General features: G+C 41.8%; 3 protein-coding genes and 4 long non-coding RNA genes across 15 annotated transcripts; 4 read left to right on the forward strand and 3 right to left on the reverse strand.

The window, feature by feature from the left end:
- Positions 1-1,752: 1,752 nt before the first annotated feature.
- On the reverse strand, positions 1,753-119,497 carry ZCCHC7 (zinc finger CCHC-type containing 7). Of its 3 annotated transcripts, none has more exons than XM_081894315.1 (9): positions 119,344-119,497; positions 109,991-110,697; positions 48,253-48,296; positions 44,426-44,548; positions 40,463-40,633; positions 33,736-33,771; positions 6,933-7,028; positions 3,378-3,495; positions 1,753-2,558 (listed from the first exon to the last, which is right to left on the reverse strand). In XM_081894315.1, exons 2-9 carry the CDS (start codon positions 110,676-110,678, stop codon positions 2,095-2,097), a joined length of 1,740 nt encoding a protein of 579 aa, XP_081750441.1. In that variant the 5' UTR covers positions 110,679-110,697; positions 119,344-119,497; the 3' UTR covers positions 1,753-2,094. The 3 variants fall into 3 exon arrangements, with proteins under 3 accessions (XP_081750441.1, XP_081750443.1, XP_081750442.1); XM_081894317.1 differs by lacking the exon at positions 119,344-119,497 and adding an exon at positions 119,218-119,337; XM_081894316.1 differs by lacking the exon at positions 119,344-119,497 and adding an exon at positions 119,174-119,301.
- A 1,239-nt stretch (positions 119,498-120,736) lies between these two features.
- LOC309360358 lies at positions 120,737-129,869 on the forward strand. Of its 3 annotated transcripts, none has more exons than XR_014164037.1 (3): positions 120,755-123,220; positions 127,047-127,273; positions 128,799-129,531. It is a non-coding gene; the product is annotated as an uncharacterized lncRNA (long non-coding RNA). The 3 variants fall into 3 exon arrangements; XR_014164038.1 differs by lacking the exon at positions 128,799-129,531 and adding an exon at positions 129,548-129,869 and having other exon boundaries at positions 120,756-123,220; XR_014164036.1 differs by lacking the exon at positions 128,799-129,531 and having other exon boundaries at positions 120,737-123,220; positions 127,047-127,492.
- A 29,331-nt stretch (positions 129,870-159,200) lies between these two features.
- Positions 159,201-376,674, forward strand: PAX5 (paired box 5). 3 transcript variants are annotated; one of them, XM_081894529.1, is made up of 11 exons: positions 159,201-159,261; positions 186,695-186,860; positions 192,965-193,162; positions 200,297-200,361; positions 203,257-203,385; positions 244,770-244,945; positions 269,635-269,691; positions 279,739-279,868; positions 331,626-331,727; positions 363,168-363,254; positions 376,357-376,674. In XM_081894529.1, exons 1-11 carry the CDS (start codon positions 159,216-159,218, stop codon positions 376,431-376,433), a joined length of 1,233 nt encoding a protein of 410 aa, XP_081750655.1. In that variant the 5' UTR covers positions 159,201-159,215; the 3' UTR covers positions 376,434-376,674. The 3 variants fall into 3 exon arrangements, with proteins under 3 accessions (XP_081750655.1, XP_081750657.1, XP_081750656.1); XM_081894530.1 differs by lacking the exon at positions 159,201-159,261 and adding an exon at positions 178,924-178,945; XM_081894531.1 differs by lacking the exon at positions 269,635-269,691.
- LOC309360425 lies at positions 369,232-431,263 on the reverse strand. The gene is made up of 3 exons (XR_014164135.1): positions 431,085-431,263; positions 422,321-422,396; positions 369,232-369,478 (listed from the first exon to the last, which is right to left on the reverse strand). It is a non-coding gene; the product is annotated as an uncharacterized lncRNA (long non-coding RNA).
- Positions 378,614-388,112, forward strand: LOC309360354. Its single transcript, XR_014164032.1, has 2 exons — positions 378,614-386,065; positions 386,221-388,112. It is a non-coding gene; the product is annotated as an uncharacterized lncRNA (long non-coding RNA).
- Positions 396,991-399,685, forward strand: LOC309360348. The gene is made up of 3 exons (XR_014164023.1): positions 396,991-397,113; positions 397,926-398,053; positions 399,377-399,685. It is a non-coding gene; the product is annotated as an uncharacterized lncRNA (long non-coding RNA).
- Positions 431,264-494,534: 63,271 nt separating the features above from the next.
- On the reverse strand, positions 494,535-533,566 carry MELK (maternal embryonic leucine zipper kinase). 3 transcript variants are annotated; one of them, XM_081894104.1, is made up of 18 exons: positions 533,474-533,566; positions 521,615-521,709; positions 520,950-521,035; positions 520,499-520,615; positions 518,271-518,414; positions 517,026-517,094; positions 515,530-515,622; positions 514,331-514,429; positions 510,662-510,730; positions 509,489-509,587; positions 507,460-507,546; positions 503,100-503,231; positions 501,679-501,810; positions 500,412-500,625; positions 499,326-499,422; positions 498,691-498,859; positions 496,902-497,005; positions 494,535-494,867 (listed from the first exon to the last, which is right to left on the reverse strand). In XM_081894104.1, exons 1-18 carry the CDS (start codon positions 533,560-533,562, stop codon positions 494,690-494,692), a joined length of 2,073 nt encoding a protein of 690 aa, XP_081750230.1. In that variant the 5' UTR covers positions 533,563-533,566; the 3' UTR covers positions 494,535-494,689. The 3 variants fall into 3 exon arrangements, with proteins under 3 accessions (XP_081750230.1, XP_081750229.1, XP_081750231.1); XM_081894103.1 differs by lacking the exon at positions 533,474-533,566 and adding an exon at positions 528,214-528,364; XM_081894105.1 differs by lacking the exon at positions 533,474-533,566 and adding an exon at positions 522,050-522,327.
- Between the last annotated feature and the right edge of the window lie 14,659 nt (positions 533,567-548,225).

Genomic DNA, 548,225 nt, shown 5'->3' on the forward strand with positions numbered 1-548,225 from the left:
CCCGACCCTAAAACAGGCTGCTTTCTGCAAGCCTAGGGAGCCCAGCGGGAACTCCCGCCAGGCTCCCCAGGCTTGCGGACAGCTGCCCGAAGCCTGGGGTGCGCTCCGCTGCGCTCCCGGGGTTTCGGGCCACAGGCTGCTGTCCGCAAGCCTGCATTCGCCCCATAGGACGCACACACATTTCCCCTTCATTTTTGGAGGGGGATAAAGTGCGTCCTATAGGGCAAAAAATACGGTACTTCTTACAAAGCACATAGCTAGAACTATGGGAAATGTAGTGATGGCCATCAATCTGGTTGATTTGGAAACAGGATTAAACAAATTCATGGAGGGTAAGGCCATCAATGGCCAATAGTCATGAAGTCTAGGTACTACCTCCAGTATAAGAGGCCATAGGCTTCTGAGTGTCAGTTGCTGGGGTCCCTAAGCAGAAGAGAGGTATTTCCATCATGCCTCACTTATGAGCTCCCATAGCCATGCTTATGTTAAATGCTTAGGCTCCACTGCAATTGTGCCCCGCCCTCCACTGATGGATCTTTCATTCAGCAGAGCAGGAAGGGGTGGGGGAGCGACAGAAGAGTTGGGGTTACCCCCCCCCACAAAAGCTTCCTCTCTCATTCAGAGTCCACTGTGCCCCTTTCTACACTGTTAAAGGTTCCTCCAACCCCGTGAAGGAGGTTGAGGGAGGGGGCTGGAGAGGAAAGGAGAATTCAGTGAAAAATCACTCCCCTCCCCCTTTCAACTCACAGAAACCTTTGCTGAATCGAAAAGCATTCTGTCAGGGAAGGGAGGGATATAATTGGACACAGCTCTTACTAGAAAAGTGGTTTATCATGACAATAAGGTTTCAGTGCTATTGTATAGTACCAAGGCTACCTTTTCCAACATGGAGATTAATGTCAGGCTCAGAAACAGTAGTGTGTGAAGCAGCCCAAAATCCTTGAGTTAGAGCTGACACGGGTTGGCGGTATTAATGTTAAGACAGTATAAGTGTGATTTTAAGGAAACAAGGAGGGCACTAAAATTGTTGTTTTCCTGCTTGAATACTGCATTTTGTTCCTACCTTAAAATTTTAACAGTAATTCAGTTAAAGTACAAAAAATACCTAATTTTAAAGCAACTGAATTATATGTCAAGTTATTTCTGAGCACAGGTATACTTCTTACACAATCATTATCTTTATAATAGCTATCTCGATGAATATTTAATTAACTATTTAAATTGGGTTTTTTAAAATAAAATAATAATAATTTAACTGCTTTGTTCGTTGGCAAGTTAAATATATTAGGAGACAACCATGAGGGCACTTACTAGTAAGCCCCTTGAAATTCAGCAGGAGAGCACCTGAGAGGCTGAGATTTCAGAATTGAAGCCTTCTTACATAAAAGATGTGCCAGTCCAACTTGTGGTGATGCATCTATGACAAGTTAAAGACACTTCAGCATATTCCTCAAGGCAGAAGAATGCACAAGAAGGTGACATCATGGATCAACTCTGGGATGAAAATAAATTAGGATGTAGATGAGAACTCTCTTCAGTCTCTTGTTTCCTAGACCTGTTTCACACATCCTACAGAAGCACCAACAGAAACAGCACGAAGTGACACCTGCTGTCAGGTCGTATGTAATTCTGTTCCCATTTCTGTCAAACATGTGAAGCAGAGCTTTAAGTCAATTTGTTCAATATCCACGTCCTCTGCGAAGTTCTTCTCTAAAGCCTGCATGCAAATAAATCACATGTGCTAAAGAGAAGTGCTTTAACAAACAGCAGGATTTATTTTTTAAAAAAGAGAAAAAAGACTGTATGCAACACAGTGGACCAATCCTCATTTTGCTTTGATTCTGTAGCACAACCCCTTACCCCCCACGTTCAATCCAAATACAGAAGTTGTAGAAAACAAGTACAATGTATAATCTCGCATACATTAATCATTTTTTGTCGCAAACCAAATGAAATGGCACAGGCAAACTCACTGGTTTTTGGTATCCCAGCCTGCACTTATGGATGGTTTTATGTTCCATGGGGTGTGGGTGGGTGATGGTGTGAAAGCTGTCTGAAGCTTAATCCCCAACCCCACATCCACTCCCCCTTCCATCACAAATTGGGTTTCTGTTTCTGTTTTGATTTCTTCTTCCTCTGTTTTATCAGGAATAAACTCTCATCCCTGGGAGAGCTACCACTTGTGTTCTTTCTCCGTTTCTTCTTCCTCTTTTTTGCTGTCTTCAGAGGACCCTGAAGGATTTCTGCTTGGCCTCCATTTGCTGGGAGGCCAAAGTGGCCCTGTGCCCTGGTTTTCCTGCTCTTTTTAAGAGCATCCCTGTTACCACCTCTGGGAAAGTCCTCTTCCATGTTATAGTTACTCTGGACCACCTTCTTATCCTTCCTTCCTTTGGGTATGTTGGCCTGGGACATTTTCTTCAGCTTTTTATGCTGCTTATCTCCTTTCTTGTCACGGTCCTTTAATGTTTTCTTCTTTTTCTTATGGCTCTGCAGTTTCTGGCCATTGGCTATGCGTGGTCTCTTCAGAGCCATTGGCACAAGGCCTGCTTCTTGAAGTTCTGAAAAAAGTAAGACACTTGATGATACTTAAGAGGTCAAATGATTGATACACAAACAAACAAACAAACACACACACACACACACACACACACTTACTACTGTTTATAATTTGAAGTCTTTGTAGGGCACCCTGCATGCAAAGTAATTAAGCAGTTTGATGAAATATGGATACTCATCCATTTTTTAGGTCAGCTGCAGCCAGAAACTATGAGCAATGTTAAAAATCTTTTACAGATATATCATTGAGTTCATACTGATCTTAAGTTCCCCAAGCTTTATAACTGTTAGAGCTATATGCTCAACCTCAAATAGGAAATGTAATGGCAACAGTTGCCAATATCGCCCAGTAAAGTAATTGGAAGTTATAGTCAGGTTTCAAAATAACATGATTTACCTTTTATCAAAATGCCAACTCTGCATTTGGGAATAAAAAGCCACAAATTTGAGCACTGATTGAAGAGTTCAGAACATTTCATCTAAATGCAGCAGCTCAAACATACAATGAAGCTAAAAAAGAACTCCAGTTTCTCAGTGAAGATCAAATGTGGCTTGAGTGCTCAGTAAATCATCCCGTAACTGTAAAATATTTCTCCTCTTCGTTTATGTACTCTGAAGCCTGAATTTCAGGCAGGTCTGTCTGGAGCCATATAATCAGAGAAGGTAAATACTTGTTTCATCTTGGTTCTGAAATATCCCCACTTCTACTCCTTTAAATTATCCAGATTAAGTCAAGAAGCAGCAAACCTAACAGCAGCCGTGGTTAAAGAGGAGCAAAACAAAAATGTGGACTTAGAAAGCTCAACAAATTTATATCATACCTTGCACTTTTTTCTTTATTCTCTGACGACGCCTCTTGAAATCGTAATTGCTATCATAGTAATAGATGAAGGGGGAAGTAGGAAATGTCCCTCCAAACATCCGCCTCTCTGAACATTCCTGCAAAGTAATATTTTAATGGCAACTTTTAGGCACATTTTCTCTTTCTGCTAGATTCAGTAATTCAAACCCTATCCAGGAAAACAAGACAAATGAACCGACATCACTTGGTTTTGCTGACTTGGGGGTGAAGAGATGGTTGATTGATAACTTACTTTAGCTAATATCCTTATGTGAAACCAGAGGTGGCTGGTCTACAAGAGAAATACATTTCTATGTTTCTGTTTGAGTATCATCACCAACTAACTGTAAGGGTAATATTTGGTGCATACTTTGGAGGAGGTGAACTTAGAAAGTAAGTTTGTTTTTTTAAAAGCTTAATTTATAGGAATATCCTATCCTGACGTTCTGATATCAAAAAACACACAAACAGTTCACATTAAAAACAAACCACAGTGGTACCTTGGAACTTGAATGGCTCCGTTCTCAAATGTTTCGGCTCCCGAACGCCAAAAACACAGAAGTAAGTGCTCCAATTTTCCACGTTCTTCGGAACACAAACATCCTACACGGCTTCCGCTGTGCAAAAATCTAGCTGTCGGCCAATCGGAAGCTGCGCCTTGGAACTCAAACATTTCAGAAGTCAAACGGTCTTCCGGAACAGATTACATTAGAGTTCCAAGGTACCACTGTATCATAAAACAATTGACAGACAGGAGAGCTGATACCTGAGCCAGAGGTCAGGTTTGACTTCAAAACTACCTGTAACCACTGCAGGTTTGAGAACCAAATTCAGTGGTCTGCCTCCAGAGACTGATGGGAGCCAGAAAAAAATCTGGAATCCTTGAAGAAATAGCCTGCAGCCTTAGCTACTTGGAAGTCTGAGGCCAAGCACCTATTCTCTAGCTTCTTGCAGAGAAAGGCAACTGTTAATGTTGATAGAACTGAGGCAAGTGGAGTGCCTCCCATCACTCCTGATAGCACAGGCTACATCATCATCTTGCTGCTGCTGAAGGGCATATATTAGGTAACACACACTCTTAATTGGCTTGAAGGGCCAGGTGTTTCAAATGTCTGGGGATGGAGGAAAAAGAACATGCAGACCAGGTTGGATGAATACATCTCCCTCTTCATGCTGAATACTCTATGCTTCTCCCTGATAGGTCACCATCAATAAGCAAAGGGCATACGGAATGAAGGGTGTAGGGTTGTTTTTTTTTTTAGTGAAAACCATGTTTCAAACATTTGAAATCTGTTGGTAGGAAATTTACAGCCGGGTGTTTCTGAAAGAAAGAATTGCCAGTGACTTTCCATCTGTTTGTACCACATGTTTTCTAAGACCCCTTCTCCCCTAAATAATTTCAGATAAGGCTACGTGAAGAAGCACGGCTAATCTCTGATGGCTGTGGAACACGCTCCCCCCGCTCCCAGTGTCTTCTTGGAGATGTTGCACAAAGTCTAAAACTTATGCCACAGACAGATGGCCTTTGCGCCCCTCAATACGTTGACAGTAAAGCCCTAGTGGGTGAAAAAAGCACAAGCCTCCAGGAGCAAGAACTCCTGCTTTTTTCTTTTCTTTTAAAAAAATAATAAATCACTGCACTGAACAACCATCTCAATAGTGTATGACACGCACTTTCTCAGCCCTCTCTCTTTCAGGTAAGCTGCCACACACTTTGTACTGTTAAATACTCTGGGGGATGCTCCTTACCACCACAGCCAACACACAGAGGACGGAAAGCTCAGCCTGTTACCAACACACCTGAAAAGCGTTCTGTCTGACTGACAGCTTGGAATGTGAATGCAAGGCACATCTACAAATCCTCCACTTTCTTCAGCCTAGCAGCAGTGGGCACAAACTCCGAATTGCTACAAGAGGCCCTTTGCAATTTAGGTAATGTTGGGGTGGCTCTTTCAATTTATAGTCTTGCCGTTTCTGAGCACATCTTTGAAATGTTCCAGAAATGTTAACTCTTCTCAACAACTGTCTCTGGCTTGTCCCTTTAACCCTCTAGTTGATTTTCCAATAGGAACACTCCTATTCTCTGTCCAGATTGCTCGGATCCCTGTTCTGAGGAGAAAATGTTGAGCCTTTCTACAGAAACAGATAGGGAACCCATTAGAATTCCCCACCAGACACCTCACCACTTATGGTTTGAGTTGGGGGAGAGGGAACTGACAGATAACCTCAAAGATGACAAAGGTCTGAAGGAACGTGTATCCCATCAACACAGGAAGAACACACTGGATTTGCAGATAACCACCACCTGCCATCCCACATGAGCAATTACATTACACAAATCCATAGCTCCACTCCTTGACCTAAAATCCTAGCATTTCAGGGCTGGAAAACAAGGGGGAAGGGGGTACTCTGCCATCTGTAGTGGATCTTGACTTTATTTGCCGCAGCCCCGAGTGATGAACACAACCTCCCCAAACCTTGATTAAAATTCTTTGCACCGGCTGATAGGCTGTGGGAAAAGGGACATATCCTCAGCCATCAACGCAGGAAACCAGAAACTAATTTTATCACATTGGAAAACATCCACTCAGCTCGCCAAGCATTACAGGAGGCTAGTGAAAAAAATGTGTAGGTGGTTGGCGAGAATCGAAGGAAAAAAACAGAGCACCTGTAGGGAGATATTAGGATGAGGGCTCAGGATGCACAGGCTACAGAGTCTGAAGTTTTTCCTGCTCCTTATGCAATTGTTTGGCAGAAGACCTGCCACTGAGGGGTTGCAGGGCAGTACTGACAGATTCCTTGATATCTCTGGAAATAAACCCTTTAAATCAGGGCGTGAACTTGAGGAATTCCCTCTGGGTAGGCACCACCCCAGGATCAACCACAGAAAATGGGGAACTCACTTCTTCCCAGTTCACCTGTGAGATGAGCAAGGCTGCGGCATCAGGTTAGGTTGCCTGGACCCAACAGGCTAACATGGGCATCAGACACATCTCGCCCATTATTCTGTGTTGAAATTTCCAACTAGCCTAGCTATTCTGAGTGGCTGAAGTCTCTAAACTGCTGAATAGTGATCAATGCTTTCTTCTTAGCAGAATAATCAGAAGCAAAGTTAGACCCTGCTAGGACTTAGAAGGCTGATCGCCGAAGAATTGATGCTTTTGAATTATGGTGCTGGAGGAGACTCTTGAGAGTCCCATGGACTGCGAGAAGATCAAACACATCCATTCTTAAGGAAATCAGCCCTGAGTGCTCACTGGAAGGACAGATTGTGAAGCTGAGGCTCCAGTACTTTGGCCACCTCATGAGAAGGGAAGACTCCCTGGAGAAGACCCTGATGTTGGGAAAGATAGAGGGCACAAGGAGAAGGGGGCGAGAGAGGATGAGATGGTTGGATAGTGTTTTCGAGGTTACCAGCATGAGTTTGACCAAACTGCGGGAGGCAGTGGAGGACAGAGGTGCCTGGCGTTCTCTGGTCCATGGGGTCACGAAGAGTCGGACACGACTAAACGACTAAACAACAACAAGGACTTACATATCCATAATGGCCTTGCTCTGCACAGTTGTAACAGTACACGGAAGCAGAATGCTCAACTTGTGTTTCAGCCTGCTTCAGTGGTCCCGGCCTGGTCTGCAACAGAAAAAATAGCAAGAATTACACATAGCAAGATCCCAAATACAACTAATTAAAATAATTTAGCAACACACACCTACAACCTAATCAATAACAGTACAATTAGAGATGTCACCCACTTCTAGATTTTGAATTGACCTCATTTATCAGCTAAGGCTGTGTTTCCATACACATTTATCTGGAAGCTAGACTAATTGTATGTTCATGGGGTCTTAGCCTAGATGTAAATTCTGCTAAAAGTGCATGAAGTTCTAAGATCTGTCTTGATGCATTTTTTTTAACAGCACAATGATGCATTTTTTTAACAAGTCTTGTTGAGTTCAGTGGGGCTTATTCCCAGGTAAGCTGTGTAAAACTGTGACCTAAGTATCTTTATACATGTGTGTTTAGCAAACTTACAGCTAGATCCTTAACCTTTTCAGAGTTATCTGCTTGCACTAGCTGTCTCTGTTGAACCGGTCCTTAGATTCAAGGGAGAGAAAGAACTACTTCTGACACCCTGGGAAAACCTTGTACTCAGGGTAAAGGTAAAGGGACCCCTGGCCATTACGTCCAGTCACAGACGACTCTGGGGTTGCGACGCTCATCTCGCTTTACTGGCTGAGGGAGTCATGTGGCCAGCATGACTAAGCCGCTTCTGGCGAACCAGGGCAGCGCACAGAAACGCCGTTTACCTTCCCGCCAGAGCGGTACCTATTTATCTACCTGCACTTTGACATGCTTTCGAGCTGCTAAGTTGGCACGAGCAGGGACCGAGCAACAGGAGCTCACCCCGTCACGGGGGTTCGAACTGCCAACCTGATCGGCAAGCCCTAGGCTCTGTGGTTTAGACCACAGCGCCACCCGCGTCCCACCGCGTCAAGGTACACAATACTAAAAATACCATGTGCTGAACTTGGGATAATACAGGAGTAGTCGATGTGAGGCCATCCAGATATTGTTGGACTCCCAACTCTCATCAGGTCCAGGTAGCCTGGTCAATGGTCAGGGATAATGGGAGTTAGAATGCATCAACATCTGGAGCGGACTACATTGGCTATCCTTGTGGAAGGCAACTTCTGATTTCTTAAAATAATGCTTGGGGTAACACAATATTAACTTACTATAAAGAAAAATAATCTGTCTTCTATTTTATAAAATACACATATATTACTGAACCTATTCATCAGCGCAATATATAGCCCCCCCCCCTCCAATTCTCTTCACCACTCTTAAAATAATTGTATGGAATATAAAAAAGGGTAAATAAACCTACATCTGTAGACTTGTGGTACATCTACAGTTTTATGATTCTATGTTCTGTTGAGTGCAAATAGCAGACAGATTAAAAAATTGCTGCTTATCAATGTTTTTGTTCCAGAGCTGCTTAGTTTAGTAAATTGGTAATAATGATTGGAAATACTTCCAACCAATATTATCCTGCTCCCCAGCGTATAGAAAGCATAGCAACATTTTTTTTTTCATGGGGACATGACTGTACATCAGCAACTGGAAGTAGAAACAATGGGAGGCTGCTTTTCTGTTCTATAAATCTTGCAAAAATCCTTAAGGAGTTTTGGATGCATGAAGAATGTGTGTTCGTGCAACATCAAAAGATGTCTGCAGGGCACCTCCTTTTGTTTATGTAATAGAAAAGGTCAGATTTAAGGAGACAAATTAAATTGAATACTTGCTATTCAGATTAACTATGCATATCTCCCTACAGCTGTCCAAAAGGCAAAGGAGAGGGGGGAAAGAAAGAAAAGAAACCCAATATGTTGTCAAGCTCACTATATTCTCATTATTTCAGATTTTTAAAAGCATTTAAGGCCTCTGATCCAATAGGTACAAAATGAAGTATTCATGATAGTAGCTGCTCTGTGTTATAGGATTTTTTGTTACAAACATTTAAATAATCTATATTTTGTAGGGTGATATCTTGAAGATTACTTCACTATCAATATATAGAAGTAATAACCCAGTAGATAGCATTACCTATGAAAGGTCCATCCCATCTGCTATTCTTGCTGAAAGCTTTTCATGCACCAGTAAACTCAGTAAATATCAGAAGATAAAGCATAAGCCTACCACGCCACGGATTTACTCCTAATGTCTCCTCAAAGTGCAGCCCCGATGCAACGATTACAAATGATTTTCTTCTAATGTCATTTTACATAACCCTTTTTTCTGCATGAGTAGTTAGTGCGGAATGAGTGAATGAATGAATGAATGCCATTAAAACAGTTAATCATTATCTGGGACACTGGCCTTCCTCCCTTCTCTGCAAGGAATCTCCATGACAAAGGCCAAGAGATCAAAATGCCAGGGCTGCCTCCACCGCCTATTTCTGACAGTAATTTTTTATGCAAATGGAACTGCTGGGCAGCTCTTTCTGTGACCTTGAGATGCCCTTATCTTAAACTGACTTTGATCCAATGAGGTCTTGCTTTTATGAAGCTCATTACTTCTTAAGATATGCATCTGACTTAAATTTCACTAATTAAAAGGAATTGCCTATTCACATTTCCCCCCTGTTCTATCTTCCAACTACACACGTACACAAGGAAAAAAACCAGCATGACATGAAATGAACACTAATTTCTTTTCATTCAGATGTGACTTGGGAGAAATTTGCTCAAGAATGATGCTAAAAATTATTTATTATATTTACACCCTGCTCTTATGAGTCACTCCCAAACAGTCTCCTATCCAGATTTCTGTACTCCCACAGCATTCAGTGAAAGCACACTACAATATTCCCACAGCTGACCATGCAGTATGAAATTTGAACAACACTTTTGGCCAGAATCCAAAAAGCTCCTTTAGTCAGATCTAAGACTCCAATGACCTGGACTGCTCTTTTGACTTTTTCCCACTTAACCATTGCCTCCTGTGTCACACTGCAAACTGTTTTTGAAATTATCTGGAATTCAGAAAACAGGTTGGTACGAGGAGGGACAGGTGTACTACTGCTAGGGTGTGGGGGAAGAGATGTGAAGTCATCCATAGGACACATGAAGACAGTCCACATTTTCCCACCTTCTCCACAAGAATATAATGGCCTTACTGAACTCAAGATACACTACATCCAGGGCATTCCTCCGATCCACCAAGTTCTCAACTTGTTTTTGAGAAAACACTCAGCTCTATTTCTCCTTTACATCTGAAGGTGGGGCAGTGGAAGTGCTGGACCAGTGTCCGGCATGGGTAATGGACTGGATGAGAGCCAACAAACTGCAACTCAATCCAGATAAGACTGAGAAACTGTTAGTGGGTGGTTCCCTAGACCGGGTGGGTAGGAGATTGCCTGCTCTTGATGGGGTTAGATTTCCTCTGAAGGAACAGGTTTGTAGCTTAGGGGTACTCCTGGAACCTCTGCTGTTGCTCGAGGCTCAGGTGGCCTCAGTGGCGCTAAGTGCCTTCCATCAGCTTCAGTTGGTGGCTCAGCTGCACCCCTATCTGGACAGGAATAGCCTAACTACTGTTGTCTATGCTCTGGTAACCTCAAGGTTAGAATACTGCAATGAGTTATTCGTAGGGCTGCCTCTGAAGATGGTTCAGAAACTTCAGCTAGTGCAGAATTCAGTGGCCAGGTTGCTCACTGGGGCAAGACGGTTTGAGCGTATTACACCAATCCTGGTCTAACTGCATTGGCTACCAATTAAGTTTCTGGGCCCAATTCAAAGTGCTGGTTTTGACCTATAAAGCCTTAAACAGCTCATAACCGCAATGCCTCAAGGACCGCCTCTTTCCATATGAACCTGTCTGGACTCTGAGATCACCTTCTGAGGTCCTCCTTTGTCTGCCTCCTCCTTGAGAGGTCCAGAGGGTGGCAACATGAGAACAGGCCTTCTCTGCAGTGGCTCCCCATCTGTGGAATGCTCTCCCTAGGGAAGTTTGCATGGGGCCTTCATTATTACACCTTTAGGCACCAGGTAAAAACATTCCTTTTTAAGCATGCCTTTGGTTGATTTGATTGACATCCTATGTCCTTTTAAAATGTGGGGTTTTTTGGGGGGGGGTGTTATTGGATTATTGTTTTTATTTTGATTATGTATTATGTGGTTTTATATTCTGATTTTATTCTGTGGACTGCCCTGAGACCTCCAGGTATAGAGCGGTATATAAATTCAAAAATTATAATAATAAATAATAATAAAACCAAGTCTTATGCAGCAGAGAAATGTTTAATGGCAAGATTGCGAAAAAAGAATAAAAACAAAAAGCGGCAATTGCTTACTAATCTTCCAAGATCTCCTGAATCTGAGGTTACAGTCTTGTGACATTGATCAGGTTATACCAGCTATCATTCTGCTGGTATAAAAAGGTCACCTGGCATCACTGTGAGTCAAGTGATGGAAATGTTTAGGGGAGGAAAATAATAATAATCTTATCCATCCACCAAATCCAGTTCCTCATCTCTGCTCTACATAAAAATGTCAGTGAAAGCATTTCCACTTGTGCCGTGTGACTCCCCCCTCTCCTGCCCTGTGCCCTCTCCAGATCTGCTGTGGACAGTTGGTGGAATCCCCAGAAGAGATTTAAGGGTCAAGCAGAGGGAAGCTCTGTTGCGCAAGAGGAAATTCTTGTACTGATGGGAGGCTTAAAAGTAAAGGTAAAGGTATTCCTGACCATTAGGTCCAGTCGCAGACGACTCTGGCAGAGGGAGCCGGCATACAGCTTCCGGTTCTGGCAAACCGGAAACACCGTTTACCTTCCCGCCGGAGCGGTACCTATTTATCTACTTGCACTTCGTGCTTTTGAACTGCTTGGTTGGCAGGAGCAGGGACCAAGTAATGGGAGCTCACCCCATTGCGGGGATTCGAACCGCCGACCTTCTGATCGGCAAGCCCTAGGCTCAGTGGTTTAACCCAAAGCGCCACCCGTGTCTCTGATGGGAGGCTTACTTAATGCTATATTATTGGATACAGTCCATAAGCCCAAACTTTGGCTTTGTTTGCATCAGAATTTTTGCTTATCCTGGCCAACAAATATGCATCTGAACTGCACCATCCTTTACTGAAACAATCTTGAAATCTATGTAGTGTTAAGATATGAGGTTATGTCCTTCTTTTCAAAAGAAAACATTTCTCCACTGCAGCTATCCTCCTGTAACGTGGACAGAAATCTCACAAGTGGGACATAGTGAATGTCGCCTACATACAGAACTGCTCAAACTTCCTTTCCTACTTGGGCTTCTTTCTTGTCCCATCTTCCTGGTTTCAAATGTGAGGCCTGTGGGTTATTGTTTTCCCTCTCTAGATTATGTTTTGGAAAATTTCAGAAATTCATTACATGAATCCAAAAAAATTTCCAGGAACAGAAAACTTCTTGAAGTTTCCTTTTTGTTGGAGAGGGGAAAGTAGTTCACTTCAGGGTAAAACTCCCATTGCCACAGGCAGAGCCAGAATTTCCTTCTGACAAGAAGCTGAGCGATTCTCTCTCCCTCTCAGACTTGGTAATAATTAAGCCTAAGGCTAAACTTTAAAATACAGTTATTCATGACTTGTAATAACTATAACAGTTAAAAAACAAACAAAAACAGAAAAAAGTTTGAATCTACTGGTTTGGGTCCTACCCTCTGGAGAACCATAAAAAAATTTACTCCATCTTCCATGTGACAGTCCAACAGATATTTGAAGATGGCTATCCTATCACCTCTCAGTCTTCTCTTCTCCAGGCTAAATATACCCAACTCCCTCAATCGTTCCTCATAAGGCTTAGTTTCCAGTTGGAATCTGACCAGGGCATTTTTTACTTCTCACTCTCACTTTCTATATACAGAATACTCTGGCACTATCTTCAGTACGAGAATCTTCATCCCAAAGTAAACTTGCTCTTCCCTCCCACAGAAATGCTTTTAAAAAGACAAACCTGTCGGGCCCTGGATAATGCAGATGACAAGCTAAGATGGCACACTAGATTGGAGTGAAGTAGCATGTAACATAGCCATAGCTTTGGGATTATAGTCAGCTGGCAACTTCATGTCCGACATTGTTTGGGAAATCTAAGAAACTCCCAAATCAGTGCAGTTTTAAAATTAGGTGTTAAAATCAGTGGAATTCTGAAAGTTTCAGTCTGCCATCTTGATTCAAAATGATATCCAATTGTATCTGAACATGCTCCCTGATCTCAGGAACCATCATGCAAAATTTGGTTGCAGTATCTTAAGAAGTGCCCAATTTCACAGCAAACAAACAACTTTCCAAAATACAGCAGATTTTTCTATCTAAAACAGTGTATTCCACCAGCCACAACTCCTTGCTTTCACTTCATTTATAAGGCTTTTTCTCCTGAGAATCCTTAAAATGTTACAGTAGCAGCACCTTTTTGTGAGCTCTTTCCATGGCGTTGCTATCATGTTTAAAGGTTTGCAGGAGGCAGTAGACAGCACATGGGGAAACTGCAACTTTTCTTTTGGGAAAATCCTAAGCATCATATGCTAACCAAATGGCCCTCAGCTGAAACACAATTTGCTCGGAAGGGAGCAGGAGGCAGTGACTGTCATGTGTAAGCCCTCTCCTTTCTCCAGAAGATTAATCCAGACAGACCAAACAGCCTGAATGAAATGACGCCACACTACAATATAGACTCGTGCACTTTCTTCATTCCATTTCTCCAATATAAGTGTGATAGGCAGAGAGAAAGAAGAAGCAGCGGCTATGCATTGGCCAGGCCAATGTATGGTGGTGAAGTTGCTGTAAAAGATGGAACTGGAATGGGAAAGAGGGGAGAAGCTGTAAAAGATCTGGATAACTATAGTCACTGGAACCAGCAGTCTCAAGTTATAACTTTCCCCACCCAATGAGCTCAATTTAAAGATTATTGGACAGGCCTGCAAAACTCTTTTTTTTAAAAAATCAACATTTCCTAGACACCAGATAGGAGGGCAAACCTGCTTCCTAACATATGCAGCAAATCGGGTGCCAGTCACCAAGTACAACTTTTTAAAGTTGTCAAAAGGTGCCAGCTATTTTGCTTTCAGGAAATCAGCCCTGAGTGCTCACTGGAAAGACAGATCCTGAAGCTGAGACTCCAAGACTTTGGCCACCTCATGAGAAGAGAAGACTCCCTGGAAAAGACCCTGATGTTGGGAAAGATGGACGGCACAAGGAGAAGGGGGCGGCAGAGGACGAGATGGTTGGACAGTGTTCTCGAAGCTACCAGCATGAGTTTGATCAAACTGCAGGAGGCAGTGGAAGACAGGAGGGCCTGGAGTGCCCTGGTCCATGGGGTCACAAAGAGTCAGACACGACTAAACGATTAAACAACAACAATTTTGCTTTCCATCCAGATAATTAAACCTTCAGTGGAAACTACATAATTTACCCTTGAAACTGATATAAAGTATTCGTCTTGAAGCAGTTGCTCCATTCATCTCCCCAGTGGAGTGAAAAGTTCCACAACCTTTTAAACTAAACTATAGGTCTAGTTCTTGAGGACTGGTCTGCAGAGCTGATTGGTTCAAGAATAGCTTTCATTGACTTGATAAGGAGAAAAAGGTTGGTTGAGACAAGCTGAAGCAAGCAAAAGTGCCTCTGAATCATCAAAGACTCTCCACACACAGTATTATGGTAATGTAACTAGTGATGAACCCGATATACAATATATGTAGAGCACCTAAGGTATGGCTAAGTATCAAGCAATATCTTAGTAGCTGATGTCAGGTGCAAGCAATTAACAGCAAGCAGAAATTCTGCAGAATGGAGCTTGTGGCTACGAGCCCTGCTGATACATGGCACACGTAAATGAACCTGAAATGTGCATAACCACCATAGATAATAAAGATGATGTAATATTTAAGAAGCAACTTTCTAATAGTTAAAACGGTCTGCCTCTTATATGAAGGACAAATCTGTGACCCATACATGTTAATAGCACCATATCATGGAAAGTAGAAACAAGCAAATTATTCTATCTCAAATAACACTCCATTAAGTACAGATGATGAACTATTTCATCCTTTTTAGGAGACATACTACATGGGTCATTTTTTCCAGTTTAAAAACTGCCAATACCAGATATAATTGAATGTCATAATTGTGTACTTTCTTTGGAGGGGTGGGGGGTTTGAATCATGTCACGCACCCAATAGATTCCCACTCCACTGGGTAATTCCTTAATTAGGCAGATTTTTGAAACATGTATTATGTACACAACAGACCGGAACAGCTCCTTTGGATGTTTTTCTCTTCTTTTTTCAGTCCTATTGAGTGATTGCATCATTAAGTCACACATGCTACAAAATAACAATCCTTTTGAAAATTCATGAAAAAGAGCTGCACCCACTACTAATTTATAGAAGTGTGAACGTCAACATTTTGACTTTAAGGTAAAAGTACTTAAAATGTTAACAGACTTGATGTTTGACGTATTTGAATTAAACTTTTTAATTTTTTTTTACTATAATAAACCCAATAAAATCCAAAGCTTTCTCTAGAAAGGTTTACATTTTGCCTTCATAGATTGGATTCTGGTTGTGAACTTTGATCTGAAGATTAAAGCTGGGAACGGTTCTATGTAGCTATGACCAAGCCCCAGAAGTAAAGGGTTCTTATGGGAAATGTTTAAATGCACCTGAATACTGTCAGAGAGTGGAGTATGATCTTAGGTTTTGTTTAAATGGCAGGCTTTTTAATTGGGCTAGAACTTGCAAATAGCCAGAAGAATGACATGTAAGTTGTTCAATCCATAGTACAAGTGGTATGACACAATAGCTTCTACAGAATAGACATTACATAATGAATTGTAAATAGATGCAAATTATAGCAGCTACCACTATGGGAAAATGTTAAAATCTACAGAGAAAAAGCCACTGTGAACATAATCTTTTGAAGCTTACATATATGTAGCACTCTCAAATACTGATTTGCAATATCACCCCCCCCCCCCGACTGAGAAATGCAAGCCAACTTCTAAACGCTCCAAAATCTTCATGGCTTAAAAAGCATCCTAATTTTCCCCAAAGGTCGTGCCACATACTCACTGGTCCATAGCTAATTTTACATGGAATGAAAAGCATTATTTAAATAGGGTGGTGCATTAAACTCCCCACCATTTCCTATGGAGCTCTCAAGCTCCAGACTTATCTTTCCTCTATTTTAATTTTAAAGTAAGTTAGCAGAGGCTTCCTGCTTAATCCCCAGAGACTACCTGTACAGTGACATAAACACACAAATTTATGACAGCAACATAAATGCTCCTCTAAAGTAATGTGCAACATTAAGTGAAATCGTTTCCTGGAAAGATATTATAGGTATCTATATTTTATTTGCCATCTTAAACATATCTGGGTCTTTATGGCCTTATTTTAAAAATGTATTTCCTTTTTTTATATATATTTCCTGGTGCAAATGGACTGCATAAATAAGCAATGTGCTATGAGGCTTCAGACTAGCCGATAAACCCTTTCAATTTTCATGCCAGCTTCTTCTTTTGTAATTCAAATCTGGCTGGAAACTGGCAGCTCTGAAAACTGAAACAAGCACTGCCACAAATACCTTGTAATGCTATCGACCTTGTCTGCCCATGCAGTGAGAAAGGGGGATGCATATGTGTCTGCAGTCATCCAGATAACACAACTCATTTTTTGGGGGGGATAACAGAAGCCAGCCCCGGACTGTGCACCAAAAGCAGAGTCATTACTAGGCAAGCTAGAGAATAAGTCTCTTCAAAATACAGAGCACATTTTAAAAACCATACGCAGGGCTCAGCCACTGCTTTCATTACCAATTTTAATTTAGCTCCTTCAGTTTGCCAACCAGATAAACTCTTCAGTGCTGTTTTTTTTTTTTAATCTATTTGCCACATTTTATGTTTAAGATTATAGTAATATGGGGCAGAAGGAGGAATCACTTTTAGAGGAAATAAAGAAACAGAGCCGCTTATCAGCATCCATCAGAAAGTTCATTAATCAGCAAGGCTTTGTGCCCCCTAAATTGAAAGGTTAAATAATCCTCTCAGGGATATTTCTAGGAAGCTCCACCAATTGTCGGAGAGGGGCTACCATTCACAACACTCTGGATCAGTGACAGGGTATTTTGCCAATGTTTGGACCTCAAACAATGATGGACAAATGGCCTAGCTCACAAAGAAACCTCTTAGCTAAAAGGATGGAAAGGAACCACAAGCTTGGATGATGATTGGGAATGGAGGGGGAAAGGAGATCCCATGTTCATTTTATCAGGACATTTATGAGGGAAGCTAGCATACTTTTCTAAACGAGCCTCAGTACAACGGATATGAAAATGTGTGCATATTTGTATATTAACATTTGCAGGACAGTGGTACCTCGGGTTACATACACTTCAGGTTATATACGCTTCAGGTTACAGACTCCGCTAACCCAGAAATAGTACCTCAGGTTAAGAACTTTGCTTCAGGATGAGAACAGAAATCGTGCTCCAGCGGCATGGCGGCAGCAGAAGGCCCCATTAGCTAAAGTGGTGCTTCAGGTTAAGAACAGTTTCAGGTTAAGAACGGACCTCCAGAACAAATTAAGTACTTAACCTGAGGTACTGCTGTACTTATAAACAGTGCTTTTCCCCGGGGGTACTCAAGGGTACGCTGTATCGGCAGCTCTTTTTTTCTAGAAGAAAGCACTGGTTAAAAGTGTGGGACTGCAACAACTTAATGGTACTGGCACCTTTTTCTCTAGAAGAAAAGCACTGCTTATAAACCTAGTAGATACATATCACTGAATCAGTTATATTGGTTAGTAACATGCTGAGGAGCTTCACTTTCTGATCTTTACTACGGCATTTAACCAACTTCAAATATGCAGGAAGTGCCCAAAATAACCTGCAACATTAAAGTGTTTGCACGTTTTAAAAAAGGAACTGTGCATTAAATGAAATATATTATTTTTGTTCGCAATAAGAAAACAGCATAATGAGCCGACCACAACGAACAAACCACAGAACAACAGGTGCTGAGAAAGTGTAAAAATAAATTTAAACATGGTGTATGTGTGTGCATTTTAGTGCTGTCCTACAAATAGATTTAGTGTGTTTTAGTGCTGTCCTACAAATAGCTGAGGCTCCAATACTTTGGCCACCTCATGAGAAGAGAAGACTCCCTGGAAAAGACCCTGATGCTGGGAAAGATTGAGGGTGCAAGGAGAAGGGGACGACAGAGGACGAGAGGGTTGGACAGTGTTCTCGAAGCTACAAACATGAGTCTGACCAATCTGCGCGAGGCAGTGGAAGACAGGAGTGCCTGGTGTGCTCTGGTCCAGGGGGTCACAAAGAGTCGGACACGACTAAACGACTAAACAACAACAACAAATAGATTCCCGGTGGATGAGAAGATTGTGGTTGCTCTTCAGCTGCTGCTTCACCAGACCTCCTACAGGAATGGGACAGCCTAGTCTAGTCTAGTCCCTTTAAGGAATCGAAGGACTGGGAAGAGGCTGGGAAGGGAAGGGTCCTTGTTGGGCTTCTGACATATCTTCCCAGTGGATAGTGAAGGAAGTGTGGGCAAGGGTTGCTATTCAGCTGCCGCTTCATCAGACCTCTTGCAGTGAAGGGATGGACTGTCTACTTCCTTCAAGGGCTGGGACAAGGTTGGGAAGTGTGTATCTTCCCAGCAGATGCTGAGGCAGTGGCCAACCTTGGTGACTGCACAGTTCTCAGAGAAAGGATCAAAGGAAAGTACAAAAAAAGGCAGCTTCACTAATGACTACAAGAGATGGGGTAGATCTGTGGAGAGAACCATTCAGCCTTAAGGAAGTGGCCTGAACTTGCTTTCAAGGGACCATCTGTGGTAACTGCTCTAGCCATGTTATTATATTCTTGCACCTGAGATGAATTTAATCGACACCTGTACGATCACAAAGGAAAGACTGTCAAAAAGTGTGTAAGCTTTGGGTCAAATCCATCTGGGCAGAGTTCAAGACTTCTTCTCATTAAAGAACCTGTGTAATTTGGAAAATTATATTGTATTAGACGCCTATTTGTATTCATATTACCCCCTTTTTTCTTTCCTGATACAGTGGTACCTCAGGTTAAGTACTTAATTCGTTCCGGAGGTCCATACTTAACCTGAAACTGTTCTTAACCTGAAGCACCACTTTAGCTAATGGGGCCTCCTCCTGCTGCTGCGCCGCCGGAGCATGATTTCTGTTCTCATCCTGAAGCAAAGTTCTTAACCTGAAGCACTATTTCTGGGTTAGCAGAGTGTGTAACCTGAAGCGTATGTAACCCGAGGTACCACTGTACAAGCAAAGTTACCCTTTGTGTATGCAGAAAAGGCCTCCGATAATATAGAATGGCAGTTTTTGTTGGAAGAACTCAAGAGAGGGAAGTGAGAAGTGAAGGAAAAAATCATTTTTTAAAAAATCCTGATTGACTGGCTATCCACTTGGCCAATCACTATTTAATTAAAACCAGAGTGGAAAAGAAAAAGTTTAAAATGTAAGCAGACGATATGGCAGTAGAACCTAAAGTTGTGCTGAGGGAGGTATAGAGTCAAATTCTAGTGTATAGGAAAGTGGCAGGATACAGACTGAATATAGATAAAACAGAAATAGGCTTAAATGTATCTACTGATCATAAAAAGCAAATACTATAAAAGAATAACTATTATTGTGCAACCAAGCCAGTAAGATATGTCAGTATAAGATTATCCAGAGAAATATAGGATCTTTATATAAAAATAATTATGAACCCTTGTATAATGAATGCTTATGTCTGTTCCTAGAATGGTAATTTATTTTTATTTTTTTCAGGAAGGTTTACTGCTTTAAATCTAACAACCACATTTAATTTTTTATTTCAACATCTCCCAATTAAAATAATTAACATTATTAAATAAATGGCAAAAAATTATAGTTAAGTTTAGATCCAGGACTATATGACCAAGTGGGCACAAAATATGGGCCAAAAAGAAAAGGGTGACTTCTTTTATCTCTGGTGGAAACGAACAGGGCATTTCAGATCTAGTAACACTTCGTCTATTACAGACTGGTATAATTGATGCTGAGAGTATACACTGATAGCTAGGCTAACATATTTTATTACATTAAATGAACAAAATAGGACAACTTTTTGTTTGGATGGAATGCCTTTATTAAACATTGTACTAGAGAAGAGGTTTTGCCAGATATTATTGGTTTACAACAGCTTATGAGAATTAAGCTGTTTAATTGTGAATGTGATTACCAACTTTACGTTACCTGCACCAAATCGCGCTGTGCACCTGCGCAGATACAGCGCTTCAGATTGAGGGCTTTTCATGTTGCGAACTGGCCTCCAGAATGGATGCCGTTCGCAACCAAAGGTGCCACTGTATTATTGAAGTTCCAAAATACTATGAAGAGACTACCTGATGTGAATGTTAACAAAACTTGCTGCGTTATTTTAAACACCTTCATTTGTTTTGATCAGGTGTTTTATTATTGTACGGTGGATTATTGCATGGATGGTTTATTTCATGTTCCATATCCTGCTGTTGTATCAGCAGATAAATAGATTGTGTGTGTGTGTGTGTGTGTGTGTGTGTGTGTGTTTGCACACATGCACCTAGCACATCATACTTTACCATCACATCCAAACCAGACTACTGAGTGTTACATATTCATGCCTTTTTGGAACTGTCTTTAAAAGGTAACAGAATTTAAGTTATCACAAATTAATGTTTTCTGCATTTGGGCAATATACTGCTAAATCAGTCTCTGTCCTGATTGGAAAACATTTTTTCAATTAAAAGTAGTTGTCTGCATTATACCTTGAAATTAACTCTTTTAACTAGAAATATTTGAGATGGTTTAACATTCATTTGTTTTGGGGTATAATCATGTTTACTCTGTGTGTAGATAGCAAGGTGTAACCTTCTTCCCCTTCAAGGCCAACTCAGAACAAACTGCTGGCACTCTGACTATATGCCAGAACATCTAGATCAAGCATTCAGCAGCCCAGAGCCCTGCAAACTGAATTCTGTTCTGCTGAGGCCAGTTTGTATGTGCTAGGGGCCTGGGAAAGAAGAATAGTTTTAAAAATTATTTTTTTAAAAAACCCTGAATGACAAAAGGTAATCTAAAACTATGGAATAAATCATAGGTTAAAGGTAAAATAGTAGTTTCATGCGTTCATCAGCCTACATTAAGTATGAGTCAATTTCACCAGATAGCATCCGTGTTGATAAATACAGTGGTACCTCGGGTTATATACGCTTCAGGTTACAGACTCCGCTAACCCAGAAATAGTGTTTCAGGTTAAGAACTTTGCTTCAGGATGAGAACAGAAATCATGCTCTGGCGGCACAGCAGCAGCAGGAGGCCCCATTAGCTAAAGTGGTGCTTCAGGTTAAGAACAGTTTCAGGTTAAGAACGGACCTCCAGAGTGAATTAAGTACTTAACCCGAAGTATCACTGTACATAGAACATTGCTCTGCTATTATGGTCAGGACAGACTTTTCAGTAGAAACTAATGCTCAACTACAAAACCCAGCCAGAATTTTTCTATCCCCGGCTATTCTGCTTTTAGAAGGTAGAAATGATTCACTGGGAATGATTGGGCTGGTTCCATGGCACGTTGAGTAGTTGAACATCTCCTCTAAAGAATCTGGAACTGATGACTTCTGAAGACTGCATGCAAAGTAGAAGAATCACTGATGTAACTAAAAACTTTTTAAAAATCAGGAAGGAAGTAATAACTACTTCCCCGCCATGTCAGATCCCACCAGCATGTAGTAACTGCTACAGACATGACAGCATACCACTACACAATATGGAGAGAATCAGTCTTTGAATTCTCAACCAACACCGTCATGTATTATTATAAAACACTGTGAGCCTTACAGTGAGTTTAGAAAAAAATATCAGTTCAATCTATATGAGCATTTAATCAGTTCCTGATATGTGGATCACTGATAACAGAAACTATCAGTGGCTAAGCATTTCGGATGCAGAGAAAGAACAGTGAAACATGTGTAACACAACATCTCCTCTCCCACTGTGCTGCTGAATACTTGTGAAATTTTTAATGTCACAGTGCAGAAGTTTCAACTGATGCCAAACTACGTGCTGCTAACAAACCGTTACCTAGGCGTTTACCCAATGATTAATACGGCACATTTTTTTCACACTGCCATAAATCCTGCCGGAGTAATCATACATCCTGCTGTTATAAAACAGGGGTCAGAGCTAGGCTTCCGGGTGAATTGCTGTCCACTACTTTAAAAGACAAAACAGAGAGAAGGAGTGAAGATCTTTCAAAGAACGGCATTTATTTCCTTCTTTAAGTAGCAAAAGCTGCACAAAACACCAAAAACATTGCCCATTTCCCCACTCACTGGCACAGGTGTTGTGTCATCAGGAGCATTGCTGCTGATTCTGGGGACACAGGTCCATGACATAAATATGCATATGCCTGTTTAGATGCATAGGTGCCTCTAGACAAATTTAGATAGTGGGTGACTGGCATCCTACCAGCATTCCACTTTGCTGTATGCCCACTCACCCTATAAGCAAAGTTTAAAAAACAAAAGACCACGGAAGTTTAAGAGGAGAGGAAGGGGTAGGAGATCTGAGGCCTGGCTCAAAAGACCCAGAGCTTGGCCCCCCTGTACCAACGCCCCTGTGTGGCATTAGTCACTCAGTCATTCTTTCATAACACTCAACATGAAAATCGGATGGTGTTCAGTCAGCCGTAGTATTGTATGCTCTCATATGATCCTTTTGGGATTTGAATGAAATTTCACTAAATTTTTGTTTAATTTTAAAATTTTCTCTTGTATTACAATGAATAAGTGTAAATCATGTCACATCTGGTATAAGCCAGTAAGTTACTGCAGATAGAAGACTTGTTCATAAATTTTAAGGGGGGAAATGCAGAAGTGTAAATGAGATCCTAAACTGTACTGTTGTTGTTGTTGTTGTTGTTGCTGATAATAATAATAATAATAATAATAATAATAATAATAATAATAGCAGCTTTGGATTTCAAAATCAATATACACATCACATTCCTAACAAAATAATGGCTGCACTAATAACACCAATAGGTGTTTTTTTGTTTTGTTTTGTTTTACAGATGATGACCTTTACAGAGAGCAGGGCAAATAGAGTACAACTTTTCTCCTGCTACCCAATCTCTCTGTGGTTTTCAGTGCCGTTGTTCATGGTATCCCCCTTGACTGGCTTTGCAGAATAGGAACATTCAGTTTAAGAACGATTTGGTTTGCAAACTCCACAAAACCGGAAACAGTGTCTTGGTTTGAAAACTTTACCTCGGTCTAAGAACAGAATCTGAATGGTGGAAGGGCACCAGTGGCAGAAGGTCTCATTAGGGAAAGCACACCTCGGTTTAAGAACGGTTTTGGTTTAAGAACGGAATTTCGGAATGGATTAAGTTCATAAACTGAGGTACCACTATATCTGACTTTTAGAAGACATCTTAAAGCCGGCCTGTTTAGGAAAGTTTTTAATGTTTGATCTTTTATCATGTTTTCAATGTTCTGCTGGGAGCCACCCAGAGTGGCTGGGGAAACCCAGCCAGATGGGTGAGGTATAAATAATAAAAAGGTGGTGTTGTTGTTAACTGGATTACTGCAATGCACTCTATGTGGGGCTTCCCTTGTGACTGACCCGCAAACTTCGATTAGTGCAGAATGATGCAGCACAGTTGCAGACAGGAGTGGAGCCATGTCAGAATATAATCTGAACGAGTTGCTGATTTGTTAGTGGGCTAAATTCAAGGTGTTATACTGGTATATGAAGACCTTAACGGCTTGGGACCAGTTTACTTGCAGGATTGCCATACTCCACACGTGCCCACTCAACTGCTTCCTAGTTAAGTACAAAACTTCCTAGTTAATTCAGAACTTTGAAACGTATATTTGAAGTGGGGGTACAGGAGGTCAACATCCACAAATATAAACATTTTATTATACGGAAAACTGAAATATGAGTAGTTTCACAACACAGAAAAGCTTATATTTAGAAAATACTTGTGTATGATTTCACACAATATTATTGTCTAGCAATTGTAGATTTAAAAGTGGAAGGAAACCTAAAATTGTTTCACGCTCAGGTTTAAAACTACATTCTATAGCTCCATACTTTAACTACTCTGAACACCCAAGTAAGCACAAAAGTGCAGTGACCATGTGTTGAAGATTGATTCATCTGGGATGGTCGATTCTGAAGATTCACTCTAGAGTGAATGTAATGGTTATAAAGATCACACCTTTACACTCCACATTAAGCAACTCCCCTAGGTTTACACCCCTCTCTCATTCTCTGTCTTTCACCTCCCATGACTCTGTCTCAGATTTCTCCTCTCTAAGCAAGCATGGAGAATCAGAGAGAACTGACCAACAGTTTTAAAAAAACAACCCAGTTAAGTTATATTTGCACTGAATTTTGGGGGAAGAAATTTGAGGTGGAGGGGAATCAGTATTTGCATTAAAAAAACCATTTTTGACAGTTTGTTAACTTGAACCTCATTGTACTTATGCAACCAGCAATTATACTTTTGTATCCTGATACACAACTGAGAAGCCACTATTATTTTTACCGGGTCCCGTCCCCCGTCCCCCTTGTAATTGCTATGTTCTTCCAAAGAGGTCTGGGCTGCACATGGACATTATCATAACAGGACTGGGAGGTAAGTTAGATGGAGACATAGTGACTAGCCCAAGGCCATCAAGGGATTCATGACTGAGCAATGATATGAATCAAGGTTTTCAAAGTCCAACGTGCATTTCACTACATTCAACTGTCAGGACATGGATTTCAAGTAAAGACAAAATATTTGAATGAGTAATGGATTCTGTGGATGGTCTACGTTTTCACTCTAACATTTTCACTCTAAGGGTAATGAAAATGTAAGCTGTCCATGGGATTATATCCCAAAGTCTAGCTTCTAGGAGGGTCACCATGTTGCTCTCCTCCATTTTACAATATAGGATTGAAAGTGAAAGGAATACATCTCGAAATCAGATTTTTACTTACAAGAGAATCTAACCCTTTCACTTTCCATTTCACGTATTTGATCTTGCTTATGGAAATTCATTGTGGCCCGTGTCTTCCTTTTATTTCATATCTTTAAAGTGTTATAGAACTCACATTCAATGATAACGGACAGCTAATATTAGCATGCCCAATATGAATCCTGTAACCCTGGTGTCCAGAAGAGTACTATATTCTTCTGTTTTGGATGTGCTGCATTAACTGATACTCTGACAACAAAATTCCTAATTTGTACTGTCATTGAAGGAAATTACAGTGGTTCAAGAATTTGGAAATGGGATGCCTTGCCTCTTTTACTCTAGAAGCATATTTTGAGGCCCTTCCTAACTACTGGGGTGGGGGGAATTATGAAAGGTGCTGCAAACAAGCAAGGCTGATGGTTCCTCTATTTGTTACATTCTGAAAATGAAGTTTTGCTCCATGTAGGCAGGTTTGTTCTGCCTGGCCATAGTGTAGGGTGTTTTCTGTAGTTGTGCCCAAAGTCTGGAAGGTTATCCCAGTAATATTCAAGAGACAACTGCACCACTGTCCTCCACACATCAGTATTTGTTCAATAAAATATTTTGAATTAACAATGTTTGGCTGCTAATGTAACTGTTAGCTGGATATTTTATATCTTTTAATGGTTCTGTTTTTATATGCTGAAGTATTGAGTCTGGCGTAGAGTGGTACCTTGGCTTTAGAACTTAATTCATTCTGGAGGTCTGTTCTTAACCTGAAACCGTTCTTAATCTGAGGTACCACTTTAGTTAATGGGGCCTCCCGCTGCCGCACGATTTCTGTTCTCATCCTGAAGCAAAGTTCTTAACCCGAGGTACTATTTCTGGGTTAGCAGAGTCTGTAACCTGAAGTGTCTGTAACATGAAGCGTCTGTAACCCGAGGTACCACTATATTTGTTTATTTTATTTTATTTTTGTATTGTGCTAAGCCACTTTAGGGGTCATTGGTGCCAATTAATGAGGTATATAAATATCTTAATTAAATAATACCATTAGGCCCTTTGGAAGCTGGAGACGAAACAAATATCAACAAGGCTCATATCACAAGTGGTTTTTCTATACCTCACTAAAGCCACAATTCTAATGTAAACCTTAAAATATAAATACAACCCGTTTAAAATACAAAGCCTGTACAAGATGTAGTAAAATTTGTTCAGTGATGTTTTGTACACAAATCAAAGAGCAAATATTTACAGAAATGGGAGCATAAAACATGCATAATTTCACACCTCTTTTACTTTAGTGAAAATACTGCACACTCGAAGAAAACATCATAAATTTGATTAAGCCCCACCTTTCAGCACAAAAAATGAGCTAAATAAATGCTCGGTCAGGGCTTTCAAAGGCAAAGAAAGGGCAGCCATGTCCTCTTAAAAGGCTGTGGTTACAACCTTATTTCCCCAAATTGCATAAGCAAGTCACTCCATAAGAAAAACAGTGACATTGGAAGGATTTATAGAATCCTTTATTGAGTCAGGCAGGAGTATGCCAAACCGATTCTGCAATCAACACCCCCTTTTTTGACTTGCAAGGTGTTGGGTAAGCAACCTAGCATGGGAGAAAGTACGCTCAGTAAAAGTTAATGGATGGAATCCTTCAGATCTATGCAAGCTTTTGACTGATCTTCCTCTAAAAAATTCTCATTTAAACTGTGTAAAAGAAAATACTAAGCAGAATGCAAATCTGTAATTAACTGCACAAAATTCATTCTGCATGCCTTATACAGCAAGTTACAAATGTGAACTCAAGGCAAGTTTGTCCCACTAATTTCAATTACTCTTAACTCTGAAAACATCTAAAGTCATAAGCCCAGAGAAAGCTAAAATTTTTCCTGGCAGTAAGCCTCAATAAACTCAATCATACTTACTTTTGAATAGGTATGTATAGGATTGTACTGTTAGACACTCTCACGTGGTCAGTATTTCAAAACTGATGCCTACATGGCTTAGGAATTATTTTAAAATATTAAAAAATGTTAGTTATGTTTGTAGAACCAAAGAGCCCATGGAGTTTAAAATTGTTACATTTTTCTCCCAATGAAGACGTTGAGGAGTTGTAGAAATTTTAACTGTTGCCTGTACAGTTTATAACAAGTTATTTCTACAGCAATTCTTATATGAATAATACAAAATATTCATTAGATTTAATAGCAGCTGATATAGAATTTTCTGCAAGGTTCTTTTCTCAAGTAAGAAACTTAATACCTAAGTATCTCATTTCCACTATTAAGGAACACTAGTGTAGCAACAATAATCAATCCTGCAATTTGAGACCAACACCATCCAATTTCAATTTTATATCCTATATTCTTCTACAAGTTAATGCAATTTAGAACTTTAATGCAACATTTATAAACATTTTTCTTCATTAATTGTACTTTAGGTTTGGCACAAAGAGAGATGTTTCAGTGGGCTACAGCATGCCTAACTCTGATGGATTTAGGTAAGAATGCACGTTTGTGTGTCATTGCTACAGTATCTACACTGCACTGCTTTCAGTGGGACGTCAACTCAAAATGCCTGCCCCATCCATATTATTTCAATACAAGTCACATGTAAATATATTTTAAAAGCATGATGGCTTGGGTGAATATTTCTAACTAGAGAGATAGCACAATTAAAAATAAAGTGCAAGGGCCTGTTGCGGCAACTAGGAAATTAACATTTTTTAAAACTGAATTTTTATCTATGAGCTTTTATAGGTAAGGATGTACAACAGATGCATGATGCAGAAGTTCTGGTCCAATATGCCAAGCTTCAGAAACAAAAGCATGAAGGGAAATACAGTAGCTAACATTCAGACATAAACATATCATCTGCATTGAGAACCCCCCTTTCACATAGCCTGCCTCCTACTATAAATATCAAACATACGTAAACTAGAACTGGTAATGCTTTTGTCAGAGTATAGTATTCTGTAATACCCTGGCCGTAAAAATATTTAGAAACATCAACAATTTTTAACAAGGCAACAATAACCAACCAACCAACTCATGCTCAGAGGAGAAGCACTGAAATCAATGAAACTACTCAAAGTATGACTACCATTGAATATAACCCTCCACATCTGCACTTACATCACACTCATATTTCAAACCATATATATTGAAATCACTATGTAGTTAGAGAATATTTGAATCACACAGGATACAATCCAACACGTAGAACTGTAGAGCTGGAAGGGACCCTGAGAGTGATCTAGTCTGGCCCCCAGTAATTGTTTAAATGGAAGTCCTCCTAATTTCAGTGAGAATTAAGTATTGTTAAACTGCTCCAGAAAAAGCACCTTATAAGAAAAGTAATATCTTGCATTTCAGCAGGTTGGAAACATGAACATCCCATATGGACCAAGTCTATGTATGTTAGCTGAGAACTTCCACGGAATTTACTTCCAAGTACTGTATATATGCACAGGATTACAAACTTAATGCTGCTTTTAATAAGATTACAGATAGTTACTGCTGCTGTCTGTCACCTGATAATAAAAAGTTAATATATTTGGTATTTTGATATTTACTGGAAAAAAGATAGATTATGGATAAGAGGAAATTCTCAGTGCAGATAATGCAGTGTTGCTTTACTTGTGCATGTTCGCTATTTACACGTGTGTGACAAGTTTTTCTAACAAAAACTAATAAAAAGCACCCTGAAACAAATCAAGACAAAATAAATTCAACTTAGTGTACTTATCATATGTTGAATTAATTTCTTCCTTGATTTCTCAATTTAACTGAAAAGCCACTGACAGGTATACATTTTATGAATTAAATGGAAACCTGTAAAATGCAAGCCTTCCAGGAAATAAACAGCAAAATGATTTTTAAAATGTCAACTAATGCAGCTTTTGTTATCTAGAACTATCTATCACAACTGAATAAAGAGGTAGAATTTATTGTGAAACCATGTTTTATTTTTAGCATAAATTATCTTTTCATCTGACAATTTTCTCTACCCCAAACTACAAATGACTCTTTCTTCATAAATTCACATACAAAGTGGAGATAACTAAAGTTTCAAATGAATTTTAATTAGTCAGAAAGACACATTTGGGCATGAGAAGCTTAGAATAAATATGATAAAGTCTCCAAATTATACATAATATTATGACTTACATTCTTTAAAATAGATTGTAAATGCTACAACTGGAAAACTCTGAGAGCTAACACACCTTATGAAGGCTACAGTCTTTCACACATTTACTTCCAAGCACATCCAACCTAATTCTACAGGACTTACTTCTTAGTAAACATGAATAGGATTGGGTAACAGGATGGCAAAATACTGTGTACGTTTTCAAAATATTGGGGAGAAATTAGATAAAAGCCATACAACTATTTTAAAGATTCTTTTAAATAAAGCAAACGAAGAAAACCCCAGACCGCCCTTTTGTAAACATCACCATAATATAACAACAATTAGCAGGCTTATATGTTCAAATGTCGTAGTTCAGACTAGGATAGGCATTGGTGCGATTATGAGGAACCAATCTCTGAGTAATTCAGCCAAAAAGCTAAATCATTGCTCTTCTGTAGAATGGGCCTCGTGGACAATAAAGTTTCTTATAATTTCTTTAAATCGAGGGAAACACACACACACAGTAGTTGTGCTTAATTTCAGCAGCTGCTCTGTGCAGCTCAGATTTAAAAGTAAGCATACTTACATTTTTATTTCAAAGAAAGGTAGGAGACCAAGCGGAATTTTAATGATCATACACAAAGAAATACAAGCACAAAATTTAAGCACAAAAGAGGTATTGTGCCTTCATGTCTTTTAGCATACGCATACGAAAACAGCAATTCCTGGTTCACCTTTTTTTTAATGTAAGTGGATTAAAAGTAAGGTTAACAAACTGTCAAAAAGCGTGTTAAATGATAGTGTTTGGTGGTTAAAGTCTGATGGCTGTAAAACTCTGTTGGTGGCCATCTTGGGGCGACGGGCTTTGATATGAATGAGAAAAGGCAGGCGATGGGGGAGGGGGGCTCACTGCATGCATGGAGCAAGGCAATGGGAGGGACTGTGATGCCCTGAAGAAGAAGAAACCCAGCTCCACAGCAAAGAAATATATTGTTAAAATATATATTTAGAGAAAAACAATCACATTATACACTGCATGAAACACATTTTTCCAATTGCAATGTCCATAATGATATATAGCACACCACAGGCCTAATAGATTTTAGGCCAGGATATATATACTTGTGCATGCACATTATTCCTAAGTATGATTTGCTACACGGTTATAACACCTACACAGTTTCATTTTATGCCAGACATACTGTACCCGATATATGTGAAGCCTCAAGTAAGTAAATGTTGACCCTGGTTGGTTCCAATGAAGACACCGTATATGTTTTGTTCAATTGCTTTCTACCCCCATACAGTATTACACTGTATTTTTCATAGGCCATCTTCCAATTGCATTGCAAGGAATCCACGTACATTATACATATTCCCAGATTTTTTAACTTTATGGAGACAATATTAGCGAGCAGTTAATCCACCCCATATATACACATACTTTTATCAATACTGATAGAGTCAAATAAAAGAAGATGTTTTCTGGGTGGAAAACAGAAAATTAGAAAGCAAGTTATTTATTAATTGTTAATTGCAATGAATGATTTATTACCAGAAACATGTTACATTACAAAAAAATAGTTCTACTATATTCTGAAAGGTACGTTAAACATTATTGTTGGGATCCGAAGCTTTTAATCTCCATCCTTCAGACAACAGCCTCCCATGCCCCCTAAGAAGCCGCCCAAAATCACCCAGAGCAGTATCCTATAAAGAGTTGATACTGGAAGGAAAAATCTACCACTTCCAGGTTCTTCCTCGCCACTGACCCAGATCACTTTGGATCCAAGCTAGCTTTTAAAAATACCAAAAACATGCACCCCATTACTAACAGTTATCATAGACAGTATTAGTTGGTATTGGGTACATTTCAGAAAATGTAATGGGGGCATTATCCAAACACCCAGCCACCTCCATGTTAAAGCTTCGTGGGGCCATCTTCTACATGCAAAATTGCAATTCTCTTACTCTTTCCTAAAAGTCAATATATTTGGAGTCATGAAGGCCAGAAACCATAAGGAGCTTCAAGTTAAGCCTTATCTTCCCAATGAAAATGTGGCAAAGGATACATTTGCAACTCAAAATGTAAAATATTAATATGAAGCTTTAATGAGGCATAATTCATGAACCTAGTACAGATAAGGAATTAGTTGTATACCAAACTATACACTTTTACTTCAGTTAAAGTGACTCTGAATTTGTGAACTCTTTGGTGCAGTATGTCAGCCATTCTAGGCTTAAGAGCATTTAAAACAACATCTTGATTTTCAAAAAAAATTAAAACAGACACCTGCAAAATCTACTTTCCAAGGAAAAGCTTTTTTAAAAAAATTGAAAGAGAAATGACAATTTAATATGATTAGTTCTGTAGTACTTTTCATGTATAAACAACTATGTTATAATTTTTAAAAGGAAATGAATTTGCCAACTTAAAGAAACCATTGCATGCAAAGCAACCAGTTCACCTAGACTACTATTATGAGAAAGCCCAACACTACTGAGATATTTAACAAGACATCTGCAGTAAATTAATCAAAACATTGCTTTAAATCTCTCACTCCCTCGTATAATCTCCTGCAATTTCTTCTTTCTGGCAGGACTTTTGGATACAGAAAAGGCTGACATTATGACACCAGTTTTTTCAAATAGCTAAAATTTCAAAGACCTTAAGCACAAGCAAAACCTAAGAACAACCCATAACCATCGGTTACACTATTTACACATCATTATCTGCACTAAAGATAGATGTGAGTGCAATAGTTTCAATGAGTCGATAGATGGCACCCCAATCTCTCAGTAAATTGGCAAAACGAATAAAATCACCAAGAGCCTTAGCAGTGACAAATATTGTTCTGTTGATCTGAACAAGCATTCACAATGATTAATTAGGGACACTTTGCTTATGCATGAAAAATTAACCACACATTTTATATAACCCTTTGACAAACATGCATAATAAGTGGGATTAAAAGATTACCTACATGGTATATATTTGTACGATATTCAAAATTTGTTCTGTTTATGCAGATTCGATATATACTTCACATTCTGGTTTATTAAGAGACGTTAACAACTAGGCTCAACCAAACTTGTGACAAGTGCGGAATAAACTGTTTAGTATTAGTATATGTATGTATCTAAACACAAATACAAATGACTACTTACTTGTGCATCTTTTTTGGGTACCTACTACATTAAGCATTTCATTACTTTAGCTTTGTTACACTGTATCCTACTGTATCCTACCTGTGCTTTGTTTTTGTTATGTTCTCATATGATTTCTTTTACAGCAATATTGAAATAGAAACTTTTAAGGAAATGAAGGTAGACTTTTTAAAACAAAAAACAAAACAAAAGCCAGTTAGTTAACCATGAGATGAATTTTCTGTTGTAGCAATGAAGCATCATCAACACTGGAACCCGCAAAGAAAATGTTCTGTAAAGGATTGCCCCAATTTAGGGGAATCCTGTACATACTGCAAACATTACAAGGAAGTACAGACATTAAGAAAGAAGTTACAAAATTTGTCTAAAATTACTGAATGGTTCTAGTTGTTGCAAACTAGTTACTATGAATTTTTAAGTAAGAATTTCTATTTCCTGTTGCCTTGATAAAAATCCCTTTCAAGAAACTGATTAGTACTAAAGGGGACTAAAGAATTTTTTTTTTTTTTAATACTGAAGTAATTTCTCCATATTTAAAGCTCAATTTGACTAAAGATACTGAATAAAAATTTCCTGAAACATAATGAATGGCTTCCACCATATAATGGTTTTTGAAGTTCGCTGATAACTCAAAGAATATGTGTAAATAAAAAAAGGAAACCACACATATTTACTTATTTTTAAAAAGTATTTTAAACTAAGGAGAAACTGGGAAAGATTTATCATCCTAAAATGCAAAAAGAAACATACTGGAAAGCACGTGTACCAACAGTATTTCTTTAAATGAAATAACCTAAGAAGATAGATGTTTGCAAGCTTGAGCCTGTTGACCACTTAATGATCTGTTGAAAACAAGAATAATCAACTTGAATCTCAGTATTTATATGGACTATGAAGCCAAATATAAACTTGCACAAAGTTTTGGAACACAAAACATTTAATCTTGTCGTAAACCAAATGGACAGCCCGCATTTCCCTAGATTCTGTCTGGCTTAACAAGCTTAGTAGGAAGACTGAAGATTATTTATTGTGCAGCTATTTTTGTAAGTAAAGGCTCCTAAAAAAGGTTCAATTGATAAAACTTATGATAGTTTCCCATTCTATACAAGTTGTAAAAATGTTGTAAAAATCATTTTCCTTGGACAATGTGCAAATAGATGCTGGTACTTGGGAATGATCATGATACTTGTAAACAGTACTGTTCTGTGCTTCCATGAGATATTATTATACTATTATGTGCTACTGATGAAGTTATAGGCAGCAAAGTGACACGATGCCAACATGAATGATTTCTGTTATATAAACAGTTTTCAAAGAAAACTGTTATATAAACTGTTTTCAAAGAAAGTTGGGGGAAGAAGCATAGTATATTCTTGCATTCTTCAGTGCAAAACCTCTTCAGATATTTATTATCTTCCTTCACAAGATTCTTGTCTATATTTTATGGTCAGCAGTTCACTGAAGAGTAAATAGGCTGGGGGTAGAAGAAAATAAAAAAGGTGTTTCTACTTACTGTTAGGTGATACTGCCTCCATATTTCTGGGCAAGCCTGGAAAATAAAAATATTGATCAGCTGGGAGCATGAAACAAGGTGCTTTACAGCCTGTTGGTTTTGGCATAACACAGTATCCACTGGTGTCGGTCACAGGAAAATAAGAAGCTTAACTGAAAGGGTCTGCATTTCAGCTTCGAAAACCTGGCTAGACAGTTTAATTGAATTTTACACTGGTTTAACACACTCCCTGCCATTGTCAGAAAGCCAGTAACAGTTTTCTTTTTCCCTTTCTTTTGCTCAAGTTTAGAAGTTTTGAAGACAAGTTCGTAAAGGTCCTAAAATGCAAATATATGCCAAAGAGTGCTCTAAAAGGGCTTTATCAACATTTAAGATTGGCACTATTATTTGGAAGTTACTTTATAATTTCTTACAATAATTCAGAATTCTAAACTATTTTTCTATGTTTGAAGATACCTATAAACAAATCAGAATGTAATCCCTGCATGTTAATCCTAAGCAATGCAAAATGACAAAATAAGGAACATAACAAAATGCTTTACTGATTGTATTTTTACAAAAACTTTCATTGCTTTATTTGTTCTCTACTCATACTGTAACTAAACCACAGTATTACACTTTGGTAATGAAATAACAAAGGTACCTATTAATAGCTTTTTCAAGCACTGTTCAACTAAAAGAAAATATGTTTTTGTCTTAGTATAGTTTTACCTTAGTGACAGAAAGAGGTAAAGTGTTTAAATAGAAGCGTAAGTTTCGTATTTTACACCATAAAGTACTATTAACTTAGCAATCTCCAGTCTTTAATTTTCTTTACTATTAGAATCTGTCATGAAAATATTATGCCAGCTTTCTCATTAGATTCATAAAGTAAGTCATATTAGAAGTGAACATAAATTTGCACTAGTTATTCTAGTTCCCTCCCAGAAATCTCACAGTCTGTATTTTAAGTAATCTTTGTTTTTCAGACTTCACATGTTGTAAGAGAAACTAGAGGTAACATTGAATGCAATTTTTGGCAAATTAATTACATACAATGTGCCCCTTTGGGATGCAGCTCATATTATAATAACATTCCACATGATACCCTAAAACTGTCTCCTCATTTTACTAAAACTGCCATTAACTGACTAGTTAAGCAACGGTTCTCATTTTATTCTATAAAAAATACTGCCATGGGCAAACACCAATGAAGTTGAAGTTCTTTATGCAACATTTCTTATGGCTTGCCGCAGGGATTGTGTAGATTCTTACTACCAGAGTATTACCAGAATATGGTGGTTGTAAAATTGTAGTCAGTAAGAACTGTCATGCAAGAATGAAATTTTGCTACTCTATAATCTTCACCTATAGAGCTTACTAAAATATCATTTGGCTCCAGAATAATAACTGTGTCACTCTGAACCTCAACTATTATAGAATTTATTTGTTTTAATGAGGTATTCATGAAGACAGGACCAAATTTCACTTAAAACCGTGTGCTCATTTTTAGTCTGTGGGCAAAAATATATATAAATGAAAATTTGCTTGGTATATATATTTAAAATCAAATGGTTACTTGATGTTAAAACAAAACTACAATTGCAGTTATATTCAGTGGTATCAACTTCCATGCAAGCATGCTTAGGATTGATGTTTGGGGATATTAGAAGTTCTTGAAAAAGGACCCATTAAATATTGAGATGGCTGACTGATGCACAAAGTTTACAGCTAGTTTATATCTTTTCCTTATCAATGAATGACAAAAAGCCTAATTAACAATTGCTACAGAATACTGGTTGCTCAAATGAAGCAGAATGGCTTGATATGGAAGAGAGCATCACTAAATTCAACAACAATTGAGCTTGTGATTTCTCTTATTTATAAGTATTTAACCATGAATTGCCTTCATTTAGGAAAAGAAAGAAAGAAAACCTCTGGTGGAATACAGCTACATTAGAAGAATATTGCATTTATTTCCTGGACCAGCAGTCAGACCATTCTAACATTTAGATGTACAAACATGAAATGCCAATTCTCCAAAGAGGCCACTCCACTTTTTACAACAAATTCACTTTTAAATCTTTTTAGTATGGGCAGCATAGCTTTATTCTTAACTTGTGCAAAATTGATGTGTGTCCCCTTCACTTATCCTATCAGTAACTAGGAGTGATGAGTATTCATAAAAAAATAAAACACAAATCAACCCACTTTGCCACACCAGATGAATCAAGAGTTTATATTGTTCCGTTTGACCCATATTGAATTTTATCATGTGCTAATTATTGTTTTACGAGAACAACGGCTTAGTGCATCTGTTGTTTAATTCCCACTTCCCTATTCTCAAATGTGAACATCAAAGAAAATAAAACACTCAATCTTAAACAGCCGCTGACAGCAGACCAAGACTCAAGTGCTCAATAGACAAGGCCCTTGCCACCAGTTCTCATATTTCCACAACAATGAACAAACACAAAAACAGCACTAAGCGGCCTTTCCTCCTTTTCAGCTCCCCTTGGCCAGTTGTCTGCCTTGTAGTAGAGAGAACCCTTGAACACAACCCTGCTGGGAACACAACACAGGAGAAAGGATTAGCCTTACTAACATGCTAGCATTTGCAAAAGTGAAGGGGGGAAAAAAACAACCCTCAACCAAGACTGTATTTGGTATATGAATAACCAAAATGTGTGAGCTGACAAGAGACCAGGACAGGCCTATGGCTCCCCGGGAGAAAATGTAGCTGTGATGAGTGACAGGGCTTTCAGGAAATATGTTCACAATCACAGACAGTGAAGGCCATGACCTAGATCGTTTAAGAGCTTGTCTTGTCAAATTATCAAAAGCTTCTTCCTCTCTGAATAAAGAGTGACATAAGTGAGTGTCAGAAAGCTGCAGGCTGACAAGCCAAGCATACAATAACAGAATGCACGTCACATACTTGCCGAACACCGCCACTGCTAGCGGCAAATCTTAATGAGAGTGCGGCTGGCCCAAGAGACTTGGGTCCCTGCTGGCACAACTACTCATCTCACAAAAATCCTTCAGCTCCAAGTCAGTTATGGCCTGACACGATGACTACAATTACTAAACACAACTTTTTAACAGAATTCTCTGGTGCTTTGTCAAAGCTGCTGCTGGGAGCTGCCCCATTGCAAGCCATCGCAGCAAACAAAAGATTTAATGGCACAAGTCATATTAATTAACTGTATGACAGTTAACAGAAAAGGAGCTGATTAAACCTATCGATAAAAACATTTAGTGACTCTCTTATCAACAGCTCGCCCCACATGACCCTTCCTCAACTAACGTCCACTGGAAGAACCAGAAATTATAAAGTATCCTTAACGGTACTTAATTACCATGTTATGAGCTCCCATATATGGAGGGACCCCACGGGGCATAATGAAACAGGGACCTGTTTCTCTTCCTCCCTCGTGGTGTTGTATGGGCACAACACACCAGGCTGTTATTGGAAATGGCATGTCACACTCATATCACCACCCAACATTCTTCCCTCCACTCAAGTCAAGGAACATGTTCATTCTTCTATTTTGGACACACAGATCATCTTCAGGGTAAGCTTTATGAAACTATTTGGGAAAAGTGAGGCTAAAGCATTATTTAGAAACGGGTGTAAGGAAGAAATGAAGGGCTTAGCCTATAATCTTCTAGAGAACTTCTGAAGCTAAGAGGGTTCAGACCTGTTTGATGATAGTCAACTAGAAAGCCCATCCGTACTACTCTGAACTTTCAAAGAAAAGAGCAGAAGTAGTATTTCATATTTAAGAGCAGGAGGGTTAAAAAGAGTTCTAAATTTCCACAACAGAATTCTCAGTTCATCCACGTCAAATTCACTCTGCTAGGATTTGTGTTTCAGACTACAACAACAACCACCACGTTCCTCCAAATCCACTGCAACACACAAGAGCAGATGACAAAATAGTGATCAGAACAATTATCATGGGAATACACTGTGCTGGAAAAAAGAAAATAACAGAATGTCCGCATTCGGGGGGAGGGGATATCTAAGTACACTGGATTAGATCCAAAGAACAAAGCAGAAGGAGAAAATGTATTGGTGCTCTGGCAGTGTAGAACCATATCAGACACCACGAGACACAGAGAATAAGGAAGATATAGGCTGTGGCAACTTAAGCCTAGTGGGCTGTTAAAAGGTATGAATAAAGGGCTTGTGCCACTCTGCACAAGAGCCTGAACACATGGAAAAACTTATCTGTATTCAGGGTCACATTTTCCCATTCGGTATCCTTCCATTAGGCTAGAACTACTGTGAGTATACGGGGCATTCTAATACCGGAAGGGTACTTTTGGTTCTAAGCCATTGAATGAAAACAAATGTACACTAAAACTAGACCCCCAAAATATTAAATCACTACTTTTTATAAATTGTATTGGTCTGAGGTTATTGATACCTCCATTCTAGTCTGGGAGGTGTTTCCAAAAAGTGCCAGATCAAAAGAGCCTGCTTGAGTCAGTGGCCCATTCTGTTCTCCTAGTGGCCAACCAGCTGCCTATGGGAAGCCCCCAAACAGGATCTGAGCACAACATTCTCCCCACTTTTAATTCCCAGCAACTGGCATTCAGAGGCATATTGCTTCCAACCATATGAGCCAACTCCTAGGGGCCGGGGTCCCTTCACCCACCCATTAAAATATTTGAGGGGGCCAGGCCCCCAAAGTTAATGAGCACTGCCATGCAAATGGGGTGTGTGAACCGTGTCTTGTGATTGATTATGTGGGGTGAGGCTTACCTAGGTCTCCCCCAATATTTTATTCAAGTTGGCAGCCCTGTCTTCAACACAGGAGGTAGAAATGAATGACAAAACTCCAAATACTTTAGTTATTTCAGTGCTGAAATAAATGGGACCTACTCCCAAATAAATGGCAAGGAAGAGACGTTGCACTATCCTAGAAAGCATGCACTTGCCAGAAAATTGTGTGTGTGTGTGTTAGTCTCCACACAGAGGATTTTTTGGGCTCTTCAGAAATGGAAATTCTGATCTAGACAATTTTAGATTCTTCCCCAGCATGTGAGCCTGATGTAGATTCCAATAACCCAAGTGATGGACACCTCTATGCAAACACCATGCAGAAGTTTAAGATCGTAACAGGGCAGGTGTCAAGAATGACAACCAACATTTTCAGATTTGCATGAATTTTGCCTGTATAGTTTAAAAGCTATGTTGCGTTCAGGTCTTGCTTGCAAACTTCCTGCTGATCCCTGGTTGGCTACTGTGAGAATAGGATGCTGGACAAGACCATTGATCCAAAAGGCTGTTCTTTTGTTAAATACAGTAATGGCACAATAAACAGAAACTGCCCACAAAAATCATCTTGGAGCAATCAGAACTTCCCATATTTATGAAAAAAACCAAGAGGCATCACACTTCCTACAACCAGACCTCCCACATTCTTGAGTATATCTAGCATATTTTAGACTACTCCTGCAGACATCATCTCCATAGCATTGCTGTTAATATATTAAGTAGGTTCTGGTGTAGATAATTTAGCTGAGAAAGCTAAAAGATTGGATTCACACACAGTATCTTCTCAGTTCCTCCCCAGGACAATTTCTCCCCATTTGACTTAATTGTAGTTAAGAATACTTCAGCACTAACATAAACGAACCTTGGTTATAAAATTTATATACAGGCTGTGCACAATCATGCACACATGTTAGTCCTGACATTCCAGCACACTCTAGTGTGACTAAGTAACAGAACACAAGACAGAGAAGACAGGAGACTTTCTTTTTAATTGATTGGCTCAAAAGGCTCAGGGAGCACTCCTCTGGTCCCCGTGCAAAGGTGAAAATTTGAACCAGGAATTTCCTAATTCTGTTCTCAGTCTCTTATTCACTATACTTAACTAGAACTCGAGCTAGTTAGGCACAGTGGTACCTCGGGTTACATACGCTTCAGGTTACAGACTCCGCTAACCCAGAAATAGTGCTTCAAGTTAAGAACTTTGCTTCAGGATGAGAACAGAAATCATGCTCCGGCGGTGTGGCAGCAGCAGGAGGCCCCATTAGCTAAAGTGGTGCTTCAGGTGAAGAACAGTTTCAGGTTAAGTACGGACCTCCAGAACAAATTAGTACGTAACCTGAGGTACCACTGTACATGCAAGATCCTGTCATAATTAGAATTCATACCTGTATCCATGGTGACCAAGTCCCCACTCCCAAGCTTGTACAACAAATTCAAAAATGAAAATTCCATTTTTAAAGTAATTTTAAAGATGTATATAATTATTTAAAAATGTATTGACATTCCACTGAATGTCAGCAATTCTTCGTGAATTTTATGACATTCATTTTTCATGGGAAAATGTTTACAAATGAAAACAAGGCAAAACATAATTCCACATCCTGAATAGTCAGGTATTGTTAAGAAAGAACAAAATTTGCTTAAAGTTTCAAAGAAATGCTCAAATGCAATCAACACAGAAAGAATACAAAGAAGAATACAGACCTTACCTGGCAACGCTGCCAGATTTCATTTTTACATTCTATTTTTATTACTTTATCATCAATCCAAACATTATGAAGATACAGAAAATATTAATTGTACATAGAAATCTGTGTGTCCACAGAAATACCGCCTACTGGACACAGTTCTATAAGTGGGAGTTTAGGTGGTTGCCCCAACAAATTGTGAAATGCACAAGAGGTTCTGAAGAGATAAAAAGGGAAATAAATATGGGGTAGCTTTGGTTAACTGTGTACTCACGTCTGCATAATGGCCTCTCATATCACAGCGGTTACAATGTTTTTTCCAGTACGTTCTCTCAAGGCACTCTCTCGAGTAGTGTCCAGGCAAACAACAATTTAAACAAAAACGTGCAGGACAGCTGTTTTGTTGGTGACCTCTTTCGGAACACAGACAACAAGGTGGAATTTTCTGTGGGAGAAATACAAAGACAGGAAATTCAAATGTCTGAAGCATCTGTAGAATTTAAATTAAGTAAAATGCACAAGGAAGCTATGGCAAAATCACACTGAGAACCAGAATGAACCATTATCACTTTGCTTAAGGCTTCCTACCTACATGATTTATTTAAATTTATAGTATGCCATCCTGTGATAGGTGCCTGAGGTAGCTAACAGCAATATATAAACACAACATAGAAGGAAACAATCATTAAAAGCCATAAATAAAGCCAAAAGCAGATAAACAAGAAATAAATTTAAAACAGCAATAAATGAGAAATTATAAACCGAAACCCAAATTGTCTTAGCAGGCCAATATATCTACATTTATCCATCTCCGTGTGAATACTTTTGTCTGTCAATGGAAGCTCAATTCCCTGTGAACCAAGGTGCTGCCACCGAGAAGGCCCTTTCTCATATCTCTGCCAAACACACCTCAGAAGCTGGTGGAACATAGAAAACTGGTTTCTCTCGAACACATTAAGATTCAGACAGGCTCATATATGAGAAAATGGTATTTTATATAACCCAGTCCCATTTAGGGCTTTTAAAGGTCACAACCAGCCCTTTGAATTGTGCACCAAAATATACCAGTAGCTAGTGAAACTCTTGGGGGGGGGGGCATTCTCACAATAACTGGCCCTGTCAAAAATTTGATTGCAGTATTATGTGGTACCAATGCTTCACCCAATTTGCCACCTTAAACGTTCAGGGCACACTGCCCACACAATGTTGCTTATAAAACTCTAAAGCACCTGAAAATAAAATCAAAAGACATACATGCAGTATATACCTTCAACCACAAAAGTTGTTGATTTTTAAAGTGCAGCACAATACAGCCAAATACAGACAGAAATAAGTCACTGTTGTTGTTTTTAAAAGATCAGCAGCAGTGATGTGACTCTGAATATCTTCCTGGGAAGGATGTTTCAAATGTTGGGGCCACCACTGAGAAAGCCCTGTCTATAGTACCTGCTTGGGCAGGCTGACAAAGGCTAATCTATGTTTTAGCAAATGATTTTTCAAAGTTGGTTTTGAATTTTGGTGTTTTCCTTATGACTTATAAGGCAATGAACCAGAGCGGCACGTGCTGCATCTTCAGTTTCTCAAAAGAAATAAAAAATGTTGTGTGCCATTAACACCAGCCAAGGTATCAAAGCCTGTTTCAAATGAGCCTGGCATTTACTGAAGTCATCAAGCCAGGACTTGCTCAATATCTGCCCACCTTCAGAGGTTAGGCAGCTAGGTACCAGAGACTGATGTTTTATGTGGTAGCACTCTGACAGCGGAATAGCAGCCACTCCAAAAAAACCAATCTCTTTTTTCATTTTTACACCATGTTAAAATAGTTTCAGTCTGAAAGGGCCTTGATTGACAAACAAACTTGGGGGTAATTCTTTTTTTATGCTTGTTAGCTTCTTATTAGTTTTAGTGTGTTTTTATTTCTTTAATCAGAATTATATATATTAGTCACCTTGTGATAAATGTGATACATGCATGCTTATTTTATATAAACAAATGTTTCCTAGCATTTTCAGAAAGTTTTCACAGAACTTCAGACACCTGTTACATGTTCATTGTCTAGAAAGTGAAGCAATGATTATGAACACCAAGCGGCAGATAACTTTCCAGAGAAGCTCCTCCCTGCTATTGCTCTTGATGGAAGTTCAGAAAAAGACAACCAGTCCTGGTATTTCCATGTGTGAACAACAGTTAACCAAGAAGGAAAGAAATAGTGCCTTCTCAGCAGGTTTAGATTCCAGTAATTATTCCCATTTCCAAGGTCTCTGGTTAATGGGTTAGTTACCCCCTTACCCATGCCCACAGTATAACTGGTTTTCCTGGTGGCTGGTATTTTAAAAATCTTTTTCTCCCTTCATTCCTACTTCTCTGGTGCCTCCACCGATCCTGTTGAATCTGTAGCCACAGTGCAATGATCTCTGTGCAAGCTCTCTATATGATGTGATTGTCTTAATGTTTGATAGACAAATTTTCAACTTTCCCTAAATTTTTTGCCCCCTTTTAACAAAATACACCAATTTTAACCTTATTGTTTCTACTTCAACTATTTTAACAACTCTCCACAAACCTGGATCATCACGAAAACACACACACGCACACACACACTGCAGCCAATAAAATACAAAGACTATAAAGAAATATAAAACTAGCTCACAAATTGATGAAGATTTATCTAACTTATGGTGAATCCACCAGTCTTGTGAGACCTGTCCTCAGTCACTGTCTCTCTCCCCAATTCCAGGTTAATTGTTGCATTAGTGCGGTGGAATCTGTGGGGCTGCTCCAGAAGATAATGTAGGAATCAGCTTTTGATTGAAACAGGTAGAGCAGATGACATCACCAGCCCTTTACCAACTGGCCAACAATTTGTTTCTGGGTTCAACTTAAGGTGCCGATTTTGACCTTTAAATCCCTAAACAGCTTGAACCAGAAAATAATTGATTCCCCTTATGCGAGCCTGCTGAAGCATCTGGTTCCACTTCAGAGGCCCTTCTCTGGGGCCCCCCACGACAGGAGGTGTGGCAGGTGGACATTAGAGATAAGGCCTTTGCAGCTGTGGTACCCCAAATCTGAAACTCACCTCTAAGAGAGGTGTGTCTGGCCTCATTGATGCTCATCAAAAAGCAAGCAGCAAACGGTTTCATTTCAGAAGGATTTTCAGAGACTCTGCATTTAGCAAGAATGTTTGCTGGTGGTTTAAAATGGTTGCTGGGGTTTTTTTTTTTTAACTTACAGTTTTTATGGTGGCCTTAATGATTGTGAGATACATTGATTATTTTAACAGAAAGGTCAGGTAAAAATACTAGAAATAAATAAATAAAACACTGGAAAGCTGATTGCACAAAGCTTCCGGTTCTGTGTTTGCTGAGCTGAAACTGACCAGACAATCAGCACTGCCATCAGCCAAAGGTGGACAGAGAATGGTAGATACTTTTAAAAAGATTTCTATCCGGTGACTTCACTTCCTAATTCGGCCAACATGGAACTTGTCTAATGGGGAATGGGCCATGGGAACACTTTGTGTTCAAACTGATGATCCATTTAATGCAAACGAGAGCAAATATATGTACTAAAATATGAACTGCTGAAACTTTCTGAATTATCGCCGTTCATTGTCCCATCACATGCATATGGCATGATCCAATCTATTGTGAGCTCCATACCTGCATGCAGAAAGATGATCTGCCTCCCTCCCCCACCCCACCCCCCATCTAGATGTCCATACAGACAGCACAAGGGGGTAATGGGAAACCTATGAGGATTTTCTGCAAGTTGCTTGTGCAGAGCTAGCATGGTAGGTGGATATGGGAAACATCCACCAATGTGGCACGAGGGAGAAACCAATTTGCAATGAGCATCTGGGAATCCTCTGCATGGGGAGCATGCCCATAGTTTACTGCTAAATTCAGAGGCGGGGAGACACTGTCCTCGAACTATTTCTTCTGCCAGCCCTCCCGCCAAGTAAATTTCTCTCACATAAGGGCAGCATGCCTTTTGAAACCACCACCCCCCCCAAGTACAGGGTGCAAACTTCAAAAGAGTCCGCAACTGTTGATTCCTGGGACAAAACTGTCTTCTCAACTGTCGTGCGCGGAGGGAGGGAAACGATCATCTCCTCCTTCCCCCTCTCAAAATGTCCCTTCAGGACAATTATTTCTTACCAGAGCTTTAAAAGTCTGAAAGCTGTCAACTGACAGAATAAATTGCTCTCTTCCTAGACAAATCAGAATACTGTATTTACCTTTGGGGTAGGACAATTTTTTGATAAGTGACCTCGTTTATCACAATTTCTGCAAGTGACATTTTTGTCTGGCGTGTAGTATCTGTTGTTGTGCCGCACTGTAACATAGTTGCCAATCCGTGCCTAAAGAAATGAAAAGAAAATTCATTAGAAGTTTGCAGCTTATTGCCTTGCCATTCTAGACTTTTGTAGCTATTAAGGCTAGTAGGTGGAGTCAAAAATCCAGCTCTGCATTTGTATACTTGTTTAAACAAAAGTCATCTAAATCCCTGGTAAGCCTTTTACCCACTGGTAATTGTATAAGCTCCCTTCAAAAAAAAGAAAGAAAGGGGAAAAAGCATTTTTAGAAGTTGGTATGTCTCTTTTTCCCATAGTTAAGCCAACCTTTGTCAGCATTAGTTCACAATAAAGAATTCTGCAAAATGCATCAAAAATAATTGCAAAAACAACTTGCCATGAATAAATTCATGGGATAGATAATCTCTTGAAGCACTTTTATTCTATGCGTGAATAGGTAGATAAAAAAGCAACGAGAAAACATAGATGAAACAGCGAAAAAAAACAACCCCCAAAAAACCTTGACCTCACACATATTCTATAAATTCTTAGGTATGTGAATATGAAAAAGAGAAAATGGAATATTAAGGGGGGGGAGAACTTGGAATAAGAGACTCTCAAAGCCTTCTCTTTCTTAATATTGCTGTTTTCCAAAGACCATCTGTGAAATGATTTTGCAGTGAGACACGGTCATTTCCTTATTTATTTGGCTGAATACAGTGTAGTCAATGGCAGTAATGGGCACCTACTGTCTTTCTAATACTGAAGACTACAGTTGATAGTGACCATGTTATTCAATTAGAGGAGCACATTCTGCACCAGCTATTTGTGGATAAAGCTAAAGGTCAAGTAAACGTGTGCACAGATGTAAAAGGCAGCCGCTGCGAGAGCTGATACACAAGAGTCTAAGAGCAAGAACTGTAGAATATCAAAAACATAAGGAAGTATAATAGAGAGCAATCTCTGGAAAAGCAGTTGTTTGGGATAAAATTGCATAATTCTACTTTGACAGTTTTCTTTTCATAAAATCCCACTTGCCACAATTTTTCTGACTTTGGAATACTTAGCATTTTGCAGCAGTGACCAAGCCAAAAATGGTGACCAGCCACACAAGTAGAATATTTTCAATGATATTCAGTCCAGTTTTCCTTTCTTTTCCATTTGTATCTGCATGTTTGATGTTCCTTGTATTTTGTCTTCATTTTAAAAATTAATAAAGTATCTTTTAAAAAATGACAAAAACTGATGCAAACACCAAATTGTTCACTGCCTCAACAATACATTAGTGAGCAATCTTTGGGTTCAGTCAGTTGAGAATCTATAGTTTATATGACCATGGCCAAACCACTTTTCTATATATTCACTAACTACTTTCGAGAATCAGGTTCTTCAGAGCCAAATTAGTAAGGTATGTGGCAGAAAAACAGAAGCAATCATTAGAAAATTTGAGCTCTGCATCTCGTTCCAGTACAATTAAAAGTCAAATTTGAGAAAGCAAACTTGAAATTACATGTTAATTAGTTTTATCTAACCCTTTGATGCTGTAGCAAAAAAGGCTAATGCTATTCTAGGCTGCATCAATAGAAGTATGGTGTCAAAGGAATCAAGGGAAGGAATAGTCTTTATCTCTACTGCCTTGATTAGACCACACCTGGAATACTGTTTCCAGTTCTGGGCAGCACAGTTGAAGAAGGATATTGACAAATCAGAATGTGTACAGAGAAGGGCAACCAAGATGATCAAGAGTCTGGAAATCAAGCCTTTCAGGAATGTTTGCATATGTTTAGCTTGGAGATGCGAAGACTGAGAGGAGATAGGATAACCATCTTCAAATATCTAAAGGGCTATCACATGTAAAATGGAACAAGCTTGTTTGCTCCTTCTCTGGAGGATAGGACCTGAATCAATTCCTTCAAGTTACAAGATATATAATTCTGACTAACGTTCTGACGTTAAACAGGTCTTTTACAGTAGGATGGACTACCTTGGAAGGTAGTGGACTCAGCTTCCTTGGAGGGCTTTAAGCAGAGGTTGGGTGGCCATCTGTCATGTACGATCTAGCTGAGATTCCTGCATTGCAGCGGTTGCACTAGATGACCCTCAGGGTGTCTTCTGACTCTACAATTCTATGATTCTAAAAATAACATCTAAACGGAAGGGCTTATTCATACTGCAAACTTCTTCTAAAACATACTTCACTACACTGAGTAGTCTTCCTAAAATTTGGAAGGCAGTTTGTAACACCAAATTAGCTCAGCTCATAATGCTACGCCATAATCCAACCCACAAATTCTTCTCCAGCTCAGACAATAATTCAAGCTGGGTAACTCCCTCCTGTCTTGGTCTCCATCCACTACCCTCTTCCTGGTAACATCAAACATGATTAGAAATGACCTTTGAAAGGCCTCCCTCTCTGGTGTTAGGATCCCTTGGAAATGTTATTTCTCAAGGACATCACAGTTGCAGCTGGGAATAAGGGGGAGGATGGTTAGTGTTCTGGGACTCTCGGGGAAGGGAAGGTATTTTAAGCTCCCAATGGCATCTTCAACTGTCAGAGAAAAGCAAAAGGGGTTTTTTTTGGGGGGGGGAAGGGGGTGACAAAATTGGCTCAGGCCCAATTATGAACCAAGTCAGGCATTAGTCTGAAGTACTTATGAGCAAAACATTTTTTACATTTGGAAATTCAAATACTGCTGCTAATGGAGTTGTGCAAAAGAAAAAATGTGTTGGCTTGCTAAGCTTCTGTAAGCAAAGAAAATGGTTCCTTGCATTGTTTCTAATTCTATACCAACCTTTATGGAAAGGTTGGCTACGATGTGACTCTAGTGATGTAGCTCCCACTTGGCCACTGGCATGCTGGCTGGGGTTGATGGGACCTGCTGCATGTGGCATGTTTCTGCTTGGTCTGTGCTAGCTGATCATGGGTGGTGGTGATGTTTTACAGATGACCCAGTGTTTAGCTTGGGGGCTGAACAATTACTTATGAATCTATTCATTGCGTGTGCGAGAGCACACACACACACGCGTAATGAGGATATATGTTTGGGAAAAGTTTAGAAGTATTAGCTTTCTTCAGGACCACCAAGAACCATAAGCTATGATAGCAGGGAGTTTAGTTAGATCAGGGCAACTTTCAATGAAGAGGGAAGATCAATATACTTTTTCTCCCTATACAAATTTGACAGCTAACTCACAGAAAGCCACTTCAACTCCATTTGAGGTGAGGAGGCTGTTTTGTACCAAACCATCCCACTCTATATAATTCTTTATTAAGTTTTTAGTTTGTATGTTTCTTGGTTGTTTCATGTTTCCAGTTATTATGAGGATACATAAATTTATCACTGTAAACGTACCCATACATAGCTGTACTTTTCCAAAATACACTTTCTTGATTTACTGTATATTCTATAGTCAGTGAAAGGTATTATGAAATGGAATAAATGTTCACTTGAATGCCAAATCTTGATTAAAAATAAAATAACTATATCCACTGACTAGCATTATCTTTTTTTTCCCCTCCTGTAATAATTGGTTGATGGCTATTGTGCTACAAATTATCATGGGAAATTGAAATTTTATTTCTTAAAAAATGTAATGAAAACAACACAATTTATAAGACAATACACACTGCATTTGTAAAAGCAACACATCTACACGCATTAGACTATTTTAGTATGTCTTATACAGAGGGATTTGGAGAGGCACCCACACAGAGTATGTTGGTCAGTCACAAGAACAGCCAAAGAATATGCAACATTTTATCAATTTACCTCTACGTCTTTATCACTGATGTTCCAGTCTGCTCCACCTACTCCTGAAAAAGATATTTTAAAAACCATTAAAACTGATTTTCAAAACTATGTCTAATTTCTCATTTAAAAGTTGTAAATCTTATTTTTAAAAGGCTGAAAAAAATGAACTTCAGTAGTGACATGCCCAAACTTTTAGTTTATACTTTTACCCACCTTGGTGCTTGATCATATCAGGATCAGGATCTGCAACAATCTACCATGTGTAAATGGTGTGAAAATTGCAGTTTTTCCCCAATATGAGCATATTTGTTTTCTAAGGAACCCTGGGGCTCTTTGGAAGCTACTGGAGATTTTCTAATAAAAAGAGCAGTAATAGTAGACAAAGTCAACTGAAACAGTTTCCCTACCACTACAGTCATCTTCTGCAATGTGTAGCTTCAAGGGAGAAGAGGCTCAGTTCGTGTGGGACAAGGGGAAGGCCAACAGATTTTGAGGTGTATTTATTTATTTTATTTCCACACGAGCTGCTTCATGAGTTTTATCTTTGGAGTGATTTGGGCTGATCAACACTTTTATTTTTTATTTTAACTATTGTTGTTAAGTAGCCTTGAATATTTTAACAGGTGAGTTATAATTATACACACAGGTCCAGCCAGCACATCACATGAACAGTGCCGACTCTAGATAATAATATCCAGTAATATGGAAAATTTGAAACTGACTGCTGCAGCATATGCTCATTAATGCTGTAGTGATTGCTATTTCCTGCATGACTTGTACATTTTCATTTTACTGGTGAAAGACTGATAAAAACACAGTTTGCTGTTTCTCCTTTTTTGCCCCATCTATGGACTGCCAATATCTTTATTTGTCCCAAACTTGCTTCTTCCCTCATTTACTATTTCATGGTTAGAATTTATAAGAACATCTAATATTATTATCAGGAAACTTTTGTTAAAAAAGAAGTATCTGCTTGATACTTCAAATAGCCACCAATAACGAATAAATACCTTTTGTCCCACAAAGTTTTACAAATAACCACACAGTGGTTTACAGTGGTAATTTTTGCTAGGTCTAATGCTTTTTAAAGAGAAGAGTTCACCTGCTTTACCCAAGTTCTTAATGTAGAAGTTGTAAATGGTATTACCCACAAAGAAATAGATGCCAAATCTTGTGTTGCTCCCAGATCCACTATTTGCTCATTTAAACAAATAACCAATGTAATTGTTACAGGGGCCCATCTCTAGTTTTTTCCCTTGTGAACCAACAATTTCACTGCACAAGAATCCACTATCTACTAGACAATGAGAAAAATATTTGCCCAATGACTTTTCAATCTGTTTAAAGAATTCTTGAATATCCTGTCCTATAATACCGAATATACTGAGCACAATTTTTCTTAGTGCATCTAATTACCACACCAATCTCAAAATTTGATCCATTGTGCCCTGGACAGATGTATGTGACAACAGTCTTCAGACACAGCTCCAAAGCCCTATTAGTGAGCAACATCCAGTATCTGACTGGCTCATTAAACTACATTTTCAATGGCCAACTGATGTCGGGAAAGGGAGAAATAAGAAATGCCTAATTCTCTGCATGCAATCCATCTCTGATTATCTGGTTCCTGACAGCACAATTCCCTGGTTCCTGATAGCGAATTAATTCCTTAGTTTCTCTCTACTTGCAGTTGAGTTGGTATCAATCACACTATCTTTCCTTTCAGCTCCCATAAAGGCTTTCAGTTCAAGCCTAAACTTACAGATGTTTCATCAATTGGATCAGATTTTTTTCTGAAGCATATCTATGTATATCATGTCTACCAAAGGGCAATTAATACCATATTGCTGCAGTGAGCCATAAGCAAATTTTTTTTACAGTATGTGAATGTTGTATTTTTAGGATACAATTTTATGATAGTAATATAGCAAAGTAGAGGTGACCCCTTGTGTCAATACATATACATTATACGCCTTATTTTTTAAATAAGATTTTATTAAAAGAGAAAGAAAGAAAGAAAGAAAGAACAGAGTCCTCTCTCAAAAGCAGCTCTTAACCCCTGTCATCTACAGAAAGTGGTGGATCTCAATAATGGCCCAGAGCAGAGGACGCCAAAGTAGAAAAGGGGAAAAAGAAAGAGCCTCCATCTGGACCACAGAAGTGGCCCACTCAACTTTTACCAGTGTGTTCTGCAGTGCGTGCAGCTGCAGCCAAACTCGGGATAAGATCACATACGGTATATAAGCAACCCTGAAGCAGCATGGTGCAGATGGTCATTGCGCTCTACTGCCAGCTGCCAGGAGAGAGCGGAGTCCCTAAGATGGTTGGATGGCACCTTGTACACCTCCTTCCGGCAACTGCTGCAGCCAAGCTGGTGCCAAACATATTGCTCTGCTTTCCTTTGAACCACATCAGCAAGGCTGGGGTTGTCGTTTGGGCAGTCAGGACCTCCATACACACCGCCCAGGCTTGTGTCCTGGGGAGGCCACTTCAGTGCTGCTAATGCAGCGATTTGACTTTATCCCCAAAGGCACACTCCATTGTCTCTCAAATGCCAACAATACTTGCCTTATTAACAGAACCAATCCAATGCCACAGTGAACTCTGTTCCTTCTAAAGCAGTCAACAAAGCTGCTTAATAACGATCTGTATGTATTACCCACTGAAGCAGCTAGGTGGATGTCAGTTACTGTAATTAATCCAACTTTTCCAGGTGGTGGTGAATGTGAGTATCTCGGGTTGCGTTAGGTTCATGGTGCGTCTTTTTGGCTCATGAACACGGCAAACCCGGAAGTGTATACTTCTGGGTTTCACCGCGTGCAAACATGCAGAAGCGCTCTATCATGCTCTGCGCTTGTGCAGAAGCACCGCTCTACTTGCAGACTTTTCGGGGTGCGAATGGTACCCTGGAACGGATCGTGTCCACAACTAGAGGTACCACTGTACCTCAATAAGAGTTATATGTAAGATACATATGTAACTTTTTATGGAACCAACATGGCAATGATTCTACATATTCAAGTAATTAGTCCAATAAAACTTAACAGTATGTAAACAGTACAATGGAATAAAGTTGATATCTCTTTCTCAGCAAACACTTCACTTTCCACACATACAAAGGCTCTTTCCATCATCTAGTGGAGGAATCCCACTGTTGAAAGAATTAAAGAGGAGGAGACTATTGCCAGTTCCACCTCTCACATCATTACAGCAGGTTCCCCAACCCTTCAGTACAGATTCTGGGACGGCACACAGAGAGCTGCAGGGGGAAAGGGGAACTAACAAATCTCACCTTCCACTAGTGGCAGCACACTCTGAATCCAAGGTCCCATCTGTACTCTACCTTGAAAGCACATTTCATACCAGTCATTACTTCCCCCAAAGAATCCTGAGGATTATAGCTTGTTAAAGGTGCTGGGAATTGTTAGGAGTCCCCTATTCTCCTCAAAGAGCTACAATTTCCAGCATGGTGTAACACTCAGTGTCCCTTCCCAGGGAACTCTTGAGAATTGTTCCCAGATTCTTGATGAAACCATGACTGTTTAAAGTGGTATCAGGATGCTTTAAATACATAGTGAGGATGAGATCCAAGTTGATTTCTTTCAACGTTTTGTCATATAGTGTCTTTATCATCTTTTTTCTAAATTTCTTCCAATTTGCTTACATTTTCCTTTAAGTGTGTTAATCTGAGATGTGGCACATGATGGAAAGGTGCTATTTTTTGCTATTTGGATATCATACTTCTATCAAACATTTTAAAAGGAAGCATCAAGTAATATAATAGTTTTGTTAGTAAAATACTAGCTAGCTTTTAAAAAAACAATAGCAGCAGTTCACTCACTACTGAAAAAATGTTCAGTTTATTATTAATCAAGGCCTTCTCAGCACGGCCATTCAGTTATCCAAGATTTCATGATCTGCATTTTATTTTGTAACTCCGTTTGATCTTTCTTGGAATTAATTTTGTGGCTTACAGACCAGTTCTCAAAACTACCAAGTTCATTCCAATCCAAAACCCTATCCTCCAAAGCATTTACAATCAAATTTTACTAGTTTACTTATGAGAATGTCATGTGGAACTGTGTCAAAAGCACTGCTAAATTTGATTATGCTGAAGATTATATCTACTGCATTCCCTTTATCCACTAAACCACTTATCTTATGAAAGACGGAGATTAGTCTGAACTGGCATGTATTTCTAAAATTTGCACTATGTACTAAGCAATCACCTCTGAATTTTCTTCCAGAGCATCTTACAAAGCAAAAAACAAATTCCTTTGTGGGATTTCAGCAGGGTAAAAGATTTATTGGCCTAATGGAAAGATTCTTCATAGAGCTGCCCTCTTATACTACCTCCACACCACAAAGCACGGTACAGATAGCATGCCAAGAGTTCATGCTTGGAAAATGGCTACAATTATTGCAATTCCTTCATTCATCTGCATACTGAATGTGCTCGCAGATATCATATTTGCATTAATTCTTGAATATGCACATTATCAGCCATCTATGATCTCTAAAAACCACGGGGCGTTTTTTTATAATGTTTTGCATTACCATGAGGTGGCTTTTACAACGATGCCCCAGAAGCATGCACATGAAAATATTTAGTTGGAATGTGTGGCTTATGCAACATTGTCAAAGATGGGAGTGAGATTTGGATCCTGTGTGAGCTGTTCTGAACTAGTTGCTTAGTTGATACTTTCTGACAAACAGTGTTTAATTATAAAGACACACAATTACAAAAGCTTAGTTTTGTGTACAAAGGGTGAGTTGCCCTTCTTATATATTTCTATGAGTGTGAAATGGACACTAGAATCTGCAAAGTGATTATAAGGAACCCAAGGATGATCATTATTCTTAGCTAATTATCCAGGGGGTGGGGGAGCACAGATCTTTTGTAATGTATGTGAATTAGATAACACAGGACTACTCTACATCACTCGAGAATCAAAACAAACGTGTAGTTAATTGTAAAACTCCAGTAAGATCTCCAATTATCTATTCTGTACTGTTTATGGACAAAAGAGAACATCTGGCCTATAGTGCCTTTTGTCTGTTTGTGTATACTGGAACAGCATTCAACCAGACATTATTCCGTAATCAAACTATTAGGGAATCACCGCATTTATGGCAATTGAGGATGAATAAATTGCCAGCAGGATCAAGGTGGAACACTACAGAAACAATAGATGATGTTTAGGATAAATCATTCAGTCGCTCTGAGATGATGGAATGACTTCTGGATAAAACTGAAATCAATTTTTTATCATGAAGGCACTCCAAACCCCTGTACACACTTAAAGGGATTTCTTACTATTGTCCTGGTGACTGAGAAGATCATTTATTATAAAAGATGAAACCCGTTGATGGAATGGATTATTTGTCAGTATCCCATAAAAGCGGAAGCACTCTGAAGAGATCCATAAACTTCCCCCAAGGAATTATTTGAAGCAGTTTTTGACAGATCCATTCTAACGAAGCAACAGACCTCCTTCCCACAGCAACCATACCATATCACTGTGCTTATCTGACATAACTGACCACACTACAAATTCTTCTTTTATCTTGATGCAGCGCCGTACTTATATGTAATCCTTAGTTGACGAAACCTACCATGTCGCTATCATGCAAAACACAATCCAAAGGGGGAAAGGAAATGTGCTTCCCATTTTAATGTTGACTCAATAGCTATTAATTTGTTGTTTTTTTAAAAAGCGATAAAAAAATTAACTGCCATCTAAATCAGTTTTAAACCATCGGTTTAAAATTGGTTAATCCAGATGAAGATGTATGCTTTTATATTTCAAGCAGTCTGTTTCAAATACAGAAACAAACAAGCAAACTTGTCATGTTCATATATAGGCCTTTATGTATTTTGCTGTTTTCTACTCATTTATCATTTCTATTACGCCCTTTCCACTTCATTATCTTCTCCAGTGTGCCAAATAATCTGTTGGAACTATAATATATATGAAACAAAAATTGTTTTCACCCAAACCACATATATTTTAACTTTACTGCATTCTAGAAAGTGTACACAATTTACAAAAAATCAAAATACATGCAATAGCTCACTGTACACATTTCTGTTTCCAACTGCTTCATGTTTTCTCTTTATAACATTACACTCTGCATCATTTCAGTTGATTCATTGTTAGTAATGCTAATTCTCAATTGTCAATGGTTCTTGATTTTTTCAAAGCTGAGCACAACATTTAGAGTACAAACTAGGTCTCTCTCTCTCTCTCGTTTGGTGGGTACAAGTATGAGGACCACAGGAACAGTTAAATTCAGGGCATGGTTGGTCTACCACACAGTCGGGGGAATTCTTTAAATAGAGCCTGTCACTCTCTTTGCCCATCAATGGGATTTCCTTCTCAAACTGCTGATTCGTTCAGGTACACAACAGAGGAAATTTCAGTTAACCTTTGTTTCACCCCAGGGAAAAATCTGTCTGAGAAGTATAAAATGAATAGATTAAAAAAAAAAAAGTAGCCAAGCTTCAATGTTATTTTTTTTCAGAGTTCACAGCAAACTCAACCCCCCCCCCCTCCAAACATTTCAGCCCCACTGGAGAATAAATGATATAATACGCAATTCAGTATTCCAGTTGTATACCTTTTGTTTGAAACTGAAAAGCCCAACCAAAACAAAACTATCCCCTTTTTTTAACAAGAACCTTTCCTACAAACCCTTCACCTTGTGGTTATTCTTTGTGATCAAGATGGGAGAATAGCGTTTTTGAACATAAAATCCACTGGCTGTTCTGAGAGAGAGAGAGAGAGAAAGAGAGAGAGAGAGACCACCTGGTGGGTACAGGAGCCCCATTACTGATCATGGGGACTTAGGTTCTGTGAACTCAAAAGTGGCAGCAATTTTGCAGAATGTGCCGGCAAGCTGCTGGAGTAGAGGACTGGCCTAAACCTGTCAAGGCCACAACTGAATATTCGTGTGGCTAGTGAAATTGCTTGAGGACAGACTTAGGATTGGGGTGGGAGGAGAATAGGGAGCTGTCTTCACCTAATTTCCTTTTTTTTTTAAAAAAAAGGTCCTCTTCCCAACAAAAAATTAGGTGGAGACAAGTGGGAGCCAAACCTCCACTTAATTCTCCACCCACAATTCTAATCCAAAATCTGCCCTCAAGCAATTCCACAAGTCACATTTATTTTTATTAACACCAAGCTGATAGACAATAGCACATCTATTTTTATTATTTAATAATGGAAGCAGCTTTCAACCTGAACTATATAAGATTGCCTAGGCACACAGTTTAATGTCCATCTCAGATGGGTGGTCCAGGTTACAACAGTAGCTAAGAATACCATCCAGGTGTTCCAAATACACTGTCTAGAGCATCTGGTTATATCATGTGTGGGAATTCACTAGGGATTCTGTTAACTTATTGAATGTCCTGCTGCCTAACAGATTCCTAGGTTAAACCATGAATCTGGTCTTGATGACTCCCAATTTACTAGCACTAGCAGACTTCAGAAAGGCCACCTGGTCAGAAGACAGCTAAAACAATAATATGCCTATGCCAGAATAATTATGGGTAGCGTTCAATTTAGTGCTAAAGAGATGGTTCCACCAGTAAAAACATTTCTACTTGCCCAACAAAACTATCTCCCTTCGCCTTCCCACCACCACTTTTCAGGGGGTTCTTCTGAACCTCCACAGTGGATGTGGGGGAAGTGCTGGAGGCCCATGGGGGAGGAGAGAAGGGAAGCCCTGCTACACAAACAGGAGTCCTTGTACTAGTTTCCACTAACAGATCTGGGTAGTTGAATGCGGCCCTATAGGTTTAACATACAATGCAGGTCACAGGCTGAATTAGTGATTCTAAAAATGGCTGTAATACAGATGATTAAAATATGGGGTGTGCTGCTATGGGACCTTTGTCATGACCAAACCATTATCTAATAGGGGTGCAGTTTCTTGAAGCTCAAAGATCTCCACAAGGGTTGTGGGCTGATAAAGATGGTTTGCTGTTTGAGATTCACGGAACCAATCACTTTTCAGAACTCTTGAAAATGTATCCATTGGTGGTAACAACTAAGGAGCTGGTAGTATGGGTGAATCTCTTGATCTGATAGGTCCTGAGGATCCTCTTTCACAATTTCATTAATGGTGCAACCATAGCTTAGAGAGATACTGGGAGAGAGAGGGCAGATTACTGTTACTGTAACAAAAGCAGCACACTCAAACTTGAGCAAATGAATCCAACTGACTGTACCACCTGTTTCCTTATACAGTGGTACCTCTGGTTACGAACTTAATTCATTCTTAAGCTGAAACAGTTCTTATCCTGAGGCGTGCTTTCGCTAATGGGGCCTCTGGCGCATGATTTCCGTTCACATCCTGGGGCAAAGTTCGCAACCAGGAGCAGCTACTTCCAGGTTACCAGAGCTCATAACCTGAAGCATTCATAACCAGAGGTACCACTGTAGGGATGAGGAAATTAGAACACAGAAAATGTTCATGCAACGATACTCACTTCTGAGCACAATTAAAGGTGCTAGTCTTGATCTAACACCCTTGTAGAGTCGTGCTGCAGAAGATTCATATTATTACATTCATATTCCCACTGTTCCTCCAAAACTACTCCGGGCCAAAATAAGAACTATCCCCAAGCTTTCAAAAACACACATGTAATATATAGTCTTATGTATTATAGTCCCTAGCTCATCTCACTAGCTTACAGTGCCAAGCCTGCTTATCTTAGAAAGGGTCACTCTTCATATTAAAACCAGCTGGATAAGCCCTGTTGTTCTCATTTCAAAAACTCAAGACTGCAGTTTATGAACAGCTCAGCAGCATGTAAAGTGAATCACTAGCTCTTTCTCCCATATCTGTCCTGCCTTTACCTACCCTTAGGATGGCTTCCTGCATTAGGAATGGCTGTCAAGACTATAAATGTTGACGCCTACAGTCTGCTACACTATTACAGAGCCTAACTGGAACAATATAAATAACAAGAACTGTTATCATCAATGGAACAAAGAAAAATTGAAACATAGGTACTTTGGATTTTCAAAAGGCTTGAATTTTTCTTTAAATTGCTCACTAATTCTCCCTATGCAGGCTGTTGTGACTTGGAAAGGGGCACTTATTTGTGTAGCTCAACCATTTCTTTGCCTCTTTTCCCCTCCTTTATGGTCGGCATCCAAAAATAGAGACCTTCTAAGAAAAGGAATCAGGTTATTTCTTCCATTCCTCCTTGGGTTTACTTTCTACAGACAGAAAACCTTGTTTCTGGCTTGCCTGCAAAGCAGTTTTTCATCTAATAGTTAGATTCTAGCCGCAGAATGCAAAAGGAAAGGCAGCGCAGATTATGTTTCTCAAGCAGGGGTTCTCAACTTGTAGAGAGCACAACTTTCAAAAGCACAACTGCTTTTGAAAGCAAGTCAAAAATGAATATTCGAGCTTGTGTTATCTTGTGCCATGCTTTAAAGTAACTTGTTCACAACTTTTCTGGACATAAAGCTGTCAAAATATTACATAAGCTGAAAGAATACATTTCTTAAACCCAGGGCACCATACTATGCTTAACATTTCACTTCCGTCTCCAGGAAAATTATGACCATTTTTAAGTGCACCACACAACTCAGATAGTTTCTCAACTGTATAGCTATCTTAGAGGTCTTTCACAATTTATGACAACTGCAAGTAATCCGCTACTATTCAAATCCTTATTCAAAAGTGTGCATTGAAAGTGCACTTCCCCCTTTATTTTAAATTCAAATTGTAAAATTGTTTGTTGCATTCCTCAAAGTAAAACTATCAAGCTACAGCTATGAAAATCTGTAGATGGCTGTCGCTCTCTTCCATACAAAAAGAGCAAGACAATAGCTGCTTCTTTTCAATATGTCCAAGAGTAAAAAGCGAGGGAGGGGGAAGGAATGGTAAACCATGACTACCACCTTTGCATTTTGCAAGATGCAAAAAGGGGCAGTTCAGCAAGTTTAGCCAACCAGCTGGGACTTCCCTATAGAAGGGAATGCTTGGGAGCTTCATGGATCCTTTGGGCTCTGTGACTCGTTTTAGTTTGCATTAGGAGCTAAAACTGCCCCTGGCCAGCTGGAAGAATTGGAAGCTTGCGCAGCTTGGCAGGAAGCCATGTCTGCTTGCTCCCCGACTCCCCTGGGCTGCACTAAGCACAACTTGGTTACATTTGAGTACTAAAACTGCTATTCTAGGGTGCATCTTATCTAGTCATATCATTCCCCACGCATATGGTGAACTGATTGACACCATTAATTAATGACCTTAGCATATATTTGCTTACAGTTAAGACTGAGTTCTGGGACCAGAAGGAGACTTTGGTTTTAAAAAAAGAATAGTACTGAACCAAAGCACTGTCTTTCAATTTATCATATGTATAGTTTAATCTTCTCTGTTTTCAGATGCTTTTGGGTAGTGATACACAATTTTGCCCATCTTTTTTTTTTTTAACAGCTTCTGCACCGATGCATTAAGATTAAATCCTCATGTATTTCCCTAATATATTGCTGCAACTTGCATTGGGCTGAAAACTTGATATGCTCCTAAAAATATGTAGTTTTTTGAAAGGTAACTTCGCTCAAATTAAGCAATAAAATAATTTTTCATTTGTCCGACTCCTTGATGTAAAAATAAATCAAAAGCTTATGTAAGATAATACCGCTTACATATGAACATCCAGATGCCAAGAGACCCAAAGCAATTCTCAGTTTAACGTTTTCAAAGGCACAGACTAGTGATCACACGATACTGGTGATACTCTCTAGTTACCCTTGGCAACCCTTCTCAACTGTAACGATGCTCTGCCCCTACAATAGCTCACTGGGCAGCTTTCTCTTCACTTAGCTGAATGCTTTGGGACCATCTGCGTCGGTAAGCATAAAAGGCCAGCCTGCCTGTGGGCCCGTCACTCTGAACACCACCTCTCTGACCCTGATTAAATACAACTTTCAATCCTTTTTGTCCTCCCTGTTGACTTCTCCTATTAAGGGAGCCCTTTGACAAAGAAAGCGGAAGAGTGGACTAACTGCCCCCAAGAAAGGTGATGTCTGATACTGCTCAACACAAGGATTAGCAAGCCAATACATAACAAAAGCAAGTTTGGGGGGAGGGGGAGGAAAGGAAAAAATGGTTTTAGCCAGGTCTTTTGACTAATTCAGTGCGTACACAATTCAACAAATAGCTATACAAGAGGAATGCTTTTTTGGGGGGGGGGAATGGGGAGAACTATTACAGAATAACAATAATTTGGGGACATGCATTTAACCAAGCAATGTAAGGCCATGACACTGGTAAGAACAAAACAGCATTTTTCTTTAAAAGAAAAAGAAGCATCTTTTTGCAGGAATAAATTTGGTTAAAGGAAACACGGTGCAAACTCAAGACAAACATGGTAATCCTAAATTCTTTAGATGGAACGAAAGTTTCAGTGGAATTAACGGAACGTACTTCCAAATAACTAGATTGGACTTACTTTCAAATAGCTAGATAGGGTTGGGATGTAAGAAATACCTGTAAAACTATTGTCTGAATCCAGAGTACTACTTTAGTTCAGAGAGGCAACTTGGGTTACAATGGAGTTGACTTTTCCTCCAACTTGACCAGCTGACTCCTATGCCACATCACAAGCTGATTTTGAAATTCTACTCAGTTATAACTCTACTGTGTCTGCCCTGTGGCACTGAGTGAGTGTGTGGGATCTTCTTTCCCCAAAACCGCTCCAGAGAGAACCCCTGGATTTAGGAGGTGTGCACGGGAAGAACATTCTGTTCCGCAAGCAGAAATCCTTGCACTGGCAGAATGACTGCCTTAGCTCTACACTGGATTCCACCCAAAGTCTCCTTAGGCTCACAAAATTAGTTTCACAGCTCTTTGTATTATTAAAAATACTTGTATTATTAAAATAAATTTATAAAATAGAAAGGCTCACAGTGATAAAAGTTAACAGAATGAATTTAAGCTATTTAATTAGTAAATAAATGTTTAACTCTATTTAAGTTACTATTGCCTCTCTTAAAGTTGGAAAGCTTTGCAGAGCTCAGATGATCCCCAAAAGGTGAACTGCTTAGCTAATTAGGCAGCTATCCTTTCACATGCTTGTAACTTCACACAGATCCACATATTTAGATGCGGCATTGCAAACTTGTGTACCTAATTAACTTTATGTAGACGTTATAAAATTTAAAGTGTACAATACAAGGCAAGATCTTGGTAGAGAAATTTTATAGCATGAAGTGCACTATAATATTATTTTTAAAGTGTCCATCCAAAACCTTTAACAGTTCCAGCCTTGAAGATGGAGCACAAAATTCAAGCTCTGTGTTAGGAGCGCACATTCTAAAGAGGACAATACTACATGTTCTCATCTAGAGGCTTCATTTAGCATAGAGCAGAGCTGATCAGAGACCCTCGCATATTTTATTTGCACATTCAATGGATGCAGATGAGAAAAACCACAGAAGCAAGTTCCACCACCAACCTACAGTATGTGCATTTGTTAGAAGAGTATCCCCACACATACAGTTCTCTGTGTGATCAAAAATACCTGAGCAGAAAAAAATTAATAATATACTTGAACAGCAACCTGGGAAGAGTGCCTTCCATGCTTATACCAATACATGTTGGAGCCCTGTGCAGAGGCTCTTATGAATGTGCGTAGATCAGGGCAGAACCTGTCAATGTGATGCCACACATATACACAGTAAGGTAAAGGTCAAGGGACCCCTGACCATTAGGTCCAGTTGTGACCGACTCTGGGGTTGCGGCGCTCATCTCACTTTATTGGCCGAGGGAGCCGGTGTACAGCTTCCGGGTCATGTGGCCAGCATGACTAAGCTGCTTCTGGCGAACCAGAGCAGTGCACGGAAACACTGTTTACCTTCCCGCTGGAGCGGTACCTATTTATCTACTTGCACTTTAATGTGCTTTCGAACTGCTAGGTTGGCAGGAGCAGGACCGAGCAATGGGAGCTCACCCCATCGCGGGGATTCAAACTGCTGACCTTCTGATCAGCAAGTCCTAGGCTCTGTGGTTTAACCCACAGCGCCACCTGCGTCCCTTATATACACAGTACATTCACTGAATGCTTGGAAAATACCTGTGCAGGTCTCAGGTGCACAGCATTTTGAAAACAGCAAGACAAATGTGATTTGTTGCCATTGGACACGATAGCAGAGAGGAGTAGCTTTACAGATTTCAGTTTACTAATATATTCCAAGGCAGAAGGACAGTTGTTCTTCCACGACAAGCTCCCGTCCCTCCGGTCTCCAACGTGCAGGATAATGAGGAGGGCAGAACTTGGGAAACATCTGGGAGAGGAGGAGCCTTAGAAGGGGTGGACGGCATGGCGCTTCAGTCCTGGCAACTGCTCTACAGGGGCAAGACTTGCTGGGAAGTATTGCTGAGTTGTATGCCATTTCCTAGAATGAAGAGTTAACTTCGCCGACAACTGACTCTGCTTTTTTTGTGCTGACCTGCATCTGACTCCAGCCCTGACAAAAGGCAACAGAAGCTGACTGTCTCAAGTGAAGTCTATGCCAAATCTGGATCTTCCACATTACTAACCTGTAATGGTTAGTATGAGGCTCATAGCTCATAGTAAATCATAAGTTCTCTCACTCTTAAGAAAAGCATCATGTCCAGTATTTTCCAAACAGTAATTGTGGTTCTGATCATATAAAAATGTATGTAAATATAACAACTAATGTATTAAAAACAGATGATCCATGAACTAAAAAACTACCATATTTTTCGCTCTATAAGACGCACCAGACCACAAGACACACCTAGTTTTTGGAGGAGGAAAACAAGGAAAAAAAATATTCTGAATCCCAGCAGCCAGAACAGCAAGAGGGATCGCTGCGCAGCGAAAGCATCTGGCTTTTGGCTTCTGGGATAGCTGCGCAGCCTGCATTCGCTCCATAAGATGCACACACATTTCCCCTTACTTTTTAGGAGGGGAAAAGGTGAGTCTTATAGAGCAAAAAATACGGTAATCAATTACAACCCTAAATTCATTATAACAGTGAAGATCTCCAATTCTCCTTCCCTTCATGGCACAGGCATTCCTGCACTGATTTAGAAAAGAGATCGAGATCACGTGATCTCTTGGCTTACAGAATTATCCATAACATTCTAAACTGAGTATTTACCATGTTCACATATAAATGTCACCAAATGGGAAGTAAACACCACTTTGGAGAAGATTTAATATGCCTCTGCGAATACACTCACAGATATACAGGCACGACCTTTTGAACTGAAGGTCAAAATTATGACAATACGTTGAAATACATTAAAATACAGGCATGTCCCTTCCTTAGCTAGGGTGGGCCTGGACAACTATAGGCTCTTTTCCTATAAAAATAAAAACATCTCCAGTACCTGTATATTTCAACACACCTTTACACAGGCTATATTTAGATGTCACAATAATAAACCATGGTTTACTGTGACAGGAATCAGCCTGTGTGGATCTCAGGCTTGTCAGCTCCCCTCTGCTGATGAGAAGCTTTTGCGTTTCATTTTTGATTAGCATTCGAAACCACAGTTTAGCATTCTGTCAAAACTCAAAAACGTGATTCATCTTAACTATGGTTTGGCTAAAGCAAGACAGCTTGATATTCCATGACCTGAAACTGGCCCATTTCAAACAAACCAGTTAAGATTATACAGTTTGATGGGGTTTGGTGACAGAGTTGCAGTTAATAATAATAATAATAATAATAATAATAATAATAATATATATATATGTGTGTGTGTGCATATATATGCGTGTGTGTGTATACAGTGGTGCCTCGCAAGACAAAATTAATTCGTTCCACAAGTTTTTTCTTCTTGCAAGTTTTTTGTCTTGCGAAGCACGGTTTCCCATAGGAATGCACTGAAAATCAATCAATGCGTTCCTATGGAAACCGCCTTCAGACCAGGTCCGGGGACAGTCTGTCCCCTGACCTCTTTTGAAGGCTGGGGGGGGGACAAGGGCTTTTCTTCCCATCGCCAGCCTTCAGAAGGCTGTTCTGAAGGCTGGCGGTGGGAAGAAAAGCCCTTCTCCTCACCTCCCGCAGCGCAAGCTCCGGGGACAGGAGGGCTTTGCTGCCGACCGCCAGCATTTTAAAAGCCCCCGGGACAGCGGAGACTTTTCCGCTGTCCCGGGGCGATTTTAAAATGCTGGCGGGCAGCAGCGAAGCCTCCGCTGTCCCGGGGCAATTTTAAAATGCTGGCGGGCGGCAGCGAAGCAAGCCCATAGGGAAATTTGTCTTGCGGAACGACTCAAAAACAGAAAACTCTTTCGTCTTGCGAGTTTTTCGTTTTGCGAGGCGTTCGTCTTGCGAGGCACCACTCTCTCTCTGTGTGTGTGTGTGTGTGTGTGTGTGTGTGTGTGTATATATATATATATATATATACACACACACACACACACACAGAGAGAGAGAGAGAGAGAGAGAAAGAAGCAAAAGCTTCTGAACTCACCATGGCTGTGAGGATGGAAGAAAGGGAAGAAGAAACAGTGGTACAGTTAGGCGACTTTTTTAAGGGGAAACTCTTGAGCATGTGCAGTTTCTCATTTTAAACTCACTTCAGCAATAGCACCATTTAGATGTCAGGAATAAAAAACATGCTAGCTTCTGCTGCCTCGATGCTAAGCACATTTACTTGAGAATAAACAATGTTTTGTTGGAGAAAGACATGCTTTTCAAAAAGAAAATAAAACGAGCGTCTGTAACATGTACTTATCCGGCCAGCTGCCTCCTGACTACAGAATGGTTTAAAAAATAAGGAAGTAATCTGCAGTGCCCAAGAGAGGGCCCTGGATCCCTTGGCACGTCCAGCCCAGCCCAGGTGGTTACACAAGACCTACTTTCCCCCATCACCTGTCATGGTATGGGAGGTCACTTGGGGGCCACCCAGGCTGTGGGGTTCTAGGCTTCAGCCCCAAGATCTAGTTCTTGTTGCACCCCTGGGGAGATGGGTGAATGTGACATTTCCACCGGCTTGTTCCTGTCACAAGCTGTGGTTTAGTGTGACATCCAAACACAGTCACTATCTCCCTTCAGCAATTATATTTTTGCCCCAGTTTTACCTGTTGTCACAAGCAGCAAAAAATGAAGCACACTTAGATGTTATAGGGGTGAGTGTGTGTGTGTGTAATTGTCAAAGGTTGTGAAGACATCGTACCAATGTCTTGCGACTTCCACTAGCTACCAATTTAGGCTACAATTACAGTCTTTCTTTGACAGTTCTATTAATATAACCACTTCTATGCACCATCAGTTTCTTTTTTCATTTTCTATTGAAATACGATGTTTTAGTGGCATCACCAACTTTTACTTTGACATGCTCTTCCTTCCTTTCATATGCTGAAGGCAAGAAATAAATGGAAAACTACTTCCAATAGTTTTACTTTCTATGTTATCTGAAGAAAAACAGATTCACACATCCCAAATGGACTGCATTAGGAGATACTGCTGCCAAGAATTAAGGACTGTTCAAAAGTAAAAAGTGATTATTATGGATGAAATTAGAAGCTGTAGTGGCAACCTTAACTTCCTGAATCAGCAAAAAGAACAAGAGAAAAAAAGGTTATTCAGAACAGGATATTCTTTTAATTTGCATTGACATACCTCCCCCCTCCCCCAAAGCATACTTTAAGCTTAGGAGTAATTCTTTTAAACCCATTATTTCTAGTTCCAAATGCTTCTTTTGCTACACAGTGGTAAATTATTTCAGTTACTTTCAACTACTAGAATTAATAAGGTAAACTCCGGAAGTTATCGCTGTAGCAAAAAACCAGCTTAAATTTTAAATGCAAGGAAAAAGTCTTAAATGGCAACAAGCAATTTTCTAGGTTGCAATAACCAAAACCAGTACACAAATTCTGGAACAAGAAACATAAATTAACATAATTCAGCCCAATCGACCCGCTACAATTTTTTATTCAAGGGTCATCAGAATCAGTAAAGTACAGTGGTACCTTGGGTTACATACGCTTCAGGTTACAGACTTCACTAACCCAGAAATAGTACCTCAGGTTAAGAACTTTGCTTCAGGATGAGAACAGAAATCGCACGGCGGCGGCGCGGCAGCAGTGGGAGGCCCCATTAGCTAAAGTGGTGCTTCAGGTTAAGAACAGTTTCAGGTTAAGAACGTACCTCTGGAACGAATTAAGTACCGTATTTTTTGCACCATAACACTCACTTTTTTCCTCCTAGAAAGTAAGGAGAAATGTCTGTGCGTGTTATGGAGGGAATGCCTACGGGTGGCATGCCTACGGATTTTCCTCCTCTAAAAACTATGTGCGTGTTATAGAGCGAAAAATACGGTACATAACCAGAGGTACCACTGAACTTGATTCTCAGGTGTGCCAACTTATTTAAAAGGTGTAATTTCTATTTTGAGACCCTCAGCATGGAAACAAACTAACAGCTTCTACAACCACAATTACTATCTGACTTCTAGTTACCCTGATTTTCCAGCAAGTGCACCCTAGAAGGACTGCCGAAGATACAAGCCTGGTATCAGCTGTCAGGGACCTTGCAAGAAGGGGCAGACCATTCATCCCTCTATATGAAACCGTGCATCTCATTCACCTGACCAAGAAAGGCAAGTTTCACAGCTGACACATACCAGTTACAAAGTTACTGTATTTGATCTTGGATTTATTGTTTGGTTACCTCTGCTGTAACAAATAATAATTTTCGACTTTTAAAATCTGCAGATCAGGGAATAGGAAGTGCAGGGAGCTCAGCACCCGAATGATTTGGTGTTCCTAAATCTAATCCACTCCCATTAGCCTCTGCTGGATCAAGAGTCCTTCTACAAACTGAAAGTCACCACTGGATGCAACCCAATGTTTCACCAAGCAGCTTCTAGACGACCTTCGCATCTCCCTCTTTTTAAAGACTGACTATTTATATCACATGCAACTTAGCTTACGCTGTGTTAACACACACTAGCATGACAAAGCAATTCAATATAGTACACAAATCATTTTGAGGCACAAATCATTTTGAGGCTAAAGAGATATGGAATGTGTCAGAGGCCAAGTTCTCCTTTTTAAAAGGATATTAAGTTGTAAAGTGTCAATATCATCCGCCAAAATTACGTATGTGGACATACAGTATTTTTTTTTTGAAGTGTAATTAAGGTACCTAGCACATTTCTCTAAAGTCTCAAGACATTCTAGTTTCATTCAGAAAAAGAGAGAAAGCAGGATTCAGAATGGAGTTAAGTGCATCTTTTGTTAGTAACCCACATTGCTCCCTGTGGTCTCATAAACAGGCTGCTGCTTTAAGTACTACAGCAGGCCTTCAATTTAAATTTATAGAAAAGCTGAACCAGAGAAGCCTGCACTCAAACAATTTTAATAACCTATTAAGTTGCGACTTCAGATTCGTTTTATAATCACGTTCCTCGGGGAGCAGTAGTATCTGGATAAAGATAGAATTTTTTTTCTTTTAAAGATAAATAGCATCATTAATCTGCAACATTTCTTTTCTATTATCTTTCAAAATGAGGAGTTATTTTGTTCTGATCTTGAGGTAATTAGCCTTCATTCAGCAGCCAGAAAATGACTGTGTTCAGAAAATTAAAAATATGTCATTAAGTGGAATTTACCATAATGTCATTTATCTTTATATAGTTCATCAGTGACAGCAATGGGCCTGGGAATCCATCAGCTTTTACCAAGGAAGCATTAAAACAAATTGAAAAACAGAATAATCCCAGGCACTCTTTAACAGAGTCGAAGCCATTTGGGTAATTAAATAGTGGTATTTAAAGTTTTAATTTAGATTTCCTCTTCTGTTCATCAACAGTCAAATGAGATGTTCATATTCATAACTGTTTGTAATAAAAGGTTTCACAAAGCAAGAGGAATACCAATGTTATTAAAAATGAAGGACACAAATATATTTCAGCTAACAGAGAAACTTAGTTTTTACTGAAACCCTTTTTCTAAATTTAATGAGAAAAAACTTGCTAAACTTAGTTCCTTTCAAGATGAGGAACATAAAAATACTGGAAAGGAAATTTCTCCCAGAAGCTTAAACTAATTGACATCAGCTCAGTAAATTGAGAACCAAACTAGTGAACCTGGGAGCCAGCTCCTCCCTCAAAGTGATCCTTTGACTCTTCTCTTCCCAGTTTCAGGTTTTATGGTGTTTAGGCAAACCATCGTTAATGCAAAACAGTTTCACCGATAACCATGGTTTTAAAACCCTCTTCAAAGCATAAATACAATCTCTGGTTTACTTCAATGCACATGCAATAAAAATGTATGATAAACACAGAAGTGGAGAAATTGTTCTGAAGTGTAGAAGAGGAAGGAGTGCATATTCACACTGTTTGACAGCTATAATTTGCAAGGAGCTGACCAATATATTCCTCAGTTAAAGACATTTCTTTCTATTTTGAAGCAAACGTGATTGAAAAATGCTAATAATATACATCAATCACTGTATGTGCTTTAACAGTTTACTGAAATATTTATTCCTCCACCTTGTAAGTCAGCCACCAATAGGAGGCCTATAATAGGGTCAGCTAAGAGGACAGTAAGCATCTATTAACACTGCTTTAATGCTGAAACAGATATGTGGGAGTAGAAGTCTACTAATCAATTTCAGCATTAAAGTTCTTTACTAATACAGTGGCACCTCAGGTTACATACGCTTCAGGTTACATACACTTCAGGTTACAGACTCCGCTAACCCAGAAATAGTACCTCGGGTTAAGAACTTTGCTTCAGGATGAGAACAGAAATCGTGCTCCGGCAGCAGTGGGAGGCCCCATTAGCTAAAGTGGTGCTTCAGGTTAAGAACAGTTTCAGGTTAAGAACGGACCTCCAGAACGAATTAAGTACGTAACCAGAGGTACCACTGTAAAGGCTTCCTATTGCATTTTACTGTAGAAGTATTCTATAGTTTGCTACTGAATGGATCTCACATACACAAGCCCTGAAACACCATTTTATTTTGCTCATACTATTAAATTTAGTGATGCAATATGCTGCAGTTAAAAACAAAATAAAATCAATGCCGCTAAAATATACATAAGTTCCACCGTATATCAGCTACAATGAATAGCTTGTTAATTTAGTTAAGACATTATAAGTCACCTAACTTGATCCACTGGCTAAAGCATTAAAAAATTCTGTTATGTCACCAGCAGGCTACAAGACTTGCCTTTTAGGCTGCATACCTTAATTACAAACTGTACTGTGCTTTAGACTTAATATTTAGACATCCATCTAGTAGCACTGATTTTAATCATGGGTTTTATTCGGTCTTTATCCACTCTGTGGTCATGGTGCAAGCAACAGAGATAAGGTTCTAAGGTTGAATTTGGAACAGTTGTGTGTCTCATTCTACTTCAATTTATTTGTATAAAGTTACCCATGCTGGAACACATGACTCCATTTACTTTATCTAACTGAAACTGCATTGGGCGACTGGCGAGTTAATTCAGAAATGGATGGAGCACGCATGCGCATTCAGTCGCCTAACGGTGGCCACATCACTCAGAAGATTGCAGCCATAAGAAGAGTTGTCAGTTGTCTGGGGAGGTTACTTCCGGGTTCGCATGGAGCCCAGTGTTGGAGAAGCTGTTTTCAATAGAGCCTACTGATGGAAGTGCACAGCTGTATTGAGGCAGCACCTCGTGTTGAAATTTTGCATCCCCTAACACTTTTGCACCCAGAGCAACCGCCCCGTGCCCTCCAAGCTACGCCACTGTGGAGCTGTGTTGCTAGCCTGTCTTCCCCAAGCCACTTGTTGCTGCTGGTTATCAAGTGAGGTAGGGGCGAGACAGAAAGGAGCTCAACATGGTGCAGGGGCAGTATCGGGAGCAGATTGGCTTGGCTGCTGCTCCTACATCATGCTGAGCCCGATGCTTTGCCCCTCCCACTTGCAGTAACCAGTAACCCTATGTGGTTTGGGAAGACAATGAGAGCAACACAGCTCAGCCAACCGCCACTGATTCCAGGGAAGGCGCCTGCCCAAGGAGTCACTAAAAATAATATAAATGTCACTTCACAACAACAGTCCCACGAGGGAATGAGGAAGGAGCCTGAAGCTCGTCCTCATAGAATTATGTACCAATAAGGTTACTGGCACAGCCTAGCTGAATGAGATCGCTTGGCATCAAGGACTAAACCTTGTGACAGCATGTATAGCTCCTTTGTAGAAAAGGTCAAACAATATTCATGCTGTTAAGGACCACCACTAGGGCAATATTTCAATACAGGTCTTTAATTAAAGTTGTTTCAGGCCACTGGTGGTGGCTTGGGGAGTATCCTCATTATCAGACTGAGGGTCTATGGGCTGGTACATATATGAAGTTTCCTGATCATGAGTAAGGTATTAGGAATGGGCTATGGGACTGCACACACTCTTCACTCATTCATGTGAATTTTCCACTACCACTGGCAACCATTTCTTATGGGGAAGTAAGCCCAGTTCCGTGGCAGAGAACATGCTTTATAGGCTCATGTTTAATCCCGCAGCATCTCCACTGAAAAATGTATTCTATAGGAAGTGATGGGTCCAAGTCCCTAGCAAGCTGCTTGAATAGCCTTTCCTTGCAGAGACGGTGTTCTTTTCAAGTCCTTGATTGGTTGCTCTTTTCTCTACTTTCTGAATATATACAGTAAAACTGCATCCCTGCGCAAAACGCAAGAGGACTACAAAAGTATGCATATTATATTAACAACCAATAGGGCAACAAGATTACCAGCAACTTTTGTGAATGTGCTCCATAAGAGTACAGTGCTCCATAAGAGTACAGTCCTCCCAAGTACAGTGTGAAGTCAACAAGCCCCCATCCTCCTATAGCTCAGGTGAGAGTCAAGATGTCACTTCTGATCTGGTGGTTGATTTTGGACAAACTCCAAATTCCTTCAAAGATCAACAAAAGGCTGCACCCTACCTCAAAGTCTTCTGTGGCAGCCAGAGACTCAGGGCGGATGTAGAGACCATGGTAACATCCCAAAAATGCCTGAACCCCTGTTGCTAAGTATACAGTTCCCAGAACAGGAGGTCTGGAAGTTGGGGTGTTGTAATAAACACACTTATAAGTACTCTAAGTTGCACCTTCAGTTTAGTGTAATACATTTAGTACATAAAGATCTGAAGACGTCTTCTGAAAACTAGTAAATTGAATCCACGTTTGCTAGTTCTCCCAGTTTAATATCCAAGTCTCTCCAGGCTATCTCTATAATCCAAGTAATTGTGACATGCCCAGAAAGTGGGGAGCATTTTGACCATGACAAATGCAGAAGTCATAAGGCTCATCTAAGGGAGATGAAAAGAAGTAAAGGGCATATCAAGTAAGCTAACAGGAAAAGAATGTTAAAAGCCAACTTAAACTAGAGTCTTACACTGAAAAGCATATATAGGCAAGTCCCCTCCCAAAGGCTTAACATTTTATGTATTATAACAAAAGGGTCAGAGAATAACATTAAAATAAATAATTGTGATGTGACAGTGTCCCTCTACAGAAGGAACTAAATAAAAGCATGGGTATACAAAAGCTAGCAGCAGTCAAAAATTGTCACATGCAAGCACTCGGTTCACAAAAACCAGTCACTTGGCATATAATCAGGCTTGGCCAGGAACAATATTAAAACAAAGTTCCAGCAGTTAAGTTTGACCATTTAAAGTAAAAGTATAGACTAACGTATACCACAATTCAGCTGCCAAGTAAGTCTTCCCATGACTAAATGGATTAATTCTTTAGTACATCACAATTACTGTTCTCCACACTGTTTCACTGAACATCTAAATAAGCATCCAAAGCTTATTTTGTGCAATGAAAAGATTTAAACCAAAGAATAATCCCAATGTTAAAAAGTTCACACTTTGTATGAAGTAAAAAAAATAATACGAAGAAAACCTATAGCAGAGATCAGAATAGAGAACAGACATTTTAGGCAGATTTATGGGCGACATCTATCGACTAATGGATATCTTTGTCAAAGTAGTAGTGTCCAAATGTCTGTTTTATTTCTGGATGTCTTTCTCAGAACAACGTTTTTCTCCCTGGTGTTGGGGGCTTAGCCACAGCTTGCACGTTTTAAGCAATGACAAGCTCTGCCTGGGGAACAGCAAGACCTAAGGAGAAAAAGCATATTGCAAGTCATTGTGAGACTCCCCATTTCTGGTAGGAACTCAGGTTATTGTCACACTAGTTAACAGGTGGCTGTCTATTTTTGTAGTCTGATTCTGGTAATGGCCATCCCAGATGTCTGAAGAAAAAAGCTGCTTCCTTTCTAAAAGGCAGGGCAGCAGACTTATATAAGGCTTTAAGCATAACTTGCACCCAACAAGCTCAGCAATGCCCTGAAATTTCTGAATACTAGCACAGAGTTGACTTGGATGATATAAAATGGCATCCACTTCTGCAAATAACTGATCACACCAGGTGTGTAGTCACATGAGCAGTGAATTACCCGAGCAACACACCAGCTATCAGTGATATTTTAGTTCATAAAGGGAAATGGGCAATTGCACATGAGTTAATTGTTCACTCATTACATGGCTGATAAGTAGACTATTTGTATGGGAAGCTATTTGTGGAAGTGGTGACGACGATATAGCTAGAATCAATTCAGTGTCCTTATCCTACGTTTTGGGGCATTTTCACGAATGAAGCTAATAATGCCTTTTAAGGTGGAAAATATTGCTTGTGAATATTGCAAATACAGAATACAAAGCTACAGAGAAAACTGTTTTGCACAAAATATGCCCTTTTGCCAGTGTTGGTTTTACACTGAAGGTATGGGAAACACAAAAAAATGAGCATTATTTACAAAAGCAAAGCATATTTACAGGAAATACCTAAAACTGATCATGTGTAGGCAGCTATACTAAGTACACAGTACACAGGAAATCAAAACGTAAGTTCTAAATATAGTAGAGAGTGTTATGTAAATTTCCTTAAACTTTAACAGATCTAAAAAACTAGGAGAGTATCTTACCAGCTTCATCCAGTACATCAACTGTGCACTTTCCTAGACTACTACGATCTGACCTTGGTCATTCTGAATCAACTCTCAAGTGCAGCATTTCCTAAACTTGGATCTCCAACTGTTTTTTGTACTACAATTCCCATCATCCGTGACCACTGGTTCTGCTAGCAAGGGATGATGGGAGTTGTAGTCCAAAAACAGTTGGAGACCCAAGTCTTGGAAACCCTGCTCTAATGCATTATGTGGGGCTGCTCTTTAAATTTCAAGCCAGAAACTTCCACTGGCTCAGAATGTGACTGCCAAGAGACTTGACTAATTAGGTTTATTGGTTTCATTTGCTGCCAATTAATTCATTTCCAGGTTTGCTTGCTTTGACAGTTATAAGCTCTAAATACTCTGCGACCAGCGTGTCTTGAGAATCACCTCATCACATATCAGCCTGTCCAAGACCATTTTTTCTACTTTTGAGTCCTTTCTCCATATCCTCTTGTTGTTAAAAGCTTGGTTAATTAACACAATAGGGGACATTTTCTGGCTGCACTTTAGAAATGGATACGCCTTCCTTGAGAGGTACACCTGGCCCATTAACTGCTCAGTTTCAGCAGAGCAGTAAAACCAACCAACCAACCAACCAACCAACCAACAAACAAACCACCCTATTATTCCAGCAGGTGTTCTCAAAATATTGCTGTTTCCAAATTGACGTTTATTGTTTGGCCATGGCTTTTTAAATCCTATTGTAGACATTTTGACCATTCTAGTGGTGTTTAGGTATTGTTTTATTATTGGTAAGCCTCACTTATTATATTTGTATGACTGGTTAACTTTTTGCTCTAAAACATCAATTTTGCCACCACTTAGGTTTTTCTTCATTTCCACCTCCCCGTTTCACACAATATCCAAAATATTCTCCAGAGAAACTTAATGTAAGTAATTTATTATCTGCAACCCGGGCATCTTTCCACTTATATATGGTGGAACCTCGAGGTGCGGACGTAATCCGTCCCGGAGGCACGTCTGCAACTCGAAGCGTTCACATCCAGAGGTTCTGCGTCTGCGCACGCACATGACGCAATTTAGAGCTTCTGCGCATGCAATGAAACCAGGAAGTAACCCGTTCCGGTACTTCATGGTTGCCGCAGGACACAAGACGAAAACACACAACCTGAAGTGGACGCAACGTGAGGCATGACTGTATTTGAATATCAAACTGGGTAGGGGGAGACAAATATCATGGAGCAAGTTGGATGGGAAGGCTCTGGAATGCAACAGGCTTCTTTTAGCCTTTCAACACCTCAAAGGATTGTTGTCCACTGAGATGGATCATAGTCTATAACCCCTACTTGGACATACACCTGTCTTAGTTCCTTTCCAGACCTGAAATAGCTGCTGGGTGTCTGAAGCTTCAAGAAGCTAATGCCTGCTACACATGTACTTAGCTGGAAGTATTCAATACATGGAGTAGTCAAGTAGCATTAAGTTAGCAGAGAACGGACACAAATCTTAATGACATCAACCAGGAGTTGATCACCCACATAAGGAAACATCCCAAATCCTGTAAGATGGAGGTTTGTAGACACAATGGTCATACATCTGAAAGCCACTGAAGGAGCCCTGCACAGTCCAAACTGAAAGACTCTGTATTCAAAAGTGGCAGCAAAGTCTCTCAAAAATGTCAATATGAAAATATGTACCCAAAACTCTGGAGAGATGGGCAATATATTTTTTCTTAAGAATTATCAGAATTGTCACTAAAGGACAACGCAAGGAACTTATGAACAAGCAAGTATTCATATAGCCCATATAGCAGAACAGTTGGCTCTATTCCAATGAGGTATCAGTTAGACAATCCTCTTCTGCAGAAGTTGGGAGGATTCTGGTGTGCAAACCTGGAAGAACTGGAAGCTATATACTTGCCGAACAGAAATATATCGCATAGCCATGCTAAACAAATTAGTAAGACCTAAATGGATCTATTTCCAAAAGGAAAGAAAACATGGAAGCAAACAGAGAAGGCAGGTACCAGAAGAGGAGGACTCAGAAATACAGTAAAGTGAGGGACTTTCTGTTTTTTAGGAGGTGCAGTATTCAGCAGCTGTGAGAAGGGTGGAAGCAAATGGGAAACAGCATCATGTCTGGGTCCAGTTAAGGAAGACTAAGTTGGCCAAACCTTGGCAAAAACCAGTCTGAACAACAAACTTCAGAGCTCCTGAACCAAAAGCAAAGGATAAGGATTTGATTATGGCCTGTTAGAAAGTAATCCCCGGGGAAACTCAAGGGACATCAATTTGAAATGTAGGTCTGAAAGGTTTAGAGCTTTGGGACATATTCTTAAAACACATCCAACAGTGAAGCCAAGTACAATTAAGTACCAGATACAGAGGTCCGGGAAAACAAAGAAGCACTGTCCTGGGGTGCTGAAGACAGACAGGATGGATGGGCTAAAATCACTGATGACTTGAAGAGAACTTCTTCCATGAGACTGCTTGAAAACATCATACGAGGTTATTTATACAAGGCAAGAACCATGAGCCCAGTTTTGGTTTTTATCAATACATTTCTCAAAAGACATCATGCTTGCCATCGGGAGTGGGAGATATTTGTAAAATAAGAATGGACACCAAGAAATATATATAGTAACACCAACAGAACCAATGAATAACAACCACAGATTACCACTGAAATAAGAAACTCATAGAGAACAGAAGAAGGGAAAATAAGAATTCTACAGATTATGGGTTGTATCCAATGGTGGTATTGAGCAAGTGAAAGCACTTCTGCTTATAGCTGGCAAGGAAATCAGTATAAGTATAGAAATCAGATAAGTATAGAACTTCGATGACTCTGGCAGGGTTGGAACAACTCTAACAGTGTTTGGCAAATATGTAAAGGAGATAAAACACGTAACTTTAGAAATTATCTGATACTTACCAATGAAGTGAAGGGAAGTCCGAGGCTCGGCAGAGCCCAAAATAACTGTGTACTATATATATGATTCTTGTAACAGCTATGTTATATGCAACTTATGTAATCTAGACTGTATATATGTATAATCAATGGAAAACCAATAAAAATTTATATGGAAAGAAAAAAAAGAAAGCACTTCTGCTTATGCAAAGCAAGCACCTGATTTTTGCTAATTTCCCTAGTCTACTGCAGCCCTCTGCACAATATAACATATTTTTCTGGAGAATCCCCCAGCCTTCAAGAGACAGGCCAGGGGGCTGCAGTGTATAGGGAGAATTGTTGACAATTAGGAATCAACTACTGGGAATTGGCCAGGGGTGTGTATGTGTCGCTGAGAAGTCCAAAATAGTGTACACCATCAGTGACAGAAGAGCAGGATACATTAAAAATAGAGAGAATGAATCTTGTTTAAACTTTAATGTTAGGTAAAATGAATGAGCTACTTATGTTCTAATACTACATCCTTATGTTTTAATATGATACCAGGCAACCTGGAGTTTCTGCCAACTGCCTCTGGTATGTTTGCAGCACCCTAAAGATTAAACAGTATAATGTAATAGATCCTATTATGGTGTATAATCTCCAAATGACATTAAAGGGGATAAAAATACACAGTGTATTAATGAACTTTATATTTTCCATAACACCATTTATACTACATATAAGAAACCAGTTGCTGTGGATAAAAGTTTATGAAAATCCATTTCTCAAGGCTTTTCAAAGCAATGTATTCTGTTCATCCTTAGAATCAGTTACTTTGGTAATGTTGTGAGCCTTAGAATTGGATTACTTTTTCCATTTTAAGGATTTACTCACATGGCATACTGTTATGAACATCAGGGAGTGGGGAATAGAAATTATATTTTGGATACTTTGAATACCAAATACAGATGAATACATAGAATAATCTGACTAATGCCACTGGCGGGAGGAAAAAACTGAATGATTATCTCAGTGGGTAGATTTTAAGGTTCTGAAAGTATTACATATACTTTCAAAGCTAATCACAAAGATTGCATTCACCATTAAAACAAGAAGCAGATTTGAAATGGTGAAAAGAGGGAAACTGCCTGCTAGAAGTTTCTTCAATTTAAAACATGGTTTTTTATTTCCCATAACAGAGAAGCACGCTAAATTTTTTTTATACTGTAGAACTCTGTTATATAGCAACAAGCAACCCCCCAGAAATAAAAGAATACGAGACTTGTATAAAGGGCCTCTTTGCAATGGATGAGTGACCCTTCTCTCAGTCCCATACATATAATATGGAAACTAATGTAAATCTGTGCAATGAGAAAACTATACTATTGACTGCTGGGCAGTCAGGGCTTCTACTGCCAAAACCAAGAATACTTCCTGTAATACTGTATATATCTGAAGATTTGTCTTATATAAGAAATAAATTGGTAGGAAATCATTTTAGATGACAGGTTGAGATTTTTCTGTTGTGTTTTTTAAAAAACACAAAAGTTAAAAGTTTAAAATGTATTTATTTGTTAAATGTTTGCTTTAAAAGAAAACCCTGTTAAAGCAGCAGAGATTCAAACACAGAGGATGATATTCAGTGTTAATCATACACACAGTAGACAGACTGAAATCAATTAATTGAAATTAATTCTACCTCGGGTATGATAAACATGGATATCACAGTATTATTTCCAGCTTCCCAAAATTTCAAACCTTTTTGTTTTAAAGTATTTCAGTACAGCCCTACTAGATTTATGTGGGCACAGGAAGGGCAGGGGTGAGCAATGGATTGTCCCAATCTGCTATTCAATCTAGTGCACATATTTGGATGTCCACTTTCAGGTCCACTTAGTAACAGAGGCAACCCAGTCTTGTGGGTGTATGTAAAGGGCTACTTTAGTGCCAGAACTTCCAGGCATCAATATCCTATTTCCTGCCAATACAGTGGTACCTCGAGTTACAAACGCCTCAGGTTACTAACCTGGAAGAATTACCTCGAGTTAAGAACTTTGCCCCAGGATGAAAACGGAAATCGTGTGCCGGTGGCACAGCAGCAGCAGCAAGAGACCCCATTAGCGAAAGCATGCCTCTAGTTAAGAACAGTTTCAGGTTAAGAATGGACCTCCGGAACAAATTAAGTTCGTAACTAGAGGTATCACTGTATCTGGAATGTTTGGAAGCCTGGCATTTGCTATGTAGGTTCTCTGCTCAGCATGCTTTCTTGCTCACTGGGTCTTATCCAAGATTGTCATTCCACCTGCTCAATGGAACCTTCTTCTCTCCTTTCCTCTATCCTGCAAGTCCCTTGGGCCACACACCCTCAAAATCTGCTCCAGGTGGGCCCTCTGGAACAGATTCTGGCGGCATGCAGAAAGAAAACAGGAAGAGGAACCCCGACCTTGAAGGAATGGCTACAACCCATTATGGGGTTTCCCTCCCATACTTTTCTTTTGTGCTATGTGGACTACATCAGCATTGTGTCTATAACAATGCCTACCTGTGAGAATAGGTTACATGGAGGTGGAAGAGCTGTAGCTCAGTGATGGAGCACCTACTCTGCATGCAGTAAGTCCTAGGTTCAAGCCCTGGCATCTCCAGGTATGGCTGGGAGAGAACCCCATCTGAAATCCTGTAGAGGCACTGCCAGTCACTAGGACAATAATGAGCTATATGGGGTCCTCCAAGAATCAACCTTCAGACATTGTTCCTTTAAAAGCAGAATAATCTTCCAAGATTGTTTCGGCCTCCGAAATTCTCAGAAAGATCATAAACTGAACATGAGGCAGCTGTGTGCGATGCAACCTCAAAAAGGTGTTAACTTCAGGTGTCCTCCTCCAGGGGAGAGACAGAGGCAGGCAAAGACCACTTCAGTTTGTTCCAGCTAGAGCTTCTACCTCCAGAAGACCATCTACTACAAGCTATCTTGTGGGAAGATTCTCCTACTGAATTATTTTAATATTAACATTGTGATTTTTTTTGAAGATCTCTTTGTTATTTATAAACTGCCTTGATATGATTTCTATCTTGAAACGGGATATAAATGATTGTAACAAAATAGTTGGAGGAAATTGCTGTTAGAAGGCTCTGAACCTCTGAATGTGTTTAAAAAACTCACAAGGTAATTAAATGGCATTTTACTGTATTGATCTTTACCAGGGCACTGCTGCTTCAAATAACCTGCCCCTTTAATTGAGGAGCGGAGCTCGGATAGTCTGCAGACCCAATTGGGCATAGAAGACCTCAGTTACTGGCAGCCCCAGTGTTATGTACTGAAGTTCTCACCCTGGGCCAGCAGGGGGATACTGTAGGTAGTTTTCACTCAGGTCCACGTCAGTTATTTTAGGCGGGAAACCCTGGGTTGTTGTTGATACAATGTTGACAGCCGGCTGCCTATAAAAGCAGGCCGGCTGAGCTGTTTGCTGTTCAGTTTCTATTCCAGCTTACAAAATAAAGAGCTGCTTCGGAGAAATCGCTGTGTCGTCTGCCATGTCTACCCACTATTTAATACCCAGAATCTCTTTCAGGTCCCAGGACACATGACTAACCATCTGACTGCAAGCAAGTTCATTATTACCAGAGGCTTTTTCTTGCCTTCTGTTCCAGATTGCCTTCCCTCAAATTTTGTCTAGAGCCCGAAATGGCTCAAGAATGCAGTACTTCAAGGACCTCCTATCTCCATATTAACAGACCCAGACCAAGCAATCATTATCTTTGTGTGCCTCCTCCACAAGAGGTCCGGAGGATGGCAACACAGGAGTGAGCTTTTTCTGCGGTGACTCCCTGTTTGTGGGATGCTCTCCCTAGGGAGGCTCGCCTGGCACCTTCATTATCTTTAGGTGCCAGGCAAAAACAGTTCTCTTCAACCAGGCATCCAGTTGATTAACATTTGATGGCTTTTAAAACGTTTTTGAGGGTATTGGTTTGATTCTGGTATACAATTTTTAACAACAACAACAATGAATGTCACCTCTATCCTATCTATAAGACCAGTCCAAGCGAACATTCCAGAGTGGAGTGGGATGTGACATAAATTATTACTATTTATTGGAAACATTGTTACTTTAGCCATCTCTCATTTACAACTGGGGAAACATCTGATCTGTTATTTCCCAACATAGAAATCTATCATGAGAAAACAAGATAATCTGTGCTTGTGCACCCTTTTGTTGTTTGCTACGTTAAAATAATCTGTGATTGACTTTTTACCTCCCAAATAAGCTCCACTGTTGAGTAATTGCTTAAGGTGATTACCAAAAGTGGCAAGAGTTAATGATCCACGATGATATGAAACATAATTACTGAGGGCAGCAGTTATGTGCATCTGTTACAAGTAGAATCAAATCATAACTACAGTACTTGTAAAAGAACTCTTGACACCCAACATCTGAAGGTCCTTCTGACATTCAACTAGCATTTACTAATTAGCTCATGAGAAAAAGTGGCCTGTCAGAACATTTTCAGATTTTTCTCAGACCATGTTGTCAAACAACCACTGAGTAAATAACCTTCCTCTTCCGGGGAGATCTTAGCATGCTTTTGTTACTGGTAAGTCCATGTGAATCATTAATTTGGAGCCCTTTTAAGAGAACCAAGACCTTTTGGTTACTTCTACAGAGATGGTCACCAGCTAGGAAAAAGTAACTTCTTAATGACAACAGGAAAAAGACACCCTCTGTTATTGCAGAACTATGCTTGGTACATGCTTCACTGTCAACCACAGGAAGAAAGCTTTCTACACAGCTCAGGATAATTATATATACTGTAAAGAAAATCCAATACGTGCTTCCTCCCACAGTATCAATAAAGGGTAGTAATTCTTTTTGAGCCAAGGATTTTGTAGCCTCCTCAAGCTGCAAATGAGAACATCTGCATTTGTTTAAAAGCACCTGACACTTGGGAGGGAAATACTGGCTCTGATGCTATAATATCAGCAGCACCTTAAATTGCCATTCTTCCTCCTTTGCATGCTTGGAGTCTCCAGTGAGACCATTCATGACAGTAACATGTATGCCAAATTCTTTTTGACAGATCCTCTATGCCAGTACCATTACTGACTTTCTACTACAAAACCCCATTAGGATCAATGAAACGCTTATTGGTGTCTATGCAGAATTTCACAGTTTGCAAAAACTGGTATTGTGCGGTTTGTTCTAGGAATACTATCAAAAGATCATTTAAAACATTTCAGTAGATGCAACTGGTGCTTATATTTATAAGCAACACACGAAAACACATTTTACAAGATGCCGCAGCAACACTGTGGCAAAATTGCTTCATTTTTTTTTAAGTGCATGCAAATTACAGCTAATTATTCCAAGAAAAATTTCCCTAAAACCCTATGAAAATGGAGACTGTGGATTAGCAGCCATGGAAAGATGAGGTCATCTTGACCTGTTGAAAGAGCATTCTAAAATCTCAAAAGCTGACAATAGCACAACTTCAACAAATCCTCTGAAGTGCCCTCCCTTGTTTTCCATACAGACTGGATTAGTCTCAAGAGATTTTTTTGAACAGTTTCAAAATCTAAAAATACAATAACCTTTTTTTCTCATGTCACTCTAAAGAAAATAATCCATAAATATTTATTTATATGTTCTGTATTTTAAAAGTTCTTTATAAGAATAGTCTCACAAGATGTGGCTGCTAACCTAGGGCCTGCAAGAATCTGAAGACTTTACAAGTGTTTTCAGAATGTATCTCAAACTTGTATTTTTAACTAAAATAAAATAGGAAGGCGTTTACATCACAAATGGACACAAACCCTGAAACTATTCACATCTAATGTAGGATCATTTGGGAATACTGCAGATGGTTAAAGGTAATTAGAACTCTTCTTTATAAGGTCCACTTGAGAAACATTAACACAGCCCTGCCAAACACCAGTGGGGGCAGGGCACAATATATATGCTTAAGGTCCATCATAGGGAGAGTTTTTCAAGAAAACTGACCAGATATTTCAAAGTATGGAGAAAATATTCTCGTGCTGTGTGACTGATTTTTCTAATGGGAGATTTGAAAATTCCTAAGCAAAATTGTTTAGTGTTTCACTTCTTACAATATCTATTTTAAAAAAATTCCAACTTGGCTGGATTATATTTAAGTGCTTTTAAGAGTCTTTTTCTGGTGCACAACAACTTGCAAGAGAAATCAGTAAACAAAATCTAGAGGTGTGACAAAATTAAGAGGAAAAAGATGACTGTATAGGAAAGGGAGTATAGAGAAGTGGTTCAGGAGGTTGATGGTTCAGGAGCTGTGGCTGTGTAAATAAAATAATAATGTTTTCTGGGGCCCCAAGAGCTTATATATTTCAGAACGCTACAGAACAAACATTGGTAGGAGGGAAACACTCATTCAAATCAGGAACAGAAACCACTTTTGCAGACTTCCAATGTTCATTTGCTATAAGTAAACATCAAGTAAGGTTGACAGGAACATGCTAGGGGTTTTTTTCTGTCATGGCCGCCCAACATGTGGGACGCTTTCCCCTGGGAGATAAGTTTGGCTCCATCTGGCCAAGTGTTCCATCAACATCATCGGTGGAAGCTTTTATTTTATTTACCTTTAAAAAAAATACTGAAGTAAAACAAAGCAATAAAATAAAAATAATAGAACTACAAAAACAAAAGCCACAGATATTTGAACAGCCTGCTTCTTAAAGGAAATCATTTGCACTGACAGAGAGCTTGAACGGTTGCTTTTATCTGGTCCTCTGTAGCTTGAATGCTTTAATTATTGTTTATTACTTATATTTGGTTGGATCTCAAAAGTTCTCGCCTTCTGTCAAGAGTTCTTTCATCAAAGGAAGAAAACCTTTGGAAGCAACCCAATGTACTTTACACTTTTATTTGTAGTGGTATAAGCCACAATGAGCACATCTATCTAGATGATGAAAGGCAAGATAAAAATGGTCTACAAAAGATATGGGTGTGGAATATTCTCCAGCTTAAAGATCACATTTCCTTCTGGGTAATCTTCTGTGGGCCACATACCAGCAGTAGTGAGGCCCAAGGCAAATTTGACGGAGCACTTAGTACAGGAGGTTAGTTTCTACACATGCTCACACACCCCTCTCTATCCTATATCCAAGGCCAGCAAAAATTCAAGAACACATTCCATCCAGTCAAAAACTCTTGATGAAGGTATGGATCAGGTCCAGTGAGAGGTGTGACTTGGGCTACATGACTGATGACAGAAGAGATCCCAACTGTTCATGAGACAATCTAGGTTTCCTTTAACACAATTCCTTTTCATATAAGCTTCTATTAATTCCAAAAAGACAAACATTAAATTGGCCGATCAAAAGTTAAGGAAGGTGATGAATAAAGGATGCTATCATGCTGGCTAGGCCTTTAATAAATTATATACAAAATAGTGGACATTTCATCATTACTCAGTCTAATAAAATGTACATCAATATAATATTTTCTAATAAGACAACATTAGGATATTTAAAAGCTTTCTAACCCGTATTTTTTGCTCTATAAGACTCACTTTTTCCCTCCTAAAAAGTAAGGGGAAATGTGTGTGCGTCTTATGGAGCGAATGCAAGCTGTGCAGCTATCCCAGAAGCCAGAACAGCAAGAGGGATTGCTGCTTTCGCTGCGCAGCGATCCCTCTTTCTGTTCTGGCTTCTGGGATTCAGAATATATTTTTTTCTTGTTTTCCTCCTCCAAAAACTAGGTGCGTCTTATGGTCTGGTGCATCTTATAGAGTGAAAAATACGGTACTTTACTGAGGAATGCATAAAGGCAACAAAGCAACGTAAATCTGAGTCATAGGGAGGCAGGGGATACCAAACCAATGCCATAATATTTTGGGGGGTCAAAAGAATTCCCTACTGAATTGTGCAATGGAATTTCATAATTTCTCCCAATAGCAGAGTCATGGTTTTAAAACAGCAAGGACTAGTATTTGGGTACTTTCCATGCTTAGCAGCTCTACAAAAAGCCTGCACAACCTGTGACCTACCAAGTCGAATATTGCTGACTCGAATATAGCTCACAAGCTATGCATTGTGCCTGCCAAGTGCAGATAACCTCCCTATTTGTGCAGTTCCAAACAAGGAGCAAGAACAGGAGGTTTACTAAGCTTCTGGCAGGCTGCCATACATGGTTGGTGGGCTGCATTCAGCATGGTGGGTCACAACTCGTGCTGGCCTGCTCTATAGCATTGGAGAAGCAGAGTTCTTGCTTCTCCAAAACACTCATTCCTTCTCCTGGAAGAAGAGAAAGGGAATACTGCTCTTCCTTTTAATAATAATAATCTTAATAATAACTTGATTATTAATACCCCACCTATCTGGATGGGTTTCCCCAGCCACACTTTTGTGACATTTCTCTAGTCCAGGGTAGATGTTATGCCCAGATTGAAGATGCAGTCTAGACTCAGCCTAGAGGCTTGTTAGCCCAAAATCATTTATTTCTGTATTTCTTCAAACAGCTGACTTCATGTGCCATAGCATCATAAATCACTTCTGGAATTACTGGGAGTGCTGCTTTACAACATTCTAAAGTCTAAAGATCCCTTAGCATCCAGAACAAAATCAACAGAACTATGGATCGTTTCTAAAAAATTTGCTTCCACTAGCCATTGACCAACAAAAGTCATTTTTTTTAACCTATTGGATCCCTCTTAGTTGGCCATATAGTCCTGAGACAAAAGTTTACAATTTAAAATTGGTATTAAATGCTTCCTTACCAAACACAAATAAGCAAAACCGTGAGGAGCTTAGCATTCAGAAATGCCTTTTACAACTATCGTGATCCCAACAGAAGTGTTTCACGACTTATTGTTAAATCAGATTCTAAATAAAATGCAGAAGGCAAGAGATAACTTCCAAATTCTGTACCATAGTGCCTTAAAACTTAAGGTTTTAAGAGGAGACCCACTGAAATTAATAGATCTAAGTTAGTCATGACTAATAATTTCAATGGGTTTGCAAAGAATATGGCTTAATATTGATTAGAATCCATAGCATCTATTTGTTAAAGAATTAGCATGTTTCAGGCATTTATACTTGCATTTTTGAGTCATCAAATTATAACTTGATAAAAACAGACTCCCTGCCAAGCTTTCTAATATCTTTGCTTTATTCAAAATGTACCTTTAAAGCTCAAAACACTAAAGTCTAGAAGCCTGAAACCTAATTTCTATGCAGTATTTATCACTAAAAAGCTAAATTTCTTACATACACACACACAAAGGAGGGGAAAATTCCTCCTCCCAAGTTGTTGGCAAACCTGTCAATCATCTTGATGAGCAGCAAATAAATGAATGCCCAATGATGGGATTCTGCATTATCCTTAAAGAAATCCATCCACTAAACATCAACAGGTAAATGCTAATACCCGACAGCCATCAATTTCAACTATTCATGCAAAAAGACAGGTGAGCTAGACTGGTAAACCTCGAAATTAGAGAGGTATTAATCATCCGTTCACAACCAATACAAACAGATTTTCTTTAAAACAGGTAAAATCATCTCTTTCTCTGAACTTTATTTGCAACACATAATGTCCTGTTACATTTTTAATCAAACAGATAAAGTTATATTTAAATTGAAAATCTGCTGCACTCACCAAATCAGGCAAGCAAAATTCCAAGATGATTGAATGGCATTACAGAATACTGTAAACTACTACAGCAGGTAAATTGTAAAAATTTACCTGTCACACCACAGAAGTTATTGTGCAGTCACTGCATCTGCAGTTGGAAGCAGAAGTAAGACAAAAAGGCTGAGGCTTGTTACCCATACTTAAAAATCCATAATGAAATAAAATATTATGGTTGATAGTGAATGGGAAAAAATACCAGCTGCTCTCTAGAGAAGAATCCAATGAATATTTACATTGGTTGCTCTTATCAGATTCATGCTAGTCCAAATAACATACCTTGGTATTTAAAATAAACCATGGAAACCTATAGTATTTTTCACATTAAAGACTGAATGGTATTTCCACAATACAGTTGAATGGTACTTTCTCGCCAGTAAAATGTGTTTAGGATTGCAGCTTAAAGTTACCTGTGCTTTTCCATGCCATCTGTAAAATATGAACACTCATCTGTAAAATATGAACAACAATACTGCCCAGAATAATAATTGCAATTATTCAAATAACGAACCAACAGTTAAATATAACCATATATACAAGATGGAAGCTTCAGACATTCAGCTTTACAATAATGAAATCACACCCGTAAGAATGTTTTTCATCTTAAGTGTATAGCAAAATCCATACTGACCTATATACATGACATTTATAAATTATGTATACCTAAGCTTATTTCAGTCATCTTATTAAAATGAGTGGCAGCACGGTGCTCATCTGGACAACTGTCAGGCTCCCTAGTTTTCGATGGCTGTCAAGCTTCTTATTTGGCTACTAATATTGCAATGCTGACAATTGAAGGGACTGCTGTTTCTCCAATACAATAGTTAATGGGTTATACCACCTCATTTATCACACCTCCCATATTTGGATTCTTCTAATTTCTACAAGCTTTATATCTTATCCCACTATAAAACAAAATAATCTAGACCTTTCTCTACATCTCATCTTCCATGTTGAGGTTAAAAGACAAGGTATCCTATTGCATATTCTGTATTAATCTTAATATGTTCGCTTAGTGGTACGTTAAATATACATACAGCAAGTAGTATATTGGGGTTGCACTACAACATAACAGGTTTGAAAACAATATTCTAACCCACTTTTAGAACCATTTTGTTACTTTTTAACAAATGAGTATCTGAGCAGTGTGTAAGTAAATAAAAAGCATTTTTCATCACTCAATCCTAACTAAAAGCCACAATTTATTAGGAAATACTATTTCATAACCTTCTCATACCTTGGATTTAGAAAAGTACTTAAAGGGGGAAAATAGGGCTGAGCATTACAAGGCATGAATCATTACTTGGGTATTAAGATGAATAGGAGTAGAAATCTACCGAACACAGTAGGCGTAGCAGTAGCAGTAGTAGTACAGTCATACCTCAGGATAAATGTGCTTCAAGTTAAGTATTTTCGGGTTGTGCTCCGCGGCAACCCGGAAGTAACGGGGCCCGTTACTTCCAGGTTTCGCCCCATGCGCATATGGTCAAAATGATGTCACGCGCATGCGCGGAAGCAGCGAAATCGCTTCATGATGCGAACAGGGCTCCGGAACGGATCCTGTTCACATCCTGAGGTACCACTGTAGTAGTAAAGTTGGTCTTACTATCATGAGGATTAACCCACCAAGCACTGCTTCTGCCCAAAATCCAGAGAAAACCATTAGGATTCCAGAACTAATTCTCTATAGCTTTTAGTGTTTCAAAAATTATTTAAAGGTTGATTTATGGATAAATTTCACCTACATTGCACTTCATTTGATATTATGCAGCCACTACAGAAGGAACAGGATCTTAAGAAAAGTACATTAAACCACAATATGACACCTAAGGCTCCCTAGAACAGTTTTAACTAATGATAAAAAAGAGGTTCAGTGAACGTTTGCATTGTGTATGGTGCAAGTTCTAGTAGGTATTTAAGAAAACAACATTTCAAATAAGTCATTCACTTTAAGTATCTTTTATTTTCCCAGCTTAATGGAGTCTAGTAAGTATACTTTCTTGAAGTACCACTGCAAATTAATGCCACTTATTCTGAGTAAATGTGGTTAGGACCACTTTAATCCAGTTTACTTCAACTATCTATTCACTACAGAATGTAAAAACACCGGGGGAGTTTCAGGGCCTTAAGTACATATTAAACATTTCTTTGCTTTTTCACATGAGCAATTTGCACAACAGAAATCAATTTCCAAAATGAAAGCAATATTTGCTACTATGTAAATATAATAAAAATAGGATGCTTCCTTGGAAGAGGAAGAGACACAAACCTCCTTAATAACGAAGCCCTGGAACCAGCTAAAATCGCTCATGACTACGTCCCACTAAAAGCAAAGGGAGTAATAAGTCAATTCTTCCAAATCTATATTCACGCTTACTTGTGAGTAACCCCCACTCAGCACAACAGTACTGAAATACATACATAAAATTGTATGGTACATTTGCATTCCCATCCTACATCAATACCATGCAATTAGAAATAATGGCCTTTGGCCCTTAATTTGAAGGGTTTTAGACGTTTGTGGCCTCTTCCAGTGGGTAGAATGTGTTAGATCTACCATTATAGGTATGGATCTATTTTTAGGCTTTTGTTCTGTTTTGGTTTTATACTTGTTTTAATCTTTGTACTATTTTATGTCACTTTGGGTTATGTTTGGTAAATAAAATCAACTAGTAAGTGCAAATAATGATAAGAAACAACAACAATGTATTTTCAAACTGTCACAATTTCTTCACAACAAAGGAACACACCTATGTCTGACCTCTTTTCATAGCTTTCTGTTCATGCCACATACACACAGTCATTTCACCGTCTAACGGCAAGAACTTCATCAGGATCTGAGAAAGTCTGTAGATATTCACTGCACAGGCCTAGAAGAAACTTCATTCATTCCTTCGTTTGATTGCTTCCAAAATAAAGTTCACATTCAGGCTTCAATCCCACAACCAAGCTACAAAATAAAATCAGACACTCAGGAATTGTAAAGAGTTTGTTTCCTCAGGGGGAAAATACAGAATAAATTAAAACACAATTTGTAGTGCTTGTCAGAAATGAAATTGCAATTTTTAAAAATAATATATAATGGAAAGAAGTATTTTAAACTCAACTTTAGCAAACCAATCTACAGCTAAGCACAGACAACTTTTCAGTTTTTTGCTTACTTAAGAATCTGATAGATCCAGAATATGCCTGGTCTACATAGTAAACATGTAATATATAACTTTCACCAGAGATCAGCAACATATGCTGAATGACAGCAAAGCTACCAAGAGGGATGGAGGCTATAATTCAAAGTTTGACTACGTTCAACAAAGTTTTACTTAAATCGATGGGGCCTGCTCTCCAGTAATTTTTTTGGGATTGGAGAAGAAAATCACCTTGCTGCTAATTTCAGAAACAGATCCTGAATGGACACACTCTTGCTATTTATTTGAGTACATATCTGTGTATACATTTGTGAAATTCTAATTTTGTGTCTGCTATGAATATTCATTAATCTCTACAATAGTAATAGATTAGTGGGTTTTTTAAAAAAATCTCTCTCAGCAATTATTTGAAGAAACTAGGAGTGACTATTTCAGAGTTAATATGATGCTGCATTTCCTCATAATTAATATTTGGACCCAACCTGCAAGTTCAAGTATTCTGAAAATACAATACAGAATTTCAGTTGAAAAGAAATGTACTACTGACCTGACCTTGCCATTTTACAAAAAGAGACTATCACTAAGGCATAATTAGTCTTTTAATAAGTTTTCTGAAATAAAGTTGCTTATGCGAATGATAAACACTGCTTTTATAAGCAGCAATAAACCACTGATATCTTGAATATGAAATTCATCTCTCAAAAATTGACAAAATATAAATTCTATATTTATATTAAAAAATATTTCAAACACCTGAGAATATTCTGAAATATTTTCGCCTAATAAAATAGGGGGGGTTTGCCTTTGCTGATGCTGATACTGAAAACTTTTGTAAGAATAAAATAAGTTTTCACCTGATGAAACACGTTTGCATGTACATTTAAGCACTGCAACTGTAATGTAGCACATAAATGAACGCATATGTTCATTTAAGAGCTCCCCACTTGAAAGGTCTGAACGGGACTGTATTGCTATGTGCACTTTCATCTGACAGCGAAGGTCACAAATCTGCCCATGTATTCAGAATGCAATATATTCCATGTCATTATTTATTTACTTTGCCAAACAGAATGAATATTCTGCTTGTGGCCATACACAGTGATTAACCTGGTACCTTACCTCAAACTTAAGCACATTAATGGCACTTGTGTGCGTTCAGCAATCAAAATAGTGACACCTCTCCCAGCTTCACTATTGTGCCTAAATAAATGTATTTTTAATGCTTCTAAAAGATGCTCAAGCTTTGGTGAGTTCCATAGCTGTGTGTTGTTTATGGCATAAACATACTGTGGCAATGAGGATTTATGCAGTTAGTAATAAGAATCTTTAGGGCTAGGATTAGAAATTAATTACATGGTGAATTCTTTTACACCCTATTTGATAAGACAGTCTGAAAATATATCCAAAATATCTGCATGCATATACAATCAGTGTTAGAAATTAATATATAAGCTAATTGCCAAATGGCACCTTGAAGCTAGGTTACAGTCGCCACAACAGAATGTTATTTTACAGTGAATTATTATTATTATTAATTTCATTTCTGTACCACTTTATATTTTAAAGAAAAAATCTCAAAGCGATTCACAATACATTAAAACATTAAAAAAAAAACACAATCCAGAGTAAAACAAATTCCAAGCTTCAAGGGAAATATTTCAGGTCCTTCTCAAAATGAGATTTTGCTTTCCCCATAATTATTTACCTACTTACTGTATTTTTCGCCCCATAGGGCGCACCGGCCCATAGGACGCACCTAGTTTTTTGGGGGGAAAATAAAGGAAAAAAATTATTTTCCCCCCCCCCAGGTGCGGGACTGGGGCGGGGGAAGCCCGAGCTTCCCCGGCCCCAGAACAGGCAGCTCTCCGCAAGCCTTGGGAGACCGGCACGACTTCCTGCCGGGCTCCCACGCCTTGCAGATATCTGCCTGAAGCCCAAAGCAGGTCGGGGAACAGCAGGATGGCGGTGTTCCGCCTCCCCGCTGTCCCCCGAGCTTGTGGGGCTGGTGGCAGGGAGAAGCACGCTTCTCCCCACCGCCAGCCTCCAAACCAGGTCGGAGAACAGAAGCCCGGGACACGCTGTGCAGCGCGCCCCAGGCTTTGAGATGCAGGCTGCTATCCGCAAGCCTAGGGAGCCCGATGGGAACTCCCACGGGCTCCCAAGGCTTGCGGAGAGCTTCCTGAAGCCTGGAGAGCAAGACCCCTCTCGCTCTCCAGGCTTCAGCGAAAGCCTGCATTCGCCCCATAGGACGCAAACACATTTCCCCTTCATTTTTGGAGGGGAAAAAGTGCGTCCTAGAGGGCGAAAAATACGGTAATTTCTATAGCTGCCCCATAGCAGAAGTACTCTAGAAAGCCAGTGTGGAATATGCTGGTTAGAGTATCAAACTACAACCTGGGAGATCAGGATTCAAATCCCCACTCAGTCATGAAGCTCACAATAAATAAGGTCTTCTCTTTAAGAAAGCTGGAGGGGCCAGCCAGATAGAGATGTCAATCGCCAACTTGGCATCCAGAGGTCTCCAAGTGGTCACAATTGGATCCACGATAGTAGCAAGAGACGCCTGGCTCCGGACTAATTTCTAACACTGTATACAATCTTGTGGGAGTTTTTTTTGTAGCAGGTAACAATTAATTTAGGCATTTGATCAGCTGTTGTCACCTCTGGCATCACTTTAAAAGTGAATACTAGATTTCTTTTAAACTAACAGTTTTTTAAATCTACTGCTGATCTTCTGAGACCTTTGGTACAGAACTAGCAATAATGTGAACTAAGTGAACTGGCCCTTTTTCCAAATCTTTGCAAATGAAATTGCATCAGAAATTCAAACTCCCATACAGAACATGCTTGTAAACCAAGCTGCATGGCAATTACACATGTAATTCTGGGGATATTTACAGCTCTAGCATCACATATTTTTGATGTAAATCCAACTTCATTTTAGGCACTGCCGATGCTTTAAATAATATAACATCGCAAATTGCTTGCAAGGGTAGACCTGCAATAGGCCCCAGATGTCATAACTTGCTTCCAATTCCCTCACTACTGCCAGAAAGACGATTGAGCTTCAACTGTCAGTGACCCTAAGACTGCAGAGCTGAGAAGTACACTCTGGTATTTGTCATTGGTCAGGGGATTGAGGGCCAACAGAGAATGGACCCCGTCTCCAAGAATTGTGTGCACAAATTTGAGGGTCAGGTGGGGGGAGTATAATCTGTTGAAAACTACCTTGGGAATCACTCAGTTGCAAGATGGCGTGGAAATCTTCTAAGTGAGCAAATTGGAAGGATTCTATACTGTTTAGCCTTCATACCTCCTCCTCCTCCTCCCGCCCCACCCCACTCCATTAAAAAGTAAAAATTGCTGCCCTCTCCCAGAAAAATGCAACTTTCCCCCAAAAATTATTCCACAGCAATTAATATTTAAATATTACAATTTAGATTCAAAACTAAAATGAGAAACATGATCAACTATTAAGACCCATGGGATTTATAATGGGTTTTTTTAACTGTAAAAACCTTTATTTGAGATGTCTATCACAGAGACAGTGGAACAAACATTTCATATAAAACACATCTTTCTGTAATATAAACTACTCTTGGCAATACACTGACCTTCTATGGGGCTTAACCATTCAAACTGAACATGACCAAGTGAGAGTCATGTGTATATGCAATTACTGCACTTCATATTTCACTACCATAATGAAACACACTGAAAACTTAGCAGTATGTGTTCAAATCTTCCACCATTTCCCACCTATTCTCATTTTATGTTTCCAATGACTAGTTTACATTAGTCCAGTAACCACAAATATGCATTATCATCTCATGTTTTTTCCTAAGGATAAAGGTACAAAACTGAGCAGACAAACAGAAGGACCCAGGGATACATTACTGTATTATTTTTTTCTGATAACACATCTTCTTGTGATGGGATGCACATAATAAAATACTGCATTGAACGCAGGAGATTTTTGAATTCAGCAAATTCAATGGTAATTTGTCATTAGAAGGCTGTAGTGTGAAGAGGAATGTGTGTATCCGGGAATTAATTCAATGGCAATAATTTAAATCTATAGTTCAAAAGCTCACTGGAAGGACAGATCCTGAAGCTGAGGCTCCAATACTTTGGCCACCTCATGAGAAGAGAAGACTCCCTGGAAAAGACCCTGATGCTGGGAAAGATGGAGGGCACAAGGAGAAGGGGACGACAGAGGAGAAGATGGTTGGACAGTGTTCTCGAAGCTACAAACATGAGTCTGACCAAACTGCGGGAGGCAGTGGAAGACAGGAGTGCCTGGCGTGCTCTGGTTCATGGGGTCACGAAGTGTCGGACACTACTAAACGACTAAACAACAACAACAACAACATAGTTCAAAATGATCTGTGGATTAAAAAAAAAAACACTTTATCGTTAGATTTAAAGTCTTCTAAGGCTACATAACAGAATTCTGAAAATTAAGATTGCTTGACTAGAGCAATTCTATGTTCACATCAGCATCAGTAGCTTGCTAACACAAGGCTCACTTCTTGTAATGAAAACTGGAGAAAGCCCATGCTATTTCTAGCACATAACAGTAATGAAAGGGGAAAAACTACACTCATGTAATTCTACTGGAACACAGCTTTCAAGGTTTTATTTAAGCAATCTGTTTTTGCTCTGCACCTTTAGGAGGTGATGTGGAGACTCACTCTATATACTGCAAGGCCATTTGTACTAAAATACGTCCACAAAGATGGGGACTTACTTCTAGAAGAAATAAAATCCTCGAGATACAATGTTCTATGAATCTGGGTGGCTGTTTTCCCTTAAGCTTTAAAATAACGAGAAGCAAAGTAGCTACCCTAGGACTGTTGCTCTTAGTGTTCTTCTGTGCAACATAATTAGAATTTCCAGAGTTCACAAGATCAGGAGGTGGCCCTCTCATTTGCTTGACACACCACACATGAAGCACAGAACCAAGCCATAATCATTTATAGGTTCCAACTATTGCAAAAGCCTAGAATTTCCCTTTACAGCAGGAAATGAGGATGGAATGTGTAACTACAGTTGACAACCATTTCGTGCAGGGATTCCGTTCCTGGCCCCCACACACGTCAGCTAAGCACGTATAAGAACACCCCACTCAGTTACGCTCCACCCCCGTTATGCCCTTCTCATGACATTTTTGTGACATTTTGGGTCCAGGTTCGGTGGTGTTCACACGTGCACATCCTTCAGGCACACGTTAATTGGTCATTGCCAGTACAAAGAGAACAACTCAAAACATGCTTATAGGCAAACAACTCTTATTTTTCTCCTGCATTGCATCTAAGCAATCTCATATATTGCTTTACAAAATAAATACTACACAAACTGCATGTCCAATTGTAGCATTTCTTCTCTGAAAAGCTTCATGCATAAAGGTAAAGGTAAAGGTAAAGGGGCCCCTGACCATTAGGTCCAGTTGTGACCGACTCTGGGGTTGTGACACTCATCTCGCTTTATTGGCCGAGGGAGCCGGCATACAGCTTCCGGGTCATGTGGCCAGCATGACTAAGCCACTTCTGGTGAACCAGAGCAGCGCACGGAAACGCCGTTTACCTTCCTGCTGAAATGGTACCTATTTATCTACTTGCACTTTGACGTGCTTTCGAACTGCTAGGTGGGCAGGAGCTGGGACCGAGCAACGGGAGCTCCCCCCATCGCAGGGATTCGAACCGCCGACCTTCTGATCGGCAAGCCCTAGGCTCTGTGGTTTAACCCACAGTGCCACCCACATCCCACATAGTGCTTTGCAAAGACTACAGTGAAAAACCAGGTGCAATTTGCAGATGTCATGAACTGAAATTCCACTCAAAATGACAGCCACAAAGAAACCCAGTTAGTCTCTTTAGCTGAATGTATGGTACACAAATAATCCAAGACTTGCGAGAGTCCAATTCTTTTTGAGGTATACACGCTCTCCTTCGACAGACTGCAAAAAGCTATCTTGGCCTGGCCCTTTACTATTGGGGGAGTGGAATTGAGGAGAATGATATCTTTGTTAAGAAGATCTGGTTTTGGTCACAATTACTAGAAATTCCTTCTGGCAAGTTGAGCAGTTCTCAAATCCAGCCCACTACTATCATGCACTTGGCAAGCTCTCAAAACTTGTACAGAATTCAAGAGATTAAACGGGAATATGTTGGGGGGGTGCGACACAGAGAATGCAGGGGTCCATGCCGATAAATCCCCAAACAATTCTCTCCATTTTTTTTCTGCCCTGCTGCAAAAATTAGGGCACTCTGCACTGGTTGACAACAGATTTAACTGGGGGAAACCCAATTCATGGGTTTTAAATGCCAATTTAGGTGCCAGGCAAACAAAGCCTTTTCGGTTTTGTCCATGTTTTTTGCCATTAATTTGAAGGGTGGCATTATCTCTTTTCGTGGGGAGAACCTATATTCATACCTTTTAATTTAGCTGTGTCTTTAGGTTTTCATTGGTTTTTACTTAAGGAGCTCTGAGTAAAAAAAACACCCCTGATTATCAAGCATACTAAAATAAACAAACAAAACAGGATCATCATACTGAGCACACACACTATATTTAGATCTATAGTCCTAGAGTTCTCCTCTCCCACTCCACAACACACTCTCAGTTGGCTGGGAAACTGAAAGAACACTACGAATGCTACAAAACAACCTCTAAGGCAGCCTTCCTCAACCTGTGGGTCCCCAGATGTTGTTGAACTACAACTCCCATCATCCCTAGCTAGCAAGGCCAGAGCTCAGGGATGATGGGAGTTGTAGTCCAACAACATCTGCGGACCCAGAGGTTGAGAACCGCTGCTCTAAGGTATCAACACCCAACTGGCTGCTCCAGAAAGCTGCCTTCAAAGTATGGTGCTGCTTTGTTTGTTAAAGTATTTCCTAGTGAAACTCTGTGCAGCCATGTTGGCTCTGACAAATTATGAGAAGGATTCAAGTACCAGATTGAAAATCCCAAGCAATTGCAGCTGAGGTGCAGGACCTGTGGACCTCCATGTTGCTGGACTACTTCAGCCCTGACCACTGTTCATGGTGTCTGTGGCTGCTGGAAGCTGGAACCCAACATCTGGAGGATCATGTCTTCCCCAATCCTGTTTTACAAGAAGCCCTTTAAACTCCACCAAAAGCCTAGATTCCCATTTTTTGTTAAGCAGGTAAAGACAAACAGCACCACTGCTCCTGTGATCAATCTCAAGATCTACTGTCTCCAAAATCAACAGAAATACGTTTAACCTGAAGCAAATGTAACAAGAGATATGACTGTATTGTAATATATAACTGGGGCAAGTTACGACTATTTATGCCTTTACTAAATGAGCACCATGGACTTTTATTTCCCCATGTCATCTAGAAATACAGTCTGAGGCAGCAGTTTCTGCTTCTGAAACATTCTAAGCACTTGCACCATAATCCAAACAGAAATCTGAATTTTTTTTTAAAAATTAAACAGCTGGCCTTTTAAGACACCTCACAGGCTGCTTTTGGAATTCACCTCAAATTCAAAACCATTTGCCACATGGCATGAGGGCTGCCCCTTGAACTCATGCAACTACTTTCCTTCTTCGCTGGATCTTGGATTTAACCTTCAAGGAAGTTATTTAAGAGCCACCTATGTATTAGATTGGTTCATTGATCACCCAGCTTGCCTCACATAGACCACCAGAGAGCTAATTTGATATGGAAAGCAACATGGGGGCCGGGGACATTTAACCTTTCCTCTATGTTATTTTACGAATGTAAATTGCCCCTCAAGGTTTTTGCAGCATTTAGGGAAGACTGAAATATCAGTTCCTGTATCGTGCTCATAGCAGAACAGAACACATAGCAGATTGGAAAATGGGGAAAGGATTTAGATCAACATTTTGGGGAAGTGTAAACTGCTCCTGGTCACCCCCCATGCTGTTTTTCATTCATATTAGCGGGGTGGGGGTGGATCACGAGACCAATCACAGATATACCAGTTCAGCTCTCAGTGTCCTTGCAAATGGACTAAATAGAAACAGATTAATGTCACAAATGCCTCTTGCCTTCAATGAGGTAAAGACATACTACCTTACAAATAGCAATAGAGGGATGAGTCAATTTAACATGTACTCATTCGTATGCACATTCCATCCCTTTCCTGCATTAATCTTAATTTTAAAAAAAATCTGTACAAAAATGGGTAAAAATATGAATTTTACCTCAGTGTACATGTTGATAAATTATTTTAACTCTAAAATATTTTTAAAATTAATTCTGATACATTTTAAGCCATAAACAGTATCATAAAATTCAGAGCATTGAAAAATGCAAATAATTTTTATATTCTGGCCATGGTTTGCTTAATCTTCTCCACCCCAACTTATAAATTCCCTTTAACAGTGGTTCCTCTGTTTTAACAGAATAAACAATTTGAACTGACTAGACTGAAATACACTGCCATTAATAAGGTACACTTCTATTGTTAACTAAAAATCTTAGTGAACAATAACAAGGTCTGTTGGGAAATTTCATAGCTATTTCACATTTTCTCATAAATTTAGTATGGTGCCACTCAATGTTTTATTATGCTTATCATGAATGTTTTAACTTAGCTAGAATGCCACCAATTCACAAATATGGAGCTCTTCCAAGTTCTCTCCCAATCTGATACAAAGAACTTACGCTTTCTTCAGATTACTCACCATCAGAATAAAAAACAAACAAACTAAAAGTATGCCAAAGATATAAGAAAGGATGTCGGAGTAGGTTATGTATCATTTGTATCCACAGAGGCTTGTAAAATGGTTAAATTTTGCACTATTTAGTTATACTTCCTTAATCAGCCCTTACTTAACCGTTTTTTATTAACAGATCAGAGTTCTGTATCACCACCATTAAAATTTGGAAGAATACATAGTGATAACATAGCAAATCTTTCGCCTCGGTACTAAACACACATACAAATGCATCTGAGTCAGTTCATGATGCTCTCTCAGTTAGTGTCTTGCCTGAAGAGTTTTAGTCCCAAGATAAAGGGAGTGGAGGGAGATACCTAAATTCAGAAGAGACCATGCCAGGAAGGTAAAGCAGGTTCTATTCCACTTCATCTTTGGACCAAAATTATGCACATGATGACAACAAGTGAGGGATCATCATGAATAACTCCAAAAGATTACATGTCTTCCATTATTCTTTCTCTATTAAGAGCTCTACATAACTCAACAATTTTATTAGCATTTTAATCAAAAATGTTACAGTTACTGTCACCTATGCCAAAATTCATGTTCTGGGTACCAACATGGCCAATGATATTATTTTCTCCATATATTTTCTGATAAAAGTATTTTCTAACACTCTATAGAGGACAAAAATATGTATAATTATAATAATGAAAATCATGAGCTGTCCAAATGGAAGATGGATGCCTGCTGCTTTGGAAAGATGCTCTGCTTCTACTCTAAGATAACTGTCATAGTGGCCTGGTTCAGATGATCATCTCCCAGCTTATTATGCTAAGATACAGACAAGCCTTTTGCCTCTACAAAAAGACCCTTCACACTAGCAGCAAATAAACCAGGAAGTGTCCAATGAACCATAGTGTCCTATTGCATCCAACCAGGAAACTATGGTTAGCCTGGGAACAAGCCAGGATCTTTAACTTCCAAACCATGCTTTAAGTAAGATCCTAGCTTGTTCAGAAGCTGCTAACCATAGTTTCCTGTATCAGATGAAACGGGATATTAAGGTACATTGAACACTTTCTGTTTAATTGTAGAAAAGAGGCTACACATATAGACAATAAGCTTGGGAGGTATTCAATGTAGCACTAATGAGAGTGCTCTGTCAGCACAAGCATTTCTGATTGTCTGAAAGAACGATCACCCCTCTCCTACTTGCACACTATTCTAGGGGTTCTCCAGACTCTCCCAAGCCAATTTGGGGTACTGGGGGGAGCCCTGTTTCACTAGCAGAAGTCTTTGTGTGGGCTTCCATTCGAGACCCTAATTCGTTGAATCCAGTCCCTTGTGTATATCTCAGTCTAATAATGTGACAGAATTCTCTGAACGTGGCCAACGGATCATCATCAGGGCATCTTATATTAGCAAATCATTATGTCATCAAGTTATTTGACATGTCCATTACTATTCACTTGCATTTAAAAAAACCAAAACCCTTCACCTTACTACTGCGCTTTCAAGATGCTCTGAAAACTAGAATCAGCTTCGCAGACCCTGTTACTCTCTAAAATCCATTATTTTGTAACCGAAGTATATTGTCAAAGAAAAATCCTGCAAGCATGTTCAAGAAAAGCATATTTAGCATTATGTTTAACTTGTAATATAATACCAAGATATGTCAACAGATTGGCGCTTTGAATGGGGTGTACCAACTGCTGTACCAGTACCATGTCACAGGCCATCTCTTTATGCAAGAACTGGCAGAAAGGTATACCCATTCAAATATTAAGACTCGGAGGCAAATATGTGATTTGATAATTTCAAGATTTCTTATTCTGTACAACCAAGTCTCTCTAATTACACGTTTGATAGGCAAACACCTAAAATATTACTTGTAGTTTAGAGACACTACCAAAGAGGCACAAGTTCCATAAAGGCGCATAACAGCAGAAAACATTAAACAGCTGGCATGTTTTACAAACACAAAATAGTTCCTGCTTTTATCTTTCTCAACCTATCAAGACACAAGTGAAACAGGTTATTTACCTATTGTTACAATAAACATAAAGCCTTCTTCTAAAAAGCCTACAGGTCTGAGTCTTTGTCAGTATCTCATGTAGACAAATCCTTTGGCTTTTGAGGAAGGAAAGAGAAAGAATGGAATAAAATGGCAATTCTGCAGAAGTTAAAATTCTGCTACTGAAGATTTTAATAGCTAGTTAAAAACGAAGAAAGGATTACATCCCTAAGGATAGTCTTTCAAAGACATCTCGCTTCCCATTTTATACACAGAAGCACTGATTAGAGCATTACACATAATCCATTTACTATTATTTCTGAAAATGTGTACAAGTATAAAATACTACTCTGGCTATAATTATTATTTCTCCTGATTTCAGTGGAACTGAATGACAAAGAATTGCACCCTTGAAGGTGGGGGGGGGGGATACAAACCAATTAATCTTTGTATTTATAGCAACAATTGATGACTGGAAGAACATTTTACATGCTGGTAATGTTAATATGAAATAACCAACAAGTAAAAATGTTTTATAGATTTAAAAAATGCAATTGATAAAAATTTCCAGTTCACCAAGACATCTTTAAAACTCCTGTACTATGTGACAGAATATACTTCTTATTCTCAATTTAGTATGGCTAACAATTTCCACAAATCAGAAGGTATCTGAGAGAAAAGGGGAAAGTGTTTTTTTAAAATAAAGCTTTTGCATTTAAAACAGTTTAAGACAGATGAAGCCCTGAAACCATTTATTCATGAGCAAACCACCAGCACCCTAAGTTTCAGCTAGGATACTAATAATCTGGCTCCGATGTAGCAGAATAGAGTTTGGTATTGAAAATATTCTACTTTGAGCCAGTACCTAAACTGTGGTTAAACTACGTATCACTCAAATATATTCAATGCACAATATAACCTACATTTTCCTGCATACCCACATACATATCTATTTTCTTAAAAGCACAATACTGGCTAGCATACTAAACTGCAATTAACAAATCCTTAAACACTTCTAATACAAGTGTAAGTTGTAGAACAAGTCAGTCATAAGATATTTAAAAAGGAAGAAATTAGTAAAGCTTGGGCAAATGATAAAAAAAACAAAGCTTGGGCAAATGATAAAAAGCTTCATGAACTGTTGGTTTCCCACACATACAAATGATATATTTCTGGTTTGAAGTGTTTTTCAGATGAAGGGCAGAAGATGAAAACTTTAAGACATTTCAATGCAAAACTTTTCATAAGGCAGGAGGTTGGTAACTTAATGTAAACGAAAAATCAAACACCGCAGTAAAGCCAGCTCTAGAATTGTTTCCTTTCACCCTCAGACATAATCAGACACTAAAAAAATATTACAAGACGAGTACCGGGTAAAAAAAATCATAATGAACCTCTCAGATGAGAAACTAATTGGTACTAAGTACACAATGGCTTACATTTAATCCTGTTAATAATCACACAAAAAAGAAATAAAAGACTCACTTTTCAGCCATCTCTCTGGACGACTGGGCTAAAATAACAGCATGACTAAATCTGACATTGACCCCTTGGCCCTGCTAGAAGTTTAAAGAATTCCTTTGAGTCTTCTGAGATCATGTCCTCCCACCACCCACCCCCTGCTCAACAACTCCAAAGGAGTGGGCTAGTCCCATACATTTGACAGTCTTTTTGCAGAAAGGTAGAGTAAAGAATGGCTTCACAGAAACTTTGTTCTAGTTGTTGTAGTGATCTAACACTAGATTTAAAGCATCTCAAAAGCCACAGGAAACAGTACATTAAAATATTTAATATAAAAATATCCTTTACAGAGTTCGGTTACTGCTGCAACAGCCAGAAAACACTCCTGAAAGTTGCAATAAGTTATAGTTAGCAAGCAAATCCAGTTAAGTCTTTATGATGAGGCACATATTTTAGGAGGCCAACAGCACAAAGTTCAAATTTATTGTTTTAACCTGTCATGACAACCCATTTTCAAACCTGACAACCCAGTTTCAAACAACGGGACAGTGCTATTTCTGGTTACTTTCAGGATATGGCTAGACCTTCTCTCATGAATCACATCACAAAGCCAGCAATTTATTGTTGTTTTTAGTGCAACTGAAACAGAAACTTATACCCAAATTCCTGCAAAGAAAGGGACATTATTAGCAAAGAGAAAAACAAAAGCAACAGAAATGTATAATGTTCATGATGATATTTTCCATCATTGGATTATGAAGATTAATCTATAGAATTGCCACTACATCCATTTCAGTATGATGAAAATTGTTTTGAGAGTAAATGTAATCTATCTAAAACTGAGAAATATAGATCTTGCAACTGTATTCTATAGCTAGATAACATGTTCACCATTGCCCATGCACCCCACAACTTCTATCAATTCAGATGTCTGAAAGAGATGTGTTTAAGGGCTCTGCACCATAAAGAATCTAAGTCATAACATTATACAAATTGGCAGCAATCCTCTTTACATGAGAATATTTTAAGAAGTCACATACTACAAATGTAAACTGATTTCTCTCTCTGCTTCAGTGAACTGCCCTGAATGTTGTTCCTCATATCCTATCATTGTCTCCCTGAACAGTGCGCAGACCCTATCTAATCCTTTTAACTTTTTTTCTTCTGTTAAATACATGTCAGGCTAACAGTGGACATTGGATAAATAAAATAATGACCACCAGGGCTACATTACACAGCAAGTTTTTTCCCCATTATTGTAATTGTGCATACTATATAGAAGCATAATTTAATTGTCAAGAGACTGATTTACTTCACAAGGCTGAAGGGCCCACAAGTATATGCAAAAAAAGAGGGAATAAGAAAATGCATTCACATGTGATTGCCGTATCTTGGACTGAAAACATACATTTTATATTTTAAAAAATGTGTTAGAGAAAATATTTGCTCACTGTTTCACGGTTTCTTTTTCCGGTAAAAAAGTATGAATTCAGCAGCTTTTACCCCCTACTGTGGCCAAGGAAAAAATGTGTGCCTGCATTTAATCCCGCACACACAAACGCCGCACCAAAAATAGGTGACAAATAGATCACGGGGTGCGTGCCTGGCTGCAAAGGTATCATTCAGGAGCAGGGTGTGCTCAATCCCTGGCCTGGATGTGGTCTCCCAAACCACCGTTTTACACATGAGGAAGGAAAGAAGGACATTCCCTGGAGAGAGGCCTTTCCCAGGTTTGGATCAGGGCAAGTAAACTTTATAGTGAGAACCACTGTGATGTCATAACTGTATATTAGCAGGGCCACGCATGCATGATAAAAGATAATATTTAGAGGAGCTGTGGTAGATTTTGCCATGCTTTCTTCTTTTCCCAGAATTTAATCAGATTGGCACTGCACAAGAGATATGAGTCAGGATTTTTAAAGAGTTACGAGTGAAATTATCTTAATATTAGGTTTTCTTGGAATACTTTGTCAGTACTCTTGCCCCTCTCATTTTCAATACTATAATTATACCATATGTATTACCACGTTAAAGTTCTGCAAAAAACAAATAAATCAATCAACCAATCAAAATGGAGCTATCAAATTCTGCAAAGTACAAATAAAATAGTTGGGGAGGCTGAGCAAAATGCAGATATATTTATGTTAAAACACACTCCATACTCATGGGACTTTGAGAATGAAAATACTGCTTGGATGACATAAGACTTCTCCATTTTTAATGGTGGGGGGGGTTCTGAGGCGGGGCTTAAAAGATATGGCAAGGCTAACCAAATGCTGGTGTAATACTGGCTTGTAATAGACAAGCATAAGATTATAAGAATGAAAATGTCAAGTACTCTATGACTATTGTTATTCTAACATGCTAAAGAACAAAAATGTCACCAGAGGTTGGGGATGAGGAGTGATTATTATTTTATTCCAGGCAACTACGCAAATGTCGAGACCCCAATATTTGTCACTACATTTATAAATACATTAAGATCCAAGTACTGACATTATTTTTAGAAGATGCCAGCGTACAAAGTAACTGTACAAAACAAAATCATGGGCATGAATTTATTTGAAATTAAGACCAGCTTATTATGGCAGAGCTTGTTGTAGGCATGAGGTGCAAGAGTGTTTCTTCAAAGGACAGGTTTTCACAACAGCTATTTGCAACAGTATCTATTAAATATTAGTCAGAACTAATTAAATCAACAACTAAAATTTCATCAGTATGTGATTATTTAGGGTGCTGCTGGATGGCCAAAGCGAAGCAAATGCATCCGCTTGCCTCTCTTTCTTAACTTTTATAGCAGCCATTACTCACCAGTAACTATTGGAATAAAGGTAGGGAAAGCACAGGATGAAGGCAGGGAAGGCACAGAAATAAACACACAAACTCCAACTTTTACGACCCTTGTTTGGAGATACTATCATAAATGTATTGAAGTCAGGCAGTGTATGTCACAATGCATCGGGCTTTTTTTACAAATGTAAATCTAATAATGCCAAGGCTTACCAAGGTTCAACTACTTCCTTCCACCTTATATTTCACAATAATTTATATTATTAACTATCTCTCATACACTAATATTACATGTTTAACATGCTCAAAGGATTGCCATTCCAATCTTTTTACATCTTCTTTTCATTTCAAATAATGTTCTGGATTATTTTCATACCATATATACTTTTCATAGTTACGATTCCTCTTTTTGCTTCTGCCACCACTTGGCCAGAATGACAACAAACAAATTATCAAATTATAATGACAACACTGTTACTGTCTACATATAATTTAATCTTATCTCACACTGACTTTTGCCAACTGCTAAAGCAGATCTGACGCATTGTTGCCATCATCTTGTTTTCCAAAGGGGCACATCAGCACTCCCTTTAATTGTTATAAAATTTTATGTAAAAAAAACCAGACTAAATTACTTTTCCCACCCAACCTCACAGCTCAAACAACAATGCAAAGCTTCTTCCCCAACCTATAAGAAACATTAATAGAAGGGGATAAGGAAGAAAGATCAAACTGATGAGGGAAGTGGGAAAAAAATTCCCCCTTTAACAATCAACAAAATGACAAAAAAGGGGAAAAAGTGGAAAAAGTCACCCAGAATATATGACCATGTAAGCATGGGCACTCTTGCAGAAAACCTAGTCTGCAACCCAAAGCCATGGGAAATTTAAATTAGTTAAAGCCATGGTCCACAATAGGCAGAGAAATCTGCACAGATAAAAGGAGGCTGTGAAGGCTGCAGGTATACTTAGCCTAGATCACCAGAGATTTCCACACAAACTTTATTAGTTTTATTAATTTTTTTTAAATAATCAAGAGATTCAAGAGTATCCACATTACACTGCAAAGAAGATTAACTTTTTTTCCTTTAATCAAATATCCATATGCATGTGCTGTTCCTAGCGAAGAGGGGTAGAAGGATTCCCACTGCTTATTACAGCTCCAGGGTGCACAGTGTTATAATTCATGCACAAAAAGCTCTTCCTATGTTTAAATAATGTTAACATTCCCATAAACAAAAGCAAGAGGAAAAGTTAAAAATAAAGCAGCAGCAGCAGCTTTAAACTTGGTGCATTCTTCTCCATGAAAAGCAGAACATATTACATCATTCCAAAGTTATTCACCAATTCAATGGTCCTGCAGTGCATGGACAGAAGTCATATTTTTTTTGACACCAACCTATGAATTTAATTTGGTGTGGCATGACTAACTTAATCTATCCTTCTGGAAAATTGTAACTTAATTTACTTATCATCTTAATATGTATGTTAACATTGTCAAATCAAGATTTCATTTTGAATCTATGGACTTAGAAGTAAGAAAATCCCATCTATTTTAGAGAATATCAAATGGTGGAATAATAATAATTAAAAAACTATCTTTGCAAATAACAGCCATATGCAACCTGCATATGCTGAAATACAAAGCTGTAACAATCATCACAAGAATTGAGTACAGCTTTTTAATGGTAGGAGGATTACATGAACTTTCCCTGTATATTTTAGAGCTCCTAATAGATCTCAACTATACTTACTAAAATGGTTTTCTGCTTAAATCTTGCCCAATGTTTTTAAACGTATGTAAGATTAAAGTTCTCTTACATGCAACCCTTCACACTGTGATGCTGCAAAGTACACATTTTCTTCAAGATGTACAAATATTATCTCACAAGGCACAATGCCCCCATTTTACAAGAAAATTCAGGTTTCATTTATTTTTGCCTTAACAAGATGAAAATAACGTTCTGAAAAGCATCAAAAATGTTTTGTGACAAAGATCAGCCTCTCAGTAAACTGAAAATGTAGCATTTTGACAGCACAAAAGCAGAAATTACTAAAATAGCTACTTTTCCTATTCTTACTGTAAGTGGTAAAAACTGCAGCATTTAATAGTTCTGTTCTAGGAATAATGCTTTAACCACCTATCGTTGAAAATATTTTTTCGTGATTGGTTCAATTTCAGGATAAAGTCAACTTACATAAAATTTAACTAATTTCTATGTAAGCAAAAAATAATTTTATTGGTCAGAAGGAAAAACAGTTTTAAAGATTTCTAATAAAAGATGAAAGATCCTTTCTGAAAAAGTCCCAGGGTTTAAAAGACATAGTATTTAAATATATTTTTTCTACTACAGCAATAGAATGATTTCCTATCAAATTAAAGATTCACAAAACATTACTAAGAAAGTATCAGTTCTATACTAGATGTCGCTACAATTTTCAAGGATCAAAAACAGCGGATTACCACCACAGGGAAACAAAAAGATCAGTAAGGGAAACAAATCATTTTGAACTAAAATGTTGTTTTCCCAACATGCTAGTTCAGTTTTCTGCTTCTCTCTTTACTGGTAAAAAGCTGTTGTTTAAAAAATAGTTGTTCGGCAGAAGGTTTTTAACTTTACCAAGGACTGATGCCAAAATTTTAGATTATTTCCCCAACAGCTAGATACATAGGTAGCGAACTGCCAAAACATCACCTGAAGTTCCAGTGTTAACAATAATGACGTGAAACCTTACAGAATCAACGTTTAGTTTCCCTAACACTGAGTGTGCCTAGTAGCTACACTGCATGTGGAATAAACACCACCAGTGCTTTTTTCCCCTGGGGGGAAGCAGGTTTACGCATACCCCTAAACATTATGTGAATCTAAGTTTGGCCTCATTGAGGGGCAGAACTTCAATATGAGTAGGAAAAAGAGTGCCCCAAACATTATTTTTGAAAAAAAGTACTGAACACAACCATATACACAGTAGGGCCTGCTATGTTCAATAAAAGAGGCTTATTAAAAATAAGTGCCTATCTTTAAAAACCTTCCTTCCTTTTAGAAGAGTGCGTTCCTCTCATTAATTCATGATTAAAAGTCTCCATAAATAGTGATATGAACAGATAGCATTAACATTAGATAAAAAGCAAATCTGTTCCAAATACAGTGTAATATTTAAAGTCAATTCTATTTTTTTTATTAAAAAAAAACACTTTGTCAATTTTGTAATGTAGTGGGACAACATAAATAACTCTAAAGCACATCTGCTTACATGACCAGTAATTTCCTACACATTCTGCTCTTCAAATTTCTCTTTTCACACCCCTTCTTTCATCAAAATCTAGGCTGGAAAAAGTGTACACTATGATCTAAACCATCACAAATTCTGACCGTGGTTACTGCCTAATTTTAACAGGGGAATTGTGAAAATTTCAACAACAAAAATGGTTTATCTAGAGCAAAATGTTATTCTGAAAACATAACATCTTTTTTGTTTAGTCGCTTATCGCTTCTGGAACAAGACTAACGTTGGATAGGATTTAAAGTTAGCCACTTTCCAAATTAGCAGGTAGATGTCAGAAATACTGGGAAAGCAATAATGACTGCATCATGGAAAGGGCATGTAAACTAGTTGAAGTATCTAAATGCAACAATTTCCAGAATTATTGAAATGCTAGCCAAAGCCACAATAAAGGTTCCAAAGCTTTTAATTAGGCATACAATCTGCTGAGCAATTGCTGCAAAATGCAGCACAATTCAGTAGCACCCAGTATATATCCAGTGTGACTCAACGTCACACCAACGGATTTCTGCTTACACAATGGGATTTCTCCTCCCTCTTGTGCACACACACCCAAATTTACTCTGGAAGGTCCCCCAACATTCTAGAACATTTTGAGAATGCAAAGGGGGCTTTAGGAGGAAAGAGAGAGCAGAATAGTCCCATCAAACAATCAGAAGTGTGTTTCACTAGCAGACTGACAGAACTGGATTTCACCGTATTGCTGATAAATTAATACCCAAATCATACAGAGAAAGAGAGAGAGAAGGAAATAAACTAGGAACTATTCTGGAAACATTTAGAGCTTTCCAAACTGTGCGTTGCGACATATTAGTGTGTTGGCTACAGTCTGTAGGTGTGACACGTGAACGCTCCCCGTGCTCCTCCTGGGGCTGGAAAGGGGTTAATAAAACTGAATTACTGTGTCACAAAATGAAGTATGTTTAAAAATTGTGTCACCAATATGAAAAGTTTGGAAAGCTCTGATTTAGATATTCCTTCCTGCATGCCATCAGGGAATGAGAATGTTACAAAGCCATCCTATTAGTTGTAAAGAAAAACAAGTTGTAGCAGCTTTCAGCATGAAGATGGACAGGCCTGATAGTGCACTGAAACTGTTGCCCAATATTAAAAATGTAGAATAGAATCATAGAATCTTAGAGTTGGAAGAGACCACAAGGGCCATCGAGTCCAACCCCCTGCCAAGCAGGAAACACCGTCAGAGCACTCCTGACATATGGTTGTCAAGCCTCTGCTTAAAGACCTCCAAAGAAGGAGACTCCACCAGCACAGTAGCGGGGGGTGGGGATTGGGTAAAAAATTGCACCTAATAAGAGGAGAGGTACATATTTTCACTGCTGTAAGAGATTAACCATCCCAGTTTGAGCCTGTACCTTGGGCATGTACAATGCTAACTCTCTTTTCCAGAACTTGTGAAGAGTTTGGAAACATCTGCTTCAATCTTTGGTTGACCACAGCTTGCTGTTTCATCTGAACACAACAAACTGTTAGTCTTAACAGTGGTTCTTTTCAAAGAAGCACACTTGGAACAGTAGGTTATGGAGCTGGCTTATTTCAACAAGCCACAGTTAAGATTAGCCACAGTTTAGGATTTGGATGCAAAGCTGAACTGTTCTTAACAGAAAGCAGGAGTGAAAACCTCTGAACTCTTCAGGGCTCACTGGAGGACAAATGAAGAGGGGAGAATGTGCGAACCCAAGGTTTGCCTAGGATCATTGCCATTGCTTGCAGCCATTATTTTTCAAAGGCTAACATATTGGGCAGAAAACAAGCCATGGAAAACTTGACACATGTATAGTCAAACATATAAAACCTTAGTTCGAAATAAGAATTTACTCTGTATTTATATAATTAATGACAAAATAAATGGTTCTCTGGGCAGCTCACAAATAAAGCATGCAAATGTAAGTAAATACACAATATCATACCATAACATTTACATAAAAACAGCAGCATAAAAACAGAGAAAGAATAAAAACATCCTACCAAAAATCTGCAGCAGTGGTTCAGAACATTAGAAATAGATTTTTTTTAATGCCTGAGAGATTTCAAAAAGTCTTTAACTGAGGCCAAACTGACCATAAAGTTGGTGCCAACCAACCCTCTCTAGAGAGGGAATAGCATGGCCCAGATGCAACCATTGAGACGTCTTTGTCTCTGGTAGCCATCCCCTTCTTTTTATTTGGTGCAGACACTCAGAACAGGGCCTCTGAAGCTCATATGGTACAGACATGTAGAAGAAGACAGTGTTTCAGGTATCCTGGTCCCAAGGTGTTAGTTAAATCACTGGTCTTGCTTTTTTAAAGCCCTTAAACCTTGGGACCAGGAAACCTGAAAAACTGTCTTCTGAAGTCACACTTAGGTATTTGCTTCCCAGCAAAACCAAAAGACTTCTGAAAATTAGGAAATGTTCACATTAGCAATTTACAATAAAGCTCAAATATTTGAAATATACTTAATATTATAACTCAGTGCCAACAGGTACAGAGACTACCCTTCCTCTTGTTATAAATTGTGTTATAAATTACAGGGCGTTCAAAGCAGGAGCTGAGGGTGCATCATATGAAATACACACTTCAGGAAGGATTTCGAATCCCATATTGGAGCAATACTTTTATTAGGCCAAGCAAAAAGTCACAGAATAGTGTGCAAGTTACAGAACTTGTCATCAGGCTAGATCAGCCTTCCCCAACCTGGTGCCCTTCAGATACTTTGGATTACAATCATTCAGCCTCACTCAGAATGGGGCTGTGTTGCGCTGGCTGGGACAGATGTGAACTGTAGTCTAAAGCATCTGAAGGGCACTAGGCTGAGGAAGGGTGGGCTATATGGTAAACGAAGTAAGGGAATGGGAAGAATAAAGTTGGCTGGTGGCTGCTGTTGACATCAGTCTGTCTCGAGAGACAATAGAATGTGCCTCTGGGAGTGAAATCAAGCTGCTATGTTAGCAGCGCAAGCCTGGGCAGTGTCCTGGGCTGCCCAGATTACAAAACCTCCCTCTCAGCCTTGCTGATGTGGTCCAAAGGAAAGCAGAGCAATACATTTGCCACCAACTTGGTGCCAGGAGTTGCTGGAAGGAGGTGTATAAGGCACCATCCAGCCATCTTAGGACTCCACTCCAGATTTGTGTAGGGTTTACTCCTTGGCCTTTGCTATTCCCAATGATCTCCCCCAAAACAGAGGTTTAGGATCAGAGTTTTCCTTCTCCTAGATGGGCTACCTTCCCAGGTTGACAAGCGCCATTTGCCCCTCACTTCCCTCTACAGCATGTGCAGAACCTGCCTTCTTGACCATTGGACCCACTATTGATCTCTTCCACTCAATCTGCCCATCAGCCATCCTCACCTAGTTTAGCCAGCTAATCAAAGCCATTCCCAGGGTATGACTGCTGTTTCATGCTGGAAGCTGCTAGGAGCCACAGGTGAGAACTGAGTGCAGAGTGAGGACCAAAGGTGGACAAACTATCCCAGAAGGAGCACAACATGTTCCCCACCAGAGGTACTATGCCTCCCCTAACACTCCATACACCCTGGCGAGTGATAAATAAACAATAGATACTTTATAATGAAGTTGCCAGTGTGTACTTTGAGCAAATCTCCAGCTTTTGGAAGGTAACCTGTATTAGAAAGATAAACTGTGATAAGGAAAGCTTCTTTAAAAAATAATAATAATAATAAACAGCAATAACACACTTTAGGAATTGTCCTGAAAGGAACTTTTACATTCAGCAGATAACAGCTATGCTAAGAATGGGGCTTCTGCTACCAAAATGCCCGTTACACAAGTGTGCTGTTACAACTGGATATCACTCATTGTTTCCATCAGAACAGCCAGATCGTCATCATAGTTCTGAGCTCTGTTTGGAGTTAGAATCCTAAAAAAACATACTAACCTTCACTGGCTAATGTTCCACAGCCCTCGAGGTTTAAGAGGATGTTGTCATCTTTGTCGTCTCTGGCGCCTCCCAGCAGCATCCAGCTCTCTACATTATCACTTTCAGAGGCAATGCTTCTCCCATCATCTGCATTCTCATCACTAGAGCTGTCCTCTATTACTAAGATCTTGTGGATCATGCGAACACCTTCACGATGAAAGGAGATAGACTTTTCACTAGTCCTTTTCTCCTTTTTTGAAGTTCCTGTGGTCCACCCCTTTGAATTTGGAGTAATCTGAGAAGAATGTCTAGTGGGCATTGGCGAGGTGAGCTCTGCAAAACTGTGTGTTCTTCCTGGCACTGGAGCTCCTGGTGTTGTTCGCTTCTGGAGCCTGCTTCTGTAAATGCTGTCTTCGGTGTCTGACAAGGTGATAACATCTGGACTATCAGAAACATGAGCGACTTCACTGTCTGAAATTATAATAAAGTTGTTGTTTTTTTGCTCTTTACTAACTGAACTCTGCTTTTGCTCAGATCCATGTTCTTCAGTTTCTTCTTCTCCAATGGCATCCTCATGGCCTTGTGCATAATGGACTTGGCTATAAAGGTGAAATTCTACTTCGCTATCAATACTTTCTTCACTAGAAGACTCTTCACAGTAGAGATCATCTTCAAATGCTTCTATATCATCATATCCACCAAGCATTGTGGAAAGTATTTTGCATCTAGCAAAAGAAAGAGACAAACCGAAATAATGAATGATGCTAATCAATACCAAATGAAGATTTCATTTACACGCAAGTACCAACTTTTAAAATGCACAAAACCTCAGGCCAACCACTTTAACAGTGAAATATCATGCATGTTTTAAGGAGTTTACTGTAGTCCAATTCAATTTTATACCAGCTTCACCTCCAACTCGTCTCAATTAGATTTGACGAAAGCTGTTTTAAAAGCAGTTGAAAGAACTCTTCCTTCAGAAATGGAAGAATTTCACCATCCAAAAATGAACCATTAACAACCCTGGCCACGGGTCTACTCAGCTGCAACTGACAGGTTTTCACTAGCTAAGATGAACAACATCCTCAAGGTAGAACAGATCAGAATTATCCTAGCTACTGCACCAAGAGAACTGAGTCCAACACTGCCAATTTCAATTCTGCCCCTATGGCTGTGTCCAAGTCGGACCAATGCCAGCAAGTTTATCAGCAAATAATATAGCCAAGACATTGCAGTGATCAGCCTTTGGTTCATCGTAGGGTTAGACCCTCACCACCTGGAAGAACACAAATGGACATAATTTCACTGAACCAAAGGAGGGAGAAAAAGAGAAACACTACCTCTTTGTTGCCATCACAACACAGGTCTGCAATTGGACACTATGAAATGGTTGGTTAGATTCAACACAGTCTTTCCAGTATTGGCATTCAAGCCATCTCCGTATACTTCAGGTTCCCTGGCTCCTCATTAAAACAGGGAGCTGGGGTCCAACGAAATGCACAGCATCAAGGAGCATATCTGCCTATAGCAAACCCATTTCACATCCTGCTAGTGCAACAAGAGAGGCATCAATGGTACCACCTAAGTACCCCAAATCATTCTGGAAACTAAGTGTATCCCTAAGTCTCCAGGGCCAAAACCTTTCAAAGTAGTCTCTCACCTTTTCTTTTCCTTTCATTCTGAACACCTGTTGAGTCCCTCAAGAATACAGAAACCACTACATTTTCTGCAGGTGGTCACAGTGTTTGGTACTGTCAGAGCCACCCGTTGGTCCCAGCTCACAAGAGACCTAAGTCCAATCCAGTTTATTTACAAAAGTCTTTATTGAAGAGCATTGCTGCTTTTACATTCCATCTCCGTGGCTCTACGTCTGTGACATCAGACCGCTGAAGTCCCCTCTGAATCAGTGCCGCCCCTGCACCAGTTTAAGAGGTTTGTGCTGGACCACCTCTTCCTCTCCTTCCTCTTCCGCAGGGTCTTTCTGCCCCCCCTGGGCTCCCTCCCGCCGGGACTCGCCAGAGGCTGAATCCTCTGACGCCTGTGCCCCCCTCCTTCGTGCTTTGGGGCCGGGCTCCTCCCCAGGGCTCTCCTCACTTCCGCGCGCCTCCACATTTGAACTTGGCGCGCGTACGTTGCTTCTGACCTTCCTCTCAACCGCTACACTGCTCCCGGTGCTACTCTCCGCCCCTTCCGGCAGAACGTCTTGCTCCGATCTCCTCCCCCTGTCTCCTTCTTGCTCTGCTCCCTCTGACACACTGGTAACTCCACCCCCTTCACTCCGTTCCGGCGGAGAAACCGGCCCCGATCTCCAACTCCCACTGGGGGCTCTCCCTTCGCTCCCCTGCTCCTGATTGCTTCCCCCTTGGGCTCCCCTTGGTCTGACCAGGGGGGCTCCCTTTTGGGAGTCCTCTGACTCACTGGACAGACTCATGGACGACCTTTGGTCATTGTCATCCTCCTCCTCGTCTCTCTGGGATTCTTCCCCCTCGCTCTCTGTCTCCTCCCCCATCTGCCCTTCTCTCCCTGAAACCCTGACAGGTACTATTAGGCAAGAGTGCTCTTTGACACTAGCCGCTCACAGCCAAGTCACATGAAACATCTGGCACTCATTCACATATGGATAAATTGAGTATAAAAGTGTACGTATCCATTTATGAAGGCTGTGTGTCTATACAAGGCATGGCATCTCGCTTTTAAATATTGGCCTCTTTTAAAAAATAAAATAAAAATGAGAGTATGTACACAGGTGACACAAAGGTGCACTGTGTCTGTGACTGGCAAACAGTCATCAAGGGATGGTTCACACTGCCAGCCCCAGATTTAAAGAGTCAGAACAAGTTATTTAGGCACAACCAGGCATCCTTACACTTTACTAGATATAGGCTTGCAAAGGGCTAAATGCTACTTGCCACACAAAAGGGGCACATTGACTGTCTGAATGCTCTGTCTTCCTCCAAGGGTAAGAAGGGAACTAGAGGCAGCTAGCCCAGGGAATAAAGAAATGGCTACTACAAGACATATGGGTTGGTGATCAACGAAGTTGCTTTTCTTCCACTTACTTCTAAAAGATGCAGTTCAATTGCCAACATGATAAATTCAGAAGGGGGTGGGGGCTATGGGATTGTTTTTATTTCGATTATGTATTTTGTGGTTTTATATTTTGATTTTACTCTGTGAACCGCCCTGAGACCTCCAGGTATAGGGCGGTATATAAATTCAATTAAATAAATAAATAAATAAATAAGATTCAAACCAACAGAACCCAGAAGATGTGTAGCTGGCAGTAACCCAAAGATATCACAAAATAATCATGCTTACTTCACCACCCTGTTTGCAGTCAGTGAAAATATCAAAAGAATTTCCACAGAAACTGATTTTTTTACAATAAAAGTAGTAAATATAAATGCATAGAGCTGGGAAGAATGGTGAAATATTAAATGATAGCACCATAATTTCAGCTGTGTGGCAATACTTCAGCGCGTAAGCCTGCAGACAGAGCCTGTTCTCCCTTTTCACTTTGTGTAGATCTGAGGCACTTGACAAAAAATTATTGGCTGGGCATTTTTATAACATCACTCATACCCCCTAATAGAAAGCACTTTTCTCATTCCCTAGCAAACAAAATCCATAAACTGACACAACATTAGTAAGCCAGGGACCACTTTCATATCTTAAGTAAAGCTAACAGGCCCTGGCATGGTAACAGTAGAAGCCTTGGAGTTAAAAGAACACAATGCATGCTGTGAGGGGCTTAATTTTCCACACTTTGAGCTCATTCATACGAGCCTTAGACTGTGGGGATATTTCTCACAGGAAATAACTTAATAACCACCCCTTCATACAAAGCAGACGTGAAAGGGTGGTTGTTGACTCAAGGCTATCAAGTCAAGCCATATTGATATGCTCCACAGATGCAACACAACATCTGTGAACCAATGTAAGATGGAGACAAGGAATTGCCTGCGATAGGGCATACTATTTAAAGAGTTCCCCGGCTCCTCATTAAAGAACAAGAATAGAGTTTTTAAGAACAGAGAAGATTTACACTCAGAGAAAAATATAAAGAAGTCTGATGCCTAGAGAAAATCTTGGCACATACTGGGAGAAAGCAATCTGTGTTTCACTTGCCAGTCACAACTCACAAGTCACAAACAGTACACAGGAACATAGACCAGCGATATGACATGAGATAAGGCTATCTAGCTATCTACACTGACTGGTAGTAGATCTTCAGCATTTCAGCGGGAGGGGGGGTTCTTTCAGAATCCTACCTGAAGAAGCCAGGAAAGTGCCTGGGGCTATAACCTTCTTACAGACAAGTAAATGGGAAATTTTTACTAGACAAACTTCTTTTAGTGGCATTTAATCAAGCTGTTTCTGTTCCACTCTATTCTATTTTGTGAAAGATCTCAGGGTGGCTAACAATCAAACTGTGAGGAAATAAAATGTTATTATCAATAGAATCACAAAAATACATAAAAATCAAAATATATAAGCCATCTCTCAGCTGAACATCAGTAACAATCGCCAAAGGAAATGTAAGAAACAAAATATTGGGCTGCAATCTGAATGATAATACTGCAGGCACCAACCAGGTTTCAGGGAGGCAAGAAGTTCCAAATCCAGGTGAAAACAGCAATATTTTTAAGGAACAAAAAGCAACAGCAAGTGCAAGTGCATTAGACTGAAATGTTTGCCAAAGCCTGCTTTAACTATATCCACCATTAATTACCAGCTTTTCAACTCTGTATTTAATAGTAAAAACAATTAAAATGATGTCACCATGTCTGTAATTATAATATAGTCTGATCACAATAAGCTCTTGTTTTCCTCCAGGGACCTGGTAAATGGTTGGACTAACTCCAATAGGCCAAGCTAAAAAGCAATAACCCTATCTGAGAGATGCAAAGGACCTGAGGTGGGAGGGAAACTGGAAAAACCGAGAGAAAACTCATGATTCAAAATTTGTCTGGGCTTTTTATTTTTGAGAACAGATTAGAGGAGAAACAGAAAAACTAGGGCACCTACCACCCCGTGGTGGTTTCCTACCTCCTCGGGCCTTCCCACCTCCAGTTGAAAGATGGACAAAATCTGTATCTTATTACAATGACAAATTGTATTTTTCTTTAAAAAACAAACAAACCCAAAGAATCCAGCACCAACCTGTTGGCCAAATTTATATGCCATGGTAATCCATGAACTGCGGCTTGCTGTGAACAGTGAAGTACTGCATCCTACAGAATCACTCTCATTTTGCACCTCTCTTCATTAAGCAAGGACCAATAAATCATGAAGCCTTGACTTAGTGTGACATGGTAACTAGCATCAGTTGTTTGTTTCTGATGTTCAGCCAAGGCTTGTTCTTGGTTCTTGGTGCACCAAACAGTTTGGGAGGAGCAAACCAGGACCACTGGTTCACACATAAAGGCAAGGTTCATGTTTTGTTGCTCCCAGCAAAACAAAATGAGGGCAAAATAGGAGCTATTCAGCAGTATTCATTTGCACACTGCTCACTCATGGTAAGCCACGGCTTATGGCTTATAGTGACACACCACCATGCAGCCAATGTATTGTGGCATACTTTTCATAAACAAGACTCTACTAATTTAATTTCAACCAATGACAGACTTCAGCAAACGACTTTTTATCATTCACCCCACAACATGGGGATAATAATACTGGCTCACCTAGCAGGGCTACTGTAGGGTTTATTATTGTGCACGAAGCACTATGAATATTTGAAATACGCTATATAAAAGTGTTATTCTGTGGGTTTTATAACAGGAGAACACAATGGAACACAAACTTTGGCAAAAGAAATGCCAACGGGATGCTAAAAAATAATTTGAGAAGCACAATGCTATAAACAAACACCTCAAACAAAAATTCTTTAAACACATTTGTAGCAGACCAGCTAGAGAGGCAGCTGGACTTCTGGATGATAAGAGAATCAAATGTGTACTGAAGATTACAGAGAAGCTGAATGAATTTGTTGCATCTGTCTCTGCAGCAGAATATATAGGGAAGAACTGTGTACCTGAAATACCGTATTTTTCACTCTATAGGATGCACTTTTCCCCCTCCAAAAATGAAGGGGAAATGTGTGTGCCTCCTATGGAGCGAATGCAGGCTTTCGCTGAAGCCTGGAGAGCGAGAGGAGTCGGTGCGCACCGACCCCTCTCACTCTCCAGGCTTCAGGCACCTATCCGCAAGCCTTCAGAGCGCTCTGAAGACTTGCGGATAGCAGCCTGCAGCCTGAAGCCCGGGAGCGGCGGTGAGGTTGTGCGCAATCTTGCTGCCGCTCCTAGACCTGTTTTGGGGGCTGGGGTTGGGGGAAGCTCGGGCTTCCCCAGCCCCGCGGCTAAAAACGGAGCCAAGACAGCGAGCGGGAACCATCCCGCTTGGTGTCTTGGCTTCTGACAAAGCCGCGCGCAGCCTCTCCCGCCTGGAGAGGTTGCGTGAGGCTAAAGAGGAAGCCAAGACAGCCAGCAGGATGAACCCCGCTCGCTGTCTTGGCTTCTTTGCTCTTTGGGGCTGGGGGGGGGTAATTTCCCCCCCTTTATTCCCCCCCTAAAAACTAGATGTGCCCTATGGAGCGAAAAATACGGTAATATTCACAGGATAGGAGTCTGAGGAACTGAGGAAGAAAGGGGTGGCAAGAGATGACGTTCTCTAGGCCTAACAGAAAAAATAAAAACTGACAAATTGCCATATAACATCCACCTGAGAGTTCTCAAAGAACTCAAATGTGAAATTGCTGGTCTTCTAACAAAAATATGTAACCTTTCCCCAAGATCATCCTCCATACCTGACAACTGGAAAGCAGCCAATGCAACATCAATTTTGAAAAACAGATCCAAGCGGGATTCTGGAAATTAAAGGCTAGTTAGCTAAATGTTTGTTCTGAGGAAACTGGTAGAATTAACAAGCATACAGAAGAACAAGTCTTCCTGAACCAGAACCAGAATGGCTTCAGCAAGGGCAAATCCTGTGTCATTAAACTTTTAGACCAGAGAACGTCAACAAGTATATAGATGGAGGTGATCCAGTTGACACTGCTTACTTAAAACTTTCCAAAAGCTTTTGACAAAGATCTTACTGTGGATCAGTAACTGCTTAAGAAACAGGAAACAGAATGTAGGAATGGACAGTTCTCCCAATAAAGAGATAGAATGTGTTCCCCAAAGATCAGTGCTGGGATGTGTTTTTTAGCATCTTCATAAATTACTTAAGAACTAGCGGTGAACAACAAAGTAGCCAAGTCACCAAATTGTCCAGGGGGTTAAAACAAAACATGATTGTGAAACGTTCCAGAAGGTTCTCTCCAAACTGAGTGAACAGAGAGTAAGAAAGATGGCAAATGTAATTCAGTGTAAGTCAATGTAAAGGGATGAATGAGGGTGGGGGACACACACCTTAATTTCTCATATATACTCATGTGCTCTAAATTAGCAGTGACTGATCAGGAAGGAGACATTGTGATTGTAGTGGATAGTTCAATGAAGTAGACTCAGTCTCAGCAGATGGCAGCTGTGAAAAAGGAGAATTCCACGCTAGGGTTCATTGGGAATGGAACTGAAAACAAAACTGCCGGTATCATAATACCATTACACAAATCTATGGAATGAGCATATTTTGAATACTGTGTAAAGTTCTGGTTGCCTCCCCTTAAAAAGGAAATTGTGGGGCTTGAAAAGTTCAGAAAAGGACAAGCAAAGTGATCAATGGGTCTGAGCAACTCCCCTTGAATTGAGGAAACAACATTTTGGACTTAATTCATTTGGACATTTTGGACTTAATTCAGGAAGATTCAGGCTACACAATAGAAAGTACTTCTCCACACAGTGTATAGTTAAATTATGGCATTTGCTTCCATAAGATATAGCTGTGGCCACCATGGCTTTTTGAATGGATGGGTGTAAATGAGGATTAGACAAATTCCAGGAGGATCGGGCTATCAAATGGTTACAAACCACAATGGCTGAGTTTCTACCCTCCACTATCAGAGGCAGTGAGCCTCCAAATACCAGCGGTATAAAAGTGTGGATAGTACTGTTGCGCTCATGTCCTACTTCTTGCCTTTTCATAGGAATCTGGTTTCTAAGTGCAATGAGCACTGTGGTTGAGGTTACTCGCCTCTTCTTATATTTTGTACATCCATATAATACCTAGCGCTAGCACAGTTCAAGCATCTTGGTTACAGAAAGCCTGGCCAATAACGAATGTGCCATGTGTTCAAGATACCAAAATATTTCTGTACGGTGGTACCTCGGGTTGCATACGCTTCAGGTTACAGATTCTGCTAACTCAGAAATATTACCTCGGGTTAAGAACTTTGCTTCAGGATGAGAACAGAAATCGTGCTCCGGCGGCATGGCAGCAGCAGGAGGCCCCATTAGCTAAAGTGGTGTTCAGGTTAAGAACAGTTTCAGGTTAAGAACGGACCTCCGGAACGAATTAAGTACTTAACCCAAAGGTACCACTGTACTCCTAAAATATTTCAGTACTCCTAATTTCATAAACACTTCATATATGCCTTTGTAGAACTAAGTATCCTCAAGCACAGGCAAAACTAGGCTTTATTTCACCCGTGTTTGGCACACACACACACCCAACACACATTTGGCGCTTCACCCAGGGCAAGAAACTTGGCTAGCCCCCCACCCCTCCGTAGCTACAGCCCTGCCTCATGGCACTATTCCCCGCTCCCCTTCCCCAAGTTCTGTTGCCAACTGTGCTGTGTTGGAAGAGAGGCGGTGGCCAACACAATCTTTCCACACTTTGAAGCTGAACAGGACCGCAAATAGTTTTTCTCAAGCATCCCAGACGCTGTTGCCCTCAGAGCATGTGAAAAATACATGAACAAAGCTTCGACTCGCAACAGACAAACAAGACCCAACAAATGCTGCGATATGGTATCCCTCCCTACAGCCTCTCTCAAACTTGGGTCCCCAGTTGTTGAGGCTGGGACTACAACTCCCATCAACCCTTGCGAGCAGGAGCAGCGGTCGGGGAGGATGGGAGTTGTAGTCCAACAACATCTGGTTGGACCCAAGTTTGAGAGAGGCTGTGGCTCATCAATGCTTTGACCTCCTGACGGAGAGGTTAAGGACGCCGACGCCTTCGAGCATGAGCAGAGTGCTCCCCACCCCCCACAGAGAACCACCCTTCACAAAAGTAAAAACGTAAGAAAACACCCACCCACACGAGCGTTATTCCCGCCAGAAGGGTGCAATTTGGGCAACCTGAGGGGAGGAGAGTTGGGTAAGGTCGGCGCGGGGGTGAGGGGAAAGCGGGCGCGCCAACAGCTGGCCAGGCCGGGCCGGGGGTCAAGGCCGCCTCGAGCTCCCTCCCTCGCGCACGTTACTCACTAGCGCTGCCTGCTGCGACCAGGAAGCCCCTCGCGACCGGAACAGGCGCCTCCAACGACCTCCTCCTCCCGCCCCTCGCGTCGGGCCGCGCTTCCGCCCGCTGAGGCGCAGAAGGGGGCGGGACGCTCATGGCCGCGCCTGCGCACCGGCTTGCCACGGAGGCCAGGGCGCAGGCGCGCTGGCGCCCCGTCTCTCTCTCTCACACGCGCACACAAACCTGACGGATCATTGGCTTGAGGCCGCGGGCGGGGTGGGAGGGCGGAGGCGGCGGCGCTCGTGTCTGTGAAGGGAAGCGGCCGGAGGAGAAGGGCTGGGCGGCTTGGCGGTGATAAAGAGGGGCGGGGGCGCGCCAGGGACGGGAAGGTAGCGCTTGGGGGTTTGGAGCGATGCCAGAGTTGTCGCTTTAAGAAAATCCCCTCCTAGCGCCTGTGCTTCATGCAAGGCCGTCCTAACCATGTGGCAAGGTGCCTCAGGCAGCAGGATCCAAGGGGGCAGCAGATCCTAATCTTCCCGAGAGGAGGAACTTCAGCAGATCACATTTGGGCTTGCTTCACCTACAGCCACCTGCCTTTTATAACCTGTGTATTAGTCGCATCCCAAGTGACGCAGGATTAGTAGAAACTAGTTGTTTTTTACTGGTGTTTTAAAAAAACAAAAGGGATGAAAGGAATGTTAGCATGGGGAAAACAGACATATACAGTAAGTTGTAAAGGTAAAGGAACCCCTGACCATTAGGTCCAGTCGCGAATGACTCTGGGGTTGTGGCACTCATCTCACTTTATTGGCCGAGGGAGCCAGCGTACAGCTTCTTGGTTCATGTGGCCAGCATGACTAAGCCGCTTCTGGTGAACCAGAGCAGTGCACGGAAACGCTGTTTACCTTCCCGCCAGAGTGGTACCTATTTATCTACTTGCACTTTGACGTGCTTTCGAATTGCTAGCAGGAGCTGGGACCGAGCAACGGGAGCTCACCCCGTCATGGGGATTCGAAAAGCCAACCTTCTGATCGGCAAGTCCTGGGCTCTGTGGTTTAACCCACAGCACCACCCGCATCCCTATATAAGTTGTAGGTTGGGTTAAAGGTAGATTTTGGGGCTGATTTCATTTGGTTGAATCACTATATAGATGCTTTGATTTGTCCTGATGTATTCCTACACTGGGGATGTGGGTGGCGCTGTGGGTTAAACCACAGCCTAGGACTTACCGATCAGAAGGTCGGCAGTTCAAATCCCTGCAACAGGGTGAGCTCCCGTTGCTCGGTCCCTGCTCCTGCCAACCTAGAATTTCGAAAGTTTGTCATAGTGCAAAGAGATAAATAGGTACCACTCTGGCGGGCAGATAAACAGTGTTTCTGTGCACTCCTCTGGTTCGCCAGAAGCAGCTTAGTTATGCTGGCCACATGACCCAGAAGCTGTACGCCGGCTCCCTCGGCCAATAAAGCGAGATGAGCGCTGCAACCCCAGAGTCGGTCACGACTGGACCTAATGGTCAGGGGTCCCTTTACCTTTACCTATTCCTACACTGGGGAAGGGGACCTCAGGTGTGGAACCCAAATGTGGTGCTCCAGGCCACCCTATGGAGTTTTGGGACTTTCATACCACATCTCTCATTTCCCCTGCACCACCTCCATCTCTAGAACTTTTGCATGGCTGGGATGTATCCTTGAAATGTATAAATGCCTGTTGCTTGCCTGGATTGAGAGATACACACGTAGAGATCTCTGACTTTTGCATGGTTGGACTGCAGTCTACAAAGAAAAGCTCATCTGTTGCTCCAGCCACCAGTGTCATGCAACCCCCAAAAGGTTTTCCCCAAAGGCTGGAAAAAGTTTCCCAACCCTGACCTAATTATTCTTTACAAGACGAAATCTCATGGAAACTGTGCAGTGTATATTCTTAGAACACCAGAATAACATAACCAAAAATTCATGATAGAATTGGAATGGCAGATCTGAGAACCAGGCAAGTGAGGGTCCAAGTACATGAATTCTGTAATTGGGACTGTTCTTACCTTCTGTGTTTTGGAGAGAATCCTACTGAAATCAATGGAACTTGCACCAAAGTGAGTGTGCATAAGATCACAGCCAATATTACACTCTTGCATCATCCTGGGATGAAAGTTATGGTTGTGATGGTCAGTTTATGAACATACACTGCTTCTGAAGCCAATGCTAACCAGGCTTATTGCAGAAGAAAAGAATATACAATACCAGAAGACCTTTTAGCAATGGCTAATGAAGAAGGAGACTGGCTTGGTGGGAGGGGAGGGATGTAACAAGTACATAAACATCCCTATGATAGTAAAGGCTAAGAACTAATACTAGGTAGGTGCAAAGGCTTGTGTGTGCTTTGTGGGCATTTTAAATGGCAGACCACATTGCCACCTACCTTTGAAGCTGCCCTCTTTTTTAAAAAAAATTCTTGTTAAAGGACCTTTTGGCGTGTTGAGTGGACACATAAATTTGTGAAAGTTTTTTAATAAACTGTTGATCATCAAATTGACACTGTTATTTTAATGCCATCATACCTTTAAAAGTGCATGTAAGGTGTTTCAAGAAGCAGGACGTTTGTAGCTGGATTCAGACAAGTCTTTGGATTTACTTGACGAGGTGAAACCATCTGAAAGCTCTGCCCTGTTGTCCACATAAGGACAGAAAGCAAGGCTTCTATAATTAAACCAGGCATGTCCATATTAGATATTTCATAATGTATGCCAGTCACAGGAGCTGATGTTTACTGTACTTATATTATTTAAAAGGCTGTGAGGCCTCAACAAAGACAGATCCACTTAGTTTACTAGCCTTGGTCTTGGATCATGAAGTTCCTGGTTGAAATCCAGGAGCACTCGGAAAATGCTGCTTTTTCTACACCTTTTGTCAGTTTCACTTTAAGTACCTGTTGCACACCAGCCTGGAATGCGTTTTGGACTGGAATCAATACTTCTACCCAAACCAGCCTCCAGTGTAGGAAAGTTTTATTATGAAAATGTCCATGTATTTTTTAACAACATGAGGCTAACTCAGGATAGCTCAGTTGGTAAAGCTTGAGACTTAATCTCAGGCTCATGGGTTTGAGCACCACATTGGATGAAAGATTCCTACATTGCAGGGGGTTGGACTAGATTACAGTGGTACCTCAGGTTACAGACGCTTCAGGTTACAGACGCTTCAGGTTACAGACTCTGCTAACCCAGAAATAGTACCTCGGGTTAAGAACTTTGCTTCAGGATGAGAACAGAAATCGCGCAGCGGCAGCAGGAGGCCCCATTAGCTAAAGTGGTACCTCAGGTTAAGAACAGTTTCAGGTTAAGAACGGGCCTCCAGAACGAATTAAGTTCTTAACCTGAGGTATCACACTATTCTCATCCCTTCCAGCTCTACAGCTCTATTATTTATTGATTCTGTGAGGCATGTAAAGAGTTAACTGAACTGAATGCAGTCTTGCAAGCAGCAAAGAGTCAGTTAAACTGTCAACCAGGTGCTACATTAGGGGAGGTTTCTGGCTTTATATTCAAAACCAAAGGGGGGCTGTTTTAACTGGTCAGTAAGTGGACATTCCTCCTCATCTCATTGGCCCATAACTACAAACCAATCACAGGACAGGATTTCACTCGGATGGTAGTGATAAAAGGCCAGGTTCAGTACTGGTCAGACTAGAGTAGCTGTTGGAGTGGAACAGGGAGGGCTTAGGGGAGCAACTAGGAGAAGAGGTTTGTTTCTGAAGGGAAGTTGGAGATGTAACCGAGGAACTGGTATTGCCAGGGCAAAGAGCTGAAGGTCTGCTAGGAGGAGAGATAGGTTTTGTGGCTATTGCCAAATGCCAGCTGGTTGTTCTGAACAGCAACCCTAAGAAGATCAAAGGGACCCAAGAGTGAAGGACGTGAGTGCCAAGTTGAAGTCTACTTGTAAAAGTCTCTGGGTGTAGTGAATTGTGTGTTAACCAGAGAGAGAGAGTAATTTGCTAGGGCTTGAATAGAGGAAAAAACTAACCTGGTACACACACACACACACATTTTCCAAATTATTTAAATTTAATACAATTTTTAAAATAATTAGGTTTCCCATTCCTGTTACAAACTTAAGTCCAAATGCTTCCTGATGATGCCACTTCATTCTTTTTTAATCACCTTCTTATCCTTCTATTAAATTTAATCCATTTTCATAGCTGGCCTTTTTTGTTTCCTTACAATCAGCACCTTTGTTGTTTCCCAAACATATAAAAATCCTTTTTGTGTGTGTAGACCTTCCAACACTCTGTTCCCAGACCTGGTGTGTAGAGAGAGTTTATTGCCATTGTCCTTTGTCCATAACTACATTCTTAATGGTTATATGTGATCCTCGGATAAAGGGTAGTATAGAAATTTAATAAAGGAACAGTAACCCTGGGACGCAGGTGGCGCTGTGGGTTAAAGCCTCAGCGCCTAGGACTTGCCGATCGAAAGGTCGGCGGTTCGAATCCCCGCGGCGGGGTGCGCTCCTGCTGCTCGGTCCCAGCGCCTGCCAACCTAGCAGTTCGAAAGCACCTCCGGGTGCAAGTAGATAAATAGGGACCGCTTACCAGTGGGAAGGTAAACGGCGTTTCCGTGTGTGGCTCTGGCTCACCAGAGCAGCGATGTCACGCTGGCCACGTGACCCGGAAGTGTCTTCGGACAGCGCTGGCCCCTGGCCTCTTAAGTGAGATGGGCGCACAACCCCAGAGTCTGTCAAGACTGGCCCGTATGGGCAGGGGTACCTTTACCTTTACCTTTAACCCTATTTAAAGTAACTCAATGAAACCACAGACCTTAGTAAATCCTTTAAATAAACATGACTGCCTATTAAGAATAAGCCTCAATAAGCTTATAATGTCATAGATTTTTTTAAACTTTAAATATACCATGGTATGTTTTGGTCCATACTGCTGCAGGAGGAGGATTGGGCTGAGTGGAATTCTGGAAATGGGTCTGTTGCAGTGATAGGGAATCATCTGCCTGCAGAATCTGCACAGAGACCTGCTGTTGCATTGTACTATGTAGCCAAATACAATTATGGTACATTTCTTTAGGATTTATTTCCACTCTCACCCTTTTTATGACCATTAACAGTGGCTGATGAATAATAAAAGCAGCACCACCAAACTTCAAACAAGGCAAATCAAGGTAGAAAGCAGTGAAATGGAAACACTTCAACTTAGAGCTTGCAAGGATTCAGCAATTTCCCACAGTGTAAGGCTCCCTGAGAGTCAGCTAGCACCCAGTACTAGCCTGGACAAATCTTCTGAAGTGCTAGGTAGTCCATGCAAGGGGTGTATGGGGAGGGGTAGTATCTCTGGTGGGGGGAACACATCTTGCTCCTTCTGGGGTAGTTTGTCCACCTTTGGTCCCCACCCTGCATTCACCTCTCATCTGTGGTTCCTATAAACTATTAGCATGTGACAGCAGCCAGACCCTAGGAAACGTCTTTGACTGGATGGCTAAAACAGGTGAGGGGTAGCCAAGGGTCTCAAATCCTCAGTGAGTTAGGGACTTCTATGCATGCAAAGACAGGCTCCAGCAGATTGTGTGGAAAAGACCAATAGTGGGTATTGTCGCCGAGAAGGTGGTATCTGCATGTGCTGTAAAGGGAAATGAGGGGCAGATGGAGAAGAAGCCAATCTAGAAGGATCCTAAACCTCCACTGCTTTGGGGGAGATCATTGGGAAAAGAAAAGGCTGAGGAGTAAACCCTACACAAATCTTTAGTGGAGTCACTAAAATAGTTTGATGTCGCCTTGTATGCCTCCTTCCAGCAACTTCTGAAGCCAAGCTGCAGTGAAACATTCCTCTCCTTTACTTTGGAAGTAAGGCAGAGGGGGGATTTGTTGTCTGGACAGCCCAGGACCTCCATACACACTGCTCAGGCTTGGACAATAATGTTAATTTTTGAGTCAGGCCTGTTTTTTTAATTCTTCTTGTTGTTTTGTTGGTTCTTTTCCTCCCTCATTCTCATTTTTCAGGGGGGGAAATGTCCCTTAAGGAACACTCCATGATAGCTCATCAGACGAACATGTGAATGGCTGACATTATGTAATGCTTTGACATTTCGCATTCCCATGGTATTATCCCACCACCACCAATGCAGAATAAGCTGTCAGAGCATGAAATTGGTATTTTTACATATTCTTAATGTACAGATGTCAGTCTGAAAACCATTCACTGGGGTTAAGATTATATTCTTTGTTTCACTCCATTCATATGCGAAAATCTGTTTGAAGGGGTTTTTTTTAAGGAGAGACAAACCTTAAATAAAGAATTTAAATTAATAGCTCTATCAAAACAGCACAAGGTAACTCTAAGGCATGGTGTGATGAAAGCAAGATAGACCATATCACTCCAAGACTGCAACACTCCGTTTAAGCACCTGTGTTTCTGGCACACTTAGCAGAAAGTCAACGAGAGCCAAATGCAAATTGGAAATATAATCAGTGACCTATTTTCTACTGCCAAATTTATCAGCATGTTCCAAATCAAATCTGCTCACAGTTTACAAGTGTGTTATTCTATGTTGATTGCCATGAAAGAATGCTGTAACCTTAGGGGAGGATTAGTATTTCTAAAAATAAAGTAGCACCGGGGGACGGTGGGGTAGTGGGAAAGGAGTAAGAAAATGCTCAATCTAATGATCCTAGTTGATGAGATGCTACCACAGGCTCCAGTACCTTGCCCAGAAATGGTGCATTCCTCATGATTAGTAAATGACAACAAGACTCACCAAAAGTCAATAAAAGTATATGATGTTATCACTCCTGCATTCATTTATTGATCTTTATTACATTTCTATACAGCCCTTTATCCAAGGATCACATGGTGGTTTACAATATAAAAATACAAAAATACATAACATAATAACAAGCAAAAACTATATTCCCCATCCAATAGAAAAACACATTTTAGAAGGTCATATGCTGTTTAATTAGCCAAAAGCCTGGAATAAGAAGAACGTTTTTGCCTGGCGCATAAAGATATGTAATGAAGGTGACAGGCGAACCTCCTTGGGGAAAGCAGTCCACAAGCAGGGAGCCACTGCAGAAAAAGCCCGCTCTCATGTTGCCACCCTCTAGACATCTCGTAGAGGACGCACATGAAGAAGGGCCTCAGATTAGGATTGCAGGGTCCAGGTCAGTGCAAATGGGAAGAGGCAGACCTTGAGGCATTGCAGTCCTGAGCCATTGAAAGCTAGGGCAACTCAGTTAGATGGGAGGGGTACAAATAATAAAATGATTATTAATATTTATAGGTCAAAACCATCCCTTCATAATCTATGATGGCTTCTGTTTGGGCAGCAAAAGACCTTGCATCTGCCCTAAAGATTAGATTTGCTCTTTTGCTGTTTTCTTATGTTTAAAACACAGTATGCTTGAAGTGCAGTCAGGGAGCTCCTAACTGGTGCTGTGGACAGCTTGCTGACAACCTCCTGATCAAGAGCTACTGAAAGGCTGGAGTCAGGGAAACCCAAGTGGCTTCTGCTGCACCTGCATTCCAAGAAAGATCGGGACCAAGGCGGGGGGGGGGGATAATTCCTCCTGCAGTGGGGAGCTCCCACTGAGGATGCAATTCTTGGAATTATCCCTGTTTTGATTGTATCATGTTGACCAACGTTAAGTGACTGTGCCGGAAAGACCACCAGATTTTTAGCTTCTCTTGCTTGTTGCAAATTGTCACCACCTTGCTACCTTCTCCTTTCCCCTAGATGTGTGACTTGCTTTTTTGAATGACCCCTTAGCGGAGGATTTTGTTAACATGCTTGCACTTCGGGGCTCTGGAGACTTCTACTTGGATCAACAAGAAACATTGATTCTAACATGTTCCAGAGGATTTGTGACATTCTCAGCGTGTGTGAAACTCAAATCACCCCCCACAGGCCCACCGTCTGATGACATGTGGAAAGCTTTCCTCGCTATTTGTCCTTGGAAATGTGTAAGTACAGAAGTTAATCCTTCTTGGGATAAATCTCATTTATGTGTTTGTCTCCTCGGCAAGGTTTATCCTACTTCATTAAGTTTTGGCATCTCAAAGGGCAACAGCTGCACCGTCACACTGCCACCGCTTTAAGAACCTCCATTCATGATAATGTTTAATGCAAACTTATTCCTCTTGCCAACTGCAGGAACATTAAAGCAGATTTTCCTTATCTTATTACTATTTGCTTTTTAGAGTATTTTGATTTTAAACAAAGATACTGTACAGGATCTTCAGCTGGTATACCTTGGCATAGCTCCAGTAAATTAAGCATTGCTCCTTCCCTCCAACTCAGCTGGGTATCTGACCCAATTTGGAAGAGAGTGGTGGTTTAAAAGGGTAGGAAAGCTTGACTCAGTACTTGTTTATATGTGACAATAAGGACTGGGATTTCTTCTGTAGCACATTGTTTAGAAGGAATTTACTGGGCACAGCCTGTCATCAGTGCTGGAGCAGGTGCTCAGGCAAGATGCCATCGGTGGCCACCCTATCTGAGTAGCTCCACCTCCTCAGGGGCAGACTTTGGTAATCTTTCATAATATGGCACCCTGTGCGAGGCCAAAAACTTCTCCATCTCCTCAGTATGGCCACTGCTTACTTGCTCATGTGGGATATTTACAATGTACTCAAACCAACAAGACGTGTTCACTAGAAAAGCACACACAGAGGAAGTTGGCAGTACTACCTGTGAGAGCCACTCCCGTTGTGTACTGCCAGGTAAGCGGGGTCCATGCTCTAAAAGCTGGCTATGTTCCTGGCCTGCTCTCTCTTTTCTCTTCTTCTTGATATTCAAATACTCATCTCTTCGCTTTGCTCATCCATAACTAAGGATGTAGGCCAGCTCAGATTCCTTTTTAATCTAAAGTACAATATAGGTCTGCAACTACTTTTAGTCACCACTCTCAAGACTGCCTCTGTGAAACTGAATGAGTAAATTTTTCTTTACTTATAAGAAGACTGTTTTGCGTGTTTATTGTTTTTAAGGGAGAAAAGGTAAATTACCAGGAAATGTAGTCTGCATTAAAGCATCCTGGATTACTTTACTAAAAGGCTAAAGCTAGTTTATCAACAGCTTCCTTATTTTGAGCTGCAAAGGGACATATGCTAAACTCACAAACATGAGCGAGGAATGATAATATCTAACTGATATATCCTTTCCTAGTTTTAATACATCCCTACAACTCAGAGGCAGCAAAGAGGAGGAACAGCAGGGCCAGGAGGTTCTGTGGTTTAACAGTGGGTGACTTTGCAGCGAGGGGCCTTGGCAGGTGTCCATCAATGCACTCTCCTGACATTGGCCCAGCTTGCTGTGACTTAGAGCTGTTGCTCTAAGACAATGTGTTGTGGTCAGTGTGGTGTAGTGGTTAGGCCAGGCATCGGACTAGGACTTCGGTAGACCAGGGTTCAAACTCCCCACTTGGCCATGAAGCTCACTGGGTTACCTTGGGCCAGTAACTGCCTCTCATCCAAACCTATCTTACAGGGTGGTTGTTGTTGGGATTAAATGAGAAAGGCAAGACCTGCTTTACATCTGCAACAGAATTGCTCACCACCTGCTCTTGACATCTATTTTTATCTTCTGGCCCTGCCATGTTGCGCGTCCTTAAATAACACGTCATTTGTGTTTTGTTTTGACATCCGTATTGTGGGACACTAGGGCACTCTGGAAGAGATTTGGCTCAGTTCTCTGCTTGTGACACAAATGCTGGCTAGGCAGAAGGGTCCCTGACAGTTGTAGGTGCAACCTACCTGCCTTGTGCCAAAGGGACTTGCCAGTGAGATAAGCCTCTGGCAGTAGATTGGATGGTCTGAATTTAGGAAGTCCAGGTAGGCAGAAGATCCTAGAAAAAGAGGGGTGAAAGAAACAGGGCCTATGAAAGCAAGCTTGAAAGGTGGTGTGCTCTTACAAAAGACTGGCATGAAGGTGCGACATTTGAAGGGAAGCTAGGAGAGATTTAGGCAAAGCAAGAAGGGCTAACATTGACTCATTCTGTTGAAATAATTAACTATGTATTTGGCATATAGGACTTTAACAATTAAAACATAGGTGGCTAACATTAGCGGCCCTCATTGAGCAAATCTGTCTTCATATGTAGCAGATTGTACTTAATCTCCAAAACATCATATGTAAATACCTTTTCAACATATTGCGATATTTACAATAAAAGAGCTGTTCATTAAAACACATTTACTCTGGATAACCTGACACAAAAGAAATTATCTTGTTTACAGTGGAATCCTGACAAAAATACATGCAGAAAAGAGAGGCAAACACATCTGAATCTGGATTGCTTAGTGGAACACTGGTTTGCTGCCACATCCAATTTTTCTCATTAGAACTTGTTTTATTTGAACATGACTCAGTACCCCGTGTAAAATGTGAAGTTGTTAATCATATTACTATATGGAAAACAAATTAATTATGCATGATATTGCAAATGGGCTGTTAGTTTGACACCGGAAAGATTAAACAAATGCAGGGATTGCTTCAAATGGTATCTGATATACATACAAGTCCCTCTTTAAGATCATTTGTAATTTTCATGTAGGAAAAATTGATCTGAAGCCTTTTCTTGTATCTTCTAAAGAAATTTCAAATTAACATTTTGAAGGTTAGATTAACAGCTACATTGTATGTGTCCGGTCACAGGAAATTAAGGTTATTCTAAGTTTCTCCTCCGTTCATTGAAGAGAGGCAGCAATTTCTGCCACCTTCTCCTTCATCCGAAGCCCTCTTCCACACCCAGTGTTTGAAACTCCCATTGTTCTAGGTGCATTTGGCGACAGGGAATTTCATTAGCGCGAGTACCGGTAGTTTCTGAGCTCTGGGTGCAATACTGGAGCAGAGAACTTCAGGGATTCCTGCTGCAGAACTAAAGTTCCAGGTAGAGACTTTATTGTTTGGACAATGTCAGACGAGCCCTGGGAAGAAGGGCCTGGAACCAGTGAACTCTTATTAGTTGACTGGCAAGCTCTTCAAGGTCTCGCCAAGGACTTACAGATCCCAGTTACTATTTCCACACACACCCCTCTTTGGATTTGCTTCTACATTCAGGTGCCTATTCTGTACAGTTAAGTGTTAGTGCAGTTGCTGGAACCCAGTGTGATTGGGAAGAGGTTGCCAGCCCAGAAGTGCCTTCAGCACTTGCCTCAAGTCTGAGTCACACAGACATTCAACTGACTTGCACAGTTATTACACAAAGATCCCAAGACTCATGGAGTATTCTGCTCACAAGGTTGCACTTTCATTTTTACTGCTTCACACTTAGCTACTTCTGCAGATCTACTCCACTCCAAACAATCTATTCATTGAACCTCTTGGAACTTAGCATTTAAGAGGTAAGGGGTTGATTCTGTAGATATAAATTTGCAAAAGAACAATGGGATTAACTCTGTATGTTTATTTTATAACATTTTTGTTGTGAAGAAAAGGCATGTTATCTCTGCAGACACAAATTCACACTTTTGCAAGGACAAGCATCTGTGATACCTCGTTAGAAAAACTGCCCCAAATAATCTTACAGAAACCTGTGGAAAGGCATGGCATTGTGAATGGATTAATGGAGTTCATTTAAACACTGCATATAAAGCCTCATGCTACATAATTAAAAACAAATCCTTATTTCCTGATGAATAGACTTTGGACTATAATGTAACTTAAATAGAAAACTATCTTTAGAAAGATGTTTCCTCCAAAAGCATTTTAAAAAACAACCAATTTTTTATTTTTAAAAAATCATTGATTTTTATCCATCCTGACCCCACCCCTCTTGCTGATGTGGTCCAAAGGAAAACAGAGCAATAGGTTTGGCACCAGCTTGGCTGCAGAAGTTGCTGGAAGGAGGTGCCATCCAGTTGTTTTAGGGACTCCACCTCTGGATTTGTGTAGACTAATCCCATCTGCCCCTCTACAGCACATGCAGAACCCACTATTGCTCAATCCAACAGAGTCTGTCTTCGCATGCAGGGGAAGTCCCTCACTGAGGGTTTGAGACCCATCAATGTGGTCGTTCCAGCACCTCTGTAGTGTTGTGTCACGGCGTTCTGTGTTCCACGATGGAAACTGGGTATATCTCCCTTTAAAAGCTCAACAAGTTCTGGCACCTTTTTCTAGAAAAAAAAGCCCTGACTGCTGAAGAACAAGCCTCATATAACCAACATGCTTAAGTCTAATTAATGCTTTCTTTCTCTTTCTCTCCAAAACTTTATTAGGCATTATAGTTATAGACCATCTTAAAACATCCATATACAATTTGTGTGTGTGTGTGTGTACACACACACACACACACACACACACACAAAGAAACAGCCATATAAGATATATTGTAACAGAAATTTTCATTGGAGTGTCTTCCCGCTAAACCATGCCATTGACCACTCTAAGAGATACTGTTGACAGAAACTCAGCCACCCTTGCAGTTATCTCCAGGTTAATACCAGACAGGTAGAATCTGATATTTTCATTGTGCCATGACGTTAAACTACCCAAAAAAGGGGATAATACACATTTGTGTAGCTGGTTGTACAGTGGACAGTAGAAAATAATATGTTCTACAGTGTCCGGCCATTCAAATAACATCCGCAATGTCTATTATTTCTATGGATATTTAAATATCTGCCCTTACAAAAGTTGAGGGGGAAATATTCATCTGGGCTAATATAAATGTCCTACACTGGAATTATTAACTTTGAGATATAGGTGAGCCTGTCATTGGTTGTATTTAAACCATAGAACTCATAGGAGATTATTTTATTTACAGTTGATTCAATGTTTTGTTGTTCGATATCCTTTAATCTAATTTGGATATTGCGATAAATAGAATTATACAATAATTCCAAGTCAATACCAATACCAATTTTGCTGTGTATGAGTTGGAGCCATCTGGGTTTATAGGAGTCCTTAGGTAAATCAGAAAGTAGACTTGAAGGTTGGGAACAAAAATGGCAACACAGCCAGTATTTTATAGTGCTAGTCCATGCCCAGTATTCAGTCATGCGTATACCTAATTCTGCACACATCATCTCATACTTGGTTGAATTTGGGAGCCTGAGGATACGTCTCAAGAAACTTGGGAGCTCAATAAGTTCTAGAAAAAAAGTCCTGACCGCTGAAGAACTCTATTATATCCCTCCCACTGAAGTGTGGGATAACCAGCCTCAAAAACCAACATGCTTAAGTCTAATTAATGCATGAAAGGGTTACGACCATAGAGTAAGCTGTCCTGCTATGTTTGGTAAGGTCACCTCCCCTTACTTTGAAAGGATATGGGTAATCAAGCCAGTTCAACACCCGCGTGTACTTGAGAAGCTCAGCATGTGAAGAGATTTGAGCTGGTTCTCAGAAGCCACTTTTCTACACCATTGACATCTATACAAGTGCTCACCCATCATAAGCATGTAAGAAGACTTGCGTTGCTGGATCAGACAAAAGGTTCACCTCATCTAGCACCTTGTTTCCAATAGCAGTTAGCCAGATGCTTCCGGAAGCTCACAAGACCAGAGCTTAAAGATGATGACAATTGTATATTACTACCACTACAAACTGGATCTAGTATTCAGAGCCAATACAACATTGGTGTCCCTAAATCTAAATTGCTTCATTTCAGTTTTGGCAGGGCCAGGGGATATATCCCCTTTTCATTACATTCCTATCTGGCATGGTTGTGTCCCATTTGCCATATTATTTTACAGGTTTGCTTGAGTTCAGAGTTTGCTAGAGAAAGCAAGACTCATAACAGTTTATTAAGAAGCCAGCATGATCATTTTCACCTCTTCTGAATATGTTTGTTTCACAGCAATTATGACTGTATATTGAGCCAATGGGGAAGAGTTAGGAAATTGCTCCATTTTAATTTGAATTTTATTGATTTCAAAATTTAACTAAAAACAAAAAAGGTTTCAATTACAGAATAATCTTTTTTATATTTCACAGTTAGTAATTTTCATACAGCTGTATAATGGGGCTAAAGAGGATCTGGAATTAATGAAATTGATTTTTGTTAAGTGTCGCTTCACTACATTATTCTTAAAGTCTTTGATTAACTGGAATTCAAAAAAAATTATGCGTGATATTTCCCTTCCAATCATTTGGCAGTAAACATGCATGCAGATTTGTATGAGCACACATACAACAGACACTCACATGAGCAAATCAATATAAACCAAAAGGATTTGAAAAGACTGAAAATGATGCAATATAGCAAAACAAGATCTTGGTATAAATGCATTCTTGAAACCACACAGGGACCTATCACATCATGCGAATAAAACAAAAAAGAAATATTCTAATTCTAGGTGAAACCATTGCTCAGTGACCTACCATCAACCCTGCCATCTTCTTTGCCAAGGTCTAATTTGCCTTCTAGCAACAGTGTGGTTAATCACTTGGCTTCATGACAATAAAAAAAATATTTAATACATTTGAATGTGTCAGTCACAGTTTGGCTGAGTATTCAGCTGTGCAGCACAAAGCCCCTTCTGACATTATGCTATAACACTGAAAAGTGAAAGACCCAAACCTTGGCTGTTTGAATTGAAAATATAGAAGTATTTCCTTTTTTATAAATATATACATTTTTCTTAAATTTTAAGGAATACCAAAGTTTCCATGCTAAAATTAAACTGCTACAAAAAAAATAGTATTTTCCCCTTTGTTGTTGTTGTTTAGTCGTTTAGTCGTGTCCGACTCTTCGTGACCCCATGAACCAGAGCACGCCAGGCACTTCTGTCTTCATTTTCCCCTTAGGTATACATATATGGAGAACTACTAATCATTTGATAAAATGCCTTACTAAAGTTGTAAACCTAACCATGTCTATTCAGAAGTAAATCCCATTGAATTCAATGGTCTTACTCCTAGGTAAATTGGATTAGGATTACAGCCCAAATCAGTTTTTATGTTCATTTTAATGAACCATTTGTGTGTTTTTTTAAAAAATATATAATTCTGTCTGAAACAAGAATCCCCACTGTATGATATCTGATCCCAGGTGTGGTTTAGTCCCTCACTACCACAAACATTATGGAAATTTCAATTTTAATTTGAAGAGGTTAAGTTTCTACTTCTAGTTATTGCACAGAAACATTTGGAATACATGGCTGTAACATGTGCTGTAAGAGTCATAAGATGAGTGAGCAAAGGGGGGGGGATGCCTTTTTAATTTTTTCAGAATTTTAAAGACGATAGCCTTTGAAGTTCATAACCACTCCTAGGATAACCTATTAGCCATGATATCTTTTTTTAAATGTTCAGAGATATATACTTGAGATTACAGTAGGAAGTCATTTGATTGACTGCTTCTTCAGATAAACATAACAAAACTCATTGCCTATAGAAAACTGACATGTCAGGCAAAAGGTTAGGCTAGTACCATTTCCCCTACCATCCCAGTTTTCTAGGTGGATGGATATTTTTATTTTTTGTTGAAAAGGTATTGAGTCATGCAAGCCATCAGCTTCAGTTTGAAGTAGTACAGCCTAGAGACAGGTTTGCCATCTCAGTTAGAAATGACCCTGTACTTTCTTCAGTATTTTGAAAAGGTGCCACATTGAGGTTCTGGTGATCTACAAATACATTCAAATAGATCAATCAATTGAAAGGCAGAAAATTAATCAGCTAAAAGTCTTTTAGTCTAGAGCAGCTTTAACAGTAAATATGGGTTTATACACAAATGACACTGTAAATAACTTAGATTTTGTTTGTATTTCTTCTTTCCATGTGCTTTTCTTTTGCTAGCATTTTCACTTTGATCAATACAGCAAAACTACTCCTTAATCAAAACTTTATTTTCTTCATGATTATTTTCCATTTTGCCTGCCGTTGTCCGAAGCAGGCTGTTTGGAGATTTGGCTTCATATCGTTCAATCTTTTGCAAAGGAATTCATTTTTACCTTTTCAGAGTGCTAATAGTCGATGGAACAAAAGTTCAAGTGCAGAATGTTCTTGAGCTGAAATCTTTCATTTCTGCTTCCTCTTGTTGTTGCATTGATCTTGGAAATGGAAAAGGGATTCGTTGTTTGGTCATACCCCAGGTCTCCCCAGGAAAAAAAAAACCATGGGCATTATTTGCGACAAGGATGGCTCCATTGTTTCAAAATACGGTTGCTGAAGAAACAATACTTGCAATAGCTTTAGTTGTCTGTGTGTATTTGGGGAAACGGGAGAAGCAATAGATGAAACGTGTGACACAAAGCTAGGAAATATGCTATTTTTAAATATATATTACAATTTTGAACCATATTTATGTGTAATCCAACAATGTAGCCATCCACAATGGGGAAGATGAAAGGAAACGGACATTCAAAGACTCTGCTTGTATTTTGAAATCTTTCCTTTTATCTCAGTCTGAAAACAAATGAAAATTCCACCCTTGTACCCACTGTGTTGGCAGCCAAATGAACAAGCATTTCTGAAGGGTGGTGTGCTGATTTGCATCTTTCCATTTTACTGCAGGGGAAGGTGGAATCTTTGACTCATAATCCCCTCAATATGAATAACTAATCAACTTTAACACACATGGTATCCAAAGAGGAAGTGTGCCAGAATGGACTGTATCCAAATTGTCGTATTTTAATTGGGTTCATGAAACCACAAGAAACACAGCATTTGGCTAAAAGTCAACACAGTTAAGTTTGTCTGCATTCTCAGATTATCTGTTAGTTTCTATATGAAAAGGTGATCCCAAAGCAGTTAGCTTAGCCGTCTTTGAGGTGGAACACTATTTGCATCTTATCTGAGCAGATGAATATCCTGCACCCCATGGGGTGCTGCAAGCCGTTTTCCAAGGGACATAAAGTAACTTGGTTTTGTTCTCTGAGCTGATCCACTCTATGCAGGATAGCAACAGGCTCTGTTTCTTAGAGGATATCAGGACTAAAGCATAGGGTCGCCAGCTTTTTACAGGCTCATGCCCTCTGGTCACAGTAGTCCATAGTCTGGTAATCTCTGGATTAGATTACTGTAATCATGGGACTGCCCTTGAAGATGTTTTAGTGACTGTAGCTGATGCAAAATACAGCAGCCAGGGTGATACGGTTGTCAGAACCATGTAACAGCAATTCTAAACAGTTTACATTGCTGCTTATTTGCTACCAAGCCCAGTTCAAGGTTTTAATGCTTATGTACAAAGTCCTGAATGCCTTAGGACCCAGTTATCTGAAGGAGCAATACCCAGACTTAATGATCTGCCAGGGATGTCCCTTTTGTTATCCCATACAGAGCAAAGTCCAATGTGCTTTTTGCTTGAGATGGGGCCTTCTTGTTGGTGGCACCCTGGCTGCAGAATGATTTTCCCTTGATATGTGACTGATACCAGCAGTGTTTAGCTTTTGGCACCAGCTGTAAACCTTTCATTTCCTCCAGGCTTAAGTAGGGATAGGGGTTGAGATATTGAGCCACATGGCATTGCTATAGGGGGCAGATGATACAGTATTATACGATGGTTTTAGCCATTTTTATTCTATGTTTTTGTATTATTTTTATGTGATCCAGCCTGAGGATGCTTGCAGTTTAGGGCAGGATATAATTTTATTAATAAGAAAGACAGAGACTAAGTGTCTTGAACCTGTTGGTCTACCTGGCAGCAAGTCAGTATGTCAAGTTCAAAGTCTGGATGTCAAGTCAGACAAGCAAAGTCCAAAGGTCAGGAAACACAGTCCAGGGTCAAGCCAAGTAGCCAAGTCTGAAGTCCAGCAGTCAGAATACAGTCCAGAGTCAAACCCAAAGCACAGTTCCATAGATGTCCAGGAGCATCCAAGCCAAAGTCCAGTGTGGTGTAGTGGTTAAGAGTGCTGGACTCGTAATGTGGTGAACCGGGTTCGATTCCCCGCTCCTCCGCATGCAGCTGCTGCGTGACCTTGGGCTAGTCACACTTCTCTGAAGTCTCTCAGCCTCATTCACATCACAGTGTGTTTGTTGTGAGGGAGGAAGGGAAAGGAGATTGTTAGCTGCTTTGAGACTCCTTAGGGTAGTGATAAAGCGGGATATCAAACCCAAACACTTCTTCATCATCCACAATTGGCAGTTGAACAGACATAGCACCTCAGCTCTGGTCCCCTTTTGTACTTTGCAAGCTGATTGCAGCATCTGTGCTTGATGAGGTATGTGACCCTCACCTGTTCCAAGCCTACTCTAGCTGAAGAATCACATCCCTCCTTCCATAGCTAGCAACCCCCATCTAGTCAGCTAGGGAGCTGGGCGATTAGTCCTTGCCTGCCTTAGCCTCCTAGAGCGCCACACCCGCTGCTCCCTACACCTCAGAGCCCGGGTTCTGTGGCTCTGGTTCCTGTGCTTTGACCTTCAACTCCTCTCCTGTGAGTACTTCCTTCCCCATTCCCTGCTTGCCCCAGTGTGTCCCAGTCCTGACTACACTCCTTGCCAGGATCCCCTTCCTCCTCCCTGTAGCCCTGCCAGTTCATGATACACAGGCAGCAATCCTAACCCCACTTACCCTAGAGCAGGCATGTCCAAAGTTCATTACGGGGGTCGCCGGTCGGTTTAATTCGGCCCCTGTGGCAGTATATTTCCTGAGTTAAATTTACAGAAAAAGCTCAGCAACTTCAATCAACAACTTTGGTTGGCCGCCACGCATCAAATCTGGCCCTCTTCGGAAAAGGTTCAGGCACCCCTGCCCTAGAGGAAGCCCCATTAAATTCAGTAGGATTTACTACTGACTAGACATGGTTAGGATTGCATCGTAATAAATACTTTTATTCCAGTTACCCACATAACTGTGCTTCTGCTGCAGCTTAAATTGACTTCCAGGTCAGGCCAGGCAGCCAAAGGCATTGTCTAAGAAAGGTTATTTCACAAGTTCTTGGCAATATTGCCATCTCCTGCATTTAGTATAATTTGGCAAGGAATAGCCCCAGCTGCAATCCTACGTAACCTGCAAAAGTTAGATTCTGTTATTAATTGTGTAATTGTACTAATTTATGGGTTAACAGCTGCACATCTGTTAATTAAGGAAGCATTTTGGAAGCATAGTGTTATATATTTGTACAGTGAGGCCTCAAGTAATTCTGCTGATTTTGGCCTTTCTCAACTGGCTTGGTTCTCATTATATTCCCTGGACTTGACTAAAAGGAATGCCTGCCGTAGTACTGGGTCCTGGTCACTTGTATCTCATTATTCAAGATTCACACTGGGATACCTACCTGCAACAGTGTAATTACACACACACACACACACACACACACACACCCTTACAGCTTCAACAGAGTTATCATGAGTTAGGATATCAGGCATTTTCAGTGGTCGGGATGCAGTGTCCATTACCAATCTACCATTTGCCTGTTGTAATACGGCAAATCTTAGGATCAAGCTGTGCATGCAGCTGAACATGCAGAAGTGTAAGAGATGAGCACGCAGCAAAATATATTTGATATATTAAAGGCAATTACTACATTTTGCCTTTTCTTTTACATTTAAAAAACGAAGAGAGAAAGCAGATACCAAGTATGGTGGCAGTGACCAATATTATCTGGATTTATAAAGCTTGGTCAGTTTACCTTGACCAGCCAAAGCCTCCATCTTCCATACTTGGTAGCAACCATGGGATTAGGTTGCAGCAGAGGGAGAGATGGGAAGCAGAGTTACTCTATCAGATCAGCTGAGAGACCAGCTCTGTTTGACACCTCTGTCTGTCCTATCTGCCCTGGACAATTTCCATTCCAGCTAGTCATTTTAAGAGCTTCTATTTCACTTTAAGAAGCGGTGTCTGAGTTTGCTTGTTCTATTTTGCCTTTGAAACTGTCCTTTAGATTGTAAGCCTGCATACAGGGATTGTCTTGTCTTGACTGATTGCATATAACCTGCTCTGGGAGCCCTTTTGGCGGTTGAATGTGGTATAAATGCAAGGAAAAAGGTATTTAGTGGTTAAGAAGAGTCCTGCTGGATGAGGCCAAAGGTAAATCTAGCCCAGCATCGAGTTCTTGCAGTACCCAGTTAGATGCCCATGCTAAGCCCACAAATCAAACTTAAGCATAACAGCACTCTCCTCACTTGTGATTCCCACCAACTGGTTTTCAAATGTGCATTACCTCCAATAGTGGAGGCTGAACACAGACATTGTGAATAGTAGTCACTGGTAGCCGTAGTTATCGATATATCTTCCAGTTTGAAGTTCATATTTCATAATTTTTGACCTGGCAATATATTGCAAATCATGATGTGTGTGTGTGTGTGTGTGTGTGTGTGTGTGTGTGTGTGTGTGTGATGCAGAAATCATGATGCGGGAAAAACCGTGAAGCCAGCCAATACCTTTACATAACTCAATCTTTATTTCAGACTGTCAGGCTTCAGGGAATCTGGTCCCTCCCATGGTGGGCAGCCAAGAAGCAGATAATAAGAAGAGTTCTTACCAAGTCCTTTATTCAGTATTCACAGAGAGAGGCTTTAAAAAGTGCCTTGCCATCCCAGTAATGGCATTGCTCTGAATAAAGTTCCACCCCCTCCATCTCTTCTATCGTACGTCATCCCTGCGCTGGCTGATTTGTGCTTTCTGCCTCTGAGCTTTCTGTTCTACTACTCTCAATGCACGCTGGGTCAGGAATGCTTTCTAATGATAATGTGTCAGCCAGCTGCTCTGGCTCTGCTGTTCCCCCCTCCTCTTCCATTATCTCCCAGCCTTTCCCCTCTTCTGCCTCAGAGTCAAGACCTTCTGCAAATCACCATTGTAAATCTATACTGCCCTCCTCTTCTCGGGAAGGTTCAGGAGAAGGGGGCGCTGTCTCCTCCATTCCTCCTCCTGTGTCCGGTCCCTGACACAGACATTGTGATATATCGGTATATCCTGATGTTGAAAACAAGATATCGCCTAGCCTTCCTCCATGGATTTGCCTAATCCATTTTAAAGTCCTCCAAGTAGGTGTCCATTATTACATTTTGTGGAATCAAATTCCATAGTTTTAACTATGTGCTGTGTAAAGAACTGTTTCCCTTAGTCTCTCCTGAATCTTTCAACGTTCCAGTTAACTGGATGGCACCAATGATAATGAAGAATAAAAAGTTTTCTCTGTCTATCTACTTTGATAACTGCACCCAGGGCAAGTCTCCATGGAATCTTCCCTTAAAGCCAGAAGTGCAGCCAGGAGTACTTGGAATTATTTTACAATCTTGGCAGGCACTAGGCCTGTTGGCAGACCAATACTGCATTACAAAGATGTCTGCAGACATGACATGGAGGCTGGCAACATCAACCCTGCCATATGGGAATTCCTTGTAGATGACTGCAGTGCTTGGAGACAGACAGACAGACAGACAGACAGACAGACAGACAGACAGACAGATTGTGTATCTACAGCAGTGGCCAGAGGAGGAATGACTGCTGGGAGGAATGCAGAGAGAAAAATGCCATGGTGCACTTGTAGCGCCAAAAACCAGACACCTTCATTTGCCCCACCTGCAATAAAACATGTATTTTGTGTATTGGTCTTTGCAGCCACAGCAGGTGATGTAGGCAGACTAAGGCCCGGGGGCCAGATCTGCCCCAATCTCCTTCTAAATTCGGCACGCGGACGGTCCAGGAATCAGCGTGTTTTTACATGAGTAGAATGTGTCCTTTTATTTAAAATGCATCTCTGGGTTATTTGTAGGGCATAGGAATTCGTCCCCCCCCCAAAAAAAATAGTCCAGCCCCCCACAAGGTCTGAGGGACAGTGGACCGGCCCCCTGCTGGAAATGTCTGCTGACCCCTGATTCAGCCCCGAAGGCACACTTCCATTGTCTCTTGAGACAGACAGATGCCAACAACAACAACATATTGGGCAAGAATAGTTACGTTCTTCCCTCGCGTGGACTGTGCCATTGCTGATGCTGGAAGAACAACAAAAGGGAATGGCTATCTCCATCGCTTTTTCCTTGTGGTTTTCCAGGGGGGAATCCAGCTTTCAGCACTGAAGGTTAGGGAAGGACCACAGCTCAGTGGTAGGCCAAGGACCTTGCATGCAAAGGGGACCCTCTCCCTATATTCTCCTGCTGGGGTTGGGAAAGACCCTTGAGAATACAAGAGAATTTCAGTTCTGTGTCAGTAAATGTGGGAAATTCATGTTCAGCATTGCAATTTATGGTATATCATTTTCTGCAAACCCTTGAGAATAATTCCTAGTCAGTGTAGACATTAATGAGCTACAGTAGGTGGACCAATGAACAGATTTGGTATAAGGCATATTTTTCTGAAGAGAGATAACCAAACTAGTTGGACCTTTATTTTGAGCAGCAAGATAATATTCATATTCCACATTTCCCTTGGTATTCTGTGCAGATTTTGGGCTAGGGGGAACTAATGTCTCCTATGCTTGGATTTCCTGTGGCTTATGAGGACCAGATACACTGAGATGATAGATAGATAGATAGATAGATAGATGATAGATAGATAGATAGATAGATAGATAGATAGATAGACAGATGATAGACAGCTAGATAGATAGATAGATAGATAGATAGATAGATAGATAGATTTAAAAAGGTGTAGACTAGTTCCAAATGTGAGACAGATCCTATAATCCTGCGGCCATGTTTTATCCATGCACCTCTCAACTAGCCTAACATTCCCAAGAAAATTAGTGAAATCAAATGCTTTGAAAATGGCATTAAACTGCCGATGCACCAGTGCAATATTGCTGTTTGTTCCTTAAGGGAGAATAATCCCTCCTAATGAATACAAATTTCCTATGCATGAAAGCAAGCATGTAGTTGGGGAGTCAAATGTTTGAAAAACAAAACAAAACAAATAATGCTGGATGTTGCCAGTCATTTGGCTGTGAGCTGATACAATGAGCACTGTCGAGTGTTTGTGCTTTTCCAAGTGTCTTTTTATCCTTTCCTCCACATTTTCTTTTGCTACCTAATTTCATGCATGGAAGGTCAAAAGACAAAAGGTCAGGCCTGGTTTAAGAGCCATCTAAACAGCCTGCCATTAGTTAGGCCACGAGAAAAGTGTCCCTGAATCTGTAAACATCATCAGGTTTCTCAAGCGGCACAATTCTCCCCACCCCCCACCCCATTGAGTTATATTTACAGAAAAACAAAGCAACTTCACATGTTTGCTTTTAGTGCTGGAATTATTGTGAGTGATGCTTTGAAAACATAGGAAATAAGGGGTTAAGTGAGATAGAATAGCTTGTGTCTAATTAAAGTAAGGTTTTAAAGGGCAAAAAAGGATGTAAAATACGTTTCTTGTACTCGATATGTATTTTATGTAAATATTTCCAGTAAGATGATCCTAAATTCTCAACCTAATCCACAACCCTGCTATGATTGACACAAAATTCCTAGTGTCTGTCCCACTTGAAAGTCTGTCCCACTGACAACTTTCCAAGTACAGTAGGTGTGATAGATTCAATTTTAGACCTCTTAGCTTTAAACCTGCAATTCTGTACCACCAACCTGGGAGTAGATAGCATTGACTTAAAAGGGACTTACTTCTGAGCAGATGTGTAGAATTGCACTGTTAAGATGCAATCCTGCACACATCTACTTGGGAATAAACCTGTTGAATTTAGTGGGGCTTACTTCCTACTATACACATACTGGGTTCAGCTGCCTGAAACCATTTCACTGAGAAAGTGAGACTGCTTGGTTATGTACAGTAAGACTTCACAGAATTCCCAGAGTTCCTTGGATATGAACCATCAGTTTACCCAGTTTGAAAGGGGCTTCTATTTAGTGTGGGTGTGCCCTTTGCATGGAGGTATGTTCCACTCAGATCCATGGGACTTGGTTCCTAGTAGATTTACTGAGAATGAGGGTGCCAATTATACTGAAGTCTGTAAAACAACAGTCAATAAAACAGCCCAGGGAAAGTCATTTGTACCACAATAAATCACCCAACACTTGATGCTAGAGGCAAATGATGTTATCCAGTCTCACGTAAACACTTTTAAATACCATTGATTTCTGTGTGGGAGTTAATCACATTCTTAAGGCTGCAGTTCAAAATACACTTATTAGGAAGTAATTCCTGTAGAACTAATTGGTGCTTATTTCAAAGTGTACTTTCTTAGGAGTCTTTTGCACAGTTTTCCCGCTGAAACTATTTGGACTTCAGAATGCTTTACTTTGGCTGGATTGTGTCCATTGTCTGAAACTTTTTCACCTAATTAACTGTTTAAACCCTGCTGAAGACAACAAGATTTAAACAGCCAAGCAATGTGCAAGGATCATACACCTTTCCTGTTTTGTTCTCAGAACTGAGGGCTGCAAACCAACACACAGTTTGAATCTCACTTTAAAAATGTCAAAAATTCTGCACTTGGTTCTAAGTAGCAACCACCAAATGTAGGGTTGCCATATTTCAAAAAGGGGAAATCCGGACACAAAATTGTTCAGCTTTTTTCAGTTTTGCCCAAAGTTGTTGAGTTTAAGTAAAATTGCCAAAAATGGCACTGCAGACATCCGGATTTTCCCAGACATTTGCTGATTTCTGTCCAGACACTGCTTCCAGCAACAGTATTCCGAATATGTCCAGGAAATTCTGGAAATATGGTAACCCTATGAAGGAAAGTTAAAAGTTAAGCAGAAGTCAATGAGAATAAAAATATACCTAAGTCTTACTTGGTTGCACCCAATACGTGGAAATAAGGTCCGCTCAATCAATGGCCCATAGCTTGCAAATAACTCATGGGTTTAGATGGATAAGGTGTCTGTCTCTAATACGCCTTTTGCTGCTTTACTGCTAGTCATTAAGCTCAACAGGTGTTTGAGTTTGGGCATCTAGTGAAGCAAAATTGATAACTTTCCCAGGCAGGGTGAAGGAGAATTGCATGCTTTTTCTGAAACTCCCCTCCCTGTATATTAGAACTACAAGTTCATTACCCAGTTATATTATCTAAAGCTAGGACTTTTTTCCAGTCAGAACTCACTGGAACTCTTAAGAGAATGAGAGAGGTGTTCATGGTGAGTTCTGGCACCTATTTTTTCTAGAAAAATTGCACTGTCTAATGTGGAGATTGGCCTGTGTGGTACCTTCGTACAAAATTCCCCAGTGCAACACAACAAACACCAATGATTGTTTGGGGGGGTGCCTTTTAAAAACACATCATTATTATTATGTATTTATTTCTATGCCACCTTTTTGCCCAAACATTTCCTAATCACTAGTGACAGTTTTAATTGCTTTCACTGGTATACTGATAATGTTTTAATTGTTTTGTTTTATTGATGTTATATTTTTTGTTGTAAGCAACCTTTGATATTTTAAACGGAAAGCAGCCTAAAATAATTTTAAATAAATAAATATAAATTAAATGAAGAGAATAAGTAATGGCAGAAATTAAACTTTGCATTTTCACTTCCATGGGACAGGCCCTTTCTCATGGGGGTTCCAAAACTATGGAATTCTACCCCCCCCCAATTGATCCTTTCTTGCTGTTTACCCATCCTGGAAACTAATTTAATAATAATAATCCAGAACATTAGCCAGGTAATCCAGGATATGGGCGTAGAAAAATGTTTGCCAGAAATAAGGTTCAGATCCTGCCTTTCCAAACCCATTTTTGTAATCCACCTTGTCAGAGCACAGAGTTGGAAAACAGAAAATGGTGAAATCTGAGCTCCTCGGCTTCAGAGAGTTAGGGAGATCAGTTGCAGCGCATTTAAGGTTTCTGCTGTAGAAAATGAACTTTCTTTCACTCTCCGGTCCTATTTCTTTTCTCCCACTTTTCTCCTGCTGCCTGGGGTTCGCGTCTATCTAACCTCCGCTGAGGTCTGGCCAGTCACCAAATCCTTCCGCGCAAAGGGGCCGAGCTAAGACGAGCTTCCTTGGGGCCTGCCTGCCTCTCTTCCTCCTTGCTCACTTTACGCAGTCAAGTCGCTGCCTTGACCGTCTGTAGGGACGCTTCTTCTGCTTCGGGCACTTGAATAAGTTAAAACGGCGCAGGCTCCAGCGAGTTGCATGTCTTTCCTGGCAAATCCACAAGTCCGGTCCAAGAACGGATTTATTTTTTCCTCTGAGCCTGTTTATAGTATAAAATCATGGTGCTTAAAACACTTCAAAGAAGAGAAAACAGAAGTAGGAGCAGCAAAATTGAAGGAGATTGGGAACGGAAGAACATTTGTAACCAACGCTCCAAACCCTAAGAAATCCCACTGAGAGCAACTGGGCTTTTTCCCGAAGAAACGTGAAATGGATCGGGACGCGGTGGGAGAAAGATTCGCGTAGCTAATAATAGTAATAATAATAATTTTTATTATTTATACCACGCCCATCTGACTGGGTTTGGCTAGCCACTACTGAGCCTACGAACCTTTCCAAGGAAGTAAGCCTCCACAGTTCAATGGGTTTACTTCCAAATACACTTGCCCAGACTTAACAGCCTTAGCGAGGATTCTTGCGAATGTGCCCGAAGCTCTTTGAACCATAAACCATATTTACCATAAAAATAAATAAAGTGCATTTAAAAAGAAGAAAGTGTTTGTTTGTTTTTTAACTTTAACTCTCCCCACTTTCTTCTACAAAGTACGTTCCTCCCTCTGCCCAAAGCTTCAATCCACTTCGATTTAAGTGCTTTGAATAAGCCTATTTAGACTGCCCTCCTGTGCCACTTCTGATCAGATTTCCCCTATAATAAAAATACTGGGCAAATCTACCCGCACTGTAGACAAGCTGCCATCCAATATTACTCTCTATTCATTCCAGCAAGAGAACATCCAGGTGGTTTCTGCACATTGCAACGCGACCCAAGCACTGTATCGCGGGTCTGAGCACTCGTGTTTACTCGGGAGTCAGTCCTATTGATTCCAATGAGATTGATTCCCAAAGGAGCGTGCTAGAGTGTCAGGTGTGACTTTCAACAGAACGCAGATGGATCAAATAACCGCGCGCAGCCTGATCCTAAACTTTTTTTTTACTCGAGTGTAAGTTTCTTTGGACTCCGTAGGGCTTACTTCCGAGCAAACGGGGCTTAAAAAAACAACAACGTAAGATTCAGGTTGGGGATTGTGTGCCCATGGCTGTGACATGAGGGAAGTTTTAAGGGTGCCTTTCTTAAGTAAATCCCATAGAACAATCTAGCGGATTTACTTATGAGTAAAGCAGGAGCTGAGATTACAGAGTGACCCGGCAGGCATCTCCATACAGTCTTGTATTTCCCTTTTATTTGCCACCACAATGAATTTCTTTTAAAAAAACAACTCGCTTCAAAATATTAGTTCTGTAGCAAAACGGCAACCCGCTTAATCTGTTTTAGTGGAATAATCCTCTGCACATTTGCAAATCGTTGTGAAACCGAAAAGGGTGACGGGGGCGACGGCGGAAGTGGATTCGCGGGAAACGAAATTCATTTAATTTAAAATAATGGATAGCCGACATGATGCGATTTTTCAAATGCACCAGAGTAAAAGGGTCAGGAGTAAGACCCTTCAGCTTAAATTCCTAAAGTTGGCATTAACTGCAATTCGACTCGTACTTAAGTATGTCTAGTTTAGGGGCTTACTTCCGAGTAAACACGGCGAAACCCGACCAGCAATCGCATCCATTTTCGATAGGATTTACTCTTTTAAAAAGAAGGACAGAAACAGGACGAAAACAGTCCTTTTTTTTAGGGCACACCAGATCCAAAATATCCGTGTGAATTGCGGGGGGGGGGAGTGCGCGTGTGTTTAGGATCGCAATCTTGCCCGAAAGTTACCGACATGCCCCGTTGAGTGTAGACTTTCGAGGTAAGTATGCGTTCAAACAGCCAAGCCATACTGCAATTTTAAAATGCCGCCCTGAACCGTTCCGTTCAATTCTATGTAAAGTTCGTACTAAGGCATTGGTAAATCTACTTTAAAAGGGATTGTCTGGTTTTTAAATTATTTTAAAAAGACCTTTTCCTCCGGATGCGAATTCCCTTGTCATAAATGTGTTTTTTCTTCAAAGTGATGGATTTAAGAAATTGTTTAGTTAAAGTATTCGATCTTCAGAGCACACTGAGCCCTGGATTTAAGCCCCGTGGAATTTAGCGGGACTTACTTCTGAGTAAACACGGTTAGGATCACTCTGGGATTTAAAGCGATTAACAGATTGAGCTTCGACAAATTTTCCTGGAAGTAAGTCCTGTTCATGTAGGGGAAACTTTACTTATGATTATGATTAGATTTTTATCATCTTCACAACAATCCTGTGAGGTAGGTTATGCTGAGTGTTACCTCCTGAAATTCGTGGCTTAGTGCGGCTTTCTTTGATCCGGCGTCTCTAACGTTAGTCCACTGACAGCAGTACAGTACTGAGTACAATGAGGCGTATTCTTTCAGCAAACAATGGAAGAAAATGCCAACAAAACCAATCAAGGAAAAGTATTTCGAATAGGATTTTAAATGTCTTAATCCCAGTACCTTTTTGTGGGGCGGGTGCTTTTTTTTTGTTCGATTTGTCGATTGCCCTTGGCACCCTAGTCCTAAACATATTTTCAGCAAGTTTCCTCAAAGGTATTTTGTTCCATTCGTAAGCCTTGGGCTGAAATCCTACCCAAAAGTCTTTGGACATAAACTCCATTGATCCAAGTGGGGCTGAACATGCAAAGATAGGATCAGATTGTTGCGCAATCCTATCTACTCAAAAGTAAGTACCACTGAGCACAGTGGAGTTTCTTCTCTGGAAATAGAAACAGACATCCTGCCTCAAGCCACTTACTTGGAAGTAAATACGTCTAGAAAGAAATAAGAAAGATTTCCAAGTAAACAGAAAAATACCCAACAAATACGCTTCTAATTCGGGCTTTGTAAGGAAATCTTAGTATGTTCAGTGGAATATATTCACCCTAATATTTTTAGAACTGCAGTCCTAACAACTCGATCCTAAATACATTACCTATTTTAGTCCCATTTTACTGTTAATGTGATTAGAGTCTGGCTTTAAGATGATTAAAAATAAGCTCACATCACACCATTCCTAGACTTCGGTGACACCAACCCAGAATGAATCTGAGCAGACTTTGGGATGTATTTATTTGAAAAGCAACGCCCATCGACTAAATGATCGCTATTTTATTTATTATTGCTTTTGTGAAAGCCCTGCTGGTAGAAAGAATGCTTGCGTGTGTATATAAATCCTTCAGTCCTTCACTTGGTCCATTAATAGATATCTTAATTCGAATATATGCTAGGCAAATGATACTACTCGCCTACCTTTAACGGTAGATCAGGGTAATACGGTAATATATGTGTAATGCTTTCAACACTTGAGTTATAAAACAAATGTCAAAGGCACGATCCAGCCAAGGTTAAAGGTTATTGGAGTCCCCCTAATTCCAGTCATTAAATAAAACGCATGGTTAACTTGCCCGTTTAAATAAACAGGACCAAAATGCTTCAGGTTAGTAGGAGTAGTAGTGATAGCAGCAGCAGCATGCTTCAGATTATTATTAGTAATAGCAGGAGAATACTTCAGGTTAGTAGTAGGCATGGTCATAGTAACAGCAGCAACACGCTTCAGCTTAGTAGCAGCAGCAGCAAGGTGAGAATGGGTACTCCTTTGATACTCAATGAATCTGCTCAGAGGCAGTGGCGTAGCGTGGGTTGTCAGCACCCGGGGCAAGGCAAGTAATTTGCACCCCCTAACCCGTGGATTTGCGCCCCCTAACCCTAACCCCCAGATGTTGCGCCCGGTGCAGCCGGCCCCCCTGCACCCCCCACGCTACGCCACTGCTCAGAGGGGAATTGTCCTATCAGACAGTATTTCTTCCATCTTTTGGGTGCTGGGGGCAGGAGGGGGACTGTGGCGCTTTACACCTGACTTGAAACACTTCTTTTGTGCCTGTTCAAACAGGGTTTTTGCGGGGGGAGGTCTCCAAAGAGCTGGCTATTGTCCTTCCCGCTGTGGAGTCCCTTCTCTTCCTCAGAAGAGAGTGACCTTGACCTCGGATAGACCCTACTGAGGAGGAGGAAGCCCCCGGAAGTTGTTTAGCTGCCCTTGATTTTTCCCAGGAGGGCGACCAGTGGTGGCAAAGAAGAGCATGGGCTCACCCTGATGTTTAGCCTATTTGTGTTTACAAAACAACAGCACAAAAAAAAACCTTGCTGAAAAGTGGGTTTGCGCCACCATTCTCTCTTTTCTGAAGGGGGTGTCTGTGTGTGATGGTGGGGAAGGTTTCTGAACAGTCTTCTCTGCCAGATGGAGATGGAGGGGGGGGCGAGGAAATAGCAAGACCCTGCAGTCAGCTCCAGGACCTGTTTTTGAAATGCCACTGCGCAAGAAGAAGCAGGAACAATGAAGACATCTCGTGGCACCTTGAAGACGTGGCAAATGAAGCATTGGAATTGCCCTGCTGGATCCGACTAAGGTCCGTCTAGCCCAGCAGCCTTCGGTTTCCAGTTCACCAGCCGGGCAGGAAGGTGACTTCGGGCCCTGGGGGTGTTCAGACGTCAACAGGAAGACCTCGTGCGGCTCCAGAGCGTTTCAGAAATTATGCTCCATTCATTGGTTTCATTCGCTGGCTTGTTAAGCCAGCTAAGCTAAAGGTCACCCCTGCACCTTGTCGCGGGTCATTCCACAAGAGAATCCGGAGAAAGGGACCATCTCTCTTCACAAACTAGTCCGGCACGGACTGAGGTATAAGCCAGAGCCTCAAACCGAGGCCCAAACGCGCAGGAGCCTTCCGCGGCGCAAGGAAACAAAGAAACTGTTTGGCAAAGCAAGGCTGAAGGTAGCACACTACGAATCAATCGGTTTAAGTTAACACGATTCCATTAACAACAGAGTGCCTCTGGGCACGTGAGGAGTGCTTCCTTCAGCAAGTACTGACAGCTGCGGGCGTTCCAGAGGGAGAACATTTCCACTCTGCAAAAGGGGCGCCCGTCAGTATTAATAACAAATAATAATAATAATAATAATAATAATAATAATAATAATAATAATAATAATAATAATAATTTGTACCGCGCCCATCTGACTGGGTTGCCCTTGATGAGGGCCTTCCCCCACTTTTGGCACCCAAGTGGATGGGAACACCCCTAATTCCTAGAGGAAGGGGGGAAAGTAGGGGGCATAGCTGTCCACGTTTTCCCCTTTTTAAGGGAAATTCCCTTATTCCGAATAGGATTCCTCACAAGAAAAGGGAAACGTTGACAGCTATGGTAGGGGGTGTTCATTCTCTGGTTGGTCTTGTGTGCGTTTGCCGGCCTACTTCTTACAGCGGAAAAAACCCCCAAACCTAGTCCTAAATGGGCGATCCTATTGGCTCAGAAAGAATATTCCCCCAGGCGCGTTTGTTCCTTCGGCTGCGAAGGGGTTTTCAGCCAGGCTGGATGTCATGTCTTTTCTGGTGCAACCCAGGGAGTTTTAAGGCCACTCCCGTTCAAAGAGGCGACCGAAGTGCAAGCCATGGGGGGTCGGGGAGCAGAGAAGAGAGAGGAAGAAAGAGAGAGAGAGAGAGAATGTTAATCGCGCAGGAATTTCCTCCCGCCGCCCCTCCCTCCTCGATCTGGTTTCTGAAATCCGGGCGCAAAATGCTGCCCCTTTTTCCCTTCCATCCAGTCAACACGCGAGTTTCCCCTGAGCGGAAATGTTCCTCCGCTGAAAGGGGCGCGAATGGCCGGCCTTCCTCCCCCGCCTCCGCCTCCCCCGCAGAGTCGCTTTAATTAAAGTCACAAAGTCGCGGTTGATCCTCGGCTTGGCTTCTGCGCCTTGAATCGGCTTTCCCCGCCTCCTGCCTCTCCCCCCCCCTTTCCCCTCCTTCCCCTCCCCCCTTTCTTTTTTTCCCTCCCTGGAGTTGACTCGGATGCAGTTGAACACTTGCAGGGGCAGCTTCGTCCAGATGTTGCAACAGCTTTTCAGGTGGACAGAGCAGACAAAGCATAGGATCAAGCCATCTCCTCGGGGCCGAGGTCCCTTTGCCCCCCCCCAGTAAAATATTTCAGGGGGCGGCCTCCCAAAGTTAATGGGCATTGTTTACCTGTCCCCCATATGTTATTCAAGCTGGCACTCCTGGACAGATGTGTGTCATCCCCCTCGACACACACCATGAACTATACAGCCTTCCCACTCCTCTTTTCTCCGCCCAACTTCCTTCTCTCTCTTCTCCCCTTCTTCAAACTTTGCCTTTGGAGAGGGTTGAACAACAACAAACCCACCTCTGGGCCGGCCCTTATTTGACCTCGGTCGTCTGAAGGTCCTGCCGGCAGAACGGCAAGCCCACTACCGTCGAAATAACTCGGAGAGTGATTTTATTTTATTTTATTTTATTTCACAACATTTATTGCTCGTTTTTCCACTTGGGGAAAAAAAATAACACCAACAAAACGGGGGGGGGGGGGACGAAAACTGCGGAGTTTTTGCGGACCGAAGTGGTTTAAAGTCAAGCATTTGCCCGCAAGGGCCGAGTAGATTTGAAACTCAGCTCCGTTTCCCATTCCTAGCCAACAATTCTCGCCCACATTTTTTGCACCTCCGACTACATTAACTCCGGCTGGAACAGCCTCGGCGATTATAAGCTCCTCAGGGCAGAGACCTTCCTGTTTGTCCTTCTCCCACCCGTTCCCACCTAAAAGCCCCGACGCGCGTAGATTAAGGGGAGCTGCGACCGCCTGGTGGTGGAGCACGTTCTTTCTTTGCATGAAGCCCAGGATTTGACCCCTGACGCCTCCTCTTAAGAGTCTCCCAGGTGGCCACTGCTGGAAAAGATCCCTGCCGGAAGGTCGCAGCCAGTGAGTAGACAATACGGAGCCTGATTTGTAGAGATGGAAGGTACCCCAGGGGTCATCTAGTCCAACCCCTTGAGATACAGGAATTTTATGCCCAACGTGGGGCTCGAACGCAGGACCCTCATGCTCTACCGAGTGAGCTATCCCAGATGAACCAACGGCTTCGCTCAATATTTGAGCAGTTTCCTATGCAGTACTACTACTACTAATTAATAGCAATACAGTTTTCTTCAAAAGTCAGCTCAGCGGGACGTAAACTCTTTTTTAAAATCTGCAGGTGGGATGTTGTTTTTACTTAAGTGTCTGCCCTTCCTTCCCTTAAAAAAAAAAAGTAACTGTCAGTGAAAGGTGATTTTTGTGAGCTGACACTCCCCTCCTCCTCCCTACCGTAATGTCAAATGTTTCTACGCGGACAGCTATTTCAGAGTTTGCACCCACCCACACTCTACCTTGTCTGCCTTTCTTCTTCTTCTTCTTCTTCTTCTTCTTCTTCTTCTTCTTCTTCTTCTTCTTCTTCTTCTTCTTCTTCTTCTCCTCTGTTTGATTTCCTTTTGTTGCTAATCTGCGGAGATTTATAACAACAACAACAACCCAACCCCCTGTTTTTTATCTTTTCTGGGTTAGCTGGCCCGCCTTACCTGTTTGCAGCGTGTGTCCGCTGAGCGGCAAAAAAGCCCTGATGTTTGGTAAATGGCAAAGATTGCGCGTGTGCGCCCTGCGCCGCGCCACCTGCGCGGGTGTGGCGGTGCTGTTCAAACTGCGCGGAAAAAGAGGCCGAAGATTAAGGTGCCAAGACATTGTGATTGTTATGACGCCGCATGGAGGGGTTGAAAGGGTCAGAGACTCTCAACAAACCCCTCGCCGCCGCCCCCCCCCCTCCACAGTGCAACTGTCTTCTTTGCTACAACAATGCGCAGGATTTTTTCCTGGTGGCAACTGGTGGTTTTTTGTTTTTTTGTTTAACTCAGTCAAGGTATTAGCTTTGGAAAAGGGGAGGGGATTCCTCGGGAAAGCACTTAACAAAGTACGTGCCGCCAAAGGCCATTCAGAAGCCTTTTTCTCCAAAGTGTTAGTTCCACTACTAAACCCGGGAGAGGATTGTTTTGTATGTGTGTGTTCTGAAAAGCCACTGAGAAAATGAAAGGAAAGGGGAACTAGGCCTTAGGCTGAGAATCGCTGACATTTATGCTCCGAGCATGGGTGGAATGAACCCCATTTTGGGTTTGTGATGCACATAATTGGGAGGCGAGCAAAGGTGGCTTAAAAACTTATTGGTGATAGTGTCGTTGTTTACTAGCTCCGAGCTTGCCTTGACCTGGGATGGCACACACCAGCTCAGCTGCAATGCAACCATGCAATGCGCAATGGGCCAGGGCGATCCTGTGCAGCTTTACTCAAAAGTAAGCCCCAATGGGGCTTGACCCTTCCTTGGTAAGTAAGTGTGCAGACAAGAGCCGGGTCGAGAGTGTTCTGCTGCGTCGGTAACGGCTTGTTTCTATTGTTATTCCTACGGTTAAATACAAGACGCTCTGGTATGTTTAACGTTCTCCTCCACTACCGCAGCCTTAGGACATGCCACTCCTTTATAGTTTGGGAACTGGTTTGCACAGAGAGAGAACCTGTTCAAGACAGGCCGCGACTCAAACGCTCACTGGTCACAAAGGACTCCTAGGTAATCGTCACCTCTTTTCCTGGACAATGAGCCCACACCCAAGTCAAAGTCACTCCAGCAGTGGGTCCAGAAAAGGTTTAGGTTCTTTGTGCAGAAAAGATATACGTTCCGAGTTCCTTGATTCGTCTACTAGTCCGGATTCAGTTTATCAATACCAATCTTATGCTGATCCACTGTTTCCAGTTGGTGAGCACTAGCCAACCTCCCTTATGCATCTGAAAGAAAGTTCCACGGAATTCTACGAGACTTTCTCTCCCGGCTGCAAGTCTATGTGTATTTAATGTACTTGGGAAAAGTACCACCAAATATAAGGGAACTTCTTCTCAAATGCTCAAAGATTGGGCTGCACACTCCCCCCCCCCTTAGCTAACAGGTTACTACCAAAGGAGAGGAAGAATCGTCCCAAACCAATGGCAGTACAGTAGTTCAAAAGAGCTACTCCGCTTGCAAACTTTGAATCTGGAATCCTCAAAAGGGTGTGAGTGGGAATCCGGATAGAAACCGTTTCTTTCTTGATGAGGGTAGGGGCGATTCTCTTGACCTGAGCCTGTGCTGTTGGCACCCATGCTCTCAAGAGGCAACATTACACACACACACGTGCACGCATTTCTGTTTAAAAACAAACATTAGGAAGAAATTGATTGTGGGTACTATCAATTTATTTGAGCGCTACCGACGGGTGTAGATGCAAACTACAGGTTTTGCCCTTTCTAGCTATTCAGTGCGCAACGGTTTGCGCGCACACTGAGTGAAAATCAATAGTTTAGGCATAAAGGTGTATGTGAGTGTGTATAGGCTCGCTCAAACCCACAGCCTGACTGATACTGAGTGGGCTGACTCCTATCCATGCAAGTATACAAGGGCATCTATGGATAATCAGCAAGCCCGTTTCCGAACAGGCTTATACATTATGGAACATAGGTCAGCTGATATGCCTGTTACGCGTAGGTGTGGGCGCGGGCATTCTATGCGCTGGTATCTTACATGGCTATGGGTCAATATAGGTCTAGAAATGCAAGACATGCCTTCATTTGCAAGGGGGCAGTCAGACCCACAACCCAGTCAAAAGCGTAGTTTCATTGGGACTGTCCCCCCTCCACCTGATTCTTCGATAGTTAGTACCTTTTGTTTCAGTGGGATTTTATGCCACCGAAAATTGTATTTCTAGAGAGAAGCCTGCACCAGTTTAAAGCTAAATGCTGCTGCTGCTGCTTAAGTAGAATGCAGGATTTATGCATTCACACGCAAATAGGTGTCTGTATTGGTATCCCCAAATAGTCACATATGCCTTTATGTAAACATCTCTCCCCTCCCCCTTTCAAATCCTAAACAGGTTTACTTGGAATTAGACACACAGATCAGAAGAAAGCATACACCCAGCTGCCGGGTCCTAGCCATGTTTACTGTGAAGCAAGTGCTTTTGCTCCCGGTGAGGTTCACTTCCTAGTAAAAAGGCGTTAGATCTGATTGCACACGAGTGTTTCAAGGTGGGAATGAAACGTCTCTTTTACTCGGGTGCATATACACGCGCGCGCGTACACGGCGCTGCAATGCCGGAGATGCAATGACGTCCAGCCCCGCTGGTGAGGAGCCACGAGGATGGATGTTGCCAAAGGAACTGTTTGCCTTCGAAAATCCTGCCCCCACCCGCGCCGCCCCGGTTGTTTTCATTCTTCCTGTCTGAATACCTTGTAACGCTCTGCAATTGGGGTGAGGGTTAAGTAAACAAGTGCAAAATCTTTATAGGGTTGGGGTTTTTGGGGGAGGGATATGAAAAACAAAGCAACTTCCGCCCTTGCAAACTAGGATCAAGGAAGCCAGACACATTTTTTTAACGGTAAAATTCGAATATGTTTTACTGGGTTTAGAAACAGTTCCTCTTTACACAAGGAGCGTTTTTTCATATGACACCGCATTCTCTTGTAAGTCGAAAGGGATGGTTTTATTTCAGAGTAACCAAAGCAGCGTGTGTGTGTGTGTGTGTGTTATTTATATAATATATAAACAAATAAGGCGACTGAGACGTTAGAAAAAAGGGGAAGTAATGCAGCTGAAAGCAGAGGCAAAATTTGCAGAAAGTCAATTCGGGCGTGTTTTGTTTTGTTTTGTTTTTTTAACGCAAATAGCTGCGTCTCGAAATATGTTGATATCTACTACGTTTGGGATACAACTGGCGCGATTCTCCGGACAGTTCTCCTGCGCAAGGCCCATTGTGGCGTGTTGGGGACTCGTGGCGGTGGGGTTTGCGCAAGAGCGTTTGGCAGAGGATTGTGTCCTGTGACGTGCAAAAATGTCCATCCGAGGGAAAGTGGGGCTGTGCTCGGAGGCGCGGTGGGGAAGACCTGGAAGCGTGTTGGAGATGTAAACATTAAACACCACGGTCCCAATACATTCGCCTGGAAACAAGGGCGCTTAGTTACAATGAGGCGCCAATATTTTGAAGGGGGGATCCTGTGCATGTGCCTGGGTCCTACTACTTTCAAAGAGGCTTAGCCTAAAGGTTTGCACATTTATGCATTATTTTATTTATTATTACAAATGTAGAGGGCCTTCCTCCTCCTCAAAGGGGGCGTGGGCGGCTCAAAATAATAAAATTGCTTAGAAAGAATAGACTACAGCCAAAGAATTCTAGTTCAAGTAAAGCAGATTATCCTTAGTTTTCAGAGGATGCTCCTCCTTCCTCTTCCTCTCTCCTCATCCTCATCAGTTTTAATCGATCTTACCTGCACCTAGCTCCATCTGTAACAAAGCAATTGTATTATTTTCATCTAATCTAATATTTTCAAACGTGCGCGCTCGCATGTTATCCTAGGCTTGTGTAAAAATCCAGTTTTAGGTCTAAGCTTTCGTAAGTACTGTGTGCGAAAGGCGGTTCACATATTTATGAAATAAATAAATAAATAATTTGTTTGCAATGGCACATGACCTACAAGCAACGGAGATTTATTGCAAATAGATAGATAGATAGATAGATAGATAGATAGAAGAACGATTTTATTGGTATGATGGTTATTTTCCCGGAGTTTGCATGGATTTACATCCTGGTTATATGAACAGAGTTCACTTGTAAGGATGCACTATTGCGGATAAGCGAATTTCCAGCTTTGGGTTACTGAAAACAATACAACCACTGGTATCATTTACTGGGATCCTCGAACTGTTAGTCAATACCTTCCAGGTTCTTTTTCTTCTTCTTTAAAAATGTGATCTATTGTTTCTCAAAGACCTTGAAAAGATTTTTTTTCGGGGGGCAGGATCTAGACAACCTTTAAGTCATTACAGCCCCAGAAATATCAGTGGGAGAATTAAGCAAGTGCTTAAATATATCCTGTTTAAATCAATGGACCTAATCCTACGTACACAATACATGCGAGTAAGGGCCCTGTTTGAATTACTTCCCAGTAAGCTATCCCATTAAACAGTCGCAAGCTATGTAGCACAATGACTTGGAAGTAAATCTAGTTGACCTCAGCTGAAATTACTTTCCAGTAAACATGGGGCAGGACTGGACAGCGGAAGGACTTAAATTTGGCTGTGTTGTGAAACACGCGCATGCTCAGCAGGCTTGTACACAAGCACACACCATGCACATTTTCCACTGGCAAATGTTTTGAGAGCATGATCCAAACAATTTACCATGCGTTTGCGTGGATAGGACTAAATCCTGGGGGATGTAGGGATCCCTTCATAGGTTTAGTTTTCTTTTTTGTTTTGGCAGAAGATGCTTTACCTAAACTCAGGCTATTTTCTCCCATGTCCCTGTTGACGAACTGTGCCTAAGGTGCCTTAAGGTGATTGAAGAAGGCGGCCTGCTGGTTAATTTAAAAGACCCAAAGACCCACCTTTCAATCTGTAACGGAGACAGGTAGCAGTTTAGCTCCCCAGCAGCAGCTGCAGGAGGAGATGTGAGGGGAAGAATGCCTTTTTACCTCCCTTTGCATGGCGAAGAGAATTATTTTGCATAAATGGACCGTTTGCCATTCTATCGATATGGGGTCTTTCTCACCACCAATATTGTTCATTCGCTCGGTCTACTTCGCTTTCCTAAAACTGAACTCACTGAAGCATCCATCTCTCCTGCACTCGAAGGGAGAGAGAAGTGTGTGTGTGTGTGTGTGTGTGTGCGTGTATGGTCTAGATTAAGAAACTATTTTGATACCAAGTTCAACTGTAACGGCAGACAGCAAAGAATGAGTGGCTTAGCTGCCTGGTGGAACAAGTAGATTTATTTTAGACAGGCATGAATATTTCAAAATTAATCAGGCCGACTATTACAGTGAAGGAAATTAAAGTGCAAAGCCCATTCCTTCCCACCCCATAGTGTCGTGGCTAATATTTAATTTTCTCTTTAAAAAATGCCACCCCTTCTTTATTAGAATTGAAGGCGTGTGTGTAAGAGCCTTACAGCCTGTGTAAGAATCGAGCATCTTCTGTGGAAAAAGGCGGGGACAGACGGTCAGAATACGGGCTATTAATACGTTTGGATAATACAGTCTCTCTCTCTCCCTCTCTCCATCCCTCCCCCCAACTCCCAACACGCGACGAATGAAAGAACTGAACCTTTTCCCATACATCCTTTGCGCGGATAGATCTGGAAGTTATTTCCAGAGATTCCGTGCCTTTCTGTACAGCTGTGTTAGGAGGAACTACTGTGACTAGTGAGGACGGGACGACCAAAGATGAGTTGGCCGTGTTGACATATGAAACAAATAATAAAAAGAATTAAAAAGAGGACATTGTTTCATTGCACTATAAGGACCATTGGAACATGGCAGCACCTAAAACATGCATTGGCTTTGTTGCGTTTTATAAACACGAAAGCAAATAACCCTTCATCCAGGGAAACTGATATTTCGACTTCAAAATAAGAAATATATAATTACTTTGGGTTTGGGGTTTTTTTTTACGTGTTCTTTCTTCTTCTTGATCTCCACCCCCCCAGGCGTTGGCTTCAATAGCAAGGGTCCCCCCCCCCTTTTCTCTCATTCTCTTATTTTTAAATTTGGTTCGGCTTTATTTTGGAGAGCAACGTGCAATTTTAATAACTCCAGGCGAATACGCTGCCAAGAGCTCTCTCTCTCTCTGTGTATCCATCAGTCTCTATTTATTGTCCCATTTAATGGTGGTGAATGGGTTTTTAATGAAAAGTTGACCGGCTACTTTACTTTCTCCAAATCCTGTAAGTTTCAGTTAAATCAATGGCGCCTTTTCTGCCTCCGCCTTCCTTCCACAACGTTGTTCTGTAAACAGCTCCAGTAACAGTTTAAGGCTGCAAACAAACTTTGATTCCTGCTACAACAGATGTCAGAGCTTCTTGAGTTTTGGCTGCGTCTGGGGACATCTTGTGATGTTTTTAGAGAACAGGACATGATCTCACATGGCGAGAAGCTCTTTAGTTCCTTAATCATTTCACGGTTCCTTCGGAGGCTTTCTTCCCACCTAAAACGTTTAGTTTCAGCTCACTGATCAGCTGCAAAGGCTCGACGGGGAGCGGAAGAGTTGAATTATTCCAACCTGCAAGCAGCCCCTAAAAAAAAAAAAGGAAAAAAAGTGGAAACTTTTTTTTTTTACCCCTCTCTGTCCATTTCACCAAGTCCTGAAAAATCAGAATGGAATTAGAGAAAAACTACACGACTCCCAGGACTGGCAGATCAGGTAAGGACTGAGATTATTCGTTTGAAATAATGCAAATGAAAACATTTTTTAAAATAAAAAACATCTTAGGGTTTAACATGTGTTTCAAAAGCTATAGACACATATACAGATAGAAAACCCCTGATGTTTGTAGATTTATATAGAAAGGCTGCCCGTTTAAATAATATAACTCAGGAGTAGTCGCAGGGAAGTTCCATTGGGGTTACTCTCGAGTAAATTGTTGACGGACTGCATTTATTTCTCGCAAAGCACGTCCTTCCAAAAATCGGAGCTCTGAGTTTGAAGAAAATGTTATTTCGGGTGTCAATAAGAAGTTACGATTTAACCATACAGTGTGACTGCTATGTGTGTGCCTTTTAGGTGTGTGGACGTACATATTCTGTCTGTCTCTCTTTCTCTCTCGATGTGCGTCGTAGAATTTTCTTCAAAGAGGTTTATGTGCATAAATGTCCTGGAGACAAAGGCAGTAACCGGATCCTAAATATATTTTAAAACTTGGAAGGAATCTCAGCTGCCAGATCGCTACGATTTCTTTCTCGTTTGGGACCGAGATTTCTTTTTCTCTCCCCCCCGCAAGGCTGCTGTGAATACAGCTTGAAACGCCCAAGTTGCAACCTGCATGACCGGAAACGCTAGACCCTTTCCATTAAAAAAGTCAGTGGACTTTAATTGGGGTGGCGCGGATCCGGCTGCTAGAGACTTCAGAGTCGACCCGGATTATCTGAAGAGGTGGTACGGATGCTACTACCAGATCCAGGGTGCCTGCAGGCTGTCGGGCAGGAGAGAGCGAGCGAGAGAGACAGCAAAACGACCTGCCCGCCCGCCTGCCTGCCTTTTTTCTTTCCCTGCTCCCCGGCTACCCAATGGGCTGCTATGACTGCGGCCACTTTCGAGCTCTACGGCCTCTGCATACCAAATCCTTAGCTCTTTGGCCTCTGGCGGCGGTGGCGGTGTGCAAGGGGAGATTTCAGAGCTAGAGAGATATTGGATCAGCAGCTGAAACAGGCCATTTTTCGACAAGCCTTTTTCGACGAGCCTGTCATGCGGCCTTTCCTGGGATCTTCCCAGCTCCTCATGGTCTCCTTTCTCTCCTTCCAGCGGGAAAGCCCCAAAGCTTAACTCTGGGGGCGAGCGCGCGTCTGGAGAGTGCCCTGACAAGCTGTCTATAAATAATGTGATTTCAAGGCGATCGATGAGCCCTTTTATTAGTTAAACCGTCTGAATAATCGTTTCATCGATAAAGCATTTCATTGCTCTTAGCTCCGGGCCGGGCCAGGGTGGGGTGTTAGGGGGTCTGGGAAGGCCCACAAGGAAGGGAGGTGAAGAACTGGATTTTTTAAATATATATATTCTGTGCCACCCCCTCCGCCACCTGCTTCTCCGTTCCTTCGGTCACCAATTCCAAAGGTGACTTGCATGCTGAGCACCAGAAACAGCCCCCCCCTGTCCTCCTCCTCACCCCCGGCACAATTCGCTAGCCCGTCTCCCGGCCATCCGATCTCCTTCCGCATTGGTTGGGTCGGTGGGGCGGCGAGAGAGGAGGGGGCTGTCGGCGCAGCAGCGTCTCCGCGCAGTTCGCCGCGATCGATTACTTAGCAATTATTTTTGCACAGGGATGGAGCTGCGCGCGGGTTGATTCTCTGCGGGTTGCGAGGAGGGCTGGTGGCTACTGCAGGCCAACGGGTCTTCTGAGCCTCAAGGCCTCTGTGTATGTGTGTGTAGGACAACCTGCGATAGAGATATCCCAACCCCACTGGGGAGATTAAAGGCAAAGGGGGGGGGTGCGAAAACCCCACCCCGTCTCTCTCCTTGGAGCTGGTGGAGAAGAGATATTCTCGGTCCTTCTCCTCCCCCTGCGTAATGTCGCCACCCGCGCCTGCTGCGCGCTGGCTGCTGGCTTGGCTTCTGGGGCCGCTTGCCAAGAATCTTTGCCTACCCGCCGTCGTACAAGGCGGGCAGTTGGTCCACCGCTCTCTTTCCCTGTTTGAAATCGCTGCTCGTCACTCAGGCACTCTCTGATTTGGGGGCACAAGCCGCGTCTCATTCCCTTAAAAGTCGTCTCACGGCAAAAAGTCGGCAAAAACAAACTCCCCTAAGGTTGCGATGGCGCTGAGCAAGCGCGCGTAAAAGCGGCCAATGCGCACATTTTGGACACTTCGGGCCCTCTTCGGTTCCAAAGATCAGCCCAGGACAGGTGGATTTTAAGCCGAGTCGTGTCCCCCACTCCCGCCTCCCAATAGAGTGTGCCTAGGAAATTCTTCTCTGCTCTGGGAAGATCAGCTTGTTTGTTTGTATAGGGGGGGTAAAACGCCAGACATAACACGCGGCGTAAAGAGGGCGGGGAGGGTTGGCTGAAACAGAGCAAAGGTCATGGAAAGGTGACCCCCGAGGTGATAATGATTGGGGCACGTCGCAGAACTGTTTAAAAAAAAAGCGGGGAGGGGGGAGAAAACATGGAGACGTATGGTAGTAGGATATTCTGCAAGAGGCGGAGAATACTTTTATAGAGTTTATTATGTTCATGACGCTTAATAGAGTAACATAAGTAGAAAGACCTACCCGGCAGGGTTTGCAAACCGCATGGGGACAATGGGTGGAGAAAGCAAAAGAAGGACTCATTTTGTATAGCCTACTCTTTGCTAAGAAGGAAGGGCTACTTTTCCATACTGAATGAAGTCTATCCCCCACTCTCTACTAGAAGCTTCTAAACGATACATACAATAGTTCCCCTCCCCCCTACAGTCTTCAGGTTATTTACTTCTGAGTCGACGCTTCGAGCTCCGTTTAAGCCATCGGGACTAGCTTGCAACTATCCTCTCAAGAAGGTGGCTCCATTACATTTCAGACGACGGGCTCAATCCACTGGGAGGTTCTGCGCAAAGCCCCACTGAAACTTAGCCCTCCCCTCTCCCAGTAAAATTGAGCTAAATGTAAACACCCTTGGTTTTAAAGACCATGCTTAGGCTCAAATGTTCCTCTTCCGTGTCAATTCCAGACCTAGTACTTGGAAGGAAGACATATTCCTTGATTTAATGGGAGCGTGGCTCCAGGCCAGAGTTGCTGTACCGTGGCTGTGATTCTAAACATGCAAATGGGACCCTAAGCTTGTTTATTCGGAAATAAAAGCTACTGAGTGCAGATGGGTTTACTCCTTAGTAAGTGTGGCGAGGACAGAACCTAAAGGGACTTATGCTGCAAGGAAGCACCTTGGGTGCAGGCCCCTTTACGCGCACGCAGCTTTAACAGAGCCCGTCACATCTACCCATGCTCCAAATAAAATAAGTAGGCCTGATTCTTCGTTCAGAAGGCCTATTTCAGACACAGCCCCCGCCCTAGAAAACCTCCAGCAGGACTGTGAGCTTGGTGGGGGACGGGGAAGTGATGCAAGTCCATGAGCGTGAAAACGTAGGCCAGGCGAAGCTCGATTGAGAGCCGCCCCGGATCGACGGCGTGGGGGCTATGGGGAGTTCACTTGTTCTCTGCACCGAAACTTTCTCTCTCTCTCTCTCTCTCCTTCATTGAGAACAACGCCGTGTTGATGGACAGTCCCGGTGCCTCTCGTGCCACTGAATCCAGACAGTCTGTTAAGGGAGGCGCTTTTCCCCTCTGTGACCCGTGAAATAATCTATAGAATTGTTTACTTTCAGCTCTGATCTCACTGTCAAACACACTCCTGGGTGCAACACACGTGGGACCCACGCTTCCACTCTCGGCTTGGGCCATCCTGGGTGGGTAACATCGTTACTCGCCTCGCTTTGTAGGGTATAGTCCCTTTTCTGGTAAAAGAGAGCGAAGGGGGGGGGGGATCTGGCTATCCTTGAGGGCGATGGCAGGAACCAGCCCCACCATTTAGCTATGGGAGAACAGGAGAGGGTGTGTTACGCGGTATCTGGGGCCTATGGGCAGAAATCAGGGGAGATTTCGCCCGCAAAGGAAATGTGGGCAGTCCAGATTTAAGTGGAAGGGGAAATGTCGACAAGGACCCGTCTTAAATCAATCTGGGAATGAGGGTGATGGAGGGAGATACTCATTTAGTGTGTTTGTTATTACATTACATGAACCAGGGACAGTGTTGATAACGGCAGGCGCTTCTACCACAAAGGGCAAACTGGCAGCCTTGTTATTTTTTTTATAAAAGTAAAAGGATTTGCTGCTGTGACGTACACGGTACATAAGGTGAAGATGGTGATAATGGTGATGAAGATGATAGCTGGTAGCTTGCAAGATACAGAATGGTCGTTGCTGCTGCTGCTGCTGCTATAGCTCTCTGCGTGCCTGGCACTTTAACAGAAGCAAAATATTCCTTGCACCGAGGACTACACATTTTGGTTTTGCTCGGGGTGGCGGGGTAAGGCTGTCACTAACTGCGTAGAACCAGGGGAAAGTGTTCCTGAAGAATAATCAATGGTGATTATTGGAAACGCGGGTGTCTGTGTGGACTGCAGTAATGACACTGATGTGTCCCCCTCCCAGCAGTCAGGAAACGGTGAGCGACAATCTGACAATGCACAAACCACTTGCAGTAAAGGAGCTTGGATTAAAGTGATGACAGCAAGCGCGGATAACCTACAGACCTACATCCCTTGAGTTCAGGTGTAACTGGATTGCGAGTCACGCGGGGAACGTGTGAAAGAAAATTGCCACCCGGGTTCTAAACACATTTACTCGCAAGCAGAGGATTTTAAAATGGAACTCAAAGGCGCGCACAGCATCCTGGTGCTAAATACAAACAGGCCGCGACAGACTACAGGAACGCTCCTCCCCAGCTAAGCTTCTTCTCCAAATATTTTTGCGCGTTAGTCTTGAGTTCTGAGGGCCGAAGTTCTCCAAGCGTAAAGCTGTGGCAACACAAGCATGGCTGAAAATATCCACCCCCCCCCGCTGTTTCACACTCCCTTGACCTACGCAACCACAATGTTATTAAAGGTAAAAGTAATAGCCTACTAATACACTGGCTTCAGTTTAGTTTAGCATGGAATTCAAAATCTCTCTCTTCCTCTCGTCTCTCAAACACACACACACGGAGGGGGGGGGGGGCTTGCAGGTTCCCTTTTCCATTCCAAAACAAACCCCGCGGGCTCCACTGCTCAATTGGCTACAAGGAAATACAACAGCAGATGCGCCAAAAAGTGAAAAGCGCGCCCTGCAATGCAAAAATACGAAGGAAAAGGCGAAATATGAAAACTTTTCTTCCCAGGTTGTTGATTGTCTGAAAATGAGGGTTGATACAGAGTCTCTCCTGTCTTCTTCCGTCCTACCTTCCTCCCTTATTTTGCTCAGGAAATCTTGAGGAGGCACGTGCACCCTGCCTTAATTTCAGAGAGATGATCTGCATATAATCCAATTAGTCTTGCTTTCTGTACAAACACAACGCGCCTGCAACCAGATTCCCCCACCCCTCGGCCCCTTGTTCAACCTGCTTCAGTTAATATAAGAAAAAGAAAGTAAGAAGGTCAAGACTGGCAACAAATTAGGCGCCATTAACACCGAAGGCCATAGTCCATCAGGGAGGTTTTCCCATTGAAATGAATGGGAATAGTGCTCCCGCACTGGCCTCGTTTCTCTCCATGGGGCTCGCTGTCCTCGCTTCGAAACGTTTACATTGTTTATGGGCGCGTTTTGCAAGGGAGAGAAAAGAAGGGAGCGTGTGTGGTGGGACTTCTTCAAAGAGGATTATTTGAAAAATCTCCCAAAGTTGCTTCTTTTCGTTACGAATGGCTGTGACTCACGAGTGGGATCCCAATCCACAAATTAAGGGGAGGTCTGGCATGAAAAGAGAACGGTTTGAGACCTATATTTCCTAATAGATCTCAGTCACCTGTGACTTTCGAATTCTGGAGCCCGGATTCCCTGGGAGATCTCATTTTCTGAATGCCCTCTTTGAACACCAGGACGATCTTAAAGCTAGGCGGTCGCTGGCAAAAAGCATGACTTTTAAAGTGGTGGCTCCAGTCCTCATTAATCCTTTCTCTAGGGTGTTCGCCACTGGTCTTGAGGCTCATGGTCAAGGTTATTATTCTGTTTTAAACGTATTTTCATCGTTAACGCTGCTGCTATGGCTGCTTGCTCTTTTATCTCACTTGATTGCACGACGGTTGGTTTAGTAACTCAATGCATGTTTTTTTTTTGTGTGTGTGTAAAGCCCACACTGTTCAATGGAGCTTTATTCCAGGGTAGTTTACAAAGGTTTGCAAATTTAGCTGTGGTGTTTTATTTTCTCCTGCGTCTAGACAAAATGTCCGTACACTAATAGTAGTAGTAGTAGTAGTAGTAGTAGTAGTAGTGATGATGGTGGTGGTGGTGGTGATGATGATGATGATGACAGTAATAATACTAATACTAATACTAATACTTTCGATGGGGATAAGCTACGAAACCCCCTCCATGCATCTCCTCTGACGTTCCCCCCTTAAATCGGAGGGTTGCGTGAATCTCTCTCCAGCTTTATCCCTCTACGTGTAAAACCGAGCAGGATTCGTGAGGTTGAGAAAGAACTGTGCAGAAGGAGAGAAGTGCTATGCTCTGGATGAGGAGGGGAAAAATAAGCAGTGCAAATTCTGCCTACTAAATCAGTGCCGACCAAACCACATATCCTGGGGCACTTTTTAAAAGTTATTTAATCGGAGCATTCAACACGCGCTTGGAAGGCAGCGGTCTGGGCACACCCTTAACTTGGGTTGGAAGCAGCAAAAGGATTAAATCAATGGGACCTAAGAGATGTGGTGGGTCGTAGTGCACATCTCTCCGGCTGAAATCACTGGGATTTAAAGTTGCTTAATGAATGAATGAAAATCGGTCATTAGAATGAAGACTCCATTGGTTTCAATAGGGCTTGGTTCCAAGTTAATGTGTCCAGGCATGATGGTTGCAGAACGTGATCATTATCATTGCTGCTGTTCAGTTGTTGTTGAAGTGCTTCCCCTCTCTAGCAGCAGTGCTAGAATGACTGAAGAGACAGAGGGTTTATATACTACAACATCTCTCACACACACATCGCCAGAGGACACAGCGAGCGCTCTCTCACGCAGTTAAGCCTAAGCACTTGGGCTGAAGCTGTGAATTCCACTAATTTTAGTACGATTGAGGATCTGGGTTCAATAAATGGGACACTGCCTTTAAATCAGCGGTTGCCTGATCCTCGTAGATACAAAGATGCGCGGAATTAAGAGTCCTCTGAGAACGCAGTGTGTGTGTGTAAAAACTGGCCCTGTATTTTGTTATGGCAGTTCACACTGAGCATTATTTTGCAAACAGAGAAAGGGTAGAGGGGAAGGGAGGCCCTCCCCCCCACTCCGCGATCACGCCCCTAACATCTCTGCTTTCTATTTAGTCGAGTATGTACACGCTATGCGAGCAAAAGTGAAGTCGACAGGCGCTTTAGAAGAACTTCGGCATCCTCACCAAATCCCATCTAGCTGTGACAAGCGCATTGGGGAGCTGAGCGGGGGCAGGGCAGGGCAGGGCGGGGGGAACGAAGCCGTGCCACGCCGCTTTTACAGCCCCACCACTATCATAATCCTAAACATGTTTGCTCACAAGGGGGTCTAGGAAAGTATTCGAGGCTTAAGCACGAGCACACAAGTGTGCTGTTCACACGACACGTGGACGTTCTTTTCTCGAGGACATCCAATGCCCAAGGCGTGGGGGTAACAACCCCACGAACGAAACTGCTCTAGGAATGGAAAGACATTGTATTTCGACATGCTGTGAAAGAGCCCTCTCGGTCTTTTTTTTTTTATCTGCGGTGGCTCATTGACATTCGGGTGTCACCCCTTCATACTGTAGTGATGAATGTGCCATGCGTGTATATATTGCGCTTGATTTAGGGAGACAGCTGCCCCTCCCTTCCCCCCCTTGGCTATGCCCATAGAGCTGCATCTTAGAGCTAAGTCTATCAGGGCTTTGCCCTTGTAAATTTTCCAGTACCTGCTTTGAAAATTAAAGAAGAGAGTGTATTTGACCCCCCATTCCCCCCACTTACACCTACAACCGATTTCTGATCGCCATTTGCATTTCTGATCGCCATCACTGAGGTCCTTTTAAGACATGGAGCACAAGGGTACGCTCTGGCTGAATCTGAAACATCAGGCCAAACCGGTGCCTGGAACCTGGTGTCTTATAATGTTATGAGGATCCTTGGAATATATTACTTCTTTTGCCCCTACAAAGAACCTTTGATTGAGAGTCATTTCCATTAAAGAGGTTTGAACCTGACCAGTTAACATGAATGAACACAGCATAGGAGTAGAGAAGGAAAAGAAATGGAGTTTGGAATTATTTGTATCCAGCTTAGTCATGCTGGCCACATGACCCGGAAAAACTGTCTGCAGACAAATGCAGGCTCCCTCGGCCAACAGAGCGAGATGAGCGCACAACCCCAGAGTAATCCGTGACTGGACCTAACGGTCAGGGGTACCTTTAAACATGATACACATACAGTGCAATCCTACAAGTGTTCACTCAGAAATAAATCTCATTGTGTTCAGATGAAGCTTACTTCTAGAAAATTGTGCATAGCACTGCAGGTCTAGGAAGTTCAGTGGGAATCAATGGGATTTTGTTTCCAAGTAAATGTATTTAGGATTGGAGTGTCACTGTTCCCATTCAAATCAGCGAGTGAGGCAAAAACGGAGGACACATCTCTCCCTTCCTCCCTCTCTCGCAAACACACTCACACACTCTTCTATGACCAAGTCTAAGCAATACCAGGCAAGAACCAAATCCCAGGATCTTGCAGGTAGGAAGCCACCTAGGTGGAGAGAGGACTCCATCCAAAAACTTTGTTGTGAGGAATGTGCAACCAGGGTAAACGAAGGTTTGCCAGACTGGAACTCCCCCTGCTGCTAGTTCCATAAGGCTGCAGCAGTGAGTTGCCCACCATCACAAGGAGGATTGGATGGGCTTCTTTTTAGATCCGAGACATTGTTAGAACTGGCACGAGGGACTTGTTCCCCAAGTGGATATTTTGGGAGGAAAGGCCTAGAGGACTCCAGGTTTACAACCCTGGGAATGTGGAGAGGCAGAGCTGGAAGGCTCTATTCGCAAGCCAACTGAGCAAGAGCTCTTGGGTGGGAGTGAATTGCTAGCCATTGAGGTCAGATGAAGCTGGTTGCTGCAGTGGGAGGCTGGAGTCCAGGGGTGTTGCTGGGATTTGATAGGTGACATTGTAACAAGGATTTTGGTGTTTTGAAATGCACCTCTTTATATTTAAGAGCCCACTGAGGCCAGTGGCCTCTCCAGTCTAATGCCTTGTTCTCACAGTGGCTAGCCAGATGTCTGTGGTAAGCAGGACCTGAGCACAAAGCACTTTCCCAACCCGTTATTCCCAGCAACTGGTAATGAGAGGTGTGTGAGTGTTTCTGTTTCTGTGTGAATGAGGTATATTCCCTCTGACAGTGGAGGTAGAACATACCCATCAGGGCAAGTAGCTATTGATTGATAACCTTTTCCTTCTTGAATTTATCTAACCATCTTTTAAACCCATCCAAGTTGGTGGCATCACATCTTGTGAAAATGAATTCCATAGTTTTAACTATGCACGGCATGAAGAAGTACTTTCTTACTTCACATACATAAACCTAAGTGGCTTTTTTACCTAAGTAAAGCATATACAGTGGTACCTTGGGTTACATACGCTTCAGATTACAGACTCCACTAACCCAGAAATAGTACCTCGGGTTAAGAACTTTGCTTCAGGATGAGAACAGAAATCGCACAGCGGCAGCGGGAGGCCCCACTAGCTAAAGTGGTGCTTCAGGTTAAGAACAGTTTCAGGTTAAGAACGGACCTCCAGAATGAATTAAGTACTTAACTCAAGGTACCACTGTACTGAAAAGAACTCATACAGGTGTTTGAAAACACTGATACCACACAGGTATTGGCTGTGACTTCCTGCTAATTGTACACTCAGTAGAAAACAGATATGTGACTCTGTAATGTGTGAAAACAGGCTGCAGAATCCCTTTAGAAGTGATTAAAAACCACTAACAGTTCCATAGGAGCCAACTTCTAGGGGCTGAGGTCCCTTTGGCCCCCATAATAAAATATTTGAGGGAGCTGCCCCCGCCAAGTTGATAGGCAGTTACATTCAAATGGTGTGCGCACCACATTTTGTGATTGATTGTGCAGGGCAGGGCTTACCTGAGTCCCCCAATATTTTATTCAAATTGGCACCCCCTGAACGATGCAACCCTTTGTGTGCCTATTCCAGAGCAAAATTATCAAATGAATGTGCATAGGATTGCAGCCTAAATTAACTTAACAATGGACTTAAATCCAATGTGTTTTTGATCAGCTGTTTTGTGGGTGGTGGCCTAATGTCGCTGAACTCAACTGATTCAAAACAGAACCTTGAATGTAGTCATTCCCTTTCCTTGCTGAATAAACTGTTATTTTTAATTAATGTCCAAGAACATTCTATTATAACAGCAAAGTGAGGATTCGAAATGCCTAAGGCTGTTATTGGCCTTCCTTATGCAGGACACGGGCTGTTTCTCCTAACGTGGGAGCAAAATTAAACAGTCCACGGTGAGGCTTAGCTTTAGAAATAATCAGACATAAACATACTCTAAAAAGTCACTCTCAGCCTGGACAAAAGTCAGCCCCATGTTTTCTTCAGGAAAAAGAGACAGATTTGAGAATTGATGCACATACAGCTTGCTGAAAATTCCAGCAAGGCGCTGACATGGAGTGGAGGGTAATATGAAATGGTTAGCATTGACTCTGGTGAGAGCATATGGGTGCAGCAAGTTTGTATGGGGAGAGGCGTTCATCAATGACCGGAAGAAAGTGTCCAAGCTTGAATACAAAAGGGAACCATCTTCAAAGGCTGTTGAGCTGGGAAAGGGGGTGGGGGAAGAGGGAAAGAAAAGAAAACCGAGACACTGGTCTCTGTGCCCTGAGAAATCTTTGTGTTGTTTCATTTTCTCTCCCTCTTCCTCACCTAAAGTTCCTTGCAAATGAATACATGTTGAAAATTCACAGCCTGGTTCATATCCCACTCACAACGAAAGCACACTTGAACTTAAGAATACCATTTGACTGTGTTTTGTGGAAAGGGTGATCAGAAGTGATTTTGCAGCGGAAAGAGGCCTAGAGGAACTCACTCTTATAGTGGGTGTCTCCTCTCAAGGTCCTTGACAAATGCGGTTTGGGGTTACTATGGAGCTGAAAGATCACATTCTGAGACGTTTCCTTTCCTTTGTAAAAGTGCCCTTCACCCTCTGTTGTTGTTATTTAAAAACATGCTTCTCTGAGCTTTAGATCTAACTAGGAGTGTCATTTTAGATTTCATTCACACTGTGTGTGTGTGTGAGAGAGAGAGAGAGAGAGAGAGAGAGAGAGAGAGAGAGAGAGAGAGAGAAGGAGCAGATTCAGTGGCAACATTTAAGGAGCACAGGATAGCACCCTGCATTTCAGACGGATAAGCTATGTGCTAACATGAGGTATAAAAGTAACATGCCAATGATCTGAAGAAAATTGTTTCTGGCAGTTAGTTTATCCAAGAGCAGGCCTTTGAGTCGTGCTCCCTCTGATAATCCCGTCAAACGTACTCTGCCCTGCAAGAATCAAACACTGGTTATTTGATATTATATTCAATATTGAATATTGACTATATTAAATACTTCTGTTCAGAATTAAGTCCCAATGGTTGAAATGAAAAAATAATAATATCCAGTACATTTTAAGACAATTTTTTGGTGAATTTTAAAATGCCTCATTATATCAGTATATCAGCCATACTCCTTTTGTTTAAGTCAAAGGATCTGTGACTTTGCCATAGGGTATAGGCCCATTTAATGTAACCACAGTAGAAGCCTAGTGAGTCAGTTTACCTGAAATATAAGCGATTTATAAGGACAGCCAAGTGGCCTTAAATTTGAGGTGGTGTGTGTGTGTGCCTCTCTAAATGACATCCCTGGGCTTACTCTATGAATGAAACATAAGATCAAATAAACAAATAATTAGTCAAAGCTGCATGTGAGAAAAGCCCACCCCTGATAAAACACACAGTTGGAGGGCTATTTAAACAGCGAGGCAATTGTCTTTCTTGTGTTTCAGACCATATGTGATTATTCCTTCAGCCACCAGAAAAGCTCTTTAAAAACATGCAGCTTGGTTTGTAAATGCCTGGGAGTCAGACCTTTCAGATAGGTTCAAAAGCAGATCTTTCCTATGAGTCTTATCCAGCCCACCAAAAGATACCCCATCACACTCCACCAGTACCACAAAAATCAGAAATAGAACTCCCATATACTCCAGGAGAACCTAAGATCTTCCCTCAAAAGGGAGAAAACTCCTATATACTATCTTTACTCAGAGACAACACCTACCCAGACCAGTGGGGTGTGGAGTTTGTCTTAAAATTGTCTTGGGCTTGTGCTTCTTCCGGAGAGAGGGACACTCTGCAAACATAATGCATAAAAGCAAAGACCCAGAGCACCAGCTCCCCCATTTCCTACCCTGCCCATCCAGAACTGTGGTCTTAACCATGGACTGGGCGCTTTGCCTCTCCCGCTGACATCCATCGAAAACAAATAAGCAAGAATTGGTTTAAGGACTACAAAGCCATCTCTGAACTTTACTCACACACAAACTCCACCACTCTTTTAAAAACACACAGACCGTTCCCAGCACAATGGAGGGGGGAAAGGTTATTGGCAGTGGTTAAGGACAGCCGCTGTCCAGTGAATCTGAATGGCCTAAGATTTAAACTGTTCTAGCACCATTTTTGCAGCTAGTATTAATCTGGGCACCACCATAATATTAATGGACCTTGTGGCATTTACTGAGAATTCTGTGGACGGATTCTGGGCTTCAAACTGCAGGTGAGGGGTGGGTGGGTGATGGTTTTGTTGACCTCTGTCCCCACTTAAACAAAAACAGCAACAGCGCCCGAGGACTGGTGAGCTAAACTAAGTATTTATCCATGATATGCTAGTTTTCTATATGCACAGGAGTTGGGGCGGGGCGGGGTTAAACTTGTGGGAAAGTGTTAAAAAATGCAGTCCTCTCACTATCACCATTTTAAGCTGCAGTCCTAAAGAGCAACCTGGGAACTAAGTAGGAACGTCTGAATAGAGGCGCTTAGGATCCTCGCTGTCTTCCAGTCGACCCTCTAAACCTGCATACCTTTTCGAGCAGCTCTTGTCAGTCTGATCATTCTTGGGGATGCTTGAGGACGGATGGATGACCATCGGAAAGAGAGATAGGCGTGTGTGCGTGTGTCCTGATTTCCACTGCCAGCAAGGGGCCAATAAGAAACCACACGTGTGACGCTTCTTAACTCGCAAGAGGAATCTCCTGCACCCCTGAACATTCCCACATGTCCTTCAGATAAGCCAACTTTGGCTTCTGACACCGCCCTCTTTCGTCCCGCTACCCTTCTCCCTCTGGGCTCTAATTCGTCGCCACTTCAGCGTCTCCCCGGGGCGACTCGCCTCTTACGATTTCCGGGAAATTCGCTTCCTGATCAGGACGATTAGGATCGCAGCTTGGTGCGCCCTCGACCTAGCTCAGCTATCGATCTTTGCGCGCACCTTGGGGCGATTAATTCTGGAAGTACTCTGGAAAGAGAGGAGGGGCAGGGCCTACTTTCGAAGGCCTCGCGTTAGGAGTGAAATACCCCACCGCCTCACAAACAACACCCCCAGATCCTTGCCAGGCGGACTCATAGCGGTGGGACGCGCAAGGTTCTCGCGCTCATCCTCGCTAACTGGGGAAATGGGGCTGTTTTTTCCATCCTTGCATTGGATGGGCCGGCCGGCGGAGAAGCAGCAGCAGCAGCATCTTTGCTGGAAATGTTCCTTTCTGCCAAAGCCTCGTGACCTTTGCTGCCGCTTTTCGCTAAGTTTGGAGCTCTCCGCGCTTGAGATCTGCTTGAGAAAAAGGAGCAAAAGCTTTAATAGCTTCTCATGTCGCTGCGCACAAAAAGGTCTGTCCTCAGGCCCACTCGCACACAACGCTGCTCAGTCACAGCAACCCGAGATATCAAGAGCGCCATGTTCAATAGGCCAACCTATAGATGGATGAGCACCTCTGCATGGTGGGGAAACGTGCGCACGATTTGGGGGCCTTGCTGTCCACATTTCACACAGGGTTTTTCAGTGATCCTTTTTGCTTGCGTCTTTGCTAGGTGTGTGCGTTACATTTTTGTGTGTCAAGACATACTGTGAATTGTACCCTTTGGTAACAACTCTTTGTTCAGACAGACACAGAAATGTAGCCTGTGTTTCTTTGCTAAAGGGACCCTTTCGAAATCGCCACACTATTAACTGCAGCTGTAGAAAGAAAGGCATCCTGGGAGGACGGTGTGGGTTTTTATTTTTATTTTTAAAGGAACTCCCAGACATGACTGCAGCTGAGCAAGAGGCATTCAGATCCAGCTCTGTTAGAGTAAATGGGGGTTTTTCTTCTGATTCCAAGGATGAGTCGTATCGACGTAAAACGATACTTACTGGTTTTTTGGCGTGCAATCTGGGAGTGACTGTGCCTGTGGCCGCAAATATTCACCTGTGCTCCTGTAGCAGAAACGAGTGCAACGATGTATTCAACTAAACGCAGCACACTGCTAAGTGTGCATTTACGATGCTTTAATTAGGTGCAAACGCCCATTGATACAAAAACTTATATTACATCTCAGTGATAATGATATGCTATCTTGAGCGTATACGTGTGTATACTATGTGAAAACAGGGGAAATATAAAATGGCAGTTGTACAAGACATAAGCATATTCACATATAGAAGGCCATGAAGGTTGTATAGGCGCAAGCACGTCATATGACACCTTGAGTCATATGACCAATATTGCTCTGTGTGTTTTCCATCACGTGTACCACAATGTTTTAGGTGCAGACACTGTTATGCCTATTACATTACAGTAAATACAGGGCAGCAGAACAAATGCGGGTGTGAATGTGTGTTCACACATATCCAGGCATAAAATCAGGCGCTGTCCCCATTTGCCTGTAGCTTACTGCGAAACACTTGCACTTGGAAGCAAGTCTCATTCATTAATTTCTGTGGAACTTCGGCGGTGCATTCGGATCCTAACGATGTTCATGCAGAAGGAATTCATTTTATTTCTTATTTGGGGTTTCAGTAAGTCTTAACCCCTTAACAATATACCTTAACAGGGCTGTGCGTTGTTCCCCGCTTCAGAGGCGCGCGCCTGTATTTCTATGCACATAGGAATATTTTCAAAATATTACCGACAATGCACGGGGATCCAGTCCTCGCGTTTTTATTTTGTTATTTCCCCCACAAAGTAGAATGACAAAGAGCATAGTTACTTAGTTCTGCCATGCATATGAAACCATATCCGGTAATAACTGTACATTTCATGAATTCTGAATAAAGCAGGCGAAAAGAGACCGTATCGAGTCACTTTAGGGCGGCGAGTCATGTGCTATTTCTAAAGCCAAAGAGACGAGCGAACGAGCGGTTGCTCCCTATATTTAATGATCCTTATCTCGCTTCTCTCATTTTGAAGCCCGCTTTATAAAAAGGAGCACTCTGATTTTATATATTTATCTCTCTGTGTGTAGCTACAGTTTTAAAAACAATCGCAATAGGGTTGTTGTTGTTTGTTTTAAAAAAACCAGACTTAAAATGTTCACACCCCCGTCTTAATGGGGTTTTACTAAAATGCATACCGTGACAAGTGGGACTCACTTGCTACTGGAGAGGGAACAAGTTCAGGACTGGGCGACTAGTGGAGGCCTTTCGTTGCGCGCAGGGCACGAGTGGATCGCGTCCTCCGCCTCAACCGCCCGCGTCAGTGGCTAGGGCAGCCCTGAGGCCTCTGGCGAGACGGGTTTCCCCGGCTGTTGATGGGAGTTCAATGGCAAAATCGATGAGGTCGGACTTGGCAGGTGGTGAGACGGAAGGAGACGCGCTTGGAATTACCGGCGGGCAGCGGCGTCTCCAGGCGAACCCAGGACCCTCCCTCAAAAGGGAGCGAACTTTCCTAACCTCTGATGAAAGGAAACAAGTTCCTTTCCCCGAGCACCAGTGTCGCAGCTCCTCCCCACACACCCCGCTCCATTCTCCGCGCCCGGGGAGGACGTTCTGGAGGCTCCCTCTATGGGGCCCGAAGGAACACAAGGCTGGAGCTGAGAGAGGCTTGCAGATGCTTGGCTGATGCTCTCCATCTCCCAGCTCAAAGAAAGGGGCGACACAAAACGCATTTCATTCTCCAACACACGTGTAAGTGTGCTCTTATTCCAGGGGTACCTACTTGGATAAAAGGGGGGGGGAGGTAAGCCCCGCCCCGCATAATCGATCATATGCACGCACACTATTTGAATGGCAATGCCCATCAACCTGGGAGGGACCCGTCCCTGCCCCCTCAAATATTTTATGGGTGTGTGCGGGGGGCGAAGACCTCTCAGCCCCTAGGAATTGGCTCCTATAGCTCATTCTCTCTCTCTCTCTCTCTCTCTCACACACACACACACACGCGTGTCAAAACGGATAAGTATATATTTAGCTCTCTCGCGCGGGTTCAACTACACGCAGCGCAATCCTGCAAGTCTCACACCTTGCGCACAGGATTGCAGGCATAGACACACGTTCGTACACAGGCAATACTTTCAGTCAGAACACATTCTTATACACAAATGCCAGGGCAGGAGGAAGTACAGGGACATTTCCTAAGGCCTGGTTCACACATGCAGCGCGCATCAGCTTCCTACATGACGACACCTGATGGGTGACGTCTGAACGTAGAGAAGTATCCTGACGCGGGTCAGAAAGTGAAGTCCCGTCTGCGGTGATTAATCTGCGATAGCCAATCTTCACCTCCTGAAAATAATGGCTCGACGTGGCAGCTAGCAAGGGGGAAAACAAACCTTTCAGAGGCTTACAAATGTAAGCAAACATTTTTAGATGCGCTTCTCTCTCTCTCTCTCTCTCTCTCTCTCACACACACACACACACATACACAAAATCACACATTTCCACAACTGAACCAGGAAACGGAAGCTTTCAATGTTGGGGAGCCGGGGCGGAAGGTTTCTTCTCCCGCACAAAAAGGACAAGCCTTGAATAATGGGGACAGGAAGGAAAGGGACAAATGAAATGCACAGGCCCACTGCCTGGCCTTAATGAGCAGGGCCCCCTCCCTTTCTCTTCCACCTCTCCCATATTGTGTTTTGATCAGGCCCGTCGAGACCCTTCGCAACCCCAAGTTCAACTCCCGCCCAGCTCAGAAACACATCAAAGCCCCCATTGACCCCACTCTCGGCTTCCGCGCGTGTGACGGCTCCGGCATTTTGCTAGAGATTTCACTTTTGCTGGAGAACGAAACAAAAGCTCGTGTGTGTGTGTGTTTGCGATCCCGGCCTCGCGACGGCCGAGGGAGCAGCAATCTTATATGCACTGCTTTGGGTTTCACGGGATCCCTTGTATTCTGCGGGATTTACTTCCGAGGGTCGCCTTCCACGGGCTGCAATCCTCAAGGCGTTTACTTGAGCGTAAGCCCTCACTGAGGGCAGGACTTCTGCATATAGTCCGGCTATGAGGGGCGTTGCTGATTGATACACGCACCCCGCCACTATCCCCCCCCCCCGCAGTTGCCTTCATCAGCCCTCTTGCTTCTTACAGACCCACAGTCGCTCGGGGCAAGCAAACACCCCCCCCCAGCCCGCCATCCCCTCCAGTTTGTCAATGAATCCGCCTCCCCCGCGGGGCTCCGCCCGCCGCCCTCGCTGATTGCTCCGCCGCTGGCTAATCAGGCGCCTCCTCCCCCGCCGACCCCGCCCCCGCTTCGCCCCCTCCCCTCGGAGCTCCCGAGCCCCGCAGCCAATGCGCGCAGGGCCGTAACTTTACTTTTCTGATTGGCGCTCGGCGAGCTGAGTGACGGGCCGGCCCGGCGGCAGCGGCCGGCAGCGCTTGCCCTCCCTTTGCCTCCTTCCCTCCCCCCCCCCCCCGCCTCGGGCTCCCAGCAGAGGCTGCAGCCCCCCGCAGCCGCTGTCCACACGAAACTGGGTCCTGAAAGCTGCTTTGGCCGAGAAGCGCGCTTCTCCGCTGAGGGAGAGCGAGCCCGAGAGCCGCAGGACTGCGACGGCTGGCCGGCCGAGGAGCCCGGCGCTCCTGAGGAGAGATTTCCTGAGGCGCCTGGAGCTTGAGCGCCCAGGTGTGTGTGTGAGGGAGAGAGAGAGAGAGAGGGAGCGCGAGTGCGCGCGCGCGGAGTGGGTGGGTGAGGGGACCCTCCCGCGAGAGCTGGCCAGGTGGAGACACACGCGCGCACACACGCGCGCCAGCAGCACCCGGGCGCGCAACTAGAGCCGGCTCCCTTCGCGAGAGAGAGAGAGAGAGGGAAGCTCCCTCCGCAGCCTGAGGCGGGAGAGCGCACGCGCGCGCTTGGCCATGGGAGAGCCGCGACGCCGGGCGCCCGAGGAGCGCGGCAAACTTGAAGCGCGCGCGGAAGTGGGCGCGTGAGGTGGCCAAGCGCGCCGCGAGCAAAACGCCGCCTCCCTCGCTCCCTCCCGCCTTCTCTCTCTCGCTCCCTCTCCTCGTCGCGCGGCGGGGATGCCGCTGGCAGGCTCCCGCCGCCGCCGCCGCCGCCGCTGCTGTCTCCTCACCTCCTCTGGCGCCTCTCCAAGCCCAACTTCCCGCCAACTTCTGGGGCTCTGAGGGCGCCCGGCTCGCGCCTGCCCGGTTGGGGAAACGCGAGGAGAAGAGCGGAGAACGGACTTCTTTCCTCCGCCGCTCGACGCCGCGCGGTTCTCCTCGGGACTTGGGACGCCCGCCGAGCGAGACACCTGTCCGTAGCCCTCGCTCGCGCCCTCTCTGGGAAAGAAGCCGTCGCCTCAGAGCCGTCGCCGGAGCTTGGCTTGCCGGCTGAGGAGACGGAGGAGGAGGACGACGACGACGGAGCGGGACCCGCTCGCCCCCAACGCGCCACCTCGCCTCAGACAAAAGACTGACCCGGGGCACTTCGCGCCTCCTGAGGTAGCCCTTGCCTTCGTCGCGGAGGTGGAAAAGGAAGGAGATGCCCGCTGAAAAGTAGCCCCGGTGGATCTTGGCAGCTGACCCGCGTCTCTCCCTCTACCTTGGACGACCTCGGACTTGAAGAAGAAGCGCTGCCTGTGGGGAGACTCTCCCCCCCCAGCTCCTCTTCATCTTCATTTTCCCCCTTTCCTTCTGAATCACCGGACGGGATCGATGGCTTTTTCCTCCTGGAGGTGGGAGAAATAAGGCTTCCTCCGCCGCCGCCGCCGCCGCGCAAGCCCGAGCCTGGTCGGAGCCCGGAGGCGGCCGAGCCTGGCCAGGGGGACGCGGGGGGCGGGGAGGGGGGAAGGGCGGCTCCGGAGCGCCCGGCGAGCCCCCCGCAAGCCCCTTCCGCTGCCGAGGAATAACTTCCGCGAGGATTGCCGTGCTTCTTGGGCTCCGGGCTCCGAGGGGGATCTTCTGGCCTTGGGGAAGTCGCGCGGTGTGTTTTTGTTTCCGATTTGTAGCCGAACAGCATCGCTGCCAGCCACCCTCGGCTTGACCTTTCCACTCGAAAAAACAAACAAACTAACCCGCCTTGCCCCAGACAGAACAAAACAAAAAAGTGATCCCAGGGAGTTTAGCTTAAGGTGATCTGAAAGCAAAACAAAACAAAAGCCTCGAGCTCCGTGGATCGGCTGCCCAGATGGAAATACACTGTAAGCACGACCCGTTTGCAGCGATGCATAGTAAGTAGAGGCGGCTGGTTCCATTTCTCTCTGTCTCTCGCTGTCCCTCTTTCTCAGGCGTAGAAGGATTGGGCTGATCGCCGTGCCCTCGCCCCGCTCCCCGAGCTTCTTGGTTTAACTGGGAGGTGTGGGAGGGAAGGAGGAACGGGCTGCGGGGCCGGGGATGCCTTGGGGCATTGCGAGGGAGGCACGACGACGGTATTTGACCTGCTCTTGGCAGCCGGGAGCGGACGAGGGCCGAGCAGGAGGGAGCGAGCGGGGCGCTTGCCCGGCTCGCAGCCTCCTCTGTCCGGTCGGTTCCCTTTGTGGTTTCAGAGGAGTTAAAGCAAAGCAAAACAAAAGAGCCACACGGACACCCTCCTCCTCTCTATGCACAAACACACGTCTTGGGCCACAGTATGTAGGGAATGAATGGAAAGCGTCCTCCCTTTTGCTTTAGGACACGATCCAGCCAGAGCGAAACATTTTCGAAGTCCAAGTGATTTCAGTGGGAGGGTTTGAAGCATGTGCTCTAACTCCTCCTTCCAGCGCTGGGGAACTTAAGAACAGGTTCTCTTCGACTGGGTTGTGTTATGTTAAAGCATCGTCACCATAATTATAATCATCACCACTTTTTGATGATGATAATAATAATAATAATAATAATAATAATAATAATAATAATAAAAACACAACTCAGCAGAGAGTAGCCTTGCCTTTGTCTCCAACGCAGATTAAGTGCTGTTAGACCAGGAAACGAAAGCCAGAGCTTGAGCTTAAGAGCAGCTTCTAATATAACAGGCATCCCTATCCTAAATGCATTTACTCGCAGGTAGATAGCATTGATTTCAAAATTGCTTACTTTTGCATAACGAATCTACCCAGCAGGGTGTTCCTATGCATGTCTACTCAGAAATAAGCCTCACTGAGTTCCTTAGGGCTTACTTTCAGGTAAGCGTGCATAGGATTGTATCCTTACAGTGCTTTTTTTAACCTATAGGAACCTTCCACAAGCAGGGTTTTCATTATTATTATTTTTGAACTATGTTTCCCCCCTTTCCTCCATCCACATCTGTTATTGTGTGTCTCCGTCTTTGTGTGTCTTTTTCAAAGTTCAGGGTAGCCCTACTTGACTTCCCCCTTCCCTGTTTATTCTGCAGTTATGCATGGGAGGGAGAAAACGCCTAAGAAGAAAATAGAATTAAAACGACCGTGACCACCAGATTATTTTAACGCCGTTCTAAATAAAAAACTCCTTCCGTATATAAAATACAAACTTGGATTTAAGAGCCACACGCCCCCACCCCAAAATAATAAAAAAAGTTTTGTCTGTAGTATATTGTTGGCAATGTTTTCTTAACACAAGATTTAGAAATAAAAATGACCAGCAGTTTTAAAATGCAGTATAAGGATTCGTTTTCCCTTGAAAATTATTTTTAAAAGGCAAATATGTGACGACTGAATAAGACAGGATGTTTAAAAAGGCCTTAAATATTGGAAGTTGGCTGTTTAAGTTAGCAGGTCGTGTGTAATGTGTTTGCTTGAGATTTGTTGTGCTTGAGAGGGCTAGAGGAGATTTATCCATTAACACAATGTTATGTGAAATGACATCTTCTCTCATGGTGAGTTAAACGCCGGATTAGATCCAGAGATTTCAAGGAAATATAGGGTAGAACTAATCGCATTTCCCTTATGCACAAGGGCCTTTTAGCCAAGACGGATTTTCTTTTCTAGAAAAAAGGGGGGGGGAATCCATGTGATCTATCTATCTATTCATCCATCCATCCGGCGGCGAGATGGATGTGATCTATCTATCTATTCATCCATTCCCTCCCCAATAAAACAATTTCATACTAGATCATTGGATGCGTGCAGAAAGCACAACGCAGGGCAGGCAGGCTGCAGATTCGCTTGGAAAGTATACAAGAGCCGACACCTACAGAGAAAAGTGGTAGAGGAACACAACCTCCAGAGCTGAAATTGTCTGGAAAGGTTAAGGCTACTGATGCGCGCCCGCTCAGCCCTGCATCGGAGGAGAGAGGCTTTAAAATACGAACATCAAAGGGGTCTTCTCTTTTCTCCCCCCCTCTTCCCCCCTCTCTCCTGGAGTTGCCTTTGTGCTAATTTGAAGAGAGAGAGGGAGAGCGCGCGCATATGCGTGGAAGCTACCAGGGGACCAGGGGTTTCCTCCATTAACCTAAATAATGATAAATCGATAACTTCTTCAGGAATTTAAGAAGGAAAACAAACGCGAAAAAGAGAGAGTGGTGGGGGCGGGGGATAGGACCCTCACCCAGCGTCTTATACTTCCCCACCACCCCAGTCCCTTCAGGATCTTGTTATTTTAAAGCTGCGCCGTCAAAAAGAAGCCAGTTGTTGCTCTCCTTCCCCAAAGTAGCGGGTGGGAAATGTGACTGATATCTTTACTGGACATTAACACCAGCGCGCTCCTTTCTGCCAGGAAACGTATTTTGTTCTGCAAGAGGCGGCGAAACTCCGGTTCAAATGCGCAGAAGGGAAAAGAGCCCTCGCAGTTCCCTCCCCTGCCGATCCAGAAGAATCGCCTTCTAAACCAGACACAGCCTTTGGTTATAAAGAAATCCGTAGTACTAGAAGAATCTGTTCCCCAGGAATCTGTTTTAGATTCGCTTCGAACCATGGCAGCACTGGGCGCTAGATTAGCCTTCTCCTCAATGAGGGAACTGCCTGGAAATATAAACACGGAAACGGGTCGAAAGCCGCGCGCAAAAAAGGCACCAAAATCCCCTCCGGACAAATCTGATGGCTGCTAGTGGAGGTCTTTATAACAGCCTCGATGTATGTTTTGGTCCCGGGTGGGTGGGAGGAAACACACGTTTTCTCACGTTAACCATCACCAGGGTCAAAACACACAGGCAGGAGAAAACCTTCGCGCCCCGTGCTACATTGTAGCAGCATCTGGGGGGGGGGACCAGACCTTTGTAGGTGGACAGACAACCAGGGAGGAGTGAGCCTGCCTGCCTGCCTGCCTGCCTGCATACAACCTTGTCGTTTCTCCGACTCCCCCTCTCTGTTCCTTTATTGTAGTTCGCTTCCTCACCCATAATTCACTCTGCATATTTTCTACATAGATGTAACTAGTTGATAGTCGGAGTTTTAAATCGCACGTTTCGCATACTCGATGTATTAGCTTGAGCTGACCTGACTTTTCAATTAGCATGATAGAGCTGGGCAGGCTTGGGGGAAGAGACCTTTCAGTTACTTCTGGTTAACGAGGAGATTAAAACTGGACAATTTCTCCGAGCTTCATATATGAAGAAAACTTTTTCTTCTTCTCTTGGCTGCCGCTTCCTTCCATATAAAGTTTTTTCTCTTTTAACTCACTATTCCGTCATTCGCTGCCGACGCCAACAGTTAGTTTACATGTAAAGGCACATTTAAACACAGTTAGGTTTTGTAGACGGAAGAAAGGGCATCTGGGGGGGGGGGTTGATGTTTCAACTGACGTCCTCTGTGATGGCTCGTTCAAATTATGGAGAGCTCCCAAGCCAAAAATCTCAGTTGCACCAATATTTGCCACCCCATCTGCAATATATAACAAGCCTTGCTCTCTATAGTGTGTATGGGAAGGCTGGAGAAAATGAAAATTAAGAGAATAAATTATTCGGAATTAAAGCAATTATTGTGTGTGTGTAGCTAATAGTTGATCAACATAAGGGATACTTTTGAGGATGGACTACAAATCAGGCTCTGCATATGATCAAAATGAACCCCCCTTCAATGGACCAGATAACTAACTGGACCAGATAATGCCGGAGACAGTTAAGTCTTGGACGTGCCGAAATCATGTGCAATAGCCAAAGAGAAAAAAAACATGAATTTCAAAACGCCCCATCTAGGCCTGTATGCGTGATCTTACCGGTTCCTTAAAAAAAAACAAAAACAACCAAGTGACAGTGAAACTGAAATAGATAGTGTATTAGATGTTTGTTTATTGATTGCTAATGAGTTTTCGCCCATTGGATGCGCGTGCTTGCACCCCCTCGCCCCACATAACCTGTTATCTGTCATGCCACACTTTAGTCAGGAACCAGCGTTGGCGATTCATCAGTCTTGTAAAACTTTGTATCCAAACAGGCGGACTGACTCATTGTATGCATATGTATAGATTTCCCCCCTACTTTTCTTGGCGGTTTAGGAATCTATCTATCTATCATCTATATCTATCTAATCTGTCTATCATCTATCTATCTATCTATCTATCTATCTATCTATCTATCATCTATCTATTCTATCTATTCTATCTATCGTCCCTGAAGGAAGCATGGAATAAAAATATGATCAGTTAAATAAATAAAAACAGCTGCCTAACACACAGGCACAGCTATATAGCAATACATTTAGCCATGGGTACACATACTTAATTCAGCCTGTTTTGTACGCAGATATCTAATACTGATCACCGGCAAGCACATGGGCAGAAAATGAGAAAGATTCATGCCGAACTTGCGACACCGGCACATAGCATCACACACTCTCATACACACTCAGACGCACCCAGCTTCCTTGTGGAAGTTTTTCGAGTAGCTAATTCTATAGTCGACATTTGTCGGTCCAGCCTTACTAAATATCTGCAACCTGATTTCTCCTGGGCAGACCAATTATCCCAAGAAGACAAGGAATCTTATACTGGGCAGAACAACGAACAATATCTTATAAGAGCTGAGCTAACTTGCATTCTGAGAAAGAACTATCTGATCTTTCTGTATCTCGAGTGTTTTAATGTGCTTGGCTGATCCTTGTAGCGACGAAGGTCTCATCAGCTCGCTTTTCCTTTCTGAATTAATGCTTTTTTATTATTTAAGTAAATTGAAACACCGATAACTTCTATCTGATAATAGAGAATTTCTGCCTGATAATAAGGAAGGCACACACTGCAGCTTCCCCACGGATGGATCGTTTTCTTTTCATTTAAACTAGTTATTCCCTTTCCGTCCCATAAATTTCCCCCAGCTAGTAAGATGACCGACATAAATCCGTAGTCCCCTTTAACTGCCAGCAAGAGACTCAGGAATGACTCGTGCGTCGTTTCCTTAGCCCAGCTTGCACGTTGATGTCACGGGACAACTGCAGATCCAGCCCACCAAGGAAGAGAGTGCAGGTCGGTCAGGATTAACAGCAAACAACCCATCCAGGCCTTGGGTAGGAAAGGATCCTTTTCCTGGCATTCTCCCCAGTCCATATAGCTTTGGAATGGAAACTCTGACTGCCTTCTTACTCCCCTTCATTTTGTACTGGATGAAAACCAAAAGGCTTTAGGTTTGAAATTGGCCATTGTGGGTGGGGAAGAAGGTACTATTTTTGGAAGCAGAATATCATGTGCCCCTGTCTGTGTCTACTGTATGTATGTGTGTGTGTCTTTGTCTGTTAGTTTTCCTAAAACATCCACTTGTTTAAACTTCCTAACTCATTTTTACTATCCATTAGCATTGAGCTCCTTAGTTTATTTCCTTAACCCACCCCACCCTCCATAAGGACCAAGCATTATATACACTCAAGGTCTGTAATTCAGGAAATGTGGTAACTACCTCACCCCTGCAAACCTTTTACAAAGGTGGAATATCAGTTGTTTGATTTTGCTCCAATCATGTGCACTGTTGGGCTGCTTAAACCTTCAAACATCCAGGAGCAATAGCCTTGATTATTAGAATTAAAATGTTTCATAGCCTTCTTAGTGAACCTTTATACACTAGGATGCGAGGGAATTCTCTCCTCTGTTATTCCCACTCTTTTTCTGTCTCTGCCTTCTTTTCCTCTCATAAATCGTCCTTATATTTGGATATTGCAGTAACAGTAGTCACCTGGTTGCAACTTTGTTCACTTGGGAGACTACAGTGCTTCATTCTTTGCCCTTACCTAACTAGTCCAGGTACTCCCAAGTTTGTTAATCTCAGCTGGGTTTCATTTTCTTTCAGCATTCTTATCTGTTTCAGCTGGGAAGCTGGAACTACTCTACACTACATAACTTCTAAGAGCAGGGATATACTGCTGTCTAAGTTAACTGATAAATCTGACCCCTTTCCTGGTTGCTGCAATATTAACCAGGATTTTAAATCAATAGAGATTGCATCCAAATGTATAAGCTAATCAAGACCTAAAAGTACACAGTCCCTTTGTCTAATTTTGACTTTGCAATTTGTAATCTTTGAGGATTCTTACGCAGCCAGCATAGTGAACATTATTTCTATTAAATAATGTTTAATATTGTTAAAGCACATCTGCTGAGGTAAAAATAATGACTGAAAACCATGTTCTTTCAACAGCTGAACCCTTTAATTTTTTTAAAAAGCTCCTTCCTTCCTTCCTGGTCCAGGCAGTATTTTAAAGCTCAAAATGAAGGCACCAATAAAACAAAGAAAGCAAAAAGTGGACTCACCAAACTTCATTTTAAGGGCAGAACATATTTAGCCATAACTAATCAGCTGAAAAATAAAATATTCAGTTTTTCAAATGAGTAGCTACAGTACGAGTCTGTGCTTGGTTGACACAAATTACTTTAATAATCCAGTAGTTATTGTGGATTTTTCATATGTTCTGACATACTCCAAAGTTTGACAGCAATTTATGAATTGGGAAATTATTGGGTTTAAAATAAGTGTTTTATATATGTAACTGGTTTGTTTAATACAGAAACGGTTTGCCTTGTCAACTGATTCTGAACAGTTCAAGTCCTCTGTAAATAGAGAGATTAGCTTATTACTTTTGCTCAGTTGTTGCCAATGATGCTGGTTATTGCAATTATTTGTTTTCAACATTGCAATTTCTCTATTATAAGTAGTTTGCATGATTAACAATTTGGGAGTTAATTATATTTTCTCAGTTAGCTACATGTCATTATATTTCGCGCTCATTGATTTTACCCAGTTAGCTGCTATTCATCTAGTTGAGAACCATTTCACAACAGATAGATGTTTCACCTTGCTAAAGGAGAGTAGTGAAAATACACACAGAGAAAGAATAATCTATTTAGTTTGTCTGAGCCAGGCTCTATAGGCTCCTAATATTTATAGAGGCTCTTCTACATTCTATCAGCTAGAAGTTATTGACCATACATACATACATACATCTTGAGGACATACATAATTAAACTGTGATTTTCAAAGTAAAACTGAATGCTTGGCAAATTTCATCTTTCAATAAATTTTCCTAAATTTGCCCATATTTTCCCATTATGGGAAAATATTTGGGCCTTCTTTTCTAACCAAGTGAGATAGGACCCCTGATCCTAAGCACGTTTACTGGAAAGTAGGTCTCATTGAGCTTAATGGTACTTAAAAGTGAGCGTGCTAAGGATTTTCGGCCTTTATATCCACCCTATCAGTTAGGCATCATGAGTGATTTTACATTGCCTGATGATTTCTGGCATTGGCCTAAAAATAACTTTTGAGAGATGGTTTTGCAAATCAGAGGCCTGATTCTCATGCCACATAATCCTGGGTAATTATTGAAGTAATTAGAGTTACACAAGTGTAAAATTGCTATCAATGTCAAATTAGGTCTCAGTAAATAACATTGTTCCTCCTCCTCTCAGCAAATAAACCATAGCCATCATTTCAGAAATGGTGAACTGAAACTGAAACTCTTGTTTAAGAATTTGCCCAGTGCTTGATGGTAGATGGGAATCTATAGCTGAAACAGGCCTTATGTAAGCATCTTCTAAACAGTCACAAAGATGTATTTTTTTCTCTGCTTGTTTTTGTTTTTGTTTTTGTTTCCCCCCATATGTTTCAGGACATGGAGGAGTGAATCAGTTAGGGGGTGTTTTTGTGAATGGTCGACCACTCCCTGACGTAGTCCGCCAAAGGATTGTGGAACTTGCCCATCAAGGTGTCAGACCCTGCGACATTTCCAGGCAACTACGGGTCAGCCATGGCTGTGTCAGCAAAATTCTTGGCAGGTAAAAGGAGATAAGTGAATCTCATTGATTCTTAAAGAGAAAATGCCATGCTGTTTGTTATTGGAATGTGTTTTAAAAAACAGTTAGGTTTGTGACTAGGCAGATTCTTAGAAGTTAACCCAATGATGACAAGAATTTCAGAGAAATCCATATCTATCTATCTATCTATCTATCTATCTATCTATCTATCTATCTATCTATCTATATCTATCATCTATCTATCTATCTCTATCATCTATCTAACAACCAAATTTAGGAAATGTTTTAGAAATAGATTATTGAGAATATATTTAAGAAGTTATTGATTATGGAACTATTTATTATATGCTTCCTACTGAATATGCTGGCAAATCTGTGAGTCATCTCAATATTATGGAAAATTACTATTTATGAAAGAGGTACCCTTTCTGTTTCTAAGAAACATTAGCAATTCAATTAGTAAATAGTTGAGGCACACTCAACAGAAACTCGCCTGAAATCTACAAATGCTCACTTAAAAATCAAGCCATTTTTAGTCATTTGATTATTTAATTTGCATATAATAAATAAAAATCAGTTTAATGATTAATAATCTTAATTACTGAACTTTAAGTGAACCTGTCTGTTCACAGTGGAGATGCTCAAATTGTGTAGCAACAGCAGAATACTTAAAAAAGAAAGAAAGGGAAGCTTCTGTTGTTTCAGTATGTAAAGTACTACTTGACCTAGGCCGAGAAACAGTATGATTGTGGACACAATGATTTTGAACTTGCTATGATAGAATGCTCCAATTTTTTAAATAAATTAATCAGGCGGATTAAACTAATGTAACTTGGTTAAGATCGCAATATTCAAGTTTGGGCTCTTGCAAAGGAGAGTTTGTTAATGTACCATGTTACTCTGCTTCCCATCATAAGGATACTCTTTTCTTTAGTCACACAAAGCATATACCATAATATATTAGTCTTGAAGGTACTGCCGTATTCTGTATTGTCTCTCCGTCCACCCATTCCCCAGCAACTTTGAATAAAATCTGGATAGGTTATTTTGTTATCTATCACTTCTTTGTTTTTCACCTGCCTAACCTAGAAAAAGTTAAAGGTTTTCGGTTGCATTTGAATAATTTCAGCTGTAAACCAATTCATGCTTTTGTGGAAGTCCCATTGCACATAGTGGGGATTACTTCTGAGTAACCATGCATAGATAGAACTCTTAAATTTTTACCACTGATTTTTCAACAGCATATAAATATCTTAAATTTCATTTTCACTACTATGACTTCTGTACTCCCATTGACCTATATAAAAAGAGCTATTCATAAGCAGACGTAAAGATTTGTAGTTAGTGCTGCACAAATACAGTTTCTTTAGAAAGTTGTGCAATTTCACGCTAACTAGAGCCAAATTCTCAAGTAAATTTGGTAAATTATGGTTCCTTTTTAAAATAAGGTCATCTTTCCATCTCACTACATAAAAAGGAACTTTTGACCATGGATGCAAAACCAGTCCCATTTATATTAAAATACAAAAATTCTGCAGTAAAATTAAACATTCTTTATAGTGTTCTGTGCATGTGAATCCTTTCAGTATCCCCATTCTCTGTGCAAAATCCTCAGAGTCAATAGTGGGATATAGCGAAGGTCAGCAGATACAAGTAGACCTGGATCTTTTCTGTCTTACATCTATTTGACAAAATGTCAGTTCACTGGATTAAAGGGAAGGAGTCTTGATTTTATACTGCCATGTGTGAAAAGACAAAAAACAAGCCAGAGGTGCTGCTCTGCTAACTTTAATGGAAATACTCTTGAGGAAGCAGTTTCAGGACTGGATCCTTAAGCATTCTAATATTGTTGATATTTCTTAAAAGAGGCAAGTTAGGAAACTCAGCGAAAAGCCTATCAAAGACACTGGTAGTGTTAAGATTGCACAACTGGAGATTTTTCAGATTTTTGTTTGTGATTCTGGAGCAGGCCAATATGTATGGTCTCAGGAATGTTATTTAAGTGCAGTTTCTAAAATTACCAGTGTCAACGGCAGCAGTCAGTTTTGTGACATTTTATCTTTGCTACTTCCCACCCCGATGGCAGTCACATCAAAGTTTAATTTTTAGCTTACTATTTCTATTAGCCAATGAATAAAACTAATAAACAAGCAACTCATTACCAGTAAGAAAGAACATCTAAAAGTTTTACTGTTTCTGAATAGATTTGTCACTACATATATTTGCATTGCTATGGAGCTAAGAATTGAGTTCCAGAGCTTTGTCATTTAAGTTGTCAACAATAAATTGGAATTTCATAGCTCATTATTTTCATAACTAATAATTACAGTTGGTAAAATGTCACTGTAATTGGAGCACTCTCTCTCTCTGTGAATATATATATATATATATATATATATATATATATATATATATATTTGCTTTCGTAGATTTTCACGGGTACAGGAATGCAGGTTTTGGTGTCCTCGGGTGTCTTCCCGTGTAAAAGTTGGGGTGTCTAGGCGACGTTTCGACGAGGTCTCACTCGTCATCTTCAGGCTGGTGCTTTCGGCTTCTTGTTACTGGAACAGAGCAGGATCTCAGTGTTTGAGTTCCTATAAATACTGTTGAGGGGGTGTGGTGTATAGCCTCCAATGTTCTGGGCAGAGAGGAAGTTCCCAGGCTAGTGTGCCTTTTCTTCTTTTGTTCAAGAGGTCAAGACACAAAGACTTTAGCAACTAATCCACACCTAATGACCCACCTAAGTGGTACTCAGGATATCACTCAAGAAATCACTCAAGATATCCCTCAAGTAATTAAGGAACAAAAGAAGAAAAGGCACACTAGCCTGGGAACTTCCTCTCTGCCCAGAACATTGGAGGCTATACACCACACCCCCTCAACAGTATTTATAGGAACTCAAACACTGAGATCCTGCTCTGTTCCAGTAACAAGAAGCCGAAAGCACCAGCCTGAAGATGACGAGTGAGACCTCGTCGAAACGTCGCCTAGACACCCCAACTTTTACACGGGAAGACACCCGAGGACACCAAAACCTGCATATATATATATATATATATATATATATATATATATATATATATATATGGAACACGCACAGAAAATATGCTTGATTCTACATTTCGGAATCAATATTTCTTAATTTACAACAGTTAAACACTGGCACAAAATAAATAGCAACAGTGGCAAACCTTTCAAAGATGTCAACACCAGCAAATTGTTTCTATATTTAATAGTTTGTTGCTGAGCCATCTTAACTATGATTGTTTAACTGATACTGCTTGTGAATATAATGGGATCTGTATAGGCAATGCATTTTAGCCCAATAACAATGCCAGCATCCTGAATATGGGTCTAGATTCTTCCCAAGACTGGACATTGCATTCTGGGACGTTTGGTCTCTTCAGACTATAAGTTAAGTTATGAATGGGTGCAGTTTGTCTTACGGCCGTTGTTCACAGCACAAATGAAATTACTTGTCATTATTTGGTTTGATACAAGTCTGTTAATTTACTGACCCTAGCATTAGATAAAAATAAGAATGATGTTTAAATCACCCAGTAATTCACGGTCCATAGAACCAGATTCACCTATTTTGCTGTACTGTTTGAGGCCCAGAAGTCAGTCTGATGCAGAATCCTGTATACTATCATGTTTAAAATATTAGTGACATTTTAACCTAATAATAAAAAACAGTGCTCTCAGATCAGGTCTATTCCAAACCTGCTTAGTTTAAATAGTGTAACAGCATTAGGTAACACAGGGTTATGGCTTGAACGCTGACCTATTAATGAGCAAGTCCTTGGTTTAAATCTCACCACTGCCCTTTCACTCGGTGACTTAAGACAAGCCATTCTTTCTGATCCTCAGGCACTTGCTATACTTTTAATAGCAATTTAGACTTCACTTCACATGGTTCAGCCTATTGCAAGCTCCCAGACCATTCTCTGGGTGGGAAAATCAGAATTCAAATCCCTGCTTGGCCATAAAGCTGACTAGGTGTCCTTGCGCCAATCACACACTCTGCCTCACCTACCTCATAGAGTTGTTGTGAGGGTAAAATAGAAGGGGAAATGGCTCCATGTACTGTATGCTGTTTTGAGCTCCATGGAGTAGTGAAAGGTAAAATTAAAAAAAAGCGAGAGGTATATATAATAAAAATGATTTCTAAATCAGCTACTGAGGGACAATGAGTGCAAAAGGATATGTAGAAAATAAACTATTTTCCATTGTAAAAATAAAAAGTACTCCTCATAAGCACAGTGACTGATGAGTGGTGGCTTTCTTCTTAAGTACTTTATCAGCCCGGTTCTGTTGACTTTGATGAGAAGAATTTAAATTAAAGTTATTTTCCTTAACTGAGTTGAGATCAGGCATGGCTGATTAAAACAGGAGAGTCTATGAAGGCATTTCTTATGCATTGTTTTGTCATACAAATGTAAACTATCAATTATTTTATGATATTCATTGTATATACAGTGGTACCTCGGGTTACAAACACTTCGGGTTACAGACTCCGCTATCCCGGAAGTAGTACCTCGGGTTAAGAACTTTGCCTCAGAACTTTGTGGCGGCGGCAGCAGCGGGAGGCCCTATTAGCTAAAGTGGTACCTTAGGTTAAGAACGGTTTCAGGTTAAGAACGGTACTCCAGAACGAATTAAGTTCGTAACCAGAGGTACCACTGTACACGAAAACTTAGCAGCTGCATGAGACTCAGTGCAATATTTCAGAAGGCTCTAATATCAAGCTTAACCCAGCCTTCCACATCCTGGTGCTTTCCAGATGTTCAGAACTACAATTCCCATCAGGCCCAGCCAGCACTGTCTTGTTTCACTAGTATTTCTCAGCTAAAGAGTTGTACAGCAGACAATTTCTTAAAAAACCCAATGGGAAAACATAAACGCAGGATGTAAGTGAGCTACATATCCTATTGAAATCAACAGCAAAACTCTCATTGATTTTAATCTCACTTCAGTGTCTTGCCAGTGTGGTGAACAAAGATATTAGGCCCTGACAAAGGGCTCCCAGAAAAAAGACGCCCAGCTGAAATTGTGTAGTTAAATGAAAATATGATGGGCACCAAAGTGCTGGGTCCAAAATGCAGCCCAAGATTGTAAATTCATCTTATTTTAATATGATGTGTGTCTGAGCCTTTTGTATAGAAAAATGATTAATAATACAGATTTATGATATTGCTAGTTAGAGAGGCTTTGGTTGGTATACAAATAATTGGGTTTTCTGTGTTGAACTTCTCCTGTTGGGACACCGCTGGTTTGTTATCATGGCTGTTCTCAACAAGGTTAGTCCAGAGACCTTGATAGTCTTTAGTCTACAGTAGCTGAGCATTAGACCCAAAGGGTGCACATTACCTAAATTTTCTGTAACGTAACCATGTCCATTTTACTGGTGCCTGTATAGGAAAAGTGCTTGGTAGATTCTTCTTTCATTTGCGTCAGTAAATTGCAATGGGTTACTGAGGAGAATGGTAGTTTAACAGTAAAGCCAGTAGTTCAAAAATTCTCCCTACCCTGAAGATAGCAGTTAGGAAAAATGTGTTTTAATTTTTGCCCTTCACAATTATGAAGAAAAAGGAATGAAGAAAAAGGAGAGAAATTCGTGCATTGTTTTGACTGCACTTATCTTTCCATGATATTGTTTTACCACTTAGTTGCAAAAAGATGGTAAGTCTTAATAGTAATTTACAAATGAGACCAATGCTCTAGACCCCTATTTAAGTAAAAAAATTATGCCAGTGCCAATTTCTTTTTATTATTGTTGCTATTACAGATTAATAATAACACACATTTTCAGTTAACTTTCAATTTTCACTTGCCCTTTAAAATCACATCACTTTTATTGCCTTCTGGCCATGAAGGAAAACACACATGCACCTATAGTTATATATCAAACAATCCATAATGGCAAATTTAAAAAAGAATTAGGACACAAATCATGTGACGTTAAACACTTCTAAGTCTTATTGATTTTAGTGGGAGAATTAAATACATGGGTTGCAATTTACTAGGGGTCCATTACATTAGCATATATAATGGGAATGACCACTGAAAATGCATTCCTGAATTGATTTTAAGTTTTCTCCCTCTTTCCTGAAATTTTGTTGTAGGTACTATGAGACTGGAAGCATTAAGCCTGGAGTTATTGGGGGGTCAAAACCAAAGGTCGCCACACCCAAAGTTGTAGAAAAGATTGCAGAATATAAACGCCAAAACCCCACCATGTTTGCCTGGGAGATCAGGGACAGGCTTTTAGCAGAGCGAGTATGTGACAACGACACAGTACCCAGCGTTAGCTCAATTAACAGGTAAGGATCTTTTGGGCAGTACAGTGGAGATTCATGTGGGCAGTGGTTCTTACAATTGTCTGAAAATGGAATGGGCCAATTTTGATTATTTGCAGGGCTCTTCACATGTGTAAAAGGCATTCATAACCATTTTGTGATCTGTTTCTCATGCAATGTTTGGTGCATTGAGCATAGCTGGAAGAAGCACCTTGTAAGAAATTTTCTGAAAGGCAAGATAAAAATGAATATACAAAATAAATAAATACAAACATTTCTTTCTCCACAACACCCATTGTCTCTGTCTTGAATTTCCATTTTTCTGCCGTCTAAGACGCTGAATATTCGTTATGTGAAAACTAGGAACGTAACTGTTCTAATGCAAAAAAGTGTGAGTCTATAACTTTGGAATGTAGACTGGGAAATAAGGAAGAACTAGTCTAGGACAAGGACCATGTGGTCATATTTTGCTAGATTTACCATCCATCTTTATTATTGATTAACTGAAAGTGAACCTGGGTAGATCAGTGGTGCATCTGCTAATAGAAACAAGTGTGGTAGAATCAAGAGTGTCCTCCAGTTTAGTGACCTGTGCAATGTGTCTATTAAATCTTATGCAGAGGGATGATTAATTTTGCAAAATTCTTTAGAGATTCTTGCATACAAAGTGCTATCTTAGATTGTGTATTATGAAGTTTCTGCAATTTGTACTTGTCCGGTGCATGAACAGTCATGCTTATGAACAGTGTGTCAATTACTGCTTTTCTCAAGAAGCAATCACTGTCCCAATGTGCATAATTGTAGTTCATCACATCAAAAGTTAAGTATATATTTCATAGGAGAACTGAAAGATAATTCAGCTATGAGCTGCAGTTTACTTCACAGTAGTTCTAGTTAAGTCCACCTTGTTACCCTGAAATAGATGGCTTGCAGATCACATCCTTTGTGAATTATTATGTTAAATCCTGAGAAACCAAGCCCCATTAGTGGGAAGTGTCTTGTGTTTAGGGTAGCAGCACAGCTTAAATTGGGATATTTGGATTTTTTAATAAAAAAAATATACAATTTATTTTAAATTTAGAAAATTCATGCAAGTGGAATACTTTTCTGTATTAGAAACAACAACCCCAAAGAAAATTTTCATGGAATTTCATTTAAAAGCTCTAACTTTATCTAACAATAACACACTATTTGTATTGCTGGACGTGTAATATATAGCTGCAAAATTATTTTATTTGTTCTTTTCAATATCCAAGCATCTTTGGAACACTCACTAATTACTTAGTAATCTCCTCATAGGATTTTAAAATGTTTTTTAAAAGGTTAGGCTACAAAAATTGCTGCTTTTGGCTGGTTACTAATCTAATTGCAGATATTTTGCAGTGAGAAATATACAGCTTTGCACATATTAATAATATTAATAATATGAAGAAAGTTAGTCCTGTTGAAATTCACAGGGAATTTAAAGGACTTCCAGATTTCCACTATTATTGGATGAGATTCAATCACATACTGTACTGGCAAATTCAGGTTGTACAATTAAAGTTGATTGGGAGGTCTTGCACGGCAAACCAGCTTCACCTCCAGACTGACCTTTTTAAAATAAGGAAAGTGATGGGAAATTGTACTAGAAAGTATGGGATAAAATTTGCTGGATGCAACATCATTTAACCTCCCCACAAGCAAATGAGAATGAATGCCCAATAAATTGCTGATATCACCTAATCTCCTTAAGAACTTTGTGCAGACGAATAATGATAAATGTTCAATAAGTGGGTCACCTGATATTGCAATTGATTTATGTCCCATTGAATTCAATAGATGTTAAGTGCAAGCGGCTTCCCTTTGGCTCCAACTTTTAATTCTAATGCCATTCAGAACATTGGCTTCTGTTTCCTAAACAGAATGAAATCTCAAGCACTTATATAGAGACAATAGAATAGAGCATAACCTAATTTATCTGCCTTTCCATATGCTTTGGTTATTTGGTATTTACGTGCCCTGTTGCTATGATCATTGCAGGACTGTGGGCAAAAGTATGTGTACAGAAAGTGTCTGGCTAAAATGAAGCTGTACTATTTTTGCATATTGCAAAGTCATTTATTTAAAATGTTTGGCTAAAACTGAGAAGTAAAACAACAGCTTGGCCTATAGGCCAATTAAGGGAAAGTACACGGACTTAAACCAATTTAGTCCCATTGATGTCAATTTGACAAAGCTGGCAGAAGCCCAAATATTCCTGGGTTGGTTTGGGCTGTCTGAACTATTTTTTGCCTGAAAACAACATTTATCTTTTATGTGCACTAGAAACCACCGGCCCAGCTCTGCAATCAGCTATAGTCATACTATTAGTTATATTGTTACAAGGCATGTATCCTGATTCTATGCATAACTAGCAAGTTACTTAACATTTAGGCTTCTGCTACCTGCCCCAAATGAAATTGTTAATGAAAAATACTGAAAAAGTTATGTATCGTAATACATAGCTTTTATATATTATAAAACAGACCTGCTGATTCTGTCATTTTATAGCAGAGACTTTGAAGAACTGAGTAGGGTTGCCATACGTCCGGGATTTTGTGAACATATTCGGAATACTGCACTTGGAAGCAGCGTCTAGGAGGGAAATCACTTAATGTCTGGGAAAATCTGGGTGTATGGCAACCCATGTCAGCAGTGTCATTTTCAGCGATTTTCCTTAAAAAACTTTTCTGTCCAGATTTTCCCTGTTTGAAATATGGCAACCCTAGAACTGAGTATTATTAACTTTCTTCCTTCTCTTCTTCTGGAGGCCACCAGACTGGGGAAGGCTGCTTTGTAGAATATCTTACATGAATAGACAGGTCCCTACCCAAAAAGCTTTAAGTCTAAGTTAAGTAGTGAAGGGGAAAACACAGCAGAAATGAGGGAAGGGGGAATGTAGAATAACAAAACAACAAAAGGAGGGAGGAATTTATTTATTGCACTAAAACCCACGTGGTTGCATTAAATATGGATCCTTAAACATAGATGCGCACGCACACACACACACACACACACACACACACACTTCAATATAGAGCTGTGTCATGCAGCTCCATGTTAGTCTCTGGGCACATCAGAGCGGCTAAGGTAATAGAGGATGGATGAGAGTAAATGCAGGTACATGTATTTACTTTTTTTTTATTTCCCAAAATTCTCTTTTGTAAACACATGGGTGAAAAATACAGAGTTTGGCTGTAAACCTTAGAACACCAGCTGTTGGTGACCAGTAACAAGGGAAACCTATTAACTTCATGCTCTGCTTGTGAGAACACAATCGTACCTGTCTGGCCACAGCCAGTAACACTGCTGAACTAGATATATACCTTTGGTCTTCAACTGCAAGGCACATATTATGTTCATAAAAAGAGCAGGCACGGGTAAATTTTTTGCATATTTTTTCCCTTTCAGTTACTCTTCCTGTATTATTTTTGAATATTACTGCCTAATTACTTAAAATGATTAGCAGCTAAGTTCCAAATAAGTAAGTCACAAAACAGGCTGGTACAGTTTGCAGGAGATAAACCCCCTGCTGCAATCTGTTCAATCTCTCTCTTTCTGTCTCTTTTCATATACACATTTATGTACATACATGAGGGGCTTAAAGGAAAGTTGATCTTGTTGATTTTTGCATTTCAGAGAAAGAGAAAGAGAGAATTAAATCTCAATCCTGACTTATGTGTCTGGGACTGAGGTGTTCTAGTTGTTCTTTTCTTTCAATTCATTCCTCTAGGTCTGGTATTTGCAGCAGAGTCTTAATCCTACACCAATAATTGATAAAACACAGTGCCAGCTCAGCTGGACCCCTGCTTACGTCATTTGTCTACTGTGGATATATAAAAAAATGTTCGCAAGATGACAAGTAAACTTGAATTCACCCCTAGTGAATGAAATGCTTTATAGTTCTGGGAAGATAAGGTATAAGTGGAGAGACAATAGCAAATGGGCAGATCCGTGCACATTCTGACACAGAAAAAGTGCATGCTTCTGTCATCTACTGCAGAACTTAACAGTTTCTACGAGAGGGCAAATTGGTGCCCTTTGAAGAAGCGACTATGTCTCTTTCACCAAGTACATATTTCTGTATAGCAGGAAATATATTGATCAGATATTTTAATTTATAAGATGCGGAATAAATTGGAAATGTGTAAATAAATAGAGTTTGCAGGGCAAAGAAAGCAGGTCCATCTGAATGTTATTTGAAAGCCTAATAAAATCTAGCAATATTGAGGGATGATTCATAATTCAGGTGGCATTCATGTTTTGCATGTAGCGTTTGATGCTTGAACGCATGAAATAAGGAGGTTTGCCTGTAAGCATAGGGTGGACACGCAACAGGGAGTCACGATCACCAGTTCATTCAAGGCCAGTCTTCTCTAAGTAGTTGCCCCCACAGAAGAACCTCCCCAACTGCCTTGACTAGCTTACACTCCACGTAGTATTGCTCTGTAAAATGGAGAAAGCTATGTCCCGTGTGGAAGCACAAAGCGGAAAGGAGACATATGGGACATTCTGCCTTATATATTAAAATAAGAAGTGCCAGGTTGTTCCCTGGCCTGTCTGGAAGGGACCACCATCTCCTCCGTGCTCTGAACAATCCCATATGTGCATGGGATTGTTTGAGGATGCTCAGTAAGGAGGAAGTGAACTTTGTATATACTAAAAAATGTATTTTATTTTAATGGATGAGGAAGCCACCCTGGAAGCCTTTTTGGGGAAACACTGGGCAAAATACTTTAAAATAAATACATGCGCTTCGTTCTTATACCTAAAGAGAGAGAGAGATTACTTTAAATTAAATGCTGTGTGAAAGATCCAACACCAGCCCTGCTCTGAACCCTTTACAGATGCCAGCAGAGTGATTGGTGTGTAGGAATTGCACCAGTCACCTGTTTGGTTCCCAAGGCCATTTACTCAGTGCAAAACCACTCTACAGCCTTGTGCAGATTGAACAGGTCAGTTGCATGCTGAGATGCAGGCAATGTGAAATGTAGCAGCCGATTTGCGGCAGTGCAGATACAGCCTCCAGACGTTCATTCTAGCTAGCTAGTGTGCAAGGCTTCCAGTGGAGAGGCTACTGTACATTCAGAGAATACTTGCAGAGCAGACCTAAGAAGTAGAGGCTCGTGTTGCCTCATCATCTTCAGACTGAAATTCTCAACTATGGGTTCCTGTTACTTTTAGGTGTGCCTCCGTTCCTACCCATGTAAGAAGGCTGCTCACTGTGTCTTTGTATGATTTACTGCTCTTACCTTGCTTTCTTCTAATCAAACTCTTCTGGAGGTGGGTACTTTGCTGTATCTCTGCATTAGGTGTGATCAGATCAGCTTAGTCACCCATGATGCAAAGACAGAGCAGAATTAACCACCTTCTGCACGGCTCACTGCTCTGTTCCCTGGGCTTGTACAGTCTAAAACTATGTTCAGGCCTGAAACAGGCCTTGAACTAGAATTGGGGGTCACAAACTCTTAAAATGCAAACTCTTTAGTGTACAGGAGTTTTCGGTTTTACTTATTTCTTTGAAATGTGCTTCAGCTTTCAAAACTTTTGGAAATATAGTATTACTCAGAGGGTCCCATCCTGAATTGCTCATTAAGTATTAACACAACACAACAACTACAACCAAACTCTTCAGGTGGAACTTGGAGTAAGCCCATTGAAATTAACAAGCACAACTACCATTATGCCTATTAATTTCAGGGGGTCTACTCTGAGTAAACCTTAGTTGAGTACCACCCATCATAATCATCTACATTTTGGTAAATGGTGCAAAGGAAGAGGCAGATAACAGTAATTTGGCACTGTCACTTTATGAGTTGATGTTCTGAAATGCCAAAGAGGAAAATGTTTTGTTTTTTTTAAATGACAGGAGAGTGTTCTTCTGTGAACATACTAAACATGAAAAAACAAATCTGGAAGACAACCAGGCAAAAGCTGGGAATGTGGCCAGGAACTCATCAGGCCACAAGCTGCCAGCTAAAATATTATATTAAAATAGGCATATATACTGTGTGGAGAATTATATCAATTAACTGTGTGCTATTTGATAAAAGACCATTCTATAGTGAGTGCATCAATCTTGTTCTTATTTAAATCAATGGCAAGATCTCCATTTGCGTCACTAGGAAAATATACAGAGAAGACCTCCTGCGTTCAGTGCTCTTAATGCATCTCCACGGTGGATTTCCCATTGTTAACAATTCTATTTATTTTATGCTAACTTCAGTTCTCCAACCCAGCATTAACAAAAGCCTAAACCATATGTAGCACACACACACATTTTGCTGCCTAAAATGTGTTAGCAAATATTTTGAAAGTAGGTATGATTCTAGATATGTATGTATAAGTAAGTTGGCACAAAAACCTTAATTTATGGTGATGTTAATGTTCAGGGCATTTCTACAAGTCTGTTGTGATCAGCCAACAGGAATGAGCAGAGAGGAAACACCACAGAATTATTTACGGTAGTTAATGAGACATTTCTTGTTGCGAGGGTTTAGAACTGTGCAGATTTTGCTCACTGAATATTTGGTGCTGTGAGGAAAAGGAGCAATCACCCACAAACCTGGACCAGGGTCCACATTTTGCCCCACTCTGGATAAATTAGTCATGCTTAACTCCAGTTGAAATTAATGAGACAAGGCACTATTGAGATCAATAATATGTGTAATTATTATTATTGCAGTTATTTTATATCCATTGGAAGTCAATGGAATTTAAGTACTCAGATCCTGCGTTTTGGACACTGTGTTGTTTATATTGTATATTTGGCTTTGGTCCATTTGCTCAGCTGCAATTCTTTCCGTCTCTCTTGATGGGGTGATTACATATATGAGTTACAGTGAATGTCCAAGCATTGTGAATGATGACATTCACACATGAAAGTGGGTAATTCCAGTTTTGTGAATGTATTTAAGTAGACGTGCATTTCCCAACTTTTCAGCTATGGCTGATAACACACTTAGGCAGTTCTCAGCTCGGTGCATCTTTAGGGTTTTCAGTTTGGGAAATATAATAGTAATGAAGAGGAATAATTTTCTTGGACACTCATCATGCTTAGTTATTGTTTACCTGTATAGCTATTTTTTGCTCTATAGTTGTATACCTAATAGTAAGTGGCCATTTGTCTCTATGCAGGATTATACGGACAAAGGTACAGCAACCACCCAACCAGCAAGTCCCAGCCTCCAGTCACAGCATAGGTAACTTTTTTTAATATACTTAAAAATATATAATGCAATTCATTCGAAAGAACTTTTAATCACTCTTATGGGCAGATAATTCTGCACAGAACACTTCAGCACACGTACTAATGCACCTTCTTTGTCATTCTCCAAGGGCTGAACATGGTAAATGAATTTTATAAATACTGCTAAAAGGTTTTGAATTTTACTGATTATTATGATAAATAGCTTTCACCATGAGACAGAAAATTGAAATCTAAACCAAAAAAAAAAAAAAAAAATCATCCCACTAATGGGGGTCTATAGAATGTCAGATAATTAAAGTAATAAATCAAGAAAGGGATAGTTATTCATAACATTTTCTGCATCATTAGTCAGTAAGTAGTTTTGAATGTGTTTTTTTTCTTCTATCAACCAACCCTTCCATAATTCTTTGTGCACTTGCAATTTTGAGTGAAGAGGTAGCAAAACTTTGAAAACTTTTTACTGCTTTTTCTTCTTCTTCTTTGCCTAATTCACATGCAGACCATCTAACTCTAGTCATTGAAGAGTGATGGACTTTATATTAGGGGTTGTTTTTTTCTTGTGGAGTCTCTGACAGATGAGCATAACCTTGCTTAAAATAAGCCCTGTTAACTCAAACTACTTTTATAATATATTCAAGCTTATGTAGCCCTGTTGAACCAAATGAGTGAAGTCAAAGTACTTCGGCTTAACTGGGTTGTAAGGCATGCTTCCATAGACCACTTTGGCTTAATATTCACTGCCTCTTTTCTCTTCACTGCAGATTTTCAAATTTTTCCTCTGTCTAATCCTTTACAACTGAATTCACTAAATTTTATATTGAAAAATCTCCATATTTTCTGAGCTGTCAGCATTTTAGAATAGTAACAATCTAATCCACAATCCAGCTAAAATGAAGTTCGTAGATTCAAGACAGTTAATCTCAGTGATTTCAGTAGGGACTAAATTGGTTTAAATCCACATACTTCATTAAAAATTATGGACTGGACTACAGGCAAGCAATCCTCTAACCATTTACTCTGGAATAAAAATCCTGAGTCCAATTTTAGAATCTTGAGTGAATCTCATGTATGAAGTGGTAACATATCGGAGATATCAGACAAAATGCAGTGTACATTTCGGTATTTCTGAATTGCACAAATATATAAGACATATGAGCGATGGTTTAAACAAGCCTCTAAACTACAGTTTCCTAAATACACAAACTAGAATGTTGACCAACCACAAAATTTAATATGAAAGAGACCACTCAAAACATAATCTGCATCATAAGTCCGATTGATGCAGTTCTACCATATCCAAGATTCCCAGTGTACTCTACAGAGCTTCAAGTATTGGACCGGGCTGTCCTTAGTATTTGGCGGACTGAGGTGCCTATCTCAGGAGCCATATTTTGGATGCTATAAGCAAATTGTTATTTAATCTATTATTATACTTTTGGCTCTTGGTCTGGGCACCATATGCACTGTGTTGAGGCAGTAGTTCAGAGGATCTAGTGCCCCCAGTGCTATCTTTGTCTTACTCAAGTCCTCAAATGCTGAAAGAGTTGCAGATTACCAGTCATATCATAGATGTCCTAGTATCAAGGGTCCTAGCAAGAATGCAATCTACTGTCAATTTAGAGCAGCTTTTCCGAACCCCAGATGCTTTCAACTATAATTCCCATCAGCCTCAGCTGGCAAGACTATGCCTGATGGGAATTGTAGTCCAAAACACCCAGAGAGCACCAGGTTGCAGGCAGGTTCTTTATTGTATTGGACATAAATGGTGGGAGATGCAGGCTCAAATCTCTGCTTGTCCAGGGGTTTATTTGTCCAGGCAAAATAATCATAAAACTTTTAGACTGATGCATCTTGCAGGATGACGCCATATATGTTGACCTGAATGCCTTGGAGATGCAACCAGCAATCTTTTGAGCAGTAATATAAAATAATGTTTAAGAACACGAGCTGTAAGCTACTTATCTGTAGTTTTTATCTCATTTCAGCCATGACCTCTATGGCATCAATGGATTCCCTTAGGCAGCCACTTCTCATCTTATCATGGGGGGAATATAACACTAGCCTATGGTACGGAGTTGTTGTATCAGTTACTGATAAAATAAACATGAAGCATTTTGAGCAGTTTAGAAAAGTGCTCTATCCTGTGACAAGGATAGCTAACATGGTGACCACCAGATGTTTTGGACTACAACTCCCATCATGGCAAATGGTTGAGAATGATGGGAGCTGTAGTTCAAGACATCTGGAGGGCACCACACTGGTTAACCCTGTGGTATGGGTTAGTAAATGGCACAGATCTCTACCACTGTTCTCATGGTATACACAGCTGACTCTCAACGTAGGCAGGGGTTATGTTGCAGGGATAGTGCATAAAGTCAAACTCGCTTATAGTCAAAATATATTGGGTGGAATGGTGGGTGGAATTGCCAGTCTTTTCTCCCAAAGGCCCACCCCTCCCACCTTTTATTTTTATTTTTGAAAATCATTTGCCAAGCCCTTGAAGCTGAATGCGCACAAGTTAAATGCACATATGTTGTGGGTCTACTGTGTGTGTATATATGAAAATAGACAGGGCAGAATATTTTTGCAATGCTTGATAGGTACCTGATGCTAATTTAGCTTGCTGCTGTATAAAGCAGGTCTTTCTGTCAGCAACAAAAGCTAATAAGATAGGGCTGGGCTGTAAGACATGGCAGAAAATGAAATTTAAATGTTCCAGAAAGGTATCCAGGCTGCAAATTTCCCTGTTCCCCCTCTCCCAGCCTCCTGGTTGTAGGTAGTGGTATTGAAACACAACTATCAAAGATGGCAGTCATGGAAAAGTTGTTTGCCTGGCTTACTCTCTTGTGTGGATATGTGTACTGATTGGTTTGTTTCTAAATCACAGCTTCCACGGGTTCCGTGACACAAGTGTCCTCAGTAAGCACAGACTCAGCAGGCTCCTCCTACTCCATTAGTGGAATTCTGGGAATTACATCTCCCAGTGCTGAAAGCAACAAACGCAAAAGAGATGAAGGTAAGAATAAACACATATTCCTTTCCTATTCTTTTTTTAATAGTTTATAGAAAGAGTGAAATTTTATCCTCAATCTCTGCTGCAAAATTAATTATCTCCTTCTCGCTACAAACCTGTTTCCCACTTAGAGATACCAATTTTCTTTGTATGTTAATTTGAATTAACACACACACACACACACACAGATAGGAGCTAATAATTTTTTATTTCAGTTAAAATTATAATTTCAAAACAACCCATTTGGAAATTAGGAGCCAAACTATCAACAAAACAGAGAGATTTGAAAAGGCTTGGAATTTGCCTCCTTTGCTATACCATTTTGGAGGACACCGTTGCGAACTTTTTGTCTAGTGATGTGACTATTTTAATTTTACTTAAGAACTGGGTGGGAGGAAAAAGCATGAGATTCTGACATATTTCCTCTTGACTAAAATGATAGGGGCTTGCGGCTTTCCAACACCAATTACTGTATGAATTGACAACATGGTAAAACACCTTCTGTTGCATAATCATTTTAATATGAGAACTGGGCAATGCCTCTGACTCTTCTTGCATGATCAGTTTGACTGAGGGTAGATTCACATTATGGTTTTTAATGCTGACTTTTTTATTTTGTAGATTTCTGAATAATTTAAGACTGTCTGGGTACAGAAAGCATTGTGGCAAATAGTGGTGGCACAAGATAAACCTTTTGTTTAAATAGACTTGCTTTTGTTGAATGAGGCTTTTGAATGGTTCAGCACAAGTTCATTAGCATCAACTTCATTCAGCATTTCCTGGTTCAAGTCACTTTCTAAAGACTTTTCAGAATGTGCCCAGTTGCATTTTGAATTAAAATCATTTACTAGGCTGGATCTGTCTGTGCTATGACTGAAATCTGTAATTGGTTTGATTTGTAGATTAATCAACTGAAGTTTGGTTGATTAATTTGTATGACTAATTTTTAACAATAGAGGTATGAATTAAAAACACATTTTGGTTTATTATTTCCTTACATTTTCATAGCTTGCCCATAACAAAAATTCTTAGCCGCTCATGAAGCAATATGTTTTGGTTGGTATGCTAATAAAACTGGGATTTTTTTTTTTAAAAAGAAGGGAAAATATTAAAGATTATATTCTGTTCAAAAAAGAGTGGAAGTTATGTCTATTTAAGTTATGTTACATCCTTAAATATCTGAAAAAATACCTATGGTGAGGTTCTGATAATGTGCAGTGTTATTCAAATTAAACTGATCAGTTACCAATCAACAGGCAGTTAGTACTATAATCAGGTAGTTTTTAAAATTCTAGTGTGCACTTAGTGTACACAAATCTGATGAAAAGTCAACTCATGTTGGCTTTGGAGCACAACCCCCCCCCCATCTGAACAGACAGTGCTGCCAGTGGCGTAGCGTGGGTTGTCAGCACCCGGGGCAAGGCAAGTAATTTGCGCCCCTAACCCGTGGATTTGCGCCCCCTAACCCTAACCCCCAGATGTTGCGCCCGGTGCGACCGGCCCCTCTGCACCCCCCACGCTATGCCACTGAGTGCTGCCTCCAGTTTTGAAGGGCTTTTATGTAAAGTGCACTCATTGGGCCCCCTTCCTAAAAGGGCCCACCTGCTGTCATTGCAATTACTGGTAATTACCTTGCCCAATCTGTATAAGCACCCATCCTATGGTGTGATCTTTGAGGATGCCCAGAGATGTCTGCCCCTGATGCCAGTGAACTGAATTCTATGATTATAATAATACAAGTAAAACGAGGGTTTGGAAACAAGCTTTTCAGCTGCCAGAAATAGTCACTTTGATGATCCAGTAATTCTCAATAAACGTGAAAGCACTGATGCATGTAAATGAAACTCGGCCCTTCCACTGAAAGGTGTGGGGAGCCTGCTTGCAATGTGAAGAGGGTGCACCCAGTGTTGCTCTAGTGCAGTTCCGCTTTCTGCAGAGGAAGTGTTTTAGGTTTAGGGTTGTTTACAACTGTATGCTCATCAGGAGTTCATGAATGTATAAAGCGGTTTGCTTAAATGTGTGCAATGAATCACCAGAGAACTAACATGTTCATAGCACTGCTCCCCAAAGGGTTTTCAATTGAAGTAAGTCACAAATTCAGCTGTGAGTCACCAGTCGCTGAGCAGTCCCGTTATGGCTGTGCATGTGTGAACTAGTATTGAGTGCAAAACTTCTGAGTTGGAAATCATTTTAATTATAATCTGTTCTCACCATCTGTTTTGATGGAACTTGGCCTAATCTAACAGTTCCACAGATATAAAACTAATGCTTAGCAAGCATTTGCTGCTCATTGAAGGTTCAAAGCACTTTACACACATCATGACAGCAATTATTGCAATCATCCAATACGTTAGGTCAGTATTACCTTGCAGGCAGGAATAGAGGAGATATTAAAGGTCTACATAAATTTATTTAGTGAATTTACACCTGAGGTGAGAATTGAACCAGGTTTTCCTTGGCCACAGCAGTGCTCTCCACCACAACACAACAATTCTCAACAGCACATAATAATATATAATTCATAAGGAAAAAATGATGCTTTATTGAAATCATATAGCCTCATTAACTGTTCAGTTTGTTTCACCCAGAACAAATAAGTTATAGACAAAACAGGCAGCATAGCTGATAAACAGATAATAGATAAAACCACTTAATCAATGTACATTTATTATAACAACAAAACATTTTCCTTCTGTTAAGTTCCTCTAACAAATTAAAAAAGAGAAACTTGGAAATGCATTCCTATTAATACATTTGGGAGTAAGCCCTATTGAACTCAGGACATGTGCTGCAAAATGCCCACACTGAAAAATGGCTATAGATTCGGACCAAAGAGTTGCCCCAAAATGAATTTCCCAGTTTGAATGCTATCATAATTTTGGTGGAAAAAAGGAGGATTTGGTTATTTAATTATAGGGAGCAGTATAATGCATAATATACAGAAGGGGGCCAAGTTAACATTTTTTACTTTTCCAAAGTGCAACATTCAGCCTTAAATATCATTTTTGCATAGTTGATATATTCACAGCACTGCTCAAATATGGTGGGAAATACTAGGCAGTAATTATGTTCCACTTGCAGGTGCTGTGTGAGCAGGGCTAGCTAGTGGTATAGAACGGGCTCTTTCCTTAGAACTCAGAAACTGTATCCATGACACACTATGATTCATTACCTTTTTCTGTTCACCTCACCATTGACATTCTTTAGCAGATGTCACCAGTCTTTAACTCAGTGGGTTGCATGCCTGGTAGCAACAGGGGCAAACTATATCAGACAATCTTTATTGGTTTATGTAGCTGAAGGTGTCATTTTCCCCTCCTGTTGTAATATGAATTCAGAGCAGATGTGTCTTAGTGGGGGATCGGTTGTTTTCACTTATAACTAAAGGACACACTACTGGAGACTGACAAAAGAAGCAGAACATGGACAGCAACTAGACAGTAGATGGTTGCTAAATAGAGATGAATTCTTCACCTCCCCCCTTCTTAAAAGGCAGGTACTTTTAGCCACAGTGGTGTTCTTGAACATGTTAACTCGCTTAAACTTTGCTAATTTTCCACTGCAACCCCCCCCCCCCCCCGAGTTAAGAATGCATATTGGGAAAGAAAAGCTACAGAAGAAAATGTAGTCATTTTATTTTATAGTTTCAAAGTTGCAGGGGAAGTCATATGGTATAACAACTGGCCATGTGAAAAGGAATTGTGGTTTATTATATGCTATAAATTAGTAGAGAAATAAATGCTTTTTAAATGTTACAAATGGTTATGTTTTCAAGGTATTCAGAGTGGAAACAATGGAAATGAGTCTAATTTTAAGAGGATACCAGGTGAATACCTTCTGTGATTATTATTTCTGCTGTATAATGCTATTTTTCTGTTCTTGTTTTAGAGTTAGTTTATAACTGATGTTTTTAAATTTTTGTTAATGGGTTTTACCGTGAGCTCTTCTGAGGAAAGATAGTATATAGATATTTCAAACAAACAAACAAACAAACAAACAAACAAACAAACAAACAAACAGAACTCTTAAAGTACTGTTCCTATTAACATGACTAGAAGATACTTTGACTAGTTAATTCATGTCACCACCTGCCCACATAGAAGTTGCTAGATTAATACATGTTTCCTATAAATACCTACTGTAGGGAATAGGTCCCGTAGCATCTCAATATTAAATGCAGATTTTGATCATGTGAAAAAAACACTCAACAGTACTGTGTCAAACATTGCAAGCAAGTTTATAGTGTGGAGAAGATATTTTGTTAACATTTCAGTACTTCCCAGAAATAGATAGATGATAGATCCACTAATATACAAACATTTTCCTGAGATACATGAATACAAACATTTTCCTGAGATACATGAATCCAGTTATAAGGAGTACACCAGTCTTGGTTGTACTAATACTGACAATATGATGTAAAAGCATTTGGCCTTGATGGACCAAATTTTATCTTGGCAATTGTTCTTTTTGCATCAGCAGACCTGCAAAAGGCCTCAGAGAAGCTCACGAGCAAGGCATGATAGTTATAGCCATCTCTTTTTTAAAAGATTTTTATTAAAGTTTCAAAAATTATATAAAAACAAAACAAAACAATAGAACAAACAGACAAAAGTAAAAACAAGTATAATTTCAATCCCTTATTTTCTTATAACTTCCCCGACTTCCTCGTACCTTCCCTTTCTGTATTCCAGTTTCTAATTTATTAATTCAGCAAATCCTTTCCCTTAATTTTCATTTAATTTTTGGCTTTTCTTTTCTTTTTACTTATCCATTACAGCTGAAAACCACGTAATTTCTAAACCAACGTCATTCTAACATTCATTAATTTTGCAATATTTCTTAAGATAGTCCTTAAATTTCTTCCAATCTTCTTCCGCTGTCTCTCTCCCCTGGTCTCGGATTCTGCCAGTCATTTCTGCCAGTCCCATATAATCTATCATCTTCATCTGCCATTCTTCCAAGGTGGGTAGGTCTTGTGTCTTCCAATACTTTGCGATGAGTATTCTTGCTGCTGTTGTAGCATACATAAAGAATGTTCTATCCTTCTTTGGCACCAATTGGCCGACAATACCCAAGAGAAAGGCCTCTGGTTTCTTCAGAAAGGTATATTTAAATACTTTTTTCAGTTCATTATATATAATTTCCCAGAACGCCTTAATCTTTGGGCATGTCCACCAAAGGTGAAAGAATGTACCTTCGTTTTCTTTACATTTCCAACATTTATTATCAGGCAAATGGTAAATTTTTGCAAGCTTGACTGGGAGTTATAGCCATCTCCAGTTTGTCCTCCACATCTCATATTCAGCCTTAGTCCTGTGTTACATAGTTGATTAAGGCTGTGTACACACTGCTGTTTACTCTGGGTATGTTGTACTCTCATGTAACAAAACAAAACAAAACAAAAAAAGGTAAAGAACCCCTGGATGGTTAAGTCCAGTCAAAGGCGACTATGGGGATGCGGCGCTCATCTTGTTTTCAGACCACAGTGCCACCCGCAGCCCTTATATCTCATGTACACATGATGCTACCCATGATGTAGCGCTCTCCTGTATTTCCATGAGAAAAACTGCTGATTAATGTGTTTCCCTTCAGATTAGCTTCAGTCTGAAAGCACAAGTGACAGTTTCATATATAGGTGTTCCAGGGGGTGGTGGTGCTGGTCTGCAGGGGCAGGGAAACATGTGCATCAGCTAAAGACATGCTGGCTCCCTCTCTGGTGTGTACAGCAATGTGGAGATATGACTTGTAATGAAATGGCAGGAAACAACCTTGTTGCATTTTAAGCTGCTAATGTGTACCTAACCCGAGAGGACTAAAGAGGACATGGGAGCAGATATGGATCAGAAGGGATTTATGCATCCAAGAAAACTAGAGCAAATAATCAAACAAAACATTCTGCACAGTGTTTGAGCGTGTAGGCATTCAGTCTGAGTTGGAATTAAATACATGTGTCTAAGGCCGTATTTTTGTGCAATGCATTACATACATATATTTTCTGTTTCATTGTGGCCCAGTCAATGAAGCTGCAGAGAAAGCCGCCTGTAGGCAGCAGGGAAGGAAATACTTTCAGTCCCCAAAGAACATGCCGTCCCATAGATTATCCGGTTTATCTGTTTATCTTGTCTGCTTGAGCAGAGTGTGCAGGGCATTCTGTGCTTCGAAGGTGTTGACAAAGCCACCCAATTGGTCACATCCATTTTAATTTTGACTTATTTTGTTTTGCAAGAGGTCCAAAAGGCAGAGAAGGAGGGTTTTTTCTTTTTTTCCTTTTACGTTCATAATGTAATCTGTTCAAGGTAAGACGGATCCTTTGCCACACCTATTGGAAAAACGAGGACAAGAGACTTCTTTAATGAAAAGTTTTTCATTTGCATTCAAGTGTTGCTGTTGCTCCCTCTGCTGGCAGGAATGTTGGTAGCTCTGGAAATCCATCAGCGTGGCTGAACTTTCCTCTTCTTTAGAGACTTTAGGTCAGGGTTGGGAACCTGCAGGACCTCCATATCATTGGACTGCAACTTCCATCAGCCCCAACCATCATGACTAATAGCCAGGGATAAGGGGAGCTGCAATCCCAATCTTGGTTTCTCATCCCTGTTTTAGCATTTGCCCCTGCTTTATGGAATGAATATCCTGATTTATTTATTTTTTTTAAAAATAATGCATATGATGAGGTGGACATAAAAGCTTATTCCAAGATAAAATTAGATCGACTTCTTCAAGACTTTTTAGTTAGTACTGCAAGGCTCTTTGTTTTTTGGTGTGTTTTTTTTTTTGATGCAAAAGACCAACACTGCCACCCATCTGAAATTTTGTTTTTAAAATGTTCACATTTTAAGCTCTCTGGAAAGTAAATGATATATATTTTTTCCAAATATATAATTTTCTTTCCAAATAGTTTCAAATGTGAACATCTAAAAAACAAAATTTCAGATGGGTGGCTGTGTTAGTCTGTTGAGATTTGTACAATACAAGTTATATAATTACCGGTAATCTGTATTCTTACTTGGTTTTGTGAATGTTTCTTCTGTTCGGCAAGGTCCTAGTATGAGAGAGAAATGAGTGTAAGCTACTACAGTATACAGAAACAGATACTTATTTAAACAAAAAGGTGTGCCCCATGACTTTTGGATTTGAGAAACAAATCTGGATGTAAACATTTACACGAGTTACAAAAAGAAATTTTTCAGCGACTGCAATGCAGAGGTGCCACAGAATTACTTTCCCCCCATAGAGGCTGACTGGAAAAGTCACAGCATACAGAGAAACCAGGGGGATGAGTGGGGCTCTTCTTTTAAGGAAATGCTATTGAATGTTGTATTATTATTGTTTCTATAAACGGCTTAGAGATTTTAATTACATTAAGTGGTATAATTATAAATAACTGGAGGGTATAAGGAATAATGCAGTCTGCAATCGTGTCTGGACAGAAATCAGTAAAAATTTCTGGGAAAATCCGGATGTATGGCAGCCCATGTCAGCAGTGCTGTTTTTGCCAATTTCCCATAAAAATAGTTCAAAACCGGCATTCCCCCTCCATTTTGCAAAAAAAAAAGCCCAGCTTTTCTGTCCAGATTTTCACTGTTTGAAATATGGCAACCCTAAATAAATGTGACTTTAGCTGTTTACCACACTGAAATTTCATAGATTTAGAGAGGTGGTATGCAGCAAAAATATACAGTGGTACCTCTGGTTACAAACGCTTCTGGTTACGAATGCTTCAGGTTACAAACTCTGCTAACCCGGAAATAGCTGCTCCTGGTTGTGAACTTTGCCCCAGGATGCAAACGGAAATTGTGCGCTGGAGGCATGGGCGCAGCGGGAGACCCCATTAGTGAAAGTGCGCCTCAGGATAAGAATGGTTTCAGCTTCAGAACGGACCTCTGGAACAAATTAAGTTTGTAACCAGAGGTACCACTCTAGTAGTATTGATAGTGCATAATTTGAAGGCAGTATTTTGCACTTATTATTTGCCAAAGAATAGCCAAATAATGCCGGTGAACAATCTAATATATGCAAGTTGTGTCTGCATATATAAAATTTAGAGGCACAACAAGTGACTAATTATACTTAGAAACTGATCTTTGCAAATATTTCTCCTAGTTCCTGTGACTCCCCCTCCCCCTCCCCTGCTGCTATACACTATTAAAAGAAGGACAATAAAGCTTAACACACTGTGTTATAAATGTGCAAGATGCATGCATTTGCTGAACACCTAACACCCCGTTACCTAAGAAGAAATCAAAACTGGATTGAAAAACCCACCCCTTTTCCAAACCAATGAAAGCTGCTTAGGCGATAGTTCTAATTTGCTAGTATAAAGAATATTTGTAATATTGAGAAGGGTATGGGAATTTCTTTATTATAGTTCATGCAATTATATATTTTACATTTTGTTTATGCCTTCATGGTATGTTAAATATATCACTTGAAATTTGTTTAATAACTTCTTTATAGAGAGAGATGCTGGGGATAAAGAATGGGCTTCTTTGTAATTTTTCTTTCTTTATTATTTGCCTTCTGATTCTTTTTTTGCAGGGCAGTTTTTGCTGTGTGTGCATATGCATATACGGATATGTGCTCTTGGGTGTTTATATTTCGTGTTGCCAAGAATTCCATGTGTACACTGGAATTCCATGTATATATTGGAATGTGTATATTGTTGAGCTTTGCCTGCAGTGCTATCTGGGTTTTGAGCTGGACTGTACACGGTCTTTTGTGATTGCTTCACAACCTCTTCCTAGTATGAGGGTGATTTTCTTATTGGATAAACAGCCTATGTCTCTTTTCAAAGAGGCACATGAGCTGCCACTTTGCCATTATCGGAAATTCTTGTTTTGGGCGGCTATAAGAGTATAGCCTCTGTCCCTGTAGAATTTTCTATGGTCTGTGCCTTTCACACCAGTGCAGACTTGTAGGGTACCTCAGCTAAAAAAGCCAATGCAATTCTGGGCTGCATCAATAGGAGTATAGCATCTAGATCAAGGGAAGTAATAGTGCCACTGTATTCTGCTCTGGTCAGACCTCGCCTGGAGTACTGTGTCCAGTTCTGGGCACCACAGTTCAAGAAGGACACTGACAAACTGGAACGTGTCCAGAGGAGGGCAACCAAAATGGTCAAAGGCCTGGAAACGATGCCTTATGAGGAACGCCTAAGGGAGCTGGGCATGTTTAGCCTGGAGAAGAGGAGGTTAAGGGGTGATATGATAGCCATGTTCAAATATATAAAAGGATGTCACATAGAGGAGGGAGAAAGGTTGTTTTCTGCTGCTCCAGAGAAGCAGACACGGAGCAATGGATCCAAACTACAAGAAAGAAGATTCCACCTAAACATTAGGAAGAACTTCCTGACAGTAAGAGCTGTTCGACAGTGGAATTTGCTGCCAAGGAGTGTGGTGGAGTCTCCTTCTTTGGAGGTCTTTAAGCAGAGGCTTGACAACCATATGTCAGGAGTGCTCTGATGGTGTTTCCTGCTTGCCAGGGGGTTGGACTCGATGGCCCTTGTGGTCTCTTCCAACTCTATGATTCTATGATTCTATGATTCTAAGTATCTCACTACTTTTGTGGAACTGATTAAAGCACATACCAGAAATTTACAGTGGATTAAAATATTCTGCAACAAAACCACTTAGAAATACACACATACTTTTTGCTGTTAGGAAAGTGATGGGGAAATACTCTGAAAAGTTTAGGGTGAACAAATGATTAACAGGAAGATGTATGAAAACCCTGGTCAGCAAATCAATATGAATGCTCATTAATTGTTGAATAACTACCCTGCAAACAACTCAGAAGGAATGCTCAGTAAAGAGTGGGTATAGTCTACCTTTTTTTTTTGGAAATATTTTTTATTCATTTGACAATACAAAAATATAAAAACACATAACACAATTTTTCACAAATACATTTTTTTGGAGTTCCCTCAGCTCTTCTGCAAATCCTCCGTTTTAGTCCTTCTTTCGCATTTCTTAATCTAATATTGCCTTTTATTAAAAACCTCCTCCCTCTTATTGCCTTTTTTACAATATTTCTGATATTTTTTTCACAGAGCCTCTTGCAAACCTACAAACGTTAATTGTTTTTCAAATAGTCTACAAATTTACTCCAGTCTTCAGTGAATCTGTGGTCTCGTAGGCCTTGGATCCTTCCTGTTAGTTTATCAAGTTCTGCGTATTCCATTAACTGGGTATAGTCTAACTTTCTGATGTTGTGTGAGCAAATCAGGATGAATGCTAAACAGGTTGTCTGAAGGAGCCCGTAGATGTTTGTGTTATTCCAAAAATCCTCCAAGTGTGTCTGGATGTTATATTTGGGGGCTGCCCAGAGAAACAGAGTATAAGATGCAGAATGACAAATATTAAATATCTGGAATATTATAATTTGGAAAGCCTGGATCATATAGTGGTTAGAATGCAGGACTGGGACCCGGTGGATGAGTGGGCCTGGGTTCCAGTTCCCAGTTGCCAGGAAACAATTTGGGTGACCTTAGCCTAACCTACCTCACAAAGGTGTTGTGAGATAAAATGATTAACTTCCACACAATTTAATCTCACCCTTTCTCCAAGGAACTCAGAGCAGTGTTGCTGAGGTTCTTGATGTCTTATCCTCCATTTTATCCTCATGATCTTCATCTGGATTTGAAAAGGAAAAAATAGGAATGGCACCAATATGAGAGGGGATGGAGAAGGAAAGCTGGCAGAAGGTACACAGAAACTCAGCTGAGGACACAGCATGCTGTATCTAAGTGCCCCTGAGGAAGAATATACTGTATATGAAATGTGTTGAGCTATTAAATTTTTGTTCCTGGGTATCTTTGAGATTCCACCTCTCCCTTTTCTCCATCCCCTTCTCTGAATAGGGATTTGAACCTGGGTCTGTCTAATCCTTGTCCAGCAATCTACGCTGCCCCATACTGGTTCTAACACTGTCCTCTTTCCTCAAGACTCTAAGATCCTAGAACTGCAGAGTTCTGCATTCCTCTTACAAGACTTGAACTGCTGGCAATCTTCTGCTCTGCGTACAATAAGTCTTTACACCATTGCTTTAGTTCCTGTACTGGTTTGAGAGACTAGCAGGCAGGCAGGCAGGTAATACTGTATTTTTCTGTGTATAAGACTAGGCTTTTTTACCCAAAAATTAGGTTTAAAATTGGGGCTCGTCTTATACACGGGTAGTGCTGAGGGGTGTTTTCTTAATTTGGAGTCCCCCCAAATAGGGGGTGTCTTATAGGCAGAAAAATACGGTCGTTCTTCAGTTTGGCCATCAGTACACAAACAGCTTCAAAAGATTAAAAGGAGGAAGGAACATTAACACTGGGGATTATCTTGCTACCTGTTAGCTTGCACGTAAAACTCTTGCAGCAATCCTCTCCTTGCAAGATAATGTACCCAATCTAAAAATATTGGCAGCCATGAGGGGGAAAAATACAAATTCAATTTGTATAGTAATAACATGACCAAAACAACAACAACATCTCAGTGGGAATGTGGCTGGATTAGCCAGATCAAGCTTTTGAAAAAACTACTGTATTTCCTTTGACTCTCTTAAACAGAAGCCCAGTAACTCTAGACAAATGAACAATATAGCAAATAAGAGCATCTATCTCATGCCAGCTTCAGTTTAGGATGCACGAAAACTGTATCCCTCATGTTGCAATGTGATTACTACCATCTGCAGGAGAGCAGTACAGACATGAAGTGTAGATAGATTTGCCAAGTTTCTAGAGCTGTAGTCCCTATAACTCAGAGAAAGGACCCTAGGAGATAATGGATGGTGCCCAGCTGATTGGTGGCTGGAGCCTGTGGCACAGTCTGGTGATTCAGGAATGTAACTTGATAGACACAGAAGTGGAGCCAAAAGCAAATATTCTCATCATCCCAATCAAAAAATACCTGGCACCTGCCCCTAAGATTTTACCTGGAGACCCTAGAGAAGGAGGCAAAAACATTTGAAACTTCAGATCCAACAACTTTAAGTTACTGTGCACACACACGTGCAGTAAAAGAGGACACTATCAGAATTTATTTCTTGGTGTGTGAGCAAAATGCTGAAATATTGGTAACAGAACTTAAATTTCAGCACAAAACACAGTTTTTGACAGGATAAATATAAAATAGTTTTGGTCCTGAGAAGGCCTTAGTCTTTATAAGCAATATAGATATGTACATATTTCAGCATAATTTGCGATGTGTTGCAGTATCCTAACGACTGTAAATACATGTGAGAGGGGGCACTTTCTCTTACATTCTTAACATTGCAAATTTGTGCAAATTCAGTTTATACATAATTTTGATCCTCTGCTCTCCACTACACAGTTAAGGGTGGATATATGGCATGGCCTGATCTTAGAATAATAGAACCAAAGAATTGTAGAGTTGGTAGGGACCATGAGGGTCATCTAGTTCAACTCCATGCAATACAGGAATCTTTTGCCCAAATGGGACTCGGATCCATCTGAGATTAAGAGTCTCATGCTCTACCAGTGCAGGCCTTACTTTGTAGAATATCTCTAGCGGCTACAAGCCTGTTCATAAAACTTTAAAATGTTGTTCAAGATTATCCTAAACTCCCCACCTCTCAGAAAGAGACCTGATCTTCAGAGCATTTGAGATGTAGTTGAACCAGTTTTTTAGTTCAGGTTTAAAGAGATCCTGAGAAGTCAGCCAGGGAATCTGTCCACTCAAAACATCAGATGAAGAGCACTCAGGCAGAATGCAGTATCTTGATCCGGGGAAATACCAAGTGCAACACTTATATGTTTAAAAATGGTGTGATGGATATTGGCTTCTTCTTCTTTGATGTCTCATCCACATGCATGAGGAATAGTTTCTAATACTGTTTCATACATAGGAGCCAACTCCAGGGGGCTTGTCTCTCCTGAACGTATTTTTATATTGTGACCCAACACCAATAATCTTTTCCATAGGTGAGCACGTTTCTTATGCTGGGATCTGACCCACTCCTTACACAAAATACACAGGGAAATATCATTAGGAAAAAAAGCAGTGGTCTCTGGGTTTGTTTCTTTCTCAATCAGGCTGGGAAGTAAGGGATGCTGAGAATGCAGATACGCTGACAAATCCAGATCTGTTCTGCTGGGGGGCATTTTATTTATTAAATTTCTGTACCACCCTTCATCCAAGGCTTCTTCCAAGGCTTTCAGTGGCACCATCCCTGTGCTGTGGAACGCTGTCCCATCATATGTCAAGGAGATAAAGAACTACACAAGGCAGCCCGGTTTTTAATGTTTGATATTTTACTATGTTTTTATATGTGCTGTAAGCTGCCCAGAGTAGCTGGGGAAACCCAGCCAGATGGGTGGGGTATAAATTATTATTATTATTATTATTATTATTATTTACACAATCCCCCCAGTTTAAAAGGTCATAGACTGTTTAATTAGGCAAAGGCCTGGGAGAAGAGTTTGGATTTGGTATCCTGCTTTATCACTACCCGAAGGAGTCTCAAAGCGGCTCACATTCTCCTTTCCCTTCCTCCCCCACAACAAACACGCTGTGAGGTGAGTGGGGCTGAGAGACTTCAGAGAAGTGTGACTGGCCCAAGGTCACCCAGCAGCTGCATGCGGAGGAGTGGGGAATCAAACCCGGTTCACCAAATTACGAGTCCACTGCTCTTAACCACTACACCACAGTGGCTCTAGAAGAGAAACATTTTTGCTTGGTGCCTAAAAATATGCAAGTAAGGTGCCAGGCAATCCTCCCTGGGGAGAGCATTCCACAAGTGGGGAGCCCCCCCCCCCAGAAAAGGCCCATTCTCATGTTGCCCAAAATGGGTTCCACAGTGAGAACCAGTACTTCAGTAGTTAGGTGTTTTTTGAAGGATTTCCTTCTGAAATGAGACTCTGTGTGTTGCTTCCATGCTTCTTGGACATTAGGTGGTCATGTCTACATGCAGTGGAGCCTGCATTAGAATTAACCATTGGTTTAAAAAGTTTTAAGCATTAGTGTGTTGATGTGAACGTTCACTCAGCTGCCTGCATTTTAAAATTTAGAGTTCTAGCTGTGGTTTCTTCTTCTTGTTTTTAATCTTTTAAAAGTGCTCAAAGTATTTTATATGTATTATCCCAGAAACAATATCATTGCATAGTAGGGCAACATTATTATTCCCATATCAAAGATTGCAGGCGGTGACTGAGGCTGATGGCAGTTGCTCAAAGGCAAGTTTGACAATATAAGAGGTGAGAGTCAAATCAGGCAATTCCTGGCTCACAACTCATGGGGCTTACTCCCAGGTAGGTGAGCATAGGATTGCAGCCTTAATTACACAACACTAGCTGATTGGATGTGGCTGGTGCTAACGTTATGTATTTTATTGTAACATGTATTTATATTTTTTATTGTAACACTCTGTGGAAAGAATATCCAACCACAAAGCCCCAAATAAGTAGTAACAAATGCTTGATTCTCCTGCTAACCCCCACCAGCTTTTTCTCATCCTTAATAAGTCCTAAACAATCTTACAAACACTGCTTAATTAATCTGATGCCCTATTTCTGGCCCTACATCAATAAATCCAGTTCTTTGGGGTGACAATAGTTTCAGCTTATTTGACAGCTCTGGGAAGCTAGCTCATGTGTGTGTGTGTATGTTTGTCAGATATAACTCCATCACTGTTGCCTTTCTCTCCTTCACTTCTTTTCTGTTTGTTACCCTTCCATTCACAACTGCTGTGTGTGTATATTTGGGGGCAAACCAGAACAAGATGGTGTGCTATCTGGCTGTGAAATGGCTGCTTTTGTGTCCCCTTTTGGCTAGCCTCTGAGAGGTTTTATGAATGGAACCGTGTTTGCCACGGGGATCAGGTTCTGTGAAGAGCTCATTAATGGATAATGAATTCTACCCCCCTCCTTCTCTGGGAAGGAATGGCAGTGGTGCTGATGGTGGAGGGTGCAAACAGCAATGACAGGCATGATCTGCCGATGAATAGCTGCCTGCATTGAAAGAGTGACCGGGTGGCAAGCAGCACTGCTGCCGCTCTGTTCTGTGGCTGTGACTTTGATCTTTGGGAGTGTTGGTTTCTGCTAGGCCTCTCAGGGCCACCTATTGAAGCCTTCTTTCCCCTCCCCCAGGCAGAACCCCTCCCCCCCCACACATACAGAAACATGCACAGGATGCTCAGCTAAATGCTAATGCCTTCCATCTAATACCCATCCGCTCCCCAAATAAAAGAGGAACGGAAAGAAAAAAAATCTTAGTTTATGCCTTATAGGCAAATAGTAGTGAGTGAGGGTTTCTTTACTGGAAATATTAAAATGTACACACACACACACACATTTTATTACATGTGTTCTGCTTTTTTTTTACACAGGCATAGAAAGTGGCAACTTAAAATAGAGCATTAAACACTTTCCTTCCTTAAACATTCAGAAATATTTATATGTTCATTTCCTGCAGTAAGCAATCCAAATCACATGATGTGGATTCATTAAATTAGTTAAACTCTTCATGTATTTGGCATTTAGTTGCTTAACTCTACAATATGTAAATTATCCGAAAACGACTAAAAAAACCCAACGGAAGCTTAAAGGTGGGAGAGAAAGCGGGGGTATTTTCTTATCTCTTTCATATGATGGAAAACTCTTATCCATTATGTTGGTTATGATGTCAAAGTACTTCTGTTGGCTTACTTTCCCCACATCAACCCCCAAACTAATAAGAGGATAAAATGAGGGGATGGGGATGCCACTTTATTAGGATGCAATACTTATTCTAGTAAGTTAGTTATGGTTCTGCCTTATATTATATACCGTTGACATGTTACTTATTTTTTTATATGAGAGGGAACCAGGTGGCACTGTGGTCTAAACCACCGATCCTCTGGGGCTTGCTGATCAGAAGGTTGACAGTTCGAATCCATGAGACGGGGTGAGCTCCTATTACTCTGCCCCAGCTCCTGCTATCCTAGCAGTTTGAAAGCATGCCAGTGCAAATAGATAAATAGGTACTGCTGTGGCGGGAAGGTAAACAGTGTTTCCATGCGCTGCTGTGGTTTCTGTCACGGTGTTCCGTTGCGCCAGAAGTGGTTTAGTCATGCTGGCCACGTGAGCCAGAAAGCTGTCTGTGGACAAATGATGGCTCCCTCGACCTGAAGGCAGGATGAGCACCACAACCCCATAGTCGCCTTTGACTGGGCTTAACTGTCCAGGGGTCCTTTACCTTTTTACCTATTTTTATATGGTAGTGTCAGGGTGGCTGAATGGACAAATGTCGATCCCTGCCCCCAAGCAGATTTCAGACTAAAATAGAAAGTGGAGTATACAGTATGATGGGGCAATCCTGGATGACAGACTGAACAGACTTTGGTAGGGCTTTTCTTTCTAGTTTTTACACCTCTTTAGAGCCATCTCTAAACTTGGCTCCCAATGGCTTGGTCTAGGATATATTCAAAATTATTATTTAAATCACTGTACTTTAAAATATTTCTTAGACTTATGAAAAGACTAAATTGTCCATTAATTCCCTCAGCCACGTTGACTGGGAAGCAATAAAGTGGACTGATTCTGCAAACAGGAAGCTTTCACTTTAAATGAGAATTTACCTGAAAAGCCTCAATAGCAAATTTGCCTATCCACATTGGAGAGGCTGGTGTTGCAATTTTGTTCATTAGCTGAAGAGAATGAAAAGAGTCACAAATCATAAAAACATAGAAAACATTGAGATGCAATTATTTGAAAACAATGTTTGGTGAATTCCCAATGTGTGAACAGAGGATGGCAATTCAAGAACAAAGGGCTAGTGCGGACACAATCCTGCTCTCATACAGCAAAGTAATTGCCATATTCTTATGTGAACCCTGGAACACATTATAATGAGCTCCTGATGACTCACCACCAACCAGGAAGAGCCACATTCTGCATTAGCTATAGTTCTGAAGTATTCCTGAAGGACAACCCCTAGAAGAATGTATTAATCATATTCTAGTCTTGAGGCTACAAACATATGAATGAAAATCAGTAGGTTGAAACTGGAGAAAAAAGGTTGATGCTGTCTCAGTGTGGCCTGAGTTGGAGAAAAGTTAGGGAAGCATAACAAGGCTTGGCTTGAGCAACAGTAAGAGGTCAAACTCTGTGAACCACAGACCTACTCGATTAAACAATGGGCTGACCAATTTACTAGGATTAGCAGATTCAGATACAAGAAAGCGCTCGTGATTTTATGTAGAATTTTAGCAGCTGTAATTTCCCAGATTATTTTATCATTAGTTCCAAAATATATATTTTCTGTGCACCTATTAAAAGTTCAAGAATTATGTCAGAAATTATTGTGCTTATAGGATTTTTCTGTTTTATGTCAGAAGTGAATATTACTTTGAGGAAAAAACATTTTATGTTCATTTCCACACCTATTTCTGTTTCTTTGAGACTCAACTGTATACAATTCCTCTTTGGACCAATAATGACTTTTTATTTTTAATTTGTTATACAAAAGCAACAAATTACAGTAGTGGCATTAAGGGGTGAAGGGATGAAAAGCAAGAAAAAGGTAAGATTTATGTGCGCTCTGTTCTGTCCATATAAGTAAATTCCAAACCTGACAATAGATTTAGTTTGACTTGTAAAATAAATCTAATCATATGTCTACTGCTCAGCTATGCAGTGCTAGTAGGCGTTACATTAAAGGAGAAAGAGATCAGCGTGTTCAGTGGCTGGTGCAAATCTGCAGGTGCAGGTCCGTAAAACAGTTCCAGCCAAGCAACTTCAGTTTTGTAATTATGGGTCAGTTGACCTCTTAGTGAAGGTCAATTGGATAAAATCTGCTTTCAATGGGCCAAGTATAAGGAGGTGAATTGTGACACCTGCTGCCAGGCTTGAGTGGAGCAGCCCAGAACATTACATTTTGCCGCAGCCTGCTGACATTCTCATTTAAAAAGGAAGCTTACGACATGACCAATTATGCATTTAGAACCCATTAAAAATTCTGCTGCAGGGTAGGTGTAGAATTATTCCTGGCTGTGCTCTTTTACTCTTTCTTCTCCCTCTGTTTAATAAATAGGAAAGGGAAGCAATCAAACCGGAGGAGTGGTGTCATTTTTTTGGACATGAACATCATATATATATTTAAAATCTGAAGACTGCTTTTCTATTAAAAATACCGAAAGCATAAACAAACAAGCAAATATAGGAAGTGACATGCTGTATATTTAATAATATATAAAATACAGAAAGTGGCAGACGAAATATTTAATATTTTCAGCATGGCAACCCCCTGTTCATTGTGAAAAGTCTTGCATATTGGGATACAGTGCAACTGGAACAAAACTGATATCACGTGGCCCCGTGAACTTCACCGGTTAACTTTTGGTTAAAAATAATAGTAATAGTTAACTGATGTGCAGGAAAAAATGTTTATGCGACTGTTTTGGGAAAGGTAGCTTCCAGTCTTAAAAGACATAAAGTTCCAAGGGAATTGAAACTGGGAAATAAATAAAAGAAAAACCAGTGAAATCCCCAAGGAAGCAGAGACATTATTCATCCTAAGTGGAAATGAAACTATTTTGAGTGACCTCAGCTCAGTCTCTAGTGTGAACTGGCCTTTATTAGAATTTAGAAAAAAAATCCCTGAATGATAACAATCCCGAGAAGGGCTTGCAAGGCAGAAGTCATAACTACTTTTTTAGCTCTCTCTGTTGTGAAACTTGTTTGTTTCCTGTTGAACCTTTGCTTCTTCTAATTTGCTTCTGTAACTAGTCCCTAAAATAATCCATCTTCATATTCAGCAGCTGTTAAGGGCTGGGTAGCATCCGGTGTTTTTGGGAAGGTACGCAATGTATGAGGAAACCTTGCAATGGGTCTTCTCTAGTAGCAAGAAGCAGCAGGAGTCAGGTGAGCTTCAGTAGTTCTTTTTATTCATGGACAGCGGAACAATAATTTCGCATAGCAGATGTGACTTGCTATATAGGCAAGACTACATAGCTCTTATTCAGCTATTACACATACCAGACATGTCTCTTAATGAGACAAGCCACACATACCATAGGCTGGCCAATATGTTATGGATATTACTAGCTGGGACTTGCCTGTATTTTACATGTGTCACTTCCTCACCCCCATATCCAGGCAGCTTATTATTTAAATCAAACACATGACTTGGGGACATTTTCTACTCATTTGTGTTTGCTCTTGGCCTGCACCACCAAAAGGTGGGGAAAGAGCAGTATAAACATCTGAGTTGACTCTTTGCTTATGCCAGGAAAAAAATATCCTTGCTGCCATTGTCTTTAGTTAGTTTATAAACGTATTTATTTGGTGCTGAAAAGGGCCTTCATGGTGGCTTCCAACGTTAGGGGCATACAATACGAAAACTAAAAAGTTAGAACATTTAAACAGACAGACAAAAGATAGGAAGAATTTTAAACAGGTCAAAGGCCTGGTGGGAATTCCAGAATTGGGGCACCACAACTGAGTTGGTTCGGACTGTGCCCCGTCCCAGCCGACTTACATCCACTGGTTGTGGCACCTGGAACAAGTCTTCTGATGATGATTGTAGTGGGCTGGCTGGTTTATATGGGAGGAAGTAGTCCTTCAAAAATCCTGACGTGTGTGTGTGTGCCTATCTCCAAAGTATATTACCAGGGACACTATTCTGCCAGGCGTTCCTTTTTTGAGGCTGAGAGCACAGATACGCACACTTCTCTTTCCCAGGCTTAGTACCTGGGAAAGACTTCTGATTATACAGATATTGGAGATTCCACCTGATACCTCCTTCATGTAAAGCGTTCACTCAGTTAAACAGCTATGGGTTAACTTTGGCTGGACCATGCTCATTTTTTTTTAAAGAAAACCACACAAAACTGTTTCTGCATTTTCATAATTTTCTGTTAGCATTTTTTTTTACACTTCCCTCACATAACCCTCCCCGATTAGCTTTCTGCTTCTGGTGCATTTTTGTTGTTGCCACCCATGATATTTCCAGTGATTTGCCATTAAATCCATTCTTTCCCTTTCTTACTACTGACTTACATTTAAATTTCCAAAGTCTCTGCTGCTTTCTATTATCTGCTTACACAAGAGTGCACAATTGTTTCTGTGTTTTTTTTTTTAAAAAAAATCTTAATTGAATTTGCTACTTAACTTTGTTGTTATCTTCTTGGCAGGAATGCCAGTTCCATGCCTAAAGATAGGGTCTGTACTACTTAATGAGGATGAAACTGCTGTTTCTATGCTTTACTCCAATCCTTGGGGCAAAGCGAGAGACCTGTCCCCCCACAGCAGGCAGGGATCCTGGGGGAGAAGAATGGGCTCAACTGAGGAGCAACTAATTTCTAGTTGTGGCTCTCCAGATGTTGGACTACAAGTCCTATTGCCCATGATCTGGGAGAAAATGGTAGACAGTCATAGAGTGCCATAAAGTAAGCATAGGGATGGGATGCGTTTTATATGTAACTCTACTTGGTGTAAAACACCCTCGTTTTAAATGCAGATAGTGCAAATTCCTCTTTAAGCTAATCACAGGAATGTTAGAAGGATGCTGGAATGAAGTTATGTGGTTTTAGCAGTAATGTTACAAAGGGGTATGTAAAAATGGATTGTTAACAGGTGAGAATGTAAAGTTACAATATATAAAGATAAATTATTAAGATAAAAGCAAAAATGGAAAGGATTTGCCGAAATAGCTAATTGAACTAGAATACGAAAAAGGGAGGTGTGAGGAGGTCAGGGAAACAAGTAAATGAAAGACAAGACATGGAAAGACCGGCTTGTTTTTAATTGTTTTTATTTTTCTGTGTTTTGTATTTTTTGTTTCTTTTTTTATTTTTGTAACTTTTTTGAAACTTTAATGAATATTATTAAAATAAATAAATAAAAGCTAATCACAAAGGATTGGGGAGGGGAATAATAATAATAATAATAATAATAATAATAATAATAATAATAATAATAATAATATATTATTTATACTCCGCCCATCTGGCTGGGCTTCCCCAGCCACTCTGGGCGGCTTCCAACAAAATATCAAAATACAGCAATGCATCAGACATCAAAAGCTTCCCTAAACAGGGCTGCCTTCAGAATGAGATTGGGACCATGAAGTTGAGGAAGAGGGAGTTTAACCTTTTCCCACTTCACCATTTTCCTTATCTACATCATTCCCCCTCCCCACAAATGTATTTTCTCTGCTGGGCAAAACCTGAGTTATGCTTTGCCAGGAGACCAATAGCAGCTTTTGAGAAAGGAATATTAGATGAAGAAATGGCACAGGTGGATTTAGGGGAGCACAAGCGGCTTGCCTCCACTGGATGCCAAGCCGAGAGGCTGGCTCAGGGGGGCACCGCAACAATGAATTAGAATGGAAGGTGAGAGGTGCAAAGGTGCCATTGAAATTTGAAAGCCCAAAGCCTGCCACTGGAAATGACATGAGGGAAAGGGTTAAATCACTCCCCCACAACATTGCATCCCTGACCCAGTTCATCCCATGCCCCTATGGGTGCTTCTTAAATTGTTACTTAAAGAAAACATTCAGAGATCTGATCACGAATGTCCCATGTTCCATTTAAATAGGCTTGCTCATTCTGGTTCTTACAGTCAGAACCTATGAATCTTTTACTGAGAGGTATGGACTGAAGTCAGTTGTATGTATTCACTAATAAGTCTGATAGGACTGTTTTATTCAGTTTCTAGGGTTTGTTTCCTTATAAACACACACCAAGTATACACAATGTTGCCCTTTGCTTGCCCTTTCTTGTGTGCAACTTTCCTCAGACACTTTAATTGATTTAGTTAAGTGTAATTTTCTTCCATGGGTGTGTTGTCAGCTCCTATCCTGTCGTTGGTACTTGTCGTCTTAAGAAGGCTCCAAGGGGATTAAAACTATTAAAAAGAATTAGTGGAAATCCTAGTATTATTCCATAGTTGTGTGATGTGTGCCTAACAGTCTGATCCTATGTTTTGTGTTTGGGGAGGGAAGGGGATAGGATAGCCACCTTACTACTGCAACATCACACTTTGCAGTGTTGCACCAATGCAGCAAAATCCGTGCTTGCAACAATGACTGAAAAAAGAGCAAAGAATAACAGTTGACCAAAACCAGTAGTTCTAAACTAATTGCTATAAGTAGCAAACAAATGGCCAGTGGCATTCAGCGCTACTTATGTTGCAATCCTATGCACACTTCCTTTAAAATTAGCCTTAGGCTTCTAAGGGAACAGACATAGGACAGGCTGCATAACTTTATTTATTTTTCCTAAGGTTCTGAGACAATCCAAACTTTGCATCCAAAGTTTAACTTTCATGGCTCTCATCCAGGAAACTCTGGGCATTGTACTGTATTTCCATGGAAGGACAAGAGGTTTTCTTAACATTGTTTGACCTCTTACTGATAAGCTTATGACAGCTGAACTGGTTTTAAACTGGTTTACATCTGTACAGTAAATGTAACTGAAATAGGAGTGTGGAAAATACACGTGTGCACACACCCTTCTCTCCAATAAAACAAATGACACAGTGAGATTTAAAACTGTTGCACTAATGCTGACTTTGTCAAAATAATGGAGTAAACAATTTGGGATTCTATAAACATAAAAATAGAGGTAATTAATTGGTATATAAATACATACTGAAATCACTTATGTAGCTTAATGAGGAACTTGTACAGCAATGTGTTACCTCCCCACTCTTCTTCACCAGTTTTCAGGCTGAGATGATGAAATTAATTGTTTATATATAACACATTGGCATTTTGCTTACAGCTCAGACCTGAATTTCTGCAGGAGCTATTGAGAGGCAGTAGGTACTTATGCTGCAGCAACTTGGTTGACATCCTTATGCTATATAAGTTGGGTGGGATGCTGGTGGCGCTGTGGTCTAAACCACTGAGCCTCTTGGGCTTGCCGATTGGAAGGTTGGTGGTTCGAATTTGTATGATGGGGTGAAGTCCGGTTGCTCTTTCCCAGCTTCTGCCAACCTAGTAGTTTGAAAGCATGCCAGTGCAAGTAGATAAATAGGTACTGCTGCAGCGGGAAGGTAAACGGCATTACCAGGCACTGTGGCTTCCGTCAATGTGTTCTGTTGCACCAGAAGTGGTTTAGTCATACTGGCCACATGACCCAGAAAGTCATGTGAACAAACGCCAGCTCCCTCAGCCTGAAGCGAGATGAGCGCCACACCCCATAGTTGCCTTTGACTGGACTTAACCATCCAGGGGTTCTTTAAGTTTTTTTTTTACCTTGCTATTTAAGTTATGTAACGTGTTCAGACAAGCCAATGAAAATTGAATCAATCACTGAGGAAATGGAAAACACACCTTTTGACTTTTCATTATTACCCCCAATGTCATTCCTATTACATATGGCTCAACTCAGACATCACTAGAAATAATGATTTCCACTAAACATAATTTAGAACCCCAATTATAGTTTGAGCCAACAAATCTAATTGTTGATCCATGGGTTTAAGCTGCTTTTCTGCGTTCATTTCCTGCCCTCTCAGCACTCATGCTATTTATTTATTATGTTTATGTTACACACTTACTCTGAGGAGCCCAGGGCAGCCCACATAATTCTCTCTTACCTCCATTTTATCCCCATAACAACCCTGTGAGGTATGATAGGTTGATGACTAACTCAAGGTCAGCTGGGGAGGATTGCAAGGTTGTGCTAAGACAAACATTTCATCAACGCAAGCTTCCCTCACTTTCTATCTCCTCCCGACACATGCTGTTCTAAGGATTTTCCTAACCTCCACCCCTGAGCTTAAGTGGAGTTGGGGGTCAAAGGAGGAAGGGGAAAGTCCCATTGTGTTAGTAGTTAAATCCAGCACACAGGGATTTGAACTAACATCTCACCAGTTGTAGTCCAACACTCTAAGTCTATGCATTCCATCATGCTGGTGGAGACTTATGAAGGCCCGATCCTTACCTCCTGCACCTTTTCTGGGGCTGCCCATCTGCCAGTCATGGACATCAGAATGATGTCAGGTAGCCCATTTTCCTTTGCTCATATGGTTGTTGGTGCCTGGAACACCCTGCTTTCCCTTTGCAATCATCCATGATGGGTTGGTACTTACAGAGGCACAGGGCATTGCAAGCACCAACAATGAATTGATCAGCATTGTCCACAAATTCTGCTCCTGGCAGGGAGCAATGCCTTTACCTGCCCCAACCAGATGCCCAAGATGAAGACAGGTGTAGGGCAGATGGATGTGGTTTGGCCAAAATGGACTTGCAGGCAGAGAACCAAAAACTCCAAACAGATTTAAATTGGTTTGTATTTGTAGTGTAGACTGGACTGAACTGAGTCAGAAAGAATATTGTTGCCGATTTTACCTCTGTTTTTGCTATGACATGATTTGTGATATGATGCTGGCACAATGGCTGCAAGGTGCTAGTGCAGAGGAGTCTCTAAAGTAGGGTGCAAGTCTTTCTTTTTCCTTTACAGGGGAAAGGTCTTTGCTTCTTTCAAATAGCTTCCTTTGCTCATGCAGCAGGACAGATCATCAGGGTAGTTATGACCTTGAGGCAAATGGTCTCTCTGTTACTGTGGCAGGCTGCCAGCTCCTTTATGCTCAGAACCCTACATCCTCTCTCACTTGCCATGAGGGTAACTGTTCGGCCTTGCTGAAATAAATAACTGTTCTGTCCTGTAATAAAATTTATGCTGCCTTATTTTCCTGAGAGATTCTGTTTTGCAACTCTTCCAGTATTAATTACATTTGGCAAAAGCAGCTTATAAACTGCTGGCATTCAGGGTTTAATACATCCACTCAGTTTTCCATCTGATAATCCTTTAAAGAACATGGATATGTGATTTGTGCTATGTGACCCCAGCAAATGCAGCAATGGTTGGATTTCTGAATTAAGATTATACTTCTATGTGCATTTTTGTGTGTGAACAAACAGCCCAATCAAGCAGCAAGTTTTATTAAATTCATAATTTGATAACAGTGGCTATGTTGCCAGTTTATTATTTCAATGGTGAATGTGTTAAAAATATGCTCCTTATGTTATTATTCCGAGGTTTTTGCTTGATACAACATCATTTAACCTCCCCACAAACTAATCAGAATGAATGATCAATAAATAGCTGACATTGTCCTGCAAACTATGTGCAAACAAGTCAAGGGGAATGAACAGAAAACAGGTTGTCTGGAAACCACATCATGCAGTATTCCATGAGGGACGAAGAGAGGACCTGATTTCCAGGATTGTTTGCTGCAGTTTCTGAAATGAAAAGCTCCAGACTCACCACATGAACCAGTGTAGTTAAGTGTTTAACAGCATATTGATACATGAAGCTTAAATTGGCACTGAGCCTCCCCTGTGCTAATTGATGCACAAGAGGAAACAGAGGGAAAGCATTTGTAATGCAAATGCTCCATTCAACACAGTTTTCCAGTTCATATTATCAACTTTATAGGTCTTTAAGCTGCATGTGTGAAAATGCCCTAGGAGTGTAAACTGGAAAGTTCCTAATTCAGATTTCACTCAGGACCAGATTTACTAAAAGGCAGATTATACCTTTGCCCATGGTCTGGATTTATTTTTATTTTTTTGAGGCCTTGAAATTGCTGAAGGGGGAAAGAAAGAGCGACCCTGTGACTAAAATTATCCCTTGTTTTAATAAAGAATGACCCAGTTCCATCCAGTGGAGTTTGTTTTTTTTTAGAAGGCCTGACAGGTTTGTGAAGCACCTGCAGATAATAGCTTGCATTCTTTCCAATTTGGATTCCACTCTTGTACTGGTGTCCCTCCCCCCCCAACCTGGCACATAACAGTAGCAACCAATGGAGCGAGGGGCAGCTGACTGCCTCCAGGAATCTGCGTGTTGAAGAACAGCCTAGAACAAGTGCTGGTCATTAATTGCCTTTTAATTTGCTCCAGTCACTTTGATTTCTCTTTTTCTTGTTTCTAGAAAGATTTTTTTTTATTTAAATGAGATAGTAATGGTAGGATGTGTGAGTTCCACTATTTCTAGGTGCAACACTGATGCATTATGAAACCAATCTATAATGTTTATTAAGAGGAAACTAGATAAGAAGACCATCGGCTCTCTTAGTCCTTACATCTCAAGGGACTCTAAGAGGGCCATCTGCATCAAATTCCACTTTTGTACATGGTTTGTATCTGAGCCAAGATGTTGCCAGTTAAAAGTTCTTTCTGCAGAGCTTTAAAAACCTGTTGGTGACTCTGACCTGCAGCTGAAAATACATGGAAAAACCAGACCCATAGCACTGGTAAACTTATACACAGTGTTTAAGTCTTAAAAGTTAAGATGCAAAGGGGCTCCTGGCCATTCAACTGTTGTGGATAAGGAGGAGTTTTAGCAGGGGAGAGAAAAGCTGAAATTTCATCTTCTATGTAACCAAGCTACAGCATCTAGAATCTTCTGATTATGGACACAGCAAAAAATGTGCATCTTTCCCAGCCATGTATTGGATTGCATTCTGAACAAATGCAAACTACAGATCCGTGATTATGTCTGTATGTGAATGCCTTTTGCTCTCAGGCTGCATGGACACAGCCTGTTATATAGCCTTTAGAGTTCACAGAGGCCACTGATGGTTTACACACAGAGAATTCACTTTCCCCCACCTGCCTTTTTTCATTTTCCAAAGGCCTTTCATTCAGTTATCACACAAGAACACACTGCCAGAAGGCACTAGCCTCTCTTGATATCCCCATCTCCTCTTTAGATCCCCATCTTTTAAAGAAAAGAACAGTGTTAAAATAAATGACAGCCAGTTCCTTTCAAGTTTACTAATAAAGCAGATCTCATCAAGCAAGTTGCTTGTATTGGTGGTGTGGGTGGAGGGGAGCTAATGAAGTTGAAAGAAAAACATAGAAGCCTGATGGTGACATAGGATTCTGTGTGTGTGTGTGTTGCATGTAATATATATATTATAACAAATTATAAACTGAGCAATCCTGGATACAATTGCACAGAGATGGCAGAGGTCTTTAGAAGCACTGATGGGCTGCCGATAGTCAGCTGAAACAAATGGTCCGATAGTGTGATACCTCAGCTCCAAATAACATAGGGCAAATGGCCTTCCAGGAGGAGATATAGATTTTCCTTTGAGATATGGAAAGGGAAATAAATTAAATTATGTTGGAACATAGTTTATAAGAAAAGGAGAGGGAGGGAAAGGAGAAGGGGGGAAATACAGCGAGGTAAAAAGGGGAAAGTGTGTGCGTGGGGGGGGTGAAGGAGGGACACAAAGATAGAAAATCAGTTTTTGCAGGCATTTGCAATTTAATTGATATTTGGCGGCAGGAAGCCAATCAGTATAAGTAAATTGACGTTATAAGATAAAAATAATTGCTTAATGGGATACCTTCCCCCATGGCTGAGGCAGGCCAAATAAATGTAGCCAGGCACACAGAACCAGCGTGATGGCCGTTACTGGTTGCAGCCTGCTGCTGCCTTACTGGCAGGGTTCTGCTCGGGCTGCAGTTTATTTTTATGGCGTCTGCCTCCTCTCCCCGAGAGAAGGCAATGAGCGGTTTCACATTGATTGCCGCTCCAGCCAACGGCGGCCAAGAGAGAGGGCCATAATTAATGACTTTATTTGCCGGAGCACTGCTGAGAACAATTGAGTTTGTTATGGTAACAACTGATGCCAGCTTTCCTAGAGGCTCAGGGGAGGTGTTTTAGTGTGGAGTCCAGCCGCCAGAAGCCGGGCAGTGTACCAGATGATCCACATGCAGCGGGAATGCTTTGGCAGATGAAGTGTCAATAAGCCTGAGTGATTCCACCTTGCACTGATGGAGCCAGGGGCAAAGCATGAGGGGCTGGGATGAAGCACTGCCTTCTCGGGCGCGGACTTCCAAGATTCATTATTATGATTCTTCTTCTTCTTCTTCATATATATATATATATATATATATATATATATATATATATATATAACCTGGCTGCAGGAGCTAGTCATCGTGGGAGAGCTAGCTCCCCTTGTTCATTAGTCTCCCTGTATATATATTATATCTGGGACAAAGCTACAGTTAAGAAGCTTGAGATGTAGGTGAGATGTATTGATACTGCAAGACTTTCAGAGAAACAACACTTTTCCTCCTGCACCTCCACCCCCCCCAATACTGTCTAGTTACTCAGCATCTCTGCTTCCTTGTAGTAACAAGGATAGTGTTTGAAAGGAAAAGGAAGGGACCAAACAGACAAAATCCTTCTGTTGCCCCAAGCAAATTCCTCGCTTTGGCCCAAAGCATAGCCCAAAGTGAATGTGTGCATGCCATACGTAAATGTAACATTTGCTATATATGAACTTTCTTCTTTTCTCTTTCGAAGACCATTGCACTCTAAAGCAAAACGTATGCTGAATTCATGCCATGTCTCTCGCCCCCCACCATTATTTGCTTTAGTTGATTCCATAGAGAACTAAATCATGAGAATCATCCAGTTGTTTTCAGACGGCAGGCCAGCTGACATAGACTGGGGAAGCCTGATTTTTCAGTCTTCCTGGTCACCTTCTGTGACACAAAATGAACATGTGAATGCACTCCTAGAGTCAGTCTATGCTATGGTCTTCAACTTTGGTTCACCTGCCATTCTCTCTCCTCAACCTCCCCGGCCTTGGGAACTGTAACTCTGTCACTGAGGCCAAAAAACCTTTAACCTTTCGCTCACCTACCATTCTTTGTTCCAAATTCCTATCTCCAGCTACTTTACCTGCAGATGATTTTATACATACAAGTGTTATCTTAGAACTGTGCATTTGGCAAAGCAACAAATTGCCCACTCCTGAAGTGGCTTTTCCAGAATAAGGTGGAGTAGGGTGGCTGTTGTTATTCAATCACATGCTTGCAAAGTGAAATGTGTATTTGCATTAATATGCAAATAGCAGCTACTGCAGGGGGTGGGGTAGTAGGTAGGTCTGATAATTATAGAAATTGCAGCTGGTGTGAGGAAAGGAAGTCTAACTCTTTCCTTCTCTGCTCTAGTCTTCAAAAAATTATTCCTTCAAAGCTGCAATTTGCATCAAGAGGGAAATTCTCACTGGCACGTTTAGTTTCTGTTCACGTTTGCTGGCAGCTACTAAATTTCATTTTCACAGCTTGCAGTGGCGTGCGGTAAATTTTTTCATAGAGCAGTTGGGGCCAGAGGCACTGGCTTGTGAGGGGTGTGTGTGGGGTGGGGGCGGGTCACCCAGGGTGTCACCACTGGGAGTGTGTGTGACAAAATGCCAGGCGGCACTCACTGTGGGGCCTGCAGCGCACCCGAGCCATGCGCCTCTTTTGGGAGTGACGCTGCCCATAGGCTCCGCGCTGCCCCAAACAGCTCGCCTGCTGCCTCCCCCTCAGCTGTAGGGCGGCTGAGTGGGAGGACACAGGCAGACTCCTTGGAGGCCCCGCGGTGTCTCCTGCCCCGGCTGGTCCTGCCCCCGGGCACAGGGCATGCACACCGCCCCAGGCGCCCTATCAGCTTGCTCTACCCCTGCATGTGATGTTATGATGTCACACACATGCATCGTGCCTTCCGCCTTAAGCCAGGCAGAAGCTTCCTGGGCTTTGCAAAGGAGGTGCCAGGGCTTTGACAGGAGGCTGGAGCCCTCCTTCCTAAAGCTAGATCGTTTTTGGGAAGATGGTAGAACGGATCCTGGACCCATCGGAGCCTTGAGCCTCCCTCCCTAAGCTGGGCAAAAGCTTCCTGGGCTCTGGAAAGGAGGCATTAGGGGAACATTTAGGTGAGTAGCCTAGTCCCCTTAGTCCAATGACCACAAGCCACTGACAGCTTGCACATTTAATCAGAAATGAGGTCAGATTTGTTCATTTGGGAACTTTGAACTTTCAGGGTAGTCCAGCAGCAGCACACAGTGTACTGTGACATATTTTTTGGAGGGGAGGGCATGTGTTTTTCTGAATGGTGGTGTTGCCTACTGACAGGGGAGTATTGCCAGTGGAAGCCTCTACCTGTTCCCTCCTTTGGTGGATGGAGCAAGGACCTCCATGGCAGCTGAGCCTGGTGCAGCGAGGTGGAGGGACACCTCTCCCCACTGTGTGCGGGATCAAGGTTTTTAATTGCCGTGCCCCTTGATTAATTAGCCTGGGCAAACAAGGCATGTGTTTATTTCGCAGGCTATTTTGGTAATGGTATGTTAGAGAATGAGAAAGGACATGCAGGATGGCCTTTCCTTTCAGCAGTAATTGGTAGTACACATCTTTGCTTTCTCTGCTGCCTCTGTGATCTTTGGCCAATTAGATTTTGCATATTTTTGAAGCACTGCTAAACTTGTGAAATCTGTTGGAACAGAAAAAATGAATATATCAAATAGGTAAGAGGTAACAATACTGTCTTTAAGTCTCTGAAAAACTACTACCTGTGCCCAGCCTTTATGTGCTCTTATAGTAGCTTCTAAGCCAAAAATGTCTTTTTTTGTAAACTTTTAAAAAAATTGCTAGATCTATTAAAACTTTTTTAAACACACACACACACACACACACAGAAACTGCTAGATCTATAATGAATCCAATCCCAGGCCGTAGCCTTTTCAGATGCTTCTGTATACAAATGGTGGGAAATTAAATTCATTGTATTTATTCAGGTAACTACAGTGAATGGAATATTATAGACATGAAAGCAAAAGGAAGGAGTGATGGAAAGAATTTTTATAGTCAGTCTAGTGTGATTTGTGGAGTTTTATTTCCTAGTCATTATGGCTGCGAGACCACAAGTATGCATGAGGTGAAAGACGGGGGGGGGGGAGGGATTCCGAGTTTTTATAAACTTGGACATAAGACAATAGACTTTGGTAGTGATGCTGATCTCTATGTATCTGAGACCAGCAGTGGTCCAAGTATATCTAACAGGTCAAGCTTTGAAATGAAGAAGCAATAAGCCAGTGAAATGGTACTATCACCGAAACATGATTGATCAATTGAATTCTATCAGAGACAGTGGACAGTGAGATTAACTCAGGCCTGATAGGTTCAATGAGTTAAAGCATGATGTTCATTTCAGCTTCATTTCACCAGTCTTTGCTTGTGAAATTGGTCAATCAATAGAGGTTGAAGATCATATATATATATATTGGTGACCATCTTATAGGGAATATAATCTAGTGTTGTCAGCTTCTGACTCCGGCTGCCTTCAGTGGGTAATGGAGACAGAGCTGAGACTCTATCAGTGCCATCAAAATGGTCTGATATCTTCTCCAAATGAAAAGTATTTTTGGATCTCTGATGATTTATCTTTCTTTCTCTCTCCCCAACCTCCCCCCGCTCCTCACTTTGATCTACAGCAAAAGCCCATACCCATCTTGGAGAAATATAGTGATTTCTTTAGAAAATATTTGTGCAATGATCAGCTGCATACACTGCAAAATATAAGGCTTTTTTTTTGTAATATTATCCTTTGGAACAAAAAACAAAAACAAACAGATAGCACTAGGAAGCACAAATAGAGCACGTGCAAAGAACTCTCCCAGTGTTTATGATTTTTAAATCACAGCTTTGCTACTTAATAGGAAGTGGCTATACTGCTTGCCAGATAAAGGTGGGAGATTTCAGGACTGCAGTGCACTTTAGCCTGTAAACAAAGCTTCCCAAGTGGCAATTAAGTGTTTCCTAGTCTCAATTAGAAGAAAATGTAGCAGGAATGGCAGTTTTTGTGTCATGCTAATATCTTGCTTTCACAGTTTTAAAACCTGTAATTAATATCCTTGTTAGCTAACCTGCATCTTCTTATGAGGTGAAATAATTTGGTTATATTATCAGCTAATCAAATTGGAAACTGTAGGCCTGAAATTTGAAAAATGGCATTTTTCGTGAACAAGGGCTACTGACATAGCATTATATCCCATTGTTTCTTTATTTCTTAAATTAGCATTATGAAAACCACTTAGGAAAATATAAGAATACTCTCCTAATGTTGTTTTATATCACTTATTTCATAACATCAGAAAGGAATTCCTTATATCTTATTCCATTTCTTTGTACGGTGGTACCTTGGGTTAAGAACTTAATTCATTCTGGAGGTCTGTTCTTAACCTGAAACTGTTCTTAACCTGAATCACCACTTTGACTAATGGGGCCTCCTGCTGCCGCCGTGCTGCCGCTGCATGATTTCTGTTCTCATCCTGAAGCAAAGTTCTTAACCCGAAGTAATATTTCTGGGTTAGCTGAGTCTGTAACCTGAAGCGTATGTAACTTGAAGTGTCTGTAACCCGAGGTACCACTGTATTTGGCTTTTCCATAATAATAGCAATTTCAAGTTGGGGACAAATATATAAGATTTAAAAATGCATTTCAGCTACTATCTCTCTCCACTTTTGATTTCTTCGTGTTTTTTAGCTGCATTTCCTCTTAAATAATTGCCTTCTGTTACTATCTAGAATGCTAACTGAGAGCCAATGCATCTCAGCAGCTACACTACAGAGTTAGATTTGGCTTCAGCTAGTTCCTTTTATGTGGAGTATAGTGCAGATGACCTCAAAATCGGTGCAGTCAGCAAGTGGGTTTGGGCAGCGGATTGGGATTATGCCCACTGACTCTATCTTCAGGGCTCGTCCAAGACATTTTGCTGCCTGAACTCAAAGACAATATGTACATTCCATATACAAAAGACAACTAGAATGGCAGCTGAATCTTACCTTGCACAGGTAATCTCCAGATTTAGAGAGGAGAAAGCCACATAACTCAGAAGGAATTAAAGAAATAGAATAAAAAAATATAGAGTTGGAGGCACAAGGGATTCACAATCCACATTATCTCGAGTTAGGGACAGCTCCTTAGCCTTGATTCTCTACCTAAAAAGTGGAGATAACAGCAGCCAAGTGAGGACAAGTGCAATAAATATTGTAAAGTAACTTTGCAAATTTAAGAGCAGCATATGAATTATTGGTAATTGTAGTGCACCACATGTTTTCACGAAAAAGAGATTTTTGTTGCTTGAGAAAGTTAAGTAACTGACAAATCTTGCAGACATTAAACAATGTACATCAATCACATGAATCACACTCTCCGGTATGCTGTTGGAAAGCACTACAACCTGCCATTGTCTCTTCAGCATCCTCCAGTAAGGCTGGATTAAACAGTACCGCAAGCTGCAAACCTGATCCTTAGTGGGGAGTGGTGTCCCATCCAGAACAGGGTGAATGCCAACTAAACCAATAGACCAAAAACAACTTTGTCTTATCTGGTTTGAGCTTCAGTATGTGTGGTGTTGATTAGATCAATCTAGAGCTATCTGAAAATAGTGATAGATTTGTTTAGAAGAGTGGCCGGCCTTACATGGTAAAAGGTGTATCACTCTTACTGCTAGAAACTTTTCAGGTGTTATGAGTGGCTAGCACTTGCAGCTCTAGCATACATTTGGGATTTGGTCTTCTCTTTTATATGGTCTAAACCACAGAGCCTAGGGCTTGCCGATGAGAAGGTCAGCGGTTCGAATCCCCATGACGGGGTGAGCTCCCATTGCTCAGTCCCTGCTCCTGCCAACCTGGCAGTTTGAAAGCATGTCAAGTGCAAATAGATAAATAGGTACCGCTCCGGCGGGAAGGTAAACGGCGCTTCTGTGCACTGCTCTGGTTCGCAAGAAGTGGCTTAGTCATGCTGGCCACATGACCCGGAAGGTGTCTGCGGACAAACGCCGGCTCCTTTGGCCAGTAAAGCGAGATGAGCGCCGCAACCCCAGAGTCATCCGTGACTGGTCAAGGGTCCCTTTACCTTTATATGAATTATTTGTAAAAGGCAACCTGCCTTGAGACTTAAAGATGATGTGGGATGGACATTGGAATGAATATGACTACAATCCTGTGCACACTGACCTGGGAATAAATTCCATGGAAATCATTGAAATTTCAGGGTTTCTGTGAGGTCAAAGCTGCGTGACTGCACCAACAGAACTGATTCATGTCACTGAGCCTATGCAGCCTCACCTCACTACCACTTAGCCTTGCCTTTTAGCCACATCCAGATAAACTGAAGTGATACCAGTGTTGGGAGGATGGCTCCACCTCACCACACAGACTGCTGCTGATGTTATGGAGTTGGCCATCTTCCTTATTTTTTTCTATAGTCCAGCCATATTTGAAGGAAATTAGTATTAGCCTAGTTCTAAATAAGCAATGTTACTAAGGGCAAGTTTATGCAACAACCGTGAAGACTTGTGCGCTGCTAGTGGAATTTTCCACTTTTTGTTTTAGAGTATCTTGTATTTATATCATGTAATGAATTGGTTTTGCAACTGCACACCTGCTGCTGCTGCTGTTTTGCAAGTACACTGCAGCAAGTCATTGATGCAAGAATAGTGCTTTAGGGCTTATCCTCACTTACCTTTCCTCTGCTCTTTCCAGGCACAATCTGTACTCCATGTACAGGCTCCGTGTCGGAGTGCCCGTCCTTTTTTGTTTTGCTGCAGAGCTTTTCCCACGAAAACCTGCTCTCTAAAGCTGAATTGGAGCAAACGGCAATCCGTAGAAAACTATAACAGCTGTTCACTCTGATTCAGCTTTAAAGAGCAGGTTTTCTTGGGGAAGCTCAGGCACAGAGCTTTAAAATATAGACCTTTGTCTGGAAAGAGACAGGGATAAAGGAAACATAGTTAAGCCCCAAGTTGTGGATTTATACTGAACCATTCACACATTGTTCCACTTTATTAGTTCCGCAGTGGTTCCCCAGTGTTGCTACATTTTTGCCAGCTGGAGGGGTGCTCTTACACTACAGCACAACAAAAGCAGAAGAACGCCCCCCCCCAACTGAACATTTGTGTTATAACAAATTGCAAGATTTTAGCAAGTAACTATGGGGCATGTATCTATTGCAAATGAAGCAGTGTGACTGCCCCCCAACTTTCTGTAGGAACAAACAGCGTTGAAAGTGTGATCACATATAGCATCACCAATAATATAGTAAGGCCAAATAGAAGAAGAAGAGGAGTTTGGATTTGATATCCTGCTTTATCACTACCCTAAGGAGTCTCAAAGCGGCTAACATTCTCCTTTCCCTTCCTCCCCCACAACAAACACTCTGTGAGGTGAGTGAGGCTGAGAGACTTTAGAGAAGTGTGACTAGCCCAAGGTCACCCAGTAGCTCCATGTGGAGGAGCAGGGAATTGAACCTGGTTCACCAGATTACGAGACTACCGCTCTTAACCACTACACCACACTGGCTCTCTGATCATAATAATGATGCATACTCAGTAAAAACTGGTGGATCCCTCTCCTTGGCTTCAAAAACAGTTTGCCCTGCAGCTGTAAAGCTCCTTTGCTTTACTGGTTCTTTGGATCAAGGCCTGTGTTTACTGAAAAGTAAATCTCCCTGAGTTTAATGGGAGCTTACTCCTAAATAAATCTACCTATGAGTATAGCACTAGTGCTATTGCCATATAAGCATGCTTTTCCTAAGTGATGGAATGACTGGATGAAGAATTCCTTTACCGCTCCCTGGAGCATATTTATAATTTAAACTGTTAGAAGTCTGCCAACAGTATTTTTAATTATCAGAGATGTTCTGGTGTAGTCAAACAATGTCTGATGGTAATGGTAATTATCTCACATTTATGTGAGTGTTGAAATGAATTACCATGGGAATTGAAAATTTGACAAATTCCCAGCATTCATGATTGTCAAATTCAAATCTGAATTGTCACAAATTGTTCCAAATAACACAGAACTTTGATTTTTTGTTACAAAATTCATGTTTTGGTTGCAAAACCCACTTTTTGAGTTCCTGAAACTTCACTTTTTGTGAATATAAAAATTTAGCATTAATTATTTTAATTATTTATAGTGTTATTTCAAATTTAACATTGAATTAATTTCAGGCTTAAGTCTGCATACTTACAGTAGGCCCCAAAACTCCTTTGAATGTTCATTTTTCATTATACCTGAAGTACTTATAAGAACAGGGTTATCAATAGCTTATTGAAACCTTCCTAAGGAAATGTAACAAGCTTTAAAAGCACATCACAGTAATGCCTAGCAGTTTCCTTCGCGTCAGATGATAACTTATTAAACTGCCATCCTTTTATATTAAGTCAAAATTAATGTTACTATTCCTGACTTGGGACGCAGGTGGCGCTGTGGGTTAAAGCCTCAGCGCCTAGGACTTGCCGATCGAAAGGTCGGTGGTTCGAATCCCTGCGGCGTGGTGCGCTCCTGCTGCTCGGTCCCAGCGCCTGCCAACCTAGCAGTTCGAAAGCACCTCTGGGTGCAAGTAGATAAATAGGGACCGCTTACCAGCGGGAAGATAAACGGCGTTTCCGTGTGCGGCTCTGGCTTGCCAGAGCAGCAATGTCATGCTGGCCACGTGACCCGGAAGTGTCTCCGGACAGCGCTGGCCCCTGGCCTCTTAAGTGAGATGGGCGCACAACCCCAGAGTCTGTCAAGACTGGCCCGTACGGGCAGGGGTACCTTTACCTTTACCTTATTCCTGACTAAAATTTAAAAACTGTGTACAGGTGCATCACTGTGCACATGTGTGTGGGTATCTATAGCAGTTGGTGTGGAAGGTAAAGTTTGCAAAAATAGGCACAGTCTGAAACTGGTCAGCAATGTGACACTAAGCATGTGATCAGCACTTGTGTGCTTGGTCTTTGCTTGGTGACCCTCAGCTTACATGGGGGCTATGTTCCAGGTGGCGCATAAAGCCAAAATTGTATAAAGTCAAAATATATTGGGTGCAATGGCAGGTGGGTTTGCCAAAGTCCCCCCCACAGAGATCTGATCCTTTCTGCCCCCCTTTTTTTTGCAAGGCGCATACAGCTGGCTGAGTACATGTAAGAAGCATGTAAGTTGTGAGTTAGCTGTAGCAGCTAGACCTCCAACTGTGAATCTGGACTGCAGCATGGAAAGATAAGAAATTTTAACCCTTTGTTCCTACTTCAGTCATGATCCATATTTGGGCTTCCATGGCTGCTACTTATAAGGGGGGGGGGATGTCATTAGTATCAGTGTCAGCTTCTTTCCTAGGAAAATTGGCAGCTGAGGACAAAGGAGGATCAGTATCAAGAGGACTGTAGTTAAATCTAACCCCCCCCATTGAAACACCATGATCTGAAACCAGAACTGGTCCTTTCATGATAAAAAAAGCATGCAAGAGCCAGTCACATATTTAATTGCATGTCTAATTTGGCCATAAGGAAATAGTTCTGTCTGTCTATTTCTTTACCCGCTTACCTAGTTAATACATGTGTAAAAAACAGAACAAAGTGTTGGTGGGATCTATTCAGAGAGATGAAAAGCAGAATTATTCCCAAAATGGCACCTGTCAAATGAAACTGAATTAAAGAATTAATTAGGAAATATCTCACTCTGAGAAGGCCATGTGTACTCTCAAAGCAATTTGTATAACCGGATTGAGTTGAAATAAAGCCGGGAACAAGTGAAATACCCCCACAAAAGCAAATAAACTATTTCCCCAGATTTGAGCAACACGTGTGTGACCATTAATAATACCTTGCATTTGTTTTTTTGGAGCTGAGACAAGCATTTTGAAAGGGGTTGGAAGCATGTGGCTCTAGGGCTGCATAAAACCTTTTTTATGGAAGTGGCAAGGAGGGGGAAGGGGAGGCACGCAAGGGGAGTTGCCAATAGAAGGGCTCCGCCCCCCACTCACCTTTATCTCCAGCCCTGTCCACTTTTTGGTCCCAGTCCTGCCATTGTGTAGTTCCCAACAGCTTACTTCTGAGGGAGTGCAGCAAGGGAAAAATAAAAACCCATTATTCACCTTTGGCTTTGAGAGCTGGAGAGGTTGACTGACTATTTTTGTAAGATATTTCTGATAAATCTGCTATGGAAATTGCAGCCACATCTGAGAAATCTGGTGAAACACCTTTATTATGGAGGGTGTGTGGTCTGACTGATAGTACACTTGGAGCTACAGCTCAGAGGTTGAAACTCATATTGCCTAGATGTGAATTCTGTTCCCTGTTCCAATTCCAGTTACTTTTTGCTTAGAACAACAACAACAACATACCCTTTTACACAAAACCCATTCACTAGAAAACTTGGTTCTCGCTGCCTTATTATGGCATTGAGTCCCATTACACAGACAAAAAATAATAATTCGGTGGTGTGACCTTCCCCCCACCCAGTACTGCTCACAAGATGCTTTCCATTTCACTATTTTTTATACAATATAACTCCATCTGGTTCAGTGAATGCATGGAAAATAATAAAAAGGTGACTGACTACCAGGTGCTGCAGGCTTGCCGTTTGATCGTTCCTATGTTGTTCAGTCAGCAATAGAACTGTAAATTCTAGGTAATTAATCAGTTAATGTATTTAGCCCTGCAGAATTATTTTCATCCGGCCTACTCAAATTTAGTAGATTTCAGTGGTACATACTTCTAAGAAAACATGTATAAGATTGCAGCCTTTGGGCACCTTTCCTCATGATTACACCTGTGAAAAATATGCCCGAACACTATTCTTTCTAAATGGAGATATCTACAAATACATAAATACAAAATCATTGCATCTGATGAAATGCTCCCCCCCCCCATGAACATCCTATTGCTGCAGACAAGAGTTTATTTACCTTTCCAAAAAAAGCAGTGATTTACTCCCACATTAATTCAGCAATAAAGTACTTGATTTCTGTGCTGTCTGCACTACTGTTTCAGTGAGAAATAAACTACTGCTGTTCCTCTTTGCTTTGCCCATATAGCTGAGAAGCAAGATGTTGGCTATCCCATAATCCTATTCAGTAAACAATAGAGCCTTTTAAAAGGATACTCTACCCATCTCTTTCTGCCCAGGAAGACAGGAGTAGTTACACTATTGCTGAAGTGTCCACACGATCTGTTAGCATTTCAGGGGAAATTGGAATAAATTATCGCTGAATCTTCTAGCAATAATTTAACAACTGCTAGGCAGACACATGCAGTAGTGGCAATCCTACAAATATATTCAACAGTCAATCAGCGGTAAAGTGCCAGGCTGTCAGAATGCCTCCAATGATTTGGCTTCTTCATGTTTGATTTCTTTTTCTTCGATTCTTAAAGATAGTGTTTAGAAGCTAAAGCAAACAAATATACTGGAAGCAACCAATTGCAATGAGAGAAGACTAACAGTTTGGATTATAGGACCATGTATGGAAGCGAGACTATAATCCACTCTGTTGCCAAAACCTGATGACAAGACCAACCTGTGCATACTGGTTCACTAAGGAATTGTGGCTGGGGTTGTGATTTTTTTAAAAATACAGTGGTACCTCAGGTTACATACGCTTCAGGTTACAGACGCTTCAGGTTACAGACTCCGCTAACCCAGAAATAGTGCTTCAGGTTAAGAACTTTGCTTCAGGATGAGAACAGAAATCGTTCTCCGGTGGCGTGGCAGCAGCAGGAGGCCCCATTAGCTAAAGTGGTGCTTCAGGCTAAGAACAATTTCAGGTTAAGTACGGACCTCCGGAACGAATTAAGTACTTAACCTGAGGTACCACTGTAAACAGACCCCTGTCCCTTATTCTATGCTTCAAAGAACATTTTGAAACACAGACATTTACAGCGTAATCCTAAACTTGTCTACTCAGAAGTAAGTCCTGCTGAATGCAGAGGGGCTTACTCCCAGATAAAATGGGGTTAGGAGTGCAGCATTAGCCATGCCAGGAAAAGCTCCCACAAATACATATATATATGGCAGGTTGCTGTTAGAGACACAGGGGCAAGGGTAGAAAGTAGTGGCAGGTGAATTTGTGATATTGCTGCAAATGGCCTGGAAGTAAATGCAGCAGCAATATGTTCTGACATCAGTAATCCATTGCCATGAGACGATGGCTACTGGTTTAGATGGCTTTAAAAGGGAATTAATACATTTTAATGAAGGGTAAATCTGCCAATGGCTACAAGACAGGATGGCTATGTGGAACCTCCTGGATCAGAGACAGTACTGTATTATTTTTCCACTTTTACTCAGAGAAGCTCACATGTGGTACACAGGGTATCTTCCATGCAAGCTAATCAGGCAGTCAGGCCTGATCGGGTTCAGCAGCAGAACTGCATCATGTACCTTCTGGTCATATCCCAGGATCATAGAGTTGTAGGGTTGGAAGGGAACACAAGGGTCATCTAGTCCAAGCCCCTTCAATGCAGGAATAAATGTGTAAAGATCATTTGCTCAAACTTCAACTCAAATTAATAATGCATTCTGTATGTGTATAACGTTGGGTAATTGATGAGTGTGCTCCATGAAAGCAACTGAAGGTGCAATGGATTTCAGTAAAGTAGAAGCAGAATCTTTTTTGTTTCCATTTCACCAGAAAAATGTAAATGCATGACTTTTAAAGCCCAACTGCAAATAATATTGGTTTAACCTGGAATTTTAAAACAAGCATTTCCATGCTCTGTTACCTGGTCGTTTGGTAACATGCAGCTTCCTCCCAGACTTTTAATTTTATAAGCTATGGTTGATTAAACCCAGCACTCGTTCTGCTAGACATGATATAATTTGGGAATGTGGGAAAAAAAGATAATCTGCTTTTTATATATTTGCACTTTTCCGCCCTCTGTGTGCCATAATGTAATTCTTACACAAGTTCAAGCTTCCCTCAGTGCAAGTACCTGAACAAATTGCCTTTTTGTCTCAAGCTAGCATGGTGAAAACTGAACAAAAGTAAAAACAATAGTTATTATTGGTGTCTACCATCAGTATCATGCCCACATGTACAAGATCACCACAGAATCCACAGATGGTTTTGTGCCGTTGGACAAAATTTGAACATTGTGATTAGATAGATAGATAGATAATACTTTATTCGGCTATAAGCCCATAAGAAACATTGTGATTATGTTGCCTGGATGTTTGAACAAGGTCCATTTACTATACCTTAGATCAGGTGTAGCCAACTTCTATATTTTCAGGGGATACTCTATTCTTCAAACCAGGAGGGGATGTGGCCAGATCAATCACTTTTGCATTCATACCTTAGATATTTATCTCTTTCTTAAATTGAAGCAACAATGCTCCATTACTTTTCAAATGAAGACCAAGATATGGCAAGAAAGAAATATTCACCACCACCCATACCACATTTTAGCATCCTGGGGGAAATTGCAGTAAATATTTTTCACTGAAATGTGCCCAGGATGGGTATATGACTATATATAACAATGTTATATTAACCATGCAGTACTATAGCTTTACTACAAAAGCAGAGCATTGTGCATTTTGGTGATTTTTGATGGATCTAGATTTTCATGCTGTTGGCTTCTATTACATATAATTAAGTATCTTCTATGATCAGCTATCCAGCTGCTGTATCATCTTAAAGCAATTCCCCATAAACTCTTCAAGGATTAATTTATCTTCTGAATGTAAGCAATGGTAACAGGAAAATTAAACAAGATACATTTTAAAATTGAAGCTGCCTATATTTATAATTTTTTATGTTATGCTGTTAAAAAAAAGAGAGAAAAAGAAATTGTGATTATCACTGTAATAGCTATATATCTGTTTCTGTATTTTTTTCCCTCTTGGAAAGGCATTCAGGAGTCTCCAGTACCAAATGGCCATTCTCTTCCGGGTAGAGACTTCCTCCGGAAACAAATGCGGGGAGATCTTTTCACCCAGCAGCAGCTAGAAGTGTTGGACCGAGTCTTTGAAAGACAGCATTATTCTGATATCTTCACAACAACTGAACCCATCAAACCAGAGCAGGTAATATTTGGAGCTGAAACTAATCTGCCTGAGTTTTGTCTCCATATCTGCTTCTAGGTCATCAACTCTTGTTCTGTATCTAGTCTTTCAAATTTGACGTTTAATATTTGGAACTGAATTTGATACTCTACAGTAACTGATAATCTGTATCTCATAGTTGTTGGCATCTGTCTGTCTTGAGACAATGGAGTGAGTCTCTGCAGGTGAAGTCAAACCACTATGTTAGCACCAAAGTGACTTCCCTGGGGCACAAGGTTGGGCAATGTGTATGGAGGTCCTGGGTTGCCCAGATGATGTGGTCCAAAAAAAGAGAAAAGCATCATGTTTGACACCAGCTTGGCTACAGGAGTTGCCAGAAAGAGGTGTGCAACACACCATCCAACCTTCTTAGGGATTCCACTCTGGATTTGTGTATAGAGTTTACTCCTTAGCCTTTTCTTCCCCATAAGATGTATCACAAGGCGGTGGAGGTTTAAGATCAGAGTTTCCCTTCTCCTAAATTGGCTACCTTCCAAGGTTGGTGAGCCCCATCTGCACCTCACTTCCCTCTATAGCACGTGCAGAAACTGCCTGCTTGACGGTTGGATTCATTATTAGTCTTGACTGCTCAATCTGTTGGAGTCTGTCTTCACATTTGTTTTGGAAAAAATAATAATTAAATTTTTATACTGCCATTCATCCAAAGATCACATGGTGGTTTACAATATAAAACCACAAAAACACACAGCATAACAACAAACAAAAACAATACTCCTCCACTTTTTGAAAAGCCATAGATTGTTTAATTAGCCAAAAGTCTGGGAGAAGAGGAATGTTTTTGCCTGGTGGCTGAAAATATACAGTAGTACCTCGGTTTTCTAATGTAATCCATTCCAGAAGACTCTTTGAGTTCTGAAATGTTTAAAAACCAAAAACTCAGTATGGAAGCCTCAAAACGGAAAACTCAATACGGAAGCTATGTTTCTGGTTTGACTTCTGAGGTGTGTTCAAAAATGGAAGCATTTACTTCCGGGTTTATGGAATTCAAAAACCAAAATGTTCAGCAACGGAGAGGTTCGAAAACCGAGGTACCACTGTATAACAAAGGTGCCAGGTGAGGCTTCCTGAGGAGAGCATTCCACAAGCAGTGAGCCACCGCAGAAAAGACCTACTCTTATGTTGCCACCCTCCAGACTTTTCACCTCAGATGATTGCATGGTCTGGTCGGGAAGAGATGGTCCATGAGGAATGCGGTCCTTGAGGTATTGTGGACCTGAGCATTTTAAGGTTTTATAGGTCAAAACCAACACTTTGAATTGGGCCTAAAACCTAATTGGCAGCTGGTGCAGTTGGGCCAGGATTGGTGTTATATGTTCAAATATCTTGCCCCAGTGAGCAACCTAGCCACTTAAGTTTCTGAACAATCTTCAGAGGCAGCCCCATGTATAATACATTGCAGTAATCTAACCTAGAGGTTACCAGATCATAGACAACAGAAGTTAGGTTGTCCCTGTCCAGATAGTTGTTCAACTGGGCCACCAGCCAAAGCTAATGGAAGGCACTCTGTGCCACCACGGCCACCTGAACCTCAAGCGAAAACAGAAGTACCCCTAAGCTGCATACCCAGTCCTTCAGAGGGAGTGTAACCTTATCAAGAGCAGGCAACCTCTCTTCCATCCAGTCTAGGAAACCACCCACTAACAGTGCCTCCATCTTATCTGGACTGGCTCTCATCCAGTCCCTTACTGAAAGTCAAGACAATGGTCCAGCACACCCTACTGGCTCCCTTCTGATGTAAATTACACCACACTCAAAAGTTCAATAGAACTTATTTTCAGGTGAGTATAAGATTGCAGCTTTTACATATTTTTACGTATTCCTAGGCTAAGGGGGTGATTTAATTCTGCCTGAATTACGCCCTGAGTAATTCCTCCTCATGTGCTGAGATATAGTATGGAAACTGCAGGATGAAGCAGATGTTTTGGCTGATGCTCTAAAAATGGAAAGTATACATTGACATAAAATTCCTAGAGTGACAGTTCTGATTATCATTACAGAGAAATGATCATCCTCATATTAAGGAGAAAAGGTTTCTGCTTAATTTATGGGTTTGCACTGAACATAAATCTAATGTATTTGTACAGAAGCTGAAAACATTCACACAATAGTATGCTTCATGGAAATATTAAGCTAATAAGTGCTCTGGTTTTTGCACGTGTGTGAAACAGTGAAGAGTGAAATGCTTTTGTGTACCATTAGGTGGAGTTCACTTTGCCATTGTTGTTGTTGGTGATACTTTGTTAAGACTAGCACAGCAGAAGCCCAGATCTCAGGGCATTTTACTTTTATAAGAAATACATGAAGTTGCCTTTATCAGGTCTTATTTAGCCCGTCAACTTCAGAGTATTGAAACTGAATTTAGAGGAAGCACCGTTTTGAGAAAAGGCACTGTAATAATTGTTTTATTGCGTATTTCAGACAACTTTTTAAAAAGTTAAGTAGTGTCTACAAGGCATATTATATGATCACTAGGAACCTCACATAGACCTAGTGAACACTGTAGCACACATCTGTTGAACAAAATATGATAACAACTCATTTATTTTTCACACAAGAAATGTGCGGTTCTATAGCAGGCTAACCTTTTTACTGGCCCAAGGGCTGCATTAACCTTTGGCCAACGATTCTGGGGAGTGAATTCCAGTGCTGCATGTGACCAAAAGGGTGTGTGGTCATTGCAGGCACCATATGTACTTACAGGACACATAGAGCTCCTTTTGCAGATCAGCTGTGGAAGGGAGTTGTTGCTCCTCTGTGCTCATGAAATTATCATTCTGATGTTTAGAGAGGGGGCAATTTGCATCTCCATCTGACCCTCAGGCTGAGATTTAAATAGGAAGTGATCTTACTATGGGGGATATAAGAAGTGGGTTCGCCCTAGTACCAACATGCTCTTAATCTTGTACATAAGTGAGCTGGAGTTGGGGTGAGCAGTGAGGTGACCAAAATTTCTTATGACACCAGAACACTCAAGGTGGTCATTTTATTGTTATTGGTTGAGAAAATGTTTAGAATCCTCTTTTAAACAATTGTCTGTGTTTCTGGAGCACATAGCTGTTAGCTTTGACAGTACAGATCACTGGGTGGCGGTAGTGGTAGTATGATTTCAGATAGCTGTTCCCCCTTCTGTTGATTAATGCTGCTAGAAGCACCATTTTGTTTGGTGGAATAAATCTACTGTACAGCAGCATGCAAATATGTATATGTATGGGGCCAAAAATGGAAAAGACTGAAAAATCCTAAGGAAATTAGAAATGGTATGAGAGATAGAAATACCAAAAGGCTTCTGCTGTTTTCCACAAGCATTGGACTGGTCTGGGAATTCCCCATAGATATTTGCTCCTAGAGCTTACACAACAGTTATACAGTCTTATTTACCTGAATGCTTTGGAGTAATAAATGGATTTGAAATAATATTCATAATAAACTTGATATATCTACCTTTGACATGTGAGGATATTTGGTTTTAATATTGGGTACCATTATGCTTACCCTAGTGGTGAGAAGTTCCACAGGTGTTTACCTGGGCCTTGTTTCCTTTGGAAAGCTCACTGGGAGGCTTATGGCATTTGTAATAGTTGAGTTTATTTACAAATACAAGGGCTGAGCATAGGCGAAACCACAGTTTTAACACTGCAACAGACAGCCAAAATCCACTACCCCACACCAGATCTCCACAAAGAGGCAGTTCTTCCCAAAAGGCACTTTCCAGAGCTTGCGGAGCCAAAAAATCAGCTGTCCCCTCTTAGTAGCCTGTCTTCCTTTCCAACCTAAACTGCATGGTCTATATTATTTCTTTTCATATTCAGACTTAAATTACATCATCCTTACATAGAAATGGGGAAAATAAAAGTAGAGGAAGGAAAGTGCCCCTTTCAGGACTTTTCAGATATATTCTAGAAAGCACCCGCGGGCCATTTAGCCAGTAATCTCGCTAACAAGAATATACCGTATTTTTTGCTCTATAAGTCTCACTGTTTCCCTCCTAAAAAGTAAGGGGAAATGTGTGTGCGTCTTATGGAGCGAATGCAGGCTGTGCAGCTATCCCAGAAGCCAGAACAGCAAGAGGGATCGCTGCTTTCGCTGTGCAGTGATCCCTCTTGCTGTTCTGGCTTCTGGGATTCAGAATATTTTTTTTCTTCTTTTCCTCCTCCAAAAACTAGGTGCGTCTTATGGTCTGGTGCGTCTTATAGAGCGAAAAATACGGTATATAGATCTTGCCAATTGACCACCTTTAATCAGTCCTGGCTCAGTTAATCTACTCCTGATGAAACCCCCCAATCTTAGCAATAATACTTTATTTCAATATGTAATATTTGATTAACAGTGTTTGATATTCAGAACTCACCAAGGAGTTCAGGATGGCATTCAAGTTTCCATTCTCTCCTGTTTTATCCTCACAACAATCCTGTAGGTTAGGCTGAGACCTAGTGACTTGGGATTGCCCAGTGAACGTCACAGCTGAGTGAGGACTTGAACCTTGGTCTCCCCAAACCTAGCCAGACACACTAACTCCTATACCACATTGACACTCTTCACATATTACATTCAAATGGTATTCATAAACTGACAGCTTTTGTCAGTTTACAGCTTGTGAGAACAGATATTTGACACTGGCCAAATAAAAACAACAAGAGTTGTTAACAAGTCAAAAGACCCAGAATTTTGAGGTAAAATTTCTCTTTTTTAAAAAATGTATTTTTATTAAAGATTTATTGGTTTACCAAAGTATGTGCAGTGTCTCTTTTTTCAAGTTACCTTTTCTACAGATCAGTTTCATTTGTTGAGATGTTAGTGTTGCATTAGGAAGAATAACGGGGAAAGAGGGGGGAGTGGTGAGTGGGGGCGGGGCCGTAAAATTTCTCTTTTGAAACTCAAAATTCAAATTCAGAATTCCACATTCAGAATTTGTATATGTAGTAATACTGGGAAGTTGAGCTTACTGTAAAGAAGAACGCTGTTATAGATGTAGGCAGTGCTCCCCCCCCCCCCGGGAACACTCAAGGGTACGCAGTACTGGCACCTCTTTTTGTTGTTGTTAAAAAGTGTGGCACTTACTATAACAACTTCATGGTGAGTACCGGCACCTATTTTTCTAGAAAAAGAATGTTTTTTTTGTGGGACCAAAAGTACAAAAGTAACTATTGTAATGAAACTTGTAACGTAGGAAGGAGAAATAAACTGTTTTACGAGGCAGATACAAATGACTTTCAGATCTGTAGATCTACCTGTGCTTGGCAGGGGAACAGATATATCTATTATTCCCCTTGCAAAAATTTTAATTTTACCCATGACTTATATGTGTGTTCCTGTGAATGAAAATGTAGGATGCATCCCATTTTGTTTTCGAATGATTAGCCTTAACTTTGCCTCCAGACCGAAAGCTAACAGTAAAGGAAAGTGCAAATAGAATTAGAGGGTTTTGGTTTTTTTTAGACACGTTTGTAACAGTTTAGTCACTAATATGTGTCTCTTTCAAGTAAAAAATACCTTTGGGTCTGTCAGTAGTTATCTTGGGAGGGGGGGAGGAGGAGCAACTTCTAAATCCAGCACGAGAAACACATCAGCAGCAGAGAAAACCTTCCCATATTTACTCTCAGTAGACTATTAAACAGCACAAGGCTATTAATTTGGATTTTGAGTCTTCACTAAAGCCCATAAAAGTGCACAGTTGTCGAATGGAGTTCATTTTAATTTCCTTTCAATCACAGTAAATTATTCAGGTGATAAATCAGCTGGGGCAACCTCCTGGCTGTAATAGAAACCCTAATTCCTGGCTAATTATCCAGCCCATTGCTGCCAACAGATCAATACCGCTACAAAATGGAAAGGGCTAAGGCCCTGCAATGGGCAGAGTGTCAGAAAGACAGCTGGGAACAGTGACATGTGTATGACCCCCCTCAGAGTTCAAAGGTCAGGGGAGGTTAAACTGCTATGCTGTCTCCACCCCCCCCTTTAAGGAATGCATCCTCTGCTAGTTGTTAATTTAATCCAGAATTGACAATATTTTCTTTAATTTTGGCACAGTTTTACAAAAATCTACAGCTGGTGAACCCACATTGTGGGATTTCTCCTGACTAGCTATATGCTTCTAACATGCTAATCTACTAGAAGGTTCATGTATATTTCAGATAGCACTTGCTGGGCATTGTGTGCAGTGGAATTTGGTTGGCTTCTACAGTGTATGTGTGTGTGTGGAGTGCAATACTTAGTAAGCTTCATAGTCTAGTACAGTGGTACCTCGGGTTAAGTACTTAATTTGTTCCGGAGGTCTGTACTTAACCTGAAACTGTTCTTAACCTGAAGCACCACTTCAGGTAATGGGGCCTCCTGCTCCTGCTGCGCCGCCGGAGCACAATTTCTGTTCTCATCCTGAAGCGAAGTTCTTAACTGGAAGCACTATTTCTGGGTTAGCGGAGTCTGTAACCTGAAGCGTATGTAACCTGAAGCGTATGTAACCTGAGGTACCACTGTATACAGATAAGTGCATGTAACCCATGCCAAATAACTCAGGTCTTCTGATGATGTCATTCATAATAATAATAATATTTTGATTAGTGGCAATATAGGAGAATATCTCCATTTAGCATTGTTCTCCCTATACCACATAAATTCCTGGAGTTAATTTCATATCTTCCTAAGATGGCAGAGATAATATCAGAATTGGATAGGATAATCATTTTTCTTGTCCAAGCCAGGAAATTTCAGATCTTTTTTTGGAAAAAACCCAAAATATTCCTTCACAGCAGGAGTTTGGACTAGATGATGCTTGTGATCCCTTCAAACTCTTAACAGTTCTATGATTCTTCCACCAATTTCCATGTAGCATTTGACTTGTCTTACTGATTCAAATAATATAGAGCTCTCTGTTCCAGTGGCTATCTGCTTCTAGTTATCTGGAGCTTTTGGAATAACCCTTTGAAAGCTGGAGCATCCTAGGTAGCTTAAGACTCTTTTGGTCCATTCTAACCCTATCATATTGATATTAAAATAGTTGTGAACAGTATCCAACCAGAGGCGTCAGCTTTTCAGAATGATTGAGGGGGCCTGATGTGACATTGCGAGGAGCCAGGCAGCAGAACAGAATGCCCTCTGAACAATGAAGGGGCCTGTCCCCCTAAAAAAAGTTGGGGATCCGAAAGTGCTTCAGCCCAAAGGACCTGGCGCCTATGTATCCAGCTAACTCGACCTCTCAGCACAAGGACTTCTGCTTGCACAACGGAATTTCCCTTCCTCCCCCAGCACTCCCTCTAAATCTGTTCTGTGCCCCGCCAAACCCCCAGAGCAGATTTGTTGGGGGCTTGAGGCGCATACCTTTCAGTACCTGCTACACAAGCCCTTGAGTACAACGTTGCTAACTGGCATTTTGTGCAATGTTCAGCTTCATGGACCACACACAAGATCAGGTTGTACCAGCATCAGAGGCCCACTTTGCATAACCAAAGAAAGCCACTTCCGACCTCGGGAGGAGGTGGTGTTGCGGGCTTCACACCCCCAACACTCACACGGAGGCTGGCTCCCAGCCCCGTGCGATCAGGGAATCCTCTGTCGCGTCATCCCCCTGGCCAGCCAATCGGCTGGCTCTGGGGGTGTGGCTTGCTGCATTTAAGGCGTTCTCTTTGCCGCCGATCAGCTGGATCAGCCACACAACATGTTTGGTTCACAACAAACAGGAGGCACATTTCACATAACAGCAGAAACAACCATTCTTTTAACTGGCCTTTTGCCTGTGAAAATTGTGATTTACAGCCAGTTTAATTGTTTTGGTTGCATTTCCTATGCAGGGATTACAGTTGTATAAATAGCCTATGAATGGTCCCTTTTAAGCATGAAAGCTGAAGCCTTCAAGGGATCTTATGCCCCCCCCCCATTTCTGACAAGCTGCTTTTGTGTGTGTGTGTGTGCAGTTTTCTTGGAGGACTGTATAAAAATTTCCTACACATTGTAGCATGTTGCAGCATGTCATGTTGGGTGGCATCAGTCATATTGTGTTATGTTATGTGACAGAACATAACGCAGCATGATTGATGCAGCCTGGCATGTTGCATGACAATTGGATTATGGTAGCTGAGAAGTATTATGAAAAGAATACCTGCTGGACGCATGTATGCAGCTAACAGGTTTTGCTTTTGAAAGGATCTCTACATTTGTGAAACTGTTTAAGCCTCCTTTGTGAACTTAGAAGCAGTCGTGTGCTCTCCATAACCTTAACAGCATGATCCCTAAGACATGCCATTTCAGCACACAAGCTCTTAGCATGGGGTGTCCTCTAATAACAGCCTAAGCAAGTCCAACATCACAGGACGTGAAGAGTCATCTGCAGTGTAGTCAAATGTGCTGGATCAGATGTGCTTCAATATTTCATTCAACACATTCTTATTTGTTTGCCTTCTTAGTAGCTTCTTATTCATGGATTCTTTCAGCAAATGCTTCTTGTCCAGGGTTTTTTGGGTAGATTGTATCAAAAATATATCAACAGTTGAAGCTGGTGAAGACAGTTTATATTCTGCTGCTACTGTTTCCAGCTGTTACTGAAAACCAACCCGTTCCAAATGCAGGAAACAACACATGTGCATGTTTTGCCCTATTTCCCTGGATATCATTGCAGATCCCAGTCTCAGGATATTTCATGTTAGGGATGGAATTTTCTCAAAATATTGAAATCAGAACAGAATTTTTTCCTAATTATTGGGTGAAATTAAATATCATGATAAGCAGCGGCGGAGCTTCATGCTCCAGCACTGGGAGGCGGAGAGCAGGCAAGGGCAGGGTTGGTGCACATCCTGGGGGCATGGCACGCCACCTGCAGGGGCGGCGGCGGGGAGGCAGCCGCAATGGCACCCTGCTGTGCTGGGGGTGGTGTGCTCTCCCTCCTCTTCCTCCGCCAGTGATGATAAGGCAATTGTTCTATCAGCTTAAGCATTTGGGCTTGCTAGTTGGACCAATCTCCCTTTCCTCCCCCATGTGTTGTTTCAGAGTTTCTCCTGACCTCACCCAGAGCCAGTTTTGGGGATCACACGGGGAGGAGAGGGGGAAGCCCATTTGCTTTAGCAGAAGTCCTTGCTCAGGACTTCATCTGATGGGATTCATTAGTAGTTGATTGGATTCCTTAGCCGTGCTCATGGAATGTCAGGAGAATAAAGTGTGTTTAATTTTTGTGGTTTCACTAAGAATATGAACTATTAGCACATATTTTTATATGCATTATTATATTTATAATATTATATGCATGAAGTGCAAGGTTTCTTAAAGTAACCAGCATAAAACCAGATACATGTAACAATGCATATACTATATACAATGATTTACGTATTACTATATATAAATTATGCTGCAGCAATATGGTACCACATGCAGCATGACTCACAGAAATATAATATACATATTTTCTGCAAATAATTTTGCAAGTACATAGACATTTGAAAAAAGAACCCAGCAATGCACAATCTGCTCAGATATAAGTGGGCATTTGATGCAAGAGGTAGTCCAGTGCAGCTGAAACTCTGTCAGCTCAGAACCTCCAACTTCCTAATGTAAATTCATTTAAAATTGATACAGCCCCTTCCATCCCTACTTCAAGAATGAAGAGGGAATACTCACATCCCACTCTTTCTGTGTAGTGGCTTGCTTATGAGGCAGATATTATGTGCTCTTTTCAGATGTTTCTAGTAATTCTGTTGTCCTGGGCTATATGTGTACCTAGCTCCTGACTGGATGAGAGGGTGCTACTCAAAAGGAAGGGAACCTGCACACTGTCCCAGCTGCATGGGTTCAAGAGATATGCATATCATAGTCATGGCTGAACTTCATCTATTTAGTCCAGCTAAGTTTTGGAACGGAGTTTCCTCTTCCTTCTCATATGCTTCTATGTTGGTATGCTTATTTATAGCAGAGAATACGGAGTGTATGATTTCAAATGGGGGCGAGAAACCTTTCTTTTGTCTAGTTGTAAAACTGTTGATTTTAAATTGGCCAATGTTCTGCACCTAAGAGCTCACAAGTGGCAACTCAGAAACTCACATTCAGTTTTACACAAGCATGCAGTCTGTCACTCATTTGCACATAGATGTGCAAACTTATGCAAATGTATATAAATATGAATCATGCATTTTTCACACATGTACTTTCACTTATAAGCGTGTACACACACACACACACACACACACACAATCACTCACATATGTAAGCTTTTATGTACACACAAATCCGCTTCATCTCTGCCCACCAGGTTGTTTGAGCTTTCCTTGGAAACATTTGAGTGAGATGACGTGACAATGTGTCTTGGGCCAAATCAAATTCAACCCAAATATATTTAGGGGCTCTGAACATGTTGGTAGGAGCTAGTTAGAAAGAAGACATTATTTGAGACATAGGCCTGGGATTCCCTGCACCAGGTCCACAGAGGATATAGCTTTTCTACAAAATTTTGTTCATATACATGAGGTATAAGCTGCTATATAATCAGAATTCTCAAAGCAAACACAGATTAAAACAAACAAAATTACAGCAACTGAACAATACAACAAATACAAAACCACTTCAGAACAGGGGAAAAGAATTTTTGCAGCAATTAGTAACGTACTCAGGGAGCTCTTCATGCTCTGGTCCATGGGGTCACGAAGAGTCGGACACGACTAAACGACTAAACAACAACAACAACAACAACAGGGAGATTGCCATGTAAATGTTATGAAGCACAAAACTCTTGCACAAATCAATGAGAATGATTAGGGAAGTTTTTAATATTCGATGTTTTATTCTGTTTTTAATCTGTTGGGAGCTCCCCTGAGTGGCTGGGGAAACCCAGCCGGATGGGTAGGGTATTATTATTATTATTATTATTATTATTATTATTATTATTATTATTAATGGCGGTTGTTGTTGTTGCTTGTTACATTTAACAGCTTATTAAACACTCCTAGTGTGTTTTCCTTCTAAACCAATTACATGTCGAAATCCATGCACAAGCATTAAAATAGCCCGTTCCCAACCAATCAAAAGAAAACTAGAAAGATGATAGCTGTGAAGAGGATGGTTCCTTTCCTAGCATTCATATCGCTGACAGATAGCAAATGGCAACTCTATAAGTCCCCAATGTCATAGATAGTAGTGAAGGAAACAACGGACTCTGCACATGAACTGAGGCAGAGTAGTGATTTACTGGCCATCCATCAGATTTTCAATATCATGTCAGGACATAATATATGAGTGAGATGAGTACAATATAATTGCTCACATAGTCTTTGTGCCTTTGGAAAATAATAGAGCCAGGGAGATCATCCATGCAGTTTACAGTGTGTATGTGATGTTCACTACTTGCACTCAGAAAATAGATATAGAACTGTCTGCTACTGGGCATTATAACACAGACAACACAATACTGCTTTATATGGATGCTTCACTTTACACAACATTGACCTACTTCCTGCTGTCTACATTAACCCTACAGGAGAGTGAAAGAGAAATCTATAAGCAAATAAACTTGCCTGTTGACTTGTATAATGGGAAGCTGTGATAACCCAGAGCCTACTAATTTAAACGGAAAGTCTTTGTGCTGCATTGCAATTGAGTTTCGAAAATGGCAAGAAATATTGCACTCAGTCTCAGCTAACGGAACAATCCTGCTATATTCGTTCAAGGCATAACTCTGCAATTATCTGCCCTTTTGTTTCTGAATAGACCAGAATAGAATTCTCCCATGTTTAGGTCTGTAAATTGCTAATACTCTCCAGCTCATTTTGTAGGCATTTCCTACATTTATGAGGCAATTTACACTCCAAAGGAACATATTTTTAAAGCAGCATTTCTCATATAGCCTTTAAAACATGGTGTATTGAGGTAGTGCTAAATTATTTTTAAAGACATTTATACAACTTGGCAGTATTATTTCAGACTTCGTTGAATGACTGAGGCGAAAATGTGTCCCAGCATTGAAAGCTGCACAGCAGAAGTGGTCAGACTTCATGCTTGTGGAAACAATTTTGGGATTTTTTTCCCTACACCCCATGGTCCAACAACTGCAAAATAGTAGCTTGGGGTGGCAGGTAAGCATAGAATTAAGAACCGGGTAACAGAACACATACTCAGCCCAGTAATTTGTTTTCATTACTCAAAGAGAGCTCATATAGTTGTATTTAGTGTTAGTCAGAGTAGACCCACTGGAATTAATAGACATTACTAACTTAATTCCTTTGGAATGTATCCAGCTAAGTCCTACTCAGAATTGATGCATTGAAACTAATGAACCTGTTAGTCATGTCCATTAATTTCAATGGGACTACTCTGTCTAATGTTTGACAGAGCCCTAACATTTCAGTGGATCTATTCTGAGTACAACTTAGTTGGATGCGACCCATAGTATTTTAACACTAAAACCCATGCTTGGTTTCTCCCATACTTCCTTAGTCTTAGCAGCTTAATTTAGGAAGCCTAATTTATGTTGTTGCTATTGTTTTAACTCAGAGTCAGTAGATCATCCAGGTGTATATTGGCACATCCCAATCTACCTTCTCCTTCCTGTGTTCTAGAACCTGTGGACACTTGAATATGGCATAATTTAGGATCTTCTGAAACCATCAATATGAGGGTCTAATAATATGGCTATGTTGCACAGTGTTAGTACTAGATTTGGCAAATCAGAACCCATCACATTGGTTCTGACCATGACATTCTATGGACTTCATTAGGATTTAGAACACAGAAACTGACATCATAAATGTCAGTTTTTTGTACAGCGTGGTCAAGGTTTTGGCCAATTTTGAATAACTTTACTGTTTTTGCTTCTGGTTGTGTATTGACTTTATTAGTTTTACTCTGTCTGGTCCTATTGTTCATTTTTATGACTTTTCTGCCCGCTTTATTGTGTTATTGTTTTATCAACTAGTTTTTAGAGATTGTGGCTTTTTATTGTCCAAGCCGTTTTACTTTTTTTATGGTATACTTGTGATGCTGTAGTTTTTGTTTGTAATGTGTTAAGTTTTATTTGACTTCAGCTATTTGAACGTTGGATTTAATTTTATTATCATTTTAAATATACAACCCCTTGAATGAAAGGTGACATATAGATGCCATAAACAAACAACGCTAAAGACTTATGTTTGTTCAGATACAGGATTCTGCTTTCAGAGGTAAAAATTCTAGCCAAAATATGTTTCTTAATTATGTGCAAAAAACCCATCAAAATGTTACGTAGTGTGTGTGTGTACACACACAAATTTTTATTACGCTTTCATAAGTTTACTTCAACACAAAATAAATTTGTCTTTTTCTTCTTTTTCTTTTATGTCCCATCCCATTTTCCATGGTGTTTTTTCCCCTCCCCTACTGCTGTTAGTTTTGCCAATTCAGTATAGTCCATCACCTGTAAGGGCATTAAATGAGACTTGCAGAAATATGTTTAAGAGAAAAGAGTTGAACTGCTGGAAAAAAATACACCCTAAGACAAACTTGGAGTCTTTACACATAATAAAAAGCCCAGATTCTATTCTCAGTGCTATATCTGTGCTAGTCCTGATTCGACAGCTGTAGAGGATTGCACCAACCTCTCATAATGTGTATGTGTTTATGGATGGATTCACACAACCATGGTTTCAGTTACCGATCATTTGGTCATTCATGCAGCATTCTGATCACATGTGTCAGAACTGGTTTTCAAAACGTTACCTAAGCTGAAAAGCAGGTTATAAATTGCCTAAATAAATAAATACAGTGGTACCTCGGGTTACAGACTCCACTAACCCAGAAATATTACCTCGGGTTAAGAACTTTGCTTCAGGATGAGAACAGAAATTGTGCAGCAGTGGTGTGGCAGCAGCAGGAGGCCCCATTAGCTAAAGTGGTGCTTCAGAATAAGAACAGTTTCTGGTTAAGAACGGACCTCTGGAACGAATTAAGTACTTAACCTGAGGTACCACTGTATGGGAATAATGCTGTTCTTTCTCTCTTGTGCTACACACAGCTAGAACTCTTGACAGAATGAAGTCTAGCTGTCCTCTATGAAAAGAGAGGGGGACTGCCAGTATGAGCTCAGGTTTAACTTGTTTCTTGGAGTGCTTTAATACGATGTTGTTGTCCCTACCGCTTAATGATTATATCTATGAGAGTTTTAAAAACAGATAAATGCTTCTGAGGATGCAGAAATTTACAAGATGATGCAGGGATGGTGCATCCTGCTTGAGGTGAAACAGGAACATGGCAGGCCCCTGCCGCTGCCCTGTCACTGCCCCTCTCTTACCTGCGTTGGCACCCGTGAAGTGCTGGCCATGGTGCTGGCGTCCTGTGAGATCTTGTGAGCTTTATGAGAACTCATGAGATTTTAGTGAGATCTCATGAGATCTTGCCAGTAACCGGTGCCTCTTCTCCACTGATGGCAGAGAGCTAGGTAGTGGAGGTAAGGTGAGGTGGGCACTGCACCCTGGGCTTCTGCTGCTTGAGGTGGGCGCCTCACCCAGCCTCCTAGTATTTATAGCAAGCAGGCTTAACCAATCCAGGCCTATTCTGTTCATTGTCTGGAGAAACCCCAGCATCCATTGCACTTAGAAATTTTTTTTTAACTCTTTCAAATCCAGGCAGGTTCCACATGAGATATAAAAGGACAAACATGAATCTAATGCTACTTTTAGTCCTGCTCTAAGGCAACTAGGCTTTACCATAAGGTGCCCCAAATCGTCCTAATTGAACTTTTTTGCTAGATGCAGTAGAGAAAGCCTGTCATTATCATTTGCTACTTGCTTACGTCTTCCACTATACTCTTCTAGTAGATGCATCTCTCCTTTCTTCACTTTGTGGAATGACTTGTTGGCCTTCGCATCCATACGCTTATTACTGCATAGTACTGTAGTTTAATTGCATAAAGACACATAGTATTGCATAAAGACACATAGCATTTCATGTTACTTAGAAACAAGTGGAGATTTGTAGAAAATAAAACAAAGCCCACTGTTGTGTCTATTTTGCTCCTCTTTCTTTTTCTTTTCTCTCTTTCTCTCATATGTGTAGTTATATCTGCATCCTGATATTTTCCCATCAACATTCCTTTTATTTTTATCCTCTCTCTCTCTCTCAGCATGATTTTCTCTCTCTTCTTTATAAACCTTTTCTATCTAACATCACTGCACTATATATTCATTCCCCACTTAGGCTCAGAAATTGTTGCCTCCACCTGTTTTTCTACCATGAAGCCCACAACAATGGTGAACAGCTAGCTACAGTTTTTCAAACGTGTATACATTTCAAACCTGCTATTACTATCCCAAAATTCTAATGTTTGTCCAAAACTTTGCTCAAACTTCCCTGCTGTTGGCATTCTTCTGCATCCTGAAAGTGTCTTCTGCTGATGAAAGGGCTGATTTACACACTTTGGTGCATTATGTTGCATGAAAAGAGTGAAAGTATAACCAGAGATGTTCTACTTATGCAAGAGCTTTGTGCAATCTCTCCCAGAAATATAGATGCATGAGGACTGCTATAGAACCTACCTGCTATAACACTGTGTGAACTCTTGTTTAAATATTTGTAGAACAGCACTAGAAGGCACTAGTGCTCTTCTGCTCATGCTTTTTTGGAATCCAATACAAAATGTGTTCTGCGCATGTTCAAAATGTATTCAGTATTGTCAGGTTCATTTATCTCTCTGTACATGGTCAGAAATGTGGGCATGTGCACTTGTTGCCTGTTTGCTGTTTCCCCCTAAAAAAAAACCATTGTCACCTGTTTAGGTAACTTTATTTTTTAATAGCCTTTTTGAGCAGAAAGCTTGTTTCACTCATTCTCTGCCTTCTCTTCCTAATTCCCCCACTATGTTGTGTTGTTACTCAAATGACCCTTTCCAGGCCCGTGCAGAGGGGGCAGGCAGCTGGCCCCACTTGCCCTGGGTCTTAGTGGACCGGCCGCGAATTAGCTGCTTTTTTGTTCATGTTTATAACTTTATTCTAACAAAGCTCCCACCCTGAGCCTCAGACAAGCTCTGCATTGGCTTGACCCTTTCCCTTGTTCTCACATGTGTTTTCTGACTGAGCCATTTCCCCAGTGCTCAGTCTTCTGCATGCACCCTACCCTCAACTGCCTGCCATTGCTTCTTTTATGTGCCCATGGAGACCCATCACCCTTGATGACTCCAGAGACCTATTCCTGCTGTCTCCTTCTACCTGTTTTTGCACCCAAGTACTTTTAAAGGGGCCATAGCCCTAGCAAAGCGATAAATGCTTGATAATGCAGTTCATCTTTCTGTGTGAAATAGCTGAGTTTCAGATAAATTCTCTGGTCTCTTATTCAAAAAGTAAACAAATGTCAACAGCAAACACTGCCGCCACAAGTGCCAATAATTTTTCTGCTATTTCATGTATTCCAGTGTTCATTTTGGAAATCTTTGGTTTGTGTATGAGAGAGTGAGTGAGAGTGTGCATGTGATTTACGGATCTGTGGCCTGTCACATGTCTTTAAAATTACAGTGCCCATTTTCCGCCGAAATAATTTCTACAAAGAGTGGCTCCTATTACAGCAAGAGGAGCGTGGACGTCATGATTTATTATTATTTATGGTCCCAGGGCCTTGTTTATGCACGATGGGTTAGGTGCGCAGGATAGAAATGCCATTATGCAAATGACATTGAATGTCCTTACCGAGCCTAAATAATTTTTGTGTTGGACGATTAAACCTCATCTGTTATTGATATGGGCTGCAGTCAGGCTATTAAAGAGTCCCAACAGTACTTACTCCCAGTAATGGGAAAATTGAGAGGAAGAGGCTAAACAATTGCCTCAAGTGTGCTGTGATTGTCTGGTAGGAGTGGAACATAACAAACCTCCTGAATGGAAATCGTGTTCACTACTTAGGGATAAATAAAGAAGGGAGAACACGCAATAAATTATACTTTGTGATTTGAATCAGTGCACTAGAGAATTTGTGTACGTTCAATTTGTTTATCTAAATATTTTGGGGGGGGGTGTTGGTGGGAGGGGGCTGTGTTTGAAATTGCCAGTGGTGGCCTGCATACAGTGTTATTGTGCGCTCTCTCTCTCTCTCTCTCTCTCTCTCTCTCTCTCTCTCTCTCTCCCCCCCTCTGCTCTGGAGGAGCGGGCTTGGGGGATGAGGGGGGGAAACTGGGGGATGGACTAGAGAACCAATCTTCTTAGTGAACAAGGGAGCTACGTCGTCATTGCTCCTTTCTTTTTTGACACAGCTGTGCGGTCACATTTTGATCAGTGTTGATAGCTTATGAATTCCAAAATTGACAAAATTTACAGAAAAATGAGGATAATCCATCTTCCTTAGCAGCCTGTCAGGAGCTGGCTATACTTCATAATCCTCAATTACAGATGCTATTTTCAGACATTTACATGCAGATATTAGGAGAAAATGAAAATGAGAAACAAAGAGAGAATGGAAATGCAGCTATTTATATGTATAAAAGAAAAACAACAGGTAAATTCTAGGCATTTAGATTGGATTTGGGGGTCCCTTTACAAAAGACTCTTAGTGACTGTAATATATTTGCAGATTTTAGTAGGAAATGCAGCATATATAGCTTCAGCACGCAAATAATAAGGTTTAGGTCAAAAACAGGTCAGTTATTCTGAAGTATCAGAGTAAATGTGTTCATGGCAGGGTGCACTAAATAATTCCCACTCTTTTAAAAAAGATCTCCAGGGAGTGTCGTGATTCTAATTGGATTTGGGTGAAAATGAAATACAGCTGCTAATTTTTTCCTCCAAAAATCTTCTGCAAAGGGGAGATTTAGAAATGTTTTGAGTGACAGAACACAATAATAACAGGATATTATTTCAAGTGTTATATGGAACTCCTGCGTTTTTTAAAAAAGTCAATTGACAAATGTTATGTAAAACAAAGGGGATTTGGAATACTGCCATAATTGGCTGTGTAAATAGGATTTACCCCAAAGAAAAATTAGTGTCATTGATAGTGCAAGGTGGAATTGAAAATGTGATGTAAATGATAGATAGATGAGGACAGGGGTGAGGGGAGGACTCATTTTTGATAAATGGTCCATCAGATCCTTGCCAGTTCAGATCTGGGGGAGTCAAGGAGGAGGCTTTGGTAATCAAATTTCAATTCCTATAAAATTTAAGACAGAAGAGCACCAATGCCCATACAGCTGTACATGGCACAGGGTTTCTGCAAAACTGGGGAGATTAATTAGAGTTGCTTTGGATTAAAATCTGTGAACCATGTCAAATGTTACAACCGCTCCCCCCCCCCCCCCGCTTTGTGGCCTGACAGCAGAGCTTTTGTAGAAAACCTGGTTGCTAATATAATCCTTATATTTTCCCCACTCAGTTTGGGCAACACAACATTGCTCATGGCTGTTGACGCAATGAAAATGCAGACAGTTCCAGTGCAACATACAGATAATTTCTAAATATGTTAATTTCTTGGGTTTAAAATACTTTCACTACATGTGTGTATCAAGAAGTACAAAGACATCATAATAAATATATTTACCAACATTTTTATACAGCAAAAAGGGATATTCTTTCAACAGAACCATTTTGTGTTATTTTAGATCCAGTCATATTTGGTAGGGAAATGTGAAGAAATTGATCTTTGTGAATTCTGATATCAATTCTATATGCAGATAGAAGCTTCTTTCTTCACTGGCACTCCCCAAGTGATCCAATGTAGTTATTGGATCAAAAAGGTACCAGTAGACCCGCTCACCTCTTCGTGAGTGGCTGTTGCATGCCGGGGTCCATGGCGCAAGCCCAATGGATATGCTTACATCTCCTGCTGGCTGTGGGGAGTTAAAATTTGCCTGCCTGTGGAATTGCCCAATCACAGGCGGACAAAGTTAAGGATCATGGGGAGGGTGGGGCCCAAGTGAAGACCCACTGAGGGTTTTCACTTGGGTCTGCTCCCTGGCCTTAGATAAGGCCTGCCTCTTTTTTTCAGCACCGCAGTCATGCTTTTTTCTGAGGGGCTGTTTCTATTTGATGTATGTCATAGGACAATCCTATCTCAGAATTGACCCCAGGACTGGCAGTCAGCAGGTGGGCTGACTGATTGTGAAATTACCCAATGCCTAAGCCAAAACACTTGCACCTGTGATCAATATAGCTGCAGCCTGTTTCAATCCAAGAAAATTGTCCTGTGTCTCTGTGATCATATCTGCAAGACATCCAGGTGGCAGGCAATATGCACATTTTGAGGGAGAAGTACATTTGAGGGGAAATATGTTTAAGAAATTATTTAACCCTGCAATCCTAGGGTCCCTTGGAAAGTGCCCCTTTCCAGGGCCGGTCCATCCATAAGGCAGGCTAAGGCAGCCACCTCAGGTGGCGGAATCCAAGGGGCACCTCCGCTGGAGAAGTGGCTGCGGCATCTTCTGGGTTTCAGAGAGATCTTGAGAGGCTCTTGCAAGATCTTGAACCTAGAAGCCACAGCCACATAACCCTGGTAAGCAAGGCTTCAGTGGGGTGGCAAGCGGTGGGGCTGGTGTGTGCAGTGCTCCTGCTGGGTGGTTACATTCCCATTTCAGGCGTTGAAATGGGACAGGCCTCCCTGTCCCTCTCCAAGTGTGGAGAGAGTTCTTACTTTGGAGAGAGAAATCCAGTGTTGAATGCCTCCTCCATGCTGCCATGGAAATCTCTACAGTCTTTACCAACGTTGGAGCTCTGCCACCAATAGGGCTGAAGATGGGGCGTGCCAGCAGCAGATTAGGGGAAGGCTACCTATCTGAAGGCTGTAGTCCTCCAACCTGCCTTCAAACTAGAGAAGAAAGTACTCCAGTCCTGGAGCTTGAGTAGTGGATTTCCCTCCTATCGGGAATGAGAGGGAAATGGTTGCGCCTCGAGGCTCTCAGGACTCACCCCCGAAAATAACTTCACTCAGACACATATTTTAGTTTTAAGTTTTTGGGCAAATTTTGGCCACAACTTTATTGAAATTACAATCACGTGAGCGGTATTGGTTTGGCATTGACTCCCGGCTATAACTGACTCCACCTCTCTGGGTGATAGTCTAATGGGGTAAACCAAACGAGGGAGCAACGTCGATGTGGACCAACTGAAGCTCACCCCGGGGTTCCTGTGGTCCTGGCATGGCCCTAGACCCTCAAGCGGGCTTCAGACGAGATCCAGGTCCCCCAGATTCCTTTAACAGAATACCCAGTTCCTGGAGGGGCAGGTGATGGCCACACCTCCCCTCCCCTCAATCCAACTGAGCCAATGCCTAACCGCCAATTTACAAGTTGTGACAATTTGCTAAGGGGTAGGCAAAAACCAAGTGACTAGAGCCAATGTGCCACTTGGAAAAAAATCCTACCCAGCCCCTGTTCCAAAACAGGCGACCCAGACCAAAGCAAGGCCAGGTGAGAATACCTAATTCTAGGGAGGGAGACAGGTGTTCGACAACGCAGTGCAACTGCCCCTACTTGCATGAGTCACGCTGGTGCTTTTTAAAGCCCCTGAAATCACGCCACCCTCTGGGGATTGGCTAAAACAGCCTGGTGTGATCCAGGGGCTGTGGCCAGGGCTTTTGCTATTCCCCCCACCAATGACTCCTATGGGGGGGGGGAATCCCAGGAGCCCATGCACAACCAGGACTCTCTAATAGGAGGGTCCCATTTAAAGATGCCTATAGAAAGTGCACAAGCAATTGCACTCTCCCCACTGACATTCAGAGGATTCTACCCAGCAACTGTCATTCAGAGGATTCTACCCAAGGCTTTCTTTTCAGTTGGAAGTTGCCGGAACTGAGGTTGGTGCCACTGTCGTTATCAGAGAATGAGGGAGGCATTGGTGGTGAGTTCTGGCACCTCTTTTTCTATAAACAATAGCACTGATTATACCACCTCTGATAACAGTTGAGGGAGGAACCTGTTGGAGCTGGAGTTTTGCAGAGCAGGTGGAGAGGCCCTATCTCACTCTCTTATGACCAGATGGAATGACTGCTGCAGATGACAGTTATGGGTGAACACATGTGAAAGTGACATGGACCAAAAACAGAACGAGTTACACATCTCAAAAATACAGTAACAATAGTACTATGTCAAGTTTTGTGGTTCCAAAGTATGACTTGTATATTGATGAAAGATATCAAACATGGCTAACAGAGAGCACTTGGTCTCAAATTTCCAAAGAGACACATATTTGGGAATGAAGACCAACCATATTATATATAAGCCAAACAAGAGAAAATAAAAACTGTTCTTTTTATAGTGATCGTTTCAATTGGAATACTGTTTTCCTTCTTGCTACAATGTTAAAAAGAATAACTTCAGAAGGCAAAGAGAATGGGGAACCATTCAAATGACTCAACAAACAACTACATTTGCAACCTGTAAAAACTGCTTCTCCATATAAGTAGTGCATCACAAATTGCATGTATGTTTTTATGTGCCTTTCCAACAAGCCTCCAAATTATTGTAGGCAATAATTACCTGATGATGAATTTGTATAAACCAATTATTTTGCCTATATTTAAAATAGGGCATGGGGATTTGGAATCGAGGATACAGATACATTGGCTGTCGAAATAAGAAAAATGAATTCTTTGTGGGTATAATCCAGGGATTTCATGAACCGGATAGAAAAGTGTTAAAGTCTATGTGAGGAAAAAGGGGGGGGGGAACTTACAATATACAGTATTTACCTCTACTGTGATGTCACAAGGTCAGATGGGCAACCAGTTTTACACGGCAGGTAGCCTACTTAATATTCGGTCTGTTTGAACAGGTCACTCACTGTTGGAAGTCTACAGTAATGGTGAAGTGCCCCTAATCTAGCATCTATTTTCACTTGCTGGAGATGAGGGGAGTGAATTTATAAGCCATGGAGAATGCGTTGGTCGGGGATCTAACCTCTTAACTCTCCTCGGCCTCCAGGGTCAGAAGAGTGTTTTAAATGAAAGCTTATATTGTATGTTGTTGACAATATTATTTGACCCATGTCTCCAAGGCCAAAATCAACATCTCTTTTGTGTAGACATGTTACTGGAAAAAGTGATCTAATAAACAGTAAAGATGCCATTTTCCTTCTAGATCTTTTTATGTTCTGTTCTACATCTAATGCAAGTTTTGTACCATACTTGAGGAAAAGGTTTTGCGCTAAGCACTTAGGAGCATAATCTCCCAGCAGCTGCAGCTGCACATTCCTCATTCATCTCAATAGGGCTTGTGCAGGAGAATATACCAGAACACTTTGATTTATATTATATTACTACATTACATTACATTACCTGCCCTTCCTGCCAAAGTAATCCATGGCAGCAAACAACAAGTGATAAAACAAATAAAAAATATTAAAAAAAGAAAACACATACACCTTAAACATCTTTAAAACAATTCTAATGTAGATGTAGACTGTCCCCTTATTTTTGTGAAGTATGCATGATTTTACAGATTATCTATATCTATCTATCTATCTATCTATCATCTATCTATCTATCTATCTATCTATCTATCTATCTATCTATCTATCTATCATTCATCTATCTATCATTCATCTATCTATCTATCATTCATCTATCTATCTATCTATCTATCTATCTATCTATCTATCTATCTATATCTATCTATCTATCTATCTATCTATATCTATCTATCTATCTATCTATCTATCTATCATCTATCATCTATCTATCTTCTATCTACATAAACCCCACCCCCCACCCCCTGGAACAACCAGGGCTATTTGTACCTAACCCTGTCAGAAAATGTTCACAGTTTGTCAAGGAGTGCCTACTTCATCCTCTTCAACAGCTGATTGGTGCTGTGATAATTTGGAGAAAACTACACACACAGCCCTGAGGCCTCATCCAGATAGTGATATGTGATCACAGCTTACTCCTGTTTAGACACCCCACCCCCCGACCAAGCTGGATTGCAACACATTTCTTTTTATTTTTATTTGAGGGATATCATGAGGATAAAGGTACCCCGAAGGGCTGCTGGAAGCAAAGCTGTTTTAGATGTTCTCTTTCTTCTGTGTTAAAATTAAGTGCTGGTCAATCAACTGAATGTTCCATTCACACTGAATATTCCATTTGAAGAATAATTTCAGTAAAAAGTTTCTCTAATTGTTCAAAAATCAAAATGATGGCTTTTTATTTAGACATTTCTGACAGTTAATTCAAACGTTTAATTTCAAAGTTGTCAGGCATAACAGCCTGCAAATGACATTTTCTGGGTTAAAAACCTGAGATCTTATCACTCCTGTTTCAGAGGGAATTACGAAGCTTCATTTTAGAAAGAATAAAAGAGGGCAGATTTCCCCAGTTTTCAAATACCTCTATATGGCACATATACACGTTTATTCAATGGAGTCTGGCAGGGTGGAGGAGCAACTAACATATCCATTCAAGAGGAGACTGTAGTTTACTAAGTCATAGGGATGAATTCAGTGTAGAACTATGGCAATCATTCTGTCAGCACTAGTTTTTTAGCTTCCTGGATGCTCCCCAGTGGCAGAGCATATGTTATCACTGCCTGGGGTGTGTGTGCAGGCCCCCCACCCACAAGAGAGAAGGCAGGAGAGGGGTGGTAAATTTGCTGCAAACTCTTCTCTCTCTGCCCTCCAAAAGTACAGCCCAGGGTGGTCCTCTTCCCGCCTCCTAGCTACAATAGTGCTTCTCCCCTGTGTGCCATTCTGCAGGTTCACTTACTTCCCAAAGCCAGTTTCAGGGTGGGTGGTGGGGGTGGGAGGAAAGTGAATTTAAATAGTTTTGCATATATAGTGATCCTCCTGCCCAGGTCAAATGCAGTCCATCAGCAAGGTCTGATGTCCCTGCAAGATGCCCCTCCTGTTTTTTCCTGCCTGCTCAGGGCTGTGAAAATACAGCAACTGGCAAGTGCCTTGCAGACCACAAGGCATAACTAGAGGACTGAGTCTAGCCTTGTAGCTAACATGTTGTGTTGGCTTGATGTATACGCTGCCATCCCAGGGCAAATTCCTATGAATAGATGCAGGAGATTTAACCCTTAGTCAGGCCATGGTCTGCTAGTACATTGGGAGTACTGTCTGTGAATTTTGCAGCAGCTCTTGAAGCTCTCTGCCTGTTCCCTGAATCCTTTTGTCCAGAGATAGAGGTCAGATTTGGGTCCTCTTGCAAGCAAAGGATGTCTGGATGAGCTATAGCTTATCCCTAAGAGTATCACAGATTTCTTCATATATTGCTACCTCCTGTATGTGTTTTGGAGCATTCAGCTTTTTGCTGTGAAACGTGTACCTTAGGCTGGTGCAAATTGTGACCCACTAAGCTTAACAGAGCCCATCAGCCAAGTATGGTGGCCCATCAGGGATTTGATAAACCTCTTACTTTTTGCTGCTTACTGGGGTTATCAAGCACAATGGCAAACCACAATGCATAGCTAATGGACTGTGTTCAGTTTTATGGGTCACAGTTTTTGCAGGCTTACCATCCTTCAAATGATATTCCTGTCACAAGCTTGGGCAGTTTGAGATAGCTAGGCCTGTACACCATAGCTGCAGTTCCTGCTTCAGGTCGCCATGCAATGCTTAACTATATGTCAGTTTCTTGTTAAGTAGATTGGGGCAGAGGAATTATGGAACAAGAGAGTGCTTTCATAATACAATATTTAATATATATTTATTTATTAAGTTCTCACTGCACTCATTTTTTAAAAAATATATATTCTCCTTACATTTCTGTTTTTTTTCTCCTTCATGCTATGGCAGTGGTGCTCCATGCTGATGAGACAATACTTGGTGCAACCCCAGGCAGTCATTTTTCAGGTAATTTCTTAGGATACCAAACTCCTGTCTCATACTTTTTCATGTATGAAGCAGGTCAGATTCCCCAGTTATGGCGGGAGTACCCTGGCTGTACCCAGATAGACCGGGGATCAGTCTAATTCTGCTCACGCCCACACCAAAGCCCATGCAGGTGGAAAAGGGAACATATACTTTTGAAAATCTTAGGCAATTAGGATATTAGCACGAATAAGGCCCCAGGTGAGACTTGCCCAACTTTTTGACCCACTGAATTGCATGCAGGCTTGCCAGCTATGTAACAACTTCCTTGTTTTGTTTTTTTTACTTCCAGGCAGGTATAAAAAACAGGAGGCTTATTGAGCCGATAGTGGACTGGTAGTTTGCATTTGGCTTGGTCTCCCTTAGTTAACCAATGCTCTTTCTGCACAGTTTTTAATGTAATGAATGCAGGGTGGGTTGTTTTTGTTGTTGTCGTTGGTAATATTTAACACAAAGGCCACATGGTTTAACGTAAGCTTATTCACCTGTTGCAGAAAAACATTGCATTTTCCCAGCTCTCCAGGTATAGATTGCATTTGGTAAAATGTGGTTCTTGTACCCCAGAGAGAGCATTCATTGCTACTCTACACAACTCTCTGCTGAATATAGTTTGTGATGTCAATGGCAATGAATAGTACAGCCCTTAGAGTTGCACGGACACAGAATTGATTTCCTAGCTGAGTTACTTTTTATGGTGGTGAATACCAGCGAGCATAGCTTCTCTGTATATAACAGTGTATATAACATCTCTATATAACATCTATATATAACAGTGCTCCAATGTGTTAGTTATTTAGCTATTTATTTGGAACATATTCCTTTTCCTTTTCTTGCACTGGATTGCACTGCATAGTAAATTTGTTTGAAAAGAGCAAGCAGTGGAAGTACTGCCCCGCCAATCTGCAAGCAAGCTTCTGTCCCTTGGAATAAAACTATCCCCATTTATTATATACAGGATATTTAGCTTGGAAAGGATTTTCAGGAATATTGTCCATAAAGCTAAAAAAGCTGTATGAATAATTTGGCTTATTGTACAGAAATGCCCCAATTCTGAATGTTCAATGATGAGGTAACTCAGGATATTAAAATAAAATATATTTCAACATCAGCAGGATGCAGTGGCTACTCATATATCTACAAAGCTATATGTGAGTGCAGGCAGGTGGATTTTTTTAAAACAAAAAAAATCCTATGGCAACATTTCACATTGTTGAAGAGTCCAGTCACCTTTCAACTGGAGATATGGCTTGCCTCTTCAGCAGTTCATGCAGATGAACTTCAGCGAAACATCCAATTATGTGCATGGTTCTTCTGCTTAAATTGCGACAGACAAATGCTTTGGGTTTGTTTCAACTCATTTTGAAATATAGGCCAATAACAGGATATTTGGACTGACCAGCAGAGCTTTTGATTTGCATTTGATTAAGGTCCATAATTAGAACTATGGCATGGGGAAAGGAGTATTGTCAAGTAGGGTAGATAGATATTTTTGATCCCCACAGAAATATATTGTCTAAAAATTTGAGGGGGTGGGGAATATAATTATGTTTGTGACACTTAGGAGAAAGCCTCCCCAAGGTATTCCTTCCCCAGAAACTGTATAGGGGAATGACACTGGCCTTTGTGACATTGGGAGCTGTTACAAATATACTTATCCTTAACACAGACTTATTTGTGTGCCTCATAACCAACACACTTAGGAAAGGGTAAATATATCTGAGAGAGGTAAGAGCAGCAATGGGGCAATGACTGCTGATGTCACAAAAGCCCTACTATTTGCTTGCCTGGCAACCAACACGTGTAAGAAAAAACACAAAAGTTGCCATGGTTGGGTACATCTGTGCTGGGAGGGTTGACATGGCAACCCTCATGGCCTGATCCCAGCATCCTGGTTGCTGGCAGGCCAGCAAACAGTTGCAAGTACTACAACTCTGTGTGGATTTCTTCAAGCACAAGGTATAGGAAGGAAGGAGGCAGTGGCCTAGAGTGATAGTACAACTGAGAAAGTGGAGAGAGATATGGATGAAGCAAGAAATAGATATGAAATGGAAGGAATGGTGAGTCAAATACAACTGGGAATAGATGAGGCAAGCCGTGACCTTATGCCCATCAGTGTTCCACCATTTGGGCTGTGTATTATGTTGAGCACATTCATAATTACTAAGAAAAGGCTGAAATCCTATGCATACGTGAGAGTAAGTACCATCAAATGGTCCCACTTATGTGGCTGCAGCTGTATGGGATATCGTATTAGAGAAGTGGCTGCCAAATGGCTTGGTATAAATGTGAACAGGGGTGCCAACTTAAATAAAATATTGAGGGGGCAGGTAAGCCCCATAATCAATCACAATACGGGGTGCACACTGTTGAATGGTTTCTTTAAATGTAAAGGTTCATCATTGTTCCACACGATGTGTATGTCTTTAAGGGGCCAGAGCAAGGGCCAGAGCAAAATAACGAGACCTAGCTTTACAGCTGTGAAACATAGCAGGTGCTGCTGAGTTGCATTGATTAAGGTGTGTCAGCATTTGGATGTAGTATATAAGGAGCAGCACCTAGCTCTCCCATTACCCTGGGGGATGGGTCTGGTTTGTTGTTGATGTATTTAGTGTAAATGGAGTTTTTGTTTTTGTAATTAAAACCTTGTTTGAGTTATTTTTGAGTCCCTTTTTAATGCATGGTCTCCCCAGCAAGCTCTCTGCAGCGCTACCATACTGCAAATAGCCAACCATTTGAATGGCAATGCCCATCAACTTTGGGCTCCCCTGCCCTCTCAGATATTTATTGGGGGGCCAATGGGACCTTAGCCCCTAAGAGTGGGCACCTATGAATGTGAAGGTTCCCCTAGGTGTATTTAAGAAAGGGAATTGGACACATTCATGGAGGATAGTTCTAGTTACAGGTAGGTAGCCGTGTTGGTCTGCCATAGTCAAAACAAAATTTTAAAAAATTCCTTCCAGTAGCACCTTAGAGACCAACTAAGGTGCTACTGGAATGAATTTTTTTTTTTATTTTATCATGGAGGATAGGTTAGCAAATAGCTTTAGCTATCATAGCTTCCACATACAGAAGCATTATACCTCTGTGGTAAAACAAGGGAATGGCAACCACTTCCACGCTGAATTGTAAGCTCTCCAGTGAATCTGGCAGGCCAGATTCTGTCGAAAACAGTATGTTGGACTAGATGGGCTTTGATCTGATCCAGCACAGCAGTTCTTATGATTCATGATTTAGTTCTTCTCTGTGCAGCCTTATTAAACTGCTCAGAACCAGTTTGATGACAGCTGAAAGTGCATGTTCCTTGATAAACACTGAGCAGCTACATAAGCAAGTGACTAGGCAAATATGGAGCAAGAACAAGAGCTTAGGGCTATATGAAATGTCACTTCATGTTTAGCTGGAACAAAAAGAGCTTTTGGAAATCAAGACATCAGCCCCAAAAGTGATAAACACAGTTGCTAAACTGGATCTATGTATAGCCACAGGCTCCTGGCATGGGATCAGTTAGTTTTGCATCCCTTTCTTAAAGCTTATAGCCTGCATAAGTTCCAAAAGTAACTTGTATTACATTTATTTGCCTTTTGTGGTAAGATGTGGGATATTGGTCAAAGGAAGGTTCTATTCACACAATCACATCAGGAAATCGGGGCATGTAACAATAATTCATTAAAACAGCCAATATAGAATAAAGCCACAAGAATGCACATAAAACCACACCATATTTCATGCATTAGCTTTACTAAGGCCACAACTTACTTTAAAAATTCATTGTGTATGCATGTCAGCAGTTTTGAGGTGAATTCATGAGTAAAATACCAAAATAATCAGCCGGGGCTTAAAAGAGGAGCAACTGAAAGTAAAAGTTGTACAAAAATAGTACTGTTCCCCTTTTACACGTGTGTGTGTGTGTGTGTGTGTGTATTTGCCACACCCCTTCTCCCCTGGAAAACAAGGAGAGGTGGTTTCCTCAATGGGGAGGAATGCATACATTGCTTTTGTCCCATTGTCATCACTGGCCAAACAAGCTTTGTAGGTTTTTGAAATTCTATAAAAACATCACAAAACCTGTTTGACTACAGCCAGTAATGGAAAGCATTGGAGATTGGTATATATATATATATATTGCAGTGGAGTGCAAAAATAAATAGTCTGTTAAGACTGCTGGATGAAATAATAAAGAAACTTAAGGTTTATTACTCCTGGCAAACCAAGTCATTCTGAATAGAAGTTTACACTAACTGACTGGAGGAGAAAGCAAGCAAGTAAAGCCCAAGGGGAAAAAGAAATCTTTGGAGAGTTACTTAAGAAGGAATCAGTAAGGGAAGAATAGATTGCCTTTTTGTCTATTTTGTTCAGGTAACCAATTACAAGTGTTGTTGCTTTAGTCCCAGCAGAAAGATGGTGTGCATTTACAGATAAAATGCAATGATTAGTTCCATCATATAATCTTCAGTTATTTGAAGGGGGGGGGGAGGGAACTGGAATAAAAGAAGAAGAAAGTGTCAGCCTTTTGGCAAAATCAGTTGGATGGTGAATGCAATAATAGCTAGGGATGATCAAGGTATGCATGCAGGGGAGCTGAGGAAGAAATAAGGTTGAGCTGCAGACTTAAGAAGTGTAGAGAAAGATTTCAGTTCAAGCTTCATTGAGTGTGACTGTGACTAAAGGACGGAGTAGGAAGCATTACTCTTCTTGCTGAGAAATATTATTAATAATTCAATTTCTTACCTATCCTTCACTGTAAAGTCCCAGGGCAGGTTGCAGCAATTTAAAATGCAATATTTAAATCAGTTTAAAAGAAACTGCAACCATATCTATCTATCTATCTGGTGTCAAAGGCCAGGATAAAGAGTTGTATCTTCTGAATACAATGGAAACTACATAAAGAAAGTGCAGTGCTCACCTGCCCATGGGGCTCAGTGAGGCAGTTGCCTCAGATGGCAGACTGGGGAACAGTTGGAAGGGGTAGCAGATCCATGCCTCAAGGAGTGTCCCGTGCTGTTTATCACCTGTTCCTCCTCCTCTGTTGCTATCACTCACTCTTCAGTCTCCCTTTTTCTCCCAAAGTTGGAAGGGGGAGGGAGGCTGCTGCGTTGGGTGGGTGTGGTTTTGGCACTGGCAGGGGTGGTGGCTTGAGCAGTGGCGGTGGGTGGTGGCTTTGAAGGTGGTGGGAGGCAGCATTTTCTGTTTTGCCTCAAGCAGCAAAACATTGCTGACCAGCGCTGTGATGCTTCCAGATGACCCTCTTTGGGGAGGGAATACCACAGCTTAGGGGCTGCCACAAAGAATGCCCTCTCCATGGCAGCTGTTCTGAATTTCTGGGGGTTGTGGAACCTGAGGGTGTCTGAAGGGCAGGAGATGTTATTTCAGAGATTTGGGGCCTCAGTCATTCAGGGCACACTAATGTGAGGGCTTTGAATTGGGCCCAGAAATAAACTAACAATAAATCAGAAAGTTTGTCAATATTATGCAACTGATATATAAGTCAAACCGAAGAACATTGTGTTCAGCAATTTCTAGCTTAGGTTATTTGGTAGTCTTCCCCTTTTGGGTCAATTCATGAAGTTGGGTAGGCTTATGCTTCCTTCTGCTGCACAGATAGTGTAGCTGGAGAATGGTGTTTTTTCAGGGACTTGAAGGCAGTATATATTTTATTTATTTGTTGCATAAAATGTACACACCACTTAATTTGTAAAAAACAACAACAACCCTGAAAGTATGACAAACCATTGCTTGAAGAGTACACATGTTCATTTCTTTTCTTTTCAGAAATATCTGTAATGGTTCCACCTGCGTTGCTGGAGGCAGTGTACCTCTGAAAATTAGTTTCTGGGACTCACTAGTCCAGAGAGTGCTATTCTGTTCGCAGGTTTCCCATATGCGCATGTTTGGCCACTATGAGAACAGGACATTGGATTAGATGGACCATTTGCCTGGTGCAGCAGGGCTTTTCTTAACTTCTTACGTTGTTCTTTGGTCAATAGGTTTTGCAGGGTTTTTCTCAATGCAATGCAGGAATAACATGGTATCACTGTATAGTTTACCTGAACTTATACATGTGACTGTCCACTGCCACAAGGGGGCTCATTATTTTAAGGACAGAGAGGCAATTCAATAAAATAGTGTTGAGGACAGAATATGACAAAGTTAATTGACAGTGGAGTGTGCAGAAGAGGCAACATTATTGCAACTCAGGAAAGAATTTGCCGACAAAATGGGGTCTGACAATCCGGCAGAAGGATCAAAAGGTGAGAGTGGAAGAATGAAACACAGGGAACAAATAAAATATGTAGCAAGAAGAAGAAAAAAGGGTGATGCACGAGGAAATATGTGCACAGTTGTATGTATGCTGTGAGTTTACAGCAGCACAAATAAGCCACAGAATGTGGTTTTGTCTGTAGATTTCAGCCTTCTGATCTTTTCAGTTTTCTTAAAAAAAATGATTACGTTTCCAGACCTTGTGTTTGCAAAGACATGGTAAACTGTAAGTTGTTTAAAACTGTTTTAACATTCTTTTTTAATTGTTGCAACCCATGCCTGGACCTTAGGGTGAAGAGTGGGTTATTATTACTATTACTATTGTGTCTGCCGCACCTGGTGAAATATCAGCAATCCAAAGAGTAACCATGGGACGCGGGTGGTGCTGTGGTCTAAACCACTGAGCCTAGGGTTTGCCGATCAGAAGGTTGGCAGTTTGAATCCCTGCGACAGGGTGAGCTCCCATTGCTCAGTCCCTGCTCCTGCCAACCTAGCAGTTCAAAAGGACGTCAAAGTGCAAGTAGATAAATAGGTACCGCTCCGGCAGGAAGGTAAACGGCATTTCCGTGCGCTGCTCTGGTTCGCCAGAAGCGGCTTAGTCATGGTGGCCACATGATCCGGAAGCTGTATGCCGGCTCCCTCGGCCAATAAAGCGAGATGAGCATCAAAACCCCAGAGTCGTCCGCGACTGGACCTAGCAGTCAGGGGTCCCTTTACTGAAAGAGTAGCCATTTTGGATTTCCAGCACTAGGGGTGGAGATTCAGTCACCTTTTATCTTCCCCATATTCAGATTGAAACATTAGGAGTGATTACATATAAAATAAAATAATTTTTTTATAGTATGCAACTATTTTTGCAAACTGTTGGTGTTTTAAATTGTACATCACTATGGGTGCTTTGAGGAAGGGAGTTTAAACTTTTGCTTGCTTATTTGTATTTACATACTCTGAAAATAATTGTGACAGGAGTAATAGTGATGATTTCTGTTGCTGCTTCTATTTTTCCCCATTGTGATTTTTCTATTATTTTTGCAATGGTGTATGTTCCTTGAGTGGTATTGCAAGTGATAAACACAGTCCATATTGTGGACGTTGTTTATGCCACAAAGACACAGTTACATTGCTGCGCCTTATGATCTTGAGCAGGAATGACCAACTTCTTTTGCCCAGGGAGGTCAGAAGCCAGTCAAGTTGTGATGGGGCTAGATCCTCTGGCCACGAAGTTGCACTTCACACTTGTGTCCACTGGCCAGAAGAGTCCTCTTAGCAATTAATATGAGGAAGCACAAGAAGCTTCAGGGATTAATGCAGACATTTCTGGAACATTTGGGGTTGACAACTACTGACAACTTTGGAGAGAAGCTTGAGAGTGTCACTGTGTTTTGCCAGGCTAGCAATTCTCTAAGGCTCAACCCTGTCTCACTAGTTTTGCCACACAAAGAGAGGATGCCTCTGAGACTTCTGCTATATCACAGAAACCTGTTGGGTATTATGTCATGGTGCTCAGCACTGCTGCATTACACAGCATCCTGTTTTTGACGTGTAGCAATTCAAATGCCCTTGAAATGTGAAGCATTGTTGTGCGGGAGAGTAGGTAATCTTGTAATTGTTTTTCCCCTTTAAAAAGTTGTATGAGTGCTTTGACAGATCAGTGAATAAGCTTTCACATATCTACAGTAAATATCCCTCAAATTATTGGTTCCATTATTGGTGAGAGCATGAGATGGAGTTAAGTTTGTTACTTAGTATGGAGCTATGGGCATTCCCTAATAGGTGGTCATGACAATAGCCAGACCAAAATGTCTATTGCAGAAGAAGCACTGATTGCATTGCTGATGTGTAGTTCTGGTTTCCCCAGGGTATAAGCCCCCGCGCGCGCACGCACACACACACACACACACACACACACCTTTGAAAGCATGCAAAACAAGCAAGACCGTTCTGTTTAAAGAGACTTTGTGAATCTGTGAATCAAGCCTGGGATGTTCCTCATATCCCTGGTTGTGGGATGGGTCTGAAAAACTATAGGCAGGAATTGAACATTGGGCTAAGGTGAACGTTCTGTCCACACAAGCCGTTCTCATGTTGCTATCCTCCAGACCTCTCGCAGAGGAGGCTCACGAAAAAGGGCTACAGATGATCACAGGGTTTGGTTTGGTTCATTGGGTAACAGGCAGTCCTTGAGAATGTTACCCTTTCTCCTCTTCCCCCGTGTGTTGCTCTGGGGGTTCTGAGCCAATTTCTAGGTAGGGGGCACAGGGAGAGGAGGGAGGGAGAAAGCCCTACTGCGCTTGCAGAAATCCTTGCACAGGCTTCTGCTAGTGCAACTCATTAGTTGTATCAAGCCCTTAATCTATATTACAAACACTTGTTGAGACTTGAGGGGAAATCCTAGTTCCTACCTGCTTAAGGGCATGTGCCATAGAAATGAGTGAGATTCATTTCCAAGCAACAATGTATAGGAGGAATGGATTTGTATGTCCTATTGAATTTAGGGCACTTGCTTTCATGCTAGCACTATAGGATAAGGGTGCAAGTATTTCACTGCAAACTATGTTATGTTATGTTATTTATTTATTTTAATATTCCTTTCTGCCACAAAGTTATATTCAAGGCAACTCACATGTCATTGAAAAATTAATGAAGTAAAAATATGATAGCAGTACAAACCCAAGAGCAGGAGACACAAACCAAATCTGAAAGCAGCAGTAAAAGCAAATCAAAGCAGCACCAACAGTCCACAGATAATAACAAACAATATCCATATCCAAAGACAATGACATTAATAATTATCAGCTACTAATTAATTTAACAGAAACCATTAAGCAAAAGGTCAGGCAAACAGGACAGCCTTTTCCGATACTTGTTACAGTCACGCATACTGCTGGCTTGCTACTCTTTGCAGTGATTCTGGTATTAGTTTGGTACTGGACAAGAGGCTTACCATCAGATCAAGGAATGGTACCTTATTTATGAACCTTATGAACTGGTGAGATGCACCATAACTGCAATAAGCAATTTTGATTTAATACATTACACAAAGTATTGTTCATGTCCTGAGGCATGCAATACATCATTTTCTTATGGCCTCACAATCTGTTCTGTATTACGAAGCTCTTCAGGTGGCAACCTAATAGTAATGAAAGTCATGGCAGAGGAAAGCCTGAAAAGCATTGATGAACAACAACATTGCCAGTACTTAACTGTATGCACCAGTAAAGCATGTTATTTTTCACCAATGTTGTTCTGCCAGAGCTAAATCCTTGTTTAGACCTGCAACCATTTTTCTACCACAGCAAGAGGAATTTTATGGAGTCACATCTTCATAGTTTCCCCAAACTAGTGTTTTAAACTTGTGTCGGCCAACACAAATTCAGCAGCCCCCCAGGTGCATAAGTTATCAAAGTGCCAAAGTGTTTCATTATGCTCAAAATGTTTTACACGTTTTGCCTCTGATGAGGGAATTTCCTAATTTTGTAACACATTGGGCATAACAAAATGTTTATGCACTCTGAAAAATTGTTTTCTGTCCCCCCCAGCACATACTTAGCAAGCTGCATAGTTTAAGCTTACAAAACTCGTGTTAGCATATGATCTAATCATAGATAGAAGCTACCCACATGACATGCGAAACAAATAATAATAATACTGTGTAAAATAATAACAATTTTCACAGGAATCCACCTTTATAGCTTGGTTTTATCATGCATTAGGCACTGATTTTTAATACTCAGTAGATGTATTAAGTTATCTCATTTTTTCTGCTCTCAGTCAACAGAATACTCAGCCATGGCATCACTAACTGGTGGATTAGATGATATGAAGGCTAATTTAACAAGCCCTACTTCAGCAGATATAGGAGCCAGTGTTCCAGGTCCACAATCATATCCTATTGTGACAGGTAAGGAAAACGAGATGATTTACCCAGAACATGTTATTAATGGACATACTGTATGAAATGGCAAGTGGGAGGAGCTTATGGTGATGTAGTAGGAGGTTTTATCATTCCTTGTTGAAACTGTCTTAGTTTTGATGTTTGATATCTGTGATACCTATGATATGTAAGGTTCTAAGCAGCCCGTGTCCAGTATAGGTTTGCCATATAGTTATTATTTCAAGGAGTGAAATATTTGTTTGTGAGAGGCACCATAACTGCAACATTAATACATATCGGCCAAACTCCTAGGAAAGTCAGCTCAGTGTTACATTAAATATTTTCTGGGAGATCAAATTCTATAGGTAGTGGCTAAATTTTTACCAGCGGCAGTGGAAGGATAATTTTTGGGACTTCAATTGTTACTGTGTACATTGTGTTTGTTTTTACTATTATTACTGGTCTATTGAATGTATTAAAATGATGATGGTGAACATTACAAGAGGAGTATAGCCTAAAAAGTCTTACAAATTTCCTGACATATGCTATTTTCTTATGGTATCCTTGGAGCTTGGCAACTCTACTCTTTGAACAATTGATGGAAGAGGCCTTGTTCTGTATTCCCTTGATTTGGTGCCTGAAGTGGGTTTTGGCGAGGGTGGGATGCCATCTTATTTACTTTCAGGCAGACCTAAAAGGACTCCACTTCTTTTCAGGGGGTTTAATTGACTCTGGCCTAATTTGAAGCGAAACCATCCCAGTTAATTTGGGTGAGGGCAGGGCTGGATTTAGATGAAGAGAGGCCCTAGGCTACTCCACTTGTGAGGCCCCTCCCAATCTCTCACCCTCACGACTAGAAGAAAATGGAAGAGTGTTATAAACAAAATTGAATGAAGCTAAGGATGACAATGGGTATTTAAAATTCTGCAATTCACAATTTCTCCTCTAAATGACATCAGAAAACTTGTTTGTCTAAGTTTGTCACTCTCAATGTACAGAATGCTCAGTGTGGGCAACCTCTCTTGAGACATCGTGGCCCTTAATTCATTTTTAATTCTTTTGGGTCTTGAAGAACTCCTCTCTCCCAATCAGTTAGTGACCATAAAGCTAAGAAATAGCTGCAAAACTGCTTCCACATTAGGAAAGGTCATCTGAATTTTTTCCTTGCATATAATTTGATAAAGGTCTGTATGAGGCAAAGAGTGCTCTGCTGAAAGCCCATGGCTTTGTCTCACGTACAGGTAAAAGTGCAAAAGTTCATCAATACGTTTCAGGTCACTATCTTCTGGATATGCTTCCATCAACAGTTCAACACCTTGATGAATTTCTTGCTTAGATGCTATCAGAATAGCAAGAATGGAAAAACAATTGTGCAACATCACTGTACACAGTACTTCTTTTTAAATTGGCTTCAAGTGCATCTAATAGAGGAATAAAGGATTTTATCCTAAACTTATCTCTTGAAGAAAGTGCATCTAAGGCATCAGGTGCACTTCTGTCATTTCTTTGCCATTCCCTCACTCTTTGTCTCCTTGTTTTGTAGTTAACATTTGGCAAGGTGGCTTTTGCTTGTTTCTCAAGCTCATCAAAATCTTCTCTTTAAAAAATCCAGAAGTGAACTATACAAACTTGCCCAAGAACGCAATAACAGGTCTGATTTCTGAAGGGCTTTGCTGACCTTATGAAAATGACCTAGCACACAGATTTATATCTCTAATATTCTGCAGATTTTGGCTGTGAACTAGGGCCCCACATTTTTTCCCCAAGTTGGGCCCTAGAGTTTCAAATTGGGCCCCACTAGCTCGTCCAGAGTCTCACGGTTGCTTGGCCCGAGTTGCCCTGCCCTCACATGAATGAAGTCTTGGGTTTGAAATTTTGGGAGAGGGGAGACTGCCTGCTGGGGGGTGGGTGGGCTGGGGAGGCCCCCTAGATACAGAAGCCCTAGGCTTCATCCTACTTAACTTATACATAAATCCGGCACTAGGTGAGGGCTTCTCCTTTGCCCTAACTATCAAATGACCTGCTCAGCTTTTGCCAATAGCTGAAGACTTTCCTGTCCTCAAGAGCATTGCATGATCATGTTGATGACTGGCTTATTGGATTATGCTGATGATTATCTACTGTTTCATTCCTAGTTCCTACATCTATAGCATGTTTAAACTTTTATTTAATATATTTAAATATATATATATTACAGTATTTGAATACCTGTTGTAGAAAATCAATCAGTAAATTATTTTATAAATAAATAAATTACACTACACATTGAGTTCAAGGGTTTCAGGCCTGCAGTTTGTATAGATGAATGACTTTTGGAGACTTATAAGAGAAATGCTTCCGTCCTTTTCATCCTACCTCTCACCTAAATACATACAGTACAAGCAGCAAAGATTTGCTTTGCTTTTATGCCAGAAGTCCAGAACAGATGAAGAAGATGAGGATTTAATTAGCTATGTTTTATGCTGGTTTATTTCAGTGCTTGAGCAATGAGGACCATGGGGGTGAGTTGTGGGGAGGGGAGGATAGTTAAGGGTTGCCTGTCCCAGGCAGATAATGAGCTAGAAACAGCTCTGGCCATGGAGATATACCTTTCCTTTCTTACTTGTGATCCACATTTAGTGTGATGAGATTGAGTTTATTTTTAAAGCGATGCTTGAAATCCTTTTGGGGTCAAAGAGGTTTGTATTTGGATACTATGTAGAATTGGAGACTAGTGCTTACTTTATAGACAAATGGACACAATGTAATTGGCACATTAATTAGCTGAAATGTTAATAAAGACTTGATTGATTGAGAAGAGGCAAACAATAAGTCTTAAGTAATCACAAACCTTTATGCTATACAAAGTCCAGAATAAATTATGCCTCTCTCCACACCACTGCTGTTCTTTCTCCCCCACCCCTTTCTGACTCATGACACCTTAATTCTGTTTGTATTTGGCTTTTTTGTTTGTTATTATTTTTGTTTGTTATGAGTTTTTTTGGGGGGGTAGGCTGTATGCCAAGAGCCTTCAAATCTCTGGATCCAGCAAGTGTTAAAATCTATTCCTGGAACAGCCAGACTAGCTTCCTAGTGAGGTAATAGGCCATCAAGGAAACGAAGGAAGTGGCTCATTGCCAGAGAACAAATGGGTGGGCCCCCTCCCCCCTCCCCCCAACAGGCATGTAGTTAGAAAAACAAAGTTGAGAGTTGAGTTTTAGTGGCTCCAACTGTGACCAACTGACATCTGTAAACTAACTTGTTATCATCATTATTTATATGATAATGCACATAGGAATGAAAAGATCTTCCCATTTTGGTTATGTTAGTTTCCCATTTTTCTAATTTTAAATTCAGTCCTCCACATTTCTGTAGCAATTTGTGGTGGTTGTTGTTTTTTTAATCCTCATGAAAATTCAGTGTTTAAATGTGAATTTTTCGTTAAAAACACATTTTTGCAAGCATTTCCCCTGCATATACCGCATTTTTGTATGTTATTTTCCCTACCATATAATTTTTCATGCACAGTTTCTACTAATATATGCATTTTGGTAAACAATGTTTGGCTGGAGAACTGCAGTGCAAAATGTGGATTTTGAAGGATGGCTATATTTTAGTTTTCCTATTTATTCTGAAAGTGTGGATTTGATAGTTTCACCTTTAAATATGAACTGAATTGAATTTCTCCCCCCCCCCATCCCTAAATGCACCGAGAGATTCTGTGCTGTTGGTGGTGACAATGATGGCTCTCCTTGTCTGTGACCACCTCTGGCAGTGATTGGCTCAGCTGTCTGTCTATAATGGAGCAGTTGTATGGCAGTAACTGACTAGCCGCTTGCCAGTCAAAATGAAGTTGGCGCAGAAGGGCCTCTGGCAATCATTGGCTAAGCTGCTTTGATCTGGGAAGGGCTGGGCAGGGAGATGTTTTGCGTGGCGAGTTCCCGCCCCCACCAGGATAAAGAAAGACACAAGACACCGTAATGTAAGGTTAATTGGGCGAATTAGGCCACAACTTTATTGAATTCAGGAATGAGAGGCATTGGCATAGGCATTGGTCCTAACGACTATCCAGCTCCAGCCCATTTGCTGGAGACACGGGGAAGGGTTAACCTTAGATCGGGGGAGACTCCCGCGAGGCACGTTGACTAGGAGCTCCCCCGGGTCACCGCTCTGGGGCGTGCCTTTGGCCCACACCTCCATAGGCTTCGGACAGGGCCACGCCCCCCGGGGTCCTTTAACGGACCACCCTTCGCTCGCTGGGGGGAGGTGATGGCGTTCCTCCCCCCCCACATCATCTTAACCCCTTCTTACCAATGCCTACCGCCAATGCCGAGAAGTTGTGACGAGTTGCTACGAGGTAGGCGAAAAACCAAAAGGCCCGAAATTGCCGATTGGGAAAAATTCCTACCATGCCCCAAGCGGCGACAGACCAAAGTCCGTAGCAATGTCAAAGGACTGTCTAAGCCTATCCTGCTTAAAGGGAGGGAGGGTGGGAAAACGTACTAATATATGCATTTTGGTAAACAATGTTTGGCTGGAGAACTGCAGTGCAAAATGTGGATTTTGAAGGATGGCTATATTTTAGTTTTCCTATTTATTCTGAAAGTGTGGATTTGATAGTTTCACCTTTAAATATGAACTGAATTGAATTTCTCCCCCCCCCCATCCCTAAATGCACCGAGAGATTCTGTGCTGTTGGTGGTGACAATGATGGCTCTCCTTGTCTGTGACCACCTCTGGCAGTGATTGGCTCAGCTGTCTGTCTATAATGGAGCAGTTGTATGGCAGTAACTGACTAGCTGCTTGCCAGTCAAAATGAAGTTGGCGCAGAAGGGCCTCTGGCAATCATTGGCTAAGCTGCAGGGAGATGTTTTAGCAGAGGAAGTGGTAAAGGAAATGGGTTTAAGGAAAGCTAGACTGGAAGATGGGATGCTACAGGTGAATGACGGCAGGAGATTAAGAGGGAAAAGAAAGCTGGAAGAGGAAATGGGAGCAGGAACAGTAGAGGAAGGCAAGATTTAGTAAGCCTCTGGGTATGTAGAAATCATTACCCTATTTTGGGTGGCCCCATTGCGCTCCTAAACTGAAAGGTATTCAGCCACCCCAAGCTCTCTATTAACAGGGAAACAAACATTGCAGCAATATTAATACTACTCTGAAAAGTGTTTTTGTCTCAATGTGCCACAGTTCAGTGAGCATCTTTTATGGTTAAGATCAAGAAAAAACATAATTACCTTAGTATTATTATTAAATGAATGTAAATCAATATTCAACATATTATGCTGTTGCTTATGTTAGTGAGCTACTCTTGGTTATAATACTCTACCTTAAAAATATACTAGAAATAAAAAGAAGCCTCGAAAAGGGCAAATAAATTAGGGTTGCCACCTTTCCCAGAGGGGAATAAAAATCTGTCAGTGCTCATTTGCATATGATTTATTTAAGCACATGCACATTATAAAAAAATCAATTGATTAGAATTGTCTGGGTGACAAAAAATAGTCAGTTGAAAAGGAGACATCCACCCCCACCCTGGCAAGAAAGAAAGAAAGAAAGAAAGAAAGAAAGAAAGAAAATTACTCATCCTTTAAAATAAAAATAAATAAATAGCTAGAGGCATAGAAAGCCTTCAGTTAGATGGAAAATGTTTAGCTTGGAAAGCTAATAAGCAAGCAAGCAAGCAAGCAAGCAAGCAAGCAAGCAAGCACCATTATAATATACAGAAAGTGCTAAATTGCTTTTATTTCCTTTAAGCACATGTAGTTCAATCGTATGAATGTTTGCTCAGATGTAATCCTCAGGTAAGCGTGCACCAAACTGCACTATTAAGAGGAAAAGTTGTAATCCTCTTCTCTGTAGTGGGTTGTGCACAATCATCTAGTGCAGTTGTCTTCAACTGCTGAGTTAGAAGAGCATTGACACCAGGTTTGTGGGGGCTGCAGTCCACTTTCTCTCTATTACAACCACTCCGTTTTCTCCCCCTGCCCCCCACTTCCACTCTGCTGTGCTCTCTTCCCTTCAGCGCTGTCCTGGTTGCTTCATTCTTGCATTTCCCCTTCTATTATTCCTTTATCTCGTTCCCCACCCCACCCCTACTTTCCCCATTCTCTTTCTCCTTCCATAAGCTTGCCAGAAAGGAAAGTCCTACCTTTCTTTTTTCTTTCTTTCTACCTCTCATTTTTGGTGAACTCTAGTGCCTGGTGGTAGGTACCTTTCTTGCAATGAATTATTGGCACTACTGTTTGTTAAGGGTTGCTGGGAATTGTAACTCTGTGAGGGGTAAACTACAATGCCCAGAATTATTGGGGGGGGGGGATGTGCTTCGAATATGCTTTGTAGTATGCACAGAAGCCCTAGTCTGAATGTGCAAGGCATTTTCAGAGTTGTTAAATGATAAGATCCTCAGGGTCACTTAGTATACCTATAGTTATGCCTTAACTTTTAAGAGAGATTGAGTTTGCACCCTTATTTGTAATTTTAAAACATATTGTTTGACTATGGAGATTCTAGTAAAAAAAGTAGTAAAAAAAAAAGCACAGAGCACAAGTAAGGTGTATAACAGAACCAACTTTGTGAAAATCTGAAATTTCCTATCTTGGGTTATTTGGAGTTAACAAGGCTAGCAAGAATACTATATCTTTCAAAAATCACAAACCTATATGTTATAACATCTTCATTTTGTGTGGGAGACCCAAAAGTAGTGTTGTGCTTAAAAAAAGAAAGAATTGTAAATGGCACCAGAAGTCATTGACTGAATAGAGGAAGTAGTTCTGTTTCATGAAAATAAAACCGCTGAATTCCTTAGTGTTCCACGATTCAACACCCAGCAGGATATTAATGTGCAAAATGCTTAAAAGCCCCCATATTCTGGAATGAAGAGAGTTTGAGAAATGGGTTTTATTGTGGCCAAGAAAACTAATCTGGTTCTTTTGATAGGGCTGAGATCTGCAGTTCAAGCTTCAGCAGTTTTTATGAGAATGTCTAGGGACAGAGCTTGGCTTCCATTCACAAACTGACCTACGTCTAGTTTGTATTGTGAGTCCTGAGTTCTTAAGCCAACTCATAAAATAGTTTAATCAATGCAAAATAGGCTGAGAACCATGCAGATAAGAGAATTATGGCCACAGTGTTTCATTGTTCTTGTTTTCAAGCCTTTGGCTGAAGTAGGAAAGCAGCATTGAGAAATAATAATGTAAAAGATCCTCCGTGCAGCTGTGGTGTCAGTCTGAGGTTTGCATTTCCTAGCAGATTTGCAGATCTGATCTGTAGTAATATCATTTGAATGGGGGGGGGTGGGGGGAGTACTGTTTAGACATTGGCATTCACATCAGCATGTCCATAAAAATGGGCCTAAATTATGGTAAAAGGAAATTTTGATGACACTTTTCTATACTGCTTCATCCACCAACTTGCTTGTGGTTATGGACCACTGGCTGAACATCTGATTAGAGAACTAGTTGATTTCTCTCCATCGTTTTTATGCCACATTAAATATTAAGTTAAAAAAAAACCTCGCTCTTACTGCCTGCTGCCACGGTTCATAAGCGTGCTCTCCATTTGCAAGCCAATGACATGTGCCCAGCTCATTACTGCTGTAGTCAGCATTTCCTGAGCAGCCCCTGATTGTTACTAATTACCTGCAGATGCATTTTCTCTGCTCTGCTGTGCTGACTTCAGCTTGGTCGCTATCACTTTGAGAGGACAAAGTGGCACTGAAATTGACACCTTTGCTCGCCTCTCCAATAAGGCACAGAGGGCAGATTGACAAATCCACAGGCAACTCTGACTGCAGCTGGTTGGAGAGTCACTTTGCATTAGCAGTGCCCAGAAATGAGTGGATGAGAGTGCTAAGCGACCTAGCAAAAGGGAACTATATGAGAATATTTCACTTCAGCGGGATCAGATGTGAACTGTACAACGTACAATTCCAAATGGCATAACTGCTTTGTGGGTATGCCTTTAGAGACTGTTCAGACTGACAAACCAGGTCACTTAGTTCTTCAAGAGCATTTGAAGATTTGAAAAATCTCTCTTTCCCCAACATGCTATCGCTATAACTTGCTGTTTTACGTTCAGTAGCCTTCTTGGATGAGTGGCTGAGCCAATCCACACAATGATCTAGTCAGTATAGTCTCATGTTTTTTTCCTGCACTGCATCACTTCAGAGTGTAGGTAGGGGAATCATATGTTTGAATACGTGCAGAAGGTTATCATAAATACATGCAGCTTCCCCCCAAACCACTCCTGAAATGTAAGCAATCCTCAGACATGGCTTCCAATGAAATACATAAAGCAGCGAAGGAAAATTTGGGAGATTAATGATGCATACGTGGAAAATGGTTGAATGAGCACACGAGCCTCTTGGGATCTCAGCCATAAAATGAGAAAAGTCTGTTTTCTAGAGAAGATACTTGCAGGGCAAATATCTAGAAGTGAATCCAGAAGCTGTGAACCTTTCAGGGGAACAAACTTGGTATTCTTTTAGGCATTACTGTCTGAAGACGGAACATAGACAGAGCAGGGCTGGAGTTGAGAGACTGACCCATTTACAACTAACCTCTGCGGTGGGGAGGGAGCCTTGATACACAGTCCTCCCCATTGAAGATGTTTATCAGAAACGTGTGTGTGTGTGTGTGTGTGCAGGTAGGGGGGGGAGGCTAAATGGGCACCACCCCTTCAGCCCTGTTCTACTCATGCTCCCTTATCAAGTGATGTCACTTGAAGGGGGCCCCTGTGTTTCCATATTAAAAAGATAAAGGGATCCCTGACCATTAGGTCCAGTCGTGGCCGCCTCTGGGGTTGCGGTGCTCGTCTCGCTTTACTGGCCAAGGGAGCCGACATACAGCTTCCGGATCATGTGGCCAGCATGACTAAGCTGCTTCTGGCGAACCAGAGCAGCACACGAAACACCGTTTACCTTTCCGCCGGAGCGGTACCTATTTATCTACTTGCACTAGCGTGCTTTCGAACTGCTAGGTTGGCAGGAGCAGGGACTGAGCAATGGGAGCTCACCCCGTCGCAGGGATTCAAACCGCCGACCTTCTGATCAGCAAGTCCTAGGCTTTGTGGTTTAACCCACAGCGCCACCCGCGTCCCATGTTTCCACATTACATCTTCATTGATAATAAATGAGTGTGTTTGCACGCACACAGACACACACATGCACACATACCCCCTTTTAAAAACAGTGAAATAACTGTTATCTTTGCCAACATTGTATTTTATTGATTTGCCCCCTACCTTTCAAGCACCCATGAAAAGGTCCTGGCTCTCTTGTTGTCATCTGTGTCTGCACCCTCAGAGAGATATAGAGAATGAAGAGAGGATCACAATCTTATGGTTCTTCTTCAGCTGCAGCAGTGAAGTTACTGCTCACTTTGTATTCATAGTGCCAGGGATTTGAATAAGGAACCTCACATGGGGTTGAACTGGGACCCAGTCTTGGTACCAGCATCTCCTTTAAGCAAGGCAGAGGAGTGTTGCCATGTGCAACACTGGTCCCTGTGATCCTTGTGATTGACAAGAAGTATAAAGCCTCTGGATTGGCTGGACCTGCTACAATTTCCAGAAATCCTTGCTGGGCCAACAGAATAGTGGCTTCTGCCGGCTGAACTTCAGCCAGCCTGCTCCAGACCAGACCCCCAGCTGACCTGGGGTGGCGGGTCACAAGTGTCAGAAAACAATAGGTCTAGATTGTGCTATGGTTGCTGGCAGCCCCACACCCTGGCCGTAATAGAAAGCATTCTTACTCACTTGTGACAGGCTTTGACCCACCATAGGAGCCAGCTTGTGTGGGTGATTGGGGTGCATGTGACATTGCACATGTGTCTTCAGGAGGGGCTGGAGCCAGGCTTTGGGAAGGTGGAAAGAGGGCTCTAGGACCCCGTTGGAGCACCACACCTCCTTCCTAAGCCAGACGGAAGCTTCCCGGGCTTTGGGAAGGAGGTGCCGGGCTTCTGACAGGATGCTGGAGCCCTCCTGCCTCCTCCCCAAAGCTCTGTGCTTTTGGGACATCAGGGGAGCCCAGTCCCTTCACCAAAAATAGAAGGGCCAAAAGGAGCACCTAGAAGCCATGACCCTGGCACCCACCACAACATACATACCTAAATGCACAGAGAAAGAGGAGCTGGCATAATGCTGGGAGCAAAGTCCCCTTGAAAAATGTCATATCAAACCACAGAGGGGGAGGAATGGCTGGATGTCAGTCATGTTGTATTACCTTCTATGGGCTTTATGAGGAGGACCCAGTCACCTACAATATTTCATTCACAACTTCAGCTTAAACTGAAGTACAGTAAGGGCACTGCCCCTGGCTGAAATGCGTTCGTCCTCTCATATAGCAACACGTGCTCTGTGTATTAATTCTGCTTCACAGGGGCTTTTGTAAGGCATGCTGAGATAATGCGTGGGGATGCTACAAAGCAACATAACGGGGGGTAGTTGTTTTGTTATTAATTTTCTGAACCCCCTTCCCCTTTTTTGGAAATTGGTGTTGATTTTAATAATCTTCAATTAAAAATATTTGAAGGAGGCTGGTTTTAGTGAGAAATTATGCTATTTGGGTAAAAAGATAAATAATTTCATATTATAGTACTCTCCATTGAATTAAATAGGGATTACTTCTGAGCAGACAGGATATCTAAGGACTTCTAGGTGAATGCCATCCACCTCTGGTGACCAGATACTGACATAACATTGTATCATGGGTGAAATTTATACTACTTTCTATATACAAGTCTACATGAGTAATGGGATGTGGGTGGCACTGTGGTCTAAACCACTGAGCCTGGGGCTTGCCGATCGGAAGGTCGGCAGTTCGAATCCCCGCAACGGGGTGAGCTCCCATTGCTCAGTCCCAGCTGCTGCCAACGTAGCAGTACAAAAGCACATCAAAGTGCAAGTAGATAAATAGGTACCACTCCAGCGGGAAGGTAAACGGCGTTTCTGTGCACTGCTCAGGTTTTGCCAGAAGCAGCTTAGTCATGCTGGCCATATGACGCGGAAAAACTGTCTGCGGACAAACGTCAGGTCCCTTGACCAGTAAAGCGAGATGAGTGCCGCAACCCCAGAATTGTTCGCGACTGGACTTAACTGCCAGGAGTCCTTTACCTTTACCTTTTACATGAGTAATACAAATAAGATTTATCAGAATAACCATAATATATTTTGCAGTATGCTTAGTAATATGATATCTAGGAGGCAAATGTAAACAATTCATGTGTTTCCTTGTAACTAGTGAAGCAGAAGTCATGTTCAGATGCAGAAAAAAATGCCTGCAAGCTATAGAGTAAAGCAAATCTAGAAGTGCTGGAGTTTATCAAGCAGGAAGCTACCCAGACAACCAGAAAAGGCTGTGAAATAACAAGCATTTAAAAGGAATGGTTAAGGAAAGCAGGGGAATGAAAGAGAAGCTACATGAATCCATTTTATTATAAAATATGCTGGAGAGATACCCGTGTTTAAACTATTTACGAAAATACACCTGAATCTGGTTTCTGGCTTCAAATTATAATGTTACTGCCTTGGTCGTATTGGTGGATTATGTTCACTAGCAATAAGAGTGGGAGCTGGCGAAGAGAGAGAACGACCTTGCAATGCTGATTCTTCTTTGATATCATGAACTATAGCGTCCTTCTATGCGGCTTGGCAGCATTGGAGATAGCATGTTGCAATGCTTCCATTCCCACCTGTCAAGGATGCAGAAAAGTATGCTTGGCTAGAATTGTTCCACCCTGTAGGAGCTGTCCTGCAAGGTGCCACAAAAGTTTGATCTTACCCCACATGCTGTTTAATATCTATGTGAAGCTGCTGTGAGAGGTCATTTTGGAGTTCGCTGTCATCAATATGCTGATGAAATCCAATTATCTCTCTCCATTTCTATCTCTGATTTCTAATATTATAAGGCAAAACTTTCTCTGTGCTTATGTACAGTTGAAGAAGTAACATGCTATCACTCTCCTCTCTTAAAACGCCAAACTGTATAATTTATTAGTTGGCAGTGCTTGTGTCATCTGATTTTTTAAAGTACGCCTACCCACCCTTCCCACCTGTTCAAGATAGCTTACAAAGACTGTATGACAAGACCATCTTATCCTTTTCTTCCAATTTGATAATCGCTTACATGGAAAACATATAACATGATATGCTTTAAACTCCAAGGTGCTTATGTGAGAGGTTGCTGGCCAACTCCAGGCACTCTTGCATGAAACTGATTGCGATCCATTTCACTTGGGCTTCAGGCCTGGTTCTGGAATAGAAACTGGTCTCATTGGCCAGTGGAATGACCTTTGCTGATTGGGGAGAGTACAGCTCTGTTCATTCTCTTGGACCTCTTGGTGCCTTTCAGTACTATTGACAATGGTGTCCTTCTGCTTAGGTGATCCAAGCTGAATGTTGGAGGTACAGTTTTGCAGTGCTTTCACTCCTATCTTGATCACCAATTTTAGAAGACGGTGCTGGGGAATCCATGGCAATTATGCTTTGGGGTCCCATAGGGTTCTTTTCTATTTCTCCTGACCAGGTGAGATGTATGTGTGCAAACCTCTGGAGCACACAGTAATCGGCTGTAAGTGGATGGCTAAACATTTCAAGGATAACGTTGCTTGGCTCCACAGTGATTTAGATGCTGTTATTGTGACAGTATCAGCTGAAGTGTCTGATTTAACATTGAGTTCTGAGATCATTTCCAGTTGATGTGGCCTGAGGATGTGGACAGGATACTTACAGTGATGTGCTTGACCACCAGCTTCATAGATTCTTGTTCATCCTGGCTTATTAAAGCTAGTTGGGTGGGGGGAACGACTGAATGGGCCAAGGGTATGCTAAATGCATCCTTGAATAATGGAGTGGTGCCCACTGCCCTCAAAAAGCCCACCCTAGACACATTGGAGTGTAACAACTATAGACTGGTCACCAACACCCCTTTCTTTGCAGAGTTAGTGAAGAGGGTGGTTGTGGAGCAACTGCAGGTATTCCCAGAAGAGACTGATTATTTAGATCTACTACAATCTTGGTCCAGACCTGGCTTTGGAACTGAATCCGCCTTAGTTGCCCTAATGGATGATGATTATTGTGTGAGGGACAGGGGCAGCGTGATCCTCTTATTTCTGCTTGATCTCTCAGCAGCTTTTGAAACCATTGACCATGGTATCCTCTTAGAAGGACTTAGTGAGTTGGGCATTGGAGGCACACTATTACACTGTTTCTGTTTGTATCTTCAAGGTTGTGTCCAGAGAGTAGCACTTTTTCATGATACAGCAGTGTATAACCTTTTTGATGAATAAGACAAAGAAAGAAAGAAAGAAAGAAAGAAAGAAAGAAAGAAAGAAAGAAAGAAAGAAAGAAAAAGTCCTGCCGTATGGTAGACTACATCAAAGCAAAATGTGATTTTCACAGAATAGGCTTGTATGTGTTGGTAAAACAATTTATACCACTTGCCTAGAGTAAATGCTTTTTTATTTCTTTCATGGCTTTCACAAACAGGTTCATTCCATATCATCACAGCTATTCTCTCTCCCCCCACCTTATCTCTTCTTCATTCTAGTCATGATGAAAGGAGAAGAAAAAAGTTTAACTAACAGAGAGTGCTCTGCTCCCTTCAACCCCTCTGGGATTGATGCCAAAGAAGCGACGAAAGGGCCATTTATCATTTAGTTAGACCACCTTATTTGACCTGCCTTTTATGACCTATTTTTGGATGATGATCCAAAATAGCTAAATTCCTTTTGTGTCAAATTGAAAGTGTAATGTGAAAGTGAAAGGTGGAGGAGAGGGTAGAAGAAAAACAAAAGAGGGAATGAGAAATAACCAAGTTTATTGGTGTTTTCTTTTACATCAAATCTTTTTTGTTTTCAGTGTTTAAAATATTAAATTCCTTCTGTTTCCATTTACTCTCACCACAGCAGCAATGACCACCAAACGACTGTCCCTGTGACCACAGCCTTCAAAGTATATTGGGTTGAAAGAGCCAAGAATAGGAAAAGAAAAGAGAATGTAGGGGATGGAACAGAATGGAGTTTGGGAGCATCTGAGAGGGAGCACTGGGGGCTTGCTTCATATTAGTGTATGATGGGACTCTTTATTTAGCATAGAGGTTCAGATGTGGAGACCACGTTGATCTCACTTTTAAATTGCAGCTTCAGTGGCTGTATTTTATAGCACCAATTGCCATAGCTAAAAAGATTCAAAGAACTAATCACATGCAGTTCTCTACTACCAATGGAACCAAGACGTTTTGTGTAAATAATGGAGAGTGAGGGAACCATCATAAGCCCTGGGCAGCTGTGCTGATTTACTGGGGAGGCACTTCAGAACTGGTGCAGGCTGGATTCTCTCCTTCTGTCTGACTTCTGTGGTAGGCATGCTTTATAAGAGCCCCTCTTGCCTTTGCAAGGAGCCAATGCAAGCCTTTATTAGGATACCTGAGCAGCTTTATGTGCACTTTTGGGATGGTGGATGCCAGTCAAGCTGATGGACTGGCATGCATTTTTTTTTAAAGACAATTGAGCTGGTGGACAGTGATTGATGCAATGGGATATTTTCATAACTTGCTATGTGGTTTATGCTAATTTTAATTATAAAACATATGGTGATAAAATCTTAAGGAGGAATAATGAAGCAAACCTTTCTATTTTAAAGAAAGGTAGCAGCCTAAAAGATAGCCCAGGTTTATTACAATCTATATTGTAGAGAAACCTTTTACAACTACACTATTTTTTTTTGAAAAAAAGTTGCTCTATTACAGCCACCTTCCCCCCCACCCCCACAGTCGGAGGCAGTATGCAGTTGCTCAGAATCAAACGTGGGGAGATTTGTTCTTACATTGGTTTACCACTGTGAGAACAGGACGCTGGACCAGGTGGCTCTTTGGCCTGATCCAGCAGGGCTCGTCCCACATTCTTAGTTTGGTTGCCAAACTAGATGTGATGTTAAATGTGTGTTTGCAAAGGATATGTCTATGTAATTATTATTATTATTATTCATTTCATTTCTATACTGCTTTATATTTTTAAGAAAAATCTCAAAGTGGTTTACAGCATATTAAAACATCAACAAACATTTTTGAAGAAAGTCCAATATAGAGTATACAGTCAATGCAACATAATTAACAGAAAACTAAAATCTTAAAAATTTCAAAATAAAACATTACAAAGGAGGCCAACTACGGAAAACATATTTATCACAAAGTCAACAAAAAACTTAAACATTTCAAAAAATAAAAATTGCTAAGTAAAGTCAAATATAAAAAACACATTTAAAACAGCATAATTAACAAGAGAATAAAATATGATCATAAACATGACACGGCTGTTTGGCTGGCACAAAAAGATGGGGCAAAAGAATCCAATTGTTAGGATTTGTTGTCAGGCATAGCGGTGTCCCTCCAGTTTTAGCAGGCACCTCTTTAGTAGAGCTGGGTGAGTCTGGGCCCCACTCCCTAGGCCAGGTGGAAAGGGCCTTGCAGGGAGCGGCTCCAGCACTCACAGCCAGGCGATAATATTAATAAATTAAACTGAAGCCATAGTTGTGGATGCGGGTGGTGAACCACAATCAAATTCACAGTGTGCAAAGAGGAGGTTAATTACTGGTATTTCCCCCAACACTGACATCCCTATGAAATTTGCTCTGTCCCAAATTACTATTGCCCTAGAAAGCAAGCTGCAATGGTGAAAATAGACGCTTTCCTCCTGGGTCATTAAGATATTTGCACGGAAGGGAAAGGGTTAGACACCCCTCCCCCTGTACCACAATATCAATCTTGGCCCCTCCCTGTTGTTTCATATTTTTTTAAATAGTCCCATTAATTGCAATCACACAATTTAATGTCACATCTAGTTTAGCCCTTAGATGCCTGGTAACTACATAACTTTTTTAAAATGGATAAAAAGTGGGGTGGGGGAAGCCCTTAGCACCAGACACTGAGCCCAGGAATCCTGGACTGGAGAACACACATTTCAGGATTGGACTTGGGGGATAGAGGCCATAGCCCCTGGCAGTGAAAGCATATACCAAGTTTTGTTCTGAAAAATCGAGGTGCTGAAAACTTCTTTGAACGCTAATACTAAAATTGTAAAAAGGCTTGGGCTGATAATAGCAGATAAACAAACAAAACAGCTATTTCTGTTGGGGCATTTGAATGATACTGAAATATAATCTTGTTGTAATACTGTAGAGTGTTGATCTGCACTATCATATACAGTTGGGTGTTAGTAGATGCCTTCTCCAAGAGCAGCACAATACCAGATTTACAGCTCCCTCTCACTGTACTTAATAGATAAAAGTGCAGATGCATTTCCCAATAATCTATTTGTCACTCCAAATGGGGCCTGTCATGTTAAGGACTTGGCAAAGAGGCACATAAACTCTCTTCAAACAGCAGCCAGTTTCAAAAACCAGAAGTGTCATATTTAAGTGTTCTTGTCTCTCCATTAGACAAGAACTGGGTTTCCAGTGTGGGACCTTTGCTGCCTTATTCATACCATTCGTGGTAAAACTGCAGCCTAGATTCCAAAAACAACAGAGACAGAGCAGGTTCATGGAACACCTGGGCAGAAACAGAATGGTTTTAGCTGAATGCAGCCCACCAGCAAACTGTGTATGGCAGCCCACCTTCTGGTTTTGTTCCCTGCTCCTTGGATTGCAAAAACATGGGTTTGTCAAGCACTTGGGAGGACACAATACATAGCTACATTCAGCTTGGTGGATCATAAATTGTGAACTGTCAACACAGAATTAGATCTGTGCTCTTGTCTGTTTTTCCTGCCACTGCACTACTGCAACATATGGATGGCTTGATATTTATTGGAGAATACACTAAAAAGGATTTGTCTTGCTCTGACCCATTCCCCACACTTCCCCAAATGGCCACCTCTGATCTTGGCTCAGATTTGTAATTTGTGGACAAAAGCTGACACTGGGGTTGATAAACAAAGCCACACATAGCAGACCTTCCAAGTGTCCCTATTTTCTAGGGACAGCTCCAAATTTACAGAAGCCATCTCGGTTTCTGATTTGATCCCAAAACATCCCACTTTTCCTTAGGAAGACCCTATTTCCATCAGAGAAATGTTGGAGGATATTGAGTTAGGCAACCTCTGAACCAAGGAGATAAGTAACTATACAACCTTTAGAAGACATGTGAAAGGGTATAAAAATACTACTACTACTACTACTACTACTACTACTGGAATAGGATGTCCCTATTTTCATCAGAAAAATGTTGGAGGGTATGACATAGTCAACTTTCCAGGAGGGAGAACTAATGTTTATGTAGTCTTGCAGACAGAAAATGACCCCATTTCCATGCTGAGTAAGGTGTTCCCAGCAATCTGCATGAGCTCCATGTCAGGTTCACTCTAGTTACTTATGCAAATAAGTGGTTAACAATTCCTCTGGCCATGACGAATGGGGTAGTATGGTAGCAGATGACATCTTCTGAGCCTTTAACTACCTGGGTAATTAATGGTTAAACATGGAGTTACGATGAGGTGGTCAATCAGGCAGAGTTATCCTGCCCCCCCAATCTGCAATTAGTGGTTTACTTCCACCAAGGAAATCTCCTGTCAAGGGCAGAGGGGCCAAGTGACTCATGGGCCAGGGGACATTCAGGGTGGCCATAGGATGAACCAATATGAGTTGAACTGAGCTGAGCTGAGCAGAGCAGAGGATGGTAGGCCACAGAGCCTTTGGCAACCTTGGCCCTGTGTGACTCAAGGTAAATCTGTCTTGTTCCCTGGGCTGGAAATAAAGATAATATAGAGAGAAATGGTCTAGCTAATGAAGAAATTAGTGCTGAAGGATAGTTTCTGAAATAAAAGAGTAGTACAGCACAAAAGGTTAAAGATTCCATTGTTTCCTTGAAATAAAAATTCTGGACAGAATGGTCTGTACATTTTTTAAAAAACTTAGGCATACAGACGCTGAGTCATTAGAACAATATTTAACAGCTAGTCTAGAGATCAAGAGAACAATAAAAATCTCCTATGATGACAGCAATGAGAGAGGGTTTTTAAAAATAAAATAAAATAAAAACTACCCTGGAAAGTAATAATGGGCAAATTCAATTGCCCAAATAATAACTATGTTCTGCTATGACTTTAATCTGTTAAGAAAGGCAATTTATTGACAACAGAGCTAATTACTTTCTGGGGCACACTAAATGAAAGGGCACCTCTGACTAAGTCCTAAGTAACACACTGGGACTGGTTCAAAATTGAGCCACTAAATACTGACCTATCTTATAATTAAAGTTCAACACTTCTATTGGAAGGATCATATCATAAACCAGCACACTGACATTCTACCTTTTAATGATTTTTAAATGAAGAAATCTACTTGGATGGAGCTAGAAGATGCAACATTAAACAAACGTCTTCCACAGAAACTGGAGCCACTTTTGGATGAGGCAGCTACAGTTCCTTGGCAGGCAGAACTGTTGCTTAGGGTCCCCATCTTGGAGACTTTAAAAATATTTCATATATCACGAGACTTTAAGGAAGGAATCTAAGGCTTAAATATGTATGATGAGAAATCAAGAACTAAGGCCAGTGTGCTAACAATAACCAGTTTTGCAGAGGCGGTCATGATGCTCTGTACTATTTATAGCTTCCTGAGGACTGACATTCCATGCATAAGTAACCATCTTGACTTCAGACCACTTACTAAGTAGCAGAAATGAATATTTCAGAGTCCAGTCCATAATATGATCAATGCCAGGAGGAGGATAACGTTTGACTTTTTATTTGTGTGCATATTCTGTGATTCTGATATAATGTTAGGATACATGGTAGGGAATTGTGAGAAAAGTGACCCAAGGCATAAGTCTCCGGGTGTAAGTAACCGCACAGGGTTTACACTGGGTTAGCTAGTGTCTTCAAAAGATATTGAAACTCTTATTCCTAATAAAACTGCCCATAGGAGCCAACTCCTAGGGGCCGAGGGGTCTTCACCCCCCAATAAAATATTTGAGGGGGCTTGGCCCCTCTAGAGCTGATGGGAGTTGCCATTCAAATGGTGTGCATGCACCACATCATATGATTGATTATGCGGGGTGGGGTTTACCTGCCCCCCCCCATATTTTATTCAAGTTGGCAACTCTGAAACTGCCTCTTGCTTGTTTTGCTGTTTTTGTTGGCTGCCTCCCACCCTGCACACCAACCTTTGGCCTCATGGGCAACACACCATATCCTTACTGCATAATTCTTACTGCCAGGCTTCCAAGGCCCAAGTGTAGTGCAACTGTGGGGATGATATTCATCCCTTTCTACACCTCCAAGACGAAGAGGAGAGCTAGGAACATTCCCCAGCTCCCTCCTTAGCTCCAAGTTTGGGGCCACAGAGGGAAGTAAGAGATTATTTTTGAGCTCACACTGTTTTGAAGGTGGAGTGCAAGGTCTGGAACCAGGCACCATTCCTTGTGGGAGGGAACAACAAATTACCGGTATTGGCTGTCCACAAAAGTTAGACAAAATGTGTTGATCTCTAGTTATATGGGCAGGGACTTGTTGGTTTTGCCTTGCCCCTCTGAAGTGTTCTGAGTGCCTTGGAGTTGCAGTGGCCAAATTAGCCCCTGCCAAATAAGATTCAGAGATTAAAAAAGGCTTGTCAGTTCAGCCCTACTTGACTTTTCCAGTTTCAAACTGCCTGTGGTGATGTGCAAAGCACAAAGAAGAAAAAGCCACAGCTCACTGGTAAAGGAAGGTCTCAGATCCAGCCTCTGATATCTTCAGATACAACTGGGACATATTCCTCCTTGAAACCCTGGACAGCCACTGCCAGTCAGTGTAGGCAATACAGAGCTAGATGGACCAATAGCCTGACTCATGATAAAGCAGTTTCCTATGTTTCTGGATTACAACTCCCATCATCCTTGCCCATTGGCCATGGTGGCCCCCATGCTCTCCATCCCTGCTTTTGGGGAAAGTATGGAAGGACCTTGCCATGGGGAGAATGGCCTGGCTGCTATGCTACATGACCAGGAGCCTGGTGTGGAGACAACCTGGCCGGGAAGGGCTATACCGTCTTTTATGGAGCAGCTCTGTAGTGGGGTAAGCAGAGTTGGACCTTAGGACACAGTACACAGAGACAACACCTTTGCAAGAGATTTCCATAGCTGGTTCCTATGGGACAAGGCAGTCCTTATTTATGGGTCACATACATGCTCAAAGATGAGGTTTGGTGTTCCCCTATCTCTTTACCTGTCTGTCTGTGTGTACTCTGACACTGGATGCAGCATGGCTTTACAGGAGTAGCACTCTTCAAGTGTCAGTGCTGTGGTCTTTCTGTCTGCCAAAATACAAACTTGTTTCCTGGAGGGATTCTTTCTTTTGACCTTTATAATTATTCCTGTTCAATCTTTCTTCGTGTTATTTTTCCCTTCCCCAACCCCACCCCCCTCAAACTCCTGCACTCCTCTCCAGAGTATTAGGGATGTGAGTGAAATTGATGACTAGAACGTCTCCAGTCTTTATGATGATGAATGACTTTCACTGCCAAAGCTTTTATTGTCTGTGATTTGGGAAGAAGGGGGAACTGATTTATCATGGCTCACTGTCATGGCGTTTAATACAGTTATAAATCCTGACGTCACCCACTCTCCTGCAGAATGAACTGCTCTGGCCAACCACCCCTCCCTTCACCCCCATCTTCATTAAACTTTTATAGATTCTCCCTTTTCGCAGCTCTTTGCTTGACTGTCACTATTATACTCATCAGAGGGTAGCATTCAGACTGTAATTTAAAAGCATGGGAGTCCCCAACAGCCAAAATCTCCACCAGATGCTCAAGAGGGGAGGCAGAGAGTAGTGGGGAGAGGTGGGGCAGGGATCACATCAAATGGGTGATTACACTGGGCTTTCAAATTGCAATGCTAACCTGGGATTTCAGCAATGCCAGACAGTGCCATGTAAGAACAGTGCTAGAGAAGGACTATAGATATGGGCAGTTTACATCACAGGCATTAAGGGAAGCACCTATTGGTAGATCAGACAATCCATTCTCATGATAAGGGAAAGTAAGTTTAAAACGGACTTAAAGGCTTTTAAGAAACATCCCTCCATTATGGTTAACCTGTTTTACACATGTTGATAACCTCACCCCCCAAACTTGTACCAAACTATGAACATACATTGTATTTTTGAAACCCAAAATATAATTACAAAAAGTTTCTGAAATCATTATTTGATTAACATACATTTTTTAAAGGATTTATTCATTGGTGAGTGGATTCCAGGAATTACAAGGAAAATAAAAGGAAACTAGTTTTATTCTCAAAAGTGTTTAGAGTTGTAAGTCTCTTTGAGTTACTTTTGTTAAAAAAAGCAACAAATAAGTTCAATTAATTAATTAATTAATTAAAACAATATTTACAAAACAAACGTTTAGAACTGCTTTCCAGGAGCTGTTGATAAATGGCACAGAGTACGATCCATTCTGCTGATGCTGGAAATAGTGTGGCCAATGTTTGATTCTAAAAGAAGGTGAAGGGTTGGGAGGGAGAGGACAGGAGCGAATGGAGTTAGGATGAATTCTGGTAGGTGATGGTCAGAGCCTGGTGGATTGTGATTGTGCAGCCTGGAAAAGAGATGGAAAAGGTTTTGTCAGTCCAGATTTCCCAAAAATGGTTGCTATGAGATTCTTATGCTACAATCCTATGCATGTCTACTCAGAAGTAAGCACCACTGTGTTTGCGATGGTAAAAAGGACTTGAGATTCAAGAACCCACTTTTGTCAGTTGGGTTCTAAGTTGATTGCCACTTTATACCCTCATCCAGATTATCTTCCTGAGCTGTTTTACTGGTTGGTTCAGTGAAGTAATGGCAGTGTTCTTTAAAAGCCAAAGTATTTATTCCTTCTAATTTTTAACACTTTAAAAGCTCTCGTTTCCACTAACGATTAATTAAAACAAACAAAATGTAATAAAAACAGTTAAAGCATTTAAACCAGAAAAGCCCCAACAACTACCAAGCAAGTCAGAACAAAGACATTAACAGCAGCAGCAGCCAAATCAACCAAAGTCCTCCCTAAACAGAAACTTTTTCACATTCTTCCTGATTGAACTCAGCAAACTGCTAGTCAGGCCTCAACAGGCAGAAAATTCCATACGGAAGGTGCTATCAGTGAAAAGGCTCTGCTCCTCCTTCACCAAATTCCTTCAGTGGGAAGAGAAATTCTTCAACAATTTAACAGGGGCAAGTCTCCCTATTAACAGCGGCAGTAGCATGCCTTTATTATTTTTCAGATATCACCCTTAAGTTTATATGAAATGACTAAACCTTTGCCAGTCACTTAATGATAAACCCATAGCTTCATTGGTCACTGTAAAGTGAGGGTGGGGACCCCATCAACCATAGACAGCGGTTGCTGAAGGCAAGCAAGTTTTTAATGTTTGATGTTTTATTGTGTTTTAATACTCTGTTGAGTGTTCCCCAGAGTGGCTGGGGAAACCCAGTCAGATGGGAGGCATTAAAATAAAATAAAATAAAATTACAGATGATGGGAGTTGTAGTCAATTATAAAGTAACCTGAAGTCTAAGATGACTGCTTTTCAGTTGTGAGTTTTTCTGCATCTTTTTCTGCACTCATTTCCTAACTGCATTTGGCTGGCCAAAAAACTGAAACTGGTAATCACCATTATTTTCACTGTGCCGCCACCTAAATTCTGCTGACCAAAAAAGCAAACAGGCATTTGTAATTCTCCTGTATGTGGTGGCCTAGCAATAATTCTTGAGGCAACACCATCATGCATTCAAATCAGATGTTAAGGTTAGGGCTAAGTTTATTTCCCCACCAAACCCCAGTATTAAAGCCTCTGTTCATTGCATTTAAAATCATTCTGAATTTTGATGTCTCTCCATTCCAAATTAATTCCAGAGATGCAGATCATAAATATTGATTTTTCTGAAATAGGAAATTTAACACGGGATTAACTCCTCTGTGACATAAACCAATTGAAGTTTTCATTCCCAAGGCTTTTGTTGTTACTTTAATCATTGACTTATAATATATCTTTCTGGTTCATAATTCTGACTCTGTCTGTATTATGGAACATTTCTTTAGTGAATTATTTATGCTAATTTGTAATTTTGAAGATTCTTTCCTGTGATATCCCATCCTTCTCCAAAAATATCCCTGGTGAAGGTAATTATGTTGTAGCAAAGGACAATTATGTAACTAGTGATTGTCTTTTGGCTAAAGAAACCTGCAGCCAAGACCCTCTTCCCCAAATCATCACCCAGAGTGGCAGATAAAGGGTAGTGAGAAACAGGTTATGAATCAGCACCATTTTATAGTCACAAGTCAGTTAGCTGGGCATGTATATGGTTACAGATCCCCCCCTCCCAATTTTCAAATTAAAAGTATATTGTCACTTTCTATAACAAAATGGTACTTATTTACCAGCAGGGCAGCAGATCTTTGGCACATCCAGACCACAGATCAGAGGCACCAAATTCTGAGGAAGAATGGGCGGGGGGAATTGTGTGCCTGACATCAGAATGTCGGGAGGAGCCAGGAGTGGAGCCAAATGTGATGGCAGCATGGCTTCAATGGCTAGTGGCTCCTCCTCATGCCTTCAACACTGGCCAGGGGCTGCTTTCTCGCCCCTTCCCCTACATGGCAGCACTGAAGCTGTGGTACACTGAAGCTGCGATGCACTCGGTTCTCACTTGGCCTCCTCCACCCCCTTTGAACCTGGGGGGGGGCATGTCTCCTCCCAAAAACATTAGGGGGGCAAAAGGGCTCAGCCCTTAGGAGATGCCCCCCCCCGCCACAGGCTACAACCTGTTCAGTGATCAACTCCTCTTCTCAGGGAACTCTGGGAATCGTAGCTCTGTGAGTGGGGAAGGAGTCACCTAACTATTCACAGTTGTTGGGGAAAGCCATGATGGTTAAAGTGGCATAAAATCAGTATGAATGTATAATGCAGATGAGACCCTAAACTCCATTTTAATGTCAGTCATGTTGGTGCAATGATTTAAGTGAGTTTAAAATGTGAAACTGCACATGTCCAGAGTATCCCTTAAAAAATAAAAAAGCAGACATGACGCAGTACACACCCACCATTTAAATGGGAATGCCCATCAACATTGTAGGGGCCCATCCCCCTCAAATATTTTCTTGTGGGGGTTGAAACCACCACGGCCTCTAGGAGTTGGCTCCTTTGAGAGAGGTTAAGATTCTTAAGACAGAGTGCTGTGTCTTGTCAGAGAGGTTCTGAATGTTATGTCTTAAGCTTCTATTCATTCAGTTTTTACATAACTGCATTCAGTAAATTCCTTTCATTTCACTTTGATATTTTCTTTAAATATTTGTTGAAAGAGGGATAAAGGTAGACAGCTCCCAACCAAGCAACCCCTAAGTCCTATAAAACTCATTTTAATAAAATATAATCGGAAGGTGTAAGAGGCCTTGTTGGGTACTGGGAGATGTCTGAGGGTGACATGGTTCCCATTTTGGGGACACCAGCACTAAGGTGATCTGTGCTGTTGTCCAGTTCGTGGCAAAAAAACTGGATTGCAGTCTGAGAAAAGTTGGAAACAACATAGAAAACCGCAGCAGGACAACAATTTGATGACAATATTGTGTAAATAATAGAAAAAGAAATGGAGTGAACAAAGTGTGGTACTTCTGCAGTAAACATCTAGTATGGAAGGTTCCCAGCAAAATTATTGTAGTACATGTTTGGGCAAGCTATAGTTCACTTCATCAGATACGTAAAAATTGCAATCTGTGTCACAGTTGTCTCTCATCCAACAGCCAGCTTGATTCTCTTCCCACCCTCCCGTAACCCTGAATGCAATCCCTTTGTTTCCCCTCATATGTTAATGTCTGCCATTCAGTCTGGAAAAAAAATGAAGTGTCATACTTGAGGACAATTCTGCTGATGAGCAAAATGTTTCCTGGTTGACCTAGGGATTAACCATGGAATTTGCTATTACAAGATGTGGTGATGATAACCAACTTGGATTGCTTTAGAAGAGGATTAGAGAAATTAATGAGGAATAAGGCCATCCCGTATCAGAGGCACCATGCCTCTGGAAATCTTGGGAACCTGCGTGGCTCATGTCCTGCTTCTGGTTTTCCCATAGGCGTCTACTTGGTCACTGTGAGAGCAGAGTGCTAAGCTAGATAGGCTTTAACCCTTCTTTCATTCTTGACTTGTTCTGCTATGTCCATATAACACTAGTGAGATGCAATACACAGAGCCTCTACTCCCCCACAGTGATTGCTGCAATATGCATAGCCTCTGCTCACATTTTGGCAGCTCCTCCCTCCCGCAACAGCCCCTCAAGCCCCATCCCACCATGTTCCAGAGGGTCCCTCAACTTTCAGGAACAGCTTTTCAGGAGGACAGGGGGCTAGAGTCAGGAGCTGTCTAGGTTAGGCAGTCCTCCATTCACCATGCTCACCAAGACAGTTAATCCTAATGTGCACCAGAGCACTCTAAGATCCCTCCCTGCCTGAACTACCAGTCTGTGGTGGTCTAACAAACGTATCAGCCAAATTAGCCCCTCATCCCTGATGACTGAGAGTATGCAGAATGTGGGAAAAGGTCTCCTGAGGCCAATTGAGAGAATCACCTGAAAATTCCTCCTTAGTCCCCTAACAGTTAACTTGTTAATCCTATACTCACTTAAGGGATGGGTGAGTGCCCAAAGCCAAAGAGAAAGGGCTGTGGGGTGGGATTGCCTTAAATAGCAGCTGCTGCCCCCACACAGAAACCCTACATATGAACATAGCTTGCACACCCATGTGCCCTTCCACCTTTTGAGTATGGGGTTAGGATAAAGTCTGAGTGAGAGATCTTCTCTTACCAGACTGAATCAAACCCAAAGCAGTAGGACCAAACGATGACTTCTAAGTGAGAATGACTTTGATTTAATATTTATAACATACCTTTCATCTATAGATTCCAGGGTGGGATGCAGAGCATAAAATAAAACCAGACAACCAAAAAACATAAAACAAACAACAGTAGACAATGAGCACACTAAGAATGATCCATCACATGTCATCAAATGCCACAGCCAAAACATACAGATCACTTCACATCATTTTAAACACAATGCTTTTTACAAGCTACATGGAATGGTAAATCATCAAGTGAGATAGATATAGGCATGTGTGAACTAAGAGTAAACAATATTTTCTCTACCATGGTCCTCCCTAAGTAATTAGAATCCTCTTTAAATTAAGCTGACCTTAAAAAGAGTTCAAAGGTGGATAGAAAATAGACTTTCAGATTTTATTGTGCACTAAGGAAGCGGGTGACGCTGTGGGTAAAACCTCAGCACCTAGGACTTGCCGATCACATGGTCGGCGGTTCGAATCCCCACGGCGGGGTGCGCTCCCGTCATTCGGTCCCAGCGCCTGCCAACCTAGCAGTTCAAAAGCACCCCCGGATGCAAGTAGATAAACAGGGACCGCTTACCAGCGGGAAGGTAAACGGTGTTCCGTGTGCTGCGCTGGCTCACCAGATGCAGCTTGTCACACTGGCCATGTGACCCGGAAGTGTCTGTGGACAGCGCTGGCTCCCGGCCTATAGAGTGAGATGAGCGCACAACCCTAGAGCCTGGCAAGACTGGCCTGAACGGGCAGGGGTACCTTTAAGGAAGTCTAACAGAAGGACTGACTATGAAGCTTTTAGCAATCTCTCTTCTTCTGTTTAGGCTTTGAGTTTCCTCCTAAAATGTTGGAAATATTGAATACTAATCAATGAATATAAATGCCTTTGCTTCCAGTGCTAAAGAATTTTTACAGAAGTTGTGGCGTGAGCTGCTCAAAGTATTTTCAATAGTTTAATTAACTGCCCCCAAATATCCTTGTAAACATAATCTTATTAACTGCATCAGGATTGCATAAAACTTTGTAAGTTGATATTTCAAATGGGAGGTTATCTTTAAAATCTTTGCAGTTCCTGATACTGGTGGAGAGATACTAGGGAGATGTCCTTTAAGTGCCTGCTGAGCTGCTCTTATTAAAAGTATTGCTGTGCCACTGAAAGGAAACAACAATAGAGGGAATGTGTTGCTCCGGCACGCGTTAAGAGCACTGATCAAACCACATGAGATCCCATTTCGGGCATAATGTGCATCAGAGGGCAAAATTAGATTGAGAAGTAAATGGAGCCTAAAATTTCCATAGCTTTATCCGTCAAAAAGCTGTTTCATTGCGTGGTTTTAATTCTCCTAGTTCTTCCATTCACTGCATATAGCATGCTGGCTGCAGTACATTTCAGAAATAATGGGGTGAAAAAACCCATCTTTAATTTGGCAGTGGTGGTGAGGTGCATCAGGGCAGTTCGATACTGAAATGGAAGTAGATATGAAATAAACGGTGCACATTGCACAAATGCAGAAAATGGCCCTTCCCCATGAGTTTGCTCCAGTTATTAATATTTTATATCTGTTTGGAAGTTATTCGTTAGATTAAATTTTCATTTCATTTCAGATTGCAAAAACTCAGAGATGAACATAGCTCATCTTGTATAAAGAAGATCATTTTGTGGCGTTTAAGCTCACCATTTGTGGTAAAACCAGTTGCTTTTCTTTTGTTAAAAAAAGCTTCCTTTTGTTTCAGTTTTCAACATGTCTCTATGACGGGAGTAGGTGAACTGGGCTCTCAAGTGAATAGACACATTGTTGTTGGGTTTTGTCTTGCTTTTTTTGCCTTTGAAGGTAACTCCTGATGTCAGTTCAAAACAAACACAGATTGCCAAGCAAAACACCAATGTACAGGGGAAGAATTCCCTCCTGAAATTGTTCAAAATTGTAGTTCTGTGTAATTGACACCAAAGGATTTTTATAGAGTTAGCATTCTTTACCTTTTCTTCAACATCACTTTGTGAGCAAAATTGTTCACTACATTGAGCAAATTTTATGAAAGGCAGTGGAAGAAAAAGTTTAAACAGAATTGTCTTGATTCTACAGGGCCTTTGATTCAATTCTTATTTCTGTTGTGTATGTGGAGGAAAATATATATGCTCTTTTATACATCTTTAATGAAATTAAAATGGCTTCCACAATCAGGCATAAGGGTCTCAGTGTGTGCGGCTCAGAACCAGCTTTGCATGCAGAAGTTCCCAGGTTCTGTTCCCCATGTCTTTAGGTAGCACTGGGAAAGACTCCTGCCTGGAACCCCAGAAAGTCAAAGCCATCTATTGTATTGTGCCAAATGAACCACTGGCCTTTATTGGGCACAGATTTCTGCCCACATTTTTAATGCAAGGAGATTAGAATCGAGTCCCAATCAGCATCAGCCCCTGTATTATGAAACAGCAGTGACTCATAGTTATGGTACAACTCATGCAGCTGAATTCTATATAAGTGGTTTTCTTTGGTCAGCTTGGGAGCCGGACAGCTGTGTCCCCATTGCCAGGTGTGAAATGCCACTTTAGCAGCACTGGTGCAAAATGCTTATTTGCAATTCAAGAATGAAAGTAAACATATAATTATGAGCAGGATCCTTCCATTGAACAGTATCAAGCAAGAACATGATTTTACATACTTGTGAGGAGCTATCATAAAGTGCTTCAAACTTTTTAAATGTTAGATTTTTTTTTACAGTATTTCTTGGTTAAACTACTGGATGATCTCTTAAGGAAGTTAATGTCTTTTGTGTTTTTTTTTAATTAAAACTTCTTTTGAAATTATTTGGTGACTTAATCTCTAGTTCTGGTGCTCTAGAAATCTTTTGGGGCTCAAGGGACCATGAGAGGCAGGAAGAGATGCAGTTCTTTTAGTGACATGGTGTCTAAACCACATGCGAAGCAATCCAGAGTTGATAATTTCCTATCCCTCAAAACAGCTTAAGTGGACAAACAGACTTTTACTATCCCACTGATGATCTCTCAGGCAAGGATGTGGGACTGAACAGCAGGAACATGCTCAGACCATGATGGAAGGACGTCTTAACTTACTAGCAGCTGACAGCTGTTTGTTTCAGTTGCATGTGCTTAGGTCTAGTATGGGGATCAGGGGGTTGTGCTAAAGGTTTCACAGAAAATATGGGATTTGATGACGGCAAATTAAGAACCTAATGAAGTTTTATTAGGAATGGAAATGAGCCTGTGGGTGACCACTTGGTCATCCCTGGTCATGAAAAGCAGCTCTTTCCTACATATGTACCATAGCATTCTAAATGTACTTTGGGGTTGTGATTTGCTCAGAGCTTTGTCAAAATGAAACCTTAGCTTAGTGGAGGCCAGAGAAGTTCTCTGGCATTTAGGCACATTGCTACCACTATTCCTACATGTGTGGAGGCCACTCAGAATGCCCTGTGAGTTGTAAAACACATTCTGTAGTCCACTCTGGAATTTGGAAAGATTGGCATTAGTTCACCTCAGGGTTTGCCAAAATATTCTGAAGCAGAATCAAGTGGTTCTACCAATCCTGACTTAAATTTTACTATGATTGACAAATAATACCTTCAAACTGTAAAAAGCTGGGGGCTGGGATGGGGGAAGGTTGTGAATATATTAGAAAGATGTGGAAGGTATCTTCTTCTTTGGCAATCACTTGTAGCCGAGTAAGATTGTCTTCCATAAACACGGTTTTAACAATGAGTCCATAAGTGACTGTGCAGGCCAATTCTGGATCCACACGTCCTTCCACAGTGGGGACATTGGTTTCCAGGCAGGAGTTGATCACAGTGTGGATTTGCCAAGCATGCCTTCTTCTTAGCACGTTTCTCCCTTGCGTCCTGAGTTTGAGTGTCTTTAAAGCCCATGGCACCTTTGGTAAAGGCTGTTCTCCAACTGGAGCGCTCGCAGGCCAGTGTTTCCCAGTTGTCAGTGTTTATACTACATTTTTAAAGATTTGCCTTGAGACAGCCTTTAGACCTCTTTTGTTGACCACCAGCATTACGCTTTCCATTTTTAAGTTCGGAATAGAGTAGTTGCTTTGGAAGACGATCATCAGACATCCACACAACATGACCAGTCCAACAAAGTTGATGTTGAAGAATCATTGCTTCAACATTGGTGATCTTTGCTTCTTCCAGTACACTGATATTAGTTCGCCTGTCTTCCCAAGTGATGTGTAAAATTTTTGGGAGACACCGTTGATGGAATCTTTCGAGGAGTTGGAGATGGCGTTTATAAGTGGTCCATTTTTCACAAGCATATAGTAAGGTTGGTAGTACAATAGCTTTGTAAAAAAGCATTTTGGTTTCCCTGCGAATGTCGTGGTCCTCAAACACTCTGCACTTCAGTCGGGAGAAAGCTGCACTCGCAGAGCTCAGGCGATGGAAGGTATAAGAAGGAATGGGCACATTGTTGTAAAATATTGCAAATCTTGCTTTCTTTTTGCTAAATAGACATTTATGGCTTTTATGATATTTAATGAACCAAGTTAATTATTCCTTCTGGTACATTTAAGTAATATTTAGTCAAATAGTGCTTAGCACTCTTCTATTTTTTCTTGTTTTGTGGGATCCCACTATAAAAACTTTAAGACCTACTCCTTTAGAGCTTGTTTAAATAGTGATGAAAAACCAATTTAGTAAAACCATATTGATGATACATTTCAGCTTAAACCATTCTGCTTCAACTTAGCTTAAATTTCAGTAAAATAATTTTAAGTTATATGGAAACATAAAATTTAAGCTAAACAGTTTCACTACATTCCCCACATAGGGAACTGAGCCAGCTAAATAAAAGCCAATGTCAATTTGTCTCCACCATCTTTCTTGCAATGACAAATGTATGTTTCATTTCCCTACATTTCTGTGTGGGTAAAGCATGGCCAACAGCTCTAAAAGGTAAGTTCCACACCTTGATGTTGCTGTTTTATAGCAAGAATAAACAAAGCAGCATCTGGACCATGATTTCTGCCGTGTTTGTAATTTGAATTTTACGGCTTTAGATATCAGCTACGAATAGTGCTGTCAGAGACAAAGAGCAACAGTGTTGGTGGGCACTGTGCATTTCAACACATCCTCTGCTAATCTTTCCCCCACTGCTCCCATTCCCTGGCTGCTAATTTCACGCAGGCACTTAAACATGATGGATAATTGTGTTCTGCTTATCAATGTTTAATTTAAGGGCTGTTCTGTCTGACCTGGATGCCCTCTGCAAAGAGCTATGCCTCATTATTGATTTCACGGTCACACCTGTGACATTACCTGCTTTGTAGAAAGAAGACTTTGACATTCCTGTGAGGCCATGGCAGCCGGACCTAATTGTCAGAAGAATAATCGAGCTAACAAAATCATTACAGCTGATCTGTGTGTTACCACTGTTTTATCTCTCTCCTAATTAGGTGCAAGAGAGGTAGCAGATCATAGTAAGCATGCTACACTAGATTTGATGCCCATACATATTTGCTGGGCGATGTGATAAGGGAAAAAAAGGACATTTTGACAAGTTCATTTGGGTATTTTTATTTAATTTAATCTCCTAACACTCTCAGCCCTTTGTATGCCTTTGTTTTTGGATACAGCAGTATACACACAAACCAGTTGCTCTTGACTTGTTTTTGGAAGAAGAAATGTTAGTCTTGGATCCAACATAAATTTTGCAATAGGAACTGATTTTTGGTGGTAGTGATCGTTTACGAGTTTTATTTATAGAGTCAAATATTGTACTAAGAGCAACATCAAACAGACTTTAAAACAGGTTGTTTGGAACTGCTAAATGGAACCTAAAAGGTTCTTTTCTTCTTCAAAAATAAGGTTGCTTCAGAATAAATAGGATTCCAGAGTCATTTCTCCATGGCAAGATGCAACTGCTAAAATTGCCCCTTCTTTAGCAAATCTGCCTTAGCAAAGTTTCTGGCTATGGACTTGATGTGTCTGTTTCAAAGGATACATCTCTTTATGGATCTTGAGTCTGGGGGCTAAACTACATGTACTGTTAACTCACATGTAGGAAACCCCCCCGATTCCACACACCTACCTCTATGAAGTGCAGAGGATGCGATTTTCTCATTTGAGAGGCGTGGTCTCTTAACCCTTTTCCTTCTGGCATTTCCCCCACTAAAATCAACATTCTAATTGCTTTAACTCATGCTGTGGGAATGATATGGGTAACATTTGTATTTTCCCTTGCTGGGGGAAGAACTTTTGCAGAAAAAAATGCTGAAGGGGAAAGGGATTAAAAATTGTCTGCCCCTGTATCAGAGTTGATCTTATCATTTAGACTGAGTGAGGTGCCTTCCATAGGCAGCTGATTTTAGTACCATTTAAAGGGCAGCAAATGGTCAGTTACTGAATTTATTCTTCTTGTATTTTTACAACACAATAATTGAGATAAACTCTTGGGGTTTATATGCTTCAGAAACCAAAATCACTTGGTTAGCTTGTACCTTGACTTGGTGTGGTAGTTTGCAATTTGCTATTCTGTCTCAGGCAGCAAAACATCTTGGACCAGTTCTGACTTATTGGCATCTTCTGCTTTGGATTTTGTTTAAAAAAAAGGAGAAAGGAAAAAATACATACGTAAGCATCACCAGGATGTGGTATTAAGATAGTAATTGAAGTGTGCCATGGCCTCCGTCAATTAGTTATGTACAGACTCAGTTGAACATGCTGCCACATAAGTGGTCCAGAATAGTAATCCTTGTGTGGATACTGACCTGGAAATGCAGAACCAGGTCACATGGCATGCCCCAGAGGTCCTGAAATCCAATCTAGCAATGAAGATGCATTCTAGTAGAGAAGAGACCCTTTTTGCCAGGCAGGGACTCAGCCTAGACTACCCAAGGCAGTAGCTTAAATTCTCTAATGAGCTGTTTCACGAACACAGTATTCTCCAGTTTTTCTTTATCTGAGATAGCCTGCCAAAAGGCTACAGAATGCCAAAGGAATGCTAGACTCTGGGCCAGAGTGTAGCCTGTTTGAGAAATCTGATCCTCATTGAGCAGGGGTGCTTGAATCAGTTGTAATCTGGTGGTTGTCAGGAAAGTTGTGTGCCAGGGAGCTGTCCATGGTTTTGCATACTTGGTTTGCATATTCTTTGCTGTTGCACTTTCTGCACATGACATGCTTCACTAGTTCAACTGTGGGCCCCTCTAATCATAGGACATGGCAATCTGCTACCACCTATGCCCTACAGGGCTTCATGCTGTTTCCAATTACTTTGACCAGCAGAAAATGAAGGAGAATATCATTCTGGAAGATCTGCTAAACTCTGGGACTGTAGGAGTGATCACCTTCAAAGAGAACGTCCCACTATTATTTTTCCATTCTGTAAAATAAGCTAGCCAAAATTCTCCTAATTGCTTTCAATAGATGTTGGATTAGACTTTGGGTGTAGGGTTGTCATATTTTGAACAGCAAAATAAGAGGACACATTTGCTGACTTCTACTTTTAACTATGGATCATTATGATGACTCTCATTTGACAATACCCATGAAAAAGAGGACATGTCCTGGAAAAAGAGGGCATATGGAAACCATAAAATAACTTTAATAATTTCTGCCATAATGTTTCTCGCAGTATTGATCTGACTGTATAATGATAACTGCTTTCAAAGTCAGATTTGAATGCTTAAATGCAGTCACCTGTATATTTGTCCAATGAACACTCAAAACATTACATAGATTTACAGTCCCACAGATCTAAATGTTTCAAATAATGGGGTATCTTGTCCATATCTTAGATCAAATGATGGGTTGTACTGAGCATCTGAAACAACAACAATAACAAACAAACCAAAATGCAATACTGCTGAGCAATGCAAGTGTGCTATATTTTCATATATGGGGATTTCTATTTTTCAGCAAACTTTAAATCAAAGTTTGATCCTTCTCCCCTTTAAAAACCAGGTAATGCATCATTTCTGGTTTGAAACACCATAATTTTGGTTTGAAGAATTTGAAGATGCATTCTTATCTCATCTAAAGGGTCATGAGCACATCTATCCCAGTATAGCCTCTCATCACTAAACATATTGAAATTGCTGCTAGCTTTCAAACTGATCACCTGGTAAGGGAGAGGGGAAGTCTGATCTAGAGGGGGGTGAATCCATAAGCAGACTGGCAGGTATTCAGCTTCCTGCTGCGCTCATGGATCTCTAGATTGGAATGAATACTATGCATGTAATCCCAGGTAGGGATGGATACACAGCCTATGTCTGTTCCATTACAGTTTTACTTGTTCCTCAATCATAGGTCCAAATGAGCACATAAAAAATGTGCATGTAAATTGTTCACACTCTTCCTGTAAAATATGCATTCCTCAATGTATTGAAGTGCTTTTCAATGCATTTTTCCCCAAAACATTTTTTAAAAGTAAAATGTATATTTTTTTGTGCACTTCTGGGGACTGAAACTGCATCAAAAAATCTGCAGATATAGAAAATCCAATTGATAGTCATGTTCTGAACTGCAGGTTTGGGAACATCAAATCATGTTGGTTCACTGTTAAAAGCAGATTGAATTAATTATTTCCCCATTACTACTTCAAGAGGATCCCTCCATCCTGTGAAGCCTCTTTAATGTTTATCTTGGGAGGTACATACAGGGAACCCTGTTTCCATATGAAAGTACCGTACTCACTAGCTGAATTAGAGCTCTGGTTTTTCTTTGAGAAGAAAGATAAATTCATATATTTAAAAGTAAGTCACTAAAACAGATGAATGAAAAAGAGAAATGCAAGTAACAGAAGGAGAAACTACACTGAAAAGGAAGAAAAGATGAGATTGTTTGGCACACTGTACTGGATTAATATGACTGAAGTATTAAGGGCCAGAAGGAGATACAAATCAGGTTTATTGTTTTCCAAAATTAAGTTGGAAATCCAAAGAAGGAATGCTTTATAGAAAGGGGGAAGTGAGATTTTGGCCAAAGCTGAAAGTACTTAAAATCCACTGATTTTAATTTAAAGTAAGACCTTAGAAACAACACACATATATTATAATAGAAAGAATACTATTGCATTTATGTCCTATTTGTAGCTTCTCAAAGGTAACTGGTTGGCTACTGTGGGAAATATGATGCTGGACTAAACTGGTCTTTGGTCTGATCCAACAAAGCTACTATTATGTTTTTAAAAAGGCTTAACTTTGACTAGACAGGGTCCTATGCTTTAAAACATTGTGTAACTGCCCATATACCATAAGGAAACATCAAAAGTCAGGCGCATGAACATATAAAAAAAGAAGAGAATTAAGATTAATTCAGGTTTGTACAAGTAGAAAGCATCAACTTACCCACCATGTATGGTTCTCCACCAGAGACTAAGTAAATCCTGTCTTACTGGAGCTACAACAGCACAAAGATTGCAGATCAGTGTTTCCCAACCAGGGGCCATATAGCTCCCTGGGAGTCCCAGGATATTCCAGGGTGGCCACAGGTGAAAAATGCATAAATGGGGGACCACAGAGGGAAGTGAAGAGGGGGAAATCATTTATTTATTTTGTTTAAAATCCTGATTGGCTGGCTATCCACTTGGCCAATCAAAAGCAGGTAAGGGGGTGGCACACCAAGTCCTAATGCTCCTTTTTGCCATGTGCGTTTTCTTGGAGCTGTATTGGTTTGTTTCCGGTGGGGGAGGGGATTGCTTATGCTCCTATTTTGACCAGTATAGCCCGCGATCCAGAACCCCCACGTCAGGTATGTGTGGTGGTGGGGTGGCAATGGGTAGGGCTAGGGGAGCCAGAGCCGCTTTTTGCTGCCACCAGTTCTGGGCTGGAATACATTATACCAATCCTGCCCCTTGGACTGAACTCTTTTAAAAATACTGAGCATGGTGACTGTTATTCATATTATTAAAAAAACTTCTCAAATCTTGTAAGGCCAAGATGTACAATGGCACCCCCAATCAAAGAAAAATGGGGGGGGGGAGGTGATGACAAGGAAGGATGAATAAGGATGAGAGTAAAAGAAGCTGTATCTGCATTTTGGTTTTCAAAAAGCCCTTCCTTCAGCTGGAGGGATATAGGCATGCTGGAATATAGGTCAGTACAGAGTTCCACATGCCTTTCATCTAGGTTTCCCTGCTGTTGTATATTGACAGTGGAATTCTAACACTGACACTAAGGAGGAAGAAGCTGAGAATAAGTAATTAAGAGGGTAGGCTGGTCGAGATTGGCTAAGAACATACTGCGGTAGGTGGGGCAGTGTCCCATTTGCCCTAATGGATCAGCCTCCATGGCACACCTCAAACATTATATTTCTCTATGTAGTCTCCAATACTAAGGTAGCCATCATTTCTATTTTTATTCATATCTACAACTATGAGATTAATTGTATCTTGTTTATTGATTCATAACTAAATAAGAATATGAGCCACCTCTGCATAAGTGTGCATTCACATACCACGTAAAGTACAGTGGTACCTCGGGTTACATATGCTTCAGATAACATACGCTTCAGGTTACAGACTCCGCTAACCCAGAAATAGTGCTTCAGGTTAAGAACTTTGCTTCAGGATGAGAACAGAAATTGTGCTCTGGCGGCGCAGCAGCAGGAGGAGGCCCCATTAGCTAAAGTGGTGCTTCAGGTTAAAAACGGTTTCAGGTTAAGTACGGACCTCCGGAACGAATTAAGTACTTAACCCAAGGTACCACTGTACATAAAAAGATTGAGGCATCAGACTGAAAGCTGGGATTCATGTTCAGGTCACAATTCTGCATTTCAAGTCTGAAGTGCAGCTCAACCCCTGAAGCTTTTGGGGAATGGGGGAAGCAAGATGCAAATACATTGTACTGTGAAATATAAATGAGGCCTCTTGAACACGAATCTTTACGGTACTTCTGTAGTTTTGTGTTCACTGTGTAGCTTTAAGTAGTTTTACTGGCTCTGATTAGATAGCAGGAGCATGAAGGTTCATCAAACCAGGTTCTTTCAGAATCTGACAACTTTGTGATGGTTGTGAGTTGCACAAAAACTCGCTAGGGATTAATCTGTGACAATCAAAATCATTTTTACGTGTGACCTATTCTAAATCTGAACTCTGATCCCTAGGGAAGAGAGGTTAGTATATTAATCCAATACACTGTTATGTAGTGCCTGATTTTGGCTCTTATTGTGTAATTTTACCAGTAGCCATGAAAAAGAAAACAAATTCCCACATTAACTGGTAAATGCCTATACTAGGGAATGTTTCTTTTTTCAGTATGGTATAATTTAGGAATGAAGCAAAAAGCCTGCGTAAATAAGTAACCGTAGCATGGGTAAGTAAGTGGCTTTACAACCCACCCTACTACCACCTGCACCCCCTCCTCATTTTCTAATGTATCTTTTGCAGTAATTAATTACATCTCTTGTGGATTCCTTTCTTTCATACTGTTGCTGGCAATCAGGTAGATAAAGTGAAAAAAAATGTTGGTGCCCTATGGTATTAAAAGTGAAGGGTTTTCACACTGTCAGGGTAATGAATTCTGCAAGGGTTTGAAGCGCTTGAGTGTGGGGAGACTCTCTCTGTGTCATGTGCCTGGGAGTGACAACCCCCAGTGGTTAATTACTGCCACGGATGAGAGCTGAGCTGGTAGCAAAATGAGATAAGTTCATTATGAGCTAAATTTGAAGTTAATTGGATTCACATTTTCACCCATTAGTATACAAAGATACACCCAGAAAGGCTCTTTTTTTTTGGTGAGAAGACAGTTGTATGTAAGCAAGGCACAGAAAAAGACCCCATTGTCTTAGCTTTTATGTCTTCATACCTATATATTTCTACACACACACACACACACACACACACACACACACACACACACTCCCCAATGGCTTTTTTTAATAAAACCTTTGCTGCAGCCTTCCACTAATTTATAATGTTCAGCTGGAGGTCTATCTGCTCAGAGGCTAGTCCCACTGAGATCAATGGAACTTACTCCCAGGTAAATGTGCATGGGACTGGAGCCTGCTCCTACTGAAGTTAATACAGTTTAAGCAGACAGACTATGTGTACAGGATTGCAGCACACAGGGGAAGACTGGCTAGGTCAGATCAGTGGTCCATGAAGCCTGATATCCAGTTTTGTGATAGTGTTCATTTCAGGATATTTTAGAGGAAATACATACAACAACAGGGTATATAGCTTCCTGATATTTAGCTCAGGGTGCACGAAATGAGCTAAAAATGGAAACATAAGACCTCAGAACTTTGCAGTATTTTCCAAAAATGACAAAACATTTATAGAAACATGTTTTATTCTTTTCTTCAGCTAGAGGCACAATACTTCACATGTTCTTTTCCTGCTGCAGTGATTTTTAGCAGTGATTTAAAACTTTCATCCAGTGCCACAAACACTTTTTAGAATGCAAATTTCTGCCAGGACAAGTCCATATTGTGTTCACCTCCTTGTTTCACATGCCTGCTAACATATATTAGTTATGACATTGCAAACAACACTTAATTTTTTATAGCTTGTTTGCTTATTGTAGAATGTGCAAAAACCTTACTCAGAACAGATTTTCATGAACAGAATTCCACTCATTTCACTGCTGTGTGTCTTGTTCTTCATTTCTCCTAACCTCCTCTACCTTCTGAATATGTACTATGGACAATTGGTGGGGGGACCCTCTGGAAGAGTGGGCATGAGGGGCTATAGGAGGAAGGAAGGTGGAAATCTCCTTCTCTCACAGTTCTCTAATTGTTGTTGGACTCCTCAGGTACCTTCCCACAGAGTTTAAGATTATTTCCTCAGTCATTTTTCTCCTGAAATTCAGAATCTCACAGAAGAAATTAGCTGTACCAAGTGTATGACTGTCAGAAGACAAATTATTGGTGTACAATCTTAGTTCCTTACTATCTTGTGCCTTTCAGTGTGGTTTATTTGATCAATACACTGACTGATTTGTATTATAGAACTTCAAAACATAAATGTTTGTTGATAATTTTCAATGTTACTGAGTTTCTAATTTTTTGCAATATACAGGAAAGGGTTCCAGCAGTCTTTCCCCTGCCTCTGCATATTTGGTGCAATCCACAGAATTTCTGTACAATCATAGCCATCTCTTAAACATTTTCCTTAATATGCTACTATGTGGCATGCTGTTATTTAAGACTGACTTGTGGGTAAAAGCTACAAGAACATCAAATCCAGGAATGAGAAACCAATGTCTTGTATGTCGGATGCAGTGTCTGGGTGGAAATCGTCAAAATCCGGATGTATGGCAACAACTTTTGTGTCTGGATTTTCACTTTTTGAAATCTGGCAACCCTAGCATTTGGTCATTGTGATATTCATTGCTATTATTTTTAATGACATGTCAGTTAAATGGTATATAAATATTAATTTATTTAATATGACTTTTAAGATACCATTTAAAAGGAAAGTTCTTATAATAAATCCTTGTTGCTATTATTATTGTTGGCATTATAAGGCAGTATGACCTTTGCAGCAAGTTATTTCATGTAGCCAGTGGCATCAGACAATGGAGACAGTGGATTGTTTTAGCTGCAGTCATATAGTACCTAGGTATTAGGTTTCATTAGGACTGAAATGGGATATAATCCACCAAAGTTTGTCAAGATACATTAGAATGAATAGGAATTGCATAAGAACACAACTGGCACAAAACACCCAGAAGGGCACAGTGCTGTTTTTGTGTGAACATTTTCTATGGCTCTCATATAAATGTGCAGAAATGCTTAGGAACCTTCCTTTTATCATTAAAGAGAGTAAAGTAACAGTTGTAATAACATATTTGCGCTTTCACAGAAGGTGGAAAGCAGTTGATTATCAGCAAAATATAAACTGCCATTTGTCAGCTAATCAATTATCTGGAGGGCTCAGTGCTAACAGTAGACAATACTCCTGTTACGGATAGACAAGAGTGAGCTGTATATGTTCCCTCTGTCACTGACAATGACATACAGTCAGCCCTGTTTGAGCTGACATAAGGTCATCTTTTCCTTCCCAGTGAGACTGGGCAGCTCTAAGAACTGTCGGCTGGCATTTTTAAACTATGATATTACAAACTCCACTGGCTCCTGTGATCTGTTTTACATTCCTTTGTTACCGAGTTCCTTGAGCTTGTGGAGATTGAGTCAATGAATTTCCTGATTCCTATACCCTGTCCTTTCTTCTCTTTTCTGATTTAATTTTGATGAACAATAAAGGCCAACATTTTTAGCAAACTGTTGGTTCACCTCCCAGTTCTCAGCCAATTAGGGGCTGCTAATAGGTAATAATTCAGCAATTGATTTTTATCCCTCCCACCCAGTTTAATGGGACATCTCAGGACCGTGCCATGTTCAGTGTATTTGACTTCTGAATGAATCCTATATTTTAAGCGATAGAGAAAGTATAAGCTTGCAACTAATTTGGCTGCTGCTTCTACTAGTGCACTGTAGTTATTTAGCACCTATAGTGTGTAGAGCATTGTTCATAACATAGAAGCTACATGGTTCTTGTCTGGACAGCTAGCACATCACACATAATATCAGGGTTCAATGGCATTCTTCTTAAGGTGGATTTACATATTTGATTACAATATGAGACTGGTTTTCTATAGCTTGGGTTGCTTTTTAAATATGTGTAGGCATTAACCCCTCAGTGACAGAAAAGTCTCCCTGTGAAAAACAAATAATCACACAAGTGGGTGGTTAGCGGGACACTAATGGGTTTCTTATAAGGGACGCGGGTGGCGCTGTGGGTAAAACCTCAGCACCTAGGACTTGCCGATCGCATGGTCGGCGGTTCGAATCCCCGCGGCGGGGTGAGCTCCCGTTGTTCGGTCCCAGCTCCTGCCCACCTAGCAGTTCGAAAGCACCCTTAAGTGCAAGTAGATAAATAGGTACCGCTTTCTAGCGGGAAGGTAAACGGCGTTTCCGTGTGCTGTGCTGGTGCCGGTTCGCCAGAGCAGCTTCTTCACGCTGGCCACGTGACCCGGAAGTGTCTGCGGACAGCGCTGGCTCCTGGCCTCTTAAGTGAGATGAGCGCACAACCCTAGAGTCGGACACGACTGGCCCGTACGGGCAGGGGTACCTTTACCTTTAATGGGTTTCTTAAGGACAACAGCTTACTAAAATACAACAAAAATAAGAACCCCAAAAGGGAACTGAAAGTAAAATAAAAAAGGGGGGCAGACAAGAGAGTGTGTTTGTTCCCCCAATATTTGTTGGGAGAGGGCCAGGCCCCCACGATGCTAAGGGGACAGAGGAGGCCAAGTGTGGGGCGGCTTCAGTGGCTGGCTCCTCTTGAGCGTGAGAGAGGAGGAGCCACTGGCCACTGAAGCCGTGCCATGCTGGGCTCCTCACTCAGCCTTCTCCCAATGACGCAGCATCGTGTGCATGATGTCACATGTGCACAATGTGCACTGGGCCCCCTCAATCTTGGGCCCAAGTTGGCGCCTCTGCATTGGACTTTTAAATATCTCTTTCCTCTATCCCACTGCTTTTTATGCCTACTTCTTGCGGCTTATCACATATTTCTTTATTATGATTCATTGGGGTATATTACTTGTACATACAGTATTTTTGCAAAATATTACATTTATAGTTTATGTGTACAATGTTTTACCCACCCAAAACTCTGAGCATAAGAAGGTATATATAGCAGTAGGTACATTCCTATCTAAATTAAATGTCTTAGATGTGGTTTAAGTGAACTGGGTGGCTGCTACCAAGAAAGGGTCTTGTAGGTGGTGGTAGCTAAGTTGTGGAATACCTTCCCCAGGGAGACCTGGAATACCTTTACAAAATGTTACTATATTCTAAACCACCGTTTATGTGTTGTGTAGATTCTGGTTACTTGCTTTTATTCTTCCCTTTGGACATTTATATGCTGCAGATTGTTATCTTAGCATATTGTGTTTTCAGTTGTATTTTATTGCTTGTTGCTGAAGGCTGAGCCTTTGTATCTTCTGTAACCTTGATTAGGGATTCCTCAAGTGAGCCAATAGCCTTGGGTGGCAGATTGACTCAGACTCACCAGTCCTTACTCAAAAGGCCTGAGCTGCCAGGCAGAGGCTCATATTCTTCTCAGAAATATATACTCTGTTTCTGGAATATTCAGAGAATGTGAGGCGTGATTCTTGGGTGAGGTCCCTGTTAGAAGATACAGTCATGAGAGTCTTTGGGCCAGGTTGAGATTTTTCTATTGATTTTAATTCTGTCTTTATTTTGTGAGTAGATCTTTTGAGTCACCAGGCACTACTTGGGTCTCGTAGAACTCTGATTCATTTCAGTGTGGCCTGTGGCAGGATAAATATCCTTTTGGACTGTGCGCCCGATATAAGGAGCTGCCATTTATGCCAAAAATGCAGCAGATGCTTTATAGTACTGAAAACCCAATAGGCACACAGCACAAATCTGATACATTGTTGAGACTGACAACTATTGAATGTATGTATGTATGGCTTTCTCTGCATTGCAACCTCACAAATTATTTATTTCAAATCAAATCCTGCTGACATCATAAGAAGCAATTTGTCGGTGGATAATTCCTGGTAGTGGTTTGATAAGTCGATTAAAGAACAATGACTGTTTGCTATGATCAACAGTGTCCTGAAAAGTAAAACTTAGGTAGAGATAGAAATGTGGCAGTTTGACAACGAACAGGGTTAACTTTGCAGAACCAGCCACGCTTTTGCTACCTCTAAGAAAAGAGAGTTCTGCTACAAGGATGACTTTGTTATCTTCTCTGTGTGCCCTTGCAGTTTGGACTTAAGTTTCCAGCTAGTTCGGAGAAGAGGTGTTCTTGGTAACCCTAAAGTGAATGAAGTTTAAGAGAGGAGGAGTGGGATTTGGGGTAGGTGTGAGCCACTTGTGTCAGGAAAGTATTGGGAAGACAGGGGGGTTGTTGAAGCATCTGTATGACTTTAGGCTTTCAGTCTCTTGCATGTCTTTCATGAAACTTTTCTGAGCAACCATCATTAAAAAATGCAGGGTGGTTTTTTGAGGTGGATGGGGGAAATATGTGTGTGGGGTTGCTAACATTTAATACCTCTCAAGTGTTCAGTTTTAGAAATGTGGAAAAAACTGTAAGATCACTCTCACCTACTCAGACCTTCAAAAAAGACATTCAGTCAAGCCATCATCAACATGGCAGGTAGTTACTAACAGTACATGCCATAGAGGAAGGTCATTGCTGATTGGTTGGCTGATTTAAAGCCTACCCTTGCTGATTGCCTCTGAAACTATAGGTATGCCTGTATAGAATAATTTATTGTCATTATTGTTGTAATACACTGGGAGTGTGAGTATTAGAGTGTGTAGTAGCATAAACATTGCAAAGCAAATATCAGTTCATTGGTTCATTAAAAGTCTATTGAATATAAAGCCTCCTTACACCTGCAGCTTATTTTTTCTGATTTCATTATGTCCAGGTTGTTGCTATACCTTACTCTGATAGCTTTAAAAAACACCAGCCAGTACTTGACCTTTTCCTCCAGTGGAACTGTTTATGGACTATTTTCTCATCTTGCATATGTGTGTGTGTGTGTGTAGCAATACCAAGAATTATTTAAAGCTTTATTGTCTGCAGATTAATGCCCAGTTCTAAATACTCAAGAAAAGCATGTGCTACAGCACTGCTGAGGCTGCATTATTTCAGAATGTAGGTGTGTAATGCCATATTTGAATTTTCAGTTTGCTCCTTTCAAAACTCCTTGCATGTAAAACCTACTTTGCCAAAAAGAAGGTTGAACTAGAGCTCAATGTCCTGATACTCTTATCTCCCATGCAAGGCTGGCCTTACCATTAGGCAAAGTGAGACAATTTCAGGCTGGCAGTTCTGGCACTGAAACAGGCAATGCTCCTTTTGACTTTGGAAGTGGTAAAGTTCCAGAATGTTCATACCATGTGCCCTTTCTGAATGAGTAGATTGCTCTCATGGCAAGAAATGTTGCTGAATGTAACTGAGCGGTAATGGTTACGTTATCCTTTTTTTGGCCCCTAAGGATAATAATGTCCAAATATTGCCTTTGATGTTTGTTTGAACTTTTGACAAAGACAAATGTAAGCATTGTGTCAGGGAACTGCCATCCAAAGAACCGGAGGTGCAAAGGCTCATTGAGGTTGAGAGAGAAGTAGCAGCGGAAGAGGGAACCAGTAGAGGGCGAGCAAGAACTCCAAGGGAAAGTGAGTCGGAGGGATGGCTCAGAGACGCTTCCAGCGAAAACAGTGGGGAGGTCTCAGGACCTCCTATAGGGACACCCACTCCTCGCCGGAAACTGTCACGCCGAGAGTCCAGAAGACGTGTTTCCGTTAAAGAGCTTTTATGTTGGAAACGATTCCGAAAGCAACCACTTTCGGATTCTACTAGCGATTGACGCAGCCATGCTGGAGGGGCTCCGTCACAGGCAGAGGTTTGAAAACCTGATCAAACTCTGAGGGACTTGCATTTTACGCACAAGCAGCTCATCATCCCATCACAGCAATCCGAAAGTCTCCGAAAGCCAGCTTGTGCAGGAAGAGGCATCATGAGCAACCCAGCCGGAACCGGAGGAGCAGCTGGAGGGGGTCCAAGCCTGGAAGAAAGGTACAGGGCGTTGGAGATCCAGCTGGCGCTGCAAACGGCGAGGCTTGAGGAGAGGAGGGCTCAGGATGCAGAAAAGGGAAAGGAGAAAACCACCCCGCTCGCCAGAAAGGTGCCAGGATTGGTGCAGAAATTCGGGGGGGATCCCAGGAACTATCATGCCTTTAGAACAGAGATGCAATACGCTCTCAACCTGCAGTTTGATGACTTCCCCGACGAGGAATCGCGAGTGGCTTTTGTAATTGGCCATCTCGAATCGGGGGCGAAGGACTGGGTTAGACCCCTGATGGCAGCGAATAATGAGATCCTAAAGGACACGAGGAAGTTTTTTCGTGCCATGGACCTGATGTTTTCCAGCGACATTGAGCAGGGGGTGGTGCGAAGGCAGTTAATGGCTTGCCAGCAGGGAAGCCGATCTGTCCGTGAGTACTGGACTGAGTTTACTATGCTGATTCATAAATTGGGGTGGGACCTATCGGCGGAACCCATCCAGATGCTTTTCGAAGAGGGGCTTTCTTCGGCCGTCAAAGATGAACTTTCCCGGGGGCCCAGGGCGGAGTCTATGGATCAGCTAACCAAATCTGCGCTGTCCATAGGAGCGCGCCAGGAGGCGAGGGCTTTGGAAAAGCGGGAAGGGAAAGGAGACCGTTGGAGGGAGCTCCGCATTCCAGACATTCCAGAGCCACCTTTCCCGCCGGCAGAGCCGATGGAAGTTGGAACAGCGCGGGCACGCGCAGTTTCAAATCCCAGTGAAGGGCGGAAGAAGGAGGGAAAGAGCGCCAAGAGATGTTATCTCTGCCAACAGCCAGGGCACTTTGCCAGAGTCTGCCCACAAAGAAAGGAATGGCAAGGGATGGCAGGAGCTGTTGGGGAAAAGGAAGAGGAAAGCAAGGAGCAAGTAAAAGCCAACGCCTGGCTGCCACCGTCGGGGCACAGCAGCCAGGCCAAAGAGCAGTGAAAGTGCCCACGCCGGAACCTCCCAGACCTGCTTTAGTGATAGAGGTGTTACTAGAACTGCCAAATGGACACCCACTAAAGATCAAGGCGCTTTTGGATTCAGGCAGCTCCTGTAATTTCATGAGTAAGGAGTTTGCAGCTGAGCACCAGATACAGACCATCCCTTTAAGTAACCCCTTGCAGGTGACTACGATTGACGGCAGAGAGCTGTTGGGGGGAGAAGTTAGCCAACAGACTGTCCCGATGATAATGAGGGTGGCAAGGCACACCGAACGGATAGCGTTTAATGTGGCCACCTTGGGAGGAGCTCCCATCATTTTGGGGATGAGCTGGCTGGCGCTACACGATCCGCTAGTGGGCTGGCATCAGAGGGTGGTCTCCTTTGGGTCAGCGCATTGCCTAGAACACTGCAAGGAGGGGAAGGTTCCGGGAGGAGCCAGAGTCACCCTAGCCGGGATGGAAGTAATGGACAAAGGGAAGGTGCCCCCGCAATACGCAGATCTGAGCAACGTATTCAGCGAAAGGGAAGCAGACAAACTGCCACCGCATAGACCCTTTGACTGTCAAATCAACCTACTCCCTGGGGCCCAACTCCCAGTGGGCAAGCTGTACGCCATGTCAGACAGGGAGATGCAGGAGCTGAGGGAGTTCATTGACAAAAACCTGAAGCGAGGTTTCATCAGAGAGTCCCGAGCGGTGGGGGGCAGCCCAGTGTTTTTTGTGGACAAAAAAAACACAGATAAGCCGAGACTTGTGTGTGACTTTAGGGCCCTGAATGCAGTGTCGGAACCCCTGGCTTTCCCTATGCCCCGAATTGATGACATTTTGACCAGGGTAAGGAAGGGAAAGATTTTTACAAAGCTGGACCTGCGGGGGGCGTACAATCTGATACGCATAAGGAAGGGGGATGAATGGAAGACCACCATGTTCACCTCTTTGGGAGCCTTTGAATACCTCGTTATGCCCTTCAGTCTACAAGGAGGCTCCGCGTGCTTTCAAGCTTTTATTAACCACGTTCTGGGACCTTTGCTCTACAAGAATTGTGTGGCCTTTTTAGACGACGTGTTGGTGTATTCGGAAGATGAGGAGCAGCATGTGAGGGACGTTCGAGAAGTGTTGGGCAGGCTGCAAGCCAACCAGCTGTGGGTGAAACTGGAGAAGTGCCAGTTTCATACCAAGGAGGTGGAATTCCTGGGGTACCGCTTGTCAGACAAGGGATTGGCCATGGATCCAGGCAAGGTCCAAGCGGTACTGGAATGGAAGACACCGAAGACCAAGAAGGATGTGCAAAGATTCTTGGGGTTTGGGAACTTTTATCGGAAGTTCATCAAGAACTTTGCCCACTTGACGGCGCCCATCACCGACTGCCTCAGCAGCAAGAAGAAATTTGTTTGGACGGCAGAGGCGGAGCGAGCATTTGAAGAACTGAAAAGGGCTTTCGCCTCGGAAGAACAACTTCTGCATGTGGATTTACGAAAACCCATGAGAGTGGAAACCGATGCATCCGACCGGGCGGTAGGGGCGGTACTTCTTCAACCGGGGAGGAGTACGTCGGAGTGGAGACCGTGTGCCTTCTTCTCGCGGAAGCTGAATAAATCCGAGAGGAACTACACGGTGTATGACAGGGAACTACTTGCCATTCACGAAGCGTTCCGGAGGTGGAGACATTTATTAATTGGGGCACAACACAAGGTGCAAGTGTGCACCGACCACAAGAATTTAGAGTATTGGAGAACAGCTCGAGTGCTCAACCAACGACAAGTGAGATGGGCACAGGAATTCTCCAAATTCCACTTTGAAATTTGTTATGTGCCAGGCCCAGAAAACGTCAGGGCGGACGCGCTCTCACGCAAACCAGAGTATTGGGAAGGGGAGGGGGCGATCGAAGAGAGACATGTCATCCCTGAGGACCGCTGGGTGTGTGGGGCGGCGCTGGTGGGGCAACGAGAACTGGTAGAGGAAACGGAAAATGATGAATATGCCCAGGATAAGCTCAGAGGTCTCAGGGGGGAGGGCGAGAGCCCCGGAGGTTTTGAGGAAAGAAATGGGGCATTGTATTACAAAGGGGCACTGTATATACCCGAAGGTGAATTGAGGGGGAGAGTACTCAAGCAGTTGCACGATAGCCCCACGGCGGGACATTTTGGGCAACACAAGACCATGTGGTTGGTTACCAGGGAATTTTGGTGGCCCAAGGTGAGGGAAGATGTAAGGGAGTATGTAAGAGGGTGTGACCAATGTCAGCGAGCCAAAGGGGAAAGAAGGGCGCCGGCAGGGTTATTAGAACCATTACCCACACCAGAACGGCCTTGGGAAGCGGTATCAATAGATTTTATGACGGATCTGCCGAAGTCCAAGGGGAAAACAGCCATCATGGTAGTAGTAGACCTGTTAACTAAGATGTGCCACTTTGTAGCATGCTCACATGCAGTTACAGCGGAAGAAACAGCGAAGTTGTTTGTAGAACACATCTTTAGGTTGCACGGGGCTCCCTTGAGGGTGATCTCAGACCGCGGCAAACAATTTACTTCCAGGTTCTGGAGGAAGCTCATGAGCTTGCTGCACGTGGAAGTCAATTTTTCAACTGCCCGGCACCCTGAAACCAACGGGCAGGCGGAAAGAGCAAATGGCATACTTCAACAATATCTGAGGTGTTATGTCAATGACAGAGAGAACGATTGGGTCGAAAAGTTGGCGCTGGCAGAATTTGCCTACAATAATGCGGAGAATGTGTCCACAGGGATGAGCCCCTTTTTGGCTAATTACGGGTGTCACCCCAGGGCATTTCCAGGGGAAGGAGGGGAGAGATGGAGCGTCCCAGCGGCTGAACATTTTGTAGAAGAGATGGAAGCGATCCATCATCAGCTCCAGCTCAACTTAGAAAGGGCCAAGGCACAATATAAGAAGCAGGCAGACAAGAACAGAAGGGAAGGTGAAACCATAAGGGTGGGGGATCAAGTGTGGCTGTCAACCCAAGGGTTGCCGTTCAAAGGGGGTTGTAAGAAATTAAGGCCCAGAAGATTGGGACCCTTTGAGGTCATTCAGCAGGTCAACCCGGTGGCTTTCAAACTCCGGTTACCCAACCACATGAAATTGCACCCAGTGTTCCACAGGTCGTTACTGTCACCATACAGGGGGGGACGTGAAGGGGAGCACGTCAGGGGACCAGCCTTGGAAGAGAGGGAACGCCGCAACCATGTAGCGGAAATCCTCGATTCCAGGTGGAAGGGAAATCAGGTGGAGTATTTGGTGGCGTGGGAAGGGGAACCGGAGTCAGAAAACACCTGGGTGATTGCAGAGGAAGTCAATGACGAGGTTTTAACAGAAACGTTCCACCAAAGATTCCCGAGGAAACCTCAGCCAGTAGCAAGGTTTAGGAGGGAGTATTTCGGCACCACCGACGAGGAAGAGGAACTGGAAGGGTTCGCGGAGTCGGAGTTGGAAGAGGGAGTGGACTCCGATGACGAAGAGTACCGAGAGACCAGGGACAGCAACAAGTGGAGGGAAGTGTTCGAGACTTCGGAAGATGAGGGAGGTTCTTTCAGGGGTTTTATCTCCTCACCGCCCGTAGGGGAGGAGACGGGAGGGGGTGAAGGGGGCCCTGGAGGGGAGGTGGATGTCAGGGAACTGCCATCCAAAGAACCGGAGGTGCAAAGGCTCATTGAGGTTGAGAGAGAAGTAGCAGCGGAAGAGGGAACCAGTAGAGGGCGAGCAAGAACTCCAAGGGAAAGTGAGTCGGAGGGATGGCTCAGAGACGCTTCCAGCGAAAACAGTGGGGAGGTCTCAGGACCTCCTATAGGGACACCCACTCCTCGCCGGAAACTGTCACGCCGAGAGTCCAGAAGACGTGTTTCCGTTAAAGAGCTTTTATGTTGGAAACGATTCCGAAAGCAACCACTTTCGGATTCTACTAGCGATTGACGCAGCCATGCTGGAGGGGCTCCGTCACAGGCAGAGGTTTGAAAACCTGATCAAACTCTGAGGGACTTGCATTTTACGCACAAGCAGCTCATCATCCCATCACACATTGTAACAGCAGAAGATCTCTGATCTTACTTTCACACAGAAGTAAATCTCCTTCAACACTAGAAATAAGGTTTCAAAACTTTACTTGCAGAACTTGTTTCAAATGTTATAAAATAACAAAGATACATTGTTTTCAGTTTTACAAACGTTCTCCCACTGGTCCCAGTGTGAGCCTCTAAATATATTTTACTAAAAAGTAGCTTTCTAGCTAAAGATCAAAATACTATGTCTCGCTCTTTCTGCTGCATGCATTTTGGCCAACACCCAAAGATCAACAGCTACATGGATTTATTTCTGTGTTTGTGTGATGCAAGCAGCTTCATCTGCATATATAAACACTAGCAAAGGTACTCAGGTAACAGCTTCTCTCACCACTGCCTTGTGATTTAACTTGTGATCCAAACGTAAAACTCAGTCACAAGGTAGGCTACCACAATCCATATGGAAAAATACTGGCTACGTGCCTAAAGTATTCTTTATAGCAACTTGAATATAATGCAACTAAAATACAGCATGCTATGTAACATTTCATAGTTTCATAATTTCAGCAAAGTCTGTGTCAAATTCCTTTTCCTTAGGTTCAATAGGTTTGAAACCTTCCCTTTCCCTCCTTTCTTTTTTGATAATGTTGCTTTCTCAGGTGTTAATCTGAGCCTTGCAAAGTACACAGAGCTGAAGGAGAAAGTAAGAAAGAGTTTTCTTTCAACTTCCACTGTCAGCAATATATACTTTTCACATGGGGGAAGGTAATTACTCTTTCCGCCCCATGATGAAGGGACAGTAAGTAGGACCCTTATTTTAGTTGGGGTGCTCAGAGGTTTCACAGACACCCTAAGAGGTCCTCAAGGACATCATTGCAGCAGTTAGGAGTGTGCTGATGACTCCATGGTTACAAGATCATAATATTTGTGACAGATCCATCCCAGAATAAACAAAACTGCTTATTAGAATCAATGAGTTTCAAGCCCCTGGTTTTTCCATTCACAGATGAGTAATGGATATCCACAGGAGGTGAATGTTGAAATTTCTTTTATTTGACAACATATTTTAGCTGTTCACAATAAATGGTATGTTTTTGGAAATTGGGCATATTTAGGGCATTTCTGTTTCTTTCATCCTTATGTCCTTTAGGGTGAATGATGATAGAATTCTGTTCAGATATATTCAGAACATAATGAATTTGCAGGTTCCGTTCTACATTTCTTGTGCATATTTAAATAGCCCTTCTTATCAGAGAGGTCTTCAGTTTGCGTTCTCTTTTTCAGTCATTAGGGAAAAGACACTGAAAATTTTGCACTCTTGGTAGCTCACCTCATTGTGTTGTTAATCACAAGTCTTAACCAAACCAGAAAAGGGCTTATTTTATCATATGTAGTGGGAATATAAAATTGTAATATACTTTTGTAGTACAGTTTTGCTGAAGTATCAAAAATAAATCATACAAGTCAGCTTGTCATAACCTTTTTTTAGTCAAATAACTTGACTTGAAATAGCCAAAAGGTAGAAAGACTGACACATCAAACTTTGGTGTCAAAGAGTATGGCACTTAGCCTTGTCAGGAAAGTTAATACATTAGTTCAAACCCTCAGAAGAACAGACTGTAGCAGATTTGCTTTTATAACATGGTATCCTTTAATTCAGTATGTCAATGATGGTCTTTCTCAGATGCCACACATTTCACCAGTACTTTTTCAATGAGTTATTGAGATAGCTCTCACATTAGTTGTGTCCTTCATTCAAGCTATGTTATCTTCAGGCAGCCTTTTTCAGTCAACCTGTTTACTGAGCATTCATTCTGAGTTGTCTGCTGGGAGGTTATATGATGTCATCAAAGAATTGTTATCCCATATTTTCCAGTGCATTTCCTTATCCTTACCACTAAGAGAGCTTTTTTCCCTTTTTGAACTGGTTTTGTGCAAGGGTGCAAAATCCATTTAATTTTGCAACCTGAATTTGCTGGTATGCAGATGACAATAGTCTAGAAGTGCTTCTGTTTCTATTTAATAAGAGTATATTTTACCTATACCTTGATTGAAGATTGTTTTATGTTGGGAGGTTTGTTTTGCCTCTTACATTAACTTTTTTTTTAATTCTAGAAAAGGGTCCTCACATCACTCAGAAAAATAAATCTGTTTTCAATCTGTTTGACATGTCAGATCTGCAAAGAAACTTAAGAATAAGCAGGAACAAGTAGAGTTCAAAGCTGGTTTGCTACTAACCTGTTTGCAGTGCTGTTTGCCATTGCTCTCAGTCTCTTACTTTGTGGCAGCTTATAAAGAAAGGGAAATCTTTCTCATTTCTGCCAAAGCTAAGGCTGGGGGGAAAACATCCCACTTTGGTATTCGCAGTACAGTTATGACAAATGCATGGCCTGTGTTCTGAGTGTTAAGGGAAATGTAAAAACATGTCTAGTTGTTGTGAATGCTCACATGGTGATTTGTTGGTTTGATTCTTCAGGTCGTGATTTGGCAAGCACAACCCTCCCTGGATACCCTCCGCACGTCCCCCCTGCTGGACAGGGCAGCTACTCTGCTCCAACGCTGACAGGGATGGTGCCTGGTGAGTTTCCATTTAAAAAAAGAAAGAAAAGAAAGAAACAGTCTTTTAGCAGCAAAGCCAAGTGCTGCCTTTGTGCTCCGCTTTCATACCATTGGCAGGCATAGTAATGGCACTGAATGAAAGAGGAGATGTAAAACAGGCAAATTGAACTACTGCCTTTCTCACAGTCTTTTAATTTCACCTATGCTGCTGTTCTATAGCTCAAGTAAACTGAGTTCAAGCTGGTTTAGGACTACTTGAAGTTAGAGGGAGACTTAAATTCATATGCCTTGGGTTACATAGGACTGTGGACTGGAAAAAGAGAATTTATTCGGTCAAAACATGTAGGAAAAGAAGTGTCTAGCCTTGCTGCATGGCTGTTGGATACACATGATAAAATGTACATAAGGTTAATCTCAGAGTTACCTCACTTCTCTGAATTTTTGTCATGTGAATCATTTTAATTAACTTTGCTATAAGCATTTCTTGCAATTGTGCCAGAGGAATCTCATACTTTGAAATTATGCTGCTTAATATGGGTGCCTGCAAATGATCTCTTCCAAGGCTTTTCACACATGAGATCTTAGCCATTAATGTCTCCAGTGAATCACCTAATGTTCCCTTTTGTTCACCTTTGGTCTTTCTTATATTTGCTTTAAAAGAAGCCAACCATTTCCTGGGCTGTTATTTGATGTAAGAACATCTCAAGCTTGGCTATGATAATTGAAAGTGCCCTCTGCCAGGAGCAGGGCTTTCAAATTTTTCTGACAGTGGGGAAGAGTTGAAAAAGTTTTACTCGGTACTTTGTAACATCAGACTTTAATAATGCATGCATACTGGGCAGTATTTAGTAACATTAGGAAATGGTGAATTATTGCCCATATTTAGAACTGTAGTGAAGTAGTAGAAATATTAAATTTGAGAAAACTGTTACTGTTTACAGAGAAGGACTGGTGGATTTTCTCATACATTTAGAAAAGATACTTCTCTTCCCCCACTGGAAAGCCACATTTTCAATTCACTGGGAAGAAGATTCAGGAATGTTCCATCCTTGACAACTGCATTTTTCTGCCTCTGGCCATTCAGGCAGTCAAAGTTTATTGGTCCAAACACAAGTAATATAAGCAACATCACCTACTCTTCTCCCCATTGCCATGGACTTTTTGTTCAGTGAGCCTATGATGGATTAAATAACTGAGCCCCCCCCCACCAAATTCATTGTTACCAACATAAACCAACCCCTCTATTCTTCCCTAGCTCGAATTAAAAATATAATCTGAAAATCCCAAAGATCTTCTCCGCTATAGTGCTACTTCACACATGCACCTGGCTTTAGGGATGAATGAATCTGTCATGTTCAGAATCTCCTAGTTTCTCATTTTCCCAATCTTAAATCCCGCTCCCACATTCCTGCATCAGCTTCCATTATTTAAAAAAAAGTTTTCAAGAGCATTTGTAAGCATTTTAATGTGCATTCTCCTAATTTTTGCAAGCAATTCCCCTAAGTTGCATTTTGTATACTATTTGCACAAGCGTATAAAATGTATTTTTCTACATGTTATTTGCTTGGTGAACTGCATTGCAAAATTTGGATAAGTGCTGATATTAAAGGATCTCCGAATTTTGGGATGTGTGTGGTTTGAGAATGAATCAGGGAGCCACACGAAAATGTGAATGGAACTGAATCCCCACTGCCTGGCCGGTTACCTAGCTTATGCGAACAGAATGTTGTACCGGCTTCCTGAAATCCTCCTTCACACTCTCAGAATTTGCATATTTTCTTACAATCATTACACACAACATGGACTAATTGGAGAGTATGGTCATTATTCAGGCTGATCCTTTAGACAAATGTTCTGCATACTGGGCAGTCTCTCCCCCCTTTTTTTCTTTTACTAGCAGTCTGTTCCTCTGCCATATTGCAAGCTCCTTTTAAAACTTCTGAGTTTTAAAAATGGTTGGCCCATCCCTCACGATGAGTTGCTATTAAAATGTTAAAAACCAAAGCAAGTATTTGGTGTCAAGTCACATGAATTAGGACCTGCAGTATGGAGTTCTCCTGTTTAAGATTTCAGCCAGCCAGCCAAGCAATTTCTTAAGATATTCCATTTTATTCCTGTCCAGCAACAGCCAGTCACAGTTCTGTATGTAATGGGCATATTCAGCCCTCATTGGATTGTTTTTGGCCCCCTCCCCCATATATATTCATATATTGGTAAAAGTGCATTGGGGGCTGAAGTATTGTCATAAAGGTTGTGTATAAATATGCTACACAAGTGTTACACAAATATGATCGTTCCCCTGTGAGCTGTTCTAGGGTTTGTCCTGACCCTCCCCCAGGGTTGGATTAACTTTAAAGACCCTAAATTGTATCAAACACAGCACAAAGTAACTGTCCTGTCGGTGCAAGGTTTACAGTTGTGCAACACTACTTCTTCCCTTCACCTCCATGCATCCCCTAAATCTGTTCTGGGTTTTCCCCAGCCCTCTAGAGCAGATTTGGGGAGAGGGAAGGGTGTATGTGGAGGGGGGGGGAGCCCTGCTGCACAAGAATAATCATTGCACTGATGGGACAGTTGCTTAATCTCATGCTCTACCAACTGAGCTAGCCGGGCGATGCGACAGTTGCTTAGTACTACATTGGATAGAAAACTATGTTTCTAACAACATACACCTACACAGATAAAGTTCCATGTTTTCTTCTAATAGCAACGTTCTGCTCTACAAAAGTGAAAGTTATCTGCTGGTTTTAAAAAGCTTTCTTGCTCATTTAAACTAGGCTTTGCTAACTAGCATCCCAAATAACTTTTTGATCATCTCTTGTCACTTATTGTTTGGAGGGGCAGTTTCAGAAGGCTCTTATGAATGCATGCAGTCTTTTATGATTTGGCTCTGAAACAGCCGGCAGATCAGCTTTATTACACAGACATCAGTGTTTGTACTCTAACATGACTGAATTATTCTGTCCTGACATTTATACAAGGAGGATTCATTTCACTCACTTCTAGACATACTGATCTCCTGTAATTTTCAGAGCATATGCAAAAAGCGGATACAATAAATCATTTAATAATTAGCCATGAATTATGCCAATGACTAATTAACATGGGGTGCAAGATACAAAGCAAGTAAGGGAGTTTTTGTTTCATGTTTTTTGACATTACCATATAGCTTGATCCTCTTCTGCAAAGTGCTACACTAGGGGTGGCCAACTCTCAAAAGACTGTGATCTGTTCCCAGAGTTAAAAACTGGCATCTACCCCCTTTTTGGGGGTTGAGGTCAAAGGTGTTGAGCTTTTGGGGGGAGCCGAAGTTGTTGATCTTGAGGGGGGGAGCCAGTGATCTACCAGTGATCTACCACAGAAGTCCGGTGATCTACTGGTAGGTCACGATCTACCTGTTGGACATGCCTGTGCTATACTATAGTCTTTTAATTTCTGTAGTATTTGCCAAAGGATATGCTAGGTAATTTGGAAGCAGAATTTGTGATAGGCAGGTCAGAACTGGGAGGCAGCTGATATGGATCCAGGTGTCCCTATAGCTAGCAGATGAAAGGCCAGACTAGGAAAGCACCTAACAGATTTCCCCTCAGGAATGCCTGGACAAATAGCCATCACACTCACCTGAGTTGAGTGGGGGAGGACTAGGGACCAAGCCCCCCAATTTTCAATGAAGGGGCTGCCCCCCAAGTTCCATGGCAGCTGCGCACCCCAGGCCCCCTCAAGCATGGGGGCAAAGTGGCACACCTGATCACATTGAACTGGTGCATAGTATCAGTCACTTACGGCATCATCATGGACAATAGGAAGTGAATTTAAGCCAGTTTGGATAGTTTCTGACCCCATACGATCACCACAGAAAATTTATTCCTCATGGCAATGGTACCTATGGCAAGGATAATGTTTAAAAGTTTATTATTGTGTGCACAGTCCCTTTTTTGTGTAATAACCACATGCCACTACTTCACGCTTCTGGTAGCAGTGGTAAAGGACCCCTGGATGGTTAAGCCCAGTCAAATTCAACTATGGGGTATGGCACTCATCTCCACTTTCAGGTCAAGGGAGCCGTCGTTTGTCCACAGACAGCTTTTCCAGGTCATGCTGCCAGGATGACTAAGCCGTTTCTGGTGCATGGAACACTGTGACAGGTGCCAGAGCTCACAGAAACACCATTTACCTTCCCGTCACAGCAGTACCTATTTATCTACTTGCACTGGTGTGCTTTCAAACTGCTAGGTAACAGTAGTGCTGGTATGCAGCTACTACTCATGTGAAGAACTGGACCATATATGGTTCTTTCAGATGTTGGTCTCCTGAGTGTTGGCATGAGCAAGGCTGTTACCATTCCTGCAGTCTTCCCTTGGGAGAACAATGTCTAAGTTGGCCCTCTGTGGCTTATAATTGGGAAATAATATGAAATGTGGAGCATGATCCAATAAGCAGAGAGGTTATCATGATATACATAAATACTGCATGAACCTGAATTTGTAGATGCCCTCTCAATGGTTACACAGCCCACAGTTCCCAGGCTGGATGTAGATTATCTCATTTAATGTGTCATTACATATGTGCTTCTCAATGTGCATGCACTTGTGGAGATTGTACTATTATTCTCCCATGTATTAAATTCTCACAAATGATTGATGGTGTAGACCTATGGTAGATGGTTACAAACATGCTTTTTGTTTTGGTCTGCTCATTTACCTATTGGGATTTAAAACCAGTTCTAACATGACAGCATTTCCAGTTGTTGTTTTTGCACTCAAGTAGCTAAGATGCTATGCATATATTACTGCTTTGTGGTGTGGTTGCTTTTGCAAAAACATTTCCCAAGGTGAGATCTCATGGTAAATCACTAGGAGTCCTTTAGGGGAAAGAGCTCAGTGGTGGAGCAAATATATGTTTTGCATGCAGAAACTCCCTGATTCCATCCCTGGAATCCTGCCTGAAACCCTGGAGAAGTACTGCTAAATAGTTCTGAGCTAGATGGACCAATGGGTTTGACTCGCTATTAGGCAGCTTCCTCTATTCCTATGCACTTTGAGACTTTTAAAGGAAAAGGAAGATGTTAGTAGGTGGAGCTTTTGGATTTTGGAAAGACAAGCAGAGCTATTAAATGCCTGCCTGTTTGTTTTTAACCAGACTCTGGCAGCAAGCAACAGGAGATGGCTGTCATGCTTTGCTTGTGAGCTTTCTGAGGCCATCTTGCAGGTGACTGTAGGAGACAGGTGGACTCTTGGTTTGATTCAGCATATTCTTGTTAGTAATTTGTAAGACTATTTATCACATGTTCTGCACTTCCACTGGAGCCACATTGTGATGCAGGCAGACAATGTGATTAGTGCTTTTATGAGAGTGTGGGGCATGTGCAGCAGCAACCACTTTGCAGAAGTAACATGAAAACTGTGTTTAAGGCTGGTTGACCCTTAATGGCAGTGACACTTTCACACAGCTTCTTCTTATGCCTTTCCCATAACATGATCAAGAAGGAACAAAAAGGGTCTGGATCAATAATGTCATTTGGTTCCATACAAACATTCATTGGCTATGTAGAAGAGGAGGAGGAGGAGGAGGAGGAGGAGGAGTTTGGACTTGATATCCTGCCTTTCACTCCCCTTAAGGAGTCTCAGAGCGGCTAACATTCTCCTTTCCCTTCCTCTCCCACAACACTCTGTGAGGTGAGTGAGGCTGAGAGACTTCAGAGAAGTGTGACTGGCCCAAGGTCACCCAGCAGCTGCATGTGGAGGAGCGGAGACATGAACCTGGTTAACCAGATTACGAGTCCACCGCTCTTAACTACTACATCACTCTAGCATGTACATATGGGGGGAGGGGATATGACATTTGCACGACCACATTTGTATTTGACCACACCCACGTAATTCCTTCATAAATACTTTTCTGGTGGTTCATCATGGGAAGAAGCTATTGAGCGTGACCTAGTCCTTTTGGCTCCAAATCTGAATTGGTCCTTTATTATCTTCATACAGCGATTAGTTTGTGCACTGGACAGACTGTATACAGATCCAACAAGTCGTTTTGTCCATTCTTGCTTTGTTCCTGCAGCATGCTATATCTTGGGAGATATGGGTTTATCTGTGTGATGTTATTGGTTGGATTAATGTGTGGTGTTATGTCTTAATTTGTTGAGGATTCTTTCTTAAAGCAAGAGGGTAGCTCTAATGTTTCGTTTCTTCAGATCATTTCCAGTTTTTGTATTCTATCATCTATGATTCCTATTTTGACACTGAAACTGTCAAACCATTTCATGGATGGATATGTAAAAGCGTGAGTTCTATTACAGGTTAACAAGGTTTGAGGATGCATTTTTATGGAATCACTGAATATGTCCCACAGAAATGTTCCACATTTTGTATGCTTTTTGTCTTTTACTGTGAACACAGAAGGCAAGAATGGTCAAAGAGATTAATTCAATGAACCATAAAGAACAAAGCAATATATTTGCCTCTGCACATCAGTTATGCTAGTAGTTCAATCAGAATACATAGATGGGATAAGCTGCCTTTAAAACAGAAGATACTGTGTAGAAAGAGGATCCAATGTTACAGACTATTACCATACAGTAAAGCAGTTGTGGATAACCTGTGGCCCTCCAGATGTTGTAGGACTACAGCTCCCATCATCTCTAACCACTGGCCATGCTGGCCGAGGTTGATCTGGAATTGGAATCCAAGCACTAAAGTAAACCAAAGATTGTCAGAGGAAATCTAGTGTTCCCTCAAAGCTTGTCAAGGGTTCAAAAGTGAGAAGACCAGGAATGGCGCACAGTTTGTCCACCATTGTCAGTCTTCCCTTACAATGCACTATAAAAAGTGGTTGGTGGAAACAAGTCAAGGTAAATGCAGCTAAGAACATTAGAGGAGTGGGCTGGATCAGCCCAATGGCCTACCCAGCCCCAGTGGCCAACCAGATGCCTGTGGGAAGGGAGCAAGCTGAACATGAGCACATGTGTTTGGAAACACTGTGGCATCCAACTTTGGGGGTAGAGCATAGTCTTCATGGCTAGTAGCCATTGATAGCTCTCTCCATGAATTAGTTTAATCCTTTTTTGAGGCCATCCAAGTTGGTGGCCATCACTGCCTCCTGCGGAAGTGAGTTTGATAATTTAATTATGTATTGCATATCTAGAAATGCTACCTCTTTGTCATGACTGGAACAAATACATAGTCAGATTACATGAGGGTAGTTGAAGTTTCCTACTACTACAAGATCTCCCTAAGCATTTTGATCAGGGGGACAATAGCACGTCCCCTCCACTAAATTATTCCTGAGCCTGATATCACCACCCACAATGATTCTGTGGCTGGCTCTTTTTGGTTTTCTAGCTTGCTGGACTTAATGCCGTCTTTGACATAAAGAGGAACACCACTGGCAGTATGCCCTTCCTCATCCTTCCTATAGAGTTTATATCCACAGATATTTGCTGCTAAATCAACAACTTAAAAATAAACAAATTTACAATGGCATACACTTTCATAGACTAGAGCCCAATTTAAATGATGCATGAAGTGTAATCCACAATTTGCAAGGACACACACACACACACACACACACACACACACACGGATGTAAACAAGGGAAAATGTAACTGTTTGCTTTACATGGCAATGACATAGAAATAAGTATAGGACTATATCCAGTGGTGCTATTCTGCTTGCACAACAGAGTTCTGCTTGTGCAACAGAAATTCTATACCCCCTCTTCTCTGCTGCAGCTCCCTGTGTACCCTCAAAAATCTCCAGATGGTTGGGATACCCTCTGGAGTGGCGAAGTCCCATTACATGAGAGGAACGCTGCATATGCAGTTTTGGATACAACTCATTTGTCTGTGACAATACAACTACAGTGGTACCTCGAGATGCAAACGGGATCTTTTCCGGAGCCCCGTTCACATCCTGAACAGAACGTAAGACGCAACTGCACATCTGCGCGTGCGTGGGTCGCCGCTCTGCGCATGCACGTGACGTCATTTTGACTGTCTGTGCATGCGCGAGCGGCGAAACCCGGAAGTAACACACTCCGTTACTTATGGGTCACCGCAGAACGCAACCTGAAAATACTTATCCTGAAGAGTATTTATCCCGAGGTATGACTGTAGAGCTTAAATTGTTTCAAAATAAGCAGAGTAATTCTTCACAATAGACCCAAAATTATAGGATTGAACTTATTGAAAAGAGGTGCTGTTTGAGCAACACATGACTAAAATATATTGGGTGCACAAAACTAGTTAGCAACCCGTTTGATACTGGCTAATCCATGGTGGTTTTTTTTTAACCCTGCCTCCTTAATATTAGTGTTTAATTCAATTTTCCTCCTAACCTTCAAGTGTGTTATGCAAACAGCGAGTTAATTTGAACAAATACCTGCCTACACCTGAGGAGAGCTTGCTACAATTCCTAGCCCACCAAGGGTCAGAAATAAAAATATTTACATACGTACATACATGGGCTGGGCATGTCCAGTATGAGGAGGAAACTGTATATTTTACTGTTGCTTTCCAAAGAAATGTGTTACTTCTAAAATGGCAGGAGCAGCAACACTGGATATTGCTCATATAAGATTTTTCTTGTTTTGTGTTGTTAATGCCTTTCATTCAGCAAAGGCTGAGCAGTATCAGTCATTCTCCTTGCTTTTACATGGAGAATCGGATACCTCTGAGTGACTGGTTCAGATCTGCATAGCAAGTGTGCTCTATGTGTACATGCATGCATTCAATTCACTCCTCTCAGGTTGGAAAACAATGTCCTTTGCAATTTCTATCAAAGTACTCATGCATTCTATGCATCGTAATATCACACCATGAAGCCTGCTTTCTCTAGGTGTTACTTTTGATCAAGGAATTTTGTCTGCAGAAATAACATGTTTTTGACTAGTTGTATTTTCAGCATGAAAACTTTCTAAACGTCACCCAAGCTTGCCTTGCCCTGAGGGCTTGTCGTGTTTTATAATTGAATTGGAATAAGCTTATGCTTAAATAATCATGCTTGTTCATTTAAATATTTGTTCTGGTTCTTGTATTGGGAAAGCTGAGACAATGGCCCCTGTTACCCTCTGGATTTTTTTTTTTATTTCACTTGTACCTTCTTCCTTTCCCTGGGGACTAAGGTTTTGGCCTCATCCCTCATGCTTACCCATTCACTCGACTGTCATTCTCATTGTCCTCTTGGGGCTCTAAACGGAGGGTGACAGGAAAGGATAGACCGTCCGGGATAGTGATGCTGAAAATATAGTCATTAATGGGACTCTGGAAACCCAGATGTCCTTTCTGAACATTGGTAATTTGTTTTTAATGAAAAACCATGCAGTGACCCTGAACAAATGAATTTCCTTTATACGAAGTCTATGTGTGCAATTACCCGAATAAAGGGATCTGAAAATGATCAAATTCAAACCTAGGGTTCACTAAAACATACAGTAGCTACAGCCTAAATACCCTTTTGTTTGAATTGCTGGGTCAAAAACACACAGCATTCAAAAGACCTCTAGAACCACAGGCATAGGAGTTAGGGGTAAGTAAGAAGAAGGTGGGAAATCATATTTGAGAAGAGTAATCAAGAAAAAGAGTTGTTTTCATTATTAGATTAATTCAGTTGTGAAACTCCAAGCATTTTCACTTGTGAGGCTTAGAACAGTTCTTGTTTCAATGGACTTTTAATACAAATTTAAAAATCTATTTTGGCCAAAACTTAATTCAAATGACAAATGGCTCTTTTCTGCATTAACAATAAAATATTTATGTAAATTGAATGAGGCAATTTAAGTCTTAAATGTGAAAACACTCTACAATTCAACTAAACCTGCAAAGAAATATATTCTCAAGCTCCCCCAGAAAAGAAAACCCAGCACATATTCTCTCTGGGTCCAATGCAGTTGAGTTGGACTTGAGGTCTCAAGAACATAGGATCTCCTATAGCATCTGTTTCCTCCATGGACATAGAAACACAGGTGGCTGCCTTATAATGAGTCAGATGAATAGTCAATCTAGGTCAATGTTTTTTACACTGACTGGTAGCAATTCTCCAGGATTTCAGATGGGGAATATTCCCAGTCCGACTTGGAGATGCCAGGGATTGAATGCAAGGACAATGCTCTGCCACTAAGCTACCTCTCTTGAGAACATTTACATGGACATAACATCAGTTGTGAGATTATAAAGTAGTGCTTAGCATTTAGTCACTTTGAATCTTCCAAGAGGCATAGGAAGTGAAAGCCGCCTATGCTTTTCAACTGCAGGAGCCAGTGCTGACTCCTAGTGGCTGAGGCGGCAGTATTGGGAACCAGTGTTTTATTTTCCTTCTGGCTTACATAACTTTTACACGGGTGTGACTTTATTGAATTTAGAATTACACAGATATGAGTGGAAGGAGACACATGCTCTTTTCAATCCAACTGTTCTCTGTCCCAGCTCTGCTTCATAAACCGATAGTGTGACAAATGGTTTTTCAACACTCTTGTGGTGGGAGCTTATATTGTGCTCTAGCAAAAGCAACATTTTACAGGCTCTAAGCACTAACTGTGCAAGCTGTATGCCTCTCTTTCTCATTTGCTCCAGATAGATTTTCTATTAAGTATAAAAACAGAAAATTCATGGTCAAGGCGTATGTGTTGCTGTAAAGTGAGCTGCTAGTAGCTTTTGGAGTGTATTCATGTAGGAACTTAAGCGCTACCTGGCAGGATCAGGCCAAGGTCTGACTAGCATTCTGTCTCCCAACACCGGTCATCCAAATGCCTCTGGAAACTGATGAAGAGGGCATGACAACCATTGCTTCCACCACCCCCTTGCTTGTAAGTAGTTGGTGATGTACATCATTGTGCCCCTGAAACAATTCAGCTGGCTTTTGTGGCAAAGTCATAGGACTGAGGTAGTGTTCCATTTGCTATACTAGATATCAGGCTATGCAACAAGATATCCGCCTAACTGTACTCATTTTAAAAAGACAACATTATGAAACAGAACGGCAGAATTGGCTTCAAATCTTTGCACACGATCCTATGTGCTCTGCCTTGTCATGAGTTCCTAAACTGCTATAATAATTTTCCAGAAATCCTTGTCCTGTTTGCATCTGGAAGATTAGGCAACAACGGGGCCGATAAAGACACTTAACATCTTTTCCAGATTCTATTTAAAGGCTAGTAAAATCAACTTAAAGTCCCTTGGCACCAGCAGGCTCCAAGTAAGGATCTGCACAGACTTTTTTCACACCAGATTTAACTCATAGCTCTTGATCTTTCCCCATATGGTTTACAATTATTTAATTGTGCCCCCTTATTGTCATGTGCAAGGATAAACTTTGTTCTCCAGAGGAATGCTGCACAGGAAAGAAAACTGGGAAATTAAAAAAGAAGTGTATTGGCAAATAATTCAACTTCTATTGGAAGGTAGAGATTAATTTCCTACACACTTCACTATATTTTGTGGTTTAAGATAAGGGATATGATCCAATTCTAGGTACTAGTTTGGATTACATTTTGATTGTCTCATCACCCATATCATTTAACTTCAGTTTTTACTTGCTATTTTTATCTTTTCAAAAATAATGTTGCTGTTTGTTTTCTAATGACCATTTCAGAGCTGGCTGAAAACTCAATAAGCCAGTAACTGCCCACTGAAGTATGCATCTTGCCTCGGGGTTACTGTCTGTTCAAGTGAAGATGAGGAGTTCTTTAGCATGAGGTGCAAGTAAAACCCTTTTTGGTGACATTGACTGCAGTTTCTGGCTGTAGTTTGGCTAAGTCACAGAGGGCAAAAAAGTGTGGGAAAGTTTAGCAATAAAACAATGAACATTAATGCTGGTTAATAGCCAATATAATCACCTCCACAGTGAAGTAATGAGGCAGAAGTTAAAGTGAATACACATTTCAGCAGTACCCAGTTAGCAAACAGCTAAGATCAAATTTTGATGGCGACTGTTAGCTGACTAAATCTTACTGGGACAAATGTTATCACATTTGAAAAATTATTTTGTAAAACCCCACCTGATGTCTGGGAAATCTGCAGAAAGTCACTTCAATCAAGACTGCTTCACAAAGAGAGTGAACAAGCAGACGATGTGCCCGTTTGAGGCTTCGTCTGCTTGTAGCAGATTCCACTAACGTCCCTACTTAGATTAAAAGCCAAAACATGTAATGTAAATAAGTCTTGAGCCAACCATTTATTTATTTGTTTAATTTATAGTCTAGTCCCAACCATTTATTTATTTGTTTAATTTATATTTCACCTATCTCACCTTTCCAAAGAGCTCAAGGTGGCATATATGGTCCTCCCCCCTTGGCAAGTTAAGATGAGAGGCAATGAGCTTCGAGGCTGAGAGGGGATTTTAACCTTGGTCTCCCACGTCCAACTCTTTAACCACTACACTGCTATATGATGTAGTACCACTCTAATGTGCATAATAGTACACATGCAGTGCCTCTGTGGTTTTCTGGGATTTTTTCCCCTTTTTGCCTTTTAGACTACTTTCTGGGAAACAACAGTCTGATGTAGCCAAGGCATCCAGAAAGCCACCCGTGCTTTAGGGTTGGGGTTAGAATGCTTAAGGCACCTATTATCTCTGTGTTGCTTTTAATACAGCACTTCCAGAGACATCAGGTTGTTGTTTTTTAATTGAGCCATGCCCCCCACCCTTGCCATTCCTATCCAGATCAGGATCACAGTGCACAGAAAGGGAAGGGTTTCGCCTTTACCTCCCTGCCACAATAATGGAAAAAACTCAAACCCATTCCTGGCAGCAAATAGCAATAGTAAAAAAACACACCCAAGAGAAAAAAAATTCTCTTTGTTTTTACCATCCTTTTTGCCACATAAGGGGTGATGGTGATACTTTTTCAGGATCATGGTTAAACCTCTTCTCCTTGTGCATTGCAGTCTTGATCCATATCCACCACCCATGCTTTTAATTTTTTAAATTTAATTTTAAAAAGACCTTATCACCACTTAAAGCAACCCATGTAAAGTGGAGCTTCAAAGGGGGGAAATGCAAGCATTTCTGATAATTCACCTCTAGATACTGGCATGCATTATCCCTGAGGTAAGGATATGTTAGCACAAATATAACGGATTCATCCTTTCGGCCATGGACCTGTTTACCTGGCAGAAGTATTTTGCAGTTAAGCATTTGGCAGGGGAATGCTTCTCTCTAGGCCATTGGCAATGTATATTGAGGGTACATGGATCAGAATATAAGCAATAGCAGAATATATGCAATGACAGAGAAAACATTTGTATGATCTCTTTGTGTTGCTGTACTCCATATAATGAGATGCCAGGTATTCAATACCTGAGTCACCTTTCAGGGACCAGTCCTGGTGGATGGACAGGCTGCAGGTGATTTGAGACAGGCAAGGGTAAAGAGAGAGAGCTGTGGATTTCCTGTGGTCAAGACATGTAGCAGGCTGGGCAAGCCAGGGTCAATGAGGGGCAGCAGGCAGTACAAGAGTACTGGAAGTACCTGTCAATGATGCCTGAGAGCAACTAGTTGTCCAGACTGAACTGGACCAGCAGTTGAATCTTTCTTCAACAGGAGTGATGCACCTACTGGGGGTGTAGTGTGCACAGCTCTGTCCTTAAACAGAGGGGAATGTCCTTGGGGCTCAGGAGAACAGACAGTGGACTGCTGTTGCTGCCCCTGACACCTGTTGCCTGAAGCGGTTGCCTCACGTTGCCTATTGGCAGGGCCACCCCTGACTGAGAGTGCAGCAGAGGCTCTGTTATAATTAAGACATTTGTGTGTGGTGCACATATTTGTGAGCTGTCCCATTTTACTCACAACAACCCTGTAAGGTAGGTGGGGCAGAAAGAGAGAGTGACTGGCCCAAGGTAAATCTAGCATGCTTCATGGCCAAGTGGGAACTGAACTCGGGTTTCTTCTGTCCAAGCCCAAAATTCTATTCACTATACCTGTCTATCTTGAAACTTATAGCAGGAAATGGAGCAGAGTTTGGCTTTTCTGGACCATTTCCCCACCAGGACTCTCTTCCCACCAGTGTCTTAGTGGAGGAAACAGTGGGTGCCTGGCTCAGGGCTCCTACTTCTAGCTCAGAGATGCCATGCACAGGTTAGCGTTTGTGAAAACTGGAACTCACAGAAATAAGTACCATATTCACTGTATTGCTGTTTTAACTTGAAAAGATATATTTAATGCTACACGTAGCTTTGTCAAAATATGAGGCTGGCTTCCATACAAACTTGTACTTTGTGTTTTGGAACACTGTCCCTGGTCCCTTGGTCTGGCACACTCTTTGATGACATTCAGACATCTGATTCAGACAATGTTGTTTTCAGACATTTAAATACATATTGATTTGACTTTTAAAAATTCGGTTCACTGCTGCTGTTTTAACTTATTTTTTGTGTTTTACTGCTGTGAGCCAAACTGAAAAGCACATTTCAGATATTTTTAATCTATTCATAAAGAAGGGAAGAGTTGTGGGTGACATGGCAACCATACCATCATAAGCCTCATTAATCAGATTAATTTGCCTGACAACTTCCTTTGCTAATTTGCTGTTTGAATTGCAGTGCAATCCTATGCATGCTTACTCAGAAGTAATACAGGCAATAAGTCCTACTGTGTTCAGTGAGGCTCACTCCCAGTCTGCAGTCCTAACCTCACCTGTGAGGAATCCCTGTTGGATTTGATAGGACTTCTAAGGACTTGTCACACCTCTGCTTGCCCCACTGCTTTTCCGTGGGAAAACCCATGGTTTACCGCCAAAGCAAAAGTGTGGGTGAGCCCTTAGCAGACATGGTTAGGATTGTGCTGTCAATATTTGTCCATAGATAGTATATGCAACTTGAATATGTTACAGTAGGAAACATAATTTTTGTTTTCTTGATGGTGTTACAAAACTGGGAGGGGTCCCCCCCAAACTCTGAAATTAATAAATGCTAGGATTTGGGGCAGGGGCATCTTACCCACAGAGGCTAGTGGCGCGGGGTGCCAGGGCACCAGGGAAGAGGCGGAGGCTGGACACAACGCCTCCCGGCACCAGCTTGCCGCCCTTGCCCACCTCCACCATGTCGTGTCGAAGCAGCGCCACAACCTGAGCCTCCGTCTGCCGTGGCCACCGTGGCACAAAGTGGTGAGCTGAGCCGGGAGGTGCTACGTCCAGCCTCTGCCTCTCCCCCGCTGGAGGAGCCGCCCTCCAGCTGCTGCCTGCCTCCTCCAGCCCTGCTGGCAGTGCCGTCCACCCTAAAAAACTCTGGGAAATGGGGTGTGTGTGCCAGAGGGAGCTTTGCTCCACGGTGCTTGATATCCTTAAGACGGCCCTGGTTTTGGGTTATTTATGATAAGAGGGGAGAATATAAGCTGCGATGGAATTCCTGTGTAGCCTGGTCAACCTAGGGCTGTTAAGAGAGCCATTGTGGGTCGTTAGCCCCAGGTGTGACCAGTGACTGGAGATTTGGAAGGTTGCCAGGGTAACTACTCTGGGGAGGACAAGGAGCTTCTTGGGGAAAAGGAGGAGGAAGGAAGGAAGGAAGGGAGGAAGGAAGGAAGGAAGGGAGGGAGGGAGGGAGGGAGGGAGGGAGGGAGGATCCATGTTGGTGAGGGAGATGGAAGGACTGTCTGCAGTGCTCTGGGCCATGCTGTATGATCTGGACTCCTCCCATGCAGACTGAAGGTGTAAATATGTGAATAAAACCATATTTCTTAAAATATGGCAGTCTTTGCCATGTCTTCCATTCTCCAAAGGGACACACACCCTTTGTGCACGCGCGCCTGTGGCCCATGCGCTCTTGCCACTGCTTGGCAGAAAGAGGGTGAGGCACTGGGCTTTTGTAACAATATTTTCTGATTTGAATAGAATCAATATAATACTGCATTTAGTATAATGTCCTCATATTTATCATCATCATTATTATTCTGAAGTTACTTTGGTAGAGACAGATAGGGTGACTCCATCTTTCACAAGCAGTATTTTTTTTTTTAATGAGGTGGATTCTCAGTGGGTATAAAGTGGCAGAGTTCTATTTTGACTTATGTAGACCTGTGCTGATTCACACCACTCGAGGACTTGGTAATGTGTACAGAAGAGCTAGTCTACTTCTCTTTGCTCTATATCCTCATTTTTTCCTCCCTTTTTAAAGTGAAACATTATGCATATCTAAACATAAGTAAGCAAGGCAAAGTGTGTATAAACAAAAGCCTCCATATTTAGAAATGGGAAGGAGGAGAGAAAAACATATTGTATTGCTCCACTCTTTGGAAATTTCTATGCATTTGTAATAACAAAATTACCATAATTTGCTCGTTAACGCAGCTAGATCAGTCAAGCATTGTTCCAAACATGCGGAGACTGCTCCTCGCTCTAGGTCTGCCAGTGAGTTAAGCACGGTGAAAATTAGCATGCAAATAGCCCTAATTCAGTACTCGAGCTGTCAGATTCACATTCAGTGGCTTGTTTCCATTTGAAATCCCTGACAGGACCGGTTTATGCAATCCCACCCTCAAGTAGTTCCAGCCAGAGGAGGCACCAAGGGGGCACTTACTGAGTGACAGTTTGGCCAGCTTCAGTCAAATAAATCAGTCACGTCAACTGGTAGCAGTGAGCAAGCTACGCTGGAGGGGAAGGGGGAGAAAGGGCCAGGAGGCCAGCCTTTTCCAGCAGACCCAATAACCCAAACTTTCCGTGGCCCATCAAAGGCCTACAGCAGGGAACATAAGTCTCCTGGTGCTCCCTAAACAATTTGTTTGAAACATTGCCTGTGGGGGCAAGGGAGTGCATCAAAAGATTTTTGTATTCAGATATTGATTTTCACAGTGTGCACCGCAAAAAGACTTCCCATTCATAGGTGTTTAGAACTAATAGGAGAAACCTTGTGTTCATAGTAATTCCTTTTTGCATCAAGCTGAAGGCCTTTGCCTTCTTTAGCAGCAGCTAAGTTCATGCAGAGTACCATATTTTTCGCTCTATAAGACGCACCAGACCACAAGACGCACCTAGTTTTTGGAGGAGGAAAACAAGAAAAAAAATATTCTGAATCTCAGAAGCCAGAACAGCAAGAGGGATCGCTGCGCAGTGAAAGCAGCAATCCCTCTTGCTGTTCTGGCTTCTGGGATAGCTGCGCAGCCTGCATTCGCTCCATAAGACGCACACACATTTCCCTTTACTTTTTAGGAGGGAAAAAGTGAGTCTTATAGAGCAAAAAATACAGTAATTGAAGTGGCTGCCACATATTAGTAAAGAAACAAGGTGATGGTGGTGGAAGATTAGTGGGAGGGGGAAAAGGCCCAATTCTGGTTTTGCGTGCTAATTTGTTTGAATGCAGTCAGTTTAAAATGTGGCCCATTGTCAAACACTTAGGCTATGCCTCAGCAAAATTCTGAATTTGGTATAGAGGGAAGAGCAGGGGTTGCCAGCATTGTAGGCCTTTGTACACATAATTCAGATGAGCAACTGCCGTGAGCACCACCCCTTGCAGACACTTTTCTCCCCTCTTCTCCTTATTGGCTCCCACAAGGAGACAAAAAGAGGAAAAAATGTGAACACATAACACTTTGCTTTCCCGGGGACCTGAGTAAAATGGGATCCAGTTGAATTATTCTGAAATTTAGAGAGCACATAGAACTGAAAGAGGAAGCTCTGTGTTCTTCTCGAGGGAGAATAGTGTAGCCACCCTCACCACCTTGTGGACAAGGGGGCAGTGAAATTGAGAGGGTGGGGCTCAGAGGTTTGTAGGCACCAGGGTAAGACCACAAAGGCACCATTGTGCCCACAGGCACCATGCTGGCAACCCCTGCGTCAGGTTCAAATTCTCAGTCTGCCAAGATGTTTACTGGATGGTCTTGGACCAGTCACTATTTCCCAGTCTAACCTACCCACAGTAGGGTTGTTGTGAGGATAAAAAGAGAGAGAAGAACCATGAATGCTGAAATCCTTGGAGGAAGGGTGGGATTCAAGTGTAATGAATAAATAATAGTTTTACCTAAACACTGGCCTTTTCCTATCAAAAAAGAGTAAGAAACAGAATTTCCCATCCCATGGACTTGGGGTAGGCTCCATAGATTTTATGTAAATTAAAATACCCCCAATTACTTTAAATCTGACATTGTCTTGCTTTATGCAACCCCTGACAACCAAAAGCCAATTTAAATAAAAATGTATACCCCACTTCCAGAATACACCAGTAGTTGGGCTTTGGTGAATTAATGCTCATGCCATTATCATACATCCTAGGAGGCTTAGTTTGGTCAGAATCAAGGATACACTTCCAGAGTTAATGCTAAATACATTACTTCTGGTAAATGAGCCACCATAGCCACCAGAGGGCTGTGAAAATTTGTGTCTGGGGCTTTTTAGACTCGTCTGCCCATGTATTGTTGCCAGATTCTAATCCCTGCCCCCCCCCCAGTTCTCCTACCCTACTAAATAAAGTCCCCACCACAAATTCCTCATATTAAGTTTCCTCTTGCTCATCTGGTCCTGACAATTTAGGAGTGGGAAAGCAAAACTGTTCAGGACTAGCCAATCTTCAATTCCAAATTTCATATTTTGTGTGGGTAAAGAAATATTAATCAGCTTGCAGATCACAATCAATACAGCCCATAATACTTATCTTGGCTTTACATTTTTTGAAAAACCTGACCTCCCTGACTGCTCCCCTACCCCAAAGTGAAGTAGTTGGAGACTAGGAGTGATATAATAAGCAGGGGTTATATTATTTGATATATATTTCACTAAGTATACTAATACATTCTTTCTTTTCTATCCCCTCCCCAGGCAAAAAATAATAATTGTGATCAGTAGTTTGAAATAACTTAGAAACTTCAGGAACTTGCAGCATTTTAATAATTCCTGTTTTTTGCTGCAGAGCTGCAAGGAACAACAATTACCTACCAGTGACTAATTAGTTGTGGATTAAGGTGGGCAAACCTTGCTGTGAAGCCACTGTGCCATTCTTGACCTGTGCTGCCTGCCATAAAAATTTAATGTTGCCTTGGACATCTTTATGAAATATCTCAAGACAGTCTTTCCAGGGAGACAAGTTGATACTACATCTGCAGTTGCTATAAGCCTACTGCGTGTGTGTTTTAAACATAGCATTTAATTTTAATATAACAAAAAGTAGGTTGTGGGAGACAACAATAAAGTTGGCTATGCCTAAACTAAGATCAGTTTTCTAAATTGGAAGATAATTAACAGCTTATATGATTGCAGCTGCTATTTTCCTTCTGTGGTTTTCTTTTTAGCACTGTTCAGCTCAGAAAGGTCTTAAGCTTAGTGGACTGGATGGTAAGCCATAAAAGATAACTTGAAGCACCAGTAGCCTTGAACTATATTATATAGTGAGTCCAGCCAGTGGTGGTATGGTAACATCTTTATTCATGGCAGCAAGCAAGTAGAAAGACACACAAAACCCCCAGCCCTGCTGCTATATATAGGCACCTGGGCTAGGACGACCCAACCCAGGTGAAGCTAATTAAAAGCACTCACTACCTCCCTTAACTAGTTTCTGACTGCTCTGCTGCTGTGGTGTGCCTGCAAATTCAATACACAACAAACTATATGTAGTTGGCTTCTTGGCTTGGGTTCTCTTCATTCTACCAGGTTTCTGTTATACCTTCTATATCTCTATGCTCTCCTTTAAGACAAAGTGCCTCAGCTCACCCTACTTGGCTTAGAGGCTTCTAGCATTAGCATATAAGCATCTATATATGGTGTCTCTCTCCAGATGTGTTAGACACGTGTGAGTGTTTTACTGTAATTCTCAGAATATTTGGAGTACCTTACTTAGGGTTGCAATACGTCCAGAATTTCCCAGACATATCTGGAATACTGCTGTCTCTAGTAGTGTCTGTGTAGGAATCGATGAAATGTCAGGGAAAATCCAGACATATGCCAGTGCTGTTTGTGCCGATTTTCCTTAAAAATAGCTCAAAACCAGCTTTTTGGGGGGCAATTTTGACAAAAAAGCTAAACAACTTTTCTGTCTGGTTTTTCACTGCTTGAAATATGGCAACCCTAACTTTACTCATGTACACCCAAATCCAGTTTTCATGTGCAGCAGATGTGGATGCAGTGGTTGATGTCCTGAATTGGTATTTGAGGATTGTGATGAACTAGATTACAGAGATTAAATTAAATTAAAGGCTGCAGGTTGACACACACTCCCTATGAGTTCGTCTTGCTAAACATCGTGAGACTTCTGAATAAACATGCACAGGTTTGAACTGTTTGTGATAGTGGGGGAGTTGCTGATGGATAAATGGGATCACTTGTTATATCTGATTGGCCACTTCACCTTCCTGAAGCATATGGACTTCGCCAGTTTGCTGCTATGCTTTGCTAACCTTCAGGATTGGTTACTATTATAATACATAGTGTATGGTCTTTCCTTTGGAGATTGTCCAGAAACTCCAGATGCTGCAGAATGCTGCTGCCCAATTCCTGACTGGGGAGGGTTGCCAGGAACATGTAACTCCCATTCTTAAACAGCCCCACGCTCTTCCTCTTCATTTTAAGAATAATTTGAGGTGTAAGAAATAGGGAAGCACTTTCTATAGAAACCTTCCCAAATGGGCATTTGTCTCTATCCCATAAAAAATGGACAGCTCACAGAAGCACAGCACAATATGGCTTAACAAACATGCAAGATGGGAAGAGTGTGCCTGAGCGCACCTTATCTCCATTGCCCTCCATGTTTTCCAGGGCAACTGGCTGCAATGAGGAAGCCACCTGTACTCACAGAGGCTCCTGTATGTTTTAGAACCCTGGTTTTATTATTTATTTGTTAATTGCCAACATTTATAACCTACCGCTCATGGCATGGTCCTGGGGCAGGAATGCATACAAAGTTAAAACACTAATTAACAACATTTTGAACAACATATCATACACATAAAAATAGTATATCAATACTTTAAAAAACCGAACAACAATATCCTTCATGAAGGCAGGCAAACAAATAATTCAGATAACACAGCTTCAGACACTAAACCTCACCCTCTCCCAAAGGCCTCGGCAAGGAGGTAAATCTTTAGCTGTTGATGAAATACCAATAACATTGATGCATGACACGTTTTAGAGGGGAAGTTCCAAAATGCAGAGGAGTCTCCTTGAATACAAGAGGCTTCCTCACTAAGCAGACATACCAAGTGGCAAGGCTTTCCCACACCTAGGTAAAGGTAAAGGGACCCCTGACCATTAGGTCCAGTTGTGACCGACTCTGGGGTTGTGGCGCTCATCTCGCTGTATTAGGCGAGGGAGCCAGCGTACAGCTTCCGGGTCATGTGGCCAGCATGACTAAGCCGCTTCTGGCGAACCAGAGCAGCACATGGAAACGCCGTTTACCTTCCCGCCAGAGCGGTATCTATTTATCTACTTGCACTTTGATGTGCTTTCAAACTGCTAGGTTGGCAGGAGCAGGGACTGAGCAACGGGAGCTGACCCCGTCGCAGGGATTCAAACCACCAACCTTCTGATCGGCAAGTCCTAGGCTCTGTGGTTTAACCCACAGCGCCACCTGCATTCCCATACCTATCCCTTGGTAAATCTATGACATAAAACACTGAATGGAGAAAACATTATCCTGAGCAATTGGGTATCTTGGCTGGAATTGTTTTTAAGGAATAATTTATTTCCCTTGCTTTTTTCTCCATGGGTTTTTAGATTTTCAGTTACAAATTTCAGATTTCTATTCTGAAAATATTTTGAAATATTTTAATATTTGCTGTTTGGTGAAGTTTCTGCATGTTTTGCACAGGAACACCTTTTAATATCAGGGCATTGGTCACTGAAGCCAGGCTATCTCTGTCCAGGTAGTGTTGTAGATGGTGTGCCAGCCTAAACCACATGTACCTCTGTGACAAAGATGGATCAATGAGCACCTCCAAACTATTCCTTTACAGGGAGAGTTACACCGTCCAGAACAGCTTTGGCACCACTTGCCTGGACAGATGAACCATTCACTAACTGTACCGCTCTCTTGAGCAGCTATTTATTAGACCTCATTCCAAAAAAAGAAAAAAGAAAGAAAGAGAGAAGTAGAAAAAGAAAAGTAGAGTTGGAGGTCATCTGCATATTGATGACACCACACTCTAAATGTCTGGATGATCTTACTCAGTAATTCACGTAAATATCAAACAGCATGGGAGATAACATAGAACTCTGTGGGACTCCAATGCCATGAAGTCAAGCAGAATTCCTCCAGCACCTTCTTCTGGAATCAGCTGCCTCAGTGGGAACAGAACCACTGTAAAACAGTACCTCCAACACTCAACCTGGCTAGCTTATCAAGAAAGACACCATGGCTAAAAGGTAAAGGTAAAGGTACCCCTGCCCATACGGGCCAGTCTTGACAGACTCTAGGGTTGTGCGCTCATCTCACTCTATAGGCTGGGAGCCAGCGCTGTCCGGAGACACTTCCGGTTCACGTGGCCAGCGTGACAAGCTGCATCTGGCGAGCCAGTGCAGCACACGGAACACCGTTTACCTTCCCACTAGTAAGCGGTCCCTATTTATCTACTTGCACCCGAGGGTGCTTTCGAACTGCTAGGTTGGCAGGCGCTGGGACCGAGCGACGGGAGCGCACCCCCGCCGTGGGGATTCGAACCGCCGACCTTTCGATCGGCAAGTTCTAGGCGCTGAGGCTTTAACCCACAGCGCCACCCATGTCAAAAGGTGTTGACAGGCATGAAAGAATCATCAGGGTCATACTTTCCCTATTCTTCTATAGGCAAACACCCCGTAGGCAACCAAAGAAGTTTCTGTCCCAGAACCAGGCTTGAAACCTAACTGAAAAGGATCTAGAGAATCACTTTTATCAAATAATACCTGGAGCTGGCCAGCAACTACACATTTGAGCACACTGCCCAGGAAAGGAACATTAGCCACTGGTTGTTCATATCTTCTGGGTATAATAAAGATCCCCCCAGTGGATGTATTGCCATTTCTTTTAATGAAGTAATTGGGAACCTCTGGTTCTCCTTAAGTTATTGGATTACAGCTTCCATCATCTCTGACCATTAACTATGATGGTTGGGGCTGATAGAGGTGGGAATCCAACAATCTCTTGAATGTTGTTGTCCACCAGTGCTTTAAGGACCCAGCAAACTTCCATCCATTTAACTACTTAGTAATTTGGTCATCTAAAGTCACCCTAACATGCTACGATATTGTTTGATGCTGCAGGTGAAGAACATCTTGTGTGAACCTTCCCTAATATATTTGCAAAGTTAATTTATAGTTGGGATTCATATTGAAAGAGGCATCTGATAGCACAGAGAGACAGATATAAATGAGGTAAATAAATAAATAAATAAATGTATCTTAACAAAGTGGTAAATGTGAGACGATTGTGGTATTTCTGTAACTAAACAAATACTGTTAAGGAATTAGAATGACACATGGGTAGGAGTCTTTAGAGAAAATGATAACAGGACAGTGCTGCATGTGCAAAATATATGAACTGAAAACCCAACGGCAGTTCTAATCATTGGTTTTGTATTTGGGTCACAGTTTGCTTCAAACAGTGTTTCATAATGTTGGACATAATTACTTTGCTTTATTGTAGTATAGACTGGCATTGCAGCAGCTAAAAAATATGGCACTGTCCTGGCATTTCCTATGGCACAAATGGCTAGATTTAAAATACTAGTAGTTCAGATTAACAATTGCAGGGAAGTACTCTTCTTAAACAGAGGACCTTTGCAGCTTTTTAGTTTATCCACTGAAACTTTCCCTCATTGTATTTAAGTCCACTTGCAAACAGCCCTCTTTTAGTAATAGATTTTAAAGCTGTGTGTGTTTTAACTGCTATTTCATAATGAGAATACATAAAAAGCAAACTGTTTTAGTATACTTAGTTTGCTAAATGTAGTATTTAGCCCTGTTCTCCATGCAGCCATGCATATCACAACGCCCTGGTTAATGACTACTATGGGGGGGGGGGGAGGAATTATGAGCCACGTTCCTCCAAAAAAAGAGAGGAATGTTAAAGACAGAATACCAAAAAGTCTGTTCACTTATGGAACTTAGTTATATATACATTTGCAAGTTAATATTTAATATCATTATGTCAAAACTGGAAAAGCTTGGAATTTATTTTTAAAGAATAGCAGAAAAACAAGTTAGCCAAATTGCAATTTTTTTCCAACATTTGAATCTGGAAATTTTGTTTCAGATAGAAGCACCATCAATTTTATTATTATGCTAGGGTTGTGGATACAATTATACTTTGTTGTTGTTGTTTAGTCGTGTCCGACTCTTCGTGACCCCATGGACCAGAGCACGCCAGACACTCCTGTCTTCCACTGCCTCCCGCAGTTTGGTCAAATTCATGCTGGTAGCTTCGAGAACACTGTCCAGCCATCTTGTCCTCTGTCGTCCCCTTTTCTTTGTGCCCTCCATCTTTCCCAACATCAGGGTCTTTTCCAGGGAGTCTTCTCTTATGAGGTGGCCAAAGTATTGGAGTCTCAGCTTCAGGATCTGTCCTTCCAGTGAGCACTCAGGGCTGATTTCCTTCAGAATGGATAGGTTTGATCTTCTTGCAGTCCACGGGACTCTCAAGAGTCTCCTCCAACACCATAATTCAAAAGCATCAATTCTTTGGCGATCAGCCTTCTTTATGGTCCAGCTCTCACTTCCACACATCACTACTGGGGAAACCATAGCTTTAACTATATGGACCTTTGCTGGCAAGGTGATGTCTCTGCTATTTATACTTTACAAATGGTTAAATGGCTGCCTCCAGCCCTCTGTCTTAGAAATACAAGGTATCTTATGAGAAATAGAGGCATTTTTTGTCATATTTTTACATCTTTTAATTATTATATGTATACTTCTGTACATATAATTGAAAAAAGGAAGTGGAAGCATACGGTTACAATTTCTACAAGTATATACTAAAAGACAGAAAAGTGGGTGGGAATCCATTCTTTCAACATGTTTTAAGAAAGAACAGTTAGTACAAGATAGTGGAAGAGTTATAGGGGATAACTAGAATTAGAGTTTCACAACTGTCTTTTTTAACTTGATGTTATTAAATGCCAAGTTAGTATCTTCTAGGTCGTGCATCAGCTCTATGCACAACCTGAATTATGAGGTAAGGGGGGGAGATTTAGGTGAGGGTTTCATGTGTCTGAGTCAGATTGCACCATTAAGAAGGTCTGTGAAGTCAGATCTTGGCTTTTTTTTTTAGATTCCTCACTGCTGGGTGTGGGGAAGAGCTTTGGATTTAACATATCTAATGTTTAATGTTTGTCCCATTATATTTTATTGGAAGCCGCTCAAAGTGGCTGGGGCAACACAGATGGGTAGGGTACAGTAATAATAATGATAACAACAACTATTATTATTATTATTGTTATCACCACCACCACCATCTGATTCAGACCAGATTCGTAAGTTAAACTGGCAAGACACAAAGTGAATGCAAAACAGATTGAGTTTTTAGTTTTGTGACCAGTAAAGATGTCTCAGGATTAGTCAAGCCAAACATAGGCTCATCCTCACTTGCCTCCATTCTTATGTGGTCTCCACTTTGAGAGTATAAGTATCTGAGATGTATAAAATTTCTGTTCTTGAATCGAAAATGCAGGTTCTTTATTTCTTAAGTTTTGGGCTGAAACTAGTTTGGTCAAGAGAGCTGAGTGGGCAGGGGTTTGATAGGGTTGCATTTTAAAAATCTGGCTAGATGAAGAAAATGTGGATGGGGCGGGGGATGGCTGCAAAAGCAGCCTTGAGGAGCTGCAAGGGTCTATGTTGCTTTGGGGTGGGTGAGTAATGCTACTTTACAACTAGAACTGCCTGTTTGTGTTTCTGTTTGCATTCCTCTTGTTCTATATATTTGTAAATATGCAGGTACTTCACTAGTACCTCATAACAAAACTTACCCTGCAAAATTGTCCTGAAACTTCTTACCACTCCAGAAAGTTGTGAGTGTAGAACATTGTAAGTCTTAAATACTGCCAGCCAACCAGACATGTATTTTTGTTGACCAAATTTGAATCTGACAAGCCCTGTTGCCCTGTACTGCCACAATTTAAATGAATGATACTTAATACTAAGTCCAGCAGGTTGTCAGCTAGGTCAATGGTCCTGAATTACAGTTATAATAAATCTTGACCTTTCTATGGAAAACATTAGAAGCATTTTTTAGAGTCGTGGGACATAGGCAATGGAAATCATTGTGCCGTTTCTTTGTGTGTTATTGGCTGAAAAACATTTCTGCATTGTAGGTGGGTGACATGGTAATCTTTAAAAAGGTGCTGTCTTAATGAAGGGCATAGCTGCATAATCACTAAGAAAAAAACCCTCCGCAATGTATTGAACCATCGTTTTGCAAAATATTTCATCTTCCTAATCGTCTACCTCTCTCGCTACCACCCCTCCCTACAGACAAGCACACACAACTCCCCTGGGTAGCTGATGCATAGTATTGCTTTTGACTGGGCTGATCATTAAACAGTGCTGTCAAGAAGTATATCTGATGGGTGCAGGAGTATCTGCTGGAAATCACGAGGCACTCATGCAGTGTTCATTCATCTCGTTTAGTTTCACTGTACTCCTGCTCCATTTGTCTGTCCAAGGCCTGTGATGCTAATAGGAGGGCCGGTGGCTTTCCTTTTAGTCTCTTCCTACCCATTCTGTTTCGTGCTTGCTTCTCCCCCCCCCCCGGCCCCACTCCGCTTTCTTTCCTTTTGCATGGCTGATGGATATGCAGAGTATGTGGGATGAAGCGAGCAATACTGTCACCGAACTGATGGTATTCAGTGACTCCTCTAGCTCTTGGCTGGTCTGTACTGCAGGAGCCTGACACCCTGACCACTGAGGCATAAAAAACAGAGAATTGGAAGCCTCAGCCTGTCAGGCACTCGAGCGTCCCCCAGAGAGGCCTAGAGATGTGTGTGTGTGTGTGTGTGTGTGTGTGTGGAGAGGGAGAGAGAGAGGGAGAGAGGGAGAGAGGATAGCAGCGAGTAGAGGTGGAAGTAGTGGTGGGAACAAAATCAGAGAATGAAATGTCAGCTTACTTCAACTGATACTTGTGCAGGAGTGTTGATTATTGTTAGAAAAGCGAAGTTTCCTGCTTTACAACACACAGGCAGGAGAATGGCAGTCTGGCTGTTCCTGATTGGCTAGCTGCAGGAGTATGGAGGAGCTTTACCTGAGCCAGAGGCGGGGAGAGTTCATGAGACCTGCAGTGGGAGTCCCCCCCCCCATACCATATGGCGATGATGGAATAACTCCTCTTAAAAAGCTCCCTGTTGTTTGAAGAGGTGGTGCAAGAAACATGCAAGGTCCTTTAGGAATGGAGTTGCATTTCAGATATTGAGAATAATAAACCTGTTTGTTATCATAGCTCCCTTTTAGGGAAACTGAGGCAAGTTCTGAACTTTTGTTCTTTGTTAGGGTGTGCCGGAATATACTATTATCACACTTGCTTCCTTCATGTACTAGGTTCACCAAGGAGTCAGGAATGAGCAAACTGGCTCACATAATGCCACAGCTAACTCTATGGGCTGTACCAATCCAGTTTGTGCCGTATGGTGTGTGTCTGTGTGTAATGCTTATATATGTTAAAGATATAGAGGTAATATTTGTATAATGACTTTAATTTGTAGAACATGGTTAATCAAACCTTGCATGGAATAGAAGCAGATACCTGAGTAAAGGCAAAGTGCTGTATGCCAATATAGAAAATGGTCACCTCCCCACTGATACATGAAGTTACAGCTCAATAGTATTTGTTATATATACCAATGTCAATGTGATTTTTTTAAAAAAAAACTAATTAAGACAATACCCAATTGGAATATGTTGTGTTAAGGGGACTTCTGCTTCTTGCTAATGGAGAATGGCGTGCAAGTCCGTTTGCTCTGAGAAAGAGATACGGGCTTGAGCCCCATAGAGAGAGGGGGGAAGCAACAAGACGAGTTGCACCTCCTAAAAAGCCTCAGGAGGCTCTCCTGAAGTTCCAAAGGATCCAGCGGCTTGCAAAAGGCTCTCAAGCAACCTCCTAAACTCCTGTCTGAAGGGAGCAGGGGGGGGGGGGAGAATGGCGAGTGAGCCAGCAAACTTTGCAATATCAAGTCTCTGTGGGAGCGAAGTCTCGAGCTCCGACCTGCCGCAAGAATCCTTTCAAAATAAAAGATTCTAGCTGAGTGAAGGTAAATAAAACTAATTTGGATTTGGATTTAATTGGGGGACATTTCAGCTAAAGACAGTGGATGTAACAAGGAGGCCCATCCCCGTTGCCTGGGTAACTTCAAACCGCGTGAAACAACTTGCAAGTGAAGAAGTTACAAACCTTATTTGGATACATTGGGACATTTTCTTGCCAGTGGGAATATAGCAATATAGGCAATTGTGGTCAAGGCAGAAAGCTTACAAAATGTATCTCTATGCTCAGATAACTTTTGCATAATAAATATCATGAGGAGGCACTGTTCCCCAAACACTTTAGATAAGGAGATAAGCATGTTACTCATCCAGGCACTTAATAAACATCTTCAAAACAAAAAAAATTCCTTCCAGTAGCACCTTAAAGACCAACTAAGTCAGTTCTTGGTATGAGCTTTCGTGTGCATGCACACTTCTTCAGATACACGAAAGCTCATACCAAGAACTGACTTAGTTGGTCTTTAAGGTGCTACTGGAAGGAATTTTTTTTGTTTTGACTATGGCAGACCAACACGGCTACCTATCTGTAAAATAAACATCTTGTTATCCCAAAGCCAACTGCCAATGGGACAACATCTGAGAGACCCACTAGTAGTCCCAGATGAAGAGGGGGGTCAGTTGCATGTTGAAAGGAAAGAAGACGGGGTTTGAGTTGAGAAAGAAGGAAAGGAAAAGGAGTCAGATGTACAGTTTTGCTAACAGAACCATTTCTAAGACTGAAATATTGTTTAAATTGGGTTCTTATTTGGGGGCACGTTGCAGGTTTATTTAGGTACTGTATTCAATCTAGTTCTTGCCTTCCAGTTAAAAAAGAAACGTAAATACCTTTTTCCCACATGGTGCTGGCAGCGTGGCTGAAACAGAAAAGATAAAGTGAAAGGCCCTTTTCTCTGTGTGAAGTGGCTTCTAAGGAGTTTGGGCTGATTTATCCAGTCCAGCTATGCTTCCCCCACCCCTGAAAGAGCTTGTTTTGCTGGCACAGCTAAAATCAACCTATTTGGTGCTACTTCATACAAAAACAATTCCTACATTATTTCCATGCTCAGTTGAAGCCACGGTCCATTCTGGGACTTTACACCTCAGGTTTCATTTGGAGATGGGGAGACATTGTTTGCACATCACACCTTATGTCAAATAGTCTTGTAGATGGACCATACCAGCTTGGCCAGTTAATATTTGAAGTATATATTTTTATTGGTGGGGAAGCAGTGTTGATTCACCTTCAGACACATCCTGAACTATCTTGATGCGATTTGAATGTGAAGTCTGGTAAATTTCCTGACTCCCTCAGCCAGAGTTAAAAGTACATGTGTACCCAAAGCCGATACCTTAACCGCAGATTCATGTTAAGTATCAATAAATGACCTGTTCCCTCCCGGTCATGTCAAATTTCCTCCCAATCACCCTTGATCAGAATAATTTGTAGAGAAGATGTGAAGCACACCTCTTACTACACAACCGCAGGTGTGTGGAGAAAAAACTGTGAAAAATTACTATGTGATACTAGTCCTTTAAAGCACTTTCTGTTTTATCATGCACCTATGATGGAGGTCATAAAAATGCAGGATACAGATCAGGCAAGCAGAGCCTAGGCGAAAACATTCTGTTTTGAAGCTATGATGAAAGCATGATTGTTGTGGTAGGAGCCAGTGGATAAGTTCCCTCCCCACTCACACAGATTCATTCCACACAGATAAGTTGACTAAACAGAGTTTGTGTCATTTGCCAGTTTCTCTTTCTTGAAAATAAATAAATACAGTGGTACCTTGGGTTAAGAACTTAATTCATTCCAGAGGTCCGTTCTTAACCTGAAACTCTTCTTAACCTGAAGCACCACTTTAGCTAATAGGGCCTCCTGCTGCTGCCGCGCCACCGGAACACGATTTCTGTTCTCATCCTGAAGCAAAGTTCTTAACCCGAGGTACTATTTTTGGGTTAGTGGAGTCTGTAACCTGAAGCGTCTGTAACCTGAAGCATATGTAACCCGAGGTACCACTGTAGAGGAGTGCCATATTTTCCCTTGTTGTCTTGCTGGTGTTACTCTAACACAAACGTCTACCAGACAACTGATTTTGTACCAACACATTTTTAACCATGTATTTAATGGTTAGGCCTATGTTTAGTTTGCTTGGTGGCATAGAAAAAGTTGGCCTCCTTCCCTACTTGTGTTGGCTTCCAGATGAAGAGTAGTGTCATTTCAGAAGGTCTGTTCTGAGTGAAACATGGTTGAATACCAACCATGGTTCTAAAGAAAAGTTATAGTACACAACCCAAGAGGAAAGTAGCACAGTAAACACACAGCAAAAGATGCTAAAGTGGCGACCCTGGATAGAACGCACATCAAAAGATGTATCTAGCCAGTTCAAAGGAGCTTTAGCAGGCATCACAGTGTGAATGGGGATGCACACCCAGGGGCACATTTGTATTCTCAGCTGCTACCATGCACAGTGAAGACTACTTTCCTTGGTGGAAGGCTGTGTCTCAGGTTCAATCCCCAGAAACTCCAGGCAGGGTTGGGAAAATCTCAGTCAGTGTAGACAACACTGAGTTTGATGGATCAATGGTCTGACTTGGTATGTTTCTACACACAGATCTCCCTTCCTGGATTAGTTAGACAGTCTTTTTGCTATGTCAAATAGTGAACCTGAAAACTTGAGAAAGCAAATACACGGAAAATGCGAAAGTTCATGCTGTTGAATTTTATTCAGAAACTGCCATTCAGATATTCAAATGCTGTCAAATCACATTTGGGATTTGTAGACACGGAAATTCAAGTTATTTTCAACTCCATTTATTTGCTGCTTGCTTGTGAAAATCAGTCTAAGACAAAAACTTTATTTGCAATTCAGGTGTGAAAATAACCCCTAGAGAAAGCTTGTCTCCAACCTTGTGGTCAACAGGGATTTCCCCCATATATGTCTATATGTGCAGTTAACTTTTATAGATTTTCATCCTGTTCCTTCAAAACAAGTATTTCAAAGGTGGCTAGCAATACAAAAGCAATAAAACAATAACAACTGTAACACAGATAAAATACTACTAGAATAAGAACAGCAGGTGCAACTGCAGTATAATATCAGCATCACTAGCAGTTTTAAAAGTCTTGGAAAATAATAAAGGTATTTATTACACCAAAGAAGTGTGGGCAGCAGGCAATCCTCTCTGGGGAGAGCAGACCACACATTAGGCTCTACTACCAAGAAAGCTGTTTCTTACTATCAAGTCATCTGCTAGAATTCAATATGTTTCCATCAGTCAATTACTTTAATCTTGATCTTGATTATTAATTTTTATATAATATTCCCTTTCTTTTTGAATGCAGGGAGTGAGTTTTCCGGAAGTCCATATAGCCATCCACAGTATTCCACATACAATGATTCCTGGAGATTTCCTAATCCCGGATTGCTAGGTAAGTTCCCCCCATTACAACTGGACCATCAGCAGCATAGTTCAAAAGGCAAGTGGGGGCAAGCATGGGGCTGCCATACTGGCTATAACTGGGAAAGATGAGTAGTGATGGGGATGGATGAATCAACCATTTTCACTTTCTCTTAGCTTTTTGTTTTTCTATTCTAAAGTGCAGTTCCCCACATTTCCCCCACATTTCTCCATCAGTTTGTGTGTTGTTGTTTTATAAAAACAAAGTTATGAGAATTTGTCAGCATTTAGTGTATATGTCTCCCAATGTGGAAATTTTTGCATGCAGTTTTCCCTAATATATTTGGTATGTTAGTTTCATCAAGGCATGTTTTGTTTTGCACACTTCAGTATATGGACTTTTGTATGTACGTTATTTGGTTGTAGGGCTGTTTCACAAAATTTGGAGAAGTATGACTTCTGAAAGATAGATATGTTTCAGTTTGTGTATTGTTTCAGGAAGTGCAAATCAGGAAGTGCACAAAAGGTGAATGGAACCAGATTTCTCCCCATCTCTAGGGAAGTTGACATCTATACACTTGCTAGGCACCAAAAGAGGCTAACACCAGTGGAGCTACTAAACCAAAAGACAGTGCAGCCCTCTCTAGCCTAAATAATGTATAGCTTACTTTGAACTATATCATATAAATTATCGCCACCAAGAAAAGAAAGAGCATTGAAATATGCCAGATTTTAGCTTGACAATGAACATATTATTACTTATGCTTCCAAAGGCACTGGTGCAAATGCAGTACAGCCCATGCAGTACTACACATTATATGCCATTATCTTTGAAGCATATAAGGCCACTTTCTGGAATGACTTTTCTATAGCTTCACATCCTTTCATTATCCGTGCTGAGCAGCGATCTGTAAACTCACAGCACATTCCTAAATAAGTTTAAACTTTACTCAGAAGCCTTTCTGATTTCCATGGGATTTAGTTTTAAGGAATTCTGTTTAAAATGGAAATGTATACTTACTTTAACTCTGTAGAAGATGGAGACTGGCAAAAGTTTTGTTTGCACATAATGGTGAACCAGTTTAGCATTATGAGGATGAACTCCAACAAGCCTTGAGTTTTCTGGCTCCCCTTTCCTCCCTCAGCACAGCCATTGAAAGCTTCTGCTTCCATTTAGATTAATAGGAGTTTAGTGTTACATATAAACCCTCAATGGGGGGAAAAAAATAAAATTCCTTCCAGTAGCACCTTAAAGACCAACTAAGTTAGTTCTTGGTATGAGCTTTCGTATGCATGCACACTTCTTCAGATACACTGAAACAGAAGTTTCCAGACCCTTCTATATAGTGAGAAGGTGGGGAGGGGTATTACTCAGAAGGGTGGTGGGAATGGGTGATTGGCAGATAGCTGTGATGAGCCTGTTGACGACTCTTAAAGACTGCAATAGGTCTTACAGGAAAAAGCAAGGGGTGAGAAGGTGAAAAATGGCTTTGTCATGTATAATGAGATAAGAATCCAATGTCTTTGTTCAGACCAGGTCTCTCCATGGTTTTAAGTTTGGTGATAAGTTGCAATTCAGCAGCTTCTCTTTCCAGTCTACTATGGCAGACCAACACGGCTACCTATCTGTAACCTCAATGGGGGCTTATCTTAGTTATGGTTTGCTGTGGTAAGCTTGCTTCGCAACCCATGGTTAATTAAGATTAACTACGATATGTTTACCTTTGAACTTAACAACAAGTTGTAGTTAATTTAAAATGAAAGAGCAAAAGCTTTTTAACCCCTCCATGGAGCCAAAATGGAGAAGGGTAGAGCATGAGAGCCCAAGTCTTCCTGCAGGTTGTCTTTGTAACACTGGTTATGCACAAATTCAGCCACATTTATTTTGGAGTTAAAGGCAGTTTCAGAGTGCCACACTGATCATGGTGTGTAAGTTAAAGGGAATGTAAATTGAGCAGTTAAGGTGCATAACAACTGGCCACTGTGCACACTCACTAGGCCTCATAGAAAATGTGCACATAATTCTTCTATGAAGAGGGAATTATGCACATTTCCCTGTCAAGAGACATAATTTCCAAGAGAACTTTGGAAATGTGCATGTGACTGAAATTTGTATAATCTCTGAATTTTGTACTTTTCCTGGACAATATGTACAATCTCCAGTCTGCATACAGAGTTTCCAAGAAACATGCATTTTTTTTCTATTTCATGTGCAGAAGTGTACAGTCTCTGTTCCCAGGATGCCTGTAGCCCAATGCCTATTCTTACATGGCCCACAATACACCTTCCTGCTGAGCGGCAAAGAGGTTTAAGGGGGGCTCCAGCTAAATATAAACCTTTTCTGCAGGCCAGCCCCCTTTTCATCGTTTTCAGCTGTTCCTCAGCTTGCTGAGCAGCACAAGGGGTGTTGCAGGGAGATGAAATTTTTAAATCTTCTCTCCCATTTCCACCACACAGATGGAAATTATCCCCATGCTGCTATTAAGGAAGGGAAAATGCTTAATGGCACCATGGAGTCAATCACCATGATAATCACAGGGGAGGGAAGATTTAAACATTTAGGAAGGGCTTAAGGGAAACCTGGCTGGGAGAAAACCTGGCTGGGAGAAAAAGAGTATAAAGTACAAAATTCAGTTGTTATATGCACAGTTTCCAAGGGCTGTTGGAGATTATGTATATTTACTGGGAAATGTGTATGACCCTTATATACCAGCTTGATCACTGAGATCATCTGCAGGAACGTCATTGGTTGTCCCCCAAGTTGGTAAAGCTCATTTGATAATAAGAATCCAAACCTTTCATGTCATTGGTCCAGTATTGTAGAATACTTTGTCAATGGAAATTGAGCCAGTGCCTTCTGTTTCAACTTTCAAAAGACCCGCAGTGATGAATGCATATTGCATATTTTTAGAATAGCTAGATGGTTTCTGATTTCAACATTTTTATGTGCTTTTTATTGTGTGGCATTATAACTGTTGTAAACCACTCTAATACTTTTTATGAATAAACCACTCTGATACTTTTTATGAATAGTGGTAAAAAATTATACATACCTTGGATCCAGAATACCCTGGAACTCTGACATTTTGGCTCCCAAACGCCGCAAACCCAGAAGTGATTGTTCCGGTTTGTGAAGGTTCTTTTGGAACCCGAACGTCCAATGGGCTGCGGCTTTCGATTGGCCACAGGAGCTTCTTGCAGCCAATCAGAAGCCATGCTTTGGTTTCTGAACATGGATTTCCGGAATGGATTCTGTTCGACTTCCAAGGTGGGATGAGAGAGAGAGAGAGAGAGAGAGAGAGAGAGAGAGAGAGAGACTCTCTCATATTCATTAGCTGGTTCTTATGCACATTAACCACTCAACTTACATTCCCTTAACATATATATTTGCTCCACTTTCATCTCTGCTAAATAATGTGAAACTCTGGAAAACCTGTTTAGCAGCAGAAGAAATGTGTCCAGCAGGAAACCAAAACTTTTCATAAGCCCATTTGAACTCCCTTAAGAAGTATTGGCAGTAATCAGTTTTTGCTGCGTGCTATGCTTTATAGTGTTTGTTTTTAGTTTTTAAATTGCAAAATGGTGAAGGGAGAATAGTAGGGTATATGAATCCATGCAGATACTGATTTTTGAATGGGAAAAAGTTATTTCTCCATACTGAGATCCAAATATATTTGTGCCACATAGTCTTCAGTTTTCATGACACTATAAAAGAAAGCAGTTTAGCTTCTTAAAAAACAACAACACCTTTCTTCCAGGGTCTCCCCCACCTTCCTCAATCTCTTGCCTGTTCATTTTGATTTCCCTTACAAATGTGCAGTCCAGTGTATGCATGGCATTTTTCAGCAACAAACCTTTGCAGTTAGGCAGGATCCCATTGGCTCTGGAAAATCGCCTGGCAGGCCCTTGGCTTCTGCTATAGCAAATCCCTGAGTAGCACACCCACTCCCTCACTTTAATAAGGAGGATAAGCAACATCCATTTTATACTACTGTCAAAGTCTGGCCCACCCTGACCTTACATGTGTGTAGCACATGGTGATTAGAATTCTCCTGCATAATCTATGCGGATGAGGTAAGTAAAATACCAATTAATTGTCACCTCTCTAGCAGAGAGATATAGTGCCTTAGAGACTTCCAGATTTATGGATGTCAAGGTTGTTATGTCCGACCTCTAGTAGAGAAATAATTTTGAATTTTTGTCATTTTTTAAAATTCAGTTTCTTTGTTTTAAGTAATTGAGTCCCTAAGTAATTGAGCCACCTAAGCTCTACCCATCACATTCCTTGCCCTTAAATCCTTTGGGAGTAATTGATGGCTATAGCATTCTGTGTCGCACTGCTTTTTACAGTACAAAATTGCCATTTACTATGCTAGAGCTAAGGATCTTTTTGTTGCCCAAATGGGAAGCTGTTTCCTATTACCGTTTTGTTACTCTACTCAATGCTAGTTTCAAACCTCTGTATGAAAGCCATAATCCCATGTAGAGTGGATTGAAGTGTCATCTGAGGTTAAAAAAGGCATGGAGGGCAGCTCTTAGGGCTGGTTCTCACACACATGTACATAATTTGACTTCTCATTACTTGGCTATTTAGCACTTGGGGACCAATGGCAAACATCTGGTCTATGTGTACAGCACAGTGAAGTGGTATGGTCCTGAGAATGGGTTGTGCCGCTTTAGAATGCAGTTTGAGAGGATGCTTTGAAAAACAACAATCTCCCACATGTATAACTCCCTGTAAGTAAAAAGCTAGCATATCACAGACAGGCCATAGTTCCCTGCAATAACAAACCATCCAATCAGAAATCACTGCCAGGGCTCCTCAACATTCCCTACATATTGCTGAAGACTCTCTCCCTGCTGCTGTATATTTTATTCATATGTTGAGCAATAGTCTGCCAGAATGCTTAATCACAAAATTAATCTGGTTGTACCTATAGATAGCTTAAAGTTCAAGCTAACTCAAACACATTCAGCAATATTTATTATCTGCTAGACAGTTATGGGGAGGGGCATTTTGCATCCTTTCTGTACATTACCTTCTAGAGGCCTCTGGGAGGACTGAAACTTGAAGATCTCGAGTGAATGCTTGTTTACTGCCCACAAACAAAATGCTGCCCCCTGTGTCTCCCCAAAAGGCAATAGAGGGGTGAAATGAGAATAGTTATTTGACGGGGGAGTGGGGGTGGTTAGAACAAATTAGCATGGCTGGAGGGTAAACATGCAGGCTAGAGATGCTGAGAAGGTAAAAGGTTGGCCATGTGTGGCTGTAGCTGCTGTTAAAACTAATAACTGCTACAGCAACTTGGTGACGTGACCATGTGGAAGCCTTATTTATTTAGGGCTCTTGCATAAACTATGTCAAGGTTGCATTGAAAGCGTGTTCTTGGCTGGCTGGTAGAGCCAGTGGAATGCCACAGGACTTATAGCACGGTGTTATAAGATTACAGATAGGTAGCCGTGTTGGTCTGCCATAGTCAAAACAAAAAAATTCCTTCCAGTAGTACCTTAAAGACCAACTAAGTTAGTTCTTGGTATGAGCTTTCGTGTGCATGCACACTTTTTCAGATACACACTTCTTTAAGGTGCTACTGGAAGGAATTTTTTTGTTATAAGATTGTTAGTAAGGCCTTTGTCATGACCTCCATAAAATATCACCCCTTTCTGATTTGTACTATTTAATTTATGCAAAAATCACTGGTTCTTGATACAATTTGAGGTTGATACCATTATTTTAATATAATGGATTAGAATGCTGAAGTTTGGATTTGGATTTGATATCCCGCCTTTCACTCCCTTTAAGGAGTCTCAAAGCGGCTAACATTCTCCTTTCCCTTCCTCCCCCACAACAAAAACTCTGTGAGGTGAGTGGGGCTGAGAGACTTCAGAGAAGTGTGACTGGCCCAAGGTCACCCAGCAGCTGCATGTGGAGGAGCGGAGACGCGAACCCGTTTCCCCAGATTACGAGACTACTGCTCTTAACCACTACACCACACTGGCTCACTGCAAGGCTTGTTTACTGTGTGTTTGCAGCTCTTTGTGTTTCCATTTAATTCGCCTAGTCCACATGACATCACCCTCAAACAACACAAATCCCAAACCTTGCTCTGCTGCTCTCCTTTCCATGTCCAGTATTTCCTCAATGTTTTTTTCTGGCTGTTCTTGTAATATTTTCTGGCTCACTCCTGAATGGAGGAGCATGTCCTTGTTGTTGTTTTTTCTTCTCATCCCATGCATTTGCACAAAACCAAAACCCTGCACAAGTAAACCACATTAAAAAAATATTAACCAGATATTGGGCAGCAAACTGAAAATGGTGCTTTTCATTTCTTTTTTCACTATGCTAGAAAAGATTTATGGCCTGCTCCTGAAAGAAGTGTAGTCACATTTATACATATTTCTTTTAATCCTTCAGATTTGCACAACACCAGAAAAGTGCAAATGCAAACAGGCAAACTACATTTTTATATATATATATCTGTCAAGTTTGCACAAAACTGAAAAACTGTGGATGTATGTGCTGAGAATTAAATTGCCTGAATGCATGCTTTTGCTTATTTCCCAAAACAAAACAAAGGTGCACACATATCTATTTGTGCACGTGCCCTGTTGGCACTGAATTGGCATAATAGAATTAACAATTTAGAAGGAGGAACCTTGACCAAAGGGAAGACCCTACTGGTATGAACAGGAAAGACTGAAGTTGTACCTCATAAACTAATTCCAATAAATCTGGGTGTGGACTAATCCAGTATCATTCTAATGGGGGAAAAGTGGATTAACAGCTAAATAATGCTCAAATGCGGATAAGGCCTTAGATGCTTGCCTTCAAATTCCTACACTTAGTGCAAACTCATTGATAGCACAGTCCCAATTATGTCTACCCACAAATAAGTCCCATTGAGGGTTACTCATGGGCATATAAATATAGAATTGCAGACTATTTTTCAGACATATTATAGGATTGAGAAAATAGAAGAGATAACCCACATCGGTGATCATGATCTTGTTGGGGAAACAGTGTTGTACAAATGGGACAGACCAATATTGTTCACTTAATTTCTATTCTGAAGAATGGGTCCCAAAATATTGCTCTTTGTGCTTTGCATGGTTAGTTTTCATTCCTATTTCCTCCCACAATAGGAGGTTGCAAAATGAACAAGATATAATTTAAATATTACATACATACACACACACTATGCCCAGCCAAAAATTTCATTTCCCCCCACAACCTTTATCAATTGAACATTTTATCAATTATCTTTCAGTTATAGGACATTTACCTAACAACAAAGAATTTTTTAAAGGACAAATTCTACCCTTAATTTAGAATTTTATATTTTATATAGCCTTCCCACTTATCTGTGATAAAGCTGAACTCAACCAGTGCAGACACATCCCTCCCCCCTCCCCCCAATTATTTTAATACATAGACCAGAAATGCTTTAATATATTTTTTGTCTTCGAGTAACTTTTCTAATGAGTGTGATAGATTCCCATAGCATTGTTTACTCCCCAGCCTGTTCTTCTGAATGCCATCCTTGAGGGCTACAGCAAGCAAAAAGATGGATCAAACTGAAGCAATCTAATCAGACTTCTGATATGTATTTCCTTACTTCACTATTTGGAATGTCATCTGATAAGCACATCAGTTATAAGAACATCTAAAGATGACATAAATCATGTTGCTGATGTCAGTAATCTCAGCATAATACTATTTGTACTATGCAGGGTCTGACTGCAACCCATCACTGTGGTATATGAGCGCCTTCCTGTGGCTTCTTAAATGACCTGACTGGCACCTGCCATGTGTCACAACTCACAGGCTCATTCATTTCAGATTCTAGTAAGAAAATGCTCAATTGTGTTGCTGAAGCCTAAGGGGTTTTAAACTAACTTTGCTTGAAGCAATCAGGCCCTGCATACTCTCTTCTTTGTGTAGTCTATGTTATTTTCAAGCAAGGTCTTGAATTAATTTATACATTTGTACAGCACCAGGCACACCTAGTACTGCAGAAACAATAATCAGATCTTATTGCCTGACTTTATTGGTTTTTAATGTCCAGCTTTTCTAACTTGACACAGCTATGAATTTGGAAATATTTGAGAAAACTGTGTATGGCATACAAGCACTGAAATAATAATGGCTGCCTTGGTTTTTATGAAAACTCTCTCTCTCTCTCTCTCTCTCTCTCTCTCTCTCTCTCTCTCTCACACACACACACACACACACACACATACCCCAAGAGGTTTCAGTCACTGAAGCCTAGCGAGCTTGCGTGTTTAAAGTCTACTTAATACAAACATGCTAAAAGTGGATAATAGCAACACAGTCTAATGAAGAAAAATGATTCAATTTCATGCTGGTTTGTTGTAATAACTTCTTTACCATTTTCACTCATTACTTTCGACTTGATGTTGATCATGGCAGATCTTGTTTGATGCACTGTTCTCTCTTCTGAACTGATGTGATTTGTGCACATTGTGAAATGTAAGTGAGCCTGACAGGGCTCCCTTTTGGCTACACCTGAGCTATATATATAGCTGTTGTTACAGAGGACGGGGTCACAAGATTGACAGTATTGGCATGGCTTCATATGAGGTGAAAAGGTTTGAAACCAGTCAATTAGGATTAGAATCAGTACTTCTATGGGTTTCTATAAAAGGATTAGAGAACAAGTATGAGCCAGAAATGACTGTGTCAAGAAATAAATTGATGATAATATGAATTAAAGGGAAAAATGACAGAAGAATGGACAAGTTTATTCTAGAGGAGAGTGTAATGACAGGGTGAAAGAGTGAATGTTTTGCAATGTGAAGTTTTCATTTTTCAGTTTAAATGCAGGCCTTTTTGATTTCACTACAGAAATGTGAATAGGAGGGAAAAGTCAAACCCTGGAGATATATAAAACGCTGTCAGGGAGCTGCATAGAAAAATTATATTTTAATAGTCTGATTATGTTAAAAATATCACATGTAAGAAATGAGACAGAAGGTCAAATTTGGAAGATAAGGAAAAATAGTGGCCTATAGAACCATTTTCATCCGAAGGAAGTTGTTCTTATACTGTTTTCCTAGTCTTTACTAATTTTATTTATTTCAAATGTCAGTTGCTAAAAAACCTCTGACCCTGACTAAGACCAACCGCTGTGTCAAAGAAAAGTTCAAACAAATATTTCTGGGTGTGGAAGCTGATAGAGGCAAGCACAGAGGCAAACAGTGGATAGCTCTGTTCAACAGAATATGACTATGGCTATATGCTTCTGATAGTTATTTTACTCATGTGCACTTAATCTCTCATCAGTTGATGCCTCCCAGCTGAATGCGTCAACTGTGTCTCATTGAAATATATTATGTATGCAAAACTGGGTGATCTGAAAATTATATTTGTGGTAGTTAATACAGAATAGCTCATTCACACATATTGTTAAATTGAGTATCAAACAAGATAGAGTGCATGAACCCTGATACTAGATACAGATAACCCACACACCTAAAATGTTACATTCTCTCCTTCCCGTCCCACCTGGATCTATTTTCCAGTGGATACTGGTCCATTCGAGTAAATGGAGCATTGTCCCACCAACCCCAGTCTGCAGCCAGCCAGTCCCCACCTGCATTTCCAGTCCCCATCAGCACTAACTACCACTGCTTTTGTCCACTGACATACCTGCAGAGGTGGGAAAGGAGTTGTGGTCCTTAGAGACTGATGGATTTGTTTTACATTTTAAAGATAAAAATTACTCACATTTCTTCTGACCCCAGATAACGCTGTTTTACCAGTGTAGCTAGGGTCCCATTTAATCATGTTGCCTTGGATAGATTTCAGCAGCAGATAAATCTTCACAGCCTGATGTCATGCAAAACAATTCTTGGAGCTTTGAGAACTACAACCTGTCCTAGAGAACCCTGCCCTTCTTGGTTATTTTAAAAATTAATCTGTCAGGTTAGGACTCACCACATGGACCTCAGAAGTAGTTAATGCTTTTTTGAGTGTAGTGCCCACTACCCTCAAAGAGGAAGCAGTTAGACTCAGTGGTGGTCTGCTGGGCAGTGGTACTCACCTGACTTCCTGCTGCTTGTGTTGCTACTCCAGGAGGTAGAGGGGAAGGGGCAAAGTGGCAGTGTAGTCGATGAAGTGCAAAGACACCGGTGGAAGCACTGAGTTGGTTCCACCAAAGTACTTGCACACCATCTCCCCACTCCATTCAATTTCCCGATAGAAGCAGTGACACAGGCTACAGGTCAGGTGAGCCTTATCCTGCTGACTGCTACTGGTTAGACCCATGTTTAAAAAGCAAACAAATCTTGGACAACTATTGGCCAGTGTCTGGTTTCTGATCTGGTAGATCTGGTGGATACGTTGACCTGGTGGATACGTTACCTTGGGAATGGGTGTGGGTTGTGTGGCTCTGTTAGTTCTCCTCTAAACACCTGGCTGTTTGCATCCACTTTGAAACAATTAATTAAGGACTGGTCTGGGCTTTTAACTTAACTGCTGCTATTTTTTATTTTTTTTTAAAGACTGGATTGTTATTGTTAAATTTGTATTTTATACTTTTATTTTATGATGTGAAGCACCTTGAGAGCAAAAATACTTCAAACAAACAAAAAGATTAAGGTGGGGTCAGAACCGTAAGGTTCAAAATATGGTAAACATTTCAACATAGTGTGGTGGATGCTTAAAAAACTATGAAATATAATGTTGCATAATCTTCTGCAACAGGAACCTTATTGCTTTTGTAGCAGCACATTCTGCAGTAAGTGTATTGCTGCATTGGTTTCTGAGGTTGCAGTTCATCCAGGGAAACCTCAGAATGTTCTCAATGAGCACAGATCAGTTTATTACAGATATTCTCAAGGAATGCTTGGAAAGACGTTACTTATTTACTCTTGCCCCGACTGTGGCAAGCATGCCGTCTGATGAAAGGTCTTTCCTGTTTTGAAATATGTGCCAATTGCCTCCCCTTAAGTATTATATAGAAAGTCTTTTTCATCAGTGCCGTGCAACGGTGCCTCTAGTCTCCTTTCACAAGCTCATCTGTTTGAAATATTGGTCCCTTACACATGTCTTGAACTTTGTGACTTCTCCATGATGTCTGTCACTATAGTATTGATTTCTCCCTGTTTCTCCTCCTTTAAAACTGTCAGTAGAGTCCTCTACAATAGGGAAGGTTTGCTGGTTAGCAATTTCATTGCTTTTACAGTATGGAGAAGATGTATATGTTTTGATTTGAAAACAGGCTTCTGAGAAAGTTTGAGTCATTTTAAAAAAAAGAATTTGGAACACACATTCACACACTATTATCGTGCTCTCTAGTCTAGAACATCTTTCGCTTCTGTTGTGAGAGATTTATTAAGCTGCCAGGTCTAACTCCCATGTTTATTGTCTGCTTCTTATGGACAATTTATTGTTCAGAAAAAAAGCATGTGATATAGGTGTCCCAGGATGGTGAATTTTGAATTCACTTTCATGCAAAAATCTCATTGCATTTGGAAAGCATTGGGGCAGGCTTTCTATCAAGTACTTCCTAAGCAAAGGTACCCTCTTTTAGTTCACATTCTTTTGCTGTTTACTCGTTTTTGTTCTTCAGGGGATTTCTGTATGATTCACTGTTACCTTGATCTTCTGAATCTGTACCAGACCAATGGAACTTGTTTGTTTTCTGTTTGACCATGGCCTAGTTCAGATATCATGCAAGGCAAAACCAGCGTGTGGGCTCCTGGTGAGGCAATCACATATGCTTTGCTCATTTTGCTGCTGCACCATGCTGAACAATGCCATTTCTTAACACATTCCAAAACTGAAACTCTGTAAGGGGTGGACTCTTAAGGTAAAGGTAAAGGGACCCTTGACCATTAAGTCCAGTCGTGGCCGACTCTGGGGTTGCGGCGCTCATCTCGCTTTATTGGCCGAGGGAGCTGGCATACAGCTTCCGGGTCATGTGGCCAGCATGACTAAGCCGCTTCTGGCGAACCAGAGCAGCCGGAGTGGTACCTACTTATCTACTTGCACTTTTACATGCTTTCGAACTGCTAGGTTGGCAGGAGCAAGGACCGAGCAACGGGAGCTCACCCCGTCGCGGGGATTCGAACCGCCAACCTTCTGATCGGCAAGTCCTAGGCCCTGTGGTTTAACCCACAGCGCCACCCACGCCCCTGGACTCTTACTCAAGAACAAATAAATAACCAAGGCCTGCTGATATATGCCTTCATCACAAAAGGCAGGCACAAACTAGGGATGGGGCAGCTGTTAAGTTGAATCTGCTGTCCCCTAAGCCCAATGATCTACCTTAGAGCTTCTCAGTGTAACCTGAAATGCAGTCACAGACAGAAGGCAATGCCCAAACAAAAAAGGCACAGCCTGAGGGAACTGGCCAGGAGCCCATTTGACCAAAAAGCCCCCCAAAATTCTAGCAGCATTGCATCTTTTTTTTTATTCCTCAAACTAAATAAACTAAAACTTTTTTTCAAATTGACCTCTAAACATTACTTTAAAAATACTAACTTAAAAATGAGATTAAAAATACAATTTATTTGCTGTAGTGATAACTAGGCATATACAAATATACTGTCAATTTTCATGATCTTTATCTTTAATCATATAATGAGCTAACCCAAGTTGACCAAAACAGATTGTTTCTTCTAGTGAATGAGACAGCGCTTACCAGGCGTAGTGAAAAAGGTAGTGAAAGTAGCTCAGACAATGACAGAGCCAGAAGCAGGCAGAAGAAAAAGACTGGAATGGATCTGCAGTAGACAGAGGCTGGAGATCCATTCCAGCATTTTTCCCCTGCCTGCCCTCTATCTGTTTCCTTCTGCCTCCCTTTTTTAAAAAAAACATTTGGGTGTGCTCAGTCACGGCCATGGTAACAGGGATAGTTGGCCTATCACTAATTTAAATCAATCCACCCACTCTGAGTAGGTATGCAAGCTGCTCTAGGGACAAGTGTGGACTACTGATGTGCAACTTGAGTCACCTGGGTATATGCTACAGTTGTATTATTTATCCTGTAATATGTTAGGTGCTGGACAAGACACTGAGGAGGATGGCTTTGTTACTCTTTCTCTAACTCCTTCATTTGCACTTCTGAAGATTTGTGATTTACACCATGGCATCTCTTCTCTTCTAGGCTCTCCTTACTATTACAGCGCTGCGGCCCGGGGAGCAGCCCCTCCAGCAGCCGCTGCTGCTTATGACCGCCACTGACACACGGAACCAAGAAGCACTTATTAAACACATTATGCCGGATGACACAACTGGAACCACCTAGCATGTAACTGCAGAAATCGGACTACAAGGATGGATAAGAGAAAATACCCCGCATGAAGCCATGCAACAATTGGAATGTTATTCTTTCAGCTAGGTGAACCGCTTATAACTGTTTTTAATCATTGAAATTCTAGTGACCTTAACTGAATCTCCCATAAAAAACAGAGCAAACAAAGAATCAGTTTTGCTGACATTCCCTGTGGTTTGCAAGATGCAGTAGCCATGTGATACGCACAGTCTTCTTGCTTCTGGACTAACTAGCTGGTTCTCTGGTTCTCCTGACCATGTCAGGGGAACCGAAGCAGTTCTAAATGTTGAGCAGTCCTCCATTGAATGTCTCTCTTTAATGTGCATTGTAACAGGATGCGTGATTCAACATGGACTGTAGGGGTTGAAGTTTATTTTAGGGAGAGGCATTAAGGGGGGGAAATGGTCTGCTCAAATGACAAAGCACCAATGTAAATAACTTACTTCTTTGTGTTACTATGGAGTGGTATAGCATAAACAGCAACAAGGGACAAATGAGTTTAACATACAGTGGGAAAATGTGTTTTGATACTGGTGCACTGACTCCAAGAATTCAGTAAGCTTTAAACCAACTTTGAACCAGGTTAACATTCATTGTGGCTATTTCTGGGGCTGCTGTTCTTTCTTGATACATAATTCAAATCTGATGGTCATGTGGGCATATATGCACCATATGTTGGCATTGAACATGTGAGCAAATGACAGACATGGGCAATTAGTGACATTTTAACTGCTGAATATTAATTTATGCTTATTTGCAGTCACTATTAGCAAAGTTACACACACACTGGCTGTAGCTTTAGCTAAATGTTACAGAAGAGATTCCATATAACGAAAGCCTTATGTATTTTGCAATTGCAGAAATTTAAGGTGGTACTTTTTCCAAACTGCTTAAACAGTGGTAACTGGGGGCCACTATGAAAGCTACACTAAAGTTCCCATCACATTAATAAAGGGGCAGTGGTCCAAGGTTGCTCAGCTCCCTGACCCAAATGTTGAGTTGGGATGGAAGGATCCTGTCAGTTTGGGTTTTCTCAATTTCTCCAATATTAAATTTAGTCCTCCACATTTTGCAGCAAATTTTTCCCCTAAAAAAAAAACCCTTGTAAAAATTCATTATTTTGCTGTGAATTTCATATTTTTATATGCAGTTTTGACTAATACACAGTTTGCAAGCAATTTTCTGTATATTATTTTCACTAATAGATTCATTTTTATTCACACTTCCCTCTAAAATGCACTTTTGTAAACACTGATTTAAGAACTACACCACAAAATTCAGATTAGTGCAAATTTCTAAGAATAGCTGTGTTTTGGTTTATATATTCTTTCAGAAACAGCAAATTTGATAGGTTCAGCTGAAAATGCACAATAAATCAAATTTCCTCCTGTGTGTAAACAACTTAAGATAACTAGAACTCATGGAGGTTAGAGACCTCTACTGGAGCCCCTTTTACATGAATTAATTAATTAATTAATTAATCATTTTATTGTATGCCACCTTTCCATAGTTAAAACCATGCTCAAGCGGCTTACATGAAAAAATGCACAATTACAAACATAACAAAAGTAGTCATAAACAATAAATAAAACAAATCAAAAAGTAAACATTCAAATTGAACATTTTCCACATACCTCTAAAAAGATATAAAAATAAAGATACAAAAAATTAGTATCAACAACAACAACCCCTCTCCCAAAAAAACCCCTGAAACAAAACCCTAGTGCAAGTCTGTTCCCCTCGCCTGGCCCCCCTGCACTCTGGATCTGCTTATTTCTTAAGAACTTAGAAAACTACCTTCCATCCCCGTCAGGCCACTGATTGCTTTTGCTCACTATTGTGTACACTGGCAGCAGTCTTCCAGGGAGCCTTTGTATATCCACCCTGGAAATGTGACATATTTACCTCAAGAACTTAGGACCATTTGCACATGTGCTCTACTACTGAGCTATGCCCCTTCCTCAAACATTCTTACAAAATTTCTAAAGCTTGATAAAAATAGTTATGATCTCTGATATGGAAGAAGGACTGGTTAAGCCTCCTAATCACTTAGGTTTACTGCTTTTGACTGCTGCAAGTTCTACACCATTATCCTTTTCTACCCAACTAAGAGCTGATTCACACTGCCAGGTTCTTCCACATGATCAGGTTACATGTTCTGAAGTCCACACACATAGACTTTCCCATGTAGACACCCCCCCTTGATACATGGACATTGTGTGTCTGTCCAGAAAGCTGCACAACTTAAGGGGCAGAGCCAATATTGTGACCATACTACTGACCCTTTAATCATTTGAATCTCTTCATGAGCATAACACATTGTGACACCCCCAGGGTCCATCACAAGGTTTCTCCCCAGGTTGTCATTAAAGGTCAGTCCCTCAGCTACTCCACTTAGTCCTGACCTCTCTCAAACATATCGGTTACCATGACCTACTGACTTGGACAGCGGAAGGACTCTTCTCCATCACCCATGGCACGATAGGCAGCGGGCAAGTGGCATAGTTTATGTTAGAATCTACCCAGACCAGAATTCATCCTTTCAAGTTCTGAAGCTTGAACTTTTATTTAATTGAGGAACCCACCCACCAGTGCAGGCAAGTAACATCTACACAGTTGTAATTCTAACGTCCTGCCTAAGCATGTCTGCTCTCGAGTCTCTACAACTATCCTATCTCTCTTATAAATGTATTTCATTGTACCCTTCCTCTCACTGTCGGTCTCATCTTCCTCTAATCCACCAATTGACCTTCCCAATTGGCACTCCTTCCCTCTCTTAGCATCCCACACACCTTACTGTCAACCAGATTCCCTTTTGGACTTCGGTTACACGTGTGAATGAGGTTTACAGCATTCTGCTTTCTAAAACTAGGCTGTGACGGAAGTCATGTCATTAGGGGATACCTAAATTGCTCACATTTCTCAAGGCACCTTGGAAACAACACAACATACAGTGAAAAAATAAAATCATCTGAAGCTGCCATAATTTCACTAGGAATGCATTTACACCATGAAGTGTGTAGATTCTCATCTTCAACACTGCCCCCCAAAGGAACTAATAGTTCTTTGGCATTTTATTTCATGTTCCATGCACCCCAATCCATACAGAATGAAGTTTACAAGTGGTGGAAAAGATGGGCATCAATCAACTGTGGTGCCATAAAATTCCCTTAACTCAAAAAACAGTCATTTTATTCCTCTTAAAAAAAATAAAAATATGACCCAGTGATGGCCTGTCTAAAGAAAGGAAAATTACAAGGGAAGAAATAGCTCCTTTTTCACAGAAGCCAATGGAATAAATGTTGAATGGTGTTAGTGAATGTTTCATGTGGCTGCCTGGCATGTGTGTTGTTTCTGTACAAACATTTCAATTTTTTTGTTTTGTTTTTGCATTACTTAGGCAATCTTATATTCACTTCCCTGGGAGAAAGCCCTATTCAATACAATGGGATCTCCTTCTATTTGAGTAGACCTGTAAGTGATGCTCAGCACCACATGCTTTTGCACTCCTTCTCAGGCAATCCATCACTTTCAAGAACAGCAGCTCTGAGTCCTGTTTTAAGATGAAATGTGATGTCTGACTGGGATCCTGGGGCCTTGATGACTATCTAAAATGTTTCGGGGGGAGAACTTCACAGGGAGTTAAGTTCTTAGCTCTTCCCACATCCACCAGGTCTTTCCTGATTTGCCCTCCTTCTGCCACCTTTCCCCAGTCAAAGTTCCAGGTGTTAGCTGTGGCTTTGAGAAATATTACTATTGGAGAGAAGTGCAGTAGAGAGATAATGGATGAACGATTAAGCACCCCCCTCACCCACCTGCTGTGCTCATCTTCAAATCAGACCCTCCCACTACTGCTCTTTACATGTTTGCCAGACCTGTTTCTCCACTGAAGAAATTTGTCCCTTAGCCTGTAAAATTGCAACCCCCTTTTGCATCTTTCACTTCAAATAAGCTATTGAAAAAAACCTTCATTTTCTGTTGATCATATCAGAATTGCTTATTTCAACATTTTGATGTAAAAAATGCTACTTGGTAATACAAACTAAATATACAGTGCACAGATAACCAGTAGATTAACTTCAAGCCCTCCAGGAGTTCACAAGAACAGTGCAGAACTGTGAGATGGATGAGATTTTGTGTAATGCCTTCTAGTCCCAAAGAGAACCTCTGGGATATGTTCCAGAGGTAGGCATGCCAACAAAAGCCATATCTCATGCATTTCCCATATTCTATTTGCTGTCTAATAAGATGCATGTATAAAACTTTCATCGTCCAATTCCTCATTTCCATTATAGATTGCTATTGGTCCCTATTTTAGAACTATAATATATGAAAGGGATTCAAGAATATTTACAGTAACAAAATTAAAGAGGCCTTAGTATAAAAAGCACACACATTTTAATAAAAGTCTAACTGCATAATACTAGTGACATTTTCAGTATCAAAAGCCTGCATGGCAATTCCTGGATGTTTGTCTGATTCAGTATGCTCATTGCTAGCTGGAATGAAAATTGATTTACAAACCTATGTGTGACCATTCAGTTTCATAGCTCAAGAGAAACACATTTTGGCCTAACTTTCAATGTGTTTGTATGAAAGCAAGGAGAGGGTTGAAAATAAGGGTTTCATCTGTAACTGAAGGGGAAATTATTTTTCCTGATTTCTAAGAATATTTTTAAAAAAATAAGAAGTGGTACATCAAATGTTAGCTTTTACTACCAGAAACAACTGGGTGCTATTTTAAAAGTCCATGTTTCTCCGTACTTCATCTTTGCTGGCACCGTTGTAAGCCTTTATTTGTGAAAAATTATAGTATTTTTTACCTGGGGGTAAAATCAGGAACAAAACACAGTTCAGTTGAATTGGGCAGTCAGTATATAAGCTTAAAAAGTTCTCTTAACTTGTGCTTTAAAAAAAAGATAAAATGGAGGGGAGAGGTAGTGTGAACAGGTAATCTGAAATTTTAGCACATGAAGAACTTTAGCCAATCACTCTTTATTTCTAGTTAAATTGAACAATTCAAACTGTATGGCCAGAGGAGTTATACAAAATTTGTTTATCTTTATACCAAGTATGCTGCAAGAAGCTTTAAGAAATTGCTTTTCTAGACACAGTTCATTGCGACCTTCTGTATGAATCCTACACCGACTTCCCAGGGAGCAAGGGCCATTGAACCTAATGAGACCTACTTCTGAGCATCAGCGCCAGGGCTTGCTCCCTACTGTGGGTGCCCAGGGCCATGGGTGCCATGAAGCATGCTTGGCCCTGGCGCCAAAATTTGTGGGTGCCCACCCCCTTCATGGGGAATTTTGTGGGTGCTCAGGCACCCAGAGCCCCAGGGAGCTGGTGCCTATGCTTCTGAGTAGGCATGTAGAGGATTGCATTGTGAGACTTACACAAATTCCAGGTAGGCTCTGGCCACAATTTTGGAGGATTGTGGGTGCCCTTCCACTATGTACAGAGGGGTCAAAGCAAGGCTCAGATTGCTGCAAACTCTTGCTTCCCTGCACCTTTGGTCTTACTGAAATAAAAAACTGACCAAGCAGTCCCCTTTGTGCCAGTCTTCTGTGTGTAGGTAGATTTGATTTTGCATGGCATACTCAGCGGACACACACAATGCACAGTCTGCAAATGTGAAAAATAACACTATGATATTTACAGGAATGGCAGGAATTTTAACATGGGGTGGAATGGCCTAGATCTGCTGGCTTCACACTAAAAAAAAGCATCCATTAGATCTTTCCCACATTTTCCACTTGCCCTGCTCTTAGTCTGCGCTTTAATGCTGTGTGACTGAGTTGCCCCTGCTCTTTAAAGCAGAATCTGAGCAAATGGCAGTTTAAACCTCTGATTCAGCTTTGAAGAGCAGGTGTTCCTAGGGAAAGGGTTAGAACAAAAAAAAGGGGTGCTTTAACCAATTTCTAGCCCACTTTGAAACTATGGATTAACAATGAAAGCAATGTTCTTACAACAGGCTCTCACGTCCGCTTTTTAGTGCCATACCAAATGCTTAAGGTGTCCGTAACTCACAAAGGCAGCCACTCCTCAAGATAGCAAACCAAGAACCTCTACCACAAATGTGTGGCTTCTGAGGGTCAGCTGAGGCAAGCTTTTATTCTTCCTAGGTGCAGGCAGCCAAAAACACCCTCACTTATTCTGTGTGGCAATGTTAAAATGCTTTTGACTTGCTGAGTATTTGATGTTGCCATACATACTTTGCACGTTGATGGGGCAAAGCAGGATAAGGAGCTTTCAAGCCTGATTTGGCATGGTGCCCCAACACAGCCAGGAGCTTTTCAACAGCTTGCGGTAGATTAGGAAGACCTTTATGTATGCAGCCTTTGAAAATGCCACACTACTGGTTCTGCTATCACCTATTGACTAGGTTCTAGTCCTCACAAGTACAGGAGCAGAGCTTATGAGAAAAGCAGGGTGAACACCCTGGAGGGAATATTCAGCAAGAGCAGCCTGCAGCTCCGTTCCCATTCAGAGATGTATTGTACACTGCAATTTCTAAGGTTACCATTGATATACATGTACTTGGGAAAAGAATATGCATCTCCACCCTTAATTCTAAGTCTACAATGTCCACTGGGCTTTATGAACATCTGAAAAAACAATTATTCATTACATCCCCACAACACATTTTTCAATGCTACTGATTTTTTATAAAAAAACTTGTCATCATGCCCATGCAACATTCATTTTATGTTTCCTCACAGCCAGTTTAGACAATCATATTTATTAATATATGATAAAATCAGCAATGTAAGATAACACAATGAGGACAGATGAACCACCACATTCACAGCTCGTTCAACCCTTTGCCTCTCTTGCAACCCCATAAACATAGCAGGACAACAAATAAGCATTCATTTGCATATATCTTTGACAGATTCCTAGGATCTAACCCTTTTTTGGATATTAAGACTTGCAGGGAGCAGATGTATATGTATGCATAAGAGCCAACTCCTAAGGGCCATGGGGACTTCAGGCCCCACAATAAAATAATTTGTGGTTGAGGCACACATTCATTGCCCCAACCATGTACACAAAATTCCCAAGTAAGCAAGTGTGTGGACCAGCCCACAGCAGTCTATTATTCTGTCAATAGAAGCAAGTTTATTGAGAGGGAAATATTATCAATTGCTAACTATCAGGTCAACAGATACTCTTGAGATCCAATTCAAGCTTTACCTTTCCAGTTTGAAAGCTGCCTCAGCATGGCCTGTTCCCCCACAGTTCTATTATGTGTGAAACACTGTGGGACAGCAGGGGCTAAAATGGTTGCCTCCAGTGCTACTGATACTGATACCAGGGCGGCCAGTTCACAACTCAGAATGCCTTGAAGGTTGCCTTTTGCTGGGTGTGAAGGAGGAAAGGCACTCTCCTCTCTAATATAAATGCCATCATGAAAAGGTGGCCCTATCACGGTCCTCACTTCTGGCACTGGGCACTAAAGGGGGGGGGCAGGAGGGATGACTTGGCAGTTGGCTGAGGGTGCTGTCACCTTGTGTGAGCTGTGCAAAATGTGATGGCGGTGGACTGTATCGTGCCCTATGGATCATAGTGTTCACCTATGAACTAGACAATGCTGAAGCCGTTTCCATGCTGTAAAAGTAATGCTGTGATTACAGTCTTTTCGACTGCTGAAAAGGCCTTAGGAACTTTTTCATCCAAAGGGGTAGCTGTGTTAGCTGTTAGCAAAAACAACAGAGTCTTGTGGTACTTTACAAACTAGCTAATTTATTAAAGCACAAGCTTTCATGGACTAGAATCAACAAAAGCTTATGCCCACAATATATTTATTTGCTCTTCAGGTGCCACAAGAGTCTTTTGTTGTTTTATCTAGCAATTCTACACTCACATTAGTGAAGATAGGTCAATATATATCAACTAAAGATCCAGAAAACGTTTGGGGTTTTAGTAGAAGTCCTGCATCCACTGCCTTAACGGTGCAAAAGAGAACACATATTTCTCTTCTTCTAGAGATACTTTGCAGGTGGCTTAGCACTCAGTGCCCGTCTGTGTTTACTCTGCAAGGGACAGTAGTGTCCCAAGCTTAACCAGAATATTATTAAAGGAGTCCTATTGTTTATGGAAGGAAAGTTGGTGGCAAATATCTCCAGACCTGAAACTGCTTACTCTGAGAGAGTCCCTCCAGCTTTAACTGGGAAGTACATGGTTTGATAGTGAAACCAATCATTTACATCTGTTGAATATTGATCGGTCACTCTCAAAAGATCTGGAGGTGTGACTCTCTTTTGATAAGCCCTAAAAAGAGTGGATGCTTATCTGAAGCATCTCCAGTTCTTTTGAGGTTTAACTTTTCTATTCCCTTTCCCGACCTCAAAGCTTTTTCCAGTGGAGCTACATTAAATATATTATTTCTCAGAGAGAAAAATGTATACTTTATATAATGTATCTTTATACGATCATATTTTTACAGCTTCTCTAGAAGATTTTAACCAGGATAGGACTCCTTTATTAAAAAAATATTGGCAGATTTCTAGTTGAATAAACTTCATATGTAGAAAACTGAATTTGATAAACTTTATGAAGTTTTAGAATTTGAAGTTTCAATTCCTTCTGGAGTGTTCTGTTGTCAGTATTATACATATATAGATATAAAATTACTTTTCAATATTAAATTGGTTAAATTTTTTTAGACTATGTTCTGAACAAAAGTTGGCTTTTGGGGCATGGGGGCATTAGACAACAGAAATTAAATTAAATTTCTAGTTTTTCAATAGTAAAGTGACTTGTGTCACTTTATCTGTTTCTAAGGTCTCTGAATGTATGGGGATTCCCTGATTTTAGTCTACCCCAAACCAGCAGGAAGTATTTCAAATATCTCTACTAAAATTAACTGTGCTGAATAAAGGGGTCCACAGGCCATATCTGTGGACCTGCCTGACAATGTATTTTCTCATTTATGGTCTGATATTTACTCTATCATATTTCCATTTTCCTTGGAATTGAAACAGGGAGGAAGCTCACAAATGAAACCACACATTTTTTCCAGCTCAGGCTGCAACTATTGTATTTATGAATGTGGCAAGCTAAACTTTCTGAGTAATCAATAGTCAACTTTTAATTGCTACACTGTATATACCAGAATACACCTGAAGTGTGTGTGTGTGTGTGTGTGTGTGTGTGTGTGTAAAATCTGGTTCCATCCTACATGCTATCATTTTATGACTGGTGTCAACATGACAATGCCAAACAAAATACACCATGCAAGGCACAGTACCAGAAATATCATTAATGTCGGATAGCTTAGTTACTCTTTATTACAGTCAAAGACCAGACAACAGAAATAACAATAATAACAGCACCAAGGGACAGAAGCAGTAGACGCAATCCAAAGTTTCATATATACTTATTTACATTAAAAGTAGCGCTCCATAAGTCTATGATGCAGAGTCTAAAATCAGTATTCATCAGCTAGCTTGGCTGTCAGATCATGTGACCATCTTTACATGCTGAACAGTATCCAGACTTGGTTTCTGAAGAGAAAAGCTGCTTCCATCCATGGGAGGCTTCCAGTGGCGTAGTGTGGGTTGTCAGCACCCGGGGCAAGGCAAGTAATTTGCACCCCCTAACCCGTGGATTTGCGCCCCCTAACCCTAACCCCCAGATGTTGCGCCCGGTGCGGCCGGCCCCCCCTGCACCCCCCACGCTACGCCACTGGAGGCTTCTGATTCAGCAGAGGAATCCCACCAATGGAAAAAGCAATTCCAGAATATGATTTTGCTGGTTCTCCGTTCCCCTGCAGTCCCCTTTGCCCCCTCAGATCTACTCTGGAAGGTTGGAGGACTCTCTGGAACAGCATGAGAGATGACACTGAAATGGCAGGGGGATGGGAAAATTGGCCAAAAACAAATGCCTCTCATCTCTTCCGCTGGCAAGAACATCCTGAGTGAAACCTGGTTCAGTGGATGCCACCACCGGTGGGAGAAAACTCTGGATCCAACCCATTGTCCCTCTTTCAATATCACTGTGTACTCTATGTTTCAATATAACAGCCAAGACAGTACAAAGAGCATTTGTTGGCCAATGTTTGCATCTTCGTGTGGATGCGTACACATCCCTATTGGAATTGGTCCAAAGTCCATTACAATCCTGGATTTTCCAGCGTGTTTGTGAGGTCTGCAATTACACTGCCAGTCTTTGAGATTTTTTCACCCTGTCTTGCAAGGTAAACTTAAGTCAGGTGGGCACTTGCATGCACATCATTTTTTTACTCCTTGTTTTTGTATTGGGAGGTAATTATTGTCCTGCTGCAAAGTAGCTTTAAGTCTGTCTCCAAACAATTCATAGAGGTAATTCACCTCTGAAAGAGACTCTATGAGGGAGGTCATGGAAAGCCTAAGTGTAATGTGGAGGTCCGAAGTGGTACATAAGGGGTCCCTGAGTGCTCGGTTGTGTCCAATCTGATGCTAAAACCATTTCCGTTTTCAACAACAGATGCCTATGCCATATCACAATTAGCTTTTGAAAGTCCCCTTCATTTCAAAAGTGACTTGCCATAAAACACTGGAGGCTGCTACCTGAGAAACACAAGCCCAAAGCCTTCTTGGGGGCATGGAACTAGTTGCGCTGTGCTTTGGATCCTGGCCAATGTAAACAGCTGGCAACTAATAAAGGATAAATCTAATTCTCCCCTGGAACGAATCCTGCAAAAAACATAATGCATGAACAAACCTCTTCTTTCTTTTGTTTTGCTCAGACCTGTATTGGAAAAGACACTGTCCTGGTCTGTCACTTTCTAGTGGCCTTTTAAAACACAGAAACATGTTACATTGCAAATGGATTCCTTTCTGAGTGAATGCTAATGTTTTTTCAAAGACAAAGTCCCTTTATTAAGGGGATCCAGCATCAAAGAAATAAATGTCGATTGTATTCACCAAAGTCTCTGATGGCTGTCTAGAAGCTTACTTTTGAAAACCAACAAAATAGACAAAACAAATAAAAAAACTTAAAAATACAATTGAATTGCCTTTGAACATAGGAGATGACTGTCTCCACACAGATAAAATTGCTTCTTAAAATGTGTATGTTTTGTATTCTTTTTTTCTAGTAGGAAAAGAACTGACTTGAAATCTTGGTGTTTTTTTCTTAGTGTTGTGTGTTGCTTTTGTGTGTAATAATATTTGAATGTAATGACAGCAGTGCCAATTTGCCAAAGATGTCGAACACTTTGTTTTGTTTAATTTTGTTTTGGGTTTTGGGATGTTTTTGTTTGATTTTATTTTTTTTAGCTGGGTGGGTGTTTAAGGTGTGGGTCAAAGGGTTTGGGGAATAAGTTGATTTCTTTTTGCTTTGGTTCTCAATTTTCTTGTCAATACTGGACTGTGATTTTTATTCTAAGTTAAATGGTTGACTGCAAACATTTTATTTTAGATTAGTTGAAGAAACATGCAATAAGATTGGCGTAGTTTCAATATCTGTGTGTCTTTTCATGAGAGTGACTGTTACTTGTGGACATTTTGATTTTATGTAACCTTTATGTGAGATAATTATTTGTAAATATTTACCATAATTTTATTGGTTCCAAAAATAAAAATAATTTTTTTAAGTTCAAAGGATAGAATGTTGCTTTTCTTCCAGAGAAGAGTGAAATGGGTTGACAGCAAAGAAAGAAAAAACTCTTGATATTAGCTGAACCCCTGGATTCTAAATAATCTCTCAGGGCAAATGTACCCTTCAAGTAAATATATATGTAAATATATATTGTTGCGTTTCCATTAAGGTAAGATTGCCAGCCACTGCCAACACTACTCATTTTTGCTATATACTTTCAGTAGCAACTTGCATTTTGGTTTGGGGGCTGAATTCCACTTCCTAACAATGATGGCTGGTCCATTAGGGCTAATGGGGCACTGTCCCACCAACCGCAGTCAGTTCTCAATGGTGGACCTATATTTTTGGAGCTTGAACTGTCACGGGGCCCCTTCGCAACAGCATCAAGGTCTGTGTAGAAGAAAAAGAGAAGAGTTTGGATTTGATATCCCGCTTTATCACTACCCTAAGGAGTCTCAAAGCGGCTAACATTCTCCTTTCCCTTCCTCCCCCACAACAAACACTCTGTGAGGTGAGTGAGGCTGAGAGACTTCAGAGAAGTGGGACTGGCCCAAGGTCACCCAGCAGCTGCATGTGGAGGAGCGGGGAAGCAAACCCGGTTCCCCAGATTACGAGTCTATCGCTCTTAACCACTACACCACACTGGCTCTCGCCAGTGTAACCACTGTTATCTTCTTCAGTGGGGTTGTTCCATGACAGATCACCACACCTTTACAACCTCTGTGCTACTGACTCTCAAACTTTGGGCTTGTTGAAATATATACAATAACAAATAAACCAGTTTGAGTTTGTGCCACTCAAATTGGGTCTGCTAGGCAATGTGGGCTCAAGTTGCTTCTGGGGTCCCTGCACGATTTGGACCCCTTATCTTCCAGACCAAATCCCAAAGAAGGAAAGCAGACTGTATAAGTCCAGGAGGCCCCAAAGAGACTAATATCCAGTCTCCTAGATGGCATACAAGTCACCTTGGAGCAATTTCTCCAGAAGTTCCACTAGCTGAACCTGTAATTAATATTAAATTGACTTTAAAATAAAACATATGTTATTACACAAAAGCTTTAGTTAATGAAAAAATTAATTATTTATTCTCAGTGAATTATGAATAATCAGATTATTTAGATTTGACTGCCTTCAAAGTAAGGGTGGGGGAGCAATATTACACATTACTGGTCTTTTCCCCAGCAGTTTTGTCACACTTTCCCAGTGTAAAGGAAAATTTAGCAACCTGTGCTTCTCTTATAAATTAACTGTACATATAATGTGCCAGAAGGGTACCCTTTACATTTATTTATGAATGGAAAGGGTGCCCCTTTTACCACTTTGCTTCCAGTTTATCCATCCACACCATTTTTAGTTATAAAAGGATGAAATCCACATGGCATCTCTGCTTCATAAACCTCACTGGTTTATGGAGCAGAGTTATGCAAGAGCAGAACCTTTTCTTTCTGCAGTACTGTTTCCATTTGCACAGGGTTTTCAACAGAGCAGGTCCAGGTGGACTATGTCCAAAAACGTTTGATGAAAATATATGTTTAGACATTTACATATAAGGCAACATTACATATAATTTCAACCTTTGCATGTGTTTGTCAGATAGGCAACAAATCCTCCTCCCCTTTACTTAAGATTCTCACTGCTGCCCCCCTTGTACTTGCAGGATCCCACCATCCAGTTGTGGAGCTGGATCACTGAATGGCTGCTCAGCCATGGGTGGTACTACAAATATAAAATTGTTTACTGGTTAAAGTTGGAAGTACACAAGGCGGGGAGATGGAGGTTACAGAAGAGGCAGAAGGGAACACTTTAGCAAGGTTGTTTACAACTTGACTGGAGACAAATTAGGAACATCTTAAAGACTCCAATTGGTGTCAAACAGGTTTGATAATCAACATATTAAACAGTAACAACAACAACTTGATGCGTATGCATTTTGGATATTGTTGTGTAACCACAGATCAAAAACCCAGCACTGGAAACAGAGTGAGTGCATAATAAATGCCATTGTGACCATAGCTTGAACTGGACATTATGCTAAGGTTACCAGATTTTTTTCAGTGAATCTGGGGACACTTTTCAACTTCAGTGGATTTTGTATGGGGACTAATTTGTAAATCCAGGGACTGTTGCTGGGAAGCAGGGACATCTGGTTACCTTACATTATGCCCACTAGTTGTATACTAAAGGTACACGTGAAAAACTGTCCACTGGCTATCAAAGTAGGCTCACATTGTGTCCAAATCACCTCCGAGTGCTTTCACAACACATTCTCCATTGTGCTGATCCTGACCAGTTCGCAAATTAGTAGGAAGCTAATGGGAAAGATTACAAAAACCTCATCACACAGCACTTCATGCCAGCCAGGGTTCATTCATTTGATCGAATGCACCGGGAAAATACCCTCCTGTATACACGCCACCACTTCGCCACATTATGGAGCCTTGGCTGAAATGGGACATGGAGGGTGATTGAAATGGTGCTACTAGATCTGAAATATCAAAACTTTCAATAATTCAACAACTGGAAAGCTTAAAAAAATCTGTGAAATCAATCAGATAAATTATGTATTATCTACCAAAGCCAATAATTCATTGTCACATCCTCACAGAGTAGCAACCAGTTAAGTATAACTACACTGATGCTCTCCTATTTTGGGAAACAAGCAAGACAGAGAAAACTGCCTACATTAAATCCCTTCCTTCTCATGGCTGAACAGGTCAACCCCTAAAATGAGATTTACCGTACCCTAACAAACTGAGACACAGAGAGATAATTTTCAGGTCCTGATATGAAGAGCTGCATCATACTGATAGCTCTGCAGGTAATTGAGATTCCCATTTCTGACTATAATTTTTATACTTCAGATATATTTCTGTCAAGCAAATGTATGAGTGGAGATGTCTATTGGTTCTGCTTTGTTCAGTCTGCTTCCTCTCCTAATAATAAAAAACCCCTCCCTAGCACTTGATTTGAATTGCCTTTTTAGAGCAGTTGGAGGTATCACATCTGATTAAAATACCCTGTAATGTTTCTGCCTGAGGTATGGAGGCCATTTCCCTCCCTTTGGTGTTCAAACCCAGGCCGCTCCATTCCTCACTAGATGCCCTTCTAACATGCAAATAGGGTTTTCTTACAAATGGGTATTGGGCATTGTCATTCAAAGTGTGCATAAATACGAAACTGTAAAGGAAAAAATAACATTCGTACTTCAAACTCTATAATCAAAGGAAATACAAACCAATGAAAACTAAAAGGCAAGTAAGAACATTGCTGTTAATTGGACTGGACACTTTTTAGAAATAATCACATTTTTAAACTGCAGACCAAACACTGGAAGGCTAGACAAAAAAAAAATTAAATGAAATAAAAATCAATATTCTACTCCCCATCTCATGATAAACATCGTATCGGTTTGGAGATAGCTTCTTATAAAACTGTCCAGAGCTTGTTTTAAACCTGGTGCAAATGTCAGGCTTAGCTGAGATTATTTCAAAGTGGAACTAAATTTATCAGAAATTCTCCTCCTAGCTACATCCTAGCCCAACAATTCACTCGGGCTTGTTGAGTTCATCCAGATGATGCAACTGGCAGGCAACATGTCAACTAGGGACTGGGCTACACAGCTGCAAATAAAACGTTTAAATGTGTTATAATGTGCAATATACAAATGTGACACTATGCAAAATTCAATGTATTTTTCAAAACTTTTTTAAAAGGCATTTTTATATGTGTGTAGATTCCTCCTATGACATGTTGACCTGCTGAACACAAAGTTCTGAACCATCACATTCATTAGACAGAGGGAATTAAGGCCTCATAAACAACATTAACTGATGAAAAAATCAACAGACACCTGAATCATTATTTTTTCCACAAACTGTCACACATTGGACTGGAAGTGTCCTTGCACTGTGAGTCTTACTAGTATTAAAAATAAAATGCTTCCATTCTGCAAAATAGGAATCCTGTTTTCCTCACCCCTTGGTGACATCGATTTGACATACACATCTCCACACTGGCAATTTCCCAAAGTTTGCTGAACCAGAGAGGTATAGTAGGAGCTTTATTGCTCTTCTTCTGGATATTATGCTCATAGACTAATATCTATGCCTAAACCTGCCTCTGACCAACTATCATTCCCATGCTGTCTTTTGTTAATGCAGATACACAGGATATCTTTAAAACCAGGTGCCTTGACTCATCTGCCATGCTAAAAACCAATGCCTCAAAAGGCATGAGACCTCTAGGGTCTTGCTCCTGAACCTTCCTCTTGGAAACAAAGAACAGGATCTGATGGATATTAAGCCAGTTGACTTGGACATTGGCAAATTTAATCTCTCAGTTGTTCATCTGTAGGTGGGATTAACCAGGATTGCCATACTTTCCATGTGATAGATGAATGCATTAAGGAGTTATGCTGGAAGGAACGTTAGTGGAAAGTTTGTGTCCACATTGGAGCATCATTGTGACAGTTCTATCTTCACTCAGGGCTTGTCTATTGCCTGCTATCGGATAAATTAATTGACACAACTGAAAAGCTTCATAACTCAGAATATTTAAACTGTTTTAGAATGTTTTTCATTTATTTATTTCATAAAATTTCTACACCCCTTGATTGTAAAAAAACCCCTCAAAGTAGTTTACACACACACACACAAAAGGTTTTGCTTGGTTTTTGCTTTTAAATTGTGTATCTGTTTGCTGTCCTGGGCTACTTTGAAAGGAAATATAGGCTATAAATTCAATAAACAAAAATTCAGTAACTAATAATAGTCCCCCCCCCCCCCCGATGTGGAATTCACAAACATCATGAATTGTCCTTTTGTATAGAAAATCACAATGAAGTCTGGTCTGTTTATTCTGGAAAAATAACATTGCTAATAGAAGCCTGCCATTTCCCAAGTACATCTTAAGCACATGCATGCACATACGTTGAACATTGCCCTGATCATGTTTTAAACCCACTTTTTGAAACCCACCTCCTAGGAGCTGCTTCACATCTGCTTTATCCAGACCATTCAAACTGCCAACAGTCGTCAGAAAAGGTCAACTATTTGATTTCAGCATTTAAAAAATACTTGCGCAAATTGGCTTGGATCACAGTAGACAGCAGGCTTCATCAGCCATTATTTCTGATCAATGCAAATAAGATGGATGTCACTCAAGAGAGAGGCATTGAAAACAAGCAGTATAATCCTCTGAAAGGAGTGTGTGGAGGGGAGAGGGAACTGAACATGGTATTGATTAGCATCTAATCCAGTGTTTCCCAAGCTTCTGAAAACTGGAGGTATACTTCACTTTCATATCCCAAAAGGTTTACATTGAGCATGTGAAAAAGTAAAAATTATCTTTCTACAGAGGAAGCCACCCCCCGGTGTCTCTACATGAGTCCCTGCCCCGATAGGAAAAAAGGCGAGCTCAGAGGTAACTAATGCAGAGATACAACAAACAGCTCTGAGGGATGGAAAGAAATTGTGCTGCATCTCTGCTTCAGGTGTGATTGGTTCATTCAGCTGCCCTAAATGCAAAGACACAGCAGAATTAGCCACATACAGAGAGAAGAGACAAGCTGTAAGGAGACACTCCCAGAACCAACTCTGGGCCCCATCTTCCTTCATGTGTGGGTGCTATGGTCCTCCCAGCAGCCCTTAGTTAAACAGATTTAACAGCCCTTCAACATAGCTCTCATCACATGCTTGTTTGCCCAAGGACATGGTGTGGCCAACATAGTGTAATGGTTAGGGTGTTGGACTAAGACAAGCAAGACTCAAGCTCAAATCTCCGCTTGGCCTCTGGCCAATCATACTCTCGCAGCCTGGACAACTTCAAATGGCTAATTAACGATTATGATTATTTTATTAAATTTACATTAAAAAAAATTACAAAGAGAAATACAAAACAACATTTAAAAGTAAAAAAACAGAGTAATTTAAACAATAAAAATTGATAAATCAAAATTTTCTTTCTGCTGAAAGAAAATGGAAGAGACATCATATAGGTTGTCTTGAGCTCCTTGAAAAAAAGGTTGAATAGGATACGTATACATAACTAACCATTCAAAAGTGTGTTTGACATATTTGTTCTGAAACACACACCTCCCCACCACAGTCTATTTGCATGTTACCCTTCTTCAGAGGAGCAATGTCTTCTCTCAAGAGATGGGTTGGTTCAGCCAGTCTTCCCCATTTTGCAATTTAGATAGCAATGAAACCAGCATTAGATTGACTTCTCTATGTGTGGTCTTTCCATTTATTCTGTTGATACTAACAATGCCTCTTGCTTATTCACTGATAGTACAGTAGAGTATATAAAGCAATAATGCATATTGATCAGACTGTACTGAACACCAATTATTCATTTTAAGGAGAGCCCAGTACCTTCTGGAAAATGCATTCTTGCCAAAGGCACATTAGGAAAAGGAATTGTGTGACAATGCAGTGAGCTGCTACAAACACTGTGTGCAAGAAAACAGTTGTTGAGCTTTAACTAATTCCATGATCCTGCTCATAAAAAGCTGGGTAGAAAGATGGTTCCAAATGTTTATAAATCCTTCATTTAAATGTGACATGTCTGCTAGGAGAGAGTAACCCAGAGAGCAACTGAAAGCTATCACCAGGCATTTGAAATGAATTTTGGCCAATATTTCAGTGTAGAGTGGATGGTTTGCATCACAAAACATGAGACAGATACTGTATAAGAGCAAATGCGTAATTTTATAAATAGGTTGTAACAAAATTCTTTTAAGCATGGAAATGTGAGTCTAATTATGTGGTTCTAACTCCAATATTGCACCAAAATTCCAATCAGTCTTATTCAATTCTGAAATTAAGCCTTCTACACTTCTGTCAAGCCTTCTACTGATGCTTCCATCATCAGTGCTTTTTTTCTTTAAAAATGTTTAGGGGTACTCTCATTTTGACTCAAGAAAATCACCATTTTATAGTTCAAATCGGCAAAAATAAATACAGTAAATGGACAAAAGTACAAATATTTACAAAATGTTTAGGGGTATGTGTAGCCCTGCGTCCCCCCAGAAAAAAGCACTGTCCATCATCACAAACATTCTGAATGCAGTCACATTTACTTTTCAAATAATTTCTATACAACTGGACATAGTGACCCAGGAATACAAATGTTTTAAAATTTTCTGCAGAGCTCTTAGGACGATACAATATGATACGATATGATAATCTTTACTGCCATTGTCCCATACAGAACAACAAAATTGGAAAAATCTACACCAGACTTCAAAAACCAACATGCCTGCTATCCCAGCTATCCCAGCTATCCCAGCCTGGTTAACCCCCTAAAAACTCTGATAGCCCATAATTAAATACAATATACTCCCATAGAGACTACCTTACACTGCGTTTAAAACCAAAATCGCATTTGGATAGAAACTGCTTTTCAGGTTACCAGGTTACCAGGCTAGTTTTCAGGTTACCAGGTTAGTCCTAGTCTTTATAACCCTGTACCTTCTTCCAGAAGGCAGAAGCTGAAAGAGATCATTTCCAGGGTGCGCACTATCCTGCACTATCTCTGCAGCTTTCTTATGAAACATGGAAGCATAGATTCCTCAAACCATGCAACTTATTCTATCCAGACTCAGAGTCTAAACAAAATGGAACCATTGAGAAAAGCAGCAAAAAAATAAGGTGGTCAAAAGAGTCAAAAGATTCAGTTCAAATGTGGCCTCTCTCTACTTTAAGGCTGGGAAATCTTAATATTATCTTTAGCAGGTGACTGGTGTGACCTCTACCCTAGACAATTTTTTATTTCTATTTCTATCCAGTGCTAGACTCATTGAAATTAATAAACATTACTAACTTAGGTCCATTGATTTCAATGGATTTACTCTGAGCAGTTTGTTGGATTCAACCCCATGTGCGCAATGCAGCCCTCGCTGCAGTAATGCTGGCAAACAGAGGAGATACATTTACCGTAGACTGCATCATTAATGCTCAGTGTGTTAAGTGGCCTTTAAATTAAACTAAGTTAAATAAACCCTTCTTTAATTTCCTAGTGAATCTTTTTCATTAACAGACACATTAAGGCTGAGCTCATTTACATATAGCTTATGCAAGCACATGATTCTGGAATGTCCAATTAATGAGACATAATCTGACTTGGAATGGGCAAGCGGCACAAGGGGTTGTCTTGAGTTGTGTAGACACCATGTCTGTCTCCAAAGGAGCACTGTGGCTCCAAGTCCTGTGCAAATTGGGTGAAAAGAAATAATGTGATAACTGAGTAGTCCAAGACTAATGACCCGGCTATAGAAACAAGTAATCCATTCCAGCAGTTGAAGAAAAAACAAGCAGATCAACAGCACACATTTGTTTGAACAAAGTAGGGACAGACAAAGAAACTCGCCAGGTGGGTGTATCAAATTTTGCACAAATTCACATATTGAAAGTAAACATGTAAGTAATGCTTAGAAACTCGATCAAAATGTGAGAGATCTCCGTGATTTGGTTTGGGATCCAATGAGGTTATCCTGATAGGGCCCAGATCAGAACCAAACCAGTTTTGGCCAGGAACCAAATCAGGGGCCTTGTCTAGTCCTAATGTTTAATTAGAAAGGGGGCGGGGAGACATACAGGCAGAGATTCTTCCCCGCATCATCTCAGGGTCAACCTGGGGGGAAACATCCTCACTGAGACTCCCTCAAAGGCTCAAAACCAGTGGCTCAGTTTAATGGGGAGCCAATGCGTATTCAACCAGGGCAACATGGCCATCAGAGAACGTGGCCACAGATACAAGTACAGTAGTTCTAACAGATTTATGAAATAGATTTTACATTACCAATACCTGTGTGGAGAAACAACACCTGTGAATGAGAAACCAAGGCTCAACAGACAACATAGCTAGGATTGTGAAGTCACAATGCTTCAACGTGATGGTGCACCTCATTAGAACTTTCCCATGTCATCTCCTGTCAAAAGAGTTACTCTGTCTCTCATCTGCAAGGGCAATCTAAAGCACTTCACTGGCTGTTAACACGAGGTGAGTCAAAAAAAGGGTTAATTTCAAAACTTTCTTCATTTCAGCAGCCTCATTTAAAAGGGGAGAAGCCTGTTGGTTGTTGCTGCCGCCACTGTTAAAGTTTAGCAGTTAAACAATTAGGAATTGGAACACTTTGTGATCTACTGTAAATCACTGAGAGATTTACCAGTAGATCCCAATATCTACCTTCTGCCCACCAGTATAATTGGCTTCCAAAGTATACAATGAAAGCTAACAGTTTCCACACATACATGGCCTAAATTAGAGTTTGGGCAGAGTACTGAAGATGGAATTATCAAATGAGTTAAACAAGTTTAACCCCTCTGGAATCAATGGTCAAGAACATTCAACATTGAATTGCACCCAATGAAGTCATGATGGAGTCAGAGGCTTCTCTTTACTTCATATATTTGTGAATTCTGATCAATGACTTGAGTCTTCCCAAATTTTACATGCATAAGTGGCTATTTTAAGCCTCACCAAGACAGCATATCCCTGTTTACCATATGACAGATTAATACTTTTATTCCTATTATGCAAAATCATTTCCCCAACCCCCCCAATCCCTGGAAGTCTCTCTTCTTTCTTGTCTCTACGTGCCCAGCATGCCCTAATGACAAAGGTTGATAAATAAAACCAGAAGGCAGGGGACTGTTTGGCTCAGTGACTTGCCCACTTCTGGGAGGAGGGTTTTCAAATCATTGACTAAAAAATAATTCTGATTAGATGACTATAAAAGGTGAAAAGTGTAATAAGTTTAGCGTCCCTGCCTGGGAACATCAGAGGCACACAACCTCTTGAATATTGATCAGGTTTGAAAGAAAAGCCAAGGAGAAGAGAGAGCAGGAAAACCAACACTTCTTTGGACAGTGAAAACTGCGTATCACACCCAGGCTTTGTCCATAGGGAACAAGGCAACACAAACCCATTAAAATCAATGGTAAGGCTGACTACAATGCAACATGCATTTCCCCCTTGATTTACAGCTTAATGTCTCTGACATCCCTCCACTTTCAAAGACAAAATTCTTTTGCATGAGGAACATTGCATTTTACTAGAATACCAAAAGGCAACTTTTGCACTTACAACTAGGTGGCTATTGTCAACACCAGATCATTCTTCCAGTGAGCGTTGAACCAAGTGTTCATTCATAGTGATTCCTGGTCAATTAGCACTTGAAACAATAGTGTCTTATTGTAGGTTCCTTAATTTATAGACAATTGGCTATTTAAAAAGGGGTTGCACAACTTCATTGAGATCTGGTAGAGTGTCCTGGTTAAGAGACTAACTAAGAGCTTATCCACACTTCCCTTCACTCTTTCCAGGCCTGGTCCGTGCTTTGAGCTTTAAATCCACAGAAAACACAAACTGACGTTTGCTCTGCTTGAGTGCTAAAGAGTGGGTTTTCACGGGGAAAGCTCAGGGGCAAAAAAACAAACAAAAACAAAACACACAATTTTAAGCATGTGCCTGGAAAGAGAACGGCAAAAGGTAAGTGTTGAGTTGTGAGTAAACATATCAGACGCCACAGCAATTCTTCAAACAGCTCTTGTTTATTCACAGGCCAGAACAGAACTGAACTGAAGGGTTCAGCCAACCTGCTTATATAGAGCTCCACTAGAACGCAACAGTAACCATTTTCTGTAACTATCCAATCACTGAACGTCACTTTCGATATCTTATTTGCATATGTGGACCTGAACTATCTACAGTATCCCACTGCTGGCCCAGGGTGAGAACTTCAGTACGTAACAGTAAGTGTGGTTCAAATCTTGCTTCTGCCATGAAATCACTAGGTGACATTTGAGAAGCTACTTTCTCTAGGCCTGAGCTTCCAATCTGCAATAATTGGTGTGTGTGTTAATATTGACTTACCGTACAAGACTGGTTGTACAGATTACAAGTAGGTAATATATGTGAAGTGCTTTGAACACTTGAACATGTTATTCAAATGCTATCACTGCTGTCGCTGTGGCTACTACTACTACCAGTGGGGTAGCATGGGAAACTACGGGGCGGTTGCCCAGGGTAGAAAATTGTTAGGGGGTGTAGAATTTCAACACCTGGTGCTGCCTCAATACAGTTGTGTACTTCCGTCACTGGGCTCCGTTGAAAATGGCTTCTCCATGTGAATCAGGAAGTGACATCTCCAGACAACGGAAGGACTCTTATCTCTGCGGCTGCAATGTCCTCGGTGATGCAGATATGAATGTGCATATGTACTCCATCCATTTCCCTCTTTCCCACCCACCCTTCCGCACAGCCCCAGGTGCCGGTAACCCACGCTATGCCACTGACTACTATTGACTCAGAGGCAGCATAGATGACAGTGGACGGCCCTTAACTTAATGCCTTCCCTGAACTCCCAGAATGATGAAGCTAACCACCCTTCAAAAGGCACTCTTGGGCTACATGAAACTTACAACAATCTCATCCAGCAAGGCAATTCTCATGCAGAAGAAGCAAGCACTTCTTTCTCAAATCAGATGTATTTATTTTTTAATCATTAAAGTTTATTGAGCCCTTCGTCAAACAAGATGGCTTGCTTTTTTTTTTTTGCTATAAATAAAATCCACATAGGCACACAGCAGCTTTTTTGGTATCCATGAACAGCTGAACCTTGGGTGTGCTGAGAGCTATCACTTCTATGTGATGCAAACATTCCTTAAATTTTCCTCCATGCAATAAGATGTGAGATCTGTATCCCATATGTGTGTGTGTGTGTGTAACATGCCATTAAATCATGACTAGAATTCAAGTCTAAATACTGTGTTTCTTCAAGCGAGTCTGCATTTGTTAATACAAAAAGGGGGAAAAATGTATTCTGGTATAAAACCCTTGAGATGGCACATTTCATTTCCAGCGGGTCATAGGAGACAGCAGGCACTGTTAAATTTGTTCTATTATTCACGCATGTACACAATAAAAAAAATGGCAATACAATTACCTATGCAAAGTCCACGATACTGTGAACTGTCAAAGGAGGCTGGGAGGCAAACTACCAGAATTTAAAACAAAATATTACCATGAAACACACTCGATCTGACACTGCAAAGCCTTTTGATAGTCCTAAACATATTGAATGCCCAGTGGAAATTTAGCTTTTCATTCCGGCCCAAATTTGATTAAGCATGGCAGGAATGGAGAAATCCCTTTTCAGCAGCAGTCTGAGGTCACCGTCGCTTTCAGACAGGTGCAGAAATGCAGCTCAGGATGCAATATCTAAGGCATAATATCCAACAATTTCTAATCCAATGCACAACAGACAGCTAGGCTCGTCCAAGTTAGGCTGCTATTAACAACCCAGTCAAAGAGGTGGTGGTCTTAAATATATTGATTTGTTCAGACAAAAGCTCTGTTTGAAACAGTGGGATTTAATTCTAAGTCATTTACGATCTAAATGGTAGCCACGACCATCACCATCATTTTATTTTGCCTTTCCATAGTTAAAACTATGCTCAAGGCAGCTTACAACATGACAAGATTTACATAATTACCAACTTAACAAAAGTCATAAACAATAAATAAAACACATCAAATGGTACACAACCAAATGGAAAACAATTTCCACATAAATCATAAAATCTAAAACAAAACAATACAACATTAATATCAAAAACAATATAGAATGACATAGATAAAAAATAAAAACAATATTAAAAAAGGAGCCCTCTCTGTCCAGCAGCAGCAGTCCTTAATGGAGCCTGCCAGGCCCCAACCTAAGCCAGCTGGAGAGAGGCAGGGCACTTATCGATGGTTGAGAAAGGAAGACAGTTTAGTACTGGAGGACAGAAGAGTCAACAAGAGGATAAGTCAAGGAATTATTGAGCGGTAAACTCATAATCACTTACATGGTTAGAGCAGTTTACAAAGGATCTATTCTTACGCGGCTCTAAGAAAACCAGGTGCTTGCTTGTTACTAACCAGCATGGATTCTTAAGAATATGCACACTAGGGCATTTTGCCCTAACCTGATGCTCTACAGCTCTTTTAGACGGTAACCATCAGCCCCTAGACTAGCATGATCAATGGTGATAGGAGCAGAGTCCAAAACATCCAGAGGGCGCCGTGTTGAGGAAGGCTGTGTTAGACCATTCCTTATCAAACTGCCTTTTCTGGCTTTCTCAAGGTTCAGTCTTTGAGAAAACCCTTCCTTTATTCATCTCCCTGTATTTCAGCCAGCTGTCCTTGAACCTGCACTGCCAAAATGAATGAAACTTTTGATAACTTCAAAAGGTTGAGGCTACTGTGGTGGATTTCCTAGATTGACAGGAATGACCATCAAGATCCCTGCCATCTCTGATTTAATGACTTCCTGTTGCAGAAGCCAAGCCAAAGAGCCTGCAGTCCCTGGGAGGCTCTTCAAACATTGGTGGCCACGTTCTTGTAATCTTTTCGTTATCTTTAGAATAAATTTTAAAATAAATTGAAGTTAAATACAATGACGGTTGCTACGCTGAGCACATTTTATTGGGCTAAGGTTGCAATCTCTCTCACACTTGAGGGAAAATACCACCAAAGTAAATGCAGCTCAAACTTTTTAGGATTAACATATACCCATATTTTTTCGGCCATAGACAGGACTAAGAGCAGCTTTGAAAGAGCAATTTAGACGGGGAAAAGATTTCCAGCATGCACACAAATCCCTTCCACAAAATAGTAGTAAGTCTGGATGCACCCACTGTCCTTATTCCAAAATGTGTCAGGTTCTACAAGAGACTGATACCTACCCAAGGACAGAAACCTAATCTGTCCCCCTTATCAAGGGGACCTAGATTTCCCATTTCAGGACCTCTCAATCCAGTTGCTTGGAAGGAGCAGTGTAAATCCCAGCCACATTTCTGCCTGGGGAAGGATTAATTCTTGCCTCTTGCCAATAGAACAGAGGCGCACATATTATGCTGAAAAGTCCTGCTAGAGGACACCGTCAAGACAGCAAAGGACAGAATCCTGGTCTTCTGATTGAACCCCAAGACCAATTCACTTGCCAATTAACACCCTGTTGATAGGAGCAACTGCCTTCCCTGCCACAGGTTTATTTAGCAGGAAGCACATGCTGATGCTGAGATGATTTTCAGTGTGTTATATCACCTTTGCAAGATAATCAATAAAAATTTAAATGAGAAGAAGTTGGTTGGTTCTTTAAATCCCATTAAACTTGAGCACCAATTTATAACCCTCTGCAGAATTAAGTGTTTTTAGAACACCAGTACTGTGTAATAGCATTTGCAAAACACTCGCTGTCCTTTTGTTGATGTGATTAATCATTCCTATGGTATGTTTTGAATATTCCAGTTGCAGGTTTGCAAAACTGTGTAACTCATTTCATAAATTTTGTTCTTGCTGGAGTGGTTCCACAAGCATCCTCATTCTGCCAGGCGAACAATGACGGCTGCTTCTTATTTGCCCTGTTAATTCTGCAGTTGTGAAGACTAGAGACAGTCATACTATGTGGTACTAAATTTATGTATTGCACGAATTTAATCTATTCTTTAATACATCACACACATGATGCTTGCTAATCCAAAATGAATGTAATAAATCTGAAATTTCTAATGTTACTGTGAAATAACGCCATTGATAAAACAGCACTTTGTACGCAACAAAGATTTTCATGTTTTATTGGGGAGGGGGAGAAATATGTAAATACAACAATCAACTCCAACATAACAACTAAAATAACTTTTAATTGTTTTCCCTTCCCTTATATTTTCTGCATGGCTGACTTTGCTTACGGCTTCGTGAAAGGCCAACTCATCAGTTTTAGTTGTTAATCAAGAACAGTAATTGTGTAAGTTATAAACATACAGAACGATACTTTGCCTAATAGGATAACACATCCCAGAAAATGCAAAGTGGTGGAGTTTTTTCATGCTAATAATTTGTAAGGCTTTTATTTGAATAAACAAACTCCCAAAGAGGCATTTGAAATCGAGACATTACGAGTTTTTTCCACGTACATTTATGAAACAGAGGGTGCCCATTCAGAAAAAAAGAAGCTTGTCTTGCAGATCTGAAAAACGGATTCCTTGCTGTGCTCCTTCAGCTTGAAATCTGTCTGGTGCCAAGGAAAATCAGGGAATACCCCTAGCATGAAACTCAAGTAACAACTATGTTATCAGTTTCGGTGCTAAAAGCATGAGATGCCTCATGTGGGCAACTTGCTGAAGCAAAAGAGATGCTGAATTTTTCTTCATGACTATGAATGGCAATTCAGCCAGAATACATTTAGGATGGTTTGCAACTGTGTGCTGTTGTGCTTGGGTCATGAATGTGATCCTGCTTGAAGTCAAACTGAAGTGCTGCAAGGAAGTGCTTAAGACACATTTATCTCAGCTAAAGTCACATCTGTCTCATTCACACTCCTTTTTCTGTAATTGAGAAATCAAGGAGGATCATTGATGTTGCTGAGCTTTGACAAGTTCCTTTTGTTTAAGCTCATGATTATTCTAGCTTCCTGCGTTGAATGGATAGCTGGCCATAACCTTAGCCACGTTCACACATAATGCAAAGCCAAAGCCATGACTGACACAGGCCAAGGTTTATAAACTAACAACCATGGCTTATTTTATATATATATATTGTTAAATTTTATTAAATTCAAAAATTTAATTAAAACTTTTTTAAAAAAACAAAGTAACCAAGGCTCCTCTTCCTCCTCCTCCTCCTCATCATATTAGTATACTGCCCTATACCCACAAAATAAAGGGAATTCCTGCTCCTCCCAAATAAATGGAATTCCAAAGAGAAAGGATCTGGCTTAACTCCTTTTTTCTAACCCAGTTCAAATGGGAAAAAGTAAAGCTACTGCCTTAGTATGTTTTGGAAGGCCAAAGCCACCATTTTGGACGCTGGCTGGCCCAGCCTCTCTCAGTACGCTTAGGTTGGTGGATTTCCAGCAAAATACAGAGCTTCTTTTCATTCCATCTAAGACCCATCATAATGGCAAGCTTATATGCCGCCACCTGGGTTCTGCCTCTTTGTTACAGTCTAGAATGTTCAGTCTCCAGTACAATGGCAAGGGTCCCAGGCAACATCTGGAAGTTGAGTGTAATTCTTAACAGGTCACATTGTTCCATGGGACAAATTAAGTGGGCTGCTAAATCTTGGCCATGGCTGAGGGGGCCAAACCAGCTCAGGCCCTTCTGGGAAGGATTATACACAGAGACACACCCTCCCTTCTTCCCAGTACCCCACCCTTTAATTTAAAGGATGTTCCTCTATTGCTGTTCCTATCACTCTATCATGAAGGTGAACCAATATTCCTCCAGATGTTGTCAGACATCAACTCCTGTTAGCCCCAATCATGCATGACCAATGTCCAGGGTGAGGGGAACTGGAGTTCATCAACACCTGGCTACAGGTTCCTTAATACTGGGCTAGTATTTGAAACAACAAAAATGTTAACAAATACAGGTTTGGAAACTTTTGTATTGGTCTAATGGCGACCCCAATTACAATTTCATTATTAACAGTAATGTTCAAATGCAATGCAAGGTTTGGATAGGGTGCTTGAGCACTTAAGTAAAGCCATATACTGGCATCAACTCATAGCCTGACAGAGAATCTACTGAGTTATTAAATGGATTTAAGTGGATGAATTCTGGTGCAGTCTGCTCAGCAATGCATGAAGAAAAGAGTTTGAGGTGTAAAAAATGTCAAATAGCTTTCTCATATGCATTAAACTGTTAATAAAGATAAAATGATCTTAATGTTTTGGGTTTCTAATGTCTCTTTTATGAAAGTAACCAGGAGCTTTGATTCACGATTCGTTGGTTTCCGAACGGTGTGTCATTACTTAGAACACATCAAGAATAACTTGTAGACAAGACACGGAGCCTGGGGGGAAAAGCTGGCAAAGTGAGCTGGCAAAGTGATACCTGCAGCTTTTGATACTGTGACTCACCTATTGTGGTTGTTTCTCAGTGGCACCATGGATTGGTGGTCATTTGTGGAGGTAGCAGGAGTGAGGGACAGGAGACAGTTTAATGAATAAGTTACAGTGCCCCCAAGCTCGAGCAGAAAGCAACCACTAGTCACAAAACTGATCCCTATCCATTGGACTGAAGTGGGACTGAGCTATGCTTCAAGGCAAAGGACTGCTCTGTTCTGCCCAACAAAGAAGGACCAAAAATACTCAGTGGTGTAGTGGTAAATTTTGAGGAAGAGGAGCTCATTGTGACAGCCCTCATAGACACGTCTCAAAGGAGAGGACAAAAATGAAGCCAAGGGAAACCTGAGTTCACATCCCAGAATAGCCACGAAGCTCACTGGGTGACCCTGGGCCAATGACTATCTGAGCCTACCCTACCTAACAAAGAGATCATGGGATGTATTCAACTACGTTTTAGTGAGGGTAGACCCACTGAAATTAATGGACCTAACTTAGTCGTGTTCATTTATTTCAATGGACCTACTCTGAGTAAAGCTCAGTTGACTACCACCTTCTGTGCCTGTCCTCCGGTCCCAAGTTACAATGCTGACAAATACTGCTCCAATAGATGACCCGGTTGGTTCTGCAATGAAAGCAAGCACTGAAACTACACTCCCGCCCCCTAGCCATGTTCCTCTTCACTATACCAGTGAGAATAGCCATTCTGCAGATTTCTAATAGAAAGTATTCAGCATCTTCACAAAATGACAACTTCCATGCATCTCCAAGGCAGGGGAAGACAGTTAAAAGTTTAGGGGTGTGGTTTTGTATCCCTGTCCTTTCCTTCTCCCTAACAATTATCTTTTTGTTTTTACATTTGATTTTTTAAATGCTATATTGATTTTATTACACGCACCATTTTGAGAAGAGTCCCATTCTTCTTGATTTAGCAGTACCGAAATATTTATTAAGTAAATGGTCAGATAACATGCCAATTATGATGGTGCACACTCCTTTGTTTGTTTGTTTGTTTGTTTAAGGAGTGTCCAGATTGCCCTTCAGTAATCTGGAGAAATACGGTCAGGGAAAGCAAGCATACAAGCAAAATGCTAAAGCAATGTATAAAATCTGAACTAAAAGTGACACAGAACAATGAAAGAAAACACACACAAAAAAATAATCCAAGTTGAACAGACAAGACCAGCGTTAAAACCAACTCACACTTTACATGATGAAATGTCTAGGAGAATAAACACTGTATAGTTGGTGCCACAAGGTAAGCTGTTCTTAGGACGGCCATGACTGAAAAGCTGCCCCCTCAGTCAGCACTCACATAATTTCAGACTGGAAATTAGCCTTTGCAAGTTTAGTTGAAATATTTTATAGCAAGGAATAAAGAGTTAGTTGGTTGGTTAGCTAATTCTAACATTCATGGAGCTCCCTTATTCAATGAAAAATGTCTTCAGATTTTCCCAGCAATGCTTTAAGGACTTTGGAAATATTTCACTGCCAGGCAGTGCTATAGATGTGAGACCTATGCAAAATCCCAGGTCATATTTCGATTCAAGTCAGCCTGTCAAAGTAGAAAAAGACCCAACTTCATTCATTAAAGTTCAATTACAGCTTAAAATTAAATTAATAACTGACAGACCACCTTTGAATGACACTGGAAGCATAATATGCAGGGGCACCATTTCAGATTTTAAAAGCGAGGACCAGGCTCTCATCAAATCAGCTCTTGGATTTACTTAAGGTTAAACTATGAACAACCACAACAACACCTCATTTGTTTATTCTGCAAACAAATTATCAATCACATTTTTTATTAAAAAGGTGTCCATAAGCAAAGCTCTGATGGATTAGAGGCAAGGCCCATCTAGTCTAACAGATGGCAGCTAACAGGTTGAGGTTGAATCCTGACAAGACAGAAGTACTGTTTTGGAGGGACAGGAGGCGGGCAGGTGTGGAGGATTCCCTGGTCCTGAATGGGGTTAACTGTGTCCCTGAAGGACCAGGTGCGCAGCCTGGGAGTCATTCTGGACTTGCAGCTCAGGAGGCACAGGTCAAATCCGTGTCCAGGGCAGCTGTTTACCAGCTCCATCTGGTACACAGGCTGAGACCCTAGGTGCCCACAAACTGTCTTGCCAGAGTGGTGCATGCTCTAATTATCTCTTGCTTGGACTACTGCAATGTGCTCTATGTGGGGCTACCTTTGAAGGTGACCCAGAAACTACAACTAATCCAAAATGCGGCAGCTAGACTGGTAACTGGGAGCGGCCGCCGAGACCATATAACACCGGTCTTGAAAGACCTACACTGGCTCCCAGTACGTTTCCGAGCATAATTCAAAGTGTTGGTGCTGACCTTTAAGGCCCTGAATGGCCTCGGTCCAGTATATCTGAAGGAGCGTCTCCTCCTCCATCGTTCTGCCTGGACACTGAGAGCCAGCACCGAGGGCCTTCTTGCGGTTCCCTCTCTGCGAGAAGCCAAGTTACAGTGAACCAGGCAGAGGGCCTTCTCGGTAGTGGCACCCGCCCTGTGGAATGCCCTCCCACCAGATTTCAAAGAGAAAAATAACTACCAAACTTTTAGAAGACACCTAAAGGCAGCCCTGTTTAGGGAAGCTTTTAATGTTTAATAGATTATTGTATTTTAGTGGCGGGGGAAACCCAGCCAGATGGGTGGGGTATAAATAATAAATTATTATTATTATTATTATTATCTAGCTTTCTGCACTACCATTAGCCAATCAGGTGCCTCTCAGAAGCTCAGAAGCAAGACATGTGCACCAATCACATCCCCCAGAAACTGTTATTCAGAGGCACACAGCTTCTGTTACTGAAAACAAATTGCTATCAATAATATTAATAATGATGATAATATTGCTCATATGCAGCTTTAGCCAATCATTTTAAAGTGACTTATAAATAGCAAACTATGCAATATAGCCTATGAAAAACAAAATAATTTAAAGCAAAGTATAATTAAACAATTAACACAATCCTTCCGTTCCCTAGTTCCACTTATCACAGGCAGCTCCCAAAGGAGGAAAATATATCCCCAGCTATGGCGAAGCAAAAGTAAAATAAAGCACTCAGACGCCTGCAAGATATAGTCTGGGAGATATATAGCCATTGTGGGGGTATTGACAGCCCCCGAGAATTTCTGTAATCCCCTTTTAAAGACGTCAAAGTTGGTGGCCGTAGGTTAACTATGTGCTGTGCGAAGAAGAGTGTCTTTTTCGTCCAACATTACTCAAGGGGATGATAAATAGGAGGAAGCAGAATGTAGGCACAAACTGAAAAGGGGGGAGGGCGTTAAGTAGTGAGATTCTCCAAGGACATCTTTTGAGACCGGTGCTATTTAACCTCCTCATAATTGGGAGTGACCACACCAATACCACCCCTCTTGTTAGCACATACCATCTGAGTTTGCCCATTAGGAGGAGAGATGGCGTGATCAGTCACATAGTGTGGCAGCATATGCACGTTGGAACTCCCTGTGTATTGAGATCAGGCAGGCCCATGGGCTGTATAGTCGTACCTTGATTCCTGAATGTATTCTGTTCCGCAAATCTGTTTGACTTCCAAAAACGTTTGAAAACCAAGGTGCGGCTTCCGATTGGCTGCAGGAGCTTCCTGGACTCAATCAGAAGCCACAGAAGCAGTGTCGGATGTTCAGCTTCCAGAGAACATTTGCAAACCGGGACACTTACTTCTGGGTTCACAGCATTTGGGAGCCAAAATGTATGAGTACCAAGGCGTTCAGCAACCAAGGTACGACTGTATTGTTTTCAGCACCTGCTTAAAACATTTTGTTTAGGCAAGCCTATCCAGACTTCTTGAAGTTACATGTGTGTTAACTTTTTAGCTACTGTTTTAATATTTTAATAACCACTTCCATGTTTCTAAATACCCATTTTGACTGTTTTTAACTGAGAATGTAAACATTATATATAAATAATTTGTAAAGTGCTTAGAAGCTTGTTTTTTTTCCCTTCCAAACAAGCACAGAAATAAAATCAAGCAGTGCTGGATTTACATATAAGCTAAACAAGCTATAGCTTAGGGCCCCACTCTCTTGGGGGGCCCCCAAAAAAATTAAAGAAAAAAATATTAATATTAATATACTTCTTATTAATTGTATTTCAGTTCAACAATTACTTTGATAAAATATATATTTTGTTATGTGCAAATGGCTTTAGATACCTATTAGGTCCATAAATTACCATATAGCATATATTCAACAACAAAAACAGCGACAATTTGTTGTTGACAAAGGACAGCTGGACATATAAAGGGTCCCATTACCTTCAGTAGCTTAGGACCTCATCAATCCTAAATCCGGCCCTGCAACCAAGTGAATTAATTTTGTTAAATAAATATATATGAACTACTGTGTGAACTTCCAGTAGCCTCATCTTAAAAAAATAGGTTATTGCAGAGCTTGGAAAGGTGCAGAAAAGGAGAAGGAATTAGTGTACTTTCTCTATGGAGAAAGGTTGGATGGCATGCCACTTTGCAGTTTAGAAAAAGCCAACTAAGGGAAGGAAACATGATAGAAGTTTATAAAATTAAGCATGGTATGGGAAAAGTGGACCAATATTTTCTTCCTCTCTCATAACACTTAGGTACCTTCAGTGAAATTGACCAGCAGCAGATCAAGAACAGACAAAATAAATTACTGCTACATATGATGCATACTTAATTTATGGAATTTACGACCGATATTTTCCCCTACAGTTGAGAGGCAATGCTCCTGCACTGATCCCATCTCCTATCCCAGGGCAATTTCCTCTGCAACAAGCAACACTTAATGAGCCTTGGCAAATCTACATAATCCATTCTTAAAAATCAAGTAAACTAGTGGGCCATTGCAACACAACATCTAGAGGAGCCAGTGGAAAAACATGAGCACTGAAATATGAACCTCCGTTTAGTCCCTTGATCACTATCCAAAAAGGATATGCATAACATTTTAAAGAATTTCAACGGGAATTGCAACATGTGGAATCAAAATATTACCTAGCTAAATTCAGAGTAAGATTAATATACTGGATTAGCATCTTATTGCAGCATCTTGCAACTTGTTTCTGGTGAATGGAGAATGAAATAACATTATTTCTTCATGGAAAAAGTCCTGAATGGCTTGGGATCTGAAGCAGCGTTGACTTAAACACCAAAGCACTCCAGAAGGTCCCCTGTGCCCCACTTTGAACACCAAAACACATGGCCATGCTTGCTTCTTGTCAGAAATCTCCAATCATTCCAGTGAAATATTATGGACCATACTTCTGTGCAGGAAGAGGGCAATGTAAGAATTTATTGTTTGAAGTGACCCCTACAGACTGGGGATAAGTTCGATTCAGTTCACATTTAAAGCTGAATCTATCAGCTTCAGGCATTCAGAAACAATACAGTGGTACCTCAGGTTACAGACGCTTCAGGTTACAGACCCAGAAATAGTGCTTCAGGTTAAGAACTTTGCTTCAGGGTGAGAACAGAAATCATGCGGCCGCAGCGCAGCAGCAGCAGCAGCAGGAGGCCCCATTAGCTAAAGTGGTGCTTCAGGTTAAGAACAGTTTCAGGTTAAGAATGGACCTCGGAACAAATTAAGTACTTAACCCGAGGTACCACTGTATAAGACTCAAAACATAGGCAGCCTTTGAAATTCACACTTATCTGAACTGCAGTTCTCCAATCCATGTTTACAACAATGCACACATTATGTGAAAGCGAGCATAAAAATGAATATACTATTTAAAATAAGATACAAAATGCACAATATTAGGAGAAGTGCCTTGCAGAAATGTGTCCATTAGTCAAAACCACATACAAAAATGTGTTTCTTGGGTGAAATCCACACTAAAGTTTCATGAGGATTATTTTGTTTTTTAATTAATTGCAAATGGCTGCAGAATGGAATTTAAGATAGGAAAAATGAGAAACTGAGAAGACTGAAATGGACAGATCATTGCCTCTCTAGTGAAGACTCTATTTGTGACTTCACTCAGAGTTCAGCTGAGAATTGTTTTTATGTTTTACCAAACAAAAAGCTGCTAACATGAATTAGTTGCAATACCTCTTGGTACCTGATTTTTATTTTTTTCTAGGAGGGCTCCTGAAATGGACTTCAGTATCCAAGCCAGACATGGCAATGCAGCTGAAGAACATCACCCGCCCAGTAAACAGCTTGCAAAAGTCTAAGTGTGCTACCAGGGAAAGGTTGGCAGCTCTATGGCGGAAATTATCCCTCCTCTTTTGGAGTTTTAAGGAAAGAATTTTCACCTGCCTTTTGATGAAGAGACTGAGCTCTGCATGGTGAAGCTAACACCTAAAAATGTTGACTCATGTTACTGAGTGGAGGGAGTGTGATGCTCACACAAGCATTGCCCATAAATGGGTAATTTTCACACTGGAAAAGCTATTTAACAGACAGCTGAATTATGCAATTAGCACACTGAAACCAGCTCCAATTAACGATACATCTTAATTATCTATGTAATGTTATTTATGTTCCACTTGTAAAGTCCAGTCTGGTAATTAGAATTTGAATGTTAAGAGAGAGAGAATTTGGGGGAGGACGGGGGGGGGGGAGAGAATGTTTTGAAGCAGAAACGAAGGAAATACATATTTTGAAAATGATCAGAGATCTAAAGATGAATTCTTGGGACTCTCAGCACAAAGCTCACTGGGCTTTCTGAATTCCCTTATCCTAAAAAGAAACTTTCCTTAAAAAATAAAATAAATGAAGAGTGCAATCCTGTTCAGCATATCCTAGTGAGTTCAGGGGGACTTACTCTTAAATCAGTGCAGCTATAGAAGGAAAAACTATTTTTTTAAAATTCACTGTGAATATTTCTTCCAGAAATTGGCAACAGAGGACTTCCACCTGTCACCTCCTTCCTGCCTTTTACTAGGATAGATATTTCAGGTTCAAGAGATTCCTTTTTCTTTCTTTCTAACAAATGTTACCGAGTTCTTTATTTTCTGTACAGCATGCTATATTACAAAGTTTAGGCTATTGAGTTATCCATTTGAAGTTCTGTTTGGGATCCCTTTCTCCTCTGGAAACACACTGAACAGACACTTCCCCCCCCCTTGACTCTGAGGGGGGGGGATTCCTGAATAGTAGGAAGGCCCCCATCATGTCCTGGAATGAAAATTCATGCTTGTTACAAGTCCATGTTAGTTATGAAATCCACCATCTTCCTCTGGTAGGTTAACTTTGGTCATATGTCTGGAGTTCTGCTATGACACATTTTGGAGAGTTTGATCCTGTACTGGAGCACCTGTCACACACAGGAGTAAATAACAGCCCCACTTTCTGATCTAAAGCATTCAGATCTGGATAAACTATCACTGCAAAATTCAAATTTAGAGAATTCAGATCTCTTCCCGGATCTTGGCTTCCAGGTAGAGTAACTATGAGAGATAGAAGCCTTCCTAACCTATGATAAGTTGAAACTGGAGCACATTTGCCTGGATTTGCCCCCTGCTGGGTCTGACTCTAGGGGAGGAGTCATGGAAGCAAGATCAAGAGCTGGAGCTCAGGTGTGAAATTGAGGCTTCAAATGTTGCCACTTGAAGATCAGCGCCCTAAAATTGGTTTTTGTGTTCAGGTAAACACTTTTTTTTTATTCCACCAAGGTCTTACGCCAATGAAACAATCTACTGCCTCAGGATAATTATGTTCTGACAATCCATTTTATTCTCCCTGATGCTGTTTTGCCGCTTGTTATTCGGCTGTTGTATTTTTTTATTGTTGCATCCTATCCTGTGTACCACTTCGGGTGTCATTTATACAGAAAACTGGGATGATGGTGTTAAACAAACAACAACAAGCAATGGTATTGCCCATCTTGGCATCACCTTCCCCCCCTTCTGTTTCTCCCAGGCTGCTGCCCCCCCCCCCATTTTCTGGCTCTCAGCAGGAAAGCAAAGGACAAAGAGGCCCTATGCGCATAGTCTGCTACATGCCACGGTGGCCTCTAGTGGCCAGACAGCACAAGTTCATGTCACTCCAGGAGAGCAAGAACATTCAGCTGTCAGTAGGAGATTTCTAAGGATTGTAGGACAGCGTTGGAGGGGGAAAGGCGTGAGAGATGGACTCAAGATCATTTCATGCAAATAAGCATGCTTCAGCTTTAACATGCTTCAAACATCTTGTCATTCTTAAATTTAAAGATTATCTACAGAAACATTGTAAAATTAAGGAATGTTAGAAGGATGCTGGAATGAAGTTAGGTGGTTCTAGCAGTAATGTTACAAAGGAGTATGTAAAAATGGATTGTTAACAGGCGAGAATGTAAAGCTACAATATACTAAGATAAATTATTAAGATAAAAACAAAGATGGAAGGATTTGCTGAATTAACTAACTGAACTAAAACACAAAAAAGGGAGGTGTGAGGAGGTCAAGGAAACAAGCAAATGAAAGATAAGATATGGAAAAATTGATTTGTTTTTAATTGTTTCTATTTTTCTGTATTTTTTATTTTTTGTTTTATTTTCTTTTATTTTTGTAATTTTGTTGAAACTTCAATAAATATTATTTAAACAAACAAACAAATAAACATCTTGTCATTCTTATAACCTTAATGGGTGAAATAAGGTGCATCTCTGCACAGCAGCTTTTTCAATGTGTGCTTATGGGCAATTCTAAGCACAGTGTAACAAAGGTTCTGCTCTAAAGGCAAGAGAGTGGGTTCCCTCTTCATGCAGAGGTGCATACAAGTGGCAACAGGGACATTTTTGTTTAAGTGTAATGCTCCTTTTCATACCAGAGATTACTACTGGTGCCATCACCACACACCTTACCCCTAATACACACCTGAAGTGGTTCTTCCTTCTGTTCCTCCTTCATGCATCTTAAGCTTATCTGCACATTATGGTATATGCGGGTGGCACTGTGGCCTAAACCACTGAGCCTCTTGGGCTTGCTGATCAGAAGGTCGGTGGTTCGAATCCCCGTGACAGTGGGTGAGCTCCCATTGTTCTGTCCTAGCTCCTGCCAACCTAGCAGTTCGAAAGCACACCAGTCCAAGTAGATAACTAGGTATCACTGTGGCAGGAAGGTAAACAGTGTTTCCATGCGCTCTGGCTTCTGTTATGGTGCCACTTTGCACCAGAAGCAGTTTAGTCATGCTGGCCACATGACCTGGAAAGCTGTCTGTGGACAAACACCAGCTCCCTTGGCCTGAAAAGCGAGATGAGCACCGCAACTCCATAGTTGCCTTTGACTGGACTTCACCGTCCAGGGGTCCTTTACCTTTACCTACTTTATGGTGAACACAAGCAGAGATGGGAGGGTAGCATGTCCCTACTTACAATCTTTGCACATTCAAGGAAATGTCTGCATAGGGCACACAGGTGCACAGTGGTATGTATATCAGCCTCTTTCCAAGTTCTCAGCCACATAGAAAGAGACCCTTGCACATGCAACTGTACACATGTAAGTAGACTGAGGTGCCACCTTCTCCTGAGAATGGAGAGGGCCCGGCGCAATGTCCTGACATTGCGCACATGATGTTGTGCGCTGTCAGGACATTGTGCATGGGGCCCTCTGAACATTGAGGAGGGACGGACTCCTAAAAATAATGATAATGGGGGAGTCCCCAGTGCCTTGGCCCCCAGGAGTGGGCCCCCTTGTAGGCAGGTGTTAATCTGAAAACAATTGTTTTCTTGCTCTTCCACCCAAGACGGTATCAGTCATCATGTATGAATTAGGGCTTCTGCAACATCCTGTACCACACTAGTTTAAAACAATTTATAAAGTCACAAGCATAAAGCAGATGCTAAAAACTGAAGTATCTCGGGTGTCAAAGCTCAAAAGCCAGGGGAAAGAGGTATGTTCATTGAGCATACAATGGAAACTACAGAATGAAGGTGCCAGATGCACTCCCCAGTGATGCCCCCCCCCCCATTTCTGAGGGTGGTCGAACTACTACAAGGAGCCCCGGTGCTGATCTTCATGCAGACCAGATTTTGAAAAAAAACAGAGAAATTATGCAGATTTCCATCAAGTTGCAGAACTCAGTTTCTTCTAGGCAGAACTTTTATTATTTTAAAGGCCTGCTAATGATCCTATGCAGAAGCTATAGTTTTCAGATTATGTGCGACTAGCTAACAATGCTGATTCCAGTATTTGAGGGTTTTAATTTTTCTTTTTTTCCCTTTGGCACATTTGCTGTTTCACTTTGCTGCCATTGGAAGCCTCCCGCTTCCCCTTCCAGACTATATATTTGAAACAGAAGGCAAGCTTGACAGGAGCTTTACGAGACACTTCTGCTCTCACAAACGGTATGGACAAATAAGGACAATCCCTAAAAAAAGGTATGACCTCTATTCCACAGGATGCTTCACACATATAGACAAAGAAACAAGCCAAGAAAACAAAGGTTTCCGTTTTTGTATCATGATGTGACGCCTCTCCTAAGAAGAAGAAATAATATCCATCTCAGTTTATGACAGAGAGTGCATTTCACTAGGGAAATGAAGTAAGGTTTGCAAAGTTATGTGCCTGCAAAACACAGACCCGGCATGACCAGTGGTCACAAAGATAAAGGCTGTGACTCACCGATTCACCCCAACAGCCGCAAAAGTTGGGAACCGTGACTGACATTTCAGTGAGTGACTAGAATAAACTGCAAAAGTACAGCAGAAGGTTGCTGAGTAGTGCAAATAAATGCAGATCTGTTGGAAGTCAACCACACGCACCAACCGAAGACCTGGCTCTAGATGTCTGGCTTTATATTTTCTACACTCAAACAAATACTGGCCACCGATTAACTTCCTTCCCTACAGAAATCAAAAGGTCACCACTGACATGTATGGAAGAAAGTAGAGGGTCTGCAGTAAAAGGTGGGGGGCAAAAGTTCTCATCTGTGGCAGAAGGGCAGCTCAGCAATCCTTGATTTGCCCCTTTGCGATAGCTTTGTCATTCCACTGAACTGTTTGTGCCTCTGTTGGGAGTGCGCATAGGGCAAGAAAGACCTAAGCCCTAAACATTGTCATATAGAACAGCATACCCTCCAACATTTCTCTGATGAAAATAGGGACATGCAGTGCTATTTTTCTAGAAAAAGAGGTGCTGGAACTCACCATGAACATCTCTTGGAATGGCAATGGCACCCACCTGAGAAGTGCTGGAACTGAGTTTTGGTGGGTTCCAGCTCAAAAAAAAAAAGCCTTGGGGATGTCCTATTCCACACCCTCCAATGAAAATAGAGACATGCTAAGGAAAAGCAGCACATTCTGGGATCAGATCAGAAACCGGGACTGCTTCTGTAAATCCGGAACTGTCCCTGGAAAATAGGGACACTTGTAGGGTCTGGAACAGGGGCTTCCCAAATTCTGGTCCAAGGAGCAGCAATGGTCTGAGAGCTTCATTCAGGTGGCATGTGAACAACAAGGGGAGAAGGAGCTGGTCACAGTGATTGCAACTGGAAATAGTGGGTGCAGTACATCAAACATTCATATTCACTTTTAATTGTATTTTCCTCTATTTATTATTATATTTTAGATTGTGATCTATGGAACTCAAAATGCAATACAATAAAATGCAATGTAAGAAAGAAGCAATAAAAATACAATTCAAAATCATATGGCATCCACCTCAGCATATAACAATTGCTACAGCAGGCAGAGGGGATGCGGGTGGCGCTGCGGGTTAAACCACAGAGCCTAGGACTTGCCGATCAGAAGGTCGGCGGTTCGAATCCCCGCAATGGGGTGAGCTCCCGTTGCTCGGTCCCTGCTCCTGCCAACCTAGCAGTTCGAAAGCACAAAGTGCAAGTAGATAAATAGGTACTACTCCAGCGGGAAGGTAAATGGCATTTCCGTGCGCTGCTCTGGTTCGCCAGAAGCAGCTTAGTCATGCTGGCCACATGACCCAGAGTCAGCCACGACTGGACCTAATGGGCAGGGGTCCCTACAGCAGGCAGAAAGGTCATTTATAGAGTCTACCAGGACTTGGCAATTTTCTAGTGGTCCATAGAGGGGAAAGGTTTAGGAACCACTGGTACAGAATGTCAGCTAAAGTTAGATGCCGACAATCCATCTGAAGGAAGCTGGATCTACTCATTTTTTGTAGGCCCAAATCATAAGCTGGTTATTGAAATACAAGCAAACAAGGGTATGAATAGGAAAATGAAAGAATAACATAGCAACAGTCTGGGGATGGAGTCCTTAGCACCAACCCAGTATTTATTCTTTATTTATTTGGTGTGTTTGTACCATGTTCTTGTGTGTGTGTGTGTGTGTGTGTGTGTGTCTATATCTATCTCTTCCACTCATCCATCTAGAGTGGATATTGTTGTTTAGTCGTCTTAGTTGTGTTCAACTCTCTGTGATCCCATGAAACAGAGTGGCTTACATACAATCAAAACAAGACAGTCCCTGCTTGCAGGTTTATCATTAAATACACAAAACACAAGAGGAAAAAGTGGCAGGGAAGAAAGGGGGGGGGGAGCAAATTTAGGTGCCATTTTTAAAAAGTTAAATAGCAGCTCTTACAAATGAGCGGCTCGTATTGGCATAATTCAGGGGCTGAAGGCTCCTGCTGGAGATGGTGCTTTAACAGAGTGAGCCCTGCTTCCCATCTCTCCCAATCTCACAGTTTGCTGGAATGACTGGTACCAGGTGACACATCAGCAAGAGCAGGCCTGATGGACCCAGCCTTTATTATACTGCAGACTTAAAATAATCTGACCCCACCATTTCTCATAACTAGGCTCCCAATGACTTTTTCTTTGCTCAAAAACAGCTGCTGAAAGTGGATTGGAGCTGTATCTATCTTTCTGAGTGATTTGTGGAGGCAAACCTGACTGGAGCCCTGTGAAAGGTTTTGCCACAATTGTTAACTTTTCTCGTACTATCTATATTGTAACACATTGAAACTACAGTAGTGGCATTTAAAAGCAAATTCGGGAAAACATTATTTGATTGTTTCCTTTTCTTCCGTTTCCTTATCTGGTTTGGCAGTCAGTGAGCAGACATCTGTTGTGTATATAAGAAAAGATTCTTTTTAAAAAGGACTCTCTGCGATTCCCAAACAAACTGAAGAAGGGGGGGGGCAATAAACCTATTTTTCATGTCCCTTTCCTGTTTGTGAAAATGTGTTCCTAGCTCTTGCAAAATTGCAATCTGGGAAAAACACGAACCTACTGTAGGCAAGCAATGCTACCTGCCACAATGTATTTATTTCCCCCGATTTAGGGTGCTAACAGCACCACCCTGATGCCTTGGAATGGCCAAAATATAACAAGGGCCCATTCAAACAAATAAAAATCAATAAACCATAACAAATATTAAAATCCAACTCACTTATAGCCTGAATCTCAGCAACCAAAGGCAACTGGGAACAACACACACCATCACAACTGAGGCCTAAGCACATTTATTTGGAAGCAAGTTCAATTTACTACTGCAGGAGAGCTTTATTCCAGTAAGTATGCTGAAGACTGAGAAGAATGCTCAGGCTTTGGTATGCCCTCAAGGGAAGAGGCTGAACTCCAGGGCAGGAGCGACCACACAGACTGGATCTCTGTGGGTCTTTCAGTGCTCTAACATCATCACGCACAGGCTGTCAGCTCCAGAGAGCATCCAACCTCAACCTTGGGGTACTTCTAGATGAAAGATTTCAGAGAACAGAATCCTAAAAGACACCAAAACGCCCACAATCCAAATGGAGACAGTTGCCAGTCCCTTTGTTGAGTGCCCCTGTATGTTTGTTCTGAATTGCCAAGGAGATTTTGGTTGTTTTCCGGCAACCTGTTTCTTGAGCATTCATCCCTATTTGTTTGAACAAAGTTGATGGGGAAGTTGGACAGCATCAACTGTTCACTAGGCATTCCCTATGATTTATTTGTGACAAGGTTAGATGATATGTTATCCCTTTCCACTTTCCAATGTATTACCCCATCACTTTCCTTAGTGTAAAAAGACTTTCCTCTGGGGGTAGGAGCAGGGCTGCACAAGAGCTCCAAGTTATTGTGCAACCTGCATTTGCCAGTATGCCATTGGATCCCAGTCTGGGAGCATCCTTCCTTCCCTAAAAGCCTCACCTCTTTCCCAGCCAGCTTGGACACAAAGGACCTCAGACAGAGAGTTCAGTTACCTTACTGGCCTCTCCCTTCTCATATTGGAAGACGTTACCCAGCGGCGTAGCGTGGGTTGTCAGCACCCGGGGCAAGGCAAGTAATTTGTGCCCCCTAACCCCTAACCTGCCGCCTCTGCCAGCTTCTTCTTGCTGCTGCCTGGTCTGGTCTGGTGTGGTTCTCTCCCGCGCTCAGCGCTGCGCTGGGCAGCCGCTGCACTGTCCCTCCCCCAGATAGTCCCTCGCTCTCTCTCCGCACCGCACGCCTGGCACCCACCCCCTCCACAGTGGGCAGCGACCCGGCGGCTCAGATCGGATTCGCACAGCCAGCACTGCAGTGAGAGAGAGTGAGTGAGCCAGGTAGGGACAGAGAGCTGCGAGTGCGAGTGCGCCCCCCCCAGATGTTGCGCCCGGTGCGCCTGGCCCCCCTGCACACCCCACGCTACGCCATTGATGTTACCTAACTGCTGCAGATAATATGGCACCATTTGAAGCAACTGGATGCATGAAAACTGACTCCTTTTGGAAACTGAGCATTGGCAGATGTGGGGAGGTATAATGAGCAGGCTCCTTAAAAGATTTCCTCCAAGGCAGGGGAAGGTAAGCAGGTAGGGAGTGTCATGGAAATTCCACTCAATATTGATCCAGAGCAGATTCCAATGTATAGTTAGCAGAGTCACAACTTAAACACGTTACAGGATTCCCCAAAAACAGACCAGAGGCTATTATATTTCATCCAGCAGAGCTTTACCGTTACTGAAGGCAAATGAGCATAATGGTCACAAATCCAATACATTCAGGATTGGCACTGTCAATGAGAAATCCAGTTGCAGCAGGCTTAACTAGCAGGCATAGCGTCGCCGTGGGGAGTAAACAAGGAGAGGTTTCCCCAACCCAAAAAAGAGAGGAAAGATAGAAAGTGCTCAGTTTGTTCAATTTAAGAGCTTCTCCATGTGGAGACTGCCAGGAGTTTCAGGAACAAAGTACAGTGGTACCTCGCAAGACGAATGCCTCGCAAGACGAAAAACGCACAAGACGAAAGGGTTTTTCGTTTTTTGAGTTGCTTCGCAAGACGATTTTCCCTATGGGCTTGCTTTGCAAGATGAAAACGTCTTGCGAGTTTGTTTCCTTTTTTCTTAAAACCGCTTGAAGAGGTGCAGTTGCGACTGACCATGCTTCGCAAGACGAAAAGCCGCGCAAGACAAAAAGACTTGCGGAATGAATTAATTTCGTCTTGCGAGGCACCACTGTATAGAAGGGAGTTGGCAGTTAATAGCTAGCAGCTGGCGGCCTGCCCGGGATGCTTCACAGAACTTGCCCCAGATGTTTCTCATAGCATAGACAAGAAGGTGCTGTTAGAGTCTCAGTAGGCTGGTAAGTTTAAAAGTAAAGTAAAAAAAGGAAAAATTACTTCCCTGGGTGGCAATCAACGCTAATTACAGTCCTGTTATCTGCGTAGCTCCAAAGCCTGCTTCCAGGCTTAACTTAAACTTGCATCAACTTATAATAACACTATATACAGAACACCACACCAGATGGAAAAAAGAAAGAAAGAGAAAAGGTGAAGCCCAGACCTCTTATTATAGTGACCTTGCAGAAGAGATAACAGAACCAGTTTAAGACTGCTGTACTCAGCTTCTCTGAAGGAATAACCAAACATCATGAACCTTCTGCTTGTTTCTTTCACACAGAGAAGCTTCCAGAACCCTTCTGAATTAAATAGAATAGGAAAGATCTCTACACATCAGATCTAAACTTTCTGCGCTAAGAAAGGCAAACTGACAGGGAGCAAGGTTCCAAGGCCCAGAAAGACATCCAAATTACAAATTGAGAAGGTTAAAAGTTTTAAAAGCTTTTTAAAAGGCTTTAAAAATAGCTGATAAAACATTTTTTTGGAGGAACAACGCTGAGTCTCTTTATGCAACTCCCTGCCGAGCTGCCATCTTCCTCTAGGGAGCGTTGTCCAGACCCATGAAAATATTATTCAAATTTTACTAGCCAAACTCTTCAAAATGCATCAAATGATAAATCAAAAATATCAATACAACATCTTGTGCTGTCCAGCACAGGCTAAACATCTTACAAAAAATGAAATAATTCCAACAGGATTAAGAAGCAGAGGTCTGTCTCTTCCCACAATATCCATTTTTGACCTGGAGCTTGTTAATATTAAAAAAAACTGCTCCTTTTCCCTTATGGGGTATCCAAGAGTCCATATAGAGTCCTTTTGTAGGTTCACTATTGGTAGGAGAAAATAACAGATGCCAACTAGAGAATATTGATAAGCGAAGCAGCTAGTAAGCCTGATCTTTATTAAATTGTTGCAACAGGGTGTTCACCCCCGCCCCGCCCCAAGCAGGAGGGAGGAGGAACCCAGAACAATGGTGTGCAAGCCCTTATATGTTGTTGTTTAGTCATGTTGGACTCTTCGTGACCCTATGGACCAGAGCACGCCAGGCACTTCTGTCTTCCACTGCCTCCCGCAGCTTCGTCAAACTCATGTTCATAGCTTTGAGAACACTGTCCAACCATCTCATCCTCTGTTGTCCCTTCTCGGGCCCTAAGGAAGTCAGACTATCCTCCACCAGGGCCAGGGCCTTTTCAGTGATGGCTCCGACCTGGTGGAATGCTCTGTCCCATGAGACTAAGGCCCTTCAGGATTTAACCTCCTTCCATCTGGCCTGTAAGACAGAGCTATTCCGCCTGGCCTTTTATTTGAATTCAGTCTGATCTTTTATTTCCCTTCCCTCCCCCTCCCCTTTTATGAAGATCACCCACTCTGAGAGCCCACAGCTAATTCTACCCTGACCTCCTTGCTGGCCCAAGTAGGACCAATTCAGCCAGCTAGCCCTGGGGATTATCTAATTGATTTTTGAATTTTATAGTTATTCATGTTTTTATACTGTACTTTATGCTGCTTTATAATTAAGTGTTTTAAAGTGTTTTAAATGTGTTGTTAGCTGCAATTAAACCATTCTACTTAACTCTAACGGAGGGCTCACAGGTGGTTGGGAGAACTTGGCTATGACCCAAGCCCAATGTTGTCTCATTGTCAGTTTGGAATCCTCAGGGACTGAACGTTTTAATTTTAATTCAGCATGTTCACATGTATGGAAAGAACCAGTAACCTTCTTCAAAGTTTTAGACCTATTCATCTCAGCCAGAATTCTCCTGTGCTATGGGGTGGGGTGGGAACCCTGGTTGGGGCAACAATATTAGCAAAGCAAAGCAAACTTACCTTATTTCTCTCACTGTTGCATATGGCAAACTGCTGCTGTGGAGTTCTTACGCACAGGTGATATCATTCAATGAATCTAGGGGGAAAGAGAGGGTTGCAGGTGTGAATATAGTTGGTTCCTGGGCCAAGGGGAACTTCCTGTGGAGCAGAGTGGGAAGAAGAAGCCAACATGGACCTGGAGGCCCAGGAATAAGCAGAGCTCCTTGTCTGCTGTACTTAAATAAAGCTGTTCATGTCTGAGTTTACCTCAAGTGCTGGGAGTTTGTTTCTAAGAAAAGCAGCCCTCCTGGGCAACAGCACAGCAGGTAAAAACCCAAAACAAAACAGACTCCTGCTCCAGCTGGGGTGTCTCCAGAGTGATTGAAGACCAAATGCTTTGCGGGAAAGAGCCCAGGAGCAAGTGAACAAGAGAGAGACCGCGCACATCAGGTGCCCGTTCCTGCTCTAACTGGGCTTGTTTTGCAGTCTTGTGTGGAGCTTCTGGGGTTTTTTTTAATGTTCCCACTGCACTTGACTGATCTTGTAAATTGCTTTGAGGTCAAAAAGCAGGGTGTGAATTTGATAAACAAATGAAATCATACCTAATCCCATCTCCTAATGCAGTTTGCAAGGCAAACCTTTTGTTTTACGGTAAGTAAAAAAATGCAGGGGTTACATTCTGGAGATCGCGCCTAAAGCCAAAATCGCATATGGTCAAAACTCATTGGGGTCAGTGGCAGACGAGTTCGCCAGAGACATTTTCTCCAGAGGTCTGTCCCCTTTTTAATATTTTTTGGCCATGCTCGTAAAGCTGAATGTGCGCAAGTTGGTCTCTAACGTCCTACCAGACAATTTTTTAATTTATTTTGATATGGAAATGTAAGAACTGAATTTAAGGCTGGAGAATCAGAACCTGGGTTAGACCAAAATGGGCAGAAGAATCTATCCCCAGCTCTTGAGCTACGATGAATTCCTGGTTAGTCAGGGATAGAAGTCCATAAGAAAAATACATCAACATATGCCCTGTGCGCAACAGGAGAATGACAAGAACATTTCTATGTCTCTGAAAATATAGCTCCTGTGTAAGCCTTAGCATAATCTGTCTTGAGCAATAACAACCTTTGGAGGAGGAATTGCAAGGAACGATTTTGGCAATCTGGCACAGATGCACCTCACTCCTGATATATATATGACGGGTTGCATTTGTTGGCTAGGCTATTGTGGCACCACTAGCTTCTTCCTGGAAATTCAAGGGTTGTTGGGGTTTTTTACTAGCAAGAGATGAGAAGGGGAGGGGGGGCAGAATCTGGGTATGCAAGCCGCCTGCCTTCCCTGGACAAAGGTCTAGACGCTTAAAGTACATTTCAGGTCAAGAGAACCAGTTTCAAGGCAGGGGCTGTACACAGGTGGCGAAGCCCTTACCATAGAAATAATGTGAATATTAAGTTAATCAAAGAGGCTTGCACTGGAAGGGAATTAAGAGGAGTGGGTTTTTTTAAGGGGAGGGGGAAAAACAGCTCGTAACAAGCAATCCATGTCACTTTTTCCCTCCTGCATCCTCTTGCTCTGTCCCATTTGTCTAGCAGTAATCTACATTTCAAATGATTACATGGGAAGCTGAAGTGGTAGTGACAAGGATAAACGAAGCTTGTTAAACTAATAGCTGCACTAATGCCCAAATATGTGAACTTCCCAGAGTCAGGCGGCATCCGAGGCTGCCGGAGCTGTCAGCCTGGCTCCCCCTGGGCTCGTCCGCCAGCGGCTGCCACATGATGAATGGCCCTGTCGAGTAAATTCATCCGGGGCCCAATTAAACAGGCAGAAATGAACTAGAGCCGTCAACCAGGGAGAGAGAGAGAGGGAGAGAGGGAAAGAATAAGCCAAAGACAGAGAGAGAGAGAAAGAGGAGGCAATGAGAGAGAGAGAGAGAGAGAGAGAGAGAGAGAGAGAGAGAGAGAAGAAAAAGGGAAACATATTCTCCACAAAGTCAAGGAAGCGCCAAGGCAGTGAAGTCATTCTGTCAGAAAATGGCCATTTAATGCTTTGCCGAGCTCACGACAGATATGTCATCTAAAGAAGCTTTAGTGGAGTCCCAGGGCATTTCATTTATTAATTATCAGCTTCAAGAGGGGGATTGGAGGTAGCCATGCTCGCCCCCCTCCCCGCCTTTCCTCTCTCTTAAGCACTGTCAGCTCCCAGTCTTCCTCCTGTCAGAGCCTGCACAGGGCAGCTGCAGAGAGCACAGAAGTTTGGCCTATCATGGAAAAAGCACGCTGATGGGGAGAGGAAAAAAGGAAAGTTTCTCCCTTTCCCCCTTTTTTTTCATATATCACTGATAGGTGGGAACCCCTCTGCGGGTTTACTAAAAATTCCTCAGTTGTCCCCCCCCCCCTTGCATGAGTAGGAATTTTGCTGTAGCTGTAATGCTGTGGCATTGTAACGATGGGGAAGAGACCGAGGAATTTTGCCAATGTTATTCATTTATATACCAATCTCCAACCCCTCAGGTCATTGAACTCAAGGTGTACATATTATTTCTAGGCACCCATTGGTCACCAGTTCAGACACTGACCAGAACCAGACCAGCTTTAGTTAAGTAAGGTAACATTCTCATGTGCCTTCCAACCATATCCTAGGATAGATTTTCACTTTTATCAACTCAGCCTTACACATTGTTAGAGTCTAAGCTTGTATTCTGTTCATTTTCTGAAAAGACTGAATACAGAAAATGGTTTAGTGGTTACTTATCATAGTGTGGGACACTGTTGGCGCTGTGGGTTACACCACAGAGCCTGGGACTTGCCGATCAGAAGGTTGGCGGTTCAAATCCCCGCGACGGGGTGAGCTCCCATTGCTTGCTCCCAGCTCCTGCCAACCTAGCAGTTCAAAAGCACGTCAAAGTGCAAGTAGATCAATAGGTACCCTTCCGGTGGGAAGGTAAACGGCATTTCCATGCGCTGCTCTGGTTCACCAGAAGCGGCTTGGTCATGCTGGCCACATGACCCGGAAGCTGTACGCCGGCTCCCTCGGCCAATAAAGCGAGATGAGCGCTGCAACCACAGAGTCGGTCACGACTGGACCTAATGGTCAGGGGTCCCTTTACCTTTTACTTTATCATAGTGTGGATGTATATACAAGTTAAGCTAGCTGTCTATAAAGTCCTGTCCGGTGTTGATAATTATAGTTTTACTGTGTTTCTGCACCCAGTGAGATATTCCTGGGAGCAGAGGAAAAGCTGTTGTTGTTGTTTTTAAAAAAACTCCCAATACTTGGCAAGATGTTGCAGGCAACCATTTCACCAAGTGGCTCGATGCACTCTGTAGTAAATTATCAAATAGTTCATCTATGTGTGCTCTGAGAATAAGTGAGGAACTTTCAGAGTGAAGAGCAGAAGGTAAATGTATGTGAAGATAAGATTATGGGAGTTTTCCCATGATCTCACTTCAAATTTATTTGCAAATTCTGATGCTTAAAATTCTTCAGTCTCTGAAAATGCATTGAATATATGCTTCTATTTACCAGAAGCCTCCTACCTAATGTTGCTTGGGAATTCTAAGAAGCCCAAACAACAGTAAAGTTTTGAAAGGTTCAGTCCACCATCTTGATTCATTTTTTAAAATATTTTTTTTTCCGTTTTACAAAATCAATCACACATTTAACATTCTTGAAAACATTACAAATAAAACAAGAGTCTTTTGAATCTTAGGACTTCCCTCCTCTCCTCCATGGATTCTTTAAATACCTAAGTCAACTGCATATTATAATTAGTCCACCATCTTGATTCAAAATGGTGTCCAACTGTATCCAAACATAGACAAAAATCCCAGGAACCACCATGCAAAATTTGATTATGGTATCTTAAGAGATGTCCAAATGCATAGAGGACAGAGAAACAACTTTCCAAAATACATAGTAGAAGACATCTTATGAGATGTAGTATTTGATATTTGTAATATCTTCTATACAGGTGGCAACTATTTCATCGTGTTCCGCTGATGTGTGCATTGGTGGTACCTATTTCTGAGCAAGGGTGTCCGGGGAGACAGCCTAGTTGGAACGCACTCAGAACTCTTTTTTGTCTGCCTCCTAGGCTTTCCTCTGAGATCCAGGAAGTCCAGTTCCTGACTCATGCATTTTCCTCAGAGCCAATGGGGTGTTAGAATCATAGAATTGTAGAGTTGGAAGGGACCACAAGGGTCATTGTCCAACCCCCTGAAACATAGGACTCTTTTGCTCAACATGGGGCTCAAACCCACGATCCTGAAATTAAGAGTCTCGTGCTCTACCGACTGAGCTATCTACAAGTGTTGTGGGTAGAGTGTATCAGACTGGGACCAGGGAGACTCAGGTTCAAATCTCCACTAGGTTATAACACTTGCTGGGTGCCCCAAAATGTTCTTTTTATTTCAATTGATCCCAATTGCTGACAAACCAAGTTGCCTCAAGGAATGGAAAAAGGATATTTCTAAATTTGTCGGGGGAGGGAGAGCCACAAATCAAACATAAAATTTTGATTGATACAAAAGAAAGAGTGGGCTTTGCCCTGCCAGATCTACAATTGTACTATGAGCCAGCTTGCTTGTGTTGACTAAGGGAATGGATTGTATTGGAGGATGCACACATTTTAGACCTAGAAGGCCGTGATATGAAGTTTGGCTGGCATGCATGTCTTTGGTATGGGAAAGCTAAAATATATAGGAGTTTTATGAACCATGATATCAGGAGAAATTTGTACAGAGTCAAAAATTTGTCGGAAAGAAAAGCATTGCTATGGTTGTCACCAATTGAAATAATTAAAATTGAAAGAATAAACATGGATAGACAATGAGCAACCTATAGAAATCTGTATAGGAAGCGAACCCAGATTGAAACCACTGGAAAAAGTAAGGAGCCAAGTTATTGATTGGCTACAATATCACCAATTACATGATATGTTTAAATTAGTTGAGAAAAAATGGCTTTTTGTACCAAAGCTCACAATTTGAAGAGTTATTGATGAACAAGGAATAATTATTGTTCAAAATGTATAAACTATTATTGGAATGGGAAACAAAAGATGAGCTGGATAAAGCATCAATGACCCGCTGAGTAATGAATATAGGATATAATATAACCTCTGGGAGAAACTTTGGAAGAATGATTGAAATTTACTTCATGCTACACACTGAAAGAGAATTATATGAAAATGATCCATAAATGGTATTTAACTCCAAGTAGATTGGCTAGGATGTATAATGTGGAATCAGACTTATGTTGGAAATGCAGAGAAGTAGAAGGAACTTTTTTCCATATGTGGTGGACATGCAAAAAAGTTAAAGTATATTGGGAAATGATATATAATGAAATGAAAAAAATGTTTAAAACAACTTTCCCCCCCAAACCAGAGGCATTTCTGTTAGGTATTGTTCAGACAGAGGTTCCCAGGAATTAGAAGAGCTTATTCATGTATGCAACAACAGCATCTTGGATTTTGTTAGCCCAAAAATGGAAAGTGAGAGAGGTCCCTAGAAAGGGAGACAGGCAACTTAAAATGATAGAATATGCAGAATTAGCGGGTCTAATAAGTAGAATAAGGGAACAAGAGTGGAAATTTTTTGTCGAGTAAATTGAAAATAATTGTGCACAGTTAAAAACACTGGCAGTTTTACAGTAATTCAACAGTTTAACATATTTTGGACTGATGTAAGATAGGAAAATTAAATTAGATGGATATAATAATCAGATGGGAAACCCAGGCAGATGGACAGGGTATAAATAATAAAATTATTATTATTATTATTATTATTATTATTATTATTATTATTATTATTATTAAAATATACAAAATATATTATATAAAATATAATAATAAAATTATTATAACGCTCGCTGGGTGAGCTTGAGGTAGTCATTCTCTCTCTCCGGCTAATCCACTTCACAGGATTGGCGGTGTGGGGCTTATTGGAGGAAGGGAGGGTTGTAATACACAAATAAATAAAGTGACATTTGGTTATGCAAGAAACTGAAATTAGCAGAAGCTGCAAAGTGTTTTAAATGAAAACAAGCTATTTCTATACACCCAGTTCCTAGGAGTCTGATTCTGCAAGGCCAAGGAAAAGGAGCACCATGACTGTACCCTTGGGAGCTGTCTCTGGACACAAATCAAACACATTCAGAGATGAAACGGGAAGGTTTTTTTTTCTCCTTTGTGGAATCTAGTTGTGATTGGTGGGTGTGCAGGGGGTGGGACAGGAAAGAAAACAGGGCAGGGGATATAATAAACATCAATGGAGGAACCTCGTGGTGGCAAACATGGTTCTCCCCTTCCTCATCCTTACATAAACTCTAGTAAGTTAGGCTGTGAGATGGCGACAGGCCCAATTTCACACATGAACCTTCTGCCTCAGAGGGTCTCCACAGCTCCAGCCCTCTAACCATACTAGTGGTGCTACTCTGTGTAGGCTGTGATGCCTGGAGGCACAGGAAACTCGAAGAATCGGATGTTGGGGCAGATCTTAGCTTCATGAGGAACTGGCCTCCCTTTGTATGAGTGTGCGTGCGTGACGGGGGAGGACAAGTTTCTAGCCCTCATGGCTGTGTAGATATGCTTGACGGTATGCAAGCAATCCCTGAATTAAGATTTGAGGTTGTGGCTTCATTTGTCCTCCCCATGGCTACAGACCCAGAACAAATAGGGCAAAACAGGAAATTGTACAGAATGGCCAAATTTGCATAACTGATGCACAGAGTGCAGCTATTCCTGGCTCGGGATTTGAATTGCTTTTGCATAATATTGTACATTCCTTTAGTACAGAAGACACAAAGCTCCAGTTACATCTTGTGAGCCAACCCTTCACTTCTGTTACAGAGCTCTTCCTTTGTGGAACAAAGAAAAGGTGGCAGTTCAGTCAATAATTTGTCTTTGCTGCTCTGATCCCCTGGAGCCTCTTCCTTATTCTGGCAAGAGGTGTTCCTCTTTTCTCGGCCTCAGGTCCCCTTGCTTTCACAGCAATGTTCTTTGGTCCCAGAGGGGCAGCCATCCCATACCTTTGGAACTGAAACCTACAGACGCTCTCTCCATGGATCAGCCAGCAGGAGGTGTGTGTGGCAGTCAGCCGAGCTTTTTACTGCCTGCCCCAGAGGGACCACAATCCCCAAACTCCATCTCTCAGCTCCGATTTCCTGGTTGGCCACCCATCTCTAAGCTTAGGCTGACCCCCAGAGCCGGCTAGCACACCGCATGTCATGTTGTCAGGCTCACCCTGTCAGTAGTAGCCTATCAGTGGGCAACAATGCAAGTGACACTCCACATCACTCGCTCTCATCAGACCGCCTTGCGTTCCTGGTAAATAAACAACCCTTTGGACGCTTTGGTGTTCTCTCTCTCTCTCTCTCTCTCTCTCTCTCTCTCTCTCTCTCTCTCTCTTTCTCCCTCTCTCCTTGTTGGAGGGGGGGGAAAGATCAGCTTACATATTCTGAAATGTATTTTGGAGCTATTTGCTTCGTCTAGAGATGCTCTGAAAAATGGCCCCCGTTTCATTTTCCTTCCAAAATAACTTTTCTTTCTAAGCAAGACTGGTGAGAATGCTGGGTATGTGAGAACAGGCTGGGGAGAGATAAGAAGACACCCCTGTTTTGCCTTTAAAAAGGTGAAAAATTAAAAATATACACGTTCGAGCCAGCTCAGCCAGCCAGACGGCAAGTTAGCGGTGTGTGCATTACCCGTGTTTACACTCTCATGTTTCAAAAGGATTTCCTGTTATAGGACTGGAAGCCCTTGTATGAGAAGAGAAGGACTGTTTCTTCTGTTTGTTTTTTCGCCAGAAACATTGTCAAAATGCAACAGGGAGACAGTGAAAGAGCATTTTTGTCCATGGGACGCAAAATTGCTTTTTAGGTTTTGGCTCATGCTATTTATGTGATCTTTTTCGAAGCAGAAGAGAACAGGGAAGAGAGGCATTTGTAATGCAAATGAGCATTCTGTGCCAGGCATGAGGCAAACCTAAGGAGATGAGTAATTATATAACATTTAGGAAAGATCTGAAGGCAGCCCTGTATAGGGAAGCTTTTTAAGGTTTAATGTTTTTATATATGCTGGAAGCCACTCAGAGTGGCTGGGGCAACCCGGTCAGATGGGTGGGGTAATAATCATCATAATTATTTACTACTACTACTACTACTACTACTACTACTACTACTACTACTAGATACACCACTTGAAGTCTCATTTGAAAATCCCACAAAGCAAGGAAAAGCCATACGTATGGGAATGTAAGCTACAGTGGTACCTCGGGTTAAGTACTTAATTCGTTCCGGAGGTCCGTACTTAACCTGAAACTGTTCTTAACCTGAAGCACCACTTTAGCTAATGGGGCCTCCTGCTGCCACCGCGCCTCCAGAGCACAATTTCTGTTCTCACCCTGAAGCAAAGTTCTTAACCTGAAGCACTATTTCTGGGTTAGCGGAGTCTGTAACCTGAAGCGTATGTAACCCGAGGTACCACTGTAATTTATAGATGTTCACATTCCTTCCTTCACACACCCATCACAATAAACTTTGCTAAACCTTTCAAGGTGGTTTTAGCACCTGTATAAAAAACTTGCCCAGAACTCTCCAGTTTGCCTGAAGTTTGGCTTGAGCTGAAATGCATTGTCATTTCCTGCTTGTAGACTCTATAAGGGCATCTGATTGGCCACCATTGAAGGATACTGAACTAGACGGATATTTGGTCTGATCTCCTTGTGTTCTTCTTATGTTCTTCTACTAGCCACCTTGAGGTATACACAATGCATTGGACAATACTTACTTCTGATTTCTTGGGTGTTAACAGGTAACCAATCCCACACTCTGGCAGCTTCACAGAGTAGACAGTTCTGGTGCAGGGCTTCAGAGCACAACCAGAGGCATTTGGGGAGGAGAATATGGAAGAACGTGCATCTGTAGGTTCCAGGTCTTGTTCCGTTATTGCTTAGTCTTGTGTGCTGATTCAACGTAGTAAGAAAAGAAATGAAAATTGCAAGTTGTATTTCTCATGTGCACATCAGGAAGCCCAACCCTGGACCGGCAGCTGGCTTCTCATTCCAAGGAGGTGAGTCAGCAGACACTTCCCCTTGTTTTTAACGCTTGCTTTTTTATTGTGTTGATTTTTCATATTGTAATTTTATTGCATTTTATGTTAATTTTTTATGCCTGTTGTCTTTGTCCATGGAGTTTTATGGTCTGAAGCTCAACATCAAAAAAACGAAGATCATGGCCAGTGGTCCCATCACCTCCTGGCAAATAGAAGAAGAAATGGAGGCAGTGAGAGATTTTACTTTCTTGGGCTCCATGATCACTGCAGATGGTGACAGCAGTCACGAAATTAAAAGACGCTTGCTCCTTGGGATAAAGGCGATGGCAAACCTAGAAAGCATCCTAAAAAGCAGAGACATCACCTTGCCAACAAAGGTCCGTATAGTTAAAGCCATGGTTTTCCCAGTAGTGATGTATGGAAGTGAGAGCTGGACCATAAAGAAGGCTGATCGCCGAAGAATTGATGCTTTTGAATTATGGTGCTGGAGGAGACTCTTGAGAGCCCCATGGACTGCAACAAGATCAAACCCATCCATTCTTAAGGAAATCAGCCCTGAGTGCTCACTGGAAGGACAGATCCTGAAGCTGAGACTCCAATACTTTGGCCACCTCATGAGAAGAGAAGACTCCCTGGAAAAGACCCTGATGTTGGGAAAGATTGAGGGCACAAGGAGAAGGGGATGACAGAGGACAAGATGGTTGGATAGTGTTCTCAAAGCTACCAGCATGAGTTTGACTAAACTGCGGGAGGCAGTGGAAGACAGGAGTGCCTGGCGTGCTCAGGTCCATGGGGTTAGGGTTAGGGTTGGACATGAGCACGCCAGGCGGACACGACTAAACGACTAAACAACAACAACAAATGTTAATTTTACAGTTCTTGGGTGCTACTTAGGAACTGTCCTCTGCATCAACCTTCCCCAACCTGGTGCCCTCCAGACAGGGCCCTCCAACTCCTTTCAGCCTCAGGTTAGTGAAGAAGGTTACTACACAACTTGGCATATAAAAATAAAGCTGCTAATCCAAAAATATAATTAAAGGCAAACAAGCATCTAAATCCAGGACCAGCCAATACTGAGCTACTTATCCAGAACACTTTTAAAAGAGAATTTCCATCTCCCATTTCCTGTAAGTCAACACAGCCTAGATTGAAAACGATGATGTGCTCTTGGCTATCCCTTGCACATCATCATTTTCAATCTAGGCTGTGATGACTTACAGGAACATATATACAGGTTTGTCTATCTACAATTTTATTTCTCTTTTGGGGGAGCGGGGAGTATTCACCAACTGCTGTGGAGATGCTGGACAGGCAGTGTGTTGGCAAGACACAGATATTGGCCAATAGGGACCTACCACTATTTTGCTGCTTCAAAATGAACCATGTTGTGTAGAATCTACCACCCCTAATATTTCCCCAGGACCGTAAAATGTATGTGTACTTGGGAGTTTGGCAGCAAGGCTATCAAATCAAACCACCTCCATTACTCTACAAATGTTACATCTTCATCTTTAAATGTACAGGATTATTTGCTTTAGCAAATGCCATCTTTCTTCACAGTCAAGATTTTTCATTTATTTTCTTTAAAAAAAAAATCTATTCACTAAAATGCTAATGATAGGCAGTGATTAGAAACTGCTGGCTGCTTGAGTTTTGAAAGTTCCCTGCGGGCTTCACAGACATGGCTTGTAACTTGTCAGTTCTAGAAATGTTCCCAACAAATCACACAGTGCTGTATGTATTTAAATATATATTTCATTTCCTTAATGCTTCACTGTCTTGAATCCAATAGGGACGCTCGCGTTAAAGTGATGAAGACCACAATATTGGTTGCGAAGTCAGATTTGATCGAAGTTTCTTGGAGCAAGATGCTCTTAAGATACACAGAGGAAAAGCAGCTGGCAGCCACAATTAGGAATGCTTATCTTAAATAAAGCCTAGGATTGTTTCAAAACAAACCTGTCAACAATGACTGGATTTTGAATGTGCTTTTAACATACAACAATGGAAGGTAGCGTCAAAACCGGTGTTCATATAAAGCATGTTGTCATGGGTCATTTTGTTATGCTGTTCAATTTTTTCATGCTACTTTTGGCTTGGGTCTGTTTGGGGGCACAGATGGGATATTCCGCCTTCTTGTGTTGGTGGCAGATGAAACTGGCTGGGACTCATGTAAATAGAAAGAAATAAAATAGGTAATTATTTTGTTTGACAAAAATCAAGGCTGCAATGTCCTTTTGCTTTGGTCAGCTGATTGTAGCAGTACCTACTTGCTTGCCACCTGCTTTTTTGTATATTTGTTAATAAAGAAATCCCCATATTCAAAGAAAGTATACTGTTGAACAATGTATAGAAGATGGTTGCGCATCACCATGGCAAGTGTCTGAATCTTCTTCACTCATCTTTCCACCCACCAAATTTCCTTTCTCTCCATTTGTCAGCACATACAATGTATATTTCAAAAGTGTATTAGAGGGTTTGAAAAGTTACAGGAAAGGGCAATTACAGCTGAAACCCTTTAGCATACTTACTTGGGAATGAACTCCATTGTTGTGTAAGTTTTGTTGGAGAAAAACAAATGCATTTCCTTCTCTTGAGTTTGTAGTTAATGCATGTGGTACTTTAAACCACATGAATGCACTGTTCATCTAGCAATCTAATCAGCATTGGCTTGTAGTCTTTGCTTTATCTATGACTATGTTAACACTATCCCTAAAAGCCAAACCATTTTGTTTGTCAACTTGTTGAGACAAGATGTCTGCTATTTCTCACCTATAAATTGTTCCCGCCAAGATAAATCTGCTCCTGCATGAATAAAGCCTTTGAGCTCCAGAAATTGTGATTATTCCAATTTAATTCACTCAACCTGAAAGGTCTGCTAACAAGATTCATATCTGAGCAAACGTGTACAGGAGGATAAAGCTAGCCAATGATCAAAGAGATGGGGCCTCTTTTTTTTTTTTGCCTAAAATGAAATACTGTATTTGGGTGGAGTGGGGGAGTGAGACCATTAAATCTTCCTGGGGTGCCCATTGTCTTAAATCCCCCTTCTCCAACTCACTGAGCTCCTTGGACATAAGGTGCTGAGGTCAATTACCTATTTCTCCCTTGAAACATTCATAAAGCTGAAGTTTGAAGACACTCATTCCTACTCCCTCTTTCAGCTCTATGTGCCTTTCAAGGCTTGTATTGCTTCTACTGGATCTGTTTTACACATGTTCCTTGGGAAAGCAAGTTGGGGGGGGGTCCTTTCTCTGCATGTGGGGAGGGAAGAAGTGACCAAAAGGGGTGGTACCCATGGCCTTGCTCAAATATCCAGTGTGCCCATCAGCCTTAAAATTACTCCAGCAATCATCTATTTCTTATAAATAATTCTGAGCAGCTGTAATCCAGTGCTTTAGATATACTCTCTTCCTTCCATTTGTGACTCTTGGGCTTGAGGTCACATCTAAAGATGCTTGGTAAAAACTCAGTGGCAAAGTTGCAACCCCAGTCTATGTTATGCCCAGTGAATAGTAAGGATGGGAGGTTCTGTCATTTTTGGTTCTCTCAGCTTCTCATTTTCCCCACCTTAAATTCAGTTCTCTTATTTCCTTATTTTTTTAAAAAAAAGCACGAAGAATTTTCAGTGTATAAGTGTGAATTTCTGTCAATAAACACGTTTTGGTTTGGCCTAATGTACACAGTTTTGCAAACAATTTATCATAATATAATGCATTTTTGTATGTGATTTTTGCTAATATCTTCATTTTCCAGTCAATGTTGACACTACTGGGCTTCTTGATCTGACAATGACTCCTTAAGTGAGGACTATTCCATATTTTGAGCACAATAAGAAGCAGTAGCGGTGACAAACAGAGTTGGTGAACTCTAGATTTATTTAAGTGGATAGCTATTTAACAGAGAAATGCCTAGTACAAGTAGGCAGGAGTTCTTTCCAATAAAAATAAAAATAAAATAAAATCTGGCACTGTTTGCTTGTCCTGAAGGAACAATTAAAGAAGTTGTCATTGCTGATAATTTTTACCCAGCTCTTACACTGCGGCAGCAGGCGTAAGCCCAGGCTAATGGGGAGGAACAACAACAAACAGCAACAGCCCTCCTAACATTTAGGGAAGATTTGAAAGACTTCCTTTGGACATGGTCCTCTCTCGCCAAGCTCTGCGGCCAAGAGGCCGGCTGGACTTTTCAAGCTAATTTCTGGCCACCTGCCACTTACAGGCTGATGAGTCCAGTGCAATAGGTTCCCTGGCAGGCAGAAATAAATTGTAGGGCAATCTGTATTTGGCTAGCCTTTCGCTACCTGTCACCCTCTGCCTGAGTGCATCCTTTGAATTGTATTTTCCCTGGCAAGTTTTCCGGCACACATCCCCTGTCCCCGATGCAGCTGAAATTGGCAAATTTAAGCAAATGCCAATAATTCTACCCCATCCCTAAATCTCTTTTGTCGTTGTCAATGGACCCGGCTCACTAATGATTTCTTAGTGTTTCAGCCTGAATGGCTTCCCATAGATTTTCCTTCTTTTTGGGTTAGGCCTGGAATTACCATTGGGTATGTTTCTGTCATACTGTTCTTTCCCCTTGCTTGGGTCCCAGCTGCTATCTATATACATTCAAGGCTGCAGAGGGGAACTTGGTATTAAAAGGGCGAAGAACGTTTTCTACGCAGGCCACATCTTTATATGCGCTATGCTCCTCTAACACGGCACTTCATCAACTTCTAATTATGTCTGGTTGACAAATTTCTAGCTCTTTCAGCTGGAAATGGAGTGTCTTTGACTGAGCCCATTAGGGCTCGTAATTTTTGATGGTGGGGAGGAGTTGCTTAAGTGACTACTTATCCTCGTCGTCGTCGTCCCCCCCCCCCCCCGCCATCCCCAAACACTTCCACTAAAACTAAGTTTATGTAACTGTGAGCCCAGGTTCATTTGCTTTCTGCATAGAGGTCCCTAAGAGAGAGGGAAGGAAATTATATTCTACGTTTTAAGTTGTGTGCGGTTGCTAAATTACATTTGGAGTGCATTATGTTAACCGTTAAATGGAGGTGGGATTGGGAGAATAAGGTTAATAAAGTGACTAAATCTGACAGGGGATGTCACTGAGGAATAGCGTTTCTTAAGCCCTTGCTTCTCAACTGAGAAGACGGGAGGGGGAGGAAAAAAACGAGGAAAAACACACACATTCACACACATTTGAATAAATAGTAAGGGGCAAAACTGGGCAGAATTGCTCAGAGCCTAGTAAAATTAGGCTTTGTGTTCTGCACTCAAAAACCATCCTTATTGGGGCTGCCAACCAAATTGAATAAATTTTAATAATGTCATTCTCTTAGCTTGAATCAATCAGTCAATTGCATTTGCTTAAGGGTAGGAATATTTCTGCGGAAAGAACCATTCTCTACTTATTGTTTGGTGATGGACATGTGGGTGTCTTAGCAGAAGCGCTCCTCTTGCAAGAAAGAGGAAGAGAAATGCCAACTTTAAAGATATTAAAAATAATGTCTTAATTTTTTTAAAAAAAAATAATCTGCTGCCCTAGTTAATTGGAGCATGCCTTTTTAGTCCATTTCTGGTGGTGTTTTTGTGTGTGAATGAGAGACACTGTGAAGCAACTGCCACATCCACTGCCCTGCCATTCTTGTTGGGGGGGGACAGAAAGCCCTTTCTTCTTCCCTCTCTCTGACTGCAATGGCAGGGATGACGGTGAGAGTTGTTCAGTTGTAGGACAAATTATATTGGAAGGCGGCCGACTCTCCTTCATTGGAGGTTTTTAAACAGAGGTCAGGCATTCTTCAGCTGGGATTCCTGCATTGCAGGGGGCTAGACTAGGTACCCTTGGGATCTGATCCAACCCTACAATTCTGTTATTCTGGGACAGAATACACTGGGACAGTCAAATCTCTCAATTTCAGTTCTCTGAGTTTCTTACTTTTCCAATTATAAATTCAGTTATCCACATTTCCACAACAATTTGTGATTTTTAAAATAAATTATAAAAAAATATACCCTCGTGAAAATGTGACAGGGTTTGATTGGGAATTTCTCTTAATAAACATACTTTTGAATGCAGCGTTGACTAATATACACATTTTGCAAGATAGTTCCATCAAGCAAGCTGAAATGTCAGCTCAATACCTCAAGAACCTCCTCTTCCTCCATGAACCAACCCAGACCTTGCGTTGACCCCCTGAGGCCCTTTCCCATGTGCCCATGTGGAGGATGTCAACACAAGAACGGGCCTCCTCAGTGGCAGTTCCCCAAGTATGGAACACTCCTGCAAGGGAGTCGCCCAAGGTACCATCACTATGGTGCCAGGCAAAAATGTTGATTTCCTGCCAGGACTTTGGCCTTTAATTATCTGTGGCCTCCTTTATCTGGTGGGATGCTTTGGTCCTGCCTTTAAATAAACATGAATGTGCTTTTAGCTATTATTCTGCTTTAGTTCTATGCTGTTTTTCATGTGTTTGCTATTCTTTGTAAGTTGCTTTCAATTACTTTTTTGGGGAGGGGAGAGTAACTAAGAGGTTCATGAAACCTCTTTTTCCTCCATGTTAGCAAACTAAGAAGTCATTTTGAGCCTACCCTAGTGGACAGAGAGGTTTTCTAAAATTGGTTTCAGTCTTTCTGATGGTACATCACCAGAAAGTACTCCAGATTTTGAGTAACTGACCTTTTCCCTACAATAATTACCAGTGAGTGTCTGGCCAATCGTAACACTTCGCAGAAAAGCCCTGCTTTGGCAATGCCCTTCCCATCTTCTGTACACCACCTTCCCTACCTGTCCTGCTATGATAGAACAGTTTCAACTCTGAGATTTGACTCAAATAAAAACTGACAATGTCGAGACATTTTAAGTACTTGACTACAAAGGGTTCATGCAATTATCTTTTGTCAGAATTCATTTTGTCAGCTCTGTACAGTGCTAATATCTTTAGGTAGTCTGGAAGAGAGAGAGAGAGAGAGAGAGAGAGAGAGAGAGAGAGAGAGAGAGAGAGAGAGAGAGAGAGAGAGAGAGAGAGAGGAGTGAAATACCAAGAGAAACAACTTCAAGTTCAGGGTGATCTGTGATTAAAAAACTACTTGCGTATGCGAAATTACTATCAGAGATTGAGAGAACTTCAAAGATAGGTGGGTCTGCTAATGATGTCAACCTATTAAGAAGATGGAGATAGAATGTGTTGAACCAACACTGCAGCAAGAAGCAAGCATTGTGTGAATATACCCCCTTGTGAATTACCGTATTTTTTTCTCTATAAGACTCACTTTTTCCCTCCTAAAAAGTAAGGGGAAACGTGTGTGCGCCTTATGGAGCGAATGCAGGCTGCGCAGCTACCCAGAAGCCAGAACAGCAAGAGGGGTTGCTTTTTTACTGTGCAGTGATTCCTCTTGCTGTTCTGGCTTCTGAGATTCAGAATATATATATTTTTTCTTGTTTTCCTCCTCCAGAAACCAGGTGCGTCTTGTGGTCTGGTGCGTCTTATAGAGCGAAACTTACGGTAGGCCTCAGGCAGGGTCTGTTATTTTAATGTACTTACTCATTTAAATGCTTTCTGAAGAAAGGATACCAGGTGTTTTATGAAAGATTCTGGTTCCACAGCTGTTAGAAAGGTTGCAGCGCTCCCTAAATCTTGGAACAATGTTCTTAAACCTCACTGCAGGAAGTGAGGTTACAGGGAACCAGGCAGAGGGCCTTTTCGGTAGTCGTGCCCACCCTGTGGAATGCCCTCTCATCAGATGTCAAGGAAATAAGTAACTGTACAAGACTTCTGAAGGCAGCATTGTACAGGGACGTTTTAGTATGTTTTTTGTATATGTTGGAAGCTGCCCAGAGCGGCTGGGGCAACCCAGTCAGATAGGTGCAATACAAATAAAATCATCATCATCAAACTATGTTGCGGCACCCTCACATGTTGCAAGGGATAATGGACCTTGAACAATGAAGACAAAATGTTGCACACATCTACTGCCCCATGCCACTCAAAGTGGAGTTGCCATGTACAGGAATAACCCCCCCACACACACACCTTTCTGCTTACATGTGGGGAGTGACATCATTCTGGAGTAATGAGGCACCCGAATTCCCTTCTGCAACCTGTGCCATAGCTAAAATGATCAGGGCAGGAGAAGCCAGAAACATCACCATTATTTCCTTCAGAAAAATTCAGGGCAGCTTATAATGGACTCCCAGACAGTCCATGATCCAATCACCAAACAGGGCAAAACCTATTCAGCTCTCTCTTACAATGAACAGCAACCTGTACCATCAGACCATTTTGTGAGCTGGCCTCTTCTGTACCATTTGAATGTTGTCCTGTGGCTGGTAGCATGTGTTTGGGGCCACCGGATGTCAGTGGCTGCTGCTGGGAGAGCTGGAAGACTAGTGTGGTGTCTAGAAGCTACTCTTAAGTGCTTAAGATTTCACAAAGCTATATAAATGTAGGAGTGAAGTGCCATGAAGCATACGCTGCTCTGTGCTAGGAAGCCTCAGAAGAAACACTGGTGACAGGGCTCTCCCTTCCTTGGACTAACAAGGAGATGCTTTTCAGACGTGTGCTTATTTGAGAGCCGGAGGAGACCTTGGATCTGCTGGGATGCTGCACTAAAGATTGACTGCTGACATTTGTGTCTGGCAATGGATGCCTGTATCTATAAGCTGCCCATAGGGTCAAGCATTTTCTGAGGATATTGTGGTGGTTGGGCTGACCCTGATTCAAGGAAAAAACAGATCACACCTTTTTAAAAGAAGGACACTGAGGAAATATATGGCCATAGCACAGTGGTACAGCTTCTACTTTGAATGCACAAGGTCTGGGGTTCAAGTCCTGACATCACTTGGTAGGGCTGGGAGAGATTCCTTGACTTGATTCCTGGAAAGCCCTTGCTAGGGTACGCAATACTGAGCTGGAGGGACCTGTGATCTGACACATCGCAAGGTAGTTTTCTATGTCCCCAAAGAAAACCCCCAATGCATTCACACTGTGTGTGCAGTCAACTTTCAGTGCTTCCCATTATTTTACTTTCACACACACACACATACACACACATACACAGCTCATAAAAGTGACTGGAGGTTTGCATCGATCGCTTTTAAAAATTACTTAATTTTCAGCCATTCTTCAGTTAACAGATAATAGGGCTCCTCGGGATACCAAGCCCCATATTAAACTATCACTTTTTGATGACTTTTTTCACAAGCCAAAGGTCAGCATTGAAAAGCGGGGGGAGGCTAAAAATTCATCTTACTTAGCATGACCTCCTCAGGTTAGGTTTGAATTACATTTCCAGATGGCCTGTGAAAATCTTTCATGTCTCTCGCTCCATTAGTTGGTACGTTTAGCAAAGGTTGGGTAATGATCAGACATACTCTTTTAGTCATGAACAAGAATCTGCTAGCAATTGTTCATATATATATAGACACACACACACTTCTGTTGTCACTGTCAGGTGTTCAGGTGCTGAGTGCTGGGACGGTCAGATGCCAGCGGTCGAAAAGGCTGGAGGGGGCCAGAGACAAGGAGACAAGCAAGGGGAAAGGTTGTTGATCAGCAAGGGAGCATATAGAGGGTCTTAGGCCTTACCTTAGTGTCATTGGGTTTTGCCATGTACAAATCCGCTCCACTTCCCAGTGGGGAAGAGTTGCGGTGGACCACATGGCCACCCACTCCCCTCCGGGAGGTTCCCGGCCATGTTATTCACCTGCCAGCCAATCGGCTGGGGGAGCGTGGCTGGGACCAATTTAAATTGAGGCGCAAGCTGGAGAGCTTCCTCTTGGCTGATATCCTCGATCTCCCTCCCTCCCTATTTTCAGGTTTCGGATTTGGCCTTGCTATGGACCTCGGTTGGTCGCCATTGAGGGGCCTAGTAGGAATTTTTCCACTTGGCAAATTGGCATGGGCCATTCGCTTTTCACCTACCTCGTAGGTGGCCATCACCTGCCCCCCAAGCATAAGGGTATTCCGTTAAAGGAATCCAGATGTGTGTATCTTGTCCAAAGTCCAGGGCTGGGCTAGGGCCATGCCACGAACCCGTCGGAAACCCGGGGGGGCTAGAGTTGGTTTGCATTGATGGGGCCAACTCCTACAGGGCAAGGTCCATTCACCCCCCAATAAAATATTTGAGGGGGCTACCCCCAAGTTGATGGGCATTCAAATGGTGCACTCCATAATGTCATTGATTATGTGGGGTGGGGCTTACCTGGTCCCCCAATATCTTATTCAAGTGATGCTGGTGTCAGGAGGGTGACTGTGGCACAACTCTGCCACACAAGTGACTCTGGAATGAGAGTCAAATGGTAAAGCTCTTCCTGGACTGTGTACAGTGGAACCTTGGTTTTCAAGCGTCTCGGAAGCCGAATGTTTCGGTTTTCGAACTCCGAAAACTTGGAAGTAATTGCTTCCACTTTTGAACATGCCTCAAAAGTCGAACGGCTTCTGAAGCGTGTTTCTTAATTTTCTCAATTTTGTTTGCTGACTGCCCACTGCGCCTTGGTTGTAGAACATTTTGGAAGTGGCATGGTCTTCTGGAACAGAACACGTTCGACAACCGAGGTACCACTGTACTATTTCAGACAGCATGTTGGGGACTGGATGCTTCCTCCCCAAAAGCCTCTCTCCTTATTGAAGCTAGTATGCCAAGGAGAAGGGTTCAGCCTGTCCTTTTCCCTGACTTGCTAGTTTTCGATATGCAATTCTCTATGTGAAGGAACATTCAGCCACGTAGAACATTTACACATGCAGAAAAGGAAAGGGGGAAAACTGCCCCTGGCAACGGGATAGCTCAATTGGTAGAGAATGAGACTTTTAATCTCAGGGTCATGGGTTTGAGCCCCACATTGGGCAAAAAAATTCCTGCATTGTAGGGGGTTGGACTAGATGACCCTTGTGGTCCCTTCCAACTACAGTTCAATGATTTTATTATTCTATGACCCGTCTTGGCCAGTGCAAAGCAGATGAAGCAGATCGGCCACTTCTCTCTATTGTTCTTCATTGGGGGTTAGAGTTACAATTCCCACAAATAAGGAAGCAAATAGATACTGGTTTAATAGAAAATGAATGATGGGACACACTAACGTTGTAAAATGGGGGTGTAATTACATATTTAAAACTTGTTTCATTTCAATTTTTTAAACAAATTAAAATAAGGGATATGCTCTGAGAAGGAGGGAGAGAAACAGGATGTTAAATGGCATCAGATAATATTTCGGTTCTTACGTTGCATTCTCCTTACAGCCTCAAGTGCAAATGGCATTTTTCTAACTTCTAGCTACCAGTGCTGCAGAATCCCTTCCCATCACTCAGAGTGAAGCAAGAGCCTACCAGCAGCAGTGAGGGTCATTTTCAGTTTCCCACCCGGCATGAGAATGTATTATTCTGGGAATGATGCAAGGGCACAGTCCTGCAGGGGCAAAAATGTAATGTTGGTACATATCACGGTATTGCTGCTTTAAGAGAATCCATCTTGCTAATAGGGTGACCAGGTTGCATGGAAGAGGGAATTTTGGCAGGGGCAGCTTATCATGCAGGGAGGAGGTGGGTTGGGGAAGCTGCACCCTGCTGGAATTCCCTCTTCGACGCATTCTGCACAACTGCTTGTTTTACCTGCAGTCTGTAAACAGACTGGCCATATGATGATGAATGTCAATTTCTAGAGGTCAAACAGCACTGAAGAAAACTTTAAAGTGTATTAAATAACTGCCAGAGATCGTCAAACCTTTGCCACCAAAAGATTTAAATGACAAAAATCTTCCCTATTTTTAGAAAGCTCAAGTGGACTTCATTTTTCAGAAGTACATTAAAAAGTGGAAAATCTGGAATTCAGAAGCTGATGTTTTTTCCAGGCAACAGATGCAGATTCAACAAATAAATTTTAGCTACACTTGCATTTTTATAGTTATAAAGACAGTTGTTACCTGTATTGGGGGGGGTGTATTCTCACTATATTTGGGATGTTCACAAATGCATTAATTTTCTAATCCCTTCTCTAGCAACTAGTTCCTTCTAGGAATGAGAAAACTTGCTAAAATTTGTTTCTTCTGTATCTGCAGATCATGGCAACAGTCTAGCACAGAGTTAATTGTGTTCTAGTCTGTAAGTGTAGAACCTTCATTCAAAGATTATTTCCACAAAGTCAGATAGATATAACTAGTATATTACTGAATTAGGCGCTTGTGGTGGACATGCCCAGGTGGCAAATTTTGGGGAATAAGTATTTAACGAGATAAGGAAAATCACATCTGCATGTCACCAAGTCTTCAGAACTTGGGTTATTGAATCTTTATTCAAATGAGAATCAGGACTTGGTGAATAAACTAACTGGATTTCTCTTAGTGGCTGCATGTATGGTTGTAGCCACATTCTGGAAGGACTTAAAAGATGGGGACCGGAATGCCTAATATAAGAGTATGGCAAATCTGCCCTAATAGGAAAAATATGATTCACAGCTTAAGACTGACAGGAGGAATAAAGTACAAAGATACATTTGCAGGAGAATAGTAGAGCTTCATTTAGTTACAAATTCTCCAGAAAATCAAGGGTCATTTCCAAAGATTTCTACTAACTTATAGATCACTTAATGATAACATGCTTTACAGGTGCATGCTGCTATTAGTTCTGGTGTATGTATGTCAATATAGGTTTTCATAATGTAGTTTGGGGGGGTCACTAGGGAAATAACAGAGAAAAATAGGAATAAAATATTACTGAATTAATGAAAAAGCAGAAATATTGCAGATTCTCCAATTTGTCTGGCTCTTCCACATTCTTCTCACATGCTTTCATATTTTTTAAAAAAGAAAATTTGCCTTTCCAGCAAGTCACAGACTCCTCAAAACCCTGAGCTGACCTGGCTGTAGTTGTATATGGCAAGTTCCATGGTGGATTTATGGTTCATGGGGCCCCTGTGCTCAGCTCTTTGGGGGGCTCTATTCATTCAACTAAATCAGTGTTTCCCAAACTTGGGTTTCCAGCTGTTTTTGGACTACATTCCTGACCACTGGCATTGCCAGCTGGGGATGATGGGAGTTGTAGTCCAAAAACAGTTGGCGACCCAAATTTGGGAAACACTGAGCTAAATAAACATTACTATGGGCTTATCCACACTTACGTTTCCTCTACTCTTTTCTGGCATAGGCGTGCTTTAAAGCTCTATGTTCAAGAACACTTTTTTAAAATAAAAAAATCTCCAGAGCTTTCCCCTCAAAATTCTGCTCTTTAAAGCTCAACTGGATCAAATGGCAATCCGCTGAAAACCCAAATAGCCATTTGCTTGGATTCAGCAGCAAAGAGCAGAGTTTTGTAGTCAAAGCACCAGAGCAAAAAAAAAGCGGGGGCACAGACATGGCGCTTTAAAGCACAGCCCTGGAATCACAGAATTGTAGAGTTGGAAGGGAAACAAAGGGTTATCTAGTCCAACCGCCTGCACTGCAGGAATCCCTACCAAAGCATCCATGGCAGATGGCCATTCAACCTCTGCTTAAAAACCTCCGAGGAAGGAGAGTCCATCTCTCAATGGAGACCATTCCATTGTTGAAATGTTCTTGTAGTCAGAAAGTTCTTTCGGATGTTTCTGGTAACTTGAATCCATTGGTTCTGGTCCTAGCTTCCAAGCCTCTGCCTGGAAAGCTAAATGTGGATAAGCTCTATGTATGAAAACATAATGCAGTTAAATGCACGACTTAACAACATGGGCTTTCTTCTTTACTACTACTAGTGGTACCTCGGGTTAAGAACTTAATTCGTTCTGGAGGCCTGTTCTTAACCTGAAACTGTTCTCAATCTGAGATACCACGTTAGCTAATGGGGCCTCCCTCTGCTGCCGCCGTGGCCACACAATTTCTGTTCTCATCCTGAAGCAAAGTTCTTAATCCGAAGTACTATTTCTGGGTTAGCGGAGTCTGTAACCTGAAGCGTCTGTAACCTGAGGTACCACTGTATATTTCTTTTTGTCAGGGGTTATCAATGGAAAACTCTGCCAGTGTTGTGTGTCATGTTTGTGAAGAGACAGCTATGAAATGAACATGCTCAAATGTGACTGCATTGTGCCCATACTTTCTCACAAGGGATTTATCAAGAGAGAGGTATGCTGGTATCAGCAAAACTTTTTTGGGATCAGTACCTCCTGGCCACATTTGTTGGAGATTTTCTTTCCACTGGCTGTGGTATTACTGCCAAAAGGACTCCACCCCAGATACCCATCTCGGGGATGGAAAAGAACATGGATGCTCCTGGAGTGCCCTACAATTTTCTGACTGTAGATGAAATTGTCAGGATGGAAGCCTGGCCTGGTCTCGCTCAGTAAAAATTATTGCCTCTTCCAGCATGGAGTGCCTGGGGATTGGGCCATAAGGTGAGCAGAGGATCTTTTGCTAACTACCGGTATTTGCTTGCTTGCTTGCTTTTCTGCTTTTGTCACTGGGTGAAAAGAGAAAGAAGGGGCAACTGGTATTCTTGAAGGTAATGGTTTTGCAGGAAGGAATGATCCCGAGCTCATAAATGGAGATTTGAGAGGGCTCCCCTGCATGGCTAACTCTCTTTCCTGCACAACAGCCAGAATCTTGCGCAGCTGGGAGAAACAAAATCCTGCAGAAAATGGGCCCGGAATAGAGTTTGAAACCAGAGCTTTCAAAGCCACAGCTGGAAGCCTTGCCAGTACATCAAGGCAATAATAAACCCTGGTGTAAAACGCACACCGGCTCTGACACAGCCATGTTCACAAACTATGTCTGAAACAACCCCCTCTGCTCTGCTTGGGAGTTCTATCACATTAACTCCTTTCATGTAACCACGGCAACACATGTTAAGAACACACTGCATGGCTTTAAAAATGCATCTTTTCTAGGCAGTACAGCACCTGCGGGCCCCCTTACCTTAGGGGGTCTTCCTTGGGTACCAAATATCTCTGCATCCTATTTACTCCACCTGCTTATTTTTGTTTATAATGAGCAGGTACCCCAAGTTTGCCTCTGAATTGGTATTGCCATGACTGAGCTGAGATTGCATCACCTATTGGCACTGGTTTTATTGTTCAGCATCCAGAACTTTATTTTATTTTAAATGGCGCCTTCAGCCAAAAAAATCAATTTTAATAACTCCTTCTACGGACATGATTTTTTTTGTAAACATGTTTGAGGTTTTTGTTTGTTTCTGCTAACAGTCAAGCAGTGCATAAATTTTATGAAATAAATGAATGAATGTTGATTGGGCAATAGGGAAGAGTAGATAAGCTGAGGACATGGTTGTGCCCAGTAGCATAAATCAGATGGATGGATGGATGAACATTAAAAGGTAGCATGTTACTCCTTGAGCAATTCATATTGTGTTCGAGTGTGACTCTAGCTGTCTAGCCCTTTGCAGATATTGTGTGTGTGTGGTTGTTTTTTGCACCTGCTTAAAACATTTGGGGTCTTTTTTAAGGCAAGCCTATTTGGCGATACATAGATGCTGACATGATTTCTTATTTTTTAATGCTAATTTTAATTATTTGTATATGTTTTTCATTGTTTAACTGCATTAATTGATCATTTTAATATTTCTTGAAAACTGCTACAGTCAAGTGGTACCTAAATTGTGTTAAAAACTAGATAGATAGCTAAATGGAAGTGACAATTGCTGCCCCATGTCAAATCATGCTGTCACAGGTATATGCGTTACCCAGAGAGTTTTCCTTCTTAGCTTGTAGCCCCCATAATGCCTACTGAAATGAATGTGACTCAGATCTTAACCAGGGAATAATATCCACCCACCCCCGTCGAAGCCAATGGGACTTTGGATTGGATTGTATGCATCCTTAATTCTGTTCTAGATTGCGGCTGTGGCATCTGATTCAAACCAACAAAGACAGCAGCAGATTCCTCCTGATGACAGGTGGGTTTGAGCCAGGGTCTATCTTCTGCAGCCGTACCAGAGGACCTAGATGTCTCTAGAGAAGTGAAGAAGAAAGAATGGGAGAAGGAAAGACATTGCGAGCCCTTGGAAAGGGAGAGGGGAGGGAAGAGAAACCCTGAGATCCATCAAACACGTATTTGTCTCATTAAAAGTGTTTTTAATTTATAATGCCCTGGAATGTAGTTGTCACCCAGCTGTGCATCCATGACAATGTTGCCTCTCTCTCTCTCCCCTCGCCCCCCACCCTCCTTGCTCTGCCTCTCCCCCTTCTCTCCCCCCCCCCCTTCACTCAGCCATTCCCCTCTCCCACCTCACTGGGACTGCCATCAATTTCTTCTCATCAGCTGCAGTTACAGTAAATGGATTCATTTGTGGGCAATAGAAGCCGAGAGACAAAGGTGACAATATAATTAAGGTTTTTAATTCTATGCCTGAACAGTTAAGTCCAAAACTCATGATAATTAGCTGGCTGTAATGAAAGATCTTTAGTCGTTATTTTCCCTTTGTTTCCTGTAATGGTTCATTTTGGCCGGCCACATTTGTCCTTTTAATCTGAATTCTGCTTAGGCTGTGCTCTTGTCACTCTATTTATACCCATGAAGTGCAAAAAAGAAAATAAAATAAAAAAGTGTTCACAGCGCAGCAGAGCACAGCTATTTGCCCATTCATGGGGTGCAAGCCTATTCCTAGAAATACTACACAATAAAACTGCTAGTCAACAAGTTCCATAAGCCGTTTAGTCCAAATTTTGCTAAAGTTAGTACCTGGATACATATTACATTCACCATGTAAGTTGTTGTTTGGGGTGGGAGGATAAATTATCAGCATGAGATTGCAAGAAGCAAAGCCCACCAGCCAGAAGAACATCTCTGTTCTCTTGATAAGACTCAGAAAGGCACAGATACATACAAGATTGCCTGCACTATCCAATGGGCAACCTCAGAATCCCCAACAGTTGGGGCGTGGCTACTTTTCACATGGTAAGGGTAGCATGCCGTCAAGCTCTGAGTCACAGCCTGAAATCGAGGAGGGACAGTTTGAGTTGTTGCTGCTTTGTCCTACCAATTTCCCACTGGGGGTCAAGTGCAGCTAATTTTAGGTGGATCAAGACCAAATGCCGTTAGCACATCTCTGCCGGATCAATGTCCTGTTTCCAACAGTGGCCAGAAACAAGCAGGATATGAACACAATAGCCCTCTCGTGTTGTTGTTCCCCAAAGACTGGTATTCAGACATGTTAGGAATAAAGCAGTAAGCTACCTGAACCACTTGGGGGCGAAGGACAGGAAGGCAACCTGTACTTCCCGATTCCTTCTTTGTTAGTAACTACTACTTGTTGGTAAAGTAGATCGCATCCTTCCTGCGTTTTCTCTGAGTTAAGTCCGTCTAGGAATGAGTCAGCATATGGCTGCATTAACTTCTTAGCTCCATCTTGGCCCTTCCATGGAGCTATGGGAAAGGCTGTAGCTCACTGGTACAACATCTGCTTTGCATGCAAAGGGATCCTGGTTCAGTCCAGGTAAGGCTGGTAGAGACTCCTGCCTGAAATTCTGGTGAGCTGCTTCCAGTCAGAATAGACAGTACTGAGCTACATGGATGAATGGTCTGGCTCAGTATAAGGGCATCTGCCTATGCAAAACAAAACTATCTAGGCAGCAACCAATTTAGGTGCCTCCAATTGATGTGTGATCACCGATGCCCTTTTGGACCCAGAAGAAGGCGGTATGGGGGCGTAATGAGGCGGGGCAAACTTATACACATTCTGCTGATGCGTGTGGGAGCCAAGACTGGAACATGAAATGATCACCACCTGTACTTAGAATGGCTTTGTTTGCCATGAGTGATAAACCTTAAGTTTCCTTTATCCAGTAGTCTGACCAGACTATTTCTTTCTGCACACTGCTGCAATATCTTTACCAAACTCCGAGAGATATACACCTCTGATACAGGAGGTAATATACAGACATCATGGCTTGTAGCTGTTGATGGTCTTATCTTCCATTAATTTGTCTAATCCCCCTTTAAGGCCATCCAATCTGGTAGCCATCGACACATCTTGTGGAATCCTCATTGCTATAGATTAAACTTCCTATAGGGGATTTCTTATAAAGTCCCTTCCCTGAAGAACATCACAAATCAGATGCCACAAAGCTTTCAGATTCCCTTCAGTCAGCCACAATGTTGTTACTATTTATTTTTATACAACCGACTTGCCAAAATGGCTTCTGTGTTTTTTCACTGCAGACCACCCACACAGTCAACTACAAGTCATTGCATATGATATGATGAGAAATCAAGGTGGTACATCTGTGCCTGTGAGTTCAGCACTAGTATGGACACTCACTAGAATCAAGCAGTAAAGCTTTTCATGGGTGCAAACAAACAAGAGACATCTACAAAGGACAGCAAAGTCCCTCCCTGCACATAGAAAAATAGTATGGCAGTGGGAGGGCTAGTTTGAACCTTCTTGACACACTAGTTTTCTACATGTAGGGAATTGCTTCTTCTGGCATTTTGTTTTGTTTGCAGGGACGCACATGATTTTCTCTCTTCAGTGTGAAGTGCTATGGACCAAGATAGAGCTTTAGCACATTGTTTTGCTGAACGTATATAAACTGCTGAGTTGGGAACTACTGTCACCTTTTTCATTTCTCCACCACACATTTCCATTAGAGGGCATGGCGGGATGTGACCTTCAGCTATTTAGCTCACTCAATCATTCTAGAGCACGTATGCTAGATTTTTCAAGACTACTAATTGCCCCTTTAACATCTGCTTAGGTCATATTCTGTAAGGTTTAAAGCAAATGATAAACCTGGAAGTTTTCTTCTCTGGCATGCCAGGAGAGGGGGAAATGGCACGGTTTCATATCAGGATTAGCCACCTGGACCTCCTCACCAAGGGAGCGAATCAGACCCCTTTTAATTTTTTTTATCTGACACTAAGCAGGTGGGTCAAGAAGCTTTAAGGCAGAAGAACTGTGGGCATTTGGCAAATCTGTATTGAATAGGAGTGAGCATGAATGAATGCAAATTTATTTATTTTATTAGGCCATTTATATCCCATCCTTCTAGTGCAAATAAAACAGTGCAGATTGAAACATATAAAATTACCATTTCTTAACAACAATCTAAAACACAATCACGAAAAAAAGACACAGGGTCAGCAGTCTTACAAACCATAAAGACATCCTCTGCCTGCCAGAAGAGGAAGGTCTTCAGTAATCAGTGTAACCAGTGAGGGAAGGGGGGTGAACTGCATTTCCTGGAGCAAGGAATTCCATAACCTGGGTGCAACCACTGAGAAGAGGAAACAGACTGAAATTAAGAGAAGTGTTCTGTTACCTTTGTATGTTAATATGCCTGTTGTCTTTGTCCATGGAGTTTTCTTGGCAGGAGAGCGTAAAATATAGAGGAGAGCGCAAAATATGGTTTGAAGCTCAACATCAAAAAACGAAGATCATGGCCACTGGGCCCATCACCTCCTGGCAAATAGAAGGGGAAGAAATGGAGGCAGTGAGATTTTTTTACTTTCTTGGGCTCCATGATCACTGCAGATGGTGACAGCAGCCACGAAATTAAAAGACACCTGCTTCTTGGGAGAAAAGCAATGACAAATCTAGACAGCATCTTAAAAAGTAGAGACATCACCTTGCCAACAAAGGTCCATATAGTTAAAGCTATGGTTTTCCCAGTAATGATGTATGGAAGTGAGAGCTTGACCATAAAGAAGGCTGATCGCCAAAGAATTGATGCTTTTGAATTATGGTGCTGGAGGAGACTCTTGAGAGCCCCATGGACTGCAAGAAGATCAAACCTCTCCATTCTGAAGGAAATCAGCCCTGAGTGCTCACTAGAAGGACAGATCCTGAAGCTGAGGCTCCAATACTTTGGCCACCTCATGAGAAGACTCCCTGGAAAAGGCCATGATGTTGGGAAAGGCAGTAGTTGATCCCAATGGCTGATATTTTGTATTCCACAACAAGTATATAGGAAGGTTCTGTCTAATACAGATAGCTGTTGAGGCATATGGTGTGGGCTTCTCCAGTGATATGTCCTTTTTGGTTTGAAGTTGTCTGTACCAATTTTGCCTTTGACCAAATCCTTGATATTTGCAGATGGTCACGTGCTTTAAAATTATGTTCATGTAGTATGGGGATTAACAGCAGGACAAGATATGCAGATCATGCAAGCCCTTAATGGTTCTACTTTGAACCTGGAAAGATAAATACACACCGTCTATCATGCAGTGGTCTGAGGACCTTATTACCCCGGCTACATTTGAATGTATTTCATTTAGACATTAATTTCATGTTTTATTTGGACATCTGGAGGGCTTATATTATTTTTTATGTTTAACCTGAGATGGATGTACAGGTGGTTAATGCATCTGTAGCTGATGGTTGCTGCTGCTGCTGCTATTCAGATATTCTTTTTTCCTTCATTATATTTCATTTTTATTAATCTTATTTTATTTCACTTTCTTCAATTTGCAAATAAAAATTTAAAATAATTATGAAAATAATAATAAATATCAGTTTGGGAAAACACACTGGGCCATTGGAATCAAAAAGTTCAGAGATGCAGTATCTATCTGAATTAGGAGAAAGGTGTTTTTTTTTTAAAAAAAGAAGAAATAGAAAGAGCAGGAATCCACTGGAAACTCTGTCACTCCTTTTCCCACAAAAACCCTTCACATGAAACATTGGGAGAATTTTATGCAACAGTAACTTTGACTTATCACATAACTTAGAACACATAACACCAATAACATTCCATAGTAAGGCCATTTTGGCACATAATTTGCCCTTCATGACCCTGGCTGTAATCATTGATAACACTTTCCCATTGCCTTAAAACCAGTAGTCTGTGGAGAGGAAAACTGTGCCCCCTAAAGCAAATACTGACAAATCTTGACACAAATAAGAAGAAAGCTTCCTCTATATCGTGTAATTTCTTAACTCGAGCTGACTTTTCTCCCCTTTTTCTGCTTGGCTGAGAATAACATTTCAGCCAAAAGGTCCCCCCTTTCAGTGTTTCCCCCTCTCTGTCATTATTACCAAATTCCAAGAATATTCTGAGGTTTCTCGGATCAAAATCGGGTAGCTCTGTTGGCCTATTATAACAATATGTAGAGAGGTCAGTAAAATATTAACTTCAGTAAAACCAATTAATGTTCACACTGTCAAATGTGAGATTTCAGGTTACACCGCCTTAGGTTGGATGTTCAATATTTTTTAAAAAACTGGAGAATTACTATTACTGTTATTACTATTACTGCTATCATTATTATTTATGTACCACTTAATTGACAAAGTGTTTTCCAAGTTAAAAATAATAATCAAGAAATATATAAGCACAGGTAATTAAAATGCACAGTCCATAAAAGCATGAAAGTATGCACACATGCAATTAAGGTGCGCTATAAAATAAGCCCACTAAAATAGTTTAAAAAGTAATTTAAACAGGAGATTTAGGTTGGGAGATCAGAGGAGTGCTTTTTGAGCATGACAGCCTTTGGAGGAAGAAGAAGAAGAAGAAGAAGAAGAAGAAGAAGAAGAAGAAGAAGAAGAAGAAGAAGAAGAAGAAGAAGAAGAAGAAGAAGAGGAAGAAGGAAGAAGAAGAAGAAGAAGGAAGAAGAAGAAGAAGAAGGAAGAAGAAGAAGAAGAAGGAAGAAGAAGAAGAAGAAGGAAGAAGAAGAAGAAGAAGGAAGAAGAAGGAAGAAGAAGAAGAAGGAAGAAGAAGAAGAAGGAAGAAGGAAGAAGGAAGAAGGAAGAAGGAAGAAGAAGAAGAAGAAGAAGGAAGAAGAAGAAGGAAGAAGAAGAAGAAAGAAGAAAGAAGAGGAAGAGGAAGAGGAGGAGGAGGAGGAGTTTGGATTTGATATCCCGCTTTATCACTACCCTAAGGAGTCTCAAAGCGGCTAACTAGAGTTGGGATTCTGAGTTCTTCATCCCGCAGTGAGGGGCTGGACACACACAAAGACAATGGGGCCAGTGCAGCAGGGTTTTCCCCACACTCCCCACCCCACCCCACCCCTCAGTTTGCTCTAGGGGAGTCAGGGGAGTCCCAACAACAGCTGCTGGTGGGAGGGGGCCTATCACTTCATCAGGCACACAGAAATCCTTGAACCGACAGAGCGATCTGCTTAGCACTATGCTAAATTCCTCTCCTTATGTCAAGGAACAAATCGCTTGTTGCCAACAGTATTCCTAGCTTTCCCATTCTAATTTAATACATCTGGTGAGAGAGACACCCTTGGTCTCCATTGAGCCCCAAACAAAATGCTGATAAATCCTAGCCTAGCAATTTCACACTGGAGGCAGTTCCCTTTGGAAGGAGGCAAAGACTCAGTAGAGAGCAAAGTTTTGTTACACATGATCATCCTAGCTTGCGGATACCATTGAAGTGTCACACTACTACTACTATTATTATTACTGTTATGTACTAAGTTGAATAGGATCCAATATGAAGCAGTCTGATTGGTCCTAGAACAATGCAGCAGTATGATTGGTCTGCAGGAGCCACCCAGCTCCATATGGAAGTGAATCCACAACCTGATTGGCCTACAGGAGAATTCCGGAATTAGCCAATCACATGCAGCCCATTGTGTAAACAATGTATATAAAGCAGATACTTTGGGGGAACCACTATGAGCTGAATAAAGAGCATGAAATCCACTCTCGACTCAGAGTATATTTCAATTACATATCATTTAAATTATAAATATACAATTAAAAAATAAGAAAAGCCATTACCAATAGACCTTACCCGATGCAACAGACTTTGATTTCCAATACCTTGCAAGCAACCTTTTTTTAAAAAAAATACCTCTCTATAATCACAATGGGATTTTCTTCTAGAGTAGACATGTATAGGATTGCAATATAGACTGGCAAAAACTGGCCTTGAGGTTTTGCAAAGGTGTGCTGTTGTTTCTGCAGGTAGTGGCTCTGCTTTTAGTCTAGGGTTGCCTTTCCATAGAACTGCCTGCCCCTTCCTGCCCAATTTACACATTTTTAAAGAAGTACGTGTTACAAAAATACAGTACATCTACAATATCCTTTTCTTTTAAGGAAATTGTAAAAGGTTAGACTGAAACTTCCTAGCTGCGTCCTTTGGATATATATATATATATATATATTAGTACAGCATGTTCCCTTGCCCTTGATCCTCTAATGGAGGCTGAGTGATTAATTATTTTGGCTTTTTATGGCATCCGTGTTAACTTGCTGCTGCACATTCATACTTGCAATTATATAAGTGAGAGTTAAAATAAGAGAGACTTGAATTATTGAAATATTTATAATCAGAGATGTTCAGAGCAGAGGGAGAACCAAAGTAGGCAGCAAAAGTTAATGATTCAAAGATAAAATACTGTGTTTCAATAATCTAAAGGGAGTGTGGCAAATATGAGGATATTAAAAATTAAGTGTTCACTGATGAGATGAAAAGGCATGGACCAGACCCTTTGGTGATCTAAATCAGTTTCATTCATTACCTCGGCACTGTTAAAAATATGTTTGTCCCCTTCTTTGAGTTGCTAATAAACCCGCACCCGAAAATTGCAGGTTCTGCACTTAATGAAAGTCTTGCAAGCTTTGCAGTTATGAACATGGCAAGAATTCTGATGTACCTTTTCTATTGTTTCTGGTTGTTTCCCCCTTTTTTGCATTTATATAACCTGTCCTGGACAGTAAACATAATCACACTGATCCAGTAAGGGAGATCTGTGTGTGCAGATAATGAGCATATACCGTATTTTTCACTCTATAACACGCACCCGACCATAGTTTTTAGTTTTTAGAGGAGGAAAATCCGTAGGCATGCCACCCGTAGGCATTTCCTCCATAACACGCACAGACATTTCCCCTTACTTTCTAGGATGAAAAAAGTGAGTGTTATGGTGCAAAAAATACGGTACTTCTGCACTGGGTGCAATACCTATCAGGCTACCCTTTAGGCTTGATGCGTACACCTTATCTAGGGTCACACTTATGAATGGAGCTGGACTGAGGTCCATGGGTACAATGTAGTATGCACAACTACTATATTTCCTACATATGTTTCAAGCGCCTGTGAAATGAATGGAGCAATATATTATCATTTGGCACAGTGAAGGTGGGTTCTGCGCTGCAAAACCAATCATTTCCTGGGGTACAATCTGATATATGGTCAAGGCGCCCTCTGAATTAGGGCAAATGTGGTTAGTATTCTATTTCCATCTCAAGCAATCTCTTATTTTGGGGTATCCTGTACTTTTAAAATAGTTAAGATCAGAAGCATACCCTCCAACATTTCTTCTGTGTCCAGGGCAGCTGTTTATCAGGTCCATCTGGTACGCAGGATGAGACCCTCCCTGCCCGCGGGCTGTCTCACCATAGTGGTGCATGCTCTGGTTATCTCCCGCTTGGACTACTGCCATGCGCTCTACATGGGGCTACCTTTGAAGGTGACCCGGAAACTACAACTAATCCAGAATGCGGCAGCTAGACTGGTGACTGGGAGCGGCCGCCAAGACCATATAACACCGGTCTTGAAAGACCTACATTGGCTCCCAGTATGTTTCCGAGCACAATTCAAAGTGTTGGTGCTGACCTTTAAAGCCCTAAACGGCCTCAGTCCAGTATACCTGAAGGAGCATCTCCACCTCCATCGTTCTGCCTGGACACTGAGGTCCAGCGCCGAGGGCCTTCTGGCGGTTCCCTCGCTGCAAGAAGCCAAGTTACAGGGAACCAGGCAGAGGGCCTTCTCGGTAGTGGCACCCGCCCTGTGGAACGCCCTCCCACCAGATGTCTAACTACCAAACTTTTAGAAGACATCCAAAGGCAGCCCCTGTTTAGGGAAGCTCTTAATGTTTAATAGGTTATTGTATTTTAGTGTTTTGTTGGAAGCCACACAGAGTGACTGGGGAAACCCAGCCAGATGGGCAGGGTATAAATTATTATTATTATTATTATTATGAAAATAGGGACGTTCTAAGGGAAAGTGGGACATTCTGGGATCAAATCAGAATCTGGGACAGCTTGTGTAAATCTGGGACTGTCGCTGGAAAACAGACACTTGGAGAATCTGCTGAAGCACATAAAAAGAGTCTGCTTCATCAGGCCAAGGGTCCACCTAGTCCAGTGCTCTGTTCTCACAATGGCCAACCAGAGAAACTCACAAGCAGGACTTGAGCACAACAGCGCTCTCCTCTCCTGTGTTTTAAAAGAAGAACACTGTGTCCCCAGGCAGTCTTGGGGCCAATCGCCATGTCTCTGCCTAAGCTATCTCACAGGGCTGTTGTGAAGCGGGGAAATGTAACCACTCTTTGGAAAATTTGTGGTACACCCATGTCATAATTAAACAATGAAAATGAGGGGGGTGGAGCCTAAGAATGTTGGCTTGTCAGAGGTCAATGGCTAAATGGCTGAGGTGAAATTTGAACCAGGGGCCCTCACAGTTTAGATTCTAGTTAGTACATTTGTCAACTTCCATGTATTGATTTCCATGTTTAGTGCAAGATCTTTCTGAGGAGGAAATCCATACATGGGGATTATCCCTTGATTGTTCATTATTTTAATTAACCAGATTACCTGTCACATTTCCATTCTGTCCTTCCTTCAGATTGCTCAGGATGGCTTACGTGCGTGTTAAAAAAATCATTTTTCACCCTCACAGCAAACCTCTGAGGTGGATTAGGCTAAATCCTAGAATCGTAGAGTTCGAAGGGACCCCAACGGTCATCTATTCCAACCTGCTACACTGCAGGAATCACAACTAAAGCATCCAAGATAGATGGCCATCCAACCTCTGCATAAAAATCTCTAAGGAAGGAGAGTGACCAACCTCCCAAGGGAGTCTGTTCGACTGTCAAACAGCTCCTACTGTCAAACTTCTTCCTGATGCTTAGACAGAATCTCCTTGAAGCCTACCCAAGTCCTACCCTCCAGAGCAGGAGAAAACAAGCTTGCTCCATCTTCCATGTTGACAGCACTTAAGATAAATGAAGATTGGTATCATCTCTCTTCTCAGTCTCCTCTTTTCCAGGCTAAACATACCCAGCTAGGGGCAATGTAGATTTAGGTTAAATACATGGCAGTTTCCCAAATTGGCTACTACATATCTTGCTCCTTCCATCTTCCCCTCCGTAATGTCAAATAGACCTTTCCTCACAGCATGCTGCATATCTCCACACCATAGCCTGCTAACGACAGGCAACTGAGTGGGAGAACATGGGGTATCATGATTTCACCACATGAAGGAAGTTCCACTGGGTGGTACAGAGGAGGAATAAGACACATGGCTTCTTTTTTCAGTGGACACTGCACATTTACCACAATGGTTTGGCCCAGAAAGAATGGTCCAGTATCAAATAGTGGATTATGGATAAGCAAGGGTTTGAACGCAGCTGTCCTTGTTCAATACTAGATACTTTCAAACTTGCTAGGTAAGTCCACTATTTTTCTTCATACCCACCCGCGTTATTCCTCTCAGTTCTAATTACACCACCTTCTGTGTGAAAATTTAATGGCGCTCAAAGAGTGTTAAGATTGTCCATGTTTGACTGTCTGTCTAGATTATTTTCCCCCAAAACTGAAGGTAGGCAAGAAAGAACAATAAAATCATATTTGGATCACCTTGACCCAATAAGCCCCCCTCCGTTCTTGTGAAAGAGTTCGATTTTCACCGACTAGTTTATGCAATCGGTTATAAAGCAAATTAAAGACCACCGAAACTTAAGCTCTGTAGTTTCATAAAAATGCTCTGTTCTTGTCAGATCTCTACCAGCAACGTCATAGCTCACTGAGCAATTGCCAGCTTCCCACTACAGCTCCTGAGAGCTGTCACACTCCTCATCCATCATAATTGAGGCAGTCCACCTGCTATGGGGTGGGGGGGGTCAACCTTTCAATTGTAATGATTGCTGAGATGCGATAGATACCTCTTGTCATCCCCTTCATTTTTATGTTAGTCTTGGATTTGGAAAGGTCAAAATGGAGGCTTCTGTTCCAATACTTTTGGTGGGTCGGCATTTCCTGATGGCATCACAGGGTTGAGTCTATCTACTTTCATCCTCTCCTTGTACACATTTCTTTCTGCAGAGGATCAAATACAAACTAACTGAATTATTTTAGAAGATTAGGAGAGGATTTCCATGTTCAGCACTTGCTTGTTGTTGTTTAGTCGTGTCCGACTCTTCATGACCCCCTGGACTAGAGCACGCCAGGCACTCCTGTCTTTCACTGCCTCCCGCAGTTTGGTCAAACTCAGGCTGGTAGCTTCGAGAACACTGTCCCACCATCTCGTCCTCTGTCGTCCCCTTCTCCTTGTGCCCTCCATCTTTCCCATCAGGGTCTTTTCCAGGGAGTCTTCTCTTCTCATGAGGTGGCCAAAGTATTGGAGCCTCATCTTCAGGATCTGTCCTTCCAGTGAGCACCCAGGGCTGATTTCCTTAAGAATGGATAGGTTTGATCTTCTTGCAGTCCAGCACTTGCTTACTCAAAAGTAAAACCCATTATGTTCAACTGGGCTCACTCCTCAGTTCAATGTGTCTAGGATGGCATTGCACATGCCATTTGGTGTATAGGGTTCTAGACCGTCTATTCATGGACGGTTCTTTTCGTCTAAGATGTAATATGGCATCTCCATTGGTGGAGCTATTCTTCTCAGCATAGTGAGTGGTTTGAATTCTGTCATGGACTTAAGAACTCTCAAAATGCTTTCCCCATTTGAGCAACTTTGCAATTGCTTTGTTGAAGTCAAGAGCAGTTTTTTTTCAAAAGAAAAAGAAACACACACACTTGTATACCTGCATAAATTCAAATGGTAACTGTTGACATAAGTCCTGATCCTTTTCCATAGCTTGACCTTGATGCAAATGTGACACAAGGAAGCCAGAAACTGCATATATATTATAAAGGCTAGTGCCTAGCAACCCAAATTTTGATTCTACTTAGAAGTATCTGAATACTCCACTAACCTTGGACCTTAATAGCCAGTAATTTAATTGGATGCAACAAACTTGCCTTCATCTTTTGGGAATAGTCTAAGGCCACTGGGATTTCTTGTTGACAGGAGTTATCCATTGCACAAACACAATACTATTCTGCTCACAGAGACATTTTTACAGGACGGCAACCCAGGGCAGGTGCCCAGGGTGGCAAATTTGAGCGGCAGCACTAGGAGCAGCACTGCATCTCACCCCCTCCACCACCACCTTCCAGAGCTTGCTTGTCCCATTCATTGTTCCCAACAAGGTCTTACATCAGCTGCTAACCAAAGGATTCTGGAAAGGGAAGGAGAGCAGCTGCCGCCAACCAGCCATTCTGTTTGTACAAGATGCTTAGAGACAGAGAGAGGGCAGGAGAATGGCTTCCCCATCTCTTTCCCCTCCCTCTTCCAAACTAGATTTAGTCCAAGTGAGGTGGTTTGTTATTGCCACCATCACTTGACTTGCTACTCCTTATTTTCCAAGCCAGCTTGGGAAAATAATTCAACTCTGCTGGTGCACAAGGGGAGGCTTAACAGAGGCGGCTTCCTGGTTGCACACTAGCGTGATGAATCTTCCTCAACAGCAACGTGGTCCAGCCAAGCTCTTCTTGGTGGAGAGGAGGATGCTGAGCCTGCACATGCAGAGGAGGCAGTAGCCTTGAGGGACAGGGTGGGTCACTAGTACTGCCTAATTGATATTATACATTGCTGACTGGGAAGAGAAAATGACTTAGGTACAGGCTATCTGAAGGACTGCACAGTATGAACCTGTCCAGGCTCTTCTGCTGGCAGGTGAATACTATTTTATCCCAACAGGCTTTTGGGAACTAACTGCTGTTAAAGGAAGGGGTCTTAGCGTACTGTCCTGTAGTTCTCCCCCCCCCATCTGCATTTAAATAGATGTGGGGGTTTGTTTGCATTGTTTTAATTCTATAGTTTAATACTTTTTAACCATAACCTTCCATGTGTTTTAAACTGTGCGTGTTTTATTGGTGTTTGTTTTAATTTTTGTGAGCTGCCTTGAGGCAGAATAATGATAATTATTATTATTATTATTAATAGGGCACTGCTGAGCAAAGGACACATGCCTTCCCCAACCCCAGCATGGCATGCATGGCACATTCTGCATGGCAGGGGCTCTCTGAAAATGATCTCACACAGAGCCTCCCTTCCTTATTGCCTGAAGGAGAGTTCTTCAGCCAAGGCTAAATAGTTTCTCCTTGCAGAAGGGGCAGCACCTCCCCTTCTGCTCGGTGGCAGCATTGCCATCAATATATCACAGCCTGTTCATGAAGTGGGAAGCCTCTGTGTGCATGGAGCTCCCACATGCGCATCACAGCCTCGGAATTATATAACTATTTGCTTGTTCATCTGCTCACTGGATTGACCTATATGCTAACAATGGATAACCAAAAAGCAGCATTAGCTTGGCAAACTGGCCAGGGGATGTTTTCTGTATATTGGAAAGGTCTGATTCTGGCTTCTCCCCCCCCCCTTCCCAGTTTTTCCCCCTTTCCCTTTTTGTCTTTTGTCTGTAATTTATGGTAGATGCTTCCTTGAGGGTCTGCTCCCTTCCTCATGGTCTGTAAATGTTATGACATTCTGATCTTCAGGGCCTTTGCATCTTATTAGATTTATCTTTGCATATATTAAGCCTAACTGCGGTGAAATTTATGATAATGGTGAATTTTACAAACTGCATGGAACAGGAAATATGTAAGTCACAATTTACACACTTCTTGCTAATGCTGCAGTATTTGCAGGCTGATATAGTGCTTTTCGAGCAGTGTTTAAAATCACGCTTAAATCCAGGAACAAACCTGCTCAAACCCTGAGTTTTGAGGTTAAATCTCTATGGCCCGATTCTTCCTCATAGGAAAGCGCAGCACCCACATATGGAGCAATATCTGCACTGGCAGGCAGGCAGGCAACATATAACGTATTTTTCGCCCTATAGGATGCACTTTTTCCCCTCCAAAAATGAAGGGGACATGTGTGTGTGTCCTATAGGGTGCATGCAGGCTTTCGCTGAAGCCTGGAGAGCGAGAGGGGTCAGTGTGCACCGACCCCTCTCGCTCTCCAGGCTTCGGGCAGCTCTCCGCAAGCCTTGGGAGCCCGGTGCAACTTCCTGCCGGGCTCCCAAGGCTTGCGGATAGCAGCCTGTTCTGGGGGCTGGGGTTGGGGGAAGCTCAGGCTTCCCCCGCCCCAGCCCCGCACTTGGGGGGGAAAAATAATTCCCCCCTTTATTCCCCCCCCCCAAAAACCCCCAAGGTGCGCCCTATGGGCCGGTGTGCCCTATAGGGCGAAAAATACAGTACTACCCCAGCCCAGACTTCGGAATGTGCCATCTATAGCACCCACTGAGTCCTTCCCTCTCCTAGTGTGAACATTACTCAAGCCCTGATGCCTACTGTCTCATTTATAATTAATCCAGGGGTGGCTGTGCCTGTCGTTAGCTCTTGCTTCATCAACTGTTGGTCTCTCTGCTTTCCACCCTCCCATTCCCAGTGGGCTCCAGCCACCCCTGTATCTCACGTATTCCTTGGAAATACTTCCCATGCATTTAAAAGTGCAGTAGCAGCATCCTCTCCTGCAGCACATACACTGTTAAAAGGTAGCGTCTCCACTCCCATCGTCCAGCCCAGACACGGAGATCTAGCCCCAGGCGCCTTCTGGTGGTTCTCTCATTGCAAGAGGAACCAGCAGAGAAGAAGAAGAAGAAGAAGAGTTTGGATTTGATATCCCGCCTTTCACTCCCCTTCAGGAGTCTCAAAGCGGCTAACATTCTCCTTTCCCTTCCTCCCCCACAACAAACACTCTGAGTGGGGCTGAGAGACTTCAGAGAAGTGTGACTGGCCCAAGGTCACCCAGCAGCTGCATGAGGAGGAGCGGAGCCGCGAACCCGGTTCACCAGATTACGAGTCCACCGCTCTTAACCACTACACCACCCTGGAACCTTTATGGTAGTCATGCCCCCACTGTGGAAAGCCCTCCCAGCAGGTGTCAAACAGATAAACAGCTATGTGTTTTTTTAAAAAGACACCTGAAGGCAGCCCTGTTCAGGGAAGTTTTTAGTGTTTGATGTATTGTGTTTTTGCTGTTTTTTGTTGGGAGCAGCCCAGAGTAGCTGGGGCAACCTAGTCAGATGAGCATCATATTATTATTATTATTATTATTATTATTATTATTATTATTATTACCTTAATGCAAGGGAGTGACGCTTTTCCTGCATGCAATCCGCTATTCTCACAGTAATGAAAACCCAGCTAAATCTATGTTCAAAAAGGGAAGAGGGAATTGTGTGTTATCACATAGAACCATAGAATTGTAGGGTTTGAAGGGATCTTGAGTATCATCTAGTCCAACCCCTTTTAATGCAGAAATATGTAGCTGTCCCATATGGGGATCAAACCCTGCAACCTTGGCGTTCTCAGCGCCATGCTCTAACCAACTGAGCTATCCCATGGCTGGTAAAAAGAACCAGGAAATGTGCTCTTAAGAACCCCTTGTTACTCTGTCATAGACAACTTTGCTCATGATGTAGGATGTGAGATGGGAGGCTGGGGAGAGAGTTCGTAGTGGGGGGTAAAAGATTCTCAGTAAGGTTCAGAGGCCCCTGTTGGATATCTTCAAGACTGAATAAAAACAGTTTGACAGCATTTATTGTGGTTACTTCTTAATTCTCCTTAACTATGAACTCAGGTCAGTTGCCCTCTTTAAAGCAAACACATTTGTGCCTTTGGCATGCATATACCTAATGCAGCCTTCCTTAACCTGGTGATCTCCAGATGTTTTGGTCTAAAACTCCAATCATCCCTGTTGAGCAGCTGATGGGATTTGGAGTCTAAAACATCGGGTATGCACCAAGTTGTGGAAGACAGACCTAGCATATGTCTATTTCATGATTTATAACAATAACCATCAAGCAGCCAGGAATGTAAGTGCTCCTGGAGATAACCATAAATTATCTGAATCATGGGTGGGAGATGAGATGACCTCCTAACTTCCCTAGAGGGGACTTCTAGATCTGGCTGAAGGTGGTTTGTGTTTACCCTACTGGTCATTTCTATACAGAAAAAAGTGCAGCGATCCTGACCCAGACTACTGTGACCACAACTAAGGCAATATAACACAGTACAGCAATTTGATTATCAACTGAGTTGGCAACACTGCAAGGCAAATTGGATCCGAACCTACCCATTTACACTAATGATGGGAATATTCATATAGACTTAATATTTTTTTTTGCAAATAGGAACAAGTAAACAAGAAGCACAGGTAATCCATTGCAAAAGAGTCTTTTGTTTATTTTGACATATTACCATTTAACTTTAATTAGGTCCAAGTAAATGGTTCACAGTGATTAATTTGTTGTGTGCAAGATGCCTCGCCATATAACTGTATGTCACTTCCAGTTCTCGAAAAACTATTTGCCAGGTGAAGCTGTTCTGCAAAGTGATCTTGTAAAATCTTTTTGTGTCGTGAACCATTATGATGTATGGCTACTCGCCAACCAGGTTGGTTTGGTTAGGCAGACTGCATGTTGCAGTGTGTTCCCTCAGTGCAAGCAAAGCACACCACAGAGCAAACTCTCCGAGCAAGAGGTGACACACTGTACAAATCTTCAAACATACCTTTGTATAAATTGAATCATTGGTAAACCCAATGTCTGTCTGAGAATCAGCTGTGTATATATAAAAGTTTCTCACATTAGAAGGCTGTTATTTCCTGGGTAGGGAAATTGACATGCTAAATGCAGCCACACATTTAACACCATTTCTACGGTACTTTAGCCCATATTCCCCACTGGGGTGCAGTTCAAGATTCCCTTTGCTGGCTTCAGCTTACTCCCCTACTAGTCTGCCTTTGAAGCTGAGATGCTCTGGAGTCCTTAGCCTAACAACACCCCTAGCCAACTCAGGGTTACCAAAGTAGTGAACAGATGCATCAAACAGAGAGGGGGAAGCTCCCCTCCCCAATTCTTCAATGAATGGGCTGGGCCTCCTTAAAGTTTTGCTGCAGCTGGGATAGATTATGTATGTATGGATGGATGTACTGGGACATGGGTGGCGCTGTGGGTTAAACCACAGAGCCTAGGACTTGCCGATCAGAAGGTCGGCGGTTCGAATCCCCGCAACGGGGTGAGCTCCCATTGCTCGGTCCCTGCTCCTGCCAACCTAGCAGTTCAAAAGCACGAAGTGCAAGTAGATAAATAGGTACCACTCCAGCGGGAAGGTAAACAGCGTTTCCGTGCACTGCTCTGGTTCGCCAGAAGGGGCTTAGTCATGCTGGCCACATGACCCGGAAGCTGTACGCCGGCTCCCTCAGGCAATAAAGCGAGATGAGTGTCGCAACCCCAGAGTCGGCCATGACTGGACCTAATGGTCAGGGGTCCCTTTACCTTTACCTTTTATGTATGTATGTAAGAACGACCATTGCCTAATGCAGAAGAGATGCTAAAGTTTAAAGCAGCAAACATGCGACCAGTAAAGCAGCGAAATGATTAGCAAGATCCGGTGGGATTTCAAACTCACAGTAGGTAGCCATGGGATTGAATACAGTGCTTGTGACCTATGCTTAGTCCCTTTTCCCTTAAAAATTCTTGTCAACTCCTCCTATTGGCCAAATGTGAACCTTTGGTACTGATTGGTTAGGACCCACAAATGCATGCCACCCCTCCTGGGAGGGGAGTTTTTGTAAAATAAAAAAAAAATGTATTAAGGAGATGACTGTTCCTCATTCCTGTCCTCCTGACTTTGTCTCCAGATGCAGGGCCACCCCTTCTGAGCAGTTAAGACACCAGAAATGTCTCTCTTTGAAGTCTTTGCACTCCAACTAGTCATTAAAAGAACTTGTAACTAAGAACTGGACTCTTGAGCTTGCATATACAACTTTTTGAAGACATCTGAAGGCAACCTTGCATAGGGAATTTTTTTAAATGTTTAATGTTTTATTATGTTGGGAGTGGCTGGGACAACTCAGTCAGAAGGATTAAAATAAATAAATAAAGGGGTCCCTATTTTCATCGGAGTAATGCGGGAAGGTATGTAGATTATATATCTACTTACCTTCCTGCATTTCTCGGATCTCAATGATCTGCTAGTTTCCAAACCATTCTCACAGGCATAGAATACACAGCAATCTGTCCCTATAACCTGTGAACATCTGTTCTGTTAGAAACTGCCTCTGCTTTTTTTTGCTGCTTTTTTTTGTTTCTCTTGCTGAAAACTGCTTTCCCTGTTTTCAGGTGAACTACAGACCCCTTAAAATCCTGCAGATGATAGAAAAGATCACCTCATGCCAGACTGCTCCCGTCTGATAACCTTTTGTTTCTTCCTCCTTAATCAAATCTTACCTTGCTCTACACTGCCATCTACTGGGTGAAGTAATTAGCACCAATGTTACAGGTACTTCCGCCTTTCAGTAATAATAAGCAGCTATACTCCAAACACCTGCAAGCCCACCTTATTTCACAGGTATTTAAAAAGGCATGAGGAAAGTGGGCAGCTTTAACAATTCCACAAGCTAACTGTCCAGAAGTCATGGCTAAACATCAGGAAATAGCAAAGCCTGCCTCAGCAAAAGATAAGCACTTTTTAAGTCCCATTGATTTCAATCAGAGAGTTAACTATGTGCTCAGGCTCTCTCACTGAAATCAATGGGATTTAAAACTGCCAAACTTTGCCTGGATTGTGCCCTATATTTTGGCCATGCTCTGTGAAGAATTCCTATGCGTGTGTGCAGCTGTAAATGAAAACATAGCAAGCAATAGTAAATGGACATTTCGTTTGAAAAGAGGACGGATAAAAAAGAGAAATTGTGTGCGCAGAAAAGAATCGGGTTGGTGCAAGGGACAGCTAACCTTTCCTGCTAATAGCAAACTCAGGTGATGAGCGCCAACAGGATTGAAGCCCAAATGGGACCACAATGAGAATTAAGAGGGAGGGAGGGAGAAATATGATGTTTGCAAAGAAGTAAGTAAAGGTGGGGGGAGTTCAGTGAGGATTGAGCATGCTCAGTAGCCAGAGAATGTTTTGTGTTAGCCAGGGGAAATGGAAGCAGGAGAAATAAAACGCCCTGCTCATAGCTTATATGCTAATATGTACACATTAGCAAATTTAAATGCAGTGAGGTCACTTCCCCCACCCACCGCATTTCAAGTTACTTTTTTCTTTTGCTGTTCACACCAGAAAGGGGACAAGGATTAATTTAGGGCTGCCATATGTCTGGAATTTCGAATTCGGAATTGACGTCCAGGCTGCACTTTGTCCCAGATTTTAGTCAAGTCAACAATTTTGGAACTTTCCTTAAAAAGGCTCAACAATTTTAGTGGTTTCCTAAAGTAAAGGTAAAGGGACCCCTGACCATTAGGTCCAGTCATGACCGCCTCTGGGGTTGCGGCACTCATCTTGCTTTATTGGCCGAGGGAGTCGGTGTACAGCTTCCGGGTCATGTGGCCAGCATGACTAAGCCGCTTCTGGCGAACCAGAGCAGCGCACGGAAATGCCGTTTACCTTCTCGCAGGAGCGGTACCTATTTATCTACTTGCACTTTGATGAGCTTTCGAACTGCTAGGTTGGCAGGAGCTGGGACTGAGCAACGGGAGCTCATCCCATCGCGGGGATTTGAACCGCTGACCTTCTGATCGGCAAGTCCTAGGCTCCGTGGTTGAACCCACAGTGCCACCCATGTCAGTGGTTTCCATATATATATATATATGCTCTATTCATGGATAAATGGCCATCCAACCTCCAGTGAACAAAAGTCCACAATCTCCCGAGGAAGGCCATTCCACTGTCTGACTGCAAGAGAATTGTGGAGTTTTAAGGAACCACAAGGATCATCTAGTGTTTTTTCTCAATTTGGGGCTCAAACCCTTGACTCTGAGATTAAGAGTCTCATGGTCTACTGACTGAGCAAGCTCTAAGTTTGTAGCCTCTCTTGCCCCTTGGTATAGAATTAAAGACTGAGCTGGGCCTCTGCGTAAGTATGTACAGTACAAAAAGAAGGGCTTTTTCAACATCCCTGTCCATCCCGGAATGGAGGGAGGTTTAAAGAGCTCTTTGGTCTCTTAGCTCTCAGTAGAATGAGTCAGTGGGCTGAGATACTATTGTTGGTTCTTCAGCCCTGGCTCAGTTTGAAATATTGCTCCTGATATATGTGTGTGTGTGTGTGTTCACACATACACACATTGTTTGCTGCACCCGGGGGAAAATGTATTCAGTGCCTTCAATACACAGATTGGAAGAACAACACCCCTTCCAATTCTCTCCAACTTCCTACTTTTTCACAACCTGAAAGAAAATGCTTGCGAGTTTTTCAGAAGCCCCTAGGATGAGCAGACAACTGTGGGCACAGTATATTTTTCTGCTAGTGGAGAAGACACACGAAAAAACATTTCTCTCCAGAAATCCCCTGTAGGTTTCCTCCCACAAATGCCCTGCACACCTTTGGAGTTTCCTCCGTGGCTCTGCTCAGTTGAAGTATATGAAAGCTAGCAAAGAATACATCAGAGAAGGAGGCATCGCCAATAATTGCCTTGTTTACTTATTTTCCAGGCGGCTGCCAGCTAGACTTAAGGCTGTAAGGATAACTTAGGTTGCAAATGGGGTTGCTTCCCGTTCACTCTTCACTAAAATCAGCTTTGTGGGTTCCCCCCCACTTTAAATACTGCATGTGTAGCTTTAAAAAAGAAAAAAAGGCAAAGCCTACTAATAACAGCTGCACTGATGGAAGGAACAGAGGAGTGAGGAGACAGGTGACTATAATATCAGCCTGCTCCAGCTGAATTATCCCTGCCCAACAGAATCGTCTACCAGAAGAACAAGACAGAGAGACAAGCAAGACCTCAGACCCTGCTGCACCTGGGCTATCTCCTCCTCCCCACCAGGGGTCATTTTACTTACTTATTTACTTACTTAAGCTATTTGCATACTACTCAGTCACTGGAATTTCTAAGTGCTGTACATAAAAAAAAAATCAAAAAGCTTGCCACATATCAAATACAACAAATCCCCAAAACTCACAATGATGAAAATCAATTAAAATTAATAATGAAAGCAAACAATTCCTTAAAATGCCTGCTGGGTTAGGAAAATCTTTGTCTAGTGCCTGAAGTTCAACAGATTAAGGCCACCACCTTATCTGGTTACTTTAAAATAGTACCGCATGTCTCTTTAAACGAATGTACATTTTATTAACTTGTTGGGGTCACTTTAAAGCCAAAAGCTTATAGCCAACTATTAATGTTATATTTTAAGGAAGTAGTTAACTACCCTGTTAAAACACTTCAGCCAAATTGCCCTTTTATTCTCTCTAGCCAGTTAAGCCTCACCAACATGATAACTGCAGATTCGGCTGGAAGTCTCTTTTTTAACCCTTTGTTGACCTACGGAAGTACAAGTTTATCTTTCTGCACAGACCAGGAAATCTACCTTCAGGTATTCCTTCCAATCCCCAAAAACCAACATCCCAAGCTGCCTCCCACTTCGCTCCTCAGCTGAGCAGACAGGTTCTTCCCTTCAGTCCAAGTCAAGTGTTTCGGCTATTCCCCAAGACTTTGGACACCAAACTGCCCTACCTTGCTTCTCAGGTCTTCCTCCTCCTCCTTCTTCTTCTACTATCCTGGTCCTCTGCTGCCTCCTCCTCCTGGCTGATTCCATGACACCAACAGCTGCTCTTCTGGCCAGCACCTGGCTATATATACACCTCCTATGGTCTTTCTGCAGTAGCCCCAGCCAATCAGACTGCCTAACTGAAAATTCTAACCCAGCATCCACCAATCAAAATATGCAGGCTTTCAATCCCTCTTTTGCATACTGAGAATTCTAATTCCAACCTTCCTCACAGGTGTCAGTTGACGCCTCAAGCAACAGTTAAACAAACTTACATTGGACCAGAGTGAAAACTTCCCACATCAGATACATTACAATGCAAATGTCAGAACACATGAAACAATACCAGTTAAAACCTAATTCAATTACACAGGATTTCTTCAACCAGGCCTTTGTGGCTGATTAATATTCCACAGCCTTTTAAATGGGGTTGTGGGAGGGAGGGGGTTATTGTTTCATTTTTTCTATTTTAACTGTTTATTTGTGCTTGTATTTTTATCTTGTGAACTGCCCTGAGATCTTTTACTGAAGGGTGCTATACAAATAATAATAGTAATAAAATAAATAATAATAATACTTCCACCAAATCAAGAAAAATATGTCTAAGCAAAGAAGGTATATAGTAGTTTCGTGTTTTTCCAAAAAATACTGAATCCTAGTCCAGTTGAGTTTGTCATTATCCATTGGTGTCTCTTACTTAGGGCTGATGTTTGTGAGTGGGCAGTAGCTGTGACGAATCTATGGCCCATCCTAATACCCCCAAATACATTAGCTACAATCCAACAGAGTATTAAGCATGCAGAAAACCATTGAAACCAAAAGACCATTATACTGATAGCTGTCAGTGACATTTATCTTCAAAAAATAGTACTACATACTTACCACAAACAAAATGAAGTAAAAATACACTTCTAGTCTTCTGTGTCTCACATTTCCAAGCAACTCTTTTTTCAATGACTTCAGGGTAACACTTTCCTTTTGTTATCCTCACAACAACCTTGTGAGGTGGGCTGGGACTGAGAGGTAGTAACTGGGTGAGAATTTGAATCCTGATGTCAACAGTCTAGTGCTGTAACCCCCGCATTTTAACTGCTGCAGTACTGCTTGGAAAGGTCACTGTAGCCTCAACCAAAAGACCAAGTCTGAAAAATTCAAGTCCATATTTTATGAGCTGATATGCAAATTACATCAGTGACTTTCTTTAATAAGGGAATTTGCCAACTTAAGCCCTGTTAGCTTTTCATGGTTGTCTGTGTTGTATTTCACATAATGAATTCAAATTGTCCTTGTTCCCATGTTGGAGTAAATGCTTGTAAGCTACTACTATAACATTATAGTCTTTCTCTTTGAATCTGTTTCCTAGTTTCATGTACTCAACAGTCAGTAATGACCACTCCCCACATTAAATGGGGGGCGCCCTTTGCATGGTCGCGCGCAGACCCCTGGACCCTATGTGGCACCATTAGCACAGGCTTGGCTTCAACGCCCCCCCCCCCAGGTAGGATACCTGGAGGTCTCCGCCTACCTCAGTCAGTTGCCCAGTCCCGCCTGGGGAGGCGTTGCCAAGGTGATCGAACCAGGTAGGGGGAGGGACTACCTGCCCACACAATAGGGGGAGGATCTTACCTGGGAATCGTCAGTTGGCTCCAGAGCTTCTCCCACCCTCAGTTAAGACTTCTTTTGCAGGTTAACCCTTTCTCCACAGGTACGTGGGCGCTGCTACGTCAAGGTCGCTGTTGAAGGGCCGGAAAGGAATTCTCCTGCATTGGCAGGTTTGCCTTTCCCGTAGCAAAACGTCACAACTTTGGGGGTATCAGGCCTTGGGTGGAATCCTTTAGGCTATCTTCCCTGAATGGGGGGGGCGTGCAGCGGTGACCCACGCCCCCCTCCTCTTTGTGGCAGCGATACCAGGCTTCCCCGTTAAAGGGGTTGTTTGAGGTGAGACGTCTAGAGGTTGTCATTGCTCTCCCCTGCGACAGCGGCATAACGGGGGCGGGCTCTCTCTGCTTGAACATACGTTCTCCAGAGCCAGCCCATTCCCCCCCCCCCACTGGATAACCCTGATGTTCCCCAGATCCCCAGTGGGGGACTGGGAGGGATAAACACCCAATGTCTGAGCCAAGGTCTGTCCACATCTGAAACACATCTGAAAAGTTGTGGCCAATTTTAATCCCATAGCACGTTGTCTTGAGTCATTATTCCACACAGGGGCTGCCCAGGGTTTGGGGGACTCCGTCTGTCCACGCAATTCTGTTATAAAACCTTCTGAAGTATAGTTCTTTCTTTCTTCAAAATTAACATCATCACCCATCAACAATACTGAGGAATTTTTGTGTGGAAGTTTACAAAGATGCTTTGATGGTGCTTAATGGTCTGCAAAGTCACATTCTTTGCTTCAGAAAGAATTGTTGAAAACAATGTAATTTCACATTTTTTGCAACTGCCTTCAATCACAGCCAGTAATCTTAAATGCTAGTTTGATATCCAGATTCTTCTGTTGTGGCAGTGATGTTACAAAGTTAAGATCTCCCAATGTTTTTAGCATAATTTCAGTAAGAAAGGACAAAGAAATTCTATTGATCTGTTTGAGCAAAGTAATAACATCTGTTTTTAAGTGACAAAATTTATCACAAAGGGAAGATGCACTGATTAATTTGAGTTGTGGTCTACCAGCAATAGTTGAAAGGTTAGCTTCAGTGTTTTCTTCATCCCCACATCGCCTCTGACAGGAGTTGCTATTCTAGATTTATTTCCAGCAAATGAACTTACAATGGATGCTTCCTTTGAAATCATGATCTGCATTTCCCCCAGCTGGGGGAAAAAATAAAACTTAACTTAGCCTCTCCCCTCGCCTCCCCACCCCACCCACAACTAGCAAGGCATAGATACACTCATTTCCCATTTTAAGCCTCGCTGCCAGGCCCGCCAGGGCAACAGCCAATGGCTGGCCAGGCAGTGAGGCACCACCCTCCAAGTGGGGCCTCTGATTGGCCCATTCAAATTTGCCCTCTTTGGCGCGAAGATCACCCCTTGCTACTGCTGATAGAGGGCAATTCTCCAGCAGCAGCTGGCAAACAAGCATGCTCTAGCTGCTGAGGAGGAAGGTGGAACTTGAGGGGGCTGCAACTGTCGCCCCGCCCCCCCATAAACACGGTAAGCGCCCATATACTGCTGCTAGGGTGTTGATGACCCACTAGGTGACACCTGGAGGAAGGAACCATTCTGGGCCTCTGAGGCTACCATTTCTGGAGTTATTTGAAACACTGACATAGCCCCATCAAAGTATGTGCTGGATTCAGTTGAGTTTGTGACCAGGGAGCACGACGGAAAAAATCTCAGCCTGTGTTAATAAAATTCCCATTAAACCTGGGAACAAATGAACCAGGATAACAGAAACTGAGTTCCCAAACTACCCAATAGTTCATTTCACCAATCCCGCCACCCAATTATGCTATGGATGGCAACAGGAAAAGCAGAAAACTCTAAGTTCTTTCTCCTATGATTTTTCCAGGCTCCACAAATAACCCACTGTTTCACCCCCAAATCACTGGGTTCCATCCTGGCACCACTTCCAACCTCACCAGATCCCTCCAGGCTCAACCAGCCACCAATCAGTTTCTATCCTGCTTTGGCTTTACCCTCCTGGATTGACCTACTGGAGCTTCAACCACAACTACACGTCCCAGGATCCCTAGCAGTGTCAGAGAAAGATCCTTGGCCGGATATGCCCAAAGTTACTGTCTATGCCTACCCCTTGCTCCAAGACATGGTTGATGCCAGCAGAAACTGCAAATTGGGCTGTGTTCTCTCCAATCCCACTCACCGGCTGGGCCAGCCCCACCATTTTTCTTGAGGGGGGGGGGGGACAGCGACACACAATCATTATTGGTTGATTTATCTGTTTACAATCCACACTTTCATATAAGTATATCAAGGCATTATACAACATATAAGAATAAAATCAGCAAAAAGCATCCATAAAAACTTCATTAATACACCAGCAAATAAAGGTAAAGGGACCCTAACCATTAGGTCCAGACGTGGCCGACTCTGGGGTTGCGGCGCTCATCTCGCTTTATTGGCTGAGGGAGCCGGCGTGCAGCTTCTGGGTCATGTGGCCAGCATGACTAAGCTGCTTCTGGCAAACCAGAGCAGCGCACGGAAACTTTCCCGCCAGAGTGGTACCTATTTATCTACTTGCACTTTGACGTGCTTTCAAACTGCTAGGTTGGCAGGAGCAGGGACTGAACAATGGGAGCTCACTCCGTCGCGGGGATTCGAACTGCCAACCTTCTGATCAGCAAGTCCTAGGCTCCGTGGTTTAAACCACAGCGCCACCCACGTCCCTTACACCAGCAAATAGTGATTGGATAAAAGGAGTATATTCATATTACAAAGTATAGTTTTCAAAAGTTGTTTGAAAGAGGGGAGGGGCTGGTTCTTGCTTAATCTCTGCTGGTAGAAAGAGTGAGAGGACCATCTCAAAGAGCAGATGCCGAAGGCCACAGACTCCTGGCCACCCATCCTTAGCCTTCTGGCCATTCCCCTCTGTCGGAAGGCAAACCTGTGGATGTTTGTCTTGGTCCTCCAAAACTAGCCGGCTTCCTCAGGTGCACTGAAGGATTCTGTCCCTCCACCAGTGTTGAAGAAAGATGGAAGGAAGGAAGGAAGGAAGGAAGGAAGGAAGGAAGGAAGTTGATTTCGGCATGTGGAGTGAGGAGAAGGTGCCATCCTTTGCCTCAGGCAGCAAAATGTCTTGGGCTGGCTCTGCTCCCAAGCATTAGCTCAGGGGTTCTCACCTTTGAAAGGACCCCTCAAATACTTTCAAGCATCCCTATTACCATACAATAAAAATACCTTTGGGAACCCCAAAAGACAACCAAGCCTCATTGATTCAAACTTCTGAAAAGCCCCTGGAAGAACCAGTGCATTGCAATAAAGTACTTTAATCTTCCCTTGACTTTAATTAAGTTAAACTTATGGGCTTGCAAGCCTGAAGAGGTTTATATTGGAATCAAATATCTCAACAGGCCGTTTCCCCCAATCTTGTCTATCTCAACCTTGCCTATACACTTGCTTTTTTAAAAACAAGCTGCAATATCAGTCCTGGCAGAGGCACAGACACAGTTAACACAGAACTCCTGCTGAAGTTAAATGACCCATCCCTCTCTTCAATGCTGTGTTTTTTTAAAAGCTGACACTGAGCACTTGCATTGCAGCAGCTTCCTAGCAAATTCTCTCTCTGGGATCTAGAAAAGGGGTCAAGTCTTTTGACATTATATATGCAACACTTTCAGGCTTCCCTCTCCCCACAAGCAATCTTGATTTGGCCACCACTCTCATTTTTAGCTGCTTGCTAGTTTGGGACGTGGATGGTGCTGTGGGTTAAACCACAGAACCTAGGACTTGCCAACCAGAAGGTCGGCGGTTCGAATCCCTGAGATGAGGTGAGCTCCCTTTGCTCGGTCCCTGCTCCTGCCAACCTACCAGTTCGAAAGCACGCCAGTGCAAGTAGATAAATAGGTACTGCTCCGGCCGGAAGGTAAATGGCGTTTCCGTGCGCTGCTCTGGTTCGCCAGAAGCGGCTTAGTCATGCTGGCCACATGACCCAGAAGCTGTACGCCAGCTCCCTCCGCCAATAAAGCGAGATGAGCGCCGCAACCTCAGAGTTGGCCACGACTGGACCTAATGGTCAGGGATCCCTTTACCTTTATCTAGTTTGGTGCCCTGTCCACTGGCAGCTTCTCCTGAAATGTCCCATTGTGTCAGCAAGGAAGAAGGCAAGGACATGGGGAGGTGGGTGTGGAAGAGTCGCAGCAGAATTGAGACCAGAGCTAGACAGAGCGCTGGAGTTGATCTACAGGATAGCAACTCCACCACCACCATCACAAAGCTGCTTCTGCCCCTCTTCCAAATATCAAATTCCCTCTCACCACAGTGCTGCTTGCACATCCTACACCACAAGGATGAGAGTGTGGGGATTTGAAGCAAGGCGTCACATCCTCTGAACAGCCAGAATAATTTTAATGCCAAAGTTCTGGAAGTGGGTGAGATAGTAGAAAGTGCCTGCCCTAGTCTAGGCAATGTGAGACATTACCAGAGCATGGGGAAGATTTTAGCCAAATGGAGATGTGGGGATAAAGCTATTTTAGGTATAGTGAGTATCTCCAGATTCAAAGGGGGGGGGGAGGCTAGCTAAAAGTGGGCTGGATGAAATACCGTATTTTTCGCTCTAAAGGACGCACCAGGCCACAAGACGCACCTAGTTTTTAGAGGGGGAAAGCCTCCTGGGGAAAAGCCCGCAAGAGCCACGCAGTGCTTGTGTGCGGCTCTTGGGGGCTTTTCCTGCCTGCCTCCCCCCTGCATTCGCTCCATAAGACGCACACACATTTCCCCTTACTTTTTAGGAGGGAAAAAGTGTGTCTTATGGAGCGAAAAATATGGTAGGTTACCTTTCAGTACCTTCCATTCTCCAGGTTTATTAATTTAATATACTTTGCTGACTCTGTTTCACTGAAAAGAGGCAGTCTCTGAAACATAAACAGAATTCATACCATTATTCCATGATTTATTTTACATAGTTTAAAGAGGAATCCTACATATGTCTACCGAGAAGGAAATGTAATTGAGATCTATCATTTAGTTCAGGGGTAGGCAACCTAAGGCCTGTGGGCTGGATGCGGCCCAATAGCCTTCTCAATCCAGCCCGGGGACAGTCCGGGAATCAGCATGTTTTTACATGAGTAGAATATGTCCTTTAATTTAAAATGAATCTCTGGGTTATTTGTGGGCATAGGAATTCGTTCATTTTTTCCCTTCAAAATATAGTCCGGCCCACCACATGGTCTGAGAGACGGTGGACCGGCCCACGGCTGAAAAAGGTTGCTGACCCCCTTTTTTTATTCTATTCTATCATTTCCACTCTTTTGATTGGCATTCTGGATCTGATGTTCATATGGAGGGACATGCTTTTAAAAGCATATCTTCTGTTAAATTCAATATCGCGCCCAAGGAATACAGAGAGATAAACCACAAAGTAAACAACTCTGTATGTAGTTTACAAAAACTCATTAACAATAATGTACAGCATTTCAACACCTTCGGTTACATGAAATCTTAAATAATATACAAAATGCCAAAACAATAATGACTTGTGCAACTCAGTATCTCAAAGCCAAACAGTCCAAATATTTCTGAAATAAGTCCATGAGAGAAACTTTCTATGTGTATACTTGTGCTGGTGCCGTCCCAATGGAACTCCGACGAGATACCCAGATTTCAATCTCTGTTTCTTGAATCTTCTTCTGGTTGGCCCCAAAAGGAACTATACTGTGGCGATTCAGTGCTCCACCAAATAGATCAGCTCCAACCTTGGAATGGCACTTTGCAAAGACATGCCTTTTCAAAAAAAAGAGCAAACACACGAAAAAGAAAGAAAGAAAGAAAGAAAGAAAGAAAGAAAGAAAGAAAGAAAGAAAGAAAGAAAGAAAGAAAGAAAGAAAGAAAGAAAGAAAGAAAAGATTCTCAGGAATCTGTATTCTGTGCCCAATATATTCTGGGTCTCTGCTGTGCTCCTGCAGTATCCTAGTATACACGGGGCCCTGAAAATAAACATGCATTCTGGGGTTACCAGCTTGGTAGAAGATCCTGGTAAGTGAAAACTCTTCCCATCCATTTCCCCTAATCTTGCACCCAACTTTCTTTGGGCAGCAGGGACAGCGCAGCCTTCCTAGTTGGTGGCAGGTTCAGAGGCGAGGGGCACAGTGTACAGGGGATGCGCTGCTCTTGGGAACTCGAGACAGTTCCCCCTCTGACAGGTAACTGATTGGATTAAGAGGCCTGCCTGACAGCATGTCTGTTCAGCCACGCCGGCTAATCAACTTCCCTCTCCTTGCCTGCTAATAAATCCTGCACTGGGGACCATTCCGCTTGATGATCTCTCCTTGGGGAGTTTTTAAGGCTTCTTTCCGAGAAAACTACTCTCAGTCTATTAAAAATTGGAGCTGTGCAGTTGTCAGGTAGTCCCAGGGAGTCACGGGAGGTGCCCATCACCCAGGTGGAGGTACCTATTACATATTCAAGCAACAACAGTGGGGGGAGAAGAATGGGGCTATCTTGGAAGAAGCAGAAATTACAATCAAGTTGATAGAACATGCGCCCACTTTCCCCCCCTCCCAGCACTGACGCTGTCACATCAGAAAGAATGACACATAAATATATAACAGTACACTCGTAACACAATAGATCCCAAGGCAGAACATGTGCCTGGCCTGTTTACGGAAGGATTAAGCAAAATGTAATTGTTCCTTGGCACAAAAATGCAAAGGCACCTCGGCTGCTGCTGGTGTTTTCAAAGCCAGCCAGTTTTAAAGAGCTGAGAGCAAGCTGTCTCTTGACCCTCCAGATATAGTCTGTTGGCCTAATAATCCAGCGATATGAGTATTTGACTTGATTTGATTTGCTTTGCTGTGGGGCGGAGGGAGAGGGCAAGAGAGAGACTTCTCCCTGTAATACGTTTTGCTGCGGTAGGCTCCTGAAGGATGCACCGTATGAATAAATTAGAAGGCAGTAATTGTCAGATCTATAATATCTGTATGAAAGATGTATAAATAAATTAAAGTTTTAATTATTTTACTGTATTGGCCATTGGAGAACAAGATGGGAGGGTGCCTAAAGACAAGCCAAATGTAACTAGGCAATAGGAGACGGGGGCTTCCATCTCTGTTTAACTGCTATGGATTTATTCTCCTCCATTGGCACAAAGGAACATTAAAAACCAATTTCCCTTGTTGCTTAAGATTAAAAAAAAAGTTAATGAATTTTAGTTCATTGACAGCTGCCTCTCAAATAGTGTGTTGGGACCTGTGGTTCTTATCTCCAGTAAGCTAAAGTCAGGAATGTTGGGGTGTTTCCCCCCTTTTTCTTGTCAAAAAAAAAGTAAAAAAAAAGTCAAAAACCTTTTACAATATATGTTTTTAGGTCAGGCTTCCTCAACCTCGGCCCTCCAGATGTTTTTGGCCTACAACTCCCATGATCCCTAGCTAGCAGAACCAGTTGTTAGGGATGATGGGAATTGTAGTCTCAAAACATCTGGAGGGCAAGGCTGAGGAAGCCTGTTTTAGATAGACAGGCATGCGCTCCAAAATAAGATGTCTATTTGACAGTCATTTAGTAAATTGCAAATACTTAAAACATAGGTTGGATCTACATCGATCTGTAAAAACGTTATGAAATAAAATGTTGTATAACTCTCAATGCAATTCTCCATTATCGAAGGCTCGCTGCTCTACAGCGCCCTCTGGTGTCACATTTTAAGAATGCAATTTTAACGTTATAAACATCCAGTGTAGATCCATCCATAGAGAGGGATTCCATATGTTCTTTGAATCCGGCTCCCATCAGCCCCAGTAAAGGCTGCCAATGGTCAGGGATCATAAGCGCTGTTGTGATGGCCTGGGAATCCGATTCAGAGGCTGAACCGGAGGAATCCCAGCCTGCACAGGAGTCCCCGCCTCCAGGGCCGGCTGAACTGGGGCAGGGCCTTGATTCTGAAGCGCCTGCACCTGTGCCGGATCCTCAGGAGCAGGTACCAGGTGAATCCACTCTGGCTCCAGAGGTGGTTGAGGACTCAGTGCCTAGCGGTGAGTCTCCCCCTGGGTCCAGTAACCCTTCAGCCTCTCCTGAACTGCAGAGGCTCAGGGCAGAGAGGCGGAGGGAACTGGTTTCTCCCAGGAGGAGTGCTCGCCTTAAGGCCAGGAGAGGCAGGTCTCCTGGGGGCCGGGACCGCACCTGGCCTCAGAGAAGATAAAGGCCAGTCAGCCCGGTCCCAGCCCGGTCTGGTTCCCCCAGAGTTCCTGTCCTTGCCCGGCTCCTCGCTGTGGACCCCGCTTCGCCCGTGGAGGACTGTCTGCCAACCCTCAACTCAGGTCCTGGACCTCGCCCCACGGTAACCTCCCCCCTGGACCAGCACAGCTGTAGTCCAACATCTGGAGGGCACGGCAGAAGGTCTACCCCCAACTTAAAGAGCTATCCAGAGGATATGAAAAGAGCAAACCCCTTCTTTAAAGAACAAAAGGGAGGGGAAGAAATGACCACATTCATCAACCTCCACTGCTCCTAAGAGCAACCTACAACTTCATACAGTTACTTTTGCACCACGGTTGACATAGTTACTATTGCTGGGCTGAATAATATTTTTGCTGGACTTGATGACACTTACTTAGTTTCCTCTGTATAATTAGTATAAGCAGGGGTGCGTATAAATGCTTATCAGATTTGGGGATAGGCCTCTAGACACACCCTTTGCAAATGCTAATTTATGTGTACTGAATGCAGATTTAGACTTTAAATGCTAAAGAAGGTAAGGCGTGTAATTTCCTATCCAAATCCCCCCAAATAAGTTCTTCGGTTAATTTGCACCCCACTCCAGATCACCCCAAATCAGTTCATCCTCAATTTATGTACCCCAGTTGATTTCTCAACAGATCCAGGTCAAAATCAGTTCAATTCCTCTTCCGTTACATCCATTAATTACCTACCAGTAAGAACTAGATGAAGTCACATTCAGTTAATTTATTCCTCCAGATTAATATCCAACTCTTTAACAAAGTTCACCCCTTAATTCATACACTTCCTGAAATTCATTACCTGCCCAGAAAAACTAGGGCACTTAGAAGAAAGATTTGAGGTTCATGTAACGTGTAACTGGGGGGAGGGGAGAGACTGGATTTGCTCAGTTAGGAGAGATCCTTAGATTTCATATTTTTTAAATATCCCTAATATCTAATAGTCTACTTATTGCTGCCTACTGTACTGCACTTTATTGTTACTGTATATTGGTTTTAGTTTACTCTTTTATCTTGATTTTATGTGTATTGTTGTTGTTAGCCACGAGGGAGCAATGTAATAATAATATCTACTAAGTTACCTGTTTCGCTCTTCATTTGGCTATTGTTATGTGCTAAGATATTGCAACCAAATTTGCACGATGGTTTCGGAGATCAAGGAGTAATGGGGTCAGTCTTTTACATTTGATCAATGTATCTTGGAATTTTGCATTACTTCGGAGACCATTGTTCGTTACTGCTTGAAAAGCTGAGTCGATCCTTTGTAGGGGAGTGGGAAATGTTTATTTAAACCTACTGGAATAGCTGTATAGACTAGTTCTGGTTATATATATATATATATATATATATATATATATATATATATATGCACACACATGCTTGGTTACTAAATGTTTGGTGCCTGGCAGTTGAATACATGAACAGACTATGTACAGTGACATTGAGGGATGTGTCTGTGATATTAGACTTGTCACACACTCGTGAAAAAAAATCAGAAGACTGTCTCCTGCAACAGCGGGGAGTCCAGCGAAAAGAAGAAGAAAAAAGCTGGTGAATAAATAGATAATTACAGAATAAGACAGCAATCCTACACTCACTTACCTGGAAGAACACCCAATGGAACTCAGTAAGACCAACATCTGAACAGACATGCACAATATTGCATTGCCAATAGTTTAAAGCAACTGGTAGTGTCTTTGCCCTTTAAATTTACACACAGAGGGTTTGAGACCCATCGGCCACCTGGTTTACCTGGCCAGTCAAAGCAGTTCCTGGGATGTGGCTGTGTCACATGCTGACAGTTTCTAGGAGCCACAGGTGAGAGCTGAGTGCAGGGTGGGGACCAAAGGGAGACCAACTACCTGCTAGATGTAGACGTAATAATGCCCACTGGCTTAAAAGGGGATTAGAGAACTTCATAGTGAATAGTCCTATTATCAAGCTGTTGGTCATGGTATCTAAACAAAATACGTTCACAGGCAGTATACAGCTGTATAACAATTTCTACCAGGTAAACAGCAGCGGCTGTTTTCATACCTTGCTTGTGGATTTTCTGGAAGCACCTATCTGGCTTCCAGATAACATTTTTGGTCAAATTCTGAAAAAAGCTTTTGATGCCGCCTGTGTAAGTAAGAGTTACTGACCAAGTGTGTCTTATCTTGTCTGAGAACCAATGTCCTTTCTTCCCAAACACCCAGAGTACAGTGACTTGGTTGAAGTAAGCGTTGGGGGTTGATGAGAGTAGGAGACATGGAATCTGGAGAGCACCATCTTCAGCATAAATGATGGCTGAGACACATACATAATGGCTCATAAAGACACACTTGCTGAATTCTTCAGTCAGCCCCTATGCAGAATCAATGGATACCTTTGAGAAGACTAGAGAATGGTTGTTCCAAGAGGTGTGTCCTTTAAAACAAAGCACCCCCCTCTCTCTTTGGCTCTCCTTTTCTTCCTATTCTGAGCAAAGAAAATTCACAAGACAGTAGAGTTAAATCTGAAAGACAAACACTAAACCATCTTTGGATGAATGATGGCCTCTTAACCCACTTTGCATATTTATTGGCATTTTTCATGGTCTCCAGCCTCTTAAAATATCAGAATGTTCCACTTTAAAAATCTTATTTGCACTTTTTAGTCATGGAAGGATATTGTAAAATGCCTTATTCGCGTCCATTGATTTTGTGCTTTTAAGGGTGTCATATAAAACTCTTTAATAGGTAAAAACCAACCTACCTGAAAATGGATTCTATATATCCTGTAACAGATTAATATTAGTACACTTGTGTCACATTAAGTGAAAAAGCAGATCATAGGCAGGGCTGGTTGTTTGCCATGCATCTGTGCACACAGCATTTAGGATGTAATTTGTCATCGCTGGACCTTTCATTTTCTTTTTTAAACGCATGTTTCTAGCCCTCATGGTGGTGAAGTTAGCAAAAGGCAGCATATGTAAAAGACTCCTTCACTACTATATAGGTGATAAAGCTTCAGGGTCTAGGGTGGCAACGTCCATTCCTCTTCACTTGAGCTCCTTGTTACTTCTGCTTTCACTATGTCTGTGAGGCATCTTTGATGTTAATCATTTTATTCCCTCTTTACATTGCCCCCATCCATTTACCATGATCACATGTGTCAGGAAAGAAAGCCCAGTTAGCCCTCACTGAAAACCCTCCAGGTAAACACACCTTAATGGTGATGGGCTCCAGTTTAACTGGAAGGGCAAAAAAAGGCTTACTGAGCCTAAACGCTAATTGAGCCCCCAATATAAATTGGTGCATGCAAGAGATGTAACTAATTTTTCATCATTTAAAGATCCACTGGTGTGTACTTTCTGCATATATCTTTACTGTGCTGCCCTTTTAAAGAACTTCAGCTGTTTGTTTCTGGCTTTGGCTGTTAACCAATGCTTCATTCTTTGAGATGCGAAGGCTTTCCCTGACTACACTGAACAATTTAGAAGCTGTTAATAACTCTTCTCTGGTTGTTCTTTTTTTTTCTATGAAAACCTTTTATTTTTTTTGCATGGTTTACCATAGAAAACTACATACAAATGATGAAGATGATGATTGAAATTGTGCATCAGTGTTAACTCTTTATTCATGACACACCTGGTTTAACTTGTTTATTGAACCATACGCCTGTCTCCCCAGTGGTCGATTGAATTTGTTGCTTAGTGCAAAAGTGGTATAATGTCCAATGTGAGTAAATAAGGACTGATATTCCTTAATTCTATTTCATAATTTTAGGAAAGCAGAGATTTTCTGATAGGGTCTCTCTCTCTCTCTCTCTCACTCACACACACACACACACACACACACACACAAACTCACAAAGCTGGCTTATGCCTGATATATTTTGAAAACTTAGGCTGGGCATTTCTTTAAAAATCACACACACTTTTCTGCAGAGAACAAAATAATGAATACTCTGTCACCATGAACGTTATAAACAGAGGTTATGCAAGTTAAACATGCTTTCATTGTCTACCACAACTAGAAGTTGGCTTTCGATGTCACTACTGCAGAGATTCAGCAGACATCATCACTTTTGACTTGAAGATTTCTTTATGCTGACAGGCCTATGCAATTCACCCCTCCCCCTTGAGTAGCCAGTCATTTAATTATTGCTTTGTACTGTTTTTAATGGATTAAGAATAAATAAATCTTTTAACATCGTTGTACATTTCTCCCCAGTTTGTGTGTAGCGCAGGTGGCTTTTGAGCCTTTGAATCCAATCTGCTGCTCAGAATCCAACCCTCTGTTTTAGGCCTTACTGATTTCAGAGTTCCAGTGTTGGTTGGGCCAGGACTTCAGAGGATCTGTTGGTGATGGTTGTGGATAAGGGGGCTTGTTACATCAATTCTCACCCTCCAACATTGAAACCGTAGATTCGATCTATCATATGGCGCCTGGAGTGCACTCCCAGGCACCAGGTTGCCACCTCTTAAATGAAGTCAAGTATAGAGGTATTCACACATTACACTCAGTGAGTGTACAACCTGTGTGCACAACAGTTGAGCTGTACAAATGAATGCATGCACTTGTACACGTGAAGAGACGGCTTGTACCTGTGTTTAGTACAACATGTGCACAGGTGCATATTTCAGATAGCTGCAAAGTGGGGAGGAAGAAGCTCTCAGTCCTACCTTGGTATGTAAAGGTAAAGGGACCCCTGCCCATTAGGTCCAGCCATGGCCGACTCTGGGGTTGTGGTGCTCATCTCGCTTTATTGGCCGAGGGAGCCGGCGTACAGCTTCCTGGTCATGTGGCCAGCATGACTAAGCCGCTTCTGGTGAACCAGAGCAGCGCACAGAAACACCGTTTACCTTCCCGCCAGAGTGGTACCTATTTATCTACTTGCATTTTGATGTGCTTTCGAACTGCTAGGTTGGCAGGAGCAGGGACCGAGCAACGGGAGCTCACCCCGTTGTGGGGATTCGAACCTCCGACCTTCTGATCGGCAAGTCCTAGGCTCTGTGGTTTAATCCACAGTGTCCCTTGGTATGAGAGGGTGATATATTGCAATGGAAAAGGTGAACCACCACATGAACAACAGCATGCTGGTCTTTGAGAAATATCTGAGCATGATCAATTCATTGGCAATCAAGAGACAGGTGTCTCAACTTGCCAACTGTCAGCATTCCATCTATCTGACAAATGAAAACATTGCAGTATCCCACCAAGGTACCTGAGATCAGCCTGCAGCCGATTCTGCTTTACATAGAGGCAGATTCAGAGAATGAAAATTAAAATAATGTTGCTGCAGGAAATTGCCTGTGAATACCTGAATTCGAATATAAAATGGCAAAGAAACAGAGTCCTCTCTCACATTGGACAGCGGCACTTTATTGTGATGAGAAGCCATCAGGATGGCACTCTCATCAATAAAGTTATTTCAACCTTAAAATTAACATCTGTTCTCAAACATTGTATCATTTCCTCAGATCCATTATCCATAGTAATAGTTATCAGGGCATAGGCTGGAAGGAAAAAATACTAATTCTTTCAAAGTAATTCCCAGGTGCCATTGTATGTCCTAGATGGTAGAAATGGAAAACATGATCACCCACTGGGAGAAGCCACAATTTAATTTAAAACCTCTTACAGGGTTTGAATAAACTAGCCGTAACTTTGTTGCTCAGTGATTTTCCTCCCCTTCATCCATTTGCTGTATGTTTAATTTACACATATTTAAAATGAATCTTTTGATCCAAGTTATATTATAGACCTGTAATATTTGCAACCCAGCTAAACCAGCCCACCAACCACCTGATTTTGCCTCCTGCCTGGGACTGCAAAAGAACGGGTCTCCAAGGACCTGGCAGACCACAATACATGTCCAGAAGGCTGTGTTTAGCTTGGTAGGTCTCTTGTCTTGGTTTGGAAATCTGCTGAATTTTAGTATCTCATCATGGCAATAGCTGAAAAGTTTGCAAAACTGGAATTCAGTTCTGAAACCACTAGGATCACTTCATTTGTTACTTTTAGATGATATAAAATTTACCGTATTTTTTGCTCTATAAGACTCACTTTTTCCCTCCTAAAAAGTAAGGGGAAATGTGTGTGCGTCTTATGGAGTGAATGCAGGCTGTGCAGCTATCCCAGAAGCCAGAAAAGCAAGAGGGATTGCTGCTTTCACTGCACAGCGATCCCTCTTGCTGTTCTGGCTTCTGAAATTCAGAATATTTTTTTTCTTGTTTTCCTCCTCCAAAAACTATGTGCGTCTTGTGGTCTGGTGCGTCTTATAGAGCGAAAAATATGGTAGCCTCCCTCTTCTAGGAGACACTTTACCAGGTCCTAGCAGTGTGGATTTGTGCCAAAAGTCTTGCTGAAGTCAAGATATATTAAATCTCTGGAATTGCCATTAGCCACCAAACCAATTATTCTATCCAACAAAGAAATAAGGATGGACTGATACGATTTGTTCCTAACAAATCCAGGTTGGCTGGTTGTAATCACTCTCTTTTTCTTCTAGACACATACAAATCTATTGTTTTGCCATTCTTTTTCTAATAAGATCCTAGCGATAGACGTTAAGCTGATGTAACTATAACTTCCAACTTGAAGGCAGACCTTGCTCTTGATCCATATACTGTCATGCGCTGCTGCATGTGAAAATCTCCCCTGCTAAATAGATGGTTGGCATTGTCAAATAACACAGCATTGGCCAGCTGTTGGAGGTAGAAGAGCCTAGAATCTGTTCTCCCATGCCTGAAAAGAATTATTTGTGCGTAATTTAAAAGTGCATCTTTCAAGTTTCATCTATAAACAGATTGTAGGGGTGGAGAACTGTGCAACAAAAGAGCTTTCCTGCAGTAATATGTTATATAGTGCCTGTTTCGTTTTGCTATTAGCAGTTAGAAAATACTCCAGCCCTACTCCAGCTCTGCTAAGCAATTTGGATCGGGCAACTGTAGATTATTGATTGGATGTCTGTCATGTGCTGTCACAGCACATTGGCCACACATCCCACATCATGTGGTCTGTTAGGATGAAGAATTATAATGTGCAACAAACCAATGGACAAGGCTTTGGCTTTTGTTCATGGCAGCCTTGCTAGAGATGTAGAGCATCCAGATAGCTGCAAACAGTTTAGAGCAAGCATAAATTCCCATCTCAGCCAACTGGTGTCAAATTGTTTCCTAGACAGAACTGGAACTGGGAATCCAAGAAGCATAGCAAAAACAACTCCAGTTTAAAGGGGGTGACTCTTAAATAAATTGACTGTTAAAATCTTATACTGGCTTTTGGCGGTACAGTATAATATAAATTATATTATGTATATTTCCTGTTGGTGCAGGAGAAACGATATAATATAGAAAGGAAAATCTATGGCTGCCAAGATCCAAGTTTGGGGCAAGAACTCTTTGGTGAGGGAACCCCAGCAGAGATTTAAAATCCCAAAATATACAGCAAAGTACAGCATGAAAATATAGGCTGTTAGATCTTTAAAATATGCCCTTCCAAGTTCCTTCTGAAGTTCCCCTCTTCCCCTAGCGTAGAAAAAGACCACACATTTGGTAAGTTAAAAATCGGTTTACAAACTCTCCTTATTTGGAGTGAATTGTATTGAAGTAAACAAGACTGCTTTCTAAGCAAATGGGTTCAGGTTCACCCACTGACTATTAGAGCCAAGATAAATTATTAACAGAACATATGACATAGCAGGTTCTGCAAGGCACCAATTCAGGATACAGCTAGGGGATAAAATGTCTGAATATTCACCAATATGAAAATAACCCATTAAGCGATACAATGGCTGAAAGATGTGGGACATAATATACTGATGACAGATTGGGAGAGGCTATGGAAAATAGATCTGAAATTTATGCCATGTTCCTCATGGAAAGAAAATTATATGGAAAATGATGTACCGGTGGTATTTGACCCTGGTAAAACTAGCAAAAATGTACTACAGAGGAAGCACTAATATATGCTGGAAATGTAAAGGAAAATAAGGTACCTTTTATCATATGTGGTGGATCTGTAATATAACTAAAAAAATCTGGGAAATTATATATAATGAAATGAAAAAAATGTTTACAATAACTTTTGCTTTAAAAAACTAGAAATAGCTTTTCTATTAGGATTTATAGGTACCGAGATTCCAAGGGACTGAAGGAAACTGTTTATGTATGCTACAATGGCCACCTGGATGGATGTTACTAGCCCAGAGATGGAATGAAGAGGCAGCCCCGACCAGAGAAGAATGGCAAATCAAGTTAATGGACTATGCTGAAATGGCAAAACTAACTAAGAAGCTCAGGAATCAAGAAGACAAGAAATTTTAAAAAAGAATGGGAAATGTTTTTAGTGTATATGCAAAATCATTGTAAACAGGTCAAAACATTAGCAGGATTTTAAATATACTTGTAATGTAACAGAACGCATAGATAACTTAGGAAGATGAAAAATGGAGAAGTATTTTTATGCAGTTGAAAATAGAATCAAAAGGACCCATGGAAGGGATGGAGGGAAGTCAAGAGATTCAGAGCAATCTCGCTATTTGGCTCTTGAACTGTTTTATGTTGTATGTTTATATTTTTGAAAATCAATAAAAAAGATTATATAAAAAAGAAAATAACCCATTGAGCTAGCATATCATGAAAAGGCCCAGATGCCTTCTTCCTAGTCAATCTGCTGATCAAGTGGCTTGGATCTGTAACACTTCAGGTAAATTCACACAGCATGGGCAAGCATCTCATGCCTAGTCTCCAATGGTGTAACCACTGAACTTCTCGTACTTTTGCTGTTTGCATTTCACAGCACCACAAATGCACAGAACCAGGGTCCTTTGCCTATAGGAAAGGCTGCTTCCTTTCCCGTAGAAGAATGCAACCTACGTACTATCCTCAACATAAATGCTTTGTTGACTCAGGCTGAAGACATCTATTACCATTCTCGTTTGCCTTGTGATTTGGATATTGGAGAGTGTTCAGGGAGCGCTAGCGCTGTCATCTGGGATGCTTTTGTTTTAAAAGGGCATTTGTATCTGGAATAAGGTTTCTGGTAGGAAGAACGACTGGAGCAGAACCATATGCTTACAACGAGCAACAAAACATCCCTTGCAGAACTCTCCCTCCTGTTTATTCTCCCATCCCCTCCTCTCAGCGTGGCCTGCCGCTGATTATCTCGTTTCCAAGTGGGGGATAGCGCCTGCCGCAGCTGGTTTCACCCCTTATTTCCACCGAACAGCAAAGGAAATCCAGCCCGTCCCTTCTATTATATAGCCAAGGAGGATGGGGTGTGCGAGTTTGTGCAAAAACCAACACCGCACCAAACAATGAACCCCTTTTGCGACTGACCCAGCTCCATAGTTTTGTGTGTGAGTGTGCCTTGAGAGATTCAGCTGCCATACTTCGAGGCCTATTTGGTAGATCTTGTGCTAATTCCCCATGATGAAAAGCTGCCCGCCTCCTGGGAAGTACCTACAGCCTTCAACGCCGGCCAGGTCTGGCCGTTTTATCATGCACACCAACCGAAGACATAATCAATTCCCCAGTTGGCACTTTGCACTGAATACCCACTTTTTCAGCTTGATAGCAGGACTAAATTAGTTATTTAGCAACTAGACCCCTAATTTAAAGTGAGCAAGTGGCTTGACAAGCCTCATTGTTCAAGGCCTCTGCCTCCCCCACACCTCCACCCCTTTGCTTTCCAAGAAGAGGCCTCGCAAATCCTGGGGAAGTGATAAATAGACAATTAGAAAATAGATATATTTTGTTAGATCTACAAAGCTCCCCAGTGCTGTCAGATGTACAATAAAAAGGACTCTGCTAAATTGGTGGGCAATGAACACCATCTGTACCACCATCACTCCTACAGACACAAAGCCATATGCGGCCATTTACGGGACATCCCTGAGAATAGATTGGACCAATAAGACCAGAGGGAACGGAAAATACTTGACAAAGTTGGCTGCTCTTCATTTAACAAGAATAAAATATCTAATGGAGTGTAATGGAGAGCATCAATCACCTCTGGGTAAACCTCAGTTTTAATACTTTGCTTTTAGCTGTTTGTTAAAAAAAAAAAAAAAGGTTTTCCCTGGAATAAGCCAGGAATTAATACCTTCACTGGGTGGTAAGATGGTGTTCTTTAGTGCTAATAAATGATGTGCGGTTCCCAATAGAAGTGATCCAAATCAAAATTTGATTTGTAAGAACAAAAAAGCAGGTAGAGACCGGAGCATTTGCTCTTCCCTGCTAAGTCAGAGTTGTTTTAATTGTTATTGGGGAGTGCAAACAGAATGGGCCCTCACATACATAGTATTTGTTAAGTTGTGGGTGAACATATCAGACAACGCAGCAATTCTTCAAATAGCTCTTGCTTATTCACAGGCCAGAACAGAACTGAACTGAAGGGTTCAGCCAGCCTGCTTATATAGAGCTCCACTACAGCGCAACAGTAACCACTTTCTGTAACTATCCAATCACTGAACGTCACTTTCAATCCCCTATTTGCACATGTGGACCTGAGTGAAAACTATCTACAGTATCCCCCTGCTGGCCCAGGGTGAGAACTTCAGTACATAACAGCATTGATATTATTCCAGCTTAATTTCCATGGCTTCTGTCAGAGAATGCTGGGATTTGTAGTTACGGAGAATTCTCTATTAAGAGACTCCAGCCCTCATTGCGTAAATAAAGTTCCCAGAAATCTCTGGAGAGAGAAAATTAGTTTGGAATTGCTGTCTGGCATTGGCAGGCTAAGGTTTGAGGGGGAAATGTAATGACCATATACCATCAGAGCTTCCCTAGTTTAATAACAGCCATTGAAGTGGCTCAAATAAGTGAGCCAACCAATACAACTTAGAGCAATGAAGAAAATCTGATCTGGAGAGAGAAGAGGAAGGAGTATTGAGATGGAGAGGTAACAGAGGATGCAGGTTAAATTTACCTGCAAGTGGTAACACAACTATATGTATAGTCTCATATTCTTTCGCTCTATATTCAGCTTGAAATGCTTACCTCTCCTTGATTCTATATTTTCCAGCTCAGTTCCTGTTGGCACTGGCTTGTCCTCTCTTATTTTGAACCCCTGTCCTAAGCATAGTTTCATTAGATGCCAGAAATATACACCCACCCTCCTTTCTGTTCTGAGCAGAGGAGAGCTGCAAAAACCTGTTCGGTGAACAAGCTCAGCCGTGGCTGATATAGGTACCCACCCATCTCCCCATCCACAACCCACACCCTAGAGAAGGGAACAATGCTTGCACTATTTTGATTAGTCCTGCCTCTTTCTGTTCTTTTAGATGTGGCAGCAATTTGGTGCGATGCCACATTGTCACGGCAGCTATTTTGTGACTGGGGGCTTTCAGTTTTCTCAAGTGACCCCTGCCATAAGTTGTTGAACGAGGGTCTGTAAATGGTCAATTCTATCCAGGCCCTAGTAGATTTGCTGTAGCGGAATTGCTTTTTTACTGGGCCAGGTTGAACTGTTACAACAACAGAAAGCCTCATAATAATGGTACATAAAGAGCATGCTAGTAAAGGTAACGCAGGTGGCGCTGTGGGTTAAAGCCTCAGCGCCTAGGACTTGCCGATCCGATCGGCGGTTCGAATCCCTGCGGCGGGGTGTGCTCCCGCTGCTCGGTCCCAGCGCCTGCCAACCTAGCAGTTCGAAAGCACCTCCGGGTGCAAGTAGATAAATAGGGACCGCTTACCAGCGGGAAGGTAAACGGCGTTTCCGTGTGCGGCTCTGGCTCGCCAGAGCAGCGATGTCACGCTGGCCACGTGACCCGGAAGTGTCTCCGGACAGCGCTGGCCCCTGGCCTCTTAAGTGAGATGGGCGCACAACCCCAGAGTCTGTCAAGACTGGCCCGCACGGGCAGGGGTACCTTTACCTTTAGTAAAGGTAAAGGGTAAAGGGACCCCTGACCATTAGGTCCAGTCGTGACCGACTCTTGGGTTGCGGCCCTCATCTCGCTTTATTGGCTGAGGGAGCCGGAGTACAGCTTCCGGGTCATGTGGCCAGTATGACTAAGCCGCTTATGGCAAACCAGAGCAGCGCACGGAAACACCGTTTATCTTCCTGCCGGAGCGGTACCTATTTATCTACTTGCACTTTGACGTGCTTTCGAACTGCTAGGTTGGCAGGAGCAGGGACCGAGCAACGGGAGCTCATCCCGTCGCAGGGATTCGAACTACCGACCTTCTGATCGGCAAGCCCAAGGGGCTCAGTGGTTTAGACAGGATAATTCCATTTTCCAAAAGTTAGCAGATAAACCGTATTTGGTGTTTTTTGTAAGAGCAGCTTATATGGAGGGTTTTTGAAAAATACATTACTAAGATGGTTTATTATTCAGCTTTTTAAAAAGTGATGTGGAATGAAATACACAGACTCCTGACCTGTTCCTTAGGTTAAATGTGATGTCTTTCCTTTAATTAAAGTATATGACACAATGTATTTTCATGCTTTGTTTATTATATTATGGTGTTTGAGGGTTTGCTTGCTTAATTCCTGCTCCAGTATAGTTATTTATATGACTTTGACCAGCTTTACTGCATTCCCGGGAGTAGATTGTGTACTATGTGGAAGTAAATCCCATTGAACTTGGCAAGACTTATGTCTGAATAAACAGGTATTTTTAGTTTTACTAGACTAGAAAATAGTTACCGTTTTAATTTAAATTGAAATGGCTGTGTAATAGCTAGACAAATCATTCAGAAATCCCTAGAGCTCTTACTTGTAATTCTCTACTGTCTTGATGCATAAATTTTCTTTCCAAGTGCTCATTTTGATAAAAAAAAATTGCTCACATATTCTTAAAACATGTGACAGTTCTTTAAAAAATTACAACAGTTCAGAATTAAAGTTTTCCTTTAAATATAAATGTTGGAAGTAGCAGCTTAGTACAATAATTGAGGGTTGGTGGTGTAGAATGGATGCACTGGGTGTAAGACAATGGTGTTTTATATTTTGTAAATGAATAAATAAATACAAATAAAAAAAATAGGAAAAATGCTAGTGGTGTTTACTGTAGAACTGTAACTGGTAAGAACTGGTCGTCTCTTTCCATTTCAATGGATGTCGCTGCTCTTAATATACACCGTCAGCAAAAATCACACGATGTAGACTGCAGCGCTTTAGGCTGCAGGTGGTGGAAATTATATGTTTGAATCGGCTACATATAAAAATCTCCTCACACATAATTAACTAGCAGGTCAAGGAGAGTGTTACAGCCTACCCTTTCTTCCCAACAAGGTATTTTTTTTCCCGCAGGAAGTCTGATGGATAGAAAGCGTTAAGGTATAGTTAAGCTTCTTCTGCCACCAGCTGAACAAGCTTTTGTCACCGAAAAAGCAGTTGCACACCTTTTGCTAGAGCTGGTTTCAGTTCTGCTACCTTTTAAAGGGATCAACAGGTTAAAGCTCCGGGCAGGAGCATCTACTGCCAAAAGTATTAATGGGAAAGGAAGCAAACTGCAGCCTTGTTATCTTTTTTGGGGCCCCTGCAATAATGGCTGTTGGCTTTCAGACATACGATCTGAACATCCCATACGGCATCCTGACTTGTTTATTTCCGAAAACACCGCACACCATTTTCATAAATTATACATGTCAGCTCCATAATTCCCTCAGGTTAATATATTGACTTAATTAGGTAAAACAAAAGGTGGATAATTAGACTAACATCCTCAGCTTCCCATTGATTTCGGGAAAGAAATCTGTTTCACAGTGGTTTTATTTATACTCCAAATGTCGAGTTTTAAAAAATATACAATCTCTTTCTGATGGTTAACACGAGCCTTCTCTCCTCCCCCCCCCCCATTCCCCATAGCTTCTCAAAATGTCACTTTGCTTTGTTTGGCAGAAACTTCTAGAAGTCTGAGGGACAGTTCACGAAAGTTTAACATGACACATTTACAGTGGTACCTCGGTTTTCGAACGTAATCTGTTCCGGAAAACCGTTCGAGTTCTGAAACGTTTGAAAACTCAGTACAGGAGCCGTGTGGGATGTTCGACTTCTGAGGCGAGTTCGAAAACCAAAGCATTTACTTCCGGGTTCACAGTGTTCGAAAACCGAAATGTTCGTCAACGGAGACGTTCAAATACCGAGGTACCACTGTATCTCAAAACGGCTGTTAGCAGCAACCTGCAGAAAGGAATGTTGGCTTGCAGTACTTCCATTGCTCCTTCTCCCCTTTGAACAAGACTGCGAAGGGAAAAAAATTCGGTGCCAGTGTCCTGTGAGCAGACTTCTGCTTCCAGGAACTCTGAATCCAACCTCACAAGAAAACTGTCAAAAGTAAAGCATGCTTTTAAAACACTGTACTGCTCAAAAGGTTTAGGAGGAAGGCCTTCTCCCTTTGGGAGAAACACCCACACACCCACACACAGCCCTGATCAAATTAACCTCCTGGAGGAAGAAATTCTACAGCTAGAGTAGCAGAACAGGGAAAAGCCCAGGAAGTCGCCAATCCAGCTTCTGAAGATAACAGCCCAATGAGTGGGACTGCTCCTCCCCCGCCCCAGTCTAAGAAAAAGGGTACATTCAAACGGAAGCAGATGTACAAAAGAAGCCTCTTGATCACCTTCTCAATTATCCCTTTGTTGCAGTAATTCGTTCTCTACCAGGAATATTAGGCACAAGAAATCGGCACCATAACTGAAAAAAGAGGAACCTATTTCACACATCAGAGCGTGTAAGATAACTTGAATCAATTATCCCCTGCTTGTTTTTAGTTTAAAAGAGGAAGAGGGAAGGGGAAGCAAAGAACCATAGAATATACTGTTTTCAAACACCATCAGGGGTTCAGAAAGGTTGCCTTCATTTGTTTCAGTTAAACTGAACAGTTGTGTGATGATCAGGTCCATCACATTGGGAATACCATAATTCTTCACAGTGCAAGATCGTGTGTGGCTAAGTGGGGATGGGGGAAGAACCCTAATTGTGTAAATTATACAGACTAAAACAGCAACAACAAAAAAATCAAGCTATATGATTGCAAGTTAACAGTATAATGATGCAAGATTCAACCAATTTTTTCTGCATTGGTCCAAGAAGTTGAATCCAGGATCCTGCTTCCAAAAGTGGATAGGCAGAAATGTGCAAAGAGCTTACAATTAAATGAATGCAGTAACCCTCTCCAGCTGCTTTGCCCAAATATCCTAGAATCCAGAGGTAGCTACACTGTGAACCTCCAGATGTTGTTGAATACAACTCCCATCAGGCTCAGTCAGCATAGTCAATAGGCAAGGATGATGGGAGATGCGATCCAGTATCTTGAGGGCCACAGGCTAATCCCCCTTGCAAAGCCCCAGAACACACGGGGCTGTTTAGCTACCATAGCCAATGATAGACCAATTCTCCATGCCTTTATCTAATCCTATTATTGAAGCTAGCAAAGGCCATAGAAAAGCTTCTTTGCCTTGCCTAATGGAGGAGTGTATTGTATCTTACTCGATCATATGAAACTGCTCCACCTAAACAGCATTTCCTGCCCAAGGCTCCTCCTTGAACCAGGTGATATTGCTTTAAGACTATGAGACAGACATTCTGAAATGCAGGGAAAAGGGCAACTCGGCTGTGGTGCTCATTGTATAGCAACGAGGTTCATGAATGAATGACAAGAATGTTGCAAATTTATTAGAGATGTTGAACACAAAGCAAATTTGAACTCTGAAACATAGCTGTAGCCCTGTTTAGCCATTTCAGTAAATGCAGCTTGAATTTCCAATTCATTTTCTGTTAAGTGATAAAACAGAATTGGAACACTTTACCTCTTTCCAAATGAGAGACAGCACGCTGGTCACAAAACTGTTTGAGAAGTTGCATTTGCCAAGCCACAGTTCAATGTTCACAATCATTTGAAGAAACAATTAATGTACAAAAAGCAGATGATTAAAGAAAAAGAAACAAAGGCAGATAATGACATGGGAGGTCAATGTTTATTCACAAAGGAGGTCCTATTTAAAAACAAAAAAATACTAGTCCTTGGGTTAGATTAGGCAAGCTTACTAACAACTAAAACGAACATGGCTTAGGTTGGTTAAAACTGTCCATGTTCTCACCGTGAACCAAGAGTTATAGCTTGCAGCTACATAGGATATCTTCCACTAGTCTTTTGTAGACCCAGGCGTCTCCCTTCAGCCGCTGCCTCCGAATGCCCACGCCTTCAGGTTTGCTTAGCTGGCAAACTTCCAGCTCAAACTGCATTGTCACTTTGCCAAAGTCTGACTGGGTCTGGCACTTCAGTTTATAGCTGTGTAAGACAAAGGAAAGGGGGAATTAGTTCAGGTACTTACAAGTCAGGGATTGCAGGGGAAATAATTCTAGTGACAAGAGCCAACTTTTCTGCACACGATCTACTGGGAAGCCAGTACATTCAGCCGGTAGAATAAAGTGGGAAAGGTTTTTCTAAGATGTGGAGATTAGAGCTGGGCAATATTACAAGTAATTGTTGGAAACCGGTCTGATGGTCAAACCGCAATACCAGTTTCAGACTTTTTCAGCAGGCGATACATTGCCTGACCACCACCAGCACAGCCCAACTCATTCTGGTCTGCCTGCCTGCACTGTGCTGGCGGCAGCCAAGAAGTCGCAATGTATCGCCAGCTAAAATTGCCTTGATCAGCTGAGAAGCGGGCAGTTTAAGGAAGCCTGCTTCTCATCTGATCAAGCCCCCTGCCTCTGGTTCCCATGAGCAGGAGGGCAGGATGGTGCTGTCACAGCTTGTTTTAACTGCTCTGCTGAGGGGCGGGCAGGGCACAGCCAGCTGCACCTCAGCAGAACAATTTAAAGAAGCCCCCCCTCTGGGGACTTGATCAGCTGAGGGGTGGGTGGGAGGCTGCCCGCCCCTCAGTTGATCAAACCCACATTTAGCTCCTGCTTGTGGGAGCCAGGGTGGTATGGGGGCTTGCAACTTCACATATTGTGATATATCAGTACATCACAATATTGGTTGTTTAGTCGTTTCCGACTCTTCGTGACCCCATGGACCAGAGCACGCCAGGCACTCCTGTCTTCCACTGCCTCCCGCAGTTTGGTCAAACTCAGGCTGGTAGCTTCGAGAACACTGTCCAACCATCTCGTCCTCTGTCGTCCTCTGTCGTCCTCTTCTCCTTGTGCCCTCCATCTTTCCCAACATCAGGGTCTTTTCCAGGGAGTCTTTTCTTCTCATGAGGTGGCCAAAGTCTTGGAGCCTCAGCTTCAGGATGTGTCCTTCCAGTGAGCACTCAGGGCTGATTTCCATCAGAATGGATAGGTTTGATCTTCTTGCAGTCCATGGGACTCTCAAGAGTCTCCTCCAGCACCATAATTCAAAAGCATCAATTCTTTGTGGTCCAGCTCTCACTTCCATACATCACTACTGGGAAAACCATAGCTTTAACTATGCAGACCTTTGTTGGCAAGGTGATGTCGCTGCTTTTTAAAATGTTGTTGCAATATTTAGCTGCTGATATATCACAGTGTTGAAAAGCAGATATTGCCCAGCTCTAGTGGAGATACAGGTGGGGAGCTCTATGTACTGAATGCATCCACCCACCCTTTGAAAAGAAACAGTTCCTGACTTTCTAGATCTTTATGCAGGAAAGCCACCCCCACAAGGGGGCACATGCCACCCGCCTGAAGGGGTACTGTGGGGCAGGGGGATAGGATTTTGATTCTGTCGTCTGACCTGATGCTCAGTGTTTTATCAGGCAGCTCATAAGACAATCCAGTAGAGGAAGGTATTGATTTACAAGATGTGACATTGATTGTGGCCCTTTGAGTGTGACACTTCTCCACTTGAGGTTATTAAGGCTGCTTACATTCGTTTGATCAGTAACTGACTCAGTTAATGATCAATCAAGATGGGGACCAGGCCTTTAAAAAAGAAAAAGAAAAATGGTGCTACGAGACAAAGGCACACCTATTTTAAAAATTGACTGTGATGTGTCCTTTAGAAAGATGTCAAGAAAATGTTCTTTCTGCCAAGTGGCTGTTTGCACTCATTAAATTGCAACTTGGTTTGGGGAGAAATAAACCATGAGTGCAGGTCTGGGTGACAAGCCAAACCATGGCTTGCTTCCCAGCAGCAGAAGCAGGAAAAGTACGTGTAATTTCAGCAGGGTGCCAACTAACTGCTCGTTCACATTAAAGCATAGTTAAAATAAAACTATGGTTTAGTGCAAACATGCAAGCCAGGCCACAATTCTAATGCAGAATGAGCAAGATAGCAGCTTGTTAGAGGATCGAGGATAAATTATCTGATAAAGATACCAGACTGAAATAAGGAATGAATATTTACACTTACCCCTTCTGTACAAAATCAACTTGCTTTTTGGGAAGGATTGCAATTATTTCCTTCAACAGCTCATCTGGATTTAATAGGTTTGTTGTGGTCACATTGTAATGAGCCTAGAGAACAACACATTTGGTGAACGTTTAGGACACAATTCTGCATTTCACGTTCAAACACCAGCTACATTATTTCAGAAAGAAATGAGAAGGAGAGGATGAGAAAGATGCTATGAGTGTTAATGGTCCATGGCTTTGACTTAAAGGCAGAACATCTGCTTTGTACACAGAAGATCCGAGATTCAATCCATGTCCAGGTAGGGCTGGGAGAAATCACCATCTGAGATCCTGGAGAGTCGCTGCCAGTCAAAGCAGCCTATCCTGAGCTGCGTAGATGGACCAATGGTCTGGCTTGGTATAAGGCCATTTCCTCTGCTTCAAAACATTGTTCTTTGCTACATAAGTGCCATTCAAAGCACTGGAAGAACCATTCTTCCCAGCATGTTTAAAGGTAAAGGAAAAGGTACCCCTGCCCGTACGGGCCAGTCGTGTCCGACTCTGGGGTTGCGTGCTCATCTCACTTAAGAGGCCGGGAGCCAGCGCTGTCCGCAGACACTTCGGGGTTCACATGGCCAGCGTGACGAAGCTGCTCTGGCGAGCCTGCACCAGCGCAGCGCAGGGAAACGCCGTTTACCTTCCCGCTATAAAGCGGTACCTATTTATCTACTTGCACTTAGGGGTGCTTTTGAACTGCTAGGTGGGCAGGAGCTGGGACCGAACGACGGGAGCTCACCCCGCCGCGGGGATTCGAACCGCCGACCATACGATCGGCAAGTCCTAGGCACTGAGGTTTTACCCACAGTGCCACCCGCGCCCCTCTCCCAGCATGTTTAGTAGGCTTTAACTAGGCATAAGGCCTTAAGGTTCCCTTTTGTTTAAATTCAATGTTTCATGCCAGACTTTTATGCACAAAAGTCCATAGACATTTGTTTGACATTCCCAACACCTGCAAGGAAGCCGCATCCAAATGATTTCTATGAAGCTGAGGCCTCGCTTTACTGAAATAAAATTTCTCACTGTTCTAGCAAATCATATTTGCTGCCACTTGCACCTTGAACTTTAAAAGTGAAAGAACTCAGAAGTTTTGATCCATGACATGAAATCCCCTGCAAGCATCACAGAACTGGCACCTACTTGCCTACTACTTGTTAAGCATGGCATTTGGGCCTTCGTCAGCTTTTTGTGTGGCCTGGATCAGACAGGCTACATGGCAAGAGTCATTTAGTAGAACAAGGGTATTCAGCTGTAGCTGAATCTCTGCAACCAAATTCCAAAAGTTGATAGTTGCTAAAGCTGGCCATCATTTGGACTTAGATCTGCAAGTAACCTTCCAAATTTAGCCTTTTCAGCAACGAGAAAGCTTACTGGACTGTGAATTTAAGTGCAGCACAAAAACAGAAAGTTTTTCGTTAGTGCTGGGGGAGCATTTGAAAAGCTTGGAAGACAAGGCAACTCAGTCTAGGATGTCATGTGCAGATGGTGTTTAAGCATTACACAGTAGCTGCTCCAAAGTCTGCAGAGATGGATACCACTAGTTTTTTACCCCAGTTAGCTATTCCAGGATGAGACACCACTGTATTAGACTTTAAAAAACAACAGCCACAATGTCTCCAGGACAGTGAGGGCTTGCTGCTTGGGGAACCATAGCCATAGACCTCCACAACCCAAACAGGCATGTATGCTTACTGATACATCACTGACAGTTTCATCAGTAAAAGAAATCCCAGGTAATTCAGCGAACTTACCTTTAATTTCCTTGGACCATCTTTGGTTGAGCCTCTCTTTTTGTTTGGTGTAAGCATTGTAATAACTTTATCCAGGCCTCTTTCAAGGCTCCCAAACATCTTGGTTCCTTTTCTCTTTTGACCACTTTCAAAATGAGCTTGGTTCAAGTCCACTTCCACTGAGCGACACCTGTCATGTTCAGAGATAGCAAGTGCACAGTTGTTTTCAGTGACTGGGAATTGACAGTTTTTAGATACATCAGTAAAAAGGTCTTTCAGCTTCTGCTCTTTTGTGGGGGCAGAGGGAAGGAAGAGGAGAGAAAGGGGAAACTGACAAAATACATGGCTAGAAGGACCTGCTGCACAACAGTAATTTGGGATTTTGAGAGCGAGTTGTATATATGCTCCAATTCTCTGGGGGCACAAGAGTGAATTTTAATTATGGAAAACAGGAATGCATCCAAGACTACTGAAGTGTGTAATGTAAGATTTTTTTTCTGCAGCTTTTTAATATTTGTTGGTAAATGTAGGAACGGATTTAAATAGGTTATAACAGAGCAAACAGATGCCTTTGCAAAAAGCTTTCCCCCATCAATACAAGGATTAAGATTGTACAATAGACTACCTGAATATGTTCAAGTTAACCGGACATTTACCTTCTCTCAGGGCTAATGACTCCGGCTTCTAATTCACACGGTTTTGTAGAAGATGGCAGCTTAACTGGGGTCTCACTGGTGGCTGCTTGACTTCTCTCTGCAAGAAGCACCACCCAGTTTTGAGTCTATTTAGAAAGATGCATTATCAGCCCTTCTTAGTCCCATGCATAATCCCATTATTTTCTTAGTTTGGTAGAAAAACAGCCATTCTTGAGTATTCCTCCCACCCCCTGCTGCAAAATCAGCTTGTAAATGCAAGGCTCCTCCCCTAACCAAAGAGCCTGGACAGGACCAAGCATCCTCAGTGGACCCCCCCAGAAGGAAATACCCCACTCCCCCCAAGAGGAATACTGAATGGGATATAAGCCACAGATCAGAGCAGAGGGTGGATTTTACAAGAGATTTGAAGGAAGAGATTCTAAACACAAGCAAGTTGCTGAATTGATGGTAGTGGAGTTGGGCCTGGGGAGCATGCAGTTTCAACTAATAGTTATTCTGCTGGCCAACACAAAAAGATGTGATAAGAAAGTCAGAAGTGTTTAGCTAACTGCACAGCCTAATAATTATGAATACAGTGAAATACTTTTTAAAAAAACGGTTGTGGAAATACCTTGAGCAAACTGTTACAGATTTATTAAAATAGGTACAGTTAGGAGCTATCCTACCCACCCACTTCTGCACAGCAGACCTCGTTAAAAAGTACCGCCAGTAAGATAATTGATTAATTAGGGCTTCCTGCTCATGCCCCCTTGAAAGACCCCTCCCGGGAAGGATAGGTGCAGAAGTGCTATTTTGTTATTTGGCCTAGAGGCAAGATAACCTAGAGCAACAACTGGACACAGGACAAGTGCTCCAGTACACCATGAAGCAGGAAGTCTTGAACACAACAATTCCACACACCCCAGTGTCAGATGTTAGCCTGTAGTTACTGCCTCGAGCCCCACCCTCCAGTCTGGTATTTGTTTCATGTAAACTCCTTAGAGTTTTTGGAAAATAAGTGGTAAATCCTGTCCAATAAAAAATAAATAGTATTTGTTAACAGTTTTCTGTTTCCAACAGGGATCCCTTCTCATTTCCAAGCCATACCTTCAGGTAGAAATGCACGATTTGGCGTTGTAAGCACTCTCTTCTCATTCATGACCCAAGTTGGTGCCTTTGGAGGAGGAAGAACAAACGGCTCTGGCTTTGCCGTAGAAGAAGCACCAGAGTTTTCTTTGTTGGCATGCTTCTTTGAGGCTCTTCTCCTTGGCACAGGAAGCAGAGGCGGTGTGAACTCCCCACCATCCAGGAGCAACTGAGGCTTTTCAAAAGAAAATATTTTGAGGAAGGGAACCTATTTTCCCCATCCCAGACAAGTCACACGTGCAGATCAGTACACTGTTCACAGCAGGCCACGACCCAAGCCATCACAGGCATGTTGGCAACTTATTGTCTTCATTAGACACAGCTTGGCCTAACAAGGCAGGATTACCCATACCTGATATATGTTAAATGATCCAGTTTCTCTCATCCCTTACATGACACCATTTGACTTTTACACAGAGGCACACATGTGTTCTCTCACTGACTTTTTGCAAGAAGAGACAGAAATGTTCAACTATTGCTACAAGGGGTGTGTCTGATCACACCTTGTAATTGATTAGTGGAGAATGAGCAGGATCGTTGCCTGTATTTTCCATCAATCCAACACTATCCTGGACCTTTGCCAATGCCAAGTTGTTCACAGCCAATTCAAGCCTTGGTTAAGGTTTTTATTTGACTCATCTTGTCGCTATTTGCACTCCTGCCATGAATAGCCCTGTAACTCATCACCCAAGTTCTGTAACTTCCAGTTACATCATGTTAATGTTAGCCTAACAATGCCCAGCCTCACTTACTCTGCACTGGAACCATCCCATTCTTCTTTGGGAAAGCTCAAAGGTACAGTGGTACCTCGGGTTACATACACTTCAGGTTACATACGCTTCAGGTTACAGACTCCGCTAACCCAGAAATAGTGCTTTAGGTTAAGACCTTTGCTTCAGGATGAGAACAGAAATTGTGTTCCAGCGGCGCAGCAGCAGCAGCAGGAGGCCCCATTAGCTAAAGTGGTGCTTCAGGTAAAGAACAGTTTCAGGTTAAGTACGGACCTCAGCAGTGGGACATGGCACTGGAATAAGGGACTGTCCCTTCAAATAAGGGACACTTGACAGCTATGTGCCTAACTGATAGCAATGCCCACCTCTCACAGTATCTCAGGCACAAGCTGTTTTAGGTAAACCACAATCTCTAAGTCAATACCAACATTTTAAACATCAGAGGCAAGCATATATTTTTTAAAAAATCTATCATTTAGTTAATAGGTACAAGATACCTGCTTTGTTTTGGGTGTATTGCAAACAGGCTGAGATTCCTCACAACAGGCTAGGAATTCCATGGATCCAAAGCCACATGCCATTTCATTCCCATCTAGATTACCATCGTAAGACAGGGCCTTTTTGAAAACCTGTTCAAAGAGGTATAGTTCATTTCATTAAATGAGTGCACTTTCAAAACCCTTCTCAGTTAATTCTAAATGTCTCAAAGACATCACAAAAATAATAATTCAAAAATAATAATTCAAAAGGCTTCAGAGGACCTTATCTGATCCTTTGACAAGGCATCATCCGTATTAGGAATGTCCTTCAGCAGCATCTGGCAAACCATAACATTCAAGCCTGCCTTGGTCCCACTGTAATGAAGGCTTGGACAATACAGCCTGCTTCAAAGAGGAAACGGCACTTTGCGTTTGGAGGGTTCTGTGGCAAAAACCCATTTTATTTTTGATACTTCTGTCACACCCTTCCTTTCAAAAGGTCATACCTACTCAGAAGGCCAAGCAATCTCCCATCCATGCAGGCAGAGATTTGCTTAGCTTTAAACATAGGGATATTCCGTGCCTTCAGTCCCTTCTCTGGGTTCCAGCTCTAGAGAAGTGTTATGAGCTGTCTCCAATGTAACAGTGACCCAACTGACTTCAACTGGAAGTTAGTGTTTTCAGGCCCATGCTGTGGAACACCCTTTTAGGAGAGATTCATCAAGCACTCTCACTTTTGACTTTCATCTATTGAAGACACTTCATTCTAAACCTTTGTAGCCATTTTTTTAAATTTTTTTGACTACCCGGTCACTTTAATAATTATTTGCAGTTTTTAATTTTGTTTTATGTTTTAATATTGCATACCCTCCTGGTATGTTACGATATGGGGTGTAAACGTATTTTCATAAATAAATAGTTCACTCTATAGCTGAAATTTCATTATAATACAGTGGTGCCTCGCAAGACGAAATTAATCCGTTCCGTGAGGCTCTTCGTATAGCGGTTTTTTCGTCTTGCGAAGCAAGCCCATTGACAGCTTAGCGGATTAGCGCTACAGCTGTCAAGCGGCTTCCAGCGATCAGCTGTTAAGCGGCTTATCAGCGGAACAGCTGATAAGCGGCTTAGCGGCTTAAGAAAAGGGCGAAAAAAGTGGGAAAAAAACCGCGGGGGATGCAAGATTTTTTTCGTCTTGCGAAGCAACCCCATAGGGGAATTCGTTTTACGAAGCGCCTCCAAAACGGAAAACCCTTTCGTCTAGCGGGTTTTTCGTCTTGCGAGGCGTTCGTCTCGCGGGGCACCACTGTACTTGCTGTCAAGTCAAAACACCCAGCAAAGGCTTGTTTAGCTGCACCATTCATGGGGGGCGGGGGGGGGAGAGGGAATGAAAACACAGCAAGCTTTAGGAGCAAGACGGTGACAAAATATGAATCACACACCTTCTGTTCTCTGGATGGAGTGATGCTACCACCTTCTGCCATTACATTTGGAATCCTTAGACGAACAGGTTTACCATGTGCTTTCTTTGATTGAAGCAAAAGGTATGTTGCAGTCACATGATCATATTTCCACTAAGAATACAAATAGATCTAGGTTACTTTCTCAGCCATCTTCTTGAAAAGCAGGGGACAGTGGAGGGTGGAGGTACCTAAAATCAATGCCACAATCCAGAAAATCTTAAACTGCGTATAGTCTAAGTATTTTTTTACCCCACCTTTTAAAAAACACCTTACTGTAACTTCATTGTGTTCAACACAGAATTTTTGTAAACTTTTCCTTCCAAATATAGTCAATGGGTTTATACACAAGAGAACATAAAAGGCATGTTGTCACTGGTACCATCATATCAAAAAGTTGATCCGAGCAGAACTGCAGGACAGAGATTTTAAAAAAGGAAAATTGGAGAAAAGGCAAGGGAGTCCTATGCTAAGTGAAGGGAATCTTGCAGTGCCAGATGATGGAATAAGGAAGCAACTAGAAAGATTTCAGAACATAAATACTTTCCTCAAAAAGCACCAGAAAAGGCTCCTCAGCCAATGCCTTCTCCTTCTCACACTTCAAAATCCCCCTCCTCTTTTTTCTTGAAGGGAAGGACGTGTCAGAGTTCTGAATATATAGGCTAGTTCTAAAACAATTTTTGTCTTATTATAGAACCGAACATAATTATCTGAAAAATTAGGTTTATACATCTCTTGCTTTTGCCTTTTCAACAATTTTGGGGGAAAAAACACCTTTAAAAAACCCTAGCCATGTTCATGCCCATCTGAAATAAGTTTAGCAATTTAGATTCAAAACTCCATTAATTCGTCTCCCCCCACCATTATGATCACAGATTTCTGTGAAATTCACCTTCTGCTTCAAACCTCCACTGCATTAATTTTATAATTGTAGAATAGTCCGTACTTCCGAGTCAATGTGCCATGAAATATGCAAATTCTTACCATGAAATAAGCAGCTGATTGCCATGAAGATGCTGCCTGAGCAGCAACAATTTAGATCTGCAAGTTCCTCTTAAGAGATGCAAAACACAATAATTTCTACTTACAACTGGTAAAGTCTATTGACGAGGATATTTGCAAGAGACCAATTGCTTATATTAGTGGCTTTGAACTGTGTTAAGGGGAATCCTGTGGTTCCCTCAGAAGCCTATCAGGTTCTTCAGAGAGACCAGTGGTGAGAACAATTCCCTGTAGAGTCATATTATTGCTCACCAGCATTTATTTCAGGCAACATAGATGTTGGAAACTGCTGGAGTATGCTCTGAGAGATGCCAAAGAGCACACCTATCACCCTTTGTGAACCAATTGGCCTGGCCTAATACCTAGCATCCTCTGCAATATGGATTTCATGGCTGATATGGAAAACATTCTTTTAATAGTAAATAACTTGAAGACAACCAACTTAAGCCAGTGTTTCAAAGATCAGATCTAATCAGATTAAATTTTAAATCAAAGATATAATTTAGTGTACAGTACACAGAATGTGAATATCTACACTTTATCATTAATTTTTGTGCATGCTCGATTGCAGAAGCATATAAAAGGCACCTCTTCAGACAGGTTTGCTGCCGCTGGCTAGCAGAACTGCAAATTTGTTGATCTCACCAAAAAAGTACCAGCAAGAAACTTATTCCAAGTATTTGTATGTTAGTGTCATAAACAAAACTCAGACAGTGAGGCTAAAGAAACAATGAGGTTAAAGATACACATTTTCCAAGCGTCCCAATGCATCTAAATCTTGAAGGAGTTCTCCAGATGGAAACATGACATAAGGAATGTTACTTCTGTTCACAGCCAACATATCAAGTTATGTCCTTCTGTAGAGTTTCAGTTGTTTCCAGTTTTTATCTTCATGGAACTCTGTCGCTCCAAAGAAGCTTGTTCAGAAAAGTATGTGTCTGACAAATGATTCTGGTCATGTTTAAGGTATAAACTTGGGTTCCTGCAGCAAGTCTCTCATAGGCCGGAGCCTAGTTTTGTGACAGGCTGAAACTAGGGGCTGATTCTGGCAAAGGCAGACAAAGGTAGAACAGGCTAGAGGCAGATGACATGTTCAGAAGATAGCCATGAATCAAAGGCAGGTTAGATATGACATTCCAGATGAGATGGGTGGTCTGTGCTATTAACACCCGCAGATGAATAACATATTGAGGAACTTTGGTTATAACTGGAAGTAAAAACCATAGAGAGAGCTAACCAAATCACACGTCCATAGCAGGCTGAAAAGCTGCAGTTCAAGCAGATGCCACTATACAGGAGACTGGGCAAATTAGTATGGGAGCTGTACTGGTAGCTTAAGCTGTAAGGTGCCTGGACTCAGCTGCTCATGTCTCCCAGCACAAGAACCAAGAGTCAGCAAACTTTTTCAGCAGGGGGCCGGTCCACTGTCCCTCAGACCTTGTGGGACGGACGGACTATATTTTGGAATATATATATAAATGAACGAATTGCTATGCCCCACAAATAACCCAGAGATGCATTTTAAATAAAAGCACACATTCTACCCATGTAAAAACACATGATTCACTGGCTGTCTGCGGGCCGGATTTAGAAGTCAATTGGGCCGGATCCAGCCCCCGGGCCTTAGGTTGCCTAATAATAATAATAATAATAAATTTTATTTATATCCCGCCCTCCCCAGCCGAAGCCGGGCTCAGGGCGGCTAACAACACCAAAATAGTGCGACATTATAAAAACATTATAAAAATTAATTAAAATCAAGATTGATGGCAGCCATAAAGTTTTGTAAAGGTTGCCAGAGGAGGGAGTCAGGCTGCGCCCTAACCAAAGGCCTGGCGGAACAGCTCTGTCTTGCAGGCCCTACGGAAAGATGTCAAGTCCTGCAGGGCCCTTGTCTCTTGTGACAGAGCATTCCACCAGGTTGGAGCCGCAGCCGAAAAGGCCCTGGCTCTAGTTGAGGCCAGCCTAACCTCTCTGTGGCCTGGGACCTTCAAGGTGTTTTTGTTTGAAGACCGTAGGTTCCTCTGTGGGGCATACCAGGAGAGGCGGTCCCGTAGGTACGAGGGTCCTAGGCCGTATAGGGCTTTGAAGGTTAAAACCAGCACCTTAAACCTGATCCTGTACTCCACCGGGAGCCAGTGCAGCTGGTATAGCACCGGATGAATGTGATCTCGCAGCGAAGACCCCGTAAGGAGTCTCGCTGCGGCATTCTGCACCCGCTGGAGTTTTTGGGTCAGTCTCAAGGGCAGCCCCACGTAGAGCGAGTTACAATAATCCAGTCTGGAGGTGACCGTCGCGTGGATCACAGTAGCTAGGTCAGGGCGAGAGAGGTAAGGAGCCAACTGCTTAGCTTGGCGGAGATGAAAAAATGCCGCCTTTGTAATAGCTGCAATCTGCGCCTCCATGGAGAGGGAGGTATCGAAGATTACACCCAAACTCTTAACGGACGGTGCTGGCACTAATTGCACCCCCGCAAGAGATGGGAGCTGCCCCCTCAGTCCCATATCATCCCGTCCCAGCCAGAGGACCTCTGTCTTCGAAGGATTTAACTTCAACCGGCTCCCACGCAACCATCCAGCCACAGCTTCCAAGCATCTGATCAGTGTGTCTGGGGCCGAGTCAGGATGGCCATCCATCAACAGATAGAGTTGGGTGTCATCAGCATACTGATGGCAGCCCAGCCCAAAACTCCTGACAAGCTGGGCGAGGGGGCGCATAAAGATGTTAAAAAGCATCGGGGAGAGAATCGCACCCTGAGGCACTCCACACACCAAGGAGTGGCGCGATGACAATTCCCCCCCAAGCGCCACCCTCTGTCCCCGACCAGAGAGAAACGAGCGCAGCCATTGAAGGACTGTGCCCTGGATCCCCACGTCGGCAAGGCGGTGGTCCAGAAGTTCATGATCGACCATGTCAAAAGCTGCTGACAAATCTAGAAGAATCAGCAGCCCCGACCCGCCTCGATCCAGCTGTCTACGAAGATCATCTGTTAGGGCAACCAGAGCCGTCTCGGTCCCATGGCCAGCGCGGAAGCCGGACTGGAATGGATCCAGAGCCGATGGAATGGATCCAGAGCCTACCCATGACCAAGAGTAAAGTCTTGGAAAAACCCTCTCCCAGCCCTTCACTGCAGTGGATGACTGTTAGCAGTGGACCAATCTATTCAGTAACAGTTCTAAATTTAGAGTTTGAGGCAGCTACAGTCACAGATGTATTAGAGGGCTTAAAGTACGTAGTTCTAAAACAGAGATGTTAGTTTTGAGACACACTCCACAGGATTGAATATTAGATGTGTGAACAACTAAATCTCTCAGGAATTATTATTAAAGTCAAACATTACCTCTGAAATCATCTCTGCCATACTTTCTCTGCTACATTTGTGATACACCGAAAGTTCTGTTATGCAGTCTTCATCAAGACGCCCAAGCTGGGAGGGAAAAAGATCTGTTTAAATATTGGTGTTAAAGCTGCCGATACACCCACCCTCATTTTTTAAAGACCCACACACTGCTGGCTCTTTTCCATCACACACCTTTCCACTGGATCACTATGTCTACTCTTAACTGTCAGGTCTCCAGAACATTTTGCTTTTAAGTATACCTGCCCCCGTACTTATTTACACAATTTTATTTGAAAAAAATACCCAAGTGGTCTGTAATCCTTGATTGCAAAATGCCCATGGGGAATCATTTACAGGACTACATAATAATGCATGGCATTATGTTGGTATCTATTAACATTAGTCATCTGCACACTTTAGAGCTGGAGGTGGGGATAGGACCCTCCACTTAAAATGGTGAGAAAATATAAATATTTGGAACAGGGCAAGCATTTCTGAAGTCAAGAGTTCAATTTCCTATTAGTTTTTGCAGCCCTATTTTGTGTATTTTTCATAGTTCACTCAGCAGAATTGATATAGTGCCAGATGTTTAGATGTCGAGAGCTAGTATGTCTCAGCTTGTTCTTACTAGCAGTTATTTCTGGATTGAAACCAATTCTGGATGACCTCCTATTGTGCCTGGTGCTACAGCATATTGTTACTTTGCAGTCGGAGAGAGAAGAATCGAAACAAAATATGTTTAAGTATATGTAGCCAAGCATAAATAAAGGTAGAATGTTCTACTATAGAGAAACAGTGACACTCAATGGGCAGTGGCCGGTGTGAATAATTTCGTCGGGCTCATCGCCTACATGCAAGCACAGCATCCACTAGAGTTCAAATAGACCTGCTGCTTATTTGGCTGCATAGAAAGGTCTCTACTCAACACTGTGGAGAGGCTCTGCTGGTCAGAACAAACCATGCCAGGCTAGATGGACAAAGTCAATCAGCTGCTTCCTATGTATGTATCTATGTCTGAATTCAATGAACAGTTCTTCCCTATTGCAGGTCACTTTGCCAGGCTTTCATTGGCTCAAGATACATCTGATCCATTTCACTCCTGGCTTAGAGTCAGGAATACAAAGGAAGAATTGCGAGCACACTTATGCTTCTTCATTATTAGTTGTGGCTTAAAATTTCCTGCACCCGACATCAGGCATGGCATCAGACGCAGAAGGTCGGTGTGGTTTGCGGGGAACAGACTGGTGGATCTAGCTAGACCTATGGGCCAGAAGGTCCCCACCACTGAGCTATATGCTCATGTGTTCATGGCTGACTTAATGAGGAAGAAAGGCAACAGCAATTTAGTTATATAATACAGTGGTACCTCGGGTTACATACGCTTCAGGTTACAGACTCTGCTAACCCAGAAATAGTGCTTCAGGTTGAGAACTTTGCTTCAGGATAAGAACAGAAATCGTGCTCCGGCGGCACGGCAGCAGCAGGAGACCCCATTAGTTAAAGTGGTGCTTCAGGTTAAAAGCAGTTTCAGGTTAAGTACAGACCTCCAGAACGAATTAAGTACTTAACCCGAGGTACCACTGTATGTATAAAATAATATGTCATATCTCTCTCTCATCACTGCTGTTGGATTCCAATCAAATCAGGTTGTTTTGACACAGATACACATAGATGGCTCATTGTTAAGTGTGTTGCACATGCTCTTTAAAACTTCACAATGGTAGGCAAGTACAGAATAAAGGTGCAGCTTGCTCTTGAGCTCAGTCTAGAAACCCACAGGAGACTTGTATTAACCACTGGTGCAGACAGTACACAAAATGCTTAGTAGCTGGCTACATCATGCAAGGATACTGATTTCTTTCACTATAAAAATTCTACACTCTTTTAAACACACAACACTCTGTGAAAGGCCTAGAAGATTCAGTTTAGTGTTCCATTTAGAAGAGAAACTTCACCTTGTTACCATGCCACATTAGCCTAGATTCAGCTTTGTTATATTGCACTTGTTCATATGAATTCGTTTACTCACAGGGTATTTACTTTGCCACTGGACAGCAAATGAGTAGCCATGCATGAGCCACGGGTGACTTAAGAGATGCTTAACCATAATCCGTTTCTTTGGGTCCACCTAGTGGGTAAGAGTAGAGGTGCATTTCAAGAAACAGTTACTTTAATCAGAATAAATAACTGTACCATATATTTTAGCAATCCTCTGCTATAAGGATGGAGCTGTGCAGTTAAGCAAAAGGCTAAACATAGTTTTTCCAAGACATGTCTGAAGGTTTGTCCTGAAAACTACCATGATGTTCCTGTTCAGGATAACAGGAACAAACCATTCCATCAGCCCTAATTTCAGGGGTGTAACGTTCCATTCATTTGCTTTAGTATGTTAAGAAACTGTAAAACTGTAAAATGCTGTTAGTACCACTGTGATGTCTGGGTGAGGCACAAGGATCAGTAACTTGAATCCCTGCAACTGGCAGGAGAGAGTCTGGTCACATCCATCTTAATTTCCCACTTTTGTTAAGCAGCTTGGGATTTTTCCCCTTTTTAACGACAAGGTGGGGTAAAAGGAAGAACAGTAGTTGCTTTTTACTCAAGCGACCCAAGCTGAAGCCTTCATGTATTTCCCACCTCTCCATATAATAAAGGTGCAACGCTATAAGAAGTGATGAGACAAATTCATGGTGGATAGGGCTGTTGACAGCTATTAGCTATGATAGATGCAACCTCCAGAGACAGCATGCTTCAAGGCCAGCTTGCATGCCCTAATGGTGAGCTTCTCGGAAGCACCTAACTGGCCACTGTGGGAAACGGGATGGACCTCTTTCAGGGCTCTGTGGACTTAAAACACCAACGTTCCTTAAATCACTGCTCCTATTAGAAGACCATTCCAGAGAAAAGAAGACATTTACTAGAAGTGGGGCAGAAAGAGAATTTGCTTCCACCAGATGTGGAGACGGCCACCAACTTGGATGAATCAAATCTATGAAGGATAAGGCTATAGGTCACTGACAATGGCTATGTTCTCCCACCACGGCCAGACTCAGGAAGCCTCTGAATATCTGTCACTGGGAATCAGGGGTTGGAAGAGTGCTGCTGCACTCAAATCCTGCTGGTGGACTTTCCATAGACATCTGGGTTGGTCACTGTAAGAACAGAATACTGAACTATTGGTCCATTGCGCTTATGCTCTTATTACCTGCAGCATCTGGTGCAGCAGTAGTTCACTGGCAGGTGAGAGCCATTTTGGTGTCTCATATTTCCCCCTCTGTAGAGAAAGTAGTTTTAGCATTAGTTCTAGTTGAATTAGTGGAACAGCCATCACTTGAACCAATCAGAGTTTTCTACCACCCACCCCCCAAGCAAAATATAGGGTGCTTGTTAGGTTTCAGGGTTGACCCTGAAAAGTAACAGCAACACAGCCTGACACAGCCAGTGGGCAAGTTGGAAGGAACATTAAATGGACCAACATGGGTATCTATGCAGCGCAAGATTTTACTCCAAAAGCAGACAAAAAAATTAAGTATGAAACCGCTCATCTTTAGAAGAGTGAACTCAAAGAGCATGAATGAAATTCAGTGTTAATAGCCAGTGTAATACCCAATTCTCCATACGATTGAAGCTTTCCACAGTCTGCATGATAGCACTCAATCATTGCAGACGTCACCTCACTGCACTGGATGAGTCAAGGACATTATATTCTGCACATTTAATGCCCAAATATAAATGTAGGTTACAGCTATAGTTTTTGATCAGCTGCTTTACTTCTCTAGCTTCTGATAAGTCAAATTTAAGAGGGCTGGAAGTGAAAAACTAGAAGTGATTTTAATCTGTGGGCAGCACTCATCCATCTACTGAAGAGCAGATGGGAAACTATTGAAAGCTGTTCCTGAGAACTTAGGTTTATAAAGGAAATAGATTTTGCTTGATGACCAGGTAAGCGACAGAAGGACAATCCAAAGGCTCAAGATCCACAAGGTGTCTTGTAGTTTTGAGCCACAGACCTGGACATCTTAAAAAGATCTTAATCACTCTTTGTTTGCAGGCATTAGGGGGCCTTTCCCCTTCCTTCTCCCACCTAGTCATTTGGTGTGCATAATACATTTTACTCTAACCATCTATTTTTAAAGAAACTTTTTACAATAGCCTCTGGTATCTTAAGCTTACTGGAAGCAAGCTCTGTGAGGATTTTAAGACCCAGTTTCCTGGCAGGGATGGTGGCCCTCCAGAAGTTGCTGGACTACAACTCCCATTATTCCTGGCTACTGGCCATGCTGGTTGGTGCCGATGGGAGATGGAGTTCAACAGAATCATATGAGCCTCAAGTTTCCCTTTCTTGCTTTTGGAAAAACAGTAAAGATGCCTTTAGTGGGAGGAATAGGAGGGTTGTCTCTTCCTGCCTCTTCAGAGCTTCTGAACACCAATGCAGAGCTCATTTACCAGGGGCTCCCCCTATACTTCCAAATTTGATTATTGCACTGTGCACTGTGTGAAGAATACTCGGAAACTTCAATTGGTCCAAAATGCAGCGGTTAGATTACTGGCTGGGTTTCCATTTAGATTTTTCAGCTAATGCTGAAGACACACCTATTTACCCTGGCCTTTGACAGCTGATGTATATATTTTCAGGACCCTGTCCTACTTTTCGTGACTGTATTTTTTTCTATTTAAAACTGTTTTTATTGTTGTCTTTAAAATTGTTACACCCCACCCTGGGACCTTAGGGTGAAGTGTGATTATTATTAAAGTTAGTTCCCTCCCTACACCCAGTTTATATTCAATGCCCACCACAAAGTCATAAGGCAGGTCAGGCTCCCAGATGCTAACTTCCTTCCTCCATACCTTCTCCTGTATTGTGAACCCTGATTCTGAGATATGCAACCAATTGCTTCCCCAAAGCTCTTTTCAGTTCTATCGAAGCCTGCATCTTTACATTTTGTCCTTAAATATACTATATTACCATGTAATTGTACGTTGTTTTAAAGCAATGCCTCCAAGGGTTTATTCATTGGAAAGGTCTGGGTCTTCATTACTGAAGATCAGAGAATCTTCTCTTGGGAAAACATCCACATTCCAAGGGCAGACACAATAATCACCAACAAACTTAAGGGATGCAAAGGACAGGGCACACCTTATTTAACAAGCTAATATGTAGCCATATCACTGACACTGAGCAGAGCAGGAGAGTTGTCTTTCCTCCAAAGCTAGAGAAGACTAGAAATGAGGTCAGGACATAGAATGCCTTCTACAGTAGAGGAAAAGCTAAATTAGGACCCTTCAGTTTAGAAGAGACAAACCTAGTTAGATTCAAAGGAAAAACACATGGAAGGGAAATCTGTGAAATGTTTAATCTCACGCAACTAGAAGATGTTGACTGCAGATCATCCCTAAAAGCTAGTTACATAGGAGTTTGTTTCAGAGGAAATCTAGAAGTGCCTACACAACTATATTCAGGTAGGTAGCCATGTTGGTCTGATGCAGTCGAAATATATAAAAAAATTCTCCAGTAGTACCATGGAGAACAACTAAGTTTGTTCTTGGTATAAGCTTTCGTGTGCATGCACACGAAAGCTTATACCAAGAACAAACTTAGTCGGTCTCTAAGGTGCTACTGGAGAATTTTTTAATTTTTTTATGTATTACACAACTATAGTATGAGCAGCAGTACATTGCATAATCTAACTTTATCTAGTATTAGCTCACATATTAGCTGCAAGTCAAGTTACAAGAGGCAGCTGGCTACCTAACCCAGGCCTTAGAATAGCCTACTTTCATTATAAGGCCAAATCAGGAAGCCCTCAAGTCCAGCACAGCACAAACACTCAGACTGCCTTCTACAGAATCAAACCTGTAGACCATCAAGCCCAGTGCTGCCTACTTTAACCGGCAACAACTCTCCAGGGTCTCAAAGCAGACGCCTCTCATCTGCTACCAGAGATTCTGGGACAACACCTAGGACCTTCTGCATGCAGAACATGTAGCCATTGAGGCTGCAGGTGTTGAGCAGAGTAAGAGGTAACCCCCTGCCTAGTGGCAGCACTAAGAGTTGTGATCAAGTTAAGCACAGGCTATTGGCCAAACCTTAGGGCCATTTTGCAGACACGCTGCTGGATTTACAGCCAAGCATGATTAGGCCCAATTGATCGGCACTGTGTCAAGTTATAGTTGCACAGGTTTCTTAGGTGCTGACCTGAACATTTATCACAAGTGAGATTTAATGCACTACCCTATCTAGAGCCAGATAATACAGAGTGTGCCTTCTCACCAATATGCTCCCCCTGCCCCCTAGCAAGCAATGGGGCAGGATGTGGGGGGAGGATGCTACAGAAGGCCTGTACCTTCTCTACTTCACAACATGGGGAGAAAAAAATCAGCACACCTCCAAGACTAATGCATGCAGCATAAAAATAATTACACGCCTGACTAAGGTGCAAGAGAAGAAATTGTTCTGGGCAGATTAAATCATGTGGGTGCTTACAGCTGAATGAGTGCTTCTGCATGCCAAAGCTGCTGTCCTGGCCTCTTGCCATGAATGAGCACTTTTAGGAGATTTCCTCAAAGGCTGACAGAAACGCAATACAAGAGCCTGGGTGCCTTTCTGCTAAGATAGTCGATAGTGTCTAACAGTCTACAAGAATGTTTGGGTGGGGTGGGGGAATTGAAGAAAGAACATGGCAGAATTTAAATGCCAAGATTATCCCAAGGTGGGCCTTTTAAAAAAAGCCACTGGAACATCACAAAAGAGCATCCTGAGGCTTCCATGAGAATCATCAAGATCAAGAGAACAAGTTTTAAGAGCTATGAAAGGGCTTCTTGCTGTAAATCCCCCAAACCCTGTTGGAAACAGGACATATGCCAGAATACATACCACTATTTTCTTGTAGAGCACCATAACATTATCGTCGTCGAAGGGTAGAAATCCACAGAGCAGAGCAAACAAAAGCACTCCCATGCTCCAAATGTCAGCCTGGGATGACAAGCAGGTAAGTTAGAAAAATATTAAGGTTGGTCACTTTGTGCACAAACATCCCACACAGCCCTAATACACAATAATAAACAAAGTCATGGTCACCTCTGAACAGTTATGGTAGGTACTGGCTATAACTTTTGATGTTAACTGCCCAGCCCTTGAGGTCCCCAAGCCCTTGGGGTGTTGCTGGCCACATTCACCAGAAAGGTTGCACTGCTGCACTCTGGAGAGCACAACAAGCCCCAGTCTCTTGCCCAACCATGAAGCTGGAGCCGTGATCACCCCTGCAGTTGTGTGGCACACCTTGCAAGAAAGCCCTCCCCCTACAGTAACAAACCCCAGCTCCCTTGCAGCTCCAAGAGGTTTCCTTTGTGGGTGGGTGAGCAAGAGACAAAGGTTTGCCTTCTGTGGTCCTGTGCCTTCAAAGCATTTCAGCAACAAGCCCCAGCCTTCATCTCCAGCTTTCAATGTCCCCCAAAAGGACAGTGTAATTGCAGGGATAATGCTCATCCTAGCTGCAAGATGGGGAGGAGATTAGTTTGGAGCAAAGTAGGGGATTGACTACCACATAATTTAAAACAGGGTGAGGTCAAAAAGAAGCCTCTGCCCCTTGGGCCCTAGCACCCATAAATTTCTAAGAACCCACCACTGAGTCATTGACAACAAAGGCCAGACAAAAGTGTGGACACTGCCACAGATTTAGCCTTTCAGTGATGTATGCCATTAGAGGAGAGGTAGAGCACACAGCTCGTAGAGTGTTAAGACAAAAGGTTCAAGACTGGCAGGAAGAAGGCTTTCCTGTTCCATTTGGAGGATGCCCCCATTGCCTACTCCATAAGGTAACAAAGGAAGACATTGCAGAAGAGGAATAAAAGATGCAACAGCACTGAAGGGATGACCAGAGACTACAACCGCATCTTTGAAGACCCTGAAAACAATATTATCCACATACACAGTTGTCATGTATGCCCCTTTAAAATGGCTCCCGCTTCAGAAAGTTAACGGACTTTGTTACATTTTACGCAGCGGCCATTCCGTAAAGAAAATGTGTATGCAAGAGTCAATATCGAGAAATGTTAAAGAATCTACTACAATACCTCTGAGCCAATGTAAGCTTTGCCCTGAATCAGCTCTGGTGCTGCGTAGGCTGGACTTCCACAGCAAGTGCTTAGATGGTAATCCAGACCACCCTACAGCAAGAACAACATAGTAAGCTACATCTGCAACAGGACACATTTTGCATTTAACCTAGATATGGATGCAATTGACAGTGGGCATTGTCAGCCCGAAATATCTAAGATGTTAAAAGCAAAGTCAGATTGCTTCCCCGGTTCCCAATGGTGTTAAACCAACCTTTCCGAGTATCCCTTGACCAACTACATTCTTTCTGTGGCACCCCTGATATGTCACCCCTTGCCTGCAGAGCTGGCAGCCTCTCACCTTTTTTTGAACACCTTCCCTTGTGCTGTTCAGCCTCCTCTCTTCTCCTTGGGATCAGCTGCCGCCCCTTGTCTATGAGCTGCCCCCCCTGCCCCAAAGAGAGGTGCCTCCTCACACTCCCGCATAGGGGCCTGGGAAACACCCCCCGGCCAGCCCCAGAGGCTCCATTCGCCTGGGGAGCTTGTAGCCACGTCTGCTGCTGTGTAGCTGTGCAGACCTTTGGGAGGCAAAGACATGAGACGGCATCAGAGGAGGAAGGGAAGGAAAGAGGGACAGAGGCCAGTGCCGCCTGCAGCACCCCTGACTATCATTCAAGGCACCCCAGGGTGCCACGGCACACTGGTTGAAAACCACTGGGTTAAACTATTGCATTCTTCTCTTTCACCTTTCAGCCACTATGTCAGGCATCCCCAACCTTCGGCCCTCCAGATGTTTTGGACTACAATTCCCATCATCCCTGACCACTGGTCCTGTTAGCTAGGGATCATGGGAGTTGTAGGCCAAAACATCTGGAGGTCCGCAGGTTGGGGATGCCTGCTCTAAATCATTATATATCTGAAGTTAAGTTTGTTTACCAACTGCAACTCTGGACACCCTAACCAGCTTCTAACCCTGTTCCGTTTTAACCTGCCAAAGTACTCAAACCCACTTAAATTCAATTTAGGACACATAGGGCTAAATAAAGAAAGAGCTGTCTAATAACAAGCTTGTGTTCAGGATCCTGTGTTTCCAATCCTTTACCAACAGAAATTCAACAATCTGCTGAAGCCAGCAGCCCAACATTCTGCGATATTTACATGTTTTGAATTGCTTCAGTATTGTACTGGGAAGAGCCACAATGTAGGAAAGAAGATAAATCGGGATATATCATGGGGGAGCATGTCATCTGAACGCAAACCAAATCACATCACACCTTTCAGTATGAACCAAGTGAATGGCTGGGCTTCAGCATGCCCACGGCTGAGCAGAGCTATTTAAATCCAGCTTTAATCAGAATGCATCTCTGGAGCAGGAAGGAAAGACAGGAAACCTCTGACATGGTTTGGTTTGGAGATGAAACAGCAATCATCTCACCTTGATGACAGCAATAGCATCCCGTGTTTTCTAGTGCCATTGGCAAAATGGCAGAGTTCATTGCTTTGCACAAACTCACCAATGGTTTTGCACAGAGACCAAAGTCGATCAGCTTCAGGTTATGCTCGGCATCAATCAGCAAGTTTTCCTGACAAGAGAGATTGCACATTAAAGGTAAAGGTAAAGGGACCCCTGACTGTTAGGTCCAGTCGTGACTGACTCTGGGGTAAAGCTCATCTCGCTTTACTGGCCAAGGGAGCCGGCGTACAGCTTCCGGGTCATGTGGCCAGCATGACTAAGCCGCTTCTGGCAAACCAGAGCAGCACATGGAAACACCGTTTACCTTCCCACCAGAGCAGTACCTATTTATCTACTTGCACTTTGACGTGCTTTCGAACTGCTAGGTTGGCAGCAGCAGGGACCGAGCAACGGGAGCTCACCCCATCACGGGGATTCGAACTGCCGACCTTCTGATCGGCAAGTCCTAGGCTCTGTGGTTTAACCCACAGCGCCACCCGCACATTAGAAGCAAGTAAATTTACACAGCAACCTTATGCTGTAAATGGTTGACGAGGAGAAAACAAACTCCAGTCAAATTCCCAACCCTAAAAACATACATAGAAAACAAAACCAGGTGGTCTCTTAGTTAGACCGAGCTAGAGAAAGAACTGGAAGAAAATCAAAAGGAATCTTTATGGAGCTTGCACTAAAATCTCTACGACACTAATTATGCTGAGTGGGATTAGAGGCACAGAATGCTCAGATGCTCTGGGAACTAAGCTGTTCACAATACAGCAGCTATAAGGGATGAGAAAGATGTCAGTTTGGCTGGCAGCTGATGCAAGTAGAAACCAAGGCAAATAAAAGCTAATCAAAGGAAAGGAAGGGCTGTATGTTCTATGGAAAGGGAGAAGCCTAGTTCCCAAGTTTTAGTTAAGGGATGGTGGCTGAAGGAAGTGAAACAAAGTAGACAGTGCACTGTTTGCCAGAAGCAGTTGGGCAGGCAAAGCTTGGAGGACCATAGATTATGGGCAAGGGAGCATCATCTCGCTAGGTGCAGAGCCTAGGCTGCAGCATGGAAGTTCTGCCAGCTGTGGCTTCAACCGTCACAACAGCACTGTGACATGTCAACCACAAATGTGTGACTAGAAGGAAAGAGCAGTGGATATAATGGCAGTGAGGCCGAATGTCAGATACTGGGTTTTTTGGCTGTGGGCTTCTTTCATGCAAAACAGAAGGAGCAGCCAACCTAGCAAACTATTTGGAGTCTGGCATACAGCTAGTTTATTCCCAAAGAAACTCTGCTTCAACCTTCCACACTTACCGGTTTAAGATCCCTGTGAGCATACCCCTGACTGTGTACGTATGCAATGGCAGCTACAATCTGGCGGAAAAAGATGCGCGCTTCCTCTTCTGCTAAGCGATCCTTAGCAATGATGTAATCAAACAGCTCACCGCCAGGGCAGTACTGTAGTGAAAGCAGAGGGCAACAGTGTTTAAGAGGCACTGGCTAAACTTGAAGCCAACAAAACAGGCTGATAAAAACTGTCAGGATCTAGAAACCGGGAAGCTGTCAAAGATACCAAATCATTTAAGAAAAGGGCAAGTTCCTATCCTTCTGTTGATCCCTTGGGAGTTTAATATGCAGAAGGCCAATGTCTATATTTCCAGGCAGTTCCTGTGTTCTCCATGTTGGGATACTGCCAGGGAGACAAAGGCCATCGGGCACCCAGTGTCGTCTCCGGACGATCTCCAGTCTCCCGTTGGAACAGCATCAGTCAATTAGCGACACAAGTCTCAGACGCATTCCAAGACTCATGCACGCCCTTTTCGCAGAGTTTCCACAACGGAAGATTCACCCAGGAGAGCATATTTACAGCTTTATTCAACGTTGGTCAGAACAAAGGAAAAACATGACTGCTCGCATCCATGTCAGAACAAAAGTTATATACAAAACGGAAACTCCCAGTGAGCAGCAAGTACGCAGGCATGTGACACACAACAGCCTGTTCCCTTTTTAAGAAGGAACGGAAATATCCTAACACTCCAGTCCTAGCACAGTGCAACCCACCACAGAGTAGCAGCTTCTGGAATAGAGGTCAGCAAGGGCTCCACAGGTAAGGAACACATTTCTGGGAGAATCCTATCAGTGGCATGCATAAGTGTGGTACACACATCCTGAATATACCACAAGAAGATTATTGAAGGGCAAGAGACCAGTGTGAGTGTGCATGACACCAAAGCATTTATATGAAAAATATATACAATGAGGAAGTATGCTTCTTACAAAAAGGGCACAGAATCCTTAATTAGCATTTGGGAAGGTCTTTTAGAGGCTCACAAAGCTGCAGGATGCAGCCTGTGGGGATCCTAGTTGCACCCCCACCCTCCCCACAGCTGAGACCCAGTGAGGAATGTGTCTTCTGTACTTAGTTTTAGTCACTCAATGCCTTCCTGCTCCTCTTTCTCCTGTACATTTAACTCCTTCCTAATGTCAACTGCTTGCCTTTTCTCCACACAGGAAAAGAATTTTTGTTTGTATTTTTAAAATGCTATGTTGTGCAGTCAAACAGGCTAACAAATCCACGTTTCTGTATTTGGTAGAGCACCACTCTGGGCACTTTTAGTGCAATATCATTTTGTATTGCCTTTATGGCATTTTATGTTTTCTTGTGTTTATATCTATTGTTGTACACCATCTTGATATTATACATGAGATGTGACAATATAAATAAAGCAGCATGAATAATTATTACTAGAGCCACTTTGCAGAATGCAGGTTTAGAGAGGAAATATTCTATTATGCCTGATTCTAGAACTCAATGACTGAAGTTTTCATATTATTTATTTATTGAATTATATACCGCCCTATACCTGGAGGTCTCAGGGCGGTTCACAGAACAAAATCAAAATATAAAACCACAAAATATATAATCAAAATAAAAACAACAACCCAATAACACCCCCCCACACACAAAAAAACTACATTTTAAAAGGGCATATGATAATAGGCAAGGAGAAAAGGCTGCTTGTATTTACATGATGGAAGAGGGTTTTGCTTGGAGCTTACATGGATGCAGGTTGCTACCAAAATACAAGGCGGCATGATGAGACACTTTTTGTCCCCATCCTGCTATGTCCCCAAGACTACAGGCACTTGATCCCCTCCCTAGACAAGTGACAGAGAAGAGGGGCCTTCCAAGAACCTGACACAAAACTCTGGGCCAGCATTCTTGCTGGTTTGAACAGTGCCAAAAGACCAGTTGCAAACTAACCCTATTAGGTTGTATAGCTGCCACCACTCCTTAGGCCAACAGCTTGGAACAGGAGACCCTCAATGACTTAATCAGACAACATTAAGATTTCAAGGAGTAAGAGGTAAAAGTTCTGCCCCAAATGACAACATACCAAATGGCTCCCACTGTGAAGGACCAAGAGAAAAATCCTAAAAAGATGCCAATAGTGACTGACAGGGACTATTTCAGGCTCCTGAAACATTTTAGCCTTAAGCAGCAAGTATTTTAAAAAGCAGAATGAGGTTTCAAATCTTACCTCTAGAATCATGAATATCTTCTTTGGTGTCTCAATCACCTGGTATAACCGACAAATGTTCTGGTGGCTTAAGCTCTTCATGGCTTCGATTTCTGTTTTGACGCGAGGCAAATCATCCTAAGAGATGAAAGGTTTGTGGGATTTCCAGATAATGGCATGCCACAATAGAGAAACTTCCTCTACATTTCCCCCATCCCATCCTGTTAGATCATGCTTATGCGATTGTATTTTAAAAGCAACAATTAAATGCCACTTTAAGGTCCAGTTATGGAAACGCACTGTCCAGGCAGTGCTAACAGAGCTCAACATAGTTCCAGAAGTTTTGATGCAGAGCTTGAAATCTGAATTCCCTTATGGCCACAAATGTGCAGTTTCACATTAACAAGTTGTACGATTAGAACCTTATTTGTACAAAGGAAACCCATCCTTTCCCAGCAAGAAAGTCACTCACCCCCAGAGACAGTTTGTCCATTATTTTTATTGCAACCTGTTCTCCAGTAAGTAGGTGACGAGCCAGTTTAACCTTTGCAAAACCACCTACAGTAAGGAAAGAAAAAAGGCAAGGCTACAGATTTAACACTAGTGATCAACTCCTTGTTAAAGATCTATATCCCTACATGGTACCATCTCTGTTCTTTGTACTTCTGCCTCAAAACCCTGTGAAACCTTTGGCTTAACCCCTTATCTTCAACTGTAACATCCAGCCTAAGCACTAGATGCTTCTGAGTTAACATATATTTATATCTTGTATACTTTAACAGTCCCTCCATCCCCTCTGCTGCTTCACACTGTCCACATTGAGGCTGGAAGCTCCTCTTACAGCTCTTAACCGAGAGTACAGTCCCAAATGCATTTATTGGGTTGCTCACCGCATCAAACTAGTGGGACTGACTTCTGCAAAAGCATGCTTAGATGTTGCAGTAAATCTGAAAGGAAAAGCAATATTAAATACTACCTCCCTTTAACAATCATCTAAATTGTTTCTCATTTCATTCATGTTGTGAGCTACTTTGGGGGATTCCCCTGCTTTTTGACAAAACAAATCTATAAAGCAAGCTACGTTTTCATAGCTCTTTATTTAGAGCAGCTTTTATTTGAAATCATCAAGGAGCATACCTGTACCAACAGTTTCGTGTAGTTCATAATACTTGAGTAGCTCCTCATAGTCATCCATAGCCATGCTGAGAGGCAAGACTTTCTCCTTTAGGCACCTGAGAGAACAGAAAAGTGACCACTGATGCCACTGATGCCAAAAAGGTCACAGCAGCAAAACACTGTAAGTACAAAATAAACACTTACTTATTTATATTTTTAATTTTTTTAAAAAAGAAATAAGAACTATACCTTTCATCTAAACTGACTTTAGGGTAAATTCTACAAGCACTTTTAAATACTTGAATATATTACTAACACATTATGGTTTTTTAAAAAAAACAAAACATGCAAGATATACCTAATAAATACTTTAGTCAATCTTTGTGAAAACTCATCACTAAAAAAAGAAGTGGCAGGGTGGGGGCAGGGGAGAAGAAGGGAAAACCAGGTGATTACCGGTGGGGATGGAAACAAGGCCTCTGGGTCTTCTTGGCTGGACCAGACCTCCCTGTCAAATCTCTTCTTGATCTGTCAAATCAAAGTCAGCACAGCAGGCAATACTGCCTGCTTGAAATGGGCAAAACTAGCTCATTAGGTGGGGTAATTAATGTAGTGCCCTCCAGCTGTGGACGAACTATAACTCCCACCATCCCCAGCCATTGACTATGCTGGCTGGGGTTGATGGGAGTTGTAGTCCAACACATCTGGAGAGCCCTACTCCTTGTTAGACCACCCCTGTCATAAGGCATAGTCCTGCTCATTTCCCAGTGACATCACAATATACCCTTGGTCACCATCACCAAGCCTCACTCCTCCAGCACACCACAGCCTGAATATCCCACACTATGAGCCAGATATCTACATCTTTGAATTGATTATACTCAGAAAAGCGAAGTAAGAATGGCATGCTAGTTTCGCATTGTTTACATTAGGCTGCAACAGTTTTTGTCTGCCTTCCAAGGAAGGTCATCTGTATTGCCTGATCCATTTCTTCCAACAGTGCTGCCAACCTCTAAATGCTGAACGAGTGATACAGAGGATAAATGTACCTTCCTATCTCCTACCTCTCATCAAAGGGGGATACAAATGGCACATATTTGGCCTAATCTATTTCACCCCCTATAAGTGATATGCACAAGCCAAATGAAGGCATCATAGGAATGGGGAGAAGCAGGATCACATGTGCTATCGCTGTCCTTGGCATTTATGTCTAGTCTCCCCCACCCAAATGATCTCTACCCTGCATTCACATACAGCAAACCTGCACATACACATACAGATCAACGTGTAAAAGGGTGTGATCTCACTCCCTGTCCCTGCACAGATTCTTGAACCCCAGATCTCACAATTAAATCCCCAATACAGTCATACCTCGGGATAAATACGCTTCAGGATAAGTATTTTCGGGTTGCACTCCGCGGTGACCCTGAAGTAACGGAGCGCATTACTTGTGGGTTTCGCCGCTCGCGCAGTCAAAAATGATGTCACGCGCATGCGCGGAAGCGGTAAAACATGACCCGTGCATGCGCAGACGCGTCTTACATTCTGTTCAGGATGCGAACGGGGCTCCGGAACGGATCCCGTTCGCATCCCGAGGTACCACTGTACAGATACAAGAATTCATGTTCAATTGCTTTCTGCTTCTTTGAGACTCATACTTTACATTTCTCTACAAGCTTGCACAGAGAGCATAAAAAGCATCATCTAATTGAAGATCTGAGTCGCCAATATTTTATAGCCCATATTTTACACTGGCTCCTTAGAAGCAATGGAATTTCACCAATTTTGGGAACGATCAAAGATACTCCTGCAGATGATATCAGTGACCAAGCAGGAATATAAGGGTTCAGGCAATCCCCAAGGTATCCTGGATTCAAGTTGTTCAGGGCTTCGTAAATAAATACAAAAACCATGAACCTAGCTCAGTAGCAGATAAGCACCCAGTGCAGCTGTTTTAACAATGACATCACATGTTCTTGTGATGTGAGCTCCATGATTGAGTGGGGATTTGAACCCTGATCTCCCAGGTCCTAGTCCAACACTCTAACCACTACACCACACTGGCTTCCTAGAGCACTTCTGCTATGGGGCAGCTATATAAATTAAGAAGGTAAATAAATATGGAGAAAGAAAATGTCACTTAGAGAAGGATCTGAAATATTTCCCTTGAAGCGTGGAATCTGTTCTATTCTGGATTGTTTCATTTAATGTTTTAATGTGTTGTAAACTATTCTGAGATCTCCCCCCTTTAAATATAAGGCGTTATAGAAATGAAATGAATAATAAAAAAAAAACTCAAGGGGGGGGGGCAACAACACACCAAACTGCTGTAAACTGTAGGCACTGTCCTGCCATATGCCTCATTAGTTGTTCCTGTTTCTTCTGTAGTCTGCCTTGAAGCCTTGGGCCAGTCACCATCTCTTAGAAATGACCTACCTCATGGGGTTCTTGTTGAGGACAAAATGGGGAGAACCACGTACACCACTTTGAGATCTTTGAAAGATAAAGGTGGTACAGTGCTGTAACCTCAGGTTACAGATGCTTCAGGTTACAGACTCCACCAACCCAGAAATATATACCTCAGGTTAAGAACTTTGCGGCGGCAGCAGCAGGAGACCCCATTAGCTAAAGTGGTACTTCAAGTTAAGAACGGACCTCCAGAACGGATTAAGTTCTTAACCCAAGGTACCATTGTAGATAAATGTAATAAAAAGGTGAGTTCCTGTCAGGGGAAAAGGTGTGTGTGTGTGTATATATATATATATATATACACATATATATATATATACATATATGCAGGTTTTGGTGTCCTCGGGTGTCTTCCCGTGTAAAAGTTGGGGTGTCTAGGCGACGTTTCGACGAGGTCTCACTCGTCATCTTCAGGCTGGTGCTTTCGGCTGAAAGCACCAGCCTGAAGATGACGAGTGAGACCTCGTCGAAACGTCGCCTAGACACCCCAACTTTTACACGGGAAGACACCCGAGGACACCAAAACCTGCATTCCTGTACCCGTGAAAATCTACGAAAGCAAATATACATATATACATATACATACACACACATATACGGTGTGTGTATATATATATATATATGCAGGTTTTGGTGTCCTCGGGTGTCTTCCCGTGTAAAAGTTGGGGTGTCTAGGCGACGTTTCGACGAGGTCTCACTCGTCATCTTCAGGCTGGTGCTTTCGGCTTCTTGTTACTGGAACAGAGCAGGATCTCAGTGTTTGAGTTCCTATAAATACTGTTGAGGGGGTGTGGTGTATAGCCTCCAATGTTCTGGGCAGAGAGGAAGTTCCCAGGCTAGTGTGCCTTTTCTTCTTTTGTTCCTTAATTACTTGAGGGATATCTTGAGTGATTTCTTGAGTGATATCCTGAGTACCACTTAGGTGGGTCATTAGGTGTGGATTAGTTGCTAAAGTCTTTGTGTCTTGACCTCTTGAACTTTGTGAAGAGTTTTTCTGAGAAGATGGCTGTACTGCACTTAGTTGTGCTCTGGCTTGGCTTCGTGTATAGGGGCGAGCTGTGGTTTTGTGGCCTGTGTCAGCCAGATCTGTGTAGGGATTGCAGGGGGGTGCAGCATCCGGAGGTGCCACCATGGTTTGGCTACTGGATGGTGTCTGTAATTTATCTGTGGAGAGGGTCTGGGTTTGGGTCTGGTGTGGTTGATTGGTGATGGCGTTCTGTGTGCCTCTGGATCTGGTGTCAGTTTTTGTGGGGAGGGCTAATTTCCAGATGTCTGGCAAGCGGGATGTGTCGTCACGCTTGTTCATGTTGTGAGGGTGTTTCTCTATCTCGATGGCTTCCATGATTATTCTCTTGTGGTGATGTTCCATGTTAAAGAGCAATTTGGAATCTGCAAAATTAATTTCGTGTCCTGTTTCTTTCATGTGTTGGAAAAGAGAGGAAGTTTTTTCTTCTTTTTTGACGGCATTCTTGTGTTCTGCGATACGTGCATTTATTCGTCTGTTTGTTTGTCCAATGTACGTGGCTGGGCAGACTTTGCAGGGTATTTCATAGACCCCTTGGTTTTCCAACTGGATTTTATCCTTGGGGTTTCTGAGGATATTGGCTATTTTTTGGTTGGTGCAAAAGGCTGTTTTGATATTGTGTTTATGGAGGATTTTGCTAATTTTATCTGTAGTGCCCTTGATATAAGGAAGGAGGGCCATGCCATTGTTTTCTTCTGTGTCTTGGTTTTTGGGGGGTGTTTCTTTTTGGATTAGCTTCGTAACCCTGTTTTGCTGGTATCCATTGGCAATTAACACATTTGAGAGATTCTGTAACTCAGTTGTCAAGTGGTCTTTGTCAGCCAGGCGTTTGGTTCTGGAGATGAGAGTCTTGGCTACGGAGTTTATTTGTGCAGGGTGGTGGTGTGATTGTGCATGTAAGTAGCGGTTGGTGTGTGTTTTTTTCCGGTAGATAGTGTGTCCTAGGGAGCCATCAGGTTTTTTGTAGATTAGGACGTCAAGGAAGGGAAGTTGGTTGTTGGCTTCTATTTCCATAGTGAATTGTATTTTGGGGTGTAGGCTGTTGAGATGTGTGAGGAAGCTATCCAGTTTTTCCTTCCCGTGTGGCCAAATTACAAAGGTGTCGTCAACATATCTGAGCCAAAGTTTGGGTTTGTGTTCTGACTTGTCTAAAGCATTGGTTTCAAAGTGTTCCATGTACAGGTTTGCGATGACCGGTGAGAGGGGTGATCCCATAGGTGCTCCTTCTATCTGTTTGTATCTTTGTCCATTGTGGATGAAGTACGTGTTGGTTAGGCAGTGGTTGGTCAGGTCCAAGATGTATTCGGGGGGATTGTATTTGTTTTGAATGGCTGTCAAGGCTTCATTAATGGGCACTTGTGTGAAGAGAGATACAACATCGAAGCTCACAAGTAGGTCATTAGGATGTAGGTTTTGCTTCTTTATTGTTTCTATGAACTGGAAGGAGTTTGGAACGTGTGAAGAGATGGATTCTGCATAGGGCTGAAGTTGCTTGGCGAGAAATTTAGCGAGATTTTGTAGAGGTGAGCCTATGGAGCTGACTATTGGTCTGAGTGGTGTTCCTTCTTTGTGTATCTTGGGGAGGCCGTAGAGTTTGGGGCATCTGGATGATTTTTCTCTGGGGATGATTCTTAGCATAGACCAAGGGGTCTATGAAATACCCTGCAAAGTCTGCCCAGCCACGTACATTGGACAAACAAACAGACGAATAAATGCACGTATCGCAGAACACAAGAATGCCGTCAAAAAAGAAGAAAAAACTTCCTCTCTTTTCCAACACATGAAAGAAACAGGACACGAAATTAATTTTGCAGATTCCAAATTGCTCTTTAACATGGAACATCACCACAAGAGAATAATCATGGAAGCCATCGAGATAGAGAAACACCCTCACAACATGAACAAGCGTGACGACACATCCCGCTTGCCAGACATCTGGAAATTAGCCCTCCCCACAAAAACTGACACCAGATCCAGAGGCACACAGAACGCTATCACCAATCAACCATACCAGACCCAAACCCAGACCCTCTCCACAGATAAATTACAGACACCATCCAGTAGCCAAACCATGGTGGCACCTCCGGATGCTGCACCCCCCTGCAATCCCTACACAGATCTGGCTGACACAGGCCACAAAACCACAGCTCGCCCCTATACACGAAGCCAAGCCAGAGCACAACTAAGTGCAGTACAGCCATCTTCTCAGAAAAACTCTTCACAAAGTTCAAGAGGTCAAGACACAAAGACTTTAGCAACTAATCCACACCTAATGACCCACCTAAGTGGTACTCAGGATATCACTCAAGAAATCACTCAAGATATCCCTCAAGTAATTAAGGAACAAAAGAAGAAAAGGCACACTAGCCTGGGAACTTCCTCTCTGCCCAGAACATTGGAGGCTATACACCACACCCCCTCAACAGTATTTATAGGAACTCAAACACTGAGATCCTGCTCTGTTCCAGTAACAAGAAGCCGAAAGCACCAGCCTGAAGATGACGAGTGAGACCTCGTCGAAACGTCGCCTAGACACCCCAACTTTTACACGGGAAGACACCCGAGGACACCAAAACCTGCATTCCTGTACCCGTGAAAATCTACGAAAGCAAATATATATATATACACACACACACACACACACACACACACACACACAGTAGCAATCAGTGCTTTTTTCCGGTGGGTACGCATACCCCTAAACATTTTGTGAATCTTTGTCCTTTTGCTGTATTTATTTTCCCCGATTCGAACTATAAAATGGTGATTTTCTTGAGTCAAAATGAGAGTGCCCCTAAACATTTTATTGGGGGGGGGGAATCACTGGTAATAATAACAACAACAATAACCCCTTGCAATGCAGGGGTCCATCTGGTAAACAGCCAGAGGCACTGACTCGCTGAGCGTTTTGGGTTAAAACGCGCGTCAATAAAATACGATATTTTCCCCTCACTTTTTTATTATTTTTTAATTCGCTTTTTTAAATCATTATTTTTTTAAAAAAATAATAAATTTTAATTTCCCTCACTAGCAGGTAAACGAAGGTCTGTCTGCCGGCTCACCTTTTATCGAAGCCTGCGGGAAAAGGCCCCTGGAGCTAAATAGCGACTTAGCTCGCATTACTTACCAGGTTAAAATCACAGCAGCCACAAACCCCCTCAGCCGCCTATGGCATCCGAGCCGAGAGCAACGGCGTCCCGGAGGCAGCCAAGGATTTAAAATTCCCGGACGGCGCCAGCACTTCCGCCCTCCATCCAAACAAACGCGGCGTTCTGGCCGGAAAAGGCGGGCCTGGCCGAAAGGGCCCATGGGAGGAAGGTCAGGAAAACGCAAAAAGATGGGGGAATGTCGGCCGTTGGTCCGCCATGATGGGTGTTCCGTGGGGGTGTGTTTTTTTTAGAGAGAGTCGGTTTTTAGTTTATTTAGTGATGTGGTTTTGGGCGTCCCTTGAGTTTCTTGTAAAACAGAAGCTTTCCTTAGCGAACCGAATTTAGTAACGGGGAGAAAACGCCTCCTGGCCAAAGTTAATGGTCGTGCAAGGTTGCTTCTTATTTCAGTAGGAGAAAGAAAGTAAAATATGTTTAAAGCGCTGAATCCTACGTGGATCGTATTTCTAACTGATTGCTTACTAAACAAGCCTGGGTAAATTTTGCGGGATTTCTTCCTAAGTGTAGGAGAAGCAGAGACGCCCACAGCTGCTTTGATTAGTTTGTCAAGTGGCTGAATATTTGTGAAGACTTATCCCTAGGATGTTTTTAAGCACTGAAATAACTGCAACTTATGATCAAATCTAGTGTTGCATTTTATTTTTTGGTCTGACCCCTCCCTCTAAAGAAGTGTGGTGACGAAAACTAGTTTTCAGCACTGCAAATTTCCCTAATCGCCCCCTTGCCCTGTATTATGTTGCAATTGTCAGACTCAGAGGAACTCGTTGTCAGTTTCTCTAATGCCTTTGGCTGTTGCTCTTACTCTCCCCTGCTCATTGCTCTGGTAAAACTGAATGCTTTCTGAAATACACTCAGAGTCGCAAAGTGATTTCATGCTCTTTATTCAGCTCATAGTGGTGAGGAGGAATGAATGAAAGTCCCCTCAAAGTATCTGCTTTATATACATTATTTACACAATGGCTGCACATGATTGGCTAATTCCGGAATTCTACTGTAAGCCAATCAGCTTGTGGATTCACTTCTATCTGGAGCATGATTGGGTGCTTCCTGCCAACTGCTGCATTGTTCTAGGACCAATCAGACTGCTGCCTTTTGGATCCGATTGTTCTAGGACCAATCAGGCTGCTGCCTTTTGGATCCTATTGTTCTAGGACCAATCAGACTGCTGCCTTTTGGATCCTATTGTTCTAGGACCAATCAGACTGCTGCAGTTTGGATCCTATTCAACTCAGTACATAACACTTTCCATAAGTTTTTTTTGTGTGTGTGTGTGCGTGTGTTAAAATGGACAAACAGCAGCTGAGCAGCTCTGAAAATGAGCATTTTTTTCCAAAGGGAGAAAACTGGGATTTGCATAATTTCGATTAACTATTTAAAAGCACAAGTAGTTGGATTTAGCTTCCTTGGATCATCCAAAACTCTCACGAGGGAAATGTGCTTGTGGTATTCCACAACAAACATGGAGAAAGCAAGGTAGTATTTTATACATCCTAGCCTAATGGAAAAATAAGTTTTAGTGGTGTGGATCACTTTTCTCTGAACGTTGCTGTGCTTATTTTATTCCTCGAAGGGAGTATTTTACCAGCATTTTTTACATACAGACCAGCTGGTGGCAGTAGACTACTGTTCATTTTCTGAACCAAACTTCCCCAGATGTTTGTACAGGTCTGCAAGCCTTCAGTATTGTGCTCCATCTGATTAACAAATTTGCAGCACTATATTTTTAACTGCCTTTATAAACAGTTTTATTGTGCACATTCCAAATACCTTTGGCAGCAAATCTATCAGTTCTCAAGGATCTTAATAGCATATTTTACTGTGCTGTGAACTTTCATAGACAGAAGACAAGACAAAAAAAAAAACCACTTAGCCCTCTGGCATTCCATGGAATCGAAACTTTCTTCCCCAGTCCAACATCTAAGCTGCAGGGAAATGTACTCTTTTCCAGCATTGCAATGTCCAAGCCACTGATACAAGGGTCGTTTCCGCCCCATCATGTATTTTACAACACGGTGTAATACGTGTCAATGACATCAGTGGTTGCAGGAGTTGTTCTCTGTCTTGTACCACATGTAAACTACGTATTATTACTGGACTTCTTCAGAAACTGAACACTTCTGGAGTGATGTAGCACTATCAGAGAGATTTACCAAAATAAATAAAGAAATAAAGTCACCGATTACAAAATTAATACAAATCTGTAGTTTTATGTACTTGGCTGTGATAATTAATTGTTTGCAGAGGCATCAAACAATGCAGCTTGCAACTGGCTTTGCTTTTTCTTCTTCCTCGCAACCTAAAGGGACACTTTCCCCCTTTAAAAGATGTGATAAAAGGCGTAATTCAAGCAGTGGCATGGTACAACTTTGGCTGGTCTGTTCTATCCTTCCCCTCATCGCTCAATTAATTTGCTAATTCTTTCCAGGGATATTTAATTACAGTTAGATCTGTTCAGTTACTGGGCAATATTTGAATCTCCTAGAATTCTCGTACATGTGCAGGTGTCTTTCTGACCATTGGACTTCATGCCTGTCCAAACTCTCTTTTATTGTTTTGATACTCTAATTGTGTGAGCTCTCCTGGAACCAGTACCACTGAAGGGTGGTATATAAATATTTCAAATAAAGTAAGCGTGGATGCTTACCCAAAGCCCTCCTGCCTGCGATTCTATGCTTGATTACCTGACACGCATAAGAGGTAACAGCCCGAGATGTGTATGAACAAAGGCTTTATATTGATTTTTTTTGAGGGCTGTATTAAATCATACTTAGTGGAACGCAACCGTTGCTTTGCAGTAAAATACATTTCAGGATAAAGAACCTTTCTGTGATCTAAATCAGGCTCAGCTCTTTAATGGTATATAGTTAAAGGAGTATACTAATGCATTTTATTGCCTGACCCCATTTCTTTTACAGCAGGTGAGCCCAGCATACTTTAAGACCATTGTTGTATTCATGTTCTCTTTTACAATACCATTAATGAATTATCATTCTCTAATTTGAAGTTTTAATTATGGCCTGGGGTGCTGCTCCCTTATTTCTGGTTAGTGAGAGGGAGCTGTCTTCTTGGCTCAATCACTTGCTCTCTGTAGAGAATATAAATTTTAAAATGTATGATTGGAAGGATTTGTTTTAACTGCGATTGCCTGTCTCTGGTCCTTTTTCGTTAGCACGGTATTTGCACTTCTCAAATCACTCTCTTTACATCAATACTCACTTAATAAGTCACCCGAAATACTTGTTGGGAAATGATTTTATGGTGTAGGCACTGACTACATTCAGTTCAAAGTACTGGAGTAGCTGTGGGGAAGGGAGGTGGATTTCATATTGGGGGTCATTTGGAAACAGATGGAACAGAAAACTTCCAATATCATGATGCTTTTATAGAAATGTGACCGCACTTGGAGTGCTGTGTCCAGTTCTGGCTGCCTGGCTTGGAAAAAAGAGATTGTCGAGCTTGAAAAGGGGCAGTTAAAATGATTAAGGGGCTGGAGAAGCTCCCCTGTAAGGAAACATTACAGTGTTTTGGGCTTTTTAGTTTAGGAGAAAGGGAAATACATTGTGACATGATAGATGTGAATGAATTGGATTGTGCTTGGTATGAAGGAAGTGGATAAGGAGAAGTTTCTTTCTCAAAACTGTACTAGGACCTAGGATCATCTGCTGAACCTGAATGCTGGGGAAATCAGGAAATACTTCATCCCATAGTGTATACAGGGCCAGCTCACTCATGAGGCAAGATGAGGCGACCTCCTCAGGTGGCAGAATCCACAGGGGTAACCAATTCAGATGTAGATCTTTATTTCCCCCATATTACTGATGTAGATCTTCACTTACTCTTCCTTGTCGGTCAGGGGGGATGGGAGGCATTTTGGGGTTCACCTCAGGTGCCACAGTGTCTTGGGCTGGCCCTGAGTAAACTGTAGAATTAAACTGTTAAATGGGTTAAACTGTAGAATTCACTGTCACAAGATGGAGTGGTGTTTGCCAAGTTGGATGGTTTAAAAGGGGAATAAATATATGTGGAGGCTAAGGCTATCCATAGGGACTGTTCTTAATTTTTTTTTTTTTTTTTAGTTTATGCTCATCTTGTGTGAGCCACTTTGGGAAGGCTATGCCTTAAAATGACACAACCTTGATGGCAGAAAGTGAGGAGGAATTAAAGAACCTTTTAATGAGGGTGAAAGAGGAGAGCGCAAAATATGGTCTGAAGCTCAACATCAAAAAAACGAAGATCATGGCCACTGGTCCCATCACCTCCTGGCAAATAGACGGGGAAGAAATGGAGGTAGTGAGAGATTTTACTTTCTTGGGCTTAATGATCACTGCAGATGGTGACAGCAGTCACGAAATTAAAAGACGCCTGCTTCTTGGGAGAAGGGCAATGACAGGCCTAGACAGCATCTTGAGAAGTAGAGACATCACCTTACCAACAAAGGTTCGTATAGTTAAAGCTATGGTTTTCCCAGTAGTGATGTATGGAAACGAGAGCTGGACCATAAAGAAGGCTGATCGCCGAAGAATTGATGCTTTTGAATTATGGTGCTGGAGGAGACTTTTGAGAGTCCCATGGACTGCAAGAAGATCAAACCTCTCCATACTGAAGGAAATCAACCCTGAGTGCTCACTGGAAGGACAGATTGTGAAGCTGAGGCTCCCTCCAGTACTTTGGCCACCTCATGAGAAGAGAAGACTCCCTGGAGAAGACCCTGATGTTGGGAAAGATGGAGGGCACAAGGAGAAGGGGGCAACAGAGGACGAGATGGTTGGATAGTGTTTTCGAGGTTACCAGCATGAGTCTGACCAAACTGCGGGAGGCAGTGGAGGACAGAGGTGCCTGGCGTTCTCTGGTCCATGGGGTCACGAAGAGTCGGACACGACTAAACAACTAAACAACAACAACATGCCTTAAAAGGCACCATAAAATTATTTCTACAGATGAAAATGAATAAAATATAGAATTTTCCATCAATGCCAAAATGCGGAAGAATGGACGTTCCTTTTCAACATACTGCAAAGGAGATGGAAGAGCAGAAATCCATTTAAGGTCATGGGGAGAGAGGGACCAGGGGAGGTTAGCGCTCCTCACCTGGGCCGTACCAAAGGGGCCAGGATGAACTAAGAGCCTCAAAGCCTAAACCAACAAACATTAAACTCCACTGGTCTATTCCTCCCCACTTAAAACAAACACCCTGTGTGTGGCTTGGTGACCAACACTTACTCTGAACTCTTTCTTAGCTGCTGTGACAGTAGTGTTGATTCAGTCACAGGCAAACAAGGGCGAAAGTTGGCACCAGCAGGATCCACCATCAGGAGTAACCCAAAGAGGCTTCTGCCAACAGTCTAATCCCAGACAGTAAAAGAGCAACATTAGAATGTTGCAGCCTCCATCACAAAGAGTTGGTTCCATTTGAAACTGCATTGTCATGACGACCATGTCAACACTCAACAGCATTGCAATTCCGAGCAGCAACTTTCCTTTTCATTGTTAAAAATAAGAAACCAAGCAGATGCAACATAGGAACAAATTTCTCTCCAGGCTTGTAGGGTCGTAATGGACCTTCCAGTAAATAATGAAAGGTTCATTAATTAATAAAGTCAGATCCATATCTTCTATAGATGGCATCAGCATGTCCATTTCTGCCGGTTTCAGAGATTTCAATAACTACACTCAGATCATTGGCAAAATTGGGTTTCCCCAATAGCAAGCCCCAAAGCATTCTGCAGGTATTAATTAGCTGACAAATGGAATTTCAAAATATTGGGACTATTTTCTTCAATTGCATTGAACAATATCAATGCAGAATTGAGAAGTAGCCAGTTTAATTTATCCCCAATAATTTTGCACCTGTCAACTGGCCCACCACATATGAACCAGTTCTGTAGAAAACATCCTATTAACCCTTGCTGGGGCCAAGGGCCTGATGATTCGAATGGCACTCAGCCACTTTCAGGTGGATACTTGTTGTCTCAGAGCTGGCTCAAGACATTTTGCCGCTTGAGACAAAGGACAAAATGGCACCCTTCCATGATGTACAGAACTGAACTTGATTGGTAGCTGGCTTTAACTTCCACACTGATCATTGGACAGGACCCTCCATTGTAACTAAGGGCAGTCTGTGTGGAGCACACAGATTGGTCCTCCAACATCTTACCACCACTCCACCTTGCTCTCCCACCCACCGCCTGAAGTGGCTGCCTCACTCTGTCTAATGGTAGAGCCACCGAGTTTTCTATCCTCAATTAGCATGTTAGAGGATTAATCCTGAGAGGCTGAGTTTTTCTCTCATCACTTTTTCATTCTGAAATCTTCACGGGCACATTATCTGTAGACATCCAGATGAAAGGGATTGGAATGATCATTGGTTGCCAATGTTTTAGAAGAGAGGTTCGAATCTAACATAATGGATACTGATCTCTGCGGGGTCTTGCTATTTAGCAACCCTCGTCAGCAACAAAATGCATTTTATTTTGAAGATGCATAAGAACCTAGCCAATTATCATCATCAATGTCTTTCTTTAGAAAGCAGGGGGCAGGAAGATGTGTTTGGTGGGAGTGGTGGTGGCGAGAGACGTCTGATTGCACTATCAGTGCAGATTGCAACGGGCATATTTATTCTCACTCCTGAAGGGAAAACGTTCGGTGGTTCGCTTTCACCTTTTATACAGCTTTCATTAGCCACGATTCACGATAAAGTCAATGCAACAGGCAGGTGTGCTTTTGTTTGATGCAGGATACCATGACCCACACTGCATTTGGGTAACCGTTAACCATAGCTACCCACTTGTTGGTGGGTGCAGATGAGAACCTCTTCAGCCTGTTCCAAACCAATTGCATAGGCTGTGACAAGCTTTTGGACCCGTTTCAAAATACTAGGCTTTACCTTTTGAAGACTTTCATCCCGTAGAGCAAGCATACCATAGACCTCTCCCTTTACTAGTATGCTCACCTTACCCGCTCCAAGACCCCTCCATTTGGGAAGTATGGCCGTCACCTGTATTGCACAAAGGAAGGCTTTCTGTGTGGTTGAGCTGTTTCTGTAGGACAACGTCCTCCAAGATGCCAGCTCAGCTGGTAATAATAATAATAATAATAATAATAATAATAATAATAATAATAATTTTATTTTATCTATACCCCGCCCTCCCCGGCCAGAGCTGGGCTCAGGGCGGCTAACACCAATAAAATCACAGTAAAAACATAATAGGGAGGAAAGAGTGTGTGGGGGGGTGGTAAACCCAATTTAAAATACAGGTTAAAATGCAATTTAAAATGCAGCCTCGTTTTAAAGTAGCTGATAAATCAAGACCATAACGGGAGGCAAACATAAGGGTCAGACCAAGTCCAAACCAAAGGCCAGGCGGAACAGCCCTGCGGAAAGTTGTCAAGTCCAATAAGGGCCCTAGTCTCTTGTGACAGAGCATTCCACCACGTCGGGGCCAGTGCTGAAAAGGCCCTGGCCCTTGTTGAAACCAATCTAACCTCCTTGAGGCTCGGGACGTCCAAAGTGTTGTTATACCTTAAGGTCCTCCACGGGGCATATCAGGAGAGGCGGTCCCTTAGGTAGAGCATGAGACTTTAAAGAGTCATGAGTTCGAGGACCACGTTGGGCAAAAGATTCCTGCATTGCAGGGGAATTGGACTAGATGCCCCTCGTGGTCCCTTCCAGCTATACAGTTCTAAGATTCTTAGCTTCCTCCTAGCTTTAGCTTTCAAGTTTTTATACAAAGCTCAGTTGTTTAGAAAGGACTTTGGCTAGAAAAAGGAATGCATTGTTGCTTTGGTAAAGGAGCCACGTTTCTGCTTTGAAGAACTGTCAAAGGATAGTCCTCTGTTTTGAAATAGTCCTCTCTTTGAAGGACTTCTGAGTCCAGACCTGGACTCAAAAGCATCATAAGAAAGGGAGAACAAAGGCACTTTAAATTGCTCTTCTACGGCAGCACATGGGCAGCAAACTGAGCAGGTATAGATGTTGCCAGGCTAGTCTTTCCCCTTACGGGGAGAAGGGTTACATTTCTGTTTAAATTATAGGGATTATTTCCAGATTTGCATCTATACGTATGAACTAGCCAATTTAATGCAAAAAAATGTGTGTGTGTGTTTCCCCTTTTTTTATTTAAACTAGACAACATTTAAACTTGCAGTATTAAGAAAGTTTGACACATGGGAACCATAAGGACAGGTGGACCTACAAGACCATAGTCAGTTATATATGCATGATATTTTTTTAATAGCACAAAGTAAAGAATGCAATAATACAACTGTTTTTGGGCTGCCACCAAATTTCTCCCCAAGGTAAATTTGAGGAAATGTTGAAGGTTCTGCTCATGCAAAAATCCATAGGAATTTTACAGTTAAATCAAAAGGACTGCTGGTGAAAATGAGTGTAATTTCTCAAGGAGTGCTGCTACTAAAGTGAAATCCAAGGCCAAAATATAGAGAGTTGGAAGGATGAAACAAACCAGTTGTAGGATGCTCAAATGAAGGTTGATATTTCTTAAAGTGGGGTAGAGGGTGACACAACTCATTTCAAATAACCAATGGGTGAAAATATTTTTTTCCTCAGGTATGATTTCTCTTATTTTATACCAAAGTGGTTCATTTCTTAGTCCATAATCTGTGATGTAAGCTACCTTTCCAAGGCAGTTTTAAGGCAGACCAACCAACCCCAGCCTATAAGATAAAGAGCAGGTAGTGGAACTGGCGGAAATGACCGGCAGAATCCGAGACCAGGGAGAAAAGTCGGTGGAGGAAGATTGGAAGAAATTTAAAGACTATCTACAGAAACATTGTAAAATTAATGAATGCTAGAAGGATGTTGGAATGAAGTTATGTGGTTTTAGCAGAAATGTTATAAAGGTTTAAGAAAAAACAGACTGTAAATTGGTGAAAGGAGGGAAAGTAAAGTTACATTATATTAAGATAAATTACAGGACAAAAATTGGAAAAGATGGAAAGGATTTGCTGAAATAGTTAACCGAACTAGAATACAAAAAAGGGAGGTGTGAGGAGGTCAAGGAAACAAGCAAATGAAAGATAAGTTATGGGAAGGTTTGATGTGTTTTTTAATTGTTTCTATTTTTCTGTTCTTTTTTCCCTTCTTTTTCTTCTTTTTCCTTACTGTGATGTGCTGTTTTGTTTTTGTTTAATATGGTGTTTTTACTTTTTCTTTTTGTAACTTTTAAAACTTTAATAAATATTATTTTCAAAAAAAAAGAGCAGGTAGATTCCCTTGCAACTTTATTTCCTGCATCTCCATCCTTCTGCATTGTTTTTGCCTTGAAAAATGACTCTGGTGCACACAGGCCTGGCCTACAGGGAATCTCGTGGTTGTATTACATTACCGAACGCTGACTGGTGTAAGTCGCAATCCATCAAAGATCAAAGAAAGCAAAGGCAAATCAAAGAAATTTCTTGGCAGAGGGTGTTTCAACAAGCATGCTTGCTCCAGAGTCAAAAGAAGATGTTTTAAGATAGTTCCTTAAGAAGTCTTGCCACCTTTCCTGCTTTAATTTTCCCACATGCTTTTCACACCCATGTGTACAAAGCATGTTAATAAAAAGGCAACGCCGTGGCACAGTAACAGAGAAATCCTATGGTTTTCATTTGTATAGTTCCTTTAAGATGAAGGCGACTGCAGTTGCACAAATATGAATGTTTAACTGCTTCTAAAATGTTGAGCCAATCCCACAATAGCCTTCCCTTCTATATCCCTGCCTGGCAACTGTGCTCCTCAGATGGGGCACCATATGCCCTAGAGGTGTGCTCAGTCTGTACTAGAAACTGGGCTTTTAGTATTGCAGCTCCAGCTCTCTGGAATCACTTACCAGCCGAAATCACAGGCACTCAGTGTGAGGAAGTTTATGTTAGTTTGCAAGCCCCCTCCATAGAGGCTGGCCCCTCTCACTGTCCTCAGAGCTTGCTTACCGGTAACCTCCTCTGGCTGATATCTCGTACAGACCAGGGAGATTTTGATAGGCGACATTTTCCCAAGCATGGGTAAAATGCACAACCCCTCCTTCTGCTTCCGCAGGGGAAAGAAAATAAGTCAGAAATCTATTTACATGATGTTTATTTCTGACATTACAGCACTAGAGAAAAACACGTCCTTTCAGTTCAGTTCTTCTAGCATATCTGACAAACTTCCTGAACATGCGCAAGGGGAAGGTTTCAAATTACACTCTTCACAAAGACTTATCCAGCCTGTGAACGTCCTGGGAAACTCTTCTTTCCGACAGATAGGCACATCATATGATGTCAACAATCTGGCTGTCTGCAGCGGTGATGTTTCCATATACTGACAGTTTAGGTGCCTACAGAACACTTTTTTTTTTTTAATGCAGTTCCCAGCAACTGCAATAGAGTTTACCCTTGACAGGATAGCTCAGCTGGTTAGAGCTTGGTGCTGGTAATGCCATGGTTGCAGGTTCTATCCCTGTAAGGGATACCTGCATATTTGTGCATTGCAGGTGTGTGTGTGTGTGTGTGGACTAGATGATCCCCAAGGTCCCTTCCAACTCTACATTTCTATGATCTCTGGAAGATCAGTTTTGTATCTGATGAAATTATTGTTGTTGTTTAGTCGTTTAGTCGTGTCCGACTCTTCGTGACCCCCTGGACCAGAGCACGCCAGGCACTCCTGTCTTCCACTGTCTCCCACAGTTTGGTCAAACTCATGCTGGTAGCTTCGATAACACTGTCCAACCATCTCGTCCTCTGTCGTCCCCTTCTCCTTGTGCCCTCCATCTTTCCTAACATCAGGGTCTTTTCTAGGGAATATTCTCCTCTCATGATGTGGCCAAAGGATTGGAGCCTCAGCTTCACGATCTGTCCTTCCAGTGAGCACTCAGGGCTGATTTCCTTCAGAATGGGTAGGTTTGATCTTCTTGCAGTCCATGGGACTCTCAAGAGTCTCCTCCAGCACCAGAATTCAAAAGCATCAATTCTTTGGCGATCAGCCTTCTTTATGGTCCAGCTCTCACTTCCATACATCACGACTGGGAAAACCATGGCTTTAACTATACGGACCTTTGTTGGCAAGGTGAAGTCTCTGCTTTTTAAGATGTTGTCTAGGTTTGCCATCGCCTTTCTCCCAAGGAGCAGTCGTCTTTTAATTTCATGACTGCTTTCACCATCTGCAGTGATCGATGAAATTGTACAGAGGTCAAATTTACATGTCTGCTTTTTCCCTCTGACCATGACCGCAATTGGATTGTGCCCCTACTCTGAAGGTTGCCCAGAAAGGAGTATGACCCACAGACTAATTCCCACCTCCCACCCTGAGAACAGAGGGCTGTCCTTTGACATCACTTCAAACAGAGGACTGTTCTCTGTAAAGTGCAACGCGTGGCCACCTTAATGACCATTGGCCAGTATTTTGCAATCTAAACATTTTTCTGATTCATCTGTTAATTGTAACTGCATGTTAATTGGACCTGTCCTTTTTCTTCTATACAAAGTAACCCTGCTGATGAGTAGAAACAAAAACTTAATGACTCCAGTTCAATCCCTTGCCTGTCCTGTTAAATACAGCGGTACCTCGGGTTACATACGCTTCAGGTTACATACACTTCAGGTTACAGACTCCACTAACCCAGAAATATTACCTCAGGTTAAGAACTTTGTTTCAGAATGAGAACAGAAATTGTGCTCCGGCAACACGGCGGCAGCAGGAGGCCCCATTAGCTAAAGTGGTGCTTCAGGTTAAGAACAGTTTCAAGTTAAGAACGGACCTCCGGAATGAATTAAGTACTTAACCTGAGGTACCACTTTAATTTCAGGTAACCAGTCAAATAACTGCCTCTGCCTGAGACCACAGAGAGCCAATGCCAGTCAGATCAATGGGCTGCCACAGCATGAGGCAAGCTTATCCATTCAGTAAACAGTTAATTTTTATTTATTTTTTATTTTTTTAATCTGAGCAGTTACCCTGGGAGGTTTCTCTGTGAAATGCGAGTTCTGTTATCTTTGTGGGATTGCCTCAGAGCCGCCACACGGCTCAGCTTTGTTCTAGGAATTACACGATCAGCACGATAGCATTACACTCAAAAGAAAATAATGCCCCACCTTTAAAAAATAAAATAATCCTTAATTAAAAACATGATGGATTTCTAAAGTATGCTTCCTGTTAGGAACAGCACGCTGGAAAATAGCAGGGTTCAGATGGTGCTTTATTTCCACAGACACACAGACACCGCCAAACTCTATTTTGTTCATGGAGAGTACAGCCTAAAATACATTTTGGTTTTGCATCTAAAGGGAACTTTTTTTAATAATAATAATAATAATTTTTATTAAGTTTTCCATTTTAACCATCCAATCAAATCACATTAAATATTCCAAATAATACAAATACATATCATAAAGTCCAAATATTTTGCCGAATTATAAATTTTTGTTGGGGCTTCCCATGCTTCAAGTTCAGTGGGGTCCAATCATCTTATGTTTCTACTGCCTTGACTTTCCCAAAGTTCCTTTTTTGAGTCCTCCTGTTGTTATCCTTCTTTCTTTCACATCCTCTGAGTTATTTCCACAGGCGAGTTGGAGTGAACAATAATATACTTCTGTGTGAAATTTGTGTGACTCTCCTTTTTTTTTTTTTGCACCTGGTAAGAATATTATTAGCAGTATGTCCTCACACGCTGGCGTTTATGCCGAATCAATCCAATAGTCCTTCTCTTGTGGCAGACACCATCTTCTCTCAGTTCTGATGAAATAAAATCTAAGCGTTTGCTCATTGATTTTCACAGATAGGTTGCATCAAACATTAGTCTTTCCAGGAGAGGTTTGCCCAAACATCTAGAGGGAACTTTCACAGAATTGGCCTGTGAAGCTGTTCCCCTCTAGGGAAACTTTCCGCAACCCAGGTATCAGAATCCTTCTTCACACAAGGCAGACAACTTGCTCCTTTTGATGACGAGAGCCACCCTAATATTTTTTTTTTTTAAATGAGACTGTGTATGAAAATGTGTTCCATACAACCAGGTTGTCCAATTCATCAGACCTAGACTGCTCTTTGAATCAGAGCAATCTTGCTAGCTCCACGCTGGTAGAACCTTGAAGAAAGACAAGTCGTGCAGCTGGAATCCATATCTACGGTACATGCAAATGAAATAGATTTGGCGACACCATGAGGTGAGAACTAACTGCAGGTACTGCTATGATGCAATGAAGGGCTGAAGAGGAGAGAGTAGGGGCACATTTATACAACACAGCTAAAGCATTCTTATACCACTTTAACAGTCTTTCCCCAAGACTGTAGTCAATTGTTGTTGTTGTTCAGTCATTTAGTCGTGTCCGACTCTTCGTGCCCCCTGGACCAGAGCACACCAGGCACTCCTGTCTTCCACTGCCTCCCGCAGTTTGGTCAAACTCATGCTGGTAGCTTCGAGAACACTGTCCCACCATCTTGTCCTCTGTCGTCCCCTTCTCCTTGTGCCCTGCATCTTTCCCAACATCAGGGTCTTTTCCAGGGAGTCTTCTCTTCTCATGAGGTGGTCAAAGTCTTGGAGCCTCAGCTTCAGGATCTGTCCTTCCAGTGAGCACTCAGGGCTGATTTCCTTCAGAATGGAGAGGTTTGATCTTCTTGCAGTCCATGGGACTCTCAAGAGTCTCCTCCAGCACCATAATTCAAAAGCATCAATTCTTTGGCGATCAGCCTTCTTTATGGTCCAGCTCTCGCTTCCATACATCACTCCTCGGAAAACCATAGCTTTAACTATACAGACCTTTGTTGGCAGGGTGATGTGGGAAATCTCAATTTCTCAGAGGTTACTTACAGCCTGTTGTGCCACATAATAAGACTTCGTAGAGTGGAACAAGAGAAAGAAGGCTGCACAGATTTCTTTTTCATGATGGTGGCAGCAGCAGACATGAAGGGGAGAGAGATGTTTCTGGGTGGTGGCAGCAGAGGTAGGGAACATCATCAGGACAGGGTGGTTTTTGCCACCCGCTTATCCTGCCACCTGGGACACATGGCCCCACCTGCTCCTCACCCTCTTGATCTGGGCTTGCCCCCCCCAAAAAAACTTCTACAGTTCACCCTGGTCTTACTTCAGTCTTTCATTTGTCAATACCTGCTTCTTCTCTTTGTGCCGTAACACTTTAATGAGGAAAGGAAGAGTCTCTAATAAAGGGAAATTAGTTTCCTAATCTCTGGCTAGTGCCCATGGATAATTGTTTTTAAAATTATAGTGCAAAGCGCATTCCCACCCTTCATTGCCCTCTTTATTATCAGCTGCAGGGAGAGAGAGGGAGAGAGGAGAAAGGAGGGAGAGCTAAAGCTTTTAAAATGGTTCATTAATTTCCCATAATCTGTTGTATTTTTTTATTTTATTTGCCAGCCCATAATACATTGGCAAAATTGTCATTTTGAGTGATTTTCAGGGAAGCGTTGTATCTGCTTTGAACTTCCACTCATAATATTTTGCTCTTCCACTGAATAAATAAAGGGGCAATCCTAAATATGGCAATACAGTGTAAATTACATCACCTTAAGAGTAAACTATGCAGGTGGTGCTGTGGGTTAAACCACAGAGCCTAGGACTTGCAGATCAGAAGGTCGGCGGTTCGAATCCCCGCGATGGGGTGAGCACCCGTTGCTCGGTCCCTGCTCCTGCCAACCTAGCAGTTCGAAAGCACGTCAAAGTGCAAGTAGATAAATAGGTACCGCTCCGGCGGGAAGGTAAATGGCGTTTCCGTGCGCTGCTCTGGTTCGCCAGAAGTGGCTTAGTCATGCTGGCCACATGACCCAGAAGCTGTACGCCGGCTGCCTTGGCCAATAAAGCGAGATGAGCGCCGCAACCCGAGTCGGTCACGACTGGACCTAATGGTCAGGGGTCCCTTTACATTTAAGAGTAATCTGGTAGAAATTATGCCAGATCCAAACTGTGTGCAGGAGCCCCTGGGAAGCTGACCTAGCCTCAGCTCTGCAGAGAGAAAAGAAATCAAGAAAAAACAGCTCAGCCAGCATTTCCATAGAAATGAGATCCACCTGTTCACATGCAGGGGAAAGTTCGTAAAGGCCCTTATTGGGTATCTACAAACTGTGAAGTTGCTCCGAGAGAGCTTATGGGAGGTGCCTCAAAGTCTCCAATGCAAATAAACATGAATGCAAATAAACAGGGGACAGAGTGAAAAGAATGTGGACTCTTATGAAGCGAGACACCATGATAACAACAATAAACTTTATTGAACTAACAGAACTGAACAACAGGGGCAAAGCAACTGCTTATATAGTATACACTTCTGAAGGCCTGGGCCACGCCCCCTCTCAACATGATTGGTTGTCTAAACTCCCAAGCTGCGAATCATAATTCAGAGTTTAAGGGCCAATGGCATTAGCCCAAATCCTGAAGTGTTCTGTGATTGGATTTCATGTATTGATTTAGAACCCAAGGGCTCAGAATCCTTACTTCAGACTCATGCTCAGGCAAACACAGACAACTGAATACGTAACGCAGAGCGCTTGTGGTGTCCGTTGCAGTGCTCACTGCAGCAGCTAACCGGCCCATGCCACAAGCATCCACACCACACACTCTCTGGCAGTTGCACAGCCTCACACAACAATAGCATGACACAGAAAGTAGGTAAACATATGCATGAGGAGCACACTAGCACACCCATGTCACACAACTTGCAGGCTCACCACACACAGGCTGGCTGGGCACAACTGAGCCAAGATGGGGGAATCTATGCTGGCATGTCTCCTACTATATAATGTGTGTGCGATGTCCTGCACATTGTGAATCACACTGTAACGCCTGCCACAGCTGTGGAGAGCCCAGTGAGAGACACCTCAGTCTTGTACAGTTGGTGCCTATGGGTGGGATTCAATCATATACCAGCAAATTCAGGTTGTGTGCTGGACCCGGGGGGGGGGTTACCGAGAGGCGTGGTCAGAGTCCGCTCCTGGGTCGAGGGTCTGGAGACTGTCCACCAAGTGTGAAGCGGGGTCCAAAGCAAGAAGCCGGGCGTGATCGGGAACTCCCGAAGAACAGGTCTGGGTGCTGGCAGAAACAGATTACCAACGATGTTGCTCCCACAACCTGGGACTGGGCTGACTGGCTTTTATTTCTTCTGGGGCCTGGGGCGGTCCTGGCCCACAGGTGACCCGCCTCTCCTGGCCTTAAGGCGAACACTCCTCCTGAGAGAACTTAGTTCCCTCCGCCTCTCTGCCCTGAGCCTCTGCAGCTCAGGAGAGGCTGGAGGGTTACCAGACCCAGAGGCAACCTCAGCTTCCCCTGACAGGGCTGGGAGAGACGCACCTGCAGGCAATGGCTCCTCCATCACCTCAGGAGCCAGAGTGGATTAATCTGGTGTCTGCTCCTGAGGATCCGGCACAGGTGCAGGCCCTTCAGATTCAAGCCCTTGCTCCAGCTCAGCCAGCCCTGGAGGCGGGGACTCCTGTGCAGGCTGGGACTCCTCAGGTTCAGCTTCTGAATCAGATTCCCAGGCCATCACAGGTTGCACAATTAAAGTTGATGTGATACTGTTGCTCAACAATCCGGCTTCTCTCCCCAATCAGATTTTTTTGCAAGAAGGAAAGTGATGGGGTAATGTATCGAAAAGTGTGAGATCGCTGCATGGCACAAGGTCATCTCACTTCCCCACAACCAAATCAGAATCAGTGCTCAGTAAACAGCATCTGTTGCCTAACCTCCCCACAAACTTTGTGCAAACAAATCTGGATGAATAAAACAGGTTGCCTGGAAGTGACCAAGGTTATCCTTCCCATGTTATGATTCACATTGCGGAAATTATTTGCAAGAGCCTTCCTATAAATAAAGCTAGAACCCTCAGGTGACCTAGTTAATTCCTATCGCTTACAGAATTGATATGCAACCTGAGATGAGCTAAATTTAGTAGTGTTTATGTGGCAGGTTTTCAAAAGAACATCTGGCATGTGATAAATGTCTGTTTCCTCCTCCTTTTTATGGTGAGCTTGCTTAAAAATAAAATAAAATAAAATCTCTGATGACGCAAGTAGAAGGGCGGAAGTAGTGCTGATGTGATGTGGAGGTGATGATGAGCTCTCTTTTCTAAAAAGCAACCGTCTTACCTGAAAGCTACATATTGTCACGGGTGGCGCTGTGGGTTAAACCACAGAGCCTAGGACTTGTTGATCAGAAGGTCGGCGGTTCAAATCCCCACAACGGGGTGAGCTCCCGTTGCTCAGTCCCTGCTCCTGCCAACCTAGCAGTTCGAAAGCACGCCAGTGCAAGTAGATAAATAGGTACCACTCTGGCGGGAAGGTAAACGGCGTTTCTCTGTGCTGCTCTGGTTCACCAGAAGCGGCTCAGGCATGCTGGCCACATGACCCAGAAGCTGTACACCGGCTCCCTCGGCCAATAAAGCGAGATGAGCGCCGCAACCCCAGAGTCGGCCGCGACTGGACCTAATTAACAGTGCTTAGGTTAATTAACTGGACTCTTTACTGTTAACAGTGCTTAGGTAATAAAAGAGCCGGGAGCCAATGAGACACAGTCAGTTTGGATAAACAGCACAAATGAATGAGTTTGATTGAACATTTTTATGGCCTTCAAGCAAGGCAACACTTTTCTGTACTTCAAGGATGAAGAACATGAGACCCTTCAGATGCTGTTGGACTCCGACAACTTCCACCAGCCCTAACTAGCATGGCCAATGGCTGGAAATGATGGCAGTTGTAACTCAGCGACACCTGGAGGACTGCAGATTCCACATCCCTGCACCAATCAAAAAATGCATAGCTGAGGCAATGTGTCCTGTTTTGTTGCCTGATGAGAAACAGGAAATGCCACCCTGCTCTGCCCTACTGCCCACGCTGGCATTGCCACCCTGCCATCCACAGCCACTGGTGGAGAAGCGGCTCAGGAATCAGCCACTGATTTCTAGTGAGATGTCACATGAAATCAGCTCTGATGCTGGTGCCTCTTTGCAGTGGGTGGCAAACATTGGAGGCTTTTGCTGCCTGAGGCAGCTGCTTCACTCTGTCTCATGGGTAGGCTGGCCCTGTGAACAGCTACTAAACATAGCTCCTTGATGTGTACTAATAGCTTGGAGATGTTTCCTCAATGACTTTTGAGGGCTGGCACACTCATCTGCTCTAGTGGGGAGCTTGAGCAGGAAGAGTTTAACAAGCGGCGCTGCGTGGCACTCCACATGGCATGCCCAAACTTGCCAGCATTCCCATCTTGATGATGGTACATGAATGATGGGGACACCATCATTAAGATAGGGATGCTGGTGAGCTTGACTCCTGGCTTGGAATTAGTTTTTGCCACCTCCACCACGGGTAGTAGGGGCAGTGGAGAGCCTGTTTTTTTTATATTAAGAATGTGGGTGAGGGCAGGCTCTTGCTAAGCAAAGGGGAAGCCCATTGTGAGCAGTTTCCCACAGTCAGAGCCAAACCTCCTTGCAGATATCTCTGTGGCTGGGTTTGGTAGAGATCATGTTAGAGTATTTGAGATGTGTGTAAGATCCCTAGGTCAGGATATAATATTACAGAAATAAGATTTATTGCTGGAAATAGATGTGAAGCAGTACTTGCCACGAACTTAGGGATTTCAGAATGAGTCTTGCGATATCTAAGATTTTGCTGACCAGTAAATTTATGTTCTGTCAGTTAAATTGTTGTTGTTGTTTAGTCGTTTAGTTGTGTCTGACTCTTTGTGACCCCATGGACCAGAGCACGCCAGGCCCTCCTGTCTTCCACTGCCTCCCGCAGTTTGGTCAAACTCATGTTTGTAGCTTCAAGAACACTGTCCAACCATCTCGTCCTCTGTCGTCCCATTCTCCTTGCGCCCCCCATCTTTCCCAACATCAGGGTCTTTTCCAGGGAGTCTTCTCTTGCACGAGGTGGCCAAAGTATTGGAGCCTCAGCTTCAGGATCTGTACTTCCAGTGAGCACTCAGGGCTGATTTCCTTAAGAATGGATAGGTTTGATCTTCTTGCAGTTCATAGGACTCTCAAGAGTCTCCTCCAGCACCAGAATTCAAAAGCATCAATTCTTCAGCGACCAGCCAGTTAAATATCAGTCAGTTAAATATTGGGACTGAAATACCAGTAGATTCCTCCAGACTGCATTCAGCAGCCCCCCAAACCCCTCAGGCTCAGCCCCATACATGCTAGAATCTTCCTGGGCTCTGCTTACTCTGACCCCTTGGCCCCACCCAATGGCCTCGCATTTTTGAAATCACAAGTTGGCAACCCCAGTATTATTTGTGAGTTAAATCAGTTTGCTTGAACCCTGGCACTCGCTCTACTAGACCATTTCTCAGGTGGAAAATAGGTGTCATTTTATTGAATGCAAGGAAGCAGGAGCTGTTAAAATACTGCTTTTGGTCTGACCTTGTGAGTCGAACAGACTGAGAGCAGGGCATCTGCCAGCATCACACAAAAATGTATACACAGGTTCACTGTCAGCTGATTGAACCATCAAAGCAAAAGGCAGCCGTTTTTATAGCTTCAGCTATAAAATGCTAGACTGTTAACATCTACAGTAGTGTCTTTTATTATGTTGGAGCATAGAGCAACCTAATACTCCGCCTGCAGGACATATGTCTAGAGAGAGAACAGTAAGTTTGGCTTTGTTTATCTGGCTAGATGGCACCAATGCAGCTGCTAAGTTCCCTCCTGAGTTGGGATGAGGGATCAATTTGATTTTGCTAGTGCTCCAATGAGGAACTACCAAGTTCATACTTCTTGAACCAATATGCAAAGCTGAAACATAGCTGTCCTTTGAAATTTGCACCTCGCTGAATTTTACAACGCACTTGTCCAACCAAACAACGCATATAGAAATGTTTACATGAACATGTCAAAAAAATGCGTATATTAGTTTTTGTATGCTTTACATGAAGGGAAATTGCTTGTAAAATGTGCATACAGTATTAGTCTAAACTGCCTGCAAAAATATTTTTATTACAAGAAATTCACACTAAATTAGTGGCAAATTTCCATGAGGATTTCTTAAAACGAAAATGAGGAAACT

This window comes from Podarcis melisellensis (assembly GCF_964234715.1).
Source record: "Podarcis melisellensis genome assembly, chromosome: 17".
Taxonomy (NCBI): Eukaryota; Metazoa; Chordata; class Lepidosauria; order Squamata; family Lacertidae; genus Podarcis; species Podarcis melisellensis.

Coding starts and splice junctions, on each gene's coding strand:
- MELK (XM_081894104.1), bottom strand. CDS start 533,562: ATGGTGGATCCTGCTGGTGCCAACTTTCGCCCTTGTTTGCCTGTGACT. Junction 503,232..507,459: donor TGGCAGAGATGATTTCAGAG/GTAATGTTTGAC, acceptor TTGTATTCTTAG/TGGAAATATGATCATGTGAC. Junction 500,626..501,678: donor ATACACCCAAAACAAAGCAG/GTATCTTGTACC, acceptor TCTTTTGAAAAG/CCTCAGTTGCTCCTGGATGG.
- ZCCHC7 (XM_081894315.1), bottom strand. CDS start 110,678: ATGCTTGGTGGATATGATGATATAGAAGCATTTGAAGATGATCTCTAC. Junction 40,634..44,425: donor AAAATTGTCCTACCCCAAAG/GTAAATACAGTA, acceptor TTTCTCCCACAG/AAAATTCCACCTTGTTGTCT. Junction 33,772..40,462: donor TGAGAGGCCATTATGCAGAC/GTGAGTACACAG, acceptor TTTATTTTCCAG/GCTTGCCCAGAAATATGGAG.
- PAX5 (XM_081894529.1), top strand. CDS start 159,216: ATGGAATTAGAGAAAAACTACACGACTCCCAGGACTGGCAGATCAG. Junction 159,262..186,694: donor TCCCAGGACTGGCAGATCAG/GTAAGGACTGAG, acceptor CATATGTTTCAG/GACATGGAGGAGTGAATCAG. Junction 363,255..376,356: donor TCCTAATCCCGGATTGCTAG/GTAAGTTCCCCC, acceptor CTTCTCTTCTAG/GCTCTCCTTACTATTACAGC.